Source organism: Hyaena hyaena, unplaced genomic scaffold (genome assembly GCF_003009895.1).
Source record: "Hyaena hyaena isolate Hyena2069 unplaced genomic scaffold, ASM300989v1 scaffold_555, whole genome shotgun sequence".
NCBI classification, from domain to species: Eukaryota; Metazoa; Chordata; class Mammalia; order Carnivora; family Hyaenidae; genus Hyaena; species Hyaena hyaena.
Window position 1 is genome coordinate 16,640 of NW_024081186.1, and position 472,149 is coordinate 488,788.

The 472,149-nt window shown below is 43.4% G+C and overlaps 1 protein-coding gene across 1 annotated transcript; it reads right to left on the reverse strand.

Annotated features, from left to right (window-relative positions):
- Positions 1-44,809: 44,809 nt before the first annotated feature.
- AFF2 (AF4/FMR2 family member 2) lies at positions 44,810-357,673 on the reverse strand. The gene is made up of 21 exons (XM_039256031.1): positions 357,636-357,673; positions 356,956-357,088; positions 347,042-347,902; positions 222,405-222,449; positions 195,731-195,817; positions 190,329-190,365; positions 189,986-190,037; positions 149,034-149,130; positions 132,427-132,464; positions 80,935-81,094; positions 78,306-79,307; positions 76,760-76,881; positions 72,221-72,443; positions 66,307-66,602; positions 65,721-65,784; positions 62,295-62,431; positions 56,942-57,013; positions 56,497-56,590; positions 54,198-54,250; positions 48,890-49,080; positions 44,810-44,931 (listed from the first exon to the last, which is right to left on the reverse strand). The coding sequence occupies exons 1-21, from the start codon at positions 357,671-357,673 to the stop codon at positions 44,810-44,812; spliced, it is 3,924 nt and encodes a 1,307-aa protein (XP_039111962.1).
- Positions 357,674-472,149: the final 114,476 nt, after the last annotated feature.

The window sequence follows — 472,149 nt, forward strand, 5'->3', positions numbered from 1 at the left end:
TTGTTGTGTTTTCATTTTCATTTGTTTCCATATATTTTTTAATTTCCTCTCTAATTGCCTGATTGGCCCATTCATTCTTTAGTAGTGTGTTCTTTAACCTCCATGTTTTTGGGGGGTTTCCAGACTTCTTCCTGGGATGATTTCAAGTTTCAAAGCATTATGATCTGAGAATATGCATGGTATGATCTCAATTCTTTTATATTTATTGAGGGCTGCTTTATGTCCCAGTATGTGATCTATCTTGGAGAATGTGCCATGTGCACTTGAGAAGAAAGTAAATTCCCTGGCCTCAGGATGTAGAGTTCTCAATATATCCGTCAGACCCATCTGGTCCAATGTGTCTTTCAAGTCCATTATTTCTTTAGTGATTTTCTGTCTAGTTGACCTATCCATTGCTGTAAGCGGAGTACTAAAGTCGCCTGCTATTAGCACATTCTTATCTATAAGCTTGTTTCTGTTTGTGATTAATTGCTTTAAATATTTAGGTGCTCCCATATTCGGTGCATAGACATTTATTATTGTTAGTGCTTCCTGATGGATAGACCCTGTAATTATTATGTAATGCCCTTCTTCATCTCTTGTGATTGTCTTCAATTCAAAGTCCAGTGTGTCTGATATAAGTATCGCTACTCCAGCTTTCTTTTGATTTCCAGTAGCATGATATATATTTCTCCATCCCCTTACTTTTAATCTGAAGGTATCTTCCAGTCTAAGATGAGTTTCTTGTAGACAGCATATAGATGGATTTTTTTTTTTTTATCCATTCTGCTACCCTATGTCTTTTGATTGGAGCATTCAGCCCATTTACATTCAGTGTTATTTTTGAAATATGTGGGTTTAGAGTCTTTGTGCTTTTGTGGGGTTCATGTTTGTGGCAGTGTCTCTGGTATCTTTGTTCCTTGCCACCTTTCCTTCAGAGCGCCCCCCTCAGGATTTCTTGTAGGGCTGGCTTAGTGGTGACAAATTCTCTCAATTTCTGTTTATTTGGAAAGACTTTTATCTCTCCTTCTATTTTGCATGACAGGCTTGCTGGATAGAGGATTCTTGGCTGCATATTTTTTCTGTTCATCACATTGAAGATCTCCTGCCATTCCTTTCTGGCCTGCCACGTTTCAGTACATAGGTGTGTCACTACTCTGATAGGTTTGCCTTTGTATGTTAGGGCCCTTTTCTCCCTAGCTGCTTTCAAAATTTTCTTTGTCCTTATATTTTGCCATTTTTACTATGACATGCCTTGAAGAAGGTCGATTCAAATTACGCCTGAGAGGGGTCCTCTGAGCCTCTTGTATTTCAATGTTTACTTCTTTTCCCAGGTTGGGGAAGTTCTCTGCTATAATTTCTTCCAGGACTCCTTCCGCACCTTTCCCCCCTCTTCCTCTTCTGGGATTCCTATGATTCGGATATTGTTGCGTTTGACCGTGTAGCTGAGCTCTCGAACTCTTCTTTCATGTTCCTGGATCAGTTTGTCTCTTTTTTTGTCAGCTTCTTGTTTTTCTAATATAGTGTCTTCTAAATCACTTATTCTCCTTTCTGCCTCTTCAATCCGTGCATTGGAGGCCTCTAATTTATTATGTATCTCATTTATCGCTTTTTTTAAATTCCTAATACCTATTTACATTCCCTATTTTGTCTGTAGCCATAGTTTCTTTGATGTCCCCTATGTTTTTTTCAAGCCCAGCTATTAATTTTATGATTATTATTCTAAAATCTTGTTCATTTATGCTGCTTATATCTGTTTTGAACAGTTCATTAGCTGTCAATTATTCTTGGAATTTCTTTGGAGGAGAGCTTTTTTGTTTCATCATTTTAGTTTGCTTTCCGGCTCTTGTTAGTTTTAAAGTCCTGTTGTTTTCTCTGCACCTGTGAGCGCTGCTGTATCCAAGAAGACTCTTTGACTGTCCAGGGCCTATCCTTTCAGAGAGTGTTTTTTGAATGGTATCTCTTGGTCTCTCTTGTTGAGACCTTGGTTATTGTATTTTCCTACTCATAGTGATATTTGGGACTCTCCACCATGTGTACTTTGGCTTGTTTTTTCAGGTAGCCTTGGAGAGGAAAACAGACAGACAAACACACAGGGAGCAGAGGCACACAAACGCACAGACAAATCCAACTAACCTGCAAACCGAAAGGGAAAACGCAAATGTTAAGAGAAAAGACAGAGGAGGGAAGGCAAATAATAGAAAGGAAAAAAAAAAATACGTAAAAAGGTCAAAAAGAAGAAAAGAAAAGGAAAAAAGAGAAAACCGATGGACAAAGAATGGTTTAAAGCATATAACCGGATTTCCCAGCTAAAATTAAATAGCCGGTGTATGCAGTGCTGGTTGAAGAGCATAGAGAAAGAGAGAGAAGACAGGGTGGGTATGAGGCAAAATTGGAAATGGAATGAACAGGCAGAAGGAATAAGACTCTTTTTTCAAAGAGCTAAAGGGTGGAATATGGTTGGATAGGTGAGAGAAAGATGCTGGTGTTATCCAGAGAAATTATATAGTCTCATTACTCCTGAGAGAAAGAGATGAAAAGGTTGGTAGGTGTAGAATTTATATCTACAGAGTGGACTAAATGTGACTGTTTAAGCAAGCTGGTGACCAGAGTTAATCAGGTCAGTGTTCCAGGAAAAAAATAAAAAAGAAGAAGAAGAAGAAGAAGAAAAAAAAGGGGAGGGCAGCTCTCCAGCAGGGACGGGCGTGGTGTGATCCACTGCGTCAGGCGGGAGTTCTGCCTTGGCGGTTGTGGGGAGAAGATTGGCGGTGCTCCAGTCCATTCTTGAACCAAGCGCTGCACTTCGCTTTTTTGGGTGTGTAAACTCCCCAGGCCAGGGGCGCAGCCTAAGTGGGTCGCGCTCTTTAACCCAGGCCAGGCCTAGTTTCCAAATCCCAGTCCGCGCGCCCCACTGAAATTGCCAGAGACACAACGTCGCAGGTGATCCCCTCGGGGGCAATTCCAAGTCTCTTGCCTGGCCCTGGGGATGGAGCCAGAAGCCTCTGCTCCCTTCTCCTCCGAGCCGGGTTGGCGAGCATGGGCGGGGGTTTGCCTGCGGGCGCACCGGGCCCGCTGGGGAGAGGGAAACCAGGTCCCTCTGTCTCATCACCCGAAACCCGAACTCGCAGGCAAATCTCCCAGTTTTTAAGCTCGTCGCCTTCCCTCTGGAGTTCCAGGCAGCCGGGAGCACTGAGGCCCGGTACGCGGCTCCTCCAGGAGTCCTGCCAGCCGGGAGCACAACGGCGCGGGAGCACAACGGCCGGCCAGGAGCACAAAGAGGTGGTCCGAGCGCAGCCCCTCCGGGACGAGTTGGCGCGCGGGGACCTGGCGCGCAGGGATTTGGCCGCACGGTCCTTCTGTGCCCCAAGCGGAGGTTTTTCTGTTTCCCAGCGACAGGGACCGTGTCTTGAGCGGTTTCAGACTCTCTCTTCTTCCCCTCTCACTCCCCGCAGAGGGGGATCACCCCCGTCCCTGGAGTCTCCGATCCCGGCCCGGTTTTATCTTCCCCAGTTCGCACTCACGTTAGAAGGTTTCTCAGTGGATCCTGCGTCCTTTTTCTCCCAATCTCTTGGGTTCTGTAAGGTTTCCTATGGCTTCAGATCTTTTCCGTGTGAGATATGGGGGCGAGTGCAATGCACGGAGCTCCCTACTTCCCTGCCATCTTGCCCCTTCTCAAAATTTACAATCTTAACAGCTTCAAACTATATAGTTCAGTAGTGTTAAGAATAGTCACAGTGTTGGGGAACCTGAGTAGCTCAGTCGGTTAAGCATCCAACTTCGGCTCAGGTCATGATCTCACAGTTCATGAGTTGGAGCCCTATGTCTGACTCTCTGCTCACAGCTCAGAGCCTGGAGCTGCTTCAGATTCTGTCTCCCTCTCTCTCTGCCCCTCCCGTGCTCATGCCCTGTCTGCCTTTCTCTCTCAAAAATAAATAAACATTAAAAAATTTTTAAAAAAGTATATTCACATTGTTTTCAATGGATCTCCAGAACTCTTCCATCTTGCAAGCTGAAACTCTTTTCCCATCATACATCAACTCCCTATTTCCCCTCTCCACAGCCCCTGGAACCACCCTTCTTTTTGTGTCCATGAATCTGACTGCTCTATGTGCCTCATATAAGTGGAATCCTACAATATTGTCCTTTTGTGACTAACTTATTTCACATAGTGCAATGTCCTTGAGATTCATCCACGTTGTACCATGTGACAGAATGTCCTTTTTTTTTTTAAGGCCACATTATGTTACACTGTATGTATAGACCAAATTTTCCTCATCCATTCATCCTTGTTGGTGCACACATGGGTTGCTTCTACCTCTGGGTGTTGTAAATAATGCTGCGATGAACATAGATGTGCGAGCGTCTCTTTGAGATCTTGATTCAGTTCCTTTGGAAATATACCCAAAAGTGTAACTGCCGGATCATAGGGTAATTCCATGTTCAAATTTTTATGTAACTGTCATACTGTTTTCTATGGCAGTTGCACCATTTTACATTCCCACCAAGAGGGATTCCAGTTTCTCCATGTCCTCACCAACACTTGTTATTTTCTGTTTTATGTAGTGGCCATACTGATGTGTGAGAGGATATTTATGTATTTTAAAATTTTGTCTTTGCTCTGCAGTAATTTCTTAACATGTGAAATGTCTTCTTCACACATCAAATGTGGCCTACCTTAGAGGATTTCACCAAAATGATGAATGCATGATGCACGCATGGCAACAAAGCACCCAGGGAGAATTGGTGTGCTTGCTCTGGATGAAAACCCTAGTAGTTACTTCTTTTAAGCTTTAAATGTAATGCAAGTCTCCTCCTCTTTGATGTCTTCCCTAACCCTCCAGTAGGAGGCAGTAACTATCCCCTCTGTGCTCTATAGCATTATATTGTTGTTTGTCTCCAGGTCTGAGGACAGGTCTTTTTAGCTCATCTCACGGCATGCTCCACTCCATGCTGTTTCTGGGTGTATACATGTTCACAGCATGTATAGCAATTAAATGTGTGGGCTCGGACGTCAGATTGCCCGGGCTTGAATGCCAGCCTCTATTATAATTTGCTCTGTGACCTTGGGCAAGGCAAGCTACTTCCCCTCTCTGGATCTCGATTTCTCATCTGTTAAATGAGTATAATAGTATAAACCTCATAGCCTCATTGTGAGAAGTCCATCAGTTAGCATATGTAAAAGGTTCAGATACACATCTGGTATATCACAGGTGCTCACACATATTAGCTCTTAGTGTAGCTATAAAGGTTGCCATCACTATGTTACATTGCAGTCAAGTTCAAGTTGTCTGGGTAGTCCTTGGTACCTGTGCTCTGCCCTGATTCCCAGGGTCTATCCCTAGAAAGGTGGATTCTTAGACAATTATAACTAGGTAGGTGACCTTGAGGAGAGCAAGAGAGTGAAGGTGACCTGATTTCTCTTTGGACTGACATTTTTGGGGTGCCTGGGTGGCTCAGTCGGCTGGGTGTCCAGTTCTTGACTTTGGCTCAGGTCATAATCTCATAGTTCATGAGTTTGAGCCCCACATCCGGCTATGTGCTGACAGTGTGTAGCCTGCTTGGGATTCTATGTCTCCCTCTCCCTCTCTCCTTCTGCTGCTTCTGTACTCTCTTTTTCTCCTCTCTCAAAATAAACAAATGAATTTACATTTTTAAAAATTTAAACTGGGGAGCCTGGGTGGCTCAGTCGGTTGAGTGTCCGGCTTCAGCTCAGGTCATGATCTCACGGTTCATGGGTTCGAGCCCCACGTCGGGCTCTGTGCTGACAGATCAGAGTCGGGAGCCTGTCTTCGGATTCTGTGTCTCCCTCTCTCTCTGACCCTCCCCTGCTCACGTTGTCTCTCTCTCTCTCTCTTAAAAATAAATATTAAAAATTAAAAAAATAAAATTTAAACTGAAATTTTTGAGTCTACTGTTTAGGGAGTACAATCTCTGAGTTAGTACTCCTTGAGTGCCTGGCACGCTTGATCTTATAGAGATGGTAGGCTAGCCAGGGAGCTAGGGTGGGACAGGGCTGAGGCATTCTCTAGAGAATAAAATGAACCTTGCAAGACAATTATGTAGATTCCTAGACTACTTTGCTTAATTTTCCAGTTGTTATTCCTGAGTCCTTAGTAAAGTCCTGTAGGGTCTTATTTATATCCTCCAGCCCTGCCTGTTTTGTGTTATGAAGTGATAAAGGGGAGGGTCCTATGTCCACCCTCTAGCCAGAATGGTGGATAACAGGGTGGGCCACTACTGCTGCCACCATCACCATCACCCCACTGCCACCCCACAGCCCCCCACCATGCCCACTCTTCATTTCCTATGTCACCAGTGGGTGAGCCCAGTTAGGAATCAGTGAAGCAACCATATGATGAATGGGGCTCTTGGCTTCAGCTCAGGGTATAAGATACAACTTGGAGAGTCAGTCTTCTTACCCAAAAGGCTTCCCTCTAACAGGAGAGTTGTCTTAGCTCAGGTTGCTATAACAAAAATATCTATAAGTGGATGGGCTTAAACAACAGACATTTATTTCTGGAGGCCGGAAGTCCAAAGTCAGGGTGCCAGCATTGCTGGGTCCTGGTGAGAGCCCTTCTCTTGGTTTATTGATGGCTACCATCTTGTTTTCATGGGGAAAAAAGAGGGGCCGTCACGTTAGTGCCTCTTCCTATAAGGGCACTAATCCCATCATGAAAGTTCCACCCTCATGACCCAATGGCCTCCTGAAGGCTTCTTGTCTCAATACCATCACTTTGGAGCTTGGGGCTTCAACATATGAATAGAGGGGAGTGTAGAAACAGCCACTCCATAATACAGACTGCCAGCCTTGAAGGATATGAACTTGATGCTATCTTAAGGAAGGTAGTGATTTAGTTCATGTAGTCAGAGCCATCACTGCAAGTTTCTGGATCAAATTTTATTAGAAGTGTGTAATCCTGTGGTGGCAGGAGTGGCCTGTAAGGCTATCTGGCTGCTCAGCCCTTCGTTTTCCAGCCACAGAAAGCAAAGTTCGGAGAAAACAAAGCCTGTTTTCAGGCCCAAGGCTAGAGAGCAGCAGAGCTGGGATGAGGGCCCGGGCCTCTCAGATGGCGTGCTGATGCCTGTGACAGCCTGGCGTGACAGGACGGAATCTGGCGTGAAGCGTTTCACAGTCACCCTACCTCCCTCCTCCTCCTGCCTGTCGGGGGCAACATTACCTGAGGACTGAGGCTGGGATGAGGAAACACGTGTCAAAACCCCTCAGCGAGCCTGCTCGAGTGACTGTCAGGAACTTCTTGGAAAGGCATTTTTGTTCACTCTTCTGTGCGTAAGAGAAGTTTTGACCATTCGTTTTCAAAAGGCCTTTCATTTTTTAAAGTTACTGAAGCTCGGGCCGTTCTCCCCCCTGGCCCCTGCCTGCCGGCTCTGCGAGTTGAACGGAATCCACTCTTGGCCTGGCATCCTCAGGGAAGAGCTGCCCTGTTGTCTTCCCAGACAACGGCAAGCTCGTGGCGGCCGGCAGAGAGAAGTGCAGGCCTCTCGCTGAAGGGTGGCCGGGCTTCTGGGACCGGCAGGCCATCGGCAGTGACAGAGATGAAGAAGGCAGGAGCCGTTTACCCTTCACAAATATGGATAATTACACAGAACACAAAGCTGTAGAGAGATTAAGAAAGTTCAGCAGGAGTCTGGGGAGCTTTCCCGAACTTTTAAGGATTTATCCGAAATGAACCTTTACCCTTTTCCAGTTCATCCCCAGCTAATAAAAAGAAATCAATGGCAGTTATAATCCTGTTGAGTCCTCCAAGAAGGAAGCCATCAGAGAGGACAAATGGTTGGACGTGTCCGTCCTTGGAAAACTGGATCTAACTACAGGAAAACACTCATTCTCTTTAGACAATACCTTTATGGCAAGCTGCCCCCCACCCTCCACGCATGCAAATAGACTGCATTTTCAGGTTGCAGACATTTCCCTCATTTTAGGAACAACGAGAAAACAGTGCTACCGTGGGCTTCAAAGCATGGCATTTGGGCTGGATTGCAAACTCTGGGCCAGCCACAGGGACAGGACACAGGTCAGCTCAGGACACATGTGCCTAGGCCACGGTTGCATCAGGATGTGCAGAGTGCAATGCTTTCTCTGAAAAACTCATGGAAACAAGGGAATGTGGCCCAACCAGTGAAAGCCTGGGTACTCAGCTCAGAGCCATCACTTTAGGACTCTTTCACCTATCTTTCTAGGAGCCTTAGTTTTCTGTATAAAAAATATTCTTATAACACTAATAGAATCACCACTATTAACAAAAGCCAAGTATTGAACATTTGTTGGGTGCTTATTAGGAGCTAAGCCCTTTTCTCAATCGGTTTTCCTGGGCTGAGTCATTGAATCTTCCCTGTACTCCTATGAGGAGAGTAATATTAAGTTGAATCATACAAAATTAGAATATTTGACCCTTCTTGACCTACACAATGGCAATTTCATATAATTGAATCCAGATGGCCCATTTTACAGATGAGAAAACAGGCATATCAAAGCTAAGTAACTTGGACCCCAAACTCCTAAGTTACAGAGGTAGTAAGAAGTAGTATCTACCTTCTAAGGCTGCCGCAAGGATTAGATGAGACGATACAGGTAACACACCTAGCACCGTGCTTAGCCAGAGTAATTGCACCTGGATTAGGGTTGATGTGTGACACACCTCTGCCTAGCTGCTGATTGTGTGGTGACACCGCCAACCTGGGGCAGGGATGGCCACTGCCATGTCCTACCGGGATGCTCTACAGCACACATGTGCCTACACTGGGGCCCCTGCCAGGGGCAGAGAGCTGTGGAGGGTGAGGCGAGGTGGTGCCCAGGAGTAGCAGGGGCGAAGAGCAGACAGCCAAGTACTCCCAGTCCCAGGGAGGTGAGTGGGGCAGGGCATGAGCCAAGGTTCCCAGCCCTACTGTCCCAGCAGACTTCACCTACCAGACAAGGTCAAAGATAAAATTGTTTAGAACCTCAAACAGCTAGCACGGAGCATTAAACTAAGCCCAGAGCCCATCTGAGCTCAAGCCTTGGGCAGCCACCCTGGCCTCACACCCGTGAGCTGGCCCTGACCACACACCTGGGTCATAGGCCATGTGCCAGCAGCTGAGAGAGTGCAGAGACGGACGTGAGTACCTGGGCCAGAGGCAGCATAGCTCTGGGCTGATGAGTTCTCTGTGGACCTTGGCTGGAAGGGCCCTGCTGCAGAACTGGCTCTGAGAGGCACCACGGTGGAAGGGAGAGCTGGACCTTCATCCGTCCCCATCCCTGGCCCTGCCCCAGGCTATCAGGCTGTGTCCTAGGCCAAGCTCCCTCCCCAAAGCCCCCTGACCCTCCCCTCCACCTGGCTGCCCTGGGCTCCTCCCATTTCCTCAGACTCGGGCTTCATGGAAGCTCTTCTCCCTTCTATCATTGCTCTGACAGATAATGACATGTTAAACCTTGGATTTCCAAGCCTCTGTGGGAATGGCTCCTGGACCTCCCCCATCAGCAGGCTTCCTCTTGGTTCTCCACTGGAAGGAAGGGTGAGACAGACAGGCACAAAGGAGACACTGTGGAGGTTAGCTAGTTAATACGGTTAAAGCACTTTGAAGGTACAATGTGCTACATTAATTCTACATTCCATTATTACTAATAAATGCTCAACCTTCGTGCAGTGGAATATCCAGAAAGGGACATTTGATTCATGATGAGTCAAGAGTGATTTAAAATGTTGACCCTAGCTCTAAGCATAGCCAGGGTTTTATGTGCATCATATAATGCAATAATTGCTATGGTAACTGCTCATTTATATTAATTAGAGGAGTAAATAGAGTTCCATAATATATATTCCAGACTAACGCCGAGAGCATAAGTAAGATCTCCCCATTGAAAGATTTAATTGATGCACTTGCCTTGTAGGAAAATTTGCTTTTTTTTTTTTCTTCATAGGTATATTTAGCCCATTGAAAGCAATTTTCTTTTATTTTCCCTCTCCCTTCTGCCTTGCACTGCCTCTGGGATTTCAAGGCAATTAGCCATTTGTGTGGAGGAAAAGGAGGCCTTGATGTGCGAAAATCCTGAGATTTTTTTTTTTTTTCTCTGAGAGTACTGGAGACATTTCATGATTAAATAATAGGAACAGATCCTTCTGGAGCCTTGGCCATTATTGGAGCAAATCTTCTAAGCATGAAGTGTTGAAAGTTTAAGGTGAAGCCATCAGGTGATTTTAAGCCTATCACTCGAAAGATGTTAGGGGAGGCTTATTTTCTGCTCCATTCATTTGGTTCTTAAATTTGTCAGCAGAAAAATGAGAAAACCTAACAATAATAGAATATCGGATGAACAGATCTCTCAAGGCAATCTCTGAATGGCTACAGCAACAAACAACTCTCAAATCTGAGTGGTGCCAAGTAATAAAAGTCTGGGTTGTTGTGCTCCTGGAATGCATCTGACATGGATCAGCAGAGGGACTTCTCATCACAGCCCTTCAGAGACTCAGGCCCATGGAGGTTTCACCTCAGTGTGTTATCTCCTCGTTAAGAGGAGGGCAACTCAGCCAATTGCACCCAGAAGTGACACATGTAAGTTGCACTTATATTTCATGGGTGAATCTAGTCATGTAACCAAGTGTAACTTCAAAAAAGTATAGAGAAGTGCAATCTTACCATGTGCCCTAGAAGATAGAGAGCCAGAAATATAAAGTGAGCAGCACTAATGACTCCCTTAGGAAGATGTATGCCATCTGGTACCTGAAACTGGTGTGGGGGGTGGTGTGGGATGAGACAAGTTTATAATGTTTCCCTTTTACCGTGTTCAGTAACTCTACCCCCAACATGCTATGACAAACCCTCAGGACTCTGGAAAGATAAAGGTTGTTTTGTAATTTATTCTTGTTTCATTTTTAAAGAGACATCTTTTTTTTTTTTACTATAACAAAAAATTTATTATTTCCATAAAAACTTATGAAAATACATAAAAATAAAGAGAAAGAAAATTGAAATCATCACTAATCACATTTCCCAGAGATAAGCTTTGTAAGCATTTGAAACAATCTCTCTCTCTCTCTCTTTTTTTTAAGTAGACTTCACGCCCAACATAGAGCCCAATGTGGAGCCCAACACAAGGCTTGAACTGAGATCAAGACCTGAGGTGAGATCAAAAGTCAAAAGCTTAACAGACTGAGTCACCCAGATGCCCTAGAAATAATATCTTTACTATTTTGTCTTGTCATGTTTTGCCCTATTTTTCTTTTCCTAAATCTAAAATTATGTCACCTCAACTAGGCATTTGAGAGCCTTATTTTCTGGCCTCCCTCTTCATTTGCGCTCCTTAGCTCTTTTCTTCCTCTGGCCTCTCCATAGGCCTCTCTCTGTCAGAAAGTGTTGGTTCCTTCCTGTTTTCCTCTTAATGGAGTTGGAGGGGAAGCTCATAGTGAAATAGCTATAAGGAAGCAAAACTCTTGCCAGCTGACATTTACTGCCTTTTATGGCATAATTCCAGTGAGCTTTTATATCAATGGCCTCCAACTCTTTCCTATGACCTCCCAAAGGCCTCTTCCAGGAAGGGAGTGTGGAAGGGAGGAGCTCTGTGCTGTGTCATGCGCAAGTCATGTGACCTACCTGGCATGTTGATCTCTTTCTCTGGAAAGTTGTGGTGGCAACTGCTGTCTGGTGTCAGATGTATGATGATCCTTGGTCACAATGAAGTCATCTCTTCATGACATCTTTTTAGCTCCCCTTCCCTCCTAATGGGACAGGTTTTACTACTTCACTCCATTTCATTTGCTTCCTGCATCCCATTCTTTCCTTCTTGGATCACTTTTCTTTATGCCACTGAAATATATCCTTCAGCAGTGGTGGCAAACTCTCTCAACGTTTGTGCAGAAAAACATGTTTTATCATTTAGTCTTGAATGCTATACCAGGTAATCTTGATAGAGACTTCTAGATGTATTGAATAATTTTGTTTACTCCAGAACTATGGTCTTTTAAAAAAAGGATATTTAGTTTTCATTGACTTTTGAAAAAACATCTCTTTCATATACCAAATATAGCTTGGAATAAACTTCTAGACTGGTGGCTATTTTCCTTCAGCATTTTGAAGATATTTTTCCATTATCTCTTAGAATCCAGTATTGCTAGTGAAAAATCTGCCAATCTAATTTTTGTTTTCTTATTGGTTATCTTCCAGTGGTAGGCTACCTCTGACATGAATGGTGCTTCATGATTTCTACCTGCTGGTATGTGTCCCCTCTTGCAGTCCTCTGCCATTCGTTGTGGGCTGGGCCTACTGACTTTCTTCTAATGAATAGAATATAACAAAAATACTGAGATGTTGCTTCCAAGACTAGGTTATGGAAAAACTCTGGCTTCTATCACGGATGGCCTCTATTCCTCTCCTGCTTTCTTGCTATGATGGAGTCGGCTGCCATGTTGTGAGCTTCCCCATGGAGTGGCGTACATGGCAAGGCTCTGAGGAAGCCCCTCTGGCCGATAGCTAGGAAAAAACTGAGGCCCCGCCCAGTAACCAGTGAGAAACCAAATCCTGTTAAGCTCACATGATCGAGTGCAGCGGCGGATCCTCCCTCAGCTGAGCTTTTAGACGATACTGCTGTCCACGCCTATACCTTCGCTGCAGCCTTGTGAGAGATCTTGAGGCAGAGGCATTCAGCTCTGCTGCACCCACTTTCCTGATCCACTAAAACTGTGGCATAATGTTTGCTGTTGTAAGCCACTAAGCTTGGAGGTCGTTTGTATGCAGCAATACATAATTAATATACTGCCTTTAGGGGAGTGTTTATTTTCCTTTTTTCCTCCATATCAGAACATGAAATTTATTATGATGTGTGTACGTATGCAGAGAGAGGATTTAGTTTCATTTATCCTGCTTGGCATTTTAAGCACACTTAATTTTATTTTTATTTGAGTATAGTTGACACACGATGCCATGTTAGTTTCAGGTGTCCAACATAGTGATTCAACTTCTTGGGGCGCCTGAGTGGCTCAGTCGGTTAAGCGTCCGACGTTCGCTTAGGTCATGATCTCGCGGTTCGTGGGTTCGAGCCCCGCGTCGGGCTCTGTGCTGACTGCCAGCTCAGAGCCTGGAGCCTGTTTCAGGGTCTGTGACTCCCTCTCTCTCTGACCCTCCTCTGCTCATGCTGTCTCTCTCTCTCCTAGAAATAAATAAAGCATTTAAAAAATTAACATAGTGATTCAACTTCTTTATGCGTTATGCTGTGCTCTCCACAAGTGTAGCTACCATCTGTCATTATGCAGCACTATTAGAATATCATTGTCTATCTTCCCTATGATGATTTTAAGCACACTTAAAAAAACTTAGAGTCTATTTCACACCTAAAATGATAAATCCTTAATATCATCAAACATTCAAATTGTCTTAAAGTGTTTTCTACTTGGTTTGTTCAAATCAACATCCAAATACATTATGAATTTACACTAATAATTGCAATTCAAAATCAAGACTGTAGATTTTGTAGTTAAATTCCTCAATGTTATGTTTTTATTTCTTTTCTCTTGTGCAGAAAATCCTAATTGCTAATGGCATTAATAGAATTCCTTATTTGCTTTATGTAGCTCTCATTTCACCAATAGATTGATTGATAATAGATTCAGAACAGCAATACCATTTTTAAAATTACCAATATGATTACTGAAAATAATTTCAAGGTTTTTTTGTTTGTTTCTTTCTTTCTTTTTTTTGTTGTTGTTGTTTTGTTTTGTTTTGTTTTTGGTTTGCTTGTTTGTTTTGCTTTGTTGTTCTTTGTTCTTTGGGTTTGGTTTGGTAGCTTTGTTGTTGTTTGGATTGCTTTTTCCCCCTTCTAACTTATACCCCACTAAAGATGAACAATCAAATCCCTGGCATGTGGAATAATTCCATTCTGTGTGGCTTTGACACCAGTTTGTTTTCATTTTCATTTAATTTTGCACTATAATTATTCAGAATGTTTATATCATTCCAAAGTCCGATATACAATCCAGATATACTCAAATAGTTATGGCTTTTACACTTTTACTGTTATCCTGTGTCCCCTCTTTCTCTAAAGGAAGCCCTTAAAAATATCATGGCTGTCCTTTTTTTTTTTTTTTTTTGAATGAGGGTATAGCAAACAGGTGTGTGTGTGTGTGTGTTCATATCATATCCTTCCCCCCTTTTAGATAAATGAGAACATTCAGGGGCATCTGACTGGCTCTGTCAGAAGAGCATGTAACTCTTGATCTTGGGGTCGAGAGTTCGAACCTCACGTTGGGTGTAGAGCTTACTTAAAAAAATGAGAACATATACTCCTTTTTTACTTGATTTTTTTTTTTTTTACTAACAGTATATCCTGGAGATTTTAGATGTCTTTTGTCCATTATAAACTTTTATATACAGAAACGTGCACAGATCCTAATGGTGTGATTTGAAGAATTTTCACAAAGTGAATGCATCCATGGGAGCACCATCTAGATCCCTCTTTCATCCTCCTCATAGGTGACCATGATTTCAGCTTCTAGTACTCTGGATTAATTTGCCCACTTTTCACAATGAGTATCCATGGAATCATATGTTATCTACTGATTTGTGTCTGGATGCTCCTGTCCAGTACCACTTGTGAGACTCATCCATATTGTTGCACGTAGGAACAGATCATTCTTATTGCTGGATAACGTTCAATTATACAAATATAGCGTAATTTATTGATCTCTACTGTTGATAGACATTTGGGTTTTTTTTTTTTCAGTTTGAACATGTCTTTTGGTGCACCATATATGCTTTTCTGCTGGTTTTACCTAACAGTATAATTGTTGGATCATAAAGTATGCATATATTCAGCTTTAGCAGGTACTGACAATATTTCAGGATAGCTGCACCAATTTCTACCCCCTCCACAGGTGTTAAAGAGTTCTGGTTGTTTTGCATACTCACCAACACTGATACTGTTGTCAATCTTTTTTTTTTTTTTTTTTTTTTTTTTTTTTGTTAACCAGTTGGGCAAGTGCGTGGTAATACCTTACTGTGATTTTAATTTGAATTTCCCTGATGATCCCTGATGATTGCTGACATTGGACACCTCAACTATGCTTGTAGGGCATTTGGTTAACTTCTCTTATGAAATGTCTGCTCAGTCATTTCCTATTATTCTAACAATGTCTTTTTCTTATTGGATTGCAGGAATTTTTTCAATCTGGATACAAGTTTTTTATTACTTATATTTATCACAGATATATTTTGTTTCTTGCTTTTCCAAGTTCTTAACTGTGCCTTTGGACGAACAGAAGTTCTTAATTTTAATGTAGTCCACTTTGCAAACTTTCTCTTTAGGGTTCATGATGTTTTTCTATATATTTTTTAAACTTATTTATTTATTTTGAGAGAAAGAGTACACAGGCACACCAGTGGGGTGGGGCAGAGAGAGAAGGAGAGAGAGAGAATCCCAAGCAGGCTCGACACTACCAGTTGCAGAGCCCCACGCACGGCTTAATCTCATGAACCTGAGGTCATGACCTTAACTGAAATCAAGAGCTAGATACTTAACAAACTGAGCCACCCAGGCACCCCCACTATTTTTTTCTTTTGTTTAAGACATCTTTGCCTACCCCGAAGTCATACACACATTCTCTTATGTTATTCTACTATTTTATTTTCTATATGTTTTATTGTTTTTCCTTTAACATTTCAATCAGTAATCCATGTGAAATTGATTTGGTGTACTTTGATATTTTTCTTTAGTTCTGGGAAGTCCTCATCCATTAACTTTTCAAATATTTCTTTTCTGCCATTTCTTTACTTCTGTAACTTTTTAAAAAATGTTTATTTATTTATTTTGATAGAGAGAGTGAGACAGCAAGAGAGAGCATGAGCATGCACAAGCAGGGGTGGGGCAGAGAGAGAGGGAGAGAGAGAATCCCAAGCAGGTTCTGTGCATGGAGCCTGACACTGGGCTCAGTCTCACAAACCATGAAATCGTGACCTGAGCTGAAATCAAGAGTTGGAGGCTCAACTGACTGAGCCACCCAGTGCACCCTAGTTCCGTAATTCTTAAGACATGTATGTTGACATCTCTGTATCTATGCTTTATGTCTCAACTTTTTTCTTATACTTTTTCCCATATGCTTTCATATACTTTTTAGTATGTCTGTCTCTCTGTGCTGATTTGTAGGAGAGTTCTCCAGTTTAATGATTTGCTCTTTGACTTTTTCCCACCTACCAATTTTTTGTTTCAATCTCTCTCTAAGTGTTTCTCTGTGTCTTTCTCTTTCTGACTCCTCTCTGTCTCTGCCTCTCTGTCTCTGTCTTACTCTCTCTGTCTATATATGTATATATGTGTATTCCATATATGTATATGGAATTGCCAGTATTTCAAATTTCTGTTTGTTTTATTTCTCCATATATGTTTTCATAATTCATGGTTCGTTTTATTAGTTGCTCTTTCCTTTCTGTCTGAGGATTATAAACATGCTTATGGTTTTGCACTTGCCTTCATCCAGCCTCCCAGTTCCCTTGGTCCAGCATAGGGTTCCCTTCTCCTCCATGATACTGGAGATTTCACAGATCCAGCCACAAGACCATAAGCACCTTGGCCTGAGGTCTAGCTGAGCAGTGTGGTCTGCTTTCTCTCATGTCCCTGGATGTTTCTGCCTGCTTTCTCAGTGGGGGAGTCCTGTTCCAGCCCATCATTCAAGCAGCAAGTCTTGCTTCTTTGTCCATAGTGTGTGGTGTATTGGTGTATTCTTATTCTACATTGCCCATTAGGCAGTGAACTCTTAGACACTTTGTTTTCCAAATCAGTACCTTACAGGCACTACTGGACATGCTGTCCCTGCTTGCTACTTTGTTTTTCTGTAGCATTTTAACTCCAGAGATGTTAGTTTGTTTTGGAATGTGGCAATAGTTTTAAAAATATTCTCCCCCTACATTTCATTCCACACTGGTGTGGGTCTGGAGAATGGGACAGAAAGAGGGAAGGGCGAAAGGGCAGTGTGACAAGACAGGGTTCAAAGTATGGATCTACCCTGCCATGTCGAATAGATGTCTCCAAGTTTTCCTTTGTGAAAACATGCTCGCATAACTATTTTTGTACGACCTTGAAACATACAGTGTTATCCATCCTTTTTTCTAGTCTGTCATATCTTGAGCATTTCCACATACCATCAAATATTATTGTACAACAGCACACTTCTACTCATGCTGCTCAGACTACATTGTGGTGACTTACCCGTACATGTGCCCTACTGTACTATGAAATTGGAGGCATAGGGTCAGGCCCTGTTCCTCTCTTTTGGTATCCCCAGGGCCTGCCAAAGAGCGGGCCTCAAGGAATATGTATTTAATGAATGAATGAGCCCATGAATAAGTGACTTTTGATTCCTACTATGTGTACATGACTGAGTCTGGCTTACTGTGTGATTGCTTGGAAGGACGTACAGAGATGAGTTGCTGATGATATTCCAGCCCCGAGAGACTAGTGATATATTTAGAAGGTGACAACCCAGTTGATGATAAAGATGTTGCTTTTCACGCTGCCTCTATCGCTCCGTCTCGCTCATATAACTCCATCACTTAGCTCTGCAGTGTTTCTTGGGTTCTGATGGCTGGGGAACCACAAAAGAAGTGATCACACTCGCTGGAAACTCCTAGGGTTGGAGTAAAGCCAAGACATTTCCTATTGAGATGAGTTGCTGTAGGAAAACAGCTAAGAATGAATTGTCCTTTCTATGGTTTTCTGAGGCATGATTGCTGTGGCTGGAAATCTCAGAGTTAACACCTGGGGCCCTCTTGACAGCTACTTTCTGACTAAAACTTTACAGTTCTTAAAGATTCCCGATTTAATTTAGAATTCTTAATGATCTTCGTTGTCTTTTCTCCTGTTACAAGCCTGCATCCTGCAAATCTGGAAGCGACTCAGCATGAATGCTGTCAACCACTAAAAATGTCAATATGTTTCAAATAAGTACTGATGCATCTCATAAAAATCTGTTCCTCCTGAAAATCCCCCATTAAATCAATATCATCCATTATTAGTGTTCTACATGCTATATTTCACAGAAAAATGGAGACTATGAAGGGCCAGGAAATCATGTAGTCAATCAAAGCTTTGCCTAATAAATTCAGGGAACACAAGTCGACCTCAATACCTCTCTCCATCTATTTATTTTGCCCCAGAGTTAACCGCCATTATCTTAGCTCCCCTATTTCTAAAGTGGCTCCTGGAGAGTGGGAGAAATTCTGAGAGAGCTCAGACTCAGCCATCAGAGCTTAGAAGAGCAGAGTCAGTTTTGCAGAGTATACCTAGAAAAGCAAAAATGTTAAAAAGACAGATGTGTCCCTCTTGCTAGTCCTTCTTCCCTGAGCTGTGACTTCTAGGCATTTGGTCGCTTCACTCACTGCAGTCCCGTTGAGTCATGACCTACGTCAGCCTTAAGGGGGTTTCTGGTAGCTGGAAGGCTAGTGAACACATTTGGAGAGCTTTAACATTGCACATGCTCATTTTAAACATAAGCCAATGTAAACTGGGGCTGTACAATTGGGATAACACTGGTTCTCTAACAAATAAATACACCAAATGCTGAGCCTTGTTGTGGTTCACTCTGACTGGCCCTGTAGTCACAGCCTTGTCTCCCAGGGTGGGGGTCTCCCAGTGCCATCTCTGTCAGTCAGATGTCATTAGGCTGGCATTGTCAGTATCTTAAAATGAAAACTGAAATAGCTTTTGCTAGAAAAAGAGTGGGGCTTCCGTTTCCATCCCTCCTCAAGTTCCCATTTAGGGAGTGATGTTTGGACCCCTGGAAACACTTGCTTGCAGCGGGGCTTTGTAGATGTGGCTTCCACTCACCTAGTGCTGGAAGCCCCGCTCTTGCACAACAGGCGTGCTCCACTCTTGCATATGCAGAACTAGAAGGGTGGAGAAATAGCTGGAGAGCAGAGTGGCCACCTCTGGCTGAACCATTCATAGTGCCTATTTCAGCTCCACTCTGAGCAACTCATTCTCTCATTTATTTATCCATTCATTCAGCGAACATTAAATGAGACACTGTAGCAGGTGACAGGGAAATAGCAATGAGCAGGACCCTGTTCTCACAAAGTTTGCAGACACAATGACACAGGTCCTAGAGTCTGGGGGTGAGGGCTAGTCATCCATTTTATTTTATTTTTATTTAATTTTTATTTTTAAAATTTATTTCTTTATTTTGAGAAAGACAGAGACAGTTCGAGTGGGGAAGGGGCAGAGAGAGAAAGGGAGACAGAGCATCCGAAGCAGGCTCCGAGCTGTCAGCACAGAGCCCCATGTGGGTCTTGAACTCACAAAACCGCAAGATCATGACATGTGCCGAAACCAAGAGTTAGATGCTTAACTGACTGAACCATCCAGGTGCCCCCCGCCCCAGTCATCCATTTTAAAGACAGTGGCATGAAAATGAAATAGAACAGTGATTCTTGAAGTGTGGTCCATTCACCCATAGGAGTGCTAACACCCCTTGGGGGATTCTATGTCTTTTTTACTGGGTTGACATTTGCATAGATAGTGGGTCATACTGCTGGCACCTGAGCACGAATCAAACCAGTGGCCCTAAACTGCACTCATAGTTTTTGTATTCCTCACTGCCACACACTTGCAGGTGGCAAAAACATTTTGCCACTTTCACTTAAGAATGTCTTTGTTAAGTAGCAAAACAAATACTAATTTTATTAAAGCTCAGACCTTGTACATATATCTTTTTCACAGTCGGTACAACAAAGTGGGAACTGTGTGTAGAGCATTTATTACATACCATGGTGTGATGATTGACTCAAAGGAAATCACTTGTGCAATTGAGGTCTGAACTGGCCGACTTTTATTTTTTCATAGGACTCCATTTTTACTTGAAAGAATGAGGGATTAAACTATTGTTATTTAGAATTGGGCATTTAGCAAAGATTTTCTTGAAAAGAAACAAAGTGAGCCCATCGCTTCAAGAAAACAAGTCATTTTTTTCCCAGTGATAAAATTTGAGCTTTCAGGCAAAAATTACAATTTTGGGAAATTTGGATCCAGCACTGTGAGTCTGACAGCTTCACAATACTTAAAGACTTTTCTTTTTTTTTAATTTTTTACATTTATTTATTTTTGAGAGACAGAGTAAGACAGAGCATGAGCTGGGGAGGGGCAGAGAGAGAAGGAGACAAAGAATCCAAAACAGGCTCCAGGCTCTGAGCAAGCATTCAGCACAGAGCCTGACGCGGGACTCGAACCCACAAACTGCGAAATCATGACCTGAGCCGAAGTCAGATGTTCAAACGACTGAACTACTCAGGCACCCCAAGATTTTTCCTATCAGATAGGTGGTAATGCTGAGAAATGGGACTTTTAGGTATTGCCTAATGAAAGGTGGAACATTGACATACCTCAGGGCACTAATATCTTGCAAGTAACTAATGCACAGTGTTACCAAATCAGGACTGCTTTCAAAGATCCATTCAAAGGGCAAGAGAGATCAGTGGATTTTAATATAGTAGAGTAGAAAATGTTCATGGATATGGTTTCCTTTTTTTACTGTTTATATATTTTGAGGAAAGAGAGAGAGAGAGAGAAGCAGGCTCTCCAGGCTCTGAGCCAAATGCAGGGCTTGAACTCACAGACCGTGAGATCATGACCTGAACCAAAGTCTGATGCTTAACTGACTGAGCCACCCAGATGCTCCAATATTTATTTTGTGGGAGAAGGGGAGAGAGAGACAGAGAGACAGAGACAGAGAGAGAGAGGAGGAAGAGGAGGAGGAGGGGTAGAGAGAGAGAGAGAGAGAGAGACTCAGAACCTGAAGCAGGCTACAGACTCTGAGCTGTCAGTACAGAGCCTGACAAGGGGCTCGAACTCATGAACCATGAGATCATGACATGAGCTGAAGTCAGACTTTTACTCAACTGAGCCACTCAGGAGCCCGTTTGGATATGGTTTTCTATCTTTCTATCTTTTGTTGCTAACTGTTTTTTTTTTTTTTTTTTTAGGAGTTACTAACCTTTAAAAAAACTTCTTCTTGTTGAGATTTTCATGTTGTATCGAAGAAGAATATCCACAGTTCCTTGAAAAGTAAATTAAAATAGCTTTCTTTTTTCCAAATGCATGGCTATGTGCATTTTCTTCATATGCCTTCAACTCTAACTACATTTTGCAACAGATTCAACCTTTCATTTACATAATATTAGAATTTTTTGCAAAAATGTAAGTCAGTGCACTCTTCTCATGAAATTGTTTTTATTTTAGAAAATATAGTTACTTTTTGTTTTTAAGTAGGCTTCATGCCCAGTGCAGAGCTCAGTGCAGGGCTTGAACTCACAACCCTGAGACCAAGACCTGAGCTGAGATCAAGAGTCAGATGCTCAACTGACATAGCCACCCAGGTGCTAGTTATTTTTCTTTTCAAAAATTTTAGAAAATGTTTTATTTATTTTAGAGAGAGAATGCACTCAAACATGGGTGGGGGCAAAGAGAGAAAGAGAGAGGGAGATGGAGAATCCGAAGCGGGCTCCAGGTTCTGAGCTATCAGTGCAGAGCTCCACATGGGACTCGAACCCACAAACCATGACATCATGACCTGACCTGAAGTCAAATGTTTGACTGAGCCACCCAGGCACCTCGAAAGAACATACTTTTTAAGGAAAGTAACTGGAGGAGGGGTGCCTCTAAATACCTTATTTTTTAAGAAAAGTAACTAGGGGAGGGGCACCTGGGTGTCTCAGTCAATTGAGCGTCTAACTTTGGTTCAGGTCATGCTCTCACGGTTTGTGGGTTCAAGCGCTCCAAGACCAAACCACGTGAGATCTACTGAAGAAGAGGAAACAGCTAGGTCCACATTAACAACCACAGGTCACTAAGCACCGGTTTTGTGGGAGCCTCTTGGCTGGCTTCCCTGAGGAGGAAAGATCGTCGCATTCGTGTCCAGTGACTATTGATCTCATGAAGGCATGAATGGATAAGACTCTGCATGGTTTCCGAGAAGATGGGGGCCGGGAAGTGAGGCAGAGCAGTTCAGCTCAACATGAAGCCAGACCTGGGGGGATCCACACCATGACCTTGTGCCTGAAGACCAACTCCAGTACCTTCAGAGGTGCAGCTCCTGCTGCAAGACCAGCCATCAGGGCTTATGCCCCTGGCACCCTCAGTCAGCCAGGCTGAGCAGTGAGACCCCTGGGGAAGGACTATTACAGGACAAGAAATCTCAAATGATGTGTTTTTCTTGGCTCCACAGCAATGATCCAATTCAAAGGGAAATGTGCATTGTCCTGGCTGCTGCCACCTTAGCAACAGGACTCAGGAAGGCCTGTGAGGCAGTGTGTGTGGACACATGCCTACGAGTTGAACCCACTCAGCAATAGAAAGGGCTTTACACTGTGCCAGCATGGTTCATTTAATCCTGTCTGGCCTGAATTTACATGTGTCATGTACACTCTGTAGTGGCCATTGTCATGGGCAACAGACCAGATATGTTCGTCTCTTGCATAGACAAACCAAGGAACCCAGTCATTCCTTCCATTACAGGTACACACAGGTCACTATAAGGAAAAGATTTGTAAAGGTTCTACCAGGCCAGAGCCTGGCACCCCAGACAATGGGAATTTTCTAACTAGAGAGACAGGAACATCCCAGTGGACTTCAAAATGTTAATGCCCAGCCATAAACGCTTTGGTGCATTTGGAATTCGGGTTGCTGTTTGATGGCGCCGTGGCAGAAGTCTGCCTGACGCCCATAGGAATTTGATCAATTGAGAAATATACCCCCAGCTTTCTAGACCAGAGAGCACTGCCAGAGCTGCCCCAATTCTGCACATTCTTCCAATTGACTGTTTCCAAATTAGCACAAGTGTGTGCGGTTTAATATCCTCCCCACCATGAACTTCCTGCTTTATAATCTTAATGTCTTCCATATGAGGGAGACCTTCATTTTTCCACCCTTAACCTTGGACTAACTGGGTTCTGATAAGCTCCCAGAAATCTTCACTGGGGATCAGCTCTCTGCCTTGCCCTTCTGTGGCCCTCAAACCCATCTCTTGACACGAGCCCTTCATTGGGCATTGACTTTTTTGCCTGGGGGAAGACCTCCACTGCTCTCCCCTGTCCCCCTGTAGTGGAGGTGTGCCTTTGGCCTAGGCGCTCAACTCTCATGATTTGTGGAGGGGAGGAGGCAGCACAACTTGGGGCTTCCCAGGCCTCTCACAGAATACCCCCTGAGGGAGATTTGGGGCTCTACATAGCCGGAGGCCTTAAGATATAATTTTGTGCTCAAATGGGACATGACAGCCTGTCGGCCTAGCAACCTTCTGGGGAAGCTTAGCTTTTTCCTTTGAAGGATGGGGGCCCTAGGAAGGGAAACATAACGTGGGCCAAGGGAAAGGTAGAATAGTTCAAGTTAACAGTCACTTTCATAGCATCAACTCCAGGAACGGCCTTGTGCTAACTGCCAGGAGAAAGATGATGGACACAAAAGTGAGTCTGATTTTGCCAGTCAATGACTGAGGGATAGAGTTTCAGGTACAGAGAACGGTGTGGGCAAAGGAAGGCACAAGGTAGTTCTGGGAAAATGGAATGCGGTTTTGGTACAGCGCAGAGGAGGGCATGTGAATGTGTTTTGGAGGGATGGGTGGGGAGGTCGGGTGGAGACAGCTAAGATACACCAGAGGCTCTTCTAGGACAAGGAGTTCCTTGGGTTAGGCATTTATCCTCCGGGTAGCTTCTTCCAAACAATGTTTCCTGGAACACAAACATTTCATTCTGAGGAGCATGTGCCACTGCGCACCGCCTTCCCATTGCTCTTGGCAGTGGGTAGGAGGAGACAGCCTCTGGATCCCTACTGAAGGTAGAGTTGACAGGGTTGTGTGATGGATTAGATATGAATGATTGTGGAAAGGAGAAAATTAAGAATAATGTATGTGTGTGCATGAAAGAGAGGGAGAAAGAGAGGAAGAGAGAGGGAGGGGGAGAGAAAGGGAGATTGAGAGAGAGAGAGAGAGAGAGAGAGAGAGAGAGAGAGAGAGAGAATTGAGCCCCTGGGTTGATTCACAAAGCTAGAATGGAGTTGGTGATTGGTTGACTGAGAAGGGAGAGAACAAATGGAGAGCAAGGCAGGAACCAGGTCATCCAGACCTTATCAAGTTACACTTAGGCTTTTGGACTTTATCCTGGGGGTGATGGGGAATCTTTTAAGGATCCTGAGTGGAAGGACAGCACGATCAGATGTGCACCCGAGAAAGATGCCGCTGGCTGCTGTGTAGACAGAGCATACGGGAGGGGGCAAGAGCAGAGGCAAAGAGAAAAGGCAAGAGGCTATTTTGCAGGGCAAGGATGGAGAGCCCTGAGCCTTAGAGTTTGCCAGCTAGGTGCCAGCAGACCCCCTGAGCCAGGCGGAGGTCTGATCCCTACAACGGCTGTGTGGCCCCTATCTTCACCCAGCCTCCTGCAGAGGACTGTGGGTATGTGGGACTCCTCCTCCGTTTGTGTGGGGTATGTGAACATGCACATGCACGGACCCTGGGCCCAGCAAGTAGTCCTAGCACCCAGCCTGAGAAACGTGGCCACGGACACCCCCAGTCACATTGCTTTCCAGCCAGTCATTGGCTATGACAGGCCATCAGGTCTCTGTAGTCAGCAGGACTCACCACTTTAGATTTTCTTTTCTTTTTCCTTTTTAAAAAATTTTTAAAAGTTTATTTATTTATTGTTTCTGAGAGAGAGAGAAAGAGAGAGAGAGAGAGTGAGCCTGAACAGGGGAGGAGCAGAAAGAGAGAGAGAGACAGAATCTGAAGCAGGCTCTAGGCTCTGAGCTGTCAACACAGAGCCCAACACAGGGCTTGAACCCACGAACTGTGAGATCATGACCTGAGCTGAAGTCAGAGGCTTAACCAACTGAGCCACCCAGGTGCCCCATCCTTTCTTCTTAATGTTTGTTTATTTTGGGGGAGGCACACAAGTGCATGCCATGAGTGGGGTAGGGGTAGAGACAGAGGGAGAGAATGCCAAGCAGGCTATGCGCTGTCAGCATAGGGCCCGACACAGCTGGATCTCATAAACTGTGAGATCATGACCTGAACTGAAATCAAGAGTCAGACACCTAACCCACTGAGCCACCCAGGCGCCCCTGGACTCACTGCTTCATGTTATCTCGAATTCCCACTGCAGTCTCTTTAGCCATAGTCTGATTTCACTTTGTTGTGGTTCAGCCAGTCCAAGCGTAGGAACTAGGCAAAGCCCACTCCTTTGGAAGAGACTGTGCAGCCAGGAAACAGTGGGCCGCTGCAAGACACAGAGATTGAATTCGTCAAGTGGCGGCTCTGGGGGTGAATCGATTGGGTTGTGCCAATGTCCAGGTGGTGAGGTGAGACTGGCTGGGGATGCTGGTCTCCCAGAGCTGCAGACCGCCCGCACTGGGCATGCACTTGGGGAGCACCTGCGCCAGTGCCCTCAATCTGTAAACAGACGTGGAAGTACAGAGAAGGGCCATAAGCCACCCCCAACAGTGTGCAATTGGGCTGCTTGCCTGAGCAGTGGGGACAGGGTAACAGAGGTAGCAGAAAACAGGGAAGATGTGCCCAGGCTGTCTGGACATTGGCCTTTAGATCTGTCTCTGCTCCTAACTCCACAGGCCTTAGTTTCCCCTTCTGAGCAATAGGGGCCTAGGACCCCGGATTCAAATTCAGCACATGGTCTTTCTTTGGCTCCTCATCCTGGTTGATCTGAAGAGCCTTAATCTGCCTCCCTTGCCCTTCCTGGGTTTTCTCAACGATGGGCAGGGATGAGGTTTCCCGGGCATCCCCCGCATGGACCTGTGTTGCACAGAGAGCATCCAAAAAAACAGGCCAGACCTCGGCTGCTGGAATTCAGATGGTGAAAAAAAAAAATGCAACTTGCTCCGAAGGTTTACACCTGAGCAAAAATAAAATTTTATCCAAACAGCAAACTTGCTAGGCTGCAAGTTTAATAAGCTATTAAACGGCACCATCTGAAACCTGCAATCAAAGCAAAAACACTAGAAAATAAATCAAGAGAGATAAGAAAAGATTTCACATTGTTACAAGTTTATGCTATTTCTGACTTCCCAAAATGTTCGGAGCCGTGAATGAGCACTTTAACAGGGTAAATAAAAAATCTAAAGAAGCGATACACACGAATGTCACAAGTGGCAATCATCTACCTTCTGAAACTTGTGCAGTACAAAGCGTTGCACAGCTGGAAACAAATGAATCCTCAGAAGAGTGTAAATAACCTCCAAGCCCACTCCTAATTAAAGTAAAGCCCCACTTTCTCACGGGCATTGAATATATGAACCAATTAAGGAAATATCATTTCTTTCCTGAAAAGCCTGTGTTCTCTCCTCTCCTCTCCCTACTTACCTCATTCCCCTCTCCTTTCCTCTCTTGTCCTCCCTTCCCCTCTCCCCTTCCCTCCCCTCCTCTCCTCTCCTCTCTTCTCCTCTGGCTTTCTCTCTGCTCTTTCTCTAAAGAATTTCCACCAAAGAGTTGGCCCCCGTTGTTCCTGAGCTGAAATAATGAGACATCCCTGCTTTAAGCAAATTTTGCACCTGTAACCTGCAGAAATATAGCCGTAGCATTTGAAAAATTACCTCCATGCTGCACAGTGCCATGAAAATTTATCTTTGAGATGATTTTATTGCATGGTTACCCTAGGCAATTAAATCAATAAATCTTAACTGTCAGGAAGGCTGGCCCTGTGCCAGAAATAAATGAAATGCGCGAAATCAGTAAATAAAAGGTTCCTGACAACTCATTCCAGAAATTATTTAGCAGTTGTGGTTGTGGGGGGTTTTGTGTTTCACTCCCCAGCCTTTATTGACATCCTTTCTGAGAAATGATTATGCTAACAAACACAATGGCTCCACTACAAAGAACGCAGACTTTGCAGAGCCATAAATTATGGTCCCTGAAAAGCAGGAAGGAAATATAGCCAATGGCCAGAGGTGGTGGGCCAGAACCGGTTCGGGATGGGGACAGGTCTAAGGAGCAGCTCCCAGGTGCCCTGGGGAGGGAGCCTGGTCCTGTTTCCTCCCCTTGGCTACTACATCATCACCCTGATGGCCTTTGCCCCCATGGGAGGTGCCCTCTCCTTAGGGGCCCAACTTGCTTGGCCTGTGCCACCTGTGGTCTGCTGTGACTCTAAGGCAGTTTACTGTGTGCCGTTCTCCATTTCCAGAAACAACACCCATACGGAATGTGAGTGTGGTGGGGGAGAAGGGGTCAGATCACTATGTTAGAAATAATAGTATTTATTGTTGAATGTTTCCCTTGTGCTACGCCCTTTAGCTTGGTTCAATACTGGGGTACCTGGGTGGCTCAGTTGGTTAAGTGTCCGACTTTGGCTCAGGTCATGATCTCACGGTTCGTGGGTTCCAGCCCCGCATAGGGCTCTGTGCTGACAGCTAGCTCAGACCCTGGAGCCTGCTTCAGATTCTCTCTCTCTCTCTCTCTCTCTCAAAAATAAATAAAACGTTTAAAAAATATAGATTGATTCAACACTGGAGGTGTTTTTTACTCTGGATCTCATGGACCCAGGGAGCTGAGGACTGAAGTCATGGTTTGGGCATACTTGTTCTTGCCTTAGATCATAAGCTTTTTTTCTCACCTGAATTCTCTCTCCCCTGTCGATGGGTACATCCCAGTGAGGGTCTGGGTGTGGTCTCATGCAGCCGGCGATGGCTAAATGGCACTGTTGCATGGGCTGTGAGGATGATGGATGTTTGAGGGACACCTGAGAGTCTGAGCAGGGTCTGTGACAATTCCTACCACAGGGCAATTGGTACCATTTGTGGTACCAAATTGTGACAATTCCTACCACCTACTGTTCCCTAGGCCTGAACTGCTCCTCCCTGTCCATCTCAACTCCTTTCAGACTTCAGCTTAATCAGCACCTCCTTAGTGAAGCCATCCTTGACTTATCACATAACTCCATTGCAGCACCAGGCTATTCTTCTTCACGGCGTTCCCCCTCGGTGCAATTTCTGTACACTAGAAGTCCAGGGTCAATGTGTGGGCAGGATTGGTTCCTTCTGAGGGCTGAGATGGAAGGATCTGCTCCAGACTTCTCTTCTTGCCTTGGAGATGGCTGTCTTCATGTTCACATGGTGTTCTACCTGTACACAAGTTTGTCTCCCCAAACCCCTTCTTGTAGGGACATAAGTCATACTGGGTTGGGGCCCACCTTCACGACCCCATTTTAACTTGATTGTGTATGTAAATACCCTATCTCCAAAGAAGGTTATATTCTGGGGTACTGGAGGTTAGGACCCCAACATATGAATTGTAAGGAGACACAATTCAGTCTAGTGGTAGAAGCCACTGGCTGGGGGGGCAGAAGTTTCTCAGATGCCTCGATGGCAAGCACTTAGAATTATTTTCTGGGTCAGAGCTAAGGACAAGAACATGTCCATTCTCAACTTGCTCCTGCAATCCTGCACCTTCAAATCCAGTCACCCTGTCCTTGAGAGGATTAGAGAGGAGTCTCATGAAGCTAGTCAAGGGCTAGAGGTATGGAGCCAGACATGAGGCCTCAGGCTTAGGTGTCTGTAGGTCAAGGCTTGCTTTCCTTTCACTTCCCACCCACTCAATTCTCTCTCTTGTTGCTGTTGACTCATTAGCTTTCCCAGTAGGCTGTGGAGGCAGAGGCTGTGCTGGACCTTGGGGAGTGCTCCCGGGGAGAATGGGCCCAGGAGGACTATGTGGGACTGGGGATAGGGTGGGAGCTTCTTGAAGGAGTAAAGGCTAAGCCAGTTGAACAGAGATTCCCTATGGCCAACATGGGGGTGAGGGGTACAGGGAAACAGGTCAGGAGGGGTTACATAGCTTGATGGGAAGGGACAGAAGGGAGAAGAGACTCAGGAGGGACATTGCAGGGAATTAGGTTGGCCCCAAGGAGAGATTACCACTATCTGGGGAGCAGGGCTCAGGTCTTCCAAGGAGGGGTTGGGAAGTGGGGACCAGGAAGGGGAGTTGCCCCTGAGGAATCCCAAATCATCTTGGGGCCACTGCAGCTGCAGTCAAAGGGAAAGAACTGCAGGGCTGCGCCTGGCCCACTGGGACCCCAAGGCCCTTGGGGAGGTGGGGGGTGCTGGGAGGCAGTACCCAGAGGGAAGAGAGAGGGAATGTGTTCCTCCTGCTTTCTGATTGGCTCTCTTCTTTGAGCTTCAGCTAATGCACATCTCTTTGTATAATTCTTGCTGACAATTTCCCAGGGCAGATCATTCCCCATCCGCACATCATGAGCACCAAGGTGGTTATTTTCAAATTAATGGTTTGAAACAAAATACGAGCTTTGTTATTGATCTGGGGGCTGATAGATGGCAAAGGCATGGTGTCTAATAACCAAGTGCAAACTTTGCAATGACAGCCACAGGATTCTAAAATAATAATAATTTGCATCCTGATAACACCTTTCGTCTGTCTAATGAATTTAACACAATTAATTCATTAATTTATTATACTCCCTTAGGCAGCACAGAAGTAAGGGTTGCTCAAAGAATTTTCTGCTGGGAGAAACTAAGGCATGGAGGAGAGAATTCTGTTGGTGGCAGGGCCACTGCTCCAGCAATTATGGAGAGGAGGGGGAAAGGTCTGCCAGGCAGGAGGTGAAGTCTTCTGGTGCTCAGAGGCATGTACTGGGTTGAATTCTAAGGTGGCCTCTAAGATTCCTGGCCCTGATGTTCATGCCCTGTGTGAGCTCCCTTGAGTATGGGTAGGACCCATGAGTGGGCTTAATGTCACTTGTGTGAGGAGGCTATATTATGTGGAAAGGACGGTGGCATTTTGCAGAAGTAATTAAGGCCCCTAATCAACTTGATTTGAGTTAATGGAAGTGGAGATTATCCTGGGTGGGTCTAACATAATCCAGCAAGTTCTTTAAAAGAGGGTCTAGTGGTGCCTGAGTGGTTCAGTCAGTTAAGAATCTGACTTCAGCTTGGGTCATGATCTCATGGTTAGTGAGTTTGAGCCCCGCATTGGGCTCGCTGCTGTCGGCACAGAGCCTGCTTCTGATCCTCTGTACCCCCCTCCACCCCTCCCCTGCTTGCCCATGCTCTCTCTCTCTCTCTCTCTCTCTCTAAAAAATAAACATTAAAAAAGACAATTTAGAGGACCAATTCCCTCTCCTGCTGGCCTTGACCAAGCAAAGTAACATGAATTCTAGATCTGCAAAAAAATGCTGTGCCACCAAGCTGAGGGAGGCAAGGACGCCTCGGTAGGCCACATAATGACGATGATTAGAACTTCTACTGAGGCTGTGGCCGGGGTGATGAATTGAAAGCGCCAGACTTGAGAGCCACTTTCAGAAATGAATTCATAGTGCGTTTGAACTAGAGAGGGTCTTTGAGGGTATCCAGTTCAAGGCAGCATGCTGAGTTTGCTGACCATGAGCAAGGAACATCATCGTGGAAACTGAATTTGGGTTTTGAAGTGGAAAAAGGTACATTTTATATTAAAACAGACGTGAAATCCAGGGACTATACCGCAGAGTACCCAAAGGTTTTAGGATGAAGCAGGGGCTCAAAAGAAAGGGCCTACTTTCAGAAACTTCCCTAGGTGGTGCCTCAGACATTGCAGAAGGATGGTCAGGAGAGGAGGGTTCCATCCCAAGGAAGAAAGGGCCATACTAGGTGCCATATTAGTTCCTCGGCTGGAGATTGCATGCCATGCCCTAAATCCTTATTCCCACTGGGCATCAGGCAAAGCTGTTGTTATTCTCATTGTACTTATAGGACACTGAGGTCCAGAAAAGGAACGGTCACAGGGAGTTGTGCGAGGTCAGATGTAAAGGTAGGTTTCCTCTTTGCCCCCCACTAAAGGTTATATTCTAAGTGAGAACTGGCATGTCTTAACTCATAAAGGGGTACAATTGGCACTTGACAGTTGGTGAGCTATTACAATTGTTTTGTGGATGGCTATTTCTGTTGGTAACAGATTGCACAGGGATTTTAAGAATACTCAGGGATCCAGAGAGGGTACCACGGGGTCTAGATGTCAGCTCCCAAGCCTAAATGTCTGTTGGATTTTGAATAACCTTGGATGCCCTGCTAGAGACAGGTTATGAGCCAAGAATTTCAGCCATATGCAAGGGTCCAGCCCACCAGTGCCAGACACTTGGGTTGGGGGCCAGTGAGAGATGGGGTACAGCCCCAGCTGGAGGAGCTTTGGCTAGAAAAATGAGACTTTTTAATGTTTTTATTTATTGCTGAGAGAGAGACAGAGCATGAATGAGGGAGAGGCAAAGACAGAGAGACAGAATCTGAAGCAGGCTCCAGGCTCTGAGATGACAGCACAGAGCCTGATGCAGGGCTCAAATGCACGAACTACGAGATCGTGACCTCAGCCAAAATCAGATGCCGAATGGACTGAGCCACCCAGGTGCCCCTATTTCTTTTTAATGTTTATTTATTTTTGAGAGAGAGAGAGAGAGAGAGAGAGAGAGAGAGAGAGCGAGCGAGCATGAGCAGGGGAGGGGCACAGAGAGAGAGAGAGGGAGACACAGAATCTGAAGTACGTTCCAGGTTCCGAGGTGTCAGCACAGAGCCCGATGCGGGGCTTGAACTCATGAACTATGAGATCATGACCTGAGCTGAAGTCAGACACTTAACTGACTGAGCCACCCAGGTGCCCCTAGAAAAATGATTCTTAATCCTGACTGCAGATTGGGATCACTTGGAGAGCTTTAGAACCTACAATACTAGGGGTTTGGGGGAAGCGAGTAGTCCCCAAATCAACTAAATGGGGATTTCTGGTAAGATAGTAGGCTCAGCCAAGGTTGAGGTGCCCTTTGTCAGACTGTAGGAGATGAGCCCATCCCTAAGCCTAGAGCCAGGGCAGAGGCCACTTATCCAGCTGGCTGGTCTGCAGGGCCTGGGGAGGCAGCTTGTAGGGCCAGAATTGGGCCTGAGCCACACCAGGATGCTGGGGCTATCTGGGCCGCCCCTCGTAAGAGCTGGCCCTTTGCAGGGGCATAGTGGCTGTTGCGTCAGGATGTATTTGGTGGTTATCACAGGACTGGTCCAGGGAGTTGAGGCCACGACTTGGCCAGTCTAGGGAGTGTCTGGGGTGCCTGGAAGGTGCCAGGAGGGGACTCCAAATGGAGCCCCTTCATTTGATCCTTCAAGGCCTGTTTTGCAGCCTGGGTGTAGTGAGTTTGAGGGACCTGGGGGCCGAGCGAGGAAAAAGGTATAACCACGAGGTGGCAGTGGTGTACAGCAAGCTTTATTTGGAGGACACTTGGGCAGCTTTGCATGTGGGGTGGGGGTGTCCCTCACAGAGTGAGACCTTCCTGAGAGGCCTCCATCCAGAAGAGGAAGAGAACAAGAGAATTCCTGGGGGCTGGGGACTAGGCGCTTGGGCTTAAGTGCCTGGGTGCAGGGCAGCAGAGGCTCAGGGCTTAAGTGCCTGGGTGCAGGGCAGCAGAGGCTCGGGGTCTTCCCAGCCCCAAGGCTCACCTGATCCGGTGGCTAGCACATGTTGGGTAAAGCTTTGTGGGTTATGCAAAGCAGGCAGGCTCTCAATGGGTCAAAATTTGCCTATTTGGGCTGTATTTAAAACAAAGCACTGTGTAGAATTTCCAGGGTTTTGTCAGTGGGCTAAGGCTTTTGGGGGTGGGGTTGTCTATCTAAATGAACTTCTGTGAGGGGAGCTTTCTTCCCAGTCCCTGAGTTTTGTTGTGTCCTCAGAGTGGAGAATTCTCAGAGAATCTCAGCTCACCACCACCATCCTCTGCCCTGATCCAGCCTTGTCTGAGACATTTCCAGAGAGGTGCACAGGCCTCTTTGTCGAGACTTACTTTCTTGCCTGCCACAAGGCCTGTCTTATTTAGGAGATGACAGTAAGTTCAAGTTCACTGTGATTCGAACTAACTAGGAAATTCCTGGAGAGTTACCAAAGTGTGAAAGGAAATCCCTTTCCTGGAGAAGCCTGATCCGAGTTTGGATTACTCTGGAGTGTTTTCTCCAGGGCACTGGAGGGACCCTTATCTCCTGTTACCTCTTGACTCTCAAAATCTTCCCTCCCGCATCCTCAGGAAGATGGGTAGACCGTAGGATGGAGTCACAGAGCTAGAAAGACAGGGCTGGACGGTTATTTGCTGGCTCCCACTCACCTCCTGTAATTCACATGCTGGGTCCTGTGACTGTGAGTCACAGTATCCCCCTCCCAGTTTATGATCCGCACATAACTAATCACACTGAGAACTCACAACCATTTCAAATGTCCACACCTGAAACTTAGGGGCAAAATCTCCCTCAACAAACTACATGGATCCCTCTTATTTCACAGCTAAAGGTTTTATGATTATATTTCATTTTCTTAAAAAAAGGGGGGAAGGGGACAAAATAGCCCACCGCAGCCCAAAACATACTTCCTGGAGAAACTCACAACACTAAACATGTTCTCTGTGCAAAGCACGAGGCTTAGTGCACTCCCAGCCCTCCACATGGCACACTCTGCCGACCGTCCACACACTGTGGCAGATCCTCTGCTCGCAGAGCAAGCTCGCAGTTGCCCTCACTGCTCTAACACCCTCAGAGGATGAAGACCGCTGGCCTTGATAGTGGCAGTGTGTCGGAGAAATTATTCGGGGCAAGATGCCCTGCAGAATTGCTGAGAGGGGGTGCCGGAGAAGAAACAGCGGGCTTTATGACACCTTGGTCCTCTCCGGGAAGCAGGGAGAAGGCTGATATCATCAAGCCCATTGTGCAGAGCAAGAAAGGCGGGGCACGGAAAGGTTAAGCATTTCCTTTAAGGCTAGCACAAGAGGCCACTCTAAAATCCTGCCTCAGAGCCCAGGGCACCTGCTCCCCTGGGTTTGCCCAGCTTCCCTTCTGAACCAGTGCTTGCAGGTCAGGGACCAGCAGTGGGGGCTCAGCCGTGCTGCCCTGTCTCCTGAGTGAACTGATATTAAGGCCGATCCAGGGTCACATAAAGGATATCCCTCACCAAACCTTTCCTGAGTCGTCGACTCCACCTGGGACCCTGTCAGTCCTCATGCAAAGAGGCTGACTCAATGTCTTTGCTTTAGTGTCCTCTTGAAGGACTCAGGGGACATCCTTTCCTGAGGGCACAGGGTCCTTCTTTACTTTTGTTTCTAAAATGAGATGAGGATATGGAGGCAAGAGCATTATCCATGATAGTGAGAAGCAGTAGAGGGTTAAGAACAAGGCCTTTGGATCACTGTCCAAATCCTGGCTGTGTGACCTTAGGCAAGCTACTTAACCTCTCTGTGCCTCTGTTTTGTCATGTACAGAACAGGGGATGTAATAGAACCTATTTTATAGGGACATTAGGAGGATTACATAAATTAGCATGTAAGAAAGTGCTAGAACAGTGTCTTGCATATGGTAAGGGCTGCGTAAACTGATCAGGTAGCATAATCCCAGCACTCTTTTAAAAATGTCATTCTGCACATTTCCTCCAGGTCTTCTCTGTACCCATGTATACTTTTACCCAGGCATGAGCATAATTCATGGCATTGGGTTTTTGAGAGTAGAAAACAACTTGGTTGCTGGAAAGCAAATTTAGAATCCATTTAGCACTATTGACTCAGATCAAATATTTCTTCATTATCTCCTAAGAAAAATATTCTTATTTACTGACATCGGAGGCTTCAAATTTTGGAAAAGATTTGTAACTCTCAGTGACAGTGTCACAACCGCAGGTTTCAATGACATGTGGCTCCATTAGCCTTCCCACCTGGACTAGCGTTATCTAGTGTGATGATATCTGGCCAAGCCCAGTGTAGTTCATTTGTACGCAGAAAATTCCACTGACGGTTAATGCTGTGTTCATTTACAAGTGTCTGTAAGTGCTGTATGATGTCTTAGCGTTGCACTTTCTCACTGTGCCTGGCCAGAGAAATTTCTAGATACCTGAGCTCTTCTCTTTCATGGTCTGGAAAATGTATAACATCTTGGAGGAAATAGTTCTAAAATATGCCATGTTCTCCTGCCTTAGTAAAAGGGGTACACTTAAGATAACCTTTTCCCGATGACCTCAAATCGTATATTGACCTAAATTATCCCTTAGGCTGTCATCCGAGGCCAGTGGCTGCTATGCTTTCAGGTTTGCACCCTAGTTTGAGAATTTCCTTGTCCCTCAGCACCTAGTACAGTTATGACTTTCTGGTTTGAAAGCTTTTTTTTTTTTGCCTTTTTTTTTTTTTTTTGGTGCTGTGTACCAGGGATCCAGATAATGAAACATTTGACAATTTTCTCTGAAATGGGCTTTGAATGATGGTCTGAGGGTCTCTCTTATGAAATGAGTTGGCCTCGTGAGAGCTGATTTCTTTACAGCCCTCAGTTTTAAAGCTGTTGAGGTAAGTGAGAGCACAGACTATGTATTATACTTTGAAAGGGGTGCTAACAAGGGACTTCAGGCTGGAAAGTCTGTAAGCAGAATAATTTCCATGTCTAAAATGAGATTTTCATAAAAATTTTATTTTGCATTTTTAAATAATTCAATGCATTGGCAGTATAGTTAATGCCTCTATGAGAGAAACCGACGCACCAGCTCAGCCAATATCATTTTTACAGAGACATCATGTTGGAAAACAACAAAACTACATTAGAATGTTTGTACACAGAGTTACTGTACTGAGAACAAAGCACCAACAAAACGCTTGTGCGCCACACATTAGAAATGCAAAGCAACACAGGCAGATACAGTTTTATACATATGAAGCGCATGAAACCAGTTTTCGGAACCAGATACCGTTTCATTCCTTGCTTGATATTAAGGACAGTTACCTTGGTCTATATAGAACATCTGAAATTCTGACAAGATGAACATGCTTACGAACAGTACCAGTTGGTGAATTTGCAACGAGTATGACTATTGGAAATCTGCACTCGAGAAAAAGTGGTTCAAAAGGCTAATTGGGTCATGGTAAAACAAAGGGGACACTTTATGAATTCTCTATCGCATTTTAATATGGCCACCCCGGCTGCCGCCAGTGTGGGAAAGGGTCTTCCACTATGGGCAAGGCCTCAGGAAGTTTTCTTCTCAGGATCCAGGCCAGGCTATTTCTGATGTTCTCCTTGTCCACTGACTTGTGGGGGGTCCCGGTCAGGACAGTGGCCCCAGCGATTGCCGCAGCTCGGGACAGGCTCAGTCCAACCCTGTAGGGCTCAACTCAGCTCATATGTTGCTGCAGCTGAGGTGGCCTCGATCTTCCCACCCCCATGCGTCTTGACCTATAGCTTTCTCTCGGAAACTCAGCTGGATTGGAACAGAGCCTCTTCCCTCACAAAGGCCAGTGGAATCCATGTGGTTGAACCATAATGTTACAATAAAAGCTTCCAAGAGGAAAAGAGTTTTCATTTCAAATCACTGCCTTCAGACGGCAACGTAGCCATGGCCTCCTGGAACTGTAAAAGAATGTTTTTCAAGAAGGGAAAGCTAAAATCCCGTGAAGGACACAGCAAGCTAGACATGTCGCACATGCGCACACACACATACACACACAGGCGACATGTTTCTATTTGTGCAGTTATGGCTTGCCACAATGGCCCAGAGTCATGGTATTGGCCAGCACCCCCCACCCCCCCCCCCACACAAAGCATATGATGACAATTAAATTCCCAATTTGTATCCTGGTTACTTCAATAAACATTTTCCATGACACTTAAATATACAAAGTTTCTGTTTAAGATATGCATGAAAATGTCTTCTCTTTTGAAGAACAAGGGAAAGGTTTATAGACCCACGTCTTCATTTACAACATGTTGGGATTTTCTTTCTGGTTCTTATATACAGGCTAATGGGAATGCTAGCAAATACTTCACACGAGCACACAAGACATGAATGTGCCTCTTAGATACAAAGCAAACACACACACCGTACACCAGGCAGAAGACCACCTCCCCCCTGGTAAGTTTCAGGGGTATTTTTCAAGTCTCAGTCAAGTGACTTACTGGAAAAACAGGTGGAGTCCTTTGTTAAACTGCATTAGGTCTCAGAGGATATGGTAAAAGTGCCCTTCTGCAAAAACTACATCTGTCTTATCATCTGTTCATGTGGGGTGTGGAAGGGCCCAATGAACACAGAATGCTCCTATTTGAAAACTCATCAAAGTTTCCTTAGATTTCAGTTTCATTCCTGGCCTACAGAGTGGTCTAATGCAGATTTACCAAAGACTCCAGATCTCAATATCTTAATGGAGAGGGAGACACAGAGAGAGAAAGAGAGAGAACTGAAGTACACATTAGAATCGATCAAAATATTTCTTCAGTCAACAATAATAAATAGATTCAAAAAAAAAAAAAGGAAAGGAAAGGAAAAAGAAAAGACAAAAAGGTGAACCTAAAATAATTCTTGACTGAAGCATTCTGGGAAATTTCTAGAACAGAAATTTGTTCTTCATATCTGTGATGGTTACAGCAACATCTGAAGATGTTTGCCACTGCCAGGCCTCCAACTAAAGTTCATTGAAGAATTCTGAGAAACACTGTCTCATCTGCCTGCGACACTCCACTTGCTCCAAAATTATGTGATAAAGGTCAAAACACAGCTCCACAAAGTTATACAATTGGACAAATGGGTTCAACAGACTAGTATTTCTAATATCATGATTTCATAATACAGCATGCCTTTCCAGGTGGCATGTTTTAAATTAGAACACATCTATTGTTATTAATCGGTTATGTCTTAGAAGCATGAACAAGTACAATTCAGAAGCTCACGTTTAATTCAACTATTCATTTGTTTAGAGAGAGAAAGAGCCCGAGCAGGAGAGCAAAAGCCAGAGCCAAAGCAAGCGAGAAAGTGTGTGTGTGTGTGTGTGTGTGTGTGTGTGTGTGTGTGATAGAGAAAAAGAGAGAGAGAGAGAGGTCACAACAACCACAGCCACAGCCACAACCACCAGCACAAAACCAGAAAAGAAACTAGTCTTTTCTGTGGAAGATCTTAAGGACATGTCACTCAACTAACCAAGTGTGCCGAGGGGAAGAATTTTAGGTATCTTCTGATCCCAAAGAGCATTACGAGCATGGTATCAATACTGGGCTCCCTTCTGATGTATTAACTTTATCTGAAGACAACACTACATCAAACACTCTCCAGAAGCACTACTCCGATGAAAATAGAAATCAAAACAGCAATTTGCAGAATTGAATAAATGTGAGGGATTTCATCTCAGATATTTCTCGTTCTAAAATATCCAGAGAGTCAAATCATCCAGGAAGAAAACTATTTGACAAATTGTCTTGAGACTGAATCTATCTCATTTGTAATATTTGTGGGTGAATATGATTGATTAGTGAGGATGGTTTTGAAATAGGCAATCAGCGGATGATGATGAACATATTTTAGCTATCTGGATCCATGTGAATTGGTCTGTTGCCTATGGGGATTCTGAGTACCTGTGTGAGTGTGATGTCAATTAAACCAGACCCAGATGTCACCATTCTCCACTAGGACAAGCGTTGCATGAATACCATGGGGGGATAGAAGACCCCCTGCAACCCTGTTATTGTGCTGGCCACAGAAGGAACCACAGGGGCAAAAGAGAGAAAGGCCAGAAAGAAAGAATAAGACATGGGTCTCCTCTGGGGACTGACATTCGGCCATGGACACAAGCTCAGAGAGAACACAGAAATGTTTCAAGAAAAATGGGATTGTAGGGCAAGTTCTTCAACCTTTCCAGATACAAACCTATTATTAACTGCAGAAGATGCACAGGACCAAAAGAATGGGCCCTTTGAGACTTTCTCTTCTACTCTCAGGATGATTTATAATGAGGAGGCCTAGGGGTGTGTGTGTGTGTGTGTGTGTGTGTGTGTGTGTGTATCTAATGAAAACCTCATTCTCTTAGGAAAATATACTGAGGTTTATTCCTTCTTGTTAGTGACCCTGGTTTTCTTTATATTGAGTAGAAGAGGGAATTATTTTGGTTTGGATGATCATTTCTGAATATTAGTCATGTAATTGATACAGGACACATTCTGGTTTGAATTCAGAGCTAGGACAGTAAGTAGATACTTTTAACTAAAAACACATGTTAAACACGTAACTTCAATCTCTAATAACTAAAGTAAAAATCTTCTGAACAATAGGGAGGTGGAAGAAATACCAAGTTTTCATGTTCCAAGAAAACAACACAATGTATTATGGATTGTGCTATTTTCCATAGAGGTCCTAGTGTTTCCTAACTACACAAAGGTTGTCATTGGAAGGATTAAGTCATTTATCCAAGTTACATTTACAGGTTAGAAATACCAGTTGCACACCTGAAAAACAATAATAAAAGAACACTCACCTATCCTATTTTCAACCAACCATGTGGATTTTGTAAGGGATGATCTCACTGCTGTTTTTCCTTTGAGATGTGATGACTCCCCTTCACCCCTGCCCCCATTCTTCTCAGCTATCTCCTGTTTAAAATCCATACCTCTTGGGCCATATCACAAACTACTACCTACAGTCATAGAGCATCAATTCACATTTGAAAGCCATGTAACAGTAGTTACGGAAGTGTATATGTGTGTGCCTGAGTAGCATGTCTGCACACGTGTGTCCACATGAACATCAATGTGAAATACGAACCCTCTTTGAATAGCTGCATTCAGTGGTATGTTGGAGCTGTCTCAGCCTGTCCCCCAACTTGGCGTGAATCTCTTCCCATGTCTGTGTTTTGCGACATCACAGTGAGTAGCTTGGAATTGGCCATGGGAGGGATATTTATGCTATGTAAATTGGCAAATACTCCAACTCAGGTGCTTTCTGTCCTCAGGGGGCTGGTTGTTAAACATTTTACCAATCCGCCACTGGTTGTATGCCAGGCTGGCCAGGAGAGAGGCTAGCTCTCAATCTGGGCAATGTGGCACCAGCCCAGCCTCTCTGGGGGTTTCTCCAACGCTGCTCCCTGCTCGGAGCTCCTCTTCCACTGAGTTCACAGAAGGGCTCGCTTGAGCATCTGGGATGCATTTGGCTACCACTGTCACCTCCTGGGCTCTACTCTCAGAGATACGTCTCTTATTTGGTAGCCACACAAGTGGTGCTGGCCAAAACCAAAGAGGTAAAGCATTTCCAATTCTTACTAAGCTCCGGATATGGCAGCTGGTTTCCTGCTGCAGAGTTTGGAGAACAATGAGTCCCTCAGTGGGAACAAGCTGTCCCTAGTCGAGAGCATCCAGTGTGGCATTCTTCAGGAGGTTTCCCACAGCTAGTCTGCATGCTGCTGCTCACCAGCAAGTGCTGGAAGGCACCAGGTCTGCCACCGCAGTGTCCTGCCCAGGGGCCTGGCAGCAGGCTTCCTTTGCTTCCCCCTTCCCTCCTCAAAGTCTAGTGCAAGTCAAAAAGCCAACAAAATTGAGGTCACTGGAGAAAGAGTTTGAAATTTTGAATGATTTTTATTAAACACCATTAGTCTACACTGCACAGTTAATGAAACAGCAAAGCTCCAATCTCTTAGAAGAACGATGATTGATCATGGATCGGAAAAGCAGTTCAGTGTCCCCTAACCCGATGTGAGCCTGATGAATGATTCATTAACATCTCATGTCAGAAGCAGAAAGGGGCAAGAACTGCAGCCTGGCCTGGAAGGACTTCCTTACCCTCCTCCCCCCACCCCCCTCCGCCCTCCCCACAATGCCATTTTCTTTGAGTAGATGGATTACAGAGGAAAATGTGATGCTCTTGGTAAAGAGGGCTTCTAGATTTGTGAGGAGGAGAATGGAAAGGGAATTACTTTTTCTTTCCCTGAACATATCAGATGGTAGGATTAATGTCTGAGACCAGCCTATCCGATTAGCCTCCTGCCAGGGTAAATGCCAATTATCAATACACAAATGCCATCTCTGCTGGTGGAGTTTGCTAACACCAAAGAGAAAATGAATCAGGGTTTAATTATGAGAATAAGGCTGTGCGGGTGGAAATGACGGACAACAACAACAACAACGACAACCATAATGACGAAGAGGAGTTTAGTCTGCCAGTTGCATAACAGAGTAGTGACAACTGGCTCGATATTTTTCCCCCACAGAATTGAATTCGGGGGCACTGAATCGACCCATTCATTTGATATCGTGTAGCTACATTGTCTCGCCACACGGTTTCTCAATGGGGATAGTGATGCTTCTCTAAGCAAGCAGCTCATTGCCTTACTGAGTAGTTCTACCCAGTGATCCAGTGTGGGTCTCCCACCTGCCAACTCACGCAGGTGAATTTTATCATGTCTGTTGAGAAGTACGTGAGGGGGAAGCCCTCACAGCTAAATTGATCCTGCCTTCAAAAATGCTTTCCAACTTCAGACTCCAACTTCAACCTCCAGGATGCAAATTTCAACAAAACAAACTCTGAATTAGACAGCTTTGGGAAAGATGACAGACCAAGTATCTTTCCAATGCATTTAGCAGTACAATGTCCAAATGCAAATCCATGCACTTGGAAACTCAACAAAACACATTTTAGCCAATGGTTTCTAATTTAGCAACTTGGTTATTGACTGAAGATTTGAATCTTTTGATGTCAACGTCAAGTCTTTTAAAAGTTAGCAGTAGCTAATCTGCTTTTCCAATTATGTCATCCAAATATAAAACTACAAGTATTTTCCCAATGAGATTATTAAGTAATTAACAGTCTACAGGCTGGCTAACAACATGCTTACGGCTAAATTCTACCCCGAGGACCACACTAGTATACTCTTTTCAAATTAATCCTACCTACCAAAATCAGACAGTAATATGACAAAACCACTAAAAAATCCAAAGTTAATTAAAAATACAAAGCCAAGCCAACATCCTAACACAAACTCACCAAACCCTTTGTGGCTGGAGCTTGGGTGACAAAGGAAGGCATAGTGGTGGCCCCACCTGGGTCACGTTGCAGGGCTGAGATCCTTCTGTGTACTCACTCACGTGGAGCTTCCTGTTACTCTGCCCATCACCCTACCTCCGTGTGCTCATTGAGATGTGTCTCACCCAGCCTCCGTCAAGGTCTCGAGGCAGGATCTCTCACCGCCATCCACAGGTCCTATATCCCTCCCACAAACTGGTACACTGAAGAGATTTACTTGACAAAATTTCTCAATCCCTCACATCGCCGCACACTTACGACACAGATCACCATTTACAATGTGATGAATACAGTGCCTAGAAAACAGCAACAGTCCTTAATTGTGAAACTGAAAGATGTCTCATCTCCAGGGATAGGAAGGCAATTCATCCTCCGTGTTTAATTGGTTTCTAAGCTGCTTTACAAATAGGTCTACTAAATAATCAGGTGGTGATCCTGAGCTCAACTGTCAGATTTGATAATCGTGCTGCTGATTTGGCACACACTTTATAGTCACCCACCAGAGGTGACATCAGGCAGCAGGATTCTCTGCTGCCTCCCTGTTGTGTGTAAAATAGATAAAAGGACTCGCTGAAACTAGAGCTACAAGTCTTTCATCCACAAGGCAAGATGCTTGTTTCTCTTGGAAACTGCCCCTCGCATTCTAATGTCTAGTTTCTGGAGAGTGAATTTCAAGAAGAATCTACCCCTAAATCCATGATGGTCTAGGATCGTGGTTAGGTTGAACTTACAAGTGAAGCCAGTGGGCTTCAATATATATAGTAATAGTCAGGCACTCTACCCGGTAAGCCATAGAAAACAAACAGAACTTGGGTCACTGTGAAGCCATCAGCTTAAATTTTATGTGTGACAGCCACCTTGGGTGTTTGGAATCTTCCATATTATCTTTTCCCCCATTTAAGAGGCTCAGAGAAGATTCTCTCCGGTTTCATTTGTCTGTGTGCATGTCTGCATGTGTGTGTGTTGTTGCGGACACTGTATAGCTCAACCACACTGGGAGCATAGAAAGTGCTGGGTTCAGCTGCTGGGATGTTCCCAGCAGTCATCTGATAACGTGGCCTCAGCCACTGGAGTACAACTTCCACAGCCTCATTATAAAGCACAGGGTCTTAACCTCAAAGATGACCAGGGTGGAGCTCAAGTCTGGCTCTTTTGCAACTGGAGATGTATCTAACCTTGACAATGATGAGAGTGCAGGGCGATCCCTTGCTGTTCCTGTCACAGACTTGCAGGACTTGCTTTAAAAATCATCCAAGTTTGCACCTCTCGTGTGCCTATGTATTATTTATCTGGTCATCACTCGGTGAACAGAATTCAATAAACTCAACAGATTAAAGGCGACATGGAATTATATACCAGCAGGTAATTATAAAGAACTAACATGAACAGTGTTCACTATGCGTGGGGGATTCTTCTGGTGAGATGGAACACCAAAGATGATATTTACACTGTGAATGTTTGCGGACATAAAATGAATGTGAAGGATCAGAAGGGGTGGGGATAGTTACAAGTGATGTAGAAATGTCTCCAAATTAGGTGAGCTGTTCCCAATCTTCCGGGATCTTTCAAAGTACCCTAGGGTGAATCATGACCCCAAGACACATTTTTGTGTTAAAAAAGCTAGCCAGTACTTAGAGAGTTAGTAGTTTTCTCTGGAATGTTCATGGAAATGATTCCTGCTAATATAGACTTGAATAAAATCAGTGATTTCAGTATTTCAGTCAAAGGCTAATGAACCTAGAAAAAGGAAAAGAAAAGAAAGATCAAAGAAAAGAGGAGGAGGAGGAGGGGGAGGAGGAGGAAGAAGGAGGAGGAGGAGGAGGAGGAGAAGGAGGAGGAGGAGGAGGAGAAGGAGGAGAAGGAGAAGAAGAAGGAGAAGAAAACGAGGAGGAAAAGGAGGAGGACTAGGGAGAGGAGGAGGGGGGAGGGGGAGGGGAAAGACGAGGAGGAAGAGAAACACTATAAAATAGAAAATGTGGCTTATAATTAAAGTCCAGATTTTAAAGTCACTAGGAAGCAAGCTGTATATTCTTACTCCTAGGTAGTGATAATTTGACTTCTGTTTCCAGAGATGTGAACAAAATACAATAAAAATATCAGGCCAGGAATGGATCTGCTTACCAACTGCAAAAGGGCAGAGGTATGAGTTCCTTGGACATTTCCAGACCTCTTCTAATCTCTCATCTCCAAAACTGGAGGGCAGTATTTTGGCTTCTAGGGTGTGCACCCACTTAACTGCCCCTCAAAAGGAGATCTTTACACAAAGAGAATCCCAGGTGAGGATTTAGGCTTTAGATCAGGGAGTTCAGGAATATTTAATACCAGCTGATGCCTTGATGTTGTCGAAATAAATGTTGCCACTTTGTCTCATTAAAATTTTAAAAATAGGGCATCAGGGAAGGGATGCCAGCAAGAAAAGAGCTCTGGTTGTATGCCATGGTATTGTTGAAGAGCAGCATTGCTATGCTCATTTAGTTTCTTAATACTCTTGATTTTATGATGTTGCTACAAACATCTAACCAGTGGGTTTTGACAATGAAAATTCTCACCTGGAGACTGTGTCTGTGGGAACCACAAAAATTTAACAATGGATTCTGAAATACGCTCTTTTCTGGACATAAGAGTAGAGTTTGGGGATGGCTATTGCTGAAAATTTGAATCTTTGTAGGTCCTTTGTGTCTAAGATCATATATATATGTATGTATGTAAGACATCTCATTTCATTTCTCAGGAACCTGTTATCACAAGTATTTCCCATTCTTTGTTTTGGGTAGTGTGGACTTAAAACAATACTGTAGGGACTGTGTCATTGTATCAAGCACAAAAGGATGGTGGGATCTGAGAAATGCATATAAAATACTGAAAAATGACTAAGTAACAAAACATATACTGATCTCAAGTTGTAGTGTCCACTTACAATGACTTCTGTTTTTCACAGGTATCAAAAGAAGCGTAAAAACAAACAGAATCAAAGAGAACTTTCCCAAATGAGTGGAGTTCCACCAGTGACCGTTGGTGCTCTGGCAGAGGTAGAGTGATGGGTGGTGATGCTGGAGATGGGGGAGCACCCACTACAACAAATGGGCATCGATGCGCAGCCAACACAGTCCCTGGCGAACATAGCGGACGAGATTGGTCATGCTGCTGTGCTGGGTCAGGGGCCCCATCAGTGTGTCCAGATCGCCAAAGAATTCTGAAAATCAGAGCAGACTTTGGTCAGGCCTTTACGTATCATCTCAGAAATAGGTGCCAGATTACATAAGCTGCCGTCACACACCAACACAACCACACGGACACCAGAAAAGTATTCATTGTTCATTCATTCATTCAACAAGAATGTACAGACTACCTCCTGGGGGACCAAAGCTCCATATGTATAGGAAGCATTATTATTTTGATCTAAAAACTCTGAAGCATAAATAATATTTGTATGGGTTACTGTGATTAATAAAACACAGTTCTATTTAAATCAGTTGATTTGCTGTAAGTTTTTTTTCAAATCATCATCCTCAGATAGCAGATTCTACAAGTGTATTATAATCCTGTGGAGGTTTGTGAAGTATATACCACACACACACACACACACACACACACACAAATCATGTTATATACAAAAATGTATTTGTCTCTATATTTGTATATGTTCATATAATAAAGATACATAACATTTATATATGTTGAAATGTACACAAAATGCATAGAATGTACTTAAATCTATTTTAACATTACAATTTATATTTTTAGATATTATAAATTTCTACTGGGAAAGAGGCCCATATACACAAAATGGTAGGGAGCCATGGTGGATAGGATATCGGGTTGTTTGCCATTGTATGCATTACTGAGTTGAAAGTATTCTCCTTTCCTTTGTCTAAAGAAACTGCGTTTACCAATTTTTCTCGGCATGATGCACATAGCCAGTGAGCCTGGACAGCAATTATAGCCATCAGCATCTAACACTAAATAAATGTCTCAGAGGCATCTGATTCGGTAAGTCTTGTTACCAAAGGAGGTAATTATCAAGGGAGACAACCTGCAGATATCTGTCCCTAACAACACCCACCTCACCCCCAAGGACATGGATGAAAAGAATACCTGGCTGATTTCCCTCCAGCTGATTTGGATAAGGGGCAGTGCCGACGCCACACTGCTAACCCCCGAGACTGCAGGTTTAGACAGTCTGCTTTGGAGCGGGGTGGGGGGAGGTAGGTGGAAAAGACTGGATGATGTCCAGTACCTAGATGTCCCCTTTTCACGTCTGAATTTATGTGTCTAACACCACATTGATCTTGGTTATGAGAGGGTTCTCAGGCATCCTCTGTCAGCTCCTGACAGGGGAGGCAGCCCCGGCCATAAGGAAGTCACGTGAGCTCTGGCTGGGGGTGAGGATCCTGGAGGCCGTGGGAGCAGTGTGTGCCGAAGACTGTCTTAAAGGGGTTCGGATGCTCTCTTGCCTTCTTGGAAAGCAATTTCCACGCATGGGTTCTACGCACTTGATTGACCAGCAGATGGTATTTCACTAAACAATGCATTTATTCTTCATGTTATGTAGAACATATGGGCTCTTTTTCCAGGTATCAACTTCATTTGATTATGTGATACCTTTAAACTTGTACTATGCAATAAAAGTAAATTGCTGCTGATAAAGGAGTAAATTATTTTTGGCATCTAAAATACATTCTTATGTAACCCAATATTAAGGGAAATGTTAAAGGACCTAGTCATTGGTGAGCCAGGACGCCCCCTGGGTATTCTCTGTACAAAGCCCGCTGTGGCATTCCTCACTAGATACCCAGGTCACCATTTTAATAACTGCTTCAAGTAAGTATTTGGGGAGGTAGGGGACAGGGTTCTAGACCAAAGGCCAGAAGACAGCATCACCTCCGTTGGCCCATTTTAGCACTGCTCTGCAATAAGCTATCTGAAGCTGCTTGGGTGGGCAAGGTACGAGGTGGGGTGGAGCCCTTCCCCCGGGAGAAGCCAACCTCACCACCTCCATGGCACAGTTCGGTGGGAAAAGGTGCAAGCACACGTTTGTCTCCGGTGGTGTATCTCTATGTGGACAAGACACAGGGGGTAGGGTCTCTGACTCTACGCAGTTCAAAAATGACAAGTGTGTGAAACTCAGGGCTGCAAACAGGACATTCCCAACTGGGCCCTCTCCCCAGTCCACTGCAGAGCCTGAGGCCGGCATTAGGCTGGAACATGTTCTTTCTGCTGGTAGAGTGCAGAGTTGTTTTGATTCAATATCAGGAGGGAACTTAACAACTCCTGACACACTGTGCTAAGGACAAGATTAGCACCATTTCCCTCGAACATCAGCACAGCCACCACGTTGCTCCTGCAAAGTTCTGCAGTTAATTTAAAAGGAATTACTTTTAACAGATTTTGAAAATGGATGCAATTATGACGGCAATCCATAAATATTGAACCACCCTCCAGTTATCAATACAAAATAAGATAGATAAGAGTGGAGGCAGACAAGAGGAGCCAAGTATTAAGATGCTCATGCTTTCTCTTGCAATTCTAGAACTCTTGGGTGGGCCTGGCCATCTGGACCAGTTGTCTTTGAATTTTCATAAGTTTATAAAAGTAGAGAAGTTAAGAACTGCCCATCATTCAGGTAACGGTGCAGGAGGTCACTGAAGGTCTCTGAGGACCTATTATGAATCTTGTTCTCGAGATGGGTGGTGTAGCCTACTGGTTAAGAGTTCAGACTCTGGAATCACATGGGGTTCTAGATCCAATTCCTGCTTCCAACCCTAAGAGCTGTGATGTCATGGGTGAGTTTCTTAACCTCAATGAGCCTCAGTTTTTCTTTATCTACAAAATAGGGACCCATGAGGCAACAAATGATACAGCAAACAGTACAGTGCGTGGCATGTAGAAATTGTTGCTCAATTTCTTCCTGGTTACCGATATAACCGATAATCTGTAAGTAGTCCTGGGGCTCACTGTGAGTTTGTAGCTGGGCTATGGGTGGAAGTCATAGGTTATAGAATGTGTTTTGATACTCACAGAATCTTAGAGTCATATAGATACATAATAATATGGAGTAAGAGAAAATATTTGTTGGATCTCTTCCTCATACCTGCCATTTTATGCTAGCTGCTTTATACATTATTAAATCCATTACAGCAATGGAAGCTGGGAAGTGGCTCATAGATTTAAGCAACTTGCCTGAAGTTACCCAGCACTTCATGACCCAGGTGGGATTCTAACTTAAATCATCAGGCTTCACAATCTGCACCCCAGCCCATTTCCTGCGAAGCCCTCTCACCACTCACGACCTCGCTGCATCCTTGCCCACTACTCCATGCAACCTGCACTGCATCATGCACCCACCGCGGCCGCCGGACTACAGGATGTGAACGTCTCCCAGTCCCTGGCCACACGGTTCCACTGCTCTAAACTGCCGGGCACTCTCTGCTGTCTGATTCTGAATGGCCCAATCTGTGCCCACCTTGACTGTGACTGCTGGGCCAGAATCAGCCATGTCAAACAAATGGCCAGGGCAAGAGTGTAATCTATTTGCACTTCCCACCTCCATCAGTATAGTGAGGCTTCACCGTGGACCTAGGTGACAGCTGAGGTCGCAGATGGCAGCATGAGTTGCCAAAGAGCACTGGCTCACTGTCTGGTGAAGCAGGGTTTTCTCTGCATTTGTTTTGTAGCAAACCCCACATGTTACCACAAACAAGACCCTGATCCTTCATCCCAGTGGGCCGTCCCTTTGACCTCACCTCTCCAAAAAAAACAAAACAAAAACAACAACAACAACAAAACAGATTAAAGTTGACAACAGAGGTCAATAGGATCTTAATTAATTTGCAAATCATTCTTTTTTCCTTTGCCTTCGTTTCCCTGTGCTGATCCTTACTATTGAATGAAAATCTGAAACAGTCATTTGCCAACACATCACAGTTCAGATTGGGTTAAGCTTTGAAGGAGAAAACAAAAATCCCTGGGTTTGTTCACTCTCTCCGCAAAAATGGTTACCGTGTCAGCCCTGAGTTAACCCTCTCTCTCCTCATCTACACCCTGGAAATCTGAGAGACAGAAAGATAAGGCCACCATGGAAAACTCTAGCCCTTCGAAGCATGGTTGGCTCTACTGTAGTCGGTGGACACAGGTGGAGCAGACACGCATACCTTTGTTCTCTCTTGTCAGTTTGTCGGCCATGTCCCAGTGTTCATAGCCCCGTAACACATTGCTGGTGATGTTGACGTGGCTGGCGGCCATGTGGTGAATGCGCTGGGGGATGGTGACCGGGCCATTGTTACAGCTGCCCATTGCGTTGATGGGAGAGACATTGTTGAGAGACACCGGGGAAGGAGTGTTCCTGGGGAAAGGGGAAGAGACAGGCCTGGTTAGGCTGGCTGTGAAGAGTGACGGCGGGCTTCTAGGCCTCCTCCCTCACCACACTGAGACCACACGGGAACATCACTGCCGCGGTGAGGGTGAGCATGGTGAACATATATGAAGCTCAAGTGCGGCGAAGCTGGTCCTCAGGGGACGTCCTGGAGCTTCTGCCAACACATTCATTTCCTCTAGAGGCCCAGAGTGGGAAGAGTTTATTTGTTATCACAGCATTCCGGCCTCGTCAGGGCAGCCCACACACGGCTGCGGTGCCAGGCTCCAGGATGAGTCAGGCTTCTCCTTTTCTAACTCAGTTAATCACTGATATCTCTCTGTCTCCCGATGCCTCCATATGCACCGCCACTTTCATTTTAAGATACCAGAGAGAGTCGGGTGAATGTTTCTCTGGCATTAATTCTATCCAGCAACGTAGCTCTTACTTTGAATGTATTGACACATGTTGTGACGTTTCAGAGAGAGAAACAGCTCAGAGCTATGATGATCTCTCTACCTGCTGCCAGAATGGCGACTGGCAGTTAGGGAAGACTGGATATGCGGTGTTGGGCTATTATCAAAGTGCTTTGTGGAAACCACCATGACGATTTGTTCCAAATGTAGTCACCACAATAAACAAAATGCAGTTCCTCAAAGCCCCCAGAAGCAGTCTTAGGGATGCTGGAAAAAGTATGATTTTGAGTATCTCTTTAAGATTCTGGAAGACATGCTGCAGGGATGGTTGCTAATTGCTGTGCATTCACCTGCACGCTGTTCCTACTTTGGGCAGGACCAATGTTCGGATATAGGTTTTGGTTTAATTCTTTAATGTCAGAAACAAGGAGTCACCTGCCATCTGCACATAGCATGGGGGGCCTGGGCGGCTTCCTGGACATAGGAGCAAGGCCTGTGCACACCCCCAGCCTTCATATCCGTGTGCACAGAGTGGGTGTGCACCCCAACAGGTACCCTACACATGGGATTTGGGGGCAAGGCCATCACAAAGTATCAAAACACTGGGGCGCTCTGAACTCAATTTCGGACCAAGTGACGTGCTTGCCTCGAGATTCCTGCATGCTGTGCCAAGCCACATGAAAGCTTCGGTCCATTTCTCGAAATAGAGTGTATCTTCTGGTATGCTCTAGTATGAGGGGGGAAGTGGATCCTCACACTTGCTCTGCACTTCTCTGTAAGAGAGTGTGAAGGTTTCCTGCTCTGTTTATAGTTTCTGAGGTCTTTTGACACTTCTTGATAGAAAGATTTATCCTCCTGGAAGGGGTGGGGGGCGTAGATAGACGTCCCAGCTAAGGAACCTAAGCCCAGAAGGGTTAACTAATGACAAAAAAGGGCCACCCCAAAACCAAAAACCCAAGCAGTGGCTGCTGAATATCTTTGTTGTGGTTGCTTTTCTTTTCTCCGCGTTTTTGTCATTAACCCTTAGATGTCAACGTAAGGCAAGAAAAGAATATGTCCTCATTCATAATCGCTGGAGAAAACTCACAAGGCTGTCAGGTGTCACGAAGGTTGAAAGGGGAACTGGGTGGTGCTGTGAACAAAGTATGTACTGGAACGCCAGGACACCTGCCTTCTAACCCTGGCCCTGGGCATGTCCACTCTGCGGCCCCCCTCCCCCCATCACAGCCGTTCCTTGACAGGAAGAGAAGCCTTGATTCAGTGAATTCCAATCATGTCCAAAAGTCACAAGGGGAAACACATCACCTCTGTTTACTTTGTACATTTTAAAAAGGACTTTTTAGGGGTGCCTGGGGAGCGTCTGACTTCAGCTCAGGCCATGACCTCATGATTCATTAATTTGAACCCTGCATCGGGCTCTGTGCTGACAGCTCAGAGCCTGGAGCCTACTTCAGATTCTGTGTCTCCCTCTCTCTTTGCCCCTCCCCCACTCACACTGTCAAAGATGAATAAACATTAACAAAATTTAAAAAAAATAATAAAAAGGACTTTTTAGTTGGCAACAGTGAGGTGCTCAGTGAGGGGCTTTCTTTGCCCATTACTTCCCACTTTCTTGTAAATAAGCAGTAGAAGAGGCAAGGAGAGCCAGGGCACGGGTTTGCTTTTGGTCATGGCTGATCTCACAGGTGGCCCTCGGATGCCGTCCTGCTCAGCAGATCTGCATGCCACACTGGACTGATGAAAGAATTCAAAGCTGCCTAAGGACTTGTGACCCTGGCCACAACAGTGTGGTGTCACGCTCATCTTGTGGGGAGGGAGGTGGGTGGCCTTCCAGCTCCAACTCAGGTCTCCCCGCTGCTTGGGGTTCCTTGTCCTGTTTTCTTCCTTTGAGTGTACCTGTAGATCCTGTCTTTGTCTTCACACGTTCATTGCCCATGCAAATGAGTGTACACACACAGGCACACACCTCCCACCATTAGCACAAGGGTCCCGTCCACCTGTCAGCCACACTCACTCCCACTGCTGTTCCTCAGACTCATCAGGCACCCCATGCTTCGGAAGGTGGTTGCTCTTCCTCTGCCTGGAATGCACTTCCCCAGGTATCTCTGTGGGCTGCTCTCCACCATCCTTCTCAAACGTCCCTATTCCAGATCGGTGTACTGCTCCCCCTTCCCCCGCCAGACGAGCTTTCTAGTCCCCCTTCCTGGTTTCCATTTGCTCTATGACATGTACCACCATTTTGCATACCATGTTTCTTTCACTGTTTTTCTCCACCAGAAAGTGACTTTGAGGAAGGCAGGGATATTTGCCTCTGTCATCCAGTGCTGTGCCCAGCATCTAGAACAGTGCCTGGCACACATACTATGTACTTAAAGAATACTAGTTAACGAAATGAATGAACCGTCTTCCCACCATCCCTCTATCCCCTCTATCATTATTTAGCATCCAGTACCTATAAGAGGCTCTCAAGAGTGTAGAACAACATGTAGCACAAGGATGAGGGGTCATGTTTATCAAGTGCCTGGCAGAGTGTCTCATCCATAGGATACACTCAGTAAGCACTATTTACTGAGTGAATGAAGAACGAATGGCCCGTTAGTGGAAAGGGCAAATGGTGTGGGGGGCAGACCCATCCATTTGTGACAATCGAGGGCAAGTGCCCCAACAGCAGTGGACCTTCTACTGGTGCCATCTTGTGTGCTTCCCAACTCAAATGGTCACCGCAACCCTAAATGCTGAGGCGGCAGCAGCAGCAGCCACAACTTGTTCAGGTTTCCGTGCGCTCAGATATTACCTCTAAACCTCAGCAAAAGTTTGCCATGCCTGCTCAGTACCAAGCGGATTTTTCTTCTCCTTCTTTCCAACCGCTTCTTTGCAATTTTCTCCCCCAGCCTTCAAGGTCAGGGGTTGCAGCATCTGGAAGGTGCCCCACGAGTCACCGTGTGGTGCCAGCCACCGTCATTTGCTAGGAAAGACAGGCTGTGGTCTTCCTTACATATAAGAAGCCCTCCCTGACCATCTAGAGGGGCCCAAGCTCTTTTCCTCCTGGGCTTCCACAGAACTTTCTTCACACCTGTCACCTTCCTGCACTGGACTGTGCGCTCCTGGACTACAGGCATCGCATTGAATTCAGCTGTGTCCCCAGCCCCTCATATGGAGATGCGCCCCAAGTGTTTGCTGAATGAATGGGACATAACCCCTGGGTGACCATTTTGAGTTGCCTTATTCAAAAACTCTATGGCCTATCAAAGGCAGTGTGCTCTCTTCAGACAGAAGACACTTAAAATATCCTTTCAAGAGGCTTTTAATATGACCTCACAAGCTTAGGATGTGTTTGAGTTCTTTCATTTCAGAATTAAAAAAACTTTTTTTCCCCAGAAATCCTTTAATGACTGCTTACCTGAACTTGCCCTTGCTTTACTCTGTGCTCAGAGAAAATAGCTTTCTCTGGGCCTTTCAGTGGTTATGTTTATTTTCTAAATTTCCAGAGAGAAGCATTCTTTTGCTTTTGCTGTTTGATATGAAAGTAAGACTTAATCAACAATTTAAAGGATATTTCATTTCAATACAGTAATTGAGTTAATGCGTAGTTTTTAATGGTTTGTTCCCTCACTCTGAATGTGTGTACAATCTGAGAGCAGAGTTCATGTCCCACCGCTCTGGGAGTGTGCTTTGTAGGTATTTATAAAGTGGCAGAGGAGACTATTTTACTCTGGAAGAAAGCATATGGATCAGAGACCCCAGAATTTGGAGATGATGAAACATGGGAAAGAGCGGCTCGTTGTGAAAGCCTGTGTGTGCAGTCATGGAGTTTCCCCTCCCACTGGTGGTAGAAGGTGGGCCTGCGGTGGTGAGGGAGGTACTGGAATCAGAGGAAACACTGATCATCAAGCATAGAGAGGCATCTGTGTAGCTAGTTCACAGGCAGACGCTCAAAACCTCCATCTTAGAAGGCACGTCTCTTCACAGGGGCCATCAGGTCCAGCCCTTTCATCTCGGACAGAGAGAAACATGGCCAGTGAGGGGGAGGGGCCACTCAGCTCACGGGGAGCTCTGGACAGCCCCAGCGATGGCCCCAGGACCAGCTCCCTGAGGCTCTGACTCCCACCTGCTGCAGGGAAACTGGGCAGCCCACGGGAGTGGGTGAGTCCATCGGGCCTTACATCAGCAGTATAACGGATGCATCTATATATTTTAGGTCAGGCTGTTTTAGTATTAATATAAAAATCACCATGAAGGCTCAGATAATTGGCTGACTAAGTGCCTTCACATTCTCAGCACTATTATGCCTTTGGTTTTATTAAACAGCACTTACTATACATCAATGAATATTTCATTGGTCTTTCATTACTGAGTGAATCATTGAAAAATCACTGCCGCACAGTTAACTTTACCCTGCCTCCCTCAAAATGGCGTGGTGCTTGCCATCTCATTAACAGATATTTTTATGGCCATAATTTGGCTTAAAGATCAAACAGTTAAAGGAATTTGGAATGCCATCATGTTAAACTTTTTTGTCTGGCCATTAGCCGAAACCTGACTAGAATTGTGTGGGCACCAAAATTGAACTAGTCTCAGAATTGACCTGTGCTCCAGAGTTGTCGATACAAAATATCTGGGGTCAATACAAAATATGTGGGGGTCTATCAAGTCACTGAGTTTCTGAAAAAGCAATTTTTGTAAGATACTTACTTTCCGTTGCCTACCCAGGGAGATGGTATCTGAGCGACTTTTGAAGCATTTTGCTAAAAGAGAGAGAGAGAGAGGGACGTAAGGACATCTATTTTGTGTTTTATTAATTCAGAAACAGATGGAAGTGTGATTTAGAGTACATTAATATTGATTGCAGCATTTCGGGATGCCTCCTGTGTCGTTAGCGGGGCTGGGATGTGCGCGCACGTCAGCACACCACGACGCACACTCGATGAAAATAGCTGGTTAGGATAATTAGTGGGCTCCAATCAGGACCATGAAAGTCACTTGATGAAAGATCGTATATACTAAAAGGCCCAGTGAAATCAGACTCAGTTCTCCAAGAAGTGGTTTAATTATCCTCATCTGAAATTTATTCTGCAAAACAAGCTCTTCAGAGTACTGGCAAGCTCTTCTCCTTTAGCTCCCCTGGCAAACTTGTTCCCTGGGAGGCGAAGTGGCCTGTAATTTCTGCCATCCCAGGAATGTGCCAGGACGAAGCAGCAGCGTTTTGTGGTTTGTTCTGTCGCGTATCTCCTTAATGTGCTATCTTGACACGCAAATCCATGGTTAGCAGTGCAACTGGCCCAGGGCTGCGCTGCCTTGGAACTCCAAAGTAGCCTCCTTCCCTCTGAATGGGACCGGACCGGTTTCAAAACCGGGCCTCCTGCATTAGGCAGAGCACACGCTTGTGTGGCACTCAGTACCACCACCTCAGGACAGTGGCCCGGCTCATTATAATGACTTCACCAGGTCAGAGCCCAAGGTGCACGGGACCAGGACCCCTGGGGGCACCGAGCCTGACTCAGGCCGGCCTTTGCAGCATCAAGACCAAGCTTACGCTCTTCCACTGGCTCCTGGGTTCCGGCCCAGCCCCCTTTGCAAATGGGGTGCTGGAGAGCGTGGGGATTTTCGGGAGCCCAGCGAGCATGCACTACTTCTCTGGACGGTAGGGCCCCACACCCAAGGTGCGTTCTGCAGACTCCAGTTTTTAATCTAAAAGAAGCTCAATACTGCCAGGAGAATGAGTTCTTTAACATCTTTTTGGTAGTTTTGCAGTGCCCGGTCCCAGGCCAACACTATCTGACTCAGGGGGATGCGACCCAGAACTCTGCTGTCACAAGCTCTCCAGGACACCCACGTGCCCACTCAGATTCAAGAACTGCCTTTCTAGAGCACGGGTAGAGACCCGTGGACGCAGGAAGCGATGGGCAGCTGCTGTATGTCACCCGCTCACCTACATGTGCACCAGCTTCGTGGCATGGTGGCCACACCACATTCACAGCTTGGCGAGCTTGCTCTGTTCCCCACCCGAGTCAGCGTTCTCACACAGCTGCACAATGTCACTCATGGGACTCGGGGGGACTCATGGGAGGTCATGATGGGATTCATTTCAAATAACTGCTTTGGTGCCATTTAGCCAAGCAGTCTCATGCACTTGGCAGAATAATAACAACAACAACAACAATAATAATACAATCGTCCTTCTCTTTCATGGCCTGACCAACAGGAACCTTGAGCCTTCTCAAATCTGAATCATGACCAGTGTTGGGGGGCAAATGAAGCAGAAGCTTCACAGACCATTGAACCAGTGAGACTTTAGTGGCCAGGCTGAGCATCAGGCTGCTGCCTATAGTTTTTATCTGGGCTCGCTCTCCAATTCTGGCATTCTTCTCGCAGTTGAAATATTTTTTTTTTTCTTTTTGCTTGCAAATTAAAATCTCTAGCTCCCTAGACGATGGGTTTCTTTCTTTCTTTCTTTGTTGTTCGTGTGCTACTTTATCTTGGTAACCAAAGCAATCACTTGTTTTAAAGTGCAGCCACTATACTCCAAGACTCCCCATGGCCCAAGGGCTCCGAAGGGAATGGCTATCCCCCCAGAGCCCGGGGTGGCCACAGTGACTTTTCTCACTGTTGAGAAATTTCTGGACTGGGTGCTCACTTAACACGAGGCTGGTCATAGCCACAGTCACAAGCTCTGTTCCCTGGTGGGCTCACTCTGCACTGCGGGGAAGAAGGTGTCGTTACCCTGAGTGCAGCCAGGAAGATGCCAAGGGCCATTTTGGTCCATCCAGAAAATAATCAGGGCTTGCACGATTGCACCTTCTCTTCCTGGAATCAAATCAAACCCGAGCCTTCTGCTGAGCCTTGAAGGAGAGGCAGGAGTGCTACGGCCGGCTGGGATGAGGGAGGTTAATCCTTTGGCAGCAACGACCTTGACATTTAATAACATGCCTGCCATGTCTCATTAGTGATTTTATTCACCCGGTACTTACAAATTATACAAAATAAGGATTACCTTAAAATATTCCATCAGTGATCTGGAGTACTTCATGGCATGGTCCTTCTTCAGCTTAAACATCCGCAAGTAGAGAAGTGATAAACATCTGTAGCTGTGGTGACGGGGAAGGATTATGTTAATGCCGATGCCTAATGAAAGCTACAGGCTGTCAACAAACTGCTGATTCATAGTTCGCGGTTCCTCTCCTACAGTTCTTGAGGAACATAAGTGCAAAAAGAAAAATTTTCAAAAGAGGAGGGGTAAGCACTAGAATCCCATCTTGATAAGGGTATAAATTAGGAGCGTAAATGTTTAGTCAGCGACTGAAGAAATCCATTAGTTATCCTTTAATAGTTTAATGGAAAACAAGAATAATGATCTGGGGTAAGCAGCTTAAGTCGATCTGGAGTTCTCAAATCCTTCTGTGACATTTCAGCTGTTTCATAGCCTCCACGAGACTTACCATAATACTGCCAGCTTTTTGTCCCCATCTGAAGCCAGGGGGCTCGCGAAGTTCTTCAGTCTCATCGCGTACCTTTGGAGAGAAAGGACAAGTGTAAGTGCCATCTATGCGACCTCTCAGAAAGCTCAGAAGTCATTGGTATTCCCATGCCTCGGTGCCACTGCCTCTAACTAGGGCATGTGGGCAAGAGCACACTTTCACGGGCACGTGACAAACGATGATCAACAAGGAGTGCCGTGGAAGGTCTGCTAGTATGGTGTGGGTATAAATGCTGGCAAAAGCATAAGAAAGAACGAAAGCTTGCCATATGCAAGGACATGGATGGAGCTGGAGAGCGTAATGCTGAGTGGAATAAGTCAGTCAGAGAAAGACAAATGCCGTATGATTTCACTCATCTGTGGAATGTAAGAAACAAAACAAACAACTCAAGGGAGGAAAAAAAGAGAGACAAACCAAGAAACAGACTCTTCACTCTAGAGAACAAACTGATGGGGAGGGGAGGGGAGTGGGGATGGGTGGAACAGGTGATGTGGATTAAGGAGAGCATTTTCGATGAGCACAGGGTGAAGTATGGAAGTGCTGAATCACTATACTGTACACCTGAAATTAATAGGATGCTGCATGTTTACTAACTGGAATTTATTGTTTTTAATTAATTTAGTTTTTAATGTTTATTTATTTTTGAGAGAGAGAGAGAGAGTGAGCAGGGGAGGGGCGGAGAGAGAGGGAGACACAGAATCTGAAGCAGGCTCCAGGCTCCTAGCTGTCAGCACAGAGCCAGACATCGGGCTTGAACTCTCAAACCGTGAGATCATGAGCTGAGCCCAAGTCGGACGCTTAACTGATTGAGCTACCCAGGTGCCCCACTAACTGGAATTTAAATAAAAACTTAAAAAAATTTAAAAAAAATTCTGGGAGAAGGCTGTTTCTAGGATCACTCTAGCTAAACAACATTCCTGGTTTGCCATGAGAGGTGGCCACAATGTCAGTCTCAGTTGACTTTATGACAGATGAGCTAAATAATACATGACTCTGTGTGACATGGGCATGGGGAGCCCAAAATCACACAATGAAAGAAGTCTTTTCTAATGGCTCGGGTTTTGAATATATTTCTATAGAAAGTGGTTTTGTTTAGTTTTTTTTTTTTAATATTTTTATTTATTTCTAGGAGAGAGAGAGAGAGAGAGAGACAGTGTGAGCAGGGGAGGGTCAGAGAGAAGGAGTCACAGACTCTGAAACAGGCTCCAGGCTCTGAGCTGGCAGTCAGCACAGAGCCCGACGCGGAGCTTGAACCCACGAACCGCGAGATCATGACCTAAGCGAAAGTCGGACGCTTAACCGACTAAGCCACCCAGGCGCCCCTAGTTTTTTTTTTTTTTTTTTTTTTTTTTTAAGGAAAGTCGATTTCACAGCATTTGAAGGTCTAAGCGCCCTTAATTTATGGTACTTGTATATTTTGTCTTTCCATTCTCTTTAATTGTTACTGTTCCACACTGGGGTGATCAAAGGTTGAGCAGTTCTCATTTTTTTTTCTTCTAGCTGAGCACATCCCATTCTGGGCATTTAGACTCTTGAAAATCAATTCATTGCATAAAATCATTGTCTGAGCTTTAATGCAATTTCACAGGTACCTGTGGAGGAATACGTAATGGAGTTCAGTGTTGCAGAAGGAAGCTGAACGCGCACAGGCGGCCTGGGATAGTTCTCATTTACGAGAAGGTGATGGGGAGCCTGCAGCACAGACTCCCTGTTTTCAACAGCCTCCCCAGAACACTGGCACCCAGGGCTTGCCCCCCACGACTCGGTTACTCCTTCTTGACTTCTGATGAGGGAACGTTTTCCAACAAAAGGACCGGAGCACGTGATGAGGGTCCCTTCTGTCGTTGCCATATTAAGCAAAAGGATTTTTATTATGTAATAAATCAAACTGTCTTTGACAGTTGGATCGCTGAAATGTCAAGTCATTGTGATGCCCCACTTGTTTGCACAAATACATTTCTATTGCAGATTCCCAGGGCTCAGAGCAACTATAATTACTTGATGGAAGAAAACTGGGCTCTCTCTCTGTGGCCAGCATACTGTCGGAGAGAGAGTAATAAAAATCTCTGCAACACAATATTATGCTACTAAAAACTATGTTCATATTACAGTCGCTCTCTAATTGCAACCACTTTTGAAGTGACTTCATAGTGGAGCCTCAACAGCTTAAATGGACCAGAAGACCTAGTTGCTTTAGCCCATTTTATTCTCAACTGAAATTTCTCTCAAAAACAGAAACTTAGACACACACATGCTTTATAGAAAATGTAAAACATGTCCACACAGAGAGAGCACCCAAAGAGGTGCATATAAAACTGAGGCAATCTGAACCAAGTCCATGGATTTTATCAGTGTTGGGGGGAACGGACTGTGGGGCCACAGGAAGTCTCAGTATCATTTCTCACAACTGCACAGGAATCTATAACTGGCTCAAAAATAAACTGTAAAAATATTGACTTTAAAGCAAATGTCCAGGGGCGCCTGGGTGGCTCAGTTAGTTAAGCATCCGACTCTTGGATTCAGTTCACATCATATCTCATGGTTTGTGAGTTTGCACCCCACGTTGGGCTCTGCGCTGTCAGATTCTCTCTCTCCCTCTCTCTCTGCCCCTCCCCCCACTCACCCCCACAAATAAATGAACAAACTTAAAAAAATAAGCGTCCATACATTCTCCATCGACTTTTACCCAGGTTCTACTGAGATATAGTCCTGGGGGAGCAAACTATCAGATAATGAGAAGACAACAACAGCTGTGCTTGGAACAAAATGTTTTTTCGTAAATGATTACGGAAAGAGATGTGTTTTCTAATGGACATGAATATTATTCAGAGATTCACATTGCGTTCTTACCAAGGACAAGATATGATGTTCTGCTTTTATATTTTTAAGAGAGCATGTTTTTTTTTTCCTAAAAGAAAATGAATAAGAAAGAAAAATACAGCAAGCTAGAAAACACCCATAATTTCACCCTATTGCAGCTATGATCTCATTTCCCTTCCAGGTTGGTCCACAGGCAGAAACATGCTTTTCATGGGGAGAAATGTTCTGTGTATATAATTCTGCAGCTCATTTTTACTTTAACATTGTATTATAAACATTTTCATGCAGCTACATAGTCTCCATCATTATTGCAATTCAATGGCTGCAAAGAATTCTGTTGAGTGTACTACAGTGTAATTACTCTTCTGTGATTGATTATTTGGTTTGCTTCTAATTGTGTGCTATAATATATGCCAAACTGAACACCATACAGATAACTTGCTCTACTCTTACAGTTATTTTCTTCAGTACAGGAAATTCAAATTTCTAGAAGTTGAATTACTGGCTGAAAAGATATGAATGCTCATTTGTAGAGGTTTTCCTACACAATGTCAAATTGCCCTCAATTTACAATGATCAATTTCCATTCCCACCACCAGCAAAGGAGAGGCTTAGGTCACCATTAGTGTGTGTGTGTGTGTGTGTGTGTGTGTGTGTGTGTGTGTGTTAGCACTAGGTATTAGCATTTTTATACTTTCTTGTTAATTTAAAAATGCCTTTTTTAACATTTGCATTTCTGGATGGAGAGAGAACATGAATTCTCTCCGTTTCTTTACTAATATTGCCTCTCAATTTTTAAAAAAGTTTTATTATTTATTTTGAGATGGGGGAAGAGCACAGGGGTATAGAGAGATAGAGAGTGAGAAAGAGAGAGAATCCCATGCAGGCTCCGTGCAGTCAGAGCGGAGAGAGAGAGAGAGAGAGAGCACACACAAGTGGGGGGTGGACAGAGAAAGACAGAGTGAAAGAAACCCAGGTGACTCCACTGTCAGCACGGAGCCTGATGTGGGGCTTGAACTCATGAACTGTGAGATCATGACCTAAGCAGAAACCAAGAGTCAGAAGCTTAACCGACTGAGCCACCCAGGTGTCCCACCCCTCAATTTTTAATCCTTATAAGTTTTGCAAGAATTTTCATTTTGTGCATCAATGAAAATCACTGGCAGCCTTGAATACACTGAGAAATCAATTTCCCCTTAAAAAGCCACAGAGTGATAGTGGTGGCTTTCACAGAGCAAAAAGAAAGTCCAAGAGATACTTCACATGCTTCTCTGAACAGAGAAAATTGGAAGGTGGCTGCCTGGCCTGGCAAGGTGAGGCTGCTTTCCTTGTAATCTCCTTACTTTTGTGGCTTTAGCTTAATCATCTGATTCTAGGCAAGCATAGATTTTTGTTCCTTTATAATAGTCCACACTCTTTTAATCGAGCCAGAGGTGACCCGGAAATAAGGACCTATCAGGTAAAGAATGGCTCACTCAATCTCAAAAGCAATTATTTAGTCCATCCAGCAAATTATGGCACTTTCCCACTATTCAGAAGTGGATTAAATTATTTTACAAATATCCGCATGTTACCGGAAAATACTACGACAGGCATTTCTTCTCTTTCCCCTTCTTCCAGGAATTTTTCTGATTACCCACAAATTCTTCTCCATAGAGACCAACAAGAGGCCAGAAAATTCCATTTCAAATGCAAATGAGATCAAGAATCTGTGCAGTTAATATACTCGCTCCAATCCTCTTACCTTTACCCCTCCTCTGCTACCACCTTGTCTGTTTCCCTGAAATTCCAGACACATGGGAAGTTTATTGAGCACCTGCAGCCTTAAATGCCAACTCTGCAGCCCCTCCTTTTTAACAATTTTTAAAAAAGGTTTGTTTATTTTTGAGAGAGAGAGAGCAAGCCAGGTAGGGGCAAAGAGAGAAGGAGACATAGAATCTGAAGCAGGCTCCAGGCTTCAGGCTCCAAGCTGTCAACACAGAGCCTGATGTGGGGCTCTAATTCATGAGCCATGAGATCATGACCTGAGCCTGAGTCGGATGCTTAACCGGCTGAGCCACCCAGGGGCCCCTAATCATGGCCTCTCCTTTTTAATAACGGAGGCAGAAATACTTAGAAAACACTGTTTATAACAGGAGTCCTCATAGCGCCACCTTCTTGAATTGCGCTTTGAAAAGGCAAGTGTCAATGCCAAATGGTGAAATTATTATACTTCACTTCCACCCACCACGTTTCCATTTTAATTTTATGAATATTGCAAATTATAACACTCACATTATAACCTCTGAAAGGGGTCATTTATAAAAGCAGTGTCCATCAACTATAAATTTTCCATGATGTTAATCAAATGGCAAGAACTAATTATGATGACTTCTAAGAAGAAGATGTGTAGGACAAACCATTAGGAGGAGGAAATGATATTTTTAGAAAACATAGCAGTTTCTAATTATGAGTGAAATGAGCTTAGGAAGATGGCTGCAGAAAGGCCATGAACCTGAGGAGCTCCACGGTCTCGGAGTACATGGTATACGGAGACTTGGCTTCCAGAGGGTCTCGCTCCATGGCGTTGCCGCATTCGGTGAAAGACAGGGCTGCATCGGCATAATTCACGGCTTTGCCAAATTTCTCAAACTGAAACAGGAAGATCACTCGTGAACACAATATTGCCTCTCTTCTCCCTCGTATAAAGGAGTGGGTCCCAACCTAGGGCAATTTTGCACCCCTCTTGCCGGGTAACATTTGGCAACATCTAGAGATATTTCTGGTCATGAGCACAAGGGACTAGTTGCCGCAGGCCAGAGAGACTGCCAAACATTCCCCAATGCACAGGACAGCCCCCATGGTGAAGAATTACCCCGCCCAACATGCCAATAATGCCAAGGCTGAGAAGCCCTAATGGAAAGGGGAGTCGATATATGACTTTGTAGCCACATGACACAGCTGATTTAAGGTTCTATTGTCATGACACTGAGGCTGGTTGGGAAGAGAAAAAGGCAGCCAAGGTAGCACGTGTGTTGCGGCGGTGTGATCATGTATTTGCGGTACTGTTATTGTCATTTTTTTTTAGTGGCCCAGAATGGAAATCACTGCCTTGGCTAGTTTCTCTGCACTGAATTGATGAGCCTACTCATGGCAGGGTCCTACGGACAGAGCTTGTGATGAACTCTGCTTTTGATAAGGCTCCTGGACCACATCCAGATACAGTCTGTGCTTGGAACTCTCTGTGAGCATGTGGACACCACCCCCAGGAGAAGGGCAACAACAAATTGATGCTATTGTCATGAAAAATGTGAGGCTTTAGTGAGACTGTTGACAATAATCACATCACTTTCATTGTAAATGATGGTCTGAAATAGTGTGTCAAAAAGCCAAAAAATATAGCACTACTAAATATTTTAGTTTAGTAAAATTTTATTGCAAAAGGTTTTAGCCCTGATAATGGTCATGATTAAACTGACTTAGACATACTGATTTCTTTTTTATGTGTAATGAATATTATATATGACACTTTTATAGTGAGTATTTTATAACAGTGTTTAATGTTTTCAATTTTTGATAGTGGGATGTAGGAATTCCACTAATATGGAATTTTATGGAAAAGAACCAATATAATGTAGATTTAGCTGTTTTAATTTTCTTGTATACCTTTTATCAAAATATTTTCTTGTGGCTGTGAAGGTTTCAATTCTCAAAATGGCAGAGAGGCTGTCTCTAGCAAAGGATTAAGTACAACCGCTTGTTGTAAATGACTCTCTTTATAATAAATGTTCTTCAGGTTTTAAATATTGCAGGAATTCTGTGCTTTCCTTACTGTAAGCTGTTGTGGAAAAATACTGGTTTCAACCAAATTCAAAGTGATTTTATGAAAACCTGTGTGTGTCTATGCAAATTGTCTCCTTCTTCTCTTCCCTTCCAAGATTATTTCCTTAGGTAATCCAACTCTGACTGACTCTCCCACGGGGAAATTAATCTTTACATCCTCAGTTTTCAAAGTGACTTTTCATTCACAAACCCATAGCTGGAAGGCTTCTTAAAGATCTCCTAGCCCAAACCTCTCTTTTTTCCCAGAGGAGAAACTGAAGTCCAGATGGAAATTACATGGCCATAGTGCCACTCAGTAGCTAGGCCACGCCTTCTTCTTGGGGTTCAGTTTCCCCAACCATAAAACGAGGGGCTTGAAATATAGAGGGGCTTCCAGCTCTGGCACAGATATAAGCCTAGCGAAGATATCTTCCTCTAAATGAGTGTTTCTCCACCCTTTTTCCATCATTACTATTTCGCCCCTGGCTACGGAGGAAAGTATTTCAGATATGTTTTTCACACAGCTCCACTGCAATTTCAATGCCAAAAATGTACTCATTATCTCTTTATGTACTGTTGCCTTGGGGGTCACATCCATTGCAATGTCTGACTTCTTTACTTTACCCCCCAAACTGGTTTTTGCCCCCATGCGGGGGATGAAATGTCCCCAAATGAAAATGCATTTTCTAAATGGCTTAGGCCAAGAGTGAGTTTGGGGGTACACAGAAACACGACACTGGAAGGTAACAGAGTGTTAGTGCTTAATCACATGCATGTATCTCTGTGGCTCTGATGCTTTTCAGTTCTTCTAAATCTCACCTACAAGATCTCCCATGCCCATCCCACTCGTCCTGAGCCCAGGGACCAGCTTGTCAAGAACGTTCATGTGCTCCCTTGCCCTGATTTTAACAGGGTCAACCTACGAGCACATCTGTGCTGCTGTGGAACTGAGGACATGCCTTACATATCAGTGGCCTCCCATACAATGGTAACAGGCAAAATCTCCCCAGCATCTCTGGTGGAGCTGGTACCCAGGCTGCTTTGTCTGTTTCATCTGCAGGAGCAGAGGACAATAGTTTTCAAAGGACGATTCACACCACAGAAAGGTTAGCTGTAGACAATACCTGAGCAATATGTACCATGGTGGGAAAAGGACAGGAAGTAGGGAAGCGACAGATGCAGCAAGTCACAGCGCAGAGACTGTCATGGTACTCTATCACAGCCCCGCCAGTGTCCAACACCGCAGGTCCGCTAAGTCCTGGATGGATGTGATGCCATGTTGGAGGATACTATTCTCTTTCAACATAACAGAGTTGAACTGATACCTCTAGTTATGCTGGGGTTCAGTCAGAGGTGAAGATCCTGAATTGAGGGCCTTCTCTAGGACAGTGGAGAGTGTTAACGCCCATGCCTGGGTCCCAGTCTCAGAACTTCTGATTCCATTTGTCTGGGGTATGGCTTGGGCATCAGGTTTGTTTTAAAGCTCCCTGAAGAATTGTAACATGTGATTGGGACCCCCTGTTAGGAGAAGTAATCAGGGCAACTCAACATGCTGAGCTCATCCTTGATCTAGGTGGCCAAGGCCCTTGAGGCAGCAGGGCCATGCGTCCTCAGAAATCCAGATGACAGAACTTCCCTTCTCTGTGTTGGGTCCTCACCTGGCTGTAGCCCTCACTCTGGAGACATGTCATCGAGGCAGCATGGGGCAGAGGTTTTTCTACAAACCTAGGTTTCCCAAAACCAATTTTTGAGGCCACTTACCTAGCTTTCCATAACCTTCTCTGTGCCACAATGGTCCTGATTTATCGGGACCAATGGGAGTTCCCACTTTCTCCAGGGCAGTTTCAAAAGTCATTTGAAAATTCACTCAAAAGACAACAATAGTATATGCCGTTTAGCTTCTGAAGTTAGGGCAAGGGGAGGAAGAACAAGAACATGGGTAATGGCAGGGCAACATGCTGCCAGGGACCTGGGAACTCTGCTGTGAGGAGTTAACCAGCCCCAATCTCCCTGTGTCAGACCAGCGAGGAAGTTTGACTTGTATGTAAAGTGACTTCTTGGTTCCCCTTCAAAGCATAATACCATAATGGGAGGCAAGCAACGAGAGGAAAAAACCTACCAGTGCATCAGCTTTGTGCTTTAGCTTCTTAGCCTCTTGCATGTAATAATCAGCATTGTGAACCCTAAACAAACAAAACGATCTCTTTCAGCAACCAAGGTTTCATCTTTTCACTGAAAAGCCTGATTGTTTCACTATAAATCCATTCCAGTACAATGCCCTCAAAGGGGTAGGTGAATGCTCTCCCTTCTATGACAACCAACCCTGAAATAACCCCAGAAGTGGAACATGAAGTGCATAATGTGCGTCAGGATAAATGACTGCCCCCTCCAACCCAGGCGTTCCATGGTCTGAAAATTCCACGGACCCAAAAGAACCTGGCTGCCTTTGGCACACTGTTCAATCTGAGGATATGGATAAGAAAGGGGACAAAGCAACCTAGAATTAAGCACCTGTCTTTGGAAATGGTAACAGAGCTCCATGATTAAAATGGGCCAACGAAATTTCTCAGTGGGGACAGAGCTGTGCATGGGGAGGAGGAGCTACTGCTAAGGTCCTAACTGTGGGTGACACGTGTAAGGTGCTAGAAAAGCCATACAGCCTCCACCCCCAATGCTATCTCTGTGATAATCGGGGGACAACATACGAGTCATCGAAAGTAAGCTTGGGACTCCGGACGTTGGTGGTGCTGCTGGACAGAAGGGGCAGGGCTGCCCAGGATGCCATCTCCAGGTGACTGCTGTCCATGAGGCCAGTAGTGATGGTAGAGGTGATGGTGGAGATGGTTGTGGTAGTGGTTGTGGTAGTGGCTGTGGCAGTGGCGGTCGCAGTGGCCGTGACAGTGGCGGTGACAATGGCAGTAGCAGTGACAGTGGCAGTGGCAATAGCAGTGTTGGTGACCGTGACAGTGGCAGAGGCTGTCTTTTTTGGAGTGTCTCCATCCTGAGAAAAAGGACAAAGAGTCACCATAAGGTCCAGCTTTTTAGACCATCTTTTCGTATGTACTTTGAATGTCAAGCACATTAGGAAACAAGAGAAAGGAAAACAATGCACACAGCTGGAGGATAAATAGGTGACCCTGGTATATCACCGGCTTTTGGTCTGTGATGACACCAACCACCAAGGTAGTCAAGTGCTGTGATTACATAAGCCCCGTCATCCCATGAAGACAGCCATTGGTATATCTGGTAGGAGAGGTGGGTGGGGAGAGGAGGAAGGGGGAAGGGAGGGAAAGAAAGATAGAGAGATGAGCAAGGAGAGAGAGGACTCAGCAAGAGTGGGTGCAAGGCTTGGAAAGCTTGTTAAAACACAGGCTGCTGGGCCTCATCCCCAAAGTTTCTCACTCAGGCTGTACAGGGTGGCCTGAAAATTTGCATTTCTCATAAGTTCCCAGGTGATGCTGATTCTGCTAGTCTGGGAGCCACACTGCTCTAATGAATCGTATTTGTAAATCAAATCACCTTTTCGTGCAATGAATAACCACTTCCTAATTTATCTATTTGTTGTATGTCAAGTTTACTGAAGCAAAGTATATAAAGTGTGTTGTGCTGGTAAACCAACCAAACAAACAAACATTAAAACAATTTAAAAAAAGAATTTTTGCATTTATGTTGATGATGGAGTTAGGTCTGTAGTTTCCTTTTCTTGTAATGTCTTTGTCTGGACTGAGTGTTAGGATAATGATGGCCCTCATAGAATATTGGCAAATATTCCTTCCTCTCCATTTTTCTGAGAAAAGTTTGTATAGAATTGGTATTACTTAATCCTTAAATATTTGAAATAATGTACCAGTGAAGCAATTTTGCTCACAGGTATCTTTGTGGGAAGATTTTAAATTACAATTTCAACTTATTTAATAAAGTAAGGCTATACTGGTTAAAAAAAAAAAAGGTGAGAGAGAGAAGAGACAAAGAAAGAGAGAGAGAGAGATTGAGAGAGAGAGAGAGAGAGATTGAGAGAGAGAGAGAGAGGTGAACCTGATATGTATACTTCTAATAAGGGAACAGCTCAGAACTTTCACTAGGGTAAATAAGATACCCCAGTCACTGCAAAATACCAAATCCAGTGCAGCAAATAGCAGCACACCAGGCCTTGTATCCTGGGACCAAGGCTGAATCTGCCCTTTTGTTCCTGAGGTCTTGACTGATATCTGTGTCTATGTCACCTGAGGGCCTCCAGGATAGTGAAAGCTCCTCTTGACCAGATCAAAAACCAAATGGGTAAGAGACTTTGGGGCTTCACTCTGAACTGTCATTGCCCACAGAAAGAGTGGGATCCAGAGGAAGAAAATAGGTGGCAAGATTTGTAATCCTGTGACAGTATGTGTCATGAGACCACGTGCCCTGTTCACATGGTAGACTCTGCCCTCTCTCCTTGGCAATGGTGAGATGATCCTGACTCTTCTATTTCTGGCTATGCTTTGCCATGGGACCTCTTCCTCTGTCTGGTCTTCTGAGTTGGTATCTCCCTAAAGTTGGTATCTCCCAAGGATCATTCCTTAGGTCTCTTCTTTCTTGACTTTGGCAGGATTTGCCAGTCGTGTATGTACTGGCACAGACTTGACAACACGCAGACCACTGCCAAGTGGAAACCTCGATCTTTCTCTCTAGAGCTCTAGACCTGCAGTGATCACCTCTGAGTCATTACCACCAAGATGGTCCATTAGTACCTCAAATTGCTCTGAAACCAAATTGATAACCAAATCCATCCCCTCTTTCTGTTAATGGCAGGATGGTCTTCCCTGTTACCAAGGCTGGATTTCTCCATGTCAGTAAGGGCACCGTGGGCATCCCTGGGGTAGGAACACGGGAACCAGAGTCTCCTGACCTTGCCTTCCATCTGAGCTGCTCTGCTCAGTCAGCTTTATATATCTAAGTTCTGTAAATTCTTTCATTTCAAAAAATGATAATGTTCCTAAAACTCTTTTTGAAAAGACCTTCAAAATAAAATGAATTTCACAGCTGTATTTCATCTTTAATTTCTTCCTCTTTATTACCCTTATCCAATCAATCACAAAGTCCTATTCATTCCATCTCCCCAACGTTTCTCAAATCTGTCCCTTCCTCCTCTGAAGCCTGTAGCTTCTGACTAAGACCATCAGCCTCCTGGCTGGACCCCTGACCTCTGAGCTAGCCTCTCCAATCCACTCTCAATCTGCTGCTGGCCAGCAGATTTCACTGCCTTGCATCCAAATGCAAACCCAGGGCTGAGCTCCTTTGCTGGCATGTAAGGTCCTCCCAGATCTGGCTTCAGCTTTCCACTTCATCTCCCACTACTCATTCCCATGGACCTTCCACCAGACTCAACACACCTCACTTTCTTCACTGTCTTGCTTTGGTTCATGCGTAGTTTTAGTTGAAAGTACCTTCCCTTTATTACCTTTTTTTTTTTTTTTGCCTTGTGATAACTTACTTTTTAATTTGAAGAAATTATGGTAAATGGGGGAAATAGTGGGGGAGAGGGAGAAAGGCAAACCATGAAAGACTCTTGAATACTGAGAACAAACTGAGGACTGATGGGTGTTGGAGGGGGAGCGGGGAGATGTGCATGGACGAAGGCACTTGTTGGGATGAGCCCTGGGTGTTATATGGAAACCAAGTTGACAATAAACTATTTGTAAAAAATTTAAAAAAAGAAACATAAAAAAAGAAATTATGGTAAAACACATATGACTGGCTTATTTTACCTAGCATAAAGTCCTCAAGGCTCATCCCTGTTGTAGCACGCGTCAGAATTTCCTTCCCTTTTAAGGCTGAATAATATTCCGTTGTATGGACAGATCCCATTTTGTTTATCCACGTCCTTCATTTCTAAACCGTATTCATCTATTAAGGCCCAGCTCAACAAATGCCTTCTCCTCCAAGAAAACGGCCTTCTGTCTATAGTCAGAAGTGCGTTAATCCTCCTTGGCCCCTTTAGAGATCTGAAGTCTGTCTCAGTCCCTTCTCTATGACACCAATCACCATATCCACTTTATATTCTAACTCTTGGAGCACATGTTTCATTGCTTCCCTTATATTGAGAGCTCTCTGAACACTGGAGCCATCTCTGATTTATGACATGGCTACCGTACCCCATGCCCCCTGCCCCACAGCCTTGTACTCCCAGTAATTTGCTGAGTGCATGAATGCATACCTGCCTTAGTCAAAAGGTCACCTTAAAAATAGAAGCCAGGGCACCTGGGTGGCTCAGTCGGTTAAGCATCCGAGTTCAGCTCAGGTCATGATCTCATAGTTTGTGAGTTTGAGCCATGCATCAGGCTCGCTGCTGTCAGCTCAGAGCCTGCTTTGGATCCTCTACCTCCCTCTTTCTCTGCATCTCTCTCTCTCTCTTTCTGTCTCTCAAGAATTAAAAAAAAAAATTAAAAGTGGAAGCCAGTTGGGAACATTTCTTATGTCCATGAAAATTTATCTTTTCCACTTGATCCAGGATCTTCTGATTATCAAAAATTCTTATCGCCAAGAGCTCACTGAGATGAATTTAATGAGGGGCTACACATCTAAAAATTGTTATGATGGATAGGGAGAAAATAGTTGACAAATCATTATGGATTTTATTCAACCCAAACACATAAAAAAATCAGAGCCTTCTAAAACTCCTAAGCCAACTCCATGTTTCTACTGCCAAAGCCAGATGGCCCAGACCAAACAGTGGAGTCAGCCCAAGATGGTCCCACTTGTCTCTATGGCCGAGATATGTGACAAGAACTCTGAAGCACCACATCCAACTGCACACATGGCATTGATGTCAGTCCTGGCACATCAGACTGGAAATGGCTTCATTCAGCCATGATCATGTAAGTAAGTTACATAAACATGTCCTCTGTCCACACTCAGGCATCCACTGACTCAATAAATAAGCCTTCATGCAAATGTGGAATACAGAAGATGCTGAGAGCATAATACTGAAAACATGTTGGGAGCTGGAAGAAGCCTTATAGATCATCTAGTCAAATTCACTCATTTTATGGACTCTAGAGGTTTCATAATTTGCCCAAGGCCACAGAAAACCCACTGCAGTTTTAGCACTATGAACCAAGTATTTTAACTCCTAGGCTAGGGCAAAAATATACTAGTCTTCTGGCTTTCCAGCCATTCACAAAGAGAAAGAATGACCAAAGAAGAGGCAATAGGTGGTTAGTCGTGGGAGACTATCATGGGAGACTCCAGTGATTTCCTTAAGAAGGACAATCCATTTCTGGGTGCAGATGTAACCATATTTATCAGGTTTCCCTAGAAGCTTTTAGCTCTTGTGGAAATGACTTTGCAGATTCTTGTAAGCGTTACCATTGTCATAACCACAGCTGTATCAAGCACCTAATTCTTTGTGCCGACATACCAGGCCCTGTACAAAGACAATTGCCTAGTATGGTGTATGCCCTCCCAATGCTTGCAGTACAGAAGAGCGCCAGTTGGAGTTTACAATATTAATTACATCTGGTGTGAAAAATAGGATTGATAGTATAATTCTTGTTTAGACTAGATAGTTTATTTCTAACAAAGTCAGCATTTTAAAATGTGAATGCAAATACTATGTTGGCACACACATATACATGCACAAATTTCATATGGAAAAGGACTATTTCATAAGGAACAATTTCCCTATACTGGTGATGAAATTTGCATAGATATGTATGCCATGCCAGCCATATCAGATGATGGAGGACTTTACATAGGGGTCCTTCAAGCTCAGAGGCCTCATGGCTTTTCGTGGGAGTGGTAAATGAGCACTTTGGTTCAGGGCCCACCACACTGGCATCAAGACATTCGAACGATCATTGATTTTCACATAACTGTTTTTTTTTATATTATGCTTAAAGGAGACTAGATGCATATGGATGCTACATCTGCAAATACATGGAAAAGCAAATGCATTGGTCGTTAATATTCACTGGTAACACTATTGCTCATGGCTTCTGCACTTCAGGTACCTGTACCTGAGACAGATGGAAAGACTGGGTGGATGTGCAAAGTGATACAGAGTCTCAAATTTCTATGCTAATGGAGCAGCCATGCAGGAAATCCAAAGGGCTGGATAATCCTTTAGCTGGGTTTAGAACCACAATTGTGTGATTTTTAGCAACAGATACATCTTTTAAATTCCATCCTTGACAGCCACTATTTTAAGCATAATTCACATGTGCTAAGCTGGGTGGTGGAAAGATGTAACTGGGGGTTCCAGCTCCAGTTCAGTGATCTTGGGCAATCCCACCTCATCCATGTGTTCGCTAAATGATCGGCACCTACCATGTGCCAGATGCTGTGATCAGTATTTTGGAAGCTTCCCCACTGCCAAGACATGAAAGCACTTGACCAAATGATATACAAGGCCCTGAGTCTCTGCATAATAAGCTGTTTGGTTAAGTAAGACTGGAATGAAAAATTCATCCTATGTTAGAATAATCAAGATTTGAAATAATGGGGAGTTTGCGTATTTCTGCACACACATTTGTATCTTCTGTCTGCCTCTTCTGCCCAACCCCCTGTGGTCCCTTCCACTTAGATAAGCTGGGTCAACTTGTTTCTGCCTGATGATTATAATATTTATTCCAAGATGCTTACATTTACGGATATCCCTTTGAAAGTAGCACAGAATTTGCCTTCACTCCTCTTAGGTTTGGTAGATGTGATCTGTCCAATCAGAGGGATGTTTTTGTCTTGACTGAAGGGACCATTGGTGCCACTGATGTTTCTGCGGCGTGGAGGATCCTCTGGCAGTGGAGAAAGTGGCGGAGGAAACAGCTTTTCTTCTTTCCTTCTATTTGCTCTCCTGGATGAATTGTTTCTGTATAAACAAAAAGTGTAGGGTGTCATAAAATTTTGTCTCTCTATTATGGCTTTTCCCATGATGCTGGTACTTTCAACGTAAGTGATATTTTAGCTGATGGTCTTTTGCCTATGGCGAAGAGTATAAATATAAAAATGCACATAGACGTAGATATCTATAGAGAGATATAATTATAAATAAATGAAAATGTATGTATCCAAGAATGAACACATGTCTTTGAAGCAGAACTCCATGAAAAATGTAAATGTCTAAGGGTGCTACAGTGTGATATTTGCAACCTTTCAAGATTCCTCTTAATTAGATTTTTATGGAAAATCCAATGCAGACTTTAATCCCGTCATTTTTTAGGATGGTTCCCTACTTATTTTGCCCCAGGACTTAACTGCATAATCACACAATGAATGGTACAATAAACAATTAGTGGGGGGATATTTTCTTAAGAAATAGTATGCTTGTACATTACTTAGCTATCAATAACACACTAAATACTTTTGTGATATACTGCACACTGTACTTTCAAAATGTTCTATGCCCACGCTGAGGTGTAAGAAGCTCCTGACCTCAAGCTGTTATACCAGAGAGTACTGATGTGCTCCACTTTACAGAACCCATTTGAAACCTATTTTGTTATATCGCCACAAGATATCTGTAGTTCTAGAAGTACTCCTGTGCTTTCAGACTGATTTATCTGCCCATTAAATGGGCATCATCCAATAGACAGAGACTTCAAATAAAACAGAACAACTAAAACCTTATGCTAGCTGCTTAACATGGTAATTGGGTCATGGATTTTCATTTTAGTTACTGTCTTAGCCTAATCAATGAAGATTACTTGAATTTTAATCTTTTCTTAGACAACTAATATTGCACTGTGCAGCCATTTACTTTCCATGATTATTGACTACAATTTTCAATAGCAAATTAAGTCAACGAGAATTTATGTTTTCCTCTTGGTCAATTTCAGTCAGTGTCTAGAAATATAGATTTACAATATCTCAAGGCAACAAATCAAAGATGAACAAGCATTCAAGTGGTTTGATTTCCTGCAATGGTAGCAGTCAATGCAGTCTGCTCGTTCCACTTCCACTGTGTTGCCCACATTTGCCAACTGTAATAATATTTGCCATCTTCTCCATCTTTTGTTTCATAAATGTGGCCCTGTGTCAATTTTTGTCAAGCAGCAACATTTCTAAAAACATAACTGCTTCTGCCATTACATCAATTAGTCAAAATGAACTAAAAAAGATTTGCCAGCAGATTTAAAAAATTGCTTCGATGTGGAGAACCATTTTCAGATAGCTGTGATGCCTGATTAAAACAATGGTGAACATATGGATTCAGACACCTGTGCACGAGGAAGCACCACAAACATCAGGCCACGCTAAGTGTAACCATCATGGAGGTATTGGACTTTCAGGTATTATGTGTGGAGGTATGTTAAGCATTGCCATGGCATCTATGAGAGGTGAATGGTTCATTAGCCATGGCCACTCCTCTGCTACTTGAGCTGCCTGAGAAGGCAGTGAGGACTTCAAGGGGCAAAGCTATTCCCTAGAGGCATTGGATTTGCCATTAGCTACTACAGTTGGGCTAGGCCTTCCCATCTGCCACTGGACTCAGGTTGCTGCACACAGTCCAGCGCATTCTGTGTCGTGGACAATGGTCACCTGGGCCCCTTTCCATCCATTTGCTAGTGAGCTGGAACCATGGGGCTTTTAATAACTTCCTTGGTGAAGGATACCCAGGGAGCATGTTCTAGAAATCACTCTGTCACCATTATGGCATCTTACTATGAGAACAGTTTTTGATACTATGGGCACGTCTTGGTGTAGGCCAGAGAAGGACAGCAGACAAAAGAAGTGTGTCCCCACCACCACTCAATGCTTCAGAGGCCCTGCTGATGGTTCAACCTCCTGAGGAGGTGTGGGGTGCGGGTGGGGCTCTGCAGAGCCCTCCTGCTGGATGACAGGAACCACAGCTGTCATGGCCTGGTGTGGCAGTCTTGGCTAAGTTTAGAACATTCATTTAGAAAAGTGAATGTTGTCGGGGCACCTGGGTGGCTCAGTCGGTTGGGCGTCTGACTTTGGCTCAGGTCATGATCTCACTGTTTGTGGGTTTGAGCCCCGCGTCGGGCTCTGTGCTGACAGCTCAGAGCCTGCAGCCTGTTTCGGATTCTGTGTCTTCCTCTCTCTCTGACCCTCCCTTGCTCATGCTGTCTCTCTGTCTCTCAGAAATATATTAAAAACATTAAAAAAAAAAAAAAAGAAAAGTGAATGTTGTCTCATAGAAATTTCCAAGGACTGGGTTTGGAGGGTCGGCAAGGCACAAGGAACAGATGGAGCAGATTTGGATTTGTTTGATGAGCCTAAGAACCTTAGGCCCTTTATGAATGATAAATGCTACTAGGTAAACACTGCATTCCTAACGACTACAAACGCGGAAAGATCATAAAGACCATGAGTTAGAAACACCATTTTATGAAGAACAAATTCAAATTATTGGACATTTACTGAATAGTTGGTCATCAATCTTGCACGAGATGGGAGAAATATCAGGTCACTGGGCTGCTTAGGGAGACTGGCATTGGAGACTGACGGTTGTGGGAATGCCTCCTGCCTTTTCCTTGAGCCTTCAAGGAGCCTGAACTGGTCAAAGTCTGGGAACTGGGAAGGTAGTGCCATCCAGCGACGCCATTTTAGTCTGTCCCCCAGGAAAGGAGGAGGGCCATGGAAGGACCATCTTTGACCACTGGGGAAGAAGCATGCTTCCCCACAGGCCTGGCTCACTCTGAGGTGAAGGGCTCAGCTTGCCCCATTGGAGGGGCCGTTAGTTCTGAGAAATGCCAAATATGCAACGGGGTGTTTTGGAGCAAAGTTATACCCGGGATACACAGGCACCATACAAAGCGCTACGGAGCCTCTGGGAAAGGGGCAGCTTGGGGCCCAAATCTCCTTATTATACCAACTGTGTAGAGTGGTAATTGGCTTTTTCCAACCTCTCCTCTCAAAACAATAAGGATCTAAACAAATGTAAGCTGCAAACTTATTTCCAACATCTTATGTGTGGCAGATTGATGCCATATCACTGATGTTAAACAGTAATCTGTGAAATCAATTGTTAGCAGCAGTTAGCCAGATTGCCTCTCTACTCTGGGCTGCTAATAGGCTCCAAAACTGGTCTTTGATGGAAGTAATCTCTAATGTTGAATGAATTTATGGCAATAATTATCCAGACGGAATGGTTCCAGTAGCCGACGTGACTGTTAGTTAAGTGATATTTATAAGATGGAAGAATTTGGTCACAATGCTTGGTAGCAACAGGAGGCAGAACTTGTTCTGGGAAAGCTGGGGCCATCTGGGTGGGGAGGGGACAAGGGGGCCTTGTGCCTGACTCTGGCCATTTGTGCAAAGAGGGAGAGGTGGAAGGGGCACCAGCCCGTTGGAACATATGTATCCACAGCTGGCTTTCCCTGACACACAGCTGCCCAGGAGGAGGTCAGCTCCCACGTGTCCCTCATCTCTCTGGCCTCCTCAAACGTGTCATGGTTCTGGCCTCTGAGGAGTTCAGGAGGTACCTACTAGTCCTCAAGCTCTCTATTCAGGTTAAGTAATGGCACCAGGGAGGAAGCAGCAGCTGGGCATCCTCTTAAGGCCAAGGGGTTGTTTTCATCATTATCAAAACTGGAGGTTGCCCAGAAGCAGGTGATCTGCTTCAAGTGATGGGTGCTTCTTGATACTGTCCCTTTTTAATTCATTTACTCCTTTTACTCTTCCCTTGGTGCTGAAAAGTTCACTTTGGTCCTCCATGTGAGCTGGAGTAAAGAAACATGCCTAGAGGGGCGCCTGGGTGGCTCATTCAGTTAAGCGTCCGACTTTGGCTCAGGTCATGATCTCATGGTTTGTGGGTTCGAGCCCTGTGTCGGTCTCTGTGCTGACAGCTCAGAGCCTGGAGCCTGCTTCAGATTCTGTGTCTCCCTCTCTCTGACCCTCCCTGCTCACGCTGTCTCTCTCTCTCAGAAATAAATAAAAAACATTAAAAAATTTTTTAAAAAAAGAAAAAGAAACATCCCTAGAAAGCTCATGGAATCTCCCTGAATGTGGAGCCTGTATTCCACCCTCTATCACACCGTTGTTAGTGCAGTGGCCAGGGACACCTATCAGGACTGGACTGAGCGACTTCTGTTTTCCTACTTACTATCCATCTGAAACAGGACCCCTGTCCCCACCCCCCACCCCCCAAAAAAGTCTTCAGTAGACGTTTCTGAAGAATCTGAACAATCAAGGTGGCAAACGAAGACAGGGCAAGACACTCACTCTTTAGTGTTGGGAGGCTTGTGGGGTGGGGCTGGTGAGATGCAAGGGGGCAGCAGGCAGATAGCTGCAGCCTCCTCCAGACGTGGCTTCTTCTCGGGGATTTTCTCTGCAATTTCCGTTGGCTTTAATGGGAAGAAAAACACAGTGTTTGAAATACGTGGCACATACAGACATTTAAGAAGCATGAGCGAGGGAGACAGTTTGCTTCTATTTTAACTTCTAGATTAGCCAGGGGAGTTAAACGCACATCTCTGATCCGAAAGAAAAGCAATCAGCCTTGCCCAGCTTACTCCTACCAAATAGTTGGCATTTGAGAGAGTCGAGCTATGACGTGACCCTCTGATTAAAGACTGAGTGGCACAGGTACTCTCCTACCAAAAGCAAAGAGAATCTATAATTTTCAGACTCTTCTCCCATCAACAATGTCCCCACAGAGAAGTCGCATAGAAATTAATATCACAACTCCATCATGGCATGAAGCTGTCCAAGCAGCATGGGGACTGTGGGTAACACATCAATGTCACTCATACCATCAACAACATGCAAGGCCATAGGGCATGTGCAGGACATGCCTGGGCATGTGCTGTCTCTGAAGGTGTGTGCTTGCCCCTGGCTGCACTGCCATCATCCATAAGAGTGGGGAAACGGTGACAGGACAAGAGTCCCCAGACTTTCTATGACAGCCATTAAAAGTAATATTACCCAGATATCGCCATGAGATGATGTTACTCTAAAAAACTACCCTGAGATCTGGGGATACAACAGAATGAGCTTATTAGATACAAATTCACTTGCCTAGAGCTATTTGAAATGGAAAGAGGCCATTTTGGGTTTTCCCTTTGGATGATAGATTTTTTTTAGAGTAATTTCTATACCCAACGTGGGGCTTGAACTCATGATTAAGAGTTGCATGCTCTACTGGCTGAGACAGCCAGGCATCCCTCTCCTTCTGATGATAGTTTGTAGGACTGGAATTCAGCCCTAACCTCTCACAGGTGAGGTTTCCTCAAGTCAGGCCAACCACACAGGTGAGGGGACCCAGTGGGCTGGGCAGACTGTGTATCTGCTAGGAACCAGGGTAATCAAAGTATCACCCAGGTGCAGGGATACTGATGCGTGTCTGGGGAAATTCACAGAGGACGCATTTTTGGCCTTAGGAGCACTTGGGTGCCCTGCTGCTGCCAGGGTGGGGACTGTGGGGTGTGGACATGTGAGTCCATGAAAGCAGGCGCTATTTAAGGAGCGCATCCCAGGGATTGGCTGCCTGGGGCAAGGCAACGCCCTTCATAGTCTTCTTTCCTATACATCATAATCCCTTTTGTGCCATATGTGTTACTCTTCATACTGGCTGCCAAACTCCATACGATTCCTAACACTTCCTCCCTGGTCATGTCAAATACTGCACTTCCCATGGAAAGCATTATTGCCTTCCCCAAAGACTGCAATCCGCTGCCATGAGCCTCCTTGCGAATGAGACTCAATATCAAGTTCGCCAACAGACAGCCACTGCTCATGGTCACTCGGCAGGCCACTGAGGACAGCTTACCTTGTGCTTACGCTTGCCCTTAGGGGCAGGTTTTTCCACAGTCGCAGCAGCGATCTGGCGCTTGGGCTTCGATGCAGTCTCCTTGTGGTCTGGCTTGGCTGGTGCTGTTTGCAGCGTGTTGTGACCGGGTACTCTAGACAGCAGGTCAAGGTCAATCTTCACCCAGAGATTTTTCAGGTTCTCGTGATCTCGTAGAGGGGACAGAAGCTCGGTTTGCATGACAGGGATAGGTGAAAAAGCTGGTTCCTCACTATTGATGGATATGTTGCTGCTGCTGCTGACCAAGGTGCTGAGGGTCAGGCTGGTGCCACAGGTTTCCTTTGATTTGGCAGAATTGCCCCCGGGAGCAATGCAAGGAGGCAGGACTTTGATCTGCAGGGTCTCTTCCTGATCGGTGTTGGAATCAGATGTAGACGAATCCGTTTCGATGAATTCCCGGGACTTTGGCACGATCTTGCCAGGCCCTCTGTACTTCTTTTTCTCGGCGGCCAAGGGAATGTTTGGCCTTGGTTCCTTCCTAGGGACTGGTTTGTGGGCAGTGGCTTTGTTGCGGCCTCTTGGGGGGTCAGGAAGCTCCATGCTTTCTTTTTCTTTGGGGGTGCTGCTGGTAATATTTGGTTTGGGCCAGGTAAACTCGTCAATGCTGGTGTTCTTCTCGACTTTTTTGGGCTGTTTTTTTCCAATTGTCCTTTGAGAAGCTGTCTCAATAGTAGTTGGCAACTTATGCTTCAAAGCCTTTGTTTCTGGAGTTTTCTGGGTAGGCCGTGGACGGGCTTTCTCCCTGATAAGACTGAGGAGAGGCCTCTCTTTGGGTTCAGCCAGGACCTGGCTGGGGTTTGTCTTCACTTTGATCTGGACTTCCATCGGCTGGATGATTGGAGGAGGCACAGACACCGTCTCCATGGGCGTTTCATTTTGGCCACAAATAAACGACTTGTTTTGGGATGTCACTTTGTTAAGCCATTTATCCAGCTGCCACTTGTTGGTTGAGGGCGGCTCAGGCTGTGGATGAGAAGCAACAGCAAGAAAGAATTTCACCTCTTTGAAGAATCTAGAAGGACCTCCAGTACAACAAGTGCTGATAGGAGATGTGCATGTTAAGTGCCCTTTCACACATTTAGAAACACACCCAGAATCCAAATTAATCAAATTATCCAGATAGACAAATACCCTACAGCCCAGCCCCGATCTGCTTATTTCAACAAAATTCTACTCCTCTTCTGAAAACATTCTCCACTCTGGCGAGGAAGGAAAGAATTCTTCACAGAGGGCTTTTCCAGGGAAAAGGGAGGCCTGGAAGGGAAAACTGTTCCCTAAATCCTTTGGTGGGACTCATTGCCCAACCGCTCACCAGGAGGCAGAGGTAATGATCTCGGGTCCTGAAGAGCCATGCATGTGTGCCTCACATGTAATTCAAAAGGAAAGGCTTCCTTTCTGCCAAAGTGCCAGTGCCTCCTATATGATGCTGTAATTCACTGCAAAAAGAACAAGCCTTTTCTATTTTTACTGAAGGATGAAAAGATCTGACTTCCAAAAACCCACTGCATTTTCCTCAGCATATGGGCAATAACCAATTTATGGGGACATGCATGCAGACATTAGTGTCCGCTGTTAAGCCATGGAAATGATGCGTACAATTCAGGTGCTTGATTCCTAAATCTGAATTCTGCCTGTTGAACTAAAAGAGCCATCATTTTTATTAGAACTGCTCTTCTTTTGAAAACCATCAGCTGAGGCTTATGGCACCAGCCAACAGTGGGTGACAGAATTAAAAACACTTGAGTAGTTGGGATACCAACCCGCACAGGGCAATGGCAGGGAAGGGTCGAGGAAACTGTATTGGCTGCCACTGTTGATGGTTCTCAACCTCTCAGAACTTTATTCTCTAATCTATAAAATGGGGGTAGGGATAGCGAGGACCCCATAGAATTGTTCTGAATATAACATGAGAAAGGGCAGGTCAAGGGCTTCTCATGGTGCCTGGCACTTGGTCCATGTTCTGATTATTACAAACAAGTGTCTACAGAGCCCTGGATGTATCTGCTTGCTGTATGAGGTGCAGGCTTGGGGGAGCTGAGGGGTTATTCTGACTCAGAGAGGAAGGGAGGGGAAGGGTACATTTTTTTTATTTTGAAAGTATAATTTTGGTATTTTATGGAGCTGTGTTAAATGTGTTCATGAATTATTATCAAACACACTTGGAGGATGCAAATTGAAATTTAAAAAAACCCGTCACATGTCTTGAGTCTTACTTGCCAAGTGGCAATTCAGCACTTCAGCCTGGAGTAAGAGATAGTGTCCCCAGGGTCAGAAGTGGGTGTTGACTGGTTCTCTCAAAAGAGAAGTTGCTAGCCCAGGCATCACTATTCTAGGTTTTACACGTGATGAAGCTTGAGGCTCAAAGGAGCTAAATGAGTGCCAGGGCAAGAAATGTCTATCTTTAAGGGGCTGTACAAATCCATGTTTTCGAGGGGAAAAAATGATGTCAAATACCCAAATACTTTCCTGAAGTGTTCACTGTGCTGACAGTGTGTGTCTGTGTGCGCACGCACGTGTATATGTGTGTGTGTACACGTGTGCATGTGCACGTGCCCTGGGAGTGCCGCCTGGGTGACAGTGCTTCACTCACCTCTGGAGTGGCTGCACGAGGTGCCTCATTGGACTCGCTGTCAGTGGTGCTGCTTTCAGTGTCTGAGTCTGACTCGGAGCTGCTCTCAGAGTCACTGGAGCTGCCAGATCCCCCGCTGGCTTGCACTGCAGGCGGGGGCTGAGGAGTGGCCAAGAGTGGGCTGAAAGAAAAATGACATCATCCATTGCCTCATGTAATCTCGAGTCAGCAGGCAAAGAGCACCCCAGCAGCCACGTTCAGCATAAGGACCAATGATCTGCTGAATACAGGCAGAATGGAGCATGCCATCCCATTCTATAGATGGGAAATGGGAGGGTCGGGAGGCCTGGTGAGCGGCTAAAGGTCAAACGTGTGGCTAAGTTCCTAGTGTTCTGTCACACTGCATTCCTAGTCAGGAAAGTCTTGCCTTCTGCATTCCATGTGAAAACTTTAAATCAAGGTTGCATGCCTTCCCGATACAGATACAGATACCACATGCCATACACAGCCTTACATTCTTAACTGTCCCATGCTTTTTTTAGTTGAGATAGTTTTTCACTTTTGGGTGCCATCTTGTTCAGAAACCCAGAGGTCTGTCAAGGAGCTGTCATCTCAGTTATACACAGTATAGTTCTCTCATCGAGGATGGGTGAATTCGACCCCCATTTGAATCAGAGGAAACTGAAGTCCCAAGGGAGGAAGGCTTGCCTCTGCCCCCCAGCTAGTTGGAGAAGTAAGGGGAGAACAGCAGAGGCTCTGGGAAGCATATTCCCTGTGGGGTGCCCAGCACCCAGCACCAAGGTGACCAGAGTCACATTTCTTGGCTGCCTTCATCCTAAGTTTTGTAAACTCTTTTATAAAACTCTTACTCGGAGGTATGATCATAAAGGACTGAACAAGTCTAATGATGGATTTCAAATGTGTAAAGCTGAGCAAGCAAAGCATGTGAAAATTGATACCGTTTGCCACTCAGCCTTTAATGATAATCAGTCCTTTTCCTTACTAATTGTTTGCTCTCTGTGCCCATAACAAATCACCCTCCACTGCCTCTTGGCATGTTGGGCTATGTCATTGTCCCCTGCCCTTGGGCTCAGTGTCAGAAGTGGGGCTCCAACCTCAGGGAGCGGAAAGGGCTCTCATCTCCCCATCTCATGAGCCCAATACCCTCTTTGGAGGGAAGTTTAATCATGGTGAGGCCAGGGCCGGGGGCCAGAGCATGGTCCCTGCTGAACCCGCGGGCCGGCCCACGTATCTGCTAAGGACACACTGCCGCTGATGCTCCCAGCTCCCGGCCTGGCTCCCCCTCTCAGCTCAGTCAGGAGAGTCCAGCCCTAGTTCCGGAGGGCATCTCGTCCTGTGGTCCCTCCTTCAAACTGTAGCAAGAAGGACCTCAAGGACCCCTTTGCCGAAGACTCTGGGAGCACAAAGCATTGTTCCTTGGCGGGCCCCATCCGCCCCCCTCAGCAGTGTCTATTTTTTCCTCCAACATGAGAGCTCCTGCCTGCTGAGTTGGAGCCATTACTCAGCTGCTGCTTGGGAAGGAACAGGATCCCTTTTAAGCCAGCATGGGCCCCTTGTCAGTCACTATCCAGTGCAGAGAGCCTTTACATTCCATGTGCCTGGCTTCCCTAAAGACTGCCCCTTTAATCTCCCAGGTAGGTATTTTCTTTCATATAGCAAAGCTCATTTTAAAATGCTATCTGCTAAGTAAATGCTATCCGAAAGTACATTTCTCTGCCAAATACACCAAGAGATTAAGGGAAGCAGAGGAAATAGGGGACTGTATCCCCTGGGAAGGTGCATGCACGTATGTGTGTATGTGTGTGCGTGTGTGCCTGTATGTGTCCCGGACAGCAGGGATGGGGCCCTACAACTCTCCTTAAAGGCAGTAAAAACTATATTTATGCAAAGCACCCTCTAAATGTAATCAATTGTTTTTGTCTTTGGTTACTAAATAAAGACTGAGGGAACATATCTAATGAGACCAATCCAGACGTTATGCTAACTTGGTCTCAATTCTCCCCAAGTACAGTTTTAAGTCCAGCATGGAGCATCCGCTGGCCTGAGCTGACTGGCTGCTGGACTGCAATAAAGTCGAACTCATACTTATGGTTTTCAGGTGAAAGTGGCTGCCTAGTTTTCTTTCATATCTGTGCATTCATTTCTGCCTTCTCATAAGACTCAGGTCATCCTAGTATTACCAAACTCGACTCTAGATTTACTTTGGAATATTTCTGGATAGTGTTTCCACTTACTGGATTATTTTTGAGCAACTGCTTTAAGAAACAAAACAATCTCAGGGATTATTCCCGTATAACTGGATGCACTGAGGTGATACACATAAGGCACAGATGTCTTATTTGCCAGAATTAACTTATTCATTACATCACAGTAAAGCTTCACAGACTTAGTTTGAAACTTGTATGTATGCATTTGTACACAGGTGTTCGTTATCCAAAGCACTTTGAAGGGGAGAAGAATTTTGATGTTCAGATTTTTAAAATTTTACATGAATATACCATATATACCAGATATATATGTATATATGTATAGTGTGTGTTTACATATATATACACATATGTATATGGTATATGTATATGTGTGTGTGTGTGTGTGTGTGTGTGTGTGTGTATAAAATATGTCAAGTGGGATCTGGGGAAGTACCCTTTCATAAATCTCAAAAACTCATTAATATTGCTACAGTAACATTACCAGTTAAGAGGAATAAAAACTTTAAATAAATAGCTGCACATCAGTTGAGGTCGGGTTCTGTCATGAAATGAGTTTGTCTCAAAGTTACTGAAAATGACAGCTCTCAGGACTTTATCAATTTCTGAATTTTGATTAAGGGATTGTGGATGTGGACAGAAACCACATATGAAAAACTGACTCTAACTATATGTAAAAATAAGTATAGATAGATATAGACTTGAAATAAAGACTATTTGAAACCTCAGAGTGACCTTGACTGGGACCCAATAAAATGAGACTTGAAATTATTTTCCCTAAGACTTCTTACAGCTAAATCTATTGCTGTGTTCTCAGGAAGGACTCCACGGCCAGTCACTATTGACAATGACCCCTTAAGGGAAAGTAGTGTAGAAAGAAAAGGAATAGATTCATCAGCTTTTCAGATCCACACTGATGAACATGGATACTAGGGAGCGAGAGGGAAGGTGGACTTGAATTCAGAAAGGACACAAAGAGAACTCAAACTGGGGGTGAAGGACTTGAGCATCTTAATGAGAAAGAATTGCTTTCTCTGGGCAGTTGCACAGTTGGAAATAGGGAGAGCCAGTCTGTGGGAGGGAATAACAGTTGTTTAAAATGGAAGCAAAACTGTTCTCTCCAGTACCTTCCTATGCCTCTATTATAAATCTGCTGTTCCTGGGCTTGCTGGAGAATCTGGCTGTATCCAGTGTGCTGAGGAATGTAAACCACATATTTGAGTCTGTCTGACCCTCACTTCCTCTGGGCCCACCTAGCACCGAGCTGGAGCAGCTCCCAGGAACAAAAAATGAATACAAAACCGAAACGCTGTCTTCACAAGCAGTACAAACATCAATATCAGAATGACTGGCCTAGGGCCACATTCTTGTCTGGAATTCATGGTGGAACTTTCAACCTGGCAAATCATCCCAGTATTTCACTTGCAGGTCTCCACTGAAACCTGTTAGCTGTGCAGCTAGTTAAAGTCCCCTTTCTGCTACATTTATTTTCATACATTGCCAGTTTATTTTCCAAATGTATATTAAAGTGGCTATGAGTGAGGCTAGCCCATGCAATACTTGATTCTGCCTAGGAGATGAAGGACTAATGTGCAGTTTACACATTCTTCATTCACCAAACTGTATTAGAATTATTTCTCATGCACCATTTCCTCTCATATTTTACTAAACTGCGTTTAAAACAATGCTAGTGATTATGACAAAGATAATGTGTTATACTAAAAATCATTAACATTTGATGTACCAAACTGTCTAACTCCAGAGTCTGTAAATATTAAAACTGTGCTCTTGGACTTCACCCCAATGCAATAAAACTTCTCAGAGGACCCACATTTGTAACAACTTCAAAGTCAGCTGCTCAACCTTTCCAGAGATCAGATTCTGCTATTGTGTTCATCAGGGTAAAAAGCCTTCACTGAGTAGGTGAAGCCTCATTTTAACCTCAACCCCATTTGGTAGGTGTTCCTGGTCACAGGCCAGACTGAGTGCAAAGGAGCTGGCTTAGCAATTCAAAGACCCTAGTGGGGAAATGCGGGGCTAGGGAAAGGGATCAAAGAGCAGGCCAGTGGGCAGAAGTCTACGGGGCACTGACAATGCCTTCTCCAGGCAGAGTTGGCGTTGGTGTAAAAGGCTTGAGCATACCAGGGGATAAAGGAAGGTTTTAAGTGGCAGTCCAGGCACCTTAATCTCTAGATGTGATAGTCTTTCTATGCTTACACTGACTGGGTCTTTTCTGCAATAAAGGCCTCAGGTCATGATACCATAAGCTAGGGAGTTTCAAAGCCATCTGAAAGAATTGGGGGTACTTTGCCTGGAGACGACTCTGAGGCAGGGAGGAGAGTGTTCCTATGATGATAGTCTTCAAAACCCTGGAAGGTCTGACCTGTGTGAAAGGGGGTGGGCTTGTCCTGAGGGCCTTCCAGGGTAAAATTAGGACCAATGAGCTAGAGATCCAGTCTGGAAGATTTCACCTCAATGTCAAGAAAGAGTTTGAAAAATCTGCAGCAGTGGCTGTAGGTCAGGGGCACCTGGGTGGCTCAGTCAGTTAAGTGTCCTACTCTTGATTTTGGTGCAGGTTCCGATCTCACAAGTTCATGAGATCATGAGCCCCATGTTTGGGATTGTCTTTCTCTCTCTCTGTCTCTGTCTCTCTCTCTCTGCCCTCCCCCCCTCCACCCGCTCATGGTCTTTCTGTCTTAAAATAAATAAATAAACTTTAAAAAAATCTACAGCTGGTCATAGAGAGTCGCCAAGGCTTTGTAGTCCTGTGAGCTCAAAACCTTCAGATGACCAGATAGCCGGCAACAGAGAACATGGTAGAAAGATTACTATCATGGGCCTCAAGTGGGCTTGGATGATCTTTAAGGGGTTGTCCAACTCAAAAGATTCTGATCCTTACGAAAGTACAGTGTATAGGAGATTTTAAGGGGGACTTTTTAGGACTGTAGACAAAGTGTGTGAGGAGATGTCTGCACAATTCAATGTGCTCCTTAAGGCTGCTCTTGGCAACACTTTATCAGTCACAGAGCTCTTGTGTGAGCCTTAGAGGATTAAGGCTGCATTTCTGTGGGGCTAGTTTATAAATCAGACTTTTCACTAATTCAGATTAACAGCTCCCAGAAAGCTAAACATCTGCATCAGTGCTCATTCTAATCCTAACTTAACTGTAAATTCCTTCCTCAGGAGATAAACAGGGATGATGAATTGGCCATTCTGCTCAATCAAGCTGTGTGGGCACCAAAAAAGAAAGGTTCCAGAATGGATGACAACTTTTTAGTGGGAGATGTACACGGGAGGGCTCCAACCAGCAAAGATCCAATGAGGTACTGGTCTTGGCAACATATTTTGCAAGGCCCAGAATGTGCCAAAGGCAAGCAGCATGAGATGTTTGATGGGGAGTCCTGTATTATTAAACCTTTGTCTTTAGTTGAGACTTGTATGAATTTCAGCAACATGACTCTTTTCCAGTTTTATAGGGATCAAACGTCTGTCTACCAGATAATTTGAAATGCTTCCATATTTGAAGTCATCATTAAGTTGTAAAGGGACAACCCTGGGGCAAAGGAATCAACATTTATAGCTGATCTTACCTCTCTTGCTCATTTTCCTCTCTGAACTCAGGGTTCCAAAACTGGAACAATATATCTGCCTCACCACACTAAGCCACTAGAGGCAGATACTCTGAACCTTGAACCTATCCCAGCCAGGGGAAAGGAGGAATCCATTTTTAGTCTGATTCAGTAGTTTTGAAATCTACCCTTCCCACCTCAGAAAATCCATTTAGCTCCCTTTTCCAATAGGGAGTATATGCAGAGGCATAATACATAAAACAGATAAAGGCAGAGTTGCCCTGGTGGAAACAGGGATCGGGCAGGAAGTAGGGAGAGGGTGTTTCCGGTAGTGTGTCCTCTTCTCTGGGGTGGGTGGTCCCCAAACCCAGTTTAAAAGTAAAATACTTCATACCCCAACATTATCACCAGCAACTCAGGATCGAGCAACTTTTGTGTTAATGGACTGATGCTGTTGACGAGTGGACAGGGAATCACTGTCCAGTTGTAATTCAGGCTACACCAGAGTTAATCATTGCCCAATGTGTGCACAGTGGGTGTTGCCCTTTTGTCTGATCCTGGTGTTTGAATTGGAATCTGTTCAACTTATTTGCAAGGAGTAATAAAGAAACACACACCTATCTACTTGTACTCACTTACACCGGCAAGTTACTGAACGTGACACCGTTTAAAGCCCTGGCCGACTGATGAGAGCTATGGTTGGCAAAATAATGACCTCCTCAACAGTGTCCATGTCCTAATCCCTAGAACCTATGAATATGGTACCTCATGTGGCAAAAGGGATTTTGCAGATATGAATAATTTCAGGATTTGAGATGTGGAGATGACCCTGGCCTCGATAATCTGGGCAGCCCCCAGGTAATCACACGATCTCTGGGAGGCAGAGCTCGGTGTCAGGAAGGCACTAGTAGATTACTGACACAGCAATGGGTGATGAACTTCTGGAGAAGCTGTGAGTCAATCATTTGGAACTTTCATAAGGAGTGGAAATGCCTATTTGTTCTAATTTACCTGACATCTACTTCCTTTCTGAGGTGATACTGATGCGTGATTTTCCCAATGGCTTCTCATAATTACATTTGATTTGCAGCCAGTATGGTTTGGTTAGCCTTTTTGTGGACTGACCAGACCCAGGCCTTTGTCTTCTTTTCCTACCTGTGGCTTGTCTCCATTTTCAGGCTATTTCACACTGAAATACCTACGTTTCTTCTACTGTTTTTTTTTTTTTTTTTAATTTTAAAGATCTAATTGGCTAATAAGATTCATGAATCAGGCAGTGTCCCATCTAGCCAACAGAGAGTTCCCTCCCCTACTGGGTTTAAAGAAGTAGTTTTAGTCTCGTGGTAAGAGCATAGGATTAGAAGTCAGAGGATCTCTTGAATGTCATCTTGGATACTTGATTATTGTGTGATCTTAGACTAAGCATGTAACACAGGGTCTCAGATTCTTTGTCTGTAAAATGGGTCTACTATATAACATAGGCAGTGAGAAGACCAAGTGAGCACATTTAGTTGAGGCTTCTCGAGCTTTAGTGTATGTGCAAATCACCGGGAGACTCATTAACATGCAGACTCGAATTAGCCAGGCCCAGATGGGGCCTAAGTTCTGTATTTCCAACACACTCCCAGGTGATGCCAATATTTCTGGTTGCTGGGCTGCCCAGAGAGAAGCGAGCCTACAGCCTACATGGGCTACTCAGACATAAGCTGCTGGGGCAAAACATAAGTTGGTGAATTTGAAGCTGAGGGCAAATGCACCATTTTGAAGTAAACTGTGGATTTTAAGTTTCCATAATTATTATGTCCTCCATTAGCAACAGATACATTTTACCACCTTATGCCATTTTAAATCTAACCTGGTCAAGGGGCGCCTGGGTGGCTCAGTCAGTTGAGTGTCCGACTTTGGCTCAGACCATGATCACACGGTTCGTGGGTTCAAGCTCCGCATGGGGCTCTGTGCTGACAGCTAGCTCAGAGAGAGCCTAGAGCCTGCTTCGGATTCTGTGTCTCCCTCTCTCTCTGCCCTTGTCCCACTCATGTGCTCCCTTGCTCTCTCCCTCAAAAATAAATAAACATTAAAAAAAAATCTAACCTGGTCAAGGTTAAGCTTCCTTTGGGCAATTGTGCCTGAAGACTTTTTATCAGATTCTTTCTGATAGGATTACAACTGTCCTGAGGGCTACCTGCCCACGTCACTAGTTGGCCAAATGCACGATTGTTTCCTCTGAATGTGGCCCATGGATCACTGCAAGGCTCAAAGGTGGCTTACCACTACCCTCACCAAGGGTCAGGGAGGCATTGCACTGCAGGAATGGCCACGGCGGGGCCCCCAATTTCCTTGCATCCTCTCGTAATCCTCACGACAGTTCTGTGAGGTAAACCCTTTTACTACTTCCATTTTATAGCTGACAACACTGAGCCTGACTACCAAACAATGTCAAGGTGAAAAATAGTTTTAAGGATATTATGGGACAAAATTCAATGTGCGGCTTCAAAGAAATGAAAGAAAAAAAAAAAAAAAAAAGCAAGGCCTCTGGCTTCTGCCTAACTTAGCCTGAAGTGCAACAGCACCATGCAGGATGCCAGCATGCTCCCAGGAAGGCTGGTCAGTGCTGGCTAGTGGGCCAGCTATGTCTTGAGAACATCACACTCTGCATTTTGGAGAATACACTGATATTTTAAATTTTCTGTAAATAATTAAAAGCCACACAGACTTTTCTGATAGCAGTCAGAGCTGCTTCAATCAAATAGCTAAACAGGTGGAAAAAACCATATACAGCCAAGTACTTTTGTCCCTTTTGCCTTTAAAGTACATTTTTTAAAAATGTGAGCGAGGGAGAGAGCAGGCAAGTGGACGTGAACACCAACTCCCTTGAGCCCTGGTCTCCAGCAAAGCAGAGAATGATTGATTGGCAGTTCACATTCACAAGGATCCCAGAGAGGGCCAGATGCCAGGAATCTCTAACAAGGTCAAAGCCTTCCAACAAAGAATTCCATCAGTCACAAATCGTAGTTGGAGCAGGGTATGTGCTCTAATCGGGTGACTCAAACCCAGAAGATGCTTCTGTGCAGGGATCTCTTCCCTGTATCCACAGAACTGGTCTGGAGATGGGCAGAAGAGCCCGGGTAGTAGGCAAGCTGAATGTTCTAGGAGAGTACAAAGCAGGCTGGAGATAGGGGCAGAGCAGCTTGACCCAAGCCCCTGCCTTTTTTCTCACTTGATGTCTTCTTTCTGTTGCCCATTTTGCTTCTTGATTTGGTAAGTAGGCATCCCTTTTCTAGTGTCTCCCTAGACTCCATTTCTTCTTTGATGTCTCTCAATGCCAATCTCCTTATCAGTACTATATGCACCCCCTCATGTCTGATTTGTTACCTGATGTATCACAGACACTTGACTTAGAGGGTAAGCATCTAAGGCAAGAGGCTTCATCAACACCCCCCCCCCCAACACACACTATAAAATGCTTCATGCACCTAAGACACCCTAGAGTAGAGCACTAAAGAAATCTTCTCTGTAGATCTCTGGGAAGATGGTCCCTGGAACCATGCACTGCCTACTATGTCCCTATGGTCCCAAAGGATACTTTCATCATTGGACCAACAAGACCAAAATACTTTTAAGTGCAGAGCACTTGATAATGTTCCAGCATCTTCACTCCCATGACCGCATTTCGTTGCTATAAGAACAATGAGTGGGGTGTACGTGGACCAGGTATCCTCCCCACTTTGCCCACAGAACTCCAGGACCTCTCAGCCAAAGTCATGTGGATGGGGGTCTGAGGGGGGATTCATGATGCTATTGTGACTGTTTCAGCAATGCCAAGTATGCCTGAGGAAATGAAATGAATCAGGGATCCACTACAGAACCCACCATCGTCATCATATCAAAAGGCGACAGGAACACAGAATTGATTTCAAAGGTTTTCTTCAAGTGACTGAAGGAGACAGTCTGGAAGAATGTGATGTTGAAAACACTGTAGGCCATCAGTGCTTTATGCCAGGAAAATCTCTCTCCATTTGACTCCAATGATAAACCTCCCAGAATCTAGAGGAAAAGATTTACAACTCATAGCAGATGACTCTTCCATATACATGAATACTTGGTGAAGATTAAGTAGGGGACATTTATTTTTTTTAATGTTTGTTTAGTTTTGACGGGGGGGAAAGAGAAAGAGAGAGAGAGAGGGAGACACAGAACCTGAAGTGCGTTCCAGGCTCTGAGCTGTCAGCACACAGCCTGATGCGGGGCTGGAACCCATGAACCATGGGAACATGACCTGAGCCAAAGTCGGATGCTTAACTGACTAAGCCACCCAGGTGCCCCGGTAGGAGAAATTTAAATGCCCTTTATGTTTCACATCATTGTGTTTTTTCAAAAATTGCATTTGTTTTTAAATAGGTAATAAACATGAAATTGATTTTAAAAGATTCTGAAAGGGGTACAATGAAAAGTAGATCTTCTGACCTTCTACTGCCCCATCACCCAATTTTCCAAAGTTTCACTGTTACCATTTCTTAGGATTCTTCCAATCATACCCTATACATTTATGAATGCTGGTAGGTGTGTTTTTAAAATAAATTTTTTAATTATAAAAGTAATACCTTAAATAAAACCTGTCCTGTATGTGAGATGGCAGGGAATTCAATGAATAGGATTCAAAATCACATACATAATTTCTAAAATAAAACTCATTCAGTGCCTTTACTAAATGTGCCTTCATAATGGTGCCTGACACATATTATAAACATCAGCATTAAAACATTCAAGGGAATGGCAAAATGTACAACTTGCAAAACTGCGACACATAACCCTATGCAAGAGGGCAGGAACATAACAAGTAACCATGAGGAATGGAAACTGCTCAGACAGCCCTTCTGGGTGGGACTAGACTGCAGGTTCCAAGTCAGGAAACAGTCACTGATCTTCCTCCACCATGACACTTCTTAAAGATGTGGTCAACACGTGCTGGTTATGGGGCTCTTGGGTAGCTCAGTCAGTTGAGTGTCTGACTTTAGCTCAGGTCATGACCTCAGTCTGTGTGTTCGAGCCCCACATCAGGCTCTGTGCTGACAGCTCAGAGCCTGGAGCCTGCTTCTGATTCTTTGCCTCCCTCTCTCTCTTCTCCTCCCCTGCTCACTCCCTCAAAAATAAACAAACTTAAAAAAAAAAAACAACATGCTGGTAATACATCCTCACTCCTAGAAACTTCTATAAGCCCAGTAATCAGGCTTGGTGACTCTTTGATCTACTGAAGCTGCTTTCAGTGGTGACCACCAAGCCCTGTCCTGCCCACTTCCCACTGCAAACCAGGGATTCTTTCCTCACTCTCCTTGACCTTGCTCTCTGTTGGACTAAAAGCTTTGAGTTCTTTGTATGTGGCCCCAGTGACCACATACAATACGGGATCTCTTGGTTTTAGAGTTCACAGAGACTCCCTCACGGGTAGATGCGCTCTTCTCTATGAGATTTGCTGAGATCTGTGTCCACTGCCACCCTACCTTAGTGACGGTTCTTATTCCCCTCTATTCCCAGCACATCTGCCACTATTGTCTCCTCCCTCCTCCCACACTTCCTCCCATGCCTTTGCTTAGCCTGTTTATTCTGTCTAGAATGACACTTCTTCCTCCCTCTTCTGCTTGCTTAAATCTTTATCTTCTAAGCTCAAATTCAAATAACATAAGGTCTTCTCCAATGACTTTAATTCTCCTTGATACCTTCCTGTTCTGATTTCTTTTCACTAACTGCATCACCATTTATTATTTATTATTCTCAAATTATATCATCGGGCTAACCTTTTTGCCTACCCAACTAAATTGTGCACCTCTTGATGGCAGGTGCCAGATTATGCAGTCATTTTGTGTATCTTAAGGTGCTTAGCATAACAACTTGTGTGCAATATTCTTGTTATGAAAAAATGCTCCAAATGGTCTCATAGTGAAGAGAAAGTCAGCACAAACAAGGTCATGTGGTAAAGAACAATACTTAACTATGAAATGTCTACATACTGCGGACTCTTAACAGAAGGCAATACTTCGGCGGGCCCACACAACACCAGAACATCCTGAATCAGAAGTTCATTTGATGAAAATAATTAAGCAAATGCTTTGCCTAATGATAGATTTGTAACCTTTCAGCTGGTTGGATGGACGCTAGTCCCTCACAGTGCCTGCCTCTCTTTTCAGCTTCAGTTCCATGGCAAAATGCAACTTCCTTGGATGGACATTTTTAACGTGATTGCTATTTAGAGAAACAGTGCTGATGGGTTGCAAAGTGCACAAAGTGCACCTGAACATAGGAAATAAATGGTGTGGCTCTGACTGAACATGAGTGCTGCACATACACGCAGACCTCCCTATCCTTAATTAAAATGACGATTCCGTTATTCCAATTTGTGTGAAATGTGAGCTACTCTTGTCATATCATTTTGATACATTAACCAGCCCAGTCTACATTGGGCTTGATATTAACTCCCTTTCAACTTGATGGTTTTTCTAGTGGCATAATTAATTTCCTCATGGAAGAAAAAATATTCAATCAATTTGGGATTAAATATGAGGTGGAAGGACTTTCATAAAAGATAGAACTAAATCTCCTAGCCCACATGCCTTGCTAATTATGACACACTCACATTAAGAACAAGAAGGTGTTCCCTTCCCATGATAAATGGGCTTGAAAATCCTCCCCAGCGTTTACTATAAATCACAAAGACCATTAATAAACAGGCAGGAAAAAACGACAGTTCATACAAGAATTCACTCCCATTCTTTGCCTAAGACTATCAATGTCATATTTAAAGCTGACATCCGAAATCTTCTATATAGAAGCCCTCTGAATCAAAAAGCCCAGCTATTTTAAAGAGAATTTCCTATGCCTGTTATTTTGAATGACAGCCAAGGAAACACTGAATCTTCTTAATCCTGTAATGCTACCTGCCCAAAAATCTCGCTTTCCAGATAACAGCCTCCCTTCTCATCAATGCTAAATTAAAGGAGATCCAGTGCAAATGATAGAAGAAGAGGGGACCACACTTGCCTCATTTTGCACCCAACTTGTTTTTGACATTGAGAGCAGAAGTCTGATCATAGCCACCAGCAGTAAGATAGCTGAGTACAGGTAGCCTTACTCAACAGTGACTCTTGTATATGAAATGGCAGGGTTTACATGTGAATCTAGATCAACAGCAACAAGAATGGCAATCCCGTATTACAAATGAACACAGAGCCACTAAAAGCTGACCTAGAAAGAAATGGAAACAAACTTAGGCATTTCTCCAAGAACTAGCAGGATCTGTGATAATGACAAACAGGCTGGTTAGTAATAAGGTCAGGGTGTTTGGTTTTGTCATTAAGAGGAATCTGTCATGTGGAGAAATTTGTCATGCTGAGACTTTGGGAAATTCAGCAATTCCAAAGAAGGTGGAGATTAGAATAAAAAGGACTTTAAAAACATACAATTAAAAATGCCTTCTGAGGCTAAGCAAATTACATTTGTGCTCAGCAGAAAGATCTGGGAATGTGCATGTCCCAAAAGTTATGTCAACAGAAGGTCACAATTATAGTGGGCCCCCACCAGCTAAGCCCAAACAAAGGGACATCTTAAGATTTACAGTGAAGACAAAGCATTCACAACTTAGGGGCCTTAAACACCCAAAACAAGAAAGATATGTTCACTTGCAAACCACAAGAGACATGTAACTTTTAGTGAGCTGTGACTACGTTTTCTAGCCTGATGGTATCAATATCTCAAATCCCAGTGCAACATCCTTGTTCCATTTCCAGGAGTCTACCCTGGTCTAGCTTCATGATGACAAGACCTTGGTACATTACTCTGCCAATTGGAAACGTGGGCCAAAAAAAAAAAAAAAAAGGTGTTGGGAGAAATATTTTTCAGGAAAGTTATATGTTAAAAAGTTCCCTTTGATGACAGTTATGTTCCAATATATATTTCAGACAGCTATGCCTAAATTCAAGGTGTATGAATGAGAGAGAATGTGTGTGTGCCCATGCATAAGTGTGTGTGTTTATGTGTGTGAGTGTGTGTGTGTGCATGTGCCTGTGAGTGACAGTATGTGCAAGTGTGTATACATCAGTTGGCTAAAATCTAAGATGGCTAATACCAAGAAAAGCAAAATGGCTTCAGTATTAGCTATTAGCTGGCTAAGGACAGAAATGCTGACTTCCGTAGTACATCCTAAGAATTAGACACTTAATATAGAAGATATTGTTGCCAGTCAAGGTTTATATTAACCCCTATTTGGGTTTAAGTCATGTTTTAAGAGGATACACAAATGTACATTCACATGTAATGAGGATCAACTATTACTCAAGTTCTCATCATATATTAGTTTTACAAATAATATATAAAGGCAAAACAAGTCTGAAAGAACTGAAATGGTGGTTATTTTTCTATCTGTTGGACAAGACTCATTAAGTAGCCAAGGGAAATGTGGACTCTTTCAGTTAGCCATGAAACTCATGAACACTGATAGGCTTCTAATACATGAAGACAACTTAAGTGTTCTGACAACAGATGAATGGATAAAGAAAATGCAGTCTATGCATTTACAATGGAATATTACTCAGCCCTAAGAAAGAAGGAGATTGTGCTATTTGCAACAACACAGATGAACCTGGAGAACATTAGGCTAAGTGAAATAAGTCAGACACAAAGAAAAGCACTGCATGTACTACTTATATGTGGAATCTAAAAAAAAAAAAACACGCCCAGCTTATCATAACAGGGAGTAGAATGGTGGTCATCAGGGGCTTAGCAGTTGGGAGAAAAAGGGACACATTGGCCAAAGGGTACAAATTTTCAGTTATAAGATGAATAAGTTCTGGGGGTCTAGTGTACAGCATGATAACCATAGTTCATAAGAGTGTATTGTACACTTGAAATTGGCTAAGACCCAGTGCTCATCCTCACGGAGCACTGGGTGTTGTATGGAAACCAACTTGACAATAAACTATTTGTAAAAAAAAAAAAGAAAAAGAAAAAAAGAACCTGGCTAAGAAAGTAGATATCAAGTATTTTCACCGCACACAGAGAAGGTAATTCTGTGAGGTGTTGGATGTGTTAATCACCTTGATTGTGCTACTCATGTCACAACGCTCATGTCTATGAAAACAACATTGTGTACGTCCGATTTGTATGATTTTTATTTATCAATCATAGTTCAATAAGGCTAGCGAAAACTGACAGGCTTCTAGTTGATGGTAGGACAATGATCAATTCCTGGTGTTGGAGCTATGGCATATATAGAATGAAGCTACTCTTCTAGTAGCACAGATGATCTAGTAGTACAGACCTAGTGCCGATGATCTCTTTGATATTTTCAATTATGTTTTTATCTTGTCAAGAGAAATAGTAAGTCATAGAGTCACTGTTCTTCCCTCTTTCCTCTTCCTCCTCCTCTGCCTCGTTTTGGCATCTTACTTGTAAAAGTCTCGTTATACCACGTAATATTTTCCACTTTTCATGGCCTTTTCTTTCTGAATTGTATTTTAAAATGACTCAAGAAAGTCCACTTTTAAAACTGTTTCCAGTATATGTCTTTCTGAGTTATTTGAGTCATTTTAATGGGAAACATTTTCCCCCACGTCCCTCCAAATATCTTATATGCTTATAACAGAATAATCTATGAAAAATAACAAGTCACATATTTAAAAGTTTTCAATATTTGTATTTCAAACAGTTCCTAAGTTAACTCCATTCCAGAATGAACAGGGAGAATGAACCCAAGTTCCTATAGTTTGCATGTTATTAATGTTCCTATAGAAGGGTAAGAAAGGGCACCGGCATCACCTGAAACATACAGAGATTTTAGTCAATGCTTCCCTTGCTGTGCTCTTTCTTTAGAGACTGCATCTTTGGGAGCCCATCCTGCATTAATGGTGTTTCCAAGTTGTACATGGATATGCAAGAGGAGACCAAAGCAACTTTTGCTCTGTGATTTTACTTTCCTTTAATATGATAGCTTATACACTGTGGTTTATTCATTTATTGGTCTGATGGTTTTTATGAGTTGTGTGCTTCAACATAGGTTATTTTCTAGTATCGTGTTTTATAAAGATATGGAGAATGTAATATAAGTCTGATACAATTATGGTTATGTGCCACGCAAGACAATACTGTAAATATGAGGAGAGTCTGAAAAGCTGCTTAGCAAAATGATCTTAACATACAAGGCAGTGTGAAAATGTAAGAGGAATCTATAATGACGACGAAGATTAGCCATTTGCTCTCTAACCTTATTTACAGAAGCAATCAGAGGTATTCAGGTCGAGTTAATGACCCTGTCTCCAATTAATTCAATTGTCTGCAAACAACACTGGTGCAGTGGCTGTCTCAAAGTCTGCCACACAGTCTCAGAGGGAATACATAAGACTCCATTAAAAGTGACAATAATAATGCATTTATTACTGAAACACTATTGTATTATAAATAAATTCCTCATGTTAAATTATGCTCCACGCTTTAACAGAAATTCAATTACTGAAATAATAAAAAGATGGTGTATTTGCCAAGTGCTTGGACTATAATTTGGCTGCTTAGTTACCAGCGGTTGGCTGTTTTGCAATTTTTCCTTCATAGACTATTTCTTTTGAATAAATGCCAGACTTTTTCATACAAATTTTATGAACAAGTTGCAAAATGAAATTTTGAGCTTTTGAATCCAATTATGAAAGACATAACTAAATCTATTATTGAAAAAAAAATCTAGTAAGCCCTTTCTGCCGTTGTTCAGAACTGGCTGGTAATTGAGGTAAGCACAGGTGCTGCTCATTATGGACCATTGTGCACCATCTGAATTCTGGGAGCGGTGGAATTCAGATGGTTTACACTCTGTTTGTGTGAATAACAAACAGGCCTGATTCTGTGCTTGTTTGTACAAGCTTGTACACAGCTCATTTGGGACTTCGAAGACACCTGCTTACCCTTTTGAAGCCAAAACAGTATCATTTGTGTTCTGGCTATCCTTTCGATGACAAGTTTGCAAAAGCAACAGATTTTGTGCTCTCCCTTCATTCCCGTCATCTCCTCCACTGTGTAGTCACTTCAACACATCCTTGTCTTCAGTGATAAGAAAATTAGTTGAGTCAAGCTATGGCAATTATCCAATGACAGGAGAAGACATAGGCAGAGAGGAAAGAACGAGGTCTTCCCGCAGAAAGATGTGTTTGCCAAACGGACTGTCTGAGGTGGACTGGGGATGTGGCTTATTTGCGCTTAGGACTAGATTTTTCCTCTTCTTTCCCTTTCTTTTACCTTTTCTTCTGGGCTCTCACATTTCTTTTTCTTTTTTTTTTTTAATTTTTTAATGTTTTATTTATTTCTAGGGGAGAGAGAGAGAGAGAGAGAGAGAGAGAGAGAGAGAGAGAGAGACAGCGTGAGCAGGGGAGGGTCAGAGAGAGAGGGAGTCACAGACTGAAGCAGGCTCCAGGCTCTGAGCTGGCAGTCAGCACAGAGCCCGACGCGGGGCTCGAACCCACGAACTGCGAGATCATGACCTAAGCGAAAGTCGGACGCTTAACCGACTAAGCCACCCAGGCGCCCCTCACATTTATTTTTCTAATGTCTAGTCTCACTGTATTTTCCACCCTGGCTTTATTGAGATATAATAGACGTAACATCGTGTGAGTTTCGGATAATGACATGACATGCTCATTTGATACACTTATATATCATGAAACGATTACCACAATAGGGTTAGTTAACCCCTCTGTCACCTCACATAGTTGCAGTGTGTGTGTGTGTGTGTGTGTGTGTGTGTGTGTGTGTGGAGAACATGTAAGATCTGCTTTCAGTCTCATTGTCTTCAGGTGGCTCACCTGAAAGCGGAGAAGAGAACCTTAAACCATCACAGAGACTTGCTTCCTGCTTTCAGAATGCAAAAGGAAAACTACTCTTAACCGTGGTCTCCTCTCCCATCCCACAGGGCCACAGGCCAGCAGGCATGAGTGCCACTGGCTTGCCTGTCCTGCAGTCCTGAGCCCCTGAGTAATGTCACATGCCAACCTGAATATTCTAGCCCTGCAGTAGCTTCCCGGTGCTATGACTAACTTTAATTATTCAATGGCTTTGCATATTCTCTTCTTTTACTGAGGTCTTACCTGCTAGAAAGTGAATACGCAGAAAATATGGAGTAATGAAGCAGTGGCTCTGTTGCACAGCAGAAAACAAATCTAGATTACTCCAACTTTGGGTTCCCCCAACTGCAGCCCCCCCCAATCTCACCTCAATGACTACCCATAAAAGGTGACATTCTAAATCCTGTGTCTGTGAATACTTATGGTGAGAGTTTGACTTCATATGAATCCAGGAAATAGGTGAAGATGTGCAGAATGAAAAATAAAGAGAAGAAATTATGGATGCAAGATTTTAGTCTTGCTGGTACAGCCACTCTAGAAAACAGTACGGAGGATCCTCAAAAAGTTAAAAATAGAACTGGCCTATGATCCAGCAATTACACTACTGGGTCTTTTCCCCAAAGAATACAAAAACACTAATTCACAGGGATACATGCACCCCTATGTTTATAGTAGCATTACTTACAATAACCAAGATATGGAAGCAGCCCAAGTGTCCACAGATTGATGAATGGATAAAGAGGATGTGGTATATATACATAATGAAATATTATCTAGCCACACAAAGAGTGAAATCTTGCCATTTGCAACAACATGGATGGAGCTAGAGGCTATAATATTAAGCGAAATAAATCAGAGAAAGACAAATACCCTATGATTTCATGCACATGTAGAATTTAAGAAGCAAAACAAATGAGCAAAGGGAAAAGAAGAGAGAGAGAGAGAGAAACCAGGAAATAGACTTAACTATATACAACAAACTGATGGCTACCAGAGGGCAGGTGGGTGGGTGGGGGGAATAGGTGAAACAGATGATGAGGATTAAGGAGCACACTTGTGATGAGCACAGGAATTGTTGAATCACTACATCGCACACCTGAAACTAATACAATACTGTATGTTAACTATACTGGAATTTAAATTAAAAACTAAGAAACAAATATAAATAATTTTTAAAAAGCTTTTAGGTTTGAAAGGTCTACTACGAGGCATTCCAATCCACCCACGGTGTTTACAGAATCCGGAATATAATTCTTCCAATTTAGCAAACACTCCACTCCAAGCAAGGTTCTAGAGAAGTCTAACAGCGAAACAGAATAGTCAACCTGAGCCCACATGCAAAGGCACAACGGAGTATTTCCCAGCGCACTGCTAACTTGACACTTCGTCACACTTCTATTTACCTTGTCCATCAGGAAAAGTTATGGTCATGACAATGCTTAATAAAGCCAATCAAAGTAGCAATCAGCCAAAGAAAGTTTCTGCATGTCGGACATTAAATATGACTAATGTGGTTTGACAGTGCTCCACAGAAGGCACATTGGACTCTTACCTTTTCCCTTATCATTATCACAGAAAGAGCAAGGTAGAACTCTGCAGGAGCATAAATAATTTGGAAACCCTCACAGACAATATTCTACTGTGTGTCTCATTTGCACTTAAAAAAAGCTGCCCTACAGACCTTATGTACTTTTAAGATTTATCTGAAAGATACATGAAGACGACTTCCAGCCAAAAAAAAATGTACATATTTAATGGAATTAGATCTCTAGGCAAGAAAATGTCAAAAGAAAAGGCGAAATATTAAAGCGAATGCGAGGTGCTCCTTTCCACAGCATTCCCCCTTTGATAAATATCTTCTGGGATGTCATTTACTAGAAAGGCATGATTTTACAAAACGAAAAAAAAAAAACCCTGAAATATAAAGTATACTCTCTTTATTGCTGAAGTAAGTTGCTATTTTCTCATTTCTCTCTGAAATCTGCTTTTGTCAGCCAGAGGCCTTGATATTTGCCTTTATATCTGCCTTTTTATCATTGTTATTGGAAACATGGCAATTATTGTGAAACAGTCAAATTGCAGGCAAGCTTCTGATTACATGGCAGTGGCAGAGATGGGGCCCTGTGCTCATGCAAAGTCCTCATCTCCTTTCCAGCCTCTAGGAGGCGAGTTCACCTGACACTAAAGATCACAGGGTTGTGGGGGAGGGGCCAGTTGGGTCTTCACCTGAAACTGAAGATCACAGACTTGGGGGAGAGGGGCCTAGACGGCATCAGGAGGGTGTGGGATGAAGTGACATGGACTTAGCTTGTCTCGGAGAGCAAATAGCATCAATAGCATTACCTCTGAAAATGAGCTACTGAGATAGGGGAGGATGGTAGGAATATCAAGGTTGAGCTTGGAAATACATGAGAATGAACAGATTCTCTCTCTATATGGAATATATATATTCTATATAATATATCAGCTCATTGTGAGCCTATGAACAATCTGTAGCTTCTAAAAAGAAAGTCTCAGCTAAATCTAATTTCAAAACCACATTCTCTCTCCTTTGACTTCAATGCCTGAGAGTAGGACCTACAGAAGTTATTAGGATGTGGCACATATACGTCTTGTTTTGTTCAACACTCTTTCACCAAAGTCTTCTTTCATCACCATTACTACTCACATTATATGTAGTAGTGATAATATGAATAACATTTAACGTAATGGAGTTCTTAATACACCACTTGTCCAAGGCCTCACAGCCAGTGAACGGCTAGGAAGCAACGATCCTGCCTTTTGGTTATTTTTCTGTTTGTTTTGCCGGAACACATTTTGAAAAGTTCTGTTCTATTTCTGCCAATCGTTCATCCATATGTGTATTTTCAGAAAGATCTATTGGAGAACAAATACTAAAGTCTTTAAACATATGCTTTCACAAAATTATTTGCAAGCTTCTGTAATGACAATTGAAAATGCATAAAGCTTACGAATTATTCTTTGCTTAATAGCGACGATGACAGCAGCTACTATTTATTAGGCTCATACCGTGTGCCAAGTCCTGTGCACTGCAATCTCACTTAGTCTGCACAGCAGCTCTGAGGTGCACAGGCTATTAGCCTCCTTTTACAGCTGAGGAAACTGAGGCTTAGGGAGTGAAGCTACTTGCTTAAAGATCCCATTCCGAAGGCTGTGATCTTTTGCTACTGTGCTATCCTGAAGGGGTTGAGGATTAATTCCCATATGTAATTTAAATAAAATACCCATCACCATCAACTAGGTTTCTGGTTTAGTAAATAACCCCATCTTAAGAGGCAAACGGCTTTCTCCTAATAATTTCATAATGACAGAGCAGAACCATAGTATCATAGCATCATGTAGTTATAGAGGACCTTGAGGATTTATGAATCCATCTCTCTCAATTGTCAGAAGAAGAACTGAGGCCAATCAGCAGTATGTTCAATGAGCTAAAGGTCATGTGTGTGAGTCAATCAACCTCTTAACCCCTCCTCCCTTGATGAGATTGGCTGTGGACAGAGAGCTGATGAGTACAGACAACCCAGAGAGGGAAAATATTTTATTTACAACAATCAGCAAGAGCTGGTTAGTGATAGGCCACAAACCAGGCACTTGACTGACTCAGTGGTTTCAAAACGTAAGAGTGACAACATAGCCTGTGTGCTCGTATATGTGTGTATAGGCTGAAAGCAGAGTCTGATTCCATAGGTCTCATGGTGATTGCTTATCTGGATTTCTTAACAAGCTTCACAGGTAATTCTGATGTACATCCAAACTCAGAGATGCTGGTTTAAGAGAAATGTCCTTATGTGTTTTGCACATTTCCCCTTCAAAAATGGTATAAGAGGGGTGTCTGGGTGGCTCAGTCTGACTCTTGGTTTCAGCTAAGGTCATGATCTCATGGTTCGTGGGTTTGAGCCCTGCGTCTCAGGCTGTGCACTGCCAGTGCAATGCCTGCTTGGGATTCTCTCTCTCTCTGTGTCTCTCTCTCTCCCTTTCTCGCTGCCCTTCCCCCTACTTGTGCTCTCTATCTCTCTCAAAATAAATAAACTTTAAAAAATACTGGTATAAGAAAGATAGTAAGTAGCTAACATTCTCTTGGTCCACTTATTGGGAAGAATTATTCAAATATTTCCATTTGATCTTATTGTTATCAGGCTGTTAATAATTATGAATTATGCAATTAATAGCAATAGCATTTTTTCAAGCGATCAGGCTAAAAATCTTGGAATCATTCTTGACTTCTGTATTTTTTCCCTATCTCAATTCAATGAACCCATTAGCCAATGTTATCTGTTCCCCCTTTAGAGTATGTCTCTAATGCATCCTACCTCTAATGCACCACCATTCTTGCCTGGATTATGGAATAGTCTCCTTACTGTTGTCTCTGCTCCCACCCCTGGGCCCCACAGTCATTTTTTTAATACTATAGTGTGATCCTGTTATGACAAAGCACATCAGGTCACTCCAAATCTTCCAGTGGTCCCCATCTCAGATTCATGGCCAGAGTCTTTCCAATGGCCCACCATCTCTTATGCACAATGATTCCTAGGGAAAAGTCTGACCTCCTCTCCTAATATTCTTATCTTTACTTTTCTTCAACTGAACTATCTTCTTTACTGTTTCTAAGCACCCCAGGTACACAGATATATGCCTGCCTCAGGGCCTTTGCATGTACTATTCTTCTTGCAACGCTCTTCCCCTAAACCTCTGCAGGACTTGTCACCTCACTTCCTTTAGGTCTTTGCTCAGATGCCAGTTCTCAGCGAGGCCTTCCCTGACCACCCCATCCCTCTATAGCACTCTTCTCTGAATTCTCTCCATAACACATATCACCTTGCAACATATTTTATCATTATATACTTATGTCATTTACTGTCTATCTCTACCCAATAAAATATAAATTCCACTAGGGTAGAGCTTTGGACTCTTTTGTTTCCTGCTGTGTCTCTTGGTCCTAAAACAGTCCCTGGCATCTGGTAGGTGTTGGTTACATATCTGATGCATGTATGAATGGGAATAAGTGTAAAAGTGTGTGTTTTGTGAGTTAGATAAGGTTGGTGGATTCAATGACTGACAAAGTACACCACTAATAACACATAATAGCAGATAATAGGAATAATAGTGCCTGTTTATTGAGTGACTACTGTGTGCTAGGGGCTGAGTACTTGATATAAACTACCTCAATCCTTACAGTCATTCTCTGAAGAGATGGAAATGGTGCTGGAACCCAGTTGGACTCAACTGGAGGGAGGGAGCGTATGACTCTGATGTTGGGGGTGGAAGACTCCTTAGAGGTATGTAGCTGGATCCAGTGTCTGAGACGGTGAGGCTCAGGTGGCTTAAATATGCTTGCCCAAGACCACACAGCTAGTAACTGGAAGAGTGAGTACTCAAATCCAGGTCTGTCTGAGTCCAGAGCTCTTCTTATTATGTGGAAGGGAACAACAAAGAGACTGGTAGATGCCTGTAACTCATTCTTTCCAAACCCAAAGAAGAGTAGTGGCCTCTGGGTAGGGCTATCATTTATTGTGAAACCCCAAGGAGCCAAAAGTAGCCCTTTCTTGTTTCTAATTTGGAAAATTCTCAAGAGATTAAGCGGCCCCAGGTCATACCCAGCCTCTAGCCATGTGGTACTTTTGATCCCATAGGATTCATCCTTGGAGGCAAATACAAACTCCTAGCATTCCACATGGAAGTTTTCAGAGTCAGACTTGGAGAGTACCTCATCCATCCCTCTCACTTACAGACTCGGCCCAGAGAGAAAAGGGACCTGCTGAGCTGGGGCATATTTGGTCAGAGAGTGCTAGTCTTGTGGTACCCAGTGGAGTCTGCCATGTATTTGCTAGACTGAGGCTGACACTCACCCATGTCATACTTCCTGACATCAGCAGTAGCAGCAACAATAGGAAAAAAAGCCATAGAAATAAAGGCACAGTTATGTGTTAATAGCAGGGAAAGACTGGAATGGTTGGGTTTAAGGATGAACATGCTGTGATTGCTACTCCATTCCTTTTGGAATGGGTCCTTCCCACTGTGGTGTTCCGAGCTGGCCCTCCAAGTGCTCAGCCAGCCCAAAGATGTGACGTTCTGATGCACTTTCAGAAAGAGACCCTCACCCCACACCAAATAGATACAATACTTGAAGCAGAATAAGAAGATGCATTTCAGCCTTCGTCTCATTAACAAACTCAAGGAAAAGCAAAATAATTTACCTTTGTCTTTCTGAGTCACGTTAATAAATTTATTTCAACATCAATCATTATAGATGATATAAGTGGTATAAGACATGCAAATTAGAAGATGCTAGCTCAGTGTGATTTGTGTTTATATAATGACTAAGGTTACCAATTAATTGGAGAAGTACTATTTGTAACTGTACCACCCTGATAAATGGGTTATAATGGCTGTTATAACCTACACATTTTTTTTCTTTTTACTCCCAGGAAGCAGAGATATCATTGAAAATATCAATGCACTGGAATAGGCAGACACTGTGAAATAACTCAGTGTGGGGAATGTAAGTCACAAACATGGCTTGCATACGAATTCCTAAATGCTCATCTCAGCACAACTGCTCATAAAATGTATGCAGTCTTCGATGAAATGAATGAAACCCATTACTCAGAGGCATTTGCAGCTTGCAAAAATATCACTCATTCTGAGTCCCTCTCTGAAGTCAGCCAGCAGCAGCTACACCGTGATACACAGCACTGTGATAGTAGCCATGAGACCCTAGGTCCTGTGCTATTTAAGTCCCAATCAGGTTCATGATTAGTGAGATGATGGACATTTCTCTAGTTCCACTAGCCAGAGGCCTCAGAGGCCTTGTTTTATTTGTGATGTACGTGGTGGTTTGGGACCAATGCAGTTGAAATCCAAAGGTCAGGACGCTTGTGGGGTAAAAGGGCACAGAGGACAGAGCCTTGGGAGACAGGGTGGCCTTCGTCAAGGGCACAGCTACTAATTGGCCCTGGATGTTTGAGGTGAACCGGTTTCTAGGCCAGGAAAGGAATGCCAGGCCAGGGGACTCCACACAGGTCACAGTGGTCCAGGCTGGCTCAGGGCCACAGAAGGCTCCTACTACCCCCTGACAAGTTGCATTCTGGTGTGAAAACGGCAAGTGCCCTGTGTGGCTCCGACCCCCACCAGGGCCTCCACTTTTGCTTTTTGTTCCCCTTTTGTTGAGAGCCATAGACATGGGGCAAGGTGAAAGGTTTCCCAGATGATTTGTAGGATACTCTCTAATGTCTTTTGCAGGCCAGGACGTGTTGAAGCTTGATGTTTTATCTACCCCTTTGGTCAATGTATGGTGAGAATAATCTCACGTTAGTTTATAGCTTCTTATAGTTTACACATGATTTGGACAAAAAACTAAACAAAACAAAAACTAAACAAAACAAAAACATTCTCTCTTGTTCATTGAAGTCCCTTGAAGTCACAACATGAGGGAGCCAGCACATCGATTATTATCCCCATTTGCCAATGAAGAAGCTGATGCCCCAGAAGGAAACTAGTCTAGTTCAAGGCCACAGAGCTAGCATGCAGCACTGTCAGGATGGCCTGGATCTGTCTGACACCTGGCTTCTCATGTCATAGCTCTGCCTTGAGGCTGTGATGCTTCATGGCACACCAAAGCCCTTTGTGCCTTTACATGTTCCAGGAAGTGGCTGTCCACTCACTTTGTGCACTTGGGCATGACTCATTTTGTAGGGTCTGTCAGAAGCTGGCTGTGAGCCCTGGCTGGGAACTTCCAGAACTCTTCTGGACTATCTATGAATCTGGGTTCCTTTTTGCCTTTGCTTTGTAGACATTTCTCTCTGGTTTCAGAAAGGCTACCACAGATGGAGACAGAGGACAAAGGTGCCTGCTGGAATATGTTTTGCAACATGAACAAAGTACTTTGGTGAATCACAATGGTGCAAAAAAACTGGGACTCTTGGCGTAAGCTATGCTACAGCCTAAAGATAATTATGAGATGTCAGGTTTTCTAATGACATTAAAAGAGTCAGTATTACTTTTCATTTGTTTGAAGAAATCGGATTGAGTACAGCAGAGATGGGATTTCATTTCATCTATCTTCATTAATGGAGTGCTGCTCTTTAAAGAGAAATGTTAACTGAAGGGAAACCAGAAACTACTTTTATTGCTCAGATGGAAATAAAGACCTGGGTAGACTGGCTATGCATTAGATTGTAATCAACAGTGAATCATAAAGATTCATGCTAAAAGACTCACAATTGTAATCTAATTAGCTTTCTTATTGTTTGGAGAGATTAATTTAGAGCTAGTGCAAGAAATGCAGAATGGTACATGTCTAGGAGATCTGTCAGCTCCTGTCTCCAGTCTAGAGAATGTGAAGATTAAATCTCAATGTGCTAATGCCAGTGGTGACCCAAGGACAAAAATATGCAAGCTGTGTGGCTCTGGCCATCAAATAACTCACTGAGTGGAGGAGGAGCCTGGTGTCCTGGCATGATCCCAGGTGTGGTACCCAAGCATCACTGGATTGGGTTCTCAACTACTACTAAAGAACCTTTCTAAGCCTCAGCTTTGTCATGTGCACAAAGAGAACAAGGCCTTGCACAACTGCTGAACTGACTAGAAACAATGCATGTAGAATGTGTAGTGCCCAGCAGGTGCTCTGTAAAGACAGAAATTATTGCTGTAACTTGCTTTCAGAAGGCTGGTTGGTCTGCAGAGACTGTCACAATGCATAAGGCATCTGACAGTAGGAAACTCCACTTGCGGCCTGCCTGCGGGCACCATCTTGGAATCCTGGAGTCTATATGGGCTCTCAAGTGCAGTCCCATTCTTTTGTCTACTCGGTTTTGCAATGATTCGCCTAGCATTTGCAAAACTATTTTTCCAAGATGTAACTGAAACATCCTGAGATGTCTCCCAAATTTGTTGTTGACAAATGATCTTGGGTGGCACCTTTCCATTCTGTGGCTAAATGAACCCAAGAAGCACTAATTGCCTTGAAGTTAATAAAGACTTTATTGGCTTCAAATAATTGGTGTTTGTTTGGCTGCTATGATTATAGTTATCACACACTCTCTACATAATGTAAGCTGGCAGAAGTTTCTACCTTTTACAAGTTTTAAATCCCAATAGAATTGACAGAAATAGCTATAACCACAAATTGGTTTGCAATTTTCCTCTTTCTTCCTAGCAAGTCCTGTATGGTTATATTATGAACCTTGCTTCACACAAACTGCTTGTGACTTTTATGGCCCTTTTGTGATCTAAATGGCTATCTCATAAGATATTCCATTGCAGCATCTTTTTCAATTGCTTTTACTGTGAAATGCCCTTGTGGAGAGTTCTGGGGACCATTTCACACTCTTATGGTATTGATTTGCTAAACCTGATGATAGGTTTATATTTAAGATACAGTCTTGTATATAAACAGAGTGGGAAGCTTATGAAAAACAGAGCCAAGGCTTCCATTGAGGGGGTTTTGGACACCATCTCAATGTTCTGGAAGTGCAAGTTAACAGTGAATACATAAAAACATCATAATGCCATTTGTTCAGTCTACTAAAGTAGGGAGTTTGGTGGTGCTTTTGTTATAAACATGTCTCATGACGCTCCACGAGAGAAGCCAACATCTGGCTGGAATGCAGAATGTGTGGTATCTCTTGCCTGTGACTGAATGGCTGTTTAGTGCTCAAACTCATATCTAAACACAAGAGACTAGTTAGAAGCCCCTTGTCTCGGGTCCAGCCTTCACTTAGCTTTGTTCATGTGCTGCGGACTGCAGGGTAATGGGGATGAGGCTGAGCGTGAGTCCTGACAAGAAGTGTCAAGATGAAAGAAAAAGGAAAGGAAAGAGAAAATGTAATAAAAGAGACAAAGGTGAGAGAAAAAAATTAGAAAGGGAAGAATGATTTGTGGTAATAGAGTTATTTATTGAAAGACGAAAATTATGAAGCTTATTGGTCTGGCTGCTGTAAGGTCTCTGCCAAGACATATTTCCTGTCTTGAACTCAGCCCTGGCCATACTCTCTCTCGTGAAAGAATTCCAGCCATAGCATTAGTAGTTATTAATATATGTCTGTGTTCAAGGTCCCAATTTCTCTTCCTTCCAGAATCTATCAGTTCTCTGGATAAATTGAAAAATGTGTCTCAGGCATACTGTAAAAACAAACAAACAAACAAAAAACCACACACACACACACCAAAACCAAAACCAAACAAACAAACAAAACCAACAAAAAACCCTCTAACATTACTCAAAATGTCACGGAAAGGTAAACCAATGATTAGAATTCACACACAAAAAACACCTCAAACACAATCACTAGAGGAAATGAGGCCTTAGGTCTCGGGGTTGGAGAATCTTAAATTATCGGGGAAGAAACAGAGCTGGGAGGAAGGCATCAGCTGAATGCTTTGTATACATTTCAATTAGAGCAACAGGGAAGAATTCATAAGCTGCGCTCTCCGTGTGACATCGAGGCTTTTATTCTAAGAGGTCACCCGAATAGACCCACCAATAAGCTTTCATTTGAGTGATAAAAATCAATGAATATGGATTGAAGTGGTGGGCAAGGTTCAACTGCCGGGAAAATGGCGAGGAGGTCACTGCAATTTGGCGACGCTTTGATGTGGGAAGGAATGGATGGCTGAGAACACCAGAGATGGACTCTGCCACATATCCTCTCTAATTATGAGCTATAAATTCCACTCTGTGTTCTCCATATGCTCCGTCTTCATTTAGAAGTGATGGCATTCATGGCTCCTTCCACCTCGGCTCTGCAATGAAATTGATTTCCCCACAGATACGCCACAAAAGTGACTCATCTGAACTTTAAAGACTTCACTTTCTGCTTTGCATAGAAAAGGTGACGTGACTGGGTGGGGGGCGTCTCCCTCCAGACTTACAGCACTATTCACACGGAACCAGTAGTGGGGAGTTCATGTAACCTGTGTGATGCAGACTAGGAGAATGTCTATCCAGGCTTCTCATTTCAGATGAGACTGAATAAATAGAACTGTCAGGCTTTGATGTGGCTAGGCTGCTTTTGGCAAAGGACGCCAACACATACTTTGCTATTTTCTTTTGAGACATAGCAAGCTTAGAACTCAAATGGAACTTCTAGTACAGCCTTGATGCCGCCCCACCTCCGGACTTACTCTTTACATAAAGCTACATGGGAAGCAGCAGAGCTGCAAGACAAGGCAGGGAAAATACTAGAAATATCTGATCGGCTGAATGGTGCCTTGCTTTTGTGGCAATTGCTCTAAGAACCTGCATCCAGCAGACACAGCAGATGTTCATCCAGCACTTGCCATATGCCAGGGATTTTTATACACATTATAGGAGGCATTATCCCATTTTAGAAATAAGGAAACTAAGGCTGAGAACATTTCAGGAAATTGCCCAAGGCCACAAAGCCAGCCAGGGTTCAAATCCCAGTCTTCTCACATCAGGCCCAGAGCTCTTGCTGGTGCACCCAGCTGGTGGGCTTTCCAATACAGGGGCCAACGTTATGGCAGACATTTGTACAGCTACAGTATTCGGGTGCCTTGTGCATTATCAGCATATTTCATCTCCATCACACCTTGCGGAGCAGGTTCTACATTATCCTCATTTTCCAGATGAGGAGAAGGAGGCAAAGAGAAGTAAGGCGAATTTGCCTAAAGCTACCAGGTGCGGAGGGGGAAGGGCTGGGATCTGAACTGACACTACAGTCTATGCCCCTCAGTTCTCCACACTGGAGAAGCTCCTGTCACTGGAGCTCTCTGAAAACCCCACAGAGAGAGGGCTTAGACTCCTGAGGCGAGGGCCAGCAGCCAGAATTTTGCTATGGAAGTGACCTTGCATTCCTTGGGACAAGTGTGCATGTGTGATGCGCTGTGGAGGCGCTGTTCCAAAGGCTGAGGTTGCCTTCACTATTTCTTGCATCCCTTCATCTAAACACATATTAAATGCCTACTGTGTGCTACACACTGACTCTGTAGAAACTTAAGGTTAAAAAGCTCAAGTTATTTTTCTTTTTTTTTTTTTTTTTCAAGTTATTTTTCTAATCTTTTCTATTTTTCTCTAAACAGAGATGAGAACAACGTGTCTTTATGAAGATCTCTTCCAAATTTGGGATATGGGTCGTCTGGGTGGCTCAGTCAGTTAAATGTCTGACTTCGGCTCAGGTCATGATCTCACAGTTTGTGAGTTTGAGCCCCGCATCGGGCTCCCTGCTGACAGCTCACAGCGTGGAGCCTGTTTCAGATTTTGTGTCTCCCTCTAGCTCTCTGCCCCACCCCTGCTCATGCTCTCTCTCTCAAAAATAATAAAAGAAACATTTAAATTTTTTAAAATTTGGGATAAAACAATTAGATATTCTCAGAGTTCTCCCTTTGGCTACACAACGACAGGAAGTTACACAATAAAAGAAAGGATTTGTATTTAGGCAGGATCAGATCTGCCTGGTGCCTCAGAGCTCACGCTGTTTCCTCTTTCATTTGAGCCAGGGGGAAGTGGAGGCCAACTGGGCAGCTGCTTTTAAAAGCAAATTGTTAAAACAATTCAATCTAATATCATGCAGATCTGCTTTCTATCACTGTCTACACAATGGCTAGATTTGAGGGTGTGTGTGTGTGTGTCACTTCTGGAGTAGATCTGGCTGTGTTGTTTGATGATATTCAGCCTCTGAAGACCTTCTTGGTAAAATCTGACATAGACGAAGAATACAGATGTTAGACCTCAGAGGAAACTGCATAAGCCCACATTACCCAAAGGTTGCTGGAGCCACCAAGATTTGTGTGTGTGTGTGTGTGTGTGTGTGTGTGTGTGTGTGTGTGTGTAGGGGGGGGTGTCTTGACTTGATTCTAACATTTAAAAAAATTATTCTCTATCACACTTAGGTTGGCATCTATCTGAAAGTGGAAGCATCTGTGTATCTGAACTCACCCCCACACCTCTCAACTAAAGTCTAATGCCCTGTAGGTGGGTGCTGGCATCCCATTTTGGCATCCCCTCCAGTGTCTTGCAGAGTAGAGGCTCAACACATTTTCATTCAAGTGCATCAAATCATACAGAACACTTTCCCTGGAAGAGGTAGTCACTGTCCAAATTGTCTCCACTTTCAAAACCCCATAAAAATCAAGCACTGTTCATCGAGATGGAAGGCATGAGATATAGGTAAAAATCCTCAAGTGAAACAGGTTTGCCTTCAAGTGACAGAACATTGATGTTTGCTAAAAGTACACACACACACACACACACACACACACACACACACACAGGGTGCCTGAGTGGCTCAGTTGGTTAAGGGTGGACTCTTGATTTCAGCTCAGGTCATGATTTCGTGGATTGTGGGACTGAGCCCCACATTGGGCTCCACACTGACAGTGCAGAGCCTGCTCCTGACTCTCTCTCCCCCCACTGCCTCTTCCCTGCTCATGCTCACTCTCTCAAAATGAATAAGTTAAAACTTAAAAAAAAGTACATATACACAACACACACACACACACTAGTTTTGCTTTTTCTTTTTGTTTGTTTGTTTGTTTCTTTTTTAAAAAACTCTCACTGTTCTCTTTTCATTAGCTGGTGGGTTTAATCACGCTTTTTGCTCATTAATTATGTCCCTGAAGCAAATCAAAATGTATGCAGAAGGGTTTCCGTTTTGAGTTCCCACAATTGCCCTTCCACTTGAAGAGGATCTGAGGCTCAGCCACGTGTAGAAAAATGAGATTCAATTCACTTTCTATAGAAAACTCTAAAATATGGGGGGCATTTCTAATGTTATTATATCTACATCAATAGAGCAGAAGTCTTACATATAATTTGGCCCATTTAGCTTCTGGCAATCGCCAAAGTCTAAGCTAGGGCTCCATTTTGACATATTCTACTTTTTTCAAAAAAGACAAACAGCCCAGAGAATCACCCCTAACCTTCTTTTTCTGTAACAAATACATGCATACAGCTCTCCTCCTTCTAAGGTCTGTATACTCACCAGCCCCATAAGCTGATGTGCAGTCAGATAAGCTTTGGGTTGGATTTTGAAAGTGATTTGGGAGCCTGTGAGGGGGAGTATTCGGTACACTGTGGATTTCCTGGCAGAGAATAAAACCCTTCCAGGCAAAGGCATTATACATCCTACAAAGCAAATAATCATGTGTTTTCCTATGAGTTGAAGTATTTTTCAATTCCCTATGCTCTATCTGGGACCCTGTTCAGCTCTGCTAATGCACACTGTGATTTTTAACACATGCCCATATTTGATCTGTCACACATGCTTTGTTTTTACTCACTAGAAAGTTAGACATGGTTTGCTGTGTTTCAGTTTCCAAATTTCAGCAAACAGTAGTAGAGTTTAATATTCATGCACTTAGATCTCACATCGTAAAACTGACCTTGGGAGTAATCTATTTACTGGGGAAACCACCTTTTGACAAGGTGTTTTTGGTAGTTCAGGGACAAAGCCCCTTGTGCCAGGCATACAGGCATACAAGGTACGAAAGTAAACTACTTAATCCCCAAATCTACAAGGTCTGATCAAAACAATCTATCATTGCATCAAACTATAATTTAGTCTACTACATATGGGCTGTTGTGGTAGAGATTTGTTTTGGGGGCATAAACTCCTCATAGTTTTTGTTATGCGAATGGCGTTATTTATTTCATTATCTTAGAAATGTCTATGTGCTTTATAAGGTGCACCTGTGTAACAATGAGCACGTTGAGGGACAAAGGACATTAATGCACAAAGAGTGCCAGCCAATTCCTTGCTCCGGCTTCAAAATCTGTCAGTGAAATCTGGCAAAGTCATGTGCTTTCCATAATAAACTTGTTCCTCCGCCCGTGGCTGTTGGATCCCTGCAAGCCAATGAGCTGTTGTGAGTTTGAAGCAAGAGAATACACCTTGGCCAAGAGGAAGCATTGCAATGAATAATTAATGCCCTCTCCCCTTTGCTGGTGGGGAAGGAAAGGGATGGGAGGGTTCTTCATAGATGACTAACTTTGAGTGGCAGGAAGAAGGTTAGAGAACAGAGAGGGTAAGTGGGCAATAATTTAGAATCAAGTGTTGGCATTTTACTGAGAACATCCTAATAACTGGGAAGAGAGCAGGGATGTCTGATTGCCCATTAATAAATAGTACCTAAACCCTGTTGGCAGTCCTTCCGGTATCTGAAGGGACAAAAGGAAGGAAAAGAAGGTTCTTAGATATGAACTGCTTTCCAATTCTTCTTTCTTCTTTTTCCAGAGAATGTAAGAGAGTAAGATGAAACGGGTTCACTAAATCCCCCAAAACCAAAAATATACTCCATGAGGACCAAATGGTGCAGCATTTGAATTATTGTTTAGCCACAAATTAGCACCTCTTAAGAGCTTCATGTTTTTGAGCCATTATTTTTTGATAAATCCTGATTGGCAAATGTGAGAACAGATGTAGGTGTGCCAGATGGTTTTCCCAGACTTACTCAGGTCTAACTGCCAGACTTTGGGCCAACTAAAGCTGAGAAAATTAAAGAAATAATTTATTCTCTTTCTCCTGACTCTGGGGACTATTATCTCTGTGCCCACTAGTTCCTGAACTGTGTGTGATGCCATCCAGTCAGGGGGAGAATCACTGATTCAACTTCCTGAAATAGACCCAAAGAGGGAAAGCAGAAAATAGTTTCAAAAAATTAAAATATGCTGAAAAATGGTAAAAATACTCATTATCAGTTATCCAAGATTTTATGAGAAAACGCTTGATTCCTTTGAGCCAAACAGTGTTTACAGTTGCAGCAATGAAAATTCTAATTTTGTGCTCTAATGAACACAAAACGATCCATACTCAACCTCGGCAAAACTTATAATGACTGTGTAATTGAAGTGACTTTGTCACATTAAAATATTTCATAAAATTACAGAAAAGTGCCAAGAAGGAAGAACATGGACTGGGAAGCCTTGGATATTTGATATAATACCCACAACACCCCCCTGTTTTGTAAGTAGAATGAATCCATTTATGGAATTGAAGAATGCCATTCACACTTAACAACAGCTTACCAATCCATAAGATGTTAGATGCTTTTGAGAAGGATCCACACGATGTAGTCATTTTATTCTAAGCGTTAAATATCAAGCCGTAATTTACTTTTGTTGCAATATCTCCAACATACTTAAAATGCTATTAAATTCTTCCCCACTATATATTTGGAATGTAAAAAAGGGAAGGTTTTCCTATTTTCCTGGTGACATCTCCTAGTTAGAGTCAACTGGTGGATCTTACTCACAAGGGAGGCTCTGGGGAATCATAGTCTCCAGCATGGTTGTAAAGAAAAATTGAAATCACAGTGATTCACGAGTGTAAACACACAGATTTTGAGAGAACCTTGATTCTATCCTGGTTCAGAGACTATTGAATAGACTAATTCCCAATCATATTCTCCTGGAGCTTTTGAATTCAAAATTGGAAATATTCACTTCCATATTGAACTAAGGGTTTTTGTCTTCACATCCCATATGCCAAGTCCAAATACTGGCTCAACGGCTGTCTTCTAAACTAAGAGGCAGTGTCTATACAAGTAAAGTGAAGCTTAAAAATGTGTAACCGGGACCCAGAATAGCCAAGGCAATCTTGAAAAAGAACGAAGTTGAAGGAATCACACTTGCTAATTTCAAAACCTACTACAAAGCTATAGTAATCAAGACAGTGTGGTATTAAAATAAGGACAGATATATAGATCAATGGAACAGAAATAAGAGCCCAGAAATAAACTCCCACATTTACAATCAACTGCTTTTTGACAAAGGCATCAAGCCCATTTAATAGGGAAAGAATAATAGTCTTTCCAATAAATGATGCCTGGACAACTGGATTTCTACACGCAAAAGAATGAAGTTGGACCTTCACCTCAGACCATACATAAAAGTGAATGCAAAATGGATCAAAAACCTAAAAATAAGACCTAAGAACTAAAGACCTTGGAAGGTGCAGACCTTCATGATATGACAACTAAAGCACAACGACCAAAGAAAAAAATAGGGACATTGGATTTCATCAAAATTACAGGCTTGTTGTGCCTCAAAATACATCATCGAGAAAGTTAAATGGCAATCCACAGATTAGGAGCAAATTTTTCCAAATCAAATGTTTGATAAGGGACTTGTAGCTAGAATATATAAAGCATTAGTACAAATAAATAATAAAAAGACACAGGATCTGAATAGTCATTTCTCCAAAGACATAAAATTGGCCAATAAGCACATGAAAAGATGCTTAACATCATTAGTCATCAGGTAAATGCAGATGAAAACTACAATGAGTTCTCCCTTCACACCTACTAGGATGGCAATCATCAAAACAGACAATAACCAGGGAGGGTGATGTTATCCAAAACACCGAAGCCTCATATACTGCCGATGAGAATGTAAATGGAGCAGTAACTCTAGAAAACAGTCTGGCAGGTTCTCAAAACGCTGAACACAGAGTTATCAGAAGACCCAGCAATTCGACTCCTAGGCGTAGACCTCAAAGAGCTGAAAGCATGTTCACACAAAAACCTGTGCACCCGTGTTCACAGCAACACTATTTGCAAGAGCCAAAAGGTGAAAACAACCCAAATGCCCATCAATGGCTGAATGGACAAACATGACATGGATTACCCAGAAGATGGGCTAGTATTATTCAGCCATAAAGAGGAATGAAGTACTGATTTTGTGCCATAACCTGGATGAACCTTGAAACCGTCATGCTAAGTGAGGGAAGCCAGGCACATAAGACCACATGTTGTATGATTCCAATCAGATGAAATGTCCAGAATATACAAAGCCATAGATACAGAGTGGTAAGGGCTCTGTGGAGTGACACAGTGGGAGTGGCAGCTTAATGGGCACAGGGTTTCCCTTGGGGGTGATGAAAACATTCTAAAATTGATTGTGGTGATTGCTTCACAAATCTGTGAATATATGGAAACCCATTGAATTATATACACTTTAAATCAGCGAACTGTATGTTTCGTGAATCATATCTCAAAATAGCTATTTTCAGAAATTGTGCTAACACTGAAAAACTCCACTTTATATGTCTACAGTGAAGAAAGTTTTAAGAGAGGGAGAGACATCACATGGGATGCTGATCTAGACAATATGGGTATTCGTGTTTATCTAATTCATTAGACCAGATCTCCACTTTTCCAGTTCACTTTTCCTGCTTACAGTGTGGCTGTGGCTGGAAGACTCTCTGCTCAGGACCACTGTCTGTTGATTGATACTAGTAGCCCCTTTAGCGGCCCCCTTGGCAGGCTGGTGAACCTTCCAGAAACACTCGGTTGGCTGAAGAAACTTCTGTTTCTGGCTTATGGGGGTACCCTCAAATGAGGATACGTTTGCTTAACCTACTCATGATTTGACATCACTGATGCAACCCAGCTTTACCCAGTGCAGCATATCTCAAAGTAGAGTCTGCTATTCCATACGCAAAGGCCTTCTAGGTCAAACAAGCTAGAGGTAAACTATATTTCCCCCTCTTAGAGATACACAATGTCCATTAGAATATTAGGGGCTCCAAATGCAACTTAGAAGAAAACTTCTTTAATCCAGCATTTCCCATATTTATTTGACCATTCTTCACCAAATACACCCACGCACATACACTGTCTGTTTTGTCTCCTGAATAACACCTATTAACATCTTTCAAAACACTCTCCATGGGCCACACTTTGGGAAAAGCTAACTTAGCCCATCAAATTAACAAGGAAGAGAGAATCATGACTGTGAAGCTAAATCTTAAAAAGAAATGAACACAGATGCATAATGCTCAAGTCCCTAGAACAGTGTTTCCTAACCTTTTCCACATCTTGGTCTACATGGGAAAGGACCGGAAGAGTATGGTTTGTAGTCAAGAGGCTCCAGGGCCTTTGGGCCCTGCCATCCTGAGGTTTACAAGGATCAGTATATCTGCATTTCTGTTACCTGTGCCGCACTAAAAAGTTGTGGGAAACTCTGCTCTGGACAATCTATCACAAAACCACCCTAATTCTTTTCACATTTGAGAATGAGTAGACAGACCATGTAGGTGACGTCTGACTTATCCGGACATCAGAGAATTTGTACAGATACCACCACAATGCTTTTCACATCATTGTGACACTGACTATAGTTTTCTTGAGGTGGTAGGAAGCAGGTAGAGCAAAGGGGTAATTTAACATCCAATTGCTAAATCCAGAAACAGAACTGGATAATCTGAGGAATCAGACTGGGCACAATTACATCTAGGCTCCTGCAACTTTCCCTCCCATCTTTATTGAGATATAAATTGACATACAACATTGTGTAAGTTTAAGGCATATGACATGATAATTTGATAGACTATATTGCAAAAATGATTAGTAAAGTAAGTTCAATGAATACATCTGTCACTGCACATAATTACTGTGCGTGTGTGTGTGTGTGTGTGTGTGTGTGTGTGTGGTGAGACTTTTAAAATCTACTCTCTCAGCATTAGGTCCTCATAACTTATTCATCTTACAACTGCAAGTCTGTACCCTTTGACCTCCCTCATCCATCTCCCCCAAGCCCCCTCACCTGGCAGCTACCAATCTACTCTGTTTCTATGAGTTTTAGTTTTATTAGATCCCAAATATAAGTGAAATCACATGGTATTTTACTTTCTCTGTCCATCTTATTTCACTTAGTGTAATCACCTTAAGGCTCATCCATGTTGGTACAAAACAGTTTCCTTCTGTTTTGTTTTGTTTTTTTGTTTTGTTTTTTTTTTTTGGTGACTGAATAATATTCTATTATATATCACATTTTCTTTACTCATGCATCCCATGTCTTGGTTGTTCCCATGTCTTGGCTGTCGTGAATCATGCTGCAATGAACATGGGGGTGCAGCTATCTCTTTGAGATGGTGATTTCATTTCATTCAAATATAGTTCCAGAAGTGGGATTGCTGGAATGCATGGTAGTTGTTGGGATGAGTACTGGGTGTTATAGGTAAACAAACTTGACAATAAACTATAAAATTATTTTTAAAATTTATATATTTATTTTGAAAGAGAGAGTGTGTACGTGAGCACACATGTGTGCACGTGTGCAGGTGAGGGAGGGGCAGAGAGAGAAAAATCCCAATCAGGCTCCGTGCTGTCAGCACAGAGCCCCATGTACAGCTTGATCTTGGGAACTGTGAGATCATGACCTGAGCCAAAATCAAGAGTTGGATGCTTCACTGACTGAGCCACGCAGGCATCCCATGGAAAGTTCTACTTTTAATTTTTTGAGGAATCTCCCTACTGTTTTTCATAGTGGCCACACTAACTTACTTTCTCACCAACAGTGCACAACGGTTCCCTTTTCTCCACGCCTTTGCCAACGCTTGTCATCACTGGTCTTTTTATATGAGGACACTATGTATGAATGGTTCTCATGGTGTTATTTGCACAGGAGCCTTAGTTATTCAAAAGTTCTACATGCTTACCATTGGTAAGTGCATGCTCTGGTTAATCAACGGTTGGTGGCTGAACCATCAAAGAAGGATTGGATTATACCTGGCATTGTTTCTTGCCAAGGGTATTCACGCTTTTCTAATTCCTTGAAAATCATTCTCTCTACATTTGAAGTTCTGTTAACTAAATCATTTTGATTAACCAGAGCACTTCTTTCCCCAGGCTTGTCAAATATCAAAAGGAGAAATATAACTTTTTTCTCAAGCAGAGATTTTGTTTTTATCATTCATTTGCCACATTATTGTTGTTTGGGGGGAATATGAGATATATTTATGATTTTTGCCCCAGTGAAAATTATTTTAAAAATCTGATTTCAGAAGGTTTCACAATATACTTTCACCTAAAAGACAAATCCAATTTGACATGAAGTTTCATTACGAAGAAACTGTTACATGTGATGACACTGGTTATTGAAAATTGAAATGAAGTGAAGGGAAGCTAACACCAACGTGTATGAGATTTTGCGTTCTTTGAATGACACAAAGAACTCAATATATCTAATCATCTCTGTTATGCCCACTGGGGAACTGAGCTCTGGTGATATTGCATAAGGTTGCTTCTTGATTGTTGGGAACCCAAGTATTAAGCCATATGCCACTTACATCAGTACTTAAAAAGCTTTCTGTGACTGTTGGATCATGGGAATTGTTTTACTTTCCCTCTCTTGGTTAAAGTAAATAATAGTAATAATCTGGGTACAAAACTCATAAAAGAAGGCTGCCAACCACTCAGCCCAGGCCAGCATTTTGGTTTTTATACTTTGTGTCTGAACTATCTCAAACCCAGCAGTAGGCATTAGGCACAGCATCCCTGATCAAATTTTCTTGTGCTCTGATGAGCGGCCTAAGCATTGAGACTTTTAACAGGAACACAACAGGGGGAATCATCTCTCTTCTGCCTGTTGTGAGTTCTGCCTAAGAAACTGGAAGGCTAAGATGTAGCATATACTTTGATGAGCTTCCCCTCTGCTTTGTTTCCCTCTTGTGCATAAAGCCATTCTTTCTGGCTCCCCCTACTCAACTCTTCTGTCTTCATGAATCAAATCAGCTTTTAAGTACCTTTCCTAAAGCCTTCAGAGTCAAGGACACCCCAAGGTTACCAGAGTCCTCTGATGTGTGGCTTCTCTGTCAGTTTCCTCCTACTTTTCTTGCATCCTAGAGGCTCCGTATATTCTATTTATATCATTCTCAATCTCTACTGGGGGGAGGGGTTTGAGAGCTGGGGTACATTTTTGAATTGGGGTCTTCTGGTTAGTTGTGCTGCACTGTTCCGTCAAGATAACTCTGGATTCTTTTTATAGTGAACAAAGTCAACAAACAGGAAATGATTGATAGGTGAGCCATGCCTACAAAGGTAGTATGACAGCCTCGATACCCAGTATCACCATCCTCTCTCCCCTTACCTACCTTCCATAATTCTGCCCTGTCATCTACCCAGGATCTTTGAGGACTTAAACCATTATGTAAAATGTTTTTTTTTAATGTTTCTTTATTTTGAGACAGAAAGAGAGCAGGTGAGGGGCAGAGAGAGAGGGAGACAGATGATCCGAAGCAGGCTCTGTGCTGTCAGTGCAAATCCCAATGCAGGGCTCAAACTCACAAACCAAGAGATCATGACCTGAGCTGGAGTCGGATGCTTAACCGACTGAGCCACCCAGGGACCCCACACAAAATGATTTTATGGTAAGCATTTGAAGTAAAAACTACAGTGAGTTCTGCCACTAATAGTAAAATATTTAATGTGCATGTTAAAAGCTACAATTTGATTACTGACCTGTTAGCCAGTAAGTCCCCAAAACAATTCAAAGTAAATTTCCCTAATATGTCCAGTTATTCTACCCTGCCTGAAGGGTTGCTAATGAATGTGCTGCCTGAATGAGCAGAAAGATTGGAAACTTGCACAGCACAGGCCTGGATAACATGCCACTGGCACCAGAAAACAGTTTGTCCCACACAAAGTTTCCTCTGGAGCATGTTCCTCATCTAGAGGTGATTTTCCAATAAAATCAGCCTCAATTATTGCAAGCATAAGAGCAATCCCCAAGGGAGGAGGTCAGGCAATTCAATTCTAGGAAATACTGTATGAGGCAAAATTAACCTTGTAGCGGTGTTATTTCCTGAAACATGGTCTTGTTGTTTTGGTTTCTTTCATACACATTGGTATAAAGTGAGGGTTTTTTTTTTTTTTTTTTTTTTTAGCCCATCACTGAGATGTGACAAAAGGACTTAATTACAGTACTTACACAATCATGAAAATAACATGAAGGAAAGCTTGCTTAGCTTTACCACTCCTCAGAGCTATTGCCTAAACCCCTGTGGCTGGAAATACCCGTGACTCTGTGTCAGGCTTTGCTGAAGGACCAGTAGAGCCACCCAACAACTCCTGGGGCTATCGGCCCATTGGGAAAGTTACCAAAAGCTTCTTCATGCTGTGACAGTGGAGGATGGTGGGCAAGAGGAAGGGGAGGTCAGGTGCTTCTCAGACTCCCCAGATCTGAGGAAAAGGATGAATGTGCGTGTTTTGGCACTGGTTGCTGTGTGTCCCATCCTGCTCATTTCTGAGCATCAGGATGGCCTTCCAAAAAGAAGAGACTGCACGTGTTATCAGTTGTTAGCTTCATAACCTGTTTCCTTGTCCCACTGTGACAAAAGTGTGCCTTCTGTCATTCTTGAAAATGCTGAATGATATCAAATGCAACTGACACCTTTACCCCTGTGCTTTCCCTTCAGGATCAAGAATGGGGATATGTCCTGAGTACGAAGCTGGGTATAGACCAGAGGAATGAATCATTCATGAGGTGAAACTTTAGTGCTATAAAGACAGTAAAGCTAACTTTTAAATGCCTTAGAGTTAAAACCAATATGGAGTACAGAGTTAGTAAATCATATGAAGGCCAATAAGGAGTTCAGTAATTGCCCAGAAAGCATTGCAAAATCGGGCATACTCTAGGGTGAAACTCATACTCCTACTGAATTCTGATGGCTGAACTTCAAAGTTCACTCCATGATGCCTCCATTCATTTGACAGATATTGAGCTCCTACTCTATGCCAGGTGCTGTTTGAGGTGCTAGGGCTGCAGGGGTGAATACAAAGTTCTCACTCATACAGACTTTACATTCTTGTGAGAAGTGACCCTCAAAAACACAGAGAAATGACCACAGGACAGATGGATCTAATAGACAGACATATACAGTATGATGGTAATTGCTAAAGTGGACATCAAAGGAAGCTAAAGGGGATGGTGAAGGTATGTGTGGGAGGGGTTGCTCTTTTGCATAGGGTAGTTGTCCAATGCTGTCGCTCTTGCACAAAGCCTTTAACATTCCTCTTGCAGCATTCACTATCCACAAGAGAAAATCACTATTATTTTGACTCAATATCCACGTTCATTTCCTTCATTGGCCACTTTTCCAACATCCACGGCTCTGAGTCACCATCCTGGACTAGTTTTCCAAACATAAACCCACTTTCAAAGATTTAGCACCTGTCGCTAAGCACCAGCAAAAGAACCTCACATTTGTGCGATCTCATTCTCTAAGGGGATCTCCCAACAGGCTTTGCGCCACAATGGCTTCCCTGCAGAAGGCCCAGCCATGCTTAGCTCTGTCATTGTATAGCAGCCCTCATCTGGGTGGAGTTAAAAACACACGGCATTTTTCTAGTTGCTGCATATATGTAAACAGATGTTTCTAAAGTGCTAGGAAACAGCAGGGTCTCCCATTTCTTTTAAACATCCTCCCCTACAATCTTGTTTCAATCACGTCAAATCCATTTTTGGAAACAGGTGGAGTTTAAGTTATATGTGTGAGTGTACATACATAAGAGTAGAGAGTGTATACACACATTCACACTTATCTTTTTTTGTTAAATTTTTAAAAATGTTTTATTTATTTTTGTGAGAGAGACAGAGTGTGAGTGGCAGAGGGGCAGAGAGAGAGAGAGAGGGAGACACAAAATCTGGAGCAGGCTCCAGACTCTGAGCTGTCAGCACAGAGCCCGACGCAGGGCTCAAACCCGAGAAGAATGAGATCATGACCTGAGCTGAAGTCAGATGCCCAACCGACTGCACCACCCAGATGCCCCCACACCTATGTTTCAAGCAGGTTTGCTAGCATGTCTGATTTGCTTAGTAAAGTGTTGCATCATGGTTTGAGGCAAGTGGAACTTTCACTTAGCCAGTGTAGGTAGTAATCTGCATCTCTAGTGAGTGGGAGAGAGATGAATAAGGGGTGCTTTTAGTGTAGGTGCTAGTATTAGCAGATTCCTGGCAGCTCACATTGCAGGGTTTCATGATGCACAGCGAGTATGGAGGAGTCCCTGACTTCCCTGGGCTTGCCCTGTCAGTAACGCTCAGGGCTTCCATGGAGGAAGTTATACACTCCTGGAAGCTGCTAAAAAAATCACAAAAAACCACAAGACTTTTTGGAAATATTTTCCCCAACGACGTGGCACGCCCGTGTGGGGATACAGACTTGGGAGAAAGAAAGCGGTCAAATATTAGGGGGTGATGAGGACAGAGAAAGAGACGCCAACTTCTATAGTTAAGGCTGCTCTGCCTGCCCATCACCAACTCCATCTTGGATGTAGATCGCCATGGAGCAGGAGGGTATACTGATGCACAGAGTACATAAATGCATGTGTATATAGAAAATGGGTTCTAATGACACGTAATCTACCCCAACGCTCTAAATTCTACAAAAGGAAACACTTCCCTGTGGAAGAATGGTTAACCTTTTTTTTTTTTTTTTTTTTTTTTTTTTAATGTTGGCTCTCTAGATAACTGCTTTTGGTTTAGGCAAAAGCTTTAATAAAGCAGAAACTCTTTGCTTCCTATTTCAGTCAACTAAATAATAACTCATGACCCCAGGCTCCTGACTTTGAACATATTTTGTGGTTGATGGAGGGCTGACTTACTGTTTGGAGTCCTGCACGTAGTTACTATGGGGGCATGCCTCATTTCCCGAGAAATCAAAATAGCCCTACTGTGCTTACGTCTGTGGCTGATAAAAATACACTCAGAAAGAATTTTTATGTCTGTGCAATGAATTCAGAAAATGAAGCTGGAATAATAGTGTTATGTGTCATGCCTAAAACACTAGACGTTTGAATAATGTGAAAGGAACTATATGAAAGCACAATTTTAAAAAATGTAAGAAACAATCAAGGGTCAATAAAGCCACAAGGGAGCAGCCAGATGCTTAGAGGAACCCTACATGCGTGGATATTTACGTAAAAGTCTGCCGAGAAGGATTAGCCAGATCTAATCAGGAGCGATTTGATATATCTCTTTCTCTGCAAACAGTTTAAAAGAGGTTTATAATCCTTTCCTAAGTCTAACCTTTAACTTTCTAGAACAAAAGTATCCTTTTTGGCATTTTCATAGTTTTGTCCACATTGCACTGTTCTCCTCTTACTGTCAAAAACCGGAACCGAGTCTCCAGCAGTGTCCTGGCGCGCAGACCTACTCCTTCCCTTCTTTGCTCTCCCGCGAGTCACAAATGTGTGGTATCTCCTTCCACCAAGGAAAGTGGCCCCTCTCCTTGGGTACCTCAACCTATCAGATATTGCTCTCAACACAGTCTCTGCTTTCTTCTCGTCATGTCATTTGTGGGTGCTGTCTGCCTCTCTTGAATGGCTTCCCCTACGCGGTTTACCCAGGGACTCCTGTGGGGCGAGGGTGAGCCCACTCCAAGCAGGTGCTTGCTTCTTCGTCTGTGCCCCATGGGATGCTGCACACACTTTCCTCTGCTTTCCTTGCAGAGCCTGTCTATTCTGCAGTGCAATGAGGTGGCCGTTTCCTTATGAGAGTGTGGGGGACCTTCAGGGCAGACACTTTACCTTACTCCTCTCCCCATCAACCAAGCCTGGAACAATTCTTGTTTGTCAAAAGGGTGCACGTGCATGGCTTGCTTGAATTTCTAGCAGATCAGCTATGTGATTCTGAGTTTTCAGCAGCTTTCGGAAAGACTGCTGAGCGGTAATGTTAAAATAAAATTGTAGCTGTAACTTGTATGTACCCCAAAATGGGTTGGGCTGTGTGAATGGATGAAAGAGTTGTCTGTTCTCCTCTAAGTAGCACACACTAATAAGCACAGGGTTATACTATAAAGCACAGTAATTTCTAAAGTACTGGGATAAAGGAGTATTTTATGAGTGCTGGTGCTTACAAAGTGGCTCAACTTCCTTTAAAAGGGTTTGATCCCACATTTGCTGGCTTGTTTGGGGTCCCTCTGCTTCACCAATAAATGGGTGCTGTCTACTTCCATTTCATCATCATGGTTATTAGAATGTTAAGTCACCACCTCAAGAGAAGAGGTTCTCACAGTGCTTTCGAAAAGATGAGTGATGCTAATGAGACAAACCAATGAGCTTGCAGTCTGGAAGAAACTCTTCCTTTTCGATATAAAGTTACCATAATTGAAGTTGGCATAATTGTTTGAATTGCCGCAAACTTGCTGGTTCTTTAAGTTTGGGAACATTTGCTGTCATATTCTAAGAAAACAACCTGTTATAAAAAGTTCACTAGTAGGACTTCAATATTTTTTTTATTTAAAAAAATTTTTAATGTTTTATTTCTCAAAGAGACAGCGTGAGCAAAGGAGGGGCAGAGAGAGAGAGGGGGGGAGTCACAGAACCTGAAGCAGGCTCCAGGCTCTGAGCTGTCAGTCAGCACAGAGCCCAACACGAGGCTCGAACTCATGAGCCATGAGATCATGACCTGAGCCGAAGTCAGACACTCAACTGACTGAGCCATCCAGGTGCCCCACTCACTGGTAGGACTTTAAAAGCCAACAAAAAATTTGAAAGTGAATGTGTGTGTCCTAAGAGCTAATGAGAAAGAGGCAGTGGGTCCACAGTGGACAGAATTTCCGGCATCCCGGGGTTCTGGGCAGTCATCTGAGATTGGCTTGACGATTCGATTCCCATTACCAGTGAAAAGGAGGATGGCCAGAGCTCTGGGCTGTGCAGATCCCACTGAAACCTTCTGCATCTGATTATAGCTATCTGGACAACATAAACAGCACCATTTATGCAGCCATTTAGACAGAGGTTTGATTGCTCTCTTCCCTTTAACCACCCTTAAAATGGCCAGAGCCAATTAGAGGCTGCCTAGACTTTCGCTGGCGTAGCAGGGAGCTCACTGGGCTGGGTGCCTGATTATCAGGAACTGAGTAGGCCTTTATGAGGCTCACTGGGGACTGCTGGCTTCACAGGTCTCACTCAGAGGGACCTAACCCGAAGCTTCCATTCCCCTTACTGACGACTGCCCCTCAGGATAGTCCCAATTTGTAAAAATCATTTAGGCTGTGAAACCGTGAAAGAGACAGAGGAGTTATTTTATCATTTCAACTTGGGGGGATTTCTTTCCTTTCCGTGGTTGACTTTTAAAATAGCCTGCTCATTGCAAGTATTTTTACTAGGGACTGGACGTAAGTTATTAAGCCCTGGGTTTCTCAAACTACCTATGGAAGCCACACTCCCATGGGGTCATTTTATTTCCCATGGCCCAGTGCATCCAATTCTGTGTTCCACTAAGCACGGTGTCAGGTCAGGCTGTCCTCTGGCCAAACACATTTGGGAAAACTTGGGTAAGATTAAGTTAAACAAGCCTCTTTCTACAGGACTTCTTTGAGCCTGCATTACTCAAACGTGCACAGGGCCCTCCAGGAAAGGGATGTGATAGTGTGTGCTGAACCTCTGGAGCCTGGTGCGGGGGCCTTTATTCCCAAAGGAGACGACTCCACAAGACTGGTGTTTGGCGGAACGCAGTATGGAATCCATTGCCTCATCATTTTGAGAAGATGTGGTGATTCCAGCGACATTCTGCACAGTATCACAAGAGATGACTCCAACTGCAAAATTACCTCTGGTTGTAAGGGGTCATTTAAATGACACAACCCAACATTCTTGGGGCCACACTCATCTTCTATCTAACATATCTCTTTAAGAGTCTACTGATGTGACTTCTTGTCTCTCATTTCACGGGTACACAAGGCAGAAATGATGGAATATAGCATTCTGTGTGAGTGCATGTGTGTGTATAAACAGGGGCACTATATATGCCATCTTCACAGTGTACATGCTTGTATGCATCCATATCAAACTTTAACATCAAATATTTCCTAAAACCATTATAAAGCAGGATTTCAAGCTTTGGCTTCTTTCCAGGAGGTGGAAGAACCAAACAAATAATGTAGCTGAGGTCTATAGCAAGGAAGGAACATGTCCAATCTCATGCCATAAGCCGGCGTTCAATTGAGGACTGGATCCCATGTCTATGGACTCATTGTTTATGTTTAATAATAGGGGAGTATATGATGATTAACAGTAGCAAGTTAGGGCTCCTCAATGCTGTTTGACTGGAGTGAGCTCATCTCTTTCATCTGGATAAGCTCCGAAGTCCCTAAGCCACCGTTTCTTCAGAGCCTTGGTTTCTAACCTGCCCTTGTACTGCCTGCCACCTCAGCACCAGTGGCTCAAACCAAGTCTTTAAAGTCCTGGTGCAACTGTCCCTACCCGCTCCCCTTTTCTCCACCAGCACTAACTGGAAGCACGTTGTGTCCTTAGAGCCTCCCTTGTACTCTATCTGTTTCCTACTTAACAAACATCTCTCTCTATCATGTATTTAGTTCTTTACAAACTGATTTTATCTCTCCTACTGGACTCTAAACTCCTCGAGGGTAAGACCTGTGTCAGATTTATTTTTAATTCCCTCAGCATCTATCGCAGTTCCTGGAACGCTGTAGATTCTTGATAAATATTCATTGGGTGAATAAATGAATAATGCACAAACACCATGGGCAGGACAATCTTTGTGGCTATTTGTCAATTTCAATAATGAAACCACCGTATCTGTAAGATGGATTGGCTCGTAAATAAAGCTGTAATTTCCTAAGCAGAGTGGATCCTGATCCTGATTTGTGAAAGACAACAACTACATTGTTTAACGTTGTTAAAGTGTAAAAGCAAGCAAGAATGTGATGCTCGACAACTGTGTCTGCGCTCGCTAGCTCTCCCTCTCTCTCCCTCTCTACCCGCTCCCCCCCCCGCCCCCCTCCCGCTTTTGGTAACAGATGTCAACCTCGGTTAGATTCAACTCAACTTATTAGTGCATGGCTTTTAGCCAAAAGCAATTCACATTTGCAGAAGCGTACTATCACATATGTCTTAATAACAGAAATGTGTTTTTAAAAAAATGTATGTGATAAGTCACATATGGTAGAAGAAATCTGTACATCTCTCAGGCCTTGTTGTCACAATGAAAGCTTGAAGATAATTGCTGCAGAGCATTAACATACAAGTGAAAGTCTCTCTGACACATTAAAGAGCCACAGTTTGAACATACTAATCAAGCTTTGATATCGGCATGGCTCCAGCAGACTGAGAAATATACCAGCATCTCTTGTCCTGATCACTGATCTTAAGAACATTCCATTTTGATTCTTACCCTCAGAGGTAATATTTAATGTTTCAAGGTAGAATCATTAGTGTATCCAGGTATATTATGTGCTTACATTCACTAAGCATATATTTAATTTCTCCTTTCTATGGAGTGTAATTAATGTGTACTGTGGTCTCCCTGTGGTGTCGAAAGAAGCTTACAACCATGAAGGCGTTGAAAGTAAATTGAACAAGTGGTTGAGAAACAGGGAAGAGGAGGCAAACCTTCGGAGAGGAAAACAGACAAACTAAATGGATATTGTGAACCATTTACCATCACTCTGATTGAAAGTACGCTTAGCCTTAGTTAGATCTTGGGAAGTAATGGAATTTAGGAACATGCACATGCCTTTTGCAGAATATCCATCTACACACAACTTGGAAGCCTAGTAATATGCTCTAGCTCTGTGTTCACTGGTTTCTGACACATCACTGTTCTGTCAGTAGATCTCATATACATAATGACTTCAAAGATAGTAAATTAGGAGTGTTCTCTTTGCTCTAAGTGAGAATTGGGTGGTATATCAGCCCCAGAAAGTCCAGAATACGTGAAAAGGGCTCAGTAAACACCTGCTCAATGTTTTAAAGGACAAAAAAAAAAAAAAAAAAAAAAAAAAAAAAAAAAAAAAAAAAGGGCTGATAGTTTAATCTGCAGTGTCATGGAAAAGCTTACATCTGTGCTTTTCTTTCTTTTTTTAGATTTTATTAAAAAATTTTTTTAAACATTTTTTATTTGTTTTCAAGAGACAGAGAAAGACCCGAAGCACAGGAGGGGCAGAGAGCGAGGGGGACACAGAATCCAAAGTAGGTTCCTGGCACTGAGGTGTCAGCACAGAGTCCAAACCAGGGCTCGAACCCATGGACTGCAAGATCATGACCTGAGCCAAAGTTGGACGCTCAACTGACTGAGCCACCCGGGTGCCCCTGTGCCTTTTTCTACCTGACCAGTGAGGGCAGGGGTCAATAAAACTTCTCTGTAAGCAAATAGCTTTGGCTGTGTGGTTTGCAGTCTGTCACAACTAATCTTTGCCACTACAGCAGAAAAGGAGGCACAGACAATATGGAAACAAATGAGTGTTGCTGTATGCCAATATAGCTGTTTTTATAGACACTGAAATTTGAATTTCATGTAATTTTCACACGTCATGGAATATTCTTTTGATTTCTTTTCCTCAACCATTTGCCAAACCCTGCACCAGAGGATGACATCCAATCACACATATGCTCATGTGCACCGATCTGTGTTCATGCTTTATTTGTAAATGCCTCCAGACCTCTACTCTTCCAGCAAGACTGTATACACTTTCCATCGTATGCTCCATCAAATGTCAACTCTGTCCCACAAGCTCAAGCCAGTACCTGGTCAGGGGCAAAACAGCTAGGATGAACCAGAGTAACGTGGGAGCATTTTACATGTGGCATGAGTCAAGAATAAGAGGATAATGGATGACTTGATCCATTACAACAGACGGCCCCTTCCGGTCTGACACACTAGTGTGTGGCCAACTGTCTCCTTAAGCCTCCAGGCCAGGTGCCCGGAAGGGCTGTTTTCTGGGATATATCCAATGTATTTACCTGTTCATTCATTCAGAAAAACATGTATTGTACCCTTACTCTATTTGGGGTCTCAGTGCACTGTGTGTAACTGAAATTCTCACTCAGATATCAGAACCAGAAAGAGGACCACTATGCATAAAACTTCTAAAAACTCCAGTTTGGTTATGCTGTCAGGCACGGTAAACAAACCACACTCTGGAATTTCTGTCCCTGAGCTGAGGTCTTGAAGAGATCTGTCTTCTTCAAGTGCCCAGTGGTTGTGGCTGGGCGGTGGGTTAGGCATCGTGAGCCCACATGCAGCAGGGTACCCAAATGCACACCGAGAACAAATTTTCTTGATGAGAAGAAAATTCTAAACATCTATTGGTTGAACGTGAGTGATTTTCAAATATATTTACAAGTAAAAAGCTCCATATTCTATCACTAATCTTCTGGCTCTTCTGGTTTTCCCGTTTTCTCTTTATAATATGCCTTATGGTGCTAGACATTAGATGGAGTCTGTACTGTGAATTAGCTAGAGCTCATTATATATATATATTATATATAATACATTATATGTATATATACATACGTTATATGTATGTATATACATACATACATACATACATATGTATATATGGTAGTATTTCCAGTAGCTGAGTTTCTGGCTGGTTGTTTGATTGGGGTTGAAATCTTCTCTGCAGCCTGATTACATATATATATGTACATAACGTACATATATACATGTATATATACATATAATACATTATATGTATATATAATATATGTATTATATATATTATATATTATATACACACACACACACACACACACACACACATAATGATCTGTAAAATTGAATCCTCACAAGGAGCAGAGAGAAAACTGGCTCCACTTCCAGGAGTGTGATTTCACATAGCCCTGCACACTACCAATGGGCTGTCTTGTGCATACCAAGATGGAGCATGGCACTGAATTCCTATTGGGGGGGGGAGCAGTTTAAACTTGGAGATGTCTGTCCCAGTGAGGGCTTGGGTTTACCTTCCTCCAGCCCTTGCCCCATCCCTTGTGACCTGGGGCACACATCTGCACACAGGTGGACTGGAGGAAGGGTGCAATCGGACTAGGGGAAAGAAGATTGCTAATGGCCCACCTAGGGACTGGCAGTCCTGGCCTTGGCCTCATTAGCACCATCTTCTAATCCCGCCACAGGCTGGCAGTAGAGAAGCCTTCGGGGCATAGACAGAAATCAGGCTGCAGAGAAGAGTTCAACTCCAATCAAACAACCAGCCAGAAACTCAGCTACTGGAAATACTACCATAGGATGACTATAGCATAATATATCTCCAGACTACAGAAGCTCCTCGAGAAGCTACAAAAGCCGATAAGGAATATTCTGTGGCCTAAGAAAAATGAAATTGAAAAAGTACATGAAACCTTTTGGAAAAACGAATTCCAGGTTGGATTTAATGGTGTGCTAAACACTACCCTGGTGACTCGGAAAAGCATCCTTCTTGTCATTGCTACTAGTTGACCCATTCTCCCTGAAACTATTATAAATCAATGCACTCCCCCATTTTTGCATTCAGCACCCACTGCAGTGGGAGCGGGCTACCCTGAGTTAACGTGGAGTTCCTTGAGGTGTGGTACTGTGAGGCCTATAACAACCCAGAGAGGACAGTAGGACTTCCCTAGGCCATATGGCCGGTGGGCCTGGCACGCATAACAGTACAATCAGATGTCACAAACCCAAATCACAAGGCAAACATCCTTTTTAATTTGAAAATCTCCCTTGTGGAAGAGGCAGGATGTCCAAGATGCACTATATTTAAAAGAACGCGGCACGGCTTGTTTATAATTTAAGAGTGTCCCATAAAAATGCCTTGGAAAGAGCTCTCCGTTAGCTAGAAAAACCTTTCGTTAAATATATTTTTCTGAGCTTTTCATTAACAGAGTAGCAAGGCCTTGATGCCAAGGTGCCAAAGCTCCTCACGTGGCTGGAAATCACTTGGCACATTTTTAGCCATTTAAGTCTCTGTCATAGGTCCAAGGTTTGCAATTAAATATATAATCTTTTTAGCACGTGCAAAACCCAAAGGCCTGCAGTACCATGCATTGAATAGGATTATAATAATATTTGGCAGCTCTTCATGGATGGCACGTATTAATTTATGTAAACTGGACACAACTTGGGGCACTTACTCATCAAGACCACAGGCGAAAATAAAATAAAAATAAAAGCTAGTCCCTGCTAGCTCTTTTTGGGTTTTAGTGGCTCCCCCCTCCCCTTGTTTGATTTTTGTTTGTCGATTGTCATAAATAGAGATGGACTTGAAATCCGAGGTTTCTTTTACGACCTTAGTTTCCTTCACATGCATGGAGTCTATTCAAATTAAAAATGCCAACAAGTAGAAAATAACTTACTTCACAGGATTGTTCTTAGGTTTTGCCTTTTCAACAGCCTGTAAACAAGAAAAAAATGCAATTAGACAACATTAGCAGGCATAATCTTTGCAACTAGTTACCAAAACAATAAGCAATATAAAATGTTCTTCCGCAACAAGGACCTAACCGAAGCAGGGTGCTTGGCGATAAGCAGCCTGGAGACACAGAAAGCAATTTTCCTCTCTGGGGGAACATGGTTACCTGTCCAAGTGCAGCTTTCAGACATAGACACTCACTCCTGTCTCCCCATCCTGCACTCAAATCTTACCTGTTGGGTGGGCCTGCTTGGGTTATTACCACCAGACGGAGAGGTAGGTGCAGGGGGTGGGGGACGGTCATGGGCACAATCCGGGTTTTTAGATTTGTGGTAGGGACCCGTTTATCCTGCATGACTACTGACACCTGGCTGTACCTGTGTGGTGAGAGCAAGGCCAAAGTTGCCATTTCTAAAATCATTTTTATTAGCAGACACCACAAAAAGCCAAGGGATGACTGACCGCTCAGATCAATGTCCTCCCGTAGAACCTTTAAGAAAACACGCGCCAAATCATCCAAATGAGGAAATCTCTGGGCCTCTCGGCCTGTGTCGCCTTAGACATGGAGCCTGGTTCCAGTTTATTGCTGAACCCATTGATCTGTGTACAGTCCATTTATCATTCATGAAAAGAGCTAGTGATCTTCACAGTATATTAGAAGAAACAACTCAGATCATCTGTCAACAGCCCTCTTATTTCTGTTTCCCTCTCCACAGGGATTGCATCTCCTTCGATTCTTCTGGAATTAAAATGTTGCTAAGCAACACAGCTGGGGGCGCTGATGGCAGAATGGCTACAGTCTATCAAACTGTTTAAGCACCTGGAGGGTTTCAGTGATGATTTTTTTCATACTTCTGTGGCATAATTATGTAATCAGAACCAAACTTGTACTCCCCTAGAATTTCTCAGACTATAGAAATAACACTTAATATGGGGAGCACTCAAGTGGCAGTTTGACAATCCCCGAGATCTTCAGACCCTTTCCAGAAGTATCCATCTGGAGACCTTCGTATCTATGAATCCTGGAGGTGGGCGAGGGATCAAGAGGTGGCACTGCTGGCAATCAGGATGTAGAGGCAGCTGCTTGTAATGCTGGACTCGGCATTCTGGGTGACCACTGCGTGAAGAAGTACCCCGAAGCCTCCCGTGGCTGACTACACCTTGACAAGCTCTGAAGCAATTTTTGTTTTTAAATAAATGAAACGCTTCTCAAGTTTAGAGATTAGTGCTGGGAATTCACGTCCGTCTCATCTATGAAGTCCTGGGTTCTGCGGCTCGGTAAATAAATGTTTGGGCTCTTTCTTTGGCTCTTGGTGGCAAAAAATGATCTTCTCACCATCTGTGCCTGAGGTTGAATTCTGGCAGGCGGCAGAACGGCAGGAAAGCGAGAGCAGGAGGTAATAGGTGACGATGATCAAATAATCAATAGGTGTGTGGCTGGCCCAAGCCCTGTCCCACATGTAGTGTGGAGATGCAGGTCTGTCCCTGAGTGGCCCCGGAAAGGATGCAGAAGGGAAGAGGCGGATGCTGACGGGGAGGGGGGGCCAGACCCAGTCTACCCACCTGTGTACACCCATGTCTTCCTTTTCTACCACATTTTGTCCCCCAGTCCTGGTTGAGCTAGAACGGGGTAGGGTAAGGGTCTGAGGACATGTCATTGTGGAAATCACACGAGCCCACTTCGCCCCATCCCTCAAAATTCAAAGTAGTCTGTGCTTGAAGACTACAGCGATACCATAAAGTAACGAGCATACTGTTCAAGTGGAAGTGATAGTATGAGCAGGCCACTGGCCGAAGACAGGGAGGGAGAAATCAAAGTGACATTGCTTAACCTAGCTTTCATTCAGCGACATGGTTTTTGAAAATGTCTTCTCTTCTCTGTGCTTCAGGACTGTCAGTTAGACCCGGTTATTTTTCTCTGATCAGGAGGAACATAATCGTGTTCAAGGCCAGTTTCTTTGAAACCTATGTCTCTCTATACAGCCATCATAGGAAAATAACTCCATTGAAATTAATGTTTTCTGGGCTGCTTGGCTATTGATTGCAAATGTCTATGCTGAGAGGTTCTCTTTCCTTCGGGAATTAACTCGGGATCATTCCAGAGCGCCAACTGCTCTGGTCAGATGTGCTCACGACATCCCCCTGTGTGCTCCGCACCTTTGATCTCCAAGCTGAGTGGTTGCAGGGAGTGCCAGACCTGAGACAGAGCTCACAGTGTGTGTTCTTTATGTTCACTGCAATGTGACTTTGTTTCAAGCATGATACAAAGAGTTATTCAGCTCACAGACTTTGAAGAAAAGTTAAGTGAATTATTTGTGGGGAAAATATCTATGTCTTTAGGGTCTAAGAAGTAGTCTGCAAAATACATGGGGAGAACGTCCCTTTCTCTGAAATGACGGGACACGAAAAGACCAATCCCAGGTAAAAATGGGAGATACCCTTCAAAAGTAGGGGAATCAAAATGAAATGATCTCGTGTAATTCATCACACATTAAGAGGGTTGCATATTGGGATTACAGCTCATTTTGAGTTTAAAAACATACATTAAAAGTAATTTAAACTGATTGGAAGATGGAGGCTAGATAGTTAACACTCATGCTGCTTTAATTTGCAATGTCTATATGCTCTCTAAAATCTATATTCTACTTATTTTGTGCTGTGTTTCCGTAACACAATACTTATCTTGCCATTAAGGCACCTCCACTCTAAGAAAGGATGATACAATAAATGAAGATGTTAGACAATATATTCCACTAGAAATCCAGAAGCCTAGGTTCTGCCCCAGCTTTGCCACTTAGTATCATCATGACATTAGCAAGGCGGTGGACACTTCTAAGCCTCGGTTTCCTCGTTTTAAAAATGAAGATAATCAGTTCCACCCCATCTACATCAAGGGCGGTCATGAGTAGCCAACGTCCACGACGGTGCTCGAGAAACCACAGCCTGCTCTGCTTTCCGGCTTCGGTGCACATGCCTGCACCGCCAGAGAGCTGACAGGCTTGCTGATTTCATGACCGTTATTCTGGCGAGGATCACAGGAGCCCGTCTTGATCTTGCCATGTAAGGAGCAGGTCTGGGGCGAACAGAATGCTCCTGTCTGGCAAGTCCTACCCGAGGGAGATTTTTGATGTGTTTAGATCCTGACATGCCTAGGCCAGTAGGCCCTGTACCTTCACACAGGCCTCTGCCCTCAACCTTCTCAGGGGCTGCTGCTGGTGGCAGAGAGGTCAGGGCCCCTGAGGTGCCGTGGGGGCACAAGTGCCCATGTGAATACTCAGATGTCTCTGTCTCCCTCCCTCCCTTCTCCCCACCCCTGTTCCACAAGGAAGCCTAGGAAGCCTCCCTCCTTTCCAGGTGACTCCTCTCTTAGCAGCCTCCCACCCGGTCAGCCTCACTCCATGAGGAGGGCGCTTTGCTTTTTCACCAACATTTGACCCTGGGTTGGGAAGCCCTGAGGATGCTACCAGAGGCGAGCCTCTTCTGTCATATGGCATCTTGAAGAATTATATGCCTGGAGACCAGGCTCATCTCTCATTCCGAGGAGTGTTTACGAACGGATTCTTGTCTCGTTACTAGCATCGTACTACCCATGGTATCCTGCGAAGTAGCAAATTTCTTTCCTCAGGAGGGATGATGTGGTAGAGGACATGTTCATAGGTGCTCACTCATTCAATCTGTCTTCCTAAAATTAAGAAAGAGCCTTGTCTTTCTGTTATGCAGAGACTCCTCTGGCCACACCGAAGCTGAGGTGAGTCAGGGACCACACTGACTTACAAGAACCACACAGAATGTACAGCTATCAAGAGAAAGTAGAAAGAAGGAAGGAAATAAAGCAGGAAGGAAAGAAAGGGGCCGTCTCTTGAGTCCCGTCCTCCACAGCATAGATAACGCCATGTTTCTTTAGGGAGAAAATGCTACCTACACTTCCCCTCATCTTGTATAGATGGATCTACCTACCTTTTAAGAAATCCTCTGGTAAGGTAATTCTGTCCTGGTATTATTCTAGTCCAGCAAACATGTATACTACATTAATTTTTTAAAACTGAGAGAATATTTTTGGGCTTTTAAGAAGCATGCCCTGAACTGTGACATCCAGGCTTATGCTAATGCCTTCTCCCTGGCCCCAGGTTTGCAGAAAACAGATCCAATGCGGTATGTTTCCTGTTTGGTGAGACTGTCAATGTGAGCACGTGGATGGTCTAGACATATTATAGCAGTGGACTCATTTTCTGAGGCTGTGTATTCAGGTACTGCTTTTTTCCTTAATCAATAATAATGCTGTCAGTCAAGCATAAAATGTGATTCTATTAGTACTTCTCTCTATAGCTTTTGCCTCTCCCGCTTATGTGTTTTTCTCCTGGCATTCTGTTGGCAGATATACCCAAGCTGGCTCTCTTCAATACAGTTCTTGATTTAAAAAACAGTGAAAAGTCAATCCTTCAAATAATTTTAAATAACTGGATAGTGGGGCCTTATGGAAACAAGGCAGAAGAGTCATTGATTGCATTGCGTTTGTGTTTCTGTATTTTCCCTTTTTTAACTCTTCACAGGGCTATTCTGTGAGACATGGCCGTACCTTAACCTAGTGGCAAGTACTGGTAAATCGTATCGATCACCTAAGTTCACAAGAGAAAACCCCTCTGTTAACAAACGAACTCATCATTAGAGTATGCAGATGGTCTAAAATCAGTATCTCCAGAATTGATTAAATCAATTAAAGAGACATATACTGAGAACACTTGCCCAAATATAAAAAATGAATTGCTTAATTACAGCATTTAAATAGATTTCACTGGAACGAGTAAAACAGCCAGAGGCTCATGTTGTATCCTATAGGCTGGGGGGCTGGGATTTCGCGGGCAGCTCACGCGCACAGCAGGGTGGCAGATTAAGAGGAGAAAATGTCACTCAGCGTTTTGCAACACCTGGATGCCTGCCTGAATTTCTAACTGTATATCCAGGGACTGGAATCTTTAGGAAAATATCACCTACTGCATTTAACCCTCTGGATAAGTGCCCAGAAGGAAACGTGGAAAATCACCTTCCCTATCCTTAGAGTACTGGGCTTCTCCCATTTTGATGTAACTCACTGTCTTCTATGCATACATGAAGTAGGCCCGTGCTACACAGAAAAGGGGCAGACATAGAATTCTGACAGGCAGAGCCTGCAGGAAATTTGTTCCAGGCGGAGGGAACTGCATCTTGCAGCTAACAGTCACTTAATAAACACTGACCAGATAAATGAGCTGTGGATGACAGGCCCAGGCACCAGTCTGGGCACAGAAGGGCGCTGGAGGAAAAGCCAAGCTCTAGGATGTCTGTATCTGGATCTGTGCTGCAAATGTACCTGGGGCTGCAATTCACACCCCAGAGAGAAGGAGGCTGCGTGGCACTGATGGGGTGGATTTCTGAGCCTGTTTTCCAGCAGAAGACTGTTCCCCTCCTCACTCTTCCCACTCACCTGGACAATGGCCAGTACCCCTTCACTGGTCTGCTGGCCTTTCTATTTTACCCCTATTTAAATTTTTTAATGTTTTTATTTTTGAGAGAGACAGAGAGAGAGAGACAGAGAGAGAGAGAGACAGAGAGAGAAAATGCCAGCAGGGGAGGGGGTTGACAGAGAGGGAGACACAGAATCTGAAGCAGGCTCCAGGCTCTGAGCTGACAGCACAGAGCCCAACACAAGGCTTGAACTCTTGAACCACGAGATCATGACCTGAGCCGAAGTCAGACACTTACCTGACTGAGCCACCCAGGCAACCCACCCCCACTTTATGCTCCACTTTGACTGTGACTTTTTCAGAACCCTTCATGGCTTCCCACTGCTCACCGAACTATCGATCAAGTTCACCCACCCTGCCATTCAAGACCCTGCCAGTGCCAGTTGAAAGCAGCCTGGTAGCAGGTTGTATTTGTTCTTGCATGTGTATTTTGCTAACATGGCAGCTGGTAGGAGTTTTTCAAGTGTCTTTAGCAAGATCCATTTGTCACCTGGTGATTTTGTTTACACCTAAACTTTTGCTATCTTGTAACTTAATGAAAAATGCACTGTCTTTGGTGAAGAAGCATGTTTCACTCAGAAGAGTCTTTTGTTGATATTAATCATTCTCTAAGTGGAGTAAATATGGAGACACCAGACAGCATCTCAACATTGGCTTGAATTTATTCTCCCCATTAGAAGGGACAATGGAAGAGGCACTCAGTTACTCTGTTCCCCTGATGTTGATGAATTTGAAAATTCAATTTTCTTCCCTCCCCTGACAACCTGAGATCTCTTGCCCCTCATGCTGAGGAACAACTCTTGCAAAATGACATGTGTCTTTTGGTGGGAGACATTCATTACCTGATAGAGGCTCTCTCCTTACCATGTGTATGAAGGAAAATGGGAAGGATATTCTTAGGGCATAGTAGGTGCTCCATGATATGAAAGTATTCTACAGCCTACATGGGAGCGAACACTGATGAGGCATCCTTAGCATCAGCACACTAGTATAGTCAGGGCTTTCTGTCCCTTAAGAGCATGTTACACTCTGGGTGAGAACACTACATCCATCATTATCCATATACCTGTATTAGAAAACCCTTTAGTCTTCCACCTATGAGTCTCCTTTACTCTTGCACTGCTACCACACTCATCATACTCTGACACCAGATGTGTGAGGGATTGGTCCCACACCAAGCAGTTCTATGCGACACCAGCTGGGTGTCCTACAATTGAACTCACTTCTGACACTCTCTAACTGGAGACAGTGTCAGACCCCTCAGGTTAAAGGCTGAGTCCCAAAAGACCGCTTCCCACTTCAGATGCTCATTGCAGGTCCAGGTTGTCACCTGTCATTCTAATTGATTGGCTATAAACCAGAGGTTCCCTCTCCTCAGGTTCGACAAATTGGCTACAGCTACTCACAGAACTCAGGCAGTTTACTTATGTCTACCAGTTTGTTAAAGGACGCGATAAAAGAGACAGACAGACAGTCAGATGAAGAGATACACAGGTGAGGTCTGTGGGGAGGGGGGGGTCCCAAGTGTAAGAGCTTCTGTCCCTGTGGACTTGGGGTTTATCAATCATGCTCTTGGAATGTGGATGTATTCACCCATCTGGAAACTCTCCAAACCCCATAATATTGGGATTTTATGGAGGCTTCTTCACATAGGTATGATAAATTCATAATTCTACTTCTGGGGTCTCTCCCTTCTCTAGAGAAGTGTGTGTGTGTGTGTGTGTGTGTGTGTGTGTGTGTGCACGCACACACACACACACACATGGCAAGGGCAAGTGGGGGAACAGGGCTGAAAGTTTCAAGCTTCTAATCATGACATGGTCTTTTTGGTGAGAAGCTCCCATCCAGGAGCCCATGCAGAGTCATTAGAACACTCCTATCACCCAGGAAATACCAAGGGATTTGGTACTCTGTGTTAGCGACTGGGGTCAAAGACCAAGTGTCAGAACAAAAGATGCTCATACTGTTCTTATCACTTAGGAAATTACAAGGATTTTAGGAGACTCATGTGAGGAACCAGGGCCAGAGACTAATGCATCCCTATATATATTTTCTATTATCTCACAACACCAAATACCAACTGACTTCTCTGTGCCTCAGTGCCCTTATTGGCAAAATGATGCAGCTGGAATAAAGGCTCTCCATGATCATTTTCTTTAATTTTTTAAATATTTATTCACTTATTGGGGCGCCTGGGTGGCTTAGTCGGTTAAGCGTCCAACTTTCACTTAGGTCATGATCTCGCGGTTCGCGGGTTCGAGCCCCGCGTCGGGCTCTGTGCTGACTGCCAGCTCAGAGCCTGGAGCCTGTTTCAGTCTGTGACTCCCTCTCTCTCTGACCCTCCCCTGCTCACGCTGTCTCTCTCTCTCTCTCTCTCTCTCTCTCTCTCCTAGAAATAAATAAAAACCTTAAAAAAATTAAAAAAAAATTATTCATTTAGTTTTATTAAAAAATCCATAATGTTTTATTTATTTTTATTTATTTTTTAATAGTTTATTGTCAAGTTGGTTTCCATATAATACCCAGGGCTCATCCCCACATGTGCCCTCCTCCATGCCCATCCCCCCTTCCCCTCCACCCCCCATCTGCTCTCAGTTTGCTCTCAGCATTCAAGAGTCTCTCGTGGTTTGCCTCCTTCCCTCGCTTCCACTATTTTTCCTCTTCTTCTCCCCCATGGTCCTCCGTATAGGAGGACTAGGAGGAACTTAAATGTTTATTTATTTTTGAGAGAGAGAGAGAGAGAGGAAATGGAGGAAAGGCAGAGAGAGAGGAAACACAGAATCCAAAGCAGGCTCTAGTCTCCAGGCTGTCAGTACAGAGTCCAACATGGGGCTTGAACCCACAAACCATGACATCATGACAAACTGAAGTCGGATGCTCAACTGACTAAACCACCCAGGCGCCCCTCTGTACAGTTATTTTCAAGCCTGGCATTCTATATGCTAATACACAAGTATTGCAGTCTATACAATATACAAGTATGCAGTCATACACACATGAGTCACAGCTAACTACGGAACCAGAGTCTATCTCCATTAGCAATAAACAAGATTTATTATCAAGTTTCCAAATGTTTATATGTAATTTTCTAAAGAGTCCTATGAGATACTCTGTGAAGTATGCGTTATGCCATCCCATACATTCTGGAAGCGTCTGCTGCTTTTATCTGCCCACCTACTTGAATTTTGAGTGGCTAATCTTAGATTGGTAGCTAATCTCAAGTTTGGATACCCCTTCTGTGTATTTAAATGCTTATGCTCTTTCCTTTTACTAAATAAATAGAAAAATATAGCGCTGCTTAAGAATATATCAGATTCTGTTTCCCATTCAGGACAACATCCTGGGTCCTTGCAGCCTGCCTGGTAGCTCTTCCAGCAGATGGCAGATATGTGGGGACGATAGTAAAGCATTTTTGGGACCTAAACCAAAGCCCCCAGTATATTTTTCAAAGCCAGCATATAAATTGCAAAATCTCACACTTTCAGTCTGGCAGGGTTTTATTACCCAGAGTTTACTGAAGATGTTCATATTGCTCTAGTATATGCTAGAACCCTGATTAAATTCAAGACTTGGGAACTTCCAGTAAACTTCCAGTACCCGTGGTACACTGCCTGGGGTTTGTTGGCTAATGACTCCAAGACAGGCTCCAACCTGGGATCTGGGACCCAACTTGGGGCGTTGATGGGGCCTAAGAAAAGAACATGCTTGGACCAAACAAAGGGTGGGGATGAGAGTGGAGACGGGACCACCCCAGAGGCAGCGACAAGGGCAAGTTCAATTCCAGTCAATTTAGAGATCCCAGCTTCCCAGAGGTGGCTGCTACCCTCCCCCCACTGGCCCTGTCATGTACTTTACAGATATGTGCCGTGTAACAAAGGCCATGCTCATCCCTGTCCTATGTGAGAGTTACCTTTTCTGAAATCACAGATCAAACCCATTGCTGTTTCCATTTGGCTCTTAGGATGCGCAGCACCCCCTCACCAATGTCTGGTTTAAACTCCCAGTGGCTTTGCAGTCGGAAAGCTCGGACACGGAGAATTTATCAGCTGCAGTGGACACTGGCCAGTATCTGGCCATCAGCTGCGCTTCTCTGCATCTCTGCGTGCTCGAAGCATTTTATTGAGATTACAATAAAAAGGCAATCTACGGAGATTACGAGTCAAAATATTTGCTACTAAAAGTAGAAGAGCTAATTACAATGCAAAAAAAATCAGCACGCAGGTTTTCTAAACAGTCACAGACTTGCCTGGAGCATATTAAAAAATCACATCATACAAGCCCTAAGCAGTTTCTTATTAATCTGGTCTCGATGCTAATACGGCCAAATGGGAAACACAGTCTTGGGAATATGAGGGCCAATGTTATTCTATTAACCTTATATGTTATTCTATTTACTTTCCTGTCTTTAATGAATAAATTAAAATGTCCTCTCATTCTCTAATTGCTGGATAGTTAAGAGTATGACAAGGTACACATTTTATTCAGCTACATGCTGTAGCCTCAACTGCCCAAACTCTATCATTTTGTGGGGGATTTCAACGAAAGGCAATGACAGATAAACTGTTTACATTAAAAGACTCTATCAAAGTTATTTTGCACCTGGTTTCATCCTAATTCATCTGTTGTTTCTCTAGCTCTGACAGGCTGACCTGTCTTGCTGTGTGTGCCATATTGATGTCATTACTGAAGGGGGCTTTCCCCAGCCTTTCTGCTGATAACAAAGTAAATGGAAATGCAAAGAAACCCCGGGGAGGTAACAACTTGTTCAGCATGATGAGGGAGAACTGTGGCTAAAACAGAGGACAGGTTACAGCAGGGAAGGGTATTTGCTGTCACAATGAATACGTTCATGACAGCACACGGCCTTCCAAAGAGCCACCTAAGAGTGGGCGCGAAAGTTACTACATCGTTTTTCATTAGCACACTTGAAACCTAAAAGTGGGCTTTCATTGAACGAGGATGCCATGTTTTGAAAGTTTAATACGCATCCCAGGAATAAGGAACACATCCCAAAGCTGCCAGAATGTTCACATTTTCTGCTACTGTGGAATGCAACTCATTTGCAACGATCCAGTGATGGACAACCTAGCCAGGGAGCTGGCCCAACAGTAACAAAAACAAACAAGCCAATATGAAACCAAAATCAAGAGCCTGGATAAAAAGCAAGCTACCTGTGTGTGAGGCAATCAGTGATCTGCAGTCAAAAAATAAAATGGAATGGAGAGGAGCTGCATTACGCTACATTTCTGTAAATGTTAACATGCTTGAGGTGCACCCCCTATACTGGCATCTGCTTTGAATGAACCGCACATCTCTAGGGGTACTAGGGCAATCCTTAGGCAGAAAAATAAAAAATGATTGGGTTAAATAAAGCTGGGTACATAGGCGCTACTTGCAATAACATATCCAGATACAACTCATTGGAAAGCCTCTGTGCTCAAAGCAAACCTGAATTGTTCTGCTCTGTTTTTAAAGCACCACCACCACACTGGGCTATATCTCAGCTAAAGAGTTGAGCCTGGTCACTAACCAAACATTTCCCATCACAGGACTCCTTGGCTAAACTTCTCATGGAGCTAAATGAAGTCCTCTAACATTTCGGTCTAATTCACATTAATAACAAGATGATATTAATATTCAAACACCGTGAAGGCAGTTTCTAACAATACCCATTTCATTATAGCCTTTACACTGTCTAAAGTCTGTGCTTCTAATACCAGTCTGGGATGGCTGGGGCTCGAGAGAGCCACATCCCGATCCAGCCGGGTTCAAAGTCCGGGCCCCACAGACCATCCTCTCAGGAGAGTGTGAGATTGCACTTGAGGGCTGCGTCAATCAGACATCGTGATTATCATATGCGGAAACGTTAAGCAGATGTTTACCTGGTTCTGTCAATATATGGAGGAGGGAGCTCCGGAGTCGGGCTACCAAACATTCTGGAAGTCTTTGGACTAGGTCAAATTGTGGGCAGCTTAAAACTTTAAAGACAGCAATTTTAATAAACCTGTCAATACAATTTCTTTGTTAAAAAAACATTCGAGACTGATTAGGCTGCCTCTATTGAAAGAGATGCACAAGGTCTATATCTTTAGATCTTTTATTGAGCTGCAAGGCCAGCATGAATAACTGCCTCTCAGCTGTAAATGAAAATTGATTCCAGGTTTAACTCCTCATTTTCAGGGGTTCTTGAAGTCCCAAGAACCATACGAAGAAAAATTTGACCAGAAGGAAAACTGAAGGTGAGGACATGTGGATGAACTGCACACGTGTACACTCTCGAGAGGCCTGGTCGATTGGACCATGCCTGCCGCTCCAGCCAAACCCCGGTGGGTACACCCCAGAGTCACTGCCTGCCCCACTGTCTGGCTGGAAAATGGCATTTCAGTAAGTGTTGTATGGGGAAGGCCAGGGCGGGGTTTTGTATCTATGAGGTCAAGAGCAGAGGCTGAGACCTAAAACTAGTCAGCTGGGTAATGGACAGACATCATGGAGCTCACAATCATGATAGTGATATCCAGCTTTTAAACACACAGCATACCGCAACACGGATGTTTATGTAGATACTAACTACAAAATACTGTATACAATTCAAACACTGTTCTGAAACATTCCAATGTCCAATGTCCATTTCAAGTGGTGATGAAGCTCCTGAGATTTGAAAGCCAATATGACTACAGCATCACGACATACCCTGCCTTTCTCCAAGGCGAGGTGAGGGAGAAGTAAGAAGTATAATCAAAAGGTATGACTCAGCTGTCCACCCACATCAGTCTTTTGAAGAAAAACTCATGTTTAGAGATGTGTAATTTTCCTGGAGGACGTGACGCAGTGTCATGGGCAACTTGGCCTTTCTCCCTGTGATGTTGGTTTAAAACTTCTCAGGGGTCAAAGGGGAGGAAAGGGTATTCGTAGCCAACGAATGCCTATGGGGCATTTAGGGTGGTGAGGACATTCAGTCCAGTCCCTAGAAGATCCCAATGGACACCAAGGCCAAAATGAAGGGCAATATCTATGTACCAATGGATACAAAAGAAGGGGCTTCCAATTAATGTTTAAAACGGTCACGAGGAAGAATAATCACTGATTTGTGTAGTGCTTGTGGTGTTTGGACCGTTTTCATTCTCCATTCCAAAAGCCGTGCTCTTCACAAATACACTTGTAACTCTCATGGCCAGGCACACCCAGGTAATACATGTTAGGACAACACAGAACTCTTTTACTCAGGTTTGCCACATGCTGGCTGTTTTCCAGGCAGTTAATTTAGTGGCTCTCTTTAACATCCTATTCCTTAAAATCAAACGCAAAGTAATGCAGCTGGCATTCCAAGAATATGAGACATTTTAGACCATTATTAGTGGTAGTGACAATGACACTGATGATCGTGTAAAGTGCTGAGCACTTACTATGTGCTAAGCATAGTGTCAAATGATTTTGCCTAAATCCATTCACTTAGTCACTAAATCCTCTGCGACCCAATAAAATAGGTGCTATTGTGACCCCCATTTCAGAGCCAGATTCAAATTGTGTCCATCTGACTACATACGATACTCTTGCTCTGAATTGCTACACTGTAAACAGGGCCACACCACCTTAGCAGGCACCATGGACATATCTGCTTCCCAAACAGTCCCAACTGAGAAAGCAAAATGCAGTAGGGAATGTGGATAAAAGACACAAACTTTTAACCAACATTTCAGGGTACAATCACGATCACTTTTTCACTGAAACGATGTGCCTAAGTGATTGTGTATCCCTGACTTTAAAGCGTAACTAGCAGATGAAACCTTTTGTTCAAAAGCTGTTGTTGTTGTTGTTTTTAACAGCCCTTCGTCTCCATGGCTCACCGTTTGGCATTTCTAATTTCTATATTATAATTCTCCCATTCCAGCCTCATACTCCATTTCCTCATTTGCAGGAATAATGCTTGGCCTTTAAACACATCCTAACTGTTCTGTTGGGGTTTGTACACTGCGGCCACCCAGCCTAGTAATTACTGCTGTGGAAGGCACTAGTGGCAGGTAGACAGGGGGCAGGGGCTGTCTTGCTGATGAGAGACTTGGGACTGAAATGTCATATTGGAAACCGACACTTCTTGATCCTGCGTTTCATTTTCATACACGCATTGGAAATGCATTCTCTTGGGATTCTTTATGTTGCAGACCCCAGCGTAAGGTCTTAGGGGCTTTTGGAAAACACCGGTATCTACTCTCACTAAGCCTGGACAACTTGGGTCTCCTTAGGTGAGTCCAGGTACAGTGATTACATTTGAGATGATTTGAGAACGCCTCCAGAAAGCTAATGATTTTTTTCTTGGACTATGTTTGCACGAATGTAGCTACCGGGTTCTGAGAAAGTCTCTAAGCATAACGTCAGCTCAAACCAATGGTGTGGTCTGGCCACTTGGACACATCACTTAATGCCATGATGCATTTGTTTATATGCCCGCCCCCCCCATCATCCTGTCACAAGTAGAATTATTTCTGCAATTCTGTAGCTCAGGCAGGGGGTGCAAATCTACCTATAAGTCTTACTGGTGAGGTTCAATTAAGACAGAGCTCCTGACTTAATATCAGGCACAGAGCAAGAGTGGCTCCATAAATGGGAGCCTTGAGTTCACCTCCTGATGTTGTTGGCAGCAGGATGGTCCCAGTTACAAGACTGAAAGAATAGCACCATATTATCCAAAAGGTGAAAACATCAGAATGTCTGTCAATTGATGAACAGATAAACAAAAGGTAGTAAATCCATACAACATAATATCATTTAGCCATAAAACAAGAATGAAGTAACTGATCTCTGCTACAACATGGATGACCTAGAAAATGTCATGGCAGGTGAAAGAAGCCAATCCCAAAAGGTCACATACCTCCCGACTCATTTATATGAAATAGGCAAATCCGCAGAGACAGAAACTAGACTATTAGTTGTCAGGGGCTGGGGGATGGGAAACGGGGAATCATTGCTTCATGTAAATGGGATTTCCTTCTGGGGTAATGAAAATATTCTGGAACTGGAGATGGAGGTTTAATCTCATGAATGCACTGAATGGTGAATTTTATGTTCTATAAATTTTGCCACAATGAAAAAGAAAGGAAAATAATTTTGATGCACATATCTTTGAAAAACAAATGTGAGCCTTCATGAAGCCAGAGGTCAGCAAACACTGCTTCATGCTATCATGTCCTCTCCTGCACAAACATTCTCTCTTGGTCTTTAGCCTCCCTGCCTTTTAATGAATCCTCAAACTCTATACCGAGGGCTCATTTATAAACATTTATAACCTTGCATCTAGTTCTTGCCTCCTGGGCCCATCGAGGGGGAAGAAGTTGTCATTCTGCCCTACCTTAGATCTCCCGGTTCAAGCTCCCCTTCTAATGAGAAGCTTTGTTGGTAGAGGCATGACTAAGGGCAGCACGCCAAAGAAAGCTTCCAACGCACCAACCAGGATTATCCAGCGGTCTCAGCCCTCACGCAGTCACCAAACACACATCCTAAAAACCCAGATGATTTGGGCCAACAGACTCGATGTCAATCCTTCAGGTAAATACAGAGTATAACAACGTGGGAAGCTAAAAAGCAGACTGCATTTAGGTAATCCCATAGAGAGGAAGTCAATGCACAAAATCTACTCTCGCTTATTGTTGATTACCGCTTTAAACATCCCCATTAAAAAGTAATGTTGCATCTGTCAAAGTCAATGATCTACGATTTTTTGTTTGATTTACCAACACAATGCATGTCACTGGTATATTAAACGCAGAAAGCAGGAATAACAGACACTGGAATTCCCGTGTGCATTCTGCATGGCCCATGGTTTACAGAGGAGAGGGACGGCTTGCATCCAGGACAGAGACGGCAAGCCTCTGGGAGACGACGGTGCCTGTCCTTGACGAGGTACCCAAGCGCAAAGATGCAATTTTTATATATTACCGAAAACGCAAGCCGAATCAGGAGGAGAAAGTAACGGAGAGTAAAGTGTTGGCCACATACCATGGCAGAAGATTTCAATTTTAAAATTCTACCAAACAGTAGGAGTTCCAGCGTGGTCAACAACCGTATATAAGAGTGGAGGAAGCAAGCCTTGGGAGTTTTTCCCAAGCTTCTCTTTGCCAACCCTTCTGAAAATATTTAGTGAACCTGGAATTCTGTACTTGACAATTACCTTGACAAAGCAGTGAACTAGCATCCCTTGAAACAGTCTGCTTTCACTTTCCTGACTTAGCCAACTTCACCATAGAAAACAACTTGGTCAGGTATCAGCTTTAAAACAAGGCAACCCTTCCGCATTCCTGATCTAAGGTTATAACCATACCCAGGCGGAGCCCACCTGGGAGACAGCCCTGTCACAGAGAAAACGCACAAGCATCACTGCCTCGACACACTACGCTGCTGTTCTCCTGCTTCGTGAATGGTACTTGGCCTTTTCAAACCATCAAGTCCAGTCTCACTGGAAATGCTGCAAACACATGTCTGCTGTCTCATGTGGCGGTAAGGGCAGTAAATACTTAGAATGCAGAGCAGACAAAGATGGAGCAGCAGCAAGTTTTTGCCACATGCCTTTGGCCTGAAGCTTTGTGTACCCTACAGGATGCTGGGTGACAATTCTCAGCATGTGCTCTGACTGGTGCACCTGGGAAAGGGGGGTGCGGCACTCTCATTGATACCCTAATTAATTAATAAGCATGGGCTGTGAGCCTCACAGTGGAGTCACTAAAGGAAAGTTACACTTCACCTGAGATTATGCTTACTTAGTCCAAGAGAGGGAAAGACAGTCCCTGGCTTACTGAGGACCAGTTTGTGCGTTTGGCAAGGGAGTGGAGGGAGGGGGTGAAGCAGTGTTCAAGAGCTCAGCCTCTCCTCTCTGTAGCTTGAATGAAACTGTGAGCTGATTCAACCTGTTCCAGAACACCATGCCTATCTCTGCTTCTTTTCCTCCCTCCAAAGCCCAGAGATAAAGCAGAGAGAGGGTAGGTTTGTAGATGGCAAACGCATTCCCGTTCTTTCTGCTCCCTCCCCCGAGGTTCCCACCCAAGCCCGAAGCTCTTCCTACCTGGTAGAGTTCAGTGGCAGTGCACTGAGTGGCCAAGGTCTTCACTGGCTCAAGGTCGTCTTCATCGCTGCTCAGCTTCAGGTCGTCCTCAAGCATCCTACAAAAAAAGCAGGGTGATGTTCGTGTTAGAAAGCGTCTCTTCTAAATCATCCTCAGATACATCTTGCAATGAGGATAAAATATTGGAGCTACAATCTGACAGCTGCAATTCTGTCAAAGGTGCACAGGGAACCAAGATTCTTTCAACTAATTAGATATTTGAGCTCTTATATTTATGTCATACTCTGCACACATCTTCCCTCTCTACCTTCCCCTAAATCAAGGGGAAAAAAAAAGGACTATTTCAGCATCTCCAGAGATGACTGGAGTCTATATATTTTTACTACTGAAAGTGTAATAAATGTACTGATCAATCACTGTGGAACGGAACGTGACACTGGATCTCTACAGGAAAAGATGTTCCGAGTCGCCCATGAAAGAACGGGGGCATTGTAAGAGCCCCTGGCTCTAGAGGCTGCCATCATGGCCTGCTGGGGCTCTCTGGATGACAGAGGCAGAAGGCCCAGTGAACTTCCACTGCCTTGCAGTGCCCTCCGCATTGTGGCAGCTCTGTGGCCACAAAATAGCTGGGCGAGAAATGACTCGTCATTAACCTTTTGATATATGACTGATCTCTTCCTGTAAAATTTGATCCAAGAGATGTAAGCCCATGATGTGGATGAGAAATCTTTCTCTCCTAAGGCAAGGTACCTGAAAGATATGAACTTTGATGATGAACTGGCACTTTCAAAATTGTTTATCGAGCACACAGAGATTCTTGTTCCTACAGTGCCACCTGCTCTATCCCCAAACCTGAGCTACAGCAGGAAGAGTGACTTATTATCTTAAAATTCCAGTTACATAGCCTTCCAAGACCAATCGGTGTTAATATTTTTATGTATTAAATGCAACTTTAGACCTCGCTCCCAGCCTTCAAATGAGTGCAATCCCGGCCTCCCTCCCTGAACTGATTACCATTTTCTGAGCATGCTTTGCTCTTTCTTGCTTCCAGACTCGGAATCAGGCTTAGCTCCCAGGCTACAATTTCCTTCTTCAACTCTGTAAATCCTATTTTTTCTCTATAGCTCAGCCAGATCCCACCTCCTCTGTAAGAGTTTTCTAGAAAGAACCCCATCTCAGAAAGGACACCTTTTCCTTCTGCCCCACCCCCGGCTCCAGCTGGATCACTGTACTGCTTTCTGCTGACTGTCCCCTTCCTCCCATGTGGGCTGCTACTGCCACTTACTCCCTTCTGTCTTCCCAGAAATGACAGTCTATCACTCTCATTTTTCAGATAAGGAAGAAAGGTTCAGAGAAGCCCACCGCTTTGCTCAAGGTCACAGAGCTAGCTGTGTGAGAGCCAGTCCTAAAACTCCCATCTCCTGATTTCTACCTGTGTGTTTTTTTCCAGAAGGGACACTGGAAGGCAAAAGGCAACTCCTAATTTGATAAATGAGGGAATACATGATCTGAGAAGTTATGTTCAAATGTCAGAAAGAGATTTGGGTCAGAGTAGATAGCCAATAACTCTTAAAAGAAAACACGCCCCCCCCCCCCATGCTTAGCCACATTAGACCAGGACATGTTCACTGAGGTCTGAAAAACAAAGACTGATATAAAGTATTATTGGTGGGAAGGATAGCTGTTAGAGTTGCTTTCAGATAAACTAAACTTGCAGGATTTATGACTGTCCTTCATGAGACTAATGGATATTTTGAAGATCTTAGAGAAGACAAAATGTATCTTCACATTTCTTGCAATTGCAGGCTTAGGACTCCAACAAATAATTCTTGATAACACATTGTGGCAAACAAAGACTGTGTCATTCTCATAAGCTATAGAAATCAAATATTTTAATGCTTACGGTGGTCAGAAAGGGTGTCATTTTCTGTGTGTCTATGTGTGTGTGTGTGCGTGTCTTAATACATGTGGGCAATGTCTATGTGTTAATTTACACACAAGTGTTGAACAAAATAAATGATCAACAATTACTTCCATTCAGAAGACTCATTTATGTGTCTGGGAAAGAGCCAAGTATTTGACCAGAAGCTTGTAATTTGGAACCTATGAAGGAGGGAGCCATTATTGGCCCTATCTTCCATGAAACAGTGAGGCTTAGAGAGGTACAGAACTTGTTCATGATTACGCAGGCTAGGAAGTCATGAAGGCAAATGTGGAACTCAGACCGTCTCTGGCCAGAACTTGAGAATATCTAGAGGGTATAATTTACAAACGATGGTATATTAAATAAAATCAACAGCATCAACAATGAAAAACACCACAAAACATACTGACATGGACTCAAGATATTTGGATTCAAGTGCTGGCTAATCATAAACTCTGGTATCTTGGGAAAGGCATTTTCTGTCTCTGAACCTTATCTGTGCCCCTCATCTGTTAAATGGGATAATAATTAAACTCTTTCACAGATTGGGGGCAGTGGTGAACATAATATGAATGAAAGCATGTGAAATGTTTTAGGAAAGCACAAAATTAAGGCAGGGTATCATTACTTTGGAAATATAGCATTATAGTTAGAAATAATGTACACCACGAATACCATTAACAAGTAATCACAAGCAGAGTATTAGTGAGACTCTGTTCTCATCTTCACTTGCTGAACAACCTGAAGGTAAGCTTCATGGTGTTCTATGGTGACTCTGGAAACATCTCACAAAGTCTTAAAGCTGAAGCCAGAAATGGGCTTGTTGGTTTTCTCCAGGGAGAACTAGCACACCAGAGCCAGAATTCAGTCTTGGACTCAGCAGTTATCTTATTCTCCAACCAACTCTATGTGATTCTAACATGGAGATGAAAGGCCTTCCAAAGTACAATTCTGGAAATAGGCAATCAATATCCATAGCAGTTGACATTAAACACCCTGCCCCACTATGCAAAAAGCTTGGCGTGGATTTGGTTGTTAATAAAGGACAATTGGATGCATATATTCAAGTCCTGGTAAACACAAGTCACGGAAGCAACTAGGAAGGCTCCTTCACTGACCTATTAAGCTTTATTCTTGAATATACATGTACTTGTTTGCATTTCCACCCATAGCTAATACTGAACATTACTCTAGGGAAAGAGGAGGATTATGAAAGATTTTGGATTTAATTATTATAGCAGCACTGTTCACACCCACTGCAGTTAAGGTACTCTCAGCAGAAAAATGGTAAGTTCTTTTCACGAGGTCACAACTGCATAGACAAATTCATCACACACTGGGTATCGGTGTGAAAAAATCGCCTGTGTGGGTAATCTTAAAATATAATTGTTCTCCTGCTTTTCAGTTAGATGAAAGCACAACAAAGGAGGCCTCCTCAGCAATTCAAGATGTTTGTTCAGGATCCAGTAGTTCATGTCTTTGTCAGAAAACTCTCTGGTTTTTATTTTTACCATGACATATCAATTCTGTATGATTAAGAATAAAGTAGTCCTGGGGCACCTAGGTGGCTCAGTTGGTTAAGCATCTGACTTGGGCTCAGGTCATGATCTCATGGTTAATGGGTTTGAGCCCCACATAAGGCTCTGTGCTGACAGCTCAGAGCCTGGAGCCTGCTTTGGATTCTGTGTCTCCCTCTCTCTCTGCCCCTTCCCTGCTTGTGATCTGTCTCTCTTTCAAAAATAAAAATAAATATTCATCTTTTTAAAAAACAAGACATACAATTGTCCCCAAAACTGTCAACAAAACCAAATCTTTGCCCTGAAGAAATGATCTCATAGAAGGTCAAATAGTGAAATTTGGGGCAGATGAGATAGAATGGGCAAAGAGAAGACTGTGGGGGCACTAAGGAAGGAAGGGACAGTTGTGTCCAAGGTCATAACTCTCTGGGTCTCAAAATGAACCTGGTGACCTCAGAGGGCTCTTTGCATTGAGACATCCCAGGATACTATGATGGGACAGGCCCTCTGCAAGTTATAACCATAAAATCATGACGTTACTCTCTATAAACCCTGCTACTTCACATAGTGGAATGCTTAGGTGATTTTGAAGAGGAAAAAATAGAAGGCTTGGAACACTATTACAGAAGGCTCTATGTAAATGAAGCCTTTTGTTGACACAGCATTGGCTTAAGAGCAAGAGCTTGAGAGACAGACAAGTTCAAATACAGAATTTTCTAATGGGTTTGTTTTTTGGAACTAGTTAATAAAACTCTTCGAATCTCAATTTTCTCATGTGTTTAAATGAGCAACAATAATACCTACTTTGGAGAGTTTGGGAAGGATTAGAAAAAGAAACTTTCTACAAACCACCTAGGAGTCAATATAAGTAGCTGTTCTTTGTCTCTTGGTTATTACTGCTATTGCTGCTATTATTATTGCCTCAGAAACGGTACTTTACAGATTGGAACAATAAAACAAAGAGCTCTGGTGACGACCCAAAGGCTGACAGAGGTGTCAAATAGCAAGAATTACTGGATGCCAGTTGAGGCATAATTCAGAGGTCCTTAAGGAGTTTGGAAAGTTTCAGTGTTTGGCTTTATTCTGCAAGAATGTTCTAAACCCATCATGGCTGTCTGAGGTTTCTTGAGATTCTCCCAGAGTGTTTAAGATCCCCTGGAGATTTGAAAGCCTATTGTAAGAGGAAACACACACTTCCAAGTGAAGAGTTAAAGAGTGGCCTTGATATCGTGTTCCTTATATCTGTGGAGTGACCTGCAGATCCAGACAAATGGGCCAATGATGGCTCCTCGCTGGAAGTTGTACTGACTTTGAGCACCTTGTCTTTGGGCATGCCACTCTCATGAGAAATTTCCAATACACATTTGGCTCTAACCTTTGTATAAAAGGCAGGGTTTCAGGGGCACCTGGGTGGCTCAGTTGGTGAAGCATCAGACTCTGGATTTTAGCTCCGGTCCTGATCTCACAGTTGGTGGGATTGAGCCCTATGTTGGGCCCCATGCTGATAATGCAGCATGGAGCCTTCTTGGCATTCTTTCTTTCCCTCTCTCTCTCTGCCTCTCTCTCTCCCTCTATTTCTCTCTCTCTCTCTCTCTCTCTCATAGCAAATAAATAAACTTAAAAAAATAGGCTGGGGCTTCAGAGGCTGTTTAGTTGATCCAAAATCCTTGCTCAGAAGCAACCTTCAGAACTCTGAACATGTAGGTTGCAAGCCTACGTTGTGCCTTTTTCTGAATTACAAAATGGTAACCCTCTGGGAAGACAGTTTATCAGGAGCACCACTTGATACTGGCTGGATTCCAGCTTCCAAGTATCCATGGAAAGAGCTGCAATGCTGGTGACTGACAGACACGCAGATAGACCCTGGCTCTTACAGTTGGAAGTGCCTGCAAGGGTTATCTATTTCACCTTGCCATCCAATGGAGATATCTACAACATCCCTACCACATAGCCATAAGCCATTGTCTGATGGGCAGCAGGCAATGCCCTTCTATTATTCAGGAGCTTTAATTGTTAGAAAGCTCTACCAGTTAGGAATTGCCTTCTGCTTTCTTGTAGCTTCCATCTGGTAGCCTGAATCTCACCCTCTGTAGTCCACACTGGGAACTTGCACTTGGAATGGTGTTGGAGATAGAGCCAGTGCTGCTGTCCACAATGTGCAGTGGCAGAGGTGGGGATGGAGGTGGGGAGTGGGGGTACTGCTTCACTCAGGTTTTAAGCACGAAACAAAAATTAGATGCCATCTTACTGTGGGCCCTCTTCTAGAATAGTAACTTAGCCCTATTGACTCCTTAAAGGGCATTTTCTCTTCATAAAGTAGGCTGGGAGGAATGAAACATGACTGGTTTAGAATTAGTCAGGGAATTATATATTTTACTACCTAGTGCTCTGTAGTCTCTGCAGCACTGAATCATTTGTTGGTAAGCAAGGCAGGCGATGAGGAAGAGTCAGTGATATTTTTCAAAGCACTCCTTCTGTTTCCCTGAGGTAAGGGTGTTCAGGCTTCTTTCGTGGGAGAAGATGCATTTAATTTTCTCAAGGTTTTAACTTAAAAGTCTGATTCCATGACCACATTGCTGGGAATCCTGGAAAAGCACAGTCTGAGGGCCAATGCAGGGCCAAACAGTTTGAATTTCTAGACTATACACTATACGTCTCCTAAGACCTATTGGGTGGGGCTCATTAGCCCAGTGCACACAGCCTCGGTCTAAACTAGATCACGCACTCTGCCATGCAGATCAGAGAAGGGGGTTCATAAAATGAGCACCTGGTAAAGTTATTCTGGTTCCTTAGAAAGAGAGCCGGGGGTTCCTTTAGGAAGGATATAGACCAGGGGCTGGCAAACTGAGGCCCTCAGTCCAAACCAGGCCTCCCTCCATTCTTACACTGCCTGTGAGTTACGACTGGTGTTCACATTTTTAAATAGCTGAGAAAAACAAAATCAAAAGAGGAATGATATTTCATGACATATGAAAATTACATGGAATTCAAATTTCATTATCCATAAATAAAGTCATACTGGAACCCAGCCATGCCCATTCATCTGCATATTGGCTAAGCTTTTGTGCTACCATGGCTGGATTTGGTAATTGTAATGGAGAACATATGACCCTCAAAACCCAGACTATTTACTACCTGGGCATTTACATACAAAAGTTTGCTGACCCCTTGTGTTAAGCCAATGTTTTTCAAACTCTCTTAAATCCTTCCCCCGCCCAATGAAATCTCACAAGGAACTCCAAATGAAAAAAGATATTAAAATATTGCTGCTTTGGTCCCAGTTGGGTTTGGGGTGTCGGGGGGTGGTGTCTGAGCACCCTGGGATTAGAGGAACATAGTATAAAATAACTCATCTACTCAAGTCTTATTTTCAGGGGTAATTCTGGCTCCGAGGATATTGCATAGAATTTAATTAGCTAAATTTAAGTTATTTAACCTCTCTGAGCCTCAGTTTACTCCTCTCTGCAATGGGAATAAAATAATATGTAACTCGAAGATCAGGAAATGCCAGTCTGTGTGGACAGAGCGCTGAGTACATAAAAGGCAATGGCAGGAAAAAAGAAGAGAACAAATATCCTTTTTCTAGATGTACAGGTGGTATGTATGGATTTATATCTATATTGCATACATAAGCCAAAGCTAATAGTGTGCACCTTGATATATATGACTATTGACTTGTATCAAACTGCCACCTCTTCAACCTTGGACTTCCTTAGAATTGATCACATAAATCCAGCACAATACCAATTTTCTGCTCCATGGTCATTATTTTGAATTTGATTTTCATTTTCTTGGTATATTTCTCTGGGTTATATAATTTTCTCCTGATGCGGGAAACCCAATGTTATCATGCAAATGACAAATTGCTTAATAGAATTCCGATGGCTATCAATAATGTTGCACACACCATAACGCTACGGTATCATTTTTCAGGGGTGTGGGTATAAAAACATCGAAGAGTGGATTTCCTCAGAGAAGACCAGCACCCCCAGTGGACCCACCTGGACCTGAAAACAAATGCTGAGATAATTCCAAAGGAGAAAAGAGAATCTTTTGTCTTAAAAAAAATATTCCAAGTGGGGATCTTGACATTTGTCATTGCGCTCTTCAGTAGGACTGTACAAGTCAACATGAACAAATTTCCTTTGAGTCATACTGAGCAACAGAGAGTCATTCAAGTGGATTAATAGGGGTTCACTCAAGACCATCTGCTGGGCCTGATATTTGTGGGGCAAACAGATTTGTGGAGCTTGGCTCTGCTAATTTGAACTCCAGGTCTAAAACTTACCCAGTGTGACTTGGAGGAGTTATTATGGCGTCAGTGTTCTAATCTATAAGATGGGGCCAATAACAGTACTTATTTCAGAGTGTTGGTATGAGGATTAAATGAGATTATGTATGTAAAATGGTTGGTAAGCAGTCAATCAATACAGTTACTGTCATTATTACTTGCTGTGACTGTGTTTGAAACATAGTCATAGGGAAGCAACTAGGAGTATGATATGGTCCCTTCCGGGAAAAGCTGGCCCTTTTGCAAGGACAAAGACTTCATTAGCAAATAATGACAATGTTGTAATTCGATGCTAGAGGTGTGTAAGGAGGGAGGAATGTCTACATCTCCCCAGAAAGGCTAGTGAAGCCTACACAGAAGCACTGGCCTTCCAACAATGCCCTGAAGGCAGAATGAACTGCCTGGGGAGTCAGAAAGGAGAGAAGCCTAAGGAGAATAGACAGAGGTGCCAAAAGACTTGAAGTTTCTACAAGAGTGGGCCACTTGGTTTGGCTTGAATGTATTATGTGTGGACATGTGTTACTGAAAAGGGAAGAGTCTAAGGAGGTAGGTTGGGGTGAGACTGGGCCATGCCTTTTTCTAAAAATGGGGAGGGGGGCAACCAAAGTTTTTAAGTGGGGGTAGGGAGGCGTGGAGGGAGCACGGAAGGTGAGAAGTAGAGACCTCTGAGAGCAAAGACTGACTAGAAGAAGGAGGTGTCAGGAAAACCACTGGAGTGGCCCAGGTGGCAGAGGGTAGTGGCCCAGGCCAAGGCAGAGACAGGTGAGGATGGAGAAGAGAAGGGACCATATTCTAGAAATGTGTCAGAATTAGGATCAACTGAATTGGGACACTGATGATCGTGACATCCAAAGTCTTCTTAGCCACTCTGAGAGGCCACTGAATTTATTTCACAAATTCTACCAAAGCCCAAAGCACGCATGCACACACACCCTCCACTAGACTGCCTCTTTATGTTGATGGATGTCCCTTCATTCTCCCCAGGCTCTGATTCTGCACTCAGGCCTTGGCTACTGGGCAGGGGTGTCTCTAGTCCTCAACTTTTCTTTCTGAAGACACCTGGTGAGCTCTGCTCCTAACTGATGAGGAAATGCCAACTTCTCACCATGAAGCTTTCCATTTGGGGTTGTCCCTTTCAGACTTCCTTCAGCTTCTGAGAGCAACCACAGCTGATTAGAGAGGAAAAAAAAAAAAAAAACACCTGTGGTTACCTCCAAAGTACCCCCCAATCACAGAGGATACGTCATTACTTATCTCTCTACATCAGCTCCTAATTGTTAAGGGATTAAGTAAAGAACTCCTTTATTGAGTTGGTCCATTAATCTCTATCTATGGAAAATCTTCAAAACAACTGAAATATTAAGTTGCTGTTAAATGCACTACAAATTGTGCCTCCTGACAGCCACTGTGCCTCACATTAAACTCTGTGGGGGCAAGGACCAATTCTTACATAGGAGACACTATGAATTCTCAGCTGCTGGGAACACAGCACTTTAGCTTGGAGTGCTTTAAACTCTTCCTCCAATCCATTTTGTGAGAAAGGCTGCCCAAAGGGCTGCTTACCTGAATTGCCACAGCAGATAAGATTTCCTTTATGCTGATGCATAAAGAATTCACAAGTTCTTTCAGTTTGTTTATGCAAAATGGTCACATCTGACAATTTCAGCCCAACTAAAATGTTGACAGGTGATGTTGCTCCATTTTTAATGAAAATCCCACCTGATTTCTAGGCTCAGCTCTATCTGTTGCATAAGAAGGACCTCCCCTCCTCCCCACACACTTTTTTGCCCAGGGTAGAAGGAGGAATGGTCTTATAGCCCACATTGATGGTGTTTCAGCCTTATAAAGTGCTAGAGCTGGAAAGGCTTTCTTGGGCACATAGAACTCAGGGCCCTATGAGCACACCATCAGGCAAGCTCGGGTACCACCTGTCTCATACACACACACACACACACACACACACACACACACACACACACAAGCCAGGGCAAGGCCAAAGTTAAGGCCTGAGTGATTCAACTTGTGAGGTTACAGCGATTCACTTTTAGATTCAGACAGGTGAGTACTTACATAACAGAAGAAAGGAAGACATGCAAAAGGTGCCAGCTCCCCCTGCTTCTTGTCCCATGTACCAGAAAAGACGACAGCAAAACAAAAGGTGCCCTGTGACTGCAGAGCAAGTTGTGGGGTATTCTGTTACTGAGGAGCCCATTCCTGGTTCCAGTGAAGGGGTTTTATAGGCTGCAGGTCTTTTCTGCAGGGGGTGGGACAGAATGTTCCATATCTCATCAGAACCTGGGAGGTGATGGGAAATGGTCTCATGACAGTCTCCCAGAAGAGACAGGGGGGCGAGTGGCAGATGGCCTTGAAGTACATCGTAAGATCTTCCTGTCCTCTCCTGTTCTGGGAGTATCACTAGGTGTTCTGCCAAGACTCAGATTAGCTGTGGTTCAAGCCTCAGCCTACGTGGCCTGTTTGGATACCTGCAGGGTGTCCGTGGTGCCGGGCAGGGTTATTCCTCTAGACCACCAGACATCCAAGTCCATGGAAAACTGCTCCTTGTGGCACCTGCTTTTCAGATTCCAGTGCCATCATTTACTGATGTTCCCCATCAAACGTGCTGCCCACATTTAAGTTCTAATGAAGGCTGGGGTATCACTACCATAAGCATAACAACACCTAATGAACTTGTTCCTCTGCTACAAGTGGTGAAGGTGAGCTAAATTAGCCAGGGAAACACATCTGCAAGAACTGGTCAATATTCAGAGTCCTGGGAGAATAGTAAGTTTCCTCTTAGCAAAGCCACTTGACTTGAGTGTGACTCTGGAGCACAGTGAATGGCTCAGAGTAGGGATAGGGCCTTTTCTGCAGACAGACAAGCCCAGGTTCAAACCCTCACTCCCTGTAGCTGTGTCACCTTGGACCAAATTCCTTGAAATTCCCAGCACCTGAGTGAACAAGGGATCATAATAGCAGCACCTGATAGGATTCTGTAATTATTAAGTGAAATAACCCAACTTCAAGTCCCTAGCACATAGAGATCACCCAATCGTTATCATCTCTTGTGATTACTGGCTCAAGACAGTTCAGCCTAGACGATCCTAAATAGATGTCATTTTATTTGAAAACAAGAAAAACTAGAGAAATGTGTCCTCGAGTTAAAGCAAAGAGGAAAAGAACTGTACCTTTGCCACCTACGGCTTTTGCATGCTAGAAATGGAACAAGTTTTTCAGTACAGAGTCTTTATATTGTTATATCAAAGTTTTCAAGTCTGGAAAATTCAAATCTCCATAAAATGCAACTGGACTACACATTGATCATTAAATATGAATCTACCAGATTCCAGGAGTGCATGAACAGCTTGATAGTGAGAAATCCATGAGTATGCTACATTGTGTCATCAATAAAATGATACAAACCATATGATCATCTTAATGATGATGCCAAAAATACACTTGATAAAATTTCATACCCATTCCTGATCCATACACTTCAAAGACTAGGTAGAGAATGGGTACATCCTTTCTGGATAAGGAATACATATTGGAAAACTGTCGATCTAAAGGTATGTTTTAGGTAAGTAGGAAGGTTAGATCCATTTTTAAACATATTTTAAAATAAAAATGGAATCGCAGATGACTATGCTTCAAATGTTTCTAAAACTCTGTATCGATGTCGATTCACTGAGTAGACAGAAGGAACACAAACAGACTAATATCATCCAATGACACCATTTGTTCTGATAATTACTCCAATTCAAACAGTTTTGAGGCAACACATATGGTTACCACCAGAGATTGTTTCCATGTAGGTAAAGACAAAATTAGCAAGTGACATGCAAAACCTCAGTTTCCACTTCTGCATTTCAGAAAGTATTAATCTTTTAGAAATACATCACCAACTTATTGACCTTCACGTCTGCCTACAAGCCTTACAGATGCAGAGATGCTGGGTAACATGATTGAAAATTTGATCCCATTGTTTGAACAAAATTAGAATTGTTTTAGAAGGGGCTCCACAATGTCTGGGCATATATTTTCCCTAAGTAACATGCATCTCCCCCAGGAATTCAACATTTATGTTGATGCACTTGGCTGCAGAGCCAATCCTGCACTGGCTCTAATACAGAGGAATTTTCTGAACATTTTGAGTAATGGGACTGAAATAATTTAACGGCTCCTTCTGTGCATGTTAAATGAGTTGCGTGATATATTTAGCTTTTGCAGAAAACTTGTTTACACTATAAATTACAGCACATGGCACAATCACATTGATGCAGAGAGCCAGCCATGTTGAGTCATTTTGGCCATCTCTCTCCAAACTTTAACTTGGCTGAATGAATTCATGGTGGCTCACCAATACATTGGGGGTGCCTCCTAGCCCCCTCACCCTGTTAAATACACATAAGGCCATCACCTTAGCACTTCCCTTGACCTTAAAAGAAGAGCTGGATTTCTGAGAGAGGAGGATTCTCAAAATAGGGAGGGCCCGCTGCTGAGAAGTGATGACACACGGATCTCGGTTGTTATGTACTACCATTCCTTGATGGATCAGAAGGGTTGGCTTGCTAATTCTAGAACACAGAAACAACCCAGGTGCCTAATGATTAAGGGCTCTGGAAAATCCAGTCTCCTAAGAGGCAACACGATATAAAAGCAAGAGTGAAGACTTGGAAGTTGGATGGACAAGACATCCAGGCTGGGCTCTTGCATTCACTAGCTGTGCAAATCTAGGCCAACTGGTTGACCTCTCTGGGCCTCCATTTTCTATCTCTAGAAAGAGGCTGCTGGTTCCTACTTTGCTTGGTTTTGGGGAAGAGTAACTTAAATACCAAGCAAAAAGAGTGTGAGGGTGAGTGCTTAATAAATGCTACTACTTCTATTAGGAGGAATTGGAGACCAGATCTTAGAATAATACATTCAGAAGCAGCATTACAAGAATCACCACATAAGAAATCACCTGTCTCTGGTCAAAGAAAGTAGTTTAAGAACACTAGAGAGCCATCAGAGCAGGTTTTACATACAGTGGGTCAACATCATAGAAAATTGGAAAGAATTCTTTCACAATTTGGCTTTAGGTAAGAAAGTGCCAATCCTGAATATGTGCCCCAAAACTAGGTTATTTCTAGCCAGTTATTCATAGACTCACATTGGTGATAGGTGGGTAACTAGCTGTCTAGATGGAGAGAGAAACAGGGAGAGCTATAAATACAGATATATGGAGAGTGGCGGGTTCCAATATTGGCCAGTAGTTATGATCTCACCTCTAGAACTTTAAAATATATTCAGAACACAAAGGTAATCCCTCCCCCAAGAACTGGTCCAGTCATCCTAGGAATAACATGTTAGCCCAATCAAAGCATTTTGAACCTTTCATGTAACACCTGTCAGATGTATAATTATGACTTGAGGGCTCACCCCCTGCCCCTGTCTCACAGTGAATCAAAGTCAGCCAATACTCATTCAGGTAAGCCCAACCTATGCTAGACATTCCGTTGGCCATGTGTGCCAATGGATTGCTTCATTGACTCTTTCCAAGAAATCTGAGAGGTTGTACTTGTGGTATTTTTTCTGTTTTTAGGCAAGGAAACTCAGGCTCCGAAATGTCAAGAAGAGTGTCCCTAGAGTGGGGGGGATATACTTGCAAATCATATATCTGATGAGAGTCTAGTATCCACAACATATGAAGAAGCCTGGAAACCCAACGGTAAAATGATAGGATGTGGTCAATCTGTACTGGAATATTATTCAGCCATGAACAGGAGTGAAGTACTGGTCCGTGCTACAGCCCGGACAGGCACTAAGATCATGATGCTAGGGGGAAAGCAGCCAGACACAAAAGGCCACATATTAAATGATTCCATTTATATGAAATGTCTCAAAAATGCAAATCCGTGGAGACACAAAGGAGATTCTAGTCACCCAGGGCTGGGGTGAGAAGTAATGGGGAACGACCACTAATGGCACGGGGATTCTTAGGGGTGATGAAAATGTTCTGGAACTGAAGAGAGGAGTGATGGTTGCACCACTCTGTGATGACTAAAAACCACGGAATTGTGCACTTTAAAAGGGTGAATTTTATGGTATATGAATCTCAATAAAGCTGCTATTTAAAAAAAGACACACAGCTGGCCAAGCGGGAGAGAGTCAGCTAGGATGAGGACACACACCTGCCTGATGCCAAAGCCCGTGTCCCCGAGATCTCCATGTACCGCCCTGCGTGACAGAGATTGACAGAAGGTCTCACGTGTGTTCCTCCTCACATCTATGAAGAAAGATACTGACAGAAAAAGAGCTATTCCCCCATCCTCCCACTCCTCTTCACCTTCCATTGTTCCTACATTAAAACTGCAATTGGTATCACCAACAGATGCTGTACGAAGGGAAAGGGGCTTTGTCTTTTCCAGGAGCAACAAAGCATTGCATTAAAGGGACAGCAGTCTGGATGGGGCAGAGACCAAGCCAAGAACCCTTTAGCAGAGATGGTCTACCCCTCCTGACTTCAGAATTTCCAAACCTGAGGCTAGGAAAGAGAGGCATCCGTCCATGCAGAGGCTCCTGTCTCCTCCCCACCCCCCAAGCCCCAGAAAACCCACAGGCAGGCACATGTTTAATGTGGGCTGACAACTGGGCTGAGTTGTTGTAAGCGGATGTCAGGACCAATGGAAGGAGGCTCACGGTCTGGGGGTTAAAGGACAAAGAAGCTGGGACGAGGATGTGGGTTGGCCCTGGACCGATCCTTTTAGAAAGCGATTCATTAAGCATGGGGAATGTGGGACCGAATCTCCTCCCCGTCTCCAGGTTGGGAAAAGGAGCTCCTTCTTGCCGGCCGGATGGCAGCAGCAAGCCACCCAGATGTGCAGCAGATACCCCTCTGTTGAGCCAGAGCCAGGCCTGGCACTTGGCAGCGAATCAACTTTCCAGCCCCTGCCATGTGGGACCAGGTAGCGGGCTCCTATCAGGGCCCTAGGCTGGGGGGTCACTCCTATGGTAATGCAAATGTTAGATCGCAAATCCAATTTAAATTGGGGTTCCCCTGAGCACAGAGAGAAGTTCCCTTGAACCATCCTCTGGTTGCCCACATCTACTCTCCACAGTCTGAGATGTGACAGCACGAAGAATGTCCACCCTCAGGCTCCAGTCATGAGCGTGAGGGACAAGACACATACCTGGTCTGCCCACCTTCCATCCCCTCTGCCCTGGACATGACCCAGGGAAACCCCCAGGGCTGCTTCTGAGAAGATGTCCCGTCCCCAGGACCTGCCACACTAACTGGGGGCCAGGTTCAAGTGTGGAATATTTGGCTGCCCTGTTGGATTCCAGCCCACCGGAGTAATAAGGGTTCTCCCCTCTCCTTCTTCTTGCCTTTTGTTATTTTTAATTGTCCACCTATCAGGGCCAAATTGCCTTGTAACTGTCTGCGGTGGTTGCTCTGACAGAGATAGCTGCTATTGTTAATGGGCGCCTTCACTTCAGCCCATTGAACTTGCCTCAGTTTGACAGCTTCACAATGGCCACTTTCCCTCAGAAAAAAACAAAAACCCAAAAAACCTGCGATTTAGTGAGGAGGGAATGTGGGACAACAGCCTGGTCTGTCTCTTGGTCTCCAGTGGGTTCTCTTGGCATAAAGTCCCACCACAAAGCCCAAGAACGAACGACCACAGGAAAACAGGCCAGTCAGAAGCTGGGCTCGGTTAAGGACATTGGGAAAGCCCACAGCAGACCTGCTTACACAGAATGTGGGGGCTGCTTCCTACAAACAGTCTGTCTCCACAGGAAAAAGAAAATCTGTTGGGTTTTTCCCCCTATTTATCAATTGCCCAAGTAGTGGTTGAGCAGGCTTTTCTTAACTTGGTAATTGCAGTAACAATGTTGTCTGGAAATTACTGCTTGCAGATGTCTCCTGAGTTATCTCCCTAGGTCCATGTCATTCTGAGAGGGTGGAGAAGAAGGGAACTCCCAGAGGGGCAGATTTCATGCCCCCAAATTCCACTGTCTGGGATGGGACAGATGAACTGAGGAATGGATTGCCACGGCCATCTGAGGGAACAGGTTCAACAAAGGTCTTTAGAATGGCTGCCATTCAGGAAAGGCAAATTCAGGAACCAGGCTCGTTATGGGTTGAACTCCAATTCATATGGATTTTGGACACAGGGTCTTTACAGAGTAACTAAATTAGAGTGAGATAAATAGGGGGGCCCTAATCCAACACAACTGGTGTTTTTATGAAAAGGGGGAATGCAGGCACAGAGACACATAGAGGGAAGACCATGCAAAGATGCAGGAAGACCACCATCTATGAGCCACGGAGAGAGGCCTTCCCTCACAGTCCTGAGAAGAAACCAATCCCAACAACACCTTGACCTTGGACTTCAGGTCTCCAGAACTGGGAGACAATACATTTCTGTTGTCCTAAGACTTCTCAGTTTGTGAAGCCTTGTTAAGGCAGGCCCAAGAAGCTAACACAGGGCTTTGCCCCACTTTCCCAGAACCCCCAAGTATGTGGATTGGGAAAAATGCATTCATACTCCTAATCGCGGTCTTTTTATAGACTTGCCTCACCATCTAATGAAAGAAAGAAACATTTAGGGGTAGGACAGAAACACATTTGCTAATAGAAAATATCATCTAAGGTGATGACAGAGAAGGTCCCAGGGACCAATTTTCTGAAGGAGAAATAACCAAGCCCCTTTTTAAATTTTTATTTTAGAGAGAGAGCATGCCAGTGAGGGAGGGAGGGGAAGAGAGAGAGACACAGAGAGAGAGAGAGTCAGAGAGAGAAAATGTTAAGCAGGCTCCACGCTGAGCATGCAGCTTGATGCGTGGCTTGCTCCCACCACCCTGGGATCATCACCTGAGCTGAAATCAAGAGTCAGACGCTCAACTGACTGAGCCACCCAGGTGCCACAAAATAACTGAGCCTCTTGAGTTAAAATATCTCCAAAGCCAAACTCCACCAAATCCCATGTCAGTCTTTACCCTATTTAAAATACTGCCATCTGAATGCAGATTCAAACTCTCTAAATATGTGATATTTTAGAACCAAAACATTGCGATGCCATGATTTTTGTCCGCTTAGCTTAAAATGTCACCCTTTTGGCACATACTGGACAGAAGACCTCACAGCCAAACTTGAGTCACACAGCATGAGGGGTCAAATGCCAGAGAGTATGACATAAAGGAAAAGGTCAGAATGCAAGATAAATGCTGATACTGGAGGCATGGCCAGTAATGGAGCTTATGTCTCCCAACATAAAGAGTTCAGAGAGGGGGTACAGACTTGATTTTCCTCCTCTGTCCACCGGCCTGCAAATGGCTCCCTTCCCCTTGATCTGTTTGCTTTTCCACTCTTTGTGGGCCATATCATCTACTCCCCTGATCCCCACATCTAGATCTTCAGTCTAGAATGTTCTTGTGAGCTCTAGTCCACCACCACATCTCCCAAATGCCGCAAGCCTAGGAAAACAAAACTGAACTAATCATGTCTAGCTTGCCCCTCCTTCTGGTTTGTTTCATTTAATTATCCATCCATCCATTCATTTTATGGTCTATCTATCTGTCTGTCTGTCTGTCTATTATTGTAGTAAAACATGTATAATATTTTCCATTTTAATGTGGGCCTAGTCCATGCTTTTCATACACTCACAATGCTGTGCAGCAATCACCCATCCCTAGTTCCAGGGCATTTTCATTGCTCCAAAACGAAATCCTGTACTATCTGGCCATCACTCCTCAGTCCCCGACTCTCCTCCAGCCCCAGGCAATCTCTAATCTGCTTTCTGTCTCTATGGATTTGCCTACCCTGGGCATTGCATATAAAAGAGATCACACAGTGTGTGGCCTTTGGTGGCCGGCTTCTTTCACCTCGCACAACGTTCTCGAGGTCCATCCATGCTGTAGTGTGAACTGGCACTTCATGTTTCCACTTTCTTTTTGCATCTCTCTACAGCATCACACTCCCCCAAACTGCCAAGCAAGACAGCTTTGGATTATTTTAGCATTTCTACCCTATCATCTTGTTAGTCATCCACTTCTCTTGATGCAACCACAGACCGTCCTTGCCTGTCTGCCCTCTCACCTTACTTCGAGCCTTCAGCATCTCTCATCTGGGTCACAGGGATCTTTCTAAAGCACAACTCTGGCCACACAGTTCTCCTTATTAAGATCTTTCAAGGGTAGCAGAGGCCACAGTCTCCAAAAATCATGGCTGGGCTTCCTGGGATCTGTGAAGCAGTGTGGCCCTGAGGGGACGAGGGCCTGGGACATTTGGAGGAGGCTGTTTTGAGGGGTGGCCAGCACTGTAGGGTATCAGGGCAACACGTGGAGCCTGAGAGCACAACATCTCGCCAGGTGCTCTTGGTGAGAAAGTGGGAAAAGGGCGCTGAGGGCACATACGTGTGCACTCAGGGACAACAGACGCACCTTGAGGGAGGCAGTGAGAGGAAAGCCAAGAGTAGTGCAGGCCCTACACGCTAGGGTGTGGCTGGGAAATCAGACAAGCTTTGCCCTTGGGATGGGAATAGTTATATAGCAGGCACAGTTACTTCTCGCTGGGATGCTCTGGTGTTCTGGAAGGCCTCACCCACGTTTGTGGGCAATCCTGAGAGGACTCAATGGCACTGTCGCAGGAAGCATGCCAGGGGAAGCACACGGCACGATGGACAGGTAGGAAAGAGCAGAGCTTGTTTGCAGAACTAACAATTCCTAGGTTTCTAGAGCATATAAACAACTAAGAGCCCAAATTTACATGGGTGTTGCCTTTTTGTACTTCAAATGAGACACTAAAGAATATGCCGTTTGGCTCCTCTCTACACATACTGGCACCGCTCATTAAAGGCTATTTAGGGACGGACTTCATTCTGCTCAATAAAATCTCACTCTTTGGAAAGCTTCTCAGTAACCAAAAGGCCCTGCCTTGGGAGTGAGCTACCTGGCTCTCCCAGCCTGAGGCCCTGGCTTGGAGGGCCATCCGACATCCCTGTCCCCCAGAGGGCTGCCCTTGGCAGAAACAGGAAGCCCTTATCTAGGACTGACTGATAAGAGACAAAAGGACTCCCGTGGGATCAGGCTAACACCAGGCTCCAGTCGAGACCACCAGCTTGCTTGGCTCTCTCTCCCTGCCCTGTACTGTTCTCTTCACTTCCTTGGAAGATTCCTCTTCTTTAAAGTGCATTCTCAGGAAACACCCAGATCAGGCTCTGCTTCTGAGCAACCTGACATCTGACTGCCCAACCCCATGTATGATTTCTCACACCTGTGAGTCTTATTGATGGAAATTCTTGGGTCTGTTTTGTTTGGGAGATCTAATCCCTTAGTCTTCCTGGAAGAAAGAAAGGGCTTAATCTAGATTTATCACCCTCTCCAGCTCTTCAGAAATGTACACCATCATGCTACAGCATAAGAGAATCTGTCGTGTTCCTAAAAATGGCTTTAATCCATTCTTTGAGTTCCTTATTAGCACTAAATTGAATAAATGCAAAAATAACTACTTTTGCATAATTCCCCAGCTTGCAATTATAGAGTGAGGAGCATTTGCAGAAAGTTAAAGCATATTTCCACATAGCTTTGCTTAAGATTTATTAGAAGGCAGCCACAGGCTCCTTCATCACATGCTCACTTTGCACCCTCGCGCGTTCCGGCAGTACTTGAGCCCTCTCACAAAGCTGGTGGCTCTTCCCAATCCACAGATGGCGGGCATTAGAAGCAGAGCAGTGAAGTCATGTACCGCACATATCACCTATGCTCTATGAGAGTTTGAACATCTAGAATGTGCTGCGATTGTTTTTCTCATCCTTTAATACAGCTTCTTGTTCATTTTTTCCCCTTTTGCTTCTGCTTCTTTAGGCAGGGACAAACAGACCAACATAAAAGTGCCTGTCACTCTACCGTATTGATTGTTTCCTACTAATTACACTTTATTTAATTAAAAATAAAAGCCAATGTATATCCTCGGCAAAGAATCTCACTAAGTTGACAGCTTAGAAATGCGAAGCCTCTCTTTGTTTGGGGACACAAATAATCCTTGAAGGCTAAGAGCAGGAGTTTACCTACATTGCCCTCCCCTTGTCCTGGAAAGAACAGCTCTGGGAGTCGGTGGCAGGGGGGTGGGGGGGGGAGGGTGCCATAGAAATAACCTTGTCAATCCCTCCCTGCCAACAAGGGTGCTAATTAGTGCCAATTAAGAGCCTTGTTTTTTGTCTGTGGAACATCTGTCCATAGGCATTGAACTCAAATCCCCAACTCATCTTTTTAAGGCCAGAAATATCAGATGGCAATTCATGTTCGGTCCCTGATAATGCAGCTTGATTTTAAACTCATAAGTTCTGAATCCTGTTCTTAGAAGGATCAGCCATTCTGTTTCGGCATACCCCAATCGTCATTCACATTTACCTTATTCTGATAAAGATATGCCTTCGTGAAGTCTAAGATGTGGACTGGTTGCGAAGAGAAGCGGCCAAGAGAAAACCATGGGAGAGACCCAAGCTCTGTCTCATTTGTTTTAAAGTAACGTATTGTTACCTAGATAAATTGGTCTTTGTTGTGTCTTCTTTCTTTTCTTTTCTTTTTTAAATCCTGGTGGGGTAAAGGCCAGTGTAAAATAGCTTCTTTTTAATTGAACCTATTCTGTGTACACAGTGTGTCCATAAAAGCGCCTCCATCATTAGCGTTTGGTGATGCAAATGAAGGTGGCCCAGCTGTTTCTTTCTCCTTTTATAAAGTGCCCTTTCCATCAATGTTTGGGACAGGACAAGACCCTTGCGACTTGCAGCTTGTTTTATTCCGTGTGGCCACGAGAGGACTTCCATGCATTCCAGGGTAGCTCAATAATGAATAACATGTCATCACAGACAGTACCTAGGCTATTTCTTCCTACTGCAAAGTGCGTGCTACATTTTCTGAATTCACTGAAGACTGGGAAAGCTGAGCATTTCATCTGGCAAAGATTCCTTTCATTCGGGTGTTTCTCTGGATTCCATTAGGATGCCTTTGTCCTTTCACTTCAAAGTAAACAAACACACCCATTGATCTTTAGAGAACTATCAAATTTTACTGTAAGATGCATTATTGCTATATCATTTTCTTCAGTTCCCTAATAATGTTATTGCACGTTATTCCATTTGTGACCAGCTTGGTGCAGTGAAATGTCAGGAGTCTTCCCACAGTGAGGTAGAGTCTCACGAGAAGTAGAAAAATAAATTTATTTAAAATAAGATGGAGTCTGGCTGCTAACACATTCTAAATTGTTCCATTTTAAACGTCTGAACTGGGGACACTTAAAATACGAGGGCATATTTCATTAGCATTTATGCAATTTTTCAGGCGACTTTTCCCAATGTTTCACTCATCATCAGATGACAGAGAGCTTGTCAGGAAAAATTACAGTTAATGGTAGTTAATGGTGGCCAAATTCAATGGACTTGTTTCTATTTTGTTTCACTCTTGCTGGAAATAATGAAAGTATTACATGAACAACCCTTACATTGCTTGCAAAAAAATGCATCCAGTTCCAATGGTAGGTAACACAAAGCTTTATCTGATTTATAAAACAATCTATGTAAGCCTATTTTTATGTTTTATTTGATTCTAGCCATTAGCCTGAGCTAGGAAGTAATTCTAAAATATATCTCACAGCAGCAATTTGCCGTACTATGCCAAATTAATCTGCATGAGTCTATACCTATTTCTAGGACACTGGAATGCATGTTTGTGAAAAAGAAATACATTCAGATAATTGTTTTTGTGGAATCCAGGGGAAAGTCCAACCTCTGGGCTTCATCTCAAATAGCAACGCTCTCTTCCCCAGACACAACGCCCGTTGTCTATGTTAACCACACCATCAATCAGACTCCTGGTTCTCGATCACTAAATCAGCAGTTATAGATGCGGAGAAGCCTCCCCACCCTTTCTGGCTGATTTGGAGTCACTGACTTGGATCCCCAACCAGCTGGAGCTGGACATCCTTTTGAAAAACTGCATAAGTCATCCATCTGAAGCCAATCCACTCTGGGCTTTCAAGGTAGGCCAACTGGCAGAGTCAACTTCAATCAGTAGTCTTTGAGTTAAATATCTCTCATTGGACATGCACCAAATGATGAAGACGTGCTCAGAGGGCACTGGACCTTAACAGAGAACACACAGTGCAGCATCAGCGAATCTCTAAGCCCTTGTTTCATACTTTTCAATTTGTCTCTCTCTTGGCTTTCATCAGAACTCAGCTGCAGTGATAGAAAAGCAAAACAAGGATCCTTCCATCCCAAGGCCAAGTCCACCTGGGGCTGATTTGCTGGCAGAACTTCATCTGACAGCAAACATTAGAGCCTTCTGACTTCTAAGAGCCTAATTTCTACCTCTCTTTGTAGATGAAAATAGACATTCCGTCTCACATTGCCACCTGGGTTTCCAGCATTATTCCTACCCCACCCCCCTTTCTCCCTGTGGACCAAAAACAAAAACAAAAACAAAAACCCTACAAGGACAGCAAGAGAAGGCTCAACTCACAGTAAGAAGCATCCCTTCAATAGGATGACTTTACTACTTACAAAGATAAGCTGGATTTCCGGATCCTCTCTGGGTACTTCCTCAAAGAATAACCATGAATGTAGATTGAAAGTGTACTGGTGTGCCTTTCAAAAATGCCCTCCAAAAAAGTGACTTGCTACAGCCTGGATGATGTTTCAGTCTGAGATCCCAAACCTCAGTGAATATGGCAATCGATTGACCAGACTTTGCAAACATGAAATGCAGCTGGATGGCCACTTCCAAGTCCAGGTGACCGAGATAATGCACAGAAGAGCTTGATGCCCAGAGATGTGTGTGACCGCCAGCCATGCTGCCCCTGCAACTTCCAACCTTGAGGAGGGTATGGTCTTATGAACCATATGTTTGTCTCGGCCTCTCAGCATTTTGTATTTTCATCTTTGTTATTATTTTTTTTTTGGTGGATCATTCTGTAACTGCATTTCCCTCATTTAACACCATCAGTTGCTGAGAAACATGATATTTGCAAATATGTGTCCTGGATATGCATGCGTGAAATAAGTAGTGATAATAATGCATGAGAAAATCCAAAGGCAAAAAGTTAATCCCGGAAATAAACATTTCAGTATTTGAGTTCCTCCATCTTATAAGATCACCATTATAAAAAATTCCAAATACTATCACTGAACGAACCAACTCTCTACAAATTTTAGGAGACGTGTGTTACTAATATCGAGTAGATGCCAGGAATAAATACAAGTAAGGATACGTAGTTGGTGAAAGCAACTAGTCAGAACTCTCTGTTGCCCATCAATAGTTTGGGTGCTTTTACACCCAATCAACTAATCATCTACTATCAATGCCTCAGATAATGTGAATGAGATAAGACATAATGAAAATTATAAATGGCCTGTGTGTTATATCCATTGTTGTAACATATATCCAAAACTAATGTTTCAATCAATAAAGTCACTGAAAATGATAATTAAATGGCGTACTGTGTGCCCGGAAACCTCCTTGTTTTAAACATGTAGCTCAGCACACCAGAAATCCCAGCATTTGAGTTTATACCACCTTAACTGCATAGTAAATGTTCCTCGTAATAGGAGATATGTTGTCAAGAAAGTGCTTAAATAAAGGACACATTCTTGGCTTTTTTTGAAAATATGATTTGGCTGTTTAGGAGGGATTATATCAGCTCTGGATTACTGGTGCCGATAGAGCCAAGTAATACACAGAAAGCCAGTGCGAAATGGGAAATTCTTCTCTTTCGTCTCTGGATGGTGTGTGATGCAACTTCCCTCCCAAAAATGAAGAGAAAAATTATCTTCTTAATTGTGTTCCCCCCCACCCCCCCATCTAATGTCATGCAAGTTCGCATTCCAAAAACACATTCCTGCAAAAGGGTGTGTGTGCAGGGAGGAAGCCCAGTGCTGCCAGCTGGGCGAGACACAGTTTGAAGTGGACAATCCGCATGCTTAGATTTGAGAGTTGACTTCATTACTGCATTTTCAATAATACCAGCATTCAGAATGGTCTCAAAAGTCACCAGGATAATAGGACTATTATCTCTCTCGGCAATATCTAATAAAAAGCTCTTAAGCACATCCAGTCCCCGGTTTTATAAAACATGGCAGCAAATTATCTGTCAAGAATGTTCAGTGAGTATGCGGCGATTCTTTCTCTATTCAGCCAGCTTTTCTCCCTACAGTGAGGGAAGATGATCGGAGGATTGGAGTCAACCACTCAGGAGACGACTTAAAATTGCAGGTGGTCTGGGTAAAAAAAAAAAAAAAAAAAACTAAAAACAGACAAAAGGCTCCTCACAGAGGAAATCTTCTGAGTAAGAGTTGGTGAGATTTCAGAACACTTTCTATGTTACCAATGCAAAAATAAAGCCTCCGTGATTGTTGAGTGCAAATTGTGATTTCACTAAGCTGCCTAAAAGGGGACATTACATTGGAATCATACTCTTCTGATCTGGTGGGGCCACCAGAGGAAAGGCAGAGAGAGAATGGCAAGAAAAACAAATACGGAGCGTCTCCACACCAGGTGGCTAATGAAAAAGAGTGTCCCTCTTGGGGGACAGCTCTGTCATGATGTAGTTATCTACATGTGCGTGGTCCAAGCTAGTCCACACAATGCTGGTAGGTATCCTGGGGGAAAAATTCTATGGCCAAGTCGCCATATGAATATGAAGCGTTTCGTCCAGTTTGGGAAACACTTCATATTCTGTACCCCTCCTGTAGAAACACAGAGAGCATTAGCATATTAAAGGCTCAAAGGATTTCTACAATGAAAAGAGTTGTTAGGTTTTTTTTTTTTTTAACCCACTGGTTCCCAAATATATTGGTTCATAAAAGACTTTTTTTTTTCTTTTTCTGAATAGCAATTACCATTCCACAGTGATATTTTATGGTAAAGAACTGAGGGAAGGCGAATCTAAATATTTCCTATCTAACATAATTTTGCCCTACACATCCACATAAGTGACAGAAAAGTGAGGTTACTTTCTTTCCCTCTGAATTGATTTGCCTTAAATATCCACATCATTTGCATGGGCATAAGTTTAAGACCATGCAGCCAAAGCTTCCAAAGAAAGTTGTTTGACACTAATAAGGAATTATTGTAAACGGCCCAGTAAAAGCCTCATTTTCAATTAGAAGATGAGGCTCAATATACTAAAATCCTTGAAATAAGCATCCCATGCCCCATTCATGACGCTCTGGCCAACCTGCCTGGTGATCACCCCGAGATGGTGCAGAAATGGACCTTTTTGTTTTGCAGTTGAGAAGCTCAATGTGTTCTTCTAAATTATCTGAGACAATTACATTTGAAAAAAAAAAAAAGTCTGAAACTAGTGCTCTACAAATAAAAGACCCAGGATTAACCCTGTAGAGTTAGTTCTGAAAAACCTTTGGTAAAGCTGTTCAAACTCAATTCCATATGGAAGTTCAAAACTGTGTTTAGCTAAGTTATGGGATGAGGCTTTTAAATCTTGCATTTATTTCAGGAGCTGTTTATTTTCTTTTTTAAAATATTTTTTAATGTTTATTTATTTTTCTATAGAGAGAAAGAGCCTGAGCAGGGGAGGGACAGAGAAAGAGGGAGACACAGAATGCGAAGCAGGCTCTGAGCTGTCAGCACAGAGCCCGATGCGGGGCTCGAACTCATGAACCGTCAGATCCTGACCTGAGCCCCAAGTCGGCTGCTTAACCGACTGAGCCACCCAAGTGCCCCAGGGACTGTTTATTTTCATGCAGAGCAAGACGAGTTTCCCAAAGGAAGCATCTTAGGAGAATAGAGAAGCCATCTAATGCCTATCTCTGTATTGCTGTAAATATTCCTGGGTGGTCTGACCCTCCCTCCAACAAAGATAGAACACATTTTTAAAAGCCACACCATCCAGCACCTTATTGAAAAAAAACATCCCAGGGAACGTGGGGAGGCATGTCTTCTGTATCTGAGACGTGCTTACAGCTCCCGGATGCACAGATCTCCTACGACGCTGCAAAGCTCAGCCCTGCCTCCCTTTTCAATGGCATCTGACTCTGTTCGAAAGGATACCAGGTAAGCCTTCCACAAGGGTTGCCAAGGTCCTTTAGAGGAGAATTCATGTCCCCAGAGACGCACCGCCACATCTCCAGTTACTGATCTGCCCACTTCACGGTGGCTGTGAGTATTCCACACGCCGAGGATCACGTTCCATCTCAAACGTTCGTGGGGAAAACTGCCCTAATTTTCTCAGCAATTTATCGTTAGATATTCGGCTCATGGAATGTGCCCATGAACTAGGCAAACTGAAGGGGAAAGAGGAGACTCGAGGATTAGGTTCCCGTGAGAACAAGAACAAGGCCATGTTTGATTGACTGCTGCTGAAATACGGCATTTTGCTAATTATGAATGAGCATTATGGAACTACCTCTGAGGCAGCCTGTGGTATCTCCAACTCTACTTGGGTTAGCAAAAGCTGCTGGACTAGAAATAATTAATATTAATGATGAGCAAACTCTATAGACCACGGACCCCGAGTTTTTAAGAAACAGTTTTACCTTTTGATGCCGTACAAGTAAGCATCATTTTGCACAATAGATTTGTGTCTGGAAAGTGCCTGTAAATTGATGTTTTGAAAATCAAACCATATTGTAAATGCATAAGATGAGCTTACTATTTAGAGGAAACCTGCAGTGAATCATTTTCAAAGTGAAGGCTTCTTTTTAAGGGTGAAAAATTACCTTTTTATCTGTTTGGAAATATATGCTGGGATTTTTGTGACAAGTTTGCTTCGAGTGGGAAAACATCTCTATATGTCTTTTCTTTTTTCTCTCCCACGTAAAATTGTGAGTTATAATCATTCAGTGATAAGCATCAGGCAGCCAAACGACACCGCAACAGAGTGGGCGCGTGAGTGTGCAGCCTCTCGGTTTCTTCACTGTCGCGATTTGACTGCCTTGTCTTTCACCTTCTTTTCAAAGGAAGGTACTGTTGCATTGCTATTTATGAGAAACATTTCTTTGAAATCGTTATTGGAATTCAACCAAGAAAAGAGTGTTGAGGGTGCCCGGGTGGCTCAGTCAGTTACACGTCCGACTCTTGATCTTGGCTCAGGTGGTGATCTCAGGGTTCGTGAGTTCGAGCTCCACATTGGGCTCTGTGCTGACAGCGTGGAGACTGCTTGGGATTCTCTCTCTCCCTCTCTCTCTCTGCTCCTCACTGACTTGTGCTGTCTCTTTCTCTCTCTCTCTCCCAAAATAAATAAATAAACTTAAAGAAGAAAAGAGTTTTATGCCACAGCTTCAAACGTGGGAAATTATGTAATGACTTTAAACTGGAAATGGCTTGACATGCTCTGATGTGCATAATGAACTGTCTCATCATATCTAATCAATTTTTTTAACACGGAATGAAAAGACAACAAACCTGAATGTGGCATGACTTCAGAAGTCAAGTTACTCAACAGTTTAGATCTAAAAGTCTTAGCAAGAGCAATGGCAGGACATGTGCTTGGGAATGCCTGGAATTATGCTGAAATTTTGGAACAGGGCTTCTGAGAGTTTACCATAAAACGTATGTCAAGAATGGTCTTTGAGAGGGGTGCTTTTCCACAGAGGTGGTCACTTAATCAGGATAATTCATGCTGTCCAGGGAAAGATCGCTTTCCAGAACATGGAAATTCATTTACTTGCACTGATACATTTCTTTTACTCACAGATTCAAGCTCTTATAATAATAATAAAGGTGCCAGTAGCAAATACGATGGGTGGCAAATTCTAAATTACATGACAGATTGTACAAGTTTCCCTGGACCACTTTTAATAGTTGATTTATGTCATACATGGAATCAAAGTGCTAAAGACGTTTCTTTGCTCAACCATGCTATCTTCTCAAACTGTTTTAGACCTCCATTTAATATACCACTTAACTAAATTCCTCACAGTGTGCTTTTCCTAGCAAGAGAAGAAAAAAGATTAGTCTACTGGGTCCAAAAGAGATATTCAAAAAAAAAAAAAAAAACCCACACACAAATATTTTTAAACAGTGCATATCTACTTTATGGCAATGTTCTTTTAACTCAGTGCTTACGAGTAAGGGAAATAGCACCACAGTGGATTATTTTTCATAGTTCACTCAGCAATGTGTTTACTAAGTCACTGTTACAACTACGCGCTTATATATTTTGATATACAGCATGTTCTACAATAGTGTGTCTTCTGAGATTTCTTTCTTATTTTTAAAGCCTATTTAAATGTTATGTTACCTTCCCTCCCAGCAAAAACAAGATTATTTCTCAAGGGATTCATAGTCAAGCCTGATCATAATTAAAGGCAGAGTCTGAAATGTCTTTTTAGACCAAGGAAACAGAAGCATGAGGAATGATTTGCCCAGGCAAGGGAATAGAGTGTTTATTTCACAGAATGGGGAGGGAGGTAGTCCATGAAATTTTATTCATATGTTTTCTTATTCAGACGAATCCCCTCATGCATACATACAAAAAAAAAAAAAAAGGAATCCAGAAAAAGATTCTGTTCTATCTGATTAGAACACTGCCAACACGCTTGTTATGATAGTTCAGAAGTTGTTCTTCAAATACATATGAACCACGTGGTCTACTACTATGACTCAGAAAGTCAGCCCAGTGGTGATTTTACAAAAGGTGAGAGGCTATCCTGGGAATGAGGGGGAGAGCACGTCTTTGGTCAAGCTCTGGTCCTCTGCTGTCCTCTCTGTTATGTCTGAGGAGGTATTGCATTTCCCAAAACAATCAAGTTCAGGTGGATTCTGGGATGGGTGATTCCATGGGTAGGTAGGAAGGCCAGGGTTCAGGGATATCTTATCGGAGCCAGCCAGACCTGGGTTCTCAGACATGAACCCGCCATCGTTAGCTGTGAAAACAGCTTCAGTTCACAAGCCTCGGTTCCTCCCATGTAAAAGGTGGATAACAGCAGTGCCTACCTCTCCCTGCAGTGTGACTATTCAATTAGCTAGTAGATATCAACACTCAGCACAGCACCTGGCACTTAATAAGTCCCAGATTTTATTTTTAAAAACAATCACAGAATTAAAAGTATAACGGTGGCTGTGATAAGATGCTGTGGTGAGCTCCGAGAAGGGGAAGAATATGCGTAGCATCAAAAGCGTGTGCATTCAAGACACTTCAGCCATTTGCCGTTTTTATCCTCAGGGGCTGGGGTGGGCCAACAGAGGAAAGGTCCCACGTAGTCCAGGTTTGCTAGCTCTGGAGAGGTGGTGCTCCAACTGGGAACCTCTGGGACAACTCAGGGAATTGAGTGCAAAGCTCCTCAAGTGGCTAAAGATTGCAACATAGAGCAAACGACATGGACCCAGAGCACTCAGTAGTGATAACAGCACTAAGTGTGAGCATAATTAATAACAATATTTAACATCTACCAAGAACTTCCGATGTACCAAACGCTGTGATCAGCACTTCAATTGCTTAGTCCTGTGATGTAGATGCTATTACTATCCCCATTTTACAGATAGAGAAAACTGAGTCACAGAGAGGTTGAGCAACTTGCCCCAGACCACATGACTAAACAATGGTGGAACTGGGATTCAAACCCAGGCGACCTGGTTCCAGAGCCTGTCTACTTCAATCTCTATGTTATATTGCTTTCTATGATGCAACTGAACTCAAACATACCCACACATGTATTTATATTTCTTACGATACTACCTCTTCAATGTGGATTGATATAAGAAGAATAAAACATATCAAAATGGTCGTAGTAATTGAAAGTAACTGACACCTTCTGGATCCTTCCTGCTTTCTGGATCTTTTTACCTACCATTCACTCGATGACATGGGCTGGCTACCCACTGTAGGTACCAGCTGCTGAGGAAAGGCAGGCAACTCCACACTGCCCCTTCCCACCAAGCGGCTCGCAGACTCGCGAACTTATTATGTTAAAGGCACTACCTGGGCTTTGACAGTCCTCATGATGTGAAGGCTACTGCTCGGGTTTTCCTGGACATTCCTTGGGTTTGGAGGAGGATCATAATCTGCTCAGCAGTCTCCATCTCCTCAGCACACAGACCGACCCAACCAGAATGAAGAAGCTCTCAAGTGAGGGGAGAGGTGGCCCTCAGACACAGCGACCCCTCTGTCATCTGTTCCTCACATCCCTCACTCCCAGCTACCTGACACTGTCCTATAGGTTTAATGTTGGATATTTGTTGTGTGGGAAAGAGTTTGTCGACTTGCCCAGAATGAGAGCATCACTTCTGTCTGAAATTGCTCCTTTCAGAGAGTTGAAGAGATATTTTCTACGTGCTATATTGGAAACACACATTGAAACTCTGTCATGAGCATGTCAAGAAAGAAATTTGAAAAGCCCAGTCAAACAAACAAAAGATTCCTGTTATGGAACCACAGACATAGCCCGCAACTACTTACAAAGCCAGGCTCACCATAATGTGCCGGGCTTGGGAGAAATGGGGAAAGGAAGAGCAGATGGAAAATCCCTGAAATTTCAAATTTCTCAGCCCTTCATCTTCAGAGGTGAGATACTCACTATTGCTCATTTCATTTCCCTGGCCTGGGAGCATCGATATGATTTTGTGCTCTTTATGCCACAGGGCAAATCACTGACTGCCTGCCCTCTTGATCCGAAAGTCTGTCGGGTGGCTGTCCTGCATTTCCCTACTGTGCCGAACCCTCAGCACAGGCATCTGTGGTTTGGAAGTGGCTGCTGCTTGGGCCCCAGGGCCACTGAGGTTTGTTGGGGATGGACCCTCAGAAGTATCTTTCCTAAGTGTCTCTATACCTTTCCTGTGCGTCTTGGCTTCCTGCCACCCTGAAGGTCGCAGTTTTCTCAGAATAGTATAAATGGAGCTGAAGTGCATTTCAATTTCATGCAGAAAACAGCTTTGCTTCAAACCACGGCCTTTTTTTTTTTTTTTTATGTTAAAAGAATCCATCAAGATAGAATCTTTCGGTGCCCCCCTCCCAAACTCTTTCTAGCAGATGGAAAGGCAGATTATTTCAATGAAGAGGCTGTCACTGACAATTATAAGCAATGTTTTCTCAAAGTTGATGGTAACAGAGCACTTTTACAATTTCTGAGTGTCTGGCAGGGTCTAATTTTCAAGGTATGGTGACCACAATAGCATGCCCGAATGTTATTTAAAAAAAAATTTTTTTTAATGTTTTATTTATTTCTGAGAGACACAGAAAGATAGCGTGAGCATGGGAGGGTCAGAGAGAGAGAGGGAGACACAGAATCTGAAGCAGGCTCCAGGCTCTGAGCGGGCTGTTAGCACAGAGCCCGACGCGGGGCTCAAACCCACCAACCATGAGATCAGGACCTGAGCCGAAGTCATATGCTTAACTGACTGAACCACTCAGGTGCCCCAAGCATGCCCAAATTTTAATCCAGGAGTAAAGGTCAAGGCAGATCACAGTTTTCAGATCCACTTGAATCTCAGAAGAAGAGAGCACCCCCCAAAAAGCATGAAGATAAAGGCCTGACCTAACCCCAAATTGCATGCTTTAAGACCATGAGGTTATAAAAAGAGTATGTGATTTGGGGGGAAAGTTTGCAAATTTTTCTACAAATGCTCAAACTATCACTAAATTGGATAAATGATACCTTGGGTGTGAGTAGGTGGGTGGGCAAATGCACTCAGTTTTGTCAACGTGGTGAATCGTTCAGGAATGTGCTGGGCATAGCTAATCTAACCAGGGTGATTGATTTTAGGTCAACTGCGGTCAGCATTGGAAATCGACCCTTTGATTCAAACCGCATCGATACCACACGTCTGAGAAATAATGGCAGATATTAGCAAAAAGAGCACTTGACTAGGACTCAAGAAGTTTGGGACTGAGCCCTGCAACACTAAGTTGTATGAGCCTGGGCACCTCGCTCAAGCCACCCGAGTGTGACTTGCATGACTCCTAATGTGGGGAGAAATAATGCAAATAAATGCCTGCAATCTGCTTCATGAGCTCACCTGACATCAGCACAATTCATATGGAATCTGAGTAATAGCGACTCTTCATTTTCTATCTGATGAAGCAAAGGCTCAGGGAAGCACCACATGACATCATGAAGTCACATGCCAATGAGTGAGAGAACCGGGATTTGAATGTCCCATCTCTCGGCTCCCAGGATTGAGTAAGAGACCAAATGTAACAAATGTAACAATATGTGTACAAATGCAGAGCATCATGGGACTAGAAAGCATTATTATTAGCAATGTTATTTGCCCTTGTACTTAACAGTTAATGATTGTAGGGGCATCTGGGTGGCTCAGTTGATTAAGTGTCCAATTCTTGGTTTTAACTCAGGTCATGATCTCAAGGTTCATGAGTTCAAGCCCAACCTGGGGTTTTGTGCTGACAACACAGAGCCTGCTTGGGATTTTTTTTTTCTCTCTCTCTCTGTTTCTGACCTTCCCCTGCTCATGCTCACTCGCGCTCTCTCTCTCTCTCCCAAAATATGTAAATAAACTTCAAAAAAAAAAAAAAGGAAAAAGCAACTAATGACTATCCAACTGAAATGTGACACAGGTATGGCAGAGCTGCTATAAAAAATGAAAGTTTGAGTCTTATAATCCAAGAATCCTAGAGAGAAATTCTAGCTCTTTCACTAACTAGGTCCGTGATCCTGCGCAAGCCATTCACCTGCTAAGAGGAAATCTTCTCTGTAAGGTCGGCTTACTCTTACACAGGGGCTGGAGGATGAAAGGTGGTGCGTGGCTGCAGCCGAGAAAGGGCATAGGGCCCCTTAGGACACTAGGCAGGCCCGATGCTCAGCATTAGCTCTAGCAGTGGCCGGGCAGCCGCGGCTGTTTGGGGTGAGAACCTTCAGAGGACACGCCTGGGAGTGGTGGCAATAACAGCAGTGGCGGCAATAGTGACGACATAGCAAGGTGCCTAGAAGTGGGGGCTAGAATTACTCAAGCACAGTGTTCAGGTGTGGTTTCTATGCTTCCTTTCCCACTGCACTACATGTTATATAAAACTGATTTTAGAGACTCCTAGAAAAACCCTTTCAGTTTCCAGAGATCCTGGATAATTTCTAGATATTACGACTACTAGGACTTTTTTCTTTTTGGCGGGGGGTGGGGGGGGGCATGGACTTTCCTCTTGAAGATGTAGAAATACTTCACATTATTACAATATTGAGATGTGAGTCTGGGATTTTAAGAAGTGGGCAACCTATGCAGAAATGAGGTTAGTCCTGAAACTGAGCAACAGAGTTGGCAGAAGTATAAGGCTGGCTGGTGTACAAATCGTTACTGTCCACCCCCAACCCCGGTCCCCTATCTCCCTCACTGCTCTCTCAGGCACCATGGAACCTGAATGAAGGACCGTATTAAGGTTCACTGGTAGGTACTGGGTGCCAAGATCCCAGGGGGTGGCAAAGAAAAGACACTGTGTTCACTTGGGTTTACAAGGCATAGCGTCCCTCTGTCTCTCTGTGCCCGACTTGGCAGCATCTTTGGAGACATCAATCAAATAGCTTGGAGACCTTTTCCTGTTTGGGTACTCATTATTGAAGTGGATGGATGAACCCCAGAGAAAGGCATTTGTCCGATTTTTCAACACTGTGCCCCGTGTGTTGGTAAAGTGGAAGGGCTTTTAGGAGCTCTGGGAAGGTGTCAAGAGCAGACCATTTAAAAATAACGTTCCTGATAATGTAATTGTGGCAAAGGATCTGGCCATTAGTGAAATGCTTGATAGGATGGGAAAGAAGAATGAAAATAGTTTAGAAGCGGCATGGACATTCCTTCTCAACTACTCCAGTCTCAGCCGAGTTGGTTGGTTTGTTTCTTTTTAATTTCTGGGAATGGTCGAGGGGCTTGCGTACTCTGCTGTTCTAGCCTCTTCAGTCTGGTTGATGTGCTCCAGCTCTGCAGCCGTCTGGGGACAAGGCAGCAAGTTTTAATGGGCAGCTGGAACTGTGGCTTTCAGTCCCAGCTCCCCCATTTCTAGCTGGGAGACTTCAGGCAAGTATCTTCCTTGAACTCAGCCTGGTTTCTTTTCACCTGTGGCTATCTAATGGGATTGAGGTGACAGTGGCGTGAGGCTAATGCATTGCACGAAAGTCTTTACGGTAATCAATCATGGTACATAGGAAAGGAGCCCCGGTGGTAGCAGTTTATAATCCAGTAACTGAAAAAAGGGCATGCATATGTGTGCATGCATCTCCTTAGACTGGACAGCATTGGAGGGACCTGACATTCCGTGATACAGAGCATGTGGTGTGTGTATGTATGTGTGTGTGTGTGTGTGTGTGTGTGTGATCACAACATTATGTTCAATTACATAGCTGGAATTATTTTCACTTTGGTCAATTGCTTATTAATATATAATAATATATATAAATTATATAAATTATTGTGGAATATAATAGAATATAGTGGAATATAAGTGATTCCACTATGAGGACATAAAGCAATGTTTCAATTATCAACCAAGTTGGCGAGCATGAAAAGTGATGTCTGAACCACTCATGAAAATAGACCTAAATATCAGTTGTCCTCTTTTTGCTTTAATAGGGAAAAATGGAGATTTCTGGAGAGAGACGCTGTTCCCACCATGGGTCCCAGAAATCAACCTTACAGGGATTTGACGTGGTGGTATAAGTCCCTTAGAGGCACAGATCCACCTGCCTCTCTGAAGGAAGCATCTTCCAGGCACAATGGCATGATTGAGCTGTGGGCCCTGAGCTGAGGACAGACCCGTACTTGCCTACACAATGCCACGTCCACATGGGCAGTGTATTCAAGACTCGACTCAGTGACAATATTAAGATCTAATACTCTCCGTGATCTAAACCGAACTGACAGCGATCATTCTGGCATGCAGCCGCAGGCGGTCCAGTTTGGCCTAATGCCTGGGCAAGATCACAACTGACTGGAAGTCAGTAGAGCCATCTCCTAAGTGTCTATGGGATGGCTTTAGTGTAGGTTAAGGGCATGTGCTCTGAAGTTTGTCTTGGTCTGGCTTTGTTATTTTCGCTCTGTGGGTGACTCACTTGCCGTCTCTTGAGTTTTGGTTTCTGCCTCTGAGGTGACTTCCATAGGCTTGTTATAAAGGGACCAAGTGCCCAGCACATAGTGGGCACTTCGTAGATACGGCTTAGTTGAAGTATTGGTGTTATCAGTGTGACTCTAACTGTTGCTAACCTAGGAGGTCCTTGAGGGATGGGTGTGTGGTGTTTCATCCTGAATGTACCACAGAGCTCCGCCCAGGGCTTTACTCACTAGAGGCTTAATGCATTTTTGTTGAAAGGGAACAAAAGCTTGAATGAGTGAATAAATATGGCTGCAGATCAGGTAGAAAAAAAAAGAGATACTTGACTTTTGCCTGAGAGAAAGAGAGAGAAAGTTTTGCCTCTAATTACAGATTCTCACAGTCCAGCAGAAGCAGATGAATCTTGGGCACATGAACAACACAAAAATCAACTCTGATCTTTCAAGATTTATGATACTTGAGCACAAAAAATATCTGTGTTTTGAGCTTTTGTCAGGAAAGTGTAAACCCACAGCTCCCGCTAAAGGAGCGCCGGCTCGCAGTCTTGGTGCCTGTCAAGCACCAGCATCTTCGGCGCTTCTCCCCGTGAACATTCTAAATGCCAATATTGCTTGTTGTCACATTAGCCAATATACAGTCCTCAAAATAAAATCCTCTTGATGTCTGATTACTCTTCTTAAGGACCTCATGCTGATTCATTTCAAACTGTGAATTACCTTTAATTCACAGCTTGAACAGGCTGCCAAATTTGGTTTTCTCTGCTCCCAGGTGGCTTTCCCTGATGTGGTGGAGAACATCCAAAAAAATATTAAGTCCTTAGGAAAAGTTGGCAAGCCCCGAGATGCAGGGCATACAAGGCAGGTTCGAAGCAAGAGTTGGCATACATGTCAGTCTGAAAACTGGAAAGGCTGGAACTCATCGAGATTACCCGTCTATTAGGAGAGTTCAGTTGAGCTCTTGTAAGCCACAAACCATCAACATTCCCAAATTCCAAGTACCAAATCACATACTCTGAATAAGAATTCATCTGATTAAGAAAATCACAGCCCTTTTTCGCCTGTCTCATTACACACTTTGCTACCTGAATTTTATCTAAAAAGCAGACCAAACATCTACTTGGAAAACAGTATATGAAATTGCTAGAGATGTGGACTAAGGCTCCACAGTAAGCTCTGGCCGTTCTCGAATCTCCAATCACATTCTCAAAACAAACATTTTCTTTTGTTTTAAGTTTATTATTTATTTTGAGAGAGAGGAGGCAGAGAGAGAGATGGGGGGAGAGAGAGAGAATCCAAAGCAGACTCTGCACTGTCAGCACGGACCCTGATGCAGGGCTCAAACCCACAAACCGTGAGATCAAGACCTGACCCCAAACCAAGAGTCAGATGCCTAACTGACTGAACCACCTAGGTTCCCCAAAACAAACATTTTCAATGAGAAAATTTAGGTAGGATGGGCAGGATGGTGAATGCGAGGGTTTTCCTTTCTTATTTTGGTTAAAAATTTTTAAAGTTATCTAAGAAATGATATAATGCTTGTTAGTGGTTATAATAAACTGGAAAACATTCTAATAATCTTTCTATTCTCTGCGGTAATGAACTCTTCCTAACACAAAAAGAAGAGTTTAGAAATAATGCTTTATTGGGGCTCAGTCGGTTAAACGTCCAACTTCAGCTCAGGTCATGATCTTTCGGTTCATGAGTTCGAGCCCCGCATTGGGCTCTGTGCTGCCAGCCCAGAACCTGGAGCCTGCTTTGGATTCTGTGTCTCTTCTCTCTCTGCCCCTCCCCTGCTCATGCTCTGTCTCTCTCCATCTCTCAAGAATGAATAAATGTTAAAAATTTTTTTAAAAAGAAAGAATTCTTTATTTCCAGTAATTTTGACGACATTTTGCTATAACTTATTGTGGGACTCCTTCCCACTAACTTCAGCTGTACAAGTCTTCCAGGTTCAAAATGCCCAATGTGGTTCCCCAAATCCCTGAACTCATGAGAATGCAGGATGATGGGCAGCGCGGTGGGAGGAAGAGGCCTACATTCAGGCTCTCTCGCCAAGGAGTGGCATCACTCACTCAGCCTTCTGTGCACTCACAGCCAACATGCGCATTCAAGGTAAATGTGCACGGTCAGTCTGTCTTCACGCTGGACCGTGCACACTTCACGAGGAGGGACCGTATTTTAGCTTTGCTTTTTTCAGCTATACCATGGAAATAATCTGGAGCCCCTCCAGGATGACTGGCAAGCACAGTAAGGTGATATGTGTAAGAACACTTAGCATGGGCCCTGGGCCCTGGCCCAGTGCTCACACTCAACAGCACAATGATTATGGCCGGAGACCTCTGCCCTTCCTGTGATGGTGTAATTCCTTTTCCTTCTAACTAGTGCTGCACTCAAGGTCTTGTTCATGTGGTGTATACAGCCATCGCCCACAGGTAAACTGAGACTGGCCACAACTAGTCTGTGTCTGCAACACCCTTCCTCAGGTCTCTGGGTCCATGGCTGGGAGGCTTTCAAACGTGTAGCTAACACCACAAGTGAAAGAACTAGTTTTATGGCAAAGAAAGAACATTTCGAATGCCTGACAGGGTCCAGATGCCAACAACTAAGTATAGCAAAGGCACTGGATATTTGGAGCTTCTATCTTCCCAATAGTACTCACAAAATTAGCTGACGTCAAGGACTGACTAGATGGATACTCTTGAGTTCATGGATGCTGTCTAAGACTGCTTCTCAGGGCAACTGAATACATCTTACCTGTTCCTAGGTAGCATGGCTCATGAAAGATCAACAAGGTCAAGTATTTTTACAAAGCTGCTGTACTGACAAGTAATTGACAAAATGTTATAAACTAGATGAAGCAATCCAACTCAACAAAGAAAATCCAAATTCTTTGGGTTTGGTTTCAGTTTTCTCCTCCATCCGTCCTTAATGGCTTCATTAAGAAACTAGCAATGGGTGTTATATGGAAACCAACTTGACAATAAACTATTTGTAAAAAAAAAAAAAAGAAAAGAAAAGAAACTAGAAAGTAACATAACTGTCCAATGTAGGGGCGCCTAGGTGGCTTAGTCGGTTAAGCGTCCGACTTTCACTTGGGTCATGATCTCGCGGTTCGTGGGTTCGAGCCCCGCGTCGGGCTCTGTGCTGACTGCCAGCTCAGAGCCTGGAGCCTGTTTCAGTCTGTGACTCCCTCTCTCTCTGACCCTCCCCTGTTCATGCTGTCTCTCTCTTTCTCCTAGAAATAAATAAAACATTAAAAAAAAAATTTAAAAAAATAACTGTCCAATGTATATATTCAATCCCCGAATCTTATAACTGAAATAAATGGATCCTTCAGAGGCAGAATGGACTTGGTATTACTGTACAAATATACAACTCTAGAGCCCCGAGAAATACAACTTGACCTTCATACGTCCATGCCCACCCTCTTTTGGAGAGATCTTTTTTGAAAGAGGCTAGAAACTCCACTGGATTTAGAAGCCTTGGGTGAGGGTTGTTCCAAGACTCACAGGGGCAGAGGGAAACAAAAACAATTGGGTATTCCTTTCTACAGAAATTATTGAGGGTGAAAGGTAAAGTCATTTTTATGTTGTTCAGTCTAATTACTAAAGAGTGTAACTTGTTTAAAAAAATAACTGTTTACATTTGAATTCTGACAAGTGTTTGTGTGTGTACCTTTCCGCGTATACGCGTAGCTCATTAATTTGCTTAATTTCCCTTAAGGAGCTCTGTCTGTATATTTTGAAATAAAAATACATGCCCCGCATGATTCACACTCATATCCTCTGAATCCTAGGTCAGTGCTTCCCTTTCCCCTAGTACTATAACTACCATGAACAGACATGAAAACTCAGGTCTTGGAGCTTCTCCAGGCTAATGCTCTTGCCTCAATGGGCAGAGAGAGTTCTAGCCGGAGTGGGCAGGATGTCATCTCATGGATGGGCATCCAATAAAAAGCACTGTTTGTCAATAAAATCTACCGAGCGAAGAAAAGACCCAGTTTTCTAAAAGCCAGTCAGACCGCTGGGGTAAGGCCCAGAGACAGCAGCGACTGTCAAGAACACAGATGGAGCCTGGCTGGTTCCCACGTTGCATTCGGACATACTTGGATCAGTGTTCTCGAACCTGCTGCCCATGCATGCCGTCCTTCCAAACAATCCAGGCCCAAATGGAAGATCTACACTTCTTCAACTGGGGAAAAGAAGGCCAGATGAGGAAAACTAATAAAGTATCACAGTAATCAAGGGATTCTGCTTATAAGACTCCCATCTCTCTTACTGCAGTAGGTGGTGGGTGCATGTTCAGGACGTTCACTGACCTCGGGAAGTGGTCTCTCCTGCAGCAGGGCCAACTGAGGGGTTGTTTCCCACCAAACTCAAGGTATCAGCGGTCTGTCTACACACAGAATGCTCTTAGTTGCCTGAAGGATTACTCTGCCCCATGGAAAATCCTAGAGGTTGGTTTGAAAATCACACTGTAGTGAAATATGGGAGAGTGATAGTAATGGCTAAGCAGTTAACCATTTGGAAGCTAAAAATAAAAATCATTATTATAACTCTATCTGTCCTTTGTTAAACCTATACCCTACCATAAAGAAAACTCATTCCAGCCAAAGTCTGATGGACAATGCTCGGTCTTTAGATCCAGCAGCCAAAAAGAGGGTGGCTCATTCAGAAAAAAGACTCTGTGTCTTCTAGTTTTATCAATGCTTTCTATAGAGAACCTTAGTCCTACTGAATTACACAGTATACCCTTGTGCTATGAAGTGCCGTTTTCTGGAAATGCTGCCTCTAACTATAAATCACAATTGACGAGTTTATTTCTGTTAGTTACAAACTATTGAAATATTGAATTTTATGGTCTGTATGGAAATCAGCGTATTTCACAGCAGGAGCCTAATACTCTTGCTTTAGGAGTAAGATCATTTTACAGTGGGGAAAATGTTTTTTTATTTTTTCACGTTTGGAAACCTGTGTTGATTCCCTAAGTGCTCACACGCGGGCACACACGTGTGTGTGTGTGTGTGTGTGTGTATGTGTGTATGAATTTTACTGACATTTTAATGGGAGAAAGGTAAGGTAGGAGAATAACATCTGTTGTTTACTAGACTGACAAGGGAAAGGGCAAGTTAAAATGTGATGAATGGAAACACTGAAATGAACAATATCAAAGATGATTTTAATTTCTGTGTTTCTATATAATTTAGTCTTTAATTCAGGGCTATAGTTTTATTTTCCCCCTTTCTTATTTTTTCTCACTTCGTTAAATGAGAATTCTTGGTTGCTGAAATTGAACTTTGAATTGGAAGGTGCAGATCAGGCCAGAAAACCAAATAAGAGCACTGGCGATGGGGTCAGGGCTTTGGGAACTTTGCTGTCAAATAGAACCAGGAACACGGGCATGCCACTGACCTCCACAGAGCTTTGGTCTATGTGGGAGTCTTTCCCAGTTGTTCTATGCAATTATTCGTGATCTTCCAAAAGGTGAGCAATTCACTTCAAGTGTGGCATTAGACTACTTGAATGTCATAAATTATTTCATTTCGAAAATTTTCAAGTAAGTAACTATTACTCACATAGAAAAGTCGACTTTCGTTTTCTATTATTAGGAATGAAAGAAGTTGTGAAAGAAATACTCCCTTGATACGTTCTTGGACAAATGGATATTACAAAATCTACAATAGTTAATCTGAGGAAATTGGTTTCTCCATACCCCTCCTTCAGTTAACATTAATAAGAAATGAAGACGGTGCTGAGTGAGTCACAGAGCCCTGGCTTCTGAACTTCAACCCAGTGCCATGTAATCTCTTATTCGATCTCTTCCAGGCTGCCCTTGTTTGCCTTTAATATACAGTTCCCAGATGACCTGCAAACATGGTTGCCAAGACATGTCCTTGCTCCGTCCTGCTCAGGGTGTTAGATATTGTGTCCAATGGTGTCTGTGGCTGAAGTTACATAATGTTCAAACAACCAGTCAAGAATCATAGTGATTTCATACTCCAGGTACCAGTCCAGCCTTATTGACATCATTACAGAGTCTAATGGTGATCTCATTCACTTTTACTGTGACTTGCTTATTGTGGGAAATCTCATTCTCCTCTCTAACTGAACCCCAAAGTATTAGGAGTCAAGGTTCTTATTGTCAGGAAGCAGGACAAAGAACAAGATTTGCGCAGCACTGAGGCACTGTTCCCTTACCAGATGCCACCGAAGAAGCCTGTTTTGGAAACCAAAGTACTTACGACTCGAGCGGTACTGACTTTGTAGAAGCTCTGGCGGTCGGGTCGCTCCACTCTGAAAAGAAAGGCACCACAATTACTCTCCGTGTTTCCCATTGTCAAATGATCAGTCTCAATGCAACTGGTCTTCACACATGCAGCCCTTCCAGTTATATGTTTTCACAGCATCCCGTCATAAATAACACATGAATAAAACAAAGGGGCCAACTGGATGAATCACAGTATGACTTTTTGCTATTGTTAATCCATGTTTTAATGATATTAGATAGGAATGAGAAGAATCTGGGGGAGGGGGAGAGGCCATGAATGTTTGGACTGAGAAGAATTTTTTTTTGAAAACACCTACTTTGTAAGGTGAATCCTGGGGTCAGATGTTGGGATTCCTATAAGGAAGAACACACATAATATAGATATTAGTTAAATGACACAAAGGGAACAAGAGGTGTATCTGTTATTGTTGAAGATAGGACTTGACTAATGTTTGCACAAAGGAAACCGCTATTAACAATTCTAGTAATTAGGCTTCCGTCCGTAGCTCTATTTGAAGGGTACAGATTTGCTGGTTGAACCTGCTGCAACATGACCATAACTGCCATTTCATCAGAACTACAAGTAAGACCAGTATCTATTTGGAAGTGTGCACAACATGGGAACAAATGACCCACATGTGTGAAATTCAAGTGTTTAATTTCTCACATAGCTAGGCAATGATGTCTCTAAGGAAGTAAAGGGGGCCTGGTTCAAAGCAATGATCATGGTTTTTGGAGAAGCGTAAATAAGGCAGTAATTAATAGATTTGCTCAGTTGCTCCTTTTGATAGTAACCACTCCAATTTTCTACCTTTGCTGTGACACATGTGCAATAGATGGGTCTAATTTTCACAAGAGGAGGGTTCTTCACACTTCTTTACAAATTTGGGTTCTTAAGACTTCATTACAAATTTGGTGAAGTGTAGGAAGTGATTTGAAATAGGTTAGTGGAGCACCTTATTTAAAGGGATTTGAATTTGACTTGAAAGTCTTCCTGCACACAATTCATTCACTGTTTTTGAGAAACACAGATGCAGACACAGCGGGCTTTTGGGGAGCACGGCACACCTGTGTGGAGCCTGAAGAAACTTAAAGGCAGAGGCACCGCAATGACGTACGTGGTGGCACAACACCATGCAGATGGAAGGGAAAATCCTGACTGCGAGACAAGAGCCTCGAAAGGGAGACCATGAATTCAAGTAAATACAGGAATCAGTTATGTCAACCACTGCTGTAAGTAATCCACTCGTTAAGCTGAATCTTGCCACCCTCCAGAAGAAAAATAGAATCACGGTATCATTGTCTTTAAGAGAAGCAATCAAGAACAGTAACACTGTGCTTTCACGGAAAGCAAGTTCTGCTACCTATTTAGCATGATTCTGTTGCCCAGGAGACTTCACTTCCAGCAAGATCGCCACTCCGGAAGACTACCATAAACTCCACAAGAGATGGAAAAGGCCTCTCAACTAAAGAGCTATCACAAAGCCCATGCAGACTGCTGCTCAAAGGTTTCTCCACCCTCACTCGATAGAGAATTGACTTTTGATGAAAAACTCTAACAAGCTTGGCCATTTGATTCCCACTCCTTAGCAAATCATAGATCGCGAGGAAAGGGAAATCGTACTAGAGGCACAGCTGCTCAGAACACTGAGACGTGAGAAACGACAGCACAAGGGGCCAGAGAGTGACACAGCAAAGTCAGAACTTAAAAAGCACAAGAGTCTATGGCCACTTAATATAGAGGCAAGCATTCCTACCCATCTTAATAGCTCCCGAGGGCATAATTACAGTACAGTACAGTATTACAGCATAGTTCAATAGCCAGTGCTCATCATAATGTCTAAGTTATCAAGAAAGACTAAAGCGTGTTCCATATAATTTTTATAAGAAGTCAGAAAAATATTAATTACATCTCAGAAAGATTCGTATTACATGATTCCTATGGAAGGATAGCCTTTAGTTATCCAAGAATTTCGATCATCCACAATACCTCATTTCCCAGAATGAGTGGTTAACCATTTGTATGTCCTTAACTATATACCAATATTTCTACCTTTTGTTTTTTAAAAGGGATCTCATCATGATCGTATGGGGAAGTTTGGGCTTATATACCCTTAGGAATCAAATGACAAGTTAGAAAGTCAGGTCAACTTCATCAGAGAGTGAAACATGCAGCCAGTCATTGTACTGGTCCCAGAAAACTGTACTGAATTTTTAAACTTCACCCAAGAATTCTGGACTTTAGACCAGAACCATCAGTTGTTCAAAGCATCAGGGCAGTGATTCATGAAACGAATTTGAGGGTTATGTTATTTACTGAATTTGAGTTGGAGTTATGTATTCCTGATACCATTTTTAATGTTAAACATTTTAAAAATGTTTAACCTTTTTAAAACCAGAATTTCAAAAGAACGAAACACCTCTGGATATTACCCAAGTTACTGTACAAACACCCAACCCGGATCGGAAGTAGGTTGGTTGTGGGAAAAATCTGCATTCTTTATGCAATAATTATTGATGTGCATAATCTGAAATTTTAAAAAATGCCTGACTTCAATCTGTGAATTTTGTTCATAGACATGTCATACAAGTAATTTTAGTAATAGACGATATCGAAGCCAAATTGTGTTCACAAACTTCTGTGAGGCTATTTTAAATAACAGCCTTGATAATCCTACAATGAGATGCTCCCATAGGATCTAGATTCTAGAGCAGGGATTGGCCAACTTTTCCTGTAATGGGTTGGAGACTAAATATTTTAAGCCTTGGGGGGCATGCAGTCTCTGTCATAATGATTCAATTCTGCCGTTGTAATGTGACAGTAGTCATAGCTAATACATAAATGAATTAGTGTGGTTGGGTTCCCAGAAAGCTTGGTTTATAGACACTGAAATTTGAATTCATATCACCCATGTTATTTCACATAATTCGTATAACTCCTAATCCTCATAACAATATTTACATGCTTTTTCTTTTGAAAATCCTAACCGTTTAAAAAATCTAAAAGCCCACAGGTTGTAGAGTGCCAGCCTCTGTCTGGAGTTTGATTCCCTCCATGAAACCTTGACTGAACTTCCCCTGAGGACGCTATTACTTCCCTCACTTCTGCTTAGCAAGGTATTCCCTTCCTTGTGGGTTTTTCCATTCTCTATGAGAAAACATAGCACTTTCAATTTGGGATGGATAAACAAACATAAGTAAGTTGGGAATTTTGAATGGTGTCCACTTTTGTAAGTTTGCAGAATCACTGACTCTTTGACCCGAAAAAATCCAATGGGAGGGTACAGCACACATCCACACGTGTGTGTGCACACACAAACCTCCACACAGACGGTACAGATAGGGAAACTGAGGCTCAGAAGAACTTGAATGGGACCACCTAGCCAGCAACTGGCAGAACCACGATGAAAAGCAGCCATGCCTGCAGCTCTGAAGGCAATTAAGACAGCACCTTTACGGCTGCACAAGCTCTACCACGGATGTATGAAATGGATGCTTTCTGAGAGGGTGGTGTCACCTAGTTCCGGTGCAAGCACTGAGGAAAGGGGGCTCATGTTTTTACTGTACGTGTCCCCATTTTGGAAGATGGAATTTAAACAAAGCCATCTGTAAATCTGTGTGATAAACATATCACCAGAACACCTGAGTCTAGAGGCTGGTTCCCTGATTGACTAGCTGGGTCATTCGGGCACATTACTTTACTCTGTGTCTCAGTTTCCTCCTCTATGAATTAGGGAGAGTCAAATTACCATTCTTTTTGGGTCGTAATGAGGACTGAATCATTTGCTAGATATTATCTGCTTCCAACACAGTGAGGCACTTCGTGGCATTATGTTGTTGATGCCATTACTGTTATTTAAAATGTACTTTTCTTTCAAACCAATGTTTTGGCAGGAACCAAGTGAAACAAAAGAGTGGGTGTGTAGCCATCCTGGTCTCACCATTTTATCCCAGTCTCTTCTACCTTTATCATGGGGTTGATGGGAGCACAGATAATTGGCAGAAAATGCAAATCGTGCCAGATTCCAAATTGTGCACTTACTACAAAAGCCCATTTAAACAACCGGTTCTATTGTATACACTGGTAAATGTCAAAATCGCAACTTGCGCAAATTATCTCTAAAATTGGAGAACGCAGCTGAAAACACTGCAATTGCTGTATAAGTGTTGGATTCAATGCCCAAAACGGCTTGGCTAATCCCTTGGCTAGGATGCTAGGGAGGAGGATGCCAGCCCAGGGCAGCCTAAAAAGGGACAGTCGACAGGCATACAGGAACAACACACACTGGACATGGACAGAGAAGGTTGCTGCTCACTTACTTCTGACCCCCTTTCAAAGGTGGGAGGGGATAACTGAAGGCAGTTAAGGCCAATGTCATTGTTGAACTCATGGCCCTAAAAACTGAAGGATCTGGCTGTATTTCTCCTTCTACAAATAAAGTCTACACTCCTTGGCTGGCACTCGGGGTCTTTCACAGACATGCACTTGCTGGCCAGGGGTTCATCTCTCTCCCGCCTCCCACCACACGACTCTGAGCCAGCCCCTCGACACGATACCAGCATGGATCACACGGCGATCCTTCATCTCGCTGTGCCTTTGCCCATCCTGTTCTTCCACATGGAGTGTTCTTCTCTTGGGCCTTTCTTCGCCCCTCAAAGTTGTTTGCACCCTGCAAATGCCGCCAGCTCTGTGAGCACTTCCTCAACACCCAGGGATTGTTAGATACTTCTCTGAACCTTTTACTCTCTATGAAACTATTTTCTACTTTGTTGTGTCATTTAGCTCATAACATGTAGAGGGCTTTTCTTCATCCCTAACTGTAAGTCTGTTGTATGTCCTCAGAAAATGGTTTCTGAATAAATGGATGGATGGATGAATGGATGGTTAATTGGATGGAAGGAAGGACAGGAGAAAGACATTACTTTTTCTTTTAAAGTGTGTTATTAGAATAGCCATGGTTATTTAGGCATTTTAGAAACTGATGGTGAGAGGAAATTCTTACTGGGAGCAGGTGAGGGGAAAAAACAAAACATTTGACAATAGGACTATAAAAGAAGTTCTGTCAATATGATGTGTTGGCATGTAAAGATCTGTGTGCTTGTGCGCAAGGACTGGAAGGTGACATACAAAATTGAAAATTGATCCATTAGAGTGAAGAGTATAGGTTTTTTTCATTTAAAAAGTCATGGATGGGGAGCCTGGGTGGCTCGGTCGTTTGAGCAACCGACTGGCTCAGGTTATGAACTCACAGTTCGTGGGTTCGAGCCCCACATCGGGCTCTGTGCTGACAGCTCAGAGCCTGGAGCCTGCTTCAGATTCTGTGTCTCCTTCTCTCTCTGTCCCTCTCCCACTTGTGCCTGCTGTCTCTCTCTCTCAAGTAAGTAAACATTAAATAATTTTTTTTAAAAGTCTTGGATGTTGCTGCCAAATCATCTATTTGGTCTTCTTAAGAGATGAGCTACCACTTCTGATTCCTCAGTTCTGAGCACAGTGGCTGTGCTATAGGTAGTGCATCATGCATGCCAGTGTCTGGGGATATATGCCTCTAAAGATTCTCGGTAAAAACAGGATAGCTATTAATATCCCCAAAGGGGCAAGAGGAAGCCTAGATTTTATGGCACCAGAACACCAAGGCCATTTTTAGTTTCGAGAATCCAATGGAAAGACCAGTACAATTAAACTAAGATAAAGGAAAATGGAGGAAGGAAGAGAATTGACCTGTCCTGGGATGGAAAGTGTGTTCTTCTCAGAGTTTCCAGAAGTATGCATGGCAGTGAGAGGAGCAGGCCAGGAATGGGTCATCTCCTGGTGAGGAAAAACAAAGCAACTTTATTTTGGGGCATTGAGAAAATCAAACACCTTCTTGGCACTCAATATAGAAGGGCCCTTTATAAATACTTACTGACTTAGTTAGCCTAATTATTTTCAGGGGAACTTAAATTCATTTGCTCCATTCCCCTGGCCCACACCAGTGCTTGAAGCCTACCTGTGAAACGCATGGCCATCCAACATCCACTTGCACAGTACCAGTGACAGGGAGCTCACTAATGCTGGAAGCAGCCTGTCCCATGTTGACACAGCTCGATCACACTATTCTTCCTGGTCGTGAGCCAAATGCCCGTCTCCCAGGAGCTTCTACCTACGGACAGTACTTTGGAACTGCCCAGAACACGTTCCCTCTTCCTTCGCATGACAAACCTTCAGCTGTTGGAAGACAGTGACCCTGTCCCCTGCTGTTGCCTTTTCTCTAGTCTGAGACATGTGCAGCTGGTTCGTTCATTCATTGGGGACCTTCAACTTTTCTTCTAATGCTTGAGTTCTGCATTCTGTCAACTATCTTAGGTGCTCCCAGGAAGGACTCCTGATTGCCTGGGGCTCTTCTAACTCGCGGTATCCTGGATCAGGTGTGATCTGCCAGCTCAAGGGAGGGCCGCACTATCACTACCCACATTCTGGATACTCCGATACTCATTTCTCTGGGGGTAGCCTAACAGTGACAAGATTGGGTACGTGCCGCTTTTCCCATGCAAAGAAGAGGCAGCCAAGGAGAATTCTTTCTCATTCATAGAGAAGGTTACTTTGAGATTGGCGGCACCATTCCGCCCAGCTGTACACATAATGTGTCTGTGAGTCCAAGTCTCAAAAGTAGGAGGAGCCCTGTGGGCTCCCACTCTCTGTCATTAGCAGGGGCACCTTCTCAATTCCTTCAAACATTCAGTCTGAAAAGAGTTGTTGTTCAAATCTTACTGGAGTCTTAGGGCTCGTGGCCAACACACTTTACCCAAAGAGTAAGGATAATTAAATCACATGCTCAACATCCTGGCACCAGAGGTGACAAAGTTTGTGAAGCGGGAGGGCACCAGCGTGCATCATCAGGCATTTTCATATATAAACATCCAACATAAAAATCAATGCAATAGTGGAAAGAAAGGAGAGCTGTGGGGAGGAGCAGAAAGGATCAAAGTTTATGAAAGGCCATCTTTAATGAGTCAGTTACATAAATTCTTTCCCAATCTTTATGGGTAACATAATTAGTCATTTCAAAGGTAATATTAATAAGAACTCTCAGGTAGCACTAAAACATGTTTTTTTTTTTTCCTTCTATAATTACCGAGTTCAAAAAGAGTCTTTGATGTATGAAGAGCTGTAATGCAAGGAGATACTTCACAGATTCATTCACAGTGCACCACCGAAGCTGAATTTGTAAGTATGATTCAGACAAGGGCTGACACAGATTGGGTTCTACCTAGCACTATTTAACAGGAGGCGCTAAGGACATTAAAAATGCATACAAGATTTAGAGGGGATGCTTAACCTACTTAGGAGAGAGACTATTTTCAAGTGGTTTTGAGTTGTGCATTTGTATGCAGTTGATCACGTATGTGACAAATGCTGTTTATGTATTCATCAAAACTGGCCCAAAGTAACTCTATGTGATAACAGTTTTAAGCCGAATTCTGGTTACTGAATGATTTCTTTTAAATTCTAGATTTTTTTTTTTTCTGATTAAAGCTGGTCTTCTCTAAAATTAGTTCCATTAACAAGATACAGGTCCTAATTTGGCCAGAGCTAATCAAGGGGCAGTGAGCCCCAGCCTGGGATAAGAAGTGTTCTCTTATCAACAACTGGGTAGTATGCCTCAATCAATGAGAGGCTTAGTTGTATCCCCTCAATCAATGAGAGGCTTAGTTGTATCCCTTTTCACCGCTTGCCTTAGAGGTGTGCCTCTGGGCTTTTTAAAAGGTGTTTAATACACCTGGAAGGATGAACTCCCTTCTCAAAGGTGTACCTTCTCCCCCAGGTCATCTGAATTTTCTCTGTGGTGGAATCGGATTATATTGAATTACCCTCAGAGTGCACCACCCTGCTGGCCAATCCACATAGAACTGCAAACACTTTTGCATTTTCAATGACAACTGATTCTCTGTATTTGAAACACGAGACTTCATGAAACGGCAATCCGATTCCATGCTATCACCGATGCATTTGATTAAGGTAGGGAAGATGCAGTTGAAAGGAATATAATTTCCTGAAAGGATGTCTTCAGCAAAGAACGTTGGAGCAAGCTCTTTCACTTCTCAAAATGAGCTAGACCCGTAAGGTGTGGAGAGCTCACAGCAGACCTTCTATTATCATCCTTTTCATTCACACTCAAGGATATTAATCTATTTTTTATGCTCTTGCTATTCCCAAGATAAGAACACCCACACACCCTTAATCCAACTGTACTAAGTCTGCCTACTCATCGGGTAGGGATGAGCACCTGCTCCACAGTGTTGCCAAAGCTTTTACTACAGGCTCCAGTGCCCAGCACCCATGCTTAACACCAAGCCTCACTCCTCCATTAACAACAAAAATCTCACATGCACACACAGACACGCACGAACGTGTAACTGTTCTGTAACTCCTTCATCTCTGGGCTCCTTCGATCCTCCCCAAGAAAGAAATAAAGCAGGGACTCATCTCCTCCTTGGGCAGTGGTAAGTGAATACTGGGACTCCAAAGCATATACTCTTTCCACTACACCAGGTAGGTTGACTGTTATTGTAAAGTTGACTAACATGGTTAATGTAGAAAGGCCTAAGTCAGTAATGATGAGGCAGATGCTTAGATTAATGTGATCTGAAGACTTCACAGTCAAACCCTGAAAAATCAGAAAAGGCACAATTTTCCACCAGTGATTATTTCTTCACCATATTATCCATACTATGGCTTATGGCTAAGACTCTATTGAGTAGACTCACTTTACTGGACTTAGCCACACAAGCTGGGCGTGCCATCGGCTGAGGAGCAGAAGATGGTCTGGATTCCAGACCCTCCTAATTTCAAATGCATCCCATACCCATCTAACATAGAGCTGTCTGACTGGCTGTTATTTGTGATAACTAGGATGTTGCCCAAAGCCTTGTCTTACTCAACTTTGTATCTCCAGTGCCTAGTATGTGGTACCTGGTTAACGTGAGATGTTATTAGCATCTACAGCTTCTATGCATGAATTAATTATAACCATATCAAGATTTCCCAAGTGCTTACAGTGCACTAGACACTTATTTCCCACACTCAGTCTTTTTGTCCTACAAACTAAAGAGGCATGAGTTACCATCATACTGCTCTGGAGACACAAAGAGGTGACATGACTTGTCCAAGGCCACAATTACTAAATGGCAGGGTCTGTTGGGTGAATTCCCTGCCTTTTGCTCTACTAACTTGTACTGAGTAGTCATCATGTACCAATCACTGGGATCTAGAAAGAATAAAAAGTCAAGAACCTTCCTGAGAAGGGCTTGCTTGGTTTGATATACTAATCACCTCGCGAGGAAGATGTGCCAAGGCATCAGGGAAGAATGCACTATGTGAGGCCTTTGGAAAAGGTTTCATAGTGAAGGCAAGAGGAGGCGTGTGTGTGCACATACGTGTGTGTGTGTGTGTGTGTATGTGTGTGTGTGTGCCTGAGTGTGTATGCCTTCCAGAGGCTAACATTATATGTGGCACACAGTAGATGTATAAGCAGTGTATGTTTAGGTTAAAGAGCATAACATAAATATTCAGGTCTTTACCTCGAAGAGTTAACTGAAGAGATGATTCCGTTTTCAGATAACCACCTTAATGAATACAATGGTGGTATCTCACATATTTCATTGTTGTTGTTGTTGTTAGAATCAGAAAGATCCCCAAAAGATCCCTGGACTAAGAGTAAGGAGAGCTTAACTCATGTCTGACTTTAGCCAAAAGCTACCTGAGTGACCCTGGTCAAGTTGATTGCCCTCTCTGAGCCACAGGGGAAAGGGAGCTAATGTGCGCGCAAGGTTCCAGGAAGCACAGTGTCAAACACAGGGTTTGTGGCAAGTAGGCCCGCAAGCAGATCTAGGGCATTGCCAGCACGAGCCCAGCAGACAAGTAGCTCAGGCTCCATCCAGGGCTCCCGATGAGAGGGGCTCTGTCCACCTTCCCCCTTCCCCCTGCTGAAATGCTAAGAACAGAAGAAATACAGTTCTGGTGATGAAGAGCAACAGTAAGTGAGAATAGCTGAATGGTTTTAAAATACAAGTATGATTGAATAGAAGTCCATGAAATCAGGCCAGAGTTTCTTTTCACAGAGTCCTGGACTGAAATGAACTTGGACTCCAACTTCCATTGGGGGAGGAGATATTTTCCTTCTGTTGTTCATTCCAGAAAGTTTAATAGGACAGTAAATATACATGCTGCATTGTCTGACACGCCTCTGGGGCCTAAGGAGGCAGGAGCATCACATCCCCCTTTCTCCAAAACAAACGTAAACCTGAAACTACTGAGTGCAGCCCATGTGCCCCAGCTCTGTGAATGAGGTATGTTCACTGGAGGGTCAAATCTGCTTCTTTAGCCGAAGTGCCCTTCTTTCCTCCTGAGCAAGACCACGTGCGTATGTGTTGGGTGTGTGTGTACGGGGGAGGGGGTGTTAATAACTTACTAGAAAACCTCATTTGCTTGAATGATTTAGAACCTTTGTGCCCACGGGCCCCAGCAAGTCTCTGAAGAGGCAGGAATGGGGCCTGAGGTGGAGGTAGGCATCAGGGTTGCCAGGCAATAAGGGTCAAAGGTCCTTGGGGTGCCCAGCAGAGCCTGTCTGGGGAGCTGGGCCTCAGGAGAACAGCAGCCAAACCACGCCTTCTGCTATCACTTGCTAACTGGCTCTTAGGAGGTTCTGCTTCTCCCCGAGAGCAGAGGAACACCAGGCAGGGGTATCAGCACCAATACCCGCAGCAGCAGCGACGCTGTTCAGTAGGAAATGGGCCACAGGGCTGAGGTGGGCCATGGCGTGGGTCCCCGGAGGGGCCGAGCAGTCAGCTGGGAGAGGAGCATGCATAGGCTGTCACTCCCAGTGTGGCCTCCCAGCAGGCAGCCCCTGCAGAGATGTGCACCTGCTCCTCCTGGCAGCTCTTCTTCCCAGCAGGCCCTGTGAGGACAAGAGCTGCGGGCTGGAATCCTTTGGGCCAGGGTCGTAAAAGTACTCATGCAAGAAAGGAGGGTGCAGGGGAAGAGCTACTGGTATCTCTCTCTCTGTCTCTCTGGGTCTCTCTCCCCTCTGGGCCCTGTGTTTCCCAGAATGTTTTGTCTTAAAGATGCTCCTACAAAATGTCCCGCTTACTCAGAGTTCAAGGGCTTGTTAACCCTGGCCAGGCCACAATCTAGAACATCCATACCACTTGGGAAATGAGGTCCTAGTTGGAAGACTGGATTGCCACAGTCCATCTTGACCTCCCTGAGGCATTTACCAAACCTCCCACAGAACTCCTACAGCTAAGGATGGAGAAGTGCGAGGTGCATTATCATGCCCTAAGCTGAATAAACTTACACAGATTGTTGAGTAAATAAGGTCAACCTAGAAGGCAGCCTCCAGAGGCGTTTCCTAGGGCTCTGCCATTTGTGGTCCTTCCTTGTTTGTCAATTTTAATGATAATAACGCCTTACTTTTTATTGGGATTTTTGACTGAAAGAGATACTCTCAGAAACACTATCTCATTTAATCAATAACTTAAGGACATACAGAATGTCTGCTTATCAAAACTGTCGGTGACGCTAAACTGTGATAATCAAAATTCAGAAAGACGTTGCAAACCTGGCCTAAGGCCAAGAAGATGAATCTTAACAGAGGTAAATGAAAACTGCAATTATGTTCTGCAAACCAAGTGTAAAATTGCAGAATGAGAAAGCCCACCTGAATTAACTGTAATTCATGGGATGAGAACGCAAGGGTTTTAGGTGACCCCGAAGCAAACTTGGGGGCATTTAGCAGCCAAAAGAACCACTGCCAACACAGGTGACATTAAGGTAAGTATGCTGCCTACAACGTGGAAGACAATAGCTGATTGCACACAATAGTATGCGGTACGGGACAGACCATATCTGAAACACAGTGCCATCCTGGGTGGCCCATTTCAGCAGGGGCCTTGGAAGACTGCAGCCTCTTAACAGGGATGACCCCTAGAAATGTAAGAGCTTGGAAAGCTCATGACATGTATAAATGCAATTTATAAGAGAACTTTTTTTAATTAAAAACTTTTTTTATGTTTATTGATTACTGAGACAGAGAGAAACAGAGCATGAGTCAGGGAGGGGCAGAGAGAGAGAGGGAGACACAGAATCCGAAGCAGGCTCCAGGCTCTGAGCTGTCACCACAGAGCCCGATGCGGGGGTTAAACCTACAAACCGTGAGATCATGACCTGAGCCAGAGCTGGATGCTTAACCGACTGAGCCACCCAGGTGCCCCTAAAAGAGAACATTTAGTCTACACAAGAGGGAGACTGAGGGAAGGTCTGAGAGGTGCATTCAAACACCCTAAGGGCTCTCACATGGGAGAGATTTGGAACCTGCTTTGTGGACCAAGAGGTTAGGACTTGTCCTGTGGGGAGAAGTTATCAGGGAACCAACGTTAGCTCAAACTATACAAGATTTTCCACGCATGTGGACTTTTCAACCACAAAGCCTACTGCTTTGGAAGGCAATGGGGGCTCATGTCTAAAGGCAGGGGGGCCTCTGCCCAGGGTACTAGAATTCCTAGAGAGGCAGGGGAGGGTGGTTAAGGAATAACTTCACTGCCTTCCCTGAGCCTGTGATCGTCTTCTTCATCTCGGTGAAGCCGAGGATATTTGCGATGCAAAACTGAATCTGAAACAGCAGGCTTTGTTGTTACTGTTGCTGTTTTACGTGACATGCACACGTGGCTGACCACACTGGCTAAGGAAATCCATCACCATCCTGGGGACGGTGGGGAAGGAGGGCTGCACAGGGCCTGCTGGCTCGTGGTGAGCCGGCTAACAGCTCGATTTGTCTGACTGTTTGCTCAGCTCTTGGAAAGTCCGACAACAGTGGAACCATAGACTTTTCTGGGCTTGATCACTGATGCTCCTGCCAAACCTCTCAAGTGGTCAAAATGCTGTTCCATGAAACTGAATGGATACTCTTCTCTTTGGAATGGCCTTAAGACAGCCTCCTGAGACTACATCTCTGATTTTTATGCAAGTGTCGGCAGGAAAGAAGCATAAAATCAACTGTCATATTAAACATAACCTCCCAACAATGGGCCAACACATCATGCAACCCAGCAGAAAGAAAGAAAGGAAGGAAGGAAGGAAGGAAGGAAGGAAGGAAGGAAGGAAGGAAGGAAGGAAAAGGCTAATTTTTTAAAAAGTTTCTAACGCTAAGTGATGATTTCATTGACATGTTATAAAAATTCTGACAGTATTTCTTTCTTCAAATAAATAACTGACTGCTTTATTCAAAGCTCTCTAGTGCCAGCAATTGTTTCAGGGACTCTGGAAATTTTATCCACTGGCCCCAGGACTGTACATGCACAAGGTGCAGCTCACACTGGCTGCTTTCACATTAAAAAAAATTAAAATATAATATTATAGCTATTTTCTTCAGAGCAACTTCAGCGGATAGAATGACACATCATAGCATAAAAGAATTCTTTAAAAAACTTTGTTTAATGTTTATTTATTTTTCAGAGAGACAGAACATGAGCAGGGAAGGGGCAGAGAGCGAGGGAGACCTAGAATCTGATGCAGGCTCCAGGCTCTGAGCTGTCAGCACAGAGCCTGACATGGGGCTCAAACTCACAAACTGCAAGATCATGACCTGAAGTCAGATGCTTAACCGACTGAGCCACCTACGTGCCCCTAATAAAAGAATTCTTTATGGCTAACCTAGAACCCGGGTCAGCTAAATCAATTTGACAAAATTTACACACCTTCATTGGCTGCTCCCCCAGCACCATCTTTAATGATCTACTTTGATTTCATTCATCCAAAAAACATTTCTTATGGGTCTGCTCTCTGCAAGGTATCTAAGAGCTGGGTAGCTGGAGCAGGTTCAGGTACAGGGTGCGGCTGGCTCTAGGTAACCAAAGTATTCATAATTAGAATGAGTATAAGATAATAACAGTTATTAGTTATCATTCAAAAGTAGAGCTAAAATAAACCTGTCAGAGTTGAATCAGAAACAAAAAAAGAGGAACATTCGATTTGTTATCATGTTCCAGAAATCACCCAAGAGATTTGCTGATCTCACATTGTGGGACAGACAGACAGAGGTTGCAGATGTAGCAACACAGATTCTGCTGTAAGTCAAAGACAAGTCCAGGCAAAGGGAGGCAAGAAGGTACATTTCTTGCAATCCTCAGTCTAAGCTTTATAAAAGACTTACAGGAGGCATCAGTATTCCTTTCTAAAGGCTGCTATAGCTTTTCAAACATGATAGCTTTCTTGTAGTTTACACTTATCACATTAAGAAAAATGGTAATGAGGAGTTCATGACAACTGCTTTTAGAAGGAACAAAGGCTCAATTGCTGAGGAAAAAAAGAAGTAATATCTATTTTCATGGCAAGAGCCCTCCAGTGAACAACTTGGCCGTAGCTTTGCTCTCTCATTATTTCTGAGCTCAGGAAAAATAAGGCATCGGGCCACTAATACCAGCTGAAACTCCAGCCAATATGATTTGCATGGAATTGTCTTCCCTCTGAAACAGCTATTTCAATCTTAGACTCACAGAATCACAGCGCCAGGGGGGGATGAAAGAGAACTGATTTGCCCCATTCACATGAAATTAACTAACAAATTGATCATAAGGTGTTGGTCTCGCTATTGAACACCAGGCCCTCCTCCCTCATCAACACACTCTTCCCAATAAAAATAAAAATAAGCCAACAGAGACATCAAACTCTGCAGTTGCCTGAATTTAACAACATCAAAACCACGACTAAGCCTCAGTGAAATTGATTCAGAAAGCCTCCTCAGAATATTCCAAGCCCCTAACAGGCTGAGTATTCTTCACTGCCTGGACAGTCACTCCTTTCTCCAGATGACTTTCTTTATGCAATTACTTCAAATAATGGGAAATAAATAGCTTCTTTATTCCATATTAAGAGTGGCAAAGAAGCGGCACAAGCGAGAGCCGTATCTTTTTCTAAAGGGACATCTAGCTAATGGAGAAAGAGAACATTCTAAACTCAATATGAACACTCTAGGGGCCAGGCGGTGTGGACATAAAACATTGGCCCATAGGCATTATAACATTATAAGCTTCAGTCCTGGGTTAAAATCAGGAAGGCTGGTCCTTCTCTGCCTTGGTGAAAACAGCTATTTGCCAAACAGCATAAACTAGAAGTAGCTACTGACATGCTATGTCTTTGGAAATCAGAAAAAAAAAAAGATACTATATACCAGGTATTTGCTAAACAGAAATCCAATCTGACTCTGGCATTTCATCACCTAGTCATGTTTTGGTATTTTTAAAATCTAATTTATTTTTTTAAATTTATATCCAAGGTAGTTAGCATATAGTGCAACAATGATTTGAGGAGTAGATTCCTTAATGCCCCTGACCTATTTAGCCCATCCCCCCTCTCACACCCCTCCGGTAACCCTCTGTTTGTTCTCCATATTTAAGAGTCTCTTATGTTTTTGTTCCTTTCTCTGTTTTTATATTATTTTTGCTTCCCTTCCCTTATGTTCATCTGTTCTGTGTCTTAAAGTCCTAATATGAGTGAAGTCATATGATATTTGTCTTTTTGTGACTAATTTTGGCACTTTTTTTAAAATGACAGGGTAACAATCACAGATAGAGTCTATTATCAAAGTGTCTTTTTATTAAGAGTTTCCCATTGGCATCTTTGAGGCACAACCAACTCCTCCCAGTCCTGCCAAGCTTTTTCCAATGGCCTTGTAGGAGTCCATTGCCCATGGATGCCTCTAAATCTCCTTTAAACCTCTATCTGTTTCAGCCTATACCATCTTTTGGGGTAACCGGATCAATACTTTTACTCCCTCCTATAAATTTTGGAAACCTCCAAAGAGAAGATCCAAAGAGAGCAATGTCAAACCATTTGCCGGAAAGCTTCTAATGAGCAAACGTTACATTGAGTTTGCGATAAATAAATCAATAAATAAATGCACATGGAGGATGCTCCCTCACAAACCTGCCTGTCTCAGGCCTGGGCTTCAGATCGTGGTGCGTAATCAACTCTTGTCTGAACGCCGGGTGTCAACCAGTGGTTTTCTACTGGGCTCCAGTCACATGCTTCTCCCCAGCACAACAGCACCCAACCCCCACCCACCCACAGCCATCCCACCACTGACTCCTGCCCATCTAGTCTGTCCTTCATTTGCTTTCAAAAAGAAAAGAAATGTGCAAAATCATTAAAAACAATCGTGGACAGGGATTTGCAAGCTACCCACAGAGACTGTTATGCAGCTGACAGAAATCAACATGGCAGGGTCTCTGGGCTAATTAAACACATATGACAATTTGAAAAGCTGCAAAGTGCCTTATGAACCATGGAGTGGTCAAAAATGAAAAAGAAAAAAATGTTGTGTATTAAAGATGTGAAAGGAGCTCGTCTATTAATAATTAGGAAAACCATCACAGGGGCAATTTTGACTCCTCAGCTAAACCACACTGGAATCTGAGAGGGGTTGAAACACAGAATTCAAAGTCACACTTTGAGGATATTTGGAATTGCTGAATGACAAGTAAGAAGGGTTACCATTCGGAGCACCTGGGTGGTTCAAGTCAGTTGGGTGGCCGACTTCAGCTCAGGTTATGATCTCATGGCTCGTGAGTTCGAGCCCTGTGTCCGGCTCTGTGCTGACAGCTCAGAGCCTGCAACCTGTTTCCCTCTCTCTCTGCCCCACCCATGCTTGCACTCTGTCTCTGTCTCTCAAAAATGAATAAATATTTTTAAAAAATTAAAAAAAAAAAGAGTCACCATTAAATCCAATAGAAGTTTACACAGATTTAGTGGTGAGAATTCCCTGGATATTTCAATGTTTCATTTATGCTGTCGTGTTTCATCCACTCAAGGATCCAGAGAAGTCGTTCCTGTTGTTCTCATTTCACAGATCAGATAGAGGCGTCCCACAGAAGAGCAACCTCTGGCAGAAACTCATGCAGCCGGCACGTGGTGGGTGAAGGACCTCTGTCCAGGTGGTGGCTTTCACTGTGGGCTTTGGCCACCACTGCGCTCCATCACGATGGGCTCTCTAAATGGGAACGTTGTTGAACATGCAGCAGGAACCAGGCGTTGTCACCTTGCTGCAGGCCAATCATACCCCAGTGGCTTTAGGAGCTACTTACGAAGTGTTTTGAAGCCACTGCCCTCACTCATGCTAGTTTTTCAATTCATTGTCACGTGTGCATCACACAACCCGGACGGCACAGACGAGAAAGTAAGCCTTGTCACTAACACAGAATCCAATGACTGTTCACAGGACTTAGGCCATTTTTAAGGTTAATCACCTGGGTCTAGGGGCCCTGTAATTGCTTTAGATCAAGGTGTAGGCGAGCCAACTCCCCTAGGAAGTAATGGGTTGTCTGAAACCACATCACCTTAGGTGAATACCTCAAAAGATGAAAAAGCTGAAGAGGGCAGAAAAGAGGGAGTGAAAGAGAGGGAAGGGTGAATATGAATCGGTGCAGGGTTTTTATCATATCATCTTTCTAGAAAGGGCCCTTCCAGGGTCTCACGTACCCTTTGGTTCGCAGAGCCTGGGGATGAAGGCATTATCACTCCTATTGAACACTGGGGAAGGAACTTACATTTCTCTCCTCTTCTCTCCTCTGTTGGGACATTCACTTTATCTCTTTCTGCCTACTTAGCCTGCTTTTTGGTTCTTTTTATATAGTAAGAGTACTGCTCAGAGCTAGTGACCAATATATTCTACATAAGCCTCAGGATGAAAATAAATTATTCACATAGACTCTAAACATGGTTAAGGGTACAGAGTCAAAAAGTAAAACTAGAGGCACTTGGGTGGCTCAGTCACTGAAGCATCAGACTTTGGCTCAGGTCATGATCTCACAGCTACTGGGTTCGAGCCCTGTGTCGAGGTCTGTGCTGACAGCTCAGGGCCTGGAGCCTGGAGCCTGCTTCAGATTCTGCATGTCCTCTCTCTGCTCCTCCCCCACTTGTGCTCTGTTTCTATCTCCCTCTCTTTCTCGAAAATAAATAAACATTAAAAAACTAAAACTAGATTTGGTTTTATTTAATGATAAGACTCAAAATGATGACCTATGAAGATCTTAAGAGAGAAGTTGGGGTAGTTCTCGTCACTAGAATTTTCAGCAACAATGGAAATACCGGTATTTTGTACTAACCAATGATAGCCACTGGCCACATGTGGCTATTGAGGGCTTACAATGTGCCTAATGGACTGAGGACATGAACTTCTATTATAATTTAACTAATTTAAACTTCAGTAACCAGTCACATGTGGCTACTGGTACTGTGCTGGACAGAGCAAAGTAGTCAACACTTCAAATTTCCAGGTGGAAAACCTGAGGCCCATAATGGTTCAGAGACGAGCCAAGGGTTACAAAAGAAGGTAGTGGGTGGGTCAGGACTAGCCGTGAGGTCTCTTAATGCCCAGTCCAGTGCCTTCCTTTTACTCCCAGTTCTTCCAAAGGCTGGGGCTCTGTGGTCTTTGCTAAATGACACAGACCACCATTCACTTCGGTATCAAAAGTGCTCGGTGTGTGAGGCTGTGCTAGGGGCTCTTGGGCTGAAGAACAGGAAAGAGGCTGCAGGATTTGAGGGTATCCAAGCTCCTTGGGTTTTCTCCAGCCCTCAACAGGTCCCAAGAAGTTGGAAGGGACTGAAGAGAAAACTACCAGAGGCCCAGGTAGCCGGGATGCTTTTATCTGCTGTAGCTTTAGATGGGCCTTTGATCTGCATTTTGTGTTCTGGCAAATTCTAATAAACAAGTTGCCAGGGTTGGCTTGTGTTAGCATGATCATCCCAGGAATGGAAGATCTGGGGGGACTGTGTCTATTTTGACACAATCTCTGCTGTGAGGCTGAGTGTCTAATGGAAGCAACATACCATTTTTCAGTTATAAAACAGTCTGGAAAACTCTCTCTGGAGGAGAAAACCCACACGTCATGGAGGCATCTTTCTTGTGACCATGATGATAAATGAACACAGCGAATGGTACCAAATCAGCCCCTTTAACATTTTTGAAGAGATTCGGGTCAGCTCTCTCCGATTACAGTAGCATATGGGGCCCCCACTTTTGCTTTTCATCGATGCCTTGTTTAAAGCGATAATGCCAACCTTATTGGACTTTGAGGAGCAATATTAAAAATGGGTTAGAGTAAAGGTATTAAATAATACTTGGCAATGGAAAAACCTAGAACAAAAAGTAGTGCTAAATACATTATTTGAAGAAATAAGAAATGGAGTCATCATAATGCCTAATATTCATATAACTATTCTACTTACTGAACACTATTATCTGCTTATTAACTTCACGGAAAACATTATTACTTTAGCAAGGGTGGACATGATACTGTGAGACCATTTTCTTTAACCATCCCTCTACAAACTGAAGTCACTCGACAAACACCTACCTCTAGGCACTTTATGATCTACCCACACTCGTCACTTTCATGAACATGTCGGGGGTGGAGGGGCTTCGGAGCTCAGCCAAAGGGACAGAGCCTCTGATCTAAGGAGCCTCACGTTATGCCACGAGAGGCACAAGTGACAAGTGCAGATGTAGAAAAGGTGGTGAGGGGACCCAGAGGAAGGAGAGAGGGATTCACTTCATTTGGACAGCTAGGGTTTCAGAGAAGAAATGATCCTAATGCTGGCTCTTCTATGGTGTGAACAGGAGTCTACAAGGCAGATAAGAGTGGATGAGGTTCCAGACAGAGGTAGGGGGGGCGGCAGGGGGAAGGAAGTCTGTCGAGAATGGAGGACATGCGGCAACAGGCAAGGCAGGCATGAGTGATAACCTACAGGAAGGGCCATGACTGCCGAGATAAGGATTTGGCAGTTTCTCCTCTAGGTGCTGGGGAAGCACAGTACCTCTGCTTGAATACCTCTGGTAACGGAACCCTCACTTCCTTTCATCTTCAGACAAACCCATCAATTAGAACAGGGGAGAGAAGAAGGACCTAATATTTACCCCATGTTCCGAGCACTGTTCTAGGGGCTTAACACACCTTGGCCCATTCAATCTTCCCACTAATCCTGAAAATTGCACAGTATTATCCCCTTTTGTAAATGAGATCCAGAATGGCAAAGTTACCCAAGAATGCTCGGCAGGTGAAGAGAGCCAAGCTCTACTTCCTCAACCATGATGTTTCCCTAGAAAATTCTTCCTTTTACTGCTCAGATACTTATCCCCTTGGAACTGCTCCTCAGGGGTTGGGTTCTACCAGTTGAGGCATCCTCACTTAAATCCAGGCTTGAGCCTCGCTCCCACACTGCTCTCACACCCTAAGTTCTTCAGGCAGCTGTGGCCTGCTCCCTCTTCTAGTTCAGTCTTCTTTCAGTCAGCCTACCTCTTTGGCCACTCTCAGTTTGAATCCACTCACTATTCTGCTTACTCTTTGCTAAATGCATTTCAGTTCAGCCACATGCCTCTTAAAATTTGTTATGAAACTCATGTAAATTTTAGAAATTGAGAGAATTTAGAAAAGGAAAAAAAAAAAACAACCCTCACCCATAATCCTGTCACTCTAACAAAATAAGAACTATTATTTCAGGGTATTTTCCTTTAGTTTCTTTTTATTCATATCTTTACATAGCTATAAAAAGTAAGTACATAAAATGTTATAGTCTAGTTATTTCACTTAACAGTACATTGTAAGGTTTTTTTCTCCCCATGTCGCTACATCATCCTCAAAGCCATCTTTTTAATGACCGTTTATTTTTCTCAGTGTAGAAATCAGAATTTGCTTAACAATCCATCTACAGTTGGACATATAGCAGCACTCTTTGCTACTGCCAATAATGTTGTAATGAATGACTTTGTTCGTGTAGTTTTTCTAGGGGTTTAGATTTCCCCCATAGCTTGGTCTCCCCAAAATGGAATGATAGATTATCAACATTCTTCTAAATATGAGGTGGCCAAGCTAAATAAATGTAGAGGCACACCATGTCATAACTGAAAAGATGCCTCAAGGTAAATTGATCAATAGATACAATGCACCACTAACTAGCATTCAAGCAGGATTCTCTGTAAATGTAGACAACATGTTTCCAAAATTCATGTGGAAAGAAAAGGAAACTAGAATAGTGAAACCAATTTAGGAAAAGAATGAAGTTGGAAGATTCACATTATCCTAATTTTTAAGACTTGCTATAAAGCTACAGTAAGACCAAAAGATATTATGGTTTTGGGTGAAGGCCAAGGACGTGGACCAATGGAAAAGACTAAAGAATACAGAAATAGAACCACATAAATAAGGCCAATCGACTTTTTACAAAAATGCAAAGTCAATCCAATAGAGAAAGATAGTCTTTTCGACAAAAGGTGTTAGAGCACAATGAGCCATAAGCTTCAACCTACACCTCACGACACATACCAAAATTAATTCAAAACAGATCAAAGACCTAAATGTAAAGCATAAAACTCCAAAATTCTTAGACCAAAACACGGGAGAAAATGTTTATGACCTTGGGTGAGACAACAAGTTCTTAGGCTTAACATCAAAATATAATCCCCAAAAGAAAAAAATGATAAATTTGAGTTCAGCAAATTAAGAACTTTTGCTCTTAGAAGGACACCGTCAAGGAAATGAAAAGACAACCCACGGTCTGGAAGAAAATATTTGTAAAGCACATATTTGACCACAAACTTATATCTAGTACATATACAGAGCTTTGAAAATTCAACAGTAAGGTAACAATCTGATTTTGAAAATGGGTAACCGATTTGAATGGACAATTCATCAAAGAAGACATAGAAAAATGAAAATAAGCACATGCAAAGATGCTCAACATTATCAGTCATTTGGGAAAATGCAATTTAAAACTACAATGATATATCACAACATACTTATTTTTTCATTTTCTCATTTTTTATTTATTTTTGAGAGAGAGAGAGGGAGGGAGGGTAGGAGAGAGAGAAGGAGAGGGGGGGGGGAGAGAGAGGGAACAAATGGAGAGGGGCAGAGCGAGAGGGAGACACAGAATCTGCAGCAGGTTCCAGGTTCTGAGCTGTCAGCAAAGAGCCTGATGTGGGGCTCGAACTCATGGACTGCAAGATCATGACCTGAGCCGAAGTCAGACCCTTAACCGACTGAGGTACCCAGGTGCCCATACCACTACACACTTATTAAAAAGGCTTAAATTAAAAAAAAATAACAATAAGACCAAGTGCTAGCAAGGATGTAAACTAGGTCTTTCATAAATTGCTGGTGTGAATGCAAAATAGTACAGCCACTCTGGAAACCATTCAGCCCATTTTAAAGATAGAGCTAAACATACACTTGACCCACAGCAACCCTACTCCTGGGTACACATCCAAGACAAAGACATATGATCCACACAAAAATCTGTATTTGATTATTAATAGCAACATTATAATCACCAAAAAGCTAGAAACAACCCAAATGTTCTTCAAAGGATGAATGGATAAACAAATTGTGAAGGATCCATGTAATGGAAATGTTACTCAGGAATAGAAGGGAATGAATGATTTCTAAACACAACAACCTGAATGAATTTCCAAGGCATACGCTGAGTGAGAGAATCACTATGGAAAGATTACATACTGCATGATTCTGTTTATATATGGTATTCTGGGAAAGGCAACAGATCAGTGGTTGCTAGGGGGTGAGGGTAGGGAGGAGGGTCTCACTGCAAAAGGGTAATATAAAGGAATTCTTTGGAATACTGGAATTGTTTTATATTCTGTTAAAGGTGATGGTTACAGGAATCTATATATTCATTAGCATTCATTGGAATGTAACTTAAAAAAAAGGTAAATTGTACTGGATGTAATTTTTAAAAAAATGTGCTGGCCAGAAATCAATAGCACATGCCAAGTGTGGTCTAAGTAGAACCAAGCAGAGCAGATCTATCCCCTTCTTACTTCTAGGAGTTCTAGACCAGGGTTCGGCAAACTAGCTCTCACAGGCTAATTCTGGCCCACTGCCTGTTTTTGTAAATAAAGTTTTATTGGAACACAGTCACAAGCATTATTTTTACACATTGTCTATGGATGTTTTCATGCTAAAACAACAGAGTTGAGCTGTTGAGACAGAGACCAAAAGGCCTAAAAAGCCAAATATATTTACAATCTAGCCCTTTACAGGAAAAGTTTGCTGAACCCTGCTCTAGATACTTGCACAAAAACATTTTGGGGCAGTAATACATGTTATCGCTAAACTTTTTCTTGTCTGCTCTAAACAGTGGTGGACTCGAGTGCATTACCACATAGATATGCCGCTATGAAACGGTTTTAGATCTGGTCCATCTGGTAGGCTTGTTCTCTTGATTTTGACACATAGTATTATTAGCAATCTTGCCTAGCCTCATCACTCTCCACTGAGTTAGGAGCTGAGGTCTGTAGTAATAACTTAAAACTTATTTCTTCAGCCCTGTAACCTCATGGTGGAAGGCAGAATGCATAATGGTTAACAGCATGGACTCTGAAGCCAGGCTGCCTGGGTTGAGATCTTGGTTCTGCCACTGGCTAACTGTTGGGCTTGGAAAGTCACTCAAGCTCAAAGTTCTTCCATTTCATTATCTGTATCAGTGGGGATGATAAATAGCACATGCTTCCTGGCGTCAGTAGGGTGATTATATGAATCTAGCCTTAGAAGAGGGCTAGGTACAAACAACTGCTGTGCAAGCGTTTGATATTGTTATTAGTGTATGCATTCAATTCAGGCCAAACCGAGTTCTAATCCTGTTTCATCCTCTTGGTGGCTGTATGATTATGTGCTTTGGGACAATTTATTTCACCTCTTTGGGGCCTCCAGACTACCCTTGACCCATCAGTCAGTGGTCTCTGGGTAATGAGCTAAGCACTGCTGGAGAAATTACACAATCTATAGATTGGAACCTTGACACTGTCTCATAATCTTACTAGTAGAATCCTGTGGGTAGCCCTCTTTCTCCCTTTCCTTGACCATTTCAAACCTTCTCCCATCTCTTCCAACCTCTAAACGTTCCCCTGACTACCTCCAACCAGCAGGGGCTGGCTCATCAGGAGACTTGGGCTGGAAATAAAAAATTATCAAGTTCTCCCACACTTACTTCAAATATTTTCTGGGTTTGTTTTTAACCTTTAATGCACCTGGGAATAATATTGTTGTGTAGTGTGAGGTCAGAACTCCAAGGTTAACTTGAGGAGAATAGAAATGTTTGTGATATCATCTTCATAGCCAAGAAGAATATGCCCTTTCCATTTCTTTAAATATTCTTTGGTGTCTCTCATTGTGACTTAGTGTATTCGTATAGCTTCTGGCCCATTTCTTGTTAAATGAATTCATAAGATCTAAATGGAGTCTGTTGGACCATTATATCTTAAAAGTTGGTTGCTTACATGTAAAGGCTGTTTCTATATATTTATTTTACATGCTGAAATATTGCTGATTTGTTATATTGTTTGTAATAGTGCTTTTGGTTAATTCTTTCGGGGATTTCAGGAAAGCAATATATATATATATATATATATATATATATATATATAAAATCTAAAAATAATAGGCATTCTACACATTCTCTCCTATTTTTAATACCTCTTATTTATTTAGCTTGTTTAATTGCCTTGGCTAACCTCCAGGAAAATATTAAATAATAATGGTGATAAAGAACATTTAGTCTTTTTTCTCAATTACAATGAAAATGCTTTTAGAGCCTCTCTGTGAAATGTTATGCTAGCTTTTGGGTTGAGATGGTTATATTTTTATCACATTAAGGATGCTTCCACCTATTTCTATTTTATCTAGAGTGTTTTGTCAAGTATTGCTTAGCATCGATAAAGATGATCATGTAGTTTGTTTCCTTTCTTATTCTATCCATAAAAGGCATTACATTAATGGATTTCTTAATATGGAACTAGTTTTACTTTCCTGGAAAAAGCCCACTTGGTCATGGTGCACATCCTTTGAAGTTCTGATTCTATTCGTATTTCATTGAGGAAATTTGCATCAATATTCACAAGTGATGTTATTCTGTAATTTTCTTTGCTTTATGCTGTTCTTGTCAGATTTTGAAATCAATATTATGTGCTAGTTTCACTTTTCTAAAAAAATACTTTGCAATATTTTCTTTCTTTTCTATGTCCTGAAACCACTGAGTTGTATCCTTCCTTCATGGTTTGGTCTAATTTTCCTGTGAAACCTTGTCTGGGACTGATGATTTTATTAATGAGTGAGACTCATCTTCATTTCACTGATGGTGATAAGACTATTTAGATTCTCTCTCCTCTGGAGACAGTTTCAGTCAATTATATTTCACTAGAAAAATTATCCATCTCATCTAGATGCATATATTTGCTTTCACGGAGGCTAGTACATTGCCACTAACAATTACTTAATTTTCTCTGTATCTGAAAAGTTATTACTCTTTATTATTCTTTGCTTTATGTATTTGTGCTCTTCCCCTTTTTCTTGGCGAGGTTAACTAATCATCTATTGCTGTTACTCTCTTATTTCAGTAAAAAATAGATGTGAAATGTGCTAATTCTACTAATTTTCTGTCTATAATTCATTGCTTTGCAGCTCTTGATTTATCTACTTTTAAAATAGCATCTTTAGGCTCTTGTGTCACTGTTTTGACTCTTGTTTCTTTTAGATGAAACTGCTTCATTTTTTAACAATTCATGCCACAGTGCTGGTCATAGTTTTAATTTGTCCCCTAGCAACACTGTTTTATTCATTTTTTTTCCTTTTCTTCTACTTCTTTTTTTTGTAATTTTTGCCTACAGTGGTTCCTTTTCTTATTATTACTAATTTTTTAGTGACAGGAGTTCTTGGACTTCCAACTGTTATTTGAGAACTGTTATTTGTTGTGTGGTGTGAGGTCAGAACTCCAAGATTAATTTGAGGAGAATAGAAATGTTTGTGATATCATCTTCAGTTGTTTGCAGGATGTTTTGGGGGCAGTGGGGCTTGTGGCTCAAGCCCAGGCGAGCAGGGATTCTCTTCTCAGCCCTAGTGTGTATGTGACCCAGTGCTTTGGCCTTTACTTCTGTCTTATCGAGAGACATCAGGCCTCTAGGCTGCTCACAAAGCAGCAGCTCACTCTTCCGCCTTGCCTCAGCAACAAAGTGCTTCCCACGAATGTGTATTAGTTATGTAACTTCTCATCCAAGTCTGCCTTTCCCACTTTTCAAGATAGGTATGTTCCAGACTTGGTCCACAGAGCTTCCATTACAAACCTTCACACCCATCCCCATCATTCCCACATTGGTTTTGCTTTTCACGGTGTGCTATTTATCCTAAAAGGCAGTGTTTCACCAGCTATGCTTCAGGTCCATGACCATGGGAATCATCCTTTGGATTCTTCCCTGTGTAACCTTCACAAAATAAGTTGTGACTCAGGCTTATGTATGTCTTGTGGCTAGATCAGTTACGGAATTTACATTTCTTTTTCTCATTCTCCATAATGCTTTTGGTGATTAACAAGAGGAGGTGCAGACTTCGCTCTATTCTTTCACTTCAAAACTGGAAGGTGTCTACCAAATTGATTCGGAGAGGCTACAAAAACTACATTCTCAATGTATTTTCCAGAGACACTGGTTGTACCTAAACACAGATGCAAATATAATGGCTAACTTCTTGGCATTACTTTTTTTTTTTTTTGCTAGCCCAATCCCACTAGCACAGCGGGGACGATAAGACTGGTTCTCAAATAACAGTTGGAAGCTATTACTTCTTTCAGATAAGCCTACCCTACCCTGCTTTTTGGCAAACCAATACACTATTTCATTACCCTCTCTGTACACCCAAGATACAGAAAGCAGGTGTAAATTCTACACGTGGCTTAAATTCTCACCTGCTTTCATTCAATTCAACAGAAAATAATAAATCACCATATTCACAAAAAGAAACAGGTTGTCAGAAAACAGACTGATTTTGATAGCACACCTAAGATATATAGGGACTCATATATTGACGCGGTTATTTTAAAGGGGCTACTCACTCCCTGGACGGCTAAATGCTGAGTTGCTAAGTTACTGGTATTTGACATCATCTCTTCCCTGACATGTCGCACGTTTGACAGGTTCCCATGATTCCCTGGGCCAGTCACCTCGTTACTCACATTACTCATTTTCCCAATGACGTCTGTATAATCATTTAAAATTCACATCATACACTAGTTGCAAACCCCTAGATTCCACATGAAAATATTTAAACTGCTTGACAAGCTCTAAGTGCATTTGGAAGCACACCGGATGGCTTACCTACACTGTTCACATAATAGTTGTTATAATTATATTTAGCATCTTTCTTCTGGGTTGGTTTGTGTTTGAGGAAAGAGAAAATGATTACTGGGAGGCAAATAATGGCTAATATCTCTTATGGGCTAATTTGCTCCCATGAATAGCTCACCTCACATATGCATGCTACGTATTAAGTCCATTAGGGCTTTGAATTAGCTTCAGAAAAGGTAATACTCCACATAATTTACCCAGTCAAGGGCATTTTCACCTGCTGACAAATTTACATATTTCCCAGTGTCATTAGGTAAGAACTAGTCATCAGAATAGCAGAGGGTGTGATCATTAGTTAGTTCATTTATTTGACTCCATCGATGTTAACATTAATTATAGTCTAAATTATATTTAGCAATTGTTGTCTTTCTTGGATGGAACACTACATTACTATTTCAAGAAACTATAATTTTAAAAGTCCACACTAGAATAGGATAGATGTCTTTTGAAACATTCTGGAAGGATTAGTATTTAAGGCAGCTATACAGAAAGTAGTTTGCATGATTCCAATTTGAACATTATTTATAAATTAATTTGACAGGATATAAAATCAATTGCCTAATTATTGGTTAAATTTATCAAAGAAATTCTACTGAAAGGTGCTTGATTATGGTGCATAGTTATGATAATATAATCAAATTTCCTTTCAGACATAATTGAGCAATTTTGTTCCCTGATCCATTTGTTTCTCATTCTGAAGATGGGCTTCTTCATTTGTTTCTCCTTTCAAAGTAAAAAATAGCAAGTGCTGTACACGGTCATCCTGTAATTATTTGGTAAGATCTTTCCATGTTAAAACTGTACAGTTAAACACAGATCTAATACGCGGAATTGCCATAATTTAGAATGCTGTAAACACAGATCATGCCGTAATCCAAAGAGGTACCCGTGTCGGTGTTTACCAACCTGATCCATATGGCAGGGAGAAATCTGTAAGATGATACAGTTTATCATATCAAGTTCCCTAAATCTTAGCTAGCAAATTCAGCATTCCTCATAAACAGTGAATTACCCTTACAGATGTTAGACTATGAAATTATCAGCTACTGAAGGTACTTTGCTAGGAAACACAATCTGTTTGGCGTCAAATCTAAGAGAAGTGCTCTATCTGCATTTTTGACTCGAGAAAGGATTTAATTGATAGTTTGTTGATATTTTTAAGTAAATTCTTGCAAGGGATAAATAAATCACGCTACTGCAAAACAAATAATCATTGAGCATCCATCCTTGGCTAGCAGCATTTAGTGCATGCTGCTCTCCTTGGCTTAACTCTTCCAGAAATGATTACTCCAGGACCCATAAAACCCTGCGGAGCTCAGAAAAGAAGCTGCTACCGCTGCCCATATTATTACATATGAGCAGCTTAGGAGTCCCTCATATGAAAGATGAATTCTAACTGCAAAACACCACCACCAGGGCCAGAGTTATTGTTCTTTTTCATTTCTGTTTGGACTCGAGGGTAGCTTGATTCTAAAGAGAAAATGGCATGGCTCAAGCAGGGATGCAGTCTGGGCTGTGTGGTGCAGATTGTTGCCTTTACGTTTCTGATTTATAAAATTTATAATATGCAATAATATACTTGTCAAGGAGCAAAGACAAGTGAATTTATACAGCTTGTTTTGTGGGAGGAGGGAGGTTAGAGGAAAGGTGCTGTCGGCTGGTGAATTCTGGTCTGTTTGAAAAACTACTTAAAATTATGTTGGCATAATTGAATTCGCACAACTTACGTAACCAATAGAGGCTGAGATGAATCGGTGGCCGATGCCCTCACCATGTTAATCATAAAGGAGGCGGGGGCTCGTGAAGTCAGAATGGATTAGAGCCCACCAACAGGAACAGAACAAATGGATAGGTTCTACTCACTCCTGTTCTGCAAAATGTGACTAATAATGGAATCTTTCAGGACTGTTGTGAAACTACATGACACAACGTGCTCAAGTGCTCTGCCTGGAAAGGGCACATTACTATTATTCTGTATTAGCGGCAAGGGTTTGTTATTATTATTATTTTATTATTTGAAGTGCGATTTGAACATCTCAACAATGGTAGAAAGAAAGGATGAATTCCTGAGACCTGCTCAAATTATACTGGCTTGTTGATATTCTTAAAGTTGATAGAACTGAGTCAGCCAGCATCTGGGGCAGGTTTTTTTTGTTGTTGTTGTTTTTTAATCCAGAGATTCTTCCTGTAGGTCTGTGATGGGGTGGTTGACAGTTTGGTGAAGTGCAAAACACAGACCATGTTCTATTTCTGCTTTCCGCCGCACACTAGCTTCACCCTTGCTGCAGATCATTTGTAACCTCTCCGGGCCTCAATTTCCTGAAATAATTAGGGCCTGCACCACGTTTCCTATAATCAAAAATAAGATAATGGGGTTCAAGTGCTTTCAAAGGTAGTCATGTGCTCTAGAAACCTAAGGTCATCCTATCTGGTCGAGTCAGCCCCGGAGGACCAGAGGAGGTGGGCTACAGGACAGCATAGAGCCAGGCGCACTAAGAAAGAGAAGTGGAAGGCATTGGTCTGAAGGAGAGCCAAGGCCATTATCAGAGAATGGTGGTGAGAGGAACTTTCAAAGGGAGCCAAGTGGTTTGAATTTGAAACGGCGTTTTGGGAAAGGAGGCTAAAAGTAAATGCATTAGGGAAAGGTATTTCCATTGCCTGGGGACTGAGGGGCTGAGAGAGGCCAATTGTGTTGTAGTTGGTTAATAAAAGAAGTCTGTCAGGCTAAAGGGGAAACGGGGGATCAGTGAGGTAGGGAAGTTGGGGGAGCAAACAGAGATCTCCATGTTTCCCATGCAAACCGTGGGCACACTTTAGAGATTCTCTTCACTGCAGGTGGGTGGTGGGGTGGGAGGGTGAGTAATTCCCTCCCACCCCCGGTTGCCATATGAAGATATCGAAAAGCCACACAGCTAGAGAGAGTGATGGAATCAGTGCTTCCCACTCCCGGGCTAGACTCTTCGTCCACACAGCTGCACCTCAGTGAGGGGAGAACATGACCTTGCTCTTGGCTCAGTTTGTCTGAAAAGCACTGAGAGTGTCAGGGAGAGGCAGAGAGAAAGAGAAAGAGAAAAGGTACCCCCCGAGAAGGACGCAGATGGACAGCAAGGGGACATAGAGTGTCTCAAACAAACAGGAACATGAACCTAGGACAATAAAAATGGCCAGCCAGCACTCTGTTGTGCCACATAGTGTGATCTGTACAAATTGAAGAATTAGTCATAAAATTTGGGACACAAACTTCAAAACGCTTATTTTTATTCTAAGCGTAGTGAATGAAACATGCCATTCTTCAATGAAGGAAAGCCCACTCATCAATGGTGCCTTTGGAAAAAAAAAAAAAAAACACAACAGAATTCTATACAATCTATAGCCCTTCAAAAAAAAAAAAAAAAAGACGTTTCCCTAGATTCTATCTCAAGAACAGAAGGACTTTTGTTACTTCCTTAAAGGGCGCTGTCTCTTATGAGCTTATTAAGGCAACCTGCTTCTTTTCTTTCCATGTTGAAGCAACATTCTGTTGTTCTCTCTAAGTGGCTCCTTCAGCCTCTGCCAGGTGTTCGTTCCCCCTGCTCCCCTCGCTCGGGCGCTGTGTGAGCCACACGGGCACCCGGGCCGGGCTGCCCTTAAGGAGAGATTCCAACTGCGGCAAATTGGGCAGTGATGCTGAGATGGGTCCGACATTCCTTTGGGAGTTATGAAAAGACCGGTGACTTCAGTTGGGAAAGCAAGACTGCCGTAGAGACGCGAGGAAGAGAGGTCACTTGCTGTGTTACCTTTCTTTAAGGAGGGCAAGGATTTGGCGTATCTGACCCATCTCCACCCAATGAAAGGAGCAAGCGGCCAGGGTCCCAGCGTGCAGCACATTGGTGGATTTCTCAATAGCTGCCCACTCTCCATCCCGAACCTTGGACCCCAGGGAGAGAGGGCTGAGGGGTTCCCGAGCTCATACACAAGTAGCCAGTATATCCCCTATTCAGATAGTCTTATGTCTAATCAGAGTAATAGGACTTGTGTCTTTAATAGCCAGTGACAACGCTCTTGGGCTGAAAAGGGTGCGCAAATATCCACAACAGGTGAAATCAGGTGGTCGGTGAACTTGATGATAAACAGCTTTCTCCTCTTTATTACTCCTTTGGCTGTACTGTCACAGGGTTGGCTTGGTCCACTGGGCTGCTGAGAAGGCACTTACACAGGGAGTCTCAGGCAGAGTTGGGGGCGACATTCTCACTTTGGAAAGTGAGGAAAGGGGGTGCAGAATTCTCAATGGCACACGGATTGTTTTCTTTCCTCAGAGGAAAGCCTGCGTGGTTTTCTCATGGCCACGCGGATCATCATTTATCATAATAATGAGCATTTATATACCACTTGGCAGCTTATAAAGGAATCAGGGCAGGTATTATTATCCTCTTTCACAGACGAGGAATGGAGATTCAGAAAGATGGAGTTCTCTGTCCAGTTCACAGAGTGACAAACAGTAGAGCCGGTCCTGGAGCTCATGGCCACGACTCCGGTTTTTCATATAACATATTGCCTGGTTATGATGCTAACAGCCAGAGACAGGAGGCGTGGTTTGCAGGCTGGGCTCTGGAGTTTCCTCTGGTTTAATCATCTACTTTGGGAGGGGTCACTGCCACCTTTTGCAACTATGTGCTGCCTCCATGCCATTCTTAATGCACGCATCCCCTCCATCAATAACATTTCCTACAAGCTGCCTTCACTCTCAAGTCTCTCCTCCTCGCCGCCCCTCCACCCTCCGGCATCTTGCCCCCTCATCGTAGGGCACAACCCCATAACCATGTTCCACCCACAAAGGAGCTGGAGGTGGCAGTGAAGTTGAGATTTGAGGTCCCACAGAGCAGAAAGCCCAAGATTTAGAGGAGGCTGCTTGAACAGGGAGAGTTTCCTGAAGAAGGTGGGGAAAATCAAAAGAAAGACCCAGAAAGGCATGAGAATGAAACAGAAGCTTGGTGAGACAAGACTAGCTTGGCTGGGGATGGGGGTTGGGGGATGGACGACAGGAGAGAACTGAACCAGGAGATACATGGGAGCAGAGGGGTCTTCAAAGTGGAACGTGAAGATTCTGTATCCGGATACCCCCAGAAACAGCAGAGTAAACAGTTAAGCAGATAGATTGGTTCATTATTAAAAGGCACAGAAATAAAGGTTTAAACTCACCCGTAAGATTTCTTCGACACAGCTTGGATCACTGGGAAGGCTTACCTGAAATAAAATAAAAAACAAACAAACAAACCTTAAGCATGATCTAGCTCTTCTCAGAGAAGCTCGTTGTACAATATTTTACAGCACAGGCAAAACTGTAAAGAGAGTAAAAGCAAAAAGTATCTGCTAGTGGCCAATTTTGTTTTACGTTCATGAAACAGTCAGACCACAGTGCAAGGTGCAGAAAGAGAATGACTCATTCTGCCACTGATTTCCTGTGGGATGCTGGGCTCTCTTCCCCCAGCGCACGCAGGCTTTACTTTCCTCATCCCTCCAAAGAAGGGGCTCGACTTCCCTATCTTTAAGGCCTATTTGACCTGCTGACAGAGTTTAATATATGATTCATAATTACAGACTTTTAAAGATGAGGCCCATAGGAAACACCTCTATGATTGAATTAAGTTCTCTTTTAATTTCGGGGTCCAACGGATGCCTACAATTCTTCTCCAAAACACTAAGGTTAAAACTCCTGTGTAAACTGCACACTTGCCTTGGCACTCAGAATCTCACAAACATACAGGGGCGCATGGGTGGCTCAGTTGGTTGAGCTCCTACTTTGGCTCAGGTCATGATCTCACAGTGCGTGGGTTTGAGCCCCGCGGTGGGCTCTGTGCTGACGGCTAGCTCAGAGCCTGGAGCCTGCTTCAGATCCTGTGTCTCCCTCTCTCTCTTTCCCCCTCCCCTGCTTGTGCTCTCTGTCTCTCAAAAAATGAATAAATCTTAAAAATTAAAAAAAAAAATCTCACACACATACAAAGTGAATCCCATGAGCCGTCTTTTCAAGTGTGACATCTTCCCAATCAATCGAACTTCAGCCAACTAGCTGAAATGGACTGACTGGCGGAAATGGACTGACGGCTTCCTGCACATCCGGCACCTGTCTCTCTCCTCCACGGGCTCCATAGTCAGTGAAAGCAAGAAGTCCAACACCAAAGTGAGACACAAGCTGTAAAGCAGTGTCTGACAGGGGACTCAGGCATGGGACAACCGCCCGGGGAAAGGTCTGCTGGGCATGACGTCAATCGTGTGAGTTATAGGCACCCCCCCCCAAACATCTCTCTCTCCTTCAACCTTCACCCTCTCTGGGACTGCCATTTGTCACCTTCCACTTCCCTCCAGTTCTGGGAGGAGGAGAACATTTGGTTGCTTTAATTCACTGCCTTGGAAGGTGAAAGGTCAGTCCTGTGAAGACGGCACTGCCACAGAGGCTATATGTCCCGACCTCTTTCAGGGGCAATTAAGTGACAGCCTCCTAGTTAGTCCGATAGACTAAAGTATGAGCATAACCGTGTTTGGGGAAAATGGAAAATATATGGCTCCAGTGTCCCTCAACCTTATAAAAATACATGCTACAACCATCAGCAAACCTTAATTTAGCATTAAAGTCATTACTGCACATGCATTAATTTCAACCTTTATTTATTGAATTCTTTCTTCACGTAAAGGCCTTTGCTTCAGGAGCATGAAACCCCTACTGGGGGAGGCAGGCTGAGAAGGAGTCACCAGTAATGAGGGGGCCGTCCATCATCTAGGATGTTACACTGGTTATGCTGAAGGAATTATTGCCTGTGTCTCCTTTTGCCCTGACCAACGTCCCAGTTTGGAGGGCAAATCACACAGGTACCCTTCTCAGAACAATGATATTCTAGTACTGGGTAGAGACAACAGTAGAAGGAAAGACTAAAAAAGTGGGCCAGGCACACTTTCTAAAGGACCTTCGCTGTGTGTTTCCAATAGGGAACCACAGGTGGGTTGGCTCAGGACAGTTCATTCATTCATTCACGCAACACAAATTTTTGAGGGCCAGAGACTGTGCCTCCGGGCTTATGAAAAGTAAAAGGAGAGACAGTTACCTCCCTCCTGGTGTTCACAGACTCAGGAGGAAGGGGGATATGAGGAATCACAGAGTTAACTGCCACTGTAACTGCGGTAAGTGCTACAGAGGCCATCCCACAGACACTAGGTGTGCAAAATGAAAGCTCCCATGTCCAAATAAGTGCGGGAAATGCTGCAATCCACCCCCCGTGTGGAAATCCACCATGTGAATTAAAGGCTCTGAGACACCTGTCTAACTGGTTTAATGCAACACGTTCCCAACCTTCTTGATCATTGAATTCCTGGGTTTTTAGTTTTCGTGATTTGTGTTTCCCAATCGGTGATTACTAGCATTCGATAAAATGAGTGTTGAGAGATGCTGGTCTAACATACCACAGGATTCCAGAACTCAAATGATTAGTCTTAACAGCAAATACAATCTCACTCCATTGCTCAGTGCTCCAGCAACTGTATTTTCCAAGGCAACCCTTGAACTTCTAACAAATAAGCTCTGATAAAGGTCAACATGATGATAGCAGAATTAAATCTTCACTATCACTGTTGCATCATATCTGTGTGTGCCATCTGGGCTAAACATGTATGTCCTGCTCTCATAAAGAGGGCTTTGCTCTCTTCCTGCCCCCACCCCCAAAGATAGTATTAATTTGTAAAGTACAGAGAAACAAATAGCAATACACAGACTTAGCACGGACACTTGCCCACGGGTTTATAAAGAGCTGGGTGGGAGCTTTGGCCCCACCACTTGGGTAGGGCCCCTCTGAGTTCCAGTTTTCCCAACTGTACAATAAAGTAAAGTAAAATAAAATCACCATAATAATAACACCCGCTCCTTTCAAATCTCCCAGGGTTTCTGTGAGCAGCAAGTGAAATAAGTAATGCGAAAGTGCTTCGTACCCCGCAAAGCCCCACACAACGAGCCAGGTTATTACCCCTTGTCCTGTTGTTCTTCTTACTGCTTTATTATAAAGTCTAGTCTTCTTGTCTCTTCAAGGAAACACCTGACTCACTCTTGCCAACTGCACATATCATCCCCACACCTGGTATTATAAATATCCATTTCCTTATAGGGGAACTGCTGTCAAAATAGTAGGAATTGTCGACTCTGGGGCTTTGCAGCAAATCTAATAATGACTTCTTGGGGTGGCCAGCACTCCGGATTGGGAAGGACTCTACAGACAAGGGCAGTGAAAGAAGTATGCATCCACAGAGAGCGCGCTGATTGTTTTTCTGTTTAAGAAAACACTGGAATCCAGGACTGCCATGGAGTCACGAGTCCCGCAAACTCCTGTAGCCCTGCCCCTGTTTTCACCGAAAGGCAACTACATCTGAGTGGCAAATGCTTTTCCCCCGGCCAGTGCTTTTGAATTCACCAGCAAGCATTTCCTCTGCGCCTAGAATAGTGTTAGGAGTAGGACGTTGGTGATACAAAGAGCTATGAGCCTTGGCCTCTTTCTCCCAGAGTTAAACGTCTAGATGGGACGGCAAAACAAACAATTAGAGACCCACTGAGACATACATTGTAAGGTAGTCGTGACACGGGTAATAGGATCGCATTCACCGCCAGCCCGCCTATTCATCAGCTCTCCCATTTCTTTCTTTAGACAACAAATCCTGATTGAGCTCACACTGTGCTCAGGATGGTGCCAAGGGGGAGGGTTTGAAGACGCTGAAGACAACATAATTTCTGGCTTCCAGACTCCGTGCAAATTGGGGAGACAAACATTTACACGGGGAACAGACAATACGGAACGGGAGGTCTGACTTAGGTGTCGGGGAGAGGGGTACCTACCGGGTTGACAGACAGAGCCATGTCCGACAGAAGCTCCCAGCCGCCGAGGTCCCCACTGTAGTCCTCACCCCACATGGGAGTGGGAGGCCAGGGATCTGACATGGCCGAGAAGTGGCGGGGCCACCTGAGGCCACTTCAGTCTCTCAGCCCCCTGCGGAGCTGCGCGCCGGGGTCACTCTGCACACTGAAGACAGCTGCCCTGAGGCTGGGGCTCAGCCCCGAAATTTTGCCCAGTGGCACTCTCCCCACTTCTCTCTGTCTCTGTCTCTGTCTCTCTCTCTGTCTCTCTCTCTCTCTCTCTCTCTCTCACACACACACACACACACACACACACACACACACACACTCCCCACTTGCAGTACTTCTGAAGGAGTCACTCGGACAGGTGGGAAAGGAGACTAACGCTAGTGGTGAGAGTGGGACTAGAACTGCTGCCCAACGAGTTGCCAAGCTGCCGCTTAATTCCCGAGCCACCTTCTCCTCTCTTTCAATCCACTCTTGAGTATTCAGATAGTCCACAAAGCGCAAGTTAGCCACTCAGAGCTGCAGCGTCCTTTGCGTCCCCCTCTCCGCCCCCTCCTCCCAGAGCAGAGAGCAGGCTGTGCGCTGCAAAGGGGAGCCTGTGCTCTCCCGCCTGGCCCCCGACGACCCTCTCGTGCGTGCGGGGCACCGATGCGGTCCTCTGAGGGCCAAGCAAGGCGGGCGCACGGCGGGCAGGTGGTGAGTTGACTGAGAGCCCTCACAAGTGCCTACCCTCTCTGCACGTGACCGTGCAGCCTGACACCCCGTGCGGCCACAGAGAGACCACGCACGCATCATCTGCCCGGTGATAAATACGTATCTTAGGAAATAATCAGGGTACCTTTAAATCATCAAATATTCAATTAACTGCAGCAACAATAAATGAATTGCAAGGATGTTTTAATCATTCTAGAATTAATCAGTTTGGGGCATACTTCCTGGCGATTAGGGTAATACAACATATCAAAAATACCCTGATTGTGGCATTGAGAGACATAAGCAGCAGCTAGCACTAATAGAAAACACGGAGATTAATGTAAAACATTAAAAGAATAATGATCATCACATGGTTAACCCGGGGGAGCTCAATGCCTGCCTCTGAGTGCATTATTATTAAGGGATTGCGAAAGAAGAAGGGTCTTTTTTTTTTTTTTTTTGCTAAAATCACCCTGAGGTTGTCGTCCCACAATATCTGGCAATCAAAGCCCACCATTCCGGGCATATTCCACCTTGACAAAGGCTTCACAAAGTAAAACTTAAAAATCCCAAGCTTAATTGCCAGCGGATGCTTGGATTCCTGTAACAAGTGCAAGTGACACTGAGTGACACACCACGAACACCAAATACCACGCTGACGGCCCAGCAGAACAATATGCGTGACTGACAGCATGGTGGATGCCTAACTAATTCCGTTTGTATTTTCATTAACAAATTGCCACATTTATCCCCATGATTGATTTATGGGACACGGCATTACTAATAAAATGAAAAGTCAGGTTATGATATTGCACTACCAAACGAGTCTCCCGTCTTTTAAAAATTTTTAATCCCCATGGCTGGTCATTTGTAAAAACAAGGGGCTGCAGCGTCTGAAGTTCTTAATTTGCATGTGCCTGGGGATCCTTTTATCTCCCCACCTCATCCAGGGAGTCTCGGTTCTCCAATTTGGAAAGCTGCAAACCCAGTTCACATTAGGATCCGGCAGTCCCTAGCTTCCTGCCTCACCTTAACCTGTCCCTACTCTAGTTGGTATTCATGAGTCTCTGATTAAACGGGAACAATTAATATTACATAAGCTGCAGACAGAAGTCCTCAGGTAATATAACTTTAATCAAAACAAAAAAGATTTCACAACGGTTACATGGTACAGCTCCTCTTCCAATTTCTTTTTAATACGGCAAAAGTCCTGGGTGTCCAAAGAGTTGGAGTTTACTTTAAAATACTGCTGCTGGCCAATTTTTAAGGGAGTCACATGGCCAAAAGACCCCATGTAAAAGCAAGCTAATAGTCACCATTCCGTCTAAGAAAAGAAGGAACAAAAAGTAGAACAGAAGATCAAAGGAATTTAATGTACTTGCCATTTCAAGCCAAGTACGAAAAATGACCCTTTGTCTGGAATCTTTCATGGAATTAGAACTAAAAAGGAAGAGAGCACAATCACATTTTATTTATTTGAGCAAATAAATGAGATAATTTACTACATTTTCTGGGGGCATCAAGGGAGAGTGGAAAGAATACCGTCTTTGAAGCTGGACCGACTTGGATTTTAATCCCAGCTCTGATACTTAATTTGCTTTGTGAACTTGAGCAAGATACTGGAACTTCTCTGAGCCTCTGTTTCTCTATCTATATAAGGGGAGTAAAACATATATTTCTAGGACTGTTGTGAGGCTGAGATATACCTTAGCCTGGTAGTGGGTGCACTGTAAGCCCCCTCTCCAACTTCCATTCCAAGTTGCCCCTGAGGCCCTTGGTAAGGCATCAGCACCTTTAGACTTGGGACCACTAAGGAGACAGTTTGGTCACCTTGTAACCTGGTCTCCATGACATCTTGTGCATGTCACTAATTATTAAATCCTGCTGAGGGGCCCAATGTATAAGGAGCCTCAGGCTGCTGCTCCATCTGGTGGCTCTCCCTGAAGATGGCAAAGGAGACTAGAGATGGAACTTGAGGGGGCAAGACAACAGAGAGACGCGGGGGCGGGGGGAAGGGTGGGCGACGTGCTTCATTATGAGGACATCTCTTCACTGATTACATTAGGTATGGGCAGGGGCGGAATGCATATGCAGAAAGGCCCATCATCAGCTGAGAGTACCTAATGGCAGATGGAATTTCAAGTGAAGAGTACTTAATTCAGTGGGCTCTGAATAGCCATTAGCTCACTGTTCATTTATTTGGTGTAATGACTAGTTTCTATAGAAGAGTGAGCTATAAATGGGGAGTGGGGTTACAGTCTTAAAGAAAAATAAGGTACACATCTAGAAAGATTGCCATAAGAAACCAAGGGCCCATCTAGAAGTGCCTGGCTGCCTGCCCCTCATTCCTCTGGTCACCTGGGGTGGCAATGAGGTCATTCTGGCCTCTGCCACTGCTGCTTCTGTCCACACCCATGCCTAGGCCATGTGGCCCCTGCTGCCCAGATGACTCCAGGGCCAGACCTCCTACGTACACATTCTCTAGGCTTTGCGCCTCAATTCCTTCATTGTGCTGCTCACACTTAAGGCGTATGGTCCTACTTCTCTTTGCCAGCCTCCCAGTCTCTGGCCCAACTTACTTGCCCCTTCCTGCCTGTCCACACTCAGTGCCTGCCTATAACCCACAGGCCTTCTAGCCATGGCCCCTTCCTTTTGAGATTCGTAGGCATGTATCTGACTTCTCAGGGCCTGTGGGATACCCATTTCTGTCCCAGGTCATCTTAAAATTAAAAATTTGATTTTAAGTGGTTCCACCAGGAAAATTAAAAATTTGATTCCACCAAATCCCTACTTACTGCACTGCCATTAACGTTAATGGCTGAATTGTGTGCAGGCCCTTAATCTCTTCTAGTAAGAGAGGATACTGTAAAACTACAGATGTACAAATTAGGGGTGAAGTTAGGCAACTTCTCCCATCCAAGTACTAACCAGGTCCGACCCTGCTTAGCTTCCGAGATCAGACGAGATCAGGCACGTTCAGGGTGGTATGGCCGTAGACAGGCAACTTCTGAACCCAATCAACAGCCACTATTAACAAGGCCAACATGCATGATCTTCACATGTCAAGAAGACATACCAAAAAGCAAGTTCACTTTTGAATTTTGTCATTTACAGAGTAAACGTTAAGGGTTTTCGTATACTCCTTCCTAACCGCTCTGCGATCACAACGAAGTCTCACACTATGTAGCAATGAAACCCTTGCAAAGCGGCAATCTCACTTTCGGCTGTGATCTTATAAGGTAGTGAAAGGAAAACATACTGAAAGGAAACAGTTTCATGTCCAGGTTCTACCACTAATTAGCTGTGTGGTTTGGGACAGTTCACTTCATCACTCCCCGGCCTATATGACAAAGGCATGGGAATAAATCACAAGTTCCTAGCATTTTGTATTTCACGTGACATTACAAAAATAAGAGGAGATCTACACAAGATTACCAACTTTTTGGTTTGCCATAAAAGCACATTACAAAAACAATATCCAAAAAGTAGGAAGGGTACAATCTCCAAACAAAGGGTGGCTTCTTCAGAATATATGACAGCACACTTAAACCAGCATCAGACACACTCACACATACCATTGTTCTAACAGTTTCTGTTTGGCCACAGAGTGACCTTCGTCCTGGACTGGTTGCCAGGTGAGATGATCTCTCGGGTATCTTTTGGGTTTAATAGTTTTATTCACCTCCAGTTTTATTCTATAATATTACATAGATTTTATTCTATGTAGTAATACACTTCTCAACCTTCAATTCTCTGTCTCCTATCTGTAGATTATTTTCTCCGTGGATCAATGATGCTAATTGTCAAATCCCAGTCACACTTTCTCTTCCTCTGCTGATGGATTTTAAATGCAGGGGAAAGGCAAACTAAGTTTTGGACCAATCGGTACAGACATAATTAAGAAGGCAACTCTTATGTAACCAGTCATATAGTACACGCAGCACACATATCCTATCGGCTTTATCTGTGAAACTGGTTTCACACCTTAGGCATCCTAAGATCAACCGGAAGACCATTTACAGTCTCTTTTGCTAGCAGTCCACATTCCCTAACGCATAGCATATTATCTATCACATGCCACATACTGCAAGGCCAAACATGAATTTTTAGGAGGGGCTAGAGAAGAATTAGGAAAATCAGGTAAGCACAGTGTCCCAGACCCTGGAGAAGAAAGTACTCCAAGGAAAAAGTGGTCATTGAGTAAGGTAAGGATGTAGACTTGGCCACTGAGTTTGGCAAAGTCTAGGTCATGGGCAACCTTGGTCAGAGCTGTTTCAGCGGCATGCTGTGTGTGCAGAGCTGACTAGGGTGTGTTGAGGAGGAAACAGGAGGGTGGAAGGAGAGAGGGAATAATTAATTCCTACCATGGAAGGGAGCAGAGAAATGGGGGGAGGTGAAGTTGGGATGTGGGCCAGATGCTGTTTCCTTTGTTTTTGTTTGTTTGTTTTTTAAAGAGGGATGATATGAAGGCATTTTACATACCAGTGAGTGGAGAGGGGAAAGATGTTGCAACAGAGAAAATGGATGGTGGTAAAAGCAAAGTCCCTGAGGAGGAGAGAGTGTATCAGTATCTGACTAGAGAGGATGGCCTGAAGGAGGAGCGTGGACCCTTCTGGACACTTCTCCCATTGTAACAGGAGGGAAGCAGAGTGTCTAGATACATCAACAGTTGGGTTGGAGCAACAAAAGACAAGAAGATGCGGTGGCATTTGACCGTATCTATTTTTCCTCTACGCAGTATGTCGCAAGGTCATCAGCTAAGAATGGGAGGTGGTTATTGGAAAGATGAAGGAAAAGGAAAGGTGGGAAATAGCTGTGCTGGAGAACAGGAACGTGGATTTGCTAGGCAAGTCTAACCACGCTATCTGGGAATGTTTAAGGGAGAGAGAAAAAGAGCTAGCTAGCTACTTGTGAAACACAAGAGATGCTGTGCGTATCCCGAGGAACACGGAGAGAACGGAAGGAGGAGGCCAGGGGGAAGGGGGGCGCCGGAGGCCAAGTAGCTCTGGTGATTTAGAAGGAGGTGACACTGCAGCCCACTACGAGTACTGCCCTTTCCAACACTGATTAGCTAATTACCCACAGTTCACGGTTCTCCAACTGCTCTAATCTGTGAGAGGCTCTGTTCTGCATGAAACAAGCAGAGAGCCCAGGAGCAGGAGTAATGATTTTCTGGGACCCCACAGTGGTGAAGCCCATAATATTACCCAGAAGGCCAGATAAAATTAAGCCCAGGGCCAAGTATGGCCACGGGGTTTGAGGATCTCCTCTCTGGAGCTAAATGAATTCAACTCTGTCTCGAGGGAAGCAGAGAACTCGATTAACCCATAGCCTCCTGAGAGAGATCATTCCCATAACACTGGAAAGGAGTTTCCAAATTGTTTAAAGATGAGCTATTTTCAATTATGAAAATATTTTGTATTTAAGCAAACACTTTCCACCTTGACCATGTGATCATTAGTGTGAAATGTTTTAAAACGTGATTATCTTTTACAACACGCCTTGGACTGACAAGTTCTTCAAGGAATTTATGGTTTCTAAAGATACAAGGACTCCCTCGTTGGGGCAAAAAGTGAAGTAGGAACTCAGGCTTTTCTGGTAGCTTCTGAAGACATTGCCACAGGCATCTTATGGCGTCTTCAATTAAGTGCTGCAACCCCATTTATAAAAGGACCTTTTAGATACCTATCTTTGGCTCAAATTTTTTTGAAAAACATATAGAAAATGAAGATCTCTCCTTGACACTCACAATCCCTTACCCTAAAGAAACCACTTCGGTCTTCTTCTAAATACACAGCTAATGATTTAAATGTCTGCTCTCAAATGAGAAACCCGGATTTCAGTGTGATTTTCATCTAGCTAAATTTTCCTTAAAGCAACATCAGCAGAACCGACTTTATAAGCTGTCCCCATACATGCGCTCAATAAAAATGTGACAACAGAAGACACTTGATAGAAAGTGGCTCCACTTTCAGACTACCCTCTAATGAACTTGGCGCCTTCTTGACTCTCTAAACCCTGCACTTAGGATTGTCTTAATTGCCAGTGGATGACACCGCCATTGCACAGAAAAAGTTACAGTTGCTCTTCTCTCCGACAGTGATGATCCCAGAGTACAAGCCACGCGCCTGGGAGCTGAATCCTCGCCAGCTCCCCTATTATTTATAACCCTAATTAAAACACTTTTATCTATTAATGCCAAGTGACACTGCTAAATATATTCAGGGAAGTTCACATTTTTTTCCCCATACTTCTGAAATCTCTTAGATCTGCGCCCGCTTACATGTGGTTTCACTGCTCGCTAAAATGAAATGATAGCTAAGAATAACTCGCTTCCATTAGATTTATAAATCTCATTAATTAATTCTACATCTCCAATGGTGTAGAGACCAAACTCAAATGCAAGATCTAATTAAAGAGAAGTAAAAAAAAAGTTAAGAAACAACACTGAGATTGAAACACAGAAGTAACTGTTTAGCCCCAAATTAATGAGGCGTTATGCTAAGCAAGCATGTCCATTAATCCCTAATGAGGATTTTAAACACATTAAAACTTCCTAATACAAAATGTTTGCCTTCCTTTTATCCAATAACAAATAAGCCAATAATTTTCTGGCTCTAAATGACACTATTAACTGTCACGGCATGTTTTATTTGACAAACCCTCCATTCAAATACTGTAAAACCAATTAATTTGCCTGCTGTGAAATGTGTTTCTTGATAGCTTTTATGTGATTTTTTTTCCTTCTCAAAGAAATGTAAATAGGAGGTCAATGTAGGTGCCTGATTTTGCTTTAAAAAATATGCCACAGTATCTATAGGTTGTCTACCCTGTTTGCAATTCAAATGAATTGAAAGACAACGTCCATTTTCAGGTCACAATTGCAAACTGGTCTCCTGATAAGTAAACTGTGTCAGAGTAATAGTTTGATTACCATGAAGGTGGTCTCATATTTGAGAACAGAGAGTTGGCCAAATTGCCACGTTGTTTGATTATAAATAATGAGCCACGATCGTGACCCTTCACCTCCCTGCTTTAGGTGAACTGGCATTGGTGCCTATGTCCTGCTACATACAGGCTTCCCCCAAATGCACCTGCATGTGTGTCCAGGAAATTGCTCTCTAAAACTGGAGTTTATTCCTGATGCTTTTCTTTGAAAACACCACAACTGGTTACACTTTTTTGTTGGCAGAAAAATCAATACAACAAATACAAGAAGCTCCTGTTTCTTAAACTTCCCCTGGGCCTTACTTAGTATCTCCAGTTAGCTTGAGAGATGGCCCCAAGGCCCCATCTTCCCAGCATTTATGGGACAGTCTGAAACATTTGGCTCATGGAAGGGCATGGCACTTGTCCAGAAAATCACTCTGCGAACACAGACCCTTGACACAGCGTCATAAAGAAGGGTTGGTGGCATTACAGGTGGTCCCACTCGGTGGTGCATCATGAGCCCATTGCATTAATGCATCAAAGAGCAAAGACGAAGTGATGCATGATGCACCCTGGTTTATGGAGACTGATGGTTTATGCCAATTAACGTGGATGGCATATGCATGGCACCGATGATCTTAGCTCGTCTCACATGCGTGTGAAAACCAGGGACTGGTTATTTCTTAGCTGTGAAAGTATGCAGGATAAACAGACACCTGGCAACTATTTATAATTCCAGGTACAATTACAACACGTTACTGATACAAACAAAATACAGTCAAGGAAATAACCACAGTTACCCTTAAATCAGTGTGTTGGAAGACTTGCAAATTTGGGAGTTTAGAAAAAATCTGTTCATGGTAATAAAATCATCATCCCCCCCGCCCCGAAAAAAAAGGAAAGAAAATAGTCCCAAATGCAAAATATACATTGCATCCCCACTCTGCTTAGTACACTGCATTATACACTATTGGAAATTCCATACATTCAGTAGATGATAAAGGACCAAATGTCCACAGGGGGCATATACACCAGGTGAGTATACAGGACCTACATACCTAAAATGAGTATTGACAGTGGCGGTTAGCACATATTTTCTGATCCCTGAATCAGGCACGCGGGCACGAGGGTTTTTCTTTGAGTGAGTATGAGAGCCAGTTTCGGTGGCATGACTTGGATGACCAAATATGTGAACTTCCAGAACATCTTACACAGGGAGAATGAAACTGATTATTTCACATCAGGACTTTCCTAGAAATCCCAGACTGTGTGCCAAAGCTGCTTTCCAAAAGATAGATGTGGGGCACCTGGCTGGCTCACTTGGTGGAGCATGCAACGCTTGATCTCAGGGTTTTAAGTTCAAGCCCTATGTTGGGTGTAGGGATTACTTAAAAATAAAATTGTAAAAAAAAAAAAATTAAAAGACAAACGAATGGCTTTGACAATGGTTTTAACAGGAAGTCACAGAAGGGAAAACTGTCTGTGGATCTGGGGTGGTCAGGCAAGGAAATGAGACTTGGCCTTAACTTTGAATAAGAGAACAGACCTGATCAGGTAGTGACTATGGCACTGTATGACTTTTGGCAAGTCACAGTTTTTCCAGATATAAAACAAAGGGACTGGCCTAGAATCCAGTTTCTAAAGTGACTCCAAACCATGAAAACAAGTCAATCAGTCTGTGGTCCAAAGCAAATTAATTTCAAAACTTCAACTTGTGCTCATCAGCTGATCTCTAATTAATAGAAGTCTCCAATCTAGTGGCACCGGGCTGGCTCAGCTGGAAGAGCATGCGACTCTTGATCTCGGGGCTGAGTTCGAGCCGCACACTGGGTGCAGAGATTATTTAAAATAAATAAATAATATTTAAAAAACAGTATTATGTTAAAAAAGAAGTCTCCAATCTAAAGTTAAGAGCTATCTATTTCAAAGGTAGAGAGCCTGCATGATCTACAGAAGTAAAAACTGTCACGCCATTCTGGCAAATATTTTCAAGATGGCAACAGACACACAATATGCATTAGAACTGCAGAGGAAGCATTTCGAACGTGAACAGTTTGATTTTTATTATCAGGGAGGCCACAACGACAATTAGATATCATTTTCAAAAATAACACACTGGCCCCAAAGCCAAAGTGCCTCAATCATGTGAGATCTTCTCGTTCAGTTGGAGGTTATTGCTAAATGGTAGTGAAAATATAATCTATACTTGGTGAAGTCAATACACTTGAAGCCAAAACATGTAGAAATGGCTCTGCTTGAAAAGACTATTTTGAAAATCCTGTAATAGTTCCTAAACCTTCCTTTTTTAATCAAGATTTGGGAATGTACTGAGCCCACCAGACATCAAGTGTGCTTGCGACCTTTTCGACTGTCAGACCAGACAGATTTTTATCTCACATGAATCAACCCAGAGCCTCAAAGGTGCAGTGCCAGAGCATGAATCCATTTCACTAGACAGTCATTGAAATTATAATTCAAAGTTCAACTTACTTTCACATTTTCTACTGCAATACTTTTGGCAGCCCAGGGCAGAAAGTCGAAACCTGGTTTCCAATGGAGACCACTTCTGGTGGTTTCTAAATGTTGGCAGCAAGAATTCCTTCTTGTCAAAGAGATCAGCAGTCGCTGGCTTTCATTAATTTACTTTCAATGACTGTTGCTCACTCTGAGGAAGGCTTTCTTTACCTAAGGATGTTGACCTGCTGTTGGACCCCATCGGAAGCAGACACGAAGAGACACTGATATATTAGGAGATCGGGAGATCCCTCCAGTGGCCTCCACAGACTCCACAACTTCCATTTATTCTCACTGATGCCACGAGCACAAAAAAAACAAGATTTGTGGCAAAGACATATAGCTGGAATCTATAAAAGCTCCCAACTCAAGATAGATAAACTCACTGATATATATTACACCATAAAGTGTTATTTGATGATCTTTGGAATCAGTTTTAAGGGCATCTTTCATTCAAATGGATTACCATAAAGAAGAGGGACTTTTTAAATCTAAAATAATATACCAATTTAAGTGATGCAATTACTAATACTTAATGTGCATTCAGTTGTGTACCCAACAGGCTCTGGGCTAAGGGCATACTATAAATAAAAATTTATTGCGATCACACTAATCCTGAAATTATCTAGCTTCACACTTAGGTATACCTATAAAATACATTTCATTAATTTTTAAATGTTTTGCCTTTGTTTTACAATTTGAGCTCAAAAGGCAAGCATGACACCTTATCAGGATGCTACTAGCTTTATAAGTGGCCTCAAACATCTATTTTGTAATGATAAGCTTTCCAATTAGCATTTTCAAGACTGTCAGTTTCTCTTCTCTATAAATGATAATCTAACCCCAAGTGAGATCTCCTAAATCCTTAATGTGAAGATATTAACCCCTTAATTCAAAATGCTAAGAACAGCACTCTGGGGGCATTAGAAAACAACGGGGGAGTAGGGTATTTATAGGAGGGCAATATTAGGAATATTTTCTACCAGCACTGCTACTAAGACCAACAAGCAAATAATTCCCCGGAGATTTAGTGTCCTCAACACTCCTCACTCTGGCTCTCTCACATCATTTCTTGTTGCTGGTCTGTAAACACAGACTTACAGAGTTCCCACTAAAGCCACAGGAATTCAGAAGCCAAGTTCATGTACTGCAACAAAAGTTCATGGACTGCATTCCCCTCTGGGATGAGAGGATACTTATCTCTGTTATAGGGCAAATAATGTTTATCACAAATTCCAAACCATCAACATAAAGGGCAAAAACCCACTGACGGCCTCAGAAGAGACCTATGAAATGGCATGTTGAAGACTTGAGAGCAGAAGAGAACACCTGGAAGGTACATCACCTGTACAATCATGGATCAGAGTCCACGTTTTGAAGAGTACCTGCTGTTGTCACTGGTACACCAACTTGCTCCTACAGCCAGGCCTCCAAAGTCGCTGAGCATGGAGGCCTCAGGTTCAACACTGAGTAGACTAGCTTCCTTCACTCTTCCTTTAGCTTCTGTTCCTTGATCATTTTACATCCAATGGAAGGGAATTCCTACAGGTTATTTGGCAGTCCAAATATGCTGTGAAAACTGTCTTCCCATGAAGACTCACAGTCAACACTGATTTTAGAAGTCATGAGTTTGTGGCCAAATGAGCTTGCTGGAGCCATGCCAAGGCTGGAATGAAGAACACTTGCTCACTCAACACAACATACCCTTCCCCTTTTATTGTTCCATTCGAGGAGTGGGGAAGCAGCCAGATAGAGGTGGCAGGGCCAACCTTTCCATCTTTAGAAATTTGGTTACTTGAGTAAGATGGGCACTCTGAAAAAGAACTGCCCCCGACAGCCGTTACAGGTATGGTAGAGGCCTTTGGCCCAAAGCATTCAAGTTCTCACCATGATCTACAGGGAGAAGAACCAGGTAATAAATGAAATAACTCTCTACTGATGAGTGTGCCATGTGTCACATGCAAACTGAATTCTCCCTGGAATGCTTTTCAGTTGCTTGTCCAGTAATGGACACATTCACCTCACGATACACTCTTGGCAGAGAAAGGACCCTGAAGGAGGTTGGGTTATATGCCTCAACCTTCTAACATGTAGCCCATTTTAAAGCTAAGAATTAGGGGTGCCTGGGTAGCTTAGTTGGTTAAGCATCTGACTTTGGCTAAGGTCATGATCTTGTGGTTTGTGAGTTCGAGCCCCGTTTTGGGCTCTGTGTTGACAGCTCAGAGCCTGGAGCCTGCTTGGGATTCTGTGTCTCCCTCCCTCTCTGCCCCTTCCCTGCTCACACTCCATCTCTCTCTCTCAAAAATAAACAAACATTAAAAAAATTAAAGCTAAGAAGCAATGAAGTGCAGAGAGGTAAAATAGTTTGCCCAATGTCACACAGCAATTCCCATAACAGAGTACTCACTACCTCATGATTCCATCTCATTCAATTCAAGTCACCTCGATTAAATTAAACAACGAAAGCAGCTCTACTCAAGCTTCTTCTGGAAGATCTAATTGATTTGTCTACATGGTCTCCTCTGCATTCTATTGAGAAGTGGCAGGGTGGCGGGGCAGGGGAGGAGAGAGTTGTGTCGCCCTTACCTCACAAAACAATATCTAAAGGGAGTTCGAAAAATCTTCAGAAAATTTTAAATGTTAAATAGTGTGACATCATGGTGTTTGTTCAGATTGTGATGCAAGACATGCGAGAAAGCCATGCGCAGGCCACAAGACAAGGAAAAGGGAGGCCGTGTCTGGCAGTTTTTCATATGCTTACACCCTAGTCCCAGGCAGGTGGGTGCTGCCCTCCCTCACCTTCACCACCACAGGCTGGGTCATCCAAAAGTCAGAATCGAGCTTTGCCTGGAGCCAGGTGTGTCAGGCAATAGGCCAAAGCTCCTACTTAGATTCTCTGGCTCTCAGGGCATAGGGGTCATGGCCATTGCCTTGGCTTCCATAGCACCACGTTCGGTCTAAGCAACTGAGCCAATCAAAGTAAAGAGACAGGAAATTGGAAGTGTTGAGAAGAGAAGGTTAAATGAATAAACCCATTTTGTAAATTTTGATTTAAGTGCACAAAATAATAGTATTTGTTAATTTTGGGAGCAACGTGCAATTTCTGGAGCAGCTGCAAATGCCCCACTTCTGTAAATGATCCTTCTCATGCCTACATCATAGTGTTGTCGTGGAGATTAAGTAAGATAAAGGACAGGCCTGGCCCATTGTAAGTGCTCAACAAGCATCTCTGGGACCATTTTAACACTAAACCTATGAGGAACCTATGGCCTAATAGCAACCTCCATGCCCAGTCCATCAGTTGGTGACAGCTGCCCTCAAGGCACACTGAATGCTACAGGCAGACCGTCCCGGCAATGGCATCTCACAGAACTATTTTCCTAGCTGAATGCTTAATGGTATATGGAGTTAATGGTAAGGTGCAGAAACATAAACTAGATGTTAACAAAACCTATGATGTAGGTGTCATTATCCCCATTTTATAAATGATGAAAGTGAGGTTCGGAGAGTCTAAGTAATTTGCCCAAGGTCACACAGTTAATAGGCGTTAAGGCCAAGATAAAAAACCATGTCTGTATGACTTCAAACCTGTGCTCTTAACCATTGTATATGAACAAAATTATGTTACCAAAATGTAAGGTATGTAGCAGCCCTTATTAAAACTGTGTTCATTGTTTTCACTCTGCAAAACTCCTTCACTTTACCAATATAACATAAGGTAGTGAACATACAAATTGCCATTCAATAAGCACAATTTTTCCATTGTTCTGATGAGCATAAGTTTATAGATGCCCTGATCTGTAGGATAAACACGGTATCATGATGATTTCTTTGCATTCACAACTACTATGGCCAATGCAATTGCTTCAAATCAATGTATACAGAGTACAATGTGTAGCTCAATGGGCTATGTCAAAGGATCTCAAAGAGAAGCTGATTAAAATGGCTATGAGAGTATTTGGTGCCATTTTTTCTTTGTATCTAACAAATTACATCAAACCAGAAGGTAAGATTATGTTGAGCCTGTTGAAGAAAGACAAGTCATTCAGGAGTGAAAGTTTAAAAAAACCAAATTGAATTGCCCTGTTGTGGATTTTTGAATTTGAAACTTTGGTGTTTCTCTCTACAAATGTGAAATACCTATTAAGTGTACACCTAATAAATATATATTGGCCCACAGCTGATAATCTAATGGCAAAGTGGGTCTTCCTCGAGGGAATTTCAAAGCCTAATTTCTCAAAGGCTGCATTTCTCACAAATTTTCTCTAATGGGTTCACTACTTGTTTATTTATTCGATTTGGCTCTAATCAGAGCAAACATACACTCTCCTGTATTATCATGACCAGAAGCTGTTGAAGTGAAAAACTTTGTGGTCTGATCAGGTTTGAAATGCTCCTTTGACTTTGATCATGGCCAAGCTGATCCTTTGACAATCAGTTTCACTGTCTATCAATAGACTTAAATTTTCATCTCTCTGTTTCCAGGGCTATGGGTTGGACAAGAAATAGATCTCAGCATCAGCCTGCCTACTTCTACCAACAACAGAGAGGGAATTTTTGAAATGTATGGTTTACAGAGGGAGGATGGGGTGGCCAATGGGAAGGGGTGGCCAATGGGAAAGAACCTTGCAGCTGAGGTCAGAAGACCCTGATTCTACTCTTCTTTCTGGATCTCTCACCAGTGAAATGAAGAAACAGAAAGAGCACATATCCCGGATTTTACAGAGCTCCCCCAATTAATACTGGGACTGGTGATCAAATGAATTGGCCATGCTGAAATTACTAAGACTGAAAGTAATTTTATAATAATCTACAAGGAATGATTCCTTTTAGGAAGATGAGTTACACTTTCATCCAGAACACGTGGCAAGGGTTGGACTCTCAGGCCTTCATCATTTTGTCGGGACAACATTTGATAGCTTCAACCTACATCATCTGAACCATCCTTCACTATTTATTCTGGCAGCTGGGGTTCATTTTTCATCCGGTGTGTGTCTTTGGTAAATCACCCTTGTTCTTCGGGCCAAAGATTCCTTGCTATGAAATGAAGGGGTCTGATCCTCTCCACGGTCTATACTGTATAAGAGCCTATATCTATGTAACTATGATTCCAAAGGCCTCGTTGGACTGTTAGGGTGAAATAATCACCTTTGGCAATAACCAGACCTTTGGTCCTAACTCAGGACACAGGTCCCACGGGGATGGTGGTATGACCAGCAAGTGGATAAAATGGAACCATAGAAAACCCAATCCCACCATCCTCCCACAGCATCCAGTTGCCACTCATTTTCTGGGGTCTAGCTAAGGGCTGCGGAAGTAGATTCTTCATTGGCTGAGATAAGGCAGGGGCACACATTTGTAGAAAACCGACTGACTGCGTCGCTGGAAAGGCAACATGTTCTTAGGACACACTTTAAAGCAATTCAGAACCAAATAATCATTTCAAGAGATGACAGACAATCATACTCTTCAGTAGTTCTGGTGGGAAATATATCATCAGAGCTGCTAAATTCATAAATTAATGCCTTCCAGGTGTATCATTTCTCCCTAGAACGCATTCAAGTGGGCGTCACTTAGTTCAGGCTCTTTGCTAAATATGCAGTAAGTTGTATACAGGAGCACAGTCATCTGGGCAAACGTATGTACACGTGCCACACGAACAACACTTGCAAATGCTGCCCATAAATTGTTTTAATGCATTAAAACAACAACAACAACAACAACAACAACCAGAGTCCACGTAACAGCTTCAAACCAGAAACTGATGTAAATCACTTTTAAAAAACCCTACGGAGTAATAGGTGAGTCATGAGCTCTGTGAGGCCCTGCAAGGCTTTGCCTTCGCAGCACTAGCCCCCAGACTGCAGAAGAGAAGGGATGGGACTTAACGGGGAGTGGTGCAGCAGCAGAAACAAAGAGGGCCTCATTACCATGCGAGGCACAACAGCCTTCAGATGTGATGAGAAACGTGACTGCATGACAAACCGGGCCTGGGGAAATTTCAAAATACGACCACCCAAGCATGCAGAAGAGGGTGGCGTGAACAGGGGCAGGGCAGTGGGAAGGTGGGTCGACTCTGCACAGAGCTGGCTGGTTTAGGCCCCAGATGAAAATAGCCAGGGCCCCGTGGGCCCTGCAATCACACAGATTTTATATTAATAGGGATCCACGCAGACACAGTTCCTGATATGTGGCTTTGTGGAACTGCTGAAAACAAAAAAGCGAATGGAAGTACATGCTTCATTTTTATTGCATTAGGCCGTTTCATATGCATTTTACACACAATTCTATACTGCTTTTGAGTGAGTATGAAACCAATTGCCGCCTGTGGATAATTCTGACGAAAGATAGACGATCACTGAGGTCCCTCTCCCCACCCCAAATGATTTTTCCATGAGGTCTAAACCAGGCAGAATGTGCTGCCAAAGGCACTGACGCTGTGCTTGGCGGGGAGAGATCCATCAACTTTCGGATAACACAAGTGACGATTTCACCATCCGCTGAGAAGGCTCACATTAGAACATGGAAGCTGAAACCGAACAAAGTACCCTTATCTGAAATATGGACTTTCTTCTTCCACCAAATGTGCCACTATATCTTTAGAGGTGTCTGCTACAGTTCTGGAAGGGCAAGATTAACTGAGAAAGAGAGTTTGCAAATTCCTCTGCTTGGATCAATACAATTCCCCAGCTCTAGAGTCTCTTTATTGATGACAATCTCTTTCATTGTAGTGATTAGAGATTCAGCATCTTTTAATCACCTTCAACATGACAACCACACGTATCTATATCTCTGTGATTTACAGCAATTGACACGGTGTTAAAAATCGGTGATTATGAGGTTGGCTTTTTGGTGTTAACTGATTTTCTGGTCTGTTCCAACCAAATAGCAAATAACGCACATTAAGCCATTGTTGCAATGTTGACATAAGCAGGCAAAGGGGAATGTGGGTTTGATTTTGACACTCCTATGCTAATGAATTGAAACTATAATGAAGAACAATGTCAATGTGAACTTTCAATTGTCCTAGTCTCAAAACAAGCACCTCTTTTTTGTTTCCCTAACTACTGGGTGTTGTGGCCAGTCATAGGTAATGCACTGTTGTTATTGGGAGGTTTGGGGTTTTTTACATAATGACACACATTTTTGAAATCTAGTAGACACATTCCAGTTTGGAGTGATAATTAAACAGTTTGCCTATCCACCAATTAAATATCATATCTCAAAGAGGCAGCCTGGACTACACACACACACACACACACACACACACGTTGATTGTTGTTCAAAAAATGGATTCAGAAAGTTGACTCATTTTTCACTCCATCCCCTACCAGTGCATGAATCCCCTTCCATGACATATTGACTGGGTTCAAAATCATGAAATGCAATGAAAGAGTGATCATCTTAACAAAGAAGTTAAAAACCTGATTCTGGCCAACAGTTGTGACTAGACACCTAGGTTTCAGTCATCCCTTCATTCATTCATTCAGCAAACATTTGTGAGTACTAACCCCTCTTACTGAGCATGTGTTATGTGCAGGCATTTTGCATACATATAAACTGTAATGCTCATAAGGCACATGAGGTAGGAATCAGTAGTGCCTCATGTTTAGAGAGGGAGCAGGCTTGGACTGGCTAACTGGCCCATGGATAGAGAGAAATGAGATTAGAACCCAGGCCTGTTGGTCTCCACTACATCAGGCGCATTGCTTCTTCCGCTGTAATCCAGGCACAGCCTCAGACAATGCTTCAAAGACATGCAAAACACAGGCCCTATTGTTAATGATCATCACCGTAGGTTAAATTGTCTCCGCCCAACATTCATGTTGAGGTCATAACCTCAGAAAATGATCTTATTTGGTGATGGGGTCTTTACAAATGTAATCAAGTCACAATGAGGTCAATTAGGGTGGGTTCTGATCCAATATGACTGGTGTCCTCACACAGGCATAACTCAAATAGTGAGGTCCGCAACAAAGTAAGTGTCAGAGGAAAGCGGGTTAAGCGAATTTTTTTGGTTTCTCGGTGTGTATACAAGTTATGTTTACATTATACTATAGTCCATAAAGTGTACAATAGCATTATGTCTAAAAAGCAATGTACATACCTTAACATAAAAATATTACTAAATAATGCTGACCATCATCTGAGCTTTCAGTGAGGCAAAATCACCGATCACACATCACCATAACCAATACAATATTAATGACAAGGCTTGAAATACTGTGCAAATTACCAAAATGTGACACAGAGACACAAAGGGGGCAAATGCTATTGGAAAAGTGGCACCGATAGACTTCTTCAACGCTATGTTGCTACCAACTTCTGATTTGAAAAAAAAAGCTGTCTACAAAGTATAGTAAAGCAAAGGGCAAAAAAATGAGTTGTGGTTGTAAAAGTGAAATTTGGACAAAGACCTAGAGGGAAGAGAGTGTGAAGACACAGTGATAAGACAGCCATCCCTAAGCCAAGGGGATGCCTGGACCAGATCTCCATCACACACAGCCCTCAGAGGAAATCACCAACACCTTGACCTCAGATGATGGGACTGTACATTTCTGTTGTTTCCATCACCTTGTTTGCGGTGCTTTGCCACAGCAGCCTTCACAAATTCATGTAGCCACTTCGCTTAGTTGGTGGCATAAGACAAATGCACGAATGCCTACCCTACGAGGCCGACTACAGAAAATGACAAAAGGAAGGTATGAACAATGTTCAGTGGCAGGGGGGCAGTGTTAATTGCCAGGGGGAGCGGAGAAGGCAACCGCACTGCGGGGTTAATTTCCCATGTTTATAGATTAAACTGACGACAACAGAAATAATAACCGCAATAACAATAATGGTAATAATGATACAAATTACAGTCACATTGGCTAAGTCCTTAATATGTGCTAGGCACTGTGCTAAATGTCCCGCAAGGATTAAATCATTTAATCCTCACAGCGATCCTGTGAGATGAGTTCTAGCATTATCCCTGGGTTCCACGGGACACCTGCCCAGCCACAAACTCAGGTATGCAGCGGGTCACTTCTGTTCCCCACGCAGCTGTGATGCAGCATGCATCTCTTCTACCAGACCAAGTCCACACTCAGGTGGGTTGCTCTGCCCCCCCCCAATGTTCCTTAAAAACATCCTCCCGCATTGCTCACAGACTGATTTGTCTTCCACGTAGTCTTTTGTCCTTTTGGCACTGGGCTCACAAGCCAGCGCTAAGTAATTTTTTACAGCTGACTCGTCTTCTTATAGCAGGGATGGTATGTCAAGATTCTCATAAGAGAGTCTGCTCCTTAGAGCTAGGCTTATGGAGCACAAAATCAAAACAATAAGTACACATTAAATGCTAAAGGGCCCAAGGTGCGATGCACATGATGAATGTGCAGCCTGGGAGTCCCACGATCCGTGTCCAAGTGGGTCTCTGCTTACACAACTCCATAAGTGTCTACACTGCACCATCCCCTAACTCATCCTCTCTTCCTTACTTCTTTCCTGAGCACAAAAGCTCCAGATCGTCAAACACATACTTGGCGGTGAATACTCATTTTTAAATTTACCAACTGTGTTATGAAACTAACAGATGGTTGTGACAATAACAGAAACCTATAGCTAATGCTGACCGTATCTTTCCAAACAGAAAAGTAGAATTTGTCATCTCACAGGTGTGTGTATGGGGGGGGGGGAGTAGGAAGGGGAGGGAGGAGGAGCGAGCAAGCAAGTGAGCGAGAGAGACATGAGTATATTTGCAGTGTAATTCTTACCAACTTCATTCAGTTATCAGGCAGAGTTCCTACATATAATGTATTTAATTCCATCAAAGTTCTTCTTTGAACTGGGCACCTTGCTAGGTGCTAAAACATGAAGCATTTGTGGAATGGGTTCTTAACCTGGGATCCATAATGGGCTTAAGGGTGTCTGAAATCATACACAAAATTTTGTGTGCATGCCTGCCTATGTGCATTTTCTGAAACGAGGTTCCATCATTTTGATCACACTTTCAAAATACATTGTGAGCCATCATAGTTCAAAGACTCTGCTTTATGGCGATGATTGGGCAGAATATTTGAAATTCAGGGGATCTTGAAACATCGAGGGCATATCTCTAGTGTACCTCCCGCTGCATGAGGCACCCACCCAGCTCCTGACACCCCCCCCCCAGAAGCCTTCTGCATTCACCAGACTTGTCTTGTTGAGGGAGGGCATTCGGCAGTTCCTTACGCGGAACCGCCAGGTGAAATGAGGCTTAACTGGGTGCAGAGATGAGCAAGAAGGTGAAGTGTGAATGTGGTAGCACTCCCTATTTCGGTCCTCTAGACATAAACCGTCAGAATGTCCCAGAAACCACCCAAATTTCACCTCCCAGGATGCACCTTGCTCTGTAAGTGGCATAAATACCCCTCTGTCGGGTTCAGATAAATTCCTGAAACCCTATGGGTGACTGGGAAAGACAGTGATCACATCTCTGATGAAAAGCTCATCTCACCAGAAAAGATGAGTGGAACCAGAGGAGTGTGTGACTGTGTGACCGTGTCTGACCACATAACTGTGTGCGTGCGCCCCTTGCCTCTCTAGGTTCACGGATGGGGGTGCAAGAGAAGCAAATGCATAAATAGCTGAATTCAGTCAAAGACCTATTTTTTTCCCAAATGTATATGCTGTGGCTCCCAAGTGAAAGCCGTGCCAGACCAACCCCCACTGATGGCCTGTGGCTTTTGTGTGTGTCACCCACTTCTGTCTGTGTCTGAGAGGGATGGCCCATGCGTGGAGACAGTGGGCTGTTCGGGAGCCGTTTCTGCATGTGTAATTAGTCACGGTGCACCTGTACCTAACTGCATTAACAATTAACACAATTACACACACAATTGTGGAATTGCCCCCACTATTTGAATAATTAGTGAGCTAACAACATGATTTGCAGGTGCAATTGAGCAATTATGTACAGTTCCAAAGTAGAATATGCATATTTGGAGGCTTGGATGAGGCCCATTACTAAATCTTGTTCCAAATGGTCAAATTAACTTTATTATTAGGAGGAATGGTACTCAGCAAGAGCGATCTAATCCTTAAGCGCTCTGGCATTAGGTACCAGGGGACGGTTCATCTCATCAAGGTAGTTGGCTTGCGGCTTCAGCCAGCACCGCACTCCTCCCAGAAGGCCTCATACTCTGTCCCCCGGCCTCTCTGAGTCTGGGGTGTCCTTGCCAACTGGTTCTTGACTTTCCTTTAAACTGCCACGTCAGGGGCACCTGGGAGGCTCAGTGGGACGAGTGTCTGACTTCAGCTCAGGTCACGATCTCATGGTTTGTGAGTTCAACCCCGGGTCGGGCTCTGTGCTGACAGCTCGGAGCCTGGATCCTGCTTTGGATTCTATGTGTCCCTCTCTCTCTGTTCCTCCCCTGCTCGTGCTCTGTCTCTCAACAATAAATAAACATTAAAAAACTTTTTAAAAGTAAAACGCTGGTTCAAATTCATTTGCTTCATGCAGTTTTCCCTCATGGAGCCTCCTCTCTGCTAAGTCTTGGGTCTTCAACCCAAATGCTCAGTACAAGGGGCCACACAAAAACATCACCTCAGCTGTCTCCTGTAATGAGAGGCCCAGGAACTCGGTGGTAGTAACAGGGTGCTACCCACAGCTGGGCTCCAGTGGGCAGAGCAAAGTAGGCATCACAGCACGGTCAGATGTGGACAGTTCTGGCTCCTAGTTCTTGGACATCAAGCAAGTTTTCTTCAACCTTCTCTGTACACTTGTCACTCCCAGGCTAAGTGAGTGTATCTTTTGCCACTGAAAAGAACATTCAGTAAAGCCTCAAGTTTCAGATGTGCACAATGGCAAAACCAACTGGGCTGTGAGCCATTTGCTCCCGTTCCTGTGGAATGCCCAGGAGGTGAAGCAGAAGCTAGATTGTACTGGAAACCCATGAAGACTGCCCACACTCCGTTGACAAGACACCCAGGGCTCGGATGTCCTGTGATCTTGCAGACCCCGTTAGAAAAAGCTGGAAGTCTCTGTCAGATCTGGGGGATGGCTCAGCATTTCTGCCCAGTGTTTCAGATGTCTAAAAGGAAACAGAAGAAAGAGCCACCTCCGGGTCTAATTTGAACTACTGTAGATCTTCCAAGGGCCACGGCAATCCTTCCTTCCAGAGAGACGTCACAAGTCATACCCGAAGATTGTTATTGCATTCCAGAATGTGCTCCAGTCATGCTGTGGCATCCATTTAGTCATTGGTAGGTGACGTGAGATATGTGTTGTTTAAGGGCAGAGGTAAAATAAAACAGGAAGCATGACTCGGAGACCACGTCACGGGGGACTGACTGCCAACGTGCGGCCTGCACCTGCTCCTCATCCTCTTAGGTTTTCTCTGTGTTTTCTGAATGTCAGCTGATCTTTCCTTATACCGCCGAGAGGGAAGGTGTCAGTAACTTCTGACTAACTGGTAAGATTCAAAGAGGAAAACAGCTCAAAGATGGGAACCCACCCCCCAAGTATTATGTGCTCCTTAACCTGGTGAGTCATGTTGTGGAAATGGTGACATGGGGAATCAGGGTGAAATGCAAGGCTGGAATAAGGACCAATCCCCTTTCCTTCATTTGTACTTTGCCTAATTTTCACAGACTGGGAAAATGAGATGATATGGAAGATAAAGTCTGTGTGCTAAGTTCTTTCCGACAAGACTCCAGGAAAATTATTATTTTGGAATATTGCACTTTTCAGCTGCCCCGATGCCATTTTTTTTAGTGTTCAGCTACATGAAAAATTACCTAACTTGTTGAAATAGATTTCTTGACCCACATATAGCTACATGAAATGGTGTAATTTAATACAATCTACCTAAATTAGCACCAATTAGACAGGCTAAACTAAAGGGCATGTCACTAATAAATTTTATGCTAAACATATTACTGGTAATAAGCTCAGTAAAATGCATAATGAAGTGAAATATTCTTTTTAGCCTAGTTTAGTCTAAATAGTATCTCAAAGTCTTTAGTATGAAACATCCCGAGGAAAACCCCCACTTCCTTATAGGGAAATGCGAAACAATACTCTGCCTGTATTAACTGTGGATATGATTTGTTTTTCTGTTTGTCATTCTAATTTCTTAACAACACTTCTGAAACATTTCTCCTTGGGGGGGATTCAGTTTCCTAACCTCTAAAAGGTGATCTCCAAATTTTTTTCTGGAGCAGAGATAATTAAGGTATAGTTTAAGATGGTATTAGAAAGAACACGAGCTTTGGTATCAAGATACTTAGATTTCAGTCTGTCTCGGTTCTGACACTTGTTGGCTGAATAACCTTTGTGGAAGATCAAAACATGGATTCAAAAAGATATGTCCCTGTCCAGTCCCTGGAATCTGTGATTATTAGCTTCTATGACAAAAGATGTGGTTCAGCTAAGGATCTTCAGAAGAGGAATTTACCCTGGATCATCAGGGTGGGCCCTAAAATACAATCATGTGTATCCCTATGCCAGGAAGAGTTTTGAGATAGACACAGACAGAATAGAAGACACACAAACACACAGAGAAGTTGATGTAAGGATGGGGGCAGAGATTGGATCAGCCACAGGTAGTCCTTAGCGTGTGCAAAAGCTGAGAGAGGACTGCAGGATTCTCCCCTAGGGCCTCCAAAGTGTCCTGCGTGCACCTTCAGTTTGGACTTCTAGTCCCTCAAACTATTGGAGAATACATTCCTATTGTTTGTATTAGCTTCTTACAGAAGCCATAGGAAACTAATCCAACCTTGGACCTCACTTTGCTTGGCTCTAACATGAGGCCAACAAAGAGTAGCTCACAGATTCAATGTGATAAACTTACGAGTAAGTACAGTTAACCCTTGAACAACACAGATTTGAACAGCATGGGTCCACTTATATGTGGATTTTCTTGATAAATATTTTCTCTTTCCCGTGATTTTCTTAACAACATTTCCTTTTCTCTAGATTAGTAAGAATACAGTATATAAAACATATACCAAATATGTGTTGACTGTTTAGGTTATTGGTAAGGCTTCCAGTCAATAACAGGCTATTAGTAGTTAAGTTTTGGCAGAGTCAAAAGTTATGCACAGATTTTCAACAGCATGGGGGATTGGCACCCTTAACCCTCATGTTGTTAAAGGATTAACCGTAATAATAAGAAAGGTTAGTGCTTACACGGCACTTACCACATGCTATTGAGGAAGGCAAAGTGCATACTACCACAGATACCAACTATATGTAAACAAACGAAGAGTACTACACTATCCTGTAGAGCATTTCACTAAGGGTGGATCCATTAGCATGAATAATCATTCAAAATAAGGATGTGTTGATTGTGCATAATTATAATGAATCAAGCAAAAGAGCTAAGCTACCCAATCAATAAAAATTACTCTGCAGGTTCCAGTCCAATAAAGTCCAATTTGCTCTTTCTGATCATGCAAAAGGCCCCCAAAGTTCATTACATGACAAAACACTTCCCGATTTTTTTCCTGCCGTTTGGCCTGCAAACAGCACCAGGCAATTTCCCTGCAGAGAGCGGCCTGTCCAGCCAGTTGTGAACTTCACTCCCAACCTACTGGTCTTGAGGCCAAAGAAATGAAATTCCCCCCAGGCAAAACCAATATGTTCCTATAAATACGAGGGAGAAGGAATGGGGAGGGGGATTCTAAAATTGTACATGTTGCTCTTAGGCTGTCTGATTTTTTAAAAATATTTTTTAACATTTAAAAAAATTGTTAATGTTTCATTTATTTCTGAGAGAGAGAGAGAGAGAGAGACAGCGTGAGCAGGGGAGGGTCACAGAGAGACGGAGACACAGAATCCAAAGCAGGCTCCAGGCTCTGAGCTGTCAGCACAGAGCCCGATGCAGGGCTCGAACCCAAAAACGGTGAGATTATGACCTGAGCCGAAGTCGTACACTTAACCGACTGAGCCCTCCAGGTGCCCCTACATTTATTTATTTTTGAGACAGAGAGGGACAGAGCTTGAGTGGGGGAGGGGCAGAGAGAGAGGGAGACACAGAATCTGAAGCAGGCTCCAGGCTCTGAGCTGTTAGCACAGAGCTCGATGCGGGGCTTGAACTCACGGACAGCAAGATCATGACCCGAGCTGAAGTCGGCCGCTCAACCGACTGAGCCACCCAGGAGCCCCGGCTGCCTAATTTTTTTAAGTGGCCATCAGAATTACATTAGCAGTAGCCAACTATATGGTAGCGAACTATAAATCTAGGAGGAAACACAAGAAAGGCTAAAGAATGAGGAAGAATATAGGATATAAAGTCAGCAAAGTGGGAAGGAAGAGGGAAAAGGAGAGGAAGAGATGGTTAAAGAATTTGTTGTTTCATGCAGGAAAACAGGATCGGTCAACAGGTGTCAGACACAGGTCTCCACATTCTTTTCTTCCATGTCAGTCTGGGCTCACGCATGGAGGAAAGGACATCTATCTCATGCTCCAAAGATAATTATCAGAGCTAACGTTAGTGCTCACTGGTGATGATGATCGCATCTAAGGTTTCTGGTATGTCTCCTCCTTCTGCTAAATATTTTTTTTTTATCACTTTGCAACATTATTTGAATTGCCGTTGCCAATGTTCATTTTAATTTTTTGCCTGTCTTGATTCATTTTGGAGAAAAGTTGGGTCATAAACCGATAATAATAAGCGAGTTAAAAAAACAATAGGATAGAGGCAGTCATCCTGACTTGCCATTTCTGACCAGTATGTGCTGCTAGTTGTATCTGTAGAAAGTAAAGACGAGTCTTACATTTGAACAGGAAACTCTCAGAAATGGAGGGATTCTCCCAAAAGCTCAAGGCTGTCTTTGGGAAGTAACTGACTGGAGCATGGTGGCCACACATCTCCTATATTTTAACTCCTTGCAAAATGAACGCCTTCGGATTCTGATTTCCCAGGAGAAGCCTGGTTTCCTGTACATTTGAGGCCCTCTTCTTCCTTGTTCTCTATATGGTTCTAGTATTGAGGGACTCCATGGAGCCAACATACTTCCCTAGATAGACAAAAAGAAAGACTACTTTCTGTCCTATTTTTTTCACCATAGAATCTCCCTAGTTTAAGGGCTCCCGAAGTGAAGTGTGAGTTAATTTCACCCAACCTCTGACAATGTTTTTTTTCCAACAGCAGCCTTACATCTCTATAGCATACTCATCATTTGCATTTGTCATTCTGATTAATTCTCTCCCCCGTTTTGCACATTTCCAGGATGAATCTCATTTCCTACTCAGGAGGCTACCCTCTTCACAAGTCCTTGTAAAATTGCCCTGGCCTTCAATTTGGTTATAAGAGGCTGGTTAATAATAGCTAGAAACAGCCTTCATTGGAGAGGTACTTTCTCCTGTTCAAGACATGAAAAAAAAAAATAACCACATTCAAATGTATACTATTACTTTCATAGCTCCCCACGCTAACCACTTCTTTTCACAAAGATACATAATTTTATCTTGTAACAAAAAGGGGCATGGTATTTATATAAAACGTAGGCAATGTAGTTATTGAAAAAGACTCTATAGATTCCTCCCCACCTAGAAATTACTAGAGATAACCTCTGGGTGTATGGTCTTCCAGTGTTTTGTTTTTTACATACATAACCTTTTTAAAAAAGCAAAATAGATTATACCATACATAACCAATTGTTTCTTGGTCAATGGACGACTGATTGGTTATCATTATACTTTGTGTTCTTATCTTATGGTGGTTTTGATTCCACAGTACTCTCACTCCACGACAAATAAAAAATGTCAAATAAAATGTATAAGGCATCTGTTTTCTCAGTCCCACGTCTAAGCCTAAATATCCCTTATTTCTTCATTGCTTTCAATTATCTGGAAATTCCTAATAAAGAAATCATCACACAGCTTTCATCAGAGGATAAAACGATCCATTCCAAACAGACGTTTGGAAAGGTTTTGAGAGAAAATTTAAACTACCCTAGTATTATACCTGAAATTCGTAGGAGCAGAAAAAATAAAACCAAACCTTTGAAAGTGTAAACCACTCTTCTATAATAATCACATGGTATTTTGTACACCCAACGTTAAACTTATAAAACATCATTTTGCCATTCTTTCCTCTTGGATTCTAAATTTCAAACATCCAAGCTGCTTTCAGATGCCTCTGTAATCCTTTCTTCATGGCTACACACTGAGATGCATAAAGGATGAGAAATCAAAGTTGTCAGCCATCTGAGAATTTTTAATGTATCAAACATCACCTTCCAAATACATTTCTATTTCATTTCAAAAACAAAACATGAGTGATTTAGTTTCAAAAAGTCAGTCTGGTTCATTAACCTATAACTGTACCAAAGCAAGAGTCAATTACATTGCCACATCAGATGTGTGTTGAGATAATTACCCTGAAAAGAAGATGTAAGGATGCCCATAAAGGCAGTGAAATGTGACCTATTAAATCAGGCTGTAACCTATTATGGGTCAAAAAACACATTTGTAGGGCCAATGGTCTCCTGCCTACATCCAGTCTTGCATGAATTCTGCAGGTGTCTTTTGTAAGTAAACTTTAGATCTGTCCTTTCATTTCAAATTGGGGTCTTGTCTTCCTACCTTGGCTATCTGGGATGCATGCATGCACTTCACAGAACTAATTGCCTACTTAAAATTATGTCCCTTGAAATCTATTGGCAAAGCCTGACATAACAATAGGCCAAGATCATGCTGTATTAAATAAGCAGGGAGTCATTTGGGTTCACTTTCCTGTAAGTTCTCCTCCTGTTAATACTTTGTAACATTGATTTCCATCTCCAAATGCAACATCTGTTACAGCAAGGGAGCAAATGAGTCAGCAATCAGATCGACTGAGGATCACCTGGTGTGAGAGGAGAAAAAATATTTACTACTGTCTTTACTTGGATGACTGCCAGTCACAACACAGACAAGACAGGTGATGGGGCTAAAAGGTGGCTTCTATTCTGGGAAAGAGATAGGTTGGCGGGAATGTTTATTACCAGACAGTACAATATGGAAATCAGGGGCCATCTTCTTGCAATTACAGATGGAAAAGACGAGGAGGAAGTGGGATATAAGGAGGAAATGGAGGGCTTGGTTCTGTTGGTGGCAATTACTGCATTTGCAAACCGATATTTTCTTCCCTTAGATGACACAAAGAAGCCATCTCATCCCAGGTACACTGTAGGCCTGTTTTTGCAGTGTGCAGAGAACCCACGGAACTTGGCATAGGGTTATGGTTAGTCACAGCTACAGTCTCTGACTGTGAAAGGACATGTGACAGTATCACAATGGAAAATGACACAGGTGGTGTCTGGAGGCTTCCTTATATTCTCTCCACGCTGGTAAGGGCCACACGGAGTGCATTCCGCCCCAACAGTGAAAATGAAGTCCCGTGCATGTGATGCTTCTGCCCAGGGCAGCCGGTTACAGGCTCAGTGCTCAAGGTTTGCATTTGGGGCTGGCCACGTGGGCATGCTCTACCTAGCATACACCCGAACTCCAGACTCGCACACAGAGATCAGGTGTTCAGCAGGAACCACACTGCCTATAGGAACAGTCTAGTCAGAGTGAGCCAGCTTTTCAGTTAGGGAATGTTTTATTTTTTTAACTATTTATTTATTTTTGAGACAGAGCGGGGGGTGGGGCAGAGAAAGAGGGGGACAGAGGATCCAAAGCCGGCTCTGTGCTGACAGCAGAGAGCCTCATGAGAGGCTCGAACTCACTGACCGTGAGACATGACCTGAGCTGAAGTCGGACGCTTCACCAACTGAGCCACCCAGGTGCCCCCAGGTAATGTATTCCGTGCCAAGTTCCGACACCAGAGGCCATCCTTGCAAGCACACTCTTCTAAAGATCATGTAAAGTACAAATACACTTGCAGTGAAATGCACTGATGCTATATGAAACTACAAATAATTTCAGTGTGCATCTGAACGCTGAAAAGTCATCATAAGCAGGTCAAGGGAGGCTCTGTCTTAAAATCTTTTTTTTCCAATCAATCCTCATGAAGGAATGAGGAACTCCATTCAGGTTCTTCAAATGTCCTATCCAAGCCTTCTGTGAGGCATTCCCAGGCCAAAGGAGTCGTGGTCATCCCTTCTATTTCTCCAAGGATCCACCATGCAATATCACCTCTTATGCAATTTAAATCTGCATGACATTCCACCTATTTGTCTGAATGTGTGCTGCACTTTCACCACTTGTAATGCCTCCTGCTCTGGAAACCACACACCTCCCCCAACTCCACAACTACAAATCCCACTGAAATTTCAAAGTTTAGATCAAACATCATCTCATGCTTCCGAAGCCTTCCCCAATAACCCTGGCTGGAGTTAATCCGTACCTCTCATGGAAGTTTCTACCTTCAAGTATGGTTACTTGTGTGCACACCTTGGTGCGTGCAGGATTTCCCCTTCCACCTGCAAAAGCTGCATGAAGGCAGGGTCCAGATCAATCAGGATCAGTTTCTGCACCCTTCAGTCCTTCCCCACGACACACCACTAATGTCTAACTGTACTCGCATCCAGTAGGCGCTTGAACAAATGTATGTCGGATGGGTGGATGACTGAATAATCTGGAAGGGCTCTAAATCGGCCCATATGAATTGTGCTGATAACTGGACTTCTAAAGAAGGCATGTGTTCACAAAGAAAGCTCTGCCTGCGGCGGCAGGAATCACAATGCTAGAGAACCATTTTTACTTGAATGCAAAATGTACTTCTTTGAAATGAATTTCCCATTTGGACAGCTGGAAATCTGCGGATCTTTCCTGGGAAACAGCCCAACATTTAATATCAGGGCAGTGAGAAGGGGTCTGGGTTTGGAATCTGTTCAATTAATTTGGAGTCCTCAGTCCGAGGAACAGCAGTTTCCACATTACTCCAACAATTCTGGCTCTCTCCCAAATCTCTCAGAGAACGTCTGTTCTGGACTGCCATGGAAACTATGGCCCCCAGAGGGAGACAGGAGCCAAGGCCAGGATGGAGGGGCAGGGCCAGAGTCTTCATCCCCTGTGTACTATGAAATGGCTCTATATTTCCAGCCCAGGTAGCCAGTGCATTTAAACACTGTTGAACAGTTTATCAATAGGGAACACAAATACATCATCGTCAGCACTGCCTGCTACCCCGTCACCTTACTTTCTTCTGTTACGGGTTTGCAATCTTGCCATTAGTGAAACCCACTCACACTTCACGCCTGCTGGCAGCTTTCGTGCTGCTATAACTGCCTTTTCTCCAGTGTATTCAAAATAGCCCCTTCATAAGGAAGGTGCATCTGGCTTTCCAGAAAGCAAGTCCAATTGTAAAGATTTTTATAGTAAGCCTTCTTACAACAAAAATTCAAATTTACCTATTCTGAAATACGGGTTGTCACCTATCAGGTTTCCCTCAGGCAGGGTCCCCACTCCACTCCACTGGGTGAGATGAGACTCAGGAATTTCAGGACAGAGACAGCCAAGTTCCCTGGCCTCCCTGAATCTCAACCTTCACATCTGGAAATGGGAGAGAACAGCACCTACTTCAAGGAGTCACTGGGGTTATTCGGTGACAAAGGCTAGGGTAAAACAAAACATAACAAAAAGAGAAGTGAGGCAATGCAAGATGGGACTGCTAAATCCTCGTAGCTCAGGAGGAACCACACAAAATCATACCCTAAAACATTGTGCCAAACCAAAAACATTTTGGTCAGTGTGCCCAAAATGCTGCTTCCATCCCTCGCGATCTCTACCCAAGAAGGCAACTTTTCTTTTGAATTTATTCTCCACGCGATGTCTGTGGAAAAGCCGTATCTGTAGCCTAGCCCTCTAGTACCCCCCCACCCCAAACTGAAAGGTCCTACAGAGCACAGTGGCTTCCAAACGTGTGTGTGTGCACGCATGTGTGCAGGTGCACACACACACAAGCACGTGCTCATTTTTGTTCTATTTTGAAAGAGAATCCCGAAGGTACTCTATAAAATTGTCAGTAAGGGCAGCGGGGTGGTCACAGCAGGCTTGCACCTCTAAAGATCTGGACGTGCAGGTCTTTAAGGAGGTGTGAATTGCATTTAATTAAGGCCTCTTCATCTCAGCTCCCAGTTCCTGCAGGTAACTGGGACACATGTCTCAGATGCAGGGGCCACAGGGGTTCACAAGATTAGTCCAGGAAGCGTATGTGACAAGATCACCGTAATCAGACTGATAGACGCTCTAATAGCCTTGAAAAGAGCGGGGTGGGACTCGGGAAGACAGAGACCAACAGCTGGGGATGGGGCTGGGAAGAGAGCAGAACAAATGTCAGAAGAGAGACCAGTGGCGGCTCATGTGGGATGAGAAAGAGTTTGCCAGGCAGGGGAAGCAGAGAAAGCCCAATATTCCAAGCAGAAGGCAAAGCATGGAGGGGGCATGTGGCCTGTGGTGGGCACCTGCCAGCCACATTTCGAGCCAGCGTCCCAGGGGCCCTGATTATGTTGTTGTCAAGGCGCATCATATTGGAGCCATGCTTTACAGTCATTCGTTCTATGTAACCTGGCCTACTTCACAGAAGACTTAGGAGGGGAACAAAATACAATTGACTTCAATGATATCTGCAAATGTAAAATGCTATCTAGCTGTGTAGTGTTGCTCATTAAAAAAAAACATTAAATATCCTTCACCTACATTACAAGCCAAGTTGTGAAAATAAAGCTGTCTTATTTCATTAAGAATAACCAACTGAGCCGGTAATGCCAATAATCACCCTCTATCAAAATGGCTGCAATTTGTTTGTCAGCCCTTTCAAGCTCGTAGCAAATTAGTTTGTTCAGCAAGTGGTCATGAGGATATTATGAAATCATGAGCTTTGGAATGCTTTTCTGTTGTAAGACTGTGCTTTAGGTTGTGGGAGGTTCCTTAGCAGACCCTGCCATCAAGCCACCTGCGTGTCTCAGTCCCTTGAGTGAAAAAACTCTCTTCTGTGCCTAACCTTGCAGGGCCTTTGTTTGTTTCCTAACAGAAGGCTTCCTGAAATGGTCACGTAACTTCTTTATTAATTCTTAGCTTTCACAACCATCTTTTAATTGACTGCAATATTTAACCTACATCATCTAACTACATGAATAAAACAAACTGAACCTTAGGATAAATGATCAGCTTCTGTATTTTGACATTGAGAACCCTTTCCTTTCCAACTGCCTTTCTTGAACACAATGCACAGTACAGGAATCATTTCTGTAATTCGTGTTGGCAGGGATAATATCACCTGTATAATAGTCTGAGGCAACCATCAGAGATACTCCATTCAAATGGTATTTTGCATACCATAGGACTGTGCTCCCCCACATCAGACACCAGCTACCTTCTCCTTCGCCCTTTGCCCTTAGACCAAAATTGAACAAAAACACGATCCAAACAAAAATGGGAAGGCCAAAGAAAGACGCTGCTAACTCATAATCAAGGGAGAATCCAGACTTCAGTACTTCTGGCACTTCTGGGGAATTCTGACAGAACCTGAAGCCAAGAAGAAAGCTGGCAGTGATCAGGATTGTAGAATTAGACAAACTTCAGGCTGCATTACCCTAAATAATCCCAGACAGATGAGAATCCTTGCCTATGAAGACCTTCGTAGGAAGGAACTCTACAACATCACTTAGATGGTAAGGCATTCAATGTTACCCTAAATAGAAATCCTGTATGCTATGCTATTCAGAAAGGGGTTCCATAAACCCCGATTCATCTATTTTCAGAAAGCAGCTATGATATAATTTGTTTATGCATAGATAAAACCCTTTACCTCCAGTCAAGAAGTAAGGGGCTTTATAATAACAGTCCATTGGTGTGTTTGGGTCCATCTCTCTTACCAGGAACCCGTCCGTTACCCATAAAGATGGAATTAGGAGCCTGCCAATTCCCAGTCATGGGCATCACCATATGACAGAAAGAGTCCAATGGAAAAGAATGCAATTAACCCCAATGGTCCCTGGAGGTTGAGTAGGCAACTAGGCCCAAGGCTGCTACTGAAAAAAAACAGAAGCTTTACCTCAGAAGAAGGAAAAGGAAATAAGTAAAGAGAAATGGGACAAGAGATCGGGAAAAGCAGAGTACCATAGAGTAATGGCTTCTGGGGCCCCATCTGAAGCCCCAGAATGCTGGCCAACCCCTTACTCTGCATCTCTAAACAGCCAGGATCACTGCAAATGCCCCACAGTCAGAGAGATTGATTCTAGTAAGGAATTCAAGGACAAGTGTTTCAAAAGGATCTGTCAATGAGGAGCAAATTTTCCCTTTGAGTACAATCATTCAGGAATAGCAAATCTACTCAACTTGAAGAAGAAATAACAGGATTGTATCACAAAGTCGTTTGACATCTGCATTTGTGAAATGTCACAAACAGTTTCATGTCACAAACCTGTGCATGCCAAGCAAACAAGTGGACCTTCTGTTTTTATAACGCATGGGGATATGTAGGTACACATGCAAAAAAACCAGACTTTGCAAAAGGAAATAAAAGGCAGATTTTAAGAATTAAAATCAGATTCTCAGAAACAAAACCAACCAACACAAAGCCAATACAATTACAATATTCCAGTGACAAAAGAAATTAACATAGTTCCTATCATTCCTACTATTAAAGTGGTATTCTTAAACTAGCTTCCGGTTCTGATCTTGAACAAACAGGCCAATAAATTTGCATGTCCATAGTCCAATTATTTAAACAACTTACTTTATAGCAAGACCCAGAATTCATCAAAACTGGCATCTTTTAATTCTAATTCTAATTAGAACAAGCATTGCATTTTGTATGCTTTCCAATTACGCACGAGAAAAGTCAGCATAAGTGTCCTCTCTTATCATAATTATCTGTTTCTAATTTCAATTTTGGCTATGACTTTGCACTCAATGATGTAAATGTAACTGTTCCTGTCAGATTAAGATTAATTTGATTTAAGCCTTCTTTGTTCTAATTATATATTCTATTTCTGCTCACGACGCAAGTTCGTTTCTAAGCCACATCTGTATTTTATCACAACAATGGGGAATTTCTTTGGTATTTAAAAGGCAACCATAAGATTTCTTTTTGGCACTGTTAGGACAATTTTCCTTAAGCTTGTGCCAAAGCATCTAATATTTCAGCTGACTAATCTACAGATTAATGTAATTATTATTTGAATATTAAAGCATGAACTTTTCTGAAATGAAGTCTCTAAAAGTTATTGCTCTAATTACTCCCTCTGCTCCCAGGAAAACCTTCTGGTTGCTGGTTTATTCCCTGAGCAAATTCCTTTATTGGGTGACACCTTGCATGCTATGCTCCCAACTGGAACCACCACAAGGCAGTGGTCAAAATCAAAATGAATCACTTGGGAATCAAAGCTGTCTGTCTGGATGTCCAGAACTCGAGAATCCATGCATCACTTTCTCTTACTAATTGCCTACCTTGCTATTTCATAAAAATAATCCGGTGAAAAGAAGTGGAAAATAGCAAATTAACCCTGAGGTAAGGTGTTCTCTTTCATTCAAAGACGCAAAGCAGAAAGTGTTTGGGAAATGGCATCATAAAATACGGATTCCAGGGGTGCCTGGGTGGCTCAGTCAGTTAAGCATCTGCCTTCGGCTCAGGTCGTGACTTCAGGTCTGTGAGTTAGAGCCCTATGTTGGGCTTTGTGCTGATAGCTCGGAGCCTGAAACCTGCTTCCGATTCTGTGTTTCCTTCTCTCTCTGCCCCTCCCCTGCTAGCTGTCTCTCTCTCTCTCTCTCTCTCTCTCTCATAAACAATACACTTTTTTAAATTTATAAAATACTGATTCTAGAATCCAGTGCTAAAAGCCAGGTGAAATATGCAGGCTAAGTCAATTCAGCAAACATTTTTTGAGTGCCCAGCACAATGCCAAGTACTAGAAAAGTTTTTGCCAGGAGAATATGGTTAAGTCTAGATGCCTTTAGCCTATAAAATGCTTTGAGATTCTCAATCCTAAAAAAAGATCTTAAGAAAATCAATATTTGTTGTTTTGAGAAGGGCCATGGTACATTTATTTGAAAATACAAAGTAATTCAGCAAAGCATACCCAGAGTTCAAGAAGCAAGGTATCCAGAAAAAGCCTCATCAGCCTAGGCTGTGAAGGTCAGTGACCTCGCATCACATTCACTTTTATATTTTCCAGGTTCAATCCTGACCTGTAACAAACGAGGTATGAGGCAGCCTGTGAGAAAAGCTTAATACAATGATATAAAAAATGGAAGGAATAAGGATAGTGGGATTAGGCCAAGGTTAAATCACCCAAAGGCTTTCTATTAGAGCCTAGATACTTCCTGCAGGTGGGTCAAAAAGGAGCTGGTTCTTGGTGGCCAGAGCAAAGAGGGGCTCCTGAGAGGTTCTAAGATGCAGAGGGCAAGTGAAATTAGAAGGGGCCAACTAGATGCTAAGGAGAGCCTTTTCATGAATAGCGATCTGAGAAAACTTGCTTTTCTGGATCTTCATAATAAGATGCTAAATGACACAATGGACCATGCCCAAGCAGCATTCTGATATTACAAGGATTATATGGCACGAGTTGTAATAGTCAGAGAAAGGTGCTTGGAGCTAACAAATCCTAAACCTGCAGAACACTGTATCGCTCAATCTCTCTGTCATACACTAATTCATTCGGTCGTTCATCATATATTCAACAAACATCGCTAAGTCCTACTGGGCAGTTGACACTATGCTGGGCATTGGGGCAATGGCAGTGAGGACAGGGACACTGTCCGCTGTGTTCACTGCTACATTCCCAGCACCTTACCCGGTGCCTGGCATAGGGTCAGGGCTTGTAAACATCTGTTGAATAAATCAGTGAATGAGTCTGCAGTCTAGAGAGCTAGTGAATCAGAGGGAGTTGACCTAACAGTCAGGGCTTGAACAGAACAGGAAGTGGAGGTAGACTGGATAGTGAATGCTTTTAGGTGAGGAAATAAAGAGACTTTGGGACTTGATTTTGAAAGACAGCTCAGTGATATGCCATCACAATCATTCACTTTCTTTATCATTCTATGTTTTTTCAATGTGTATTTATTTATTTTGAGAGAGTGAGAGCAAGCACAAGCAGGGGAGGGGCAGAGAGAGAAGGAGAGATGAAGAATCCCAAGCAAGCGCCGTGCTGTCAACAGAGTCCAACAATGGGCTTGAACCCATGAACCATGAGATTGTGACCTGAGCCAAAGTCAAGAGTCGGACACTCAACCAACTGAACCACCCAGGCGCTCCTATCATTCTGTTTTTATGTCTCCCTTCCTCCAACGTATACACACAGAACTGAGCTGTAAGTACAATGACGTTTTCCTCAAACTGTAAAATATCAAAAAGTACTTTAAAAGAATAGATTAAAACAATAAAAAATACTACAATCTCTAAAATCCTCCAAGTAGTTGAATATTTTAAGTGTAGTTGGAGTTGTAACTCCCAGCACTTTTGCCAAGTCAACACACTATTGCTCTTGATTGCCACAGCAAATCCATGAAGTCATAGGAAGATATAAGTCACGTTGCCTATAAGGAAATGGAGTCCAGAACACATAGGAACCGGGTTACCAAAATTTAAGACCATGCTTTCCATTTTCCTCCTAAGGCTACATAGGTGCATGAAGTAACATGGAGAGAGCCCAAAGGAGAAGAATTCCACTTAAATCCTCCATTGGCCTATAGGAGTGTCAAGGTGTCGTAACTGCGGTCTCGGGACTGAATGCGAGGCTAATACAGGCACACTTTAAAATCCTGCATATTTATGTTCTGAAGAAATGATGTCAAACTTTAATAAGGTTGCCTCTGCTTTTATTTACTGTACTGACCAATCACCCAACCAATAGTGCCTTGCTTAAGGCATTTTGAATATGCTCTAAGTGTTCAAGAAGATGAAGGATATAAAGTCTAGGCGTGCACTTCTAGATTTCAGAGTATTCCACTCTTCTACACACAGACCATTTTCAATTTATTCTCAGCGATTTCACTTCTTCTCAATAACAAACAGCTCTCTCTGCCGTTGTCTGGGAATCCATTGAGTCAGCCCAGTTGTGAGTATGCAGTTGGCACTATAATTCTTATGGCCTCTTTCCTGGTAGATATTTGACAAGGCCTGAAGGCCATCTCTCTTCCTGAGGAACAACCGAGAGAGACACTGTTGAAAGCCTGAGGAAATTTTTGTGAATTCTGTCAGAAAAGAAGGAAGAAAGGGGATGTCTCTCATTCGCCCTTTACACTGCTTTCTGTAATCAGGTAATACAGCGAGGAAGTAGAATCCTTTGAAAGGAGAGCCACAGAAAACTCTGCTTTGGCTTTTTAAGCAGCTCCAGTCAATGCTACTTCACAGACTTCAAGAGGTGTGCCCCTGTCCCCATTGTAAATCCTGGTTTGGCCTGCTCTGAAGCTTTGGGGAGCACACGAGGGATACACAGCCCTAGCTAGGGAGTGAATTATGATTCCAACCCATTGAAAATGCCAAATAGGAAACATCGGAACAAAGAAAATAACACAGGGCTTGGTTTCAGTGTTTTGTTTTTCACTTTAACATGCTATTTATTTTTATGAAAAGAGAAAAATTGGCTTTTGGGCAGATACGTTGCTTGAGAAATGAGTAAGCTCTCTCAGGTGAATTTTCCCCTCTATCGTCTCTACCTGTGGCTCAAAATACAAGCGTCAGGAAAAGCTCTCTAATAAGTACTGGGGGCTTCACAACTACCACTGGTCAGTTGCTTCACAGGTTTGTTTCACAGCGTGCCTAGGAAGTTGATGACATGACTGGATTCGTTTGGTGAGACAATGATTCTCATCTCAGCCAGAGTGTAGCTTGGGTTTGTCACACATTCTCATAATCATGATGTGGAAGCGAAGTGGAGACGGATGCAGGATCAGTGTCCCTGAAGCTATCCAAGTCTATTTATGATGGATGTAGGGAAGATCAGAGACATTTCCATTAACAAAACTATCCCTAGGATAACATAATGATCCTTCCATCCTCAAAAGATAATGAAAAATGTCTCCGCCCTCTATTTCCCCTGCCGAGATTTGGAATCAACACTATCTGCACACAATGCATTCTATAGTTACCATAATTTCAGTTGAAAACTATGTCAGAAAATGTCATTTTCAAAACCACTTTGCTTCTCTGAATACATTGTGCCCTCATCGTCATGCCGCATTCATACCTTCTTATCTCAGTAACAATCCTTGAACTCATTTCACAATATTTCTTCAGGAGCAAAACCCTTCATTCTTTCTGGTTTGGGTTTAAATGTGTTTTTTTCCATAGTTCAAAAGAAATAAGATAGGCCCCCAGGACCCGTAAAGTCATGCAAATAATTAAGTCCAGTACTAAAACGTTTCCAAGCTTCAAAGGTAGAATGGCTTATGATTTTGTAAATATCTTCAAGGATCATGTGAACCAAAGGAAAGTATCTTTCACAGAAATGGAGCTTTCTGTAAGGACTCCATGGCGTTACAAATCCCCCGTCTGACATTTCCAGGATTCAAGTCTTCTGTCCAGGTGACGGCAAGCAAAATAGAGAGAGCAATTATCTTGGTTTGGTTTGTCCGGGACAGCCCAGTTGAGCACTGAAAGTGCAGGGGGGGGGGGGGCACCTGGGTGGCTCAGTCGGTTGAGCACCCGACTTCAGCTCAGGTCATGACCTCACAGTTCATGAGATCAAGCCCCACGTTAGGCTTGCTGCTATCAGCCTGTCAGTGCAGATCACTTCAGATCCTCTGTCCCCCTCTCTCTGCCCCTTCCCTGCTTGGGCTCTCCCAAAAATAAATTTTAAAAAGCATGAAAGAAAGTACAGGATGGTTGGTCTGCCTACCTAGAGCATACTCTTTTCCTGGCAGCAGGCCACGAATTATTGCTTGGGCCTGGGCTTGGGCAACAAGAAGAGAGAGATTGATGGTGTTCCTACTTTGAGAGGCATCTTTTCCCACAAGTCTCCTGAATGGCAAAGACTCAGCCTTCCATGCGAGAACATCTCTGAATGCTCCCACAACAGCCGGTGGAGAGGCAAGGGGAGATATTTTGTTAGCATACATTTAAAATGATATATTCCAACTTTCAAAACAGCAAAACGTTCAAAGGGATGCTGCCTCGTGCTGTCAGTCAGGGAGGAATAGCAGGTATCGTCATTCTCTCATCCTGCTGGAGGACATTTGGCAACAAATATCAACAGCCTTAAAAATGTTCGTACCCTCTGATCCAGTAATCCCTAGATAAAAATTCTAGGGGTTTTATCATCAGGGAAAAAAGCCTGACATGCATGAAATGACTCAGGTTCAATACTATGTATTGAAGTTCTATTTACTGTGCAAAGAATGGAAAGTCTAACTGTTCAACAAAGGGGGAATGGTTAAATCAAATATGACCTAATCATGTTCTCTAATATTATATTATCAGTCCCAAAAATAAAGTTTTAAAAATTAATGATAAGTAAGAGTGCTCCAAAAAGCATAACAGACAGTTGTATATATAGTATGGTTCTGTTTGGAGGAGATAAATAAACGAATGAAGAGACAGCTATCACTGAGATGCCTACAGTGGTCATTGATAGTGAGATTATGAGCAATTTCCATTCCATTCTTTTTTCTTTTAATGCTTATTTTTGAGTGAGGGGCAGAGAGAGAGGGAGACACAGAATCCAAAGCAGGCTCCAGGCTCTGAGCTTTCAGCACAGAGCCCGATGTGGGGCTCAAACTCATGGACCACGAGAACATGACCTGAGCCAAAGTCTGACACTTAACCTACTGAGCCACCCAGGTGCCCCAATTTCCATTCTATTCTTTACACTTTGAGCCCCGTGTTGGGCTCTGTGCTGACAGCTTAGAGCCTGGAGCCTGCTTCGGATACCTGTGTCTCCCTCTCTCTCTCTCTGCCCCTCCCCTACTTGCACTCTGTCTTTCCCTCTTAAAAATAAACGAACATGTAAAAAATTTAAAAAACAAAAACAAGTTATTGCTGATGTCCGCCAAAGAATCACCCCCAAAACCAAAAAATCCACAAAAACGTCTGTCAAATGTTTGAGGAATGTCTCTATTCCTTAAGAATCTATGAATACGTCTCATATATTGGGCACCTAAGGCAGCCAAGTACCATGCTAAGAGCATGGCATAATCTATATTATTTTCTAATAAATGTGTATGTATGGCGCTCTAAAATTTATATATGTATCCACATTTTATGCGTATTACACACACACACACACACACACACACACACACACAGACACAGTCAGCAAATTTTCCCTGTAAGGAACCATATAGTACATATTTTCAGCTTGGCAGGCTACATGGCCTCTGTCACAAGTACTCAACACCAGCCTCGTAGCACAAAAGCAATCACAGACAATAAGTAAACAAATAGGCATGGCTGTGTGCTGATAAAACTTTACTTGCAAAAACAGGTGTCTGCAGTTCGTAAACCCCTGCTCTCCCCCAAATGAAATTTGATAGAGTACTGGCCACCACCAGAAAGCTATACCCTGAGGCAAGGTTGTTATAGAACAAAATTTCCTCAATATATCAGAATGAAACTCCATCGGATCAACTTTCATAGTTCAACCTCATCATGTGGTTTTCCCCTTTGGAGGACAAGGATTCATGTCTTCTGACTCTTTTGTTAGATTCCACGTACTCGTGTTATGCGGATGCTCCCTGCACAGCCACCCTGACCAGGGGTCAACGGGTTGAATGTAGTGATTTGAGGAACCAAGAGGTAGCTGCTTATCATTCACCACTTACATTTATGTGTCTCTGTGTCACGTGTGCTAGCTACTTTCTGAAACAGAACTTGCAAGGACACACAGGGCGCTAAGTTGCCACATGAGCCCTCAGAATGTTCATCCTGCACCATCTACAGCCAATCACCCAGAGAGTGAGGGAGCGTTTGCTGCAAAGCATTGGTTTTATTTATTTTATTTTTAAGATTCAAAACTATCACTTTGGTTACCGTGCCTGGGCAGGTCCCAGTACTATTCAGACACAGTGAGTGAAGACTCCAATTTACCAACATGGAGATAACAGAGAGAAATGTCATTCTTGAACTGCCTGTTTTTTCTGTCAAAGAAATGAGTTGATTGTTTATGAATTACAAAGGATGCACATAACCACAACCAAACGAAGAGTTCCCATCTCAAAAGCATTGCATTCCGAATTCTCATACTTCGCCAACAAAGAGGAAAGCACAGTTAACTTTCATAGGAGAGAACGCCAGTTCAAAGTATGAAAAGTGCCTGTATCACCGTATTCAACTGCTAACTGTTCTTGCCTTCTGTCGACCGTAGCCAGTTCTGTTGTTCCTCTGAGACAGCTCTATTTAAATGTTAGTGCACATACAACATAGCTAACCTTTTGTGCCGAGCACTCCACCAGTTTTATTTCGTGGGATCCTTACTGACCCTCTAAGGTATGCATTATTATTACCTGCATTTTATAGATAATGAAAATGAGACTTGAGGCAGTTCAATATCTTGCCCAGGCTAGTGTGAGATAGCTCCTGGATGTAAATGCAGGCTGTTACATTCTAAAGCCTAGTTAGTCTATGCTAATCCCCTATCTTTCAGAGCTCCTGATGCGGGCCCACTCTCTTTCCATGGGTTGCTGGTCAAGCTCAGTCCAACAAACTTGTAAATAATCACGAGTCATCCACATTAAACCTCAGCAATGTTTCAACGTCAGCTGTTCTGCCTCAATGATTTTTTTTTTTTGAAGGAGCAAAGGGCTCAGATGACCAACAGCATATTTGTTTCAGGAAAGGTATTCAGAAGTTCCAAGAAGAAATTAGGAAACATCTCATAAGATGGCATGGTAGACAGAAAAAGACAGATATGTATGAAGGTATTATATCTTTATTAAAATATATGTGTGTAATAATATATGACATATACACGAATATAAATAGATTCCCAGGTATTTCACTGTGCAGTCGTTTCCATGATTTTGGGGTATTTGGGGTTTTGTCAGAAAATTCTATATGCTTCCCTTCAGAAAGAAGATGCTGTCTCCGTGGTGCTGTGATCTCATTTCAGACTATCTGCACATGTGTGGTGACCTCCTCTGTCTTTTTTATCTGTGTGTTGAAATGTGGCCCGTAGAGGCAAAAATCAAACAATGCACGATTCCACCTTACTGCGTAACCTGTCGCCCCTCATCAGTTTGCGATTTAGTGTAACCTGAGCACGAAGCCCCCTGCTAGTTTGTTGCAGAGCAAATACAACACGATCCAGAGCTAGGAGGTCAGACCAAAGGCTTTGATTAAGGTAGACTGGAAAAAACGGAAACGTTTTCCTGTAACTAAATATCATAATTAAGCACAGACAAAGCACTGGACTGCCTGAGCATCACAATGATTGGAAAACAAAAGTGACAAAAGCAGTTTCAGTCATGATCAAGATACAGCTGAATATATGGTATGGAAAGAACTGATTGAACACGGGAGTTTCTGGTTTGAGTGCATGTAAAATGATAACCTGATGCCAAGATGGAAAGCAATCAGGAAGTTTCAAATATTAATCTATTCCCTTAACTCCCAAACTCACTCTGACAATTGCAAAGACGTAATCACCACTACAGCCAATGTGAAAAACCCCGTCTTTGAGACAGTCAACGCAATGAGCATGTTCATGCCTCCATCCAATTTATATACACAGCTCAGAAAGATGCCAAGGGGGAGAGCCCTGTTACTGATTTCATGACACTTCTTTGTATATTTCAGTTAGCCCTCCTAATAATACATTACGAGCTTCTGGAGGGCAGGGAATACATATTATTCCATATTATTCTTTAACAGTGCATTGAAATTGAAGAGTTTCTCAACAGGAAAGAGAGGTGCATCTCCTCATAAGAAATTTCTGCTTTTCCACACTTGATATGCTCTCCTCCAACAGTGGCTCACTGCCCCTTCAACAAGGCCTAATCAATCAATACCCAAATGCTGGATGGCTTCTCCAGCGGGGCTCTCTATCTTGCTGGGGCCTGAAAGGAAATGGGGGGGGGGGGGCAAAGCAGGAAGAAGAGGTCAATGGTGGCTAATTTCATTAGCGGAGGCATTAAGGTCAGATGTCTAGATCCACACAGGGAGCCCATAAACAGCCCTTGCATCCTCAAGGCAAAAAAGAAATCTTCTGCCCGTTTCATACCTTCTTCTATCACCACAATTTGACATTTTCTGGTTTCTCGTTGATTTAGAGATATACCTGATTTTTTAGAGAGTTTTTTTGTTTTTGTTTTGAAAGGAGAAGCAGAAAACTGGGGGGGAAAAAAAAGAGGACCAAGAGGTAGTCTGCTCCCCAGATTTTTATCCTGGAATTCCTTGTGAGGCACGTAGAGGTTTCAGTACAGTGGCGATTTCTGAAGCACAAGTATGCACAAGTACACATGTAACAACAGTTCTAAGCTTAAGGCATTGACACTGACAGTCTTTCCTACTGGGAAACTCATTAGGAGGGAACAAAAGATATCAGCTCACACTTCCCAGCAAAATACTTTTAAGAAGAGATGTGGAAAACCAAATCAACTGCCCAAAGTTCCTTAGAATTCTAAGAAGCCAAGCACAATTATTGGTAATTAAATGTTGAGTTAATGCTTATTAGATTAATAGAGATAAAAAGTCTTCATAGTATGGTTGTTCATGTGTGTTGCATATTATACGTGGCATAATGAGGTCTCTTGTATAATCGACGTATGTTGTACACCAGTGCTCTTTTAATAGGACGCAGAACATAATTCTACTAGGTTCGGCGATTTTGGAGGCTTACAGTTGTGCTTTTTGCTTCCCTGGTCTACCCCTGATTGGAGCCCTGATTAGTCGGATGGGGAGTTCTTGATCAGAAACAAAAAGCCTGCTATCATACTGTTCCTTCATGTGCAAAAGAAGAGCTTGCTTAAATACAAGGAAGTTGTGGAGTTCATTATGTACATCTTAGCTAGACACCTGTAGGAAGATCGGGACATGATGGTTTATCCAGAAGGAGCCGGAGAGAGATTTGGGAGGTGAAGAGGCAGATCAGGTGGTGGTGGCTTCTGTGGGATCTGGGGCTCCATGGGAACAACATGGACTCCACAGGCCTTCTTCCATCAGTAATGTGCGGCAAACTGTCAGTTTGGGGCGCTAGATCGAATCTCAGCGCCCACAGGTTATCCCGGACATGATCGGCCAGGACAAAGAGGCCCTTCTGCCACTCGGTAAAAGGCGGTATACACATCAGAGCTCCAGGACACTAAAACAGAGATAGTATTAGCCTCCTTCAAAAGACGCAGCGTTGATGTTTTGCCAACCACAGAAATCAGAAAGGCTATTACATGAAAAATGTGTCAGAATAGGTTTAATGAAATATGTGAAGATGTGCCAAAGCTTGTATGACCAGACGTACATGTCATGAAATTTGGCTGGATCAGATTATCGGGGGGCTGCCCCATAAGTCCATTTGTGCTCTTGCCTCAAAAGTCTCCTCCAGCAATATGTAACTGCACACAAAACTTACCCCACAGTGTATCATTTTCTGAGCAAAAAACCCCCGCAAACTTAAAAATAGCGCAGAACTATTGAAACAGTTACAATTCACAGATTCTTTTAAAGAATTTAAACTAGCATTATCAACACCCGAGGGCAGCTATTTTTGTAAAACAAGAAATAAAGAACATCTTTCATGACTTCCAGGGGGGGAAAAAAGGCAGATTATGCATACTATAAAAATGTGGACTTGAGTGATTCTGGTTTCGTTTCATTTCATCCCATTTCCTCCCCCACAAACAGCTATATCATCACAACATCCCCAAGGTCTTGGAGCTGAAAAAGGAGAAGGGAGCCTTACAAATGGCTGTTTGGGCTCCCCTGACTTTGGCCTTGGCATACGGGCCCCGGGAAAGGAGGAGCATAAGCTGCAATGTGACTCCGGGAGGAAAGTGGAGATTTTAATGTTGTTAAAATGTACAGTTTTAAAAAGTGGAGTCGATGCCTAAAAAATCCTCTACTCAATGAAGAAATCATTGAGTAGTTCTTGGCAGAATGTCAAACACTGCACTTAAGAAGACAATTAAAACAGTATAATGCAAAAGCTATAATTAGAAACATATCTGCACAAGTAACATACTATTTTTCTTCTATGCAGTTAAAAGAAAAACATGAATTTCTGCCAATGTTCATTAGGGTCTTCACCAGATAATACCGCTTTATTGAGGAGATGGTTTCAGCTGCCACAAAGGTTAAATTAAAAACAGCAAATGCCCCAAAAGGGAGATGTTCTTACATCACTACTTAGATTTTCACATAACATAATTAAATCAGGGACGTGCTCCGGCTCGTTCAATACTAATGTGACCATGACATTCTCTCACTTGAAATCCAATTTTTTTAATTGGGATGCTATTCAGGAATAAAACTAGATGCGTAAACTCCATAGTCGGATTATTAATGAGTTGCTCGGTTCCCCAGTGGTTTGACTAAATTGCCCCCCTGTGCTTACCTCCGTCTCCACCCCTCTTCCTCCCTTACTCTCTTCCTTCCTTCCATCTGGAAACGTTAATGGAGCTCCTCCTAGGTTCAAGACATTGTGCTGAGTGCTGGACAAACAGGGGTAGGTGGACAGCCTAGCAATAGGAAACAGACAAGGACTCACAAAGTTCACAGTCATCTGGTGGCATCCAAGAGGCCTGACTGAGAGAGGGTGAGGGCTGTCAATACTACAGTAATTTAAACACCTGACCTGTGGCCATCCAAGACAAGATGGATTCTGTACTCAGAAGCTCCCGACATCCACTGGTACATACACACACATACACGCACGCACGCACGCACAGACACTCAGGGCAGACTTGCCCCAAACACACACCCTGTCTTCTGGACCCTGCTCAGCAGGAAAGCTGACCGGTCACATGCTCTCTGCCACTGTCAGTAGGGCATCTCAGAGGTATGCGTAACTGCTTTATGGATCTAGGAATCCCGAAAGCTCTGGAAGTATCACGTCCACCTCCCCAGACCCAAGGCAAGTCCCACTTTGGGAAAGCAGCACAGTAACACAGAGGGAATGATCTGGCTCTCACGTACATCAGAACGAGGCTCATGAACTCTAACTTGGTTTGCGCAGCAGCTCCGCTCCAGCATTGTGACCTGGCTACAGCGGTACAAACCAAGTCCGTAGCCCCATCATAAATGGTGGTGAAACTAGCAAATTCTCTCCGCAAACTGGCTCCTTCCTTAAAATATTAGACAATATTGTTAGCACAGAATTATTAGCTCTGTGTTATACCCGTGGTATCCTTATGGGGTTTCAGTCACAGTCTATAAACACTGGAGAATTTGGAAATAAGCATCAGTTATTCTACACAGCTCACAGAATGAAAACGAACTACTATAAATGCTTGCCACCAAAAGATATCTATAGCTCAAGTAGCTCCTAGTCTCTCAGGAAGACAAGACACGGCCATCGAAAATGACTAGCAAGGCAGAGTACAAAATGCGACCAAAGATGGGTGCTGGTAATAGTAACAACAGCTACCATTTGCTAAGGGCCTGTTAGGTGCCAGGCACTGGGCTCAGTCCACTACCTTTGTTATATCCCTTTCAATCCTTGCAAAAACTCTGTGGAGCGCTATCATTATTTCCAGGTGACAAACGAGAAAACCGAGGCTTACGAATGTTCACTGACTTTCCCAAGGTTACACAGCAAGTACTTTGTAGGATCTGGATTGGAATCCGAATCTGGTGCAAGCAGTGGAAAACCAGAAGTGCAAGCAGGGAATCTGGAAGGGACGGCACTGGTATCAATATGCAGTTAAGAGAACTGAAACTTTGGGAGTGAATACATCTGATGGCTGAGTTTGCTTAAGGTCAAAGCCCTGGAATGATGCCGCCAGGCTGGGACACGGAAGGGAAAGACATCAGGTGACAGATGGGGGCAGGTGGGCTAAGAGCCAGTAGAATGCAATGTCGTAGGAAGAGTTTTTGAGAGAAGGATGGTGCACCGTGGGAAATGCTCTCCCCCTCAAAACGTAAACTCAAGAAAAATGAGGTCTGTGGAAGGGTCCCTGCTTAGGGAGCTCTGCAGGAGTAGCGGAGCGCAGGCATTTAACCCCCAGGAGGGGAAAGTATCTGCGGTGCAAGGAAGGGCTAAAAGGAGGAAATGGGGGAGACCTTGACTCAAATTCCACATCACCCCCTTAACTGCCATGCTCTTAAGCACTTAATGTTCCTGAGCCTCAGCCTCATCTGTAAAATGGGCTTCAGGCCAGCTACCTCGCCAGAGCCATGAAGCGTGGAGAGAGAAAAGCATGTTGCACTGTGCAGGAAACTTTGGACCTGGGGCCAGTGCACGCAGGGCGGCAGTGCCGGCTTGGTCACCTCTAGCCTAGTGGCTTTGGGCCATTCCTCGGGTGCTCCAGCACGGACCTTCGGTTATTGGGACCAGCCATACAAAGTGACTAGCCTGGCCCAAGGTAGGTGCTCAGCATGTAGCAGATGTAAGCATCATCATTAATGAAATTTAGAATCAGGCGATTGAACTGAGGTCTATTCTTAAAAAAAAAAAAAGAAAAGAAAAGAAAGAAAGAAAAGGTCAATGAAATACCCAATAAAAAAGAGACTATCTAGTCAGGCAACATAAATTGCACTAGGTTGAATAATTGTCAAGCGGCAAAATGACTACATGGTGTGTGATTTCAAACATGGAAAGCCAAGACGGATGCAATTCTATTTAGGGTAACAGGGAAACAAAGATGTGCTAGGGTTTCCCCCATCAAGATTCTATGAAGGACAGCTTTTACGGTTGCTCGGAACATCAGAACAAAAATGGGAGAAACTTTCCCCAAGCCTACAGGATATTATTCTTGGCAGTAAAGAACCATGAAATTAATGGGCTGTCTACTAAAGATCTACCATCAAAAATGTATACGAGAAAACCAGTCTATGCAAACTCCATCCCCTCCATCTGTAAACGCTATCCTGGGAGTTAACTCAGCATTTGCGAAAGTTCCAGGAACTCTCGCAAACCACATCCACCTAAGTCAGCCGTGAAAGAGGCATTTGTTCCCCCCCTTCCCTCAACAGCGGCCTCCAAAAGGGAGCGTTCCAGGAAAGCCCACAGTGGTGTGCAAACGAGGCTCCGAGTGCCCCCATGTGTCAAGTGGGGTGCCCCCCCCAGCTCCCGGCCCTGGCAGCCCCCTCCATCCATGAAGCACAGCGCGGTCCCCCACAGAGGCTGGATAAGGAGCCATTAGTAGGCCACGCCAACCGCTTATATTGGAAAATGAGGAAATGTTAATGAAATTGCTTTTGTGGGCTGACATTCATGGATGGCAGAAAGGGACATCTGAGAAGGAGCCCAGTATTTGCTCTTCCGGAGGGTTCCAGGGCCCAGCCAGAGCTCGGTGGCCAAATGTACATGTGCGCACACCGGCTGACGTGCTCACACCCGCACGCCACCTGTAAAGGTCACTGAGCACTTGTTAACCTTGAAGGGGAAAGAAAAACCTCAGTATTTCCCCCCAACAACACTCCCAGGCTCTTGTAAATCATATTCATATTCATACACTTAGGCATTAATTTACATACTTAATTTCTGACAGGCTGACAACCGCGGCCCTTCTCCCCTCTCAATGTAAAGTAAGAAGTCAATTGTTATTCAGTGTATCCGTTACAGTGGTAGTGCCACTAACTGTATTTTATATAATGTGCTATCTGCAGAAAGGCAGATAAGAATTTGATTTAACATCCAATTAAAAGCCGTCATTGAAAAATTACTTCAAATAAGCCTTTTATTTTCTTTAATCAGTCTTCAATTCAAGCCTTCCTTGGGCCTACTGAACCAAGCATCAGGACTCATGAATTTTGATTAAAAAATTTGAGCCCATTTCTAACTTAAGCAGATTTTTTTTGTTGCACTGTTTGATAGAAATTTAATAAATCTATGAATCCTAGCCAGCATCATTTATCATCTTTTTTTCCGCAAGACTGGCCTATTATACCTAGGCAGTAAATTATGAGCGAACCAGCAAACCAAAACTTTGCAGCCCGTTACTGAAGAAGAGATATAATCACTTGCATTGAACCATATAATTATAGTAGAATATGAAGCTCTGAAACATTAGGTCCTGTTTTGAATATGTAATACCCATGCTTTGAGAGCCTAAAAGATTTCTAGCTGATCTAATATAGCTCAGTTTAGCATCACATTGGAGTATTTGTTGTTGATGGAAATAACAGCAAGGGGTGGGGGAAAGAAACCTGTAAACAACAAGAGAGTCCCAGGCAGGAATATTTGGGGAAGTGACACTAGACTAAGAGAGACGATAGAAAACCAAAGACCTTCAACTTGGTGCTTTATGGTTCATGCCTTGCAAGAAAGGCTTAAGTTGTGTTACTCTTCATTTGCTCTTTAGGCCAAAAGGTTTTTATGTTTTTCCCCGCAGATACGCTCAAGATTGTACCTATATTCTTTGTAGAATTTTAGTGGGCTCAATGCGTATTCTTTTGTACCTCCAAAAATTACTTACTGAGATGTAGCAGGGAGCAAGACACACAGGGCCGACTAGTGCAGAAGACAGCAATTTTAAAAAGCAATACCCATCATGTGTGCTAAACGCTATGTGAGTGTACCAGCAGTGGGGGGTTGAGATAGACTTCCTCGCGAAAGAGCCATTTCAGCTAGGTCTTCAAGGGTGAGCAGCAGTTTGTGAGGACTCCTAGTCTGTTACTGCCAACAATAATTTTTATTGACACCTATGTCACGGGTGAGTCAGGAAAGCTTCATGTAGAAGTCAGAAGGTCCCGGTGAAAAATGTACTTGAAAACGATGTGTCTTTGTAAGAGAAATAATCGAATGTCTAATGCTTCTTTTGTGTCTGGGAACCCTGTCCCCAGAGCATCTGCATCTCTGCCATTAAGCCAATGGCCGCATAGGCTGAATTTCCTTCTTTCCAAAGTTAGCCAGACCCTTTCCCATTTCTGTGCTTTGGTACAATCTGTTTCTACCTGATCGAATGCCATTCCCAACTGATTCCTACCAGTGCATTGGTCCTCAGGTTTCAAAAAGTAAGTCCACTCTGAGAAATCTTCCCCAATGGCACTGGGCCCCTCCTTGCTCAAGTCCCCAGTGTCCTGGTCGTTTCTGTCAGAGGGCACGGTATTGCCACTGCTCATTTGCTTCATCTCTTGCACAAGACAGAAAGTAGCAGATAATGCAGAATGAATGAATGAATGAATGAACGAACAAATGAATGAAGAAATCGAAAAAATGTCCTTAACCTCTTACTTATGCTGATTTGCATGGCTGTGGTAATTCCTTTCTAGAAGGGAAAATACTAGCCTAAATCCTTTAGTCAGGGGTTTAATGTGCTCCAACAGATAAACGGCATTGATTCCTTTAGAAAAACCAATACTCTGATTGATATGATAAAAGTAAGAGGAGGGATTCCGCTTGGCTTTGCAACCTGTGTTCTCTCGTTCGTAGTTTCCCAAACACTCTGGGCATAAAGGAAGGCAAATGATGCTATGAAATAACTCATTTTCTAAACGTTTCAGACACAAAAGGTTAGGCTGTAGCTAGGAGAAAACTAAGTAGCATCTTACAAACAAGAGCCAACATCCAGAGGCAGAAGGCAGAATTTTCAATGAAAAGCCTGTCAGGGATTCAGGATTAATTAAGAACAGACATAAGTAGAAGACTATTTCTCCTTGTCTGTCTATAGCATCATCACACACTACTAATATAGTAGCCATTTTGACTTGGTTCAGCTTTGGCTACTCTTTTTTTTAAATTTTTATTTATTTATATTGAGAGAGAGAGAGAGACAGAGAGCAGGGGAAGGGCATAGAGAGAGAGAGAGAGAGAGCAAATCCCAATCAGGCTCTGCACTGTCCACACAGAGTCCAACACAGGGCTTGATCTCATGAACCATGAGATCATGACCTGAGCCAAAATCAACAGTCGGACACTTTACCAAAGGGGCCACCGAGGTGTCCCAGCTACTATTTTTTTTTAATTGACAAGCTACACAGTGCATGCTTCCCATAAACAGTCTGATTATCAGCTTATACTTACCGGTCCTTCAGTGCACATATAATTACAATGGACACTGCAGACGTCAAGATTTAAAAGAAAGGGAACAATAACCATCACATTCCTATAAAGGCATAGGCACAGGAAGTCTGGGTTATATTTCAAAATACTTTTAAAACATTTGCCCAAGTCCTTTTTGTTTGTTTCATTTTTAAACCAATGGATATTTTGAGTAAAATAGAGTCCATATGTTGCTGATCCACTTTAAATTAACACATCAAAACATTGTTTTGCAAGAAGCCAAGAAGCACTTGCCGTCTAAAAGAAATCCTGAAGTTGGGGGTACACGGGGGAAGGGATTAATGGAAATTAGAACATGTAAGTCTTCCACCTCCCCACTCCTGCCTATGGACCTGCATTACGGGGCTCCCGTCTGGTCATCCATTCATTGTACAGAATATGAAAGTCATATACCAAGTTTAGAAGTTGTAGGCATGCAGAGATCAGCTAGTCCAATCTTTTGCAAGCCTAACATTTTAGAGATGAAGCCACAGAGAGGAAATGACTAACTCAGGGCCATATGGCAATTAGAAATAGGCAACATGGAAACCTAGCAGTGCGGATAACCAGTTGATTCACGAAAGGCTATTGGCAAGGGGCTATTTACAAGAGCAATAATCCCCTGACAGGTCCATCTAACTAAGGAAAGGAGGGAGTCGGGCACCAAGGTCACCAGCCACCATGCCATGGTCGAGACAGCTCGAGAAATCCTAGCTTATCCTTTATTTACTAAGCCAGAGTCCTACATGTTAAGGGATCCTGAATCTTCACTGAATCCTCCCATCACTGGTGAGGGGCATGCCTACTTTATAGATAAGAAATAAGAGAGGGATCATGACAATTAATGGGGGTAAAAAGTGAAGCAAAGCAGCTTAAAAACCTGACAGCTAGCTGCAGAAGCCTCTCCCTCTATGCCTCCTTCGTTGGAACTGATGCAAACCAATAAACAGACCAAACACAACAACAACAAAAAAACAAAGAGACAAAAACAAAACGCAGTTTTTCTTTCTGTCGCTAATGTGACACTTCCATACAGCAACATCATCATAAGTATTCGAAGGCTCTTAGAATATCAGCATGTGTCATGTTTCCTATTTGGGCACTGTCACCTTGAAAAGGGGCAGCAGAAGACAGGAGAAAGGCCTTGAAAGTTTAAAATTTCAATCCTGCATACTATGTAATAACATGGGAAAATGCTCATGCCATTTCATTAAGAGGAGTCAAACAAAGGAGCAAAACTCTGACTGTAATGACCATCTGAATTCTTGTTGTCTCTATGCACATAACACACATAAATAAACCAACATAGTCGATATTATGCCTCAACTTTGTTTTCTCCTTTACACTTTTACAGACATGCAAAATTCTTAACATTATACAATATTAGAATTTGATCGTGAAAAATAGCGTGCTCGGTGAGAAGTCGGGTTTGAGCCCCAGCCCTGCCACTCACGGGCAGTGTAGCCCAGGGCAGATTGCTCCTTAACCTTGCTGAGCCCCCAGTTAACCATCCTCAGAGGGGCCCCTTCTGCACGCAGCTGTTTCGAACAGTGAAAGACAGGAGGTAGAAGGTGGCAAGTTGAAATGTGTAAGGTAAAAAAAATGTGAAAAGTACTGGGTTCTTAGCAGTCTTTTCTTTGGACACATAAGATGTAAACAATCAGGAATAGGATTTCCTACGCTGTTTCTACATATAAATCCCAACATGGTGAAAAGAAGAATACTATAAGCACACATTTACACATTTCTTTCCATATATTTCTTATATATACATTCATTTATGCTTCCAAACCCTCTCTTAAAAGCCTTTCAAGAGTCTCTTATGGTTTGCCTCCCTCCCTCTCCCCAACTATTTTTCCCCTTCTTCTCCCTCATGGTCCTCCGTTAACTTCTTCCTAATCCACCTATATGTGCAAACTTATGGTATCTGTCCTTCTCTCAACCATGAGAGACTCTTGAATGCTGAGAACAAACTAAGGTCTGAGGGTGGGGGAGGGGGGAAGGGGGTGATGGGCATGGAGGAGGAGGGCACTTGTTGGGATGAGCACTGTGTGTTATATTAAACCAACTTGACAATAAACTATTTTAAAAAATTCAAATAAAATAAACAAAAATAAACAAACAAAAAATAAAAAGCCTTTCAAACAAATCCATTCTGTGGTTGGCAGGTTTTTTTCTTCCATTCTTTGCCAGTACGCCACACCCCACAATCATGCAGAAATCTATGATAGAAGCCATTAAGGACTTAATTTTTAATCACATAACTAGTATATCTAACTCTGAGCCTCAAACAGAGTCCTTTTTTTTTTTTTACAAGTAGTTTACTGTCAAGTTGGTTTCCATACAACACCCTGTGCTCATCCCCACAAGTGCCCTCCTCCATGCCCATCACCCCCCTCCCCCCACACCCATCAGTCCTCAGTTTGTTCTCAGCATTCAAGAGTCTCTCATGGTTTGCCTCTCTCCTCTCCCCCACCATTTCCCCCCTTCTTCTCCCCCACGGTCCTCAAACAGAGTCCTTTTTATAGATCACATTAGAGCTCTGGCCATTTGTATCCATGTACATCCTCAGTTGATGTTTTAGTATTTGTTGTTGGGTGAGTAGTCATGGTTAAGAGAATAAAGAATTCAGGGCCCTCCGTTAAAATGACAAGAGTAAAAGGAGGACAAAGTAGGAAATTCATCCTGTCCACCCATGCCCCCTGTCTGTGATACAGACACATGCACACACTGACAAATACCCCTCACTCGGAATTAAAGTCTCATTATTAAATGTTGGTTTTTATTGTTTAGTAAGGCATGAAGAAAAAACTATCCATATACGGGAAGAGTATCTGTGTGTTTGCATATTCCTACAAAGGAGTTCCTCCACTATATTTAAACACTTGCAGCAACTGCTATTTTCGGATTCATTTTTTAAAAAAATATAAACTTTGATCAATAAAATCTTCACTTTTCATCTATTCTTACTATTTGAAGGACACCAAATGCTTTCCATTATTCAAAACGGAGTAATGAATGCTAGAGAAATACTGCCACACTCATTGAAAAATACCTCTTTCACACAATAGTTGGTTGCATTAGATCATTATAGTATTATGCCATTATAGCTCAGGTCCATAAGGAAATAGTATCACAAAAGCTTTATGGGCAAAATCAACTGTAGACTGAAAAGAAAATGAAAGTTTTAGGGTCAGATTAGAGAAAGTGAATGTCTGGGCAGGAGGAAGCAGCTAGAGTTGTAAACAGATGAACAGTAAATGCCAATAAACACAAAATAGTAGTGAAACACAAAAAGAAGAGAAAAGGAACAATATAGATTTATTGCAGGAGGTAAACAATGCTGAACAGTAATTTGTATTTTAATCTATAAAAGACTGAAAACAGAAATCTCAAAGTTAACAGATTGAAACGTACAGAGCTACCATCTTGATTCTTTTTTTTTTTAATGTTTTATTTATTTCTAGGAGAGAGAGAGAAAGAGCGTGAGCAGGGGAGGGTCAGAGAGAGAGGGAGTCACAGACTGTGAAATAGGCTCCAGGCTCTGAGCTGGCAGTCAGCACAGAGCCCGACGCGGGGCTCGAACCCACGAACCGCGAGATCATGACCCAAGCGAAAGTCGGATGCTTAACCGACTAAGCCACCCGGGCGCCCCACTACCATCTTGATTCTAACTCATGTGCACCAAGAGAAATTTATCTGTACTGCTCAATACAGGAGTCTGCAATGACTTGCATTCATTTCTTTAAATAATCATGAAAACGGTGAAGATACTGGAAAAACAAACTTGAATATTCCAATACGTACCAATCTATTGACCTGCTTAAAAATTATAAACTGTATGGTAGAACCACTCTTCATCCCTGCTCCACCCCCAGTAGAGTCTTCAATGTGCCTTAACAAAATGCAAACCAAAGAGTGCCTGGGTGGCTCTGTAGGTTAAGCATCTGACTCTTGATTCTGGTTCCGGTTGTGATCTCACAGTAGTGAGATTGAGCCCCACATTGGGTTCCATGCTGGGCATGGAGCCTGTCTCTCTCCCTCTCCATTTGTCCCTGCCCTGTTCATGCCCATACTCTCTTTCTTTCTTTCTCTCAAAACAAAACAAAACAAAAGAAAAAAAATGAAATGCAAAACAAAACAAGAAACACAGACTATGTTTAAATTCCAAAGAGCTAAATGTAGGCTTGAAAGAATTAGTAAAAAAAAAAAAAAAAAAAAGAGTGGGTATGTATATAAGGATACACAGATCTTCAAAGAGAGCTGTGAATCAAAAAATCTGAGATAGTGTTTTTGTAACCCATTCTCTAATGAAAAATTGTTTTACTAGGTCTCTGGTTTTTCTATCATCAAAGATAATGTGCTGTTTCTTGCTTTAATTCCTAAAATGTATGCAATTTCCAAGTACTTGTAGGTACCTGTCAAGCCACTGCAAAACCCAAGAGTCTTTTCCTATCTAAACTGCTGCCTAATGAGTCTGAGTGATCTAACTTACAGCTATAGGCACAGTGACAGTTTCTTCAGGGCTAAGTTCTAGTGCTGCCACTTGTTTGCTGTGTAGCTTTGGAAGAAATAAGAGTCTCCTCTGGACCCAAGTTTAGTCATCTGCCAAACATGTGAGATGATCATGGAGGGTTCTTTCCGTTCTCATGCCCGTTTATCTGTATATATTCAAATGGCTGAAGGCACACAAAAAATACAAAGGCACAAAACATAAGGAAAACCAGGTTTATGATGGACTATTCTGGTAGACGGGTTTCACTGCCCCCATTATTTGGTGGAAGTGGTAGAAAGGGAGGCCTCACATTGGGAAACATTGACCTAGACTTTTAAAATCTTCTAAAGTCCTAAAACGGTTTTAGTGAATATCTTCAAAACTATGACATTTGCCAGTTTAAGCCACCCAAGAAAATGGCCCATCTTCGGTCCCTATCATGTCTTTTCCAGATTCAACAGGGAAAGATGGAGAGGGAGTCAGTGTCATGTAGCACAAAGAGCACAATGTGGGGAGTCTACATGAACTTGGGTTTGAATCCTGCCTCCATACATACTACATGGATTTGGAAGGGCTGGCGGATCACTAGTGCAAATACAACACTAGCTCCTATCCTCGAGGATACTGGGAGGTTCAAATGGGATGGCACGTGGGGCGCCTGGGTGGCTTAGTCGGTTAAGCGTCCGACTTTCGCTTAGGTCATGATCTCGCGGTTCGTGGGTTCGAGCCCCGCGTCGGGCTCTGTGCTGACTGCCAGCTCAGAGCCTGGAGCCTGTTTCAGAGTCTGTGACTCCCTCTCTCTCTGACCCTCCCCTGCTCACGCTGTCTCTCTCTCTCTCCTAGAAATAAATAAAAAACATTAAAAAATTTTTTTTTAAAAAAGAGTGAGAATGAGTTAATAAAAAATGAGTACATTAAAAAAAAATGGGATGGCATGTATAAAGGCCCAGCAGAGTCCCAAGCACATATATATACTTAATAACTCTAATCCTTTGCTTTTCCTTTTTTCCATGGCTAGTCTCACAGCACTGCTATCCCCATGATCCCCTCCTCCAAAGTTGGGCCAAATTCTTGAGCTGAGATTAGACAAGATCTCAAGGTCAAGAGCCAAAGAAGGGCCTATTACAAGAAAGGGATCCATAGACAAAAACTGGAGGCAGAGAAAGTAAGAGGAAACACTTCTCCACCACCTCCCTGTGTGAGACCAATAGGGCCTGGGAGGTCTCCATTGGGTAGACAGAGGGCCAGGACACATGTGTTCTGTCCCCAGACCTCCAGTCCCACACCACTATACTTATATAAGATGATGCTTTGCATGGTTATTTAATAGTCTTACTGAGAATGGTACTATTGTTGGAAGTGAGGCCATCACATGTAAATAGCTGACTAGGTTTTAATCTCCTTCCATTTAGATTACAGACCACATACACGTAGCTACATAACGTGGCTAGTTTTTTCTCCCCAAACGATTAGCATTTGGTCAGGCCCACTGTCAAATTGAGGCATTTTCCTGTGCTTGGTAAGACTGAAAGCCACAATTTCCAAGCATTAATTATATATGCTGGTGGGCTGTGCATCTACTGATATGTTAACCCAATGGCAGCGCTCCAAAGGAGGAAGGAAAAAAAAAGCCCCAAAAAACCCTAGAGGCAGAAAAACACAAATCATGGAGTTTCAGGAAGTGTGGCTTTTGCTTTAATAAAGTTATAGTTTTGCTCATCCATTGTGTGTTAAAATGTTTTCATTTTCATAAAAATCCCTTTAGAGACTCCTCCATGAAGGGATCATAGCTTACTGAACCCCACCTCCAGCGTATACAGCATAGTTTCAGAGGAAGAACAAGGGTTCATTCTAACATTCATCAAGTAGATGAATGAGCGCACAAAAGACAGAAAAGTATACTAGGCCTAAGAGACATAATGGTTTATGGCAAAACAAAAATCCTACATTATTTAGTACCTAAGGTGACAGTGCTAGAGGCATGAGTGTTGTGTCACAAATGTTTTAGTGAATAAATACATGACAGTATCACTCATCCATAATCAAACGTCCTTAAGAGATAACATAAAACCTGTGGGAAATGGGTTGCATGAGTGGCCAGATCAACTAATATTTGATTACTTTATTCTCATCAGTTCATTGATGGGAAAAATAGTTAACCCCACCTCCAGCCAAAACCTTGCAGGGAAAAGAATAATTATTATAATTGTCTGAGGTCAACCACAGTCATTGATGGAAAGTTAACTGCATCTCTAAATCAGAGTCAGTGATAACCTCTTGACCAAAGATCAAATCATTTCTAAGCTAGTGCAATTTATATACAAGGAAAAGGGAAGCCACAAACCTGCCATTCAGTATTGTGCGAACATGAGTGGTCTGCTGGGTTATTGGATTCCTCCTGCCTCTACTGGCGGGTAATTAACCTGGAAAATCACAGGCCCCTTGCTCATAACACATGCTCACCCCAAACGTAAACGTCCAAATGAACAACCCTCGCTAGTTTTCCGAGAATGATAACATGGAACATCTTCTGTGGCCCTCTAACAAAATGCAGAGAGGCCAGTGGAGCAAGTCGTAGATATTCCGTTTTCATATGAGAAGAGATAAGCGGTCAGAATGCTGAAGTGACTGAACCCAAACCACGGTAATAAAAACCATTGGCAGAATTTCTCCTTGCACCTCAGGTCTTTTGAATCTGTAGCCAATGCTTTTTAAACTCTTCCTTTCTAAAAATAAACAGGGTTCTCTACTTTGTTCAAAAGTCAGTGCTGTGTCCCCAAATGCCTCCTTTCTTCTGTTACTTGTATGACAAGGTAAAGGCTGTTCTCTGAAGGAAAATGCTTCTTCTTAGATGCTCGGGGGTATGGTATAAAAAGTGAGTCGGTAGCCCGATATAAAGTCAGGGCCAGCCCCACAGTCTTGCAGGCTAAATCTTCCCATTCCTACTGAAGCAAGCCATTTAGGGGCACATGGGTGGCTCAGTCAGTTAAGCGTCTGACTCTTGGTTTCAGCTCAGGTCACCATCTCACAATTTGTGAGTTCGAGCTCCGTATCAGGCTCTGCACTGACAGTATAGAGCCTGCTTGGTATTCTCTCTCTTTTTCTCTCTCTGCCCCTCCGCCCTCAAAAGAAATAAATGAACTTAAAAAAAAGTAATAAAGCAAACCACTTAGATGGATTCAAATGTTGCCACCTCAGGGGCGCCTGAGTGGCTCAGCCAGTTAAGCATCTGACTTTGGCTCAGGTCAAGATCTCAGTTTGTGGTTTCAAGCCCCGTGTCAGGCTCTGTGCTGACAGCTCAGAGCCTGGAGTCTGCTTTGGATTCTGTGTGGATCTCTCTCTCTGTCCCTCTTCCACTCACGTTCTCTCTCTCTCTCTCTCAAAATAAATAAACATTAAAAAAATAAAGCTGTCAAGTGTTGCCACCTTGGGTACGGTTCTTTGGGACTGGCGTCTCACTAAAACCAGCTGGGAAAGGACGTGTAGCTTGGCTCTACACTGCCGAGTCCTGAGGAATGCACACATGCAAAGGAACATTTTTCTAGAAGCTGGTCTGAGGCACCTGGAGAAGCACAGGGGCGAACCCTTTGGGAATGTGAACATTACTAAAACATTACCCTCATTTCCACTGGGTCAGGAAGCTATAGGAGGAGTGCTCTCCTGCCCTATCAGTTGCAGACCCCAACAGAGAAAGCTATACCTCGCATTCCCAACAGGAAGAAGCTACTGCTTTATTGCCCCAGCAGGAGGAAAAATGATTTTCTCCTTGCCCAGCAACAGCCCAGCCAATGAGAGACTGCCACAACTCAGCCAATGACAGGCCACAAGACTTCCGAGTCCCAGTTTACTCCAATGGTCTTTTCCTTTACCACATCCCCTCCGACTCCCTCTTTCCTCTATAAAGGACCTTTCCTCTCCTTTGTTCTGCAGATTTGCCTGTGGTTCTGCTGTAGCTTGTGTGTCCCGAATTGCAATTCTCTGCCATTCCCGAATAAACCCATTTTTGCTGGTAAAAATAACTGACAGTTTTCTCTTTAAGGTTAACAGGGTCTCTGGGGGGGGGGGGCGGGCAGCAAGAGGAGCATGGGGGGGATTTAGGCCACTTAAGGAACTGGATGCCATTCCTTGAGGCGCTCTTCTCAGTGAAATGACTTGTCAGAAAAAGCTGACCTCTGAGAGTGGCCTCTGGGATCTTGCCCAGATGAGTGCTTCGAGTCCTCTTGGCTGCTAAACTTCTGGTCCAGGAGTAAGGCGCGTCCACATCATATGGGTCGTTCATGGCTGAAATGAAGCTTCTTTCAGCCACAGCTTGGCTTCCTGTGGCCACATTTCCTGGCAATGGGGGCTCCACTGTCACTTGCCGGCATTTCCGGTGAACTGGTTTTAAGCCTCAGGTATAGTTTCACCATTTGTTTGCTGATGGTAGAACGGATGTGCATTGTTGGTTTGGGGTGTTTTTTTGTTTTTGTTTTTGTTTTTTTGTTTTTATTTTTCATTTTTAAACACTGCTAATACTGACCAGCCAACCCCAGACGTTTTGAAAAATGTAATAATGACGATGTCAGTACTGCATCTCGTGAATGTGCACTTTTGCCTTATGTGTTTTGAGGCGGGTGGTGGAGGTTGGCTTCCTGAAAGAGAATGCCATCTAAATCTCCCCCTAATTCAAGCTATTTTATTTCCTTAACACCCTACAATAGCTGGAAGTGAGTTAGCAAAGGCATTTATTTTCAAAGTTTCCATCATAGTTTTGAAAAATAAAAAAGCATCTTTCTGTCACTGGGCCCTTGGGCCACAGGCAAAGGAGTCCGTCAAACTCTGAGACACCACTGCATTTCAACTGTCCCCCAGAGACAGACTGGCACACTCTAGGAGCTTGGAGCTTAGTCTGAGCTGCTGGAAGGGAGCCTCCAGTGTGTCGCAAAAACCATAGGAAGGTTCTCAAGACAACTTTGGATGTTGCATTTGTTTTACAAAATGAAGCTCTGTGAATTCAATGAAAATGGATCAGAGAGGATTTGCGAATGAAAGGCAAGCCATCAGGGATCATTGCTTAATGAAATGGTGTCACCCTTTTATTACTTCCGAATGTTTCCTCCCAGTTCAAATATTTAGTATTTGGGGGTGTTGATTTTTCTGAAGATCCCGAAGCACATTAGCAGAAGTATTAGGAATGTTATTAATGATCATTTCGTGCCAAGAATATGCTAGCCCTCACACAAACGCGTGGAGCATTCCTATGAGGCCGTTACCATTGGTGGCAAGAATTATTATCCCGATTTTCCAGCTGGCGAAAAGGAAACCTGGACTCGCCAGCAATTTGTCCAAACTATGCAAGGGCTGGGACAAAGGCGAAGCAAGGTGGAGAGTTGAGACCATCATCTGGCCAAGTCAAGTCAATAAAAGCAAGTGACTGAGAGTAAAGTGCCTCTCTCTGCCCTCATCCCTACCCCCAGGTTAGCTGGATCACACTCTGCATTGATTAAATTCACTGGATAATTGTTCTTACGCCTTTCTCAAGCCCTCATCAACCCTCCCCTGAACTACTGCACTAGTTCCTAACTGGTCAGCCTCCTAGTCTCATCCCCTGCCCCTCCAAGCGATTCTCCACGAGAATTAAGACGAAGCCTGAATGCGTGAGTCCCCTTATCACAAACCTCTGCAGAGAAGAGAATGAACTCTGTCCTGTGTGCCATTTAGACCTTCCATCATCTGCTCCCTCCAGCCCCATCTCCTTCTACATTCTCCCTTATAGACCAGTCCCTTGTGTCTTTGTTATTGTCCCTTTGATGAGAAATGCCGTTCTCCATATTCCTCTTACCAATAACATTCTCACCCTTGAAGGCCTCACTCAAATGGTCCCTCTTATATCATGCTCTCCTTTGGTCCCTTCAGGCACAATGTACAGCAGGCTCTGGACTTGCTCAAGATATCCCTTAAACCTCTAGTTTACACCCACATCATTCTGGCTTCTTTACACGTCTGTTCTCACCCCACTTCTGATGCACCCCACGGGGCTATAAATTTCTGGCAGGCAAAAATGATGTCTGCTTCAGCCTAGTGTTGCACACACATCCCAGTGGTGAGTAAGGAGCCTAGAACACAAGGAACACACAGCAGGAGGTATCCCCACTAATGAAACACAAAGCCAAGTATACTCACCACAACCCAAATCTTCCCAAGTCATCAGATCCCACTTCCTTCTAAAACCTTAAAACTGCTCAGTGAATGAAATCTGTATTTATTTTGTCAGTCTTAGCTCAAAGGAAAAAAATGCTGTAAGTTATATATTGAATTTCACAATACTTGCCCATTCCCCCAACTCACTGATTTATTCAACTAGTGGATGGTTTTTCCATTTATCAGCTTTCTAGACCTGTGTGGAACTAGCCTTAAAGGCACTTTGGAATCAAGTGCTTATAAGTTACTGTCAAAAAGGATTTCACAATTGGATCTGCATTTGTAAGCACACTATTAAAATATGCTTTAACGTGACCAGAACATTTTCAAACAGCTGGCATATTCATCTGAAAAAATAATTAGTTTTCAATAAAAGTTGCTTTTTATTACTCAGGAAAAGTTCTCTGGTGACTTTTAAGGATCTGCCAAGTGAAATTCTGAAATGAAAATAGAGTCTCCCTGCTGGCCAGTGGCCAAGCGGAATGAAATGCACACGAATCCATGCCAAGTTCTAGACGAGTCCCACCGAGGCAAAGTGGGTAAGTGCCCGCCTGGGTTTAATGTTACATAAACCCACCCATCGTCTTCTCCTCCACCTCTGCAGAAAACTGTCCACTCGGGGCCTATGGCCCATGGATCGCGCCAGCTTTACCCCTTCTCTTTGCCGGCAGGAAATGAAAAAGGATTCAGGACACGGCGGAGATTCCTTGAGCAACAAGCCAGGCCCGGGGAAGGCTAAAGCCTAGGGATGTGCTGTTAAAGGGCCTAAAACAAAGGAAAACGGACAGGAAACCTGGTGCTGCTGCATGCGACTTGCAGGCAGCTCCCACCCTCAGCTACCTCTGCACAAAGGAAGGTGATGACTTAGCTGCAGCAACGACACATCTGACTACTAAGGCAAACAAACCCAGAGCCTTTTAGGTGACCACCTCTGTTGGCAGGAGCGTTCACCAGCCAAAAGCTTCTCCAGCCCGTGTGACATCCAGAGCTTAGGTTGTTTAGTATTTGGTAAGTCTTTGCAGGTTTGTGTCTTGCAGCGGCTTCCCTGTCCGCACGGCCCTTCTGTAGCACCCATCTACCCAGAACATCACCGCTGTCCGCTGCCCAAAGCAGACAGGACACAACCTGTTCCTATAGGAACTCTGTGACTCCTTAAAGGGAAAAGGCGAGGAATGTTGGTTAGTGAAACTTCAGCCGTGAGGCGCTAGGAGGCTCCTGAGAATGTTCTCTCTACTGTAAGCTATTTCCTGGCTGAAGCCAAGTGAGAGCAGAAGGTTCAGAGCCTGCAGTGACGGTGATGAGGACAGAGGTGGGAGGCAGAATACCCACGTTTGAATCCCCACTTTGCTACCTTTCCCGAGTGATTTTCAGCATGTTCCAACCTTCATTTTTCTTAACCTATGAAGTGGGAAGGAAAGTGCCCATTTCAGAGGACAGTTATGAGAATCAATGGGGACACTATTTTATAAACTATAAAGTACTGTGTCATTACTGACCCCTTTGTCACCCTCTCCACCTTCATTTCCAAATGTTCTAATGGGAAAGCCACTTCCCCATTTAAGAGACTACAATTTAGCTTTCATGGTCATTTGGAGCAGAAACTACCAATTCTCCAAAGTGTTACGGTTGGAAATATAATGTATGCCAACTGGCAAACAAAGGCTTATTTGGAACTTACGACATGATTCCCAGGTGCTGAAAGGGTCATTTTTATAGGGCCATTTGTCTACTGATGGAGTCGTGCTGTTAAATGGATTCTAATGTTTGCTACATATTTGTGTGTGAAGTTGAAGGCAAAATAACTCAATTTCTATAGGTCAGATTTAATAAAATGGGAACAAAGTGCTTCTTACTCCATCTCAGTTTGTAAACTATTAGCAGTTAGGTAATTCCAGCCCAACCATTCCATGGAGAAAGTAGCAGATCTCCATATTATGATGCTTAAATTGGGTTAATCATTATATCATTATTGATTTTATTTTATTATTTTTTAATGTTTATTTTTGAGAGAGAGAGAGAGAGAGAACGAATGGGGGGGGGGGGCAGAGAGAAAGGGAGACACAGAATCCAAAGTAGGCTCCAGGCTCTGAGCTGTCAGTATAGAGCCCGGTGTGGGGCTTAAATCCACAGACCCCAAGATCATGACATGAGCGGGAGTCAGACGCTTAACCAACTGAGCCACCCAGGTGACTCAAGATCATTACTAATTTTAAATAAATAAGTTAATAGATAAGCAAACATCTAAATTCAACTATAAAGCAGTACTCCTACCTTTCAGACCCAGCACTTCTTCTTGGGGGAAGTTCAGTCATACCGGGGGCTCTGTTAGCCCGTACTGCTTGGGGTGCCTAATCTTCGTGAACTCTATTTGCAGGGTACCGCATGTGCCCTCAGGGATCATGTGTGCACCCCATGCCAGGTTGAAAAGGTCCATATGGAAACTTTCTAAGATAGACTATTATATCTTCCTATAGTGATAATGGAACTTTCCCTAAGTGCAAATGCAAGGCTATTTTACCTGCTTAGGGCACTGATGACCCTCATATTCTTGAAATCTGAACACTTGGTAGTTGCTAGGCAGAGTGGGCCCATATGACCAGACCCCAGTAAAAAACGTGGACACTAAGTTTCAAATGGGATGCCCTGGGCAGAAACATCTCACACATGTTGCTGCATTTTTGCTCCTTGGGGTTAGAGCATTCAGTGTGGCCCCTCGTGGGAGAGAGAGAGAGAGAGAGAGAGAGAGAGAGAGAGAGAGAGAGAACACTGGAAACCTGCACGTGGATTCCTCCAGACTCTTCCTGATGGATTTTTTCCCTTACTGATCCAGCTATATATCCCTGCTGTTGTCTCTATAATAAATTTGTGCCACGGGTAAGACTGTACAGTAAGTCCTACGAGCCTTTCTAGCAAATCAGTGAACCCTGCGTGATCTTAAAAACCCCTGAAACCATCCGCACGTGGCCATGATGAGGACAACTGGCCTGTTAGCCTTCAGATACTATGTGACATTTACATAACATCCCTCCAAAAATACATGTGCTCAACAAAGTCTAGAGGATACCCTTGGCCATCTTGAAAAGTCAGGAAGGAAAACAAAAATGACTCAGATATTCTGTCCACAAAGGTTACAAAATTACAAGTAAAGTAATTCTGAGTTGCTTAAGTTCTTATAACTAATTGCCTTTTGGTAAAAAAGAATCAATTAGAGATCAGAGATGTCTAGACTAATTCCATTAAATATCACAAAGAGAAAGGAATGTGGAAGTGGAGTAAATGGTAATTTGTGTTGAATAAGAAAAAAAAATGTACAAAAGAACAAAGTAGGAAGGGGAGACATGTACTGGAAGTTTATCAAAGATGAGAATTATGTCAGAAAAGTGAAATGGTCTCAGACACCAGCCACCTCATACTGAGCCAAATTTCCTTAGAACCCAAGCCCTATCTCTACTCACCCACAGACTTGGAGGGAATGTCTTTTAAGACACTGTGTTAAATCTTTGAGACTTCCCCAGAGGTCACTGAATTTGCTTCATATTTTATTGAAGAAGGGAGAGTCTTTCAATGGAATATACAATATTTCAGATCCAGGACCTGTACCCTCAAATCCTGAGGCGAGAACTCCAGCAGACACCCAATACAGCTCTGTCTCCAGGGAAATTGTAATGCATGGAGTACAACATCCAGGTGGAACAGAGCTGAGGTGGTGTGGGCATGAAGACCAGGCCATGTAGGGGTAACACTGCCCCTGGGCTCCCTGGGGTGGGGCTTTGCAACTGCCTTTTCCACTCCTCACCCTGAATTTATGGGGCTCCTGAGAGATGGTGGAACTATTGATGAGTGTGCCTGGAGGGGATTCTTTCAGGCATTCTGGAGAAGTCCAATGCCACTCCAAGGCTCAGCAACTGGAGTAGGCTAGTGTTTCCTCCTGACTCAAGCTATCGGGTGCCAGCTGTCCCCATCTCTCCATTTGATTCATGAAAACCCACCCCAGTGCCTAACTGTTATCAAAGGCCAGAACCATAACATTTCACTCTAACCCACTGGAGAGAAAACGTGGCTCCCAATAATAGCAAAACTGTAAATGATGTATTAATTAGTACCACTGTCACTGCCTCTCTGCCTCATTGCTATTCTGCTACTACTAACCAGCCCAGTCTCAGCACCATTACTACCAACATTTATCAAGCACTTGTCTCTTTAACTACGTGGCATGGAAATTAGTCGTCTTCTTTTTTGTTCTTGGCTGCATTTATTCTTAAGATTTGGAGAATTGTGTTCAAATCTGGGTGGCATCACTAAGTAATTCTGAGCCCTTGAGAAAGCCATCCAGTCTCTCTGTTGCCGAATTCCCTCATTTTAAAGTGAGGTAATAATATCTCTCAGGCAAGGTTGTTGGGAAGACAAGGAATAACGTAAAGTAATCAACGGCTCTCATCCAATGAGAGCGGCTGCGGATACTGCGGTTGATGTTACTTTTATTTTTCAAAAATTCCTCTTATAAAGATGATGTAATTTATGCCAAAATTTCATTCTTGGTCATAGCCTCCAAAGTATGAGTGCCAGTGACCCCTCAGAGGGGAAGCAAACTAGCAGGTCTTCGGGCATTAGACCGTGGGCTTGTTCATTACCATGATGTGAACATGGGAAGAGCCTAGCTCCGAAGTCTGCCCCAGGACAGAAGCATAGCAGGCTTTCTGACAAGGGCTCACCTAATCAAACACTGCACAAGATGCTGATGCTGTATATCAAGCTCCATGGAAATCACAAGTATGTGGGGTATTTTCATTTGCCTTTGTCTGTATTCCAGGATGATTTACAGGGAGGCTTTTGTTTGCTGGGAATGGAGTGGGAAGAAGTGGCCAACCTTGGTAGTGACTTGACCCACCCTCCTCAGGCATATGCTAGGCAATTAGCGTGGCTGTGTAATTAACATGAGGCACACTGTTCCCTCCCCACGCTCGACGCCTCCCCTCCCCCATGCCGCCACCATCACCAAAAAGGTCTTCACACCTGAATACAATTTTGGTTACAGAACAATAAAGGACAGGTGACAGGCCCAGCTGGAAGGCCTCTTTTTCATTTTCCTGTGGCCACATATCAGGCATCTCGGGCTCCCAGCAGGACACAGGCTCCACTGGCAGTAATTGGCACCATCTGTAGCTGTCAGAGCACTGGCTGGCATTCCAGCATTCCATCTTTCCAGTCAAGGCATTCATCACTCGTCCAAAACTCAGCCAGCTGACACTGAAAGATTAACTTGCATTGATTTGCTTGGCTAAACTCGCCCGAGCTTCAGTTGGTACTGAGCGTTCCTGTTTTAATAGCCATCCCCATCACACGATGTTTACAAGGTGATTGTCTACTGAAGGTTTTTCTTCACTCCCCATCTTCTGCCTAATGTTCTCTCAATAATTAGGCTTTGGGAAATGGTGGATTAAAACAGAGGAAAGTGAGTTCTGCATATGGTCCCTGCCAAATGACAGGGCCCATGGGCTGTATAATTAGAAAGTTTCTCCCCTTATTGCTCTGTTGCATTAAATTCCTCTTTGGTTACAGTGTTTGTAGGTCATGGGGATGTTTCTACCTGGATTTTTGCCAGAAGACATCAGGGGGTCAGTCATCTCAGGGGTACCTCAAAGGCCATGAGGTTGGCCTGTCTCTGCCCTTTCAATCTCCAGCTCTTGAATCTCTCCCGGAAGCCTTCCCTGGGCCACAGCCAGCATTAGGCATGCGGGCTACAGAGGCATGAGCCACAGGCCCTTCTCAAGCACTCACTGTGTGGTGGAGTGGAAAGCCAAGTTCATCAGTGCTTGCGGTCCACTGTGCCAAGAGACAGGGCAGAGAAGTGACAACAGCTCTGTACTCAGGAAGCATGAAAAGAAGAAACACCTGTCGTAGACCAGAAATGGGGTCAGGAAAGGCTTCCTGGAAGAGATGATACTTGAGTGTTTAAGGCTGAGAAACTAACAAGACTGTGAACTGGGAGAAAGGAAGAGGGCATTCCTCAGGGTAGCAGGGTGTAAAGAAGGCACTGTGCATGACACAGCGTGGGGGTATTTGAGGTGCTCCAAGTGGGAGTTCAGTGTGGTGGGAATGAAGGGTCGTTATGGGGAAATGGGGTCTAGTAGTGAAGGAGTACGTACATTCAGCCTCTGTGCTAAAGCAAGGAGTTTGACTTTTATCATGTGAGTGTTGGAAATTCATCGAAGGGGTTCCCAACAGGAGCTTGAGATGATGAAATTTGCAGCCATATCTGAGATCAACTACATAGAAGAACTAGAGGCAAAGAAGCAAGCTAGAAAGAAACGTAGCCATGTCGCAGGCAGTAAGGGTGTGGGGAGAGGTCAGCCTGACCGTCCGTTATGGCTGAACAAAGAGGGGCATGCAGAGGTCTGAAGAGGTAAGAAGTCTAGGACACCTTGCAGGGTTGATTCCCGCAAGACTCAGTGGAGGGAAGGGTCAATCGCCAAGTTGGGCATTAAGGCAAAAGGGGCCAGTGAGATTCCAAACATTAGAAGGCTGGTCATGTGTGACATAGCCCACCTTCCCTGCAACTCTTCCTCCACACTCATGGGGAAACTTCTGCTCTGGCAAGCACATCAATGTGCTCCTTCCTGGACAAACTGTGCTTTCTTCTCCCAAACCTCAACTCACATGATGCCCCTCACTTATAAGCCCCCCCTTCCTCTGCCCCACCTGCCAATCCTCCCTAATTAAGACTGGCAGCCAGCACGGAGCAGGACCTTAATGTATACTTGCCATTATAGGCTGAGCTGTATGCATCCCCAAGAAAATAGGTTAAACTCCTAACCCCTGGGGCCTGTGAGCATGACTGACCTTGGCTGGGAATGGGTCCTTTCAGATGTAATTAGTGAAGTTAAGAGGAAGTCATACTACAGTAAGATGGGCCCTTGGCCCAATATGACTGATGTCTTCATAGGAAGAGAGCAATCTCTTCATAGAAGGAGAGAACACAGAGCAGCCCACGTGACAAAGGAGGTAGAGACTGAAGTGCACAGCTATTAGCCAAGGAACATCTAGGGCCACCCAGGAGCTGGAAGAGGTAAGGGAGGCTCCTTCCCTGGAGCCTTCAGAGTGACTATGGCTCTCTCATCACCCTGATGTTGGACTTCTAGCCTTCAGAACTGTGACACAATACATTTCTGCCATTTACGCCACCTGTCTGTGGTACATTTTTTACAGCAGCCCTAGCAAACCAATACACTTGGGAATTGAAACAATCAGATAAAATCATGGCTCCTCCATGAAGCTTACCCTGTCTCTTCAAGCCTGAAATTATCTGTCCCTAAAAGTCAGAAAACAATCATCAGCCCACAATCCTTCCCTGCCCTCCACTGCTAGCCCTAGGTGGATGATACCATCCTAACGAGGGGCTGACATAGATAATCCATCTACTAGGACAATAATAACAGCTCTCATTTATTAAGTGATTCCATGTGATCACCACTTTATAAATCTTGTCTCCTGTTATCCTCACAAGTGATTTTAAATGCATTTGTTTCATTTGAGCCTAATGATGACACCACGGGGCAGGGTCTATTATCCCCGTTTTACAGGTGACCAAAGAGTGGCCCAGAAGGACTTTCTCCAATGTCACCGAGCAAGTTAGTGGTAGAGCCAGTTATGTACCACTCCGAAGCATGTGCTCCTCACTGCCATGTTCGTGTTTCCCTTGGTCTGCACGTAATTGTTTTTCACCTAGCTCATTTTGTTCACTTCTGTGCCACCTCTTGTGTGCGTTTTCTTGTGTTTCTTTCACACTGTGGACCGTCTTGGTTTGACTGTGAAACATACATGCAAAAGAAAGTTGCTTTCTACCAAGTGAGATAATTTTCTATGCATGGGTTTTAAGTCTCTGATGTCAAGAGACAGTTAGACACGTAAACCCTGGTGGACCTCCTGAGGTAGTAAACAGAACCCCAAGATGCAGAGGGAGGATAACATGAATGTACAAATAAATTTGGATATAAATATAAATATATATGGGGCACCTGGGTGGCTCAGTTGGTTAAGCATCCAAGTCATGATCTCACAGTTCGTGGATTTGAGCCCGGCTTTGGGCTCTGTGCTAACAGCGCAGAGCCTGGAGCCTACTTCAAGTTCTGTGTCTCGCTCTCTTTCTGCCCACCCCCTCATGCTCTGTTGCTCGCTCTCTCTCTCTCTCAAAAAGAAAACAAAACATAATACACACACAGATCAGTTTTTATCCTTCTGAGCATAACAGAAAACCTACATTTCAGAAGACTAATCCTAGATCCATTGTGGGGGGAGGGGCAAGGGGAAGCAACTTCTAAGACTTGCCTTGGAAAGCAAAGCAAGTGATAAATTGCAAGTCTCAGTTAAACTGCCACCCTCTTACTTGACAATGTAAATAAAATGTTCTTCTGTGAATGAAAGTATAGGAGTTAGAATAGCATGACAAATAAGTTTATATGGTTATTATCAAAATATTACAAACAAATATGCTTCACCATCTTTTGGGGAGGAATGGATGGCAACATGAACGTTTACTTTGGTACATGAGATAAAAAGCACAGAGGAATGGCACATGTGTCACTCTACCACTATGATCACTGTGACTCAAGAATTTATGGAGCATTGGCCATAGATACTTATTAAACCCAAAAGGGGAAAAACAAGAGAGAATTGACCAGATTTACAGGCAAAAGATTAGATGTATGTACATGCGCATGTATGGAGAGATGACTGGTGTGAGGGACAGAGAAGGGACAGGAAGAGGAAGGAGACAATCAATGCCCATGTGTTGCTCTAAATTTGGGTTGTCAGTAACCTTGTACTAGGGCTGCGATATATACCGGCTCACGGTGAAGATTCTCCCCAAACACAGCATTGCACATAGTAGGCACGCCACGGTCGCTGAATCCACCTGATGGAACTAGACTATACTAGCAGTGTTTTTACAGCTGACTCGGTCATGCCAAAGCAACAAAAATAAACACGATAGCCCAGATCAGACTTGAGTGTTAGAGTTTTCTATCTTAAAAAAATAAACATCATAAACTAAACCCATAAAGTAGAAGTGCAAATATTAGTCTGAGCTAGAAGCCAAAGTCAACGGGAGCACTTTGTAAATAATTAGGGAGTAATTATACATAAAGACACACACTCTGGACATTAAAAAATTAGTGGTCCATATATTTTAGCTTCCTAGTACCACCACAATTAATCAAAAGTTTATATATTTCTTTAATCCATACACAACATGTCAACAACTGCAGTTAAATGCATCATAGAAATGGAACGCTCCTGCAGAAGGTTTCATTAAATCTAACATGATTTACAGGACTTAAGACACATGGCTGGGAGATTTCTATATCACGGCAGCAAGTACTCCAGGGATGTCTTGACCCACTTGAAATTGTTTTAGCTCCACTATTACCTGGGTCACAACTGATGGCAGCATAGATCAATTACATTGTAGTCATTTAAAACCTGTTTCCATGCATCTGGTCATCCAAAGATTCACTTTGCATTTTCATACCCTGAAAGAGCCCTTATAACAGAACTTCTTGAGCAGACTAAGATTAACTCATTTACCTAAACAGGGCCCCTATGAGACAGGCTGTGAGGAAATATGCCCCCTTTAATACTGCAAACATCCTCTCTCCCTGCATTTCTGAAGAGGCTAATTTTTCAAGCCTCTTCTTACATTCTCCTCAGCCTCTTCTATTTGAGAACTGACTACCTCACATTGATTTGGGGACTCAGAGTCAATAACTGGGCAGACTTCTCAAGTTTATTTCTGCCAATGGATAGAGGGGGTTGTTTAGATGCCTATAATTAGGCTGGCTGCTAGTGGTTTTAGAAAGTAATTTATTGTCAGAAATTTTGCATGCTGGGTGGAATAGGAAACTCTAGAAATTCTATACTAGAGGCATTTCCTGTGAAATCCATTGCTGATTATTTAAGATCAGAGCAAACCGTGCATCCTTCAGAGCAAGGCTGACCTCCCCCACCCTGAAGGTGCCAGTCCCAGCAGACATGAGTGTAATACATCCTCTTACCAAACTTTGTTACATACCAAGAAAACGGACTCAATGTGATGCATTTAAAACACTGCTTTAATGGTTATTTATTTTGAGAGAGGGAGAGAGAGAAAGCAAGCACGAGCGGGGGAAGGGCACGGACACACACACACACACACACACACACACACACACAGTATCCGAAGCAGGCTCCAGGCTCTGAGCTGTCAGCACAGAGCCTGACGCGGGGCTTTAACTCATAAACTGAGAGATCATGACCTGAGCCGCAGTTGGACGCTCATCCAACTAAGCCACCCAACCTCCCCAATGTATTTTTTTTTTTATTGACCAAAATGCCACACAAGCATGCCTAGGTCACACTGCTCCAAAGCCTCTGTGTTACTTAGAGAAAAGTCCAAGGCTGTAACAAATGGCCTGCAAGGTGCTCCGTGACCTGCTGGCCACTCACCACAAATCTAACCGCCAGCTCCCTGTCCTGCCTCCAAGCTTTCTCCTCTCACATGCTCTGCTCCAGCCTCAGTGGCCTGCTTCGTATTTCTCAGACATACTTTTGCACTTGCTATTGCTCTTGTCTGGAAGGTTCTTCCCACACAGAACCCCATGGCTTGCTCCCTCACCTCCTTCAAGTCTGTTCCCAACTGTCATCTTCTCAACGGAGCCTCTCTTAATGACTCTTTTAAAAACTTGAGCCCCTGTGGGGGCGCCTGGGTGGCTTTGTCAGTTGAGCATCCAATAGGCTCAGGTCATGATCTCATAGTTCGTGAGTTCAAGCCCCATGTCGGGCTCTCTGCTGTCAATTCAGAGCCTGCTTCAAATCCTTTGTCTCCCTTTCTCTCTGTCCCTACCCTACTTGTGCTCTCTCTCTCTCTCTCTCTCAAAAATTAATAAACATTAAAAAAAAAAAGTTGAGCCCCTGTAATCCATGCCCCAACCCCCTCCCTGTTCAGCTGATCTCCTCAGCACTATCATCATCCCGCATGGTCTCTATTTTAGTCCATACTTACTTTGCGTATTTTCTGTCCCCCATCTGCCACCCCTCTGTGGAACAGAAGGTGAATGAGGGCAGGGACTTGGCTTTACCACTATGTTCCTAGTGCATCAAAAAGTGACTGGCTCATAGTAGGTGCACAATACACATTGTTGGATGAGTGAACAGGTACGAGAATGTGCCAGTTCCTCTCCAACTGAGACAAGTAATTAGATATTGAATTTCTGGTTCTACTCATTAAATAGCTCTACCACATAGCCAGTTTTCTTTCTTTTTAGGTTTTTGGAGGAAGGGGGTGCCCATTCCATTCTGATCACTGTTCATCTCTCAGGGAAGGATTCCAATCCAGAGAGTCTGTCTAGACAGAGGAACGTGTGCCATGTAATTTTTCAACTTTTGTGTTGTCCCTGTCCCCAGGAAACACGGCCTTGAGAAGGAGTGAACTCCAGCTATTTTTTCAGAATAGGGACTTCTACTTAAAAACTTTTCAAATGCAGTATCACAGAGTGCTTTCAGAATCAGAGTTATTTTTGTAAACTTAATCTTTAGATGTAATTCCACGGGTTTGGCATCCAGCAACATTCCCACATCACAACGATTCCTGGGCTTAACGATAAACACAGATTCTACGCTTCCAAATCCTAGGATTACCTCTTACTTCTGCAAGTTGAAAAGAATGGAAACTAGAATAAAATCCCTGGTGAAGTAATCTGATCCCACTCTGGTCGGTGAGGATGGAGGCAAGTGTGACTGACTGCTCGGAACCACTGCTTTTATTCATGTGTCTTTATTCGGTGTAGACCTCAGCATCCACCTCTGCCATGGCCATGGGTATCCACACATGTAGGTGGGGCATGGAGGGGCCAAGGGGAGATTGCAGGGATAAGACCAAAAGGCAGAGGGCTCTTGAACCACGGCCACACAAGACACTCAGACGGCGATATAGAGAGCATGTGTCTAGCAAGAGGAGTGTGGGAAATGACACAAAATAGGCCTGGCACACGCGACCTTTTAAGCAGTAGTAGTGGCTCAATACAATTGATGAAGTGCTTCCATTTAAAGTTATTAATTGCGATAATGGCTTGAACTCAATAAAAGGGCTATATTGGATAAAAAGGAAAGCTGAACAATATTGTCTTCATTAGCATAAAATCTTCCAGGTCCCCCACTACACTTTCCGAGAGGAATAGAGAGATGCCTCAGTTTTAACCAAATTTTTATGGTTTTACAGCAGCCGTGGTTATGCATGAATTTCAGAATACATTTACTCGAAAATTCATTATATGAAACATTTATCCCATGAATAAATTAGAGACTCTGAAATACAGTGCAATAAAACTTTTGCTGCTAGAAGAATTTTTATGGGTGAAATAATGTGAAAATTAGTAACATCAAATATGATTCCCCTTAACCCAGACTAGTCCCACACACAATTATTTTGACATGGTCTGTCATACATAATAATGTAGATTTTCAAATAACGCTATAGAAAAGACTTGTAACAATTCTTATCAGAATTTAGAAATACGTGATGAATCACTGGGTATGGAAAATGGCAGTTTATCCATTTTGCAAAATGATTTTTTTTCCCAGAGCCAAATGAGATTGAAGACTTTGTTCTCTCTTAGAAATTTTTAAACTATGATATCGTGAAGCAAGGGGAAAGCCAGTCTACACAGAGCTAACGCCTTCATCCCTTGTTTACTCAGTTGCTCTTGGCAATGTGGTCTCAACTTGGTACGTTAGGCATTTCAATGATGATATTTGACTATGGTTGGCACATTGAAACACGCTAATACTAGTAACTTCATGAGGTGTAATTCATTATCAAAAAAGATATTTCTAAATAATTAAACATGTCATTATTTTCAAGAGAGATAATAATTATAAGTCAGTCAGCCAGCCGACCTAAACCCAGTGCCTCCTCCCATCCCATGGCACTGCTAAGATTTCACAGATGCAAAAATGTGAAAATTGCCTCAGAGGAATATGGCATACACCTCGAAGATAAAACCAATTGTTGAAGTTGAATTGAACAGGAGGAAAACACATGAAATAAATGCACTTATGTATGTGGAGATAATGCACCATCCCAGCACAATTTTCCAAAAATCAAGATCTATTTTATTTTCCAAAATGCTTTGTGTCTGTTCTGGATAATGAAAGCTTTGGCAACCGATAGTGGTGTGGTTACACCTCATTGCAGATGTATTTAATGCTGTGGAATCGTACATCCAAAAAAAAAAAAAAAAGGTTAAAATGGCAAACCTGATGTTCTACATATTCCACCACAATAACAAAATTTAAATGCTATGTTATTCATAAAGTCATAAGAATTTCAATGCTTTCATTTGTCTAAGCAGGAAGATGGAATAGAACCCTAGAAAAATTATAAATGTTGCTCTCAGATCTATATTGCCTATATGATGGATGGACATCACTATCAAGGGAGGCAGAGAGGAAGGGTACAGGGAATCATCCATTTTCAAAGAGATCCATTTTATCACTGCATATACTTTAAGAGCCTTATTTGTCTTCAGTTCTGTTGTGCCGTTTTTTCATCCAAGTCAGTGGTGCAATAAGAATAGCTTGATCAAGCTCATCAACAGCTGAACACCTAATTGCTAATCGAGAATCTTCCCCTTAGTAACAGTGACTGGCTTTGGCGTATTTACCTTATTTTTAACCGGGGCTCCATTTCCAAATCTGTTCTGTGAGGAATTCTTTCAGTTCAAATCATCTACCACCATTCCCGAGTCTCTGATCATCACCACAATAACAATTTTCAGATTAAGTATTTATACATCATAAATCTATTCAGGCTCATATCAGGCTTTCACAATTTATGTTCAGCTTATCATTGGCTCATGACCATTAACTGTAGTAGAAAAGCCCTCCGGAGAGGCTTTGTCTTTAGACCTTGCCTTTAAGCAGTTCAGTATTATCATTCCCATTTTACAGGCGTTACAATTGAAGCAAGATAGGTAACAGTGCTTTCCTGGAGTCAGAGAACAATGCACACTGTGGAATGAGCTTCAGAAACCAGTACCCCTGGCCACTAGTATGTTACTCTTTTTATTATGCCACACCGTGTGCACACGCACATGTGTATGCAAGTGTCTCAAACTTAGTTCCAACAGCAAAGTCATTGTGAGAAGCCATTACTATATTACTATATAATTTATACTCTAATATTTATTAAGTGATCACAATATGCCACATACTATTCAAGGGACTTTACATAATTAAATAATTTTATCCTTATACCAACTCTATGACAAAATTATAGTTAAAATTTTGCAGACGTGGTCCATAGTACATTGTGTTTTTCCTGAGTGCTTACATTAAAGACACTAATTCATACATTCAAAAAACACACTTATTAAGTGCCTACCATTTATTAAGTGCCAGGCACTGGTCTAGGTGTCAAGGACACATGAAGACATATTTTGAAAATTGTCACTATCCTCAGTCTAATCCTATCTTTTCAGATTCAAGTTGACAGTAGGTCAAGAGGCTGTTAAATGACTCCAGCACATCTGGCTAAGGTGGTCAACTTAGTCTAGAATTTGATTAGCCTACAATTTAACTGTAAAACTTGACCCATGAAATCTTGGTTCAACGTGGTCTCTTTTGTATCCTATTACCCTGTTTCTAGACTTCTTTTCTAACCAAAGTAGATTAAAGGCAAAGAGTTAACCTGTTGGAGATTCCTTTATTGCTTGTGCGTTTCCAACTGAGTTGAGTTGATCAAAGAATATAAGAAAAAAGTTATTACTTGTAAAACCCACTTTTCACTTAGACTACAATGGTACTTGTGAGTAGTTGTCTCTAATATAGTGACATGAGGCAACATAAATCTTCGATTTAACTCCTTTTTATTCCATGGCATAACTTTATAGGATGCTGTAAATATCCCAAAATACACAGTTTGGGCTCTAATCCATGCAAATTTATAGACAAGCTCATCTATAATACAGAGTTTTGTTTTGTTGTTTTTTAAAGATCTAATTACCAGAACATTTTAGAACAATGAGTGAACATACAGTTTTAAAAAAACCTGAAATTCAGGAGTGGTAATAACGGCAAGCCAACAAATGCAATGATAAGTTAGTGGAGCTTAAAAGATGGGGAAAAGGGGGCTGCATGGTAATTCTGACTTGGTTTAACCTTTCTATTTTATCAGTTTAATTTATATTTTCAACCATTGGAAACCCAGCCCCTTGACACCACCAACACTAAAATTTGAGAGACCATCCTTTCTGCATCTCTTTCTATCTTAGTTTTTCTTGGAATAAATGACAGGCATTGCAAAGTTCTTTTGTTTTTAAATGTTTATTTTCAGAGAGAGAGAGACAGAGACAGAGTCAGAGAGACAGACAGAATGAGAAAGCAAGCATGAGCAAGGAGAGGGTCAAAGAGAGAAGACAGACTTTCTTGGGAAGGCTCTATGCTGTCAGCATGGAGCCCCACATGGGGCTCGACCTCATGAACTGTGAGAGTCCGAGCTTAACCAACTGAACCAACCAGGTGCTCCAAGTTTTAATGGTGACACTGGATCAACACTAAAACCACTGCTAATGTGGGGCGCCTGGGTGGCTTAGTCGGTTAAGCGTCCGACTTCCGCTTAGGTCATGATCTCGCGGTTCGTGGGTTCGAGCCCCGCATAGGGCTCTGTGCTGACTGCCAGCTCGGAGCCTGGAGCCAATTTCAGAGTCTGTATCTCCCTCTCTCTCTGACCCTCCCCTGCTCACGCTGTCTCTCTCTCTCTCTCCTAGAAATAAATAAAAAAAATATTAAAAAAATAAAATAAAATAAAACCACTGCTAATGTAAAATACTTGTAATGGCCACAAGTCCAACCAAATGGATACACTGTAGTATAAAGAAACATCAGGGGTTTTTTTTTTATGTTTTATTTATTTCTGAGAGAGAGAGAGAGAGACAGCGTGAGCAGGAGAGGGTCAGAGAGAGAGGGGGAGACACAAACTCCGAAACAGGCTCCAGGCTCTGAGTTAGCTGTCAGCACAGAGCCCGACGCGGGGGTCAAACCCATGAACCTTGAGATCATGATCTGAGTCGAAGCCGGACGCTTAACCGACTGAGCCACCCAGGTACCCCAGGAAACATCTGTTTTGAAACTAGATAGATTTGGGTTCAAATCCTTTATTCTGTGCCTTCAGGCCAGATACTTGAATCCCTTGAAGCCTCCATTTCAATGTTAACAGGACTGGGATGAAGACAGCTCCTGCTTCAAGGAATTGCAGAAATGAAACAAAACAATGCATACAAAAACCTATCACGCTTGTTGGCACTTACCGGATACTCAATAAATGCAACTTCTATTCCTCTCCCCAAATGACCAAAGAGAAAAAGAAAAAAAAAATCTAGCATTTTAAATTCTGTCACAGGATATACTCTTTATAAAGCAATAAATATGCCTAATTATGTGATAGAATTTCCAAACACAGAAGTGCCAAAGAGATCCTACTGGGATAATTAAAACAGATGAATATGTTAAGGATTACAATGCACAGATTCTAGTCTCTACAATGAGCAGATAAAACTTTAATAAAAGATATCCTTGTACAAATACAGCAAGCAGAGCATTTCAACTCCTCAAAGAGAGGTATTGAGAGGAATGTCAGAGGTCACCTTATTATTATCCCTAGAAATGAAAATGAAATTGTCTCTCTGTATATTCAGATTGCTTTCTGAGATTCTTCTAATGGTCTAGGTTCTTCCAATTTGTGCATCAGACCTATTGTTAGGAAACCAACACTGAATTAAAAGCTAGAACATATCAAAACTTTTCAAATTAAATTAAAGCCATTCACTCTGGCCAATGGCTCCAAAGCAACTACTCTGGGTGTGAGTGGCTCTGACAGGCTCTGTGGACACCAAGAAAGACCAGACATAATCTGCCCTCAAGGAGATGACAGGCCACTGAGGGAGGAGGCTTGATTCTGAAACCAGACAGATGAAAGAATGTTATCTCTCCTAAAATAAGAATCTTCTGTTTAAGTGTAAATCAGACAACACATTTGTAGACGACAGGGTTTAAAATGGCTGATGATTTTTTCCACCACTACATTCAAAAGTGACTTTTACTCCTAGACTGTGGAAAAACCTAGTAAATGGTCAGTGAAGCAGAAACTGAAACACAGAAAGCCATATGCTTTGCAAAAGAGCTCTCCCATTTAATGTTTCTATGCCTTAAAGAAAGAGCATCCTTGGGCTCCAGGCTAGATATGACATCGACATACTCCATGGTCCTACCCTGAACATTCCTGGTCTGGAAAAGGAAACACACAGGTATTTGAACACAGGTATCTAGCACAACTCAGTTATAAGTACAAGCATCATAGTATTGGGAGTTTTTTTCATCCCATGTGTACCATTCATGTATGGGTTCTCTCAAAGTTTCCAATAGCCTGAGCTTTTGTGACATGCAACTTTTATGCTAGGAGTAATGCCAGTAGGTTCCACGGTGGGAGATCCCTTTCAGAAACTATGAACAGTACCTTCTGGCATACACTTCCACCGCTCCATATGCCAAGGTTAAGCACTTGTTTCCTTACTGGATGGACAGTATCCAAAATGCCATCCTGTCCATATGGCTTCCTAGGAAGAACTATAGCTAGCATGGCCACAAGAATGCAGGGCTCTGAGAAAGAAGGTTCCAGAGATAACCAAAGGGCACAGGTGTTTTTTACACTGAAGTTAAGAAAGTGACAACAGAAGCTAGAGAAATAAACCAGTTAAGATACCCAGTTACTTGATAGAGGATGAAAACGTATCTGGACAGCTTGAGCCCATATTGTCTGAAATGGGGAGAGCCCTCCCTCCCAATGTATAGAACCATATGATTGTAGGGCTGGAAGGACCATTTAGTTGTGGTCATCTAGTTGAAATCCTCATCTGATATGTCCCTCCCCCATGCAGCTTCTCGTCACATGCTTTCTGTGACAGGGAACCCACACTTTCTCCGCCTCAGGATGAGGCATCCATTATCGAACACTCAGCTAAAACTTGCCTCCCTAAAAGCTTTTGTATAGTGATTGGGACTCCATCCCTTAGAGCCACAAAGAACAAGCTTAATTCTTCTTTCCTTCCATTTGACAGATTGTGACATGTATAATGAAAGCTGTTCTGTTCCCCTAAGTTCACTGTTTCTGCTTCACGTGATAAAGCTTGGAGCCCTCCCCTCCCCTTCTCATTCACTCCAGCTTATGGGTGGCACCCAGCCCTCAGTGAAGCTCTCATGTCATAGTCTTAAGAGTTCAAATTCAACTGCAATGATCACTGTCCTTTTGCAAAACACTACACTTCCTCCTGGCCGACTAAGAGCCTATTTGCTGTTTTGTTCACAGTAAAAAATGACATTGCATGACAACCTCTAGGCAGAATACTGCTTCTGCCATCAAATCCTGCCTGCTGTGCCTTCATCTTCTCCTACTTATGTGGATCCCATTTGGCTCTGGGAGATTTAATTCATAAACATTTATAAAATGCCTACTGTGTGAAAATCCTGCGTTAGGAATTAAGGATACCATGATGAATACAACACCAAAAAACCTACCCAGAGAACACACACTGTAAAAGGAAAGATAGGGACGATATAATAAAAAATTAAAGTGTCATATATGTTAGGACCAAAATATTCAAAAAGGTCCATAGAGGAAGGCATCATAAACTCTGCTTAGGAGAAGTGGGAACACTAGAAATGCACCAGAAGGAGAAACTTTTGTGGATGACATTACAAAATGAATAGGATTTTGACAGGAAGGAAGATTATTCCAACTCAAAGTGGTCTCTGCCAAAGCACAGAGGTGTGAAAGCATCTGGTGCACACGAGGGCATAACAGGCTGGAGTACAATGCTCACGGGGCTAGATGGATTTAGGGAGGGGAAATGGGAGATGGGCTCAGGACTGAGGGATTGGATGAGTGTGGACTTCATTCTTTAGGAAACACCATACGATCCAGTTTTTTGAGCAGAGAAGTGAATGCTGAGGAATGTTTTTTTTTTTTTTTTTTTTTGAAAACTCAGTCAATCAAAGAATACAGAAAATGAGTGAGATGGAAGACAAAGTTGGAATTGCTAGCAGGACCAGCAGTTGTATAGGCTCCTGCAGTCATTCTGACAGGAGGTGAAGAGGGGCCTGAAAAGGAAGGTGGTGGTGGGCAAAGCCACAGTGGTCAATCAACAGGCGGTAAATGACTGGATGTTGGCAGCAGGCTTTGAGCCTGGGTGGCCGTGTGGATGATGGTCTTTGGGCAGACAGAAATAAAAAATACTACGTCGTAAAAGAATATGGAGCTATATCTTTCAGAGTTACATAAGGTTCTATTAATAACAATAACTCATTAATATAAGTGTAATACTTAAGAATAAAAGAGTTGGTCTTTTATTATGTGCAGAGCACCTAGGTAAAAATGTAGTATGAGGTTGGAAATGTGATTGTGGACAGGAGATGTGAGTTGCGCATCATCAACATGGGTGGCAGGGTGAGGGTGAAGAAGAAAGCTGAGAACCATACAATGAACCCTGGTAAATTCTATTGCCTTAGAGTCAACTACTAACATACTGCCCCTCCCACTGGGTCAGTCATTACAAAGCAAGGGATTTACCCTCAAACAGCTATAAAACAAAAACTAAATTTCAAAATCCATGACCTACCTATAATAAACCTACTGTTTTATTTTCTCTGTTTTTTAAGTTTATTTATTTTTATTTTGAGAGAGAGAGGGAGCTAGGGAGGGGCAGAGAGACAGGAAGAGAGTGAAGCCCAAACGGGCTCCATGCTGTCAGCACAGAGCCCAAAGTGGAGCTCGAACTCACGAACTGTGTGATCATGACCTAAGCCGAAATCAAGAGCCGATGCTCAGTGGACTAAGCTCCCCAGGGGCCCCTACTGTTTTACTTTCCAAGTTGAATGCACTTTGGGGGTTATATGTGACTCATGAGAACCATTTTCTCTGAGATAAGCATCTAGGCACAATATGGGAACCAGATATAATTTTAAAGGAAGCATTTAGCATGACACATGTTTTCTGTTTATGAGTGGGAGGAGCAGTTCATGCTTAATGATGACTGAGGGCAAGGAAAAAAACCCTTATCAGAATCTAAAATACTGGTAGAAGCTTGGCATTTCTTTGTCTTCATGGACTTGTGATATAAAAAGAACTTTGGTATATAATTTGCTCCTGAGCTGGAAGACCACAGTAGATATTAGAGTAGAGAAAATGGCACATTGTTAAAGGCAACAAGAAGCCCAGACAGTAGGATAGAGAGGTCTAAACGCCTTGACACCACACCTTGATTAAATAGTTTTATATGTACTTTTGTTTGTTCTCATCCCTCACAGTCTCTGTCTCCCCCTGACTGGTTTTACTATAAGATAAAACAACTGAATCAAATACTGTGTATAAATATTGGCAGCTTTCAGCCTCGCTTTTCATCCAGAGCCTAATAGGCAAAGAGCTTCAGTGAGTTTGCTGGCTTTTCCAAGTGAGTCTAGAGGGGCTCGTTTACCCTAGATCGAATCTTAGGCAAACAGTTCGCTATCGCTCTACAAACAAGCAAAAATTATGACCTTATGCTATTGTTTCTCAGCAATCCAAAGCTTTGATGCAGACTGTGTGCCCTTTCCAACATAATTGGATATAAAGCCACTTTTGTTTAAAACACCCGAGGAAGATTCATTGTTAATCGTGTGGGTTTGGGCTGCAACATTAGGTAATTCTACTGGTTAAGGTTTCACTAAGTGTCGAAGTTACTTACAAGAATCCTCTGCGAGGGAACTGACACAACATTCTGATTTGGCGATATCAGGAAGGGTTTTCATGTGACATTCCTGATGGTGCTAAATATTTCTTCACCAGGTGAAGTGTCCCTACTGAAGCATTGAGTGGACAGAGAAAGCATTAATATTGGGGGGGGGGGGGCGGGAGGATGGGACAAAGGATGGATTGATAAGGCAGCATTTACCAGTACAGAAAAACTTGCTTAGAAATGGTGTTTGTGGGTGTTTACCTCACCAATGTCATCTCTAACACCTTTCCCTTTAAGTCTCACTGTGCCCGGTTGTCCACAGTTCACACCACTCTAACGGAGTGGTTGTTACTCCATAGTTCTGACAAGAACGAAGTAAAATTTGTTCTTTCCAAGCCATACAGTTCAACAGCTTTAAGTATGAGAAAATTTAGTTAGGAGGTTTGGATTTTTAAAAATGAACTATAGTTATGATAGAGTCCATTAACCAATTCTGAATTAAAGTGGAATGGAAATAAAATTACAGGAGAACATGTATAAAAGAACATGTGACAGCCACATGGATACCAAATGAATCCATTATACTAAGCACTTTTCCAGTAATAGCAAAATGAATTCATAATGATGGCACACTTAAGATCAAATGAAACCCAAAAATATAAATGTCAAAATATCTGTACAGGGTTCGTTCTCATAATTTACCTTTTCACTGCACACCAAATACAAAGTCAAAATGCTTCCGTGTTGAGGATGTTCGTTTTAACACTTTTCACTCGTGAGTTGGGTTTGATGGTTATAAATGGAGTTTTATGTAAATCAGAAAGACAGATGATAAATTTCATGGGTTGGTCATGGCAAAGATGGCAAATTTCACAGTAAGTCACAGACTAATGTACAGACACACAACCGCAAATAAAATCAATTTAACTGCTAAGTAAATTACTCTTCAGGATTAAAAATGAGAGCATAGGTGCACCACGAGATGTTTCCATAGGATGCACTGAAAACTACATTCTAAAGCAACAAGTCTAGAAAAATTCTGCTTCGGGAAAATAGTACTCTTCTGTGTGAGTATTTAAATAATTTCAAAATATTATTGCTATTTTTGGAAATCCAAAATCATGGATCATAATTGCAAATGACCAATGTGTTGATCAGAAACGCAGAGTCTTTTTGGATTTGTGTCGTCATTTGGACTTTATATGAATTCCCTTGAAATTTTGGCATTTATCATGGCAATAAATAATAAAACAATGAACACATTATCCTTATCCATATACAGGCCCTATACAGGTTTTTAAGGTCTCACGAAAAAGAAAGAGCACGTTGAATGTTAAAAGTGGCCAGTGTTTGAGGAGGTTTTGAGAGACAGGTCAAACATTTCCCACACATAAGCTCATGCTCATCAAAATGCTTACAAGCATGTCGCTTAGAACACAATTTTGTCTGCCCGTTCAAACACCGCTCTTTCTAAATCTGGGAGGTCTATTTCAATATTACAGACATGATATAATTGCTCCTGCCAGCATTACAGATTTTTGCACAGCTGAGTGGAATCCACCAAGGCAATTTACCATAATGGTGTGGGCACATGTGCACATGGTCACAACACACACACACGCACGCGCGCGCGCACACACACACACCCCTATCATCATACCTACGAAAGAAAGGTTTTCACAGAATGCAAAAGACAAAGGCCCTACATGACAAGCTAAAATTTTATTTGGAGAATTCTGGTTAATGTTGAGCCTTATAATCTTTAAGAGCTAGAAAGATTTCCAGCCACAGAAAGCATTTTGACAGGACACTTGCTTGCCAATTAAATCCTCAGGAGCACAGCAACAGACCGGGCTAAATACAGATAATATAATTCGGCCTCTTGTTTGCACAGCAGTAAATTAGAATCCTGAAAAATAGTGGCTACAGATGTTCTTTCTAAACAACAACAACAACAACAACATCAACAACACAACAATTTTTAATGCCTTTCTGGAGTTATATTCCAAAGCATCCCTTACGAGCTTCTTCTTCCTGAAAGCATCAGCAACAGGGCCAAGGTCAGAATAGCTTCCTGGGAAGAATGCATTAGGGGAGGGGAGTCTATAGAGGCTGAAGGGGCTTCAGTGTCAAGAGAGGGGCTTGCTCAGGAACCTGGTGGGCGCTAAACATGGAACCTCCCCATGTCCATGGCACACGTCTCTTTGGTTCAATATGGGGCTCAAGTACTCCCGTGGGTAACTCCATCACTTCAGGGGTCTGGTACATTTAATTAAGCTAAGTAGAACGAGAGCCTACCCTGGGAGTCAGCCTGCTCGCCCGGCCCTGTGGCAGACAAGGCTGCTTTGAACAGAGCATCAGGAAGTAGGGATTTGGCAATTTTTCAGTTCATCTGTTCAATAGAAGTGGCCAAGGTAGATTATTTTTGGTCTGAATTATCAAGTTTGGCTGTCTGTGTTGATGAAATGACCCAGATAATTGCCAAATCTCCATTTCACCAGTCTCCACAACCCAAATATGCCAGCAATCTTTTGAGGATCGCATCACTTACCCTGACAGTTTCCCCATTTGCTAAATAAGATGAACAGTACCTGACATCACATCTCATTTAGAAAGCAATATGTAACCTTCAGGAGAGATGCAGAAATTACTATGTATTTAAGCTTTAACAGAAAATACACAATGACAAACACCAATACAAATAAAATTTGATATGAAAATCTTGGGATTATATTGGATATACTTAGTCTTTATTTGGTCCTTCCTGTGGATTACTGTCTGATTTTTAAGCCCTCTTAGTGAGTATGTTGCTTTCCAAAGGAAACATATGGCAAGGGAAAATTCAAAGGCAGGGACCCTCCCGTTTTCTAGCTGTAGTGTTTCTGGCAACTTGTGGAAGGACAAATTGTGGCTTTCACTGCACTAAATTTCTAGAAATGAATTCCTTGCCCCTCCTCGAAAGACCTAAACCCAGACCCAGTATGAAAGCTCATCACTATCTACTAAGAGTCGTGACTTCCCCTATCGCTTGGACTTTCTTCTGACTTTGTTATGATAGCATTTGGCCTCTAACTGGTGCACTCCCAGCTCTACCAAGTATCAGCACCAACCAGATGGCATTATGGATGCCTTTTTCAAATCCCGTCCCTACTTTTTCCTTGACTACTCTACACACTATTAGTCATTATTGTGGCAGCTTACTCTAAGCCAAAGGATATAAATGTGTCTGCAATCTGACTGGCAGGGGTGTCATAAAACAGTGCAGACTGAGTGTGCACACGTCTGTGTATGCGTGTGTGTGTGTGCGCATGTATGCAAAAATGTGTGCATGCGTACACATACTCACATATGCATGTGCATGCACACCGCCTATACACAAATGTACTAGCTTGCTTTCTAACTCTCTCTAGGGGGAAGCAAAAATATATTTTTCTCATGATAGAAAGCTAGGATTGATTCCCATCAATCAAGTCCTGTCTTCCTCCCATCCGTCTCTGTCCACGGCACAGCCAGTTACTACACAAGAACCAGTCAGCAAAGTCCTGACATGTTTACTCAGATTACAGCAGAGCTACTTCATCAGAATCATGAGCATTGTGTTGATTTGAATAGCAGCATAGCAAAAGTTGAGACCCTTATAATAATACACATTCTAAAATAACCCGGGCAAAAGATTTTCTCACTCTCATCAATTGCTGTCAATTGATCTCTCTCACTGCAAAACAAACTGCAAGACATCATCAGACACATATCTATATTAAAGAAATTTGGTCCTCTAGCAAATAGGTATAAAATCTAAGCTGACGTACAATGCAGAAGAAACTGCTGGGACCTCAGAGGACATCCCACTGATTTGGCTGCACATTTCGTTTTATTTATATCCTAAGAGGGAGAACACATCTGTAAACATTTTCAAAGTTTAAAGCACAATGCAGAGGGACTGCCTGCGTTATTATCTATGCAGAGCACGCAGTTTAACATTTGTTTATGCAAACCACATAATTGGAAACTCTGTCCATTTTCTGCTTGTGCTAAGTATTCTGTGTATAAATACTTTTTCATAGTAGATAAATAGGGTTTTTATTTAGGTCTTATCACCTTCATATTACATATTCATTGATTTCTAAACTGCCTTAAACAGCTCTGTAGCTGGGAAACATTATGAATTCAGCTTTGGCACCTTGGTATTAAATTTGCATAGCAGGTCACGCGTCGCTTGACATACATGCAAAATTGCACTGCGGCTATTTTATTACAAGCCACAAAAGATATTCAGAAACTGCATACAGCATCAAAAATAAATTAAAATGGATCAAAGACCCAATAGGAAGCCACATTTTTTTTTATTGTTTTGTGATGCCTAAAGCCATTTAGATGTTCTAGTCAATAAACAAAAGTTAGACTAACAATTCTTAGTCCTCCTGGTTTTATATTCTAATTACCAAAGGTTAACACAATTTTTCTTTATCACACCAGGGCTGACTTTAGTTGTAGTTAAGAGTTAAATATGAAATCCCCTGTACTATGACGCCTGCAATTACATGTACACTCCAGACACACACGTGTGCATTTGCTGCCATAATAAAATTATGTTTTGTCGCAATGCATTCAGCATTTGCACTTCTGAGGAGATTTGGCATTTATTAAAAGTGTATAGGCATCCCATTACAAATCACCTCCCCTCATATTTTATGTTCAAATACATTAGCAAAACATTTTTCTGGGCTAACCCTATGACACATATTAGGAACAAGCTCTAGTCCTATCATTTCTGGATGTAATGGAAATAATTTTCAGTGGACAAGGCTGGACTCTGTCACACCCCATATACAACACCCCCACTAGGCCCAAGGGACTCAACCCTTGTGAGTCTCTGACGCTCAGGTATGGAGACTATTCATCGAACTGCCAAAGTTCAGAACTGGAAATTTGCCTAAATTGGCTCCCTTTAATGTTTATTTATTTTTGAGAGAGAGAGGGAGACAGAGCATGAGCAAGGGAGGGGCAGAGAGAGAGGGAGACACAGTATCTGAAGCAGGCTCCAGGCTCCGAGCGGTCAGCACAGAGCCTGTTGTGGGGCTTGAACTCACAAACCGTGAGATCATGATCTGAGCCTCATCGGAAGCTTAACTGACTGAGCCACCCAGGCACCCCAATTAGCTCCTTTTAAAAGAGAACCAGAGAGAAGATAAATGTCTCCTGTTGTTGAGGAAGGGGCGCCACTGGAAAAATGACAAGGGAAAGCGGTATGAACAATGGCACAAAGAGAAATGTGCATGAGGACTTTGGGGGTCAGTGGAGAGCCCTATCTGGTGACGGAAGAAGATACAGTGGCAAGACCTAAACACAAGACCGGTAATGCCCAACTTTGTTCATTCATCTGGGATGGTAACTCTCAGCCTATAATTACTCTAGAGTTAAAGAAGCTCTTTCAACTGGACTTGATTACAACCCATAGTCAGTCATTGAATGAAAGGATTTTGTTCAAATGGGATATCACAACATTTGGTAGCTCAAAAACTATATTATAACTTCACCTATAAAACTGTGAATTTGTTCATAAATCTTTTAACTCAAGGCCAAAGTCCTTGAGTTCCACAACATACTTGTCACATAAAGCACACCTCTAGTGCATCCTCTAGACTTGCTTGAGATTCTTGCAAGAAGACTAGGAACTTCAGACACTTAAGAAGCAATGTGAGTGCAGAATCTTTTATATTTTTATAATTTCTTCCTCAATCTTTAACAGTTGTCTTAGAAACACTTATTTTGATTACGTTTTTAATCAACTGAACTTTACTGATGGAACAGGTCGAGACTTGCGGGTATGTCAGGATGGACATGAATCTTTGGGACCCAGAGATGGGATGGTGGTAGAAAAAATAATGCTCCCCGAAAGATGCCCATATTCCAACCCCCAGGATCTTTGAATATGTTACCTTCTGTGGCAAAAGGGACTTTGGAGATGTGATTAAGTTAAGGGTCTTGAGATGGGGAGACTGTCTTGGACTATTGCAGGCCAACAAAATTACAGGAGACCACAAAGGTGGAAGAGGGAAGCAATAGAGTCAGTGTCAGAGAGCACGCTGTGACAGTGAACACGGGGGCATAGCAGGCTATGTGATGACGGGAGTGGAGATCAGAGAGAAAAGGATTTGAAGATGGCACACTACTAGCTTTGAAGATGGAGGAAGGGGTTATAAGCCAAGGAATGCAGGTAGCCTCTAGAAGCTAAAGAGGACAAAAACCAAAATTTCCCCTAAAACCTCCAGAAGGAACAGAGGCGCACTGATTTTTACCTTGAATTTCCATTTCAGATTTCTAATCTGTAGAAGCATAAGAGAGTAAGTCTGTGTTGCTGTAAACCTCTAAGTCTGGTAATATGTGTAGCAACAATAGGAAACTAACAGAACTGAGTTCTGCCAAAACATTCAACTTCATGTCATCAGAGAAACAATTTCCTTTTTTTCACATCATTTTTCTTTGGTTTATGCAATACTGAATTAAATTACATAATTACGATACTAAATACAACTGGCATTAGTAGGATTGGGGACAAACAGCTACACCCCCCCCCCCCAACTAGCCATACAACTGAACTTGTGGGAGAGGAAGGAGCAGGTGTACCTGAAATTTTTCTCTGGCCATCAGTACGTATGTCACACACTGCAGCCAGGAGATGACCTACAGGGCTCAGAGAGTTTTGGTGAATCTTCCATGTTCTCAATGGGGTGGAGGTAACTTAAAGAAGCTGCTCTGGTATTTGATATTACAGCAAAGGCTCTCCCCACCCCCATGCCTTGCACTGTTCTTACAAACACAATGTTCCCATAGGACATGAATGTCCTTTGAATAGGAAAGTGAATTTTTTTTAACTACATTTTGTTTTCACTTCCATTCAGATCATTTGAAATGCTTCGTGGCACTGCAGAAGAAAAATGAGAAATTCTGACAGATTCTCTAGCCTGGTTGCAGATCACTTCTAGAATGCTGTATGTTTCGGGCATTAATGGAATGGTGCATATGAAGATATACAAGGAACGCAAGCTAAAAGTTCATTCAAAAATATTCACAAGTCCTAGTGCCTGAGTCCTTGGGCAGAAACATAGGTGAGCATCATTCCACCATTCCAAAATTGTGTGGATATTTTCTGGACTCTGCTCTTATGAGATGTGGTTAAAGATTTGGCATATTTAACACTGATAAGCCACACCTGAGGCACCTGGTCAAGAAAGCATCGTTGATTCTCAAAAAGAGATCTGTTTCTTTGTCTTATGAAACAAGTCTTTCGCTAAATCTCATGAAGGTGCTTGCCTTAGGAACCTCCTACGTGATCAAATAATACCACGATGTTAGACATAGCTGTTGTCTTATGTTAGAAAGACTCTAATTTTAAGTAAACTCTACTGGCTGATGGGATGGCTTATCTCTGGCTTTGCCTTGGCTTCTCTGACAGATCACCCAAGATGATGATTCCTAACCTGAACTACTTTCTCTGGAGTACACTTTTTTAAAAAAGGGAACAAATTAGTTCAAAGCCTTATTACAGACCACTGAGTGAAATTCCCACATTCTTAGCAGTTTGAAAAATGTTTAATTTATGTTTATGTATTCTTATTCAAAATGTTAGTTAACAGCCTGTAGGGACCCAGTAATAGGACCTTTTTTTCTTTTTTATGTTTATTAGCTACATTAATGACTGTTTCTGCAATTCCACTGCAAAGACTTTCGTTAATGAATGCCAATTAATTCTGAAATGATTTTAAACAAAGGGTGATGAAAATAACCAATCAACCGTGACAGTGCAAAGCACAAGCAAGCGGCTGTGGCCTAAATTTCCTGCGTTGATTATTTGCTGTCAGAGGGTATTGCTATTCATCAGGCCTGTCTTCAGATTCTATATACATGCGTTAGACTACAGTGTCATTATCTCAGACAGAGTTGGGGCCCTGTCTCCGATGGCACAGATCCCATCATGACCAGGTGTCAGCGCCATCCAAATGCATGGCCTCGTTACCTGTCACCAGATGGGGTCTTATCATACAAATAGTGTTTTCTACTTAGTAGGCACTCAGTAGATATTTGTGAAGTTACAGCGAGGCTTGAAATAAAACCTAGTCCACACAAGTGGTAACTGAGTGGACAGGCTGTATGGCAGTTAATAAATAATATAATATGCCATGCGTAGTTTGAAACAGACGGTCTATTTTCAAATTTCAAAATTAAACACAATCTCAAAACCCTTACTAGAAATGGTTAATCAAGGAATTCCCCTTAACTTGTTCATTAGAATTAAACGACAATTGTAGTATGAATGCAAATGCTTCTGGGAATGTACCACTCTGGATTTAGAGCATCCAAACATTCCAACAAACCCCAGGTAATGTAAGCCCAACAAAGCCAGCGTTTTCTTTTACGATCTGGAAATACTCAAACATGTTGCTGACAGGTAGCTTTGGAACTTTGTGAACTTCACTGCCCCCTTCTCTACTCCCTACCTGGCAAGGTTGATGGGGACTAGATTGGATGCCGTGGTCCCTTTAAGTTTAAAAAGAGTAGCGCCCTAGAGTAATCCGCCTTTGAGTTAAGGGTCTTTTCCAGCCAGCAGAGCTTTCCTCATAATGTTCCATCAGTAGGCTGGTCCTAGCCAACTGCACAGCTTCCTGTCCTTGGGTATTTCATTCTTAAATAGGACTCTGATTTTTATTTTCATTTTGAAGTGGTGGCATGATGAAAGGGACTTAAATTCAATGTAAGTCTACACCAAATGACAGCTTATTGGCAGGTGAGGCCAGAAAAAGTCATTCAATTGAAACAATGGCTTCCTCGCCTTGGGCAGCCACAACCAATGGGCTTGGGCACTTGCATGTATATAAAAGAAAGAATTATGTCAGTACATAGAAAATGATAGCCTTTCCTCAAGAGGCTTGGTCCAGGGGGCTAGGAACAAGTACTGGGTTGAGTCAACTGGAGACAACGTAAGGAAAAGACACATATATCAGGTCACTCCAGACAGGACTAGTGGAAGCACTAAAAATAGGCATGAAAAGTCATAGGCTAAATATCTATTAAGCGCACCACCATCAATAGAAAGACCACTTTCCATCAGATGCAAAGAATATGCATATTTGTGTAAATGTATGTGTCCATGCAGTGTCCCCAGAGTCCCAGACCCCCGCCCCTGCTCCAGACAGATGCACTCATTCCTCCAGCAGCTGGGAGAGTCGGGTGTTGACTGCTCTCAACTGAGTCATCTTCCCAAGGATTGCCCTTAGCCTAAGAGAGCCCCTCACCCAAAGTCACATCTACTCCCTGGGGACAGCACGTATCCAGTAACTGGATGACTCATGGGTTTAAAGACCTGGCACACATGGTGTCAATTCAGGACAATGGGTTATTTCAGTTTCTTTACTCCTTCATAAGCGCTGACCCTAAAAACACTCGCAAAAACCTTCCCATAGAGAAAGAGAAATCTCCATCTCAGAGGTGGCTTTTGGGAAAAAAATGACCTGTGAGAGCATCACTATATGTTGATAACATCCATTATCTCTGCACACATATCACAAGAAATTAAATAGAATATGCAACTATATCTTAAGTTTTATATGTTTTATATAGACAGACATAGATAGCACTAAAAGAAATGTGACTTCATCTTGCCAGAGATTAATAATTCAAGATTCTTACAAATTAGACAAAACTCACCAAAACCAAAAATGGCCATTTAAGTTTAATTTACCTTAACAGTAACCTCTTCTATTGTGAATAAAAACACAAGTATTAAAACAGCACACAGAAAAGTGGCTCACGTTTTCTAGAATATCATGTGCAGCTCACGGGCCCTGTGATACAAATTGGTACTGTTGACCAGCAAATCATGTTCTAAAGGCTGCCCTTATTACGGTAGAGGATAATCTTGGGTGTGGTTTGTTTGTTTGTTTGTTTGGTTTTTTATTTTTTGGATTTGTGAAGAAAATCATTTATTCCTTACAGAAAAAGCAAAAATGCTAAGATGAATAATTCTTTGAGCTTCCTAATGCTGAGTTTTAGGCCAAGATACCCACAGCCACAATATGAGGGGGTTATTTGAACATTTCGTTGTACTTTAAGAACCTTACACATTCAGAAAAACATGTGGGACCAATTTTATCTTTTACTTTACTCAAGAAACCCTTGTAAACCCAAGTTGTTGAATCGGATCTCAATCCTGTTCTTCTGAAGAATGTTTCTATCACATCTACAAATCAGACAAGGAAGAACATTCTGAAAACTAAAAAATTATAGTTTTAGACTGCTATTCCAAGACTAACTGTTTTAGGAAAAACAAGTGTTTCTGACTTCATTTTGTTCATCGATAACTGCCATTGCCTACATGGGGGAGAAGCCAACGATGGGTGATGAGCAGCTATGGTTGTGTTGACATGGAGCCTAAGGCCTCATGCAGACTTACTTGGAGGGAGAGTTATTATTAATCAGTAATGCTGGCCATCACTGGTAGCCATTTCTAGCCAATGCTAGCCATTATAGAATACAAGTCTGACCTCCTGAGGATGACAGAAAACCTTCCCTATCAGCACAGACCACTTTGGCCAGCATATGAGATGATCCAGCAACAGCAAACTGTGGTGGGTCCACTCACCACCATGTTCTTCCAGATTCCCTGGACTTTCTGCACACTGCACCCTCATTTCTCCCCTCATTTGGCTTTGTGGCCAATTCGTAGTCATAACTCATGATTTAGCTCTTCACTCACAGCCTCTGGGAAACGTTGCAGGTTCTCTTAGGCCGAATTAGTTCTTCTGAGTTAGTGGCTCCCTGCTCATCTCTCATTTCATCCACTTATCATCCTGTACCTCCCCTCCAAACTATGACTTTCTTGAGGTGAGAGATGGCAACTACAAGGATATAACATACACAGGCATAAAATAAACCTTTGCTGAATAAATGAAGGGGGAAAAGGTATCTATGTTTTAGAAGTCTGTGTTTCATCCACCAGGGTGGTAGGCCCAAAAGATATTTTCGGCACTGGCCAACTAATTAAGAAAGAAAGTTTTATTCAGTAATAGCCCATGGGACCAGAAGCACAAACAGAAACACAATTCTATCCTTTGTTCGTTATTTGTACCTTTCACAGGCATTATCCAGGACTGTCTCTTTAAACGTAATATGTTTCCGGCTCTCAGAACCCTCTGTTCAATGTGTTTCAAATTATACTGATCTATGTGGAACAGTCTGATTTAACAAAGTATTTTAGATCCTGTCTTGTCAGTTTGTGAATTAAAGATTCATTGGAAATGAGGAATGTATGCTATTGCTGTGTTTACACAGTCAGCCAGGAAACAGCTTCAAAACTTTTCTGAAGCTAACCTTCCAGAATATTAGGCTAGACTTCCTGCAGGCTTACCACATACTGGGGACTGCTCTCAGCACTCTAGAGGAGCTCATTCATTGAATTCCCAAACCTTTCTGGAGGAGGACCTATTATCATTCCTGTTTTGTAGTTTAAAGAACTAAAACCTCCAGTCATGCTTCTGGGCTTAATTGTGTTCCCCCAAATTCATGCGTTACTGTCTTAAACCCCAGTACCTCAAATGGACTGTATTTGGAAATAAAGACTTTGAAGAAGTAATTAAGGTAAAATGAGGTCACTGGGGTGGGCCCTAATCCAGTATCAGTGGTGTCCTTATAAAAGTAGGGGATTAGGACATAGAGGCACAGAGAGGGACGGCCATGTGAGGACATCAGGAGGAAACTGACACCTGCAAGCCAGGGAACCCTCAGAAGACACCAAGTATACGAACACCTTGACCTTTAACTTCCAGCCTCCAGAACAGTAAGGAAGTAATCTTGTGTTGTTTAAGCCATGCAGCCTGTGAGACTTTTTCACGGCAGCCTTGCAAACAAATACAAGCAGAATACCCTGCTGAAGGTCACAGAGCTAATATGAGATTCAGATCCAGGCAGTTTGCTTCTGGAGTGCATGCTCTTAACTGATAAGCCCTACTGCCCTCAACTGAGATGGTCAGCCGCGGCCCCTATAACTGGTGAGGTCTCATCACCCTGGTAGGATGAGGAAAGAAGGCTGGACTGAGGGGCAGCAGATCTAAATGCTGGTCCCTGCCCTGTCACTGGCACAACACATTGTCCCAAGCAACACGTTACCTCTCATCATTGGGCTTCATTTCCCCTAAATGTCTAAATGAGAGGCTTGGATTAGACGATCCATATGGACCCTTCCCTTCATTCTCTGTTGTTCAACGAGTTTCTGGTCCACATGGTCAGAGATCTGGCGGTAATAGTTGATCTAGGGGAAAACAAAAAGCTTTCTTCCCCAGGTTACTGAGTCATCTTTGACTTGCCATCGAACGATCATACAGCTGACCCTTGAACAACACAGGTTTGAACTGCACAGGTCCACATATAGATTTTATATTTTTTATAAATACAGTATAATACTGTAAATCTATTTTCTCTTATGATTTTCTGAATACTCTCCTTTTCTCTAACTAACTTTATTGTTAGAATACAGTATATAATACACATAACATACAAAATATGTGTCTACTTACTGTTTATGTCAACAGTAAGGCTTACAGTCAATAGTAGACTATTTTTTTTAATGTTTTTTTTTTTATTTCTAGGAGAGAGAGAGACAGCGTGAGCAGGGGAGGGTCAGAGAGAAAGGGAGTCACAGACTCTGAAACAGGCTCCAGGCTCTGAGCTGGCAGTCAGCACAGAGCCCGACACAGGGCTCGAAACCACGAGCCGTGAGATCATGACCTAAGCGAAAGTCAGACGCTTAACCGACTAAGCCACCCAGGCGCCCCAATAGTAGACTATTAATAGTTAAGTTTTTTTGGGGGGGAGTCAAAAGTTACACATGGATTTTCGAATGCATGGGGGTTACCTCCCCACCCCAGCATCTTCAAGGGTCAACTGTATATGCTGAAAGTTTGAGGCATTTTCTTTCTCAAATATTTGATCACTTGAGCAAAATTGATCAAGCTTTCTCTTGCTGACAATCCCTCACTGCAAACTGCACTCAGTGCAGGCAAGTAGCCTTCCCCTTTGGAAGATCTATGATCCTACACACTTCCCCTCCTCTGACCAGAGAAGGCTGGGTCTGATGACATCAGGGGTCCATTGATTCAAACAGGCCTTCCATTAGATGAATTGTCAGGCCTGGAGGAGAAAGCCTATCTTTCAGGAACATTTTAATTTCATATTTGTACTGCACATGAGTCTGGAATTTTATATACACCAAGAATACTTTGGAGACTGTGAACAATGCCAGTCAATCGAACACACCAGGGAGAGAATAGGCTATTGATAATTTTTATGTTTCTGAATGAACAAATAGCCAATAGATTCCATTCATCTATAAGGTGATAAATGTACCAAGGCCAGGCAACTGCTTTTTGAGTACTCAAGTTTGCTTTGCAGCAGGAAATCAACCCAGAGGAGCTAAGGCTAAAGTTTTTCAAATATGCTTGCAAAAAGCAAATGATTAGACGTGATTATATCAACATGGAGTTCTGCTAATGGGCACATATTAAATAGTTAGAACAGCTTTGGGTGCTGAGAGTGAGGGGAAAGCCCTTGGGATCAGGCAGTACAGCCAACATTATCAAAGGGCATCCATTCCCCTCTGCTCTACAGAATAGCCTGTTGGCAGTGCGTTCAAGCAATCGGGTCAACAAAATCCACGAACTAGAAGAAGATACACTCTCTGCTCAGCAGAGGTCTTAGGGAGCACACATGCTTAAGACCTGGGGGCTCCCCAACACCCCAGGTGCCCACTGTGAGAATCACACTCCCAACATGAGCTTCTATATATAGTAAGAGAGGCCTTAAGCAGGACAGTTGCCCCCTGGACTGGCAGTATCAGAAAAGCAAGTGTTCTGTGCTGAATTGTGTGCTCAGAAGTCATATGTGGAAACCCTAAGGCCCAGTACCTCAGAGTGTGACTGTGTTTGGAGACAGGGCCTTTCAAAAGGTAACGAAGTCAAAACAAGATCATTTGGGTCTAATCCAATGAGCCGTGTCCTTATAAGAAGAGAGTAGAACTCAAAGACATATACAGGAGACCATGTGAAGACCCAGAGAGGAGAGGGCATCTACAAACGGGGGAGAGAAGCGCCAGAAGAAATCAACCCTGCTGACACCTTTACCTTGGACTTTTAGCCTCAAGAAGTACAAACCAACAACTGTCTCATTAAGCCATGCAGTCTGGCAAGTGCAGCAAAGGTCAGGTCAAAAGGGGGTTCCAAGGGCTTCACCTCTATCTTTAAGCAATGGGAGGCCCTCAAAGGTCAGCCTGGCTGCAAGGTGGAGAAGGCATAGGGGGTGGGGGGAAGGACAAGACCAGAGGCAAGAAAAGCAAATACAGAAACCAGGTGAGACATGACAATCACCTGGTGTAAGGTGATGGCCAAAGCCTTGGAGCTACAGTTTCCCAAAGTAAATGAAGGTGGGGCATCATGACTGATGGGTGACAGAACAAGAGGGATGAGAAGGAATCTGAGGGGACTCCATCCATGGTTGTGCCACCAACCGTTCAGTGTTAGCTGTGTATGGGGTGCCTGAAGGAACACCCAACTCCGAATGTGTAGGAGGCAGCTGTGTATGCATATCTGACGTCTAGTGCATAGCAGGTATTCAGAACAGAAGGAAGGAGACAGGAAAGGTGGAGAAAGGTGGCAGGCAATGAGATTTATCATAGGTAAGTACAAGTTCTTTACTCAGCTGGTTTCCTTTAACAACATTAACTGCTTAGAGTGGAAAGTGGGTGATGGGCATTGAGGAGGGCACTTATTGGGATGAGCACTGGGTGTTGCATGGAAATCAATTTGACACTAAATTATATTTTTAAAAATTTCATAATACATTTGTAATTTAAAAAACAAAAAACCAAAACCAGCGTTAACTGTTTAAGCATCAGTGTCGATGAAACCCTTTGGCACACCTCCCTACACCCTGGGCTGTGCCACAAAGGAAAAACACGACAGAGAAAGAGACCAGGAAGTTACAGACACAAGCTTTTGGTTTCACAGCAGGATCAAGCAGAAGGGAAATCAAAGTCTTAAGATAATGAGCTCTTATCTAAGTACCAATATCATCTTAAGGAGCAAACTAAATATGTAGAAAACTCTAAATCTCATCAACTTAAATGACATTTGAAAATACGCCTTTCAACAATTTTTTTCTAGTGTGAAAGGCACTACTGAATTTTCTGCTGCTACCAAATCAACACGTTGATATGCACCTAATTGACTTAAATTAAAAATAAAGAAACAAGGCTACCACCATGAAAAAACTTTCGATTTTTGCAATCTCCAGAAGTTATTTTTAAGCATCTAAAAAGAAACTCAAACACATCCCCAAATGGACAAAATTACAAGTTTTAAAAAAAGCTCTTGGCAAGACTTTTTAAAAAAGAAATAGTTGAAAATGAAACCTGATAATTTTTTGTTCTGTTTTTTAAAAAATGGAAACCCTGTCGCACAGCGATGGTTACTTCTTTACTTCTAGCCAGTTACAATGAAAATGCCAATACACATGTTTTATGAAATCAAAACTGATGATTCTCTTTTTTTTTAAGTTTATTTATTTATTTTGGGAGAGAGTGCAGGCAGGGGAGGGGCAGAGAGAGAGGGAGAGAGGGAGAATCCCATGCAGGCTCTGCACTATCAGCACAGAGCCCAATGTGGGGCTCAAACCCATGAACCATGGGGATCATGACTTGTGCCGAAGTTGGATGCTCAACCAACTGAGCCACCCAAGTGCCCCAAAACTGATGATTCTTATATCAAAATTTAGTTGGGAACATTTCCCTGGTCACACCGAGGTATGTTCAGAGACTACATGAGCTCTTTTATTTCCACAGGTTCTTATGTGTTCATCCAATACAGGCATGTTTTAGTCTACCTGCCTATCTACACCTATCTTGTTTTAAAAATATTTCTGTTAAGTGAGGGTGTTCAATCAGTAGCTAATTAATTAATGAATGGTTTCTTCATAAATGCAAAGATAAATAAGGCATAGACCCAGCTCTCCAGTAAATTATGACCCAAATAGCATTAGAAGACATGTATGCGTGCTAAGTACCCCAACAGAAGACAGCACTCGCTAAGTGCCATTAACTATTAGACAAAAACATACAGGATTGTAGGGGTGGGAACGCTTACAGGGAAGTGGAGGAAATGGGACATTTGGAGGGGGGGCATGCACATGCCACCTTTGTATGCTTTATTCTCATCCCCAGTTGAGGAAACTGAGGCTTAGAGAGGCTAAGTCACTTGTCTACAGGTCCCTCTGCTGGGATCAACTGCCTATAGCACTGGTTTGTGCCTCTTTTCACTTTAAAAGTATCCCACTCTGGAGCACCTGGGAGGCTCAGTCAGTTGAGCGTCCAACTCTTGATTTCAGCTGAGGTCATGATCCCAGTGTCGTGACATCGAGCCCCATGCACTGAGCGTGGAACCTGCTTACGATTCTCTCCCTCTGCCCCTCTCCCCCGTGCTCTCTCTCTCTCCCTCTCTCCAATATATATATATATATATATTTCTTACTCAGAACAACTCCTACTACTGTCCTATGAGTCATACTATGTCAATATGTAGCACAGAGTAGGTGCTCAGTCACGGTGTGCTGACTGACTGACTGAAGCATAGCAGAAAGGGGTCACTGCTACTGGGAGCATTCACATGAGTCTGAAGACCCACTGCCCAATGCTGTGGCACCTCTCTGCCTGAGCCTGTCAGTCAGCACATGGAAAAGGAGTTCAATGATTTCACCTCCTTCCTCAATTTGTAAACTGCAGATATATATACATAAATATATACATGAAATTGTCAGGAATTTGTCAGAATGGAAACAATTACAGAAACCAACATTTTATTATCATTTTTATAAGTTATCACATATTTGTTTAGATTTTGCTAAAAATCACAGACTTGAAAATTTCCACTGCTAATACATCACTGAATTTCATGTTGGTGATTTCTGAAATTAAAAGGTACACAGGCCTTTGGACTTCAAATCTCCTGAGAAGAAAATGAAAGTACTTATGGTGGGGGGAGTGAGGGAAGGAGGGAGAGGAGAGGAGGGGGAGAAGAAAGAGGGAGGAAGGAAGACAGAGTGGGAGGGCAATGGAGGGGGTTGGAGAGAGGAAGGATGAGGGGAGAGGGAGGGAAAGAAAAAGAGACAGAGAAGGAGAATGATATGAATGAATGAAATCAATGAATGAAAATGATATATTAAAGTTCTGAAATCTTACAAAATAATTAAATAGACCAGCAATTTTAAAAAATAAAGATAAAATGAAATTTTGGTAGGGGGCTGGGAGGGACTTCTGCAGAAAAAGGGAGATATTTGGCAAGTTGGAGCATTAAATTCCAAAACCCTTACATGTACATGAGTGGGAGTTCTGAAATGGGTCCTATCTATGGTAGTATTTCACCAGGATTGTAATTATGCTATTTGTCCAATGGGGTTCTATTGACCCATTCTAAAGTTTGGACATTTCATTTTGCTATTCATAATTCTGAATACTTTATCCAGTATTAAAAAAAAAAACAAACCTTGAACTCATAGGAAAACAAAGTCACCACATGTGCTAATCTGTGCTAGACAGGAATGAAATTCACTTAAAATTTCTGTGCAAATATTTTAGGTGACCCAATATATTCCTTTAGCATCCTCCAATAATTCCTGCTATGGGACAGGTATAACTAGCTGGTTGAAAATGTTCCTGGTTTTGTTTAAATAATGCAAGAACTAACTAATGTGCAAAGCCAATTACTATATTACTTTTAGCCACTGGTCACTATTCTTCCATCTGCTCGCCCTCCCCTCCCCCATCCTCCACCACAGAGTCAGTGTCAAGAGCTGAGCTAAGCCTTGACCTAGCACTTCACTTGTCATTGTCCAGGACCGTGGCTCAGACTAAATTGGCTCACATCAGATTGATTTTAATTTGAGTTTTAACACATTTAATTTGAACTTAAGCACCTACAGAAATGTCTTTAGTTGGAAATGTCTAACCTGGATCCTGTCCCTAAGTTATGTTCCTTAAATCAGAAAAGCAATGTTCTCTCCTTGTACACTAGAAAAGCCCTTCAACAAGTGTGCCTTTATTTCCACTTAGCTGTTGGATCCTAAGAACTGCTTTGGTGTTACACATATAATATAGATAATGCCCATGGAAAAACAGGTTCTTAAAAACCCGAGGTTAAAAGATGGCAATGTGAGTAAAAAAAAAAAGAAAGAAAGAAAGAAAGAAAAGAAAAGAAAATTAAGACATTTCCCTTTTGAGTTTATTGTACAACCACCAACATGCAGCTGCAATACCTGATTTCTACTTCACCAAATAATTACAATTGCATTTCTCAAATTAGCTACTGTGGTGCTTATTCTGTAAATTGATACTTTCTTACTGAGGTTCACTTTTAAACTCTGGAGCTCTGCTCTGACATTTAGGAAATCAAATAGGTGTGTAGGTGGCCAGATATATATTTGTTCTAAGTGCCTGAGTGCTATTTGGAGCAGTTACAGGAATTTGTGTTTTGAAGAGAGGGCCCAGGTTAGGCAATTGGACTCTGCCTCATTAATGATGTACTTACAGGTGACCCCCTTTATCAAGCTTGCTATATTGCCTCTTCAAAATGTTTTGTAGAAACGAATTGCATTTCTCAGCAAATGCGATTTGGGCTCACATAGAACGCTACTGAATATGCTGCCTTTGGAGCTAAGTGTACACATTTAAAGACCCTCCGAAAGCTTTCTTCAAAATCAAAACAGCTGGACATTGCTGAATGCAAAGAAGTCAGAATTCTAAGGGCTGACTCTTTCTAATTTGAAAGCTTTCTGACTAGTAAGGATCAGTTATATTCATTAATTATTTTATAAAAATAATGATCCTACTCATTAAGAATAGCCTCCATCACTTCCTCTCCAAAGACAATGCTTTAAAATTTTTAAATGCCCTTCAGGTTGAGATTGTACATTAGCCTATCTTTGATTAAAATGCAGAAGCTCTCACACGGGGTAACTTCTGAGCAATTAGGTATAAGTAAAATTAATGTAAGCCAGGCACAAATTCATTTCAATGATGTAAAGTCAACAGAAAGCAAGTTTCCGTTGGGCAATGTTGCCTTGTAAAAAGAAATGTTCTAAATACCTCCCCAAGTCTCAAAAGCCAACCAAAGTCAGTGATCCCAGAAAAGTGGTCTTCCAAGAGACAAGATGCCAACTAAAAGTGTCTCACTGCTCAGGAAGAGCTCGAGTCTAAACTTTGATCAGGAACCAGCACGGCACTGGGGCTCATGTTTTGTCAAGAGAAAGGTGGAGTGGAATGATGGACAGCCAGGCTTGGAAAGCTTACCAACAAAAACTGCAGTTACAACTTCTCAACGGAGAGGGGAGCACAGGCCCTGAATATAAACTCTATGCTTAAAAAGACCTAAGCCGAACATGTAAAATAAATGCACATGGGCCAAATTAACAGAGCAACAATCCAGGACCACTCCGACCCTCCTTCCACGCACACAAGAAAGAAAAGTACAAAAGGCAATTCCACAAGGCAACTCTCAACATGCACAAACATGTTAAGTTAGAGCTCAAGACATGATATTTTAACCTCAAATATTAAGCCGTTCAGCCACTGAGTACTACGTAGCCCAATACAACCACAGTGGTGGAGAAGAACACACATGTAGTCTCGAGCAGGCAGATAAAAGGATCTGGGGCGCTCTTGTCTTGCATGCATAATGCACTTTACAATTTACATAGCATGTGCACATCCATGGACTCAGTATATTTTCATGGAGCCTTTGAAGGAAAGTAAAGCAGGGATTACTTCTCCCTCTGATAGAGCTGAGAAATACGTGGCTCGAAGAAGAGATGGACTTGACCGATACAAGAAGACCCTAGACCACAAGTTAGCCCGGCTAGATGCTCATGAAGGTCTAGTCAAAACTCTCTACCCCGTTCACCTCAGGCAAGGGTGCAACATAGCAACACGCATATCCACTACCACTCCCGACTCCAGAAAAGCTGTCTTTCTAATAATGATAATGTCAATGAGACTAATATCTGCCACTTCCTTAGCACCACAATTTCTTTAGTATCCTTCACCAAGAACTGAGCTTTAACAATTATTACCTATCCAATCATCAACTTTTGGAATTTCTCAGCACAGAGGGAAAAAATAGCCAAATAATACAGGTCAGGATCATTTCATGTAAGTTTCTGATTAGAAAAATACAGTGTTTACTATTGTAAACCAAATCACTAAGATCTTGTTTTTAAAAAGTTGCCTTCTCCATGTAAGTGAATAACCATGCCTTGATCTATTATGAAGATTCTAATCTTGCTATATCACTAACCATGCTTGAAATACCCACCATCGTCCATCCATCCATCCATCCATCCATCCACCCACCCACCCATCCATCCATCCATCCATCCACCCATCCCTCCCTCCCTCCCTCCCTCCCTCCCTCCATTCATCCACCCATCCATCTATCCACGCATCCACTCATCCACCCACCCACCCACATACATGTATGAAATACCTACTCAGCACCTAGTGTCACACAAGACCTTGTCGCTGTTCTCTAGACCTTGCATTTTGCATCTTTCTCAGGAGCAGGCTGGTGTGGCTGTCCTTTCTTTCCCATGTAACCTGTAAGACTCAGATTCACATGACACTTGGCTGTGGCCCATAGGGGCAGGGTGCCTGTGGCACTTGCATTCAAAGAACTATGGATGTCAGGAACAAGCTTAGCCCACATGGTGTGTGTGCTAAAAGTACTTTTGAATAATTACTCATTTTATTTTGGAGAAAATAACTGTATAGCAATGAAAAGCTGAATGGAAGGGCTTTTGTTTGTGTAATGAGTATTTATTCCACTGGTTTTCTTAAAATTAGGATTACATATGTTTAAGCCCTGCAATCAAAATGCTTATGGTATACAAAGCCGATCTGAGTCACCTGTATGACGACCAGCTGAGTGACTTTTGATTTTAAACCCAACCACCTATCGCCACCTTCCTTTTACTTCTTCTCTAAACATCATGTTTGTAAAGCTACATTAGAAGTTCGTACAACAACTATAGTATGTACTCGTCACCTGCTGCTTTTGTCCTGTTGTTATATAGGCTTTTGTGTGTGTACATGTCTACTTTTGTGTTTGTGTGTGTACTTCTGTGTGAGGCTGGATGCTCCTACCAAAATCTCAAGGCATCTATCAGTAAATCAAGACAAACTGGGGGGGAGACAGAGCAAGATGGTTTCAGGCATAACTGAGGAACATGAAAGCATAAAACCCTGCAGAGGGGAGTGTGAAACAAAGAGACCACAAAGCTCCATTACTCACATACATACATAGACGCCCTCAAGCACATGCATGCACACACACACGTACAGGCACCTGCCAGCACACTGTGATCAACAACATCAAAAGAGAACACTCAGTCTCATTTTTGAATTTGCTTCTCCTAGGAATCCAGTGTGGGATTCTATTTCCCAGTTCATTTTGCCCCTATGCTCATTCCCTTTAAATCCTGGGGATTGTTTTAAAACAAATAGCTTGTTGATTGGGGGGAGTGGACAGAAGAAAGACAGCACTTAATAAAACAACACAGCTAGGCAGCCAGTCCCCCTGCTCATGGGGAACCACGCACAGCCACCCGGTACCGTGAGAAGTGGAATGTGTCTGGCACCTGGCAACGTAACGTAATCACGTGACTTCTGTGCACTTGTTTTATGCCTTAGTACTCTGAAGTGGGTATTACTGTCCTTGTTTCCTAGATGAGAAACTTGAGACCAAGGGCTTGAGAAACTTGGCCAAATCCCACAGCTAGAGGTGACAGAGTTACGATTTGAATATGGCTCTATCGTTTTCCAAAGCCATTTTCCCCCACTCTGCCAGAGGTCTCAATTTTGGGTACATGGACTCCCCGGAGGGCGCACAGATTGCATTCAGGAAGTCTAAGCAATGGTGTATGAAATTGTTTAGATGCGTCCATTTGGGGAGAGAAGCTAGTGGCCCCGAAAGATAATGTACTGCTATGATTTCATCGTAATGTTTTCTAGAACCTAGTGCAGATGGCAATGCTTCCCCCGCCAGACTGCCCCTCTTCCTCCTCTGGGCTCCTGTAGCACCCTGCATGCTCCTGGAACCCTGGTATTTGGTCTTGTTTGGTTATTATCTGTGTACATATCTTAGTTACCACACTAGAGGGAAGTTTCTTGAATGTAGGGCACAGTCTCGTCCAACTATGTCTCCCTCAAAGTCCCAGCACAGTACTCTGCACACAAGGGGTGCCTTACAAAGTCAAATGATTTAGTGACTGGTTGTTACTTATCAGAATGTTCTTCCTTGTACTTACTCTTCGTCATTCTCACCTAATCCCCTCACCTGGAGGACTTGCCTCCTCAAATCCGAGCCACGCTGGCTGGTCAACTCAGGGCCCGCATCTTCAAGCAAGGCCCCCACAGAATATACCCTGCTGTTTGCTATCCTTGTTATCGCACAACAGAAGACACGTTTTCTTGTGATTATTTTTGAATTGCCTTAGATATGCTATGGACTCTACCTCTTCAGCCCATGTTTAATGAGCAGCTATTCTGTGCCAAGTACCTATTCTCTGACTGGAACTGGTAAAAATTCAGCCATCTTTCCTAACATTTTCAAGTCCCTCAGAAAGACTGAACCTACATTATGCATGTAGATGTGCTCAATACATAATAAATGAATGAATAACTATCAGTGTTACCTTGACATTGCTTTTGTTCTTCATAATGGCTCAGAACAGACTAGTGTTATTCCTCCCATCTTTAGAAACACTGATTTTCTAGGAGGAACTTAACAGAGGACCAACCGGGAGAAGAAGGGGGGAAATGGTGGGGGAAAGGGAGAGAGGCAAACCATGAGAGACTCTTGAATGCTGACAAAAACTGAGGACTGATGGATGTGGGGGGGAGGAGGGATGGGCATGGAGGAGGGCACTTGTGGGGATGAGCACTGGGTGTTACGTGGAAACTAATTTGACAATAAACTATTTGAAAAAAAAAAAAAAGAAACACTGATTTTCTTCAAGACTCGTATGCTCCTTCAGAACTATAGGATTTGTTAAGCTGAAAAACTAGTTTCTCACTAACTTATAGAGTTAAGAAAATAATCACTTTCATATTTATATTTGAAATCAAGATTCCCATAAGTGGCACTAAGACTCTTCAAATAAACTCAAGTAACTGCCTCCTTGCCTGGTGAATGGAGGGGTTAAAGCTTGCAATTCGGTGAGCTACAATCTTGGGATTTTACAACCTGCAAAGGGACAGGTACAGGGTTAAAATAAAGACTTATTTTAATGAGAACCTATCATAATAAGAAAAAGCAGTATAAGCTGATCTAAATGAAATGTATTTAGAGGCACCTGGGTGGCTCAGTCAGTTAAGCATCCGACTCTTGATTTCAGTTCAGGTCATGATCTCACAGTTCAAGCCCCACATAGAGCTCGTTGCTAGCAGCACAGACCCTGCTTCGGATCCTCTGTCCTTCCCTCTCTCTGACCCTCCCCCATGCAACAATTGTTCTCTCTCAAAACAGATAGATTTTTAAAACAAAATAAATGAAATATATTTAGATCAGCAAGGTAAATGGGTAGTGGAGCCTCCATTTGGCATCACTAATGGCTTAGCTGTCAAGGGTGTTACTCCACCAACTGAGAAAACGAGGCCATTCAACCCGAATGTCATTCTGTCAGTGTGGCTTCCCAGTTTTCAAGATTCTTTTTTTTTTTTTCAAATACTACATAAATGAATAATTAAAGAGGCACTGAAAATAAATATTAAGAGTTTTCCTAAACCATGTTCTCAAGGCATTTTTATCCCATTTAAATTTTAAAGGTAATTATATTGCCTACTGCCAAGAAAGTTAACACTAATTATTGGAATAAATAATGCTGTACAGATTAAATAGGAATGCAAAGACAAAAATGCCTAATGGCATATTCAAAACAGGAAGCACAACACTGTTATTTCTAGCTCTAAATACTATATCCTCTTGATTTATGAAGATGCAATTTTTAAACTTCTATTAGTGAAATCTTTTTCTCCCCATGCCACTTTAACTTTACTATCAGACTGCCATTAAAAAAAATTAACTGTAATCTTTTCTTACCAGTGATCAACTACAATTTTTGCTTGTTTTACTCCATGGCTTTCGCAAATATACTGTTACATGGTTCAGAAAGAAATATATTTATGTCTACCTATGTAAATCACATAGTAAATTATGTTGCAATTAAACTCTACAAACTAAGTTGAATATTTTGTCGGTGATTTCTTCCCAAGCCAAAACGTATTTCACTGTTTCAGAGCTTTGACATAGAACACACAGAAATTTTTAACGGGGATTCTGACTAACCCTGTTTAAGAGGTGAACCAGTGCTGGAGTAAAGGTAGATTGCCTCTGTGTGTGTGTGTGTGTGTGTGTGTGTGTGTGTGTGTGTGTGTGTGTGTAAAGGCACAGGCATTCAATCTTTCAGTCTTCCCAAACTCTACAGGCTAATTTCAGGAAGATTCATTAACACACTGCAGTGCTTTTCCTCTCAGAAGGTGAAATGAACATATTTATGTGGTAGGGGTGCTTCTTCCTTCAGAAGTCAAAATACAGAAACTAGATGCTTTTTTTTTTTTTTTTTCACATGGGTAATATATTTGCTGGAACATCCCAACGAAGGAACTTTTATCTGTATCTTTGAGTTGTAGAAAGTGGTCAAGTTCCATGTTGCACTTGATAATTTCTGGTGCAAGTACACTCAGATGAAGGCTTCACTTGTGGCCTTTAAGGACTTTCCCATTCTTGAGTGAGAAAAGTGCCACCTAAGAGCAGACTAATGCATTTCTATCAAGCCAGCTGGACTGGTTGGCTGTGCAGAGTCCTTCCAGCATGGAGATTCTCTAATTCGATAAACTATAGCATCGTTCTTTAAGATATTGACCACTTTTTGGTTTTAGCTTAATGTCCAGAGTTACGAGTCTCGAGTTCAAGGCTCAGATCTGTAACTAGGTACGGTGAGGCCCCTGAGGAGACCTTTTCCCACCTGGCTTCCATGTTCACCGCCTCCAAAACGTGAGGCTTTCAGCTCCCAAAGTCTGTGTTTAGAAAAATTTCCAAATATGAAGGAGTTACAGAGAGAATTTAAAACAGTTGAGGACAGAGGAGGAGTGGATAAGTAAAATCAAGTTAACTACATGACAATCTTTTCCTATATTTGAAACACACAATGTCAATCCTACTAACCATGGAGTACAAACATGTTGTAAACTCAGTTCTGCTCCTTTCTCCTGTTTCCGCTATCAGAAATTCATGACCTTAACTGAAAGGCAATGACCATGTCCACCAAATAAAGGCAAGGAAGCAGAGCTGCACAGTTTTTAAGGTAGCAATTTATATAAATAGCCAGTTGCAATAAACCTATTCCAATGCCACCAAAACCAAAGATGCAGTTTCTCACTTAAGATTATATCATGGCTGGGAGGAGCACAATGTTGAGTGGAAAGTTACCCCAACTCTCCATTGTAAGCACATTCCCTATGTCGATGGCATGAGTCTAAAGGAAAACAAAATCAGGAAGGATCATAGAAAAGTCCACAGCTATTACAGCAAGAAAAATTCAACAGGAAATGTGTTCATTTAATTTTCAAAAATTACAACATACAAAACATAATTCAATATTTAATATACTCCATAACTTACAGAAAACTGTCGCTTCCAATTTTGTGATTTCTAAGAAAGTATTCAGCATATTTTTCCAAGTTCTCTGAAGTACTATAATCTTCCTGAGTTAAGATATTAATTTTTAAGTAGAGAACCAAAAAGGCCATTTATAGGAAATAAATCCTTCACTGAAGCATGAGAAAATAATCATGACTTTATGTACAAAGCCTTGCACAAGAAGCACTATGCGAACATTAATCAAATATCATGACATTCAAAGCCTATAATATCATGACAACATGACAATAAAAGAGATAGAAGAAACTTACCTGCTTTGTGAAGATTTGGGTGTCACAATAAAAGCTATTGGGTAATGGTGTCACCATCCACCAATTGCCCAAGCTAGAAACCTCAAAGCCATTTTAGATCCTCTCTGCCAGCTTCCTCTTAACGGCCCACCTAATTAACCATTGAATCTTAACCAAATTCAACATTAAAAATATCAAAAAAGGTCCTAATTTAAATTGATGGCGTTTCTGGTCTGGAATACCTTAATAGCTTGTTCAGTGGTCTTTCTGACTCTAACCTCACCTGCCCTATCATGCCTGCTCCTCCCTTCCTACAATCCCTGCCGGTCTGTCCTCCAGCATGGCTTTCTGAAAACATCAGTGGTCATACTTAGAGCACTGAAAGGCTCCTCAGTGCCTGGAGCTAACCCCAAGACCCCAATCTTCCAACTGAACTCCCCAAACACAGAGGATTATTTTGCCTCTCAGGAATCATCACTCAGGCCCATTTACAACCTGGTGTGGGCTGACATTGTAGGAACTGTCCATACCACCACTTCACCAAGAAAACTTCCAATCCTACTTCAAGAGCTAGCACACCAGTTACTTCCTTCTTGAAGAGGCTTTCCTGAACACTTCAGCCAGTCTCAGTCATTCTCTCCACCCTCAAAGAATATTCAGCAACCATGTATTATACTTCACGGTGGTTTTTCTGTTTCTGTGTCCACATCCCCTGATTTAAGCTATTCAAGATCAAGCAACATGTCTTCATCATCTCGGCCTTCAAACTCCTGGTATGTGTGCCTGGCACACAATAGGTGCTAGATAAAAGTCTGTTGAATGAATGAGGAAATAAAATAAACAGATAAAAGAAAACATGTCTTCTAGGTATTTTCTTCTAATGGATCTCTTCAACAATGCATATGACAATATTTTCAGATTTAAAACCTCACAATTCATAATATCAGGCTCAATGTGAACAACCCAAAATGTTACACTTGGGTTTTTTTTAATGTCTGTTCCTGGGCCAAATGTTGTGCTCCAATATCCAACAAGACCATTTTCTTTGAGATTTATCATAGGTGGATTGTGGATTCAAACTGAATTCTCTGATGTGGGTCCTCTTTACCCATCAATCTTGCCCGGGGGGGATGTTAGATCTATTCATCTTCCCAAAGGCCTAAGGACCACATTTGTTCAAGCAAGCAGAGCAGAGCTGCAGAGAGAAGGCGTGGGTGCCTCGACACCAAGGAGAGACCACTTGACTTGGCGAGACCCCACTCAGGGTGAGAGCATCCTGGCCTGTATCTCAATCAGGTACTGGGGCGGGGGGCGGCATTTCTGGGTATCCCAGAGGACCCCAGCTTCTCCGATAATTCTGCCTCAATACCTGGATGAATAAGATGCGGACAGGCAAAGGTAGGTCCAACAACAGCTTTACTCTAAAGCCGGGCCATTTCCTTAACCAGCTTCGGGAGTCACTGTTCACATATATAAGCCATGTGAATGGTGACTCCTGAAACTGTACAGGATGGCAGCTACCTCTGCCCCCACGAACCTAATTACTGAAATTGCAACACGGACATAACACTCTTCTATGGTACACACTTTAAGTAGTGAGCTGTCATGACACCCCTGTATCATGGCCCTTGCAACTCCACCAACTTCTAAGGCTTTATTTCAGTTCATTTGATCTGGCTAAGATCTGACTTCCTTTTTTCCACCACACCACGTATTTGGAGGCTTAGCTCAACCCTGTTTCAACTTTAAAGCCTTAATGACATATATCCTTTCTTCTATCAGTCCTTCAGAACCTAGATACTGCCCTGGAGGCTGGGATAAACTTCATGGAGTACCAAGAATGCCATCGTTGCCTAGCTTTCTCCTCCCAGAAGGCCACTGGCTTTCTCAGGCCTCCCAGAGAGATACTTGGACACCGACACATGCACATGTGTACACACGTGCACAATCCCCACTACACATCAGCTCTGAAAAGCCTGTAGGGGATGCCACAGACCATCAGCCCTTTCATCCCATTGAACCCAAAGACTCAGGTTATATAAGAAGACTTGCTCTTCCTAGAATCTTAAAAATCCCTATCACCCCCAAATCAAGTCAAATACATATTTCAGTGCCCTGGGAGCTCAGGTACCCCAATTCTAAGACAGCAAAAGACCAATCCCCTTCACCTCATGAATTACTAAGGAAAAAGAACCCTCCTGAAAGGTGATGCAATTTTCAGAATGAAAAGCATTTCTGGGGGCACCTGGGTGGCTCAGTCGGTTAAGCATCTGACTTTGGCTCAGGTTATGATCTCACAGTTCATGGGTTCAAGCCCTGCATTGGGCTCTGTGCTGACAGCTGGGAGCCTGGAGCCTGTCTTGGATTCTGTGTCTACCTCTCTCTCTGCCCCACCCCTCAAAAATAAACATTAAAAAAAGTATTTCTGATTCTGGGTGCAAAAACTTCTTATCCCCTTGTATACAGACGTAGCAAAGCCTCTATTCCAGGGGCCCACTCTACCCTGACTACAGACATCTCTCCTGACTCTAGGATTCTGCCCTCTACAAGCTGCAGGTCTGACCTTTCTCCCCTTTCTACTCTAGGCCATCTTCCTGCTGATGACAGGCAGAGGAAGCCAAATGTTTCGTGCTGTCTGAAGCTTTGCCTGGATCTAGTCCAGGGGGGGGTGGGGGGGTCAGCACACTAAGCATGCCAAGTCAGATACAGCCCACTGCCTGGTTTTGTATGGCTCACAGGCTAAGAATGATTTTTACACTATAAGATGGTTTGAAAGAAATCAAAAGAATATTTCATGACCCATGGAAATACATGGTATTTGAGTTTCAGTATTCATATATAAAATTTTATTGGCATATAGCCATGCCTGTTCATTCAAGTATTGTCTATGGCTGTTCTCACACTACAATGGCAGAGCTGAGTACTTGCCACAGACTGTATGGCCCACAAAACTGAAAATATTTATTCCACAGAATAAGCCTGCCCACCTAAGCTCTAATTCATAACTGAGTCAACTGCATCAACAAATTCTGTTTTCTCTATTAATTAAGACAAAACCTTTATACTTATTATTCTAAAAGATTTTTTTAAAAAGTCACTTTTCCACACTTTATTTATGTCCTTTATCCACAGAAATTATCTTTTGCATAGGCACAGTCAAATTGAAGAGTTTAGAGAATCGGGCTCAAAACCACTGGGGACTAAACCTGAAGTCGGTTCTGAGATGGGGATGCCCACCTCACTCCTAGGGACTGGCTTGAGTTTTTCACAATGAACGCTGCCTGGCCTCCCTCAATTCCTGGTCTGGGAAGTGGAAGAATGACCCCTTTCAGAATAGGTTGAATAGTGGCCCCCCAAAACTCATCTCTACCCAGAAGCTCTGAATGTGAGTATTTGGAAATATGGCCTTTGCAGATGTAATCAGTTAAGGATCTAGATATGAAATCATCTTGGATATAGAGTAGGCTCTAAATCTGATGACTGACATCCTTACAAGAAGAGGAGAGGACACGGAGAGACACACAGAGAAGACGAGCGAAGATGAAGGCAGAGATGGTGCGATGCTGCTACAAGCCATGGGCCACCCAGAAGCTTAAAAGAGGCAAGGAAAGATTCCCCTGTAGGACAAGTGGACAGAGTTCAGCCCTGCTGACACCTTTCTGCAATTCTAGCCTCCGTAACTAGGAAAGAATACATTTCTGTTGCTCTAGGCTTTCCAGCTTATGACACATTGTTAGGGCATCTACAGAAAACTAATACGCCTTCCATTCCTGGAGTCTTGTAAATTTTTCAAAGCCATTTCACAGCTACTTAGCTCTCTTATTCTCACAGTGACTTTATGTGTAGGCAGTCCACGGATGACCCGCATTCTTGTGCTGACAAACAGGGAGACTCCCCCATGGAGTATCTATGAGTAAAAGCCAGGGACCCTGCCTGCTCTTGGTTAACTACTCTTGCAATCTCATGACCTGCAAGTTGTTTCGGTCTGCTTGGTTGTGGGGAGGAGGTTCAAACATTTGAGAGAAGTGTAACTCGTCACTTCTATGGCAATCATTCGCATGCCCATGTTTTACTGACCTCTCATTCACATCACAGGCTTATCTACTCGGTGGTTGCATTTTGGGCGCAGAAATCCAGATTTTAGCTATGTTGTCTGAGTGCTCTGCTAAAGTCATCTTACCAAATAGGCAAAAACTCAGAAACTTTATGAACCAAGGAAAGGTCCTCTAACAAGTTGTGTCATATGTTACTCATTTAGGAATATTGCAAAAACACTACTTCTCACCATATTTGTAAATGAAAAACACATGACTGTAACCTGTAATACCACAAGAAAAATTGCTCTTTTGGTATGCTTGGCCCCAGACTTTTGAAATATGAACCCAGCAAGGGAATTTCAACTTAAGCTGGATTCAGCTCATTATTCTCCTGCCCCTTATGTGCCAGCAGAGAAGCTACTTTTGGAAAATTAACCCATACATATACAGTAGCACACTGGACACCAAATGCCATTGTGGAAATGGCACTGAAGACCTGGCTTCTGGTCCCAGCAGAGTCACTTGCTGGCCATGTGACTTTAGGCATGAAACTCTTTGTCTGAGACTACCCTTCTGCATCTATGAAAAGGTGATGAGGATAATCCTGGACCCTCTTAGAGTCAGATCCAAATAAGATGGCTACATGGAAGGGGAACTAGGGTGATGTTGATCAAGTGGTACAAAGTTTCAGTTATGCAAGATAATTTCTAGAGAGCTAATTAATGTACAGAGTGGTGAGTACAGTTAGCAGTACTGTGTTTCAAGCAGTACTTGAAAGTTGCTAAGAGAATAAATCTTAAGTGTTCTCACCACATGTTCAGAACGCAGCAGCCAGAGGAGGTGATGGATATGTTAATTAGCTCAATGGTAGAGGTTATTTCACAATGTTTATGTATATCAAAACATCTAGCTGTATACTTTGAACATACACAGTTGTTACTTGTCAATTGCACCTCAATAAGATGAGGATAAGATGATGTATGTGAAAGCATTTGTAAATTTTAAAGCATAAATGTAAGAGGTTTTTATTACTGTCACCTATATTATAAACCCACTTGGAACCAAAGGACAGTACTTTTTAAAAAGATGGTTAATTAAAGATTATTTGTTTTCACATCAATTAAAAGAATACCAAAGAGACTTATAGCAGCCATAAAGAGTTTATAACTCCTCTCCAAAGCCCTTTGCATTCACTATTTGGGTTGAATCAATATGGTTATCTACTTGTCAATTTTTCGTATTCTTTAACACAGAATGTGAGCCGCCTGTTTTTATGACTGGCTCAGAACGTACTAAGCTAATCGATATATCCAGTGATAACAGGATGATTTGGAACACACATAACAAAAAGCTTATCACTTTACTGCATACTGAATCTGTCAAAATATTTTTCGAGAAGTAATGTGAAAATAGAAGTTCTCCATCTTTCATGATGTGAGTAGGTAGTGACAAAAGGATTAGGAGGCTATTTCCTGAGTTCACAGCTTGGTGTTTTCCAGTGAAATACAGCATATAGTTGTTTATCTTTAAAAAAAAAAAAAATGAGTTCAATCCAGGCTGAACTAGTATCCAATCCCCAAAGAAGATCCAATTCTAGCTTTCCCCTATTTCCCTCGTATGAAAACACCCCCAGCTGTTCAAAAGGATGGTGGTAAGAGGTATTCAGGCAGGGCTCCCATCCCTCCATACTGTCCCCACACTCTTAGTGGGGTGTGCGTGACAAGGGAATGGCTGAAGTTACTTCACAAACAAGGCAGGTTTGGGCTCAACACAAAGGCGAAGAGACATCACTGGTGAGCTAGTCGGAACTCCCCATGTAACGAGAGGCAAAATCACTCTCTCAAGTTCACAGAGCAAGTCAAGGCCAGATGCGGAACCCACAGCTCAGTAGACATCGTCCAAACTGTACTTGCTAGTATACCATGTATTCCTTCAAATACGATGGACTTTCAGCCATTTCCTGAAGATTCACTGAAATTATTAATAAATAGTGACATTTTAAAATGTACCATTATTGGGGCGCCTGGGTGGCTTAGTCGGTTAAGCGTCTGACTTTCGCTTAGGTCATGATCTCGCAGTTCATGGGTTCGAGCCCCACGTGGGGCTCTGTGCTGACTGCCAGCTCAGAGCCTGGAGCCTATTTCAGAGTCTGTATCTCCCTCTCTCTCTCTGACCCTCCCCTGCTCACACTGTCTCTCTCTCTCTCTCTCCTAGAAATAAAAAATATTAAAAAAATAAAATAAAATGTACCATTATTAAGGATGACTTAAATTTGCAGAGTTCTAAGAATCAAAGGTTTTTTTTTTTTTTTCTTTGTGGAAGAAGAAGAAATCAATCTTTTGGCTTCTTTCCAACCCAAAGAATGTTGAAAGTGACAAGGGATTTAAAAGCACAGAACACCAAGACAGTTGTGCTGAACCGAATAGGCCAATTCATTGCAAACATGGAATGTGGAAATAGCAGACATTGTTCCAGGATGCTGGTGGCTACAATCATTTTCATGCAGCCTTACAAGAGAAAATACAGATGCTAAAGAATGGGACTGAAGGAAAAGAGAAGGAACAGAAAAGCCACACGGAAAACTGGGGATCTGCAAGTCCTTCACGAAGCCAAAGTTGAGCTCTACTCCTCAGTTTGCCTAGTGCTCATGAGCAAACAGATGGAAAGGGACAATGAAGGGCAGGGGCACACAAGAAGGAGAGCTTGGTTGAGTACAAGCATTTCAGTAGAACTTGAGAGAGGGCCTTGGGAAAGCACATTGAGGAAACGTTGAGGTCTACAGAGCAAGAAATGAGATGTGCTTTCTTTTCTTAAAGAACATTATTTATTTTTGAGAGAGAGAGTGAGTGCATGTGCAAGCAGGGGAGGCAAAGAGAAAAGGCGAGAGGGAGAATTCCAAGCAGAGTCCATGCTGCCAGCTCAGAGCCCGACACAGGGCTCGAACTCACGAATCGTGAGCCAAAACCAAGAGTCAGACAATTTACTGACTGAGCTGCCCAGGCACCCCAGAAATAAGATGTGCTTTCTTGAAAGGGGGTAGAGAACACTGGAGCTTGGAAGTTACTGCTTGAACTGATGAGAGCACTTGGCTTGAGAGAGTTCCTAGGCTGCCACATATGAAGCCATTGGGAAAGTCAAGTTTCAAGTTCACCATTACCATCTGGTTGCCAACATCGCACAGGCATTCAAGACACTTAAGAGGTGGCCTTTTGAGCCCTATCTTACTTTGGTGCCATAACCTCACAGCTGCAGACAAACTGCCCTATCTTCAGAATGTATCTTGTATGTTCTTATCTCCCTTTTTTGTACCTGCCATTCTCTCCACCCATCCCTAATTTGCACAAATATGAACTGCCTTCCTGATCCCTCTTCACCTACTGTAATCCTACCCAGGATTCAAGGTCAAGTTCAAAATTTGTCTTGCATTCTATCTCTGTAAGACCTTCCGGGGTTACTCCTCTGTGTCAACGGCTGGTGAAACACCCCAAGACTGTGAGGATGGTCTCATCGCCCCTCCCCAAGACACCCTTCCTAATCACCTAGCACCTCTGACCTCCCATCATGAACAATGCAAGGCTCCACGTTCTATCTGTATTACTGGTTTTCCTTCTCAGGTGCTCCCTTGGGGGCCACTTCAGTCAGCTTAGGGAGACCTAAGTTATGGGGGAAGGAAGACATGTGGTAAGGAAAATGAATTTTAATACCAATGACACCATGCCATTGGAAGGCTTCATCAAAAAGCATAAACGAAAAGCAACCCCTAGGGGATGGACTGACAGAGGATATACAAAGCTTTCTGGATTCTATGCTCGTATAGACTGAATACTAAGATCGAGACTTCTGCTGGCATCCTTAAAGGGCGAGGACTTCCACAGGTATCTCCATTCAGTCCCAATGGAATAGGAAAAAGACTGTCTATAGCCTTAGACTGGATACTATTTTATTTCCCTGAGAATAGGCCCCAAAATAAATAAACTAGTGATGCACATCAAGAGAAAAATGTCTGGCCCGGTTGCACATAGCAACCTTCCCTGAAGAGCTGCCTCAGTGGTTCCTGTGGAGCTGCCGGGGCACATCCAGCACATGAATGCTAAGTTCCCAGCATCCTTTGCAGTTCTCACACAAGAGACTTGAGCTTCCCATCTACCTCACAATAAATAAAGCTAATTATACCCACAGTGTTCACTGCATAGGATACACAACAAAATGGGCACAGTCACAAATGTGAGCAACAACTTTGCAGCTGGTGGACAAAACTAGCCACTAAAATAAGCGAATGCCGGATCCCATCGTTCATATCAGTTGCATCAAACTTTTCTAAGGGACTCTTAAGTTGGAGCAACTGCACACATTAGTAATGTACTTATGAAAGCTTACTGACTTAGGATGGAAATACTTTATACCTGTCACTGGCCCTTTCATTTGCATGCAATCATTTACTTCCCAAACAATACTAGCAACAAATTGCACCAAAATGCAAAGCTATCTACACCAGAAGATTTGTATCCTAATGAGAAACATAAGCAAAAATGTATGTAATGAAATCACGTATAAAGCTACACTTATTAACAAATTCATTTCCTAATAAAATACCATCTGCAAGTACCCTCAGTTTCCATTTGATATAAATAGGTCTTTTACTGTTTTCAGATGCAGTTCCCAGAAAATTCTTCTAAGCTCAACTGCAGAACACATTAGCCTTTTTTTTTTTTTTTTTTTTTTGGTTGCCTGGAATGTTAGTAAATTCTGTAAAACGAAGTTTTGAAACAAATTTTGTTCCAGAAGCATGCTTCAGTTGAAAAGCTGACCTTTTGCAATAAAGTTGGTTAGACTTCTAGAACCCTTATTATTTATTCAGAAATTCTAAGAAGCAAGGAAATATGTCGAGGATGGGCCGTAATTAACATTTCCCCACTCCATACACAGGCACAGACAAGTAAGTGAACATGGGCACACACACGTGCTCATACCATTTCAATAATAGCTTGGTGTCTCTCAACTCACAAATATATTAGTATCTGCTTATTTGTGTACCTTAGAATGCAGTCTATTTCCTGGTCATTCAGCCCCTCCCCCCCCCCCAACTGCTCCCAAATGCACTTCACTAACACACAGGTCGACCTCCTCTCACTAGAACCAGGGACAGAGATGAGAATACTCAAAGAGACCCTGTGACTGCTCTCTGGACAAGCCCTTTTAAGTAATAACTCCAAGTAATGCTGCCACTCATCACTGATGGCTACTTTGAGTGGGGACCCAGAACCCAGTGCTTGGACCTCTTGACGCCAGCAACCAGGGCTGAATTCGAACGCTAAGTGCTTTTGAAAAGTGCATCAAGATTTAATAGGGTGAATTTCCAGACTTGGTTGGAGTTTTAGCCACATAAATTCCATTAGGTGCAAAACTCCATAATGCTCCACCCTGTCTATATTTATGCCCACGTTTTAATGTACACCCTTCTAAGCTCCCAGTCAGGCTGTCAGATCTTTCATTTCCTTTCCTTCTGCCCTTGGTTTTTATATTACCCTTGTAGCCAGGATGTTCTCCTGACTTTAGGGCCCTAAGCTTCTGTCTACCCCTCTTTCAAACCCTTCTTTGAGACCTATATTTTAAAATAAGTACTTTAATCACTGATCTCCTATCATGACTCTATTGCACCTGACCCATTTTTCATACAAGGCTCTACCAAAGTCTATTTGTACCGTCACCAAAGGCTGCGTGCATATAGGCTGCTCCTTGGATCATCATCTCCAGAGCTGAAGACAGCTCAGACTCTCTTCGGAAATGTACCTCGCACTGGTGCGCCAGAGCGCTGGGCAAAGTGAAGTAGTTTCTGAATCTGGGTCAGCCATGTTGTGAATGTATAAGAGAGGGGATTATAACGGAGTGAATCTCACTGGGTCTGTGACCCGTCACTCTGCTAATGAGGTATGGACACAGGCTGACAGACCTCTTGATGGGCCAGTACAACTCCCAGACCAGTCCTGAGTGATGGCACCGTTGTGGAAGGAGGGAACAACACCAGATACCAGGGCAAGGGAAGGGGCAAGAATGATATCCCAGCTTCTCATTACACTCCTCTCCGAATGCACGCTTCCTTTTGGGTCTTAAGTATTACAATCCTATGTGAAGTCATCCAGTGGAAATTAGGATTAGGACTTCCCAATGACTGTGCAGGAGAGGAGCAGAGCAGAACAAGACACAGGCGAGTAGGGTACAATTAAAGAGATACAATTAATGATGGATTTTCTAGCAACTGTTTACCTTTGTCCATGTGAGTTGCTTAACATCGTGGCTTAGAAAATGTACTCAGGTGACCAAATATGAAATTCATTCACTCAGCAAACATTTATTAAGTCTCTACCACGTGCCAGGCACTTGCGAGGCGCTCGGGATACAGAGAAGAATGGGACATCCCTTGCTCTCCAGGAGCTCACAGTCTAATAGAGGAGACAGACACATCAACGAGTAGCTACAATACAGGAGATAAGTGCCGGTCAAGGTATACGTAAGGCGCTAGAGGAGTCCAGAGAGAGCAGTCTGTAGTAAAGCCTGGTGAAATCAGGGAGGCTTTCCCAGAGAGAGGAACAACAGAGTAGACCCGAAGGAGGAACAGGACTTCACCAGAAGACAAGGGAGGGTGGGGAAAGGCATTCTAGGCTGAGAGAACAGCAGGCACGAAAGCAAGGAAGCATGATAAAGCATGACATGGCAAGGAACCACAAGCAGCTCCATGTGGCTGGGATTTCATCTGCATATGAAGAGACGGTGACATGTGAAGTCAGAGGAGAAGCATGGAATCAGCATGAAGGGCTTTGTATGCGGGACTAAGAAACTTGGACCTTGTCCAGGAAGCGATGAGAAGGCACCGAAGAATCCAAAGCGGAGGGGTGGCATGGCTACATCTGCCCACTAGGTCAGCCTGAATGGAGATGGTTTGGAAAAGAGGTGACACTAGAGTGAGGGAGAGCAGATAGGAGGGGCTGTCGTGGGTGCCCACAGGTGCTCCAAAGGTGGTGAGGGTGAAGAGGTGACAGGCTGAGGAGATACTTAGGAGGAAGCTTGACAAGACTTGATGAATGATGAGACGAGAAGAAAAACCGCCTCAGAAATCAAACAGTATTAAAAACATGCATTTGGAAAATACAACCCACAGCCTCACTCCTCCCCTTCCTTTGTGTTCCCATCATCCTCTGAAATCCCCACATCTGCTGAATAACGGCAGAAGGGCCAGAGGCGCACGCGGTCAGACTTCTCTAATTGAGACACCACTAACTTGGAATCTGCAACAATTCACACAGACTGTCTGTGACTTCTACTGAGTAAGAATTTCAACCTACTTTCTTCCTCCGTGTCTTTTCAAGCCTTTAGGCACCAGTAACAGGAATCCAATCTAAAAGCAGTGGCTTCTTCCAATCAAGGCTTGAGGAGCAGTAGGCAGCCGCTTACATGGTGGTGTCTGAGAGGCACCCAATATGTGTCCCCCACCCAGGGACCACAAGGCCTGGGATCCAATCATTAGCGATTCATTCCTTTGCAAGAGGCTTTGGCCCCTCCAACTTCTCTTTTATAAGGCAATGACTCCTGAGATGGGTAGGACAGTTAGTCATTCTAAACCCAGCGGCATTGTGGTTGAGCATAATGCCTTTGCCTTTGACAGAAGAGGTCAAGGTAGTATAAGAGGGCTATGTAGGTACCTGTGGAGGAAGGTGATGCAGAAGGGAAGACTGGGGGATACGGAGTATAACATTATGATCTTGCCAAAGAATAGCCCCACAAGCACTCAAGCAACTAAGATTCTTAAGGAATGCCTTCCACTTCCAACGCGAGCAAATCACACTTGTACATTCTTGTACTTTAAGGAACTTTTGTGTTTTATGCTTATGAAATGCTATTTGCTAGTGACGGCCTATGGTGGCTCACAATCTTTTCAGGGACCTCGCACTACTTTCAACCAATTACAGTCTCCAGTGTTATTAATGCATATATATTACTACAGGTGCACTCTCCGAAACTATTTTACAAGTCCAAATTTTCATTCACTCAGACTGACCTTGTCTGCTGCCATTCCACATTATGGAGATTTAACTGTATTTGCAGAATGTTAATCAGTCAAGTCACAAGCCAGAGAAGATCAAGACTCAGACTCTGACCTTGAAGAGTCTCATCTCTGGCTCAAGAAGGTAAATAAGAGCTGCTTGTGAATACTTGATTACAGAGTTTAGAGCAGTGAACTAAAAAAAAAAAGAAAAGAAAAAGAAAGAAAGAAAGAAACAAAACTTTAAAAATTACTTACTTCACTTGTTTGGAGAATCATGAACTTTGGCAGTTTAGGCTTTGAACTGGCTGCACTGGGTTTTCCATCCAACAGTGATCCAAATGACAGATTCCCAAAGCTGTTCTCAAATTCAATGGAAGGTTTCAGTGTTGGAGGGATGTCCGGTGCCTGGTCCTGGCCATCCATGGGTCTGACATATGCGGTTGGTTTTTGTTGCCCCATGTTTGTTTTGCAGTAAAGCCCTGGTGGAAAGTTCTGAACTGAAAGGCCACTGCTGGGCGCTAACAAAGAGGAGGCAACTAGGGGAGACCCAGGAGCATGCAAGGTAAATTCAGATTCTTCTGATGAGACGGACTGAAAGATTTCTTTGAAAGTATCCCCTCCGCTGGACATGAGGCTACTGTCTTCCTTTACAGACGGGTTTGCCTCTTCAGTGGCTCCCACCTGAGGCTGTTCTGCTGGGTAGACAAAGAAGTCTTCCAATCGGGCTTGGGGCTGGTCCTGTGCAGGCTGCTGCATCTTGTTTGGCTGGCTACTGGCCTGGCTGGCTGGTACAAGGCTAGCATTATGACTATCTCGTGGCCAGTCAGCTTTTGATTTCCTGTTGCTGTGTATTAGAGTGGAATTCAGTATCACGACAGAAGGTGGAGGCATTGGTGCCGAGGGGTGAGTGTTATCCTGGTGAGGTGGGAGCATTCGATTCTTTTGCTCTGGGAAAAAGCTCGGCTCGTTTTTGTTGATGGGAGTCTGGGGCACAGAATTCTTTGGGATTCCCACTAGATGATTCTGATTAGAATGGTTAGTTAGCAAATCCTTCATTTCATCATAGTTTCCCAGCGTGTTCTGGACTCGGTTGGCAAGTGCATCCCCTTTGTTTGTCTAAAATAACAAAAAGATGGGGGTGGGAGGAGAGAGAATGAATAGGTTTGTGTTTCCTAATGTTAATGTTTCAAACAGATGTCCTAAGTAGACTAGCATATAGGGTTCTTTAAAATTCTCATGCTGCCATATAATTTCATACTTTTCATGTGCTATGTAAGAAAAAAAAATCAATAACACTATTGAAAGAGCCTCTTGGAATGAGCTGTGTGATTAACGTTTGTATACTCCCTGGCCTATCCTTAAACATACTCATTGGGAGAAAGTTTTAAATTACATCACTTAAGAATTTTATTAGCAAAATAACTTCTTTTAGGTCAGATGAGCTTAACTGTTACATTCCGTATCGTGAGGAACAACTTCAGCTTAGTGATCACTGGAATTGTAATGGAACATTCAACTTATATTTGTTCTTGACACGTCAGCCCTTTGTGCCACATTATACCATGAAAAAGGCTTAGCCCATTGGATAAGGAAGTCGGTGAAATTGTGCGATCATGAATATATTGGTTTAGAAAAGCTCAACATCTAATTGAGCTAACATGACTAAAGCGAATCTAATTCCTTTTAATCAAAGGCCTGTATAAATTACTAGTGTCTGCCTACATATTCTGGGGGCAACTGTGTTTACGTATTGATGATTCATACTTGTTTGCTTTGAAATGGTGCAATTGTTCGTCAACACTGACTCAAGCTCTCCTGTGTCTTCTCAATGATTCAGAAAAAATTTATTCAAGGACTTAAACTGCTGCTTACGTAAATCAAAACAAAGTCAGATTTCCAAAGTGATGTTGGCCACTAAATCATTCTGTGGGCAATCAACAGACCGGCTATATCTTCCCCTGTAGGAAATACCAATCTTGTTAAAATGGCTGTGGCTGTTCTTAAAATAATTAAGTTCCTGCATGGGTTTCTGTAATACAGAAAGCATGGCTATTAGAACTAGAAAATGGTGGCTAGCTATACACTTGGAAATGACTTTGACAAAAGCTCAGCTCTTCATCTCCGAGAGTGACTTTTTATGATTCCCTTTACCTGCCAAAGGTATTCTCAAAACAAGCTGTTGAATTCAGAAGGGCAAAGGACTTCTTTGTGCTTAGGCTGCACTACCCTGGCCCAAGATGTTGCGATGAAACAAGGCTACTGGTACCCGTGGGGCCATGTGGCAGCAGGACCACTGGATGGGGAAGACACCCACCCTATGTCGCCTCTGGTTCCCAGGGGCCACAGGCATGCCCTCCATGCATGGGAGGTGGTGACAACTTCCCCATGGATAAACCTCCACTGCGGTTAGATGTTTAACACCTCAGCTTTCTCACATGCCCTTAACACAGCCCCATCGCCTGGCATACACGGGGGGTGTACCTAGCCAAGCCTGGGATATCAGTCTAAACCTAGGTCGTATGGCTGTGTGCTGTTCTCTGTATGTGAGGATGGAAGAGTGTGCAGATGAATGGAGGGTGAAGTGCTGAAAATGGATGAAATCACCCAGAGAAAGAAAATGTAGAATGAGAAGGTCAGGCTCGGGAGGCATCCCTGGGGAACATCAACCTTTAAGCAACTGAGAGAAGAAGAGGAGCCAGCAAAGGACACGAAGAAGGAGCAACCAGAGAGGGAATCAAACTGGCAACCTTGGCCCCGTTGTTAACACGGTCTCCATAGACTGTATACAGTATCCAACTCATAGCATGTGTTAAATCATAGAAGACATTTCCAAAGAAAGGAGGGCAATTAGGGAAATACGATTCCAGAGATTAAGGGAAAGTATGCTAAATATATGCTAAAAGGGTTCTGTTGGGGAGGGGGAATTTTAGAGATCCAATAAATGTCCATTTTAGTTTTCTTATCCACAAGAACGTCTGATATTGCCTCACAGGCGACATTGGTGCTAAAGCAGTGATTAAACAATTAACATTCCATATAATCCTCAGCCGAATAATCGCTCTGTTTTCAGAAGTACATTTGAAAGGCATATTTAATAGATAGAGATGGGTAAAACTTATTTTTATTCCCTGAAAAATCCCTAGGTTTGTCCATTTGAATGGGTCTCCTTCGCTGGCGTTGTACAACAAACCATTTGGCCAGCAGCCAAACCCAGTCTCCCTTCTATTCAAACCCTAGATTCAAAGCAGAGATCGCATCATGCTAAGAGCCCAGTATGAACTTGATGCAAGCTTTAAATACTTGCAAAGTTGTTCTGGCCCCTCCAACAGTTTACCTCTTGGATCAGATGATTGCTTAATGAACACTCATACCTGCCGGTCTTCAAATATCTGAACTCTTTATCTTCATTTCCCATTTCAAATGCCTTTATTTTACATTGTCTCATTTTAATGAATTTGGATATTCCTCCTTCCCTTAGACAAAGAGAATTCTATAAGCTAAGCGCTTTCCCTTTTTGCCTTAGCTACCAGGAAGCTCAGCGTTCAACTTACTGGACTTTCAGTGAAAGTTCATTGAATTTCCACTGAAACTGAGCTCTACAGAATCAGACCTTGACTTGTGATTATCACACAATACCTCCCAGCCCCTGAGAAGTAATTCACTCTCTCTGGGCCAACACAGTCCAGTCTCAAGAAACTTAAAACTCATTTGCTTGCAAGCAAGCTAGTTGAGCAGTAAATAAAGAGGACACACTCATCTTTTCTTCAATGGAGAGAACCTTGCTTAAGTTTTAATGTGTCATTATCTACTTCTACTGTAATAATGATCTGGGTTTCCAATGCATGCTAAGATTTTTTCCCCATCTCTAGGTTTTGAAATTAGGAGACCTTCTAAACTGGCCAATGTCTAACATTGTATCTACATAAATAAAAGCAGAGAAAAATTAAAAGTTTTCTCAATAGGTCCAGAAGATCAACCTTCCACCATACAGGGTATACTACAGTAATGATTTCTTTTCCTGCATAAAACTATGAGCTCTTAAACATCAGAGACCACCTTTTGTTTGCCTTTATATCCTTAAGACTTAGCACCATGTCAGATGCATATCAGGTACTCAAAAAATTGTTGCTAACATGAACAGAATCAAATTATAATCAATACCCTACCTATATCAAAATAAAGGATTTGAAATAGCTAGGAGTAAAAGGTACATCAACAGAAAAGCAAAAAACAGGCTACCCTGGTTACCATGATTGAACAGTAAATTGAACTTTGAGTTTCCTGGTAGCTAAGGCAAAAAGGAAAAGCTCCCAGACTATAGAATTCTCTTTGTCAGATGGAAGGAAGCAGAAAATATCCTAATTTATTAAGTAAGACAAATGGTTCTCAGATACTAAAATGTAATTAGGAATTCTCATTGGTTCAGTTACAAGAACCTCTGAACAATAAAACCATTTTTTCAGCCCCGAATTCACAGAAGATGCAAAGATGATCTTCACATGGTTTTTTCTTACGATGACTAAAAGCAAGAGTGTTACATTAAAGTGTAACTCAGTGAAGGCATATCTATATGCGGAGGTAGGGGGCTAGGCTAATAGCTCCAGTTTCCTGTGCACAAATGACCTAGGGGCGGAGCTGGAGGAATGAAGGGATGTCCACTCCCTTAGACTAGCTACCTCACAGCGCAATTGTCTCAGAGGGACTCATGAGCAGAACTGCACACCAGACAGTTCGAGGTTGAGTTCACTGGCGACACTTTCTGAGTTGCTGATTGAAGGATGAAGATCCACGTGCTTTGTAAACAGACGTGCTGTGGCTACAGGTAGGAATTACCATGGTCGTGCTTGAGACACATACTGGTAAATTCAAAACAGTCATGAGGCAGGGTTAGGCACAGAGGACACACAGACACATAGCCTCAAAAAGTCCACCATTGAACAATCTCCAAATAATTACCAGTACAGTCCAGGTCACCTGAGTTGCCTCTCTGCCTCTCCACCACCAGAGCTGGGTAATTGTCAACCAGCTTTCAAATTTCTTAAGATGTAGGTATGAGAGCCACTGGATAGAAAACCCAATGGGGCCTGAAATACATTTATGCACACCTACACGGTGCACTCTCATTATACACCACAGCAACTTGTGATTCACGCTGCATGTTCTGTTTCACCCTCCAGAGTCTTAGTAATCCTATTAAGGTCCAAGGTATCCTTGGCAGTCTTGATTGGACATTATAAACGTGGTAAAGATGATAGTTAGCCATTTCAATCAATTACAGGCTTCTTTCAAAAGGCCGACTCTTTACTTCCCATTCTAGATAATTCGTTGATTCTTAAAGGTAACCTCTGCAGCTATTACTTTCTAAGTAATCACAATTTCTCCATCATCAAGGAAATGCATTTTCCAAGTATTTTCAGGCATAAATTACACGTCTGGTTTGTGGCTCACGACTAACAGCACTCCTCCATTTAAGCTTTTTGTCTCTCATTACTTTAGGAAATGCAAAGTTGCCTCAGTTTGCTTCTAATGCTATCTACAAATCAGTAGTAGAAGTTCATTGCAAGACTAATGTGCTAGGAGGCTATTGTACCCTGGTATTTCTCCTTAATAAAAGTAGCAAAATAATTTAAGTTTGGGGGCTCATTTTTTCCTTTTATTTCATTGTGGCTAATGTATGCGATTTAGTAATTCCTTTTTTTCTAATTGTAATAGTTTTACAGTTAATCTCTCTAAGCTGTAAGTCCTTGTTTCTTTCTTTAATTATAATAACGATAGTATCTTGAACTTGAACAGCACTTGTCAGATTTCAAAGCAAGGTCTCCCGGCTCGTTTGACTTGATCCTTACAACAACCACATGAGTCAACGGAGCAGCTCTGATCTGAGTCTGCCTTCTATCTCCCCAACCCAAATGACCTTGGGTAAGCCACTTAATCTCTCTGTGCCTTGCTTTCCTCATTCTTGCAGAGCTGCAAAGAGCTATAAATTGTTAGTTGTTGTTGCTTTATCATCATTATTATTATCAGGGATTTTTTAATATCAGGTATCCTTATTTGCTTCAGGAGGAGGAAACTTTAGGTCAGAGGAATGAAGTTTCTTCACCAAAGTAACACAGGAAGTAAGCTTATCAGGTCTTCTGACCTCCTATGGGAGGATAAACAGCTTCCTATGACACATACTGAACCACACAGAACTGGCTCTAGATTCACCACTTACATGGATATGAGGCTGCAGAGAAGCCACCTCACCTCTCTGAGTCTCAAATTCCTCTCTGAGTCTCGAATTCCTCATGGGCAACATGAGGAAATGAGTACTCTGGCTGTCGTAAGGACTAAACAGGCACATGTAAAGCCCTCACATGTGCCTCACGTTCGGCAGGCACTTGACACACGCCAGGTCCTCATCCCACCCAGTCTTTCCACACTAACCTGACACGGCAAAGAGCTTCACAGTTTTGAAGTGCTTTTGAAGACATCCTTCTCAACACCACAGCACAAAGTCAGATTTGAAAGTTATGAACGAAAAAAGCAGCCACACAGAGAAGCTACCCATCATCAACCAAATCTAGGGGTGGTCAACATTCTTCCCATTCTGGGAATGGTAGAGGTGAAACAAAGACCGGAGAGAAATCAGCCAGGCTGATAAGAGATCACCATTTCTTCTAACTGCCAAGAAAGGGCAGTGGGTCTTTGGGACCGAGACTCATTGGCTACTTTATGAACTACCAACACTATTGGACAACTGATCAAGCCATGTTTTAGGCTTCAAGACGGCGATGGCAAGAAGTTTCCTGAAAGTTCTGATCCACCACCAGGAGCTTTGATTTTTAATTTGATAAGCATTCCCACCACAACCCTCAGGAAGGGTTATGGTATGTCCTTGTGTCTACCAGTGGACCATGGGCCAGGTCTAAAACTCTCATGGCCACTGGCATGTGCACATACTCCAAGGGTGTCCATGCTAGTTCAGGCCTGGGGAGTTTATGGGTGTGCACACCAGTTCTACTATCATAATATGAGAGAAAAGGAAAGGTATACTCCTCAGGGATCTCCCAGGGAACCCTGAACATGGACACAGCACAAGATGGCAGCTGATTATCAAAGCGATGGTGGAAGAAAGAATTACTAGGTCATCAACCAATAGCTTCATTCTTTTTCTATACAGTCTTGATTGAAGAACAAAAGCTCTTCCTGACCAAGAAGCATAAAGGCAATAGGCTACTAATCACATAATAGGCCTGGCCCTGGGCTACACTAATGCTCCCATCTAGTGTCCCTGCCTGATATACCCCTGTCATAGCAAGACAGGTGACTTTTGAAAACTTCTGACAATGTTGATAACAGGTTTTTTAACTGCCTACTCAAAAATACACTGCTTACATCTAAAAATAAACATGCATCTGTATTACAGGCCTTGTTAACAAGAGATGGCATTTACCTTAAAGATACAAGACCATTAATTCAACAAGACTTAAAATTATAAAGAGGGAAGGATAAGGCAAGGGTCCTATGCCTCATAATAGCGTTGAGTATAGAGTAGATTTTGAACTTTAAGCATGAATCTTTGAGTAAAGCTCATTTTTCTAACTCATCCGAAGATAAGACAAAACTCATCTGGTTATTCCTCTTTCTTAAGAAGGGACAAGGCATCTATCATCCTTGACCTCTCTTCCATTTTCTGGGAAAAAAAGGAGGCCACAACATCTTGTCCTTCCCCCGGGCTTTCTTCCACTCTCTTGCTTTGCTCTCTTCCTAATATTCCTTCTCACTCTTCCTCGCCATGGCTGGTCACCCTTTACACACTCTTGATTTTGCCTATGCGCATCTCCTCTGTCCCACCCATCATCACCTCATCCTCTGATACCTTCACCCTCTCCCTCTTTATGGACATCAGGTCTTCCCATCAATCTCTCAATGTGTTCATATTTCTCTCACTGCTAAAAACAAAGCCACTTTCTTTCCATATAATTCCTTCCCTTATATTCTGACTTACCTTCCTTTCTTCCTCCCTCCACACAAAATCTCTCTGCTTTTCTTCATTTTACCACTTCCCATTTACTCCCCAGCTCAGGCAATTTGGCTTACCCACAAGTGAGCACCACTGTCAACAATTAAACAACTCTCCCTTAAAGTCACTGAACTCCTCCCCCTTAACTACCAAGAGCCACTTTCCAGTCCTGACCTTTCCTGGCCACTCAGATACAAATAAACAACTAGTCCTTCCTCCATAAAACCCTGTATCCCTTTGATTTCTATTAAATGATTCTCTCCTCATTCTCTTCCTACCTCTGTGATCATTCACTCCTTTTTTAGGTTCCTTTCCTGGCCTCTACTTTGCCACCTTGTTTACTGCTTAAATGCTGCTGCTCCCCAAGATTCTCCCTTTGTCCCTCTTACCTAGTCATTTGACAGCTTCCACCACCCCCTGCCTGCTAACACCAAACTCTCTCTCTCGACCCCTCTCATTAGCTCCAGATCCCTCCATCCAATGCCTACTGGATCTCTCTCCCTTTGTATCCCACTGGCAGCAACCTGTTCCCTCCTCAACAGCCTGTTAATGAGACTGCCATCTTTTCAAGTCAAAAATATGGGCATCATTCATTCCTGTCCCCACACTTCACACATCCACCCAGGCACCCAGTCTCAAAATTTCAACCTTCTTGCTCTGCCTTAAATCCTGCCTGCCATTAACTCCCCTTAGCTGACTACAAAGGCCTCTTCATCTGCCTCTAGTTTCCTTACCTCCAACCCACTCTCCATGCTTCCACCATTGCCTTTAAAATACTTTGTCTGTCTTGGACATGCCCTTACTTAAAAGCTCTCAGTGACTTCTGTTCATGTGCAGAATTATGTCCAAACTCCTTGGCACAAGGCACAAATGTCCACTAACCTGTCCCTGGCCTATCTCTGTAGCAGTTACCATCATGCCTTCACTCACCATGATGATGTCTGCCACTGGGCAAGGAAGTCCTTGAGGGCAGAGACTAGGTCTTGTTCCTCGTTGTACATTAGTCTAAGATGTGACTAGCACATAGTGGGCCTTCAACAAATGTTTGCTAAACCAGTCATATTCCTAAATATATGCACGCAAAGGCACTATATACATTAAATAAATAGAGATAGGAAAAGTGCTTTTTGAAGGATTGTACTATTATTGACAGAGTGCAAAGTAGTAGGTTAGGTGACCTAACTCTCTTGGCCAGACTCACCAAACGTGGAAGACACCTGAGCCTCAGTCAAGAGGTGCCTACTTATCATGAACAAGACAGCAACGCTCTGGTCTCACTGGTCACTGATCCAAACAGCTTACTCTCTACCCCAAAGTGGTATCTGTGCCTATGCTGTCCTTCCCTTTTCCAGAAGTCATTGTCTTCTAATTGGTGCCCTTCGAAAATCACAACTCCCCAAAATTTTCTCTATTGTTGTTTTAACTCTTATATCATTCTTGTTTCATTACAGAAAATTACACTGCTACTAAATCGCAGTAAACACCAACCAGCTGCCAGCAATTCCACAAGATTCTTCCCCCAAACCCCACCCCAAAGAGAAAGTTCGGAGGCAGTCATTGTGAAATCAATACTTGTAGACATAGCAGTATGAGTGTTACTGGAGTTACAAACGAGCTAGAATACCACCAGAATGTCAACCCGGCTACACCACCCCCTCTGGTTGAGACAATCTCTTAATCCGGGGTTGCTAACCACCAGGAAAAAATTATTGGCTTTTCCCTTTCTCCTTGAACAATGATTTTCAAAGAGCACTCAAGCCACTCAATGGCCACTAACAACAGAAAATGGAAAAGGAAAGCAGTGGCCTTGCTTGCGATGCATGGCATTGATGGGGAGGAGAAAGAGACATAGCTGTTAACATTCTGATGAAGGCTTCAGGGGCTGCCTTGCTGTAGGAAGTGCTGGGCGGGAGAGAACTCCTTGGGGACGGGAAGTCTCACCAGTTCCTCTCAAATCTGACCGTACTCCCCAAAGCAGACAGAGTTTGTCTCTGAAGGCTTCCTCAGAAACCTGCGATTGCTCCCAATACAGCATAGGTATATATTTCATTTGTAAAATATACTCTCCTGGAAATGATTCGGGTGCTTTAAAAATAGATTAATGTTGATTAGTGTGTTCAAAAATGTAACAAGCAAGCATTTTCCAGAAAGATAAATTACATACATATTCAGCTACCTTGTAGGGCTCCCCAAAAAGATCAAAGCCTGAAGAAAAGAGATCGTCTTCTTGCTGGACTTCTTGATTCCTCCGCTCCCATTCCCTTTTTTTAAGGGCACTACGGTCTTGTTCATAGTGACTGATATGAAAAGAAAAAGACAAAAGGAGAAAAAGAGTAATTAGTCATGTAAGTCATTCACACCTCTCTTGTTATCAATAAGAAGAAACACAATGCAAGCCAAGGCTCCCCAAACGGATACCATATACAGAGCAGAGAAACCTTTTCTTGACCCCAGTGGGTTTAAGATCCTGGCCAGTTCTTTGGAATACGGAAGAAAATGGAAACTTGCTTATTACAAATCATACTCATGCTCACTTGAGCTTTGTGGAATCTTCTTCCCTTGTCCTTGTGTGAATGCTACCGGCAATTAGAGGCTCCCCAAGAGTCAATCCACTGTACAGAAAGGTACTGAATTCAAGTTGCTTTGTGTCACCAATGGCTTAAGGCTAAGAATGCACAGATATTACAAAGTCCTAAGGGAAAGGAATTAGCCAATATGTCACAAACAAACCATAATTCTGTCCTGAGCCCATGGCCAGAGTTAGCCTGTTGTAACGAGATCACAGGAGAGTTGAAGGACATTTTGGGAAGTCTACACAACACCGAATCATTCATTCACTCATACTCTGTCTCGCACTGGGGGTGTTGTTTCAGCCGTCTCATAGTTTGTGTCATAGGTGATAGCCTTTTAAGGAAACTCTTCACAAAGAAAGGTGTCTGGCTTGAACGGCAAACCACTAACAATTAAAGCAAGTGATTAAGAGCCTTGAATGACATTACGGCACACATTCTAGAAACACGGTATAGTTGTGACTCGTTGCATTTCAGGCCTTCCCATCAGAGGTTCAGTATAAAAGCTTCCAGACAATACCTAAGATACTCCAGGCCCTTAAATTTTATAGAATGAAATGCTTCCTGCTGAAGAAAACATCTGTCTTCTTCATCAGGCAAGAATGTGCATGTTAAACTATATAATCTGGAGGCACCTGGGTGGCTCGGTCGGTTAAATGTCTGACTCGTGGTTTCGGTTCAGGTCGTGATATCATGGTCATGAGATCAAGCTCTGCACCAGGTTTTGCGCTGGGCATGGAGCCTGCTTAAGATTCTCTCTCTCCCTCAGCCCTTCACCCATATGTGTGGACTTGCATGCATGCGCTTTCTTAAAATAAATAAATAAACAAAGAAACAAAGAAACTATAATCTGGAAGTCTCAAAAGTGGTAGATTCTTTTTGTCCATTGGATTTCCCCATCCCCTGATTTTGACTGAAAACTTTCTCAAAGTGACCACATACATGCTGAGCAAATTTAAATTATATGAACGTACGTAAAATGCCTAACAGGTGCTGTACAAATGTTGCTTTCCTTCCCCATGTTAATACCGCCATGTTGAGCCTTAATTAGATAATCGGCATGCAAATGAACATAATAGCTAAAGGAATTACAAGAGATACACTGATCTAAGAGCACAGTCGACAGGTTTTGAATACATCCCAAACCTTAATGCCTATCATTGGTAGCCTAGTTTGCTCATGAGTATCATAACTTTTAATTTACAAAATAAGAGCCCAGAGCATGAAATATCCATGGCAGCTTAACTAGATATTGATATACATGGAGTGTGAGATGCACTACACTTAATCATCCACCTTTCTCCACAGGAATCCTTGAACTGACAAATTCAAAGTGACTTTGATAGCCTTATCTTCTGAATCAACAACACTTCATTTCTCTGATTTAAAAAAGTGGCAACATTTAAAGGATGTTCAAACATACATTATGCTTTCACAATACAAACAATGCCAGATAGAGAGGAGCCCGCTGGGCCAGTCACAAGAGTGCTCAGCAAACGTTATCACTGTCTGGGAAAAAAACAGAGAACCTCCAGACTGCATCACAAAGCCCAGACCCCATGTCTGGGCCCTGTCCGGTCAAGAAAGGTACCAAGTCCAGATATTGGAAGGCAGCCTGTCTTTCGTAATCTCAGACACCGTCCACGGGTACTACACTCACTGGCATCAGCTCTCATTCCCATTCACTAGTTGAGATCAGAACCCCAAATGGTTACCAGGGGTTGCAAGGCCTTTGTGTGGGAGGCTGACGTAGGATCAAGCAGACATGGCAACAACTTCACACCATGCACACGGAGCCCGAGATTCGACCTCAGCCCCATCCGCTGGCTGTTCATAAGCGAAGCCCATCATCCGTGTGTCAAAATGAAAGAAAGAGAGGGTGTCAGGCATTGGAGGTGGACGAGCAAGTTAAAGCGGCATTTAGTTGGGGTGGGGAGGAAGGTCTGTTGCAAAGGAAGACGCTTCATTTCCTTGCCCTTCCACGGCACATGACTCTGCACACGAAAACAAGGGCCCGAATCTCAGGCTTCTGAGGAACGCAAGCAAGATGTCAGTTCTCTAGCTCTCCATTCATTCTGCACACCTGACAGCCCAGAATGACAGGCCCATAGATCGCATTTAATTCTCCCATGAAGAGAGCCGAGGCACTTTGGTCTCTTGGCTTTGCAAACCACCTTCCTTCTCCTCTGAGGGAAAGATATAATTAAAACCCTGAAGGAAAAGAAGGAGAAAGAGAAGAAAAGGAAACAGCACTCTGACTTGCATGACAACTCTTCAAGCGGCCAGCAGCCAGGGCACTTTGGGCGCTTTCGACCTGGGTTTGATTTCTTAGGAGGCTCTTGGCTTCATTTTGCAGCAGTTCATTAGCTACCAAATTCCAGACGAAAACGTGAATAGCAGATTGAGTGTGCACACGGGTGTTATCTGTTGCAAGGAAACTGCCTGCTGCATTTTTTAACACATATAACAAAGAACAGTTAATTCTCATATCTCTGGCGAGAATGAATTTAATCTCCACAGAGTTCCCCTGCTCTTGGAAGGCAACCAAAATCTCTCCAACTTGTTCCTCTTTCGCTCAGCATGGCGTTGCATTGAAAGCTTCACATGGCGAGGTCTAATGAGGAACGAACTACGTAGTGATGAGGCTTTCACAGTGGAGAACGTCACCGATTTCTGACTGAAACCAAAATTACTAATTTGAAGCACCAGCTAATTAAAACCACCGCTATGTATTTAGCCTCTTGTTATACCTACTGCAGTTTATAATTATGAGGACCTCTTTATCTACTCAATTAAAGTCCTTCTGATTCAGGCAGGTTGTGTTTGAACATGTGAGCCTTGCAGAGGCCCCAGGAAAGCCTATGTCTGTCCCCTGATGATTGGATGTACCGTCACTCTCCCAGGCTTGTTGCTCAAAGGAAAGAAGGGCTCTACAGCCCATGAAGAAATGCTCAAGCCAGAAATTGGGATCAATCACCATATGATTGGTCTGAACAATTCCAATTTAGTCAGTGATGAGGACAGGGTGAATGGGTCCTATTGCCTATGGGAGGGTTGAGCCAAAACTCCTCTCCAGACCTCTCCCTCATAGCAAGTTATATGATGCTATTCCAACTTGTCACTCCCAGGGATGAAATTTTGTCACATTATGGTGACATCAAGACCACCGAAAGAACACCCACAACTCAATTTAGTCTTAATTATCCAAAGGCCTCTGATTTCCCTCTCTAGAGCCTATCTCTCTTTTGGAATCCATGAAAGGTGTGATAGTGAGAAGCTTCTCTCTAGAATGGGGCTTTTCTGTTAGCTCTGCTCTGGCCCACCTGTCTCTTCCCCTGGCCTCAATAACAGAGAAATGAACCTCCTTAACATAGGAGGAAGCTAAAGTCCTCCTGAGAAGGCGGGGGGGGGGGGAGCGCGGGAGGGTCCTGCCAAGCCCTCATCCAGGTAAAGGCAAAGGAAGATGTGAATCTGTGTCTCTTCCATTTTCAGGTTCAAGTGATTTCTTCTCATCTTCTCCTTCTCTCTCAGATACTCTCTTATCCTTGCACTTAAACCCGATCATGTACACAGGTAGCTCCCATTTTCATCACTAGAAGCCACAGGTGCACTCCGAGGATGATAAAACCCAGAGCACATGTAGATTCACTGAGATCAAGAAAGTTCAATTATGCCATCTTCATTAGCTCACAGTGGTAGCACACTTGGGCTGACGACGCAGGCTAGTCTTTTAGAACAAAGGCTGTCAGAGCACGAAGACTATAGCAATCATACAGTCCTGGTCTCTTCATTTTACAGATGAGGAAATTGAGCTCAGGGAGGTAATGGGCCTCACAGCAGGTTTGTGGTGGCTCCGGGAGGCAAGAACCAGGTTTTCCAGTGCCCAAACTAGTCTCTTCCTAATGTCCCAAGCTCTGTCCCTTCTGCCGCCCAGGATTCCTTCACACTCAAGAATAAATATCTGTCCCATCTGCACTCTGTGGGTCAACTTTCCTTAGGATTGTATTTGATTAGAAATTGCCAGTAGGAAAAAACTTTAGGAATTTAATTTGGACTCGAGTATAGAAAACCCATTAGTTTCCTTATACCAAACGTAGAAACCCTAAAGGGATTGTAAAAATTAACTACATCTGTGGGGAGAAGCTGAGTGGGGGGAGAGTAAAACCAGTTGAAGTCCATTTGCTTTGTGTATTTCACGAAGTTTGAAAATCATCCTTTACCTAATCCGGTTATTTTACAAAGTTAGTTGAGGAAACATTGATTAAAAAAAAAACCCACAAATATCTTTAAATGACGAGCTTGTTTAAAAACGCTGCTAACTAATATAGGATTTACTCATTCTCTAATTCACTGGCATTAAAATACCTTTATTTTGGCTAATATCTTTATAAAGGCATAAAAAATACATATTTAATTCACCCAAGGGACAAACATAAGTTATAACTCACTCCTTATGGTTCTCCTGAATGAATCTCTGCCTTCTATAAAATTTGTATTTATACTCACTACATGTTCCAGAGTTCCAAGTGGTGCTTTTTCTTCAGTAGCTAGTCCTATTTTGAATTTGACATTGACCTAATCTTTGCATAGCTTGTTAGTTTAAAAAAGGGAAATACAAATCAAAACCACACTGAGATACCACCTCACACCAGTCAGAGTGGCTAAAATGAGCAAATCAGAGGACTCTAGATGCTGGCGAGGATGTGGGGAAACGGGCACCCTCCTACACTGTTGGTGGGAATGTCAACTGGTGCAGCCCCTCTGGAAAACAGTGTGGAGGTTCCTCAAACAGTTAACAATAGAACTCCCCTAGGACCCAGCAATAGCACTGCTAGGAATTTGCCCAAGGGATACAGGAGTGCTGATGCGTAGGGGCACATGGACCCCAGTGCTCACAGCAGCACTCTCAACAATAGCTAAAACATGGAAAGAGCCTAAGTGTCCATCAACGGACGAATGGATCAAGAAGATGTGGTTTATCTGTACCATGGAATACGACATGGCAATGAGAAACAATGAAATCTGGCCATGTGTAGCAACATGGATGGACCTTGAGGGTGTTATGCTGAGCGAAATAAGTCAGGCAGAGAAGGACAGATACCATATGTTTGCAAGTATAGGAGGATTAGGAGGAACTTAACGGAGGACCATGGGGGAGAAGAAGGGGGGAAATGGGGGGCAGAGGGAGGGAGGCAAACCACGAGAGACTCTTGAATGTTGAGAACAAACTAAGGACTGATGGGTATGGGGGGGATGGGGAGGAGAGTGATGGGCATGGAGAAGGGCACTTGTGGGGATGAGCACTAGGTGTTATATGGAAACCAACTTGACTATAAACTATTTTAAAAAAAGAAAATATTTACCTAAAAAAATAAAAATAAATTTAAAAAAAGAAAGAAAATCTCTGCTATTCAAATCCCTCAAAATCACCCCCAAGTTATGTACTGTTAATATCCATGGGCACTTAAATGTAAAGTGCTAAATTCAAAACTCTGAAATAAAGCTAAAAGCAAGTCATAGTTGTTTTACATATCTAGGGGAGATACATGAGGAACTTGGATCTGGAGATATGAACATGGCCTTGAAAAAGAGTTTCTACAATCAGTAGAACCTCTAAGTCATGTTCAGGCAGCAAGATTCATTGAGACCTCTGTATACACAACTCTCTTCAGCAAATGGACTCTCCCCACACAGACAGTGGCTCTCGTTTAAAAAAATATCGAAGGGCGCCTGGGTGGCTCACTATGTGAAGCATCCAACTTCAGCTCAGGTCATGATCTCACAATTTGTGGGTTTGAGCCCTGAGTCAGGCTCTGTGCTGACAGCTCAGAGCCTGGAGCCTGTTTCGGATTCTGTGTGTATCTCTCTGTCCCTCCTCCCCTCATGCTCTCTGTCTCTCTCTCAAAGTAAATAAACATTAAAACAACTTTTTTAAATAAATTTTAAAAACCTGAGATAGGTGCAAAAGGGACAGAATACATGTAAGACATTTACTCTACACATCTGTCAGCTACCCATGTGGCCATGCCAATTTCTTTAGGTCTTTAGGGAAATGGGTCAATGCTTATTCTTAGAGTTTTCTCAAATCTGTGCTTTATTTTTTTTTTAACATTTATTTATTTTTGTGTGAGAGAGAGAGAGAGACAGAGGGAGCAGGAGGGGGCCAGAGAGAAAGGGAGACAGAGGATCCAAAGCAGGCTCTGAGCTGTGAGCAGAGCCCAATGCAAGGCTTGAACTCAGGAACCATGAAATCATGACCTGAGCTGAAATCAAGAGTTAGCCACCTAAATGACTGAGCCACCCAGGCGCCCCTAATCTGTGCTTTTTAAAAAGAAGTACACACCAATACTCCCAGAAGTCCTGGCAGGAAACTGGCTCGGTATTCCCTTGTAGGGGCACCTTGGGGATACCCCTGTTCCCTCCACGTCTGAGAACAAAAGCAAAATTTCGGCGCATGCAGAAACCTTGCCAAGGTCATCTTCCATGGGGTCAGGCAGACAGTCCAAGAACCACTCTCCTCGTCCTGCGTCTGTGTCACTTAGCTCCCCTTAACTCCTGGTTCCCACTCTCTTATTTAAAAACAATTATGAACAGTATTCACTGACATATGATTCACGTATCGTTCCACTTACAGTGTACAACCCAGTGGTTTTCAGTATATTCACAGAGTTCTGCAACTATCATGGCGACACAGGTTTAGATTATTTTCATTACTCCAAAAAGAAGCCCTGTTACCTTTGGTTATCACCCACCCCCCACCTCCCATCCAGCCGAGCCCTAAGCAACCAGTAATCTACTTTCTCTATGAATGAATTTGGTTATTCTGGATATTTCATATGCCTGGAATTATGCAATATGTGGTCTTTCGTGCCTGACATCTTTCACACAGCACAGTATTTTCAAGGTCCATCCATACTGCAGCCTGGATTAGTACTTCGCTCCTTGCATGCCTGAATAATATTCCACTGTATACTCCTTCTCCTGTGTTACTCCATGCTCATTAAGGGGGTTCATTCCTGTGAGCTTATAATGATTTCACTGTGGTCCTGTGTGTCTCCAGTAGACTTTGCTCCTTAAGGGAAAGGTCTGTGGCTTCTAAGTCACTGACACCATGCTACAGATGACTCCAGCAAAGCTTCCTATACATAAATAAGCAATGCCAAATACAGATATTGTGAGGAAAACACTTTTTAAAAATGCTTGCCTTGGGGGCGCCTGGGTGGCTCAGTCAGTTAAGAGTACAACTCTTGATTTCAGCTTAGCTCATGATCTCACAGTTCATGAGCTCAAGCCCCACATTGGGCTCTGTGCTGGCAGCATGGAGCCTGCTTGGGATTCTCTCTCTTTCTCCCTCTCTCTCTGCCCCTCCCCCACTCGTGCTGTCTCTGTCTCTCTGAAAATGAACTTTAAAATAAATTTTAAAAAGTGTTTGCCTTAGGCTTCACACAAAACTATTTTGACTAGCCTATCAAACTTCCCTAATGTTGTAATACTTCTAACAAATATCCAATACTCAACCAGTAAAGAAAATTGATCACATCTAGGGATGGCAAAGACCTAGTAAAAACCAAACCCGACATCAACCAAATAAACAGGTTCTGTGGTTTCTGACGGTGTCCAGAAATGACGGCACAAATGGTGGCATCCAGATTCAGAAGATCTGAGCCAAGGCTCTACCTCTTTCACTTCGAGGTCACTTGATCATTTCTAAAGCACTTTCCGTTTCTAAGCCTAGGTTTTGTTATTTGTAAAATGGGAATCATCTTTCTCTTCCCTCTTCATGCAGGTGGTATAAAAACTGAGTACGATGGTGGATGAGAAAGAGTCTTGTAAACTACTAAGAGCTGCTCACGTTGTAATGGGCGAGACTGCTGGTACCCTGACCATACTTCACCTTCATCACACAAAACTTCGCTGCACATTAATTCATGTGCGCCTCACCAACACCTCGCAGATTAGCAGGGCAGGGAATATTGTTTCCCTTTAAGGATGGGAAACGGAGGCTTGGAAAATTGCTCCAGACTATGAGAGCTACACACAGGACACCATCCATTGATTCCTAACCCAGGGCTCTTTCCAGAAGTCTGAGATATTGCTACAGGGCCTGTGTATCCCATCAGATACCCGCTGGAAATTTTTCTCCATAGGTTCAAAACTGATCTTTGTGATAGAGGCTCCAAATACATGGACTTGATTCACAAACTAATATTGACACAAGACTTAAAATCATACCTTTTTAATTTAAAATATTTTTTTTCCTTTTTTTAGATTTTATTTTTAAACTTTATTTATTTTGAGAGAGAAAGAGAGAGAGAGCATGAGTTGGTAAGGGGCAGAGAGAGGTAGAGAGAGAGAGAATTCCAGGCAGGCTCCACACTGTCAGTGCAGAGCCCGACATGGGACTTGAGCCCATGAACCTTGAGATGATGACCTGAACAAAAATTGGGCACTTAACCAAATGAGCCACCAAGGCACCCCTAATTTAAAATATTTCTAAAAATTCTGTCATCTGGCTCTCACTGTTAGCTGCATGTGGGAATCACCCAGTGAAGATTTTATAAATCCAGGTTGCATGCCAAGATCAAGTGCATCAGAGTTGGCCAGAGTGGGTCTCAGGCATCCAATATGAAACAACTTCTGGTCTTCACGTATGATCGGATCATTCATATATAAACTTCTTTATTGGACCTACTTGGGCGTGCTTAAATCTGAAGGACTTAACATCAAGGTAAATGAAGAACCAGGCTGCGTAGAGAACAGAGGTATTCCATTATGCAGAGATCTACGTTGCTAATCTGTGGCGGCAGAGATGCCTTGAAGGTGAAAAGCCGCTATTACAAGCATAGACTTGTCAGGCAGAACAACAATAATACCACCAGCTACTCCCTGTTAATTCCTTGCTTGGTGCCAGGCCCTGAGTAGGCATTTTGTGAGTATGCTCTTACTTAATCCTCACAAAAACTCCAACGAGGTACTTAACCATCCTCACTTTGCAAATGAGGAAACTGAGCTGCACGAAACTGAGGGAGGTTAACAAGCCCCACATCGCACAATTAGTACATGGTGCCAGTGGGATCCCAAGGCCACCCTCTTAGCCTAAAAGATGCTAGTAGGTCGAATACGGAAATGCCACTTTTATACAGAATGACCATGAGTCCGGCAGCCTGAAGGTTCCCATCCGCCAACGGCAGCGCTCAGCTTATCAATAGCTTTCTAGAAGCCTGTTAAAATGTAGTTTAAAGGCAGCCTTTGTACTGAAGTTAAATTATTTTGTCCTCACCCAGTATAACCGTTGGTGAAGAGACACAGTCCAATATCCGTCGCTGCCAGAGAGAGTGGTCTTCTCCTCAGCAAGTGTTAGTTTCCTGCTCTACTCACAGCTCACAATGTGTTAGCTGCCTCTTGACAACTGCATGCCTGTATCTCCTTCAACTTCACGTCAAGCCCCACTCTTCTTGCACACTCAGTGCCCTGCTAAGAGAAGACCAAACTGCGCAATACATACATAAACATCCCTGAGTTTCTTTTCTGCTCTTGCAACATTTTCTGAGGTTAAGTGTCCCTTTTCCATTTTTATTGCAAACCATTTAAAAAGAACTCTACTTCTGACTCATTCATCAAACATGAGAATTCAATATCACTTCTTTGGGCTCATTGACCCCTCGGTAGCACAAACCAATGTCTAACAAGTTCTGTACATTGAATATGGCCAAACCAAGAGAGCCACAAACAGCTGCATAACTAAGAAGCTTTCAAAAGTACTTCCTGAAGACGAGTAAGGGCCTGGAGTGGATACAATCACCACGGATATCCACAATGAGAGAGTGAATACAGTAAGTGTCTGTACTTATAGACTTAGGGCTCTTGAATTGGTTCAAAAATTAAAACTATAACAGATGGTGCTGGGAGAACTGGACAGCAACATGCAGAAGAATGAAACTAGATCACTTTCTCACACCATCCACCAAAATAAACGCAAAATGGATAACGGACCTGAATGTGAGACAGGAAACCATCAAAACCCTAGAGGAGAAAGCAGGAAACAACCTCCTTGACCTCAGCTGCAGCAGTTTCTTACTTGACACATTCCCAAAGGCAAGGGAATCAAGAGGAAAAATGAAGTATTGGGACCTCATCAAGATAAAAAGCTTCTGCACGGCAAAGGAAACAATCTATAAAACTATTAGGCAACCGACAGAATGGGAAAAGATAGTTGCAAATGACATATCAGATAAAGGGCTAGTATCCAAAATCTATAAGGAACTCACCAAACTCCACACCCAAAAAACCAAATAATCCAGTGAAGAAATGAGCAGAAGATATGAACAGACACTTCTCCAAAGAGGACATCCAGATGGCCAACAGACACATGAAACGATGCTCAGCATCCCTCCTCATCAGGGAAATACAAATCAAAACCACACTGAGATACCCCCTCACGCCAGGCAGAGTGGCTAAAATGAGCAAATCAGAGGACTCTAGATGCTGGCGAGGATGTGGAGAAACGGGCTCCCTCCTACACTGTTGGTGGGAATGTCAACTGGTGCAGCCCCTCTGGAAAACAGTGTGGAGGTTCCTCAAACAGTTAACAATAGAACTCCCCTAGGACCCAGCAATAGCACTGCTAGGAATTTGCCCAAGGGATACAGGAGTGCTGATGCGTAGGGGCACATGGACCCCAGTGCTCACAGCAGCACTCTCAACAATAGCTAAAACGTGGAAAGAGCCCAAGTGTCCATCAACGGACGAATGGATCAAGAAGATGTGGTTTATCTGTACCATGGAATACGACATGGCAATGAGAAACAATGAAATCTGGCCATGTGTAGCAACATGGATGGACCTTGAGGGTGTTATGCTGAGCGAAATAAGTCAGGCAGAGAAGGACAGCTACCCTATGTTTGCACGTATAGGAGGATTAGGAGGAACTTAACAGAGGACCATGGGGGAGAAGGGGGAAAAATAGTTGGAGAGAGGGAGGGAGGCAAACCATGAGAGATTGTTGAATGCTGAGAACTGAGGGCTGATGGGGGAGAGGGGAAGGGGGGTGATGGGCATGGAGGAGGGCACTTGTGGGGATGAGCACTGGGTGTTATATGGAAGCCAACTTGACAATAAAGTATTTAAGGAAAAAAAATAAAAAAGATTAAATGAAAAAAATTAAAACCGTAAATTAACCAAAATGCTCTAAAGCATTCTGACTGCCACTCTTGTGAGCACCTATCCTGTTTGTCACTGCCAATCAAATGTAACCATTTTTATTATTTTCTTGTTTATTCGTCCCATGTTTCTTCAGGTACTCTTTAGAGTTGACTTGAAATTATCTCATTTATAGTTCGTTAAATTAATCAGTGTTGAGACTAATCAGTCCTGAGCTTTAAGGAGCTTCTAGATCTAAGACTTGATTTGCTTGAAGGGAATTTTCATCATCAGAAATGATTACAGAGGCGCCTAGGTGGCTCAGTTGGTTGAGTGTCCGACTTTGGCTCAGGTCACAATCTCACGGTCCATGGGTTCTAGCCCCACGTTGGGCTCTGTGCTGACAGCTCAGAGCCTGGAGCCTGTTTCGGATTCTGTGTCTCCCTATCTCTCTGCCTCTCCCCCACTCACACTCTGTCTCTCTCTCTCTTTCAAAAATGAATAAACATGGTAAAAATTTTAAAAAAAGAAACGATTCCATGAAAAAGGAACAAAAGGAAAAAGAAACGATTCCATGGGTCCACATGAGAGATGGGGGTTACAAGCCTTGAGAGTTCTTGAAGGCTCCAAAGGTCTTCAGTGTTGGTTGGAATTGTGCTCTGTGGCAGGCAGCATGCCCTTCTCGGCTGGCCAAGGCTTGGCTTCATCCTCTCCTCTTGAGGGAATCTCCTGTCCAGCCACAGTGGATCCTGGAGCCATCCCATGTGCCACGTCCCCAGCTCCACACCTGTTACCTCTGCAGCCAACCTACACAGCACAGCTCTGTCTCTCGAATTATGAAAAAACTGCCTGAAGTATTTCCTCTCTATGCCCGTTAAATATCGGGAATTCTTTTCCAAGTCAAAGCCTTCACAGAACCTGGCTTCTCATAAAGGACACTTTTTAAAAGGTGTTTTATTTTCAGCTAGCTATAAGCAAGACAATTTCAATAACTACTTAATTTAAAACAATATTTTCTCAGAAATCGTATTCTTAATTACTTTTAAACTAAGGAAATTAATGCCCTTAACGAGCAGTTTATAATTGACAGCTTTAGGCTGACTCTATTTTCATGTCTCACCAAACCCTTTGATCCTCGTGTACTCACTAATTTCTACCCGGGCAAAACTCTACCCCCTAAAGGCTTACCCTTTGGGCCCCCACCTCTCTGTGGTGCAGTCACCTCCCTCCCACCCCCAACCACCACCAGAGTTCTGGCCTGAGCATACAGTCAGGAACATGAAATTTAGACTGCAGCAAAGACCTGCTGGGCGCAGCCAGCTTGTCCGGGCCTCTACTTTCTGCCATGACACCACACTTGTTTTCTCACAGGTCATGTGGACTTGACGTTGTGAGTTTCTCCTGGGTCCCACTTCTCCCTCTTGCTTTGATGGTGTCTGACAAAGGTTGACATGTGTTCCCCTCAAAATTCATATGGTGAAGTCCTGACCTCCATACCTCAGAAAGTACCCTTACTTGGAAATGGAGTCATTGTGAATGAAATTAGCTAAGTTAAGGTGAGGTCATCCTGGAGAAGGGTGGGCCACTACTCCAATATGACTGGTGACCTCATAAGAAGGAGACATTTGAACACCAAGACACAGGGAGACCGCTACGTGAAGATGAAGGCAGACGTGAGGGCGATACTACTCCAAGCCACGGAGAACCAAAGATGTCTGGTGAGCCAGCGGGGGCCCGGCAAAAGGCCTGGGACAGAATCTTCCCTCACAGCCTCAGAAGGAGCCAACCCTGCCCACACCGGATCTCTGACCTCTAGCTCCCAGACTGTGAGACGATCCATTTTCTCTTGTTTAAACCTGCCAGTCTGTGGTACTTTGATACGGCAGCCCTAGCAAACTAAAGCAGCCTCAGACTACATCTCTGAGGCAGTTCACGATGAAAACATCAGGCCACATCCCAGTGTGTGCAGATGATCAAGACCTCAGAACTGTCTTTTTGACTCCCAGTTTCATGTCACCTATTCCCCTCCCTTCTACTTCAGCACTGCACTCTTTCTTCCCCACTTTCCGGCTCTGTCTCAGAGAACTGTGGGTGTTCAATGAAACTGTCACCAGGGAGGAATTAACGCATTTTTGCTTCCCATTTATCTGGAAAAGTGCCAAGCTCAATGTTCAGCTCTCAATAAATATTTTTTTGACTGACTGAATGAACAAATGACAGGCAAACATATTTTTTCTGCCCAAGTTCAGTGACAAATGTTGACAGAGACATATTAATTAATATATTAATTAACTTGTCTATTTAATCAACAAACATTTACTGGATGCCTACGTCACATCAGGCACCATGTTTGGTGCTTGGAAAAAAATAAGACACAGTATGACTCTTTGAGAAATTCACAGCCCAGAAGGGGAGGCAAATCCATTCCAAAAGAATCATAATACAGGGTGACATACGCCATGCCTATAGAAGCAAAGTGCTGTGGGAACACTCTCAGGTTGGGGTGGGGTGGGAAGCAAAATCGGGCAGCTGTGTTCCAGCTGGGCCTTGACCAATGGAAGCGTTCACATTCTGCACATCAGCTAGTTCAAAGACACACTAACCAAAGACGATCCCATGGGACAAACATGGATGAGTGAACAGAGGATTAACGTTGCAGCCAAGCCCAGTCCCTCCGATAGCCCATGCCTGGTGACACTGGTCTACAGCAGGGGCAAGAGACTGGTGAGATTCTCTGCTCTTTAGGCAAGCTGGGAAGAGCAGTTTGGTCTTTGCAGATGCTCGTATTCAAGGGTAAAACCCTAATTGCACTTGTGATACCAAGTGAGAGAGGGCCATGCAGAAAGAAATGGATGGCCGAGATAAGCATGTGAATGGTGAGCTCATAAAGAATAGATGAGATTTCAAAGGGAAGCACTTATTGTTTCCTGTGTTATAGCGCATTGTCTCCCGATATGATTAGTTATCAGTCTCCGTTATCCAAAACTGGTATGAAATAAAGCGTTTACGCAGTTATGCTTCATTGATGTCAGAGAGGGGAGCATGAAAACCTCCATGAAGGTGGGTAATTGATGTGTAAATCAGAGCTCAATCACTCTGTAATAGAAATGGTCCCACTGAAAATATGCTTGTTGAACACAATCGCATAGAAGCCAGAGGGAGGCAGCGAGGGAGGGAGAAGATAGAAGGCTTATTTATTAAAAATGATAATAACTGGCAATTTGTGCAATTTTCCCTTCAACAGAGGGCTGCTGTCAGAAATGCTTGCAAGCAAGTTGTGACCAATATATCCAGAGAGTTTCCTTCTGTTCTAATGAACTATTTCTGTTTTATTTAAATGCTCAGAGAGCTTGTTGTGGATGTCTTAAAAAAGCAAATTAAACAACATGTTGTCTTTTGAAACATGACGCATGTTAATGGCATCAGTTAACAATGCTTATTCTATAGGTATGCTTGCTATTGTTATTAAAACCCTTCTGTCGCTTTGCATTTGCTCTCTGAAGAGAGCGAATAAAAATGGACAATGTCTCGCAATTTAGTATTTTAATATTTCGCATTGAAACAAAAAATAACTTACTGTGTTGATCAAATAGCAGTTCCTCTATCTATCATCCTTATGATCGTTACCATTATTATCACCTAAGGTGCCATGACAGTGTCTGGTGGCAGATTTTTCTTCCCCTCCACTGGACTCACCGAATAAAGAGAAAATTCTCTACAGCAAATGCTGTCACAGAAGGTTTAACAGCCAACATTCTTGCCAATTAATATGAAGAAGAAAGTGCTAGCTTTTATTGTTTGTCCAGATCTTGTGAAAAGAAAGTCAATAGGAGCGGCAGGTTTATCTTGGGCATCTAGCCTGGATCTGATGGACGGCCCCGTGCGCACACGCCCCCTGACACTCCTGATTAAGGACGTTACCTGTGGCGGCACAGAGCAACAACAGTGGTACCCACGCTCTCTGCTGGGCAGGTGAGGACCCTCTGATCACCTGCGGTCACCAAGTGTGCCCGGCGTTGCAGAGTACGCATGTGCTAACTGCTTGGCTAGTATCTAGTGCTGGGCCGGGACCCAAGTGTTCCCACCTTGACGAAATGCCTGTCTAAGTGGCCTCACGGTGGGTGGCTATGGCTCCTTTTTTTCACCTTTCCTAATGCAGCTACTCGAAAATCTAAAAATATATAAAAATATTACATGCGGCTTGTGTTTGGGGCTCACATTATATTTCCACTGGGCAGCACTGGCCTGAAAAAGAATGATTTTCTAGGTCTCCTTAATAACCCACTTAACCGACGCTGGTTTCAGAGCTCTGCCTCGGGGCTATCAGAGACTTTGTTTGTACCTTTGGGTTCACTGGAACAGTCTAACTTAGTAGCCTCTTCTCTATTCTCAGTTGCTCCCCTCAATCTCATTTTCATTTCGACCTCGGGCACATATGCCAATGTTTCTTCTCATGGCTGCTATGTTGTCTAATTGGTGTATTGCTGTTCAACAGTATGTGAGGTGATGAGCTCTGTTTGTGTAGTATGCTTCTACCCGATGCACTATATGGAGGCACTACACTGTATATTACGAGCGTATTAATGCTAAGACTCAACTGAGTATCACCGGTGCATAGTAAACTAGTAAAACAAAATTATGCTAAGTAGTTGCTGCACATCTCAAACACTGCGCTTGTGTGTGGGTGCCAGCTCATGCCCTTCTCTGAAATATCAGAAAAGCCTAGGCACTATTCTAGGCTTAATATAAATTTCATTTTACAAGCGGAAGGCATTTTTCGGATGTAGAAACTAAAGCGACTAAATAACAGATTGGGACTTACTACACCAATGGCTGTGTCTTTAAATCTAAACTCCGTGTCGTTTTGAAGCCTTCTATGGTTATTTTCTTTCCCAAGTGCTTGTAACAGCTAGGAAGCATTTTGATTAGCATAAGCCACCAGCAGTTTCTTCCTACCTGTTTCACATACATTTCACACGTTACTTTTAGAACTCCTCAGTTTACTGATATTTTCTTGGAAAACTGCCAGCCAATCTGTAGCAAAATTAAACTGTGCCTTTTAATATAAAACAATCATTGATTAACACATACTGTTCAAGCCAGATGAATCAGCAGCCTGCAAGGATGAAGCATTTTATCACAGTAGCACACCATTCGAATGCTCTGATAGATGCATTCATTTGCTGATGGGCACAACACCCTAAGAGCACAGGCCCACATTCCGCGGCACTTCACACTCTTGTTCCTCAGCACACAGTATGCGCCACAACAAGAATGTAGTCAAATGAACAATTTGCTATGATTAGTTTAGTTTCATTTGTTAATTACAGATTCAACAAGAACTGAATGCTGAAGCTTTTCAAGTATCAGATACCCATTGATCCGTAGCCCCCAACATGCTCAAGTAATACTTGGGAGTCTAATATGATTTATTGTTACTTAGAGCACTGATTGGCTAGAGGAATTATACTCCAATAAATGATGGCACTGTCATTGAATCTGCCTGTAATTGCTTCCATTCATCGTAATGTATGCTCTAACGCAAACTGGAAAGAAAGGAGATGATCAACTTCAAGCTTCAGCTGTTTCAAATTCCACAGTGTGTCCCTAAGTTAATGGATGTTGAATATTCTGCTGGTATAGACACGGGGTTGCATGAGATGGATCTTGAAAGAGTTCTAGATACACACACTCATATATATTTCATGTATGTAGATTTCACACACGTCTATACTGGATGGCCTCTTGGTGGGCTTGCTTGCCTCCATGGACACAGATGGCATGATTCTGCCGAGACTGGGCCAAGATACAGAATTGTCAGGACCAGTGGGTCCTCTACTGTGCTGTCCCCCGCCCCTCAGGACCAATGGAACCCACCAGCTACTCACTTGCCTCCGGGGTGACCCAGATGTTTGTGACTCAGCTTCCCTGTTGCCTGACAGGGCACCTTCCATCCAGGCTAAGAACAAAACCCCTGGTCTCTAGTCTCCAGCACTCGGCAGCTCCTCCTCAGCCTCACTTATTCCACTCTACTGGAACTGTCTGCTGCTAAACGGATGGTGACTTCCCCGAGCTAAGCACCGTATGACTCTCCTGTGGCTGCTGTAATAAACTACCACCGACTTGGTGGCTTCAAACAGCACACATGCAGGCTCTCTCTCAGTTCTGGAGGTCAGAAGTCTGAAATGAATCTCACTGAGTTTACATCAAGGTGTCTATAGCTGTGTTTCTTCTGAAGGCTCTGGGTTGGTGGGGGAGCTTTTCTTGCCTTTTCCAGCTTCCAAGGGTCGCCCCAATTCCTTGACCTGTGACCCCTTCCTTCAACATCAAGGCCGGCAGTGTAGCATCTTCAAATCTCTCTCTTACGTCGGCTTCCATTATCACATCTTCTCTGACTCTGACCCCCATGCCTCCCTCTTATAAAGACCTTTGTGATCACATTTAGGGCCCCATCCATTTAATCCAGGATATTGGATTGAATATCCAATATCTCCAGCTCAAGGTCCTCATCTTAATCACATCTCTACAACCCTTCCTGCCTTGTAAGTAACATAGTCACAGGTTCGGGGGATTAGGACAGGGACATCTTTGAGGGGAACAGTATTCGGTCTACACAGGTACAATGGTTTCATTGTTCTTGTCCTCCCAGTGCAATATTACTAGCAGAGGTGAATGAATGCATGAGAATGATTCATTCAAGCTTTCAGATGTCTCTTCAGTAAAGTACGTCATGCACGAAGAGTGCCTGATGGGTGAGGCAGGGCAATGCCCAAAGGCCTCAACACCTGCTCTGTCATTTAATGCCACTTCAGTCCTCCAAGGCTTGACTTTTCTCACCAGTAAGTGTGTCCGGGAATTGCTGCGACCCTCAAATAAGATAATGTATATGAAACCATCTGTGATGGTAACTTGCTTTATGTGCGTTATTTAACATTATCCTTGCTACCACTAAGAGAAGACACACTAGACCTTTGGGAGAGAAAAATAAGAGGGAAGAGGTCCCACTTCTACAGATATGTAAGGTATTATTACTCAGTAAATCTAAATAAAAATAACCATCTGAACGTGACCTGAAAAATGTTTTCTATTCATATGCAAATAGCTTAAGAGATTGACGGAAGACATTGAAATTTGAAATTACTTCAAATAACTAGACGCTCAATTGCTCAAGATAAGTGGGGCCACACTTGCCCTCTCACATTGTAGTTGAACACAACAATCAAAGATGTGTTCGCCCTGTTTACATATTACAGCAGTATGAAATCTGTTGTGACTCATTTATCAAACCCAACATATTAACCCATCAATTTTATTGATTAATAAGATGGTTCCATGACATTGCAACAATAGAGAAGACAATACATCTTCCACTATGAACAGAAGTATCCTGAAAGGCGCTGCACACCTGCAAAACACTTGACTGTAGTCCAAACCAGGAATGTGCAAATGGGAGAAAATTGAGCATGAAAACGACCTTCAATCAAAGGGTCTTTAGAGGGTACCAAGATCAAAGCTGTCATTTTCCATTATGAGGAAGATCAAGTATAAAGAGGGGAACTGGGTCGCCCGATGTCATCCACCTGGTCAGTGGCATGACTTGGACTGGAGCCCAGGTCCCGACTCTTCGTTTAGCGATCTTTGCTCTGTGCCACCTTTCAGGCTCCCTGACTTCTAGGCAGTGCTCCCAGCTCACTGCTTTGGGAGGGAAAGGGCAGGCAACAGAGGGAGTGACGGAGGCATCCCTCCACTCCTGGGGTTTGTAAACAGGAGGCTAAACAGATGAATTGAGTTTGGAAAATTTGCTTTCAAATGCTCATGAATCACTAAAAACTAAACAGGCCTTAGTGTCTGCAAGCAACCCACTCCATGTGAAAAGACTGTCATATTCCAGACTGTGTGGGATTACTTTAGGAGAGAAGTAACTTGGAAGCCCTCCAAGGAAAGCCCATGGCTTGGCACAAAGCAGAGAGAGTTATTAAATAAAGAAGGAGGGGTTGACTAAATGGCCAAGTGAGTGACAGAATGTGTTCTTTGTAACTAGTTGCCTCAATGTCATCCTGTGGGCACAACCTGATGCTCTTAACCCAATGGTCCGGCGGAATGGCAGGGTGCCGTGAGTGCTAACGGGCCCTGAGTACGAGCACACATGTGCGTCCACAACCTAGCGGGGAGGCAGATTGATTTTTTTAATGTTTATTTACTTTGAGAGATAGAGAGAGCTCGCACAAGCGGGGGAAGAGTACCGAGAGAGGAAAGGCAGAATCCCAAGCAGGCTCTGTGCTATCAGTGCAGAGCCCAATGCAAGGCTCGGTCTCATGAACCGTAAGATCATGCCCTTGAGCTGAAATCAAGAGTCGGATGCTTGACCGACTGAACCACCCAGGTGCCCCATGGATGAGGCAGATTTATATCAGAGCATCTCAGAAGAGAAGAGACCACAGAAGTCATCTGGTTCAACTGTCCAGCCCTCCACTCAGTAAGGATAAAACCCTCAAAGGTTGGCCCAAAGATCCATTGGTACATGGCTATGACTGGGGAGTGAGGGCATTGTGTTGAATCTTCCTCTCTTGGCTCCAGACCCGACATACTTGTGCACAGCACCCCTGGAACCTGACTTGGAGGGCTGGGCAAGGAACGGATATATCATCCAGTTGCCCTCCAACCTCCAACTGATTCCTGAAGGCCCTTTACAGCAGCAAACACGTAAACAGCAGGCAGGTTCATGTGGGGTTCCCTCTGGGAGTGGTAGAGCTCTCTGGGTGGAAGTCTGGAGACCAGAGTTTCTAGCACAGACCTATCACTAACCAGCTTGGTGACCTCAAGCAAATGATTTCAGTCTCTTGGGCCTCAGTTTCCTCACCTGTAAAACACAGAGTTTATAGTGGAAAATTTCCAGAGTCCTTCTATGATATCATTCACCTTTTGATAGCTTCCTCTGCCTTCTCCAATGCTAAGCCCGTCACTTTGGCAGCACGCCTGAGCCAGCCCGGCTGCCAGCATGCTCAGGACAGGTCACCAGCCACCTCCCTGGCGCCATTACCAGCCCAGCTGGTCCACAAGGTTGTGCTCTGAGGCAGCTGTCCCCTAAATATCTCAATGAGACAGAAATCAATGATCAGCCAGTACACAAAGCACACACTGCCCCGAAACCCCACACATGAGAAGAAGCTAGAAGTGTACGTTTAGCAGTGTTGCTATTTCAAACTCCTTTCCCCACGCTGCCCTGTCTCAGCATTAGATAACCCGATTCTCCAGGCGTGACAATTACCATCCTGGAATTCCAAGTCAAAGTGTATCCTATTTTGAATTCCGCACTCCCAATCTGTTGCCTAGTATAAATATTATACTATGTAATGTGTAAATATTAAAATCTAACTTTAACAAAGTTGAGTCACAGTCACTGGAATTCGGCCAAGACTCTAACACTTTTTCATTATTTCCAAAGAAAGACCAATTTAAGAAACGCAAACCAGTTCCAATTCACTTCAAAATTTGGCTTCACGTCAAAGAAATTTTAATGAAATTCTACTTGAGCATTAAACATGAAGGTATTTATATGATTATTAAGTTAGCATGCGAGTTAAATAGAAATTAGTTTTTGGTCGCTCACTACTGGGTTCATAGGCCAGTGAAACTCAAAATGATGGCTGCATTTCAATGGAATCCCTCATCTCACGCAGGCAGGCTTTAAAGCAGACACGGAGACACAACATTATTATTTGTTCTTTATCTGGTCCTTTGCTGCTGTGCAGGCATGGTGCCGCCATGGCGCCCTGGTGACCCTGCACAGGGCAGAGGCCTGGACCACAGCCCATCTGCGTTTTGGTGGAAGGCCTTGTGATCCTCCATGAACACTGGAGGCTACAAGGCCTTCTCCCACCCGCCTCCCCGTCTCCCCCGGAAGACAGTCACGATGGTCTCTCAAAAGCTCCTGGGTTCTAGCCAATCCCCACCCCCACCTTGGAACTCTTCAGCAGAGGGGTGCCCACAGCCCATCTGGCCCCTCGTCCTTCCCTGTTCTCCTTTTTATGTGCGTGGCCCGAAGGAGGGGACCTGGACTCTCTGGCTCATTCTGTGTTGTACTCTCTGTGCATGCAGCCGCCTCAATCTGAAAGTGTCCTGCTGTGGTATCATTTACAGTCACATCAGTCAGGCTTTGGCCTCGTCCTTATCTCAGCTGCATGTGCCTGACAACCAAATAGATCTGTTTTCCTTTCTCTGCGAACTTCCTTAAAGCAATCTTAGCCAAATCAGGAATTTGTGCCCTCTTTCCTTCATGGGTTTAAGCAGAAACAGTTTATCAGTATAATCTCACTACATATTCTTAGACTGAGAAGCGATTTATTCAAATTCAGGGTGCAGCTTCTATGGTGGTGAGTCATCAGGCAAATACAATCCTCTAGGACCCTCAACCCTACTCCCATAAACAAGAGAGAAAGCTGCAGGGTTCCGAGGCTGAGGGGTGGGTGTGAGAGGGGGCAGGGGCCTTCTCCTGAGGCAGACAGTGAGAAGAGCGAGAGAGCACCATGACAGTGAGAAGAGCGAGAGAGCGCCATGACAGTGAGAAGAGCGAGAGAGCGCCATGACAGCTGGAGGGGTAGAAAGATGAGGAAACCTGTGCCAAGCGGCCGAAGGGCCTTGACCTCCTTGGAGAAACAGAAGGTGAGTCCATCTGCTAATAGCCGGAGGAGGGGGAAGACAGGAGGGCTAGGCTCATGGAGAAAGGAAAGATTTTGGAATGGCAGCTGTGAAGATGTCAGGCTGAACCAGAGATCTGCTGGCAGGCGAGGAGAGGGGGCCCACGAAGGTGAGCAGGGAGCTGACTGGGGACAGGACCAGTCATCAGAGGGGCTGGAGAGATCACATGTCCGCAAGGTCCCTCCCGGGCTCTAGTAGAAACGGGGACAGGGGAAGCAGAGGGAAGTCCCAGAGACACCTTGTATACTTTCTATACTTTGGCCTACAAGGCGGGGGGTGGGGGGCAGGGGCCAGGCTGTGCCACTTTGGGAACATGCTTGGAGCGTGCACACAGGTGACCCTCAGTGTCTTCCACCTGCAAGCACGAGAGAAGTCTTCAAGGACAACAAAGAAGAGAAATACTTCCCCAAATGCCCCACAGTTACATCGCAATGGCGTGCAAATGTTACTTGTATTTACCCAGAAAATGGAAACCGAACTGCCCCATATGGTCCCCAGTGCATTTCAAAGCCCAGTGAGGGACGAACTGCAGTGAAAGGCCTACTTAGGGAGGTTTTTGCAGGAAATGCCACCCACCCCCTCACCAAGGAGCCTCCCAGCCTGCACTAAAGCCCTTAACGAAAATAAGTCTAATGGTCACCCTGACTTCCCACAGGGAGCATCGCTATGGGCCCGGTGCTCAGTGGAACGAGGCAGAATGGAATGCGCTCAGCTGCAAGTGAAACGGAGTGGGCTCTCAGTGCTGGCCTGTGGGCACTGCTCTAAGGAGCTGGGATGTTTTGCTCCCAAGACACGACTCCTGGGGTGCCTGGGTGACTCAGTAGGTAAGCGTCTGACTCTTGATCTCTGCACAGGTCATGATCTCGAGGTTCATGGGATCGAGCCTCACAAGGGGCTCTGTGCTGACAGTGTAGAGTCTACTTAGGATTCTCTATCTCTGTCTCTGTCTCTCTTTCTGTCTCTCTGTCTCTCTCAAAATAAATAAGTTAATTAAAAAAAAAGACAAGACTCCAGGCACATATGGGCTCTGGTTTTTAATTTCTGAAGCATAGTCTTGGGAAAGAAGGAGCAGCCCCCTGGGGCCCAACAGGAGATACAGGAGAAGGTTGAGCTCCACCTAAAGGGAAGCAAACTTGGCTTAGCCCACAAACTCCTCGTTGCCCGAGGGGCTGAAGCAGGGTCGTAGGACTGCTAAACTGGCCGCTGCTGATTCGACCAAGAGGAAGGGGGCCTGATCATCTCAAAACGCCTCCTCGCCTCCAAAATGCTGATTTTTCAAATCTCCTGAGGACAGTGTGAGCCACACTCACTGGTCAGGGTGCAACAGAGCTCACATTCCATAAAGAGCTTGCTCTCCCACAGTTGTGAGAGGGTCCAGTGGGTTGGCCCAGCTCTAGCTCTCCCACTGCAAGGAGTTTGGGAAGAGATCATCATTCTTCAGCTGAGCTGATGGCTTAGCATTTGTTATGCTTCACTCATCAAACTATATATCATTGTGCCTTTTGTCTTAAGAAAATACATGATGGGATTTTAATTCAATTACAGATTTACATATTACCAACTGGAAATTAATTTAATAAACAATTTGTTTCAATCGACTAATAGGATAGGTTAATGGTGTAATTAATCAAATATTTGACTTTTCAAAGTTTTGATTCATTAAACTACGAACTTGCCACTTGAGAGCTAATATAAGGCTTTATCTCAAACTTTTAGGCATGTCTGTTGCTGTTCTATTGCCAATATTAGGAGCACATAACATTTACACTTGAGGGTACTCTCAAAGGTCAACTGGTCCTGTCCCCTTGTGGATGGATGAGAAAACCGGGCCACACACACACACTCATACACTCAATCGCTCACTCACCATGGACTTGTAATGAACATGAGAGAAGTTAATATTCTTTTTTAAATTTTTTTAAATGTTTGCTTATTTTTGAGAGACAGAGATAGACAGAGCATGAGCCGGGGAGAGCAGACAGAAAGGGAGACACAGAATCCGAAACAGGCTCCAGGCTCTGGGCTGTCAGCACAGAGCCAGATGTGGGGCTCAAACTCACCAACTGTGAGATCATGACCTGAGCCAAACTCAGACACCTAACCGACTGAGCCACCCAGGCGCCCCTAGAAGTTAATATTCTTTATGAGGTTTCTGTTGCCCTTGGATGATTATTTTAAAACAGGACATATTTTAGGAAATGCATATTTGGTTTTAACTTATCTAACAGCACGATGACAGTTACCAAAAAATTACATTTATGCCTGTTGCAAAGGCTCATTCCTATGGGCAATGCCAACCAACACATCCAAAAGAAGCTTAGAGCAAAACTAACAGCTTAGCATTCCAAGAGATGCCTGCTAGAGACTACCACAGTTCATCTACCAGGGCAGAAGTTAGTCTTCTACTACAGTGCAGCTGTTATATCAATCCAGAGAAGGTGGCAAAATCTTGAAGAAACTGCCACTGTATCTTTACAGCAATTAGCATTATCTATAAGCATTGTGACCTCGCTCCTAAAGGCATATGTCATAGCTACCTTCTCTTGCTCTGACATTTAAACATGGATGTGACTACTTCGGCTCTAAGGAGGCCACGTATTCACAGCCCCATGAATCTTTTTATAATGCCAAGCCCAGATATGCACCAGAGGAAGCAACCCGCTATGCAAAAATGTTTTCCAAATGGCCAAAGAAAGCAGGATGATGTCGGGGGGGGGGGGGGCACAGGGGCAGCTACCTGACCTTTCTAATCACGGTTCTCTCGGGCAACTATTTTAAAAGTAGTTTGCTTCTGGGGCGCCTGGGTGGCTCAGTCGGTTGAGCGTCCGACTTTCGCTTAGGTCATGATCTCGCGGTTCATGGGTTCGAGCCCCACGTCGGGCTCTGTGCTGACTGCCAGCTCAGAGCCTGGAGCCTGTTTCGTACTCTGTGTCTCCCTCTCTCTCTGACCCTCCCCTGCTCACGCCGTCTCTCTCTCTCTATGTCTCTCTCTCTCTCTCTCTCTCTCTCCTAGAAATAAATAAAACATTAAAAAAAAATTTAAAAAAAAGTAGTTTGCTTCCTCCTCCCAATTCTCATTCCCTTGTATCTATATAGATAGACTACAGACTAGAAAGAATACATACACACACACACACACACACACACACACACACACACACAGAGCATATGTTAGAACACTTGCCATTTTAACCATTTCAAGTGTACAAGTCAGTGTCATCAAGGACATTCACAGTGCTGTGTGACCATCACCACCATCTTTTTTCCCATCTGGCTCCTGGGACACACTGGCCAATCTCAGGGCTTGGAAGAGTACCCTACATAAAAGATCCCCAAATCTCTGGGCCGTAATACCCTTCTGAGCTCAAGCCCCAAAATCTCACTGGGTTGAGGGCCATTTCTGCCTGGCTTTCTGAGGTCTCGAAGTTCTATTATGTAACTTTCTCCCATGCTTGTTCCTCTTCCTGCATTGCTCATTTCTTTCATCAATTTCACCTAACTCGCAGTCATGCAGGCTTGACTTTTGGGGCTCATCTCTGCCTCTTTCCCCTTACTCACTCTTGCCCAGGACCACTTCCTCCATCTGTGACATATATAACTTTCCAGGTCACTTTACCTTCAGAATCCAATCCTTCTCATCAGTTCCTACTGCTACTGCCCTGACTCCAATCTCTGTTCCCTTTCTTTTGTAAGTACCTGCATAGTCTCTTACCAGTTCAGTCTTTCCCAGGCCAATGGCTAGGACACAGGCCCAGTCCATCTTCCCAAACTTGTCCCTCACCCCGGTTCTCTATATCCTGTGCCCGGGCCATCGGCTTCCTCCACTCTGCCCCAATCCCTCCGTTGTCCTATCTCAGCACTCGGGCACTCCCGCCCAGAAAGACCGTTCCACATGTCTGAATGCAAAGCCGACCTCCTTCACTAAGTCTTCTCCGATGTCCATGCCTGGAATTTGCTCCTTGTAGTGCATTGAATAGTGACCTCCGAAAGATCGGGCCACCCAGAACCTGTGAATGGGATCTGATTTGGACATAGGATCTTTGCAGTGTATATGCAATCAGTTAAGGATCTCCAAATGAAATCAATGACTTGGGGATGCCTGGGAGGCTCAGTCAGTTAAGCATCCGACATCAGCTCAGATCATGATCTTGTGGTTTGTGAGCTCGAGCCCCACGTCGGGCTCTGTGCTGACAGCTGAGAGCCTGGAGCCTGCTTCGGATTCTGTGTCTCCTTCTCTCTGCCCCTTCCCAACTTGCATTCTGTCTGTCTCTGTCTCAAAAATAAATAAACATTTAAAATTTTTTAAAAAAATCAATGACTGGTGTCCTTATCACAAAAATGCAGAAGGAGATAGGAGACACACAGAGAAAGTCACGTGAAGACAGAGGTAGAGGTCAGAGCGATGTGGCCACAAGCGAGGGAGTGCCAGGGACCACTAGATGTAGGAAGAGGCAAAGAACGATTGTCCCCTGGAACCTTCAGGTGGCCCTGCAGACACCTTGACTTTGCACTTCTGGCTTCCAGAACTATGAGAGGAAAAATATCTATTAAGATACCAAGTTTGTTGCCATTTGTTACAGCAGTCCTAGGAAACTGACACATCCCTCCATCTCAGAAACCCTAGCACCTAACTTCCTTTTCCTTCCTCTCAGTTATGCATTTTTGTCATCTGCCCCATCCTCATAGACCACGGCACCGGGTCCATAGTAGGCACTCACTTAACACTGTTGAAGGAAGGTGAGAGGGCGGGAAGGAGGGAAGGAGAGACCTGCGCCTGCACCAGAAGTGGGTAGAGACTTGGGCGTAGGCTGGAAAGCAGAAGGCCGGTCTGGCTTCCTATTCATCATGACTCTGAGCACAGATAACCCACCAAAAGGAAACGATCCAGAGAGGACACTCTGGGACAACTGTCTGGGGTTAGAAACTGAACACAGATAGGGAAGGGAGTCCACCGAACTTGTGGGCTTGTCTCGGGACCACCATGGTTTCCAAAAGAGTGTTTCCTTAGAAATTAAAAAGGGAAACTCACATTTCTAAGTCCATCTACTTCTTCTTCGGCTAACATTATAAAATGAAATGATCAGAGCTCATTAATGTAATCCATGCACCTCCGGTTTTTTTTTTTTTTCCAGGTTATAACAGCAATAATTACCTCTGAATGGGTTTTCCCTGGGAATTAAATGGCTGATGGGGGTTCACGGCCCTTTGGTTTTGCTGTGGGTCATCAGCTCCCCTGAGTCTGTCATTAATCCCCATGATATGCCCTGCTGAAACAGGTCATTGGTGATAACAGTCTTTCGTGTTTAAATTGAACTAATGCATTTTACTTTCTCCTTCGAAGTCAGAATGGCTGAAGGATCCTGTATCTTTAGGAACAAAGACATTTCTCCGATGGTGGAAGAAAGTGTGATATATTTTTTTTTTACAGCACATTAATAAGACTAGGGAAATGACAGCATCTGAAGCCTTTGATGTCCAGGCCAGAGGAGGAACGGACAGGCAGCACTAGACCACTAAACGAAATGCAGTCCGATTAGCGCAAGGCAAAATGTGACTGATAATGAGGCTGATTACGGTACATGTTCTTTCAGCCTGCAAAGGGTGACCACACTCCTGTTCTTTGAAGTTTCCTTTTGCTCCTTTGGCCTTTAGGGAGGGAGGAGGGGGTCAAAAGTCACCACCACTAAGCACATCTGTCACTGACAAGATAACAATTCCACAAGTCACGCCGGTCTCAGGATGGGCCAGCATGCTCAATCAGCCACAGACACATCAATCTTGTAGCTCAGCGCGCGGAGGTCCGTATTCACAGCTAATGACCGGGTCTGGCTGCTGGGCAGAGAGCCTCAAGTTAGATCTCCCTTCTTTGGAGTAGCTCATCCCTGTGGACAAGCAAAGCCTGCGCAGAAAGCCAATCACTGGGACGAAGCCAGGGAGGAGTGGTAAGTCCCTCCTAGTTGCAAGGAAAGTGCTCGGAAGCCTGCAAGATGGATACCGCACAAAAGGCACTTCACAGCTGAGCATGCGAAGGGTGAAAGCAATGCGGAAACCGGAGCTCAAGTCAGAGATTCAAAGTGTTAGCAGTGGTTTTCTCCTGCTCGTTTGTATTGTGCTATCAGCTGAGCGCAAGCCAACTTTCAGACGTCCTCGGGCAGTTCTTAGAACTCCATTCTCAGGCCATCAATGTTTCCGAATATGGTTTTAAGATGCAGATAATTTCCAAATAGAAAAAGGATTGTCACCATGGGGAAGGGTGGAGACGGGATCGGATGGAGCACAGAGATTTCAGTTTTCACCTGGATTTCAGGTGCCCTAGGGTGTGTCTTTGGGCAGTAGTAATTTTTCTTATACTGAAAGTAACAGAGGATATTATTTGGCATTATAAGTATGACTGATGGGTAAGCAAAAAGAAATGTAAAAAGACGTGAATACTAAGTACATTTATTTGGGACAAGCTAGTCTTACTTTCCTTCTGGTCATTACTGTTCTATGAAAAGTGTACATATAAAGGGGAAAACGTAAAAATCAGTTGAAACTCATCCTTTTATGATCAACAACTTAAATATGAACTATGCAGGCAATATAAAAGGTATACTCACAGAGGTATAGAAAGTAAAATAATGCTGGAATCTGGCTACGCTACTTTAAAAGGTAAGAGGCAACTTCACCGCTGATGCACTAAAACAGAAAGCAAAGCCTTTTTTAAAATAACGTCGTGTTGCAAAATTTTTAAGTTTATTTATTTTGAGAGACAGCGTTGAGCGAGTGGGGTAGGGACAGAGAGACAGAATCCCAAGCAGGCTCTGCATTGTCAGCACAGAGCCCAATGTGGGACTCGATCCCACGAACCCTTAGATCATGACCTGAGCCGAAATGAAGAGTCAGATACTTAACTGACTGAGCCACCCAGATGTCCCTGGGATCCAATATATTCAGAGCTAGGTCATTATAGTTTTGTACACACCAAGACTTTTTGGAAAACATAGGCAGTAAAGGAGAGAAGTCCCAAATAAGAGTGATAGGTGACAAGTTTAGAGGTGGTGACAGGGAGGGACAGTGGACTGCAAAACCTGTGCAGCTTCAAAAAAGCTTAACTTGAGAAGATGCATTTCTCAACACTTCAAAATTGCCCAATAAATCAGCAGTTGTTTAGATCTGGCCCTTTAAAAAAAAACAAACATGCTGTGTTATTTACCTTTGGCTTGCAATGTCTAGAGCTACCAGTTTACAAACAAGAACTAAATTAAATGTGTGGCATTTGCCAAATTGCGCTTACAAATCACTATCTGAATATAAAAGCGTGAGCTTACTGCGGACCTTCCGCTGACCCTGAAGGCTTTAAAGGGCACATGTACCAGCCGAATTATGAAACCACCTGTTGAAAGAGCAGGGTTTCCAAGGGAGCTGGGCGGGATAGATAGATAGAAGGCACTTCAACTGTGGGCTGGGGGGCTGGTACAGCCCCTGTAGCCTGAGACAGTCTGCAACATGCCATTTCTTTTTTATGTTAATGACTAACACCTACACAGGTCTTCCCTACAGAGGTCATCTGTTTATTTCTATTATTTTACTTACTTATCTAGTTACAACTCCCTGTGTTCCTCAGATTATTTGAGGTGGCTTTAAATATGTGATCATTCATTCTAGACCAAGTGAAAAAGGACATCTTTATTCAGATGTTTAAGCAGGATATATGTGTATGAACTACCTAATGGAGGTGATAATACACTTTTATAAAACATGAAGGGCTAGGGATGCCTGGGTGGCTCAGTTGGTTAAGTGTCCGACTCTTGATTTCGGCTCAGGTCATGGTCTCAGAGTTCGTGGGTTCAAGCCCCTGGTCAGGCTCTGCACTGACAGCATGGAGCCTGCTTGGGATTCCCTCTCTCCTTCTCTCTCTACCCCTCCCCTACTCATGTACACACACACTCTCTCTCTCAAAATAAATAAACATTTTTAAAAAACAGAAGGAGTAAAAGAAACCCTCCAATGCTTCTTTCTGGCTTTCCTCCAGCTGTTTTCTGGAAATATCTCACCCATGCCAGCCACTAAGTGAGGCACAATGGACTAGAGTGGTGCAAAGACATCCTTTCACTTTTTCAAGGTACACCCATTCATACAGATCTCAAGGAAAACAATTTTTTAGGGAGGCTCCATGCTCAATGTGGGGCTCAAACTCATGACCCTGAGATCAAGTCACATGCTGTACTGCCTGAGCCAGCCAGGTGCCCTGTAAAACAACTTCTTTCAATCTCTAAGCCTCTCAGATGTTTAGAAAACCAAGTCTGTGATTCTTTCAACATTAATGACCATACATGGCCTCGCTCAGGAAAGTCAACAAAAATCACTGGCAATTAGAGCTAAAGGAACAGTTTATCCAGCCCCTTCATTTCACATATGTGAAAAGTAAGGGCCAGAGAGGGGCAGCGATTCACCCAGAAAGAGGAAGGGTGCAGATGTCCTGAGAGCTATAACTTCGTATATTCTGTGTTGTAATATTATATTACATTAATATTATATTATGTCCAATGCTTAAAAAACAACATCCAAAATTAGTAAATAAATACATATTAGGAATAAGTCAAAGTAAAATGTTTTATATGTTATAATTTTTCAACAATTCTCTGCTTTAACTGACTTTTTTATTAGTGAACCAATGACTGTCCCAGTCTTGGCCAAGAAGGTTTCTGCTCTAACACAAGTACCATAGTTGTACTCGGGAAAAGTTTTCCCTTCATTTCGGCATCACTTTTGCTGTAGCTGCCCGACCAGGACAGCTCCCGGGGAGCGTCTCTTCTGAATTTATACACTTGTCTGGTTCAAAAGGTTTTACTGCCTTGGATGGTTCTCCCCAGAGAGTGCTTTCCGTCATTATTTCGCTCTCTGACAGTGTTCACATTAAGTATGTGAATACTCATCGATATCGCCGACAGAGGGCAGACTGGGCAAAAGGAGAGTTGACATTGCCCATCAATCCTTTATGGTGTGAGGTGGCACTTCTGATAAAAGGTTTTCCTGAAGTGAGTGGTTATGACAGTTGGCTAAAATTTAGAGGCTAACCAGGCACTGCTTTCCTTTGGAGAGACCAGAATCCTGAAACCTCCTACGGGGAAAAAAGAGAGAGAGAGAGAGAGAGAGAGAGAGAGAGAGAGACAGCCCCACGAGGGGCAGAGAAGCTACAATCAGTAGAGATGTGTAAGCCAATTTGCTCAAAGTCACAAATCATGATCGGAGTCTCCGAGAGACCAGAATACAACTCTGCGAATGTGGAGGTCTTCCCAGAGTGAGGCCAGTCTAAGTTAAAACCAAAAAACTCACCAGGGAAAGAGGATAGGGCTATATTCTGTATTGAGCCCAGGGCATGTTGAATGGTTCACATAGAGTTTTCAAAGACCCTGGCCTTATGTTTTGAGGAAGTTCAAAGGTATAGCTTATGAACAAGAACGGTATGACCAAGAGTTCTTCTTGGAAAAATGAAAACAATCTTTATTACAAACCCAACTCTTCTGCCACCTAGCTCGTTCCCTTCACGTCTGTTAGCCATAAGCCATCACATATGGATATCCTAAGAAAATCCCTTGCTAGCCTAGAGTAAGAATGAGAGACAAGCCTTGCTTTACACAACCAAAGGCCCAAGGCATTATTCCCCACAAAAAGCTAATAATGCCTTTGACTCCCATCTCAGTGACAGCTCTGCCCAGACTGAATTCCAGGGTTTGACAATGTTAACTATATCCAAACGCTCATCTTAGTGGTATATGGAGAACCTAGTCCTTCCAAGCTAAGCACAAAAGGGCTTACATCGAGGTGGTAATTACCGTCACTCTCCCAAATGATGAACTTCATCTAATCACACTGAGGAAAATGCTTTGTCAGGAAAATAATCCCAATTAAGAATTTCTTGGCAAAATTGCTAGAGCAGACAAAAATGTGCCGGTGGATAACACAGAACCCGGAAAACCACATAGCCAAGAGTGAAAGTACAGTCAGTAAGACTGCCCATTGAGCAAGTCACCCACGAACGCAGGATGACAGAAAACAAACGTTATATGTTGAGACACGTATCTTCCCCTCAACTTCTCCATGTAGCTTGTGCATCTCGGAGCTCAGACACACAAAATACAACAAAGCACCCCCACGTGGTTGTTTACAGAAGGTGTATGTGGAATAGGCTGCTGTGATCTATACAGAAAAGTCTTAGATTAATGCGCTGGCTCCTCTCCCACTGATCGGTCGTCTTCCGGCCATCCGCCACCTACTAGAAGACTAGTAGCAGGAATAAAAGATGAAACTTGCGTTTTGCTCAATATTCACTACCAGCTCTGCTAAAAAGCGGATATACCAAACACATTGGAGGTATCTGGGAACAGAAGTCGACAGGGGCAATTGGAGGATTTCTTTTATATAACGCAAGCTCAGGGCTCAGCCACATATGTGGTCAAAAGTCCGTGTTCCAGTTCTGCTTCAATAGTAAGACTGCACCCCACACAGGGTGCCCCCCATTCCCGGCACTGCTTTGCTGACATTAGCACCTGAGCCATTTGCAAGGAAGTCTGGAGCCCCATGTCCAGAGAGGTCAGAAGGACCTCCTGCAGGCTAAATAACAGGGTCTTTCTGAAAGCCAGAAGGGCCTGTATGGAAGGCTATTTGAGGAATCCTCCCAAACCCCCAGCTCGAGGGGTTCTGAAGAGGAGTAGCGGGCCACAGAGAAGGCTGAGGAAGGAACAAAAGAAAACAAGGGTCGGTTCACCTCAATTCCCCCAGAGTCCTTGAGAATTCCCACACATGTTCTGACCTCTGAACAGCTGGGCCACAACCTCACTCAGTAGCATGTGTGGCTCTTTCATCCTGATGGATTGTCCGGAAGTGACTGGCTCAACAGGCGTCCATTTTGGCTAGAAATACCTTCCTATGTAGGACTTGCCCGTGTCTTCCAGTAGCAGAATTCATCGTTTGTTTTCTTCATTAAGAAAAGTCTAACCATGCCTAAAGAAGCCCTTCCAGCTAAAATGAGGCCCTCTAGTAAAATCTACCTTGTACCAATTTCTGCTGATGTCATCATATGGGGAAAGATTCATAAAGGAATGAAATGGTACAATTTGTTTAATTAGATTCATTCCATCTCAAAGGTTATAAGCTTCAATTGTCCCCTAGGTAAGAAAATGAGTTTTGTTTAATGACTCAAATAGATATTTAGAATTTTTAGTAAGAGTTAGTTACAGGAGGAATAGGATTCAGGTTATAAATAATTTTCAGCTTCTTCCAATAATCTGTGTGTGTGTGTGTGTGTGTGTATACACAGAGAGAGGGAGAGTTTATATATATATGGAGGGGAAAAGTTTGAGCGCAAATGAGCAGGAATGAGGAAGAAAGTTTGTTGTATATACTCTATATGTTCTCACTAGATGTCACTTCAGTTTAAAGGTTTATCATGTTCTCCCTGCCATAAGATACCTTTTAACAGAAAGCAACATTTTGAAATTCAAAGCTTTATATCGTCATTCAGAGGAACTTTGTTGAATCTCTTCCGGAAGCTAATCTTCCTAGTAAACAAATATTATGGCATCTTGGGGATAGATATTTTGTATGAGGTTTTTACACGTGGAGTTTATAAAAAAAGTATATCCAAGAAAGATTTTACAAGAAGTGAATGTGAGGAGTGCCTGGGTGGCTCAGTCAGTTAAGCATCCGACTTTGGCTCATGTCATGATCTCACGGTCAGTGAGTTTGAACCCTGCGTAGGGCTCTGTGCTGACAGCTGACAGCTTGGAGCCTGGAGCCTGCTTCGGATTCTGTGTCTCCCTCTCTCTCTGCCCCTCCCCTGCCTACATTCTGTCTCTTTCTCTCTTAAGAATAAATAAACGTTAAAAAAAACTTTAAGAAGTGAATGTGAGGTGACTGTGAGTCACATCAAAATAAAAAAACTGGAATTGTCTTTTTAAACGTCCTTTTTCCAAAAAAATTCTAAAATCATGTTTTTAGTTAGTGTATATTCTAGCAACTTACCCACAACAAGCCAAGATAACCTCAAAGCCAGCAGGGATACCAAATTTTTATACACAGGGTGGAGCTCAGGAAATTCACTGAACTTTGGGCTACAATAGAATCTGAGCGATTACAGGGTCCCAACTCGTCCCTGGGTTCTTTCTGTTTTCAATGTCGAAGAAGCCAGATCTCAAGAGAAGTTCAATGAGTTTCCAAAGATCACATGGCCAGTAAGTGGTAAGAAGAGGATTAGGGCACAGGTCTCCAGACTTGGTCAGATGCGCCCATCTAATGACTTGGCATATGAAATGGCAGACACAAAATGGAATTTCAGCGAGACACCTCGGAAAGCAATGACCCTGGCCCGTCATTGGTGAGGAGGCGCGGGGAGGCAGAAGAAGAAGACACACGTGTCACTTTCCGCTTGTGCACTTGAGTAGCCGCGAATGAGTTAACACATGCAGAGACAGAGTAGACTCCTAGGCTGGGTCTCTACAATGCCAGACATCTGGATGAAAATTGAAATTTTTAGTCAAAACCCCAGATATTTACAAACACATGTTTTTCTCTAAATATTGGATCGTGCACAGAGAGACCCTTAATGTAGGTAAGTGGTAAACAGAAAATTGCAAATCTCCATGATTGGGTGAATTATTGCCTTCAGTTGGGGAGGAGGGGTGCCGCGGCTGTATGTTCAGTATGCATGAAGCATTTTGAGACATTCGTAGAGATGGATATTTTTAAACTCTTTCTAGCCATACATAGAATGCAGAAATTAACACAAGAATGTCTTAATTGGGCCTATTTTATATACAAAAGAATAATGGGCTAAATGGGTTGGAATGAATGCCATATTTATCCTTCAAGGGAGGAAAGACAGGATGATTCACAGGCGGCGAGGCCAAGAGCATCGAGCCTTCTCAGGAGTAGAACAAATATATCTCCTTTCATAATATTCTGCCTTCTAGTCCTTAAAGGCCCCCTAAAGGCACAAATAGAAAAGAGATGGGGAAATCAGGAACGATTCATTTTAATTTCACATACAGTAATTTTCTTTTAGGGATTATGATGTAGAGCCACGATAATGATTTGACAACTCTGTCTAAACTTTAAAAGGCCCGGAATGGCACTGTCAAAGTACAATTCCATTATAACTCTTCCCGAAAGATCACCCACCTCCCGGGTACAAGGCGGCCAGTCACAAGGAGACTCCACAATGGGGTAGGAGCTCAAGAGAGTTTGTCTTTAGTTGCTGAGAACATTCTTGCATTTCATGACCCGTTTGTTCTCTTAGCCAAAAACGGGCTTGAACTCCCTCCGCATGGAAATGACAGAAGGAAGAGGCAGGTGTGCAGGGTGTTCAAGGCCATATCAACTTGCAGACATTCAAAAACTGATGACAAAAATCGTTAGAGCCAAGCAAGAACTGACTCTGGCTGATAGAAATGGACTTTCATTTGGAGAATGAAAACAACAACAGAAAAGCAAGGGTGGGAAAATGATGCACAGGATCTCTTGCACGGGATCATTCATTCAGGAAAAATGATTAGTCCTTTTTCTCTGCCCAGAAAGAAAGGTAAGACTGAACATCGATGAACCACAGAAGAAAGATGAGCGAAAAGTAGCCTGCTACGGAAATGTGGATTCAGCTGAGTCTTAAGCTTGGTTTCCTGAGCCCTGCTGGCTACGATGAGGCCAAAGTCTTCACCCTGCTGGGCAGGGATCATAGTTCAGAGTGGCTGCAAACTGGCATATTGTATCTCATTTGTTTAATCGGACCCCTAACAGTAGATCCACAAATGCCATTAACGGACACTGCTCTCCCTCAAAAGGACAGTGCAGCTTCCCATCTAATTGGACTGCAATGCCCAATGTTTCAGAAAGGCATAGTAGGCTACAAAACAAAACCCAGCTTGTAGGTGGCACGGGGCCATGTGACACCGTGTTCTCGCAAAGGTGTATGCAAATCTCCATGTTAAACTACCATCCATCAATTTCCCCTTTCTCATTGACTATCGTTTTAAAAATGGTTTGTCTCCATTTCCAATTGATCACCAATTGATGGCTTCTTCTAACAATTCAGCTCTTTGTCTGTGATGGCCCCCCAGCCTCTTCATTAAGTCATTAATGAGCTGCCAATTCTTCATATATCTTATTTTTAAAAATGTGCTTGGATTTTCATATGCCAAGATTTTCCTAATCTGGCTATATGGTTGTTTTAATTTAATGAATTGGTGCCAAAGCACTGGGGCTAGCTTGTATAGGGATACACAGATGAATGAGACATTAATCACTCGAATGCAGGCCTAAGTACAAAAAAAAAAAAAAAAAAAGAGTTACAAGGTACTGCAGGGATGTGGTTGACAAAGATTTTACCTTTGGCTAGAAGGATCTGGAAAGGTTTCTCAGAACAGATGAGATTTGAAGTGGTTCTTGACAGATTAATTAAGGTGTATAGAGCAGGGAAAGGCACTTCAGAAAGAGGGAACAGCCTGGGTGAAAAACAGGAGACTGGAGCACAGGGTTCGGAGGGGTTGGGTGGGGGTGGAGGTTGATGGGAGACAAAGCTGGGGGCCAAATTGTACTGGGGTTCAAGCTCGAACATCTGGACTTGATTTTGAGTGGGGTGGAGAGGGGTGGGAGGCTGCAGCGTTATTGAACTCTGATGGGCAGATGGCAGAGCCGTGGTACACGTCTAACCGCCTCCGTCCCCACTGCGCCCTGGCTATTTCTATTGTGAAGAGCTTAGGGTGAAGGGTCTCTTTTGCCTATTGCCTAGCAAAGGAGGTCAATGCTCAGACAAGTAATTTCATGTTCATTTTCATGGGCTTCAGCAATTCTTTCCTGGAATGGCATCTGTCTCCATTTAATATTCTTCACACCCACCCTTCACAAATCCTGCACCCCAGTGCATGAGGAGAGATCCAGTTCTTAAGACGATTCCCACCAAGACCTCCCTATCGATGCCTTCAAGATTTTGCACCTGCAATTGGCTAATTGCCAGCACAATAGGCCACTTGAGCCTTCAAAATTAAGGATTTAACGACAAGTGGGGGACTGCAATGATAAGTGAAAGGCTGAATTCACACTTCTGATTTCTATGGCCTCATATATTAGGGGTGCAAAATGGAGGCTGGCCATAATAATGAAAGCTAAAAACGATCCTTATGGTCACCATTGAGTGTCCTGGAAAGAGCCTTTCCAATTTAGAAACTAGAGTGAAAAGACCGTCTTAAAATTTGCGATGTGATCATTATTATAGACTCAAAAGACAGCCTTGACACAAATACAGTGATTATTTTGGAACGTCGGCGGAAGATCAAACCCCTCCTCTTTCCCTCTCCCTCCTTTCAAAGGATCAAATTTAAAAAAAAAAAAAAAAAAAAAAAAAAAAAAAAAAATAAAAAAAAAAAAAGGATCATGAAGGCCATTTATCCGGGGCCTCAAANCGGAAGATCAAACCCCTCCTCTTTCCCTCTCCCTAAAAAAAAAGGATCAAATTTAAAAAAAAAAAAAAAAAAAAAAAAGGAAAGGAAGAAAGAAAGAAAAAGGATCATGAAGGCCATTTATCCGGGGCCTCAAACCACTTGGAATTTTCATCAATAGGCTCATAAATACTTGCACATTGGTTAACTCCTCTTACTATCCAGAAAATCGTGTTGAACTAAACGCCCAGTGCTAGCTTTCTCCTCTTACCAGTCTGCCAGGAGCCGGATGGCCGAAGCACAAATCCAGCTCTTAAGGATCCCACGAACCCAGGACAGGTCTGACAATCATGTCTTCGTATCCCTCGAGAGCCCCTAGAAATGGTTTTCCTACACACGTAGTGTCTGTCTTTGTTTGCTAATATGACTGCATATATTCTTCAGTTTGGTAACAGCCAGCAGGTAGAAGCTACAGTATCAGGTAAGCCGTGTATATTCAATAGCTTTCGCAGAGAGTTTACTGCCTCATGGGGGTGGGGGGGAGGCATCCTTGGAGGAAATCACAAAGACTAGGCCTTATAAAAACAGAGCACAAGGAGGGAGAGCTTTGTTAATAAAGGTTTCAGACACATTAAGTAAGGGGAAAATACCCAGAGATGAGAAATCTCTTCAGACAGGCCTGGTCAGATATGTGGACCGAAGCTCAAAAAAAGTCCCTATTGTCAAAACTACAAAAGGTTGTCTGCACAGCTCACTGCAGAATGACATGAACTTTCATATAGTTTCACAGTCAGAAAAATGAGCCAGGACATAATTTTCTATAGCAGACAGAGTGCAAGCTAAGAAATTAAATGTGCAAGCTAAGAAATTAAACGTCCATATATTTAAATGGCATCAAGTGCCTGATTAATAGCGCAGGAAAATAAATCCCAGAACAAAAGGTCTGCAAAGCTAATCCCTATTCACACACACACTGTAATCAAGAAATATGTATTTAAGGCTTACTGGGTGCTAAATGCTGAGTGGAGAGCTTGCCAATGCGAAAGGTATGGCCCTTGATCTTGAGATGATAATTATTTGGAGAAATGCGACCTATTGACACGTAAAGATAATTAATGAAATTAGACACTCCCGAACAACCGCCAGAATGAGTGGCATGAGTTATAACTGCTAGAGGGCTTGCAGAAGCAAAAACCCTCGAAGGCTGGAGGGGGTGAGCAGGCTTCACGGATGAGCTGAAACCTGAGCCCTGCTGGACAGGGAAGATCCCCAAGAAACCTAGGGAAGAGGGGGTGGGGGGTGGCATGAGGTTTGGGGCTGGGAGCACATGCAGCCCACTCGAGGCACGGTGAGTGTCCGAGTCTGTCTGCAGAAGAGGGAATCCAAGGAAGATGACTATAGCGAAGCAGGTTGGGGGCACCGTGGAAGGTATGCGGTGCAGGCTGAAGAGGTCGGACTCTATCAAATGGCTCAGGGAAGAAGTGATTTTGGCCAAGGGAAGCTTTTGGCCAAGCTGGGACAAAGATGTAAAATGGACTAAGGGGGGGTGACTACAAGCAGGAGAAAAAACTGCAATCACATTTGGTCAGTGGAGACATGGCAGGAGACCCCACGTCACAGATGGAAGGGCAGGTAAGAACCTAAGTTGAGGTAAGAAAATTCTGAGTCTCATGTTTCAGATTTCAACTAGTATATCATCCTTAACCACTTTTTAACTCCTATAGGAACTAACCCCCAAAGGGGCTTAAGGCACTTTGGGGAAAATATTTCACTAAATTTCAAAGAGTGGAAGGGATAGTGGGGAAGGGGTGCATTTTAGCCAGTCCTTCACAAATGGGGAAACTGAGGCATGAGTTTAATTATGTGTGATCAGAGGAATAACATCCCCCAAAGATGTACACATCCTAAACCCTGGACCCTATGATTATGTTATCTTATTTGGCAAAACAGACTCTGTGGAGGTGATTGAGTTATGGATACTGATGTGGGAAAATTATCCTGGGTTATGTGAATGGGCCCAATATTATCACAGGGGTCATGATAAGAAGGAGGAAGAATCAGAGAAGGGGAATGGGGTGAGGACAATGGAAGCACAGGTCAGAATGATGGAGAACCAAAGGCCAAGAAATGCAGGCAGCTTCTGGGAACTGGAAAAGACAAGAAAAAGGATTCTCCCTGAGAGCCTCCATAAGGAGCACAGCCCTATCGACCCATTTCAGATTTTTGACCTCTAGAACTATGAGAGAATACCCGTGTGCTGTTTTAAGCCACTAAGTGTATGGTGACTTGTTACAGCAGCCATAGAAAACTAATACTGTATATGTATTACAAATATATTGCTCATTTTCACAGACTTGTGCTAACCACTAGTCCATCCTTCCTGAATTTTGTATTTAATTTCAAGAAATTGTAGATAAGACAGTAAGACCTTGTGAACCATCCAGAAGCAGGAGGCAACAAGTCAGCTTCTCCTAAGAGATTGCCTTCTAAAAGTCACCTTCCAAGGTATGGCATTCTCAAAATCACACATCTCAGAGAATTGGCTGTTGTCAATTTTAGTAAATTAGAAAGCCACATCATAAGAATGCACCATGGAAGGCACAAAAATAGACACATAGATCAAGAGAACCGAATAGGGAGCCCGGAAATAAACCCACGATTATATGGTCAATTAATCTTCGACAAAGGAGGCAAGAATATCCAATGAGAAAAAGAGTCTCTTCAACGAACGGTGTTTGGAAAACTGGACAGCTACATGCCAAAGAATGAAACTGGACCACTTTCTTACACCAGACACAAAAATAAACTCAAAACAGATTCAGGACCTAAAACCACAGAAATCCTAGAAAAAAAATCCTAGGCAGTAATTTCTTTGACATCAGCCATATTTTTCTAGATATGTCTCCTCAGGCAAGAGAAACAAAAGTAAAATTAAACTATTGGGACTGCATCAAAATAAAAGTCTTCTGAACTGTGAAGGAAACAATCAGCAAAACTAAAAGACAACCTACTGAATGGGAGAAGATATTTGCCAATGATATATCTGATAAAGGGTTAGTATCCAAAATGTATAAAGAGCTGATACAATGCAACACCAAAAAACTTCCAAATAATTCAATTTAAAAATGGACAGAAGACATGAACAGCTATTTCTCCAAAGACATACAGATGATCAACAGACCCATTAAATGATGTTCAGCATCACTGACCATCATGAAAAATGCAAATCAAAACGACAATGAGATAACATCTCACACCTGTGAGAATGGCTAAAATCAACAACACAAGAATCAACAGGTGTTGGAGAGGCTGTGGCGCAAGGGAAACCCTCTTGCACGGCTGGTGGGAATGCAAACTGGTACAGCCACTCTGGAAAACAGTATGGAGGTTCCTCAAAAACTCAGAAATAGGGGCACCTGGGTGGCTCAGTCAGTTAAAGCGTCCTACTCTTGATCTCAGCTCAGGTCATGATATTACAGGTTTGTGAGATCGAGCCCCGAGTCAGGTTCTGCACTGATGGTGTAGAGTTGGCTTGGGATTCTGTCTCTCCCCACTCTCTGCCCCTCCCCTGCTCGCTCGCTCTCTCTCTCTCTCTCTCAAAATAAATAAGCAAACTTTAAAAAACAAAAAGTTAAAAACAGAACTACCCTACAATCCAGCCATGGTACTAGCTGGATATAAACACTATGTCAAACACTATATATAACACCCAAAGGATATAAGCACTAATTCAAAGGGATATGTGCACCCCTATGTTTATAGCAGCATTATCAACAATAGACAAATTATGGAAGCAGCTCAAGTGTCCACTGATACATGAATGAATAAAGAAGAGGCAGCATATACGTACAATGGAATACTATTCAGCCATAAAAAATAATGAAATCTGGCCACTTGTAACAACATAGATGGAACTAGAGGGTGTTATGCTAAGCAAAATAAGTTCATCAGAGAAAGACAAATACCATATGATTTCACTCATCTGTGGCATTTAAGAAACAAAATGGACAAGCAGAAGGGGCAAAAAAGAGAGGCAAACCAAGAAACAGACTGTTAACTCTAGAGAACACAGTGATGGTTACCCAGAGGGAAGGCGGTGGGAGGAAGGGAGAAATAGGTGGAGGGGATTAAGGAGTGCACTTATCACGATGGGCACTGGCTGATGTATGGAAGTGCTGAGTCACTGCACTGTACGTCTGAAACTGATAGAACTCTGTACGCTAGCTGTACTGGAATAAAACGTTAAAAAAAAAAAAAAAAGAATGCACCATGAGAAATACTCCACTGCCTTACATAACAACAACTTACCAAGAGACTTCCTTACCTGCCAGCACTTGACCCTGAATGCCCAAGCTCCAGCTTTCTGCCAAAGCAAAGTCACCTTATATAGTTCATAAACAGGCCTGTTTCCTATGTTCACACTGGGACCGTTAGGAAGACAGAATATTATCTGAAAGACACGGACTGAGTACCAAGAATTTATGAAACATTATTTTAAAAAGCTGCTGCCTTCAGTGTTGGCTAATGCAATTCTTTCAAAGTGTTGTTTCCTCCTTAGCTGTATTTACCACTTGATAAGGTTCCTGAATTACCTTTTGAGGGGAATTTCCTATTTACATAGAGAAATGAAATTTATGAAAAAAATTGATTTTATTCTAACTCTTAACACAGTGGACTTTGCAAAGGCTGACAGGAACAGTTGAGGCCGGTGTGGCTCCGTGCGGACATAACCCGATGCCATTTCCCAAATGGCAGGTTGTAGCAGCACCTGGCACATCGGCCACATTGGTCCACGAGACTCCTCAGGCACATTATCCACTAGAAATGCAATTGGAATGTCAGAAATGCACTTGGGAGAACGGATCCCCAGCTGACTCCATAAATCACTGATCTTGTAGACTAAGGAAGAGGCAGCTACACCCCTTTTCCGTGTACTGCCATGGCTGCATCAAAATGAAGGGGGAAAAACAGAAAAGAGGAGGAAAGCTTGCTCTGCCCTCACTACACGTTAATAATTTAAGAGAACCTTTGTTTCTGTTTTGTTCCATTGTTATCGTTTGGGAAGGAAATGCACAAAAACATACACATCATGTGACAAGGACTATTGACAGGCACGGAGCATCATGGCCAAGAGGGATAAACCCTAAATGATGAGTCAGGCATCCCAGATTGTGTTCCGTGGGTTGGCCGTTAACACAAGTCACTAAATGACCAATACACTTTTACCACCTGTGACTCAATACCAAGTCATTTACAATCAGGATTACTAATAGCAGAAAATGAACAACAGTGGTAATAATGATGCACGCATACTATGTACCAGATGCTCGCCCACCCTTGTCTGTGTGTGTGTGTGTGTGTGTGTAAGTGCGCGCGTGCACGTGCACATGTGTGCATTTGTGCGTGCATAATACCTAAGTTTTAAAACAATCCTAGTTTACAGATAAGGGAAGTGAGGTTCAGCGAGGTTCAGATTACTCAGCAGCAGAGCTGGGCAAGTACTCAGGGAGAAGCCAGAGCTTTCATAGGATGTGGACTAGCTGGATGTGGGAGGGGCAGAGAAAAGGGATCTCAGAGAAAAGTCTCCTCTCCCGGGCTGCAGGCTCCTTTCAATTGCCTTTGCTCAGAAGCAGGGAAGGATCAGAGCTGGCAGTTCTGCTTCGACAAAAATTTAAAAGTGCATAAAAGAAGGAATGCTTCCATAAAACTCCCCAAATTTAGGCTTGGTTTTGGATCAAAAGCTAAGAAAATAGTGAGAACCCCTTATAATCCAGCCAGTCATTACATAGACAGATTCAGATGGAATGCAATTCAGATGGTATCCCAGAAACACACCCGTGTACATTCGTTCAGAGCTTAATATAACCTGACTAGCATGTAAGGCAGGTGTGAATACTATTCCCCAAACCACATTTCCACAGCATTTCAAGTATTTATAGCTTGCTGTAAATTACAGTAAGGCCACGTATCAAAGAATGAAATTCACCCATATTAAATTAATCAGAGATTTTAGAAAATTACACATTGCACATGGCTGAGTAAAATCCATTTAATGTTTCAATGTCATGAAACATTTGCTTTATAAATAAAATATGAAAGTGATTAAGATCTCACACACCCTCAGGAATATCGCAAATCTATATGACACCCCCACCCCCACCCCGCAATCTCCGCATTTGTATCTCTGGATTTGGGTTAGCGCAGAAAAAAGAAATCATGCAACTGAACTAGATCTCACTAGTTGGTGATGCTCCAGAGGAAAGTCAATGTCAGCATGGGGGAAAGTGAAATTCTATATCCCAGCTTCTAATACTCTGATTCCCTCCAGCAGAATTCAAATTTTACCCTCAGCTCTGTGAGCTCAGTTGCAACTCCCCTTTAATGGAAACTTAAGTGCACATCGAAGACAGGGTTTGGCTCAAAGACTTTCCACACTGTGCTCACCATTCCTGTTGTTAAAAGCACCTTTACACATATACGCCATTGCAAAGTAAGATTGAATTTCAAGACAAGGATGTAAAATGCAGGTTCTGGAGATGTCCACAGACCAGTGTGAAAGATGTCACCAACTCCTCTGCCAAACAAACCAACCAACCAATGAACAAAAACCTTGGCCTCCTCCAGAGCCAGACAACTTCCCAAAAGTCACCAGGCAGCCAGAATTTTCCACTGATTATCAAGGTGCAATTCGCTCCCCGTATTCCTCGGGTTTCATGATACCTCTCCCGTTCCTTCATTGAGAAGTACTGCACAGTTTATATTTATTTTTTTAATCCAATTAACATTAATTTTACGTGGACAGCCTTCTGAAAGCTTTATCACACCATCTGGACAAATTCATTGCCACGCTGAGGCGTGTCAGGCCCAGGGCTATGGGTCCTGGAGCGAGCCTTGCCAGACCAGATAATCCAATAGCCGGCCACAGTTTTGTTGCCAGCTTCTCTAATCAAATACCAGAGAGAGAGAGGTCAGTGCTGACAGAGGACCTACTCTTAGGGGTCACGCTGTCTCCTAGACCTCCGTAAAGGCAATGAGGCTGGATTACAGCTGTATGTTGAACTTCAGGTGCACAGAAGACAACTGCCTCTTTATAGGGTCTAATAAATACTCTTGTGTAGCAGGGGTTTTAAAGATGGCGAGGCATCAACAACTTCTTACAAGGCTCATCTTATGATTTCTACTGCACAACCACATGTGACAGGTAAGAATCATCTGGAGTCCAAATCCTCCCCCAGGTCAGAGGAAATAGCAGAGGCCTACCAAGCACATTAACAGCATATAACTTACATAGAGGCAAAGAAAACACCCAGAGTTTTAGAACCATTTCGAAGAGATGTGTTCCCTTGTGATTCAATACAAATTAAAGCTTTTAGGCCATAAACTCACTGATACAAATTTTCAGATGACGCAAGAAACAGTTTGGATTAGGTCACATATCTGTGACGGATAGGACATCCCTCCAGGATCTGTATGGAGTGGTGGGTGTTGCTCTGATGTTGCCCCTGGAGTCTAGACTGGCCACGTCCTCAAATGATTTCGTACCCCTGTTCTAGAGATAGCCTGGGATAACACAAAGAATCTGGGGTTTTGGAATCTGGAAGATTTGGGTGAAAGGGCTGTCCGCTAACAGAGTGAGCATGGGCGGGAGGGGGGCAGTTCCGCCACCTGTGTGAGATCCTGCTTCCTCATCTTGAAGTACTCAGCACACAGCAGGACCTCAACGTTCTAATTAGTGTCTTGATGTCCAAGACCCTAAATAGGGTGCTTGACACACAAAGCCAAATTCTTATCATGGCCTTAGAGCAAGAGAACTGTGTACTGCCTGGAAACAAGGTCAGCTCTGCTCTCAGAGGTAATGGTTTAAAAAAAAAGAGAGAGGGAGGGGTGCCTGGGTGGCTCAGTTGGTTGAGTGTCCGACTTGGGCTCCAGTCATGATTTCATGGTCAGTGAGTTCGAGCCCTGCGTCAGGCTCTGTGCAGACAGCTCAGAGCCTGAAGCCTGCTTTGGATTCTGTCTCCCTATCACTTTTCCCCTCCCATGCTCATGCTCTGTTCTTTCTCTCAAAGAATGAATAAATGTTAAAACAATTTTTTTTTTAAAGAGAGAGGGGGCACCTGGGTGGCTCAGTCTGTTAAGTGTCTGATTCTCAATTTCTGCTCAGTTCATGATCTCACAGTTTGTGAGTTCGAGCCCTGCATTGGGCTCTGCACAGAGCCTGCTTGGAGCTCTCTCTCTCCTTCTCTCACTCTCTCTGCCCCTCCTCTGCTCATGCATGCGCTCTCTCTTTCTCTCTCTCTCTCAAAATAAATAAATTTTTTTAAAACTTAAAGAGAAGAGAGAAGAAGTTATTTATTTCACCCATGTTAACTCAGATCTAAATCAGGGAAACAACTCCTTTATGTGGAATTGTATTGTCCAGAAATCTCTGTTAACTGGCTCTTCTGTGTGTGTCTCCTACGTTGCACACTGATAACTAGATGTTCATAAGCATGGCCCAGATGTCATGCAAAACCTGCAGGTGTTTCTTACATCCAATACAGTTTTAGTATTAAGTGAATGAAAACTGGTCATGCTTGGACAGTATGGCAACTGAAACATGTGCCATACTGCCTTCGCATGTAGTGTAGGCAGCCAGGACCACTATCACAGATACCACAGCCCGAGTGGCTCAAACAGACATGTCTTTCTCACACTTCTGAAAGCAGGGAGGCCAAGGTCAGGGAGCCAGCGCGGTTGTGTTCTGATGAGGGCCCTCGTCAGGGCTGCAGATGGCTGCCTCCTCACCAAATGCTCACATGGCTCAGGGCGGAAGGGGGAGGCAAACTCTCTCCTGACTCTTATAAGGGCACTAATCCATTCATGACGCTCAACTCCTTATGACCTCATCTAATCCTAACTCCTTCCCAAAGGCCCCACCTCCACATACCACCACAATGGGACGTAGGATTTCAACATTCAGTTTTTATGGGAGATCCAAACATTCCGTTCATAACAACATACTATGGCATTTTGAAAGGTTATTTATTTATTTATTTATTTATTTATTTATTTATTTATTTTGAAAGGAGGGAGGGGCAGAGAGGGAAATAGAATCCCAAGCAAGCTCTGCACCACCAGCACAGAGCCCGATGCAGGACTTGAACCCGTGAACCACGAGGTCATGACCCGAGCCAAAACTAGGAGTTGGATACTCAACCTCTGAGCCACCCAGGCACCCTTACTATGGTGTTTAAAAGGCTTGGGAACACAATGAAAAATGTGAAGGCTGCTAAAAAGTAGGCTGGCTTTAGAAAGTGTTATGAATCTATCGGCAAGGATGACTTAATTTTTTATTTTGAAAGACATTTAGACCTTATAGAAAAGTTGCAAGCATAGTACAAAGAATTCATGTACATCCTCTGTGCAGCCTTCCATAATATTAACCTATATAACTGCAATCCAATTAATAAAAAGTGGAATTGACATTAATGAAACACTAAATCTCATCAGGATCTCATCAGGTTTTCCCCTCATGTCCTTTTCTCTGTTACAGGATCCCATTCAGGATTCGGCTTTATAGTTAGTGGTGTCTCCTTGGTCTCCTCTGATTTGTGACAATTCCACATCTTTTCTCTCAAGGTCAAACAAAGTTCCAGGATCTTGACACTTTTGATGAATACTGGTCAATTGCTTTGTAAAAGGTCTCCCAATTTGGGTATGACAGATGTTTTATCATGGTCACATGTAGGTTATGCACACAGCCAAGAATGCTACAAAAGTGACATTGAAGTCATCTTACTCATCTTAGAGCATAACTTCAGGAAGTCTGTGAGGTCCATATATCTTATTACTGGTGATGGGGACGTTCATCACTTAGTTGGAGAGATATCTGCTACATTGCTAAAGTAATTTTTTCATTTTCTTTCATTTTTTTCCTTTGCCACTCACTGATCAAAATTAGGAGGAGATATTTTGGAACCATGCTAACATCTTGTTTCTCCTCAAACGTTCATCCATAGATTTTAAGATCCATTGGTGGATCTTGCCTGCCACAACTATACCATGGTCTTTCTCAAATTGTGACATTGTATTTTGATCATTCATTCATTTATTCTTTCATAGCAGTAAGAGCTCATGGATATTTATTTTATTCTATGAGTTATATTTTTTATGTCGGCTCCCATGTCCTTTTGACATGCCTTGACAACTTTTTGTACTTCTTTCCTTCTGGCACAAGATATTTTAGATTTACTTTATTCTTTTCTGGTCCTGGTGCTGGAATCAATCAACTCACCAAGTGTTCCCGGTTTCCCATCTTGGAGGATGGTATTTAAAAAACAAAACCTGAGTGCTAGGTGTGCTCATTGCTACGAGGATGTTGTGACTTTTAGGCTCTCATAGCAGATCAAGCCAGGAAATATGTATTTGTATGCATACACATATCACTTACTTATCTAGGAATAAGGAATAATTTAGGAATATATAACATATTATATATAATATAGGAATCCATTTGATACCTCCAATGGTATTCCAACACCACAAGTTTTATTCTTCCCTTCTCCCTTTGCTTATTTGGTACTCCTTCCAACACTGAGAAATCTATATTCATTATCTACAATATATTCACAAGTTTGATTAACCATAACATATACATAGTTTCAGAACCATGAAACTATCTGGTTTCTTGTGAGGTAGTGCCTTAGCAGCTTTCTCTAGTGCTTTCCTAGGTGTTGAGATGCTTAAGCTTTTGAAATCCGATCATCTAAATTCTGGTAGTCTACATTTTTCCGGGGAATTATCAATTTTCTTGAAGTTTCCAGTGTCCATGGATGTCTGAAAAGTAGTCTCTTGTGATTTTTTTTTTTATTTCTTTTTTTCCAATGGATATTTCCTCCTTCTCATCTATTATTTGGCAAAGTGTTTTCTCTTTCTCTTTCTTTAGTAAGTTAGTGGTTTCTATATTTTAATAATTTTTTAAGACACAGGATTTAGATTTATTGATTAGATCTACTCTTTTTTTTTTCTGTTCCCTAGCTCATTATTTTCCATTTTTTTATCCTTATTATTTCTCTTCTTGTGTTGTCTCTTGGTGTATTTTGTTGTTCTTTTTGCAGTTTTTTTGATCTGGGTATTTCCCCATGTACTTCTAGTCTTTCATTGTTATTGGTAAAATGTGTGTGTGGTAATGAATTTTCTTCTGTTCTTTTAAATGTACTTCACAGATTCTTCTATGTGGTATTTTCATTTCTATCTTTTAATCTATAATTTTAGTTTATACTTCCTCTTTCAAGAAGGAATTAATTGGAGCTTTAAAAATTTCTAGGGAAAAGTGACATTCTAGTTTTTATTTTGTTAGCGCTTTCTAATTGTATTCCTTTGTGACTTCAGAGTGTTATCTTCACTATTTCTACTTTGTGAAAAGTATTGATGGTTGCTTTGTGACCTAATACATGATCACTCTTTGTGAATATGTCAGTGCCTAGGAAATGAAAATTTATACTTATCAATTGTGAAAATCCCTTTTCCAAGAAACAATTATGAAGCACAAGAAAAGTGTTAACACTATAAAGAATATACTCAAAAAGAACACTCTCAATAAGTTATTTGAAGATATTAAAAACTACCTTGAGTCAGAAATGCGAAAACTAAAATTAAAAATGTACAAGAAGGGCACCTGGGTGGTTCAGTGGGTTAAGTGTCCGACTCTTGATTTTAGCTCAGGTCATGATCTCACAGTCATGAGATCAAGCCCCATGCCGGGCTCCATGATGACCGTGGAACCTGCTTGGGATTCTCCCTCTCCCTCTCTCTCTCTCTTTCAAAATAAATAAATAACCATTTTTTAACGTACAAGACAAAGGAATGAGAAGTGAGTTGATGAAATATAGGAATGAAATGGAGAAGACAAAATTATCTGGAAAATAAAGAACAAATTACAAGAGATTCAAATGAAAATTTAAGAAAAGACATTAAAAGAAAACAACCAAGAGGGAAGAAAAATGACACAGAAACAAAAGTAAAAAAGGTCAGAAATAATATCTGTATCACCAGAGTCCCGGGAAAAGAAAAACAAAACATTGGAAAAATTAATGTGTAAAACTGTAATACAAGAAAATGTTCCCAAATAGAAACCAAGACCTGAATAAATTCATTGAAAGGGGATCACTGCATACCTAGGAAAATTATCCAGAATGATTAACTCAAAGAGAGAAGGTGGTGAAACCATTCAATCTGAAAGATAAAGGGAAAGCCCTCTTGGGGTGCCTGGGTGGCTCAGTCGGTTCAGCGTCCGACTTCTGCTAAGGTCATGATCTCACCATCTGTGAATTCGAGCCCCGTGTCGGGTTCTGTGCTCACAGCTAGCTCAGAGCCTGGAGCCTGTTTCAGATTCTGTATCTCCCTCTCTCTCTGACCATCTCTTGTTCATGCTGTCTGTCTGTCTGTCTCTCTCTCTCTCTCAGAAATACATAAAACATTAAAAAAATTTTTTTTAAAAGACAAAGCTCTCAAGACCACCTGCCAAACACCATCAAATAACTTACAAAGGCAAGAGAAGAAGACTGACAAGCGTTTACAAAGCCAAAGAAACAATGGAGCAGCATTAAAAAAAAAAAAAAAATTCAATGAAAGAAAGCCACTAGAACTTGTATCTAGCTGTTACATCAGGGCTCCAGAAAAAAAAAGGGGGGAGGGGGGACATTTTCAACATACAAGAACTTAGGGAATTTCACACTCATCAGCTCCTTCTGAAGATTTTCTCAATCTCCCTTTTGCTCACTGCTAAGCCTCGAGTGAGCAGGGAGGCAACCGGAAAAATAAGATCATGCGCTGGGATTTGGTCATTTTTCCCTTTTTGCTCACATTTTTTTCACACTTTTGGCATTCTTGGTCTTTAAATTGTGCTGAGCTTTAGGTTTTGTGAAGAGTTTCCTTTTCCGATGCTGTTATTCCTTACGGTTCATGTGGAAGGGGGAACCTTTCAGAATAGCCAGCTATGCTACTGACATCGCCCTCAGCTAAGTGGCATTTTTGACTTGACTTTTTAACACTTCAAATCAGAAACTTCACCTTGGGGGGGGGGGTGTCTCTCTTCAGTTATTTCATAAAACTTACACAAAGTTCCAAAGTTGTTTATCAATTAACACTCCAGCATAACTATCTTTTGAGCACATATGATGTGCTGTGCCAGTAAGCCTTTGACCAGCATTAGTTCTTATACATTCCATTAAGAAAAATCTATGAAGTAGCTCCTATTACCCACCTTCTACAGATGAGGAAAGTCACACCTACAGAAGTGAACCAACTTGCCCAAGGATCACAACCAACGCCGCTCCACTCCTAAGTGTGAGCTCCTAACTATGACTCTATATTACCTACCTCTCTGTGCATCCTCTCGTTAGCATGGCCTCAACAGCCACCCTCAAGACCTCCTTGATTCTACGTGTTCGTTGAACACCCTGAGCGAGTTTCGTCTGCGGGCTTCCAAAACGCAGTCCCTTGCTCTCCATCTTTCCAGATGTCTTTACCACGACTCTGGTCGAAGCCAGAACCAGCTCCCACATGGACAACTGCCATGAGAACGTCCCTGCTTCCACCATCACCCCCTCCAATCTGGATATTCTCCACAGAGAAGCCAGAGCAACTTCTTAATAATAAAACATAAATCAAATTTTGTCACTGTCTGACTTCAATTCTCCAAAGGCTTCCCACTGCACTCAGAATGAAATGTTTCGGCCCCTTCATTTCTTTCTGAATGCACCTCGTGTTACTCTCCGACTCAGTCACTCTCTTCATGTCAATACCAGCCTCCTTTCTCTCCCTCACATCTCAGAGCCTTTGTATATGCTGTACAATTAGCACACGACAGTCTCCTCCTAACTCTTCCTACATGTCTCTGCTCAAATATTACCTCTTCCGAAAGACCGTTCCTAAGCACCCCAGTCCAGGTAGTGACCCACTCCACCATGTCGCCTGAACCCTCCCTATCACATGAGCCAATGCTATTTCATTCATGGTAGGCATCACCCTCTGCTCTGTCTTGCTGTTTGCTGTATCCTCAAGTATCTAGAATGTGTAGCACATAGTAGCCACTCAATAGAAATTTACTGAATGAGGAAAGACTAATCGCTATACTGGCCATCTTTTGTGTATCAATAATGAGGACACGGGGCATAACCAAACATTTTTATTCTGCTTGCCAAAAGAGGCTTCCAGAGGTGGTTGTTTGGGTGCTGAAATATCGACATTTCTAAGGCACTCTGATGATTTATGAGATCCAGATAAAATCTTTTAAAATGAACTAATTCTTGAAAATCCACAATATATGGATTTCTAGTAACAAAGGCATCGCTCTATGAAGTTCCAGCTCTCCAGCCGGAAGGGGAAGAAAAGGTGCGTGTAATACATGCACATATAATTTATGCCAAATGCCAAGTGAGGGCCACAGAAGTTAAATGCCAAGGGAGCTTAAAGGGCTGGTGAATCTTAAAGGTAGATGAATTAAAAATTGCTCTTGAAGGATGGGGAAAGGCTAGAAAGCTTTTTTTTTTTTTTTTTTATTGGATTTGTGTTTCTTAAAGGTGGATTTGGGGTAGTAAACCAATTGAGGATTTACATGTATGCCAGATTCTCCTAAGGTGTATACTCCACTCTGCCTGAGATATGTTTTAGGAAACCAGAAAGGCTCTGCCCTCACTGGAGTACAATTTCAAAACAAAAAGCAGATCACTTGTTAAATAGTACCCCTAGTGGTCCCACAGAGTGCTTTATGCTTCTTGAGAAGCCTCATTCCCCAAGCAAGTTTCCGAGGACAAGATTCATTGGCAATATACATGCTACATCTAGAAGTAAAATTAGTACTTAAGTGCGAAGGTCTTTCCGCAGAGCCTAATGATGACCCAAAAAGAAGAAGAAGGAGAAGAAAGATGAAATATTTCGCAAGATTCTTTAAATTGTGCAGCCACAATCCAGAGAAGGCTCACCCCCATAACTCACTCTTGGGGGGCAGTAGGTAGAGAGAGAAGGAGCTAAATTCCCAGGAACGGTAGTTGAGAAACACAGAAGGGTCCTCCCGCCACACCGGGAGAAAAGGTGAATTGTCCACAAACAGTTCCTACACCTGATATCTTGTGTATGGCGAGCTGCGCATTTAATAAAGAAGCAGCTGCCACTGCTGAACAATTAATCAATACCTGTAAGCCGACGTCCTAAGAACTGCTGAACTGAAGATTTTCTCCCCACCTCCCCACCCCCAACTCCGCATTTACAAATAAAGTGCTCACTATTTGACTAAAGCCTGTCGACTTGACCGGAAAATATCAGAGTCCTATTTAAATGACATTTGCAGAGAATGAGATTTTCTTCTGGCCACTGCTCCTTATCGCTAATAATAACATCAGATTAGTGGATTTAGGCCAGCGGAGGAGCAATGCCTTTTCTGATCCCTTCTTAAAGCAGCCCTTTCCATCTGTCTCACCAAGCTGGCCCCCTACTTGTTTGGGCCAATGAGCAATTCCTAAATGGCACGTCATTGATATCACGTGGGCTATCTAGCCAAAGACCTATTGTGCCATTAAATTCCACACAAGACTTTATCAGGTCTGCGTAGCCTGGAAAGATCAAAACACGTGCACTGTTTACAGGTGCAGATTCCTCTACTCGTCTCCACCAAACGTTGCGGAGTCGCAGGTATTAAAACCAAAAAAATTAATGAACTCCAACTGATAAGAGTTTTTCAAATGACCTTCATTCATCCGTGAAGCTTCATTTGTCATCATTTTATCTCCTCAGCCACAATGTTGTTTCACATGTGAGAGAAGGCTCAAGTGGTGATGGTCGGCTGCTTTGGGGGGAAATATCCACAGCCAAACACACATCATGCACACGTGGATGATTATAGGGGACGATGCCTTTATTATTATTTTTACGTGAGTTGTGCATGTTTGAAGAGTGCCCATAATTTAAAATCTAAATGCCAGGTCTCCCAAGAACAAATCTAAGTGTTTCCAAAGCTCTATCATAAATAACTACATTTAATTTCCTTTTTCAGGGTTTGGCACTTTAAAAGCCCTTTTACAATTCGTACCTATGCTACTTAAGTTAATAACTGACATTTCCTCTTCATAATGCAGAATGTAAGCCCGAGTAGTGCTGCGAACCTGAGATAAGCCGCGGGACCAGTACGCTCAGTATGAAGCCAATGTTTCAAGATCATACTGATTGCCTATCTCTTGTGCCTATTTTGTTTTTCAATAAAATCTTGCTCATTCTTAACCCTGACCAAAATGTGCTTCTAATGGTAGAGAGCCCCATGCCAAGCAGAGCCACATGGAGCCAAATGGTTTGACTTCATCAGGCAATATGGCTTGAATTGAATGTTTAGCAGGGTTAAAGTAGACTGTTCTTTTCAAAACTAGCACTTACCCGACACTTGAAGGAAAAACACTGGGTCTGGTGTCCGACTGTTTTACCTTCGTATTTTTCACTGCATCATACTGTTAACAAAGTTACATTAAAAACACAATATAAGCAATGGAAGGCTGCTTTTATGGAAGGGATGCACTCAATTGCTGATTCTTGCATGTCATAAAGTCAGTAATGTATCCTGCACACGACACGATTTATCTTCATTTCACAAGGTCACAATAAGTACATGGCTACATTTCTTCCAGGAAGCCCACAGATGCTAAACCAGGCATCCTCATTTTGAAAGAGACCTGGGCCAATTTGGATGAACATCTTCAACAATCAACAACTATCTTTGCTATCATTCTACAGTGAAAACAGAAACGAACAAACATACAAAGAACCACGTTTGAAAATGCCCTAAATATTTTTGCCAAAGGGCGGGGGGGGGGGGTTATGAAATGAAATAAATCTGATCCTTTTAGGTATACTTCAATTATAGTGATTTTTAATAAGAAAAAGGGAAGGTTAGCCGGTCGAAAGCTTACAAGGTATCTCTTAACAGTTAGCAAGAATGAAATAATTCTGTACAGCCAATGCAAACAGCACGCTGCCAGGCACCTGCCTGAAAGTAAGTTTGTCAACCATTAGGTGTTAGTCTCCGCTCTGTTGCTTAGATGCTGTTGGTGAGACCGGTGGTGTTGCTGATTTTATTTCACTCTTCTTCTTCTTCTTTTTTTTTTTTTTTTTTTAATTTCTGAGAGAGAGAGACAGAGACAGCATGAGCGTCAGATAGAGAGGGAGAGACAGAATCCGAAACAGGCTCCAGGCTCTGAGCTAGCTGTCAGCACAGAGCCTGATGTAGGGCTCGAACCCACGAACTGCGAGATCATGACCCGAGCCGAAGTCGGATGCTCAACCGACTGAGCCACCCAGGCGCCCCTTATTTCGCTCTTCTTTCGTGTGACCCTGCTCTAACCCCATTACTGTTCTTAAGAGAAGAAAGAACTCGGTCTGGTGGCTGGAGGGAACTTAAGTTTCCCACCCGATGGAGTGTACAGGTGAAGACGGAGAAACTGATGCTGAAGACAGAGACCTCCGAGGGAGCAGGACCTTCTAGCTTGCCAGCTGGCCCTGGGCACAGGAAGGATACGGGTCATGTCGCTTTGTTCCTCTTTGGGTGGGTGTGATTTTTTTCATCCCTTTTCCCATTGGAAGAAAGGGAGAGGAATCGTGTCCTAAAAAAATCCTGAATCATCTTCCCTGCTGCAATGGTTATGCATTCCCACTGTAAGCTCTGTAGCTGGCTGTACAACACAGGGAAAGTTCTGGGGCTGAAAGCAATGTGGGAGATGACGGGGCTGAAATCTAACAGATGTATTTTCTTCTTTCTTAGACTGTGTGAGTTACCCTGCTATTCTTTCATGACTTCGTTCAAGAAACAAAATGCATGTTAAATATAAGAACTTTCCAGTTCAATCAAAAATTAGTAGACGGATGAGCATTTGGAGACAGTGTTTTACACACCCAAACCACCATACATACACTTTCTTCAAAGTGTAAACAATAAATTTAAAATAGCTCCAACACCCATGGATGACATGAGAACAATATGATTGATTAGTTAACCTTCTAAAGTGCGCATTAATTGTGTCACTATTAACAGATGAAACCTTTATACGGTAATGAACCATTTCCTATGATCAAAGTCATTTTTCCTCAATTTATTTCTGCGTAAAACAGAGTTTCCGATTAGCAGTAAGGAGGCGGCGGGATATGTGGTTATCCCACAGGTAATCACAGCCCTGTGGGAGCAGAGGTACTCAACTGTACCTTTTGCTTTGTGACTCCTCAGGGGGGTGATTATCTCATGATAATCATATCCCCCCACCCCATTGTGCCTTATTGCTTAATTAGCTACTGCACGAAATGTAGTTCTGTTTGCATCAACTTTATGTCTACTGTAATTGCCCTGAGTTGCAGTTCCAAGATGAAAAAAGTGGATCAAATAACTACATATATTTTGTTTGATTAATCATGAAAAAATCATTAAGGGATTAAAGTGAAACCATTTTACTCCTGCTGATCATGTTCAGCAATCTGAAATTATTTTATGATCCTGATCAATGTAATTAATGAGAAGGGCTGTTAATTAGTTACACTAGCAGGTGGGCCATGAAAAATGTATTCACTTAATAATACCATGGAACAACATGTGATTAAGGGTTCCTGTGTGGATTTTACCTGGTGCACAGAAAGAAAGTCCCTGGCCAGCCCACCATGCTCTTTGCAATTACCTCACTCCCGTCTTCACCCACCTCTGCTTCCCCACCCCCTTCTAGGGCCTTTCTGAGGGCGACACACAAAAACAGCAGGGCTGGAGATTTTAAATGCTCTTAAGCATTTTCCAACTTAAAAGCTCCCCTCTTTGTTACAAAGCACTGCAAGCAGACGATCCTGGAAAACTCCACCAAAGCACTACCTGTTTCAAATGAACTAACTGGAGCACCACCCTAGAAAACCGGGTAGTTAGGACACCCTCATCCTCATCGGCCCCATGTGATGTTGCTAGCCCTTTCTCTGGACAGGCCAGCTACGGTAACCACTCACTCGCCACCTGGTGACAGCCAGGAAGTGTTGACGTAGCATCATTACTGAGTCATTCATTAGTAACGCTGAGAGTTTATCAGGGAGTTTTTACTGTGGCAAGATAGATCACGTTCCCTGAGGAGTCAGTCAATACATACATCCATCGCCACGTCTTTATTCAGAAAGACAAACGAAGGTGAAAACAGTAACACATATTTCCCATATTCTCCTGGTTAAACTACTGAGTCACATCAATTATGTAAATGCCTACAAATATCTGCTAATATGATTTTCACATGTGCTGAGCTCTTGGATTTCATTAAACCTTGCTAACTGGCATTGAGGATTTGTCCCAGTGTTCAGCATGTCACTATCCGGCCTAGTTCAGAGAGCTGAAATACTAAAGAGTGATGCCAATGCCAATGCCAAAGTCAGGGAAAATCCCAATTCCTAGACAAAGGAGATGGAACATAGCAGTCCCACTTTATGCTCTTTTCAGAGGCTACCTCGCAAGTGCCCACTGGATTTGGGTCAGGGCCCCTGGATTTGCAAGCAACGAATGAATAGACCTGGCTAGATGAAGGGGTCTTTGTGCTGCTTTCCTGGCCCTTTGGCCAAGCAGTCACGTCAATTCACAACTAGCCAGGAACGGTGGGGGCAGGCTCTTGTTCCTTGGATGCATGGAGCCCATTTTCTTAGTGTTAGGTTGCTTCTCCTTCACAATTAATCTCCAAGGAAGGCTCTGCTTCTCTGCTGATGGACTTCTGTCTTTTTTTGTGACCATTACCTGGTTAGTGGGACTTGCTATTACTTTGTTCATTTTCTATCTCAGGGTATTTTTCATGGTCGTGTTTGCAAAAACGGAGCAAAAGATGCTTGGGGTTGAATTTATATATGTACATGATGCTGAAGAGTCAACTAGTTCCAAATGATTTGTTAGGACAAACAGTCTCCAGCCCTGCACTTAACCCCCAGCTCCTTCCCTCTCCTCAAGAGGCAACTGTCACTTTTCTTGAGTTTGTCCTTTGCACACTTGCCCCCATTTCTCTACATAACACAATTGTATGGCTAGCTCTTGATTTTCCAGTTTCAGATTTTTTTTTAAATTTTTATTTATCTCTAGGAGAGAGAGAGAGACAGCGTGAGCAGGGGAGGGTCAGAGAGAGAGGGAGACACAGACTCTGAAATAGGCTCCAGGCTCTGAGCTGGCAGTCAGCACAGGGCCCGACGCGGGGCTCGAACCCACGAACCGCGAGATCATGACCTAAGCGGAAGTCGGACGCTTAACCAACTAAGCCACCCAGGCGCCCCCAGTTTCAGATATTTTTGATCACCTCCCTCAATGGAAGGTGACCACTTAGCCTTCTTACTCTCCCCCTACCCAACCACATACTCAAGTCTTCCCATCCCTCCAACTTCCTAACACACTTTGTCAAAACCTTGGTACATTGAAATTTACATTTCCATTCTTACGATTATACATGCTAGTCAACACTAAGTCATCTAGACTATGGTTTTCCTTTCCTGCACAGTTCTGTGGAGTTAATGCTCATCATCGGCTTTTATTTTTGTCTGGCTTACTTTTCTCTGCACTTATCACTAACACAAACCCAAACTCTCTACCAGTTGTGGAAATACCATCATTTGATATTCAGTAAATGTGATAAATTTCCTTTGGAGCCTTCTGACCTTCTCCAACCCAGACTGGTCCCCTCTATATATGGGATTCGTTTCACCATCACCCTCCAGCCTGACCTTGAAGGTCTCCTGTTTTGGCTCTCTTGTGTTCCCTTCCCATATGGATGCCATCCTCTTCAAGCAATCTTGATACATTCCTTCACTTTGTGGAACAAATCCTCTGGTAGCTTGCTGAGAAGAGATTGGTTGGAGGCAACTTGTTTTGAGATCCTGAGTGTCTGAAATTGTCTTCATTTGACCCTCCTACTTGACTGATCATTTGGCTAGGGAGAAATCTTTGGGTGGAAGTAATTTTCCTTGAGAACTGTCTTCTAGCTTCCATTGTCACTATGAAGTTCATTCCCATTCTTATTTCTGTCCCCTTGTATGATATCTGCTTGTTCTGTCTCTCTCTTGCTCTCTCTCTACCTTTCTTTCTCTCCCCTCTCTCCCTCCCATCCTCCTTCTTTCTATCTCTCCCTCCCTCCTACAGGAAGTTTAGGGACATTTCTCTCTATCTCCTTTTGTTCTGGAATGTCAGGATGAATCCTGTTTGCCAGCATTCTGGGGGAAGCAGACTGGCAGTCCCTGAATTTGGTCGGTGGTGTATGCATGCATTCACGTGATATCACTGTTTCCAGAGAAGTACCCAGGACAACCTTCTGTTTTAATCTCTCAGAGAATAAACCTTCCATTTCCTGCAGGAGTGGGAGAATGGAAGCGTAAGGAAGGGGAGTAAGGGATCTCACATCTTCTTACACAGCTCCAGGGATACCTGGCACCATCAATTCCTGGGCTTTCTGAGGGTTCTGTGACATGAATTGGACGGATTCCCTGCTTTTCCAGGGCCTGGATTTCTAGATTTGCTAAATCAGTTACTGTTTCACCACATACTCTCCAGCTCCCCCAATTTTATTTCCACTTCATTGTCCTAGTCCTTTGGGATTTATCCCTTTAACAAATCCCTTCACTGTAGTTTTGGTGTGGCTTTGGAAGGGAGTGAAATTAGATGTGTGGGATCAATCTGGCACTGAAAAAAAAGTCCACGCAGCTAATTCACACATGACAGCTAAGCCTCTTTTCTTTTACACACCCATTATGTCCCTGACGTGACATAGTTAGCTCTGCAAACTGGGAAGGACCTGAAATTTAGCAGACACAAACATTAGGTAAAAAGAGGTCCTGAGGAGGGTGTCCCAGATGTATTTCTGAATTGATTCCAGACCTTATGAAAGCGTGGCTGGGACAAGCAGTTCCAAAGGGTCAGTGTTTCTTAAGCTGAAATTCCCAGCCCAGTCTTCTTACTACTATGATCACTACCAATAAGCAATTTCCATGTGTGTGTCCACATACAGTTTAAAGACTATTCAAACATATATGAACTCTGCAAAGAAATGATCATGACGGCGGTGATCCATATTTCTTGGAATAATGGTTAAGAGCTTGGACTCTGGAGCCAATGTCACTTGGGTTAGAGTCTTGGTTCTACTTTCATTATTTGTAGAACCCTGGACAAATTCTCCAAACTCTCTGAGCCTTGGTTTCCACATCTGTATAATGGAGTTAACTCTAGTACGCGAACGTTCTGAGGTTTTTGTGAAGATTCAGGAAGACCGCATGGGTAATGCAGTCAGCACATGGCTGGTATATAGGAAGCGATTGATAAACAGTAGCTAGTGCTTGGATTCTCATTTTACAGATAAGGATCCCGAGATTCAGAGAGGTTAGATGATTTATCTAAGTTCACAGCGCCCATAAGGCCGGAGACTAGACTGAGAAGCCCCATCTTTGAGGCGGACCCTCATGCTTCTCCCACACAAGTGGCTCTCATCCCTGGCTGCGCACTCAAATCACCCGGGGAGCTGTGAAAACATACCCATGCCAGGGCACTCCCCAGAGGTTTGGGCTTAAGTGCTACATGTAGATTCTGGACATGGGTATGTTTTCCAAGCTCCCTAGGCAATTCAGAGTTGCAAACCTATGCTTTTTACCAAACTTCCTCCTTAGGTCCCAGGTGGCCTTGAACTACGTATTTTACATACCACCAGGCCCTTATTCACACCCATGTTTCTAGGCTCCTTGTCATTACAGAGAAACGCAATCATGATACACTATTTATACAAAGTGTTAAACAAATATAAAGACTGCTCCCCACCCACCCACTGTTTGACCACCACAGGAACTTGCTGCTTTAGAGAATTAAAAGCTGGTCAGAAATGACTAGAAAGGAGCATGTCAAGTTCCAGCTACAGTGTCTCCAAGCTTCCCTGAATACATGGGGAGGTCATTCTGGGCAGTCAGCCGGCACCCCTATACAGGGTGTGCAGAAAGGTCTATTTCAAACACCATTAGCAAACGTGAGGTTCTGAACTAAATTATTTTAAAAACAAGCTTCTGGTTTTCCAAGCCAGAAAGGAGACAAAGGGAGGCTGGATCCAGGGACAGAGGGGGAAATGCCATAATGGCTACACTTTTGGGTGAAAGGCAAACTGGGAAGAGGCAAGGCAATAAGGCTGCCACAGCCTCAGAGGGGATAGGTCACCCTGCCTGAGCTTGGGTGGGAGCACATGGCATTCATGAGATCAAGGTCACAGAGCTGACACTGCACAAGGCATCTAGCCATGCTCTATCCGGAGGCCACAGGCCAAGAGCCCGTAACCCCATCCAGCTAGCTCGGGAATGGGGGGGCAGGTCTCCCTAGGAAGCCCAAGCCCCCATCACATGCAGAGCACCCACCAGCCGGGTAGGCCAGGAGCAGTCCCAGACTCACAAAGCCTCACAGATCGTTTTGATCTTCAGCAAGGGGGAAAGCTGTCATCACATAATCAGGGAAACTTTGTGAAAGTACAGTTGAAATTTGATGCTCTCCATAAACAAGTGTCTACCATCATTTCTTAGAAGTGCATTTAGAGAAACATACTCTCTATGAGCAGGCCTTGGGCTTCACCTCTCTTCCCACAGCCCTGGGAATAATGAACTTGTCTAGTGGACAAGAAATCAAAATGAAAGGACCAAAGGATCTTCTCAGGGGTGAATGGAGAAATGGCTAAAAGGGACGAGGTCCAATCTTCAAGCAACTTCTTCCATAATGAGCCAAGGTTAATTTGCATGGCCCACCTCTAGTTCCGATCAACTCAGGTGATTGTCAGCTGCCCGTCCTGGGACAAAATCCGCTGTTCACAGAACTGCAAGCTGTAGGCAGCGTCTACTGGCCTCTTCAGATAAAAGCCAATCGGTGTCGTCAGGCTCCTGAGCACATTTTCATAATCAGCCTGATCATGGGTGCCGGCAGCTGCTCGATTGATGGTGTTAGACAGGGAATAAAGAGAGATGCCAGGCGTGCCCTCAGATCTGACATAACGAGGCAAACATCAGTCATTTGGCTAAAAGGCTCATAAAGGCTCCATCCGCTGTGACACAGGAGCCTGTCTTAGGCAAAGCTAATGAGGAAATGTGGCGGTAAGCATTTTCCTGAGACAGGAACAAGTTGTGGGTGAGCTGCATTTTTAATGAAAGAAAGAAATCCCGTTGAAAACGGTGTGTAGCCTTGCTCTGATCAGGAATGATAGGTCTGTGTTGCAAAACAACTGTCTCAATGGAAAGATGTTTTGTCAAAAGTGTTCCACTTCATTTGCCAAATGTTCAAGAGCACGTAAAATTAGTACTTGAACGTGGTCACTTCTAGGGAAGGCAACGTTACACAGAGTCTAATCTTGGCCCTCTCAGAAAAGGAAGTCTCTTCGCTAATGATGCAGTAAATCCAGTCCATGCCTTGAACGAGTGGATCAAGGCTGGAAGCCATTAAACAAGGGATGTAGATAATAATACACAATGCACGAGAATAATCATCCCGTGCGTGGCACTATTTGGTACTTCAAGCACTTACTCTGTCTTTGGTTTGATCCTTAGTGACAAAAGCAAGGTAGAAATGATGATCAACTTGATTATAGATTTGAGAGAGAGAGAGAGAAAAGCGCTCATAGGTGAATTAACATAGCTGTCAGTAGTGAGGCCAGGCCAGCTCTCCTGACTCCAGAGCTCTGGAACTCTATGCCCTACAATGGAGCCAGCAGACCGACTTGCAGACAAACTTCCACACACGTCCAGCGTTCTTTCCATCCCAGTGCTGCCAGAGAACTTTGCCATCAGCTAATTATGAAGATCCACATCCCCCCTACTTCCTGAGGCTCGGGTCTGTGGATGAATCTTATGTCCCACATTTTCTTTTGATGGAACTACCAGTATCAGCACCACAGCAAGAACAGTAAACTCAAGAGGAAGAAAATCCAGACCAAGCATACATTTGGATGACGACTGCTAATGTTTCGATGAACACAGACTCTCGTCACTTACACTGGCCTGTCTATAATACCCAGGCGGTGGTAAGAGTAATTCGAAGGGAAACAAAAACAACCAGGTTGTGCATTTAAGGGAAATTGTAAACACAGGTTATGTAGTAACCTGCACCTTATGCACCTCCCACTGCTTTGATACATACAAGCACTTTCTGAATGGAAACATCACAAGGCGAGACATATGGTTTCTGTCCAATTGTTTTGCACATATGACCACTCCCCCACCCTCGTTTGCCCCTCTTTGAAATCATAATGAAAAGTAACCATTTTACTGAGTCTTGGGCGTAGGAAACATTTCTCCAAGAAAAGAAATATAATAAATGCGGAAATTCCTTATTTTGGATATTAGTAACCCTGGGCTCCATTCCACCTTGCCCTCATGACCCTCTGGTTCCTTTGGAAGGGTCCATGCAGATTCCTTTGGAGCCACTAGATGCCACGGAGCGCATTCCCACACTCTGACACGTTAGGACCTTGAACGAGGCAATGCTGGGTTTGCCCGCACTTCTTGGCAGAGAATCTGAGGGGGGCGAGGATGCATTCCTGGAGAATCACCAATGTCCCAGGGGCTCCAGAGATGAAGGAATGAAAAGAAAAAAAGGGAGGGAGAGAGAGAGAAAGACCTAAAAGCATGCAGGGAGTGGCTATGCAAAGAGCTCTTAGTGGACGACCAGAAGCAAGGCTCGGGTAGGTGCCCACTCAACAGACAGGGAAATGTGTTAAAGAGAGCACACACATAGAACAAAATTGGTGTGCCTGTTTAGGTCCCCTTGAGCAATATGATCCTTAGACAAAAGGGAAGGGCTAATTACATACTGATGGATTTGTTTCTCTTTTTCCTCATAGCCAATGGCGGTCTTTGCTCCTTAGACAGCCAGCAAATCCAAGAACAGCTCTGTGTTCACACTGCCGACTTTGCTCTCTGTGGAAGGTAGTATATTTTAATGTCTATCCAACTGTGTGTTTTCTGGTAACGATTAGCAGATGCCTTTACTGAAACATTCATGTTCTGGAAAAGTCTTGACATGGAGAGCTGATGCTCTGCGACCAGCCTCAGTGTCTAATCCATTGAACAATAGGGCTTTAGTTTGGCTGAAAGGTAGCATTTTACAGTTTTACCTATTTCCATTTCTAGGTGGGTTTCCTCCATAATACGGCCTTTTGAGGTTACAGTAATATAAATTAAGCATCTGCCTTGCAGCTGCCCTGTTTATATTGGTATTTTTTTTCACAGTTTACTTTCTGCAGTGTATTTGAGGTAACAAGATTGCTATTGAGTATAATACATTAGGTTGGTGGAAGAGTACCTCGTTTGTAAGAAGCTGGTGAAATTTTCCTGAAAAGGAAACGGACACCCTAGACCGACTTGGGCAACATGCTAAACACCAAACAATTACAGAGCTGCTACCTGTTAGCGGCCGCACACAGCCAACGCTGAGAGCCCAGATGCAGCGGGGTCTATACAGAATGCAGTAAAAACTGTATTTCAAAAGTCGTAACGCAACAACAAGCAAATAAATAAATTCTCCTTTCTGGATGTCACCGGCCAGGTGATTTCCAGGCAGTTGCTACAGTATTTTCCTGAAACAGTCACCCAACTTTGGAATCCTGTCTCCCTGGCCCCTTGTAAGTTCAGCATTCAGATTCAGAACACCACATGCAGCAGCCCTTTGGGGTTGGATATGAATGAAGAAACGTTCTCACTCCAGGGTCTAGTATTTATCAGAGTGCGAAAGGCACGGTCTGCTCAGAGTGACTTTTTAATTCCTCATGATTAACCCTGCCAGAATTAACATCCGTGGCATCAGTGACAGTAGATTTAAAAAGTCACATCAGCGCAGTGAAATGCCTCTCACTGCCTCTGTGTTTGCCCCGTCTGGGGAACGAGGAAAGTTCTCGAAGTCCATCAACTTGATTGTCTTGTCACCGCACTGCAAGAGCCGCTGGGCTAGGTGTGACCTGGGCAATTTTTCAACTCCCCTGCCATGAATGCCAACCTAGCTCAGCTCTCGACTGGCCACGTGCCATGCAGATCCATGGGTGGCATGGTTTCAGCCTCATTTAGTCAATGACATACAGTGGCTCCTCTGATCTCCATGGCCAGTGTGTCACTATGTCCCTACAAACTCCGTTGAAAGACAGAGCAGGGGGTCCTGCGACTCACTTTAATCTAGCATCATCTCTTATCAGCTCTCTCGAAAAATCCAGGGCAAAATGATTGGAAACAAAACGCCAGTGGCGTGCAGGTGACCCAGCAAACCTGACTTTGCCCCAGTAAGCTGGTGTAAATTGTATAATGTTTTGGTATTTCTGCCTTGATTTAAATAAAGTACAACTTTTCACACTGGAAAGAAAGCGTTCTAATCAGTTTACACTCAGATTTTGATTTTTTTTTTTTTTTTTTAATGTGAACAGGGAATGGTTGGTCTGGAGGAAAAATTTCTGAAATCACTGAACAACCCCACGGGCTCTACGTGTTCTTTATTGGAACCCAGAAGTCAAAGGTCCATCCCCCCTCTGACCTTCACATGTAGTTTCCTTCCGGTTTGATGGTGGGGTGCAAAGTGGCAAATTCAAAAGTTGGAAGGGCTAACAGGAGAGGCCCGCGGAGGTGACAACAGGGAAGCCTGGCTCTCCACAGCCCCCGTCCACTGCGTGAATGAAACCCTTAGAGCCACAGCAAGACTGCCACTCCATTGTTGCCAAGAGTGGCTCTGGCCGGGCCACAACACTACATTAGAAATGTCAACATTTTCCCCAGATGAGCAAATGTCGCTGCTTCTGGATCAACACAGGCATTCTGGTAATGTGGAAAGCCACGCTGTGCGCATGTCCGGGCAGGTACACGCGCTGCCTGAGAGCCTGTGCGGGACAGAGTACTGGAGCCGGGACATTTTCCGACCTTTCAAAGTCTGCCTACAACACCCAGAGAGCCATTCTCGGGACGAGTGGGGCCACTACAGCTAAAGCACACTGGTGCTCCCAAAGGGGACCTCAGGGGACTGCCTTTTGGGAGAAGCAGAAACCCTGGAAAACTGGACATGAACAACAAGCCTGTGCACATGGGACACCTCCTGTGTGCAAAGTGCATGTCGGGTAACCAGGAAAGGGCAGCCTAAACAGAAGGTTGGACTGACAGCCAAGGAAACAGTGAGTACATCTTTAAGCGTGCATGAAAACCAAATATATTTCTAAATCTGTATGTCTGCTTTTCCGACGGGAGCCAGCATAAGCCTGGATCCTATCTATCCCATTTGCGAAGTGACGTAGGGCCAGGCTCCACAGTAGAGTTCAGCCACGCTTCCTCAGGCAGCCTCTGTCCCGTAGCAAAGAGATAAAGGTACCTTTAGTGTGCTCTTTCCTTTTAAGGACTCAACTCCAACTTTCAGTATGGGTCTTTTGCAAGATCTAGCACTCTAACGCCCAAGCGGTTACACACTCATGTGCTCTTTCTGGGAGTTATTAGCCCCCTTAAAGCCATGCTTTTGTAATCACCTCTCTTTTTTCAATTATGAAATTTACTACACACTTCATGCTGCATATTACAAAATTCTGGAGCTATTCACAAGCACTTTGCTCAATAAAATATTCATACACTAAAATGCATGCTTTCTGGCTTTGGAAACACTGTCAGAATCAAGGTAAACAGATGAGCCCCTTCCTGGACCTATCCCCTAAAATATGCAAAATGCTGACTACATCATGTTACAATGCTTTTGTTTATGGCAAAAGCTATCTCTCCCTCTAGATTGTCTTGGTTAGTGAATCCCTAACACAGTAACAGAGTAAGGTATGAGCTCCAGTTTGGAAGAAAGGCATTTAAGAGTACATTAAATTCGGGCTATGAGAGCAGGGAACATTGTTGCCTCATTCACTGCTGGGTCCCCAGTGCCCAGACTAGTATCTGGCACCGAGAAGGTACCCAATACAATAAATGTTCATGGGGAGAAAATCAGGAAGCAGGGAAGAAGGGAGAAGGGAAGAGGGAAGAGGCAGAAGGGGCAGAGGAGGAAGAAAGGAGGGAAAGAGAAGGAAGGAAGGAAGGAAGGAAGGAAGGAAGGAAGGAAGGAAGGAAGGAAGGCAGGCAGGCTGTGCTAGGTGTGTGACCTTGGACAAGTAATTGAGCCTCTCTAAGCCTCACCCTCTATTGGGTCAAATGAAGAGGCCAGATCAGATAATGTCTAAAATTCCTGCCAGCTGTAAGAGTCTACGATTCTTTGAGTTAAACTGCCCACTGATGTCAATGGTAATGTGAACAACTTAAAAAGTACTCTGCTCGCCAATGAAATATGTGAAACTATTCAGAAGAGCACCCCTTATTAGCCCAATATCTGTCCCATTCTACAAACTGTGGAGAATTCTCTTTTTCAAATATTTAAACTGCACTGGAAAGATGAACTGGGCATATATTTGCTTAATTCGTAGACTGACAGGGCTCAGATTCCAAAGTGTTTCCACAGATTTACTAAAATACTTGTCACTACTCTAGTTCAACAATTCGAGTATTATCTTCCTGTAATAATGTATACTCAGGAGAGAAAAGAAAGCTAGTGTCACCTAAAATGAATATGTATGGAATATTAATCTCTTGAAACTCTAAAAGTCAAAAAATTATTTCCATCAAAGTGTGGCTGAGATTATCTTCTCCCACAACCAACTCCCCCATTTCCAAGGTTAACAGCTCCCAGAAGTGACATAATGACATTTCTCCGAGTAGCCACAAACCCTGTAACTCAAGGCTAGTTAATGCTGTGTGTCTGCTGAACTAGTACTTATATTACAGCCTACAAGAGTATTTGTGCCATTTCCCATTCAGTATTAGTGAATCTACAGTGAATACATTTAAAAACCTTTTAAAAGAAAATCATATTTTCTCAAGTTGGAAAAAAACAGATCATACACTTCATCTGAATGCACACCTATTAAAATTCGGTTCTCAGTGTGCACGCAGTTGTAACTGTGCCAACGAGATCCTTTCTCTATTACGCACCATACACACACTGCACACACTGCAAGCCATAGCCCAAAGTGAGGAAGTATTATTCATTCATTTGCTGAGCCCTGGGTATCTCTCTTTCTCCCTCTCTTCTTCCCTCCTTTCCTTTCTCTCTGCCCTTCTCTCTGTCTTCATCTAGTATGAGAAGCAGGTTGAACAATTCCTGAACTCAAACAAGTTCATGTGAGTAACCCCCCCACACACACCTACAAGTACAATGAAAGGCCACCAATGGCTCCCCACTGCCTACAGAACAAAACACAAACTCCTTGATCTGACACCTTGGATCCTCCACTCCCAAGCAGTGTGAACTTGGGCAAGTCACTTAACATCTTGTGCCTCAATTTTCCCTCAGCTATAAGTTGGGGACACTAGTAATCCCTAGGTGAGAAGAGTAAATGGACTGATACATGTACCATGCAGAACCGTGCCCAGCACACCAGAAGCCCCATAGAGATATCAGCTACCATACTGCTCCCTCCACAAGGGAGTCTCAACATATTTCAGGCTCTACGTCCCACTGCTCCCATCTTGAACATTTCAATCCAGTCAGACTGCTTTATTCACTCTTCTTTTAAAAAATTTTTGTTATTTTTGAGAGAGAGAGAGAGAGAGAAAGAGAGCACTTGAGTGGAGGAGGTGCAGAGGGAAGGGGAGAGAAGATCCGAAGCGGGCTCTGTGCTGACAGCAGAGAGCCCGATGTGGGGCTTGAGATCGTGACCTCAGCTGAAGCTGGATGCTTAACCAACTGTGCCACCCCGGCGCCCCTCTATTCAGTCTTCTTAAATTACATCCCCTAATTCCCTACCATTGTGCTTTCACACAAAAATAGCAAATATCTACTGAGAGCATACTACAAGGCAGACTGCTAAATGCTGTGTAGGTTCCCTTGTTTAAGCTTCACAAGAACTCCGTATGACAGATGCCATCATCGCTCCACGTTATAGACAAAGGTAGCTGACATCTGCAAGGATAAGTGACCTGACCCCAGTAGAGCCGATAGTGAAATCTAGGCGGCGGCTCCGGTGCTGTCCTCAAAACCGCTGGGCTGTACCGCCCGTCTGTACCCACCCGCCCCTCCGTGGCCTGCAACAGCTTCCCCACTCCCTGCACGTGCTCTCCCAAACCATTTCAAATCCCAGCTTTCAGACATCCTGCGACCAGACAGGCCAGTACCCAGAGCTCTTCACCTCTGAACTCTTGGAGCATTTGTGACCTTCTTGGAAGCCAGAAGAATCCATTTGTTAAATAATTATCTATTATCCTGGGACAGTGCCTCGTTCTGCAAGACTGGATTTTCTCTTTATCCATATTTGGCTTCTTCTCCAATTAGACCTGAAGCCCTTTAAGGTCAGGGACCGCATCTTCTGTTTCTTCTATGTCCAAATGGCACTTGGCACAAAGTAGATACTCAGTAAAAAAAAAAAAAAAAAAAAAAAAAAAAAATGCAGGGGGAGGTGATTTGATTTATCCCCAGGGACACATAACTAGGTCAAACTGACCTTGATGACTCACTTTAACAGCTGGTAAGCAGACATAATAAAGTTCAGTTTTTCAATCTCTTCCTTGACTATTCAGTTATTACATCAGCCATTTTCCTAGCTCATTCTCTTGAATTGCTAATGATTCCTTAATATTCTCTGCCATCATTATAAAAAGTCCCAGGATTTGAAAATAAGTTTCAAATTAAAAGATTAAGTGACATCTTTGTAAAGAAGCAAGAAGTTATTTGACATTTCTTTACTAGCAAGAAGTTACTTGACATTTGTTTACTAGAGATTCCATGAATTAAAATATGCTCTAAAATGAGGAGAAGCTCTATGAACTGATAGGGACATATTTTTAAGTGAAAAAGCTCTAACATTTGAAACCATGTTAATGTTTCACAATGATTTCAACAGAAGGGAAATACATACTAAAGATTAGGAAACAACTCCACCCCAAGAAACAAATGAGCTGATCTATCTTTCAAATAAATAACATAACTACACTTGGAGCAGGTGTTGGGGGTGGGGCGTGATGGAGAAGGAACCCAGGTAGCTTTTGAAACCAGTCTTTCAACTATATTCCTTTAGACTAAGGACAAAGAGAGATTTACAAGTGAATACTGTACATTAGTCAGTAGGCTTCTTTTCACTGTGTCATGGGTTGGCAATTCTGAAACTTTCTGTGTATTCTAGAATGAAGCAAATAAGTTCACAATATACAGTGACTAAAGGGATCCAGGTTTCTCTAGAATGCACCCGCATGTTCTAGCTGTCTGCTAAGAGGGCTCAGATTCAATTGGGTCCCGGCAGTAATAAGCACACATAGTTCCCAGATCCTGGTTTTCAAATGCCATTTCCACTGACAGTATTCCTTGCAAAACAACTGGTTCCAGGGCTGGAACAGACGAAGTACAAGATGAACCAGGATAATTTTTTATGTATGACGTAAGAACAGACTTAAAGAATGGCGGGTGCATGACAAAAAGACACCAGAACCACCTTTACGGGGTTCTCTCTGGTCAAACTTGGAACAATTTGAGCACCAGAACACATAATGATAGTGGAGCATCACAGACCATTGAAAAACATAAGAATCCACACTGAAAGACAGAAAAAGAAAGGAAGAAAAAGGAAGAGGGAAAAGTCTGTCTTCACTGTAGAAAGCCAACAGAAATGTCACGGGAATGATGGGATTTTTAAAAATTACCCCTTAGCACCCACCATAATAACTGTTTCAATGGAATTGCCAAAGACTCATCAACAAATGCTAATTCAGTGGCTTTTAGTACATTCACAAGGTTGTACAACCATCACCACCAGCTGCAGAACTCTTTTTATCACCCCAAAGGAAATCCTGCACCCACTAAGCAGTTGCTCCCCATTTCCCCATCCCTCAGCACCTCACAACCACAAATGTATTTTCAGTCTCTACGGATCTGTCTATTCTGAACATTACATATAAATGGAATCACACAATATGTGGTCTTTTGAGACTGGCTTCTTCTACTTAGTATGATGTTTTGAAGGTTCTGCCATGTTTAGCATGTATTAAAATTCCATTTCTTAAGAGTAAATAATATTCCATTTTATGGACATACATCATATTTTATTTATCCATTCATCAGCTGATGGATATTTAGGTTTTCACTTTGGGGCTATTATAAATGATGCTGCAGGGTGCTTGGGAGGCACAGCTGGTTAAGCATCTGACTCTTGATCTCTGCTCAGGCCAAGATCTCCCAGTTCATGAATTTGAGCCCTGAATTGGATTGGGCTCTGTGCTGACAGTGCAGAGCCTGCTTGGGAATCTACCTGTCCTTCTCTCTGTCCTTCCCACACTTGTGTGCATTCCCTCTCTCTCTCTCTCTCTCTCAATACAAACTTTAATCTTTTTTTTAATAAATAAAATAAATGATGCTGCTGTGAACACTCGTATACAACTGTTTGTGTGGATCTGTGTTTTCAATTCACTTGAATATATACCTGGGAGGGAAATTCTTGGGTCGTATGGTAACTCTATGCTTAATTGTTTGAGGAACTTCCAAACATTTTTCCACAGCAGCTATACCATTTTGTATTACCATCTAGCAATGTACAAGGTTTCCAATCTCTCTACTTCCTCATCGACACTTGTTATCATGTGTCTCTTTGATTATGGTCATCCCGGTGGGTGCGACATACGATCTCGTTGTGTTTTAATGTGTATTTCCCTGCTGGCTAATGTTGCTGACCATCTTTTCCTTTGTAAACCCTCTGATGAAATGTCTACACACACGCCCTTGCCCATTTACCATCTGGGTTCGGGGTGAGACTCTGATGAGGAGCAAAATAATTTTACACAGTCTCAAAGTATCTCCCCATGAGATACTTACTAATTACAAAGAGGAAAAATACTAACTTACAGGGAAGGAAGTTGGCAGATACCACCTTCACCTAGTGATCAAAGAACATCACCAGTAATTGGACAAATCAACAGTATGTGCTCTCTGATATGATGCACCAAGAAGAACAAAACCTCGGTTCTGTGGTATTCTTGCCAATAGTATGGAATCTGAATCTACTCACAAGAAAACATCAGACGAAGCCAACATGAAGGCTGTGCTGCAAAATAAATGGTCTATAATCTTCAAAAATATCAAGGTGGTGAAATAACAAAGACCGACTGAGAAAATTTTCCAGATTAAAGGAGACTAAAGAAGACATAAAGGCTGAATGCTGAAGTTCCATTGCCACACAGGACATTATTGGGACAACTGGCAGTATCTGAATATTTCTAGATTAGATCACAATATCTTCCCAAGGTCAGCTTCCCGATCGTGAACAACTCGCTGTACTTATGTCGGAGACTGTTTTTAGCAAATATACATTCAACTATTGAGGGATAAAGGAGTGCCATGTCTATAATTTCAAATAATTCAGAAAAAAAAGGACATAGATAGATAGTTATACAGACAGAGAAAGGAGGAAAAAGCAAACGTGGTAAAATGGTAACACTGGAGGGATCTGGGTGACATGTATATGGGCTTCTCTGCACGATTCTTGCAACTTTACTGTATGTCTGAAAGCATATAAAAATTAAAAGTTAAAAAGAAAAGAAAGCTTTAATAAGTATAAAGTTGATTTTTTTTTAATTTACGTTAAAAAGTAAAGTTGAGGTCGCCTGGGTGGCTCAGTTGATTAACCATCTGACTCTTGATTTTGGCTCAGGTCATGATCCCAAGGTCGTGGGATCAAGCCCCATGTCAAGCCCCATGCTGAGGGTGGAGCCTGCTTAAGATTCTCTCTCTCTCTCTCTCTCTCTCTCTCTTTTTCTCTCCTTCTCCTGCATATTCTCTCTCTCAAAATAAATAAATAACTTTAAAACAAAAAAAAAGAAATAAAGTTCTTTAATTTTGAGTTTTGTTTTTTTTTTTTTAATAGAGCTTATTCGTTCCACAAAGTGTCTCACTTCCAATAGTTTCTTTGGGGAAAAAAAATCAGAGGCTCTTTATGCAACTCTGACTTACACCATCATTTTAAAGAATGGGACAAAATTACTTTTGATTTTATTTTAACCAGTTTTACCTCAAAAGAAATATGCAACAACCTAGATTTTCTCTCTGGGGATTCTTTTACACAAGGTGGATGGGCCGGCTCCAAGGATAAGCCCCTTAGAAGCGGAGACCCCTAGAAACTGAGTTCAATTTGATAAGCGCGAGCCTCCCTGACTCGGAACCAGTAGCGGCCATCTGGCAAATAGGAGGCCCGGGGCACAAAGAGGCTGGGCGTGAATGGCCAAACTTACCTGGGCCAAGCCAGAGCTTCTTCGAGAAGGGGCTACGGGGCTAGTCCCATAGCGGCACCTTGGTTATAAGCAGCAGATCGTGCCCGGCCCTGCCTGCCGCCTCGAAGCAAAGCCCAACCTGGCAGCAGAGGAGACAGCAATGACCTCGCTCAACAACGGAAAACTTAGAAAGCCACACGTTCTCCCTAAAACCACTGCTGGAGACACAGGACCCAAAGGAAAGTGATTCCAAGTGTCGCAGAGGAACCCCTGCCCATCCTCCCTTCGCCAGCGCCCGCATTCTGCCACTTCTCCTTGCCGCTCCTCGCACCTCGTGATCATTTACTCCCAAAAAATATTTCTACGTCATCATGTCTACTTGCCCACCTTGCAGACCAAGTGCAATAAGGCCCAGCCGGCAGTTCTGTGACAAGCGTTCCAGGCCATCACAAAACAAAAGACTATTTTAACTTGGTGGCCACGCGCCGCAAAAGCAGTGATTGCTCTTTAATTTCATTTAGCCCAGGTTCCAGTCAGGTCTCTGAGCATCAAGAGATTCTTGCTGTACTGTTATATTTAATAAAACAAACAGGAAACAGCATTTATATTGGGGGCATAAATGACTAATAGCATCATTTAAATATATTACTACAGACAACTCTCTTCTTACGCTGGCAAACGGCAACAATCACTTTATTTTTCGAAACACGTGTGGCTATGAAATACATGTTGCTGATAAAAGCCTGTTATTCACCGAACTAAATTGTGCTTGGCCTTGCACTGAACTCAGAGGAAACTGTGAGCATGCATCTCAGGTAAAATTTAGCTCCATATAGCTGTGTGTACTACTCCAACATTATTTACAGACAAAATATATTGGAGGCAATCTGGTAACAAATACGGAGGCTATATTCAGCCATTTCAGCCATCAATTACAGACCTACTTGGGTTTTCAGTTCAGCATATGGAGGCTAACAATGGTGCTTAATTGTCACAACAAAACATTTCTATTTCAAATTACTATTTGATTTTCTCTGCTGCCGCATTCCTGATCACAGACACAAGAGCCCTGATGTCTCATGCTCCAAAACAGCTTAGCTAACACAGGCACGGCTCAAGTGTAGCCGACTCCAGCCCAGAAACAAAATCTGCGCCGAGGGTAATGCCAAAGCGGGGCCTCTGGGAAAAGGTGTCTTTCCTAGCGGAAGGCGGGGGGGGGGGGGGGGGGGGGGGGGGGGGGGGGGGGATCTTTTTATTTGTAATTCATGAACATGACAGCGGCGCCTCTGGGGGGGGTGGGGGTTGGAGAGTACCATTCTAAAACATTTGCCTAAGAGGCCAGATTCTATGTCACTGGACCCTCTCCACAATTTTTTTTCCTCCACCGGATGTGCGTACTTAAATGAGAAATTGCAAAACGATTGAATGTTTGAAATCAGCATGTTTCACAGTCCGTCTTCAACTCTCTTTGCCCTGCAGGGCGCTAGCCGGGGGAGGAGGCATCCTGGAGTGTCCCGTGGTGTGTTTGGTTGTTTTTCCCAAACGGGGCACATGTAGAGGCAGCAAAAACCATGCGAGGTAACAAAACAAAGCAGCCCGACAATCTTCACAGACTTTGAAATGGACCCCAACGTTGCCAGGGACCCTTACTGGGCACCTCCTCTGTGCCAGACACTGTCCACAGGGCAGGAGCTAGAGAAATAAATAAGACGGGGTGCTCGTCCCGGAGCCCCTCTCCGTTGCAGGGTGGTGGGTGCGAGCATGAGAGTAGATCTGTCCAACACACCTGCTGGCGCGTGCCATGGTCTACGCACAGCGCATCTGGTTCGGTGTGGGAGGGCCCGCGAACCATGAAGGGGGAAGAGATGACCAGGAAGTAGAACCTTCAAAGATCAGTAGGAACAGGCTAGAGAAAGTGACGGGGGAGAGGGAGAAGGCCCGAAAGCCACGGCAAATGAAACAATGCAGGGAGGAAAGGAGTTGGGGGAAGGTCAAAGAGACAGCCCCGGGGGTAAAGCAGAGGTGTATGGGAAGAAGTCAACAAGTCCTAGAAAGCAGGCAGCCTTCATAAACACAGGCTGCGAACTTCCAGGGAGAAAGAGCACCTCGAATCACAGGTATTCGGAATTTTCCAACTGGGTCAGTTCACAGGACAAAATTAAAGGCCAAGAGCCTCAGGAAGTGTGACACAGGACTAAAAAAACCCACAGCGGGACAGCACACCCGCTGGAGGACCAGAGAGAGAGCGGGCGCTTCTGCCAAGGCACCAGTCCAGTGTTTTTCTGGTAATTCCGAAAAGAATCACAGAGGGGCTGCAGCTTCTCCCCGGATGGAGGAGGCCGGGCCAGCCACACAGCCGGAATCCCAACGAAAGCAGGCGCATGGGCTGAGAGGTGACAAGCAGGTGGGGCCTCATGCAAGGGAGACACCGCGGCGCTGCGGCGACCACATTTGGGGGACGAAAGGATGACACCACTGAGCGCGTTCATCCCAGAGGAAGGATCCGCGTCAGGCAACAGGACAACCCGGGGCTCCCAAGGAGGACCCCGCCACTCAGGGGCACCTGGCAAGGGGGAGCACACAGCGAGGCGGTCAAAACCTGAGGGGGCTTCCGTGAGATGACACATCTCTGAGAGGAAGTCAATCTGAAATAGCGGGCAGAAAACCGGTAGTAATGAGAAAATAAGGTCTTTGCTCTCCTTTATCTTTGTTTCCTCTCGCTTTCTTTGTTAAGGGTCTTACTAATCACTTCCTTCATCACTTCTAGGAAGGCAGACACTTGGGAGTCTTAGTGCAGGTGTTTGTGGAATAAACCTGAGCAAATAACAGCATAACACGCTTTATGAAACCAGAGGGTTTACACTCTATAAATAACTTCCATTTGTTCTTATTCTTTACACGTACACTCTTACTGAAGACTGGATGATAGCTTTTTGCTCTTGCCTGGTTGACTTCTTACACACACACACACACACACACACACACACACACACACCCCAAGGTAATGACGATATTGATTCTGAAGAGATACTTTTTGAGACAAATAAAAGAGCCATACAACTGGTCTAACGGAACAGGTCTAGAAACTTCTTGGGAACACTGGAGCCTTTCTATATAGAGCAACCATCTAACCGTCTTGAAAATCCTCCATCATAATATCATCAGGGCTTTGGGGCAGCATTAGAAAGGATGTGACACCTTAGAGATACTCAAGACAGCAAGTGGTCTATGCTATTTTATTGTAAATTAAGTTCTACATTTTCTCTTTAATAAAAAAGTAATAACCTGTGACCACAAACAGCACTGGATGAAATATGAAAACAGAAGCCTGCGTGTGAAAACATCTCAATTAAACAGAGACTGCAGATATAGAGTAAAGGAAACCAATTAAGCAATTCAGATGCAAAAATATAAAAATAATTTTCTCGTGAAGCATGGATTAGTTTCACATGGGCCTAGAACATAAATAAATATATAAACCCGTGTTCATTTCACTGAATCGGGAAAAATGCTTTTGTCTTTGGGGGAATAGCCACCTCTTTTGGTTCAATGTAATATTCAAAATGTGCCTAATTCTTATAATCCAAATATGTGACACTGCTTGGGTTTCCATGACTACTGCTCTGAAAACCATATTAATTATTCAAGAGGTCCATGCCACTCTCCCTGCATGCCCTAAGGAATGCTGGGAACCGCAACATGCCATTATAAAGGGAATAGCTGTTAAACAGACTGCATGACCAAATCTAAATAGGAAAGTTATTCCCTTGAAGTACTGACATCGTCCTGATGGCATTAAGCAGTATTATTTAAACTCCTTGGAACAAAATGAGGGAATGAAAGAGTTTTGCTTCACATCTAATATCTCAACAATCTTTGTAAGACCATATCATTGTAGCCGCTGCCCCCTTCCCCTGATGGGATCTTATTTTAAACCGAGGCGGTTGCCTTGCGTGGAACGGTGCAAATTCTATGAAACTTTCCCCGCAAAGGCTGCCATTTAGACATTGCAGAACTTGTAGGAAATCAGATAATCAAGTTAATAAGACAAATTGTGACCAGGCATCTAGAAGCCTTATCCGCTGATGCCTGAATACCGCGATAACCGTAATTTGTGCAGCCTGTGATCTCGCCTTCATCATAAATAACATTATCAAAGCAGAGGCAGGGAGGTCTGAATGTATTCAGGCAACACACACACAGTTACTGATTTCCTGTCATAGCTAAACTCGCAGTGTCAATCGTGTAGCAGGGCAATGAGGGGCATTATCAGCCCAATTACTCAAAGACAGGGGAGAGGAAAGCCAGCAGCTATCACTACCATGCTCTTGAGCTCCCTCAGGGCCCAGAGACACTTGTACATAAAGTTTGCATTTACTTTCATTTTTATTTAGTACAATATTGTTAGATATTATAATCTCATCAATGCTTACGTATCGATTGCATTATTATATGTCATTTTTATATTGTTGTTTAACATTTATATATTATTGTGCATTTATTAGCAAAAGACATTTTCAAAGAGATGGCTGTTGCGATGGGAAACAAGTAGAAGTTCCCAAGTTCAAGGTCCGAGGTCTCTGAGTTGGGGCATTTATAGAGATTTACACAATTACAGGGGTTCGCTAATAATGAATTCTTATGTATCGCGCGCGCACACAGGGAGGGAAAAAGAAATGCAAATTTTCCAGAAGCAGAGAATGTGAGAGAATTCAGGGTGATTTGAATACACTGAATTCTGTACTGCATAATCTTGCAATCAAATTTCAAAATAATGTGATAAAAAATTATACCCTGTGGAAATGTAATCACCTGCCACAAATGATAAAGAAATAAAATCAAATGATATGTAACAATTATCTAAAACATAATGAACAGCCTATTTGCTAATTAAGGGGAAAACATCATATATTGTAATTACTATTCAATATTTAGTAATATAATTTCTCTGTAGTTAACTTATGAGCCTTTTCGTGAATTAAATGCTGACGGAAAGCAGTGAAAACTATGATAAATGCTTACCCCACAAATAAACAACCTTTATTATTAATTATTCTTTCCATCAACCAATTACCACCCAAATTGTCAGAAAGCTAATTACAGAAGGAAAGCCAACTTGCAAAATCTATTTAGCGAGATGTTAATTCAATTCAGCTACTATCTATTGAACCTGTTAGGCGCCGGCAAAATACTCAGTGCTGTGCAAGACAAAAGAAGGATGGCTTTCATTTACTAAGGGCTTCTCGTGTCCTTCTCCGGTCCCAGGCACTGTGCTCAGCTGCCAGGCGCGCTCACGCGTCCACACGCGCACACATCAGCCCACCAGCGCTACGCGTATATTCATGAATCCGCACAATATCCCAACAGGGCAGGTCATGGTACCAGCTGCAAGGGCTTCTCAGACTCAAAAGTTCTGGCATCTCTAAAATGGAAATAATAATGTACACCTCTCAGCTGTTTGCTGAGGATTGAGCGACGAGGTAGATAAAAGGCGTGGTCCGCTACCAGTAAACGGTGGTCATTACTATTAGATATTAGCAAGAGCGGGTACAAGGCTAAGGCCGAAGCCGCCTAAGCACCAGATTAATCAGTCCTCTCCCGTTAGCACAAGCACAGGAAAAAGCACCACCAATTCAGCCCCCCATCCCCTGCACGTTCTCAGTCACATCCCCATCTGTGAGCAGTTTGACCCAAACAAGAATAAACAAGTTGCCGCGCTACAGAACGAATCTATGTGCTCCTATTAATAAGAGAGATTTCCAGGTCACTGACTGGGATCAAAGCAAACCAGACCCAGAGCTGTGGTTATGGCTCGGTCTGTTGTGCCGCTGCCTACAAGGGGCCATGAATCATAATGAAGAATCCACTAACTTTGGCTTTGTCAACACTAACACTTATAGGGCTATTCAGTCAGATCCCTTCACAAAGCCCCAGCCCTCCCCTTTGTCACCAGGGCAGGAGGGCCACGAGTAATCTACATATCAGAAAACCAGCTCCCATACTGGGGAGGACTGACGATATGTTGTGGAGAATGAACGAGCCAGTGCAGATCACTGAATATTTTCACGAACCGTCAGTACGCTCAGAGACACGGGTTCCCAATTTTCAGGACTCAGACAATGATAAAATCCAGTTGTTACCAAATCCTTACTGAACACTATTTATTCTTTCTTTGGGTGATTCAGGTCATCATAAACCCTGATGCTGCTGTGAGAAATATAGATTGGGCTAAATCTCCACTATCCCTCTGATATAACCTCTATATTTATTCTCTTAAAAGATTGGCGGCTTATCCTTTGTCTCCTCCTTATCAAGGCAGAGTACACGATGCTCAGGGTGAGAAAAATCCAGCTCTAAGCTTTTCAGTTTGGAGTCTCAGGAAAGCCCATTTGCCACACATTCTTAGTTTCACTTGTCAGATCAGAACGCGACAACTAATACCAATTCTATTGCTAAATTATGATTTTTCCTTCTCCTCATGTATACAGTATGTTCCATTTTTCCCATCCTTTAGCACCTCTTTCCAGAGGATAAAATTGAAAATCCCTGTATTATTTAATTTGAACTTGTTTCCAGGACTGCAAGAAAACACTAAAGGTCTCCATGTGTGGAAATAAGAGAGATGTTAACCTTAAATCCGCTTTTGGTTTTTACCAGCTGTGCACATCAAAGTTAGCCTTCCTCCCCAAATGCATTTTTTAATGTAATTCAAAACAACCTCGATGTTAACTGATACAGATTCTAACTTTAAGGCTTTAAATTTTCTATGCTATTTCCTGAGGACAAAATCTCTGTCACCATTTTAAAGAGCGCAGGTTACGATCAACTTGCAGTTCACAGACACACACAAGACACTGTAGGTTAGCCTGGGCTTTCCAGCTCTTATAGTATTTTCCCCAGGCAGTTAACTTACTGAGCTTATCGTGGGTCTCCCTCATCTCCCTTGATCCCCGTCTAGCGGAGGTGCTGAGGATCAGGGTCGCAGCGGCTTGAAGGACACTAAATGGGCTGATCTTCCATCTGGAAGGCCAGCAAACCACTGGCTGTTGACTGCCACTGCTCCCTGGCCTAATCCTGAAACCTTTCTGTGCATTTCTTTCCAGAAGCTTGGTGATTCTTACCTAACTAGAGTGACTAATGTATTCCGATGTAACTTCCCTAACAATTTTTTAAGGCTGTCTGCTATTTATTATCACCACGCAGCAGCAATTCTAAATGCCAGTGATAAAATACTCCTCCCCGATAGAAACTTTGTTGGGCTAGGGGGTAAACAGTGGATCTAGTTACTGATCCAATGAATTATCAATGAATGTTAAAGCTGGTGAGTGAAAGTTTTTCGTAACAGCTTTCCTGAGATATAACTCATAGACATACAATTCAGCATTTTAAAGTATATATCTCCTGGGGCACCTGGGTGGCTCAGTCGGTTAAGCGTCCGACTTCAGCTCAGGTCATGATCTCGCGGTTCACGAGTTCGAGCCCTGAGTCGGGCTCTGTACTGACAGCTCAGAGCCTGGAGCCTGCTTTGGATTCTGTGTCTCCCCTCTCTCTCTCCACCCCTCCCTCTTTCTGTCGGTCTCTCTCAAAAATAAACATTAAAATTTTTTTTTTAAAAATAAAGCATATACCTCAGTGGGTTCCTGTATGTTCACAGAAATGTACAATTCACAACACTATCTAAATCCAGAACATTTTCATCATCCCTAAAAAAACTCTGTACTTATTAGTGGTCACTCTCCATCCTGTCTCCTCCTGACCAGCACCTGGCAATCACTCTATGGACTTAACCTATTCTGCTTATTTTATATAAATGAAGTTGGATAATATATGACTCTTTGGATCTGCATTCTTTCACTTAGCAGAATACTTTCAGGGTTCAGCCAAGTTGTAGTGTGCATCATTAATTACTTCATTCCTTGTTGTGGCTAATAGCCCAGGGTACAGAGAAACCGTACATCGTATATCCATTCATCAGCTGATGGACATTTGGGTTGTTTCCACGTGGGGGCTATTATGGATAATGTTGCTCTACACACTCGTGTACAAATTTTGTATGGGTGTATACGTTCAGTTGTCTTGGATATACATTAGGAGTGGAAGTGCTCAGTTGCATGGTGACTCTATGTTTAACTCTCTGAGGAACCACCAAACTGTTCTCCACAGTGGCTGCAACATTTTACATCTCCATTAAAATATAAGGATTCCAACGTCTCTACATCCTTACCAAAACCACTGTCTATCTTTCTGAGTACAGCCAGCCTAGGTGTAAAGTGGTATCTCATTGTGGTTTTGATTTCATTTTCCTGATGGCTTATGACGTTGAGCATCTTTTCATGTGTTTGTCAATCTTTTATGTATCTTCTTAGGAAAAATGTCTATTCAGAGCTTTTGCTCATTTGTAATTGGGTCGTTACTCTTTGGACTATTAGTTGTATCAGTTCTTGATAGAGTCAGATGCCAGTACCTTATCAGAGATATGATTTGCAAATATTTTCTCCCATTCTGTGGGATGTCTTTTCAATTTCTTGATAGGGTCCTTTGAAGGTCCCTATCAATTTTTAATCAAAATAATTGCTAATGCCCTAGGATAATTTTTTTTATGATTTCTAGAAAGTGCTTCCTATATGTAGATAGACCCAGAAATATCAGACCTACTACCACTGGCCCTCTGATACTGAGCTGATCTTTAGATTGGAACATAAATACTTTATCAGGTGTCCATCTGTCCTTAGGATAATGAACCTTCTCAAACTTCCCAAAAAGATTAAGTAGTTTTAAAATGATAATGCTGTACCAGTTGACATTCCCACCAACAGTGTAGGAGGGAGCCCGTTTCTCCACATCCTCGCCAGCATCTAGAGTTCTCTGATTTGCTCATTTTAGCCACTCTGACTGGCATGAGGTGGTATCTCAGAGTGGTTTAGATTTGTATTTCCCTGATGAGCAGATGAATGGATCAAGAAGATGTGGTTTATCTCTACCATGGAATACTACATGGCAATGAGAAACAATGAAATCTGGCCACGTGTAGCAACATGGATGGACCTTGAGGGTGTTATGCTGAGCGAAGTAAGTCAGGCAGAGAAGGACAAATACCATATGTTTGCACGTATAGGAGGATTAGGAGGAACTTGACGGAGGAACAAGGGGGAGAGGAAGGGGGGAAATGGTGGGGGAAAGGGAGAGAGGCAAACCATGAGAGACTCTGGAATGCTGACAAAAACTGAGGACTGATGGATGTGGGGGGAGGAGGGATGGGCATGGAGGAGGGCACTTGTGGGGATGAGCACTGAGTGTTATGTGGAAACTAATTTGACAATAAACTATTTGTAAAAAAAAAAAAAAAAAAAAAAAGATAATGCTGCACTGTGAATGCCTGCTTGTGAGCAAGTGAACTCAATGCCTTTTTTTTTTTTTTTTTTTTAAACTGGCACTATTTACCGAGGAGGATTTCAGTTAGGAGCTTTGCCCCTTCGAGCACAGCGTACCTACAAGACTTTTAGAAATCCTCTTTTTAATCAATACTACCTTTTACTTTATAATCCAAGACAGCTTTGCCATCTGGTTTCCCGTTTAAATTTAATTTGCCCAAAAGTTTAAATTTTCTTTATATCATTCAGATCCAGTTAAACTTACCAACCTAGACTAACTGTGAGGTGGGAGGAGAGGAGTGGAGGGCAGGCCAGGCTGAATCAGTGACAAATTCGAGTTCCAGAATATTTAGAAATCCACAGAATCAGGGCCTAACAGTGGGGCCTGGTCAACAATTAGAGTCCACAGGCTTGTCCAGCAAGCAGGTCCAAAGAATGGAGTTGCTTTTGGGGGCTAAGGCTCCATCTGGATCACAAGTGCCAGAGGCACAGGGACAAATGACAAGCTTTTGAAAGGACAGGTCCTTATGGGCTCATTGTGTCTCCCCCAAAAAGATATGCTGGAGTCCTAACTCCCACTACCTCAGAATGTGACCTTATTTGGAAACAGGACCTTTACAGAGGCAGTCAGGGTAAGATGATATCATCAGGATGGACCGTAAGGCAACGTGACTGGTGTCCTTATAAAAGAAGAAATTTAGACACAGAGAGGCATGCACAGAGGGAAACCCATGTGAAGATACGGGAAGAAGTCGGTCATGTGAGAAACGATTAGAGTGATGCATCTAGAAGTCTCCCTAGTGCCTCGAGCAGAAGCACAGCCATGCCAGCATCTGGATTTCGAACTTCTAGCCCCCAGAACTGGGAGGCAATGCATCTTGGATTTGGTAATGGCTGTTTGGAGATTATAGACCACCACAAGGAAATGCTCACCGGTTTGGGTTGGTAGAAGTCAGAAACAGCCTGTAGCCTGATCCAGTCAAAATTAAGACAAACACTAATACATTAAATTACGTCAGTAGGTGACATTGGTACATATCAATAAGGCCAGCAAAATGGAAACCAGGGTTCTTCCCATTTTTACCTAAAGCTACCCCTCTTTCATACATTTCACGTGGGCCGATAGCACACATGATTGTGTGGGAGGGGGAAAAAAAAAAACCACTGAAACAAATTTACTGAGACCTGTTTGGTAAGCATCATACTTTTAACTTTATTTCATAATATCGTCATTTATTCACTCAACAAATATTTATTAAGCTCCTAGTATATGTGTGTATATGTGTGCTAGGCAACCAAGACTTACCCGTGAATAGGAAGAGCTTCTGAATACTAATGTCAGAGGAGGCTGATACTCTGACTTCAACCCCAGAAGTCAAACGCTCACACCTCGACTTTACTCCCAGGGGAAAGGGAGCTGAAATAAAACGTGTCTAGAAAATATGGGGTCTTTCGCATTTCACATAAGCTTCTGACTTCGAAAAGTTTGCTTACTGTTCTACCAAAGTATCTTTTAGCAAAACTTGAGTTGTCCTTTAAGAGCAGGCGGGTGACAGTGGAAAGCCTGGTAAAAGAGAAATGTTCAGGACTCACACGGTTAATTTCAGGGAAGGGGGAAAGGAACATGATGCACGTTGTGCACCTCCCACGTGCAGAGCTTTCTAGAATGCTCTTCTTTAAGCCACACAGCAACCCAACGAGAGAGATCTCCCCCTCTTCCTCTTCCTTCTCCTCATCACCATCACCATTATTTGAATTATTACCATTCTACAGATGAGGAAATGGAAGTTCAGAGTGGGGGAGTGCCTTACCTGAGGTCACACAGCCAGCGGGAGGTCACTTCACACCCTCCACACCGCCTCCACAGTCCAGCTTCAAGGAAGTTACACAGCTTTTAAGCCCCACTCACTAAATGCAGCCTTCAACATTCGTCCCGGTATTTTATTAACGATAGTCGGTGTTCACAACCTATGGACTAACCACGTTCCTTTCATTTCGAAATCCACTCCCCTCATGTCTTGTGTTTTCTCGTGATATATTTTAGATCTGAGGAGGTTTATATTTCAAAATGATTCATTCTGCTCTGCCAACTGCAAGGCGAGACTGCAATAAATGCTCTCTTGTTGATCAAGAGTGTGTTTTGTGAGCAGAAAGGCATACTATCTAAATTCACATCATGTTTTGGACCACCAACTAATACACTGACATGCCAATATACTGAATTGTTTACATACAAAGTAAATGTCAGGCAAAGGGAAAACCCTTTTGTCAGTTACTAGATATTCCTCTTACCTTCTGGGACCTGTCAGATTGAAGCAAAACGCGCCTGTTTCATCCTGTCATTACATTTGACCTAAACTTCATTTTAAAGCTGTAGTATTGATTAGGCTTTAGAAAAGTGTTTGCCTTGGAATTTGATTTAAGTCTCGCCCAACATTCACTTGTCAGGAATGTAACAGCTTTACAAAGGAAACGAAAAAGGACACATTTACTCCTAATTTCATTAAGAAAGAGATTGCACGGCAGCAGACAAGTTGGAAGGGCCACGGATTGTCCTATAGTCCAATGGCTCAAATGCCTGCCTGGGCCAGTTTATGACTGATCCAGTCAGGATGTGCCCAGGACATTTTCTGCTCCGTGGTAAGCAGCAGTTCAAAGGCCTGTTGACAGCTGATATTAGAGCTTTCCTTATGTTTATCTTTTTCTTCCTCTTTCAACAAGAGATTCCTGTTAAGAGCCTTTCTGGTTCTATGATGCCGAGCGACTGTGGACTGCAGCCCTCCTCAGCCCATGAGGAAGCGGGATTTCCGGCAAGATGTCCCCCACTCCCAATGAGATCAAAGGGATACACGCAGAGGTGCTCCCCAGTCAGTGGGTCTTTACAGCAGCCCTCCAGTGCGCAGGGGACTGCCAAGCTGGTCTTACTATTGGTTTCTATAGAAACAAGAAAGAATCTGTTCTTTTGCTAAAATTTTCCCCTAAAGCTTTTTCTAGCACTGTATAAAACATTTATTTTGTGGTATCACAGTCCTCCATTTAGAGCATCATTTAACCAATCAAAGAACAATGGGCTGAGTAAAGATGAATGTGCGCTCCGTTTGCAGAATCCCAATCCTCTGTGCCGTGAAGCGGCTGTGGTCAGCGCATCTCTCCTGGGTCACTTTAGGACTCGAGCACTGGAGAGCAAACACTTGAAACAATGGTGTGTCGGAGAGCGAAAAGGGGTCAATGGGGTCCCTGCCCAACCACGAGCTGATTTTTTCCCTCCACAATACTTCGGCAGTTACAGTATTGAAATGAACCGTGTCTCATCAGCGTCACCATAAATTATCCTTGAAAACTCCAGAGCTCCTGACCACAGGATCGGGAGTCACGGCCTCGATGCCTGTGTCGCTTCGCTTCGAGATAACGGCAGGGTTTCCCTGCTTTATTATGGTGTGCCCTTCTCCAGGGACCACATTTGCTCAGCAGTTGCTAAGGCTAGTAAATATTGTATGTGTCTCTTGTAATCACCAAGCAAACAGACTTGCCCTCTGTCACATAAACCCCCAGAGCTGTTAGGCCACGGAAGAGGTGTTGAACTAGGGCTATGCTTAAAAACTAAGAAGGGGAATCTCTGTGGCATAAATCAAGACTAAATGCACTACGCGGCTGCAGGTGTCTGGTCTTCTACCAGATTCCATTCATTTATTCGTGCCTCGATAAATATTAATTGAGTGCTATTTGCCAGCCACAGGACTTAAGCATTGCAGGTAAGGTGCAGCACTGAGCAACAGACATGATGCCTGTTCACGTGGAGTTCATAATCTAGCAGGGACACAGGCAGCAAACAAATAACGACATGCACAAAATGAACTGCAATCGTAAGAAATGCTACAAGGCCCAAACTACCGAGTGCCTGAGAGGGAGCAGAAGGTAGTCTCAGGGGCCGCAGAGACACCTTGGGGTGTGGCCGGCCCCTTGCTTCTAAAGAGCTCCAACGCAGGGTCTCGCCTCAGGTGAAATTAACTTGAAACCGGTGCGCGTTTTGCAACATCATAACACTGTCTGAGATCTCGAGATAAGGTCAATGGCTCCGCTCTCCAGGACAGATGGTTTTTGCCATGTGGACATTCTTAAGGATGGGGGCCTCACAGACTACCTTGGTGGCTCATCGGGTGTTTGAACACGTCATGAGTCTGGAAGCTCCTTCTTTGCCACCATGATCACTAAATGACCGCACCCTACAGTAATTCAAGAAGGTCATCCTCAGCTGGAAGAGGGGGAACGCAGCTGTCACCGAAATGCTGTATTTCATGCTCTGAATCAAGTACGGACCAGGCACCAGAGTCTGAAAGATCACTATTTACTCCCAAAGCATGTATCGAGTAAACAGATCCTCAGTATTCATATTCATGCAACCAATTTCATACTTTGCATTCTTTTCTCTTTTACTCGGAATCTTAACTTCGGGGACAAAGTTAGTATAAGGTTAAGCAACAGAACCTCAAATGTATACTACCAAAGAGCAGGAGCTCAGAAGTTAGACACGTTGGGTCAGAACCCTGCCCTTACCACTTTTAGCAGACAAACTTGGGCAAATGGCATCATATTTCTGAGTCTTGGTTTTCTAAACCGTGAAATGGGGATAATAGTAGTTCATGGAGTCGTTGCAAATGTTAAATGAGACACTGTGTGTAAGCTACTGGGCACGTGCTTACAGCAGAGAGTAAACTTTCTGTAAACCAAGGCATAGGGCACGCACACACCTGGCAATGTACTTCCGACATATACTTTTATACATACCTTACATACACATATGTATGTACGTACACCTACCACCTTATTACCATATACATGCAGCCTAGCTTATTACTATCTATACACATCCGTATCTATGCATACCTAGTTTGAACAGCCTTCTTGACCTTTCTGTCCCCAGGGTTGAGTTCGGCATCCAACACCGTTGTTACGTGACAAATGGTTGTGAAAGAAGACAGAAGAGGAATAAAGATAAATGTTTTCGAGTTTAAAAATATGGAGGTTCTGTGTTAATATGCTATCTTGAAAGACATGCTAACTGGGTTGACAAGGGTTTCTGCAAACACTTTTCCAGTTAACTTTGGACTCAATTCTTCTGTGCACAGTGGGCCATTTTATTTTTATTTTTTAAATTCCTTTGAATGTTTTGTTTATTTCTGAGAGAGAGAGGGAGAGAGAGAGAGAGGCAGCGTGAACAGGGGAGGGTCAGAGAGAGAGGGAGACACAGAATCCGAAGCAGGCTCCAGGCTCTGAGCTAGCTGTCAGCACAGAGCCCGATGCGGGGCTCAAACCCACGGACCGTGAGATCATGACCTGCGCTGAAGTCAGAGGCTCAACCAACTGAGCCACCTAGGCGCCCCACGGTGGGCCATTTTAAAGAAATAGAACTAATTGTAATCAAGTGCACTAAGGGCCATAAACCTAGGAGCAAGCATATGCATTTACTACATTATATTTGCACTTCTAAGGTTTGTTAAACACCTTAGGATGAAAAAAGCTAATAAATATGAGATTTATTTTTATCGTTATTAACTTGAAATGGAAAAAGCTAAAGATAACAGAGAACCTAAACGCTAAAACTAACATACTCAAATGACTAGGTATTTAAAATTCTTATGGCTAATGACCTTAACATTTTTCTAGCTCTGTTTCCTAGGAATAAAAACCAAATCATCGCTAATAAAAAATATTCATAAATTTCTGCTGCCGATGCCCTTGGGGGAAGATTGAATAAAGTGGTTGAAAGAAGCGAGTTTTTACAAGCTAAGAAAATAAAATACAGGGGATACAAAATGTGTTCTTCTCATATATATAAACTAGAGATGAGTTACACAACGCTCCTCTGAGCACTGAGAAATAATTTTTCCCCGCAAGCCCATGATTCTACCGATGACAAGCATCCATGCTCTTTCCTCTTCACTTCAATTACATGTGATGGATCAGATCTTGCAACTGTTCTGACCTACTGTAAACAGCACAGCACAGAACAGCCAACTGTTTACATATCCTCCTTCCGATGCACATATCCTCCTTCCGATGCAGAAGAAGAAGATGAGAACAATGATCATGATTTTACTGCAATTCCACTTAGCCATTCAACTATGGTATAGTTGTGTGAGACAGCCATTTAAAAAAAAATGAACATAACATAAACCAGAGGAAACACAAGGGAAGAGTGTACATTTGGCCTGGGGAAATCCAGGAAGGCTGCTTGGAGGAGGTTATACTTCAGCTGAACACTGAAGGATAATTAAGCTACTGGAGATGGAGAGGGTGAGGGAGCAGTCTTCCTGAGCATTGGAAGAGCAAAAGGAAAGGCACAGAAGAGGAGTGAAGGAAAGAAGAATAAGTAATTAAGAATGTGAAAATGGTATCAAATGGCAGAGTAGAAGTTGGGTGAGAAAAGGCAGGTGAGACTGCATCAAGATGCCTCCAAACGAGCTTGCTGGGTAATGTCGATGCTTTTCTCTTTCATCAAGAAGGAACTACCAAACATGCTGGAGAAAAATAGCTTTCTTCCAGACAGTTCATTGCCTCTATCGCATCAACGGAATGAGGCAGCGCCTCTCCACTTCCCTGGGCATTCTGGACTTCCCTTTCTTAGCGATTTCTTTGTTAGTCACTGAATATGGTCTTATGGCCGTAGATCGGTCATCCTAAGTGTCTCAGGCATGAACAAAATATATATTTAAAATGTATCTGCAATTGGATTCAAATGATCAACTAGAGTTGAAGTTGAGTCCCAAACATCATGATACTGCCAGACAAGCAAGCACCACTGTAGATTTATCGAATCCTTCCATGATGGGGGAGAAAGTATCTACAGCGTGTTTGTTTTTGACCACATGGCTCCCTTCATGCATGTTCCCCTTCATGTCCACGACAACCCTTGCAAATAAAAGGTAGACAGCTTCTCAAGAGAGTGGCAGTCGTCTTTCCTGCCTTCCTTTCACCAAGCATTTACCAAACCCCTGCCACGTGCCAGACATTCACACCGACACCAGAAGCACCCGGAGGGACGAGGCAGAGTGCCTTGTCTACACTCACGTGGCTCACTGTCTCGTCGGGAAAACAGCCCAGGCTGAAATTCGGTCCCAAGCCGCCCAAGAACCTACAAATGAGTATGTGCGATGGGGAGGGAAAGGTCACCAAGGTGACCCTTGGTGAGCTGCACACCGTTCTGTATTCTTTTGTTCTTGTCTAACCGGATACAACCGCAGTCGTTCTTAGGCAAAGACTAGCGCTTCGTTTTGGACAAACTATCTCCACAAATTCTAGTGACCAGAACGCAACGCACAATAAACGATGGAGCCACCCTCTGACGGGCGCTGGATACTAAACTTGGGAGGGCCTGCCCGCTTCCTCCGTCACTAGCCTTCACCCCCACGTACACACCCGACCTGCAACCGCCCCCTCTCAGCCCCCCACACCGCCATCACCTCCCCTGCCTCCTCGTTCCCCTCCGCACAGCGTGGCCGCAGCCCAGCAGCCAGTGCGCCCTTTTAACACGTAAGTCAGATCCCACTGTCCCCCCTGCCTCCACCCCACCCCCGATGCCTTCCCACTGCAGGTAGAATAAAATTCAAATCGCTTATCTCAGGCTGTGAAGCACCCACCGATCTGGTTGTTGCCTACCTCCCTGCTCCCATCCACTGTGAGGTTACCATCCTTGACAAGGCGTGTTTTGTTCCTCAAATAAGCCAAGCATGTCCCTTGCCTCAGGGCCTTTTGTAATTGTGCGGCTATCTCCTCGAGAAGCTTCCCCAAGACGCTCGCTTCCCCTCCTCACTCAGGCCGCTGCCGAGACAGGCCCTTCTCAGACCACCCAGGCTCACGTCGGCCTCCTCCACTTCCGTAGCTGTGTCGCGTAGCCCTGTCTTCGTTCTTCAGCTCACTCACTGCAATGGCACATGAGACCCTTTGTGTCCGTGTTCATTTCTGCACATCTGCCCACTCAGACTAGACCATTCGCACCGTGAAAACGCGCCCCATAGTCCCCTCCCCCAGGGACCTGGCTCAGGGCCTGGCATTCAGCCAAGAGGTGGGGCCAGGAGGGAGGAAAGGAGGAGAAGAGGGGATGGAAGGGCGAGAAGAAGAGAGAGATCCGCTAGTCTTGGGAATATCAGGTTTGTTTTCCTTCAGTGGTTGAGTGGGTCTAGGTGTGTCTGTAGCCTACCGTGCTTGGGGCACGGAGAGAGGCACAGCCAGAGACACTGCTTTCTCGACACCTTGCACGGTGGGCCGGGGCTCTGGAGGTGAGTGAGGTCTGCGATCTTTCTGAGATTGCTCGCAGGACACAGGGGACCAAGAGGAGACGTGGACGGTGCCGCTCTCCTGAGCGTCTTGGCAAGACCCTGAGCGGCAGCCTCCATTCTGCCGTGGGTGGGTGCGTATTCTGGCATCGCATGACTTACTCACCCTTACTCACGGCCGTGGCTTCTTACCGCTAAATCAATACACAGCTCCCAGGACAGCACAGGCTGCATCTACATGATGCCAGAGCCAACTGCCAAGTGATTAAATGTGGTTAAAAAGGAAATCAGTCAGACTGGTCATTCGACATCAGGTACACACAGCCAGGCGGCCACACACCGGCACCGCCCTGTCATCTTAAGTTGCTACAAAAGTAACAATGGAAGGGGCTGGGGAACTCCTCGCTGTCATTACCATTTTCCCATGAGTAGTTGCAATAGTTTCCCAATGTCCCGCAGCTAGGATTAGAACTCACAGAAGCCTGCATCTCAATCACGAACTCCACAGGCAAGGGGCTGTTTCAATACTGTCTTTTGCATCTGATTTGAAATGATCGTGAATATTGGATAACTTGCCACCCTCTCAGTGTTTCCTTTTTGTTTCTTTCTTTCTTTCTTTCTTTTAGTAGGATGCCCTAAGGTAAACTGATTCGGTTAAGGGCAATTCACCATTGAGCCACTGTCCTAAAACTAGGTGAGAGAATGTGGATGTCAAAGAAAGGAAAGCAGCCGGCCAGATAGGTCACATGCACAGAGGCCTGAGGCTGTGCTCCTAAGGGTCATCGTGTACTGAACAAGGCCCTTCAGGATCAGAGCACCCCCCCCCACTCCCCCCCGCCCCCCCCCAGCAGTGCCAGAGATCCCATTTCGGTTCTGTGGGGCCGAGGCAGGGTCCAGGCACCCACCGGCCCCTTGGGAAAGCGGCCCCAGCACCCCCACCCCTACCCTGAGGCAGAGCCCGGCTGAGGGACCAGGACCCCAGAAGAAAGCCACAGGGGTGGGGGCGGGAGTCCCAGAGCACCAGTTCGGCAAACCACTTCACTCCGAGGCTTTGCTGGGCCCGGACTGACTCCTGCTTGCGTTGTCCATGGGCCATCAAAGGAGATGGGTGCCAGGGCCAGTTCATGCGGCCGACTTGACTGTTCCCCGCCTCGCACACCCGACCCCTGCGTGACCCTCACGAAGGAAGCTTCTCTCCTTGGTGCTTGGGTTTCCCCAATAGAGGGTCCTGATCCAGCCAAGGTTACCGGCAGGAATGACTGGGAAATGGCAACCCCGCTAATAAAGCACTAAAGGACTCAAAGGTTATTTTCCCTTATTCATTTGACGCATTCGTTGATGCATTTCTTGTTTCTAACAACCAGCGAATGTTTCTGAGTACCTGCTGAATGTCTGGCTGGCATCGTGGTCTTTATCCTCGAGGAAGCCATACTATTCTGAAGGAGGCACAAACCCCAAACAAATCATTAGACTGTCCCGTGCCAAATGCCGTCAGGAGATCTGCAGAAAGTGCTGTGAAAGCCCCGAGGTAAAATACTTTCTGACACAGAAGCCAGTGGAGGGGGAGACAGAGAAATCGGGAATAATCTCTCATCCCTCTCGAGAGATGGCATTAGAGTTAGGCTTTCAGGGGAGCAGCAGGTGTCCAAAACTCTCAGTCATCAAGATAAATGCCATTTTAGGGCAATTTTTTAAAATCAAAATTTATGCAACTTATTTTTTCCTTTTGCCCTGGGCTCCAATGTTGCTCAGAACAGCACTGTTACTGATCCTGGCTTTATTTTAAAATGAGATCTTTCTGGGGCGCCTGGGCGGCTCAGTCAGTTAAGCATCCAACTTCGGCTCAGGTCATGATCTCGCAGTCCGTGGGTTCGAGCCCCACGTTGGGCTCGGTGCTGACAGCTCAGAGCCTGGAGAGGCTTTGGATTCTGTGTCTCCCTTTTTCTCTCCACACCCCTCCCCCACATTCTGTCTCCCTCGCTCTCAAAAATGAATAAACGTTAAAAAATTTTCAATTAGATCTTTCGTTCATCATGGATTCTTTTACACTCATTTTGACCTTTTTACAAATGCCACGTTCAGTATTACTGACCTCCATCGCTCAGTCTTTGGTGCCACCTTAGTGCCATACTGGGGTGACTGCCTCACGTGCCGCACCGCAGGCACGGCCCTTCCCTGAGCCCAGTAATCTATGTGATGAGGGAGTAGAAAATTCGTCATTGTCCCACGCATTCAACTAGAAAAGACCAAGTCAAACTGCCAGACTGGCTTTCCCCCACAGTACCTGAAAAATGACAGGGTTGAACCTGTCTTCTTGGAGTGGAAACGTCAGCAGTCACTCCCACTTGGCATTCCGTAGCGCACCAAAAGTGCCAAGAGCTGAGGACAGATGCCCACAGCATTCAAGGGGCGGCTCCCCAGCCTACCAGTGCCTGGGCTTCCTGGTGTCTGTTAATGGGTTTCCTCTAAGTGAAGTCAGTACTTCAGAGGATGGTCATACCCAGTCGTCAGAAAGCTGGATGGCATCCACTGCAATTTTCTTCCCTTTGACTAAATTAATGCAGTTGGCGCTGGTAAATAAGTTCCCCTCAGCTGAGTAAAACTAAAGAGCCAGTGCCAGTCTCTCCGAGGTGGTGGTGGGGTGAGGGGGATGGGGCCACGTCCAAGAATTCCAGGCTGTAATTTTTACATTACAGTGTTATTACCAAGAGGTGGTTTTGTTTGGCACCTCTTTTTTCCATTTCTTGTCTTACATGTTTGGAGACAGACACGAGAACATATGTGCTCTCTATTATTTCTTGTAAATATTCTCCCTGCTTAAAAGGGGAAGATGGGTATTGGGAACCCAGCGTGGTGACAGAGGAGCTATATATAGGTCCGTAAATGAGAGAGCTGTGTGGGGAACACCACCAAGCCTCTGGCTTCTGGCTTCAAACATGCAGCATGGTAAGCAGGGGGAGCCGCATCTCAGAGCTCAGACCCTCACTGCGTTCGGTCCAGACTGATGGCGTCATTTGTTCCTGACAAGAGCTAACGCCCTGCAAGACCCTACTAGGAAAAGGTGAAAGCCAGCCCAGCAGGGCAAAACAGAAGGGGAAGAGAAAAATGAGACCAAGTCAGAACTTCAAAAATTCATTGCTTTTGCCCTGATTGTTTCATTCGTTGAATATACCTTACTCTCCCAAACTTGCTGACATTGGCCCCATTTTCGCCTTTGTGCTCTGTGAGAGTACCAGCAACACCAGGAAGCGGGGCGCTGGTGCTCTACCCATAAGGCATGCACTCACCACAGGTAGTGATGCGTGAGATGGGGCAACATATCAGTTGGGTGCCTTACAGATTCTGCAGTTTGGGCAAGTGACTTAATCACTCTGCAAATGTAACTGGCACCATTTGAAAAGATGAGTGTCTAATGTTCTTTAAAAAAAAAAAAAAACCACGGGCGGGACACCTGACTGGCGCAGTCAGCAGTGTATGACTCTTGACCTTGGGATTATGGGTTCGAGCCCCATGTTGTGCGCAGAGATTAGTTTTTTTGTTTTTGTTGTTGTTGTTGTTGTTGTTTTTTTACAAATAGTTTATTGTCAAATTAGTTTCCACATAACACCCAGTGCTCATCCCCACGAGTGCCCTCCTCCATGCCCATCCCCCCTCCCCCCTACATCCATCAGTTCTCAGTTTTTGTCAGCCTTCAAGAGTCTCTCATGGTTTGCCTGCATAGAGATTAGTTTAAAAATAAAATCTTTTAGGGGAGCCTGGGTGGCTCAGTTATTTATGCGTCTGACTGTCGATTTCGACTCAGGTCACGAGATCAAGCCCTGTGTCGGGTTCTGAGCTGACAGCACAGGGACTGCTAGGGATTCTGTCTCTCTGTCTCTGTCTCTGTCTCTGTCTGTCTGTCTCTCTCTCTCTCTCTCTCACTGCCCCTCCCCCACTCACACTCACATATTCTATCTCAAAAATACATACACTGTAAATAAAAATAAAATCTTTAAAAATCACAGGTGAATGAATTAAAACATAGAGAACACACTTCTTGATTCATGGTAAGTATTCAGTAAGATGCTAGCTATTATGACAAATATTTTGGAGAATATTTATATTCATTTATAGAAAGATATGTTTTAGGAAAATTTTTTAACGTATATAACAGGTCAGAACAATTTTTTAAAATATTTTTATTTATTTCTAGGAGAGAGAGAGAGAGAGAGAGACAGCGTGAGCAGGGGAGGGTCAGAGAGAGAGGGAGATACAGACTCTGAAATAGGCTCCAGGCTCTGAGCTGGCAGTCAGCACAGAGCCCGACGCGGGGCTCGAACCCACGAACCGCGAGATCATGACCTGAGCGAAAGTCGGACGCTTAACCGACTGAGCCACCCAGGCGCCCCGGTCAGAACAATTTTTAAGGCCATTACAGTTGATCACTTAGACTTTTTAAGGAACCTTTTATTTATATGGCGGAGGACCATCAAATAATGAGACTCTTCATATAACAAACTAGCAGACGTTTGACATTCAAACAAATACCGGCACCTTCAAAGCAGCGCGAAGAGGAACCCATACACGGTTTTCAAGGAGACAGGCATTGCTCAACAAAGTTTAGAATTCCTCAAGGGAATTACCTTCAGTTCTAGTTATGAGCCATGCACGAAAATGAAGCTCATTATTTTAGAGCCACAGCTCATTTTTTAGTAAAATGTGTATTCGACCTTATCAGCCTCCTTACTTGCTAAACCTGGCTCCAAATTACTTTTGGTTGTTTCTGGAAAAAAATCACCGAGGCTATCAAGAGATGAACATCTGAGGCTTATGGTGAGATTCAGAAAGAACGACACTGCACACTGTTACCAACCTCGTTCGGCAGCTCTGTTGGACTAAGGTGGTGCCACCAGCAGAGGTCACTTTGAATGAAGCCAAGCCCAGGTTGGATGGGTAAGTTCTGGACATGGAGGTTAAGTATCAGCCACTTTGTACTTTGGGGTCAATGTTATAAAGCCTACGAAAGGGAGGCACGAGCATTTGTTAGCAAGTCAATTTCCTAACCAAACATTTTGCCCATTTTCCCTCTCGGAAAATCAATTTCTGCCGATTTTGAGATTCTGCACGGAAACAACAATCTGAAGGAGAACAATTCTTCTGAAATCCTATCTTTTCAAAGTTACCTTAAAAGTAGAAAGGCAATTCAGTTGTCATCTAGCCATATAGAGAATGCAAGTATTTTCCAGGGGAAAAAATGTACAGCCAGAGGACAAACTTCTTCCACACAGGGTTAATAACGAAAACGCTGATACGACCTTAACTATGGTGGCGCCTAGAACCAGCACTATAATTAATCTAAATGTACTGTAATTACACTAAATGTTACTTCTGTAGAATAGTTCCAAATCATGGGGCTTCTTTATGCTTAGATAACATGCAGTTTATTTCCAATCATAGATGGAGGCATGATTTGCTAAAGGAACATTAGGTCTGGAAGCAATATCTTAATCAAATCAGAATTTCTTCTGTAAAACAAATCTTTGGCTTTTGAAGAATTAGCAGCATCTAATGCCTTAGGGTAGAGATGTGAAACTGAGCTGAAATCCACACCACCAGATCTCTCCCTCTGCCCTCTGGCTTCCAGTCATTTACAAACACATCCGTGTCGTCTCCTACCCACATACCCACACTTTCTATGGTCATAAACCACCACAGCTACTTCTAAATTACACCCTGAAAACTCCACGCTGAAAACTCCTCAGTTGTAGGAGGGTTCACCTCATGCAGTTTATTTATTTCTTCAGAACAGAAGCCGGTTCCTTTTGGGAAGGAACTCATTTAAACGGAACCTAATAGCAAGCATCCATAAGATAGAGGGTTATTGGGATGTGCATAATTTGATGCATAAAAATTGAACGAATATTCCAAGGCTGAAAATGCAGACTCTTACATAGGCAGAAAGATCTCAATGGTGATTCTACTTTTGTGTGGGAAGACTGAATGGGCTGTATGTATGTAGCCACACCTACAGTCAGTCACTGGCGGCCGTCATCCTTCTACCTGCTCACTGGCTCCTCTCCCAGGTGCTATCAGCTCACACAGTAACCAACTACAAAAAGAAACGCCAGTCTTGCTGCCAGACACGTCTTCACAAATCCAGGTCTGGTGCCCAAGTCAGGAGGTGGAACATAAAGGACTGAAAAGGTCACGATAGAAACTGCTTTGTGACGGCGGGGCTCAGACTCACTCTAGCACAATACTAACATGTGCTTCTAAATACAGGTCAGATGGGGCGTAGCTCTTCCTCTTCATAACGCACAGTGATGATCAAGTACTCAGGGTGTAGATGATGACAAGACGAAGAGTCAAACACAGGTCCCTAAAGAGACGTGAATCTTCTTGCTGCCCTTTTGCTCCCCTTTGCAGCAACAAGGAAATGACACATCTCCCCGCAAACTCTTGTCAATGTGCTCCATTTTCTTTTTTCAAGGTTATTTATTTATTTTGAGTGGAGGAGGGGCAGAGTGAGAGGGAGAGAGAGAATCCCAAGCAGGTTCTGCACGGTCAGCACTTAGCCCGACGCAGGGCTCGATCCTACAAACCACGAGATCATGACCTGAGCCAAAATCAAGAGTCAGATGCTCAACTGACTGAGCCACCCAGGTGCCCCAATGTACTCTGTTTTCAAATGGTGTGCGTTCAGTTCAGTTGCCCAAAGGAAAGGGTAGTGAGCAGCTCACACAATGTGTGCCTGCCAGGTGCCAGGAGCATGAAAGAAATAAACCCTGGGAGCCAGATGATCATGGAATGTGAAATGAGATCCCAGAGGTCATGGAGTTGAAACTCATTCTTCTGCAGGATGGGCAACAGTCCTAGAGGAGTTAAGTGACTTGCCCAAGGTCACAAAGCAAATGAATGACAGAGATAGGGCTATCATCCAGACACCTTAACTTCTAAGCCAGGGCTCCTGTGGTTGAGCAGCAAGATGCCTCTCCTCTGCAAGGCCTGACTAGGCAGAGCAGCCTGGACGCTCAAGGGAATGAGCCCACCCATCTGCCCATTCAGCTTCTCAACCCACATCTATGGAGCAGACATCCCGTGCCAAGTCTGGGGCCAGGGGCTATGCATCCAGTGACGTCAATGAAAACCCAAGTGTGGGCAGTGTTCTGAAAGGGCTTTGTATAGGAATCAGGTGAACACTTCAGATGCAGCACGGTCCCTCATCGCAGCGTGAAATCCCAACGGTAAGACGTGGCAAATGTAACTTAAATCAAAGTGCTTCCTGTTATCCCAGCAACAGAACAGTCCATTCTGGTTTCATTTCAACGCATGAATAATCCCGAATATTGGTCAACACTGAAGAAGATTCTCAAAGTGTTTGCAGCAGGGGTGAGACTGGGAGGTGGGCCCCATTCTAACCCCCCAAGCTTACCTCCCTCCACTAACCCCTCCCTAGGCATGCATAAACTTCATTTAAACCTCTTGCCCTTCCCCAGTGGCATCATGGCCTTTGTCAAGTCTTCCTCTCTTCTTGATAAAACAGCTACTGTGGATTAAACCCCTCAGACAGACTCCAGCTTTGGGAGGCCACACACTCTCCTTACAGCCCTCCCAGGAACCAGCCCAGCACTTGGCACGTGGTAGGGGTTTTAAAGTGCTTGCTGAATGAAGGACCGAGTGAATGACCGAATCACCCCAACAGGTTTTTAATAGCCCCTTCTAGTTGCTTGTTTGATTTTTTGACAGCTCTGGTACGTAGGTCTCATTATGGCTACTTTAGAGATGATGGAAAAGAGGCCCAGAAACGTAAAGCAACTGGCCCAAGGTGACACTGTCCGTAAATGGTGGAGCTGGCCATCTGTCTAACTATTAATTCATGCTCTATTCATTCTTAGTGCCTATTCTTCCTGCTTTGTCTTGTCAACTTCTAACCGTGCTTTAAAGGTTAGCCCTCATCTTCCAGAAGTTTCCTCTAATCCAAGGGCTGTGTCATATTTCTCCACAATGGGGTGTGGAAGTATCTTCTTCCACTGGGTTCTGAGCTGCTCCAGGACCAGGAGGTCGTCACTGTCTTTCCCCACCAGCAACTCTGTAGATGCCCTACACTCAGTAAGGACTCAGTAACATAAGTGGAAGGAAGTCAGAGGGCAGAGATGGGAAGACAATGAGCAAGCAACAAAGAATGGATCGAAGGCACAGCCTGAGGCTCAGATACGGTTCTGGTCTTCAGATGATGTCACAGAAAGACCTGTCTGCCTTCTGTCCACAGTGACTCAGAATTTAGTGTCACTGGGAAGTAGAAACTGAGGCACAGCATTCTTTGCACAGAGCCCCTACTCATTCATTTCAAGGACATTTTAAAACCCCTTTCAGAGAAAGCCATCGTATGTTGTGTGTATTTCACTATAATGGTTTTTAAAAAGTTAGCGTCCAAATTATTATACACACACACACACACACACACACACACCCCAAGTTTCAAAGACTGATTATCAAAAAAATGTAACATTTCCTGGTCTAATTTCTATATTAATTTTGTGGTGAAACTGTCACGGTTTAAATACACTGGGTTAAAATACGGTATGCAGTAAAATTAGTGTCACCTGTTTCCTTTCGCTTTTCCTAGTGTGGCTACCAAGCAGTTGTGAATTGTCTGTGGCCTGCGTACAATCGCTAATGAGCAGAACCCATCTGTGTCTTCCTTTGTCTGGTGGTTACCTGGGCGTCTGCAACTGTCAAAGCTCTCGGAACTGAACACCTAAGATCTGGGCACGTCATCATCTGATAACAGTTCTTTTCCAAAGGATGACACACACATGAGACAGAAGGCCACAGAAGAAAGAGTCTCCTCTTTTGTCACCCGCAAAGAATGTGTTTGGACATCAAAGGGAGAACCACCCTTTTAAAGCCCCCCTAGATGTCAGATATTTGGTGTCTCACCACCAAGACCGAACTAGTGGGGAGAAGCCTCTCATTTCCTGTTTGCTCTTTTCTCCCACAGACCAACAACTGCTCAGAACAGAGCCGGGCCCTGCCTGACTCAGGCACTGTCACTACAGAGGCAGTAAGTGAGGGATGTCCCTGATTTCCATATCTAGGGGTAAACAGACTTTGAACAAAACACGTTAGAGAAAAATCGAAAACCATTAAAGCCTTCCATTCTCTCCGATCTGACTTTTTCATTCACGCAAAGGTATCTGTGCTGTGAAGCCACGACTCGCCTTGTGATATTAAACTCGGTCCTTCTCGTCAAAAACAAAGCAGCCAAGTGAACAGACCAAGGAGTGTGGCGGGCCGTTCGGGAACAGCACTCTAAACACGCTGGGAACCAAATGCAATTAGAGGCAAATGTGCCCACATGTCAGACTCCACGCGTCTGGCTCCAAGGGAAGAGGGACCGGCCACAAGCCCCACCCAGGTGGAGACAGCCCCAAGGCTACAGCGCAGCCCACCACGGCTCCCCCTTGCATCTGGCCTGTAAACCCCTGCCAAAGAGCCAGTTCAGGCCTTGTAGCCACTCAGAGCTGGCGCACATTGGCCAGGGTAAGGCCATGGGGCCTTCACGCCACAATTCACCCCTCACCTTCCCCCTCACTCTCCGTGAGATACAGGAAATGCATTAGAGGCACCGGGATGCCCAAGGCCAAGGTCAGGTAGAATGAATGACCACAATGACTATGAGTATGTATAAAAAGGTAACCGCAGGGTCCTTGTAAAACAAAACCAGCAATTTTTAAAAAGTACAAAGAAGCAAAATTATCACCCCGTGTATGGATGTAGCCAACTTGATGCAAGTCTTCTCTGACTGTTGAAAATGTGGGCTGTTTCCCATTTTAGTCTTGCTTTATGTATAAACAAATCCGTGGAAATCAATCCCCTCTGTCCGCAAGAAGACTGGGACATTTCAATAATTATCTTCTACAAACGTGCCCCACACAGGTCTTGATTCCTGACAGAATTCCACTGCACAAAAGTCACACAAAATTTCCCGAGTTAATACCCCATTTGTTCTCAGTGTTTAACATTTTGCCGGCCCTGACATACTTCTCTTGACTACATCTGAATTCTGTCAGCTCTCATTCTAATGAAAATCCACTCTTGGAGATAAGAAGCAATCCACTGGGGGCCAAACAATAGCAAATCAATATTTTCCAGCTAAGGGACAAGTCGGGAGCTGCAGAATTACATGTGAGAGGGGGGACCTTGCTCCAGCTCTTGGAGGAAGCTATTCGAACATGCTTAATAAACTATTAAGCATATCATTTTCAATCACCAAGAGGGAAACACAGTAGCCTCCTCTCCTGATGCTGTCTAATCACGGTTGTGGGCTCTAGAAATAGCAGCTGGGGGAAGGAAGAGCAAAGAGTGGTCAAATCAGATTTTGAAAAACTTGTCAAAAATCTAAGGAAACTTCCACTGTCTTACGGCTTTCTCCACTAATGAAGTCTGTGATCGCCATCGTCCAGGTTTACATGCAACATACTCACTAATCCTCTGCAGACCTCACTGCGGCATCTCCAGGCCTGGGATCCACAACTGAGAGAGGATCAGAGAGCCACAGAGAATCGCCGGGAAGGCAAAACTCCAAGGAAAGGCAAATGAGGCTGATTATCCAGCTGGAGGAAGACCAGACAGAGGGAAGAATCCTTAACTTTGTTCAAATACAGAGGGGATGCTGAATGGCCGAGGGAACTCACTCCCACTCCGAGAACTGAATGAAGAGAAGTGGATTTGATCTGCAACATGAGAAAATCACCTGAGCTGCACCGGAAAATTTCCTCGTGGCTTGTCTGGCCATTCCTTCATGAGAGCATCGTCCATGCCACAAATATGTGTTCAGAACTTACAGGCCGTCTATTTAAATGTGTTTCCGGTAATGACTCATTCATTAATTTGATGAGTATTTGTGGAGGTTCTGCTATTTACAGGTAAGGAAATACAGAAATAATGGACACAACTCCACCGTCAAGGCTGTTGCTCTGGACCCCTTTTAATTAAGTAAAACAAATAAAAACCAAAAACTTTATATGAGTACAGAGTTATTTTCATGAGAGATGATCCTTGAAATCTTAAAAATGATAAAGGAGGTATGTAGCCCGTGCACGTAAGGCACACAGACGTGAAAAGATGAAATTTTTAACCTCTTGATTCCATGAGCTAATTGGCCGGAATCCATTCTATTAAAGGCATTCCCGCCCTATGGAGCTGTCTACGCTGTAAGACTACAATATTACATTTTAAAGTAGATGGGGAGGTGCCTGGGTGGCTTAGTCGGTTAAGCGTCCGACTCCTGATTTCTGCCTAGCTCATGATCTCACAGTTGGGGAGTTTGAGCCCCCCCAGGGTGTTTGCATTGACAGCAAGGACTCTGCTTGGGATTCTCTCTCCCCCTCTCTCTGCCTTTTCCCCGCTTGCACGCGCTCTCTCTGTGTCTCAAAATGAATAAGTAAACATTAGAAAACATAAAAATAAAGTAAATAGGAAGTGGCTGCTCTATGCAGCCACATCCTGAGACATGGATGGACAGACATTTCAGGTGCAGATGGCTCTACAATGCAAATGAGAACGCTGTGTGTGGCAAACGCGGGGGAAGTGGTGGCTGGAAATGAAACACTGTGCCAGTCTCCCCAGCACAGAGTATCTGTCCGTGAAACCCACAGGGCACAGGGCAGCATTCAATGGCCGTGGGCGGCAAGAGCTCAACGAAACGATCGCGACCCTCCCAAGGCAGAGCACCCCTCAGTGTGACACGGCCAGCCCCAGCACGAGGCTCGCTGGAAGGACTTCAGGTAATCACAGTGGACTTGCTGCTGTGGCGAGGTGGCTGAGTCACAGCGGCCACTCCACACTGCCACGTCCTGCTTGGCACAGGCCTCTCTCGAGTCATGAGTAAGTGTCCGGTGATGAGAGCCTGGCAAGGAGCACGGTGGAGAGTGGCACATGTACGATGAAGAGGAGACATACCCCTGATCTTGGTACACACCTAGGCAGACAGGAAGCATAAAAGAGAAGGGAACACCTCCAGCGAAATCTATGTCTTCAAGGAAGGGCTTTTTCCTTGTTTGATTTTGGTTCAACCTGGATGCTTGGGAAGTTGATGCTTCTCCCTTGAGACCTTCTTAGTTATAGAGGGGTCTTGGGACCAGACCACATTCATGGCGACTCAATTTGTCGTGCCGTTGCACAATCCACCCGCATCCTACTAAAGCGTGTTAGAACCTCTGCTCCATAAAAAGATTCGCAGGCCTCACCCACAGGTGAGAATAAAGCAATCCCCTCCCACAGAGAAGTGCTGACGACAAAGTGAGGGAAGGCACATAGGGCACCCACCACGGTAACTGGCCCACGATAGGCAGGCCACTTGCGGGCAAAGACGCATGCCTTTTTACCCCTGGGAAGGACAGAGACCACCTGCATCAGAATCACCCTGGACTCTGGGGCGCCTGGGTGGCTCAGTTGGCTAAGCGTCCGATGTCAGCTCAGGTTATGATCTCATGGTTCGTGGGTTCGAGCCCCGTGTCGGGCTCTGTGCTGACTGCCAGCTCAGAGCCTGGAGCCTGTTTCAGTCTGTGACTCCCTCTCTCTCTGACCCTCCCCTGCTCACACTGTCTCCCTCTCCCTCAGAAATAAATAAAACATTAAAAAAAAAAAAAAAAGAATCACCCTGGAGTCTTTTTTTTTAATTTTCATTTGTTTTTGAGAGAGAGCATGAGAGAAAGAGCGAGAGAGAGAAAGGGAGAGGGAGAATGCAAGTGCAGGAGGGGCAGAGACAGAGAGAGAATTCCAAGCAGGCTCTGAGCTGTCAGCACAGAGCCCGATGCAGGCTCAAACTCAGGAGCCATGAAAGCATAACCTGAGCCAAAGTCGGATGCTCAACCCACTGAGGCACCATGAGCCCCACCCTGGGCTCTTTAGCATAGGTGCTGCTTTCTGGGCCACACCCTGCATCTACAGAAAATAAAATCCTAACGAGAGTTCCAGGGGCGACCCTCCAGCACACTAGGGTTCGAGGTCCACGCACTGAGGAAGGATCTCAAGAACACACACACATCCCCAGTCCAGATCCCTTCTCTTACTCTATCTATGTGGCAATATAAGACAATTTTCAAACTACTTTATGCAAATTAAAATAAGTACAGAGGGGGGCGCCCGGGTACCTTAGTCGGTTAAGCATCCGACTTTCGCTCAGGTCATGATCTCGCGGTTTGTGGGTTCGAGCCCCGCGTCAGGCTCTGTGCTGACTGCCAGCTCAGAGCCTGGAGCCTGTTTAGATTCTCTCCCTCCCTCTCTCTCTGACCCTCCCCTGCTCATGCTGTCTCTCTCTCTCCTAGAAATAAATAAAACATTTAAATAAATAAATAAATAAAATAAAATATGTACGGAGGACAAATTGCTCATTCCAAAACCACAAAGATGTTACAAATGCCTGTGTTGTTAAGTACACTGGTTACAAAACTATTACCTATTTTTTTTCCAGGAGGCCTCCCAGCTGGACCCCCCAATCCCTCTCACCCCTCAGGATACCAACTAAACTGTCCTAGGCTATGGCTCTAATGTCACTCCCTGGTCCCTGGCACTGGCTCTCCAGAGTATGCAGCTCCCTGCCCCAGCAGCCAAAGTTGCAGGTTCCCTCAGCATGGGAAAGGAGCAGTCCTTGCTGTGAATTCTTATCAGCGTCTCTCTTAGCTCTTAACTCTATCTCCTCTTCGTGGTGTTTGTGCGCATGTATAATCTCCCCAGCAAGACTGTAAATGACCCGACGGCGAAGTCAATGTCTTGACCACATGTTTATTTCACACAGCTCCTTGCACTTACTAGCTGCTCAATAAATACAACTACCGAGACCCAATGACTGCTAAATGTCAATATCTTTCTGCACGTGACCGCAGCCAACGTAAAGCAGCGTCACACAAACCCAACGCTGCTTCTTCCAAGACTCTAGATATCCCTGGCCTGCAGAGAAGGGGAACTTGAGGCACAAGTCTTCGGGATTTGTCGTATTATTGATGATATGGTTGGAACCATGGGGAGGTACCCATCCAAGGGATTCTTTACCTCAGAAACAAAAAGGAATATAATTTCTCTGTAGAATATTATAGAAGCACTCAAACATTACTTAAGTGTCCGGGAAACAACGAAGTGGAAACACAGTGGCTACAATGATACACCTTGGGTCACAAACTCAGGTCTATGCAGGAAGCGATGTAGAACACACATGGCGGTGGCCTAAAAGCTGGCAATGCCATCGTTGATCATTGGCTGCTACGAAAAAAATCGCAAAAGGAAAGATCGCTGCCAAGTTTGTGGTCATGATGACAGTCGGCAGTATGTGTGCACGCACACCTCCATCTTTCACGCCTCGTTTATGCGAAGGACAGGGCACGAGATCGCTTTGTCCTAAGCACACCAGGAAAAAAGGTCGCCTCCCTGGGGCCATCTAGGAAGCAGGTGTCAACTCTGTCCCCAAAGCCACTGCTACCAAATGGACTATGCTGACTCTCCTAAGCGGTTCTATTTCTCTTTAAATACAAACTACAGAGCCAAGGCAAAATGGAAAATTGGTAGGGGAGAAGAAGGTTTCACAAGATTTACAAGCTGTGTTCAAATCTAAGGTTGCTGCATCTGACACCATTTGCGAGTATTAATGGCACTTGATAATATCGATGTCACTTTTTATGTACAGCAATATAATTAGTAGTGCCATTACTATTACCTTGCCTGTGTCACTAACTACACCTCTATAAGCATAATTTACTAGAGGGGAAAACTGAAAAATACTTTAAATGAATCTTCCCCGTGGGATCATGCCGAGGTATAAAAGATTATTTTCTACTACAAAACATTAATAATACCCACCAGTAGAAAGTTTCTGGATGTTACTATACTAATTGCACAGTACATCCCTGACCGTGAAGGTGATGAGTCCCACCATTTTTATTTCATCTTAGGTATAAAATCAGGGCACATCAGAAAGAGTGCCTGCTGGTAGTTCTGGTTCAACATGCTGTGGCTGCAGGCCAAGCCAAACACAGAGCCGGAGAAAGTAGGGCAATATTCCTAACGACAAGCAAGTGCCTTGACGCCCAATCACTATGCAGTCAGCTCGAACTCCTCTCACTAGGTGATACGAGGAAGAGCCACGTTCAGTGACAGATTCCAATGCAAGCTTCAACCTTGCTGAGAACACAGTCTGAAGGCTAGGTTCTTACTGGAAAATACACATGGCTAGAGCAATTGGTCTATGGAATATTCTTCCTAGTGGTGTTGTGAAAAACAAACACCCCTATCACTATATTCAAACTATGAATCCCCAAGGAAACATAATTTTACTAAACTATTTGAGGGATGGGTTGTTCTGATTAAATACACTTTGTGGTTAAGTAAAGGGCTCATTGAAAATCTTTTATTCCATCGCTTATTGCTAAAATTCCTTTGAAAATGTGTCATATCCCTTCATGTCTCCTGCCTTAATATGTACAGTAATAAGGTACTTCTCATTCTGGATCCTACAGAGATTCAAGGTCATTTTCGAACACTATTCAGTCTAGTAGATGCAGGCAGGTAGCAGAAAGAAATGATCGGGCACCTGTGTGGCTCAGTCGGTTAAGCGTCTGACTTCAGCTCGGGTCATGATCTTGCAGTTCGTGAGTTGGAGCCCCGTGTCGGGCTCTGTGCTGACAGCTCAGAGCCTAGAGCCTGCTTCCGATTCTGTGACTCCCTCTCTTTCTGCCCCTTCCCTGCTCGCATTCCGCCTCTCTCTCTCTCAAAATAAATAAATATTTTAAATTTTTTTTAAAGGAAAGAAATGACTCTGTCCTTATTCCATGACATAACTGAGAAATGGAGTCCAATTCAACCTGTATGCATGTACATATATAAGTATTGTTAGTAGATCAGAGATGGATAGTGCATTCCCATACTGGGAATGGGGAGCAAGTGGTTCCTCGCCTCTTAAATTTAAATAAAAATTAAGAGTAGAAAAATGCTGATTTGGACTGTCCGTTGGTGTCCAATTGACTGAATTGTTACTGCACTGTTAGAACAGACTAGGAAAAAGATGACTTCATGAGGCACCAGGAGCTCAATACAACCTCCTGCTCAGAGTCCAGGCAGAGAGGCCTCAAATCTACATCAAGCGTCCCTGGTTTCCACTCACGGAGCACCCCGTACTAGCCCTGTCACTGCCATGACTGCAGCGGCTGGTCACTGCGCATGTGCCTAACCGCCTGTCTGCCCCCACCTGACTGAATCCTATCCCTGCCATCCATTCATCCATTCATTTGCCATGAGTGTCTGTCCTGTGCTCATGGTGGTCGTTCTCCAAGTGGGGTCCCTGCAAGGCAGCACCGGTAGCACCTTAGAGCTTTCTGTACATGCCCATTCTTAGGCCCCACCCCAAACCGAAGGAGTAAGAAGCTGGGGGGGGGGCGGGGAGGAGCACTGTAGTCTGTGGCATAACAAGCTCTGCAGGTGATTCTGATGGGGACCGAAAGACTGAAAGCCTGGGGCGACCATGTAAACAATCACCCAAATTGATAAACTCTTGAGGGAAAAAAGGGGTAGTGTGACAATTGCACCTGGAAAACAGGTACACACTGGGACTGTCCCAGGCAAACTAGGATGCTGACCACGTGATCCCCTCTCTATGATGCCTAATCATGGGGTGACCACTTAAAAGGGATACTAGATGCACCCATCTTATTTTAAATCCCCTTCTCCAGTGGATCATGCGAGCAAAGTGCTGTATACGTGACCAACTTAAGCACAGCAGGGCCGCCATCCACGAGTCCCTCCCATACCCAACTATGAAGTAAATACAAGCAAAGCTAAATTAAACAAGAGATAAACAAAATGGAGAGCTGGGTGAGAGGATGCACGTAAATATTTTTCACCATGCTTCACAGAATGGTGCCATATATTGGGAGAGGCCTAAACCTTGAGCTGAAAGAGAGATTTTGTGTTCTAAAACCAGCGCCGTCTCCAAAGTCGTCACAGCATGATCTCAGGCAGGGCATGCCCCTCTCCAGCCTGTTTCACAATCTGAAGTGAAGGGGTTGTGATAGCTAAAGCTGGAACGATTTGAGCAGGAAAATAATTAACAAGAGCATTAGATTATAACCCATAGAATACAATAAATACCCATGAGTCCATACTAATATAAATACATGACTGAATAAACACATAAAGGGGGAAAGGGGGTAGGTCTTCTTTACAGAAGAATTCCAATTAATAAAAGTAGAAGGAAAGAGGGAAAGAGAAAAATCTTCATTAGAACACCACAGTAATCATTTCTGCAGGCAACGTTTACCAATGGGTGCTAAAATCGGTGGGTAAAACCTTGAAGAGCAATGGGATATTTGCGTAGCCTCAAAGCCACCCACACGAACGGAGCTCAGTGGACTCACAGTCTCATGTCTTTCTCACGAAAGGCTTTTTGAGAAGATGGCTTCTTAAAAACTCAGGAGCCGCATAGCATGGCAGTTGATAAAACCTCAAAATAAGAATAAGACAATAGCTTGCTTGTACAGCTACAAAAAGCAGGAGGAAAGATTAATATTAGAAATAAACACGCAGGAGAGCCTGCCTATTACAGTGTTGCCTTGCAGCAGACCGGATCTCTAAAGCAGAGACAAACCGTGGCCCAAGCACGTAGCACACACAGACACGCCCATAATGAGGATTCTGTTGGTCCAAGTGGAAGAAACAAAAACAGAGAGGACGGAAGCCCGCAAGCCGCTTGTTTTCTTAGGGCATCAAATCATTTCCCATATGGGACGCCTTTAAGAAACAGTCAGGAGTATAACAAGTCATGTGGGTCATTCAAATGGTGAATCCCAAAACCATTTTTAAAAAGTAACTAAGGAAAGGGCTGGCTCATATTTAGAGCTGGTGAGCATTTTGTTCAGGGAAAGCAGAACCATAGAACAAATTCGGGCCAGCCGGGAAATGCCTGCCCCTAGTAGGGTCCCTGCTTAGTGACCAGCTGCTCCAAGTTCAAGAATGACCACCTCACCTCAGACTGCGGCCAATCACCAGCTTTAACTGAACTGACTTTTTGGATGTTTTCTGTCTTTCCAGCTCCCTCCCGTGGGAGGTAATTAGATGTTGTGGCTAAAAGAGTTCTGTCTTCATGGACACTGAGGGACAAAAATAAATAAGCAACAGGGATGGTGCCAGCAAAGGGTCCAAGCACCTACTTTAACCCTGTTACGAAAAAGCTTGCTGCCTTCCTCGTGCTATAGACTAGGAAATCCAGACCAAAAGGCACGAGGCGGCATGCGCATCTTATTTTAAATCCCTTTATTTTTTTTACTGTATTTTATTTATTTATTTATTTATTTATTTATTTATTTATTTTACAAGTAGTTTATTGTCAAGTTGGTTTCCATATAACACCCGGTGCTCATCCCCACGAGTGCCCTCCTCCATGCCCATCTCCCCCCACCCCCCCCCCCCCCATAAGACCTCAGTTTGTTCTCAGCATTCAAGAGACTCTCATGGTTTGCCTCTCTCCCTTTCCCCCACCACTTCCCCCCTTCTTCTCCCCCATGGTCCTCCGTCAAGTTCCTCCCAATCCTCCTATACATGCAAACATATGGTATCTGTCCTTCTCTGCCTGACTCATTTCGCTCAGCATAACACCTTCTAGTTCCATCCATGTTGCTACACATGGCCAGATTTCATTGTTTCTCATTGCCGTGTAGTATTCCATAGTATAGATAAACCACATCTTCTGTATCCATTCATCAGTTGATGCACATTTGGGCTTTCTCCATAATTTGGCTATTGTTGAGAGTGATGCTATGAACATTGGGGTACATGTCCTCCTATGCATCAGCATTTCTGTATCCCTTTTAAATCCCCTTATTTTAAAATTGTGGTCTCAGGGTAACTGTCGGTGTGGTTCCCAAGTGTGAAAAGTTGTCAAGAAGGTATCCGAAAACCACATGCTAACTCGCACAACAATGTCCAAGGCCAGGTGGCCAGGTTCAGGCCTGGGAGGCATCAGAGGCAGATTCCATTCCAGCTCTGGCTCTGGTGGTCCACCCTGTGATGTGGGGGACCAAGCTCCATTTCCATGTGTCGCCATGCTGGTGAGGAGGACGAGAATGGCCCCAAAGATCACTCATAGCCACTGCCTCTTTCCTTTCTGTCCATTCCTTTAACAAACACGTACCAAGCTTCTACTCGGGGCTGGGCTCTAGCCCACCTCGCGAAACATGCAAAAATGTGACAAGAAATACAGATCCCACCTGCTTCAGGCCTCAGACTGCCCTTCAGCCTGGGGGCACGTGTGTGCATGGATGGAGGAGCAGAAGACCTTGAAGTGTGCAATAACAATTATATATGCACCAGACCTGCACTAATGGGTTTGAAGATGCATCCATTTGGCACCACCCCACGATCAGTGAGCTAATACAGGTTCCAGGAGGCAAACTTGCTTAACACGTCAAGGATCAGGTATGGAAGCTGACCGCACTGTCCCTCTACAGGAGAAACTACTCTAAGTGTTGCTTGGGAAACCGTGATTTCCTGAGGGCTGTAGGACCCAGGGCTGTGTCTTTAAGACCTCTCTGCTTTGCCAAAAAGTAGACTTCACTCAACTTGACTGAGCAAAACTTTTTTTTTTTTTTTTTTGAGTCAACTGAAACCACCCACCGGGCAAGCTTCCTGATGCTGCAGAAGACATCTATGAGTCGCACGGACGGCGTTCGCCTCTCCACATAAATGCAGAAGTAGGAGACCATGCCACTGTATAACCAATTCTGCAAAGCCCTGGTTCGCTGGGATTCGAGATGGATGTCAAGACTGTGGGCACACACTCGGTACAGAGCATAGTGCGAGATGTTCCTTCTCAAGAGATGTGTGCTAAGCAGAGGTTAGTTTCCCTTTTCCAGCAAAGAATTTGCACAGGAGAAGCCCAAGTCGTAATACAAAAAGATTCAAGGAGAATGTAAATGTGACACCCGTGTCTTCCCACGTGATACTCTCTCCCCAAGTGACTGAGGCTCACTGAGCCTCGGTTCACTCATCTGTAACATCTGCCTATCCTGGGTGCCTACTGAGCATAATGTGATTTGTTTAAAATTAACCTGATGTGGTCCAGCAATGAACGCAGACACCAGCATAATGGTCATAATATGATATGCTGGACTGATTAAAATTTCAACCATGCCATCCACCCCCATCTCCTTGGAAAGTTAATGAATTAATGAATCTTTAAAGGACAGTCAGGGAGGCCTTAAAAAGACGATGCCTTTTTGAGTAAGGAGAGAAAGTGGTGGATTACAACTTAATGGCTTCAGAATAATGGTAATTTCCCTATTTTCCTCACTTGCCTTAGCTCAGCTAATGGCTTCATTAACGGCCACACTCCCCAGCGAATAATAGAGGCCCTTGTCACATCCATCATAGTCACGTCACAATAAAACCAGTTAAATACAATCCATGCCAGTCAGCACGAGGAATCCGAATTAGGCAAACAACTCACACGGAAGCTCGTATGTTAAATTCCCGTTAACGATAAGCAGGCAACAGGCTCCTGGAAGGGAGGCGTTAAGGATGTCAAACGTGCCGTGTTGGGTGGCACCGATGGCGACAACCCAAAAGCTGTGAGGATGAGCCACCCTTCGGTACAAGTTGAACCACGCTGTCTTTTTATTTCCTTTATTCCACTTTGATCGAAGTAGCATATTTTCTCACAATTAGCACAATCATGTCAAATCTGCGATGTCATATCATAATCTAAAATGTCACTTCATAAAAGTCAGGCTGTTTGAATGACTGAGTTCTCTCTTTCCAAAAGCATGTGGCAGAGCTGAGAGATCTTCAATTTGTGGGCCTGGGTTTTTTTACCCGTCTTGGCTAGGGAGATGGAAGCTTTGCTCTTATAAAGGATATCAACGATTTTTAGCAGCCGAGGTGCCAGGTATGGCCACTTTCACAGCTTTACACTGGAGATAACAGGATTCAGGAAGTTCCAGAAGCGTTTCATTGCATGGGCTGTGCGTGGCTTACAATGAAGCAGCTTCTCCTCAGGCACAAGCTACTCCCGGAAGTCAGGGTGTTAGAGAAGCTGCATTCATTCGTTTGGAGCCACTAGGGCACCATTAAGTGTCCTGAAGCAATAACTAAGTGAAGGGGACCCTGGTGGCCTAAGACCAACTGGGAGAGCAGCTACCACAAATGCTTCATTTCCTCCCAGGAAGTGGTGTCCACTCTAGGGGAGGCCACGCTGGTGGGAATTATGCTACAGGACAGTCTCCGTTGCGCAGAGGATAACTTCGCTTCTGTGACGGTATTGGCTTTTCTCTGTTACAGTTGGCTCCTGTGTTATAATGCAGTGTAATGGGATTCATTTTTAGATTCAGAAAAAATGGGGTGGGGTGGAAAGTCAATCTTTCGCTGGTCAGTGGCAGTCTTTGTTCCTGCTGATACTCTTTATCTGCTCCCCCCGCCACCATCCTGCCCCTGACACACGGCTCACTGCAGATAACGATTTGTCCCTTTAATTTAAGAATGCAGAAGGTTTGCAGTGTTTCCTTCTGGCCATGTAAATATGAACCAGCTGGACCTGGTAAGGTTTTAGGTATTTCGTTTTAGTCCTCATCTTGAAATACTGTTTATATTTAACATTTCTCTTTATTAGCAAATGTAATACATAAACCTCTTTTCCATTCTCTTGAGCAACCCCCGATTAACAAAAGTGCACATATTTTCAGCAGATGCATTACAGTTATTTCTAATTGGAACAAGCTGGTGTTTAGGGCTATAAGAAAATAAACGACGTCTTATATCTAGCAGCTCAGATCAGGTCCTTCTAAACGAGCCGCAGTTTCAGGCATAATCTAACAAAGTTACATGGGGCACTTAACTTCCAGAGACTCTGCGAGCGGGGGCAGGGGGGGGGGAGGGTGCAAGGGCTTCCAGTCCATATTGAACCTCATCAAAACAATCAAAGTAATACACAGCTCCCCTGTACTGAACAGCTAATCAATGCCAGGTATTACAATTTCTCTAAGTAATGAGTATTATTCTCCCCCATTTCACAGATGAAGAACCAAGAGGCTGTAGAGCCGAAGGGCAAGAGCTGGCATCCAAGCCCAATTCGGTCTCTGTAGCTGTGTGATGCTGAGCAGGTTGAGAACCTTCTTTAGTTGTCATCTGTTAAAATGAGGAAGGGGGTATCATTCCAACCTTCAGGGCACTAGAGAGAGTTAAAAAAAAAAAAACACATATGAAAGTACAAGGTACATAATAAGGCCTAATAAATTACATTGTTTTGTCTGCCCATAACTCTCCTAAGTCTAAATTTAAAGGTTACCCAGAGTTTAAGAAAAAATACAACTCTGTAATGCATCACATGCTTACTGGAAGATTAAAAAACTTTTCCAGTTAGCAGAACCTGTCTCTTTATCTGTGTGGAGCCATAAAGATTCTGCCTAGCAGAGAACATGCCAAAGAAGGACCATCGAGGGACATAAACAACAGAGGACAGGTACTTTAAATAGCAAATGAAAGTCTTTAGGGTGGATACTGACTAACTATGAAAGGAAACAATATAGTATAAAGGAGAAGTCAAAGTCTTCAAAGTCAGCCAGAGCTGGGTTCGGGTCTGGAGACTCTGACTTAGCTGTGTGACTTGAGTGATCTCTCTGAGGCTCAGTTGTTTCATCTGTAAAATGGGAATTGTCTTCACTCAGTAAGTTCTTTTTTCTTTCTTTTTTTTTCTCAATAAGTTCTCGTCAGGACTAAAGGAGAGAAGACACGCAGAGCACTTAGCGTGGCACGGCGAACAGAGCGAGAATCGTAACTGGTAGCCATTTGGGAATGGAAGCCTTGTTTTCTTTCTCATTGCTGTTTTTCCAGGATCAAATTGTTGTGCGGGGTATGACAATAGGCTTAAATAGTCAGGTAGATTCAGCCACTGGCTCTCTACATCAACTGGGCTGCAATCTGCATTTTCACATAATAAAGTTTGAGAAGCACGCATCTAGTAAGGTGCCCTTCAACTTGGCTATTCCAAGGGTGGTCTGGGAATCAGCACTATGGGCATCAGCTAGAAGCTGGTTAAAAAAAGGCAGCTTCTGGGGCCGCATGCTGGACCCATTTATTTGAGTCTCCGGGACTGAGCCCAGCAATCTGCATGTTTCTAACTGTGCATTGACTGTACTAGGTACAGTGCCCTACACGTGGTGAGCATTCAGTACATGTCCCCATAACATCTGCCTGAACTAACTCCTTGATAAACAGCTACTACATTAGAAAAGGCAGGTGTTTTTTTGTTTTTTTTTTTTTAATTTAGTCAAATATCCATCAGTGTTTCTGTTTAAGACGTTGATCGCATAGGGGAAGGTTGGTCTAATCACACTAGAGGCCACCTTTGTGCAGAGGAGAAAGATGGCTCATGTCTGGGTCTGTTTGTTAACTTGCTTCATTACAGACCGCCTACATCCCCGCACGCCCTGTGTGCCATCACAAGGACACAGCTATCAGAGCTTGCCCCACTGAAAATGCCTCATTCCCTACCATTAGATGGGAGAGCTGTTTAATCTTGATGCACTGATGGAGCCACTTCCGCTTCTCCCCGAGCCTCTGCCTTTTTTCCCTCTGCTCTCAGAGCTCCGTCTCAGGACAAAGGGGCACCCTCATTGGGTGGTAAAGCTTCTACCTGAAGCTGTGAGCTAAGTAGTGGGGAGGAGATGGAAGGCACTAAGCCACCAGGACACGGACAGTGAATGGACTTCAGTGAAAGCTCCTGGAAATAAACAAAAGCCTGCACTGCTGTTACTTTCCCTACAGCGCCACGGCAGGATCCAAGGGGCGGCCATCACATAAGCACTCACTGGAAGGAAGGACACCTTGGACAAATCAAAACTTAGAAATACATTTCTCCTCCTTTCTTTTCCAATCCCACAGCTACCATCGCAGAGCAGGTCATCAACTTACACCTAGACCATGCAAATAGTCTCAGAAAGCCCTATCTCTGATCTCTCGTTGCCCAGCACATGGGAGGAGGTCAGTCACTCTCTGTGCCTGTTGATACGTACCTCTCACCTAAGCAGTGTCTGCCCTGGAACTTAACCCACATTCACGAAACTTAACCCTCTTCTTTGACATCTGTTGTCATTTGTACTGAACCTACTTACAGGATATTAAGAAACCTTTTCAGTTCCATGATTATCTTTGGAGAAACACAGGCACCTCATCTTTCAGAATATACTTGGAATAAGGTGAAATTAATGTATGACCGTTGTCAATCTGAAAGTTGGGAGATGGGCCCTAACTGTGGTTTCCTCATAGCTGCATTAAGAATCAGTATGAAAACTCCCGGACTCATTTTATGAAGCCAGCATCACTCTGATTCCCAAGCCAGACAGAGATCCAGCAAAAAAAGAGAACTATAGGCCAATATCCTTGATGAATACGGATGCAAAAATTCTCAACAAGATCCTTGCAAATCGAATCCAGCAGCACATCAAAAGAATCATCCACCAAGATCAAGTGGGATTCATTCCTGGGTTACAGGGCTGGTTCAACATTCGCAAATCAATCAATGTGATACATCATATCAATAAAAGAAAAGATAAAAACCATATGATCCTGTCAATAGATGCAGAAAAAGCATTTGACAAAATACAGCATCCCTTCTTAATAAAGACTCT

Bases quoted from the DNA above. Each gene is read 5' to 3' on its own strand.
- AFF2 (XM_039256031.1), bottom strand. From the start codon at position 357,673: ATGAGACGGCTGAAACAACACCCCCAGTGCGAGACAGA. The intron at 149,131-189,985 runs GTAAGTACTTTG...CTTTTTTTGTAG, and splicing joins AAGTCAGTACCGCTCGAGTC to GATGCTTGAGGACGACCTGA. The intron at 57,014-62,294 runs GTTCATGGCCTT...TTCTCTCCAAAG, and splicing joins GAGACCGTGGAGCTCCTCAG to GTACGCGATGAGACTGAAGA.